Source organism: Tursiops truncatus, chromosome 1 (genome assembly GCF_011762595.2).
Source record: "Tursiops truncatus isolate mTurTru1 chromosome 1, mTurTru1.mat.Y, whole genome shotgun sequence".
Lineage (NCBI taxonomy): Eukaryota > Metazoa > Chordata > Mammalia > Artiodactyla > Delphinidae > Tursiops > Tursiops truncatus.
In genome coordinates this window covers 17,845,963-18,422,678 of record NC_047034.1, presented here as the reverse complement: position 1 = coordinate 18,422,678, position 576,716 = coordinate 17,845,963, and the positions used below count along the sequence as shown (strand labels likewise).

General features: G+C 39.6%; 5 protein-coding genes, 2 long non-coding RNA genes and 2 other non-coding genes across 16 annotated transcripts; 7 read left to right on the top strand and 2 right to left on the bottom strand.

The window, feature by feature from the left end:
• The first annotated feature begins 156,966 nt into the window (after positions 1-156,966).
• Positions 156,967-246,271, top strand: RAB3GAP2 (RAB3 GTPase activating non-catalytic protein subunit 2). Of its 4 annotated transcripts, XM_019920411.2 has the most exons (36): positions 156,967-157,168; positions 175,244-175,305; positions 188,192-188,315; positions 189,188-189,269; positions 191,122-191,169; positions 191,246-191,321; positions 191,634-191,735; positions 195,842-195,941; positions 198,229-198,327; positions 206,108-206,256; positions 207,445-207,524; positions 207,648-207,737; positions 209,547-209,686; positions 211,797-212,013; positions 212,586-212,729; positions 212,967-213,049; positions 213,404-213,468; positions 216,763-216,853; positions 218,855-218,982; positions 221,345-221,558; positions 221,944-222,041; positions 224,242-224,347; positions 224,977-225,137; positions 226,229-226,457; positions 228,706-228,879; positions 228,980-229,086; positions 231,479-231,545; positions 233,901-233,971; positions 236,444-236,479; positions 237,729-237,803; positions 238,124-238,342; positions 241,541-241,630; positions 241,832-242,053; positions 242,883-243,041; positions 243,247-243,300; positions 243,942-246,271. In XM_019920411.2, the coding sequence occupies exons 1-36, from the start codon at positions 157,054-157,056 to the stop codon at positions 243,990-243,992; spliced, it is 4,128 nt and encodes a 1,375-aa protein (XP_019775970.1). In that variant the 5' UTR covers positions 156,967-157,053; the 3' UTR covers positions 243,993-246,271. The 4 variants fall into 4 exon arrangements, with proteins under 4 accessions (XP_019775970.1, XP_019775971.1, XP_073656561.1 ...); XM_019920412.2 differs by having other exon boundaries at positions 241,832-241,978; positions 243,247-246,271; XM_019920410.2 differs by having other exon boundaries at positions 156,968-157,168; positions 243,247-246,271.
• On the top strand, positions 200,798-200,929 carry LOC117309907 (small nucleolar RNA SNORA36 family). The gene has a single exon (XR_004524197.1). It is a non-coding gene; the product is annotated as a small nucleolar RNA SNORA36 family (small nucleolar RNA).
• Positions 246,272-246,524: 253 nt separating the features above from the next.
• On the bottom strand, positions 246,525-315,246 carry IARS2 (isoleucyl-tRNA synthetase 2, mitochondrial). Of its 2 annotated transcripts, XM_019920414.3 has the most exons (23): positions 314,905-315,246; positions 313,387-313,509; positions 287,415-287,574; positions 285,652-285,800; positions 285,519-285,568; positions 285,329-285,438; positions 285,151-285,241; positions 284,435-284,550; positions 281,209-281,378; positions 280,389-280,479; positions 278,938-279,089; positions 276,723-276,883; positions 266,698-266,800; positions 265,976-266,069; positions 256,740-256,848; positions 255,702-255,804; positions 254,302-254,427; positions 253,567-253,698; positions 252,420-252,526; positions 251,039-251,184; positions 250,156-250,346; positions 248,246-248,390; positions 246,525-247,040 (listed from the first exon to the last, which is right to left on the bottom strand). In XM_019920414.3, the coding sequence occupies exons 1-23, from the start codon at positions 315,169-315,171 to the stop codon at positions 246,898-246,900; spliced, it is 3,039 nt and encodes a 1,012-aa protein (XP_019775973.1). In that variant the 5' UTR covers positions 315,172-315,246; the 3' UTR covers positions 246,525-246,897. The 2 variants fall into 2 exon arrangements, with proteins under 2 accessions (XP_019775973.1, XP_073656566.1); XM_073800465.1 differs by lacking the exons at positions 313,387-313,509; positions 314,905-315,246 and adding an exon at positions 295,865-296,019.
• Positions 315,247-315,388: 142 nt separating this feature from the next.
• Positions 315,389-338,830, top strand: BPNT1 (3'(2'), 5'-bisphosphate nucleotidase 1). 2 transcript variants are annotated; one of them, XM_073800452.1, is made up of 10 exons: positions 315,389-315,491; positions 318,539-318,682; positions 323,005-323,132; positions 326,288-326,392; positions 327,083-327,190; positions 328,589-328,637; positions 329,870-329,961; positions 333,989-334,186; positions 336,563-336,668; positions 337,945-338,830. In XM_073800452.1, the coding sequence occupies exons 3-10, from the start codon at positions 323,013-323,015 to the stop codon at positions 338,091-338,093; spliced, it is 927 nt and encodes a 308-aa protein (XP_073656553.1). In that variant the 5' UTR covers positions 315,389-315,491; positions 318,539-318,682; positions 323,005-323,012; the 3' UTR covers positions 338,094-338,830. The 2 variants fall into 2 exon arrangements, with proteins under 2 accessions (XP_073656553.1, XP_033706705.1); XM_033850814.2 differs by lacking the exons at positions 315,389-315,491; positions 318,539-318,682 and adding an exon at positions 318,689-318,825.
• An 11,576-nt stretch (positions 338,831-350,406) lies between these two features.
• LOC109547511 (uncharacterized) lies at positions 350,407-351,118 on the bottom strand. Its single transcript, XR_002173277.3, has 2 exons — positions 350,962-351,118; positions 350,407-350,720 (listed from the first exon to the last, which is right to left on the bottom strand). It is a non-coding gene; the product is annotated as an uncharacterized lncRNA (long non-coding RNA).
• A 54-nt stretch (positions 351,119-351,172) lies between these two features.
• Positions 351,173-419,664, top strand: EPRS1 (glutamyl-prolyl-tRNA synthetase 1). Of its 2 annotated transcripts, none has more exons than XM_019920464.3 (32): positions 351,173-351,330; positions 355,055-355,139; positions 358,071-358,170; positions 359,036-359,192; positions 360,479-360,618; positions 361,897-361,991; positions 365,538-365,664; positions 366,363-366,555; positions 368,373-368,544; positions 369,914-370,147; positions 371,238-371,322; positions 371,735-371,794; positions 376,214-376,324; positions 379,467-379,603; positions 381,008-381,215; positions 381,829-381,941; positions 385,561-385,678; positions 391,104-391,463; positions 398,409-398,642; positions 399,683-399,945; positions 401,853-401,904; positions 402,382-402,591; positions 402,978-403,050; positions 404,376-404,455; positions 404,706-404,807; positions 405,843-405,998; positions 406,455-406,652; positions 407,126-407,299; positions 411,761-411,921; positions 414,312-414,390; positions 419,136-419,200; positions 419,307-419,664. In XM_019920464.3, exons 1-32 carry the CDS (start codon positions 351,285-351,287, stop codon positions 419,455-419,457), a joined length of 4,539 nt encoding a protein of 1,512 aa, XP_019776023.2. In that variant the 5' UTR covers positions 351,173-351,284; the 3' UTR covers positions 419,458-419,664. The 2 variants fall into 2 exon arrangements, with proteins under 2 accessions (XP_019776023.2, XP_019776022.2); XM_019920463.2 differs by lacking the exon at positions 351,173-351,330 and adding an exon at positions 351,964-352,072.
• Positions 419,665-421,706: 2,042 nt separating this feature from the next.
• Positions 421,707-470,348, top strand: SLC30A10 (solute carrier family 30 member 10). Of its 2 annotated transcripts, none has more exons than XM_033850803.2 (4): positions 421,707-430,871; positions 451,189-451,266; positions 457,294-457,533; positions 465,235-470,348. In XM_033850803.2, exons 1-4 carry the CDS (start codon positions 430,421-430,423, stop codon positions 465,732-465,734), a joined length of 1,269 nt encoding a protein of 422 aa, XP_033706694.1. In that variant the 5' UTR covers positions 421,707-430,420; the 3' UTR covers positions 465,735-470,348. The 2 variants fall into 2 exon arrangements, with proteins under 2 accessions (XP_033706694.1, XP_019775894.1); XM_019920335.3 differs by lacking the exon at positions 421,707-430,871 and adding an exon at positions 449,871-450,510.
• LOC117309958 (small nucleolar RNA SNORA18) lies at positions 428,898-429,023 on the top strand. Its single transcript, XR_004524228.1, has one exon. It is a non-coding gene; the product is annotated as a small nucleolar RNA SNORA18 (small nucleolar RNA).
• Positions 470,349-535,493: 65,145 nt separating the features above from the next.
• On the top strand, positions 535,494-538,321 carry LOC141279002 (uncharacterized). The gene is made up of 3 exons (XR_012332632.1): positions 535,494-535,654; positions 536,528-536,648; positions 538,180-538,321. It is a non-coding gene; the product is annotated as an uncharacterized lncRNA (long non-coding RNA).
• Positions 538,322-576,716: the final 38,395 nt, after the last annotated feature.

Below are 576,716 nucleotides of genomic sequence, written 5' to 3'. Positions count from 1 at the left end.
CATCTCCACCCGGCTGTCTGACCTGTCTCCTGTCTGGGCTCCGTCTGGTCTTGACTTCCCCCACCAGCTCCCCATGCTGTTCTTGAGGTGCCAGCTTTGGTCAGTTCCACCTGAGGAATGACGGGATGGAAGAATCAAGTCACCCTCATTGTCCTGGTCATAATCGGGAACATTTCTATTCTACATGTTCTTAAAGCATCTTGCTTGAGATGTGTCACACACACAAAAAACAGGAGCCTCTTAAACACATGGCTGTACGGTTAATATAGCAGTGGAGCGTTCATGGCATGGAAGTGATTAGCTAAGAGAGTTTCCCACCAAACCCTCGCATCTAGAGCCATATTTTGCAAAAACTGAGTCATGGAAAGTGTTCTGCCAAGACTCCTCAGTTTTCTCCTTCTCTGCAGTCGTGCCACCAGTGCAAAGGGGGATGCTGGTGACGGCCAAAGCCAGCTTTCCTTGGAAACGTCACTCCCAAGCTTCCTGTTCTGTCTCTCTGCATTCCTCTCCCCCGCGCTACCCCATGCCGGTAAGAGTTTCACATGCAGCACATCGGTGCTTCTCTTTGGCTGGGGATGGGACTTCGCTCTGGAACCTGTAAGACTATCTTGCAAGCATATGAGGCAATCCTCCCTCTCCAGCCTCCTCTGTGTCCATCATGCCCTACAGCAAGGAGCAGGAAGGCAATGTAAGCCGGGCCACGAGGTGGACATGTTTACTCGGAGTCAGCTGCCCAGCCACCACCCTAACCCACCAAACACGCTGTCAGCAAAAGGTCAGGCTCAGTTTTCTCTGCGAAAGGAGACTTCGAAACTGCTGCTTCCCCAGCCCGAGGAATTCCCAAGGAAAGTTGCAATGGAAGTTGTTGAGATCGATGCAGTGGGCTATCAGTAACATTTTAAAGACATTGAGCGTGTTGTCACCTACTCTCCTCTCGTGTCTGGCAATCCCCAATGGTCCTACCCTCTCTCAGATGGGTAGAAGCCCAAGTCATGGGCTCATAACCCATGTTTCCTTCTTCACGGCTGAACGTTACTCCAAAGACACAAGGAGCTTTTAGAGTCTTTACATAACCACCTCCCTCAAACTCCCAAGGTACATTCTAAATTCCACATCACCCCTAGGCATCCCAGAGAGTGAGGAAAGCAAGCCGTAACTGTGTAGCCAAATAGCCCTTAGCTAATCATGCCTCTTTCTCCCTCATAGACAAATGAGATAAACTCCACTTGCCTATTACACATCAATAAGAAGTGCTTTGAGATCACAGATCGGTGGGAACTAACACTTCCTGAGCCCTCCCAGGGGCTGGGGCTTCAGCTGGCACTCGACCCGGGCCAGGCACTTTGCCTACATGACCCGCTAATCCTCACACCTGCATTGTGAATTAGATATCACCCCCAATTTTCAAATGAGGGAACTGCATTTCAAAAAGCCAGAGAATTTACTCTGGCTTCCTCAACGGGTAAACTGAGCTGCAACTCTAACCCAGAATCTTGTGACTTCAAAGGCTAATAGCTAAAATAGTTTAATTCCCTCTAAAATCTGGGTATGTCCACGTGTAGATTCATTTATTCAATACGTAATTCTTGAGCACCTACTATGTGTCAGATGTTTGTGATAAATTAATGACCAAATTAAACAAAATTTCTGAGCCTCATAGAGTTTACACTCCAGTGAGGGGGCTACAGAGAGACGATATTTCATAGTTCTTTTTGCCTGAAATTCCCAAATGGGTATTGCTATGGAAAACACAAATAGACACTATGAAAAATGCTGCATGAAGAATTCCATATCCCTAAATGGAGCTGAATCGATTACAATGATCAAAGCCAGGAAATAGTACTGTTAAGAAACCGTGTAAGTAATGAATTTTCATTTCTGAAGGCATTTGTTGAAATTCACATCACTCAGCTTTGGAAAGCTGTGCATACCTAAAAACTGATTAAAAGGATTAGGTGTCTGTCTGTTGATTTTTTTGTGTGCAATAACATTCAAAGTTGTACATTTCTATACCCATTTCACAGATACGGAAACTAACTCTCCAGGGGATGAATTGCTCAGAGCCATTCGAAGGTAATTCCTATAATGGCAAAATGCTGTCCTGAGTGGAAAATAAAACAACCAATTTAATAGCAAAAGTGTGAGAAATGTAATAAATGGGACAGGACATACTTTTAACCTTCTAGGCTTCAAGCAATAGGGGTCGGCATCAGTGGTGTCTATGTGAAGATCTTATAAAAGTCAGACTTGCCCTCTGAAAGCTGTGACTCCCCCAGTAGAAAGGACACTTCTTTTTTTTGTTAAATTGAAGTACAGTTGATTCACAATATCATATGAACGTCAGGTGTACAGCATAGTGATTCAATGTTTTTATAGATTATACTCTATTTAGGACACTTCTGATGATAGGATTCCTAGAAGATGGGTCACCTAGTGTTTCTCCACCGCTCAGCATAGAAGAGACAGATGACTCAGCATGCTGATTACGAAGTTGTGGTTACACGTGTGGGTGAGAGGAAGAACTGATCCCGTTACCTGGACCACGTAGCTTTACTTTAGCAGGGTTCCAAAAGTGTTAGGTGAATGTTTTGACGATCACTTTACTTTGAGATGTTGAGATGAGTGTTTATAGACAAGTGGTACCAAGAGAGATTCAAATCCTGACTCTGCCACTTACCAGCTGTGTGATTTTGGATAAATGACCTAATATCTGTGTGTCTCAGCTTCCCCATCTGTAAAGGAGGAATAACAATGGTACCTATTTCATAGGGTCATTTCAGGGTTGACTGAGTTAATACATGAAAAGCATTGAGTTGACTCATGTCTGGCTCTTGGGTCAACACTCCATCATGAGACATGTTATTATTATTTAGGATGGTGTGTCTACATAGAGTGATGGTCTAACATTCTGAAACAGCCCATTTGCTTTAGCAGCATTTGAGATTTCTTTTCTTCAACGATGGTTAAAGCCAGGTTGAAACAACTTCCTGCCATGTGTGAAAGATCATGACATGGCTGACAAAGCTTCTTGGTGTCTCAACAAAAAAATCTGAAGCAAACGACCACACAGTCCATCAGGCTGCCAAGCACACCGTCATCCACTTAAATGATTGAATATTGAATTTACCTTGGCCAGTTTGGTTGCCCTGTCTAGACTTGATCTAAGAGTGGCTGGAGACCAACATGGTGCAGACCCACAAGTGATGATGCTTCAAATGGAGCAAAAGAACTAAATATTAATGAGAGGAACTCAATACCAACATGAAAACAACTGGTAAAAAACCCTTTTCTATTAATATGTGCGGCTAAGCTTAACGTCAGAATTTGAGTTAAGAAAGAACATTACACCAGATGGTAATGATCCAGAGTTTCCGTTTGGGAGGAAAGCAATGATACAAAATATTTAATTCCTCAAGGGAGATGGTTATCTCTGGCAGCCTTCTGAGTGACTTGTCAAAATGGAACACAAACCAAAAGATGAATCCAGTGAGACTTCATAGTTGTTACAAATGGGGAAAGTTACAAATTGTGAGGCTGGCTGGTGCTTCTTACATATACTTGGGCAGGAGTGTGGGTTTCTCCAGGGTAAAGAAGGAAATTGATTGCTGTTGTTGAAGGAGTATCTATTTCTTTCATGTCATGGTCTGGGTTCCAATTACTGATCTTGATGTTCCCCTGCCACGAAGAGGAAAAAACAATCTCTTGAGCACCTTCACCCTGGGCATTTAGCTGTTGAACAAAATCTTTACTTGGCCCTGAGAAAGAGCTGCTCTTTCCAGCTAGAAATCCATGTGGACAGTCAGTTGACCAAGATGTTTTCTTGTAGCCTTAAAATAAAATACGTACATGTGGCTGTCCCGGTGCCTCCACGGGGGAAAGGAAAGCAAATTTTCCCTCCTCAGACCACCAATGAAGGAGTCTCTCCAAGAGGTTTTGCTACTCAGTATCTTATTGGAAGACTGCTGAAGTGGACTAAATGTCCAGGGGTAGAATGGAATAGACAATAAAAGGTTATGTACCTTCTACTGTGTAAATTAAAAAATTCAAAAATTAACCTCTTAATTTCAGCAGAACAAATACTTTTCTTATGCATCAGAATATTTCAAATCAAAATATTTTGGGGCCTGCATTGTCTGTAAAATATCCTCAGCTAGCATCTCTAATTTACTAAGAGAAAGCCTAGTTTTAAAATGTGTGTAGGGCTTCCCTGGTGGCGCAGTGGTTGAGAGTCCGCCTGCCGATGCAGGGGACACGGGTTCGTGCCCTGGTCCGGGAAGATCTCACATGCTACAGAGCGGCTGGGCCCGTGAGCCATGGCCGCTGAGCCTGAAAAAGAAAAATGTGTGTAAAACTTCCTAGATTTCTTTCTTTTCCCTTTTTTTTTGCTCTATGTTTACCCTCAGTTTACTTGAAGTCTAAAGAAGTTTAAATATTCCTTGTGGGCTTTGGATCCATTTAATCAACAGACATCTACAGATTTTATTACTTTCCTGATGATACTATTTGACTATAGTTTTTTTTTTTAAATAATGGGACCTGGGTATAAAAATTACTATGTTTACTACTATTACTAATACTACTAGTAGGAAAAGCTTCTTTATTTCAGCCAAATATATTTTCCAGGAGTAAAATTTTCACCCTAAACATCAACTGCATATTGTCTTGAGTGGTATGATCCTATCATAAGACATGAATGGAGTTTATTGCTATCAGCAGTAAATGGAACTGGGAGAAGAATGGCAGAACTAGGGCTGGGAAAACCACCTAAGATAGCAGGAGTATAAAAACGGATCGTGGAGCAAAAGGACACAAAGAGTGGGAGTAAAGGAAGTTGCAAGATGCACAGATGTTGGAGAGCTCCTAATACAAGGTCTGCCCCTGCCCCAAGTACTTCCTACAATGCAGAGATGGGGATATGTACCAGCATAGATACATATTCTGAACCTGACTCGGAAGACCCAGGGGCTGAGCATGGCTGAAGTAAGGCATAGAGTGATCAGCACGATCTCAAGCTGATTCACTGTTATAAAGCAGAAACGAACACACCATTGTAAACCAATTATACTCCAATAAAGATGTTAAAAAAAAAGAGATATCGAAAAAAAATTAATTAAAGAAAAATCCAATTAGTCGTTATTTTTGGCATTGAGTTTAAAAAGCATAACTACATGTTTCTCTTTTTAAACTTTTGTTCTTTTAAAGAAATTATTTTAAAGTATGCTAAAAAAAAAAAAGAAGTATCTGCTTGTCACCAGGACAGCGGGTCAAGTCCGTTGGTTTGGCCAAATAACCAGTTCATTTGGTATAAATATGTCAAATTTGTTGTTTGAAATTCATAAATCAATCCATTCATAACACACCATTGTAAAGCAATTATACTCCAATAAAGATGTTAAAAATAAATTAATTATTTAAAAAAATCAATCCATTCAAAGTGAAGGAAATGATAGTCTGTATAAGCTGTTATAAACAGGTTTTAAGTCCAGTAATCTCGATAAAAGAACTGTAAAATTTATTTGAAAAGCAATAAAGCATATACAAATGTCAGATATTATTACGATGCCACAATTTTCCTGTACTTCCATTATTGGACTAATTTATGTTAGTATCACATTTCCAGTTTGGGCATGAAAGCCTAAATTACTATATTCTAGAAAATGCACATTCTGGTACCCACACTGATATATTTTTTTTGGCATACAAATAAAAGTGTATTAATTGCCCTTGTTGATAGTCATGGATTTCTTAGGACCTTTTATCTGTAACTAAATTCATTGGCCTTGAATTCATTCTGACATTTTAATTATTCACTAGTTAATTTCTTAAAAGCAACTTCAACTTTAAAATGTCGCTAAGAGCATGCACTGAGTTATTCAATCCCATATAATAATTTCATACAATATTCATATCAACCTAAATTTTCTCTGAGATCTTATCAATGTGTCTAACATATTTTTATATTCAGAAAATAACGTTAAAATTCTGACAACTGTGAGTAACATCCTTTGCTTGATAAATATGTACATTTTCCAAACACCTTATTTTTTCATATAGTCTAAGACTACCTGAAACCAGTTTTTAAGAATCAACTGAGAAATCAGTAAAAAAGTCTAGCTCCTATTGTGTATAGTACTATACCGTGGGACGTATAAAGACGTGGTAAAACTACACTCTGGGGCTTCCCTGGTGGCGCAGTGGTTGAGAGTCCACCTGCCGATGCAGGGGACACGGGTTTGTGCCCCGGTCCCGGAAGATCCCACATGCCGCGGAGCGGCTGTACCCGTGAGCCATGGCCGCTGAGCCTGAGCGTCCGGAGCCTGTGCTCCGCAACAGGAGAGGCCACAGCAGTGAGAGGCCCGCATACCGCAAAAAAAAAAGAAAAAACAAAACTACACTCTGTTGGTGCTCTGTTCATATCCCCATGGAACACTTTACTGCAACCACTGAACATAGGGAAACAATTGAAAACAAACAAACAAGCAAAAAATACTAACTGGCACTAGACCATATAATAGAGTACGTACCTGTCTTGGTTTGGGCTTCCCAGATGAGGATACGTATGAAAGTGAAAGTGATTTGGGGAGTGGGGAGGTAGGACCTGAAGGGAAGTCCCATAGAGGGTAACGTTGGCTCAGTCTTACAGGGAGCTTTGAAGAGAGTGTACAGGTCAGGGGCAGGGGAGCTGGGGTGTTTATACCTCCCACTCATCAGTCTTAGATTATGGGGCACCCTTGCTGAGAGGTGATAGGAAGAGGGGACTTATAAGTTCCCAGTCCTTTCCTGCTATCTTTCTGGCAGGCAAAGCACGTTATAGCTGCTTGGGAGCAGCCTTCCAACAGAGCAGGTGTTGGCTTTTGGAAGTGGAAGCATATCAGAGTGCCATCACTGTGAAGAGTATGCTTGGCAATGGCCAAGTGTGCTAATGGGCTATGAGTGGAGCACTGACAGCATCTTACCCCCTCTACTGTGGTAACACTGAGCTGCATGGGATTAATTACCAAATTAATTGTGTAGGCAATGATTGCTGTAATAGATCAGAGAAAAAAGAGATCCTCTGGTCACAGAAGCATTGGTTTGGTTCCCTTTATATAAATTTTATAGGGACAGGCCTGCCCCAGTTCATTGTCACCTGTGACTGGGTAAGCTCTTCTACTGGGATTCTGTATTAGGAAGTCACTTGCCCAGAGATAGAAAGCATGCTCTACAATAATACATTATCAGTAAAAAGATGATATTTTGATCTCCATCTATGTTACTCCTTGTATATATCTTAATTAGTTCAGGACTCAGGTGGGGAAATGAGGTGTTATTTATTGGCCCTCCTCAAACCTCAAAAAATAATAATAATTAACATTTACCAGATACTAACTACGTGCCAGGAACAATTCTAAGCACTTTGCAGAAATGGTCTTATTGCATCTGTTCAACAGCCTAATGACATAGGCCCTGTTCACACTTTTCAGTTATGAAAGCTGAGGTACAGAGAGGTTCATTAGCTTGCTCAAGGACCCACAGCTGTAAGGAATGAGTCCAGGATTTGAACACAAAGACAATTTAGTTACATAGACTTTGTAAGTCTATGCCCTTAACCACTAGGTTAAAAACAACTGAACTGAGAGCTAGAGGAATTGCCAAGGGATATTTGTAGCAAGAGGATGGTAACCCTATCAAAGAAGCCACAGGATAGACTTAGCGAGCGGTGTTATGGAGAATCAAAAGGTACAGGCTCAGTGAGAGTTGAGGTGGGCTGAGACAGCGATTGAGAGCCACTGGGTCTTAACCCAACCAAGAGAGCAAACCAGAAGTTTGCCAGCCACAGCTCAGTAGACACTAGTATAAAGAGACCCACAGACCTTACCAGATCAGAAACCCTTCACTTGGGAAATCTGAGAGGTGAGTTACAAAGACAATCAAAAGAGGCCAGCTTCCCCTCTTCCAATGCCACAAGATCACATAAGGACTCACAATAAACTCAAATTTCACTTTGGTCATTTTACCATACATTTTAGGTGTAATCATTTAGCTTACGTTGGATTTGCAGGGCTTTTTAAATCTGTGGATTAACGTCTTCCATCAGTTTTGCAAAATTCTCAGCCATTGTCTCTTCAAATAATGATTTATTTATTGTTATTTTTTTTAACTCCCATCCTCTCTCTCTTCCTTTGGGACTCCAGTTAAGTGTTCTAAGCTTTCCTTCACATAAATATTACTGTTTCTTGGTAAGTTCATTACTAATTATTTTTGTTATTATAATAGTGGAAGGGGTTTTCTTCCATGATAACTTCTAGAGGGTTTTGCTGGTGTATCTGAAAGTTGTTGGTCATTATGTTAATTTTGTACCCTGCCAGCTTACTGAATTCTCTCATTGTTTGCCATAGTTTTTCATCTGATTCTCCTAGGTCTACATATAATCTGGAAATGGTAATAATTATACCTCTTCCTTTCCAATTTCATACTTCTGATTTCTCCCCCTTTTTCTAATTGAATTGGCCAGTACCTATTTACAGTATTAAATAATAATAATGATAATGGACATCCTTGTCTTGTTTCTGATTTTAATGGAAATAATCTCAGCTTTTGGACTGAGATATCTTTTTAAATTATTTTAAGGAAGTATCTGTCTTGTCCTAGTGAGTTTTTTTTTTTAATCAAGAATGGTTGTTGAATTTGTCAGAGGCTTTTTTTAGCACCTATGGAGAGGATCAATAATTTCTCTTCCTAACAACTATTAATTTGGTGAATTATATTAATAGATTTCCTAATCCTGAACCATTCTTGCCTTCCTGAACTAAACCTTACTTGGCCATGATATTAGTAATTTTTTTTTTTTTTGCGGTACGTGGGCCTCTCACTGTTGTGGCCTCTCCGGTTGCAGAGCACAGGCTCCAGATGCGCAGGCTCAGCGGCCATGGCTCACGGGCCTAGCCACTCCGCGGCATATGGGATCTTCCCAGACCGGGGCACAAACCCGTGTCCCCTGCATCGGCAGGTGGACTCTCAACCACTGTGCCATCAGGGAAGCCCTATATTAGTAATTTAATATCCTTCCAGATTCTATTCTCAAACATTTTATTTAAGAGTACTGCATTGAAATTTATAGATGGGATTTATCTTTAGTTATACTTGTTTCGTAGAGAGAATGTGGAGGTTTCATTTTTTTCCAAGGCTATAGATCTGTTAAAAGCCATTGGAATTATCTGCTCTTTAATGGTTTTTTCAAATTCACCTGTAACACTATCTGGTCCTGTTGCTTTCGTGGGGGTGTAGCTCTTTGACAATTTTCTCCATTTCTTCTACAAAAATCAAATTGTTTAGATTTTCTAACTCTTCTGGAATCATTTATGGTAAATTTGGAAAATTTCTAGAAAGTTATTCATTTTTATCTAGGTTTCCAAGTTCATTTGCATATATCTCAGACATCTTTAATGGTTCTTTTAATGTGGTTATTTCTCCTTTATCATTTTAAATTTTGTGTAACTGTGCTATCTCCACATGTTTCTTAAAAGTTCCTTGGAAGTTTTTTTTTGGTGGGGGCAGAATTAACTTTTCAATGTTGAATGTTATGTGCTAAATTTTCTTGGAACATGGAATTCTTAACCAATGCCCAAGTACAAAGTCAGGTATAAATAACAACTTAGCTTATAATAAAAGTGACATTTAAATCACTGGGAAAATTTTGTCAAATTATGTTGGGTAAAATAACCACTGATATATTTGAAAAAAGTCTTTATGTCTAACACCACGCACTGGAATAAACTCCAGATGAATTTAAAGTTATTCTTAAAATGTATGTCAGAAGAAAACATTGTAGAATATTTCTCCAACTTTGGGATGAGGAAATAATTTCTAAACAAGGCCAAAAAAGCCACAAAGGAAAACAGTGGTAGATTGGTCCAATTAAAAATTTTAATACAGCAAAAGATACCACATGTAAAATTGTTACATGACAGGGAGAAAACGTTGCTATACGTTTAAAGGACTAATAATATCTAGTGTATATTGACTCCTACAAATTAATAAGGAAGTGCCAAATAGTCTATTTAAAAAGAGGCAAAGATATTTTTAAAAGTTACAGAAGAGAAATTATAAATAATAAAATATATTGAAGTTTGCTGTCATCTGAAACATACAAATTAAAATAATAGTGTGCCAATTTTTGCCTATCAGATTATTAAAAATTATTGTAAAATAATTGAAAGTATCAAATGTTTGACCAGGAACTGATGCATAAGCAGTTAAAATAAACTGTAAAATAGTTATAGGTTATAATAAATAAACTATAAACTATAGTTTATAATAATAAACTATAAAATAAAGGGTGGAGTGAATCTGAAAGAACAATTTTAAAAAAATGCATATAACCTTCGATTCAGCAATTTCCCCATCCTAAAAATATACTTAGATATATTCACAAAGATGTTCACTGTTGGTTAGGGATGTTGTGATACAATATATATTGTATCTATAATGTGAAATACCAGCAGTCATTAGAAGGAGGTAGAGAGAACTACGTGTAGTGAAGTACAAAGCTCTACAAGACCTATTGTTAGGTGAAAAAGCAAGTTGAAGAATGGTCTGTCTATATATTATGATCACATGTGTGTAAAACAAACAACAAGCAAGACCATGTTTCTGTAGTGTGTAATATGTGTGTGTGTGTGTATATACATATATATATATATATATGTATATATATGCATTTTTTAAAAGACCAGAAGGATGTTCACCAAAATGTTGACATTTTCCCCTCTAGGTAAATGAATCAGATTGGGAAGAATGAAGATATTCACATTTCCATCCATTTATTTTTTATATTATTTGAATCATTTACCATAAGAATGTATTTAAATATTAGTAGTATCATTTTTAAAGACAGTAAATATTGTTTTCAAAATAGGTGGTATGGACCTGCCTATTTGTATATAGGGGGCAAATATAGAGGGCGGGTGTGATGAAGAACAATTACCTATGACCCATTTGCAGTCAGTCAGGAGACACTTCCACATTTCGGTGAAATACTTTGTAGTACAGAACAGATCATTCAGTAAGAAACAAATATTTAAATCCTTTCTCTCTGTCTCTTTTTCACACACATATACACGCAAATTCACATATTAATTTATTCCCTAGGTGTTTGTTGAGTACGGACCTACTTCTAATTCTGTTTTAAGTGTGATGACACTTTCTCATCACCCTGTACAGGTAAAAATATGCATTTTTCTCAAACTTTCTGGGTCACTATGCCAGCTTGTAGGACAGCGTTGGTCTGCTGCTGTCAGTAAAGATGGATGACTTCAGGCAATTTCAGGCAAGCAGTTATTCCCCACCCCACACCCACCTCAGGCTCCAATTGCTTAGATGGAGCTGAAGGAAGCAGGGTTAGGGCAAGGGAAAGGTTAGGGGACATCTATTCAGAGGCGCGTGTAATTGTAATATTGTGATGTATAATAAGAAATGTATCTTTGGTCTTTGTCTCCAATTTTGGCACAGAGCTCCTAAAACCCTTGGAATATCCTAAGTGATGGGAGTGCAAAGATGTCTTTTATTATTTTAATGAGGTGATCTCTGGGACTGTACCTAAGGATGGGAGCTGATTGACAGCAGAACCAACCACATGATTAGAGGGTTGGAACTTTCAGTCCCACCCCCTAACCTCCAGGGAGGTGGTGGGGCTGGAAGTTAAATCAGTCACCAATTACCAATGATTTAATCTATCATGCCTATGTAATGAAGGTTCCATAAAACCCCAAAAGGACAGGTTTGGAGAGCTTCTGGGTTAGTGAACATGTGGAAATTTGGGGACAGTGGCAAAGGGAGGGCATGGAAGCTCCACATCCTTTCCCCATGCCTTGCCCTATGCATCTCTTCCATCTAGCTGTACCTGAGTTATATCCTTTTATAATAAACTGGTGATCCAGTAAGTAAAATGTTTCTCTGAGTTCTGTGCCACTGTAGCAAATTAATGGAACCCAAGGAGGGGGGTCATAGAACCTCCAATCTATAGCCCATGGATCTGAACACAGGTGATACCCAGGACTTAATGACTAGCGTCTGAACTGGGAGTTGGGGGGAAGTCTTGTAGGACTGAACCCTTAAACTGTGGGATCTGACACTATCTCCAGAATTGAGTTGAACTGTAGGACAACCAGCTGGTGTCTGAGCATTGCTTGGTGGAAACCCCTTCACACACTGGAATAGGGGGTGCAGTATTATAGTAGTATAACCATACCATTTTAGCTGTAGAAAAGAACTAGATAGATAAATGTTTATGCATTTCTTTTTTTGTGGATGGTAGGTAGTAGATTATCACAAGAAGGAAATGGGACATGGGACCAACAGAATCATCCCAAAGTGTTGTCCACAGGTGTGTTTGTAGCTTCTATAGAGAGGGCAGTGGAGCTGACACTAAAAAATGAGGCAAAGATAGAGTGACTCAAGAAAAGCAGGATCTGGGAAAACACCAGAGAAGGTGGGTCGGTTGCCCCTACTCAAAGGAAAGAGAATAGTTTAAGGAAAATCTGGGCATGGGATCCAGAGAAAAGAATAAAGTAACTTAAGGTTCAGGGGTCAGAGTGAGGCAAAGTTTTCTCAAGTCTTACACACTGAAAAAGATGATAATGTGCTCTAGTACCTCTCTTACTTGTAACTGCAAATAAAAGCAGTAATAATGCATAAACTCTGTAAAATATAGGAATTATCCAAGTTTTAAAAAAATATTTTGTCTCATTTTTGCTGGTCCACCAAGCATGTTGGTAGGTAGCCTACTGGGTCATCTGTACGAATGAGCTTCAACTCTGAGGCTTGAACCGGGTACCAGCCTGAGAAAACTCCTGTCCTCAGGAACAAGAGGACTGAGAGTCGACCTAAGTGGCCTGAGCTCAAAACAAGAGAACTTATTCTCATAGGGCAACAAAACAACATGGGACACCTAAAGTGGGGCTGGGATGGGTATGGGGGTGAGATGGAAGAATGGTCATGACAAGGTGAGAAGAATGGTTAGTGAGTATTATCTCACAAGTGGAAATACGAGGTGGCAACGGTGCAAGGGAAACTGTCTGGTGTTGCGTGAAAGGTGCATTCAATTGCCTCCTTCTAATTGTGAAAGAGGTTGAATGTCATCTCTAGGGGTGTCACAGGTGTCTTCTGGTTCTAAAATCTGTGCTTCACATCTCCATCACTCACATTTAATTGCTTTTTCTGCAGGTCTTCAGGCTTGGAGAGCAATAATCATATAAGCAAAAGGAAACATAAGCTCAAGAAGCAACTTCCCTGTGTTAATAAGCCCAAGGTCATCCTTTTACCATGCAACTTTCCAACAATTGCTGCCTTACCCTCAGGGCCTCTGCCCAGCATGAATTGGGGTCACTGGACTGGCTGACCCTCACATAATGTAACACATACTGTGGCATTGACTGCCACTTTCTCATGCCTATACATCCCACTGATCAGATGTGGACTCTCAAAATTGTTTCCAATGTACTGGACTCTCAGTTTTCTGACCCCTGACTTGTCCCTCTTTTTTTTTTTTTTCAGAATTTCTTCTTTTTCTCTGTCCCTCTTTTTTGATTAACAGTCCATCTTTTCAGATGACAGCATCCTGGGAAGTAGTAGCCTTTTAGTGCTTATAGCTTGATTCTAGGCTTGAAAGCCATTGAAATCAAATTAAAACACACATTTATGATGGTAAATTCATTAATGTCAGTAATCAAACTCACTCTTCCCTTGTATTTGTAACTTCAAAAAATTATTCTCAGGGCTTTTCAATTCATTACTGGCACACGATGTTGTGTGTTTTGATTGGCTCAATCTGAGGGCTTTCAGCTCTGAAGCAAATTCTCTGCATTGAGACAGTCTCATTTGCTAACCACAAAAATATTATTCCATTCATAAGTCGGTTGTATTTCTGCACATGTGCCTTACTTTTGTACAATGGCCATATATTGCTTGAACTACAGGGAGGGAAACCATTCTACTCTTCATTCAGCTACATTGCATAAGAAAAAGAAGATTCTATTAATACTGTATCTTGAAGGTCAAAATTTCAAGGTAGTCCTTATCACGGATGTATTTGCAAAATAACCTGCCACTGGCACTCTGACTAGAGACAGAATAAATTAAACCAATTCTAAGGTAGGGTGGCAAAAACTGTAGTTGGATTAACAGAAGTATTTCCATTCACTGATTGTGTATTCTTTAGAAGAGGTTTGGTATTTTCCTGTGGTATTGCATGTGCAAATGTAACAAGCTGCTCTCTGCCTCCACCTTGATTTGATTTGTTTTTCCATATATGTGCCCGATAGTCTCAAAGAAGTTATAATACATCCATGTGAAATGAACCATATCATAATGGGCCCAAGTGATGGATGGTAAAGTGAGCCTGACCAGGGAAATCTGGATTAGAAACATAATAAGACATACTATATAGGATAACCTTGAAGTTCGAAAGCTATAGATGGGCCCTTCTGTGGACATACAAATAGTGAACATCCTAATTTATATTTTAGTTTATTTAGGGAATGCAGATGATTGAGTTATTTATACCCTTCAGTTCATAGCACATAATCATCAGTGATCTGTGCAAAGCCTTTTCCCTTTATGTTTTATTTCATTCATTCAATAAATATTTATGAAGTACACGCTGTGTGCCGGGTACTCTTCTAGGCAGTAGAGCTACAACAATGAACAAATCAAAGATCCTTGCTCTTGCGGTATTTACCCTCTAGCAGGGTTAGACAGACAATAAATAATAAAATAAATAAGTAAATTATACAGTATGATAGAAAGTGATGCATGCTATGGAAAGCTTGATAAAGTACTTCCCAAATAAGATGCAAACAAAAGCAAATTCTGAGATCAGAGTGCTGGAGAGCCAGGAAACCTACCTTTCAGCCAGAACCACAGAATTGGCTACATAAAAAAGTGCTTCATTCCTCAAACTTAGGGCAGAAGTACATAACAGAGAACAAGTGAAGACAAAGGTAGAAACTTGGAAAAACATGTTCTATTTCAGCAATTCTTAGAGTTCCAAAATATTTTAACAGTGTACCCAGCCCAACTCTTGGACAATCTTAGAAGTGTATTGCTTAATCACTGACTACAGTTACTCTTGGATAATCTTAGAAGGGCATTGCTTAATCACTATAATTATTGTCTTTTATACCATAATGCAATTTTTTTTCTGCTCAAATGAAAGCCAGACAGCTTTAACCAGATCTTAAGCTTAAATTCTAGACCACTCTTCCAAACATGAAAAAGGCCCATTTCAACTATTGTTAAATGCAAAGTTGACAGAAATGCAGAATGGAAAGCCTTTTTTTCATGGCCTCTACTCCATAATAAGGTGTGCCCCATGTTCCCAGTGTGCCTAGTAACCAACATTCATTCAATGGTCCTGTCTTATCTCTCTCCCCCACTAGCTGTGAAACCCTTGAAAGCAGGAACTGTGTTTTATTTATTTTTGATGAACTGGAATCTAGCTCAGTGCTGGCATATAATAATCAATTTTAAAATATTTAAAGAATGAATAAATGAATGTTCTGTAATGGTGTGGACTCATATTCATAGTGACGAGTTATGTAAGCGAAGGGGTTGCTTAAGAGTTGGACTTTCTTGTTAAAAATAGAAATATACAAATAATTTATCTGACCTCTGCATATCAGATCTTTAAATCTTTGGTTTTTAAAGGTGATTTTTTTCATAGTATGCTCTCTGGAGTCCATGCCTGTCTTGTCTTTCCCACTCAACTATAAACAGGAAAGAGCTTCATCCTCAATGTCTAACCCTACCTGGTTACTGACTCAATGCTGGCTAATACTGGCGTCTCATTTTCATCAGTGTGTGTTTGTGTGTTGAGGTGGGATGAAATGGAAGTGAGGTGAGGGCGTAAAGGGAAGATGTGAAATTAGTCTGGCTGTATCGGATGTGACTGGGGTGAACTAAGGCTATCTGTCCACCAAGATATCGTCTGCCCTGTTCATATGGCTGAAATTCTGCTCAGAGACTATAGGAGATGCCACGGTATGCCATCCACACCCTCCCTTCAGGAACTGCCCTCAACCAAAAGGAACTGCCTTGCCCAATATTACAACCCTTCTTCTGGGCTGTCCATATCCAAGGGCTGATTAATGTGGGAGCAAAAGACAGCCCCTTGCCTCATTTGGGACATCTTTGAATGGCCATTCAAGATTCAGAGCTCCCTGTGAGATTGGATGAGACCTTTATTACAATGGTATTACAACTTCATTTCTCCTTCTGATGAATCCTACTTCCCTCACATCCTTACAGGTGTTGTTCCCAAGATCATTCCCCAGAACACTTCCTGCATGCAAATATCCACCTCCATTTGTTTTCTTGAAAAGTTGTTCCATGAAAGAGCACTACCTACTCTCCAGAATCCCATCGGTGATGGGATTTGAGCTTGCCTCAAAATTTGGCTAGCTCAGCTGATGATCAGAATTCTTGTGAAGACCTTACTTCTCCCCTCCCACAAATACTTACTCACCATACCTTTAGCAGATGGACCAATAGACCATTTGAAAATATAAGATCACCCCCTGTAAGGTTCTGAAGATATCATTTGCCTATTAATTCCATCACTGAGCCCCATTTAGGAACAAAACTGGCCAATCAAGCCCTTTGGACACTGTGATTTGATCTGTTGTATACCAGTTAGGGTTGCTTAGCATTCTGGATTAACACAATGTTTTATTCCATCTGACTGCCAGTACTGTCTATTGCTGTTTCTATCAGTTTTTTTATTTTTATTTTTTTCAGATACAATTTCCCATCAGCCTGACAAGAGCAGTTAGTCCAATTTTATTTATCGATTTTTTTAAAGATTTTTTTTTGATGTGGACAATTTTTAAAGCCTTTATTGAATTTGTTACAATAATGCTTCTGTTTTGGTTTTTTGGCCGTGAGCCATGTGGGATCTTAGCTCCCTGACCAGGGATTGAACCTGCACCCCCTGCACTGGAAGGCAAAGTCTTAACCACTGGACCATCAGGGAAGTCCCAGTCCCATTTTAAATAGATTCACATAACCATTCAGAAGAAGGCCTGCTAAAGCCAGGCACTATTGGAAAGGTCAAAGGTGAAGTTTCTTGTCCTTGCTTGAGGCATATCCCCAGACAAGCAAACAGCAACAACCGTGCCATGCAGGGGACGATAAAGGTCAAAGGCACAGTGGAGAAAGAGATCACAGCCACTGCAGGGACTCCAAAAAGGCTTAAAGCAGGAAGTGACATTGGAACTGAGTCCCCAGGGATGGATAGGATTTCAATGAGCAGAGATGGAAAGAAGGACATTCCAGACTGCAGTTCCTGTGTACAGGAACAGCTAATGGTTCAATCCGGTTGGAAGGCAGAATATGTGTTGGAAATCAGTAAGAGAAATGGCAGGAAAGACAAATTAAGGTTGCAGATTACCTATCAACAGGTTATGAAGAGGACTCTCAACTGAAGTGATCTCAGGAAGGGAATACTGAAATAAAATCAGTTGACTGCTTCATACCATGTATACAAAAAATTGGGATAAGAGAAAGATGATTGGCAACCTAGAGTCAGAAATGAGCTCCCATCCAAGAACTGAGCAGAGGAAAGTGGTTCTTTACACAAGTGCAAGGATATCTTGACCTGAGATGTGTGCCTCTATCGTGGGGCAGAGCCCCAGCTACCAATCCCCTATGATCATAAAACTGTTGGTTTTATCTACATGCTCACTGAACAATCTTACCATGTCATTTTTACAATGTTTATTTACTTTTTAAACATCTTTATTGGAGTAAAATGGCTTTACGATGGTGTGTTAGTTTCTGCTTTATAACAAAGTGAATCAGCTATACATACACATATGTTCCCATATCTCTCCCCTCTTGCATCTCCCTCCCTCCCACCCTCCCTATCCCACCCCTCAGGTGGTCACAAAGCACCAAGCTGATCTCCCTGTGCTATGCAGCTGCTTCCCACTAGCAATCTATTTTACGTTTGGTAGTGTATATATGTCCATGCCACTCTCTTACTTCGTCCCAGCTTACCCTTCCCCCTCCCCATGTCCTCAAGTCCATTCTCTAGTAGGTCTGTGTCTTTATTCCCGTTCTGCCCCTGGTTCTTCAGAACCAATTTTTTTTGTTAAGATTCCATATATATGTGTTAGCATATGGTATTTGTTTTTCTCGTTCTGACTTACTTCACTCTGTATGACAGATTCTAGGTCCATCCAGCTCACTACAAATAACTCAATTTCATTATTTTTATGGCTGAGTAATATTCCATTGTATACATGTGTCATATCTTCTTTATCCATTCATCTGTCAACAGACACTTAGGCTGCTTCCATGCCCTGGCTATTGTAAATAGTGTTGCAATGAACATTGTGGTACATGGCTTTTTCTGAATTATGGTTTTCTCAGGGTATATGCCCAGTAGTGGGATTGCTGGGTCATATGGTGGTTCTATTTTTAGTTTTTTAAGGATCCTCCATACTGTTCTCCATAGTGGCTGTATCAATTTACATTCCCACCACCAGTGCAAGAGGGTTCCCTTTTCTCCACATCCTCTCCAGCATTTATTGTTTGCAGATTTTTTGATGATGGCAATTCTGACTGGTGTGAGATGATACCTCAGTGTAGTTTTGATTTGTATTTCTCTAATGATTAATGATGTTGAGCATCATTTCATGTGTTTGTTGTCAATCTGTATAACTTCTTTGGAAAAATGTCGATTTAGGTCGTCTGCCCATTTTTGGATGGGGTTGTTTTTTTTTGATATTGAGCTGCATGAGCTGCTTGTAAATTTTGGAGATTAATCCTTTGTCAGTTGCTTCATTTGCAAATATTTTCTCCCATTCTGAGGGTTGTCTTTTCATCTTGTTTATGGTTTCCTTTGCTGTGCAAAAGCTTTTAAATTTCATTAGGTCCCATTTGTTTATTTTTGTTTTTATTTCCATTTCTCTAGGAGGTGGGTCAAAAAGGATCTTGCTGTGGTTTATGTCATAGAGTGTTCTGCCTATGTCTTCCTCTACGAGTTTTATAGTGTCTGGCCTTACATTTAGGTCTTTAATCCATTTTGAGTGTATTTTGGTGTATGGTGTTAGGGAGTGTTCTAATTTCATTCTTTTACATGTAACTGTCCAGTGTTCACAGCAGCACTTATTGAAGAGGCTGTCTTTTCTCCATTGTGTATTCTTGCCTCCTTTATCAAAAATAAGGGCTTCCCTGGTGGTGCAGTTGTTGAGAGTCTGCCTGCTGATGCAGGGGACATGGGTTCATGCCCCGGTCCGGGAAGATTCCACATGCCGCGGAGTGGCTGGGCCCGTGAGCCATGGCCACTGAGTCTGCACATCCGGAGCCTGTGCTCCGCAACGGGAAAGGCCACAACATTGAGAGGCCCGCATATCGCATAAAATAATAAATAAATAAGGTGACCATCTGTGCATGGGGTTATCTCTGGGCTTTCTATCCCATTCCATTGATCTATATTTCTGTTTTCGTGCCAGTACCAGACTGTCTTGATTACTGTAGCTTTGTAGTATAGTCTGAAGTCCAGGAGCCTGATTCCTCCAGCTCCATTTTTTGGTCTCAAGATTGCTTTGGCTTTTGTGTTTCCATAAAAATTGTGAAATTTTTTGTTCTAGTTCTGTGAAAAATGCCAGTGGTAGTTTGATAGGGATTGCATTGAATCTGTAGATTGCTTTGGGTAGTAGAGTCATTTTCACAATGTTGATTCTTCCAATCCAAGAACATGGTATATCTCTCCATCTGTTGGTATCATCTTTAATTTCTTTTATCAGTGTCTTATAGTTTTCTGCATACAGGTCTTTTGTCTCCTTAGGTACATTTATTCCTAGGTATTTTATTCTTTTTGTTGCAATGGTAAATGGGAGTGTTTCCTTAATTTCTCTTTCAGATTTTTCATCATTAGTGTATAGGAATGCCAGAGATTTCTGTGCGTTAATTTTGTATCCATCTACTTTACCAAATTCATTGATTAGCTCTAGTCGTTTTCTGGTAGCATCTTTAGGATTCTCTATGTATAGTATCATGTCATCTGCAAACAGTGACAGCTTTACTTCTTCTTTTCCAATTTGGATTCCTTTTATTTCTTTTTCTTCTCTGATTGCTGTTGCTAAAACTTCCAAAACAATGTTGAATAATAGTAGTGAGAGTGGGCAACCTTGTTTTGTTCCTGATCTTAGTGGACATGGTTTCAGTTTTTCACCATTGACAATGATGTTGGCTGTGGGTTTGTCATATATGGCCTTTATTACGTTGAGATAAGTTCCCTCTATGCCTACTTTCTGAAGGGTATTTATCATAAACGGTGTTGAATTTTGTCGAAAACTTTTTCTGCATCTATTGAGATGATCATATGGTTTTTATTCTTCAGTTTGTTAATATGGTGTATCACATTGATTGGTTTGCATATATTGAAGAAACCTTGCATTTCTGGGATAAACCCCACTTGATCATGGTGTATGGTCCTTTAAGTGTGCTGTTGGATTCCGTTTGCTAGTATTTTGTTGAGGATTTTTGCATCTATGTTCATCAATGATATTGGTCTGTAGTTTTCTTTCTTTGTGACATCTTTGTCTGGTTTTGGTGTCAGGGTGATGGTGGCCTTGTAGAATGAGTTTGGGAGTGTTCCTCCCTTGCTATATTTTGGAAGAGTTTGAGAATGATAGGTGTTAGCTCATCTCTAAATGTTTGATAGAATTCACCTGTGAAGCCATCTGGTCCTGGGCTTTTGTTTGTTGGAAGATTTTTCATCACAGTTTCAATTTCAGTGCTTGTGATTGGTCTAGTTTTTTTTGTTTGTTTGTTTGTTTGTTTTTGGTATGCAGGCCTCTCACTGTTGTGGCCTCTCCCGTTGCGGAGCACAGGCTCTGGACGCGCAGGCTCAGCGGCCATGGCTCACGGGCCCAGCCGCTCCGCAGCATGCGGGATCTTCCAGGATCGGGGCACGAACCTGTGTCCCCTGCATCAGCAGGCGGACTCTCAACCACTGCGCCACCAGGGAAGCCCAGCCTAATTTTTTTTAATGCGATAGGAGGGTTATATGATATAAATCAAAGAAATCTCCCATAAAGTAATCAGAAAAGAGAAAAAGGTGAAAAATAACAGAGAAAAGAAACCTAACGAAGTCACAGGGAGAGAATAAAGTGGTAAAATCTCATGTTTTGTATATTTTACCACATTTTAAAAAATACAAAAAAAGAAAATGGAAAAACATCTTCAAATGTCTAAAAGCAAATGGCTGTCAAGATGATATTCTATCATTCAAGAATGAGTGTAGAATAAAGACATATTTTAGTCAGACAAAGGTTTAAAAATTTATGTCCCATGAATTCTGTTTTGTGAAGCTTCTGCAAAGTGTGCTCCAGAAAGACAGGGGGGTATTCTAAGGAACAGAGAGACTAGAAACCATAGAATGAGACTCCAACATATAAAAGTGGAAGGAGGGAAGTCAAAGATGACTTCGAAGGAAATTCTCTGAAGAATACTGCAAAATAAGGCAGATTGGAGCAGGTAAGTAGAGGGTTCCAGGACAGAGGTCTCCAGGAAAAATGTCATTTATAGGTTATCTAATATGTTTGAAAATTTGTAAAGCATTACTGATAGGCCAATAAGAAATAATAAAACATGATGACATTTTGAGCAAATTGGGTACATCATCTCCTTTAATTCTCACAGTAACTCCACCAATCTAAGAGATTTAACTTCAGAACCTGTCTGCTTCACCACTAACATATACTTTCCTCTAAAGATCTAGGTGGAAAAATCAGGCCAGATACCTGGAAAACTAAGGAAATGAATAGGAAGAGACATTTAAAATCAGGAAGCTAAAAGGTTGTGCAAGGAAAGAAACATAATTATAGTACACAATTTGACTATTGGTAAAATGTTACGTGGTCATAATAACATAAATATAATTGATTTGATAAGAAATGGTTATCAAATATAATTGATTTTGATAAGAAGAAAACCTTCTTCAGAGGATAAGGAGTGGGGAAGGTGAAAGTTTGAAGCAATCAGATAATAGATCTGTATCCTCATATGCCATAAAAGGAAGTTAATGTATAATGTCTAACACTGACCAATCAAGAAATAGTGATAAAAGTCCATTACTTAGAAATATGGAAGGAAATATCAGAAGAACCATGTGAGAGAATCAAAAGCCTCTGGGTGGGGGAAGGGGGTCAAGGAAGGGTGGGGAGGGAACTAAGCTTTCTCATTTTAAATGTTTTACACATACTGGACTTTTCATTGTGTACTTTGATTCAAATAGTGAAATTGTTTGCTCCTAGGCTTTATGTCCCTGAGCATGAAGAAGGGCTCAGGCGCAGTCATGACTCTATGCCCCAGGGTGGAGGCAGCTCACGGGGGAAGGCAGAGCAGGGCAGGGGAGAGGCTAACTTTTCCTCGGAGAGGCCTATGGACTAAAGGGTACACAATTCTTAGAAGGCCAGACTCTCTGGAAAGTAATAACTCTCTGAAAACCTCTTGTGGCTCCTGTCAAAACTAAAGTCATTTTCCTCTTATAATGCTCTCCTAGCATCTGTATCTGTTTTGTCATAACACTTGTCACCTTGTGTTATTGTTGTGAATGTGTCTGTCTCCCTTATCAGAATATAATCTCCTCAGTGTCAGGAACCATACCTATCTCATTCATTGTTGTGAACTCAGTGCTTACCACCATGCCTAACATATAGGAAATGCCCAATAATTGTTTGTTGAATAAATTAATGCTAATTAAAACTCTAAGAATTCCTCAGGATAGTCTATCCACCAAGAAACACAATTCCTCTATTAAGAGGAACCTAAATCTTTGAAATCATCATTTTGCTTTCCAGTTCATGACGGCAGACTAGCCACACATATTTATTTCCTAAGAACTCGCTGAAATAAAATCCTGGAAGTACAGAAAGGAATAAACTCATAACAGGGAAATGAAAGATGTGAAAAGATGGACAGATGACAAATTCATCTAGTTTCTAGAAGATGTAAAAGAGATGAGAGAGGTGAAGGAGGAGGAAAACAGAACTGAGAATATAATGTGTAAGGGTTTCAGAGAGGTTGGAGCCAATCTTGGTGGTAGACAGACCCCTGGGGAGCATCTGGACACAGGGCCAGCCTGTCTGTAAAAATCAGAGAGGGAGAAGTAAAATTGTATACAGAGGAATAAATGGACAGCCAATATTTATAACTAGACAAAACACCACACCACAAAGGAAAGTTCTGGAGTGGGAATTGGCATTTGGGACAGCTGTGGGGTCTATGGCTTAAAAGCTAATTTTTTTCCTGTTTATCCTAAAGTAAAGCCTTCCAGTATTTACACCCTGCTCCACTCTACCCAGAGCTCCAAATCAGAATCCCCACAATATCATAGAAACCATATACCCACTAATCGGCTCTGGCCTTTCTTTCTCAAATTGAAAGGAACAATGGAGATTTTATCTAGTCTTATCTCAGGTTATAGGCTATGAAGAAGCAGCGTGGATGCAGCAAACCAAAATAAGCACATATAAAAACAGACCCTGGAGAAAGTTCTTTCCTGTCCATGAATTATCTGTGCTAACAATAAAAATAACAGCAGCAACAATCTATATAATATATTCAGAAAGATTTGGAAAGATATTATACAAAATCTATAAAATAGTAAAATGATATGAAAAAGGAAAGAATATGAAAGTTTTGTCAATATAAGAACTGCAGGGCTTCCCTGGTGGCGCAGTGGTTGAGGGTCCGCCTGCCGATGCAGGGGACACGGGTTCGTGCCCCGGTCCGGGAAGATCCCACATGCCGCAGAGCGGCTGGGCCCGTGAGCCATGGCCGCTGAGCCTGCGCGTCCGGAGCCTATGCTCCGCAACGGGAGAGGCCACAGCAGTGAGAGGCCCCTGTACCACAAAAAAAAAAAAAAAAAAAAAGAACTGCAAATAAGATCAAGAAAATCTCTCAGAACAAATAGCAGGACAGTCTAAAAGATCTGATTCAATGTCAGACTAATATGAATCTTAGGAAAAAGTGGACAGAGAAAATGAAATCCTTAGAGAAGCAATACATTTAAATTTTCTAAAGTTAAAGGAAAAATGGTTTTTTAGAGGGAAAAGGGTTTTAGAAGAAAGAAGGGTTTTTTAGAGGAGGATTTTAGAGGGAAAAGGCCCACTGTCTACCAGGTCAGCTGATGGGAACAATAAAAATACTCATACCTCAACCCATTGATATGAAATTTCAGGACAGCAAAGATGAAAGAGAGATATTAAAGCTTTCAGAGAAAATAAAACAAGTCACCTAGAAAAGAATGAGAATTAGTCAACCATCAAATTTCTCCAGCAATTGGACGTTCAAATATGTGCCTTTAAAATAGTTTTTTTAACCTAAAGTCTACACACATCACATTATTAGGCAAGTGTGAGGGCAGAATAAAGTATTTTTGAAGATACAAAACTTCATCCTTTTGTAGGAAATTACTTGACAGTAGTCACAGCAAATAGGACGTAAACAAAGAAAGACATGATGTGGACTCCAGAGGATCCAACTCAGGAAGGCAGATTGGAGACTTCTGAGATGCCAGCTGAGAGTTAGCCTAAATTAGACAAAAAACTCCAGGAGGAGGTAGGTGTCTGGAAACAGATACTACAGAGCAGATAAAATGAGTTAAAGACTGGAAAACTTGAAGATATGATAAATTACAAGAAAAAGGAACAGAGATTAGGAACTCCAGGAAAAACAGAAAGCTCTCCAATTAAGACATAGATCAAATATTAAGCAAACAAAACCATCTAGGAGATTTTAAGCAACTGATGAAATGTAAAAAAGAATAACCACTTAACCATGAAGCTAAGAACATTTTATTTTAACTAGTCCATGGATCTTTCCTGGACTCCCAGAAAGGAATGTAATGCTAGCCCTCAACATAGTGCAAAACAGTCAAAATAATGTATCGATTTTGAACTTTTAGAGTCAACTCAGCAGAGAAGACTTGGTGCTTGTTGCAAGAGTGAAAGTAAATGTTAACAATTTTGACACAATGTAAAAGTAGAAAGATTTGGCTAGAATGTGGGATGAAATGGGGAGAGAGAAAAAAAATAACAGAAAAGATAGAGAAGAAAATATCTTCATGTTATGAATTGGAAAATCCAGCAATCCTGTGCAAAGTGGACATAACAAGGAATAGCAATTTTAGTATGTTAAAGAATCAAGTTTGAAGGTAAGCAGTAGAAGAACTAAAAATAATAAAGCAAACAAACATTGGTATGAAGGCAAGGGAAGAAAATAGAATAACGTTATTAAGGGTTTTGTTTTTTTGTTTTTTTTTTGTTTTTTATTTTTTTTTACTTATTTATATTATGGCTGCACCAGGTCTTAGTTGCAGCATGCGGGATCTTTTATTTGCGGCATGCAGACTTCTTAGTTGTGGCATGCCAACTTCTTAGTTACAGCATGAGGACTTCTTAGTTGTGGCATGTGGACTCTTAGTTGCAGCATGCATGTAGGATCTAGTTCCCTGACCAGGGATTGAACCTGGGTCGCCTGCATTGGGAGTGCAGAGTCTTACCCACTGGACCAACAGGAAGTCCCAATGCTACCAATGTAAATATTCAACTTTCATACTTAGGAGTCAACAGATGTAATATGTAGATAAATCAAGAAAAAGGAGTATAAATACATTATTTAGATGTTTCTATGTATCCAAAGAACCAAAAACAGAAACAATTAAAAGAGCTCGCTTCTGGAAAGTAGGATTGTGGGTAGAGAGGAGTAGAGGAGGAAACTATAGCTTTTCACCAGAATCTCCTTCATGTTGTTTTGCAGACGTAAAAGAGTAGTCCTGGTCCAAACATGATGGCTCCTCTGAGGGCCTTGCCCCCATTATCTAGGACATCTCTGGCTGCTGGTGCTTCCCAAGAATTCCCTGAGCCCTTTAGCACTCCAAATGAACTCACCTGTCAGATGCAGTTGAGAAAGGCTGCCCTTTGCAAATGGCCCACAAAAGGGAGGGAGGGGTACAGCAATCCAAAACAAAACACAGACCACCCAATCTCAAGAACCCAATTCTTTTTCTTTCAAACCAGCCCACAACCTGGTTCTTCTTTCCATTCAGGCTCTATCTAGCTCCGCTCCTCCTGGTTTGGTGTCTTTAAAAATGATTATTTTCCCAAGCATTTGGCCTTGATCCTGGAACTCGCCCACCCAAATTGCTTGGGTCTGTGACCTTGGCCTCCTTAGTAGTAAACAACCCTCTTCATCTTCAACAAACAGCATATTAGCACCTTCCTTGATACACAGTTTCTTTACTTCTGCAGAGGATAAAAGAAAATGCCCAATAATATTTGGGTTCCTTTTTTAGGGTAATCACATCCTCCGTGAATCCCTTCTCCCCCTTATCTTACTTGGCAGCCGGGTCACTTATCTATGAGGCTACCCTATAGCTTTTCTGGTGCCTGCCTTTCCCACACTGTACCATCTGGATGCCATGTGAATTCTCCTTCTCTTCGCTTTATCCCTCCTGCATCTTAAGATGTAGCCTGAGTCCAGCTCTGACTCCACTTTCCTACAGGCGGATCCTCTCTTTAATTATCCTTTTCCGGCTTCCCTCCTCTTTCTCCCACTGGTTGTTCCATTGCTGGCCTCTCTTCCCACCTGGTTCTTAAGCATAAAATCAACAGAAATATGTAAATAGCATTCAGGCAAAGAAAAGAGTTGTCAAAATGCAAGACATGATTAATTACCAGATGTATTGTGCAGATGATAATTGCCTTAGGAATTCAGAGGAGACAGGATGTGAGCGTGCTAATGAACCATTTCTTTTCCTCTCCAGCAATTCTCCCACTTGACTGTTGTTTCTTTAATCATTGCCCGTGGTTCTCAAAATGTGGTCCCTGGACCAAAAGCATCAGGCGCCTCCTCGTTAGAATTTGTTAGAAATGCAAATGCTTTGGTCCCTCCCCAGAACTGCTGAGTTAGAAGCTCTGGGAATACAGTCCAACAGCCTGTGTTTTATTGAACACACTCTCCAGGTGATTCCGATAAACACTCAAGTTTGAAAACCACAGGCCAAGCTCTTACGGCAAATAGTAGTTTGAGTTAAAAGAAGTGACAATGATTTTTGTGAGCTAAAATCAGCAATAAATTATACAATACCTCACAGCTTAGAGATCTGTATTTCTTTTTTTTTTTTTTTTTTTTTTTTTTTTGCGGTATGCAGGCCTCTCACTGTTGTTACCTCTCCCGTAGCGGAGCACAGGCTCCGGATGCGCAGGCTTAGCGGCCATGGCTCACGGGCCCAGCCGCTCCGCGGCATGTGGGATCTTCCCAGACCGGGGCACGAACCCGTGTCCCCTGCATGGGCAGGCGGACTCTCAACCACTGCGCCACCAGGGAAGCCCGAGATCTGTATTTCTTATCTACCACAAGCGAATCTTGCCATACAAATCCTCCCACTTCCCAGAGGCCTAAAGAGACCCATCCCTTGCTACTTTCTACATGGAATTCCTTTCCCCTAACTCTAAATGTTTGAAGAGAGAAATCAAACCACATGTCAGGTCTTTAAAGACAGCAAACATCAAAGGTAGAGCTGGGATTCCACCTCCTCTCAGAAACTTTCCATTATTTTATTGCTCACGTAGAAGAACAACGTGACAAGCAATTAGAGGTAGTTTGGCCCCTGTAAGCACTGTGCCGAGGGCTTTACATAGATGCTCACTGACTCCTTGTAACAACCGTGGATGGAAGGTGCTATCACCCTTCACCTTTCAGAAACAAGCTCACTCTTTCTTCCCTATGCTTAACTCTTTGATGCTCTCTGTGTGCTCATATTAAGGGTTCCCAAGGGAAAATGGAAACTTTTTTGGGGGAGGGGGGCATCTATCCTTCCAGTTAAGCATGTAACTTCTATGGGGAATGTAGAGGAAAACCTCTGGATACATAGTGGATTCAGTGACTGGGTTAGGAAACTGTAATAGTCAGGGTTTGCAGGAAAAAAAACCCCACAAGTTATTTATTTATCTATCTATATACCTATCTATCTATTTATTTTAAGGAATTGGCTCATGTGATTATGGAAGCTAGTGAGCACAAAACCTGCAGTGTTTGCTGGCAGGTTGGAGACCCACGAGAGCCAATGTTCTAGTTTGAGTCTGAAGCTAGTCTGCTTTTGAACCTGGAAGAACTGATATTGCAGATGAAGTCAGAAGGCAGTCTTCAGGAGAATTATTTCTTGCTTGGGGGAGGGTTGTTTTTTTTTTTCTCTTTGTATTATTCAGGCCTTCAACTGATTGGATGAGTCCCACCAACATTATGGAGGTCGATCTGATTTAAGTGTTAATGTCATCCAAAACACCATCACAGAAACACCCCAAAGAATGTTTTTTTAATACATAAATTTATTTATTTATTTTTGGCTGCCTTGGGTCTTCATTGCTGCACAGGCTTTCTCTAGTTGTAGCAAGCAGGGGCTACTCCTCATTGCGGTGTGTGGGCTTCTCATTGTGGTGGCTTCTCTTGTTACGGAGCATGGGCTCTAGGTGCACAGGCTTCGGTAGTTGTGGCTCATGGGCTCTAGAGCGCAGGCTCAGTAGTTGTGGTGCATGGGCTGAGTTGTTCTGCGGCATGTGGGATCTTCTTGGACCAGGGCTCGAACCCGTGTCCCCTACATTGGTGGCAGATTCTTAACCACTGTGCCACCAGGGAAGCCCCCCAAAAGAATGTTTGACCAAGTAACTCAGTAGCCCGTGGCCCAGATACACTGACACAGAAAATTAACCATCACAAGAACATCCAAGGTTAGGCTGGAATAAGAAAGTAAGTCTGATGAGTAGGAACCATAGCTGCCTTATCCTGAAGGGCTGTGTGTGTCTTGTTCACTAATTTTTCCTCATTGACTAGTAGGGTCCACAGCACATAACAATTGAGAATAAATATTAGTTGAATGAATGAAATAAATATTTATTCAAAATGAATGAAAGCTTCCTGACATCCAACAAAGAGAGAGGTGGGAAACATTTTTAATACTTCTCCTCTCCTTTAATTAGACCTTGCCTAAGGAACAATCATCCTCTGGACCTGAAATTTACTCACATCACCATAAGCTCTAGTGAGACACGGAGAAATGGATGGAAAAGTCCAACTGGTTAGTTTCAGATTGCTCTTTGAAGCATGAAGGCGAGAAACATTCCTACCCTCCTTTTACTTTGTGTGCAACCGGTCAGGTGCCATGATCCACAATTGGTAATTCAGAGAAGATACTTAGTCACATGATTACCACACACAGCGATGCAATGACCTAGTTCTCCTATTGGAGAGCTCTTTCAGCTTCAGAGAGGTATTAAGAGGTTGATAGGTTAACTAATTCCGCCTCCTGGGTCAAATTTCAATAATATTTGATAACCAACTATCCACCAAACAAAGAGAAGCTGATTCCTAGAGTCCCAGTGTTTAAAGCATTTCATCTCAAAAATGGTGCATAAAAATCATCTGGAAAGCCTTTTAAAACCATAGACCTTGGGGCCCTACAACCAGAAATTCAGTAAACCTAGGATGAATCTGCTTTTTTACCAAGCAGTCCCAGGAAATACTGGTATACGAGGTATATGGGACACTCACACACACACACAGACACACACATGCACCTGACATATATAAAGGATAAAGTTCACTTAATTCTTTCATTTAATGATCAACTTAATTCACAAAGAAAATGTTCATATATCCTGGGAAACTTGTTATTACTTATACTGTATTTTATATTTTTTTGTTAACATTATTAAAGCTAATATTATCTTTAATTTCAGTAAGTTTTACTGTTTATGAAGCACTGCTATTTATATATTATGTTTGTTGTTTGTTTTTTTTTTTGCGGTACGCAGGCCTCTCACTGTTGTGGCCTCTCCCGTTGCGGAGCACAGGCTCCTGACGCGCAGGCTCAGCGGCCATGGCTCACAGGCCCAACAGCTCCGTGGAATATGGGATCTTCCCGGACCTGGGCACGAACCCGTATCCTCTGCATTGGAAGGCGGACTCTCAACCACTGTGCCACCAGGGAAGCCCTATATTATGTTGTTTGATCCACCCAATCTCCCTTTATAAAGTAGGCAGAGAGAGGTATAATTATCCCCATTAGACTGATGAAAAACTGAGATTTAGAGAGATTAAGGAACTACCAGATCGCTCAGGTAGTAAGTAGGGGAAAGATGACAAATTTTTAAGAACATCAAAATTACTTTTGGTCCCAAGAGTGAATGTGAGTCAAGCTCTGGTACTTCCTTTTCACACTTCTGTGCATTGTAAGTGCTACCAGCTACTAGAGGCATCAAAAGGAGAACACAACATTCTTCCCGGGAAAATTAGTCAAGATTGCTCCTTTCCCACCCCAGTCTGAATCCTGCCTCTGCACTTTGTCTGTTTCTTCGCTAGAGGTTTCAATCACGATTGTTCTTGCCATTTTCTACTGCTTGTATTCACTCTTTAAGCCTTTGGTGGCTCTTGGGTCTGTGTGAGCAGTTGTGGATACTGTGGTCTCATTTCTCCAACTCCATAAGACGCTTTAGTTTTCTTCCTGTAAATATCTGGGGCTACCCTTCAGGACTTCCCTCCAGAATTCAGCTTTGCTCCAAGTTTGAAGTCCACCTTTGTCCTACCCAGATAGCAGACAGCCCTCTCTAGAAAAATTGAAAATTCACTTAATAGGAAAGAGCATTTTTATTAGCAGAGAACACAGCTGTCTCATCTTTTGCTTTCATATGTAAAGGCTCTTACACGCCAATTTCCCTGTAAAAATCAGGTTTTATGCCTGGTTTCCCACTGTAATTATTAGCTCCCCCTTTCACTCTAGAAGTGTCTCAGATTGCAAAGTAAATTAGATGGCCATCCTACCCAGTTGACATCTCTCCACAGGAATTCAACTTATATGTTTTAGAATAACTGTTAGCATTTGGTGTTTCTCAACGTTGGTTAGGCAACGTTTCCCAGGGAGTTTATTAAAAATAGACTAAAAGCTCCTCTACTCCCCCTGCACCCAAAAACTTCAGAAAGAGCGCTTCAGAGTAGAGATAAAGCATCTGTCATTTGAGAAAGTTCCCAAGTGATTCTGATCATGTTCTGCTACAAACCCAAGTTTGGGGCTTTCTCTTCAATTGTATTTCTGCTCGACCCCTTGGTCGCTGCATGACCTTGGGCAGATTCTTTAACTGCTCTACAACTAATTTCATCTGTAAGGGTGCTATCAAAAGTACCCTGAGAATCTCAGTGGATGAACACAGCATAGGTTTATTTCTCATTCGTGTCATGATCCAGCGCAGGTTGGAAGGGGGTTCCACCTCACACACATAGTCAGGTCCAGACTCCTTCCATCAGGCTCCACTGTCCCCTCAGAGTTCCCTGATGGATCCTCTAAGCCAAGCTGACAAATGAGAAAAAAGAGAGTGTATGGAGGCTTGTGCAGAAGGTTTTTAAGGGCCAGGCCTGGAATTGCATAGAGGACATCCATGTATGCATTTACTGGACAAAACACAAGGACATGGTTGCCCCTAACCATAAAAGAGGATAGAAATATTACATAATTGTACATCCAGGAGAAAAGTGAGTGACTGGATGAACAATTATTCAATCTCTGCCATAGACCCCCATTCTGGTCATCAAATATTTGTTGACACTTATTCCTTCACATAGGCAATCCACAGGAGACAACCCAAATCCTAAAACCCCTCCAGTCTCTGAGCCCAGCTTAAGTCTAGGATATGCAAGGGATGCACGGTCCTCTCCATCAGTTCCAGATGTAGCCCCTTCTAATCTAGACATCTTTTTTAGATGAAAAAGACAACTTATACTCCCTTTCCCCAATACACACCCAATATACAATGATGGGTTAAGGAAGGGGATTCTCAATAGGAAATCCCATTTTCAAAGGAGTAGAAGGGAGACAGTCAGCAAAATTTGCCCATGGCTAGACGGGCAGTAAGAGGCTCCCTTCCTTGAGGTTGGAGATGTATTTTCATTAGACCCTAATTTTGCTCTCTGGGAAGAACTCCTTTGTCCCTCCTTCTCTGTGATCCCTGACCCTGCCCTTTATGGTGTTTTTTTCCCAGTTGATAATCTCTCTGTCCGTGTCTGAAGAGAGCACTGGGGTATATGTCTTGGAGGTTTTATAGGAGTCCACTTCCTACTGAAGCAAGTTTGGAAGCCCAGTGGCTGTTTTACAACTTGGAAAATACTTCCCACCAGTCAGTTCCATGTGCCAGTAGCCATGCCCAAAGTTCTTTCCTAGATATAATCCTTCAGCCTGATTTATTTCTTTCCTTCTTTGCCTCCATTATTCCCCTGCCCCTCTCATTCATGGAGACCACCCTGACGTCATCTGAAACAATATGAAGGAAGGACTCACACCTAACCTGATTTTGGTCAAATGCCTAAGTCACTTTGTTCAGTTGAAGAATGTTACTAGGTCTTTGTCACTCACAACTTTTTAAGAATCTTCACTTTGGGGATCTAGAAGCAGTTAGTTTTCCCAAATCCGATGCCCCAAATTCCTGGACTCACTCTATCTTCTTCCACTGTAACTTGTAAATGGGCCAGCTGATTTGATTCCTATGTTGTTTTGTGTTGTTGTTGTTCATTTGTTTGTTTTGTCATACCTTGTCGAAGAGCCAATAATAGTCACACTTTCACTAACACTTTGATATTTTCCAACTATTTTTCCTGGAGCTACAGTTCAAGTACACATGTTAATTGCCTTCCAAATTAAAGGAGGTGACCGTTTTACCAAATATTTCATCACCACGTAACATGGTCACTACCTTTGCAGCCTTTGATGTTAGCTTCCTTGCTACCTATTATGCAACAGCTAAGCCAGTGTCATCTATTTTGGGGTTGTGCTTAGGCAGAACTCCCACTTCAAGGCACCAGTATAAGTATGTATACTGTCTAATATAACAAAACGAGAGTAAATGTTTATTTCTTGCTTATGTCACCAGGGTGAGCTCTGCTCCACAGACCCATTCAGGAACCCACGCTCCTTTTATCTAGTGGTTCCAATGTTTCCTTTGTGTCTTGATGTTCTCTGCAGGGTCCTTTGCATCCACTCAGCAGATAAGGGATGAGAGACAGGTTGGAGGATTAGGTCAGAGATTTTAATGGGTCAGTGGTTTATATCACTTATGCCCACATTCTCCTAGCTATACCTGACTGCAAGCGTGCCTGGGATATACAGTCAGGGAGAAAAGAGAAGTGATTTGATAACTAATAACTGGTCAGTCTTTGCATACCTTATCTGTGAAATGGAGTTAGTAACAGTATCTACCTCATGAGATTGTTGTGGGATTACATAAAATAATTCATGGAAAAAACTGTCCAGCATCAGACTCACAGTAAATGATCAACATATATTATTTTTTCCATTATTATTATGATGCATATTTTCAGTGTTGGCCAAAGTTAAACATTCTCTGTGAGATGTTTCTAGCTAACTTGAAATGATTAAGCTCTCAACTGGCCAACCTCTCCATTATAAGAGAAAATCCACCCAAGGTGAATTCCTGCCTCAGAAATCAGGCTTTTCTAAGGAATTCACAGATAACAGACATTAAACTCTTTCAATAAAGAGGGTCATGTTGGTGAGGACACCCCACAGAAAGTCATTGTGTGAAAGGAGCCAGGAAAGCAGGAAATGGACCTCACTGTGGTCAAGAGTAAGGGTATAGACGTCCAGAGAAAAGGTACACACCGCTGAAATTCTGAGCTAGCAATCACCACTTAGAGCAGAGGGCAGTCTACAAGTGCACGAGTCTTGAGTTCCTGCTCTTTGCCTGTATGTTGACTGTGGGGCAGGGGAGGAGGGCAGGCCCACAACTGCACTGCATCCCAAGAGCCTGGGATCCACATAATTCATCTGTGATAGTTTGGAATGCATTTTTCCAAAACGTTATCAATAATGTCTCGTTTCCCTAGGTTCACTCACAAAAGCCTATTTTGCCATCACAGTTAATTTAGGAAGTTCTAATAAACGTAGAGAGTCTACAGTCCTGGTTTTCAGTTATAGCTCTTTGGCCTGACAGCTGTGTGGCATTTTGAAAAATCACTCAACCTTCAAATTCTAAGTTTACACCTACTAAATGGAATAAAGCTATGGTGGATTTGTATTGTGTCAGCTTAGCTAAGCTGGAGCTGTGTTTCCCAAAATTGCCTTCTCTACACAGTTTTGGATTGGCATGGGCCCCAAGAAACATTCTACACATGATTTGGAAGGTAGAAGTGAAGCAGACACCATATTCTTAGGCTCAGAATTAGGGGCAAGACACCAGGTGCCACTGCAGCTCATGTACTTTGTCGCCGATCTGATGGCTCACCTGATGATCCAGAATCACAGACAGCTGCTGCAGCCCTGAGTACTCCTTTAGTTTCTCCAACTACTGAGTGAGGTGCAGGTTTAGCTTTGTGTTGAAAGGTTCCAGCTTTCCCTGCAGGTCATTTGCATCACCAAAGATGAAGGCTTAGAAAGGATATAAGACCAAGGCAGATCCTAGTCTGTCCTTGGAGTTCCAGTTTGCCTTTGGTCTTCTCTACTTTTATTCCTGTATCAATTATCTATTGCTGTGTAACAAATAACCCCAAATCAGCATATTAAGACAACAGAATTTATCATCTCACGTAGTTTCTGAGGGTCATGAATCTAGGAGCAGTTGACCTGGGTGATTTTGGCTCAAGTTCTCCCATGAGTTATCAGTCAAATTGTTGGGCAGGGCTGCAGACTCACCTGGGCCTGAAGAATCCAGTTCCATGCCCACCCATGTGTTGGTTGGCTGACCTCTCTTCCTCACTGGCTGTTGGCCAAAGGCTCCATTTCTTTGCCTTGTGGGCCTCCCATGGGGCTATTACAGTGAGGCTGGTGGCTTCTCCCAGAATGAGCAATCCAAGACAGAGAGAAACAACGAGTGATCAAAATAGAAGCCAAGATCTCTTTTATAAACTAACCTCAGAATTGACATTGCTTCTGCTATATTTTACTGGTCATACAGACTACTACCTGTACAATGTAAGGGGGGGACTATACAAAGGAGGGAATGCTAGGAGCCAGGAATCATTGCGGCCTTCTTAGAGGTGGGCTACCACATTTCCCTATGGATTCCTGAAGTCATCACCAGACACAAAGACAACAGTCACACATTAGTTGTTTAACCAGCTCCTACAACTGAATGAGGTCAAGTCATATAATAAATCTCTTATTGTAACAGAGAAGAACTTGATTCCATATTGGATCTGTTCCTTTAGCTCTAACCCTTGTGCTGTTGCCTGTGCTAGGTCAGGCTGGCTCTGCAGCTTTTGTAAAAGAATGTTGCCTATAGCCTGAAATATACAGGATAGCCTATTTTCAGGGCTCTGACCTCTAAAGGTATAACATTTTTCCATTCATATAGAGATAAAAATTGCAGAACAGAAAATAACAATTGTCCTGTTGGAGTTTTATAGGACCACTGTGACCAGATCTACATGGACAGCTGTAAGAACAAAGGATTCCTGCACCAAGAGGTTTGCAACAGCCAGCCACATCCCCTCTCCTTTGAGTATAAAAGAACCCTGATTTCTAACTTGCGTAAGGTGGTTCTTTGGGACGCTAGTCCGCATCTTCTTGGTCTGCTGTCTTTCCAAGTAAAGTCACTATCCCTTGCCCCAAAAGCTCATCTCTTGATTTACTGGCCTGTTGTGCAGTGAACAGTACGAGGTTGGACGCAGTAATATTATTATATGTGGCTCCAAGTAGTTCTGTCTCTCTGATTTAACCTTGACTGACACAAGTAACTACCTCACAAGGTTCTTATGAAAATGAGTTGATAATACCTACACTCTTACATTCTACAAATATAAGTTGTTACTGTTATTAAGCCCTAATCACCACGTATAACTATACCTGTGGAAAAAATGCACTAAAAGTTCCAACTTAGGATGCCAGGAACACATGTCCTCCCCTTTCTATTCTAAAGGAGCTCAGTTCCTGAAATGCTTGGCTGTGACCGTGGGGGAGATTTAGGGCCAGAACTTCATGTGTTATGAGTTATGGGGTCTGTGGCTTCTTCCAACAGAATCCATAGAAATACTTCCTTGCCCAGGCTGATTCCCAGGCACTTGCTTTATTTTCTTTTTACTATTTCCACGGATTGAAAAACAGAACATGAGAAGCTCAGAGCTGGGAGAGACCAGTGATAATCTAGTTCCACCCTGGTTTTGCCCATGAGCCTCCAACAGGCCAGATTGGGTACCACCTCTGATGATGGTACTCAAGAGAGAGGGATCCCGGAACTGGGTCAAACTGGGGATGCTGGTTAACTCAACAAATATTTCCTGGGTGATTATCCTAGCTTACCAGCCAAGAGGGAGAGAGACAAGAGCTACTATGAAGGCTGGGAAGATGGCTGGAAGTTTAATCATGGAGAGAGTCTGGAAGAAGTCGATGCGGAGAGAAAGAGAGCACTGGGTGACAGTGAAGAAAAGCAAGAAGTTGGGTCCTGGTGGCACCAGACAGAGTACTTGAGGCTCTAAGCCCAGAATGCTAGGACTGGGGCAGACAGTTCAATGACACAGAGAAAATGCAGCCACCAAAATGCCATGTAGTGTCAGCATCACATGGTTAATATCCTCTTCTCCACTCTGATCACCTGAAGCCTCCAATCTGATGTTTCATTCTCCCAATTTGAACAAAAATCACACTCACAACTTTTCACATCTCTGGGCTGTGAAGCCACGCATATTAGCCTTTTCAAGGGCTTGTATGTCTAGTAGCTTTAGAAAATAGTCATAAAAGCTCATCTTCTATGCTGGTCTCCCTTATTCAATCTTTTATTTTCCTCACTGAGATGTTGTCTCTTTGGTTTTACAAAGGACAGAAACAAGATTTATTTACAGTTCATAGAAAAACTAGATTAAGACTGAGCTTTTTATCACAGGAGTTAGGATTGGTGGGAGCTCTTTAGTGGAGAAAGAATGCTGTCTGTAGAAGGAAGATGCTGGTGAGACCAGGGACTTGCAGAAGCTAAAGCAGGAGGAAAGCAGGAAGGAGAAAGGGGGAGTGCCTTTGGGAAAATTTTCTTTCTACTTTCCTCTTCCCACACCAGACTCACCACCAAACATTCTGTCCTAAAATGGGTGAGTTGTGGCTGCCATACAAATGACTACAAACTAGTTGATTTAAAGCAAAAGGTGGTTTAAAGCAAAAGAAATGTGTTCTCTTACAGTTCTGGGGGCCAGAAGTCTGAAATCAAGGGGTGGCAGCGTGGACATGCTCTCTCTGACGGCTGGAGGGGAGAATCTCTTCTTTGCCTCTTCCAGGTTCTAGTGACTGTCAGCATTCCTCAGCTAGTGGTGGTATCATTCCAAGCTCTCTAGGGTCACATTGCTTTCTCCTCCTCTGTCTGTCAAATCTTTCTCTGCCTCATTCTTTTTTTTTTTTTTTTTTTTTTGTGCAGTACGCGGGCCTCTCACCGTTGTGGCCTCTCCAGTTGCAGAGCACAGGCTCCAGACGCACAGGCTCAACGGCCATGGCTCACGGGCCCAGCCACTCCGCAGCATGTGGGATCTTCCCGGACCGGGGCACAAACCCCTGTCCCCTGCATCGGCAGGTGGACTCTCAACCACTGCGCCATCAGGGAAGCCCCATTCTTTTTTTTTTTTTTTAATTGAAGTAGAGTTAATTTACAATGTTGTGTTAGTTTCAAGTATACAGCAAAGTGATTCAGTTATAAAAAGTTAATATATATATATAAAAAGTTATATATATCTATTCTTTTTCAGAGTCTTTTCCATTATAGGTTATTACAAGATATTGAATATAGTTCCTTGTGCTATACAGTATGTTTTTGTCATTTCCTATTTTATATATATAGTAGTGTGTTTATGTTAATCCCAAACTCCTAATTTATCTCTCCCCCTCCCCCCACCATCGCCTTTGGTAATTATAAGTTTGTTTTCTATGTCTTTGTGTTTATTTCTGTTTTGTAGATAAGGTCATTTGTATCATTTTTTTAGATTCTATATATAAGTGATATCATATGATATTTGTATTTCTCTTTCTGACTTACTTCACTTAATATGATAATCTCTAGGTCCATCCATGTTGCTGCAAGTGGCATTATGTTGTTCTTTTTTATGGCTGAATAATATTCCATTGTGTATATATATATATATATATATATATATATATATATGTCAGACCTTATCTATCCATTCATCTGTCAGTACACATTTAGGTTGCTTTCATGTCTTGGCTATTGTAAACAGTGCTGCTATGAACATTGGGGGTGCATGTATCTTTTTGAATTAGAGTTTTCTCTGAATATATGCCCTCTGCCTCATTCTTATAAGAACAATTGTCCTTGGATTTAGTGCCTACCCAGATAATCCAGGATGATCTGCTTACCTCCAGATCCTTAATTTATTTATACCTGCAAAGACCCTTTTCCCAAATAAGGTAGCAGTTACAGGTTCTGGGGAATTGGGTGTGGACATATCTTTGATGGGCACCATTCAACCCACTATAACGGGCTAATGCGAAACATGGGGTAAGGGCATTCTTAGGCAGATGTAGGCAGGGAGGGAATGGAAGGTGTCAGAGTAGAGAAAATATGAGCAGCTGCAGAAAGATATGAAAAAAAATCTATTAAGTAATAAAGGATATAAATAGGGGAATCTATCTTGTTCACCCCAAAATAATAAAAGTTGAGTACTTACTAAGTTCTAATCACTAGGCTGAATGCTTTATGTATATTATCTAAATTAATCCCTTCATAATAATCCAAATAAGTGGCTACTATCCTTGACCTTATTTTATAGCTGAGGAACCTGATACTTGCCCAAGATCACATAGCCAGTAAATGACAGGCCGGTTCAAACCTGGCTGTCTGTCTCTCTGGGAGCCATTCTCTACCACTGTTCATTACTGTCCCATATTGGAATGCCCAATATACATGAAACAGGAAGATCCCACTCAAGCCAGGAAGAGAACCTGTCTCCTATTGACCCATCCAAAATCTTCCCAGGGACCAGGGCCTCCCAATAACCACCTTCAACCTGTCCACTTTGGTTCACTCCTCTACCTTTCCCCTCTAACCGCTCAGGACCACACCTCAGGTACCTAGGACCCCACCGATGAACCCACATTAACACGCCATCAATTGTCAGGAAATACTTTGTCTAACACAAATTCTTCTAGCTCTAGTTGAAACTCATTTCCCCTTGTATTCTTTGCAGTAGAGATGGAAAAGAAGACAGGAAGTCAGCATCCCCTGTATTGAGCGCCTTATCTTTTTTCAGATCACTAAATGAGCCTCTCTCCCTCCCTCCACAACACACACACATCTTTTCCCAGACTTCTTTCATTGCAATTATTCATTTTCAATCCTTAGTACCTCTTGGTGTCCTCCAACATTTGATGAGAAGTTGTTGTTTTATTTTGTAACCTCCCCCCAAAATCTTATTTTAGACTTTGAACCTCACACTGCTTTCTTCCTTTTAAAAACATTCTTGGTTTATTTACTAAAAATAGTGTTTACAACGCATCTTCAAAGCATTTCCTTTTATTTAGCATTAATATTAAAGATAAAAGAAATGGTATCATGTGAAAAAGACATTGATACATATGTCTGGATCTGGATCTGCCAGGCACAGTCATTAATATATGGAAAATCTGACTTAAATTGATAATCTTCTCTCCATCCAGGGTCAATTAAAACCCTGTGACAACTTCAACTTCCTGGGTAACAAAATCATCCCATCCTAAACGGATGACCCTCTAGACCTCTGACTCTTATAGGTGACTCTTCCCTACAAGACTATTGATTGCCATTGTTATTCTGGAAATAACCCACCTCCACACAAGTGCTCACTTTCTTTGTGTGGTAATTCATTAGAAAGGATCCCATAGCTTTTGGTTAATGGGGCCAGAGTTTAAAGGGGGCCTTGGGTCTTCATAGGTTTGATTTAGCTAAGCTTTTCTCTTTCCCTTTAACTTCGAAGAGCAAGAATCCTTTGTTTTCAACGGGCGAATAGAATCTTTCCATTTGTGGTTTCCTCCTCATCAATACTTTTTTATTTGTTTTCAATGGGATTGATTCAATTAGATTTAAATTTATTTAACTCTTGTCACATTTTGAGTCTTTTTTTTTTCTTTTTCTGCAGATGAGGTGTATGCATAAGCTCTTCTAGGAAGAGGAGTTGTCTCTTGGAGAATGAGATGAACCTCTCTCATTCATGATCCCAGGAGGCAAAGGCTGGAATAGCTGTCAAAAGAGGGGCATGTGGGCTCTGGAGGGAGATATAAAAGTACTTTAGGAGGACTTCCCTGACGGCACAGTGGTTAAGAATCTGCCTGCCAATGCAAGGACATGGGTTCGAGCCCTGGTCCGAGAATATCCCACATGCTGTGGAGCAACTAAGCCCGTGTGCCACAACTACTGATGTCTGCGCGTCTAGAGCTTGTGCTCCACAACAACAGAAGCCACCGCAATGAGAAGCCCACGCGCCACAACTAGAGAAAGCCCCTGCAGCAACGAAGACCCAGCGCAGCAATAACTAAATAAACTCTTTAAAAAAAAAGTACTCTTGGAAGCGGGCTCACTCTGAAGCTATTCAAACGAGCTTCAGGACCCCCTCATTTGTATTGGCTGCTTCCAAGGTTCTGGAAGAGAGCCTAGCATTTTGTATTTGTCCATTTCTATCACTTTTCTTAAAAAAGAGCCACCCCACCCCCCAATGTTATAAGCTTTAGCCCCCAAAGTCTGTAACCATTCTTTGACTGTTGCATTGTACACTAAAGAGAAAAACAGATTCCCCTTGGAGGGAGATACTTCCCCTGCATAATCAGAACTGGACTCAGCATGGGCAATCAGAGCCTTGGATGAATGAGGTAGGAGGTAGAATAGGGAGTGTTATCCTAGGAAAACAGCAACCTGGTATGGGAGGGCAAACCACACCTGAGGAAATGACAGTCTCCCATATGGATTATGGCCACAACAGATGATGTCCTCATAACAGAATATCTTATTAAGGCCCTGCATGGAGGAGAGTCCTGAACTGATCAGAGGCAAAAAACAAACAAACAACAACAACAACAGGGAAAAAAAAAAAAACAGCAGGAGAGGGAGCAGGGCCTATAGCAGTCAATGGAGAGCCCTGTGGGCCCAGTGGAGAAAAGCCCTCACAAGCACTCGTTCTTTGGCTCCAAGTCATGATGTTTAGAGGACCCCCAAATTCCCAATAGGTGCATAAGATAGGGGAAGCTGCATAGCAGGAGATTTGCCCCTGCCCCACTTCCATCTGAAAAGCACAGTTTTTTATCTGTCCTATATATTGGGATTCTGCTATGGACAAAATGTTTGTGTCGTCCCAACCTCCCCACCAAATCCATATGTTGAAGCTCTAACACCCAATATAGTGGTATTTGGAGATGGGAACTTCGGGAGATAATCAGACCATAAGTGTGGAGTCCTCTTGAATGGGATTAATGCCCTTACAGAGGAGACATGAGAGAAATGATCTTTCTGTGCCATGTGAGGATACAGCAAGAAGGCAGCCATCTGCAAACCAGCAACTGGATTGTCACCAGACCCCAAATCTGTTGGCATCTTAATCTTGGAATTCCCAGTTTCTAGAACTGTGAGAAATAAATGTTTGTTGTTTAAGCCACACTGTTGATGGTATTTTGTTATAGCAGCCCAAGCTAAGAAAGGTTCTGAATAAAATTTGTTTATGGGAAAAAAAATTGCATTTCTTAAGAAAAGTCCAACTATCAGTGATGTCAGGGTAAGACTTCTCTGATAGAGTGTGAAGCACAGAGGCACATTGTAGAACTCAGGCCTATAGATGCAATTTTCTATTTATTAAATCTCTCTCTCTAACATCGTTAAGAGTCCTTATTATGGAGAAATGATTATTTGTGATTATCCTGTCGAGGGTATTTTTCCAGATTTCTGACTCTAGCTAGTGCAAAAGCCTACCTAACGTAACTAGAGGACTCTTCCACACATAGGTTATACATAATGAATAAAAACATCAGGCCAAAAGGAAGCAGACAATACTAAGAGCATCCAAAATCAGGATCGTGTGCACATTTTTCTCTCTCCATCCTCCCTTTCCTTCTCCCCCAACACTTGCAAAAGAATTTGTCTTATTTTATGTCTTCCTTCTTGCCTATAATCTTCATAGATCTGCAACATTGCCAATTCTACAGCAATCACCACAAAGTTACTGTACTGGAATAATACTTCTTTCAAACAACTGCCAAAAAGCTTATTATGTTAGTCTCTATCAAAGAGACTGGGATTTTTTTTTTTTCAGTCTACTTCTAACCATGCTTCATTTTGTTTGCCTTTCAGTCTCTGGAAACAATTCTTGAGAAATAAATAATCAAACAATGGAATACACTGAGAGAAGTAATGAGGAAAACATGTTAACAAAAATGCGAATGCAACTTAGAAGATGAGGCTGTGTTTAAATATAGCCTGCTGATTAAGGTTGAGGTTTTTTTGAGCAGTTTGGAAAGACATTTGCTGGTAACACAGATGTGCCAACAGGCTTCTCAAGTAAATATTGACTTCAGTTGACAAAGCCTGACATTTTCTCCAGTTTTTCTGACACTAGCAAGGCACTTGCTTCATAGTATGTGCTTGAAGGTAGAGGGTAAATAAGCAAGCAGATGGTTGCTGACTCTACAGGAAAAACAGGCAGTAGTCCACAGAGAACACAACTCCCAGTGCCATGGTTCCCAAACATGGAACTGAATGTAGAAAATACATACAGATTCCTGGCCATGTTCTAATTCAGAAAGTTTGGAGATTGCCCAGGAATCTGTATATTTTTTAAGTCCCCAGGTGATTTTGATATACAGGCAGGTTTGGGGAATTACAGCTCTAAAGGTTCTAGCACAATTATAACTACTGGTCCAGCACCCACATCAGCAGGGCTCATGGGGGCCAAGATGGAATGAGATGTGAAGGATGCATTAGCCTTATGTTCTACAGAGAAGGTCCCTCAAGGTTATGGTTGAAGCACATGGCTACTGTGTCTATTTCTTGCATAAAGAGTGGAATTTATCCCATGGGCTGCCAATTTGGCACCCATTTGGAGCATTAAATTCACTTAGCAAGTCAGAAAGGGAGGCTTTTTAAAAACACCATTTCAGTTAGGGTAAATTTCAACTGCGAATGCTCATACTTTCTTTATTGTAGACAGCTGTGATTGCTCAGGACCGAACAACAGCACATAACTACACCTTGTGAGTTAAATATCAAGGATCTAAATATTCTTTTGAAAATCAGTCAATTAACCATTCTTAGGAAATGCCAACCACGGTGAGTATAATGGATAAATCACTGGAGTTCATCAGACATGGGTGTGAACACAGGTCTACTTCTTACTGGCTACGACCATGGATATAATTGCTTCATACCAGTTTATCAGTGTCCTGCTCTATGCAATGGAGGTAACAATAGTTATCATGAAGTTATAATAGGGTTATCATGAAGTTATAATGACATGTAATACAGGTGAAGCCTCTATGTCATGATCTGGCACATAGCAAGCAATCAAAAGTGTCAGCTATTAGAGTTGTTGTTGTTATTGTTGTTATTATTATTATATCTGACACATAGGCAATACTCAATACATCATGATGATGACCATGATGGTGTCCACTGAGATTATTCCTCCAGCCCACCGTCTCCACCACCACCACCTCTGAGGACCTTAAGGAGAAGTAATTAGACATGCTGCTCTTCAGTATCAAGTTCATATAAGATGGGTTGTGAATTAACTCAGGGCAGAGAAGGAGCCATCAATTCTCCCTCTGCATAATAAAGGTGATGAAAATATTTCACAAGAAAGAGAGTCCAAGTTATGTCAGTGGGAAGAACAACAATTTCTCTTGCAGACCAAAAAGAGGGAGGTCAATCCACATACATTCAGGGCATGTAGCCACCATCTGGAGAAGAAACTCTAGAGCTTCTGCCTCCCCATATATGGGACTAGATCCTGAAGGACGGGCAAACACAGGGGTGGTTCCCTGCCCCTTCATCATTGACATTCAGTGATGAAGCCTGTGGAATTGACAAGACCTGAGCTTGGAACTTAATGATTTCCATTGGGAGGGAATTGTGACGGCACTAGAAGCGGAAAGGAGTGAAAGAGAAAGGAGTCTTAGGGAGGTGAGTAGAGAGTTTAGGACCAAGAGAAGTCTGCAAGGCACCCTCAAGTCACCTGGGAAACATCAAGGGAAGCCTCTCCCAGCAGGCCTAGGCAGTGAAACCTTGACCTTTGTGTGATCCAGAAGGGCCAAGGAAATAACCTGGGGAGAATACCAATACTTCTTCCTTCCTTAAAGGTTCCAACGTGTGTGTGTTGGGCTGGAGGATTACCCACATAACCAAACAATTATGGGATACCAGCTGGGTGTCCTACAATTCATCTCAATTCCAACACTGTCAGATCCCACAGGTTAAGGGCTCAGTCCCACATTTTCAGATGCTATTCGCAAGCCCAGGTTGTTACCTGGACTTCTGACAGACTGGCTATGGAGGTTCGCACAACCTCCTCCTCGGGTTCCATTAATTTGCTAGAGTGGCTCAACTCAAAGAAACGTTTTACTTTATGGAAGAGATGCCTAGGGCAAGGTGTGGGAAAAGGGCACGGAGCTTCCATGCCCTCCCCAGGCTCACACTCTCCTCCAATCTCCATATATTCACCAACACGGAATCTCTCCAAATCCCAACCTTTTGCTTTTTTATGGAGGCTTCATTACATGGGCATGACTGATTAAAATCATTGGCTATTGGCATTGATTCAACCTCCAGTCTCTCTCTCCTCCCCAGGGTCAGGGGTTGGGACTAAAAGTTCCAACTCTGTAATCACATGCTTCATTTTCCTGGCAACTGGCCCCAACCTTAGTTACGGTCCAAAACTCACCTCGTTAACATAACAAAAGGCATAAGACATCTTTATGGCTCTCACCACTTAGGAAATTCCCAGTGTTTTAGGAGCTCTGTATCAGAAATGAGGATGAAGACCTCATATATATTTCTTATTATAAATCGCAATACCACAGTTCTCTTCCCCACTCTACAGAACTGTAGAATCGTCAACTAAAGCCCTTCATTAAACATATCTCATGCCGCAAAGGGAACCCTCCTACACTGTTGGTGGGAATGTAAGTTGGTGCAGCCACTATGGAAAACAGTATGGAGGTTCATCAAAAACCTAAAAATAGGGCTTCCCTGGTGGCGCAGTGGTTGAGAGTCCACCTGTCGATGCAGGGGACGTGGGTTCGTGCCCCGGTCCAGGAGGATCCCACATGCCGCAGAGCGGCTGGGCCCGTGAGCCATGGCCGCTGAGCCTGCACGTCCGGAGCCTGTGCTCTGCAATGGGAGAGGCCACAACAGTGAGAGGCCCGTGTATCGCGAAAAAAAAAACAACCGAAAAATAGAGTTGCCATATGATCCAGCAATCCCTCTCCTAAGGCATATATCCAGACAAAACTCTAATTCAAAAAGATACATGAACCCATATGTTCATAGCAGCACTATTCACAACAGCCAAGACATGGAAACAACCTAATTGTCCATCAGCAGATGAATGGATAAAGAAGATGTGGTAATATATATATATATATATATATATATATACACATATATAAAATGGAATACTATTCAGTGATAAAAAAGAATGCCATTTACAGCAACATGGATAGAACTAGAGATTATTATACTAAGTAAAATAAGTCAGAAAGAGAAAGACACATACCATATGATATCACTTATATGTGGAATCTAAAATATGACACAAATAAACTTGTCTATGAAACAGAAACAGACTCATAGACATAGAGGACAGACTTGCGGTTGCTAAGGGTGGGGAGGAGGTAGAGGGATGGAGTGGGAGGTTGGGATTAGCAGATGCAAACTATTATATACAGAATGGATAAACAACAAGGTCCTATTGTATGGCACAGGGAAGTATATTCAATATCCTGTGATAAACCATAATGGAAAAAATAAATACTATAAAATATAAAAAAGAATATAATAAGAATGTATATGTATATATATATATATATATATGTATGTATAACTGAATCACTTTGCTGTACAGCAGAAATTAACAAAACATTGTAAATTGACTGTACTTCAATAAAAATTTTTTTTTAATGTTTCATGACTTTATTGAGGTCCAGTGTAGGGTTACCTCAGGGAAAGTCGGGAGAGACTGTATTTCCTGTCACTGTTCCATGGGTGACACCCCTACTATGGACCACAGGCAGCAAGAAGTAACCATTCACAGCCTATCATCTCAGACTTGCCCTGACCCTTCAGAAAGGATAGCTAGAGACACCACTGTGAACAGAAAAGGGAGAGGTCTATTTACATCAGGAGTTAATTGCTAGTTGTTTTGATAGATACCATAAGACCTAAAGGCAGCACAAACTATGTTATAAAGCCTTTCCAGGATCCAAGTAATTAAATCTTTGAACATCCTACCAAGAGTGTTTGTGAATTTTCCATTTCTGGAAAGCTTTATAATATGTAGACCATCATCTTGCACAGTTTAGATTTTAATGTTGCTTTTACATAAGAAGCTACACCAGTTGACCTCTCAGATCTTTTAGGTTAAGCTCTTTGTGCTTATATATTACCAGCAGAAAAATAAAAAGGCCGTATAAAAAGTGACAATGGCCAAAATAGGTTCATATTGATATCACATTTTATCTTCAAAACCTGTTATGAGCAAATGAAAACACTGGGGTTCACAAAATTTAATTTGACCCAGGTCACAGAGCTCCTATAGAATGTTTGAGTCATCCAAGGCTCCTGACCTCAGTCTCGTACTGTTCTCTGGGTCATTCTGAGCCCCCCTGCCAGGGAGGGGTCAGCAGTGGTCCAAAGTTGCTTCATTGCCTAGAGATACTTCGAGGAGAAAGGGGCACTGAACATAAACTTCCCTGTGTAGTTTTAACATGTTTGAATTAAAACATAAAAATTCAGCTTATCATACAAATGATTCTTTACATTTCTGTTTTGTTTTTCCACTCAGATAGTTATTGAACTCCTCTATTTACTCAAATATTCCCTGATCCCTTCTGTGTAGAGCACTGAGCTGAATGCTGTGATGCACAGTAGAGGTGGTGCTTTTGCACAGAAGGATGGATGTTTGGCTTTTGCACAAGGACACAGGGATCAGGGCAGTAGGTCAGAGTTTATTTCGACTGAGGTCCCCTTGCCCCTAGACATGGGCAACAGTGCATGTTGGACAGATGGGGTTAGTCTGTGTCACGATCAAAGGTAGAATTCAAACTTTGATACTCAAGACAGCTTGAAAGGCAGAAAGCACCACGCAGGTCCTAAGATGAAAACTGGACAGCAAAGCACACTTTACCCACTGAGGTAGACTGAACCCATGTTGCTCTGATTCTAACACAGGACTCAAGCCAGTGATCCCTGAGATCTACTTGGTCAAAATATTTTTTAAAGTAGGACCTGTGCACAACATTCATTCTGGTTCCTCAGCATCAGGTTGGGTCTTCCCTTACTATTAGCACCTGGTGGTACTAATGTCTACAGAAGTTTTTGTATGCATGTGTGTGTGTATTTGTGTAACAGGGAAAAACAAATGTGACTCCATATTGGATCCATTTCTTTAACCCTTGTATTCTATTGGTTTTGCTACAAGTTACTCACTAAAGGGATGTTGCCTATAGCTTGAAGTATACATAATACTAAAATACCTTTGCTAAATACCTTAAGCTAAAATACCTTTGTTTAGCTCACAGGAAACATCCTGACCCGGCCCACCTATAAACGGCTGCAGGAAAGAAGAAGTTAACACATACCCTCCAGAGTCTGGCCAGAACCAGGAAATATTTGTAACAACTTATTGCCTTTTATACTTTACATCCTTCTCTTTGCTCTATAAAATAAACTAGCAGGGCTTCCCTGGTGGCACAGTGGTTAAGAATCCACCTGCCAATGCAGGGGACATGGGTTCAAGCCCTGGTCCGGGAAGATCTCACATGCCACACAGCAACTAAACCTGTGCACCACAACTACTGAGCCTGTGCTCTAGAGCCCACGAGCCACAACCACTGAAGCCCACGTGCCTAGAGACTGTGCTCCACAACAAGAGAAGCCACTGCAATGAGAAGGCCGTGCACGGCAACGAAGACCCAACACAGCCAAAAATAAATAAGTTAATAAATAAATAAAAGAAACTAGCATCCAGCCCAGACAAAATGGTTCTTTGGGACACTTGTCCACCATCTTCTTGGTCTGCTGGCTTTCTGAGCAAAGTTTCTATTCCTTGCCCCAAAACTTGTCTCTTGATTTATTGGCCTGTCGTGCAGTGAGCAGTACAAGCTTGGACTCGGTAACATGTGTGAGGGAGAGAGAGACAAAGAGTGAAGGAAAGATGACCTCTCACTGAGAACCACACGTCCCCCCCCCCCGAATTTCTGCAACACTTCCAACCCCCTAGGCCTGAGACCCACAGAGAATCCTATATTTCAGTCCATGATTCCATAGCCTTCATAGATATCCTATGCACTTTGAAATGTTTAGTTATTTAGTTTGTAAGAAACAGAAGTAGAAGAATTGTGTAGGAGAGTAACGAGAAAGAAAATTTCAAAGATGAGGTTTGGGCCAAATTCTGAGAACCAGAATAATGGGCCAAGCGGAGGTTTGGGGAAACATTGGTTTTTTTCTTTTAGAAACACATTTTGGAAGCTATCTGGATGTTTAGCGTCTGTAAACCAAAGATATACGTAGCTGACTACTCTTCAGCCAAAGATTTTGATAGCTTTTAAACATTGTCTTTGTACATTTGCCACAAGTTATGCAAAGAATGCATTTCCCAAAGGTTATATTTAAGTTACATGTTGCAAATCAAATCATATTTTAAATGTACTCAGGGGCCTTGCTATTTAAAGAGCATTTTGTCTACTGAACACATGTACATATGAATGTATGTGTGTGTGTGTATGTGTGTGTGTGTGTGTGTGTGTGTGTCTGTGTATGTATACTAAATTCATCTTGGCTTAAAAATTGGGTGAAACTGTGGTTTACTCACTCACTAAATTCACCATTTTTAAAACTTGCTTTTCTGTAGTTTTCAAGCATTTAATGGCCTGAGACAGTAAAAACAAAAAACAAAATGAAACAAAAAAAGCTACTGCCCTAGGTATCTGCCTAACTTTCAGACAGCAAGACACCAGTTCATTGTCATTTACTTCATGCGCACAATAAGCTATCTGAAGTGTCAGAATGTCTGGTGATAGCGTGTTTTATTTTTAAGGGTATAAGAAGGAGGAGGGAAAGAACTGCCTGCAATCTCCCCAGTGTCTCTGTGGAATATTGTTTGTCTGTTTTGAAGGACACCGTGAGCTGGTGAAATGGGGAGGGGAGGGAGAGACTGTTCAAGGCAATGGCCTGCCGGTGGGAGGAGGAGGTTGCTAAATCCAGCTCAAAGGAACTCCACACATCAAAGAACTGGTTTGCTGAAGCTCTGCTCCCAGACCTTGCTGAATCACGCAGCTCAGCTAGACACAACGAGCCTGTTGCTTGAATTACCCAGCGCATTGCTCCAGTTTCCCCTTTTGCTTTGTCAGCAGGAACCTTTACTCGTGTGCATGTAAGCATCACTCACATTTGCATGCAAGAGCCATCTGTTTATTTTTGCACAGGCTGGCTGGAACCTCCTCTGAATATTTTCTGAATATTTTTCTGGTCATCTTGATCTTGAACAACCCTTTAACTACCCCCATTTCAAGGCTCTTTCTCACAAGACTTTCTGTTCTGGGATAAATGTGTCCCAGGGCAGAGATTAGGACAATGCCAGGGAGATAAAAATGTTGTCAGGGCAGAGGTGGGGTCATGGTACATCCCACCTGCCCTGACTCTACTTGTTTACAATCTCTCCACTTGGCCACACCACCTCCCTCTCCATGTGCATATTCATCATGCATCACAAATCATGACCAAATGTGGGGACATGGGTCATTTAGCCGATAATAATTGTACAACTGGAGCCTGTTTATCAACCCTGGAACAAATTAATACCAAATCTGAGGTTATGTTGATGTGATGTTTAAATATGCATTTAATTCAGCCCAATGACTAAAAAATTCCATTAATTATCTAAAATTCTGTCTATGAGTTTGACTGCTTTTTTACAAAATTGACTGTTTAGTTTCATGTTGATACCTCCTGTGAGTAGCTAATTCTCAAAAGCAGAATTTTTTCCTCCTTCTCAAACTCAACATGTCCTTGGAGAGTTCAGGGAAACCATGTAAAGACCCTCAAGACTTATGGAAAGAGCAAATGGGGAGGGGGGTGGCTTAAAAGGGTGATTTTTTTTTTATTTTTTGCAAATTTGCATTTGGAATCACAGAGTTTAAGAATAATGAAATATGATGATGAGTGGGACGCCATGCACAAAGCAGGCATAAAAGTAACTGAAATTTCTCACTGGAGTAATTATATTATCACATTCCCTTCCAATATTCATTCCATCATTGGCATTCAATCAAATAGATCCCTCGGTGAAAGCCACTTCTACCAATACTGTATAAGAAAAGAACCCTGACCTTTTAATAATTTCCATATGGTCTCTCATATAATTCATAGCAATTGAACACTTACTAAGTGCAGGTATTGTATTAGGGATTTTGCAAACATTATCTTAGTTCAATTAATCATTATTTCCTTCCATCTACTAACTTTGGGCTTTGTTTGCTTTTCTTTTTCTTGTTCCTGTAGATGTAAAGTTTGATTGTTTATTTGAGATTTTTGTTATTTCTAGTGGTAGGCCCCTATTGCTATGAACTTCCATCTCTGAACTGCCTTTGCTGCATCCCATAGATTTTGGAATGTTATATTTCCAGTTTCATTTTTCTCAGGGTAATTTTTATTCCCCCTTTGATTCGTTTGTTGACCCGTTGGTTTTAGTACCATGTTGTTTAATCTCCACAAGTTTGTATTTTTTCCAGTTTTCTTCTTTTTGTTGATTTCTATTTTCATACCATTGTGGCTGGAAAATATGGTTTCAATCTTTAACATTTATTGAGTCTCGTTTTGAGGGCTAACATGCAATCTATCCTGGAGAATGCTCCATGTGCACTTGAGAAGAATGCGTATGCTGCTGCTTTTGTATAGAATGTTCTGTATATATCTATTAAGTTTGTCTGGTTTAATGTGTTAAGGCCAATGTTTCCTTACTGATTTTCTGTCTGTATGATCTATCCATTGATGTAAATGAAGTATTAAAGTCATAGTACAATTACTGTATTACTGTCAATATCTCCCTTTATGTCTGTTAATGATTATATATTATTAACAAAATATATATATTAATAAAACATATAATATAAATATTATATTTTCCTATTCTCTACAGTTCTATCATTCTTCTGACCCTAATCCCTGCTGGTTTTCAAAACCTGATGTTTTGGGGGCTTATGTTTCCACGTTGGCTCCAAGGATCAGAGTTTCTGATGTGGGGCACAATCTGTTCATTCCTCAAGGGAGAGTTCCTTGTTTTAGGGAGACCCTCCTGGTTGTGGGTTGCCATGCCTGTGGTGGGGTCCTGGGCAAGGACTTGTCTCTGCCTCTTCTACCATCTCAATGTGTCTTATTTGTATTTTGTTGTGGAGATGCTGATCATCTAATTCTCAGGGTTTGTGGAGGGGTGGATTTTTTTCCATATGTAAATCCCAGCTCTGTCCAATCCCAGAACCACAGAGGTAGACAAGGGACCAAGAAGGCCAATTAGAATCTCTATCCCAAGAATTTGAAGTTTGGGTGGAGATACAGGATTCAAAATCAGTTAGAGCGGAGTTGTCAGAGCTGAGTATCCTAAAGTTACAACAGATTTCACATCACTGGAACTGGATCTCTGGGACTGCCTAGATCTTCTCCTTTGCAAAGGCTGAGTTTCAGCTCTTCCTTTGACTCTGGAAATGACCTCGTTTCCTTCCAACAAATTCCTTTTGGGAATGCTTGTGTTAGTCAGAAGTAGTTTCTATTCCTTGTAACCCAAGAACAGCAACTGATATACTTAAAAGAGTTTGGTAAGTTCTTAGATCTCACAGATACTCAGTGGCAAAGCTGGGCTTTTAACTGAGACTTGTATGACTACAAAATTCCACAAATAGCCATTAGTTATGCTGATTTATTTACCCTGTCTCATTCATCTCATGGCTTTTATAGTTCTTGTAGCAACAGGATTTGTGATTTTTGCTTTTCTGCTTAAGACTTTGGCCGGCTTCTCATTAGTAGAACACCTCAGCCAATTCAGGGTCGTTTTGCTTTATTTCTTAATTTCTGCCAGAGAGCACATTAGTAGTATTAGTTGGACAAGTTATTTCACTTATCTGGATGTCTGCCTCCTCATCCCTTTATGACATAAAGGGAAGGCGGAATCATATAATTACAGGCAGCCTTCAAAGGAGGAAGTTAATTTGAGGGTCCTCTCTTTGCCGAGCAGAGGTGGTGGAAGACAGTCAGGTGAGCTTGAGCTGCTGAGACACAGGCAAACTGTCCAAAGCCCTGAGGGAAGATGATGTAAGGCCTTGCAGATGAGCTTAATAGTTTTCAAACTTTTGTTCACACTTTCATGTCAAAATTTTTGGAGTGTGCACTGCCGAATACAGTACATTATTTTTGTAAATGATAAACATTTACTACTGAACCATTCTGTCATATGATAAAATAAATGCAAAAAATAAAAGTTTAAAGAATACATTAACAAGCATAAACATAAGTTATAATATTTTATTTCTGCATCTGCGTGATTATTTTCTGCACCTCCTAGGGTACCCACACCTACCTTGGACACCACTGAATTGGAAGTCAAAGAAAGGAATCCCTGTAATAAGTCTAGATAAATTCTTTCAGATCATGATTTTTGCTGCTGAGGGATTTTTTAAGGCCCTCCCCTCCCCTCAAGGTCAGCGTATAAAAATAGTGTTCATTCACAGTACCAATTTAGCAGTTATCATATTACATTAATCCATTTTTATAAGTATTTTCCCATCAGACTATGACATTCTTGGGACTTTCCTGGTGGTACAGTGGTTAAGACTCCACACTGCCAATGCAGGGGGTCTGGGTTCAATCCCTGGTCGGGGAACTAGATCCCACATACATGCCACAACTAAAAGTTCACATTCCACAACTAAGGAGCCCACCTGCCGCAGCTAAGACCTGGCACAAATAAATAAATAAATTATTTTTTAAAAAATCAAAAAAAAAGACTATGCCATTCTTAAGGGCAGAGGCTATGTCATATTTATCTTTGAATTCTCAGTATATGGCTCTAACACAGTTATAGCACCATAGATGCCTAACAAACAACTGTTTAATTGAATAGAAGCCCACTCCCTCTCCTTCATGTCTGTCGGGCCAGGGCCACCACTGGAATAGTTGTTGAGGCCCTCTGAGCAGTTGGCTAGGGTCCCAAGCCCAGCAGCTTTGGTCTTAGCCCAGCCTTGCTGTTGAACAGGAAACAATCAACACATTTTAAACACAAACAAATGCAAAGAACTGAATATCAAGAAATTAGCCTGCGAGCTCAGAGAAGGAAATCTATTAAATAAATAGCAATATCTTAAAAGCTCTCTTTGTCTTCAAATACTGATCTCTATCAGAGGAATGGGCAAGGTTTCCAATGTGGAAATCCTGGAAATTACTCTGCAGTAGGAAAAACTCTCATGTGTGTCTCCGGGTTCTCCCCAGTAGCTATTGTGAAAGAACTCCATGTGGCATTAGGATCCCTCCATGGTGAGTTACATTGCCTGTGTATGTAGTTCTTTGGTCTGGAGGCACTTAGGTTTTGCAATCATGGTCTTTAAATCAGGTCAGGAAATCATGCATATGTTTCTCGGTTTCTCTATTCCCTTGACTCTATATTATCAGAGCTTATGGATGTGGTGTAGGTTGCATCTTGCATTTTTGTGAAATTATGCAATTCAGTCTTCTTTGGCGTCCCAGAAGAAGCCTGGGAAAACTCACAATGTTAAGTTTTTCTCTTTCCCTGAGGAGGAAGTGGAATTCCATTCCTTTGTCCCTACTGCTTCCCCCCCCACCAACCCCCAGAGGACAGAGCTGTGTACCAGAACAATTGACCAAGTAAGGTCCTGCACTCACATCCTTGGGGAGGGAAAAAATTTATCAGATTCCCAGGGCTAGAGAGATTTCATCTGTCCAACTTCAAGGACTGTTCCCCCACACATTTTCAAGTGATGAAACAAAGGAATATCAGACCACATCCTCCATCTGGTGAATGAGGTAGAGCAATACACGGCAGAAAGGATGGGAAAAAGACAAAGCGAACAGAGAGAGGTTGAGGAACTAAAGATGTCGCTCCTGGAATCTGGCACCAAATGGATTATTTAACCTGAGATAGGGGATATTTCTCTTGAGATAAGATGTTTATATTGAATACAGAAGGCTCTCTCCTGGAGACTAGAGCTATATGAGGCTTGACTCAGAGTCCTCGGACAGGACACACAGCCCGAGAAGATTTATTCAAGTCCCTTCTCCTCCTGCACAAGTGCTGCCTCAGTTGTTTGTGGTGGGTACTTTCAGATGCAAATGTGACATTGGTCACTGGATGCTAATCTCAGTTGCTAGTCTCCTTGTTCCTCTGTCCAGGAGAGAATCGGCTGGAACACCAATGCTACTGCACAACATGCAGTGTCACGGCTCTGTGCCTACTGTACTTTAAAAAAAAAAAAAGGAAGAAAAAAGTCATGATAAAATTTCCCCCTCCAACAGTGCCAATTATTTATGGGCTTTCTCGAGGTTCAGTGCTATTCAGTGAAAACCAACCACATGGAAACCCCAACCCCTCCCCTCCCTGTACTTCTCTACGAAATTCACAATGGGCAAACCAAAGGTGTGTCTTTCCTTGGTCAGATTTTTCTCTCTGAATCTGTGGACAAAAATATTACTGTAGCATTTGTGCACCTGAACCATTCTCTCCCTTTTGCACAGAAGACATTGCATTTGTCCTCCTGATCCTGGAAGAGAAGAAACTGTTCACTTGAGTACGTTTTGAAATTCTCTCCTTGAACTGGGTTTGGTTCCCATCATGGCTAGATTTGCAACATGAGATTGAGTGGTCTAAAGGGCCGTCAGCAAAATAATATCACCCCTTTGTGGTGGAGTGACGGGCCATACAAAGAGTGCGGCTTGTTTTATCTACTCATGCTGGCCACCAACTTTGTAAAAAACAGTTTCAATATTTTCCCACAGAATGTATGCTAATTTAAAAAAATGTATATAACATAGACAAGCCAAATAATTCCACTACTTAAAGGTAACCACTATACACACTCGACGTGTATATCTTGCTTGTCTTTTTTCTATACATGAATTTTCTTTTGACCAGAAACAGAAAATTGACTATATATACTGTTTTATGTACCACTTTTTTACCAAACAAAATATACTGTATATTTTTCATATCAGACATTGTTCTAAAAATTCATTTATAAAGGGAATATATATATTAAAATTTTTTTTTTACCTTATGGTATACCATAATTTACTTAACTAATCTCTTATTTGGGGAGACATTTGAATTTGCTTTTTTAAAAATTTATTTAATTTATTTTATTTTGGCTGCATTCGGTCTTCATTGCTGCACGTGGGCTTTTCTCTAGTTGCAGTGAGCGGGGGCTACTCTTCATTGCAGTGCACAGGCTTCTCATTGTGGTGGCTTCTCTTGTTGCAGAGCACGGGCTCTAGGCACGTGGGCTTCAGTAGCTGTGGCGAGTGGGCTCAGTAGTTGTGGCAAATGGGCGTATTTGCTCTGCAGCATGTGGGATCTTCCCAGACCAGGGTTTGAACCCATGTCCCCTGTCCCCTTGAACCACTGCGCAACCAGGGAAGCCCTTGAATTTGTTTCTATTGAAAAAATTCTTTGGATAAAATCTTCACTTTGGACATACTTATGATCCTTTCCTAAAGAGCAATTACTAGCAGTATAATTACTATTCCAAGGGTAAAAAGAAATGATGTCTTTTGACTCATCACCAAATGGCTTTCCAAAAGACTATACCAAGATTATACCAATTTACAAGATTATACCAATTTAATATTTTTTGGCATTTTGATAGGCACCCACCAAAAGGTATCTTATTATTGTTTCATTTTACATTTATATTGCAATATTTCAATAAATATTACAGTAAACATTTAAAAAATTTACTGCTCATTTGTAGTGCCTCTTTTGTGATACACTATTAACAACTTTTATATGGTCTTCTATTGGGAACTGAGTATTTTTCATATTGATGTGTAAGAACTCTTTATATATTGCATTCTATATGATGCAGTTTTTTCCTTCAGTTTGATGTTTGACTTTCAATATTATTTATTGTATGGGACATGTAAGATAATTTCCCTTTTATATGTTTACTAAGAACTTTAAAAAATAGAGATGCAATAAGATAAATAAAATATAAATACCTGAATATCACTACCCAGAGATAATGAAGACAATGAAGAAATTTTTATTTTTAGTAAAATTCAAACCATTTAAATATTTTCTATTATGGTTTCTATCTTTCATGTTATTCTTAGAAATATCTCCCTTACTTTATAATCACCTGCATCTTTTTCTATTCCTTTTTTTTTTACTAGATCTTTATTGGAGTATAATTGCTTCACAATAGTGTGTTAGTCTCTGTTGTACACCATAGTGAATCAGCCAGATGCATACATATGTCCCCATATTCCCTCCCTCTTGAGCCTCCCTCCCACCCTCCCTATCCCACCCCTCTAGGTCATCACAAAGCACCGAACTGTCTCCCTGTGCTATTCTGCTGCTTCCCACCAGCCAACTATTTTACATTCTGTAGTGTATATATGTTGATGCTACTCCCACTTCACCCCAGCTTCCCCCTCCCACCCCATGTCCTCAAGTCCATTCTCCATGTCTACATCTTTATTCCTGTTCTGCTCCTAGGTTCATCAGTACCATTATTTTATTTTATTTTTTTTAGATTCCATATATATGCATTAGCATACAGTATTTGTTTTTCTCTTTCTGACTCACTTCACTCTATATGACAGACTCTAGGTCCATCCACCTCACTAAAAATAACTCAATTTCGTTTCTTTTTATGGCTGAGTAATATTCCATTGTATATATGTGCCACATCTTCTTTATCCATTCATCTGTTGATGGACACTTAGGTTGCTTCCTTGTCCTGGCTATTGTAAATAGTGCTGCAATGAACATTGTGGTACATGTTTCTTTTTGAATTATGGTTTTCTCAGGGTATATGCCCAGTAGTGGGATTGCTGGGTCATATGGTAGTTCTATTTTTAGCTTTTTAAGGAACCTCCATACTGTTTTCCATAGTGGTTGTATCAATTTACATTCCCACCAACAGTGCAGGAGGGATCCCTTTTCACAACACCCTTTCCAACATTCATTGTTTCTAGATTTTTTGATAATGGCCATTCTGACCGGCAGGTGATACCTCATTGAAGTTTTGATTTGCATTTCTCTAATAATTAGTGATGTTGAGTGTCTTTTCATGTGCCTCTTGGCTATCTGTATGTCTTCCTTGGCGAAATGTCTATTTAGGTCTTCTGTCCATTTTTTAATTGGACTGCTTGTTTTTTTGATTTTGAGTTCCATGAGCTGTTTGTATATTTTGAAGATTAATCCTTTGTCTGTTGTTTCATTTGCAAATATTTTCTCCCATTCTGAGGGTTGTCTTATTTATGGTTTCCTTTGTTGTGCAAAAGTTTTTAAGTTTAATTAAGTCCCATTATTCCTTTTAAATAAACATGTAAATCTTTCATTCATTGAGAGTAATTTTGGTATAAAGTAAGGCTGTAATTTTGTTATCTTTCCAAATTCTCTTCCTTCTGCCCAGTATATCTCTCTCTATAAAGTATAGATATTTGGCTTTCTTTCTGTAGAAGGATAGGACAGTGAATAGAGGAAACTGTGAGGAAGCCAAATAGTTCTGGGAAAAGCAAGGAACTATATCAACAGCAATAAAGACTGATGAACGCCAGTGGTCACATACAATAACTAGGTCAAAAGGGGGTCCCATAATGTGCAGTGAAATAATGGAAGAGCTATGGATGGCGAGAGGTGAGCTGAATGTTGACATTCAATTTCTAGCCCTCTGTCTTTTGCTCTGCCATCACCTACCACCCCTGCTGCCGCCTTCTGGGAAGAAAAAAAAAAAAAGCCTACTCATTAAGGTGAGATGGAGTTAAGGCATAAGGAAATGTATGAACCCAAGTGAGAAATCTAGTGACCAGGATTTGCGGGCCCTGGGGTTGGATAGTTGAGACACCAGGGAGGGTATCAGACTTTGCTCAGTGCCATCTCTGGATGACAGAGTGAACGCTATGGCTCTGTGTGTATTGTTAGTGGCTTTTCACATTTTAAACAACTGGCTTACCCTGACTCCTAATCACATGAGAATTACGTAGTTCTATGATTTAGCTTAGACTATCTGCCCCACCCTCCTGGATACTGGCCAGGCCTCTGTTAGAGCAGCTTGCTAACGTTAGCTGCCCTGACAATGTGGAGAACTCAGGCAAGCCAGCTTCTACTTCTCCCTGCCTCCTTGTTAAAGTACTGTCTGACCTGAGCTAAGATATATGTTCATAAAACCAATTTGCTGTTTCTACAGAACAGGTCCTCTGTGCTAGAGCTTGGAAACACTCTCAGTATCTTACCGTCTAGAACTCCTTTCTGTTGGGTGGACCACCTTGAACGCTAACCCCAGCCTGCTTAATTGGAAGTTATGTCTAGTCTAGTCTCCCTTGGATAAACAGAACTCTTCGACTCTGTTCTTGGCTTGCCTTCTGGACTTTGGTACTAACACACCACTCACTGCTCTTGCTTGACCTGTCAAGTGCTCACTCAGAACACATGCCTGATCCAAGCACTGGTCTCCCTTCCTCCTGGCCACTCTGGCCTCCCGGGATCCAAGACCGGATGCCAACCACCCATCTCTACTCTCAAATTGTTCGTTACTGACAGTGAGATTTCCAAGTCAGTTAAAATAAAACTTTGAGTTTATTTTCATCGCTACAGAAATTGACAACAAATTTTCAAAATGTTTGATGAAATCAAGTTTTTCTCTCTGAGTCTTTTGGCTGCCTACTTTTGGTTGGGGGGAAGGGGGTTTGAAATGTACTCCTAATTGCTCACTGAAGCATTTTTACAATGACTGCTTTAAAATCTTTGCCAGATACTTCTAACATCTCTGTCAGCTTGCTGTTGGCGTCTACTGATTTTCTTTTTTCCATCCATTTGAGATCTTTTTAGTTCTTGATGTGACAAGTGATTTTTGATTGAAAACTAGACATTTTGTATATTGCGTGCATTGTAAGAGATAGATCTTAATTAAGCCTTCTGTTTTAGCTGACTTCTTCTGACATTGCTCCAACAGTGAATGTAGCTATTGCTGAGCAAGGCTGGGAGTTCCCACTCCATACTAGGTACTAGGCTCCATTGATACCCCCTGGCTGGGAGGCATTGGAGCTGCCCCCTTAACTGCTCCCCATGTGACCTCTTCTGATGGAGGGTGGGGGGACCTCATTATTAGTGGGTTGTGAGGAAAGTCCACTCTACTAGACCTCCTCTGATACTAACCCAGGGGAGGGGGAAGGATGTCTCTGTCCACCAAGAAGGAGTGGAAGTTCTGGTCCCTCTGGGAGGTCTGAGACACCACCCATGTTGGAGGGAGTGGGGGGAATTGAAGTGCCTCATTACAGCCTCACGAAGATGGGAATATTGCCTCCCCAGCCTTTGCTGGCAGGGGTGGGGTGGGACCACGGTGTTTTCCTTGTTGTTGGCAGAAGCAGACCAATTATTGTCTAATAGTTTTCTGTCATTTTCCTGGTCCTTTGGTTGAGAGAGCAGGCTCTTGGTAGGGCCTTTTTTGTCTGCGCCCACTGGTATTTGGGGATGCCAGCTTCTTGAGACCTGTGTCTGAGAAACACGAAACAAAAAGAAAACTCACCACTAAGTTGCTCTTCTGTTCCCAAAGTCATTAGTCAGTCAGCCGTCTCTCTTCTTTTCAGAATCATCTTATGTTTGTGTCATATATAATGTCCAGGCTCTTCCATTGTACTTAGTGGGAGAAATACCCAAAAGTACATCTGCTCCATCTTTCTTAAATCTTAAGAGACAGAAATAAAAGCAGTAATATAGGAAAATACATACCTCTATGTATGAAACGTATAAATTTAAAACACATACACGTATGAATTCCTACCACGGGAACACCAAATCCCATGCTTCTTTTATCTGGTTTAATTTGCCTCAATACTTAGGTAAATATGAATAGTTTGTGTTCAGAAAGAATCTTGTCAGGAAGAATCTTGTCAGAAGAATCTTGTCAGCATCAGCTAAATGTGGATCTCTCTCTTTCAACATCTAATTAGACTTGTTACTGTCAGTTCTTTCTTGGTTCTTTCAGTAGTTCTTATAATTATATCTGTGTAAAGAAAGGCAGGGCAGTTCTTCTTGATGCCTGCAGTTCTGAGCAATGTGAAAGCAAGTCTAAGTTCTTATATGAAACTCAGATGGAACACCCGTGTGTGCGTGTGTGCGTGTGTGTGTGTGTGTGTGTGTGTACACATGCATACATGTCTATCTATCTCTCTATATACTTACTGTTAGCAAATGTTTAAAGTCATGGCAAATTTTTTTGAGTATCCTTTAAGAAAGAAACATAATTTATATCTTCATGGAAACAAAAGTGAGACATGAAATGTAGAGATGTCTCTGACCACAGCACTTTCCATCAACCTAGAGCTCTTCCAGAAAAGCAGGTCGAGTAGTGAAATAACCACCCCACTGGAGGCCAGGGGCCTGGATTTGCTATTAGAATCATAAGTTGTTGGACTGAGCTGCTTGGCTTCGTTCTGTATCCTCGACCTGGCTTTTATGTCTCCCAGGACTGGTGGGAGGAAATGCCAATATGCTGCAACACAGCTACAAAGTAAAAGAGATGAGAAAAGAAAAAGATCCTCTGAAACTGAACCTGGGTCTCCCTAAGAACGCATCACCAGATCTGCCTTGTAAGAGTCATCTGCCTCTGAGAGGCAGAGGAGAGGGAGTCAGGAAACAGAGAAGTCTTTCTGCAGAAGTCAGCGCAGGTCCATCTCCAACTGTAGCAGTGACAGCTTCGTCACCTGTGTAAAGAGTTTGGAGAGCTCTAAGGAGTCTTGACTTTCTGCCTTGACATGGCAGAGGAATCCTGTTTCAGGCTTTGACAAATCTCGATCTAACTTCTCTCAGCACGTGCAGCATGAATAAAGAGATTTAGCTTGTGGGAGGCCCTGTTTCATGTCTGCCTTGATGCAACCTCTTCAATTCAGACTCACTCAGGCACCCACCAGCCTATACAAACACATACTTACATTCACAACATTAGCTCAGGAAACCCTGTCCTAACCTTGCCTCCTACACCACCATCCTACCTAACGCCAAAATGCTATTGTTTGGGTTCCAAAGAAGCCAGTACTGCTTGGTTCTTGGAATTGAGTTTTGCACGTAACTACCACGGTTTAAAATGTAGCTCTCTCTCAAAACCTCTGACCAGGTTTGCCTTCCTGGCTTTCTACCTCCCTTCCTCATTCCCACCCCCACCAATGCTGCCTCAGATAGGACCTCACCCTAGCTTCCAGCCATAGAAGGGGACTCTCAGCCCCAGCCACCTGACCACACCCTGACAGTGTGCGGTCTTGAGCAAGCTGTTTACCCTCTCTGAACCTCAGTGTCTTCATTATAAATAGTACATTATGTTACCACAAAGACTCGTGTAACGCTCTGATGAGATATTGCATGCCCACTATTTAGCACAGTGCTTGGTGCATAGCAAATCCCCATCTCTCCTTCTCTCTCTCTCTCTCTCTCTCTCTCTCTCTCTCTCTCATCTCTATCTCTACCTCTATCATCTCTCCAGATCTGGGATAGTATCAGAGGAATTATATTTTGTTCAAGACACCCCTCACTTTCAGAAGGGCATTGATGAAGTAGAGTATCCAAAGGAAAATCAACCCCGAATAGATAAAATGATAGCAATAACTATTATCAAACACCTATGTGCCAAAACATTGTACAAGCAAACAGTCATTTTTGTCATTTATTCTTGACAAAAGCCGAAAAAAAAGGTAGCTATTACTATCCTTACTTTCCTACTGAAGAAACTGAGACAGAAAAAGTCAACTTGCCCAATTATCACAGAGTTCAGAGGGGCAGAAATGGAATTCAATCCTAAGTCATTTTGATTCCAAAATGAGAGAACAAAACAAGAGAACAAAAATGGACCATCAAATGGAAAGAGGAAAAACTGGAATCACCTCAGTATAACCAAAAGAAAGGAATCTACTACACAAGACAATGATGAATTCATGGTGTTGCTATCCAAAGGTGAGAAATCATCAGACGAATTCATGGAAATAATGCAAAATTTAAGTAATATACAGGCTTTGGAGGACAGTAGAGAGCTTGAAAATCCCATTGGTATCTCCCATGCATCATGTGTCTTAAAAAGAGAAATGCAGAAAACAAAAGACCTAATGACAAAAGTAACAAAACAGAAACTATTTGAAAAGAAGAATTCAGGACTTCCCAACAAAGGCATTTAGAAGAAATGCACTCACTATGAAAATGCCAACTTCTGTATCTGCCTGATCATATTTAAAGGAACAGAAGAAGTGTTTGTAATGAATCTACCCAGTATATACCAGATCATAGCACAGGCAGGTGCATGTCTAGATAAAATTTCTTGCAGCTAATTTAAACTTTCTACACACACCAGTAGATAATCTCAATGTAAATAATACATTTCTTCTTGACCCTTTAAAGTAAGCCAATGTGTAGAAGAGGATCTTGACTTATATTTTGTATCTCATATGCTTCTATATACTTTTAGCATTTGTGGATAGACTTAATATATATCCAGTAAGTATATATTCCATCGTCTTTTCACTACATGACCCTGATTCCTGCCATGTGATATAAGGGGAGAGTGAGGGAACTGGGAATATTTAACAGGCTCTCAGAGTAGGAGGAACAAGGGTGCAACATCAAGAAATCTCCAATAGCTCATTCTACTCCAAGGTCCTATGATGTAATGACCTGCAGGCAATGGAGCCAAACTAGGAAACTGGAACTTGTAGCCCTGCTCTGAGTGAAGTTCTAGCTCCAGGAACTTGACCTTCCGTGGTTTTCCTTTGCCAATACCTTTACTTCTCTCTGTGCCATAAAATAAAAGTTTCTTTTTCCCATAACACAAGCTTGGTATATTTATGAAGCGCTGATTTTCGGAGGAAATAGGCCCTGTCTTTAAGAATTGGTGGAAAGTCCCTGCAGGTAGCCCTGCTGTTCAGACAGACTGAGGGCTGAAGAAGTAGCACCTGAAGGCTAAATAATAACAGTAATAGCCAAGGCTTGGGGAGTGCTTACTGTTTGCACTGTTCTACATGCTTTCATGTAATGGCCCATATAGTTCTCATAACAACTCCATGGCAGCTTCCAAATAATATTCTGCTATTTCTTATGTCTTCTGGAATTTTCTTACCCTGGATGTATGATTTTAGGCTCAAATGATACCTCATTTAAAAAATTAAGACAAATACTTCTGAACTTATTTTTCAGTATGATCTTTAACAGTGTGGACTCTGGAGCCTGCATTGCCTGCCTGGGTTTGAATCTCAGCTCCACTACTTCTTACCATATGACTTGAGGATAATATAATATTGATGAATAAGATGACTAGGAGATGAGGAAACTTAAGTAAATTGTCCAAAGGGCCATACGAGTAATAGAGCTGAGACTTAAACCCTAGTGGAGTTGTCTTCATGTTTCTGTCCCATAAAGGGATTGTTGGTGTTAGGTTGGTCTTTGCAGTTGTGTTTCCATCCAGCTGGAATGTCCTCACAGAAAAACTTCCTTCCTCTCCACCTAAAACCAAAGAAAAATGGAACTTTCAGCACTTTGCCAGAGAAGTCCTTGGTACTTCTGTTTTATTGATTCAGCTAGACTCATGAATATTGCCTGGAAAAAATGCTATGTGCTGAGCACCATCTAGGGATTGGGGATACAGAGGTGAATAACACATAAAACACTTTTCTGAAAGTTGCTCGCAGTTTAGTAAGGGAGGCATACCTGGAAACCAATAAAGTTAAAAGTAGTGTGTGAAGGGTGCAGCAGTATAAGATTTCTGAAATTTTGACTGATTTCTTTTTTAAGCACCTTAGATTCTCTCTTTGCCTTATCCCCACTCAAGCACGAGGCCAACCCACACCTACTGCCATAAAGAGGGATGTGACCCAGGCATCATGGAGTCTTCCCAGCTTGAGTGTATAAAAGTCTAAAACCTCGGGGAAGAGAGAGTTAACTCAAATATTTAAGGATGGAAGAGAGAGAGATAAGGAATGTACCAAGCCATTGGAGACAGGTTCCTGTTCAGGAGAGCATTTGTTCGTTTATTCACTCATCTTTCACTCACTTATTCATTTGTTCAACTCATGTTTATTAAGTAAATCCTATGGACCAGGGATTGTTTTAAACACTGGGGACACAGTAGTGAACATCACAAAGTCCCCGTGCTTCAAGACGCTTATATTCTTGTGCACAAGAGACAGAAAGTCAGCAGATAACCAGTTAAACATATGGGACATCAGATGGTGATAAGGGCTGTAGAAAAAACATAAAACAGAGAGGGGAAGGAGAGGTTGGGCTGGAGGTGGAGTGGGGAGGAGGTTGCTGTGGTATCGGAGAACAGCCTCTCTAGTCAGTGACTGAAAGGGGTAAGGGAGCAAAACATGACTCTCCAAAGAAAGAGCATTTCATGCAGGGGGAACAGCAATTCAAAGGCCCTGAGACAGGAATGTACTTCATGCATCCATGGAGGCTAGTGGGGTTGGAATGACTGAAGGGGAGAGAGCAGGAGATGAGGTCAGAGAGCAATGGAAATCCAGATCATGCAGGACTTTAGAAGCCAATGAAAGGAGGTTGGCTTTTCCAGCAGGTGAGATGGGAAGTCATTAGTGTTTTGTGCAGGGAAGTGACTTGATTTGACTTTTAAAATCATTTTGGTGCCTATATTGGGAATTGGGAGGATGCAAAAAGAAAAACAAGGAAAAGAGTGTGGAGACTGTTATGATAATCCCAGGAGGGATGATGGTTTCTTGGACCAAGGTAGTAGCAGCGCCAGAAGTGAGAATTGATCAGATTCAGGTAGGGACCCCAGGATACACTGATGGGCCAGATGTGGAATATACAATAAAAAGAGCTATCAAGATGGAACAAAGATTTTCAGCCTTGATCAAGTGGGAGCCTAGAGGTTTAGGTTAGATGAGACCTTAGCATTCATTCACCCATTCCACTCCTCTCATTCATAGTTTTGGGAGAAAACTAGGACCCAGAGACACAGAGCATCTGCCCTGGTCACATAGGAAATTAGAGACCAGAGTGTGAATTCCTGAATTTCAGTCCCCTGGCCCTTTCTCCTTCCTCTTTGGCGTCATTGATTTGATTTTTTTATTGTCACAGGCAGCACTCACCAGTGTTCCGGCTGAAGAGAAATGGATATCTGCAAAATAGAATAAGAATTGCAAAATCAATAAATTTGTGTTTTTTTAAATGATGTCCTCCTCTGTTTTTTAAAAATAATTTTCAAAACTAGTTTTAGATTTACAGAAAAATAGAGTTCCAAATACCTAGTTTCCCCTGTTATCAGTATCTTACATTAGGATGATAGATTTGTCACAATTAATAAATGAGAAATGAGTTTTTATTAACTAGAGTTCATATTTTATTGTTTTCCTTAGTCTTTTCCTAATACCCTTTTCTTTTTCCAGGATCCCTTCCAGGATACCACAGTATATTTAGTCGTCATAGATCCTTAAACTCCTCTTGTCTGTGAGCCTTTTTTAGAGTATCCTTGTTCTTGACGGCCTTGACAGTTTTGAGGAGTACAGGTCAAGTATTTTGTAGAACTTCCCTTAACTGGAATTTGCCTGACATTTTTCTCATAATTAGACAGGAATTTTGTGTTTTTAGGAGGAAGATGGCATGACATTTCATCACTTCATATCAATATCATACTTCATATCAATATCACACTTCATATCAATATCACACTTCATATCAATATCATACATATTATGAATATGATTTATCATTGTGGATGTTAACCTTGATCACCAGGTGAGGTGGTATTTATCAGGTTTCTCCTCTGTGATGTTACCCTTTTATTCCCCTTTCCATACTGTCCTCTTTGGCAGGAAGTCACTATATGAGCAGCTCACACTTGGAGAGTGGGGTATCTTGAGAGAGGAATATCTACATAAATTATTTTGAATTCTTCTTCATTGATCTGTTTATTCTCCCCCACCTATTTATTTATTCAATGATTTATTATATCCATATGGACTGGGCAGGGCACCAAGAATCTGTGCTACATCTGACACAGAAAATGGATGGATGAGTTGTTGGACAGATGAAGGCTTTTTTACAATTGACAACAGAAATTGTAACAACAAGTACATGTCCACACAAGAACCTGTACGTGAATGTTCACAGCAGCATTTTTCATAATAGCCAAAAGGTAGAAAGAACCCAAATGTCCATCAACTGACAAATGGATAGACAAAATGTAATATAGCTATACAATGGAGTATTATTTGGCCAGAAAAAGGAATAAAGTGCTGATACATGCTACAACATAAATGAACCTTGAAAACATGCCAGTAGAAAGAAACCAGTCACAAAAGACTAGATATTATATGATTCTATTCACATGAAATGTCCAGAATAGGGAAATTTGTAGAGACAGAAAGTAGATTAGTAGTTGCCTCAGGCTAGGGGACAGGGGGGCTAGAAGACTAGGGAGGTGATGGCTAAAAGGTACAAGGTTTCCTTTTGAGATGAAGAAAATATTCCAAAATTGACTGTGCTTATGGTTGCACATATCTGTGAATATATTAAAACCCATTGAATTATAGACTGTAAATTGGTGAATTATAGACTGTAAATTGGTGAATTATATCTCAATAAAGCTGTCTTTAAAGGGAAATTGTAACAGCATGCAAATTGAGAAATATAATTTGGTCTCTTTTATACTAACATTAGGCTGGATTGTGCTTTAAAGTGTATTCCTGGTTATCTTTGGTGTGGAAATGAACAGAAACAGAGACCATTTCGAAATGTTGGACAACAGTGCAAAAATACTCATATTCGGTTCTAGAAAACATTACAGTGATTTTGAAATAACTGATTCTCCTTTCTAATTGTGTTTTGACTAGGTGACTATAAATTTACCTTCCTTAGATGTGGTACATATATATAATGAAATATTACTCAACCATTAAAAAGAAAAAAGAAATAATACCATTTGCAGCAACATGGATGGACCTAGAGATTATCATAGTAAGTGAAGTAAGTCAGAAAGAGAAAGACAAATACCATATGATATCATTTATATGTGGAATCTAAAATATGACACAAATGAACTTATCTACGAAACTGAAACAGACTCGCAGACATAGAGAACAGACTTGTGGTTGCCAAGGGGGAGAGAGGTGGGGGAGGGATGGATTGAGTTTAGGATTAGCAGATGCAAACTATTACATATATTACATATAGAATGGATAAACAACGAGGTCCTGCAGTATAGCACAGGGAACTCTATTCAATATCCTGTGATAAACCATAATGGAAAAAAATGTATACATATAATACATATATATATATAACTGAATCACTTTGTTGTACAGCAGAAATTAACACATTGTAAATCAACTACATTTCAATTAGAAAAATTCACCTTCCTTGCGTTCATAAACACAGACACACAGGGGAAGTATGGGCAAGACATTTTCTAAATGGAAAGTCAACCTAGAGACGAAATGTGCTTCGGGCAATCCACAAAGAAGAAGAACAATATGAGACTAGTGGACAGTTAAACACAGATATGCACGTACACACCACACCACATGATGTTTTACCCTTCAGCAGACTCTCTTTCCTTTCTCTGTTTTCCTTCATTACCTTGGTTACCACCTCAGCTATGAATAAATGACTCCACACTGTTTAGCCTAAGGCTTAATGAAATGGGCTCTTTAAACATTAAATGGAGCCAGATAGACATAAGGAGAGATACAGCTCTAAGCATATGAACTTGAACTTTTTGGCAGATTCTGACCAGCAAATACACAACACTCTTCCTGAGAAGAAATTAGCTCATCATTTGTCTGTGGAGCTGGCCCAGGGCAATCATTTCTTTCTGAGTTCCATCTGCAGGCCTGCCATCCCTGTAGAATGGGGTTGGCATGATCCCAGAAACATGTTTCAAAGAGGACTCAAGGAATGGCCTCCGATGTTTCTCACAGCTGGTAGGACTGCTCTTTCCTCAAGGTAGGACTCATCTAAAAACAAACGCTTTCTGCTAGGGGGGTTGAAGTGAGTGACAGAGGTGTTCAAAAGGAAATGTAAGCCACAGAGACAGGAGGGGAGAGGAGAAGCTGGTGCCAGTGTCAACAGGAGGGGCTGATATGTGTGAAAACACTTGAGGACAGAGGAGAAGGAAACCTTCCAGGACAAACACTTGAGGACAGAGAGAGCCTTGTTATTCCCTGAAAAGACTGGCAACTATTGGAGGTTGGAGTTCCATCCCATGCTGGACTTTCCATCCTGGGCTTTGACTTGGCGAAGAAGTGCAGAGGGGAGAGCTGTGAGGAGTTAGAGAATGAGTAGTTCCAGGTATTCGGGTATTCCTGACTAGTGTCTGCTGAGTTTGCTCTCCACTCTCCTCTCTTCCCAGTTCACTATTTCCAATCCTTTGCACCATTCAGATTTTCTAGGTCAGTCCTCATTTCCAACACTCTTTCCCATGGCCCCATAAACAATCAAAATTGCTGGAAATTCTAACCTTTTATCATTCAGACTACATCTCTTAGACTATTGCCTGCAACTAGAAATGGATCATAAGCCACTATCTGTATTTGCACCACATACCTCTGCTTGGAGAGTTCACTATCCTGGCAGCTCTTCCTTTTCCTTTGGTATCATGGGAATTTATCAGCTTGCTGAGCAGAGACCATTGTAATTGCCATATGCTGGGCCATTGGTGGGAGTGGTAGGGTGGGATAAAGAAAAGCAAATGTGAAACTCAAGAAAAGATAGCTTCAGAGTATTAGCATTGCCTATAATGGCATATTCAATTAAAAAATAAATTATGTGCAAATTCTAGAATGACCTTCTTCCTGTCACTTACCACACTTCCTGTATTTGAACACAACTCAAGAAAACTCCCAGGGGAAATTCTTACTTAAACTCCATCCCCCTCTCTTAAACTCAATACTTGGTACTATCCACTTCATTAAATGACACTTTCTAGGAGCTTGGCAGATATTTCTGTTCACACACCCTAGGAAATCCATCTCCCAGGTGCTGTGGCCTTACCAACATGACACTTTATTAGAGAACTTGCTGTTGACATGGAAAACATTAGTCTAAAAGACAAACAGAAGCCCCACAGGGCTACAGAATCCCCAGTTACCTTTCTGGTAATCTACTGGGTTAATTCACCACTTCCTTCTCCCTCCTCTTTGTAGAAAAGTTATCCAAAATCCCTAGCAGATATTCAAAGCCTGCCATGACTGTCCACTTCTTACATTTCCAGCCTTTCCTTCTACCTCTCTCCCTAATGGCAAAAGGTGTGACTAAGCTGGGTGGCTCAGCACTTCCTGAGCCTGCTGGCTTCTTGCTCATCACCTTGCCTTTGTGTATGCAGTTTACTCCCTCTGTCAGGAATGCCAGCTTCTCAAATTCCACCTGTTGAAATCCAATCTATCCCTCAAAATCCAATTTAAATACCAGTTTATCCGTAAAGTCTTCCCTGATCTACATCCCCCAACTCTTCCCTACTGTAATGAATTTCTCTTTCCCCCCATGTCCATATCAATATACAGGATTATCAAATTTTGCCTAACAGTCATCAACAGTTAATTACCAGAAAGTATTTCACTCATTCAAAAAATACATTTTAAGGGACTTTAACTTGACTATATCTATAATTATCATGGTTCCTAGAAAGTCACCTTGCCTAGAATACTTAGCAAATTTATGAGATAAACTGGTGGTTGGTAGGACCAGACCTCCAGATTTTATGAATATTTAATGAGAAGGGACAAAAAAATAATTTGTATAAAATAATTGCTTTTCTTTTAGACCAACTGATTCAGGTTTTGAAAAATAGTAGTGGTGCTGTATTTCTTTGTGATTGTCCTGTTGGGGATCACAGGATTAGTTAGACCATACCCTGGTAGGTGGAGTTGAAGAATCCTTCAACAAAGATAGATATCTGGATTGCTTAATATTGGGAAAAGAGAGCAATTTTGGGTCAGGGAATGAGGAATTAGAAGGTAGGTTTAGTCTGGCCTGAGAAAAACATTCTTTTCTTTTTTAGAGCCAGAAATGAGTAGGGCTTGGACTAGGAGCCATGGAAATGCTTATAGCAGTTTCAAAGGTGGGAGGTGAGCCCCCCATGACTACATAGATGTAAGCTGTATGTGAGCCAGACAGCTTATCTGAGATAGGACTCCCCAGATATTCTGGACCCGTGCAATGTGGTTATTTCCTTTCCATTATCTTCAAACTTTGAAAAATTCTATTACCTGTAGCAATCTGTTCTACCATGTAAAATTGGGGGGAAGCCAGTCTCACCCTTGAGATGAAGAGAACAGAGGGAAAGAAATACCCATGGTATTTCTACAGTCAGGGGGATTGTCACATTGGTGGTAACAGCATAGAAGTGATCCCATAGGGGACATGGGAGCTGTAGGAAGTAACGAAGAGCACATTGACAATTTGATACTAAAAAGAATGTGATATTAAATACTTTGCAATTAATCACTTCCTAATTAACAAGTGTTCTGAGCTTTTTATATCAGGTGTTGTCAAAATGGTTGATAGCTATAATTTATTCAAGCTATTGCAAACACGCATCAGAAGTTAACACATATCACAGAGGGGCCATTAAACATAACAGATTTAGCCAAGTTGGTTTTAGCACTTTTCTTTTGGGAATGTGCTATGTGAAAGAAAGATGTCTCAGAAGTCAATACCAAATTGGGTTAAGGATAATTAATTGCAGAATGAGTATAAAAGAACAACTCAAATTAATTTTTGAAATGTATACACAAAATATTGATTTTTTGGAAATGAAATGCAGATTGTTCCACTGTTTAAGCACTATTAGCATTGCCCTCAGCCTTGGGATATCTCTAAAACATATCTGCAACGTTCAACAATATTGAGCAAGAATTTATAGAGTATTTACTGTAGGCTCTGACCACACATTGAGAGACCCCTTAGAGTATTAAAACATAATCCCTTATTTTGAGTAGCTTAGTGAGAAACAATTTGGTGACTGTACTGATTGAGATATGCAAAGAATAGTATGGGAGTTCCAAAGGGAGGCTAGTCATTGAACACTTCCTAATGACAAATCTATAAAACTTCTTGCTTGCCTATGTTTTATCAAATTAATTTGTTTTTAAGTTATCTAAATAGATTTTTATTTGCTTGCAATTATTTTTCTATCATCTCAACCAGTAACATACTTAGTTTTGTGGCTAGAGTTTTTTTATAATTAATGTTAGTACCAAGTGCCAAACAGAGGTGCCGAGAGAGCTGGGCACTTCCAGAATGGTGGAAAAGAACCTTGGCAAATCTGCCCTGAAAAAGCACTGAGGAAACTGGCAAAACTATCAAAAGCAACAATTTCAGAACTCTAGAAATTGACCAAAGGCATACAACAAATTGAAAAGCATACAACAAATCAAAAATTCAGGAAAAACAACTGAACCTCAGTAAGAACAGTGGGGTCTGTAGCATTTTAATTTGGAGCTATTCCCACCCCACCCCACCCTTAGGTCCATGGAACAGTAACCATGAAGACCAGAAGCCTCAATGTGATGGAGGGGGCTGATCATATATGAAGCTCCCCAGAAAAATCCCATACCTTAGGGTATTGTCAAAAACAAAAGCAATTAGTGACAAACAATTGGGAAGGCCAATATTGCATTTGCCTAAGGCTACAGTACTGGTTGGGATAAGCAGAGACTAGCCAAAAATTTTTAAGGGATATCTGGAGAAACAAGATAGCCATGGGAGCTATGAAAAGATCCAACATATTCCTGGGAATCTGGAAGATAGTGTGCATGTAGAAGGCTGTATGCACACTCAGGAAAGACCAAAGTTGATCCCAGGCGCCCCTAAATGAGCATGAGGACCTGTTCCAGCAGAAAGTGAAAGCTAAGGTAGAATTATGAACCATCTGAACTTTGAATGTGTGCACCAACCCATATAGATCCCGTGGCAATGGATGGAAGCCTTGCTGGCTCAGATGTTTAAGGTAAACTTACAAGCATTGGGTAACCACCCAGCTATGCTGAACCAGACGTGACTGCTAGGAAGCCTGGCTTTAGCATAAAAACAATAATTAAAAACTTAAAAAATCTGATCAGAGACTTCAGTGTCCACACACTGAACAGACTGTGTTAGTCCAGGCAAACCACTAAACAAACAAACAAAATAGCAAAAACAATAACCCCTTGGGAGGATCAAAATCCAGACTTGCTTCAATATATTATCTAAAATGTTCAGATTTTTTATTACCAGAAATGCAAAGAAACAGGAAAATATAGTCTATACATTGGATAACAAGCAGCCAATTAAATGAAACTATTACAATGATATCTCACCAAATAGAGAACATCAATAAAGAAATACATTTTTTTAAAAAAGCCAAATAAAAATTCTGGAGTTGAAAACTACAATAACCAAAGTGAAAAATTCACTACATGGGTTCAAAAACAAATCTGAACTGGCAGAAGGAAGAACCAGCAAACTTCAAGATCAGTAAAAAGAGATTACCCAATTCCTTATTTAAAGCTTAGTAAAGAGGTCATAGTGGTACACAGTTCAGCGTTTCTGAAAGAGATAAGTCACAAGCTTCCAGTGATTATGGCAAGTTTGAGAGGCAGCAATAAATTGTAGTCTAAAATCATCTTTCTCTCCATTATCCTTTCTTACACATTATCTGTTAAAAGAAAATCCTGGAGAGTGCTAGTTCTTTTTGTTTGAGAATCTGAAGGTTTCCATTCTCTGCTCTTTCACTGTATCAGGACTATTGACCTCTTCAAGAGTCCTCCTAACCTCCAGCTTGAGAAACATTATTTTAGGTCACTTCCTAGAATCAATTAACAAAAGGAGGAAAATAGATCAACTAGGAGAGATGCCACAAAAGAAAATAATACCCATCATCCAAAGCAAGGTGAAATATGACCATTCAGTCTGGATTTCTGTATTAAATAATTATTGGTAGTTAAACTACAATTCTTTTACTTTTCTCCTTGTGAAAAGACAAGCTTTTATTGCATCTTTTAAGGTGCATTTATTTTATTAGGTGTTTTTCCAAGTTATTTCATAAGGTTAATTTTACGTAAGTTAAGTATGCCAAAGAACCTGGCATTTCCAGATGGAACATTCAAGATTTAAATTGCTCTAGTGATCCCAAAGAGTGATACAGATATTTGTGATCTTGATAGGCACACAGTGGTCCATGTGCCACCTGTGAGCTGCTTAGCTAATGAGTGAGCATAGCTAGCTACCCAGCAACCTGTATTCAGCCACTTTATAAATATACCCACATTTGGATTGCTGCTAGTGTAATCTGACTTCTCTCTGCTTTACAGTGTCCACCACCATCCTTCTCTTTATCATGATGGCCTACGTGTGATACGGTGGCCGTCATCAGCCCTTGTAAGCATCAGTCTGGATTGAACTGCAATTCTTTTAAAATGCATATATTGAAGATTAATTGCTCTTAGCTTATGTTTCCTTTACTCTTTTCATCTCTGGAGTTAGGAGGTAGCAGATTGGAGGTGTTACTCTGGTTGCTATAGAAACTGTTCATCAGAAGCTAGCGCCGAAGACCAGAGCAATAGGGTAGAAATGGATGAGGATTAGCGGTGGTGGCTGCAAACACTGGTTACCAATCCAGAAGAGCAGCTGGGAAAGAGGTCTCAAAGGAGTCTGTTCGAGATGCAGTATCTCTCCAGGGAATGCAGAGATAGTCCCTCAACCTCTCACTGACCTTCAGCGCTTACATGTCCCCTTTACCATGGGCTAAAAATGAAACAAGAAGTCACAGTCCCAGTGAAATAAGGAGCCAGGGGTCCAGCTGAGAGGAAGTGGTTCCAACTTCCCTTCTCGGTGTAAACTTCTTCAGAATTACTCTGCGACAGTGAGATTTTCAAGAACACACTGGACTTGTTCAGCTGCCCTCTGAAATGTGAGACATACATATGCAAGACATGTCAAGGTCAGGGCTGCGCTCTGTGCTCAGCGCCATCTGGAGGCATTAGCATGAGGGAATCCACTCGTCTTTTTTTGTCCTTTTGTGAATTCATTTTCCAAACTTATGTATCCTGTTTCAAGCTGTTTATACTCACCAAATTTGACTTTTAGGAAAATCTAAGATCATCCCAAACAGTAGTTCCCTCTCCACACTCATCCCTGCGAAAAAATAGTAAACTTTGATCTCGTGACAGAGACATTTTCTACACCCATGGTTTGACTTATTTTTAACCCACTAACTTTTTACAAAGATCTAACTAGTGGGTAAAAGTGTATGTATGTCCCTAAATGAGATTCATAAGGGCCTTTCTCCTGCATATAACAACCAGTATGCATGTTTCTTGTTGGTGAACACCATCACCAAGTGTGTGTCCCCCAGATAAGTATCTCTGCACAAGGTGAAACACAAACTTCATTCAGAGAAGAGAATTTTCCACGGCAAGTGGAAACACAGATTGCAGAATTTATGGTACCGTCACGGGTTCAAGCCCTGGTCTGGGAGGATCCCACACGCCGCGGAGCAACTAGGCCCGTGAGCCACAGCTACTGAGCCTGCGCGTCTAGAGCCTGTGCTCCGCAACAAAAGAGGCCGTTATAGTGAGAGGCCCGCACACCGCGATGAAGAGTGGCCCCCGCTTGCCACAACTAGAGAAAGCCCTCGCACAGAAACGAAGCCCCAACACAGCCCAAAAATAAATACATAAATAAATTAATTCCATAAAGACAGGAACCATATCTATACATCGTTCACAGTGGTATCTTTGTTAAAAAAAAAAAAGATAAAAAAGAAAAATATCGGCTATATTTCCTGTGTTGTACAATATATCCTTGCAGCTTATTTATTTTATGTACAGAAGCTTGTACCTCTCAATCACCAACCCCTATCTTGTCCCTTCCCCATTCCCTCTCCCCACTGATAACCACTAGTTTGTTCTCGATATCTGTAAGTCTATTTCTGTTTTGTTATACTCACTAGTTTGTTTCATTTTTTAGATTCCACATATAATGATAACATACAGTATTTGTCTTTCTCTGTCTGACTTATTTCACTTAGCATAATACCCTCTAGGTCTATTCATGTTGTTGCCAATGGCAAAATTTCATTCTTTTTTATTGGTGAGTAACATTCTGTTGTATATATATACCACACCTTTTTTATCTATTCATCTGTTGATGGACACTAAGGTTGCTCTCATATCTTGGCTATTGTAAATAATTCTGCTGTGAACACTGGGATGCATGTATCTTTTCAAATTAGTGTTTTCCTTTTCTTCAGACATATACCCAGCAGTGGAATTGCTGGATCATATGGTACTTCTATTTTTAGTTCGTTGAGGAATCTCCGAACTGGTTTCCATAGTGGTTGCACCAATTTACATTCTCACCAATTTATGTTCCCACAAAACATTTGTTTTGTGGTCTTTTTGGTGATAGCCATTCTGATAGGGTGAGGCGATATCTCATTATGGTTTTGATTTTCATTCCTCTGATGATTAATGGTGTTGAGAATCTTTTCATGTGTCTGTTAACCATCTGTATGTCTTCTTTTGAAAGATGTCTATTCACATCTTCTGCCCGTTTTTTGATTGGGTTTGTTTTTTGATATTGAGTTGTATGAGCTATTTATATATTTTGGATATTAACCCCTTATTGGTCATATCATTTGCAAATATTTTCTCCCATCCAGTAGGGTGTCTCTTCATTTTGTCAATGGTTTCCTTTGTTGTGAAAAAGCTTCTAAGTTTAATTAGGTTATATTAGCCCATGGCTAGTCTTGTACACAAAATTCTAAAAATCTCTTTGTGAAATCACTTCATCAAGATGAAAACAATAAAAAATTACTTAATTCTTTTTTTTTTTTTTTTTTTTTGCCGTAGGCGGGCCTCTCATTGTTGTGGCCTCTCCCGTTGCGGAGCACAGGCTCCGGACACGCAGGGTCAGCTGCCATGGCTCACGGGCCCAGCTGCTCCGTGGCATGTGGGATCTTCCCGGACCGGGGCACGAACCCGTGTCCCCTACATCGGCAGGCGGACTCTCAACCACTGCGCCACCAGGGAAGCCCTACTTAATTCTTTTGTGATGCTTAATTTTATATGTCAACGTCAATGTTTTTTTGGATGAGATTAACATTTAAATTGGCAAACTTTGGGTAAAGCAGATTGTCCTCCATAATGTGGGTAAGCCTCATCCAAATAGTTGGAGACCTGAGTAGAACAAGAATTCCCTCCTGCTCCCCTAGCAAGAGGGAATTCGGTAGACTGCCTTTGGACTTCATTTGTACCATCAGCTCTCCTGAGTCTTCAGGCACCGACCCACACTGCAGATTTGGACTTGCCAGAGTCCAGAATCACATGAGCCAATTCCTGGTGCTAAATGTATCTGTCTGTCTATCTGTCTATTTCCTATTGGTTGTGTTTCTCTTGAAAATCCTGACTAAATGCATCTTTGAACCAAGGAGCACAATAGAAGATGTGCAGATTTCTGACATTTAATCCCAAGAAGCCGTTGCATTCAACTCCAAAAGTAACCCAAGGTTGATGATGCTGAATGGTATTTTACTTTCAATATGACTGTGAATCATGAACTTAACAACTTTTTAGAAATTAAGTATATGATTGTCAGAGCCTGACGAGAATTTGTAGATTGTGTAGTCTGACCCCATTATTTTATAGCTGTGAAAATTGCCTTATTTCATTACCATTCATGAGCACTGCCTGATATTAGTCAGTAGGGAGCTCTGGGGTATAGCTCATCACCAGCTCTGACATGAGTGTTAGAGCATGGCCCTGCTCAGCTGGATATGTGGGAAGCAGGGACACCCAGATAGCATGTGTGTGGGGTGTGTTATCCATGGCTGATTAACTAGATCAGTTCAACACAATAGTAACGATGCCAGTGTCAGGGGTTTAAATCTCATGAGCTAATTAACATCAGTTGCATTATTTTTTCACAGGCAGCATTACTAGTCCCTATTTATTTTTTCCTCAAAAATATGTGCTAGAGGTCACAGTAGGCAAGAGAACATGGTTGATTTAGAAAAAGTTCATGCCACTGCTAAGAAAAATCACTAAAGTGAAAATCTGTTGATATTAATCTGCTCAACATTCCATCTCACCTTTTAGAAACAGCAGCCCTCTTTCTTCAGAAGAATTCCCCTTCTGTTGCATGAAGTTCCAGAAGGGTACCCACCACAGTCCTCCCCACCCACCATGTCTGCACAGGTAGACACACCCAATCTTGGCCAACCAGGCCCTCTTTCCTGTGAATCTGAATCTTGACTAGGGACACAGGGACCTAAAGGCTGTTATAGCTGGGTTATCCAGTGGTTGTGCCCTATGGATCCTGGCACCATAGAATCATAGGAGTGGTCTATGCATTCCTACAGTGAGACCCTGGCAATTGACCTAGTTTGGGTTATTCTTGAGGCCAGGTTGCTCAATCTTTCCTTTAGTTTCCTTCCAATAAATCCCTGTTTCTCACTTAAGGTGGGTTTTTGTTGCTTTCATCCAGAGTCTCTGACATAATAACTCAACATGCCTACTATTCAGTGAACCACAGCGTATTCAAATGAGCACCTGCCATACTTTGGTATAATTTTAGTTGCGTTGGGTTTTTTAATCGTAAAGTTAACACATGGCTATAAAATTCAAACGATAGAGCAGTACACCAAGCAGAATGCACATGTCTGTTTGGAATCCACCTCCCTTACAGAATAGTCACTGCATTATGCAGATTGATGAACATTCATCCAAAACTTTCTCAAAATTAGATCATACTAAAATACTGTTGTGAAACTCACTGTTTACTTTTAACACTGTAACAATGATATCATTCCATATCAGTGTCCATAGTTCTAATTCATTCTTTTTAAGTGGCTCCTTATTTTATTTTATAGATTGTTTAAATGTAACCACTTTTCTATAATGGGCATTTAGGTGTTTCTAATTATTTGTTAATATAAGCAATGCTATGATTTTAAAATATACATTATAATCTAGAACAGCTAACGAGATTTATGAGGACTCTTTATCAGAGGAAGAAGAAATGGAGATGTCTTCAGGAATATTTGCCTGAAACCCAGGAGCAGTAAAGGGATTAAATGATAAGGATCAAGGTGGGTGGCTGGATAGTAGAAGATTACCAGCCAAGGTTTTTGCCATGAATCTATATGGGATCATTGGGGTCCCCCACATTCAGGCATGATTAAGAGTTGATTAGAGCTTCTGCACAACAAACCGGATTAATGTTTCAAGTCAGACCCTGGATATGAAGGCTTCTTCCTACTTTCTAAACCTTTCCTCTCCCAACACACCCCAAATTAGGGTGAACCATCAGCTAACACAGTAGGGAGCTTTCCACAGGGGGCATTCAAAATCAAAGTCCTGGGATGAAGATTGAGAGGAGAAGAAGAAGGAGAAGGTCTAGAACAAATTTACTTCACAGTCAGGTGGTATTAGTGTCCTCACTGGTGAGGAAGCATCAAAAGAAAATTCCCAAAGTAGAACCTCTGATTCCAGGAGTACTGGCTAAAAAGTTCTCAGTAGCAGCCCACAGGTTGCACCAGCATGAGTGTACCTTTGACCAGAGCCATAAATGGTATAAACTGTAGTCAGGCCATGAGCTCCATGAGGACACTTCCCATTTTAGTCACTTCCCAAAACCCAGAGATGAATTACTGTTAAGTGATTGTTAAATTGAATACAAGTAGGAAGCGTGGCCCCATGCACAACGCCGTGCTCACTCGACCCAGGGGTTACAAAAGGAAATCGGTGAGAAAGTGTGGCCACTGATGGGCAGCTTGGTCAAGCAGAGGCCTTGGCTTAATTTGATTTTCTCAAAGCAGAGACAAGGGATAGAAGAGTAGTGGGATTTGTTACCCAGCACCTGAACTATTATACTCTTCTTGGAGATTTGCTACCAAAATGAGCTCTGCCCAAGAACTGTAAGAGGGCAAATGGGAAGGAGCAAGACCTGATCTCAGTCTCAGATGAGCAGAGTGAGACTGCAAGTGTCAGGAGTGCTCAGAAGCACTGAAAATGGAATTAATTACTCAACTGGGGGGACTCTTAGCTGGTTTTCAACCTAAAAGAGGGAGAAGATACAGCAGAGCTGCTTTATAATCCCCTGTAGAAATTTGGGGACACCTATTATTTCCAGTACATGTGTATCAGGAGCTAATCAACAACAGCTAAGACCACTAATGTACATGAAGAGAAAGTTCTAAGAATTTTTAAGTCATAGAAGTTAACGTTCAGATTCCTGTCTTCAATACTTGCTGTAAGTTTCCCCCGGAGTAGTTTCATTAATAGAGAGAGCTCAGAGAGTGGAATCATGACAAACACTTGGTCAACAATGCCTTTACATTATCTTTGGCCTTTCCAAACGGCAGTGTTTATTATTGTTCCCCTAACTTTTAACTTGACAGAGATCTTTATATGAAGATCTCAGAGCACCTTAATAACAGTGATGCTCAGTGTCAGCACAGAGGAGAGAGCTTAAAACTTTTCATAGACACTCATTAGTTCTCCCCACATTCTGTGATCAAATTCCCCAATTCCTAGAGTCTCCAGCCTATGTTCCCACCATTGGACCTCTCTGCCAACCTCTTACAAACATGAACAGAGCCTCAGGGCATCTGGGTAATTGACCCACTATTACATATTAGTTCTAGGCAAACAAAATGCTCCATGGCCAGGGGGACATCTAATCTAGTCTAGCCATAGTCACACTGACTGTATAAGACGCTCTCAGATATGCTAGAACCTCCATCCCTGTTCTTGCAAAAGCAGGGTTCACCCATGGGCCTCTGGCAATTGTTCAGTCAAGGACCCAGGGCCACCTATAGCCAGAAGGGAAGGTGAAAGAAGAGCACTTGGTTCTTGCCCCAGGCATAGGACTGGTGTTTGTGTCCTTGTTCCTCAGACCACTGCCTCCGTGGAAGCTGAATCTTTGAGCCACTGTGGCCTTAAAGACACAGCTCAGAGTTGCCACATTCTACCTACCCCATCTGCCTTATCTTTTCAGCTTTTCAAGTTCCAGGTTTTCAGCATACCTTCTCCATCACCTCCATTACCAGGCAGGTAACTACCTGCCTGACTTTATCAAATACACCTGAGTCCCCAGACTCTTTGTCCTCACTGCCTGTTAATCCTGGCCATGCAATCTGGAGAGTGGAGAGGGACGGAGCGACAGAAGTCTGTTGGCTAACATTGAGAAATGTCCCTTGGCCTCCCAGAGTCAGTTAGGCCAAACAGGACACAGCAGAATGAATTGGTACGGGTCAGAGGGCCATAGTTGTAGGTCCAGTCTGATTCCTAGTTCAGGCCTCCCTCCTACCCCCATAACAAGAGACCTTTGATTCCTACCTGGCATGACTTTCCTCCATCTCTGAAGCCCTATTTTGGCATGGGTAGGAAGTATTTAAACCTCATCAGCCCAAGCAAGTGTCAGAATTAATCACACCCACGCTCACCATCCTTCAGCCTTGAGACATAAAATTCTGCTGCATTGCCAAGAGCCAGTGCCCACTCTTGGCCCACTTTCTGATGCCTGGGATTCTATCTTCTCTTTATCTCAGCCCATGTCATGTTAGTCTGGGAAATGCCTGTCACTCCCTCTCCCAGGTCCTGGAGTGACTAGAATTCTAGTAAGTCAGCTTGTGTTCTCTTAATCTTGACCTTGTCTTAGAATTGGAGACAGGAAAGATAGCCTGAAGAAAGAATTGATAGGCTGGAATTCATTAAAATTAAAAATTTCTGCTCCACAAAAGACAATGTCAAGAGAATGAGAGGACAAGCCACAAACTAGGAGAAAATATTTGCAAAAGACACATCTGACAAAGGACTGTTATGCAAAATATACAAAGAGCTCTTAAACTCAATGATAAGAAAACAAACAACTTGATTTAAAAAATGGGTCATAGACCTTAACAGACACCTTGTCAAAGAAGATACACAGATGGCAGGGAAACATATGAAAAGTTTCTCCACACTGTATGTCATTGGGGAAATATAAATTGAAACAACAATGAGATACTACTACATATCTATAGAATGGCCCAAATCTGGAAAACTGACAACCTCAAATGCTGACAAGGACATGGAGCAATAGGAACTCTCATTTATTGCTGGTGGGAGTGCAAAATGGTGCAGCCACTTTGGAAGTCAGTTGGGCGGTTGCTTACAGCACTAAACATACTCTCTCCGTGTGATCCAGCAATCCTGCCCCTTGATATCTACCCAAAGGAGCTGAAAACTTATATCCATGCAGAAACCTGAGCACAGATATTTATGGCATCTTTATTCATAACTGCCAAAACTTAGAAGCAACCAAGATGACCTTCAGTAGGTAAATGAATAAATAAAGAGTGGAACATCCAGACCATGGAATATTATTCAGCACTAAGAAGAAATGAGCTATCAAGCCATGAAGAGACATGGAGGAGACTTAAATGCATATTATTAGGTAAAAGAAGCCAATCTGAAAAGGCTACATAGTGAATGAGTCCAACCATATGACATTCTGGAAAAGACAAAACCATAAAGACAGTAAAAAGATCAGTGGTTGCGGGGGTTATGGGGAGGGAGGGATGAATAAGCAGAGCACAGAGGAGTCTTAGGGCAGTGAAATTACCCTGTATGATACTATACTGGTGTATACATGTCAGTATAAATTTGTCCAAACCCATGGAATGTGCAATGCCCAAGAGTGAACACTAATATAAACTATGGACTCTGGGCGATTATGATGTGTCAGTGTGGTTCATCAGTTGTCGTAGATGTACCACTCTGGTTGGGGATATTGATAGTGGGAGAAAGGAAAGAAGGAAGGGAGGGAGGGATGGAGAAAAGGAGGAAGGAAGGAGAGAGGGAAGGAGGGGGAGGTAGGGAAGGAAGGAGGGAAAGAAGGAACGAAGGAAAGAAGCAAACGAGCGAGCAAGCAGGCCAGGAGCCCAGTGGGGCATGTGGGTGAGGCAGAGGTGGCATTATGAATCATTAGTAACATTTGCTCCCAGCTCTGTGGACCTGCTAATCTCTTTCACAACTGCTGACTAATGCTTTCTCCCAGCCTCATCTTAGAATGTGATCTCTTTCCTGAGCCCTCGGTGAGTGCACTGGATCTGACCCCTTGATTGGAAGTGCCAAGACCTCTGAAAACAACTTAGGGAAAGATGGATGCAGCCAGCCTTGGATAATGCAGTTTTCTAGCACTTGCCATTAGCTCAGTCTAAACCAGCTCCATGTGGAAGTTTTGGCTCCTGTGCTCTAGAGAAAGTGCCTCAAGTCTTGATCCTATTTGATATTCGGGCTCCAGAGTTGCTGGGCCTGGTCCTAACATTTGGTTTCTGTTACACATACATTGCACAGATCTGCCTGAGGAAAGTTCCCTCTCTCTTTTAGGGTGGCCTCACTGAGAAGGCAGAGGGAGTTAAGAGAGGAATTGATATTTGGACTCAAACATCACCAGTTGTTTGCTGACATGGCAGATAATACCTTAGGACCTGGTGACCAGACAGGGTTCATGGACCACAAAAGAGAAAGCTGGGAATAGTTGGCACAGAAAGCAGAAGTCAGACCCTCAGAGACAAAGTAGGTAAAACACTATGACCAGAAATTCTAAAGGGGAGCATGGTTAATAGAAGGTAAACGTTTCCAGAATAATTTAAATATAATTCTAATAATGTAATTCCAAACAATCCCACTGATGATTTCAGTTGGGTTGGTATAAGTAATTTGTGTGTGGTTTTGTTAGTTGTTATTTACTTTTTTTTTTTTTTTTAATTTTGGCTGCACTGAGTCTTTGTTGCTGCACGAGGGCTTCCTCAAGTTGCGGTGAGCGGGGCTACTCTTCATTGCGGTGCGCGGGCTTCTCATTGCGGTGGCTTCTCTTGTTGTGGAGCATGGGCTCTAGGTGCACGGGCTTCAGTAGTTGTGGCCCGCAGGCTCAGTAGTTGTGGCTCGTGGGCTCTAGAACACAGGCTCAGTAGTTGTGGCTCACAGGCTTCGTTGCTCCAAGGCATGTGGGATCTTCCCAGACCAGGGATCGAACCCGTGTCCCCTGCACTGGCAGGTGGATCCCCAACCACTGTGCCACCAGGGAAGCCCTATTCTTTTTTAAATTTTTAAAAAATTTTATTGAAGTGTAGTTGATTTATAATGTGTTAATTTCTGCTGTACAGCAGTGACTCAGTTATATACGTATGTATTCTTTTTCATATTCTTGTCCATCATGCTTTATCACAGGATATTGAATCTAGTTCCCTGTGCCTTGTCGTTTATCCATCCTCTATCTACTAGTTTGCATCTGCTAATCCCAAATTCCCAATCCTTCCCTCCCTAACCCTCCTTCCCTTTGGCAACCACCAGTCTGCTCTCTATAGTTGACATTTACTCTTAAGGTATGCCAGGAACTATGCAAAACTCTTTACAAACCTTTCCTCATTCAATCCGGAGACAACAGTATTTGTTAGGTACTGTTATTATGCCCATTTAACAGATGAGAAAGCCAAGGTTCACATGGTTAAGTAAACTGGCCAAAGTCAAACAACCAGGAGGTTTTCCAAATCTGAATTTGAATCTAAACAGTCTCACTCCAGAGCCTGTGCTCTTAACTATCACCTACACAAAAGAGGGGCATAGACCTGAAAAGAAAATATCAGAATCCCTAAAGCCCACATAAAGGCTAGAGGTTATGAAAATACTAACTTTTTAACAGGTTACAGTCAAAGCAGGACTAATAAGGTAAGAGTAAGAGGCAAATGACAGAGTATAGGATGGTAAATAGGTTTCCATCTGCAGGACAATTCCATTTGACTGGGCAAAGTGACCTGGGGTCCAGGGTCAGAGAGGTTCCTGAGACAATTCCAGGCTGTGCTGGAAAGAGTGCCGAGACTGATTAGCAATACCTGCCCCACGCGCAGGGGCTGGGGAGAGCAGCATGGGTGCTGCGTATTTGCCATTCTTGACGGAAGCCCACAGATGGCACAGGGAGAGCAGGATTCCTTCAAGGAGACAGGCAGAACTTGAGATAGAAGTGTGGCCAGCGTGGGAAGAGGGCTATCCATGACCTAACCCGTCTGCCCAGGAGGAGGCTGCGGGGGGCGTCAGGTGGGACTGCACGTAGTTGGAGGTCGCAGCTCATTTTCGGATTCAGTAGCCAGGTGTCCAAGGGTGTCAAGGTGGGATTCCTTTTCCAGAAGAACAGTATCTCGGAAGGAAATCCGGCAGTGACTCAGTGACTTGGTATGTGGTCTCAAAGAAGAAGGCAAGAGCCAGAAGCCTGGTCCCTAGAGGTCAAGTCAGAGTGAGGTCAGCAGCGTGTCTGGGCAACGCTGCTCTGCAGAGCGATGGATCTCGGCTCTGGAGCTGCCTCTCCATCGAAAGTCTGAAATTCTTCTAGAATACAAAGAGGCCCAGAGCCGGCAACTGGGAATTAAGTGGCCCTGGTTGTTTGTGAGGCTTGAGGGAGGACAGGACAAGAAAGCAGTGTGTCCTTACACCCGTCCTGTGAAGAGAGAATGGGGGAGAACTGGTTTGGCAACCAGTCAAGGGGAAAGGCCTGGAGGCTGCGACTTGACCACGACGTTAAAATGAAGCAACAGCGGACATGGCCTCTGTTAAAAGTTCATGCAATCCACACCAGCCCTGTTTTTAGATGTGTGGCATCCAGATCGAGGGGGAAATAATCTGTCGTTTTACATTTGTAAAACTATCTCTGGAAAACTGTGCCCAAGTCTGGCCACTCCATGTCAAGGAGGCAGGGGCAAACCAGAGAGGACGGTGAGAGGTTCTAGGAAGCACAGTTGAAACGAATAAAACTGTATTCACTTTTGTTTGTTTGTTTTGTATTGTTTTTGTTTTCTGGTCAAGAGAGGACCTTTGAGGAACATGGAAGTTTCTTGTACCCAAAGGGCTGACCTTTGGAGGAAGGCTTCGACTTATTCATGTAACTCGTGAGACAAGAATTAAAAATAGTAGGTTGACAGTTATAGGGAGACTGATTTCTATTCAATAAATGAAGTCATTTCTAACCATGAAGACAGCTTTCCCCCAGATTATTTCTCCACAGACTACTCTCCCGTTGGATGTTACTAGAATGTACCATGTGGTAAATTTAGGCATCTCTGGATTAGACAAAGTAAATGGGTTTCTTCCTGACTGGATTCCTCAAACCCTTTAATGTGTGAGTATGCTTAAAATTTCTCCAAGAGGAACATTCCCAAACTTAATTGACCCCGACAGAATCAAATTCTATTTTATTTATTAATTTAGTTTTCATGACTCATCTGTTAACAACTCCTGAAGCAAGGAGTTGTGTCCTTAAAACACACTTGGGAAAGTTGGACTAAAGCCAACATCAAAGAAATGGGCTGCTTTGTGGAGAAAGCTAGCAGCCTGTCAGTATTCAAGCAGATAGCCTTCAGATTCTATCTGGGAAAAGGGCTGTAGAGGAAATAAATTCATAGAGGCATTTGGACTGGATGGCTCTGGAGTCTGAGGTTCTATGATTCCGTTGCCTGCTTGAATGACCTTTGTCCCACAAACATGTGTTTTCAAGGAGGGCTGAATTAATTCCAATCTCAGTAGATCTCTCAGACTATATAGAGGTAGCCACGTGAGACCATTCAGCTAGTGATACCTTGGGATTACATAGGTCTAGCAAGAGTGTGCTATGGTACGTGCAGGTTTATAAGGCTGGTACTGCCCCACAAAATGCCTTACTGAACTCGTAGAACCTTCCAGATCAACTCTAGTTGATCTCTGGGGGCATTTTTCTGCCTCTAGTTCTTTAAGTCTCACAGAGTTGCTTTTGTCTAAGATAGATCCATGACTTCCCTTAAAAATGCTTCCACTCCTCAAACTTTCATAGCATCTAATTCCTTTTAGAGACAGAGGATGGGGTATAAATTTTAAGTACAGAAGCTTGAGAGCTGTGTCTCTTCCACAGCCATAATATACAGTGGCCTACGTGGTTAAAGGAAAAAAAAAAAGGTAGGCCCAGTGGGTTGAATAATAATAAAAAAAAAGACGCCTGGCCTTTTCCTTTTAAGCAAAGGACAGGGGCTTAGTTACACAAGGTCAGGTTCTAGAGACTTTCAGAAACATCCTGGGCAGCTCAAGCCTCATGGAGCTCAAGCCTCATCCTCTGCCTGGCGGGTCAATCGCCAAGCCCAGCAAGGAGTGAGCCCATGGCTTTCCCTGTCCACGGATGTGCTGCTCTTTGCATACACACCCTTGGCCTCAGCTCCCCCTGACAAGAGAGGAAAAGTGGGATCTATGTGGTTGGAATTTTAACTTGCGGCCCTCTCCCTCCTGCACGTGCTCAGCTGCTAAGGAAGGGAGCAAGGGTTCTTTACTGTGGCCTCGAGACCTCTTGTGATCTGGCCCCTCCCGACCTCTGGGACTTCAACTCCCCTGACCCCCCACCTTCTCCCACTACCCTCTCACCTCCCCGTACTTCCGGCTGTCTTCCACCCGCCAAGCTAGGTCCTGCCTCTGGGTATTTGCGTTTGCCTTTCCCTCTGCCTGGAAGTCTCTTCCCTAGCCCTTCGCTTGCTTCCATCTCTCTGTCCTTTCAGGCCTCTGCTTAAATGTCACCTCCTCAGGGAATTCTTCCCTGATTACTCCAAATAGCCACTAATCCTCCCTCATGATTGCCTTACCCTTCTGGATGTTTCAGTAACATTGGTTTCTACCTGACATTATATCGTCCATCCGTGTGTTGCCTTGTTTACTTCAGGCCCGTGGAAAGCCTCAGTCTGCTGCGGGGAGGATATGCCTGGGAAGTGGACCCTGAGACACTGCACTTAAACCCGCTCAGTCCTGCAGCGAGCTCTCCTGAGGTGTCCCTGTCACCCATTCCTGGTGGACAGACATGCCTCTGTCACAGCCTCCAGCACAGTTGGGGGATCCCGGAGGGTATAAAACCCTCACTAGAGTGGCAAAGGGACCTTCTGGCAGCCCTTTCCAGTCCAACCAGCTGAGTATCACCAGCTGCTGGAGGGCCTCCCAGAGCCTAAAGCCCAGGCCCAGTTCCCCCCTGCTTGAGTCCGTTGAGCTCCAGCCCTGCAGAGCTGTCTTCACGGGGTCAGTTGCATCCCTCACATGAAGGAGAAAACCCCAATTCTTTGCCTGTGGCTAATGGCAACTTTTGATCAGTCCTTCGGTAAGATAATAAAATATATATAATCTGCCCCCAGTTCCTAGCACAGGGCCCCTAAAACGCTTGTAATTTCCTAAGTGATAAGAACACGAGGTGTATATTTTGTTCGAATGAGGAGACTTTGGGTGGGTTCCTGACTGGGGGCTGGTCATCAGAAAGCCACGACTAGAAACTTGAAGTTTTTAGCCCAGCCTCTGAGGCTTCTCCAGAGAGAGGAGAGGACCTGGAAATGGAGTTAATAACTGACCATGCCTATAAGAGGAAGCCTCCGTATCAAAATCCCCGAAGTACTGAGCCCCAGGAGTATCCAGGGCGGTGAACAGATCCATGTAATGAGAGTGTGACGCACCCCAATTCTATGGGGACAGAAGCGCCTGTGGTCAGGACCCTCTCTGACCTCGCCCTATGCCTCTATTCATCTGTATCCCTTATCACATCCTTTAATAAACTGGTAAACTTAAGTGAAGGTTTCCCTGAGTTTTGTGAGCTGCTCTACCAAGTTAATCAAATCCAAAGGGGTCATGGGAACCTATGGTTTGTAGCCAAGTGGGACAGAGGTTGTAGGTAACCTGACTTCCCTGGCATCTAAAGTCGGGGGCGGGGGAGGGTGCAGTCTCATGGGACTGAGACTGTAACGTATGGGATCTGACGCTGTCTCTGGGAAGAGAGTGACAGAAGTGAGTTAAATTGAGGACACCCAGCTGGCATCGTGGAGAATTTCTTGCTGTTGGAGAAAAGAAACCCCACACATTCGGTGACCAGAAGTGTCAGACGTCAAGTGTTCTGGGTGAATAAAAAAGACACACAGGAGGGAAGGCTGGACTGAGTTTTTCCCATTCACTGTTCCCAAGTGCACAGAATAGAAGCTTCTCTCCTGTTCACCCCTGTGTTCTCAGTGCATAAACAGTTCACGCAGTGGACATTCAGTAAGTGCTTTTTCATGGCTAAATAAAAGAGCAGTAGGAGATCCTCTAAGAGTGAGAAGGGAGAAATTATAAGATCAATAGGGAGGAACTGGAAGTCGACCTTTCCCCCAGGGCTGCCCCACCTTTGTGACAATAGCTTATAACTGTGACCAATCCCCTTCTACCTAAACAGAGAGCCCAGCCTTGTGGGGTGAAAGGGTCCATTAGGGCATGGCCTCCAGGGCCTCAGCCAGGATTCCTCCCTGTTAATCAAATCCTCTGAAATTTACAAAATTAGAAGACGTGTCCTGGTTACTCAGGAGGACCTTAACCCTCTTCTTTTGGATTTGTTCCCTCTAATCCTGACCACCAGGACTCACTGTCAACCAGTAACATTGAACTTGCCCCACTGGCCTCTAAGCTCTGATTTCTATCCTCCAACAAAGCTCACGCTTGTTTCCTGGACAAGCTCTGCTCCTGTTACTCTTGTGGGCTATTTCTTGTCCCCCCACTCATAGAACCTGGAAATGTGCCTCCTCGGAGTGTACACACCACTTGAGGAAACAAGGCAGATAGATACAACTTCAAGGCACCAAATCAAATGCTCATCTCGCTGTTCTTTGTGGAAAATGAGGAAGGATCGCTGAGAAGCAGGTGGTGACACTGGCCCAGGCCGATCATGGGGAAATTATCAGGTTACAAATGAATATTGGAGAATCAAAGGGAGAGGTAAGGAAGCTGAGCTCCAAAGGCGTAAGTTACAACCCTTCCACTGATAGAGGAAACAGGAAAGACTTCTATTTGCTACAAGTTAGCTTGTTCTTAAGAGACACCCTTTAAAACCACACTCCATTAAAGAGGGTGTGTGTAGGTGGATTACTCTGAGAAGAACACTGCATCTCCCTATGCCTTCAAGGAAGGATAATGAAGCAGCTAGAATGGTCAACAGAAGGGAGTTTCCAAGTGAATTTAAAAATAGAGATTTGAAGAGATGCAAAATGTCACAGAACAAAGAACCGCACTTCACAAACTTTCCCATTGCCGTCGCAGCTGGGAGTCCCTTGGTACCTGACAGCGTCAGGTGTAGACCTGCCCTGTCCTATTCACGCCTGAGGTGTGTGTGCTCGGCCTAGAGGCACATCAGAGTCACTTGGTTCTGATCTGCCCCAAGGTGGCCCAAAGTCAATGGGCCTATTCCAGAGTGGGTTAGTGTCACCTCTCACCCCGTACGCACACACACATGCATGCACACACACACGCACACACACACACACACACACATACACGCACTGCAACAAGCCAGTGATTCTTTCAAGGAAGGAATTTGGATTAAAATCTCAAGACGGGAGACAGTATCATATTTTAAAAAGCAAGTTCAATGTGCTTCTGATTTACTAATAGAAATTACAGGAAGTAAAGCTCCGCAGAAATCTTCGTATCGTGTGCATTAGCAGACAGCAGAGTGGGTGAGAATGCTTTGCAGGGAACTACCGGGCTTTAAAGAAATCACTGAGAACCATTGCTTGTGTTTGCCCCTGTCTGTCCTTGGTAAGGGCGTCAGAGATGGGCAGTGCTTCAGCGCCCTCAGTCAGCAAATAGCGCGGAAGCCTCAGTGTTGGGGGGAAAGAATCTGACCTCCAAGCAGTTAAGTCCACAGGAAATCTGCCTGTATTAACCGGCTGGGTGCTGGAAAGGTTTGCCACTGCCTCATAAAAATTATTTCACTCACAGATGTCTGATCTCCACCTGAAAGGATTACAGAGCAAATAGCAGATTTGCCACAGTTTAGTGAGTCATCACTAATGTCAGGCCATGCACGAGCTGAAAACGTTTGAGGAAATGTAGTCGGAGGGGGACTGGCTGTGAAGTCTGGTCTGTAGCCTCTTGATGGGGAGACAGAGGACTGGAATCTGTGTGATTGGAATTTTAATACACTAAGATTTTCTACAAGGATTGTAGAATGTCAAGGCTTGTTAACTGCAAATCAGAGCCTTGATTCCAGAGCTGAAAATAGTTCTTCTCCCTAAAAAATAAAAGCAGCTTAATACCCTGACTGTCATTACTTGGCAGCAACAGAAAAAAAATGTTTTAAGGTTAGGCTGTCAAGATCGAAAGGGAGCCCAGAATTGCTTTATTCTAGGCAGTAAAGAGGTCAACTTCTACCGCCACCTAGGAAATTGAATTTGAGTAAAAGAGGCTGAAGTGCTATTTTGTTTAAAAATGTTTTCCCCAAAGTGCTATTCTGGGAAAAAGACCCATTGAACATATTCCAAACCCTCCTGAAAGGTGTAACTGTGACTGTGTGTAAATATGCCCATATATGCATGTGCTCACATACTTCACATATGCATCCACACATACTTCAACTCTTCTAAGCCTCCATCTAACCTCCAGCTTCAAGGAGCTTTTAAAAATCTTGACTCTGAGTCCACAATCCCGAAAAATTAAGTTAAATAGCTCTGGGGTGTGACATATGCATCAGTACCTTTTAAAACTTCCCCAAGTGATTCCACAGTTCAGGCAAGGCTAAGAACTTCTGCTCCAGAGAGGACAGATTCACTATTCTTTCAGTCATTCATTCGTTCATTCATTCAACAAGTATTTATTGACCATTTGGCATGTACCAGGCACTGTACTAGATGCTGGGAATAAAATAGGGATTAAACAGACAAACAAAAGAACTGTGATCTTGGATCTCATGGAATTTTCAATCTCATGAGGAGAGACTAACTAGTTAATAGTGAATGTGCCATTTAAAACTTACTAAGTGCCCTGGAGGATAGATCATCCTTCCGTGAGCAGATGTAACAAAGTATCTGACCTAGATGAGAGGTCAGGAAGGTCCTCCCTGAGGAAAAAGCATTTGCAATGTGTTTCTAAGATGAAGCGGATCTTGCTTGACATCACTAGCCATCCGGGAAATGCAAATCAAAACCACAATGAGATAAAGGCAAGAAATAAATGCAAATCAAAACCACAATGATAAAGGCAAGAAGTAACAAGTGTTGGGAGGATGTAGAGAAAAGGGAACCCTCGTGCACTGTTGGTGGGAATGTAAATTGGTGCAGCCACTACAGAAAAGAGTATGGAGGTGCCTCAAAAAACTAAAACTAGAACTATCATATGACCCAGCAATTTCACTTCTGGGTATTTATCTGAAGAAAACAAAAACACTAACTTGAAAAGATATAGGCACCCCCATGTTCATTGCAGCATTATCTGCAAAATAGCCAAGATATGGAAGCAACCTAAGTGTCCACCCACAGATAAATGGATAAAAAAACTTGATATATACATACAATGGAAAATTATTCAGCCATAACAAAGAATGAAATCTTGCCACTTGTGGTAACATGAATGGAATTTAAGGGCATTATGCTAAGTGAAATAAGTCAGACAGAGAAAGACAAATATTATATGATATCACTTACGTGTGGGATCAAAAAAATAATACAAATGAACCTATGTACAAAACAGAAACAGACTCACAAGCACAGAAAACAAACTTATGGTTACCAAAGGGGAAGGGGAGGGGGAAAGGATAAATTAGGAGTCTGGGACTAACAGATACAAACTACTGTTACCGAATGCAAGTTTGTATGTCCCATGCACAGTGAGGCCAAACAAACCGAAACGACAGATTTTGGAGAAGAAGGTTTATTGCAGGGCCACGCAAGGAGATGGGTGGCTCGTGCCCCCAAAACCCCAAAGGGTTTTAGCAAAGCGTTTTTAAAGGCAAGGTGAGTGAGGGACATGGTTGTTGCAGACTTCTTGGGGTAAGACTCCTTTGTTCTCGCAGCTGTCCCTGTATGTCAGGTCATGATGTTCCTGTAAACCTCCAACAAGACAAATGTTATTTTCTGTTCTGCAACTTTTTATTTCTGTATGAATGGAAAAGTGTTATACCCTTAAAGGTTAGAGCCTTGAGAATGGGCTATCCTGTATATTTCAGGCTATAGGCAGCATTCTTAATTCCAAGCAAAAGCAATAGAATACAAAGGTTAAAGTGAAAGAAACAGATCTAATATGAAGTCACATTTGTTCTTCCCTATTACACTACTATACAGAAAATAGATAAGTAACAAGGATTTACTGTATAACACAGGAAACAATATTCAATATCTCATAATAACCTTAATAGAAAATAATCTGAAAAATGTATATATATATATACACACTGAATCACTTTGCTGTACACCTGAAACTGACACAATATTGTAAATCAACTATATTTTAATTTAAAAAAAACCTGTTACACTATCCAATGAAATATAATATCATAACATTTTGATATCCACAATTATTCACTTTAAAAATATGAGATAGGTCATTTTTTTAATATTTGGAAATTTAACGTTTCTTTGTTCTATTTGAATGCATATTTCTGTTCTGCTTCTCCACACATATACAAAAAAATCTATCCTAATATATTTTATGGTTAAAAGTCTTTTGTGATTAAAACTCTTTGATCACCTCATCATGCCTGTAATTAAAATATGTATATTAATAGAAAATTTAACATTTGTTTTATTTTCTATGACCTAACGTGTTAAATGTTTAAAATTTAGGGGGAGTTGCATTATCATTATAATTGTTAAACACAGTTGATGAAAACACAATTGTTGAAAACAAAGTAAATATTTTTATAAGTATTGATTACAATAAAACATAAAATTATATTGAGATGACAACTTTTAGTCAGGTGAATCGTGATCACCACAAGGACATAATTTTATTTTTTGCTAATGAGTTAAAAATAACTTAAACATTTTATAAGATGAGACAAGGATTGATTGCAACTGGAATAAATATTTAATAATATGATATTTGATAATATAGGTTTTAATGACCGATTCTGAAAAGGAAATCACGTAAAAGTTTTATCTATGCAGTTTAGTTAATGTACCCTGAAAAAGCTTCCTGTTACCTTTACAGGAATTAATGTCACTCCCCTATATTGTTGTTGAGAGATGACTTGCTTTCCAGCTATAAAGGAGTAAGCAGTACTCCTTTGAAAATAGCTGGAAAACGTTTACATTTAAATGCCTTAAGAAATCTATTTTAAGTATTCAATATTTCTTATCAATGCTTTACTTTTACAAGACTTTACTTTTACAAGACTTTCTCTCAATAGTCAGAAAATGAAAGAGGCAAATTTATCAAGCAAAATTGTCACTTTCCCCCCCATTCCACTTTACCATATATCTGAATCTGAACTTCCCCACACACGAAGGCCACCCGCCACCTTTATCAGGAATAAGAGTAAAACCAAGAAAGACAGCATCTTAGAGGTTCATGGCACCTTCGTTACCCGTCAAAGGAAGCCCTCCTTTGGCTTGGCACTGGGAAGTTTTTACATTCCAGGGCAATGTGCCCATAGTAAGATTTAAAGTGTGTGAGGACTATAGAGAGCTATTGTGAACACAGGTCTGTTCTCTAGGAAAGAATATCTCAATGAGGAGGGTTGAAGATCTGGAAATTGATTTCCTTAAAACTATGCACTGTATACCTTAAAAAAATTTTTTTTGCACATCCCAGTGGTGCACATATTCCATTTTGAAGACCACTAAATAAAAGAATTTGGTTTTGCAATAAGTCAGATATTGATCCTTATCTCAGCTCTGACAGTACTACCTGTGTGACCTTTAGGGAGGTTGTTTAGTCTCCCTGAGTCTCAGTTTTCTTGTGGGTAAAAGGGTGCTAACGGACACATATCAAAGTTATGACACAAAAGATAATACATGTAAAGCAACTAATGTATTACCTAGCACACAATGGTGGACCCTGAATAGTTTTTATCATTATCGTCATTTTGATTTTGGTACAGAAGTTGCTATTATTATTCCCCTGCAGATGGCATCAGATTAGAAGAATACAATAGGCACTGGAAGAGGACCCATAACAAAACTGAGTATTTTGCTAAAGGCCACAATGACTTAAGATTTCACTGATTGATGGTGAAGAGGAATTAGCGACTGGAATTGGAATCTGTTGTATAAACATTTGTTATAATTTTTAGTACAGAGAGTGGTTTAGTCATTCTCCGTAAGCCTGTTGAAGTCTTTTTAAATCCCTTGTTTAAAAACCCCTTTAAGATTCAACTTCATTATTATAATCAAGGTTCTGGTGCTAATGGATCATGCAGTCGGGTGGATAGAAACCTTTACCAAAAAATGTCCTTAATAAGATACAGACCACAGCTCATTCTTTTAACCTATGAGTTTTGGAGGCAGTAGACTCAGGTTTAGGTTTAAGGACCTTCCTAAATTGCCATTTTTACCAACCAGAATGCTCGAGTCATTCAACTTTTTCCCAGTTTGTAAAAAGGGTATAATAACACTAACTTTTCAGAGTTAGTAAAGAAGAGGTATGTAAAACACCTAACAAAATACCTGATACGTGGTAGGTGCGCAAAAGTCAGTATTCTTAAAGAACACAAAAAGAGAGACCACAGCAAATTATTACATAAGGCAGAATGTTAAATACTACGAAAGGCAATCAAGGGGCTGTGATAGTTCAAAGAAAAGAGGATGACTTTTTTTAAAATTGAAATACAGTTGATGTACAATATTATATAAGTTACAGGTGTACCATATAGTGATTCACAATTTTTAAGGGTTATACTCCATTTACAGTTATTATAAAATATTGGCTACACTCCCCATGCTGTACAATATATCCTTGTAGCTTATTTTATACCTAATAGTTTGCACCTCTTATTCCCCTATCCGTATATTGCCCCTATCCCCTTCCCTCTCGCAACTGGTAACCACTAGTTTGTTCTCTATACCTGTGAGTCTGCTTCTTTTTTTGTTATATTCACTAGTTTGTTGTACTTTTTAGATTCCACGTATAAGTGATAGCATACAGTATCTGTCTTTGCCTGACTTATTTCATTTAGCATAATGCCCTCCAAGTCCATCCATGTTGTGCAAATGGTAAAATTTCATTCTTTTTTATGGCTGAGTAGTATTCCATTGTATATATATATACCACATAGAAGGAAAACTTTTAATTCTGGAAAGAGGTGATGGAGAAAGGCTGCCTGGAAGAGATAGCACTTGAGATTGCCCTCAAAGGACTGGTTGGATTTAGACAAGTGAGATGGGAAGAAGGGACATTCAGGGAAAAGGGGGTGGGATGAGAGAAAGGCAGAGGTGGGAGATTCTAGGAATAGGTTCAAGGAATGAATACTGAATGTGTATAGGGAGATACTATTGAGAGATGCAGTTACTGCCTTGTCTGTTTATATCCCCCCCCCCCCAATGGTAAAATTGAAAAAGAAGTTTGCAGATCCTCGAAGGCTGGACTGAGGAGCTGCAGATGGGAGAGTGGAACCAGAACGGACTCAGAGATCTCAGGGAGTACCTGGGTTGGACCATGTAAGGATACATTAGAGAATACTGTTGAGGGAATGTTCTTGGGCCAGCATTTCTCAAACCGTCTTTTGGATGCACTGAAAACTCTTAACGTTAACACAAACATATCACAAACTAGTGCCCCGTGATCACACAAATTTGGGAAACACTGTTAACGTGTCCCTCTTTGCAGGTTACCATGTGAATGAGCATATTAAAGATGCTGAGAAATTCTGAAGCCAAGGAACTGTTTCTCTTTATTTAATCCAGCATTTTCCATACCGTTTACAGTGTAGCATGATTATTAACAGCTTGTGGAACGCGGTTCTGCAGAACCTAATTTGGGAAATGTATCTTAAGCAAGAACTAGGTAGGCATCTGACTTAGGATTTTGGCTAAGAATTTGGGGAGAAGCAGGGAGGCGGGGGGTGGAGGCAGACAAGGTTGCCAGGAGAATTGGGTATAAAGCAGGCTGATTGACCCAAGAGTCACATACATGCGCTGCATTGCAGAAAATTAATGAGCAGATAAAGGAAGTTACTCATCTTGAAACTTGGCAACAGTGAATAACACTTTCTTCTTTAAACTCCAATCCTTTTAAATTTTTTACCATACTCTTCAAATTCTGTTTGCTAGCTCTTTTAAGAGCCAGAACTCCAGATTGCTTTCTGCTTCTTTTGAAAGACGTTTCTGCAGCCTGCCCAAAAAGGGGCGTGAAATGGTTAAACGGTAAAATCCAGGATATCTGCAGCCAGAGCTCTTTTTAATTATACTGCTCCTGGCATCTCTGCCTCCTTCTCAAAAGCTGAGCCCTTTTCAGTTCATATTGGAACCACACGCATTTCTTCCCACCAAAAATCCAGAGGCTATAAAACTTGTCTCCCAACTCCCATCACTCTGCCTTTTCCTCCCTCTGCTTGGCAGCCTGTGGGAAAAAAATTGCAGGCAGCAGTTAAAAAGCATTTCGAGGGCTTCCCTGGTGGTGCAGTGGTTGAGAGTCCTCCTGCCTATGCAGGGGACCCGGTTCGTGCCCCGGTCTGGGAAGATCCCACATGCTGCGGAGCGGCTGGGCCCGTGAGCCATGGCCACTGAGCCTGCGCGTCCGGAGCCTGTGCTCCACAACGGGAGAGGCCACAACAGTGAGAGGCCCGCGTACCGCCAAAAAAAAAAAAGACGAGAAAAAAAACCAAAGAGCATTAAGGCCTTAGCATTTTCCGCTCTATTGTCTGGGAGGGTATATTGTATCACATGACTGATTTTGACTGAAAAATGGCACTGCTGTGGGATACCCACTCTCTCTCCCTGAAAAGTGGGAGTATGGATACAGAATTATAATTTTTCCATTAGCTCCTTAGAGCTGATAACAACCTTAATAAACTTTCAGTTACAGCCAGAAATATGCTTTATGGACATGAAGGCCTAAGAGGATGTCCAAGTAGAGAACAGTACCACCAACCGCCACCCAAGGATCTCCTTACACTATCACACGATGCAAATTTCATCTTAGAGAAGAAAGGTGAGATATAATGAGATAATTGTCCCAAGGACCATGACAATTCAGCGGTGTAGGTGGCAAGAAGAAAGGTCTCCCTTACAGCAAGAGAACACAGGGAAAATACATTTTCATCACAATTGAGGGGGCATTGTGAGGAGTGATTGACCACTCCTTCTCTCAATGGCTCTCACTCATTGTGGACAGAGGGAAAAAAACAACTAGGACCAGGCACACATACTCTGAATGTCCTGTGCTGATGGGAAAGAGACTCCAGATAAGCTCTGAACTATAGCCCTTGGTTTCTTTCCTTTCTGGCTCCTGTTGGAGAAATGTGAGATGCTGGCCCGCTCCACTGAAAGACGCCTTTCCTTTAGCCCTTATATAGCCATGATTCCTAAAGAAGATATGGGTATTGGAAGGAAGGCTTGCTGCCCTGGAGATACAGCAGAAGCATCTGGCAACGGAGGGGAACTTTTCTTTTTGCGGTACCCGGGCCTCTCACCGTTGTGGCCTCTCCCGTTGCGGAGCACAGGCTCTGGACGCGCAGGCTCAGCGGCCATGACTCACGGGCCCAGCCGCTCCGTGGCATGTGGGATCTTCCCGGACCGGGGCACGAACCCGTGTCCCCTGCCTCGGCAGGCGGACTGTCAACCACTGCGCCACCAGGGAAGCCCCCGAGAGGTCTGACTTATTGATGTGGAGACTGTGTTTGTGTCCCAGCTCCTATCAGCATCTACCCGTGAACTCAAAGGCGTAAAACATCTAAGCTATTTATTTCCTTCCCATCCCCCAACCCTGCAAACCTCACTCCTTACCTGCTCTTCCGCTTTGCACAGATGTAAGTGATGGCAAACCGAAATGCTTGTTGAACAAGCACCCCCAGACAAGTGTGAGCTGCCACAGAAGTTTGACGGCCAGACCTTAACTGCTGTGATCTAAGGAGCGGCAGAACCCAAGGAGGCATGTTTTAGCTCATGTTCTGCAACGTCGTGCTGTGTGTCTCAGTTCCCATTTATATTTCACTCTACGAGGCAGATTGAACATAGAAGAGCTTCTGACCCAAAGCCTCTTGGATTTGGGCCATTGCTTCCGGGACTCCACTTATATCTTTAAACACATTGCCTCAAATGAGCTAAACCTCGATCTCCTCGGTCTCTCCAAAAGGAGAAAGTAAGATTCATTTTACTTTCAAATCATCAGGGGTCACAACTTTGGTCAGAGAAGGCAGGGGAAAACGTGTAAGGTTAGATCAAGTGGTGCTCGGGCAAGATTTCTGCCGTAACTCTCTGGCCTCTGTCTTGAACTGCAGCAATAAGCACCATTAGTGCCCTTAACTATAACATGTATAAATTAGTGAACCCTGCAAACATGAAGAGTTGAGGCTTCTCACTTCCCTTCCTGAACAAAATGTGAAATTCTTCATGAAATTATCAAGGTATCACTTCAGTTCAGTGTTAATTGTAATTAATGTACTATGAAGTAAATTGGTAGATAAAATTTTCCCTTATTACTGCGGCCTTTATTAAAATAAAATGCAGTAAATGCATTGTAACCTGTCAATGGAAAGATGTCATTTGTTTTATATTGGGATTATCAATTTCCAAATGACTGGAATAGAATAACTTGTGTACAAAAAGTCTGCAGGATATAATTTGGCCTTTTTGATTATGTAAAAGCTGCTTTAGATTATCATAAAAAGTCATTGAACTGGGGTGGGTTTAAAGTGCCGTTTGGAAACTGCTCTTGATTTCAGTTTGTTCTAATACTACAAATAAAGAATAAAGGTTAAATATCTAGAAATAAAATATATCAACCCGGTTTAAAATGGCACCTACATGACAGCTCCAACCCGTTCTCTCTCGAATACCTCTAAGATGCCTGATAAATACAAAAAAAAAGAGAAAATCTCACATCACCACCTAAAACTAGTACTTACTCAGTAACTACGCAATATCTTTGTAAGGTGCAATATCGTAACTAGACTCCTTGTGGTGATGAGGTTGAAATGTACAGAAATATTGAATCACTATGTTGTGTAACAGGAACTAACATAGTGTTGTAGGTCAATTTTACTTCAAAACAAACAAACTCATAGAAAAAAAGATCAGATTTGTAAGTACCAGAAGCTGGGGGGAGGGGGAGGGAGAATTGGATGAAGGTGGTCAAAATGTACAAACTTCCAATTATAAGATAAATAAGTACTAGGGATGTCATGTACAACATGACAAGCATAGTTAACCCTGCTGTGTGTTATAGACGAAAGTTAAGAGAGTAAATCCTGAGAGCTGTTATCACAAGGGAAAAAAATTTTTTCTAATTCTTTCATTTTGTACCTATATGAGATGATCAACATTGTGACAATCACTTCATAATGTATGTAAATCAAATCATTATGCTGTATACCTTAAACCTATACAGTGCTGGCTGTCAATTATATCTCAATAAAACTGGAAGAAAAAAATTCTTAATACAAATAAAACTAGGACTCAATCCTGCTATTGCAAAAAGTCTTGGAGATGTTTTTATTAATCATAAAGCTAATGAAAGGCAATTTACAAAAACGATCAGTGGTCCATGTTTACTTTGCTGCTAAAAACATCGCCAACCTCGATCTGAAAGTAGGAAGATGCTTTATGAGTTTTCTGGGGGCTGCCTCTAGTTCGAAATGGCAGATTTGGGGCTAATGAGAAAATTAGGCAGCAAAATCCAGGGGTCGAAAGTTGGGGTGTTGGGATATGGTTGGGAAAGTCATGGGGCAGATTATCAGGATAGTAGCTGATTGGATACAGTCTACACAGTAGCTCCATTATGCAATTTACACACACAGTCAAGATCTATTAGAATCTCCACGATTTTTAGATTGTGGGCACCTGAGGACAGGGATTTTATTCCTAGTTCACTGTAACACCCCCAGCATCTAGTGGAGTATCAGGCACACAGAATATACTCCAAAAAAGTTATTCAATGGAAGAAGAAATGAAGGAAGGAAGGAAGGAAGGGAGGGAGAGAGGAGGGAGGGAGAGAGGTGGCGAGGGAGGGGAAGGAAGGAAGGTTAGAAACTTGCTTACATTCAACAGTAAGATTCCAACACCTTTTGGGAAGATATTTGGTCTAAAATGTTTTCTCATGATTAGAAATAACTTTGAAGTAAAAACCTTGCTGTGGGGAAATTGTTTTGAGAAAAACTTCTGTTATATCTACACCGTGGCATATCTAACAAGGGGTGTGGTACTAGCCACACACCCACACTGCCTGTTCTAAACTTTCCTGTATTTGAAAAATATGCCTATGTAGTTTTTCGTTTTAGAATTTTACAATCTCCCTCCCTCCCTCTTCCCCTTCGGTAATCATAAGTTTGTTTTCTATGTCTGAGTTTCTGTTTTGTAAATAAGATCATTCGTATCATTTTTTTATGCCTATGTACTTCTTAAGACCCCTGTCCTATGCCATTTTACGCTACTGGGATTCTTGGATCCAATCAAAATATATTCAGTAGGGAAGGACATTCCAACCTGATTCCTCCATGCCTATCTCCTCTTTTCAGAGATGTTCTTACAGGAATAAGCTGAAACTCCCTGGCTTCTTCCCCTACCCCCCACTCCGTCTGCAACCCAATTTCAAGGGAAGAAATTCAAGAATCCAAAAGATACCCAATCAAGCACTGTGCCACTCATCCCAGAGAGACCAGATAAAGACCTTTGCAGTGAATGTGAGGGTCTCTGTACTGAAAACGAGGCATATGAACCTCTACTGCAATACAGCCAGGGCTACTATTTCATAGGAAATAGGATCAAAATCATGTTAAAAAGGTCAATGAAAAAGTAAAATTAGTTCTCTCCATGGTGGGGTATAACTGCTCTTGGGCAATTTAAGAGGAATTAGCCGTAGTTATTTCTGCTGGAGAGAAACTGGAGTGGTGCCAATTCACTAGTGAGCCAGCCTGGTGCCCCCCATCCCCCATCCACGTTCAGCTGAAGGCTGAGTTCAGCCACTCCCTCCCTTCAGAGCCAGCAGAAGCCCACAGGGAAGATTCCACTGACTCGGATGGAAGCTTGCGGTGGCAGAGTGTGTAAGACGCAAGAGGGATTGGGGCTGGGCCTCCCCGAACCTGTGGGGAGGTACAGCGTGCCCACAGGAAGACAGGGGCCTTAAAGAGAACATTCCTCATGTGGAAAGAACACGTGGATGATTGAGGAGGAAATGAAAGATAACTAACTCAGTGAGGTTCTGCACTGCCCTCAGCTCACCCTGCCTCGTGCAGCCCCGTACATGATATAAGAGAGGCAGTTAGCTATGCACACTCAGAGCTCCTGATCCAACACTCGGTAATGCCCTGAGACATTTGGTTCAACACTTCATTCACAATTCAGCGTGTGAGTTTGGGTCTGGGGAGAAGGAAAAGGATGACACTGAAGACTTCTACTTGGTATCCCCTGAAGACTGCATACCCCTACCTGACTGAGCATCTCTCAGGTGGAAAGTGAGTTGATCGGTGAGTCTCTCTGCCTAAAGGTCAGGCAAGGTTCATGGGCAACATTTCTCCAGGGAAGAAAGGAAGGAGTATTCCCCACAAGACGGAAAGGAAACATTCCCAGAAACTCTTTTCAACAAACTCTTTTCCTGTTCACTTTACTATAAATAAGGGAGGAATGAGAGAGGGTAACTAACCCTTCTTGCATCTTAGGACTTAGTTCTTTAACTTTAGTGTTCAGGGAAAGAAGTTTGGATGGCCACATGCGGGAGATTCAAAATAGCCACAGATGCTTTCAAATTCTCACGTCAAAACGTAGCATATTTTCCCACTCCCTAAATCTGGATTGGCCTTGAGACCAGTTTGACCTATAGAAAGTGGCAGAAATGATATTCTGCCAGTTTGAGCCAAGATCTCCAGAGACTTTACAGCTTCTACTCATCCCCTCCCCAAACGGGATACCATGTGGACAAGCCCAAGGAAGCCTCCTTGAAGGTGAGAATCCACGTGGAGAGAATGGTCTCAGGCGTGCTCACACCGTGTGGAGCAGAGATGAGCCTTGTGGTTTGAAAGCATATCTTGAAATCCTTTGATGTGAGCGCGAGAAATTTAATTGCCTTCCCCCTCGAGAACGGGTTGGTCTTACTGACTCACTATTAATGAATATGATGAAGTGAAACTGTCTCTGCATGACTTCTGAAGCTAGGTTAGAAAAAAGTATACAACGTCCACTGGGCTCTCTCTCTTGCGACTCACACCTCGGGAGCTCTGAGCTCAGATATTTGAGAAGTCTGGCTACCCAGAAGCCACCATGCTGAAGAAAACACATGGAGAGGCCACATGGAAACAGAGCAAGATGCTCCAGGAGCCGCAGATGTTTGAGTCCGGTCAGCATCAACTGGCAGACACGTGAGCCCCCAGACTTCGAGCCACTCCAGGCTGCTGCCGTGTGGAGCAGAGATGAGCTGGTCCTGCCATTCTCTGCCGAAATTGCAGATCTGTAAGCAGAATAAATGTTATTTTAAGCCACTAAGTTTGGGGCTGATTCGTTAGGTAACAATAGACAACGGATAGGATCGTTGCATCTTCTCATTCTGGTCTGTCCTAACTGAGTGAGTTCTGGTTAGCAGGTATGATTCAGCCTTAGCAGCATGGATCAGTGAGGAAGAAGCAACTGAAAGCAAGAAACAAGAATGAAGAGAGATGATGGCTGGAGATACCTACTTTAGCTGCAGAGGCAGCTGCAGGGTCCAACACAGGATGTTTAAAAGCCAGGGAAAAGTGGCTTTCAAAAGTGTTTAAAAGTGAAGGGGAGAGGAGAGAGCCCAATCCAGCAAGTGTGAGTACACATTTCCAGGTAGGCAGTCAGAGACCACATACATGGTAGCCATCCACTCCTGGGACATTAACAGGGCTAGGGACATGGGGAAAACTATTCTCCATCCCAGAGGAGGGACTTTCCTTTCTATCTTATGACCCAGTTGAAGAGACCAAGTGTGGACAAAAAAAACTGTTGCCTGCCATTGTTTACCAACAATGCTGTCTGACATTCCTGTAAACAAGGAATGTTGTCCATCATCAAGCCATTGGCCACCATAGCCACCCCTGACAGTGAACCCTGAGGGGAAGTCAGGATGGAGAAAAACAGGATAGTGGCCCTAGATAGTTAAGGTGCATATCAAAGGAATACTTTCAATAAGCCCAGACTCTTGCATCTTCCCATATATAGAAAAGCACAAAAATCATTAACTTGCGATGTCTGTTTTTTGTGATTAACGGTGATCTTTTGGTGTTTGACTACATGGTATTTTGTTCTGTTCTGTTTTTTTCCAACAAAAACTCCTGTATATCCTCCCTTACCTCTTTGGGACAGTTCCTCAGAGCTATCTGAGAGGCTGCCTTCCTGGCCTATAGTCCTCAGTAAGGTCCCCAAATAAAACATAACTAGCAAATTTTAGGTTGTGCAGGTTTTTTTTTAGTCAACAAAAGTAACATACATGAAACCTTTACAGGGATAATTAAGTGCTCAGTTACTTGGACTATGTGTTCAGAAAACAGAAAGTTTCAGTGTGTTAAAAATGAAAATTACCTTCACTTAACAATATTCATATTAATTCATCTTCACCTTAGGTGCAAAGAGCTGCATTGAAAATGGGTCATAGATGCATTCTCTGGCTAGACAATAGTACCAAACTATTTCCTAGAAATGAATGAAAAGGATTTGTGAAAATAAACCACCACTCTTGAGAAAGAGAAAGGCAATACTCTGTAGTAGTTTGAACGGGACAGTGAAATTCCTCAATCAGCCCCAAATCATCATCTCCCTCCCAGCAAGGATTTTTTGAAATCCATCGTATACTCATTTTCCCCCATGGAGTATTCACTTGAGCATCCACGTCCTATTTTTTGTGTAGGTTAAACTGAACCCCTAGCCAGGACCGAATCTCGTGTTTTGATTGAGGCAGGGGATAGATGGGCCCCAGGTTAGACATTTACAGCCAGCTTCCTGTTTATACTTCAAGATAGAAATAACAACAAGAACAGAGTAAATAGCTGGACTTTGTCTCCTGTGGACCCTTTAAGATAACAGTCATGGCAGGGGCAGAGAGGAGCTAATCCCTGCTTGGGAAAACGATCAGGAGGTCATATATTTCCCACCCTTGGGGCCAGGGAGACCTTAACTGCACATGCACAGAAAGGCTCCTTGGGGGTCAAAACGGAGGGGACACCAGACCATAATAAGCTGCACTAACTCCCCCAAAGGCCCTTGCCTTGAAATCCATCTTGGCTAAAGGATGCGTGAGCACATAAGAGAGGGCCCTGAGGCAAATCAGCCATGGGGTCAAAGCAAGATGAATGGCCAGAGGAGAACAAAAACCTGGAAGACTAGCCCCTTACAAATGATTTAAACTTCCCAAAGGCGCAAAGCTCTCGGAGCTAGCCCGTGCATACGCCCGCATGTACTCTGCTTTTCTAATAAATGCTTTACTTTCCTCTCTACCTTCTGACTCCTTGTCAGAATTCTTTTTTTTTTTCAAGGCAGACAAGGACTGGGGCCCAGACTCTAGCCACTGGCCTTCATGGTCTAGTCATTAGGACTTGGCACTTTCGCTGCTGCAACCAGGGTTCAATCCCTGGTCAGAGAACTAAAGTTTCGTTTCAAGCTGTTGTTCACTGCAAGCTACTGTTCTCTGCTGTATGTCCGAAATCATGATCAGCAGGAAAAAATTAATGGAATAGAAGCCATAGATGCTGAGCATTGGTTAGCGGTTGAAGGGTAGGTTATCTTGTCTCTGTGACTATCTGACATAATCTTAGATTGTCACTGTGAGATGTTGCAGATTTTCTACCCATCTGCCAAGAAGAGTACAGAGAAAGAGAGCAATGTCAGAGAGCTGTGTTCAAAATAACTATCTGTTGCTCTTGGTAACTGAGATCTGGAGTAAGTTGAATTAGAGGAGTCTATGCTCCTTTTTGATTTTCAGATAGCTGAAACTTTAAAAAAATGGACTTAGTTTATTTTGGATTTTATGGTTCAAATATTTCTCAGAAGGTCAGTAGGCCTTGGGAAGTTTTATATCCCATATTTAGATTTCTAAAGCTATGTTTTCAATAAGAATATTTGGGATTTATCTAAAAATTGAACTTAAAAATAAGAATCGTAAGAGAAGTAGGGTTTTAACGGCAAATGCAACCATTTGCACATCCCCATTCAGGGCCATCATTGGAGATCCTCTTACTTCATGGTCATATGTCATAGAACCTTCCAGTGTCCTCTTACAATTTGCTTGTTTTTTCCGAGGTCATTTAACTTAGTGAGAAAAAGACTGATTCAGTTTATGGATAAAAAATGTCACCTGCCGTATCAGTAAACCAAGGATGTTGCAGCCAAGAAGCTCTCAGCCACAGCAGCCTCCCCAGCTGTGCACCCTGAGGGGATTCAGGATGGAGAAAAGCAGGATACTGGTCCAAGATAGTTAAGGTGCATTTCAAAGGAATGATTTCAATGATCCCAGACTCTTGCACCTTCCCCCGTACACGGAAAAGCATGCTAGATTCATTAACTTGAGATGTCTGGTTTTCTTTAATTAACAGTAATCTTTTGATGTTCCGACTAGCTGTTTTTTGTTGCAATACCCCCTCTATATCCTGCTGCTCCCTTACCTCTTCAGAGAAGTCCCTCAGAGCTATCTGAGTGGCTGTCTTCTAGGCTTAAGCCCTTGGTTTTGTCTGCCAAACAAAACATAATTCTCAACTTTTAAGTTGTGCATTTTTTTCCAGTCAACAAATTATATGAAGAACTATCAGCTAAGTAGTGAAGTGAAAGAGAGAGACTTATTCTGTGATTTTTTTTTTTTTGAGATTATGAATAGAGCTAAAAGGAGAATTTCAGACAGAGCACATTTCATTCAACATACATTTATGAAGAGCCTGCTAAGTGCCCAGCTGGGTATATAACATTGATATGCTAGAAGTAAAATCCTTGTCCTCAAGGTGCGAATAGTCTAGTAAAAAACAGTCTTGTGAACAATATACACATTAACACACACATTAACAAATGCCCCCAAGCGTGCCAGGAACCCTGATTGGGGACCAGTGCACCCTTCCTTCAGCACCTCCAACATTCCCACCTGGAAAAAAGGTGAGCAGTCTTGGGCTTTGTAACATTCCAGGCACTGCTTGGCATCTTCCAATGGATGACTCCTACTTCCTTATTTATTTATTTATTTATTTTGCGGTACGGGGGCCTTTCACCATTGTGGCCTCTCCTGTTGCGGAGCACAGGCTCCAGACACGCAGGCTCAGCGGCCACGGCTCACGGGCCCAGCAGCTCCACGGCATGTGAGATTTTCCCGGACTGGGGCACGAACCCGCGTCCCCTGCATCGGCAAGCGGACTCTCAACCACTGCGCCACCAGGGAAGCCCCTACTTACTTGAGCTGTGACAACAGTTGTGATTATTTACATTTTTTAAAGTCAGGTATGGAAGTTTTATCTACTTTCTCCTCCTGCCACCAGCCTCTCAGTCATTTCTTTTTTCTTTTTAACTTTTATTGGCGTATTTTAAATGTTGCATTAGTTTCAGGTGTACAGAAAAGTGAATCCGTTATACATATATCCACGCTTTTTTAGGTTCTTTTCCCAAATAGGCCATTAGAGAGTATTGAGTCTCAGTCATTTCAATAAGCACCTTTACCACGGAATTCAGAGAAATAAATCATTAATACAGTTGGGTCCTAAATATAAACAGAAGTGAGCCTCTGTAAAAAAAACCAAAAAAAAAAAAAAAAAAAAACAATATGCAGTAAGATCTAGAACTCCCAAACAAGCTTCGTTCATTCAAATCCCCAACAAAAGAGTGTTCTAAACATTCCTTAAATTATGGTCATACTTGCAAGATTTCTAGGTGTGACTATTGAAATATACTGATTTAATCAGGGCTAAAGATTGAATAGAAGCTAAAGCTGGAAAAAGAATGGAAACAAATCCCAGAAACAGTGTCCTCTTTATATCCGCCCTGTGAACGTTGCTTTTATTAGTTTAATTAAGCTCCTGGATTAATTCAGGTAAGCCTCTCTTGATCCATCCTTTGCTCAAGCAGGAACCCCAGCACAGGCCTAAGCTGGGTTCACTCCAGGACTCAGGCAAGTCCAGGCATGTCACAGGGACTGGCAGGGCTGGGGGGATGTTCAACAGTGATCTACCTACATGAGGGGGGGAGGGACCTTCTGGGAAAGAACTCCTTTTCAGGAAAGAGACTTTTAAGACAAACAAGTTTGATACAGGACAGAGGTTCAGAATGGGAGGGGTAAACAGACAAAACAGGTGAGATGGGGGAGGCTGGGAGGCTGAAGGAGCCCCAAACTCCTTCTGTTTGAGACTCCCGAAATATTACAACATTAAGAAACACCAATACTAGGTTATAAAAACAGGCACGTTTTACACATTTAACATTTACATGTAACCTATTCATGTTAACACCAAAATAAAAACACATTGCAAATAATTGTGCTATTCACAAAGTAACGAGAGGATTTAGAAGCACTTGTAATTCATAGCTCAGTACAGGTGGGATGATGCAGGACAGACACACAAAGACTGTATGGCGAATGTTCTTTTTTCAGTTCCAGTGGCATCTCTCTGAGATGGTATGAATGAGCTCTGGATTCATCCCCATGACTGTCCTGTGGGTGGCTGTATCTGTCCCTCAGCGTGTCCTCCGGCTCAGTCCCCACTGACCCAGCCTGAATCTTAGGCCTAGGGAGCTGCAGGGAAAGAGCAAGTGGAAGCCACAAGAGTTCCTTATCTGTAAGCTCCGAGAGACGCTGAGCTTGCAAATTTGCTGGTGCCAACACTTCTTCAGCAACTTTGGCTTCTTTGGCAACCACAGGAGTCAGCTGAGACATTATCGCCTGGACCAGGCGTCAGCAGCTTTGGCACAGGTGTTGCTGGGCCGTGACAGCGTTGGAAGTGCCTTCGACTAACACCAGCAGGGGCCGCATCTTCCAGGCATATCGACAGACGAGCTGTCACTTCCAGCATCGGATATGAGAAAGATCATCAGTGGCAGGAAAATTGCAGTAGCCGTGGGATAACCAAGAGGATCATATTCCATCAATTAATCCTTCCCTGTCCTTTCCCCTGGGGGCCAGCCTTCCCTAAGAGAGCACGCATGCTGTTTCTCCGTGGCTGATTTTATAGTGACAGACCACGTGGGAAATCACTCCCTGTGACTGGGTGGGGTAAGTCTATTGAATTCTGAGGTTTAGTATTTAGAAGCCCGCTTGTCCACAGATAGAAGGCTCATTCTCCAATATAAATTCAATCAGGATTTTTTTAAAATTAATTCATTTATTTTTATTTTTGGCTGCGTTGGGTCTTCGTTGCTGCACACGGGTTTCAGTAGTTGTGGCTCACGGGCTCTAGAGCTCAGGCTCAGTAGTTGTGGCACACAGGCTCAGTAGTTGTGGCTCGCGGGCTCTGGAGCGCAGGCTCAGCAGTTGTGGTGCACGGGCTTAGTTGCTCCGCGGCCTGTGGGATCTTCCCGGACCAGGGCTCGAACCCGTGTCTCCAGCATTGGCAGGAGGATTCTTAACCACTGCGCCACCAGGGAAGCCCAGGAATTTTTAAAATGTTATAACTTTGACTCTAAATGCTGGCTGTTTTGTCTTATTTCTGGATTGGTTCAGAACTCTGGAAAAAAAGGTGCTATTTTTTGAGCTTCTCAAACACTCACAGGCACCATCATCATCACCATCATCACCATCGTCATCCTCATCACTGTATTCTCAGGTCTTGTATATTATTTGACCCTAACAGACACATAAAAATACATTTGAGGTAACTAATGCATGAGAAAATATGTGCAATACTCACCCCAGGAAAACAGCAGAAATATCTGGCTGGAATTTGAAGGGTGGGTGTGTAATGGTAAGAAGGTACATCCGTAGAAAAATTATTTGATGACTGTTCCAGAGGCTCAATTTTTTCCCTAAGGTTGGTATCCCCCAGGAAGCAGAGTTAACTCATTTTTGTTTGTTTTTTTTGTTTTGTTTTTGTTTGCTTTTTTTTTTTTTTTTTTTTTTGCAGTACACGGGCCTCTCACTCTTGTGCCTCTCCCGTTGCGTAGCACAGGCTCCGGATGCGCAGGCTCAGCGGCCATGGCTCACGGGCCCAGCCGCTCTGCGGCATGTGGGATCTTCCCAGACCGGGGCGCGAACCCGTGTCCCCTGCATCGGCAGGCGGACTCTCAACCGCTGCGCCACCAGGGAAGCCCAGAGCTAACTCATTTATTGTTTGTACTTTCAAGAAACATCTTTTGAGCATTTAATATGTGCCAGGCACACAGATAGAGAATCCCCACCTTTAGGCAGTCGTACTGTAGTTGGATAGGCAGACCTGGGTGCGAATAACTGGAATTCAATATGACAAATGATTTGCTAACAACAGAAACCAGTTACTATAGAGCATAAAGAGGTGATAATGAATTCTGACTGTCAAGAAATTTAGAGGACCAAAGGATATCAACTTAAGTTTGTGGATTCACAATATGGAAAAGAGGTACATTTGTAACATCGAACAAATCATCAGTGAACTGACAGTTCTTCTGGAAGCTAGCAAATGGAAAAGACCCTGTTCAAATGAACTGATGATTCATTCAAAGAGTATTGAATGAATACTGAGGGACAGCTATATACAAAGCCCCCAGCTATACAAATAGCTGAGGGACGGCTATATACAAAGAACTGCCCTGGGACCATGGCAGATGCAAGTATGACAGACACAGGACAAAGACCCCTGGAGTTACATGTGAAGGGGGATGATTATAGACCTTCTTTGGTTTCAGGACTGAGTTCTCATTCCCAGGCTCTGTACTTGGCAGAAGTTTCCTTCCTACAGGGATTCCTGCAATGGAGAGGGATGGGTGTCAAGCCATTTAAGCTTTGATTCAAGCTTGAACCCATGATCCTGGACATCTTAAAGAAGAGGATCAAATTCAGAAAAATCTCTTATCAAACTTTTGAGCAATTTTCTGTTATAGACAATAGGAAATAAAGTTACCTTGGAGAAGGATTCCTTTACTCTGGAAATCTCAACTCTCATGGAAATGGTCACTTGTGATTCTGATACCAATTCCAATGTGGAGATTTTCCCCCGCGCCACCAAGCAATTCTTGGACACTAGCCAGGTGTGCTACAATTCAACTCAATTCTGACACTATCTGCATGGAGATGACATCAGATGCCACAGGTTAAGGGCTCAGTCCTGCAAGACTGTCCCCACTCCCACCTCAGATGCGAGTCACAAGTCCATGTTATCACCTGCACTTCTAACTGAGCAGTTATAGACCAGAGAGGTTTTACAGCCCTCTCCTTGGGTTTGATTAATTTGCAAGAGCAGCTCACAGAACTCAGAGCAACATTTTCCTTACTAGATCGCTAGTTTATTATAAAAGGATATAACTCAGGGACAGCCAAATGGAAGAGACGCATGAGGCAAGGTATGGGAAAGGGGCGTGGAGCTTCCATGCTCTCTCCAAGGGCATCACTATCCCCAAATCTCCACACGTTCACTGGCTTGGAAACCCTCCAAACCCTGTCCTTTTGGAGTTTTATGGAGGCTTCATTACATAGGCAGGATTGATCAAATCATTGGCCATTGGTGATTGATTCAACCCTCAGCCCCATTCCCCACCCCAGAGTTCAATGGGGTGGGACTGAAATTTCCAACCTTTTAATCACAGGGTTGGTTCTCCTGGCAACCAGCCCCCATCCTAAAGTGAATCCAAAAGTCATCTCATTAACATAAGTAAAGACACCTTTGTCAATTTTCATCACTCAGAAAATACCAAAGGTTTTTGGAGCTCTGTGCCAGGAACAGAGGACAGAGACCAAAAATATATTTCTTATTATAAATCACAATATCACACCACTCCAACCCACAAGGTAGACAATGGCAAAGATGTGCATACCACAGGATCCTTTCTCCCTGGCTATAGTTAATAAGATCAAGGCTAGCCGTCTAAGATGGAACAGTCTCTTTCCCAAACTAGAACTGGGGCTAAGAGACACTTGCAAATGGGTACTTGACTTGAAATTATATAAACTTAGACACTGTGCGGAGTTGAATCATACAAACTGATTTGAAATGATATAATTATATGATGAACTTGGACACTCAGACACCGTCTTTCCATCTTGTGTAGGGAGAAGCCAAGGCCCATTTATGAAGAGACAGCTGATGTACAATGTCAAAGAGCATGAATGAGCCTAGTTGCCAATAGCTCAAATCTTTGTGAGATAGCTTTGCTCCTATTATCCTATTACCCTATAATAAACCTCCCACACCCTATATTTTTGTTTAAGTTAGCTTAGTGGAGTCTTCTTATTTGTCATCAAAAGAGCCTTAAGCTAAAAAATAAACATAAATAGAGCAGAAGAACTGTGGTTTGTAACTCTCTAGCTACAAAAAGTTTGATTGACTTTCTTGGTCCTTATAAAGTCTATTTTATTATGGGAAGACTTGCTGAATATAACCTGAGACACATCATTACAAGTTACTGCTTGCTCTTAGGAAAAGCAGTTGCTCAAGTAAAACCCTCAGTAAAGTTGTGTTGTTACAGTCTGGCCTTGGCTTAGCTATAAGCTAAGGGAAGGATTTTTGTGAAGTGGTTATGAGGGAATAGACTCTCCTTATCCTGAGTTCAGCTTCATCAGAGCAGCAGCATTGATTGAAGGGATGTAGAAGGTTCTAGAACTGCGGAAAGTGAACGGTGGTCCATGGTAGAATGGAGCTCACCAGTCTGGAATCCCGCAAAGCAGAGGCATAGGTGTGACTTGACTGACCAGGAACCAACATGAGGCAACCTTCCCCCCTGCCTCTTCCCGAGCATGCCAGAGGGGAAGGAACAATTATGGCCGAGACTGGCTAGGTGCTCACTGATACTATTGCCACTTCCTGAACACACAGACTACATCTCCCAGGCCCTTTGCAGTGGTCAAAGGAGCACAACTGGAAGCGAGATACAGCTCATACAGATGATATGCAGAGGCCTCCAAGAGGCATAGAGGGCAGCAAACCCCAAAGATAGAGGAGCCTGAATTCCTGAGTCATCTCTTGGAGGAGAGTTGCCAAACCTGCTTTGGGAGTTGTGATGTGAGCAAAGGATAAATATTTATTGTGTGAAACCATTGAGATTTTGAGGTTGTTTTGCTACTGCAACTAACGTTAATTACTCTAATGCAACATAAAGAGATGTCTGAAGTTCTATTTTTAAACAGTTGAGGGCCTTTGAACCATCAGAGGTCCGGGTTACAGGAACAAGAATCAGACATATATCTTTCTCCCAAAGAGATTGCAATTCACTAGGCTAAGAAAAAAAGTGACAATAGAAAGATAAACAGGAACCTAATAAATGACTGTGTTTTCCTATTGTAGACATTTGTGATGAGGCACAGAGCCAGGAGGAAATGTTTAAGCAACAACTCTATAGTATTGTTCTTTTAACAGAATTGCCAAGAGTTGAGCGCTTGTTTCACAAGTGGTGAAGTCATTGCGATCCTACCCATTTTTCTCTCTGAGCAGCTCGCGGATTTTTGTTTATAACCTTTATTTCTGCATTGCCATGGTTTTATCTTTTACTTCCCCATGGCTATTGGAAAAGAAAACAAATTAAAGAGACAGCATATTAAGTCAGTTCTTCCTGAGCCAAAATTTTGCTAACACAGTGTTCTTTAAGTATATATACCTACAAACCAAAATATGACTAAAACATCCAAAAAATAAGTTTATGGGGTACCCTGAAGGAACAACTATTCACCTGGGATATACAGACTTTCTTTGTTTCTTTCAGCTTCCTTTTCCCATTTCCTTGGGACTGGATAAGGCACCGAATCAGAGGTTTGCAGTGGCCATTCTTTCTCTCCTGGACGACAAGCAAAACTGAGTGAAAGGAGATATCCAGCCAGGCGAAGTGGATCTGTGACTTTTCCTCTCAATTTTTTTGTTTTATTCAAAAGTAACTTAAGGGCTTCCCTGGTGGCGCAGTGGTTGAGAGTCCGCCTGCCAATGCAGGGGACATGGGTTCGTGCCCCGGTTCGGGAAGATCCCGCATGCCGTGGAGCGGCTGGGCCCGTGAGCCATGGCCGCTGAGCCTGCGCGTCCGGAGCCTGTGCTCCGCAACGGGAGAGGCCACAGCAGTGAGAGGCCCGCGTACCGCAAAAAAGAAAAAAAAAAAAAAAGTAACTTAAAATACATGCTACAACATGGATAAACTTTGAGAACATTAAGCTACGTGAAAGAAGCGAGACACAGGAGACCACATATTGGGTAATTCCATTTATATGAAATGTCCAGAGTAGACAAATCCATAGAGACAGAAAGTAGATTAGTTGGTTGCCAGGGGCTGGGGGTGAGATGGCAGGGGGCAGGGGTGACTGCTTCTTAATGGGTACAGGGCTGCCTTTTGAGATGATGGAAAAGTTCTGGAACTAGATTATGGTGATGGTTGTACAACATTGTGAATGCACGAAATGCCACTGAATTGTACACTTTAAAACGGTTGAAATGATGTTAAGTGAATTTTACTCAATGAATTCTGATTTTCAAAGGTAACTTAATATTATCCGTTGCCTTCCTTGCCCCACATATTCTCGTTCTGTCCCTTACTCATCCTTCCTAAAGCTATAGCATTAATAACAGTAGAAGTTAAATGCAGCTCACTGCAACCAGACTGGCAAAAACACAAAACTCAGCTTTAGGGCAATTGACTGTCTGCTGAATCAATGGAAAATCTGATAGGGGAAATCACATGATCTTTAGTCAAGCCTCAGGGGAGACTATACTTCTACCTGGAGCAGGCACAGACCTATAAGTTCCTGGATGGGAGATTAAGAAACAAAGACCAAAGAAACATATCTGGATCTTTTCAACTCACCTCCCCCAAATGCATATTGGTGGCATATATAGATTTGATCATTTAAAAAAGTCTTCTTACCTCCCAGAACTGTGACAAACCAGACTTAGATAATGAAGGATAGAGTGACCAGCGGGCAGAAAATGAGCTGGGGTTGGACTGTGGTTGTCACGTTGATCCCTAAAGTGTCACCCAGTCCCTGTCACTGACTTTGTGCCAAGCAGGTAGATAGAAAGACATGAAGCTTGAAGAAAATGGACTGAAAGTCACTTGCTTTAAATTCCTGCGCTCCCTTCGTGCCTCAGCCGGGCTTTGTCTTCAGTGAGAGGGTTTGGCATCTCTGCCTGAGCTGGGAGATGAAGGGCATAGGTGTCACTTCATAAAGAAGTACATACCCTCAACCCAGGCTCCAGTCTGTTCTGTTAGATGGTTTCCAGGCATCTCAGAATGTAAAGTTAGTAAGATGTCAGCAAACTCTCCCTGGTCATGCAGGACAGAAAGCAAACACCATTTGGTTTTTTGATTATTGACGCCTACATCCTAGCCCTGCTTTGAAGAAGATTTGAAGAGAATCAAGCGAGGTAGCTGCCAGCCCCTAAGGCAGAGGTGCACTGGAGCTGGCTTGGTTTATAAGAGTTAGCTGCTAAACTTTCAAGAATTTTTCAAGCCAGTGATTAAATTAAACCTTTATTTTTTAAAATTATATTGCAGGGCTTCCCTGGTGGCGCAGTGGTTGAGAGTCCGCCTGCCGATGCAGGGGACATGGGTTCGTGCCCCGGTCCGGGATGATCCCACATGCCACGGAGCGGCTGGGCCGGTGAGCCATGGCCGCTGAGTCTGCGCGTCCGGAGCCTCTGCTCCGCAGTGGGAGAGGCCACAATGGTGAGAGGCCCGTGTACCGCAAAAAAAAAAAAAAAAAATTATATTGCAAATGTTACTAGAGCTGCAAGAGGTGTCAATTTACTGGTTATAATTAGTATAAAGCGGATAAACAGTAAATCAGCAGTAGACTGCATAACAGATATATGACAATAAATTTATTGGGCAAAAATTTAGTGGATTAGGCTACAACTTTATTTGTTATGTCATGGTTGAATTGCAATCGTAGGTTGGCTATGGATATATGAACTCTGCCAAAATCAACAAAAGCCTTTAGTGAGGGTCAATTGGCTATGTGGAATTTACAATAAAGTGTGCTGTATATTTTATTATTATTTGTAAATTGTACCCCACGTTCCTTTTATATCAGTAAAATTCATAGTAAACTCATAAGCTCACTTTTTGTGACAGCCCGTTGTTAAACATCACCTGCACACCACTGCTCATGGTCAATAACCCTAGGAAACCTGTAGTAAGTTATTTGTTCATTTTTCCCACCTGTAAAAGGAAAGAAGGAAGGAAGGAAGGAAGAGAAGGAGGGAGGGAGGGAAGCAAGGAGAGAGGGGTGGTTCTAGATAATCCTACCCCTCACATTTCAAATTTAAAGTACTGAAGAAAATTCTAGATATGAAAAACACAGGGCAATCAAAAAAAGAGGGGATATATGTATATGTATAGCTGATTCATTTTGCTGTACAGCAGAAACTAACACAACATTGTAAAGCAACTGTACTCCAATAAATATTAAAAAAAAAAAAAAACCAACCCACAGGGCTCTCTCCTTACACAGGTAGAGCAGGTGCGCTCCTAGATGGTACAATTTGAGAAGTACACCAGACCTTACCAGCCCAGAAATACCTGTTCCTTTGCCTTGCCAGAGCCTGATTCTTGAAATTCACAGTATTTGAGCTGCAGCTAGAGAAAGCCCGAAGACCCAACGCAGCCAAAAAATAAATAAATTAATTAATTTTTAAAAAAAGAAAAGGAAGCAATCTGGTGTAAACAGAGCACTTGGACCCCGAGTTAAATTTTTGATCCGTGTTAAAGCTGCCTATATTTTTATGGGATAGCAGGGCAGATTATGACTTGTGTGAACTGTTCGTAGGTAGTAAGTAGGAGCCCAAAACATGACAAAATTATGGTTACCAGTGCATCTTCTGCTGTTTGCAAATGGCCAGTTGTCTCTGGGAGCCTTCCTGGGAATAGCATGTCTATAGTTGCCAGATAGAGGAATTGCATAGAGGAGGTGACCAGCTCCTTGGCTCACTGGATCAGCGCCACTGGATCTGTAGAAAGGCAAGAGGATGAGACCAGGGAAGGGATGGTGCGCTCTGTGGGGTTGAACTTGACATTTGATGTGTTGAAGTCATTTCTCAGCACAAGTTCCCCTTTACTTGGCCGGTTGGAAAAGGTGATTTACGGCTGTCAGGCAGGATTCACAGGAGTCACAAGCATAAGACGCATCTCCTTATGGCTGAACTCACCTTCAGCAAGAGGGTTAGAGGGCTGTGCTTCACAGCAACCCTTGCTGAGTCATTGCTTCTGGGCTGTGGGGAGAGCTGGACAGCAGAAGCTAAACCACAAGAGAGGAAACACAGAGGCTGGAGGCAACTTCGTGGTCCCATTAGTGCCCACGTGATGCGTGCTCTTTCCTGAGTCCTGCCCTCCCCGCAAAGCCTCCAGTAGACTAAAAAATAAAAATAAAATTAAAGGTAGCAGCTGCTTGTTCTCTGTGGCTTTCATCGCTGTTCACTCAAAAAGGGCTGCAATAAGCCCGGCTCATGGGAGGACCGGGCCTTGGCCACTCCAGACCACCAGCCATCCCTCCCAGCTGGAGAAATCCACTGGTGAAGAAGGGCAAAAGGGAATGTCTGCTCAGTCCTTCTTTGCATGGCTGCTTGTCTTTGACCTTGTTTTCTGAACCAAAACTCAGGACATGTCTGAAAAAGGATTTTTGTGCTGCTCCCAGGGACATGAGTCAGTCGGGAGAAGCATGGTTTAGAAATACAGATGTTGGAATCTCTGGCACATTATAAGAATAGCAAGGGACAACAGTAGTTTGAGAGTCAAATGGAAATGATTAAAAATTATATCTCCACTGCTTAAAAACTGTACGGTCTTAGACAAATTATTTTACTGGGACACAGCTTTTTCCCCCAGAAAAGGGAGTCATAATACCTATCTCACAGAGTTGTTTTGAATATTGAGATAATATATATATAATAAAGTAAGGGAAAAGCTTCACTATAGATGTCACAATTGCTTTCTAAGAGACCAGGATTACTTCGTTCTTCTGGGCATCTTCACGGTTCGGTTGGTGGGCTTTCCTTAGTAAAGAAACAAGAATATGGATTTTCTGCAAATAGTCCAGGAGGTATTTCCTGGGGAATGGGATGAAAACAGGGAAAGAATATAGGATCCAGTGAGATGATGTGAGGCTAGGGGAGGAGGTTCTAAACTTAGGGGCTTGAAGGCTGGAAAGAACAAAGTTCAAATCCTACCCCTGTCACTTACTAACTTGGATCTTTGGGCCAGTTCTTTGCCTTCATTTAGTTCAGTTTCCTGGAAAATTGGGATCATCACACTTCCCTCTCAGAGCTCGTGAGAGCACAAAATGAGATAATGACTGTGAAGAACCTAGTACACAGTATCTACTGTTGCTACTGTGAATAACACTGAGAATATATGGTCTCGTCTCCACAATGGGGGGCCCCTTGGCAAAGGCATGTGCCCTGCCTGTTCAGCTAAGAGTGGACACATTCCTGGCCCAACCTCTCTGGTGTCAGATGGGACACTGTTGAGAAAGGTTAGGGAACATCCCTGGGTTCCAGCAGCTATCACAGTGTAAGCCCCAGCTGAATCCCAGGTACCACTTCATGCTCACCACTTAATGTACTATTTTGGACATCAAAATTATATTTTATTAAAACATAAAGTAATCATATGTGAATAGTTGAATGCTAAAGAACATTTTCAGATTTCTCAGTGGTTAATTTTTTTTAACATCTTTATTGGAGTATAATTGCTTTACAATGGTGTGTGAGTTTCTGCTGTATAACAAAGTAAATCAGCTATATGTATACGTATATCCCCATATCCCCTCCCTCTTGGGTCTTCTTCCCACCTTCCCTATCCCACCCCTCTAGGTGGTCACAAAGCACCGAGGTGATCTCCCTGTGCTATGCGGCTGCTTCCCACTGGCTATCTATTTTACATTTGGTAGTGTATATATGTCCATGCCACTTTCCCACTTCATCCCAGCTTACCCTTCCCCCTCCCTGTGTCCTCAGGTCCATTCTCTACATCTGCATCTTTATTCCTGTCTTGCCCCTAGGTTCTTCAGAACCTTTTTTTTCTTTTTTAGATTCCATATATACATGTTAGCATACAGTATTTGTTTTTCTCTTTCTGAATTACTTCATTCTGTATGACAGACTCTAGGTCCATCCACCTCACAACAAATAACTCAATTTCATTTCTTTTCATGGCTGAGTAATATTCCATAGTATATATGTGCCACATCTTCTTTATCCATTCATCTGTCAACGGACACCTAGGTTGCTTCCATGTCCTGGCTATTGTAAATAGAGCTGCAATGAACATTGTGGTACATAACTTTTTTTGAATTATGGTTTTCTCAGGGTACATGCCCAGTAGTGGGATTGCTGGGTCGTATGGTAGTTTTATTTTTAGTTTTTTAAGGAACCTCCATACTGTTCTCCACAGTAGCTGTATCAATCTACATTCCCACCAACAGTGCAAGAGGGTGCCCTTTTCTCCACACCCTCTCCAGCATTTATTGTTTGTAGATTTTTTGATGATGGCCATTCTGACTGGTGTGAGGTGATACCTCATTGTAGTTTTGGTTTGCTTTTCTCTAATGATTAGTGATGTTGAGCATCCTTTCATGTGTTTGTTGGCCATCTGTATGTCTTCTTTGGAGAAATGTCTATTTAGGTCTTCTGCCCATTTTTGGATTGGGTTGTGTGTTTTTTTGATATTGAGCTGCTTGTATATTTTGGAGATTAATCCTTTGTCAGTTGCTTCATTTGTAAATATTTTCTCCCATTCTGAAGGTTGTCTTTTTGTCTTGTTTATGTTTCCTTTGCTGTGAAAAAGTTTTAAGTTTCATTAGGTCCCATTTGTTTATTTTTGTTTTTATTTCCATTTCTCCAGGATGAGGGTCAAAAAGAATTCTGCTGTGATTTATGTCATAGAGTGTTCTTCCTATGTTTTCCTCTAAAAGTTTTATAGTGTCTGGCCTTACATTTAAATCTTTAATCCATTTTGAGTTTATTTCTGTGTATGGTGTTAGGGAGTGTTCTAATTTCATTCTTTTACATGTAGCTCCTCAGTTTTCCCAGCACCACTTATTGAATAAGCTGTCTTTTCTCCATTATATATTCTTGCCTCCTTTATCAAAGATAAGGTGACCATATGTGCGTGGGTTTATCTCTGGGCTTTCTATCCTGTTCCATTGATCTATATTTCTGTTTTTGTGCCAGTACTGTACTGTCTTGATTACTGTAGCTTTGTGGTACAGTCTGAAGTCTGGGAGCCTGATTCCTCTGGCTCCGTTTTTCTTTCTCAAGATTGCTTTGGCTATTCAGGGTCTTTTGTGTTTCCCTACAGACTGTGAAATTTTTGTTCTAGTTCTGTGGAAAATGCCAGTGGTAGTTTGATAGGGTTTGCATTGAATCTGTAGATTGCCTTGGGTAGTACAGTCATTTTCACAATGTTGATTCTTCCAATCCAAGAACATGGTATATCTCTCCATCTGTTGGTATCATCTTTAATTTCTTTCATCAGTGTCTTATAATTTTCTGCATACAGGTCTTTGATCTCCTTAGGTAGGTTTATTCCTAGATATTTGATTCTTTTTGTTGCAGTGGTAAATGGGAGTGTTTCCTTAATTTCTACTTCAGATTTTTCATCAATTGTGTATAGGAATGCAAGAGATTTCTGTGCATTAATTTTGTAACCTGCTACTTTACCAAATTCATTGATTAGCTCTAGTAGTTTTCTGGTAGCATCTTTAGGATTCTCTATGTATAGTATCATGTCATCTGCAAACAATGACAGCTTTACTTCTTCTTTTCCGATTTGGATTCCTTTTATTTCTTTTCTTCTCTGATTGCTGTGGCTAAAACTTCCAAAACTATGTTGAATAACAGTGGTGAAAGTGGGCATCCTTGTCTTGTTCCTGATTTTAGAGGAAATGGTTTCAGTTTTTCACCACTCAATGGTTAATTAAAAGACACTTAAAACTCATAAAAATATAACAGTTCAAAGGGCAAAAATCATAAAAGTAAACCAAATAATTGGTTTTCTACTTTTTAGGAATTATTTAGAAAAAGATACATAAATTCCCCTTAATATATTTTTGATCCAGAAAGGCAGCCTTTGCCTTCTGTGATTGAGATGACAAATGTGAAAGACCTATTATTTACCTATATTTATTTATATTATATTACCTATATTTATGTAATTAAAATAAATTCATGTACATGAAAGAGTTTTGTAAACAAACTCAGGTATGTCATGCAAAACTAAGGTATTAGGATTATTATTACCAGAAGAAAATGATACCTATATGGCTGGATATTCCTTTTTTATATCAAGTACAGCTTTTCTTCAGACATGTTATCTAGGCATTAAGGGATTTAAAAAAAAATCCTACCTGGAGTTCCACCTAGTTTCTCCAAGGTAACTGAAATTGCACGTGCTGTGGTTCTAGGGTTTATGCCCAGGTTAAGTGGACCTGTCTGCTGAGTCCTGGAGGAGCAGAAGAGGCTTTGCTTACCTCCTGCATCTCCTGTGACAGGTACCTCCCTCCCCATGGCAATGAGTACTTGGTGGACTCAGGGCTGGCACTGGGCATATAGAGTGGAGAAGACAGGCAGGTCTCTGCTGCAAAGGTGGCTACTATGGAAAACATTTTGAGTAAAGTACACAATATTCATTCATTTCCTTCTCTGTAACAAGTGATACAAAGTAAACCTACAGAGGTATTCAAATAGAGACTTGACCTAGTCTGAGAGTTTGGGCAAAGGCTTTTCCAAAGAACTGATACTTTAACTGCAGCACTTGATTAGAGTTTGCAGAGAGAGAGCAGCACCCATTCCCACCAGAAAGAGGAAACAGCACGTGTAAAGGCACTGAGGCAGAAAGGGGTGTGGTGTTTGAGGATCCAATAGAGGGTCAGCATGTCTCAAGTCTAGTAAACAGATGGAGAAAGTAGCCTGGGATGAAGGGGGCAACTAAGAATGAATCTTCCAGGTTTTTTACATTGGTGAATGGTGGAGATAAACCCTACCTCTCACAACTAAGGCAATAACCATCCATAATAGATAAGAGAGAGGGATAGCAGAAGGAGAATATATAAACACTTTCATTAAGGGTGCGGATGGTTTATTCAGTTACCTAGAACACTGTGCCACTGGCTCCAAAGTCAAGGACTTTGAACAGCCCGAGCTGGCTCATCTTCCTCTATGTCATGGCCAGCTTGCAGACGCATGGGCAAGAGATAGGCTCTTTGAGGGTGTGGATAGTTTTGTGCGACTCCATTTCCACTAATAGGAACAGACTCAGGGTGGACCCTGTTGATGATGCTATGATCGTCATGCATAAAGAGAGCACAGTAGAGTTGAGTCACCAACCAAACCTGTGTCATAAGTGTTCTGCGCATCAGCACACTGAAGCACAGAACCCAACCTGCTCCTCGGGTTCCTCGCCGGCTTCCGGAGGAGCTCCCACACGGAGATTCTCTAGAGTGAGCATATCTGCTTCTCAAGACCTGCTTATGTGTCCTGACCCCTCAGAGGCATGAGAACATGAAGGTGTTCAGAGCCTGCCACAGGTAGCCACGCAGCCTGCATCCACCCTTTGCACCAGTGGGTTGTACATGAGGGCTCCAGAGCGAGTGGTGTCCTCCTGCTGGACTCTCCTGGGGCCTGTGACCCATCCACCCTGGGATGGAACTTTCCGTCCCAGCACTACATAGACACATGAACAGTCCCTCCAAGATGCGACACCCCAACAAGCATGCCAAATGAAAATCATCTCATTCCAGTAAAGAGAAGCAAGAGAAGTTGTTACCAACCTGAGTCCTTGGACTCTTTAATCAATAGAAATTGCTAAGAGGCCAGACGAGAAATTCAGGCAAGGCTTTACTGGGACCCATGCCGCAGCCCAAGGGAGCAAAAACAAGCAACAGGTGCGCTTGCTCGCTCCCTGAAGTGGGTAGAGCTGATGCCTTAAATGGAGTGAGAGTGAGGGCAGATCAGTGAGTCGGACCCGAGGCGTGGCTTAGGTGGTCTGCCCACCCCCTTGGTGTTGCTGTGTGCAAGGATCACGCGCAGTCCCCTGATTTTGCTCCCGACACCTCAGAAGTGGCGGTTGGGTTTTGGACCTTTTGTATCTTTTTGTTCATAATTTGCCCCAACTGCCCATTCATGAAGTTACTTTTAGTCCCTTGTAGTTTCTTCGTATTCTGTTGCTGGAGGAGAGGTTTATCCAGGTGCAAGCACTGTAGCAAAGGGTCCCAGGTCCCAGCCTGTCTCAAAATCAGTTTCTCCTCTTCTAGGCTCACATGGGAAACGTTTGCTCTTAGCACCTGTCTGCTAAGCAACGTCAGGGACCTTCCAACTGTCCGTCCCGCCACGCCCAGCACCACTCCTTCTCCACCTCCTTCTTTTCCTCCTCCTCTTTCTTTTTCTTAACATTTCTCTATACATTCCAATATTTCTATAATGAACGCACCATGTTTTAATGAACGGGGAAAAATAGAAGAACTGAAAGGAAACTCAATCCTCAAATCACCAAGAAAGAGCCTGGAGCGGTGAGTACCCTGAGGTCTGGTCCTGGACCTTTCACTCATGATTTCTGTAACCTTCATCTCCCTGTGAGAGGGAAGGCTTTAAATCATTTCTAAACTCTATTCCAGCCATCAGCTAATGGAACATGTGAATAAGTTGATTTTTTTTAAGGCAAAACAAACCTCAGGGACAAAAGGCATTCTCCAGTAACTTCATCATAGGCAATAAAACAAAGAAAACAGCCTAGAGCAAGGTTATCGGATTCAACCACTGACCTACCCGTTAGCCATGCTAAAAGGACTCAGCCCTTAGACCTCAGGGCAATCCTGCCATGGGGACGGTGAACACACACACTGGAGGACTCCTTGAGCTGGAAGAATTTCTTTTATCAGTGATTTGCTAAAATGTTGTCAAAAGTAGAGTCTCAAAATACATTTCTTTTAACTTCAGCATTAGAAATGAGTAGGACGATAGTGTTACCAAGCAGTTCCCCTTGAGTGAGATGATTATTGATTAATACTTTCTCCATTTCTGAAAATTCATGCACGTTCTGCCACCCCAAAAAGTCTCTACTCCTACTCATATTTGGGGGAGGTCTAATGAGTGAATGGCATCAATCCCCCACTCCAAGACACTAGAGGACTTCCCCATGTTCTGAGAGACAAATAACATTTTGGGGTCTCCGCTGTCAGAAACGGCTTCCTGTTTATCAGAGAGCCAGACACGGGAGACCTGTTGGTAGAACCAAAATCAGAGTTCACCTGAGTTTCTATGGGGGCTTTATCATATGAGAAGAATAGTGAGGCTCCCTCTCCACCTCTCCCTGTCTCTGGATGGTCAGCAAGGGAGAAATTGCCCCCTCTACCCGGCTTGAGTTCTTACAGCTGAACCAATAATAAAATCAACATGACACAGATTGACGGGAGAAAAGGAAACACATTTTAATTTGTGTGCACAAAGGTCTCATAGAAAGGGCACCGAAGTGGCCAAAGCAGACAGTGTTTATGCTTTTTAGATAAAGAAACAACAAATTTGTGAACAATCGACAGGACAAAGAAACTTAGGTTTTGGGTGCTCAGTTAGTGAAGAATCTAAATGGAGTTTGGGCTTGGGGTAGTAAATTAAAGAACTAACAAGGTTTGTCTATATAGGCTTCCTGGCCCCAATTCCCCATCCCTGGCTGTAAGGGTGTCCTACCTCCAGATGTAGGGAGTTCACCTTTCACATGAGAGATTTATTTCCTGTTTTCAGGGAGACGGAGAGGAGGGTCAGAGCGTCCCTCTTGCACTGGTCATTTCTTAAGTAACTTTATTATTTTTTTAATTAATTAATTTATTTATTTGTGGCTGCTTTGGGTCTTAGTTGCTGCACACCGGCTTTCTCTAGCTGCGGTGAGTGGGGGCTACTCTTCCTTGTGGTGCATGGGCTTCTCATTGCAGCGGCTTCTCTTGCTGTGGAGCACAGGCTTTAGGCGCACGGCCTTCAGTAGTTGTGGCTCGCGGGCTCTAGAGCACAGGCTCAGTAGTTGTGGCGCACGGGCTTAGTTGCTCCGCAGCATGTGGGTTCCTCCCGGACCAGGGCTTGAACCCGTGTGCCCTGCATTGGCAGGTGGATTCTTAACCACTGTGTCACCAGGGAAGCCGCCTTAAGTAACTTTAATTGAAAATGATATGCCTTGGAGGCACATTTTTGGGTGGCCTGCCCTGGACTTCAACAGGATCACGGTTGACCTCGCCACCACCACCTGCACATTCCCACCACTCGTGGGGATTTGCTTGAACTTGAGAACATTTGTTTGTGGGTGCCTTGAGAGAGCTTGAACCCTGAATCACAAAAATCAATGTCTAAAACTGACAAGTTGCAAATCAACTGAGAAAGCTATTCGCATATTTGAAATGTATGGTTCAACTGTGTCATTTAACCTCCACAATAGTAGACTGCTGGTTATTGGTGCTCTCATTTTGTAGATCAGGAAACAGAGGCTCCTTGAGCTATATTAGGTCTGCATTGAATATTAATCTACCACTTTAATGTCAGACCTAAAATAACTGGGAATAAGAGATCAAATAAAAATCAAAAGGCTAAAAAGAGAAAACAAGTCTATCATGAGTCAGGAGAGTATCAGGAGATTTCACAATTCCCTGAAATCCCTAGAATATCACTGTCTAATCTGATCACTGTGACTCGCATGTGGCTATTTAAATTTTAATTAATTCCTCGGTCACATGAAGCACATTTCAGTGTTTAATGGCCACACATGGCTAGTGGCTACCTTATTGGATAGCACAGATTTATATAGCGTTTCCATAATCACAGAAAAGTCTATTAAACAACATGGCTCTAGAATGTATCCTCATGAATGATGGGGTCTATTCTTAGAAGATGATGGTTTTTTAAATGCTATTGTCTGAGCAATACTTACACTGAGCTCCTAGAGAACAGAAGGAATCTGCTTTCTCCCACTGAAGGGACAAGAGGCAGCAGACAGTCTTTCACGAGACTTCCCTGCTGGCACAGTGGTTAAGACTCCTCCTGCCAATGCAAGGGACACGGGTTCAAGCCCTGGTCCGGGAGGAACCCACATGCCGCGGAGCAACTAAACCCATGCGCCACAACTACGGAGCCTGTGCTCTAGAGCCCGTGAGCCACAACCACTGAAGCCCATGTGCCTAGAGCCCGTGCTCCGCAACAAGAGAAGCCACTGCAATGAGAAGTCCGCGCACCACAAGGAAGAGTAGCCCCCGTTCACCACAACTAGAGAAAGCCCGCGCGCAGTAACGAACACCTAACGCAGCCAAAAATAAATAAAATTAAATCTTAAAGAAGAAAAAAAAAAGAACCCGCTCACTTGCCTAGGAGGCAGAGTTGCTTCAGTGGCCAAAGGGTGAGGTCTTTTATGGTCCAGTAGGCACACAGTCTTCCTCTGAGCTCTCTCTTCCACTCCAGGTGGCCTGATGGACAAGTGGACTCAGGGCCTTCCCTCAGGAGGCCCCATCAAGTTGCTCACCTCAACATCCTTCTGTGACGCAACCAGCCAGAGGTAGGTAAGATCCTAAGACTTAGGTTTGACCCAGAGTGGGGAAGGGCCAGGAAATTCAGGGTCACAAATCTCATTTATGCCTCAAGCCTAAAGAGATCCATCGTATCCCCACCAGAGCTGCATTGAGAGTTATTGCCATTGGCTTGGTCCTTAATAAAAACTGCAATGTGATTTTTATTTGATATTCCTGTATATACTGTTCTTTGTGGAACCTGAGAGAAAGAGACTAACAGGCAGGGAAGGATGGAGGTGACCCTGGGATGCTAAACATTAACTATCATTAAAACCCCATCTCCCAATCACCAACACTTTGTCCATTTTCTTTCTTGGGGACACACTGCCCATTCCCTTCTTTCCGAAAGTCTCCTTCGTTTCAACGACAGGATTCTCTGAGTTTTCTTTCCACCTGTTTGACTTTTCATTTAAAAAATGCCTTTAATTTGTTCTTCTTTTTCAACTTCTTAAATGTTGATCTTTCCCAAGAGTCCACACAGAACTCTTTTCCCATTCTGAACAGTCCTACACAATCACACCTCTTTTTATGGTTTTGCCCACTTGCCATGTATTAATGCTCTGGAGGTTCTAATTACATCTCACACCTCTCTGTTGAGCTCCGCACACAGCTACTCAATGGCCTGCTAGATGTCACCATTTGGATGCCCCACGGGCAATCCAAAGTTATTTTATCTTAAACGGAGCTTGTTCTTTTCTTCTCCATTGCTAAACCTTTTTTCGCCCAGCTTCAGCCAAGGCTGGTCATTGCTAGTGTTACTCATCTTTGCTGGTCAGCTTAAACCAGGGTTATATTTCCGTTGACCCTAGGCTACCTCAAACAGCCTGAGACACAGAACTCCATGAAAACAACTGATAACATATCAAAGTTTTTTTTTTTTTTTTTGGCTGTGGCACTCGGCTTGCAGGATCTTTGTTCCCTGACCAGGGATTGAACACGGGCCCTGGCAGTAAAAGTACCGAGTCCTAACCATTGGACCACCAGGGAATTCCCTGCAAAGGTTTTTAAGATAATGTTCAGTGCTGGTGAGGATACAACGTGAGAGCCCCTATCACATGCTCTTATGATGGGAGTATAAATGTATACATTTCTGGGCAGCAATTTGGTGATATGTATTGTTAACAATATTAAAACACTCCTTTAGAACACTCTTGGGTCCCTGTAATAACATAGTGAGACAGAGACCAGTCTGGCGTGGAGAATCTTTGGAGTCTCTACTGCCTTCTTGATGCCAAGAGACACTCCTACAAGCATCACAGGTATAAGGAAGGTGATGCCTTAAGACCAGGTTATCAGAATAATTTTTCACAAAAGTTTAAGTGTACTGAACCCATCTTCAAATTACATCATCCGTAATTCCCTCCAGACCCATTTGTCTTTCATCATGATAACAATTCACAATTTATTATATCAGAATATCAGGTCTGATGATAGACATTCCCTCCCAGTTTGGAGACTTTTGTGCTCAAGAGTCTCATCCAGGGCTAGTTTCTTCCTCTGGCAGGTGCTCAGATGCTAGATACAAGACCTCAGCCAATCAGAGCTTGAGGGACACTTTCTAGACTCAAGGCACTCTGCTATCTCATTTGCAATGAGATTATATAGGTATATCCTAAGTAGAAAACGTGGAGACAGCAAAGAATTCCAATTCTATCAAACCACACTCCAGGCACAAAAGTCAACTATAAAACTTTATAAATAAAATGTAACGCAAAACAGCACTACCAGAAATGGGTAGAAAGCTCTATTCAGGGAAATCAAAGAAACAATGAATGTAAACCAAATTAGTGCGTGGATTGGAGACATGATGTGGTACTTTAGCCCCTAGAGCTGTGTGCCTGAAGTGATGCAAAGTCTTCCCAACATGTGTCGAGAGTTTCCAAAAATTTATTCTCAATTCCTCCCGAATGGATGTATACTAAATCAATAAGTAGAGACATAGGTAAAGATTTGTGGTCTAGGGTGTTCAGTGCAATATTATTTATAAAAATAAAAATATTGAAGACTATAAATGTCTAGTTATAGATGGGTAATAAATAAATTATAGTACAATGAATACTATACCTCCATTAAATTATATTTTGAAATAATTTTAATGTCATGGTAAAATGCTTATGATACAATACTGAATTTAAAAAAGAACATACACATATGTACAGGTATAGTTTAATTTTAAATGTCTAAATATATGTATATGTGCAGTTGAAAAACAAGAGTTAAAGAAAATATACTGAGTGATGGCACTAGAGATTTCCCTACAATGTGTAGCTGTTATCTTTTGAATGAGAAAAAAATTAGGAAAGCAATCAGGCTGTCTCCAGCGTATTAATCAATACCTGGTGACAAATAAATAGTTTTTTTAACATCTTTATTGGAGTATAATTGCTTTACAATGGTGTGTTAGTTTCTGCTTTATAACAAAGTGAATCAGCTATTCATATACCTATATCCCCAGTTTTTATAAGTTCTTTCCTCCATTTAGATTTGAGTACCTTGAGAGTAAAGACCCTGTCTGCTATGTATTTTGTTTTCTCCCTTATAGTACAGGGTTTTTTGCACAAGGAGGCAGTCAACCACTAAGTCTAAGGAGAAACAGCTAATGTGATCAGCTCAATGATCACTTCTAAAAAGGCTCCATGGTCAATCTGTCAAGAAAATGAATGGCCACTAACCAGGTGAAATTCTACAGGGGTGAAGATGCCAAAATTCCCAGTGTAGAGGAATACCAAAAAAATTCGAGTCAAGCATATCTGAGTTCTAACCCTAACTTCATCATTTAATAGCTAAGTAAGTTTGGCTCAGTTACCTGCTTCTGTGAGCCCCAGCTTGATCACCAATAATAATACCACTCCTAAAGGTAGTTATAAGAATTAAAGGAGGTACAGTGCCTGGCAACTTGTCGGTATTTTCGTTTCCCCCTTTTGAGACATGCATCTTTTCACCAAGAAACAAATGTTATGAATAATTAAAATTGTCATCAGCATCCTCTGTTCATTACTATCTTCTTTTGAAGAACTCAAAGGATTTAACGTTAAATTTTAAATGATACTTACGTGGAAGAATCCACCCACATCTAGAAAATTAGAGGGTGAATCTTTGTTCTTGCTGCCAGCAATTAAATTTTTCAGTATTTTCCTGAGAACCTTTTGTTGTTTCATCAAATCTGAGAGGGGTGGGACACTAGTTTCCCCAGGGCCTGGGGTTAAGCATTATACATAAAAGTCACACAGATATCAGGAGAGATGAATACTTTGTCTCAGGTCACTTATTTTCAAAAGGCTTTTGAGGCAGGAGAAGAGGTGGATGGGAGGAACTTTGAAAGAGTAACCAGCTTTATGAGGCGAAAGGAAGTCATTTTCATAATTTAATACTAGGAAGCAGAATTATCTTTGATGAAATAGTTACCTTGGAACTAGAACAGCTACTATTTCTTTTGTGTTTTTCCCTTACAATACAGGAACATTACAGTGAATGTAATAGGGCCATGTGAAAATCTATTTTTCACCCAATCCAATTTCTCCTTGTGCTGTGACTAGTTGGTTAAGCAGTAATTTTCAAAATATTTTTTTCTTAGTCATCTACTGAGAAAGATATTATTCTTTCAAGAGAATATTCAGAACATTTCTATATTCTTTCATTTGATCCATGAACAATTCAACCTTTACATTGCCCCTACTTTGAAGGTGGTGGCAATAATTAGCTTGTGCTATTTTTGCATTAAGCAAACTAGTCATTTCAACAGAGAAGAAAACTGGATAGTAATAATGATTTGATGTGCATGATTCAATGTTATTTAATCTAAGGCTGTGTACAGTTCCACTTAAACTGATTCCATTCCCCACCACCTTTGGGAAATATTGTTTTGTCATTATCATATCATTCACATTCCAGAATCCTTGATCCTTACATTACAATTCTTATGGTGTAGCTTTTGTTCTCAGGGACTCAAGCTTGTACCTCTACGTCCTCTAGATACTACATCATCATTCCAGGTAGGAGGAAGGGGTAAGGACAACAGAGTGGGTCTACCAGCTACTCTTTGATTTTCACCAGGAAACAATAGTTTTCCTAGAATTTCCACCCCAGTAGAATGCAGCTTGCATATCACTGGTCAGAATTATGTTACATATTCATTCCTAACTGCAAAGAAAGCCTGAGAAGTCATCCTCACAAAACATTTTTCCTCTGCAAATGTATCAGATATTCTATCAGATCCATTTTCACCCCCAGAGACATCTTCCTGGTGCCTATTGCCCTCCTCCAATCTGAGCTCAATGTGCTCTAATCACTCAGCCAGAAACCCAGGACACCTCAATTTTCATCATGCTAGGAATTTTTCTTCCTCTTGCTCCTGTGTTAGATCCTCTGTTTCTCGGATGCTTAGTTCTTGGCTTACTCCCTTATTTTGGTGGTGTACATCCTTCAGTAGCTTTTTGAAAAGGACAAGAAAATTTTTGAGACCTAACATCTGAAAATATGTTTTATCTTGTGTCACACTTGAATGATAGCTTGGTTGAGTAGAATCCTAGATCAACAATCATATTTTGGGGCTGATAGTTTATTTTTTTCTCTCAGTATTTTAGCGATGTCGGTCAACTGTCCTCTGGCTTTCATTAGTTCTGATGAGAAGTTCAACAATCATTTTTATCATGGTTCTCCTGGATATAATTCATCTTTTCTTCCCCTCTGGCTGCTTTCACAGTTATCTTTGATTTTATTAATTTTATTATGATGAGCCTAGGTGTGGTTTTCTTCATGTTTATACTGCTGAGGTTTAGTTGAGACTCATAGATCTCCAGGTTAATATTTTCCATCAAATGTGAACATTTTTTAGCCAATGTGTCTTCAGTTTTTTTCCTCCACTGCCTAGGATTCCAGTTACATATATGTTACACCACTTGATATTTTCCCACAGCTCACTGAGTTGGGTTCTTTCTTCTTCTCAATCGTTCTTCCACTCTGTGCTTCAGTATGGATGGTTCCTATTGATTTGTTTTAAAGTTTATTGACTTTTTTTTCCCTTCACCATTGGTCAAATTACTGTGAAGTTCAGTCAGTAAATTTTTCATTTCATATATTTTATTTTTCAGTTCTAGAATTTCCACTTGGTTTTTGTATTCATTTATTTTGACGTTGCATATGTTCTTTCCCAGCTTTATTGATGTATGATTGAGATACCAGAAGAACTGCATATATTTAGTGCATATAATTTGATAAGTTTGGACATGTGCATATACCCATGATACCATCACTACAATCAAGGCAATAACATAAACATATCCATTACCTCCAAGTGTTTCCTTTTAGTTTTCTGCTTATTTTATTTTGTTTGTTTTGTTTTTGTGGTAAGAACAGTTAACATGAGATCTACTCTTTCAACAAATTTTTAAGTGCACAGCACCATATGGTTAACTGTGGACACTTGGGTGTACAGCAGATAGCTAGGACCTATTCATCTTGTATAATTGTAACTTTATACCTTTGAACAACTCCCCAATTCCCTCTCCCTCATCCGCTGGCAACCACTATTCCACTTTCTGCTTCTGAAAGATTGAGCGTTTAAATACTTCATATAAATGGAGCTATGCAGAATTTGTCCTTCTGTGACTTACTTATTTTACTTAGCAAAATGTCTTCCAGGTCCAACCGTGTTGTGACAAATGATAACATTTCCTCCTTTCTTAAGGCTGAATAATATTCCATTGTCCATGTATACTGCATCTTCTTTATCCATTCATCCATCAATGGACATTTAGGTTGTTACTATATCTTGGCTACTGTGAACAATGCTGCAATGAACATGAGAGTGTAGATATTGCTTCAAGATCCTGATTTCAGTTCTTTCAGATATATACCCAGGAGTGGGATTGCTGGATCATATTGTAGTTCTATTTTTAATTTTTTTGAGGAAACTCCATACTGTTTTCCATAGTGGTTGCACCATTTCACTGTCCCACCAAGCATGCATAAGGATTCCCTTTTCTCTACATCCTTGCCAACATTTGTCATCTCTTGTCGTTTTGATAATAGCCATTCTAACAGGTGTGAGGTGATATCTCGTTGTGGTTCTGATTTGCATTTCCCTGAGGATTAGTGATGATGAGCACCTTTTCATATACCTGTTAGCCATTTGTATGTTTTCTTTGGAGGAATGTGTATTCAAGTCCTTTGCCCATTTTAAATTTGGCTATTTGTATTTTTTGCCATTGAGCTGTATGAGATCTTTATATATTTGGGAAATTAATCTCTTATCAGATACACGGTTTGCAAATATTTTTTCCAATTCTCTGGGTTGCCTTTTCACTCTGCTGATTGATTCCTTTGCTGTGCAGAAGCTTTTTGGTTTGACGTAGCCCCACTTGTTTATTTTTGCTTTTGTTGCCTGTGCTTTTTGTGTCATATCCATGAAATTACTACCAAGATGAATGTCATGAAGCTTCTCCCCTGCTTTCTCTAGGAGTTTAACAGTTTCAGCTCTTACATTTAATTTTTTAATCCATTTTGAGTTGATTTTTCTGTAGAGTGTAAGATATGGGTCTACTCTCATCTTTTCACATGTGATTATCCAGTTTTCCCAATACGATTCGTTGAGAGAGTATCCTTTCCTCATCATGTATTCTTGGCACCCCCCTTTTAGTTCTTTTAAAGAGTTTCATTTCTCTGGTGACATTTCCCATCTAATTATTGATTGTGGATATTTTCCTTTAAATACTTAAACATAATTATCATAGTTATTTTACAGTTTTGGGTGCTAATTCCAGAACTGTGTCATATCTGGGCTTGTTTGTATTAAATGTTATTTCTCCTGGTTATGATTCATGTTTTCCTGTTCTTCATATGTGAGTAATTTTTTTTTTTTTTTTTGCAGTACGCGGGCCTCTCATTGTTGTGGCCTCTCCCATTGCAGAGCACAGGCTCTGGACGCACAGGCTCAGCGGCCATGGCTCACGGGCCCAGCCGCTCCGCGGCATGTGGGATCTTCCCGGACCGGGGCACGAACCCATGTCCCCTGCATTGGCAGGCGGACTCCCAACCACTGCGCCACCAGGGAAGCCCAGTGAGTAATATTTTTTATTGTAAGATGAACACTGTAGATACTCCAATGGGTTTCGCTGTCTTCTAAGAGTGTTAAGTTGTGTTCTAGCAGACAGTTAACTGGTGGTTCAGCTTAATCCTGTTGAATCCTAGTTTTACTCTGTATGAGACAAGATGAAGAGCAGCCTTGACTCTCGGACTTCCCTAAGGTGTAGTCATATTATCTCACCTAAATAACCAGAATATGTAGTGAGGTCTCTCCACCCTGGCGAATTAGCATTCAGATGTCTCCCCAGCACTGTGAAATCCCCGGAATCTTCAGCCAGCTTCATGGAGTCTCTCCATCCATGTGTGCAGTTTAGTATTTGGCCAAAGATTCAGGAGGACTCCTTTGCTGATATCTGAGTCTCCTACTCTGTGCCCCTTCCCTCTCCCTAGTACCTGACCCACAGATTTCAGCTGTCTTATTGTCCGTGAGTCCCAATTTCTGTTTCTCCCCGCTCTGGCTTCATTTCCATGTGTCACCTTTATAGAGAGCCTTCAGGTAGAAAACAAAGGTGAAGGTGGTAGTTACTTTATATGTTTCCCTTCTCTTAAGAAGCTTAGCCCTGCAGTGTTCAATGTTTAATAACTGAAAAGTTACTTCATATACCTTGCCCAGTTTTACAGTTGTTTGCTGTAGGAGGGTGAGTCTATACCAGCTACTTCATTAAAGCTGGAACTAAAAGTCAGATTGACTGAATTAATTAATTAATTTTTTATTTTATTTTATTGGCCGCACTGTGCGGCTTGTGGGATTTTAGTCCCACGACCAGGGTTAACCACTGGACCATCAGGCAATTCCCTGAATTTTTTACTTTTAACTTTATATTTCCAGTGCCTATACAACAGTTTAACTCAACACTTTAAAAGGGACAATTTTTATGGTGTTACTGATTCTGCCCACCCTCACCCCCTGTATTTAGTGATCAGTGTAGGAAAAAGCGGGGAGTTTTAACTGAGAGTGTGTAATATACGTAAAAACTTAACAGCATAACTGCTGGTAAGATTGATTTCTCACTATAAAGTAAGGCATGAGTCAAAGAAGATGTTTTTGCTCTGGATTAATTCAGTGCAGATTTGGATTTCTATTTTGACAGGCTCCCCGGAGTCTTCAAATACTAGCTTTAGAAAAATGATTCCCAGCTTAAGAATGGAGAGAAGATTCTGCCAGAATGGATACATATAGAGGAACCTCAGTTCACCTGGTTGGTAACAAAAAGGTAGAAACTGAAAGTATTTGAATCCTGGTCATTGTCCAATTTGGCCAGGACCAGAGAAGTCATTTTACATACTCAGTACTTCCCTTTCTTCTCTGGTGAAAATCAAGAGGCAGACAGGGTGTTTATGGCAGTGATGGCTATCTTCTTTTTATACTGAGGGAGTAAAAGTATATAGTTTGAGTATGAGACAACAAAACACAAAAACAAAAAACTTCTTGATTCTAAAGAAGAGATTCTCATAGGATCAAGAAGGGGACGAAGCAGTAACATTTGGTTTGAAAATTTTGAACAATTTATCACCATTGTTCAAAATATTAGATGCATACGATAGATGATAGATAGACGATAGAAATATTGCTTTATTTTTCTCTTTAGGGTGTGTGTGTGTGCGTGAAAAGAGAGAGAAAAATAAAACAGATATGGAAAAATGTTAATTGGCAAATTTAAGTGAAGGATATATATGGGTATTTCTTTTAGTAATCTGTAATTTTTCTGTATATTTGAAATTTTTCAATTAAAAATATCATCATGATTAATAAAGGTGAAGCTCTGTATTTTTAAAATATTATATGTGTCTCTCCAGGGAGTTTGTAGAAGCTTCATTTAACAATCCCCTGCATTCCTCTCCCCAAGACTCTATCTTTCTACACACTTAGAATACCTAAGAATCTCTGCTGTGGGACATGCCCAAACCTTCCCCTCTTCCCACTCCTCCCAGACATCAAGCTAGTCCAACTAAGAGCCACCGCTCTAGGGGTTGGGACATTGGAGCCGAGTACCAAAGCAGGTTATGTACCATCATTCTCCTGGAGAGATTTACATGCTTTGAAGTTTTAGATGTAATCTTCCTCAGAGACAGATGGTTGAACTGGATAAGCCTCCCAAGGTCCTTTGGATTGCAAATGTGTCTGACTGCTGAGAGGTAAGGGTTTAGAGTCTCTGGAGGAAGTATCACAACTGTTTATTTTCCCCTGTGGTCTGACTACTCAGATTTTTGAAGCTAGCACACACTTTTGCTTTGCTCTGTTTGCTTTTCCATCTCCTGAAAGAGCTAAGATCCAGTGTCTGCCTGGCAAAGTTGCCAATGGCAGCATATTCCCGGAAGCTCCCACCTCCAGATGATGTCAGACCTCACGTGACCCAACCACCACTCGTTGGGATGCGTGACATCATTCCAGGATGTGATTCCTTCTAATGCAGAGCTTGCTGTCAATGTGCTACTGTTGCTGCTGCCACTGCTAGGAACAGCAAGCCATAACCTCAGGCAGAGTCAGCTTTGCACAGGTCAGCAGTCAAGGCTAAGTAGACAAGAGACTCACCTGAAGGTCACATCGCCCCCACCAAAAGGCAGGGACTTTGGGGGCAGGCCACGCAACACATTAAACACGCATAAAGCATTCTCCGACCGCAGATCAGAAATGAAAGAAAGGTGCTTTTTTCCTGCCAAGATGTGGTAGCATGTGGTTTATGCTTTGTTAAGTCAGGCGTTTTGGTCTGTCAGGATGGGGTTATGTGGGTAAATGTTGGGGTGAATCATCACTGTTCCTTGGTGGAAAGAGACTGAGTATAAAACTCACATATGAACAGAAACGGGACAAGAAACCTTTAGAGGGGCATTAAAAGAAGAAAAGGCATACTTTAAAGACACGTGTAATTCATAATCACCTCAAAATAATTATAGATGCAAAGCCTGGGGGTGGAGGGAGAAGATGAATAGTCAATACCCGTCTCTAGGATAGTTATAAATAAAGCACTAGAAATAATAACAACTGTTTATTGAGCTCTTACCACGTGCCAGGTGCTGTGCCACGCAAGCTTGTGGCCTTGTTAACAGCATGACCAGGTAAGTAGGAGACAGGCTGGGTGGGGCCAGGGACCTGGGACCTGGGACCCTTTGCTGCAGTGCTTCCACCTGGAAAAATATCTCCTGGAGCAACAGAATAGAGAAACGGTAAGGGACTAAAAACAACTGCATGCATGCGCAGTTGGGGCAAATTATAAACAAGAGACAAAAAGGCCAAAACCCAACTGCCGCTTCTGAGATGCCAGGAGCAAAAGCAGGGGACCGCACATGATCCCTGCACACAGCAACACCAAGGGGGTGGGCAGACCACCCAAGCCACGCCTCGGGTCCGACTCACTGATCTGCCCTCACTCTCACTCCACTTAAGGCACCAGCTCTCCCCACTTCAGGGAGCGAGCAAGCGCACCTGTTGCTTGTTTTTGCTCCCTTGGGCTGCGGCATGGGTCCCAGTAAAGCCTTGCCTGACTTCCTCGTCTGGCCTGTTATCAATTTCTATTGATTAAAGAGTCCAAGAGCCCAGGTCAATAACAAGCAGGCCACCCTTTGCCTTAGAATATAGTCTTAACCTTGTGTCCCAAGGGGTTCCCATCATGGTCCAATCGACCATTGCTCCCACCTAGTGACACTGAGCTCCAGTGCATCAGCCCCTTGCCATCTGGAGCAATTCAGACACATCTGCTTTTGGATCACCTTGAGTGATTCCCAGAGACAAGCTCAGGCCCAGGAAGGATGGCCTCAGTCATGTGCATCTAAGCAGTCCTGCAGGCATTCAGCCACCTTGTCAGGCCTGAGGAGAGCAGGGTCCCACTCCAATTCATCAGGAGCTTCAATTCATCAGGAGCTTCAATCAAGATGACTTCATCTCTATTTATCTCCTCTGAGCACTAAGCCTTTGGTTTCCTTGCTGTCTACACAGCCTCAGGTAACACCCACCTCATGTAGAGCCTTGTCTTGGATCGATCCCTGTCTCTTATCTATAAGCTCTTCCCCAAAACGTCCTCCTTTCCCTTCCCCAGCCTACTCCCATTTGTACTATAACTCTGTTCTTAGTTTGTTTGTTCGAATTTCAACGGCTTTTTGATAAATTGAAGTATAGTTGATTTACAATATTGTGTTAGTTTCGGGTGTACAGCAAAGTGGTTCAGTAATATTTTTTTCTGATTATATTCCATTATAAGTTATTACAAGATATTGAACATAGTTTGCTATGCTATACAGTGAATCCCTGTTGTTTATCTATTTTATGTATAGTAGTTTGTATCTGTTAATGCTATACTCCGAATTTGTCCCTCCCTCCCTCCATCTCCCCTTAGGTAACCATAAATTTGTTTCCTATGTCTGTGAGTTTGTTTATGTTTTGTATATAGATTCATTTGTCTTATTTTTCAGATTCCACATATAAGTGACACCATATAGTATTTGTCTTTCTCTGTCTGACTTACTTCACTAAGTATAATATTCTCTAGGTCCATCCATATTGCTACAAATGGCAATATTTCATTCTTTTTTATGGTTGAGTAGTGTATATATATATATATATATATATATATATATATATATATGAACACTGAGGTGCATGTATCATTTCAAATTAGAGTTTTCATTTTTTCTGGATATAGACACAGGAGTGGGATTGCTGGATCATGTGATAGCTACTTTTTGTTTTTTAAAGAACCTCCATACTGTTTTCCACAGTGGCTGCACCAATTTACATTCCCACCAACAGTGTAGGAAGGTTCCCTTTTCTCCGCACCCTCTCCAGTGCTTATTATTCGTAGACATTTTCATGATAGTCTTTCTGACTGGTGTGAGGTTGTAGCTAATTATGGTTTTGATTTGCATTTCTCTAAAAATTAATGATGTTGAGCATCTTTTTATGTGTCTGTTAGTCATCTGTATGTCTTTTTTGGAACAAGGCCTTCTGCCCATTTTTTTTATTGGGTTGTTCATCTGATGTTGAGCTGTATGAGTTGTTCATATATTTTGAATATTAAGCCCTTTTCGGTTGCATAGTTTGCAAATATTTTCTCCCAGTCTGTAGGTTGTCTTTCTTTTTTGTTGGTTTCCTTTGCTGTGAAAAAGCTTTTAAGTTTGATTAGGTCACATTTGTTTATTTTTGCTTTCACTTCTTTGACCTTGGGAGACTGATCTAAGAAAATATTGCTATAATTTATGTCAGAGAATGTTTTGCTATGTTCTAAGAGTTTTATGGTGTTGTGTCTTATATTTAGGTCTGTAAACCATCTTGAGCCTATTTTTGTATATGGTTTGAGGGAGTGTTCTAATTTCATTGCTTTACATGTAGCTGTCCAGCTTTCCCAACACCACTTGCTGAAGAAACTGTCTTTTCTCCATTGTATATTCTTGCCTCCTTTGTCATAGAATAATTGACTGTAGGTGTGTGAGTTTACTTCTGTGATCCCTACTCTGTTCCACTGAACTATATGTCTGCTTTTGTGCCAATACCATGCTGTTTTGGTTACTGTAGCTTTGTAGTATAGTCTGAAGTCTGGAGTCTTTGTCTCCTGCTTTGTTCTTTTTCCTCAGGATTGCTTTGGCAATTCTGAGCCTTTTGTGGTTCCATATAAACATTTAGATTATTTGTTCTAGTTCTGTGAAAAATGTCATGGATATTTTGATAGGAATTGCATTAAATCTGTAGATTGCTTTGGATAGTATGGTCATTTTAACAATATTAATTCTTCCAATCTGAGACCATGGGATATCTTCCCATTCCTTTGAATCATCTTCAATTTCCTTTATCAATGTTTTATTGTTTTCAGTGTACAGGTCTTTCACCTCCCTGGTTAAGCTTGTTCCTAGGTATTTTATTTTATTTTTTGACATGATTTTAAACAGGATTTTTTTATTTTACTTTCTCTTTCTGATATTTTATTATTAGTGTAAAGAAATGCAACAGATTTCTGAATATAAATCTTGTACCCTGCTACCTTGTTGAATTCATTTATTAGTTCTAATAGTTTTTGTGTGGAGACTTTAGTGTTCTCTTATATAGAGTACCATGTCAACTGTAAATAGTGATAGTTTTACCTCTTCCCTTTCAGTTAACTCTCTTTTTAAAAACTAGATCTGGAGTCCAGGAAGCATTTGCTTCCCCACTTACTCAACAGTTGTGTTCACCCTCCTTGCTCTCCCAGTGAGCTGAGACCCCCTTGATCACTGCCTGCTGCTTCAGCCCCAGTCTCCTAGCAACACTCAGCTCTTCACAGTTTGGGAAGTAGAGGTGTCAAAGGGAGCCTGGGTGGCAGAGATGAGAACACGGGGAAAGCTCTTTGCTCTCAGGTCCTGAAGTAAAGAATTGCTGCTTCACAATCATTAATATTACAGAAGAAGGGATTTGCTTTCCCTGGCATATTTAGGACTCAGCCTTAGGGTAGGAAATAATGTGCCAATGAGGGCAGGGCTGTACTTTGGTGCCAGAAGCAGAGAGTTCTGTTTGAAAGATGCTTAATGATTCCTTATCTAGCTTGCCCTAAGGACTGATGAAGAGACGGTTAAGTTAAATGTTTATCTTTTTGGTACAAGAACAGTTAGACTGACTTGCCATTCACAAAGCGTGTGCTTCAGTTGTTCTTTGAGAATAATGTCATTTTAGAGTCCGATGATATCTTAGGATCATGTCACTCAAGTATCCTATCTGGTAACCTGGTAAACTGAGGGCCCAGGAAGTTAAATGACTCTTGGAGTCTCCCAATAAGGGAAAGGTGAAGTTGGAACTAGAACACAACCACTTAAGGCTCAATCTTATCCTCCTTCTATTACGCCATGCTCCAGAGTCATTGTAGACATGCACTGACCCATGCTGGTATACATCATGGTCAAGGTCATGGGTTGCAAAACAACTGGCTGTTTTTAGGGGTAAGCCCTGTGTTGTAGATAGAGCAGAAGTAACTGAAACACATGAACTGTGCCCTTGGCTTCACTAGCAGCATGTTCTTCTTGGTTGAGCTAACCAGGACAGACAGTGAGGAAATAGCAAAAACAACAACTAATCACTACTCACCCATGAGTCTGGTATTTGAAAGATGGACTCTTGGCTTGACCCTTTGTTTATGGTCAGAAGAAAGGTGATATCACCCTATAGAACTGTCTCTGTACTCGTCAAAATTCTTTTTTGTGACAAAAATCTAACTCAGGGCTTCCCTGGTGGCTCAGTGGTTAAGATTCCACCTGCCAATGCAGGGGACATGGGCTCGAGCCCTGGTCCAGGAAGATCCCACATACAGCGGAGCAACTAAGCCCATGTGCCAAAACTACTAAGCCTGCGCTCTAGAGCCCTTGAGCCACAACTACTGAGCCCACATGCTACAACTACTGGAGCCCGCATACCTAGAGCCCATGCTCCGCAACAAGAGAAGCCACCGCAATGAGAAGCCTGTGCACTGCAACAAAGACCAGCCCCTGCTCACCGCAACTAGAGAAAGCCACACACAGCAACAAAAACCCAATGCAGCCAAAAATATATAAATAAAATAAATTAATTAAAAAAAATCTAACTCAAACTATCTTTAAACAACAAGGACGTCCCTAGTGGCGCAGTGGTTAAGAATCAGCCTGCTAATGCAGGGGACATGGGTTTGATCCCTGGTCCTGGAAGATCCCACATGCCGTGAAGCAACTAAGCCTGTGCATCACAACTACTGAGCCTGTGCTTTAGAGCCCATGAGCCACAACTACTGAGCCCACGTGCCACAACTGCTGAAGCCCACGTGCCTAGAGCCCGTGCTCCGCAACAAGAGAAGCCACCGCAATGAGAAGCATGCGCACCACAACGAAGAGTAACCCCTGCTCGCTGCAACTAGAGAATGCCCGCATGCAGCAACGAAGACCCAATGCAGCCAAAATTAATAAATAAATTTTAAAAATAATAATAATAAAAATTAAATTTTAAATATTTTAAAATTTTTTTAAAAAATTAAAAGAAAACAACAAAAAAGGAATTGATCTTAACTCACATAGCTAAGCATAACAACTAGGGAAACTCAAAGAACACAAGAACCTGAGGAGCCAGGGCTGAGGACAGGAACTGGGATTCAATCCTCCATCTGGCTTTATCTCTGGGTCTGTGATTAGCTCTCATGTATCCTCCAGTAGCAAGTCTTCTCCATTTAGTTCAAAAGAGGACCACAGTCATCTAACTTCATATCCTTTTGGTACCATAACCCCTGAGACAAGACAGTTGTTCCTCCAATTTCAAACTCAGAAATTCCAGGGAAGGACTTGGATAGGCCCAGCTGGATATCATATCTTCCCCTGAACCATCACTGTGTCGGGAGGAACAGGAAGTTATGATTAGCCAGAACTGTGCTACTGGCCCACACCTCTGAGAGGAGAGGAGGGGAGAGGGAGGATATTTACAAGAATAAGTGATAAAGGAAAGCTTGTTTGTATAACAGAAAAACCATAGCTACACCAGCTCCTTCCACTGCATCTTGTCTTCTATAAGTGTTGGCATTCAGCACAACTGCCATTACCTCATGCTACTCCTCGCTCCAGCCCACACGTAGAGATATGGACTATCAATCAATACACTTGGATGATGACATTGGTGGCCCAAGGATTTCTTAGCAAGTTAAGCAGCCTTGCCTACATCGATCCGTATCCGTGGACCCTGCAAGAATCCTCCAAGGACTGGAGGGCAGGAGAGGGTGTACAGAAATGAAGAGTGCTAGGAGAGAAAAGAAGAGGTGTGGGGTTTGTTACTAACCAGCCCTGTGACCTTAGGCAAATTCTTTCATCTCTCCATGTGTTTATGAAATGGGAGAAGTTGGCCCATGAGATCACTAAGCTCCGTCAAACCCTCATGTCCTACAGGTGCAATGCAGGTGCAGCAACAGAGCGTGTGTGTCACTGCCCCCTCTAGTGGTTAATTTAAAGTAGGAAAAGCGTGCAAGAGTATTTCAAATTTGAAATGAAGAGAGGAACAGCTTTCTCTACAGAGCCTGACAAGAGCGTTCCCACAGAACAAAGTTAAAAGGCAAAGTTCTGGGGGCAGAAGGACACCATTGCTTTGTCAATGGAAGCCCTGGAGAAGTGCCTAGAGACCTACTCCTGCACAGAAATGCAGCAGCCACCCTTGACGTCAGGATTCACAAAGTCACCATGTGTCTAACCTAGGTAGTGAAAATTAGAAACTGACCATAGAGTCAGAAACCTTGTAGAAGAGTGTAAACAGCTCTGCAGACAGTAGAGGGTGAGAGGGAGAGAGAGGTTAGTCTCACAAATGCTGTTGATCGAAACTCATTTATTCCAAAATGTTTATTGAGCATCTACTATGTCCTAGGCACTGATTATGATTTATAGCACTGAGGATAATGGAATTCACAGTTCCATCCCGCATCTTTTTTTTTTTTTTAGAACACATATCCACAATAATAGTATATTCAATTCAAGCCAACTGTAGTAACTTGAGTCTCCTGAGCTTTGACCTGATGAATAGGCTTTCCTAGACAGTGTCTTCTGGCCTCTGGAGCCTTTCAGCAAACACCTTGGTGCCCTGAAAACAGCTCTTAATTAAACAGAACCCATACGGGTTTAGAAGGGTTTCTCTTCCTCCTTCACCTTGTCCCTCTGTGCCTTCACCCACATGCAGTAAAACTCAGAACATCCTTTTCTTTCTTCCTAGTTAAACCACACTCATCCTACAGATGCAGGTCAAGTACCATCATCTTGATATAGGTCCTCTGACAACCCCATGGCACAGCAATCTCTCCAGACCTAACCATGTTTGCCTGAACCACTCTCTTTCAGTATATAATCACATGGGACCTCTTTTGATTTACCTATTTTGACAGCTATGTCTTATCTGTCCAATGGCCCTGCTGGCAGGCAGGATCTGTTTCATGTCATTTATCTCCACCCTCTGGTTACTGGAACCTTCCTTCTTTTCTTCTTTCCTCCCTTCCACAAATATTTATTAGCAAGCTCCTTGTTTTTCAGGTACTTGTTTGCTAGGCACTGGAGAAAGAAACAAATTTGAATAAACCATTGTCTCTGAGTCTATGAGTCAGAAACAAATTTGAATAAACCATGAGTCCTTTGAAGGTTGTGCCCCTCCTTCCCTCTCCAGCCTCACCTTAACACTTTTCTTTTAGCTCTAGACAGACTAAAAGATGTTCAATTCTCTAAATACACTGCTTCCTCTCACCTCTGGGGTTTTCAGCTGTTTCCTGTGTCTAAGAATGCTTTGCCCTTTCTACTCCTGTTCGGTCCTCCATCCAATTTTTATCTGACCAACCAACACCTACTCAATCCTTCTGGTCTCAGTCTAGATGATGATTTCTCCAGGAGCCTTCCCTTATCCCCAAAGTGGGGTGCCCTTTTTATGTGCTCTCTTGTACTGTTCCTGGCATTGCACTTCCAAAATGGAGTTATAATTGCCTGTTTATTTATCTGTGTGTGTCATTGAAATCTATTATCTATTAGTACAGATATGTGTTTCTGGTGTGCACTGGGTGAGTCATGGGCATGGTTAGCTCTTGGTACCTAGCAGGTATTTTTAAAAATGTAATGAATGAATGAATGAATAAATGTCACAAAGGTAAACAGGTCACAATCCCTGCCCTTGAGGACATCACCATCTAGTGGGGGAGACAGAAATGCAAACAGATAAGCATAATACAAGGTTCCATATTTTACAATAGATACATGGGGGTCCAAAGTGACTAATTTTGCCTGCGAAGACAAGTCCTTCACCAAGGAGGTGATATTTGAGCTGAGTTTTGAAGTCTTTCAAAGATGTACTGGGTAGAGAAGAGGCACATAGCAGATGCTCAGTGATTAACTCCTTTCGAATGTTCCAGCATAGCTCTGTACAAGTCTATATGGTCTTAAATGGTTCAAACCTTCCAGGTGCCTTTCAGTGTAAGAAAGAAAAGAATAGAGTATGGCCATAAATGAAGGATTCAACTAAGCAGGACAGTGGGAAGATTGTATTTGGAAAAAGGTTCAACAATGTCAAATATAAATCACACCAGTGGCTGCTGGGAAGACTATTATCACTGACTACATCTACTGGAAAGAAACTGTATCAAGAAGAGTGAAACACTAGATTGCCTATGCCGGTCAATGTAAGGAGAAGAAATTAAAAGGCCTGAGAGAGGGGAATTCTTCACTGAACACATAAGGGAAGTTCTACAGCTCTGGAAACTTTTAGTCTGTGAAAATTTCACCAAAGAGGAACAGAAAGCCAACATTCAACACAAATCTAGACTCTAGTGGAAATAGTCAAACATGTCACGTGGAGTTGGGCCAAACTAACATGTATGACTCTCACCTATACAACCTTGCCTCCGCAGCCCTTTAGACTGCAAGCAAGATGTGAAAAGTGGTAGTAATAAAGAAAATGAACAAAAGGTGACTTTTCTCACCTTTAAGCAAGCATAGAAATATTGGTTAGCCCTTAATTTCTGGAGGAATTAAAATTTAAGTTAAAATAATAAAAAATAAAATTTTGGGACTTCCCTGGTGGTGCAGTGGTTAAGAATCTGCCTGCCAATGCAGGGGACACAGGTTCGAGCCCTGGTGCTACTGAGCCCGCGTGCTGCAACTACTGAAGCCCGGGCACCTAGAGCCCATGCTCCGCAACAAGAGAGGCCACCACAATGAGAAGCCCACGCACTGCATTGAGGAGTAGCCCCCGCTCGCCACAACTAGAGAAAGCCCTCGTGCAGCAATGAAGACCCAATGCAGCCAAATAAATTTTTAATTTTCCTTTTTTTAAAAAAAAATAAAATAAAATTAGAGTAAGTTTAAAATCACTATGGCTACCTCTCTGGACTCACCCCTGACCATGACGTCACAATTCACATTCCAGAAACAGCCCCTTGTGTTTCTCTGCACACACAAATTGTTGCTCCAAAGCCTTTTGGAATGTTATTTCCTTTGCCTGAGTTACTTTCTCCCATCTCGCTTCTACCATCATTAACCAGCTAAAATCTATTCTACTTTCAAGACAAAGCTCAGATATTACCTCTAAAAAGTCTTTTCTGAATCCCAAGACTGTGGTATTCACCGCTGCTCTGTGCCCTTGTAATATTTTTCCCTGTTTGTGTCTTGGTAACCTATCAATTCTGCCAGTACAGGGTCTTATTTATATTTATGTTCATAGGGTCTCTAGCTATTCCTAGGACCTACCGGGCACCCAGAAAATAGTTCTTAAATGAATGAACAAATTGAAGAATATATTAAAGTGCTATTGGAGGATTTACTAAGTACTTTGGTTAGATCTATGCCTCAGGAAGACAAATCTGGCAGCAAAGTGCAGGGTGGTTAGAGTGGAAAGACATCAGAATCAGAAGCAAGAAGAACTGGGGGCTATTAAAAGAGTTCAGGCAAGTGGCCATGAGGGTCTGGATTAAGGAGACGGCAGTGAGGACCATAAGGAAAGGGTCAATCTGATATACATTTTGGAAGTTAAATCAATGGAGCTTGGTGGCTGGCTGGTGAACAAGGGGGACAAATAATATTTTTAGTCTTTCTGTTATTCAGTAACCAATCAGCAGAAGAATAATGCCATTAATGAAAAGAAAGGAGTCTGGAATAAGAGTGACTTTGAAGAAAGGACTGGAGAAGGGAAGAAAGACAGCAAGAAGCTAATAAAATATCCAGACATAAAGTGATCAAAGGGGAAGAAAGGGGCCAGGAGGATGCAGATTCATTGAAGCTAAGGTTTGGGACAGCTTTAAGGAAAGTGTGGTCCAGAGGGAGAAAGCTGCAGTGAAGTCAAGAAAGATGTCAGGGAATTCCCTGACTGTCTAGTGGTTAGGACTCCATGCTTCCACTTCAGGGGGCATGAGTTCAATCCCTGGTCTCAGAATTAAGATGCCGCAAGCTGTGCGGTGTGGGAAAAAAAAAAAAAAAAAAGTAAGCCTCAGTTATCTTAGCTCACAAATCCCAAGGCAACGGCTTTTGGGATTTAGGGTGCCAGGTTTAAATACAGCTCCTTCCAACAGTTTCCCCTCTTCCTAACCTGCCCTTGATTTTCCATTATGAAAATTCTTGGTTGAAACTTATCACTCAGTCAGTACACAACCTTGGGGATATTCCTTGATTTCATAGAACCTTTTAAGGAGCTATTTCAGTTGTGCCAAAAAATAGGAAAACAAGAAATATTTGGTCATTTGGAGCATATTTTTATGTCCAAATGAAACCAAATTATTTAAACAATTAAACATATCCAGGTAATTGGTTTAATCTCTTCTGAGCTATGCTGAGAAAAACGATCAGGGAAATAAAAAGGCTTTTATTTAAACAAGACATATGGAACAGACCAAGCTTCCTCTGCTAAAAGTTCCTCTTGTGTCGGGATTAGGTTTAGCTACAATAAAAGAAAACCTAAAATAACAGTAGCTAAAACATGTAAACATTTATTTTCTTATATAAAAGAAGTTCAGCTGTGGTAGTCCAATCTTAGATGGCAGCTACAGGAAGCAAAGGACACTCAAGCTCCTATCTCCATGCTCTGCCATAGGTGAAGTCACTTCCTGGTCTAAAATGGTTACAGGAGCTACAGCCATAATATCAAATTCCATGAAAAAAACAAAAAAGAGGAATGAAAGATTAGAACAGTTTTCCTTAGCTGTCTGTTCCTCTTTTAAGTAAACTTGCTGGAAATCCCTCCCAATAATTCCAACAATTTGTGCTCCATCTCAATGGCCAGCACATAATCATTTGGACCCACACAGTCAAGAGAAGTTGAGGAACTTCCTTAATACGGTAAAGGAAATAGTCAATCAAGTCCAGGAAGCACAGAGAGTTCCATACAGGAAAAATCCAAGGAGAAACACTCCAAGACACATGTTAATCAAACTATCAAAAATTAAATACAAAGAAAAACTATTAAAAGCAGCAAGGGAAAAACAACAAATAACTACAAGGGAATCCCCATAACGTTAACAGCTGATCTTTCAGCAGAAACTCTACAAGCCACAGGGGAGTGGCAGGACATATTTAAAGTGCTGAAAGGGAAGAACTTACAACCAAAATTACTCTACCCAGCAAGGATCTCATTCAGATTTGACAGAGAAATGAAAACCTTTACAGACAAGCAAAAGCTAAGAGAATTGAACACCACCAAACCAGCTCTACAACAAATGCTAAAGGAACTTCTCTGGGCAGGAAACACAAGAGAAGGAAAAGACCTACAATAACAAATGCATAACAATTTAAAAAATGGTAATAGGAACATACATATCAATAATTACCTTAAAAGTAAATGGATTAAATGCTCCAACCAAAAGACATAGACTGGCTGAATGTGTACAAAAACAGCACTCATATATATGCTGTCCACAAGAGACCCATTTCAGACCTAGGGACACATACAGACTGAAAGTGTGGGGGGTTGGAAAAAGATATTCCATGCAAATGGAAGTCAAAACAAAGCTGGAGTAACAATTCTCATATCAGACAAAATAGACTTTAAAATAAAGACTATTACAAGAGACAAAGAAGGACACGATATAATAATCAAGGGATCAATCCAAGAAGAAGATAATAACAATTGTTAATATTTATGCACCTAACAAAGGAGCACCTTGACATATAAGGCAAATGCTAACAGCCGTAAAAGGGGAAACCGACAGTAACACAACCATAGTAGGGGACTTTAACACCCCACTTTCACCAACAGACAGAACATCCAAAATGAAAATAAATAAGGAAACACAAGCTTTAAATGATACATTAAACAAGATGGACTTAATTGACATTTATAGGACATTCCCTCCAAAAACAACAGAATACACTTTCTTGTCAAGTGCTCATGAAACATTCTCCAGGATAGATCATATCTTGGGTCACAAATCAAGCTCAGTAAATTTAACAAAATTGAAATCGTATCAAGTATCATTTCCGACCACAACGCTATGAGACTAGATATCAATTACAGGAAAAAATCTGTAAAAAATAAAAACACATGGAGGCTAAACAATACACTACTTAATAACCAAGAGATCACTGAAAAAATCAAGGAGGAAATCAAAAAATAACTAGAAACAAATGACAATGAAAACACGATGACCCAAATCCTATGGGATGCAGCAAAAGCAGTTTGAAGAGGGAAGTTTGTAAGAATACAATCCTACCTCAAGAAACATCTCAAATAAACAACCTAACCTTACACCTAAAGCCATTAGAGAAAGAAGAACAGAAAAACCCCAATGTTAGCAGAAGGAAAGAAGTCATAAAGATCAAATCAGAAATAAATGGAAAAGAAATGAAAGAAACAATAGCAAAGATCAATAAAAGTAAAAGCTGGTTCTTTGAGAAGATAAACAAAATTGATAAACCATTAGCCAGACTCATCAAGAAAAAAAGAGAGAAGATTCAAATCGATAGAATTAGAAATGAAAAAGGAGAAGTAACAACTGACACTGCAGAAATACAAAGAATCATGAGAGATTACTACAAGCAACTCTATGCCAAGAAAATGGACAATCTGGAAGAAATGGACAAATTCTTAGAAAAGCATAACATTCCAAGCCTGAACCAGGAAAAATAGAAAATATAAACAGACTAATCACAAGCACTGAAATTGAAACTGTGATTAAAAATCTTCCAACAGGGATTCCCTGGTGGCGCAGTGGTTGGGGGTCTGCCTGCCGATGTAGGGGACACGGATTCATGCCCCGGTCTGGGAGGATCCCACATGCCGTGGAGGGGCTGGCCCTGTGAGCCATGGCCACTGGGCCTGCGCGTCCGGAGCGTGTGCTCCGCAGTGGGAGGGGCCCCTGCAGTGAGAGGCCCGCGTACCGCAAAAAAAAAAAAAGCTTCCAACAAACAGAACCCCAGGACCGGATGGCTTCACAGGCGAATTCTATCAAACATTTAGAGAAGAGCTAACACCTATCCTTCCCAAACTCTTCCAAAATATAGTAGAGGGAGGAACACTCCCAAACTCATTCCATGAGGCCACCATCACCCTGATACCAAAACCAGACAAATATGTCACAAAGAAAACTACAGGCTAATATCACTGATGAACATAGATGCAAAACTCCTCAACAAAATACTAGCAAAAAGAAGCCAACAGCACATTAAAAGGATCATACACCATGATCAAATGAGATTTATCCCAGGAATGCAAGGATTCTTCAATATATGCAAATCAATCAATGTGATACACCATATTAACAAATTGAAGGAGAAAAACCATACGATCATCTCAATAGATGCAGAAAAAGCTTTGACAAAGTTTAACACCCATTTATGATAAAAACCATCCAGAAAGTAGGCATAGAGGGAACTTACCTCAACATAATAAAGGCCATATATGACAAACCCACAACCAACATCATTCTCAATGGTGAAATAATGAAACCATTTCCACTAAGATCAGGAACAAGACAAGGTTGCCCACTCTCACTACTATTATTCAACATAGTTTTGGAAGTTTTAGCCACAGCAATCAGAGAAGAAAAGGAAATAAAAGGAATCCAAATTGGAAAAGAAGAAGTAAAGCTGTCACTGTTTTCAGATGACATGATACTATACATAGAGAATCCTAAAGATGCTACCAGAAATATACTAGAGCTAATCAATGAAGTTGGTAAAGTAGCAGGATACAAAATTAATGCACAGAACTCTCTTGCATTCCTCTACACTAATGATGAAAAATCTGAAAGAGAAATTAAGGAAACACTCCATTTACCATTGCAACAAAAAGAATAAAACACCTTGGAATAAACCTACTTAAGGAGACAAAAGCCCTGTATGCAGAAAACTATAAGACACTGATGAAAGAAATTAAAGATGATACAAAGAGATGGAGAAATATACCACGTTCTTGGACTGGAAGAATCAACATCATGAAAATGACTATACTACCCAAAGCAATCTACAGATTCAGTGCAATCCCTATCAAACTACCACTGGCATGCTTCACAGATCTAGAACAAAAAATTTCACAATTTGTATGGAAACACAAAAGATCCCGAATAATCAAAACAATATTGAGAAAGAAAAACAGAGCTGGAGGAATTAGGCTCCCTGACTTCAGAGTATAAAACAAAGCTACAGTAATCAAAACAGCATGGTACTGGCACAAAAACAGAAATATAGATCAATGGAACAGGATAGAAAGCCCAGAGATAAACCCACGCACATATGGTCACCTTATCTTTGATAAAGGAGGCAAGAGTATACAATAGAGAAAAGACAGCCTCTTCAACAAGTGGTGCTGGGAAAACTGGACAACTACATTTAAAAGAATGAAATTAGAACACTCCCTAACACCATACACAAAAATAAATTCAAAATTGATTAAAGACCTAAATGTAAGGCCAGAGACTATCAAACTCTTAGAGGAAAACATAGGCACAACACTCTATGACATAAATCACAGCAAGAGCCTTTTTGACCCACCTCCTAGAGAAATGGAAATAAAAACAAAAATAAACAAATGGGACCTAATGAAACTTAAAACTTTTGCACAGAAAAGGAACCATAAACAAGATGAAAAGACCACCTTCAGAATGGGAGAAAATTTTTGCAAATGAAGCAACTGACAAAGGATTAATCTCCAAAATTTACAAGCAGCTCATGCAGCTCAATATCAAAAAGACAAACAACCGAATCCAAAAATGGGCAGAAGACCTAAATAGACATTTCTCCAAAGAAGATATACAGATTGCCAACAAACAGATGAAAGAATGCTCAACATCACTAATGATTAGAGAAATGCAAATCAAAACTACAATGAGGTATCACCTCACACTGGTCAGAATGGCCATCATCAAAAAATCTACAAACAATAAATGCTGGAGAGGGTGTGGAGAAAAGGGCACCCTCTTGCACTGTTGGTGGGAATGTAAATTGATACAGCCACTATGGAGAACAGTGTGAAGGTTCCTTACAAAACTAAAAATAGAACTACCATATGACCCAGGAATCCCACTAATGGGCATATACCCTGAGGAAAGAAAACCCGTAATTCAAAAAGAGTCATGTACCACAATGTTCATTGCAGCTCCATTCCCAATAGCCAGAACATGGAATCAACCTAAGTGTCCATTGACAGATGAATGGATAAAGATGTGGCACATATATACAATGGAATATTACTCAGCCATAAAAAGAAATGAAATTGAGTTAATTGTAGTGAGCTGGATGGATATAGAGTCTGTCATACAGAGTGAGTCAGAAAGAGAAAAACAAATACTGTATGCTAACACATATATATGGAATCTAAAAAAAAAAAAAAAAAAGGTTATGAAGAACCTAATGGCTGGACAGGAATAAAGATGCAGACACAGAGAATGGATTTGGGGACACGGGTGGGGGAAGGGTAAGCTGGGACGAAGTGAGAGAGTGGCATGGACATATATATACTACCAAATGTAAAATAGATGTCTAGTGGGAAGCAGCCGCATAGCACAGGGAGATCAGCTCAGTGCTTTGTGATCACCTAGAGGGGTGGGATGGGAGGGTGGGAGGGAGAGGCAAGAGAGAGGAGATATGGGGATATATGTATATGTATAGCTGATTCACCTTGTTATAAAGCAGAAAGTAACACACCACTGTAAAGCAATTATACTCCAATAAAGATGTTAAAATATATATATATATATATATATATATATATATATATATATATAAAACGGCCAATTAAAGCTAAAAAAAATAGTGGTTGAGAAATGTAGTTTGCTTTTAAATCTGGACACATAGCTGCCCCAGTAATATAGGGGTTATTTTGTAAAAATGAGAAGGGGGGCTAATGGGCCACAAGTAATCTCTTCCACATGTCGTCTCATTGTTTTAAATATGGTGGCCTATTTACCTGAAGTCCTAAATGCATTAAGTTCAAGAATATGGAGACTTATATGTGGAATTAAAAAAAACAAAAAAAGAGCTGTTAGACAACATAGTGGTGGTTGCCAGAGGGAGGGGTGGAGGGGATGGGGAAAAAGGATGAAGGGAGTTAAAGGGTAAAACTTCCAGCCATAAAATGAATAAATCACAGGGGATGTAATGTACAGCATGGTGACTATAGTTAATAACAGTGTAATAACACTGTAACTTAATATTTGTAAGTTGCTAAGAGAGTAGATCTTAAAAGTTCTCATCACAAGAAAAAAAATGTAACTATGTATGGTGGTGGAGGTTAACTGGACTTATTGAGATGATCATTTCACAATATATACATATTGAATCATTATGTTGTACACTGGAAACTAATATAATGTTATATGTCAATTATGTCTCAAAAAAAGTAATCAATAGCACACACACACAAAAGAAGATGGAGACTTAAAAGCACTATAGCACTTAGATTTTTTAGCTGAGTATGTTAATATCTTCCTTTCTTATGCTATTGTAAAGTACATTTTGGCCCACTATAAATATTGGAAAATATTGAAAATATAAATATATTTTCTTGTATTCAAAAAAGCAATAAATGTTGCTTTTGTTAAGTGAAGTTAGTTTTTTCGTGATTGGTAAATGCCAGCAAAACAAACTCTTCTTTTTCTTTCTAAAATATTTCTCCTTAAGCCAGAGTTAAAGACAAAGATTGCCATAGCTAGCCTCTGTGGCTGTTAGAAAAAGAATCTACTACTGAAGTGAGGTTACAAATTTTCTGCCAAGGAAACAAAGTTTGGCTCATCTGTAAGTTGGAGAATCACTTGTGACTTCCCCCTTACTAAATGCAATCACCTCTTCTCAGCCTTCACTGACCTTAAATTCTTTATTGAATTCAACACAGTAGATTCACCTGTTCATGAAATTTTCTTTTCCTTCCCTTGGCCTCTGTGACATGGTGCTACTATGTACGGTTTATTTCTTTGACTGCTTCTTTTCAATCTCCTTTTCTAGAGCTTCTTCCTCCATGCACCCCTAAAAACGTAATCCTCCCATCTTGTTTCCAGGACCCAGTCCTTCTCTTACTCCATGTAGAGTTCAGTGACACTTTCATCCCCTCTTCAATATAACTCCTGTGGATGGCCTCTCTAATCCCACATTTCTAACTTCTGTTTATAAAAACCATGTTTGTTTCTTTGTTTGTTTTAACCTAGATCTTCCATAGACACTTCGAATTCAACAACTCCGATACTGAATTCAGCCTATTCCTATCTGCACCCTAATCCATTCCCCCTTTTGCCTTCTCCCTCTTGGTCGCTGACATGACACTGCCATCTCTCCAGTTCTTCAGACAGAACACCTCAACACCATCTTGAGTCTCGTCTTCCCTCCCCACCGTCCATATCTAATCATATACCAAAAATCCATTGATTCCGGCTCCAGAATCATTTTCATTGCCATTACTTTTCATCTAGAATAATGTTATGTTATCTTGAGGTGTCTCTCTGCTGTCGGTCATGCCACGTACTGCTACCCATCATGTCCTACCTCTTCTAAAAAAAATCTTCAATTGGCTACACCTTGCACAGAGAATAAAGTTCAGATTCTAGTATTTGGACTTTGAAGTTCTCGCTAATGTGGAACCAATCTGTTTATCGCCTTTCATACCTCTTTCCCCACTACTCCCTTTCCACAGGACAAGCCTAGGAATCAAAATGAATCTCCCCCTTATTTCTCCCACAGCACTTTATGAGCACCGAAAGTCACCCATGGTACTCATCACACTCTGCTTTTTAGAGCTATTTGGGCTTGTCTGTTTCCCTGGTTAGGCAGTGAGTCTCTGGAGGACTCATTCTTATCACCTCACTGTGCTCACAACAGTATCTTTAGTGTAGTAAGATAGATGTTATCCTCCGTGGATGTTTGCTGAAGAAAAACGAGTTGTGTACAGCCTTTCCTTCCGCTCACAGAATTCAGAGTTCAGTTCAAGGATGACCCTCAGCACAGCTATGACATAAGGCTTCAGTGCTTCAAGATATTCCCTTTTTCCACTCTCCTTTATTTCACTTACAGATGCTCAGTGCCTTCTTGTTCACTCCTGCCCACCCAGGCCCCTTAGTAGGGTGTCTACATAGACCCGTCCTTTTGAGCAACTCCAACGCCGAGAACTTTTCCTTCCCGTTTTCTTACCAAAACCTACACATCCCTGAGATGGGCTTCAGACTCCATTCTTCTCATTTCATAGCTCAAGGGACTAAGGCCCAGCAAGGTGATATGAATTGCTCAAGTTCATGTGACCTATGAGGAGGCCTAGCTGAGACAGAATCAGGTCTCTTGACTCCAAGTCCATTGCTCTTTTTCTCACACTTTGCTGCCCACCCTGTCTCTCAACACCTTCAGCCTCTGGCTGCTGTTAAAAGACTGGCAAGGCCAAGCCTCTCTAATGCTCAGTGAGTATCTCTCTTTTAAAGACAGTTATCCATGCTCTAACTCACAATAACAGATATTGGAGAGAGTTCACATTAGTCCCCTCTTGCGATCGTTTGGTCACAGTCTCTTCCTAGCTTCTGAAGTCAAACCTTAGAGAGACACTGTCTAGGCTGGGATATGGAAAGCCTGCCCATTTTCTGCAATGTGCTTTCTTACGGCTGTGTGGTTAGTGATACTCAGTGTGTAACACAATCCTCCCACGCCCCACAGAAACCATGGCAGCAGAACTCCAGAGGCATCCCCCTGCCGCTTTAGAACTTCCCCGGGGGGAAGAGTTCAGTTCATGAATATGAGGTAATTTCTGTGAAGGGTATTTAAAGTCCTTAAAAACATTCATGAATGAGTCTTTTCAGTACTACTTGGAAGGAAGTCAGGGATTTCACCATTGAAACCGAGCAGTAATGAAATTCAATGTCCCCTACGCAAGAGATATGAATGCCTCGGGGCAGAACAAAGACCAGCTGAATCAGCGAAGGGCAGTTACTTCCACAAAATGCATTTACCTGAATAGGAACTTGAAGGGTTTTCAAGGAATGACACTGTGTCGTTTCCAAAAGTATCATGTGTTCTTTAGTCATCATGTAAAACTAAGAATCTAAATTAAAATTTTATTCTAGTTTGGTCTTGGCGCCATATTTTACGGTTTAATCATCAGGGCTGGATGATGTGAGGAAGCACTGCATTTTTTCAGATGGAAAAAGGAAGCAGTGAAAGCTTGCCTTTTCTACAGGTTTTGATTTTAGAATTATAGCTCTCTGATGCTGAAGGAACTTTGTAGCACATCTAAACCAACCATATATTTTAGAGGTAAAGAACTGGTCCCTGTTCATCTGATAACATAGAAATTATCCTATTTTATGAAAATCATTCTACTTTAGAAACAAATTAATGAAGTAGGAATCTGGGCACTAAATCACAGTTGTTATATTACTAGGACTGAGTGGGCACACAGATCTGACAGAAATGAATTGCTCTGGACTTCATCTATTTGCCTTCAATTTATTTCCATCCCATTTTTCTGTTGTACAAAGTAGACGACCACTTTAGGTTTCCTTTGGAAAGTTCGTGTCTACATTTCTTTTTGCTAACATTAAAATAATTCCTTTGGGCAACAAAAATTAATCCATTGATCTAAGAAAGAAATGGAAATTTTTATTTGAGCCACATTTCAGGATTATAACCCGGGAAGAGCATCTCAGAAAGCTCTGAGAACTGTTCCGCCAGTTAGAAGTCCAGGCACAGTTATATAAGTGTTTTTTGAGACAGAAGACTGTACATCAAATGACGTATTATTGACAGTTTACATAATCCAGATCTAAGTTTCATGTGACCCCTTACAAGATCAAGAAGGAATGTTATCTTTTTTGGTTTTTACTTTTTAGAAAAATCATTTAAATGGACTTAAAGAGTCTTCTCAGAGACACACAGATAAATTTCTTCGTTAAAAAAATGAGATAAGACACACTTTTTCAGGATGGCATTGTGACTACCTAATTGGACAATGTGTGGAAAAATACTCTAAAAAATATATAGTGCTTTGTAAAAGAAGCGGGTTGTTCTATTTACTTTATGTACACATTCCATTTATTCCTCCAGCAAATATTTATTGAGCTATGTGCCACGTCTTGTGCTATACACAGGATATAAAGGGCACGAAATGACATCCCAGCCTTCAGGAGCTTATAATGAAGTCTGTTCCTGATCTTGGCAACCCTCCACCTCCACCGCAGCAAAACAAAGCAAAAAAAACACAACTAGGTGAGGTTCCCTGTTATGTTGTCACAGCACTTCGAACTTACTTCTTTCGTTCCTGGCATTATCACAATTTGAGTTAAATAGGTGAGTAAATAATCGCTTACTACCCGTGTCAGCCACTAGAATTTTGAGCTCCATGGAACAAGTATTTCATCTCTTTTGTTCTTTGCTTTATACTCAACGCCTTGCGTGGCTGACGTAGAAAAGAGGAGCAATGTATTTGTTGAATGGATGGGTGAACGAATGAATGAAAGGGAAAATGCATGTCGAAAACATGACTACAATACCGTATAACACGTTCTATATTAGGCGTGCACAGGATGACAAGAGGATTTACAGGAGGAGCATTTAAAGCTAGGCTTGAGGGGGCTGATTTCCAGAAGGGAAATTAATCTTTTCAGATTCAGATACTAGCGTGATACTGTCCCCCACTGGCCTGCCAGTAGCTTAACAGGGATTATTCTCTGAAATATCAAGATCATGCCAATAGTAGGACGTCAAGAAGCTCGGTTGAATGAATCAAAGGCCGGCGCGGACAACGTCCAATTAGATCATCTCTGGCTAACAGCCAGAATGAATAAAAGGGATCAATCCCGGGTGCAAGCGCAGAACTGTGACTAAAGCCGACTCCCAGCCTCCGCTTCAACGTTAGACACCCCGCTGGCCGCCGCTGGTCACGTGACCCGGGCCGCTGCAGCCTGGGCACCTGGGCCGTCCCGCGCATGCGCAGTGCCCGGGCGGCGGACCCGAGGGTGCTGACAGCTTCCGCTTTTGTTTCCCCGTCCCTGCGTGGCGAAAGCTCTTCAGGCTCCGGGGTGGCGGCTGTAGCGGCGGCGGGGGGGCTGGGGGCAGGGCGTGGTGAGGTAAGGTGAATGCCCGAACAGGGTTCCCCGGAGCCATGGCCTGCTCCATTGTCCAGTTCTGCACCTTCCAGGACCTCCAGGCCGCCCGGGACTTCCTCTTCCCTCGTCTGCGGGAGGAGAACCCCAGCTGCACCGTGAGGAGGGACCCCAGTAAGTGCCCCCGCCTCGCCGCTCCCTTCCCCGCCTCCGCCCGCAGGACCTGCTCGGCTGCGTCGGGCCTCCCACCCGCTCCGCCCCTTCTACCCCGCGGCTCCTAGTTGCCCCCGCGCCTCCCTTGTTCTCTCTGCGCGGATCCCTTGCCCTCCTCGTCCTGAAGCCGCCTCCGCCCGCCCTGGCTGCGTCGTTGCTGTCTTCCTCTCGCCTAAGCCACTCCGCCCTCTGGCCATACACTGCGTCTTGCTTCATCTGGTCTCTACCTATCCCACTTCCCCACGCCCAACTCCTACTTGTCTCTCCTCCATCTTCCCTCCCTCCAGCCCGGGGTCCCCTGTTAACACTGCCTGCTCCGCGATAGCATCCTCCTCCCCATTCCTTGCCAGCTGTCAGCGCTCTAGCCTCGTTTTTCCTCAACCCCTACGCTCTTCTATGCCTGGGACTGTGGCCTTCTGCTACCTCCCCTCCCGAAAGGGTTTATCATCGCCCACACTCTCCCTTCTTCCCTCCCCTTTCCTCCCATTCAGATTTAGAGAATAAGTGATTGACAAGTGAGAGACTCCTAAGGTGGCGAGTAGGCGGCTCTCAACAAAGGAAAATAACCTGTCGGGGAGCGAGAATCCGCATCAGGAACTAAAGTTACAGTAGCATGGCCGTGAAAAGTTAATTTGTTTTATTGAGATGAGAAACCGTCCGCCTGTTATTATCATCAAACAGTGTGACTTGTCCACGTAGTATAAGATCCCAAGTCTGGTTTATTGGCTACTGCATAGTTCCTCAGAATTTCCTACATTTCTCCTATTGAAACGGTGTGTTTTTTGTGTTTGGTTTCTTCGTATTTCCGCTCTACTACAAAGCCATATGTCCAAAGCACATTTGGCTTTGCAGTATAGTGCTTTTACTTTGTGCTCTACTGGAATGGTGATGAAAGGCCCACTAACTAAGCTCCTCCCCTTTTTTAAAATTTAGAAGATATCAAATCAAACCTACTTATGAATATTTACTCTGTGCCAGTGAGTAGTGCTGCACATCCAATACGGTTGGTGGTCTCTGCCATCTAAGAGCTTATAATTTGCTGGGACAAGTAAATTAACCCCTTGTTAATTTATATATATATATATCTCAGTATAGCGTGATTATATATATATATGGCACTAGGGGATACGTCCTTGAATTGGAGGTACTTAGGCCTACCTTTGAAGTAGTAGTTAGATGAATAAGGGAGAGGTAATAGCATATGCAGAGGAAGGGAGGCCTGAAATGGCATGCTATTTAGAGAGCTAAGAAAGACTGAATGGCTGAAGAGGAGAATATGAGGGAAACGGTTGCGGGGGTGAGCTGTAAAGGTAATAAGGAGCTTGATCCCAAGCCTTCTGAAAGGAGTGGGATGCATCTGAAAGACATTAAGCAGAGGAATGACGTGGTCAGATGGTACTTAACGTAATCAACAAAGTTTTGAATACCTGTTTTGTGCTTTGACAGCAGTGTGGAGGAGAGATAGGAAGCAGGGAAATTGGTTGGGAGGCTATTCCAATGATCCATGCAGAAGTGACGCGAGCTGGAACTAAAGTAGCTTCAGCAGGACTTGAGAGCAGGAGCTAGATTAGAAAGATATTAAGGAGATAGAGTCTACAGGACCTAATGAAGATCTGGTGCTAGGGGTTGTAGCTGGTGAGGGAGAGGGGGTGCAGGATGCCTTGGGCTTTTGGCTCGGGCAAGGGTTTCTCATGAAGGGGAATGAAGGAAATAGGTTTTGGACCTTTTTCATCTTAAATATTTGCAGTTTGTCCAGTTTTAAATATATGCAGTGAGTCCAGTAGAACAGGTCTAAAACTTAGTAAGTTTCCCTGGGCCAGAGGCATTAATTTGGGAGTTACCAGCAAAACGTGTCAGTCAGTCTCAAGGGTTATGAATATAGTGAAACGAATGCAGGACTGAAGATGTAACCGTAGAGGAGCACTGAAGTTTTAAGAGTCAAATAGAGATTAATGGGAAGAAGACTGAGAAAGAGTAACAGAAAGAGAAGAAACCCAGGTGAGAGTAATGCCCCAGAATTGAGAGAGGATTTGATGAAGGGAAGAGTGGTCAGCAGTTGCAAATGCAGCAGAGGTCAGCTAGGATAAGAATGGAAAAGGGCTCATTGGCTTTGGGAAGGTGGAGGTGACTGGGACCTTAGGACAGCTTCAGTGGAAGGGTTAGGGGCAGAAAGCATATTTACCAGATATTGAGGAGTTAAAAAGTGAAGTTGCCTATTTCAAGGAGCCAGGTTGTGAAGGATGGTGAACACAGGACTGTAGACAGGGGACGTAGAGCATGGACACATTTTCTCTATCCCATTCCCACTCCCCTGGTCCAGGCCACCATCTTCTCTCACCTGGGCAAGGGCACTGGTCTTCTTTTAACAGATCTTCCTGCTTCTACTCTTGGTTTCTTTTCTTTCTTTCTTTTCTATATATAATAGTTTGCATCTACTAATCCCTAACTCCCAGTCCTTTCCTTCCCCGCTGCCCCCCATGACAACCACAAGTCTATTCTCTATATCTGTAAGTCTGTTTTTGTTTTGTAGATATGTTCATTTGTGTCATATTTTAGATTCCACATATAAGTGATATCATGTGGTATTTGTCCTTCTCTTTCTGACTTACTTCACTTAGTATGATAATCTCTAGGTCCATCCATGTTGCTGCAAATGGCATTATTTCATTCTTTTTAATGGCTGAGTAATATTCCATTGTATATATAAATACATACCACATCTTCTTTATCCATTCATCTGTCAGTGGACAATTAGGTTGTTTCCATGTCTTGGCTATTGTAGGCAGTGCTGCTATGAACATAGGGGTGCATGTATCTTTTCAAATTATAGTTTGGTCTGGGTAAATGCCCAGGAGTGGGACTGCTGGATCATATTGCAACTCTATGTTTAGTTTTTTGAGGAACCTCCATACTGTTTTCCATAGTGGCTGCCCCAATTTACATCCCCACCAACAGTGTAGGAGGGTTTCTTTTTCTCCACACCCTCTCCAGCATTTATTATTTGTAGACTTTTTAATGGTTTCTTGTAATTTGTAGCCATTTTAATGGTTTCTTATGGTTAGTTCCCAAAAGCAGTCAGAGTGAACTTTTAAAGACAACATAATGATAACAGTCCTCCCTCTGTAACCCTTTTCTGACCATCCAATCTCAAACAGTCACCCCTACTCCCTTGTTCTCATTTGTTACTCGAAATCATTTCATCTTGTTTATTTTTCATCACCAAGCCTATACTGTCCAGTATGGTAGTCTCTAGCCAGAACTAGCTGTTGAAATGTGGCAAGCGCTACTGAGGAACTGAATTTTTAATTTTAGTTAGTTTTAATTAATTTAAATTTAAATAGTCAGATATGGCTAGTGGCTACCACATTGCATGGCACATTCATAAATGCTAAAATTTAGGTACCAACAGATTGAATACTTGTCCAAGGTCACACAATGAAGGGTAGCCTTAGGCTATGAACTTGATCCAGGCATTTGGGAATATAATCATACCCCAAACATCTAGATTAATTTATAATATGCCTATGGGTTTGCAAATATGATTTAATTTATTATCCTTTTAAATAAAATTCTTAGGCATATGTGTGTTGGTATTATTGTGGCTACCAGCAATTCAAGTAGAAAAAAAGTGGAGAAAGAACCTCTTTACCGGTGAGCCCCTTTGCCAAATCTGTATTTTACAGTTAGAATGGTGCTGTAATTCAGAAATGAAAATCAGAAAAATAGCTTGTCCTATTGTAGATGGTTTACTTGGAATTCTTGAAATGACTGGGACTACAGATTTCAGTACTCACTCCAGGCCATCTTTTACAAAACATCAGGCTTTGGAAAGCTCATCATTAAGAAAACCTGAACCTAAACTTTTGTGAGGGTGAAAATTTAGAGTAAAAATGAAGTTATGGTGGTGGTTTGCTTTGCTTTTCTTCACTTTTTTTATTAGTGTTGTAAATGATTACTTTATTGGGCAGTAGAAATCATGAGATCATTTTATTTAGCTTATATAGTTTTAATTTCGTATACTAGCTCATCTCTAGAGGATATATAAGGCAACTGATAATTTTGAAGACTTATCTATTAGTTTAATAATTTTTTAATTTTAATATGGATAGCTGCCATTGACATAGTGATACCTAGTACTTGGGCACCCAGATCTCAATACTACTCTTCTATATTTGAATTCTCAGAGAATAACAGTATGACTTTACGTTACTTTGTATCATCAATTATAAAATGAGACTGTCTTCTATTGCTTTAAAAGAGGTCTTGAACCCTACTATTTCTCAGTGTTTACATTAATGATAAATATTTATAATTGGTTCTACTCAATCTAGTGCTATCTATTTAGACATAAAATTTGGTCTCATACTTTGAAATTTTGGAGATGGGCAATAGTATGTGTCCCCACCTGGCCTACAGTGACATAATTTCCAGGGAGATTGGATTTCTATACCAGAGCCGTCTGATATTTATAATTGAGTTAGGTGAAAGAAAGGAGAGAAGGAAGGAAGGAAAGAAAGAAAGACATGTACAGAGAGGGAGAATCAAAATATTTGGAGGTAATTTAAGTATAATATTGTGGATCTATTAATTTACCTAATAGTAAAATAATTTTCTGTTGCCATACTAATGAGGTGGAGCAGGTTTCCCTCTTGCCTCTTTTATCAGAAAGATAGAAGAAGGTAAAGCATACAGAGGATTACCTTGGAGTCATCAATTAAAGTCACATTTTTGTCCAATCACTGAGAAAAGTATGCTTTTTAGGATAACCTAAAATCATGGAATCACTTTGGGATATTATAAATGATGTAAAGTACCCACTTTTTTATACTGAGTGAAAATGCTTTCTTTTGTTTGTGACCATAGTGGGGAGAGAAAAGTAATCTGAAAGTAGAATATTTATAGGAATTTCAGAAAATTTATAGAGGTATTGGATTTCATTAGCTATTTAAAATTGGAAGAGGATCTTAGAGATAAATTTTTGTCCATGACAAAAGTGACACATGAACAGTCTAATTCTTTTATTCAGCTAATATTTATTGAGCACATACTATGTACAAAGTAGTCTTAAAGGTAAATAAAATAGGTCCCTCTCCTCCAGGAGCGTTCAGCCAGTAAATGAGTGTTAGAGGTGTTATGCTATAATTTGACACATGATAGTTGGAGAATGAAGGAGTGTTGGTTCACGCTGTTTAGGGGACTTAGGAAAGTCTTCACAGAGGAACTGATATTTTCACCATGTCTTAATAGTTGTCCATCAGGTGGAGGGAAAATGGGTCAGGCAAGGGATGTGAAACAGCACGGGGTTCAGAAAGATGCAGATAGTAAATTCTGGTGGAAGAGTGGGATATGGTGGGATAAAGCTGGAGAGATTGGCAGAGAAGTTTAGGTTTTACGCAGTAGCAAGGAAGTAAGACTACCTTGGGGATTACAGGGAAATTTGCTAAAGTTTACTTGGAAACAGACAGTTTTAAGTAGGTCCAGCTTCCAGATGCACCTATGTAAGTGCCAACTTTCCCACCGTACCTTCCAGATGCATTCCAGTCTGCAGCTTCCAGATGCACCTATATAAGTGCCAACTTTCCCACCGTACCGTCTCCTGTTTACTAAACAAAGGCTCACCTCTCACACGTTTCAAATATTATTATAGTAAGTTGCTTCCAAGGCATTTTAAAAAACCTCCCCTTTAAGGCACCGTAAACTCCCCCATCCATCAACAAGAGACTTCCAAATAATTTTTGCTATTTATGTTTAATAATTATTTGTCAACATTTGTGATAATGTATGTTGTTTTTCTCAGTTATCTGCTTCTAATAATAATTGCAATAAGTCAAGTAAAAAAAAAACTTAATACTTAGAGCCTTTGATCCCAAGAAAACTGCTTTTTCTCTGTTCTTATCTGTTTTTGCAGAGAAATTTTTGGACTGATGATACATATCTGTATTATATTAGAATAGCATTCTGTGGAGGAAGTGAATGGAAATAAGAATTCAAGGAGAAAAAAGGACTTATAAAATTACTCTTAGAGAAGATAATCATATTTTTTAAATGGGTGTTTGTGGGTAGTATTTCCCAGTAGTATTTAGAATCCACTGAATAAATTTAAAAGGATGATATAAATCTATATTGAAACATCCATGTTTAATATATCAGAAATTACATTTTTTGTGCAAGAGATCCATATTATTGAAAAACTCTTTTGGGGTGTATATAATCAAAAAGTTTGAAGACATTCTTCTATAGGCCTGTCCTTCCCAATCTTTTTTCTTTTTTTTCATCATAGCATGCATAAAAAGTGAGACCTAGGCCCTGAATAGTGAAAACAATTTTGAAGAAGGAGGAAAAAGTTGGAGTACTTCTACTTCCTAATTTCAAAACATATTGCAAAGCTACAGTAATCAAAAGTGTGTGGTACTGGCATAAAGACAGACAACTAAGATAATGGAATAGAGAGCTCAGAAATAAGCCCTTGTGTATATGATCAGATGATTTTTGACAAAGTGTCAGGACCACTCAATGGGGAAAGGACAGTCTCTTGAACAAATCGTGTTGGGAAAACTGCATATCCAAATACAAAAGAATGAATTTGGACCATTATCTTATACCACATTCAAAAATTACCAAAAAATGGATTAAAGACCTAAATATAAGACCTAAAACTATAAAACTGTTAGAAGAAAACATAGGGGGAAAACTTCATGACATTGGACTTGGCAGTGAGTTTTTGGATATAACACCAAGAGCACAGGCAACAAAAGCAAAAACAGACAAATGAGACTATATCAAACTTTAAGACTTTTGTGAATCAAAGGCTGCAATCAACGAAGTGAAAAAGCCTACAGAATGGGAGAAAATATTTGCAAATCATATCTGATAAAGGATTAGTATCCACAGTATATCAATACAAAGAACTCCTACAGCCCAACAACAATAAATAACTCAAGTGAAAACTGAGCAAAAGACTGGAATAGACATTTTTCCAAAGATGTTATAGAAATGGCCAGTAAGCATATGAAAAGATACTCAATATCACTAATCATGAGAATCACCAGCTTGGCTACTATTAAACAAAAACAAAACAAACAAACAAAAACAACAGAAAATAACAAGTGTTGGCAAGGATATGGAGAAATTGGAACTCTGTACACTGTTGGTAGGATTGTTAAATGGTACAACTGCTATGGAAAACAGTATGGAGTTTCCTCCAAAAATAAAAAAAATAGAATCACTATATGAGCCATCTCATTTATGGGTATATATCCAAAAGAATTGAAAATAGTGTCTAGAAGAGATATTTGCATACCCATGATCATAGAGGGACGTTCATAAAAGACAAAGAGTAGAAGCAACCCAAATGCCCATCGATGGATGAATGGAATGGGGTATTTACGTACAATGGAAAAGTATTCAGCCATTAAAAAGAAGGAAATCATATCACATGCTACAGCACGAATGACCTTGAGGACGTTATGATATATGAAATATTCACCAGTCAAAAACCATAAATGCATGGTTCCATTTATATGAGTTATCTAAAGTAGTTAAATTCACGGAAACAGGAAGTAGAATGGTGGTTACTAGGAACTAGGGAGAGGGTGAAAAGGGGTCTTGTTTAATGGGTTTTACAGTCTCAGATTTGCAAGATGGAAAAGTTCTAGAGATCTGTTTTATAACAGTGTGAATATACTTAACATTACTGAACTGTACACTTAAAAATTGTTACAATGATAATTTTTATGTTATGTGTTTTTAACATAATAAAAATATATAAATTAGTGTGGTAGTAAAGAAATGGGTCATAAAATGTAAAACAAAGCTGTTCATGGTGGGAGGTGACCTGCTAGAGGTTCCAGTAGTCCCAGGCCCTACTTGGCTGTCCTGAGAGCTGAGAGGATCTATCTTGGCTCACCTGTAACCCATTTGCAGTTTACTGGGAATCTCTGCTATAGACAGAGGGTAACCATTGGTGGTTTTAAGCAAAAGTATAGCATTTCAAGATTTGAGCTGCAGAGAAATGGATTTGGGGGCTCTGAAAAAGGTTGGGTAGTTCAAAGCTAGAGGTAGGTGACCATTTGGGAGATGTTCATACAAGTCCAGATCAGGGCCTTCAGAAGTAAAGACAGGACTAAGGTAGTAGCAGTGGTGATAGAGTTTGAAACTTGCTAGCTATAGCAGTGGCAACCTATGCAAAGAATTTGAGCCGAGAAACAGGATAACCAGGTTAATATTTTAAACACATTCCTTTGTCGGCAAAGAAGAGAATGAATGGGAATGGTGGGTGAAAGTGGAAATAGAATGACCAGTTGGGTGGCCTTTGCAGTATCTCCCAAAAGGGGAGATAATCTTTTCCTTAGCTTGGTATTCTTCAGATGTTACTTAATGGTCTACACAGTGACAATCCTGGAACTATAAGATAGCAAGTATTTTTGAGTGACTACTATGCTAATATCATTTGGGACTTTTGAGACCCTAAATGAACTTTCCTCATGAGAGGGAATCCTTGCAACTCTACAGTGTCTGCCATGCCATATACCTCCTTTGAAAAGAAGACCAGAAACAGTCCCTTGAACACAGATCACTTTTCTTTGTATCATGTGAGCATAAGTCTCACATATAAATTCCTCAGAAGAGAGAATCTCAGGTCAGGAGAGAGATAATTACCCATGATCACATTGCCTCTTTTTATTTTTTTTAAGTATATAAAATCAGACGTATAAACAACCTTCTGGCTACTCACATCCCACATTCCAAATATTAAAACTTTAGTATTATGCTGTCCAGTATAGTAGCCACTAGCCACATGTGGCTATTTAAATTTAAGTGTAAATTAATAGAAATTAAATAAAAATTCAGTTCCTCAGTCATACTAGTTACATTTCAGTGGCCACATATACCTACCTAGTGGCTAACTAATTGGACAGCACAGATAAAGAACACCTCCAGCATTACAGGAGGTTCTATTATAAAGTGCTACCTTAGTGAGAATCTTCCAGACTTTCTGCTGAGACAATAAACACACACATACTGCTTGGGTATTTTATTTATCTATTTTAAATTTTATATCATGGACTCATTCTTGTAAAATGTATATGCTGGAACTTTTTTGGTTTACTTAATGTCAACATCTTTTCAAGCTGTATATATAACTCTATAGCATTTTTTCCTAATGTCTGTACAGTATTCCAATGAAGACTCTACCAGGTTTTAGTTAACCATTCCCCTATCAATGAACATTTAGATTATTTCCAATATTTTTGCTATAAGAAAATGCTCCAGTAAGCATCCTTATATATGCTTTTACCCATGATGCTAATATTTCTGTATGTAAATTTCTGGGATTGGAATTGCTGAATAATAGAAATTCACATTTTAATTGTTGATCATAGTTGCCCAGTTACTCTCAAAATTGGTCAGGTTCATTCCTATCCATGGTAAACAGAAGTGCCCATTTACACACTTACTTGTCATCTTTCTGTGTTATCAGTTTTTTTGATTTTTGCTCTTCTGATAAATGAAATGTGGTTCTTGTGTGATACTAAGATAATTATCAGACTTTATCTGTATTTTTTTTTTAAGCAGCAAGTAATAGCAAAATTAAGCTGGTGTTGCAAGAATTTAGCTTAAATATAAGGAAAGTTTTCTCACAGGGACAATAATTGAATATTAGACTGTTCTAATAGAGGAAGGAAGGAAGGAAGATACTGAATTGGTTTTAGAATATGCAGAAATTAGCTTTGGTGAGCAGTGTTTATGTACCTCCATCCTCATTTACATTCCCTCACATTATTTTCTGCTGCTTTGGATATAATAAATCAACACATAATTATGAAGTGGTAGGAAAGAATTATATAAGTTCTGTCTAATATACGTAATATATTATTGCCTTTAGTGACTTCCTTTGAAAAATAAAATGAAAAAATAGGGCATATTAAATTTCTCCAAGTCTACAGATTTGTTTTGTTTTGTTGTTGCTTTTGTCAAGATAGGTCTAGAGATTTCTTAGGTTTTTGAGCAAAGGAAGCATGTTTAGTTTTTAAACTTTAGAGGAGGAGGATACACTCTATTTCTGCTTAAAAATATTTTCAGTTCTGTCCTTTTGTGATTTGATTATCAGAACATTCTTCTTCTGTGATATAGGAGGCCACTTATTTGACAACAGGAGTCATTAGAATTCCAGAACTGGAAGGGACCTTAGAGACCTAGTCCGATTTAATCATGGTGTTTTGAAAGAAACTCCTTCTTATTGAAAATGGGATGGCCTCGTCATTTTAGATTGCTGCATATTTGTATGTGCTGAAAGGAATATGCTAATTTGAAATTTATATTCCCATTTCCATTTCCTTAGAAATAGAAAAAGATTAATAATTCTGAGGCATAGGAAATTAAGCAGCTTCTCTGTTCTTTAGTCCTTTTTTTGGCTTTGTATTGCTATGTGATGCTTCCTGTGCCTTGGCCAAGAAGAGCCAACTAAAATTGTTACATCCCCTGAATTATTTACAAGTCATAGGTTCTAGAGGTTCGTGCTCTTTATAGAAACAAGTACATTATCTCTGTTTTTTTCTTGTCTTAGAAGAATGGAAATGAATTTGCTTCAGCGCTAATAAGATCTTTTCTTAGACCAGGGAGATTAAGTTTTCCTTTTCCTAACGTCGAAGGATTTCAGTTTCTCATTTACTTTTTGATCTTGACATACTCATATTGGCAAAAGCAAATACTGTCAAATTAATTGCCCACTTCTAGAATTCAGTTTCCTTTCTAGCTTCAAGTTCTTGTTAAATGAAAAACGAATACTCAATTTATGAGGACAGACTGTTCAGAAGCAAATCAGAATAATGTATATTTTAAATTAAATAGACCTACGGAAAGCAGCAGTTGAATTTCTCATTTAAGCTTTTGTTGGTAGAATAATTCATTCGTTGGAAATGTCCCTAAAAAAGACATCTATAATTTTTTGATGATTGAATTACAGTGTTTTCTCTATAGTTTGAAGGTTTCAGTGACTATAATTTGTCAAGTGAGAAACTGAACAGTTTTTTAATACTAGTATAATCTACACTTCTCCTCAGGGAAAAAATTCTCTCCAGAGGGAGTTGTAGTTACATTTTACTAATATATTTTAAAGTCATTGGTTTTATTCATTCAGGCAAAACATTTAACTTGATAAGGGTAAGAACAAGAGTTTATGTTTATGTTACCAATTATTCTAGACAGTTCAAAATAGTCCTCTTCAGTGATAGGTATAAAAAAATGTTAAGGATTGAAAAGTCAAGTTACTAATCAATGAAGAGGTAGTTGCTTTTTGTTACTGTTACTTGTAACTTCATCTTGCTTGTTTTTATTTCTCTATATATCATGTCAGTTGGTTGGAGATCAGCTTAGGAATTTTATTTATATAGAGAGCAAGTATGATTCAAGGTGTGGTATGAAATAAAAGTGAAAGGTAATTTCAGCAGATGAGGTCGACTAACAAAATAATCTAAACTGGCAAACTTCCTGAAAGACTTAAATTGAATCCTCAGTGCAATCCTTGATTATCTGTGAATTTTAAGGAAAAATGATTAAGAATGTGAAAAGAATAGAGTTTAAAGGAAACTCACCCCTCAAGAATGGTTTGCTCCCCCCTCCCCCCCAAAAAAGTTACAGATTCAAAACTAAGCAGAAATGTCTCTTGGACTTGGAAATGCCATTTTTTTTCCAGTAAGTTGTACAGGAAATGAGGTGGGAAAGCCCAGTTAAAACATGGACCTTTGAAATATTTTGCTTATAGCTGATGCTGTCCTGATGTAATATAGTCGTTTGCTTTAGGAGCAAACATCTGGCACATGAGTCATAGCACTAAAGTAACAAGACTAGGGAAGCATTTTCATGATCTATTTTTAGATGTCTCCAATAGGCAATTTTAGCTGTTTTTAGTATAACCTGTTTTATTCACTATTGGCAAAAAGAATATTTGCATAATAGAATACAGACAGAATTCAAGAATGATGTGGGTGTTCTTTTCTCTCTCTCTTTTTTTCTTTGCCTTTAAAATGGTATGGTAATTTATTTGGGGACTCAGTGTTCTTTGTAATTATTTTTTTCTAGCCTACTAAAAAATTAGGTTGAGAGTCATACTTAATGAATGTGTTGGTTTTCCTTTATTGATGCAGGATCTTTTTTTTTAAAATTATTTTATTTTATTTAATTATTATTATTATTTTTTAAATTTATTTTGGCTGTGCTGGGTCTTCGTTTCTGTGCGAGGGCTTTCTCTAGTTGTGGCAAGTGGGGGCCACTCTTCATCACGGTGCACGGGCCTCTCACTATCACGGCCTCTCTTGCTGCGGAGCACAGGCTCCAGACGTGCAGGCTCAGTAGTTGTGGCTCACGGGCTTAGTTGCTCTGCGGCATGTGGGATCCTCCCAGACCAGGGCTTGAACCCGTGTCCCCTGCATTAGCAGGCAGATTCTCAACCACTGCGCCACCAGGGAAGCCCCGATGCAGGATCTTTTTTAAGTAATGATGCACTGTTGTTTTGAAATGTTGAAATATACATTGTGTATGTGTGTGTGTTTATGAAATATAAAGATCCATTAATCCATATCAGGCCAACTATTTTGAACTGTATTTCTAGAGGATCTTTTTTTACATAGTCAAATTCTGCCACTTAGACTATAATTAGAACAAAAATACTCTATTTTTCCTATTCTTAATCAAAACTAAAGCTAAGAATTGTTTTTTAATTTTTTTCTTACTAACTAAAATTGAATGGAACAGAGAATTATCAAAATAAATATATTTATAATTTTATATAGAAAGCTTATTTGAAAGATGGTTTTGATCTGGGATATAAAGTCTGAGTATATAAAATTTATAAAAAATAAAGTGTTTTTGTATTTCTTTGGAAATGTAAAAGGTTTAGAATCAGCGTCTGATTTGGTTACTATATTTAAATATATTAATTTAAATCTTGATGCTTTGATCCCTATAAAGGAATATATGGGGAAACATTTGGGTGAGAAGGTCATTTTATTTATATTCTAAATGGATATAAATATTTACTACATACTTATAGTGTCCTTGAAGATACTTATATATGTGTGTGTGTGTAAGAGTTTGCACGCACACACAATATACATATTCCCTGTCCTCCAAGGCTTAATGGTTAATTGTATCGACAAGATGTACATTTATGATAAACAAGTTAACAATGCAATAAATGACCCAACGCAGTTTATAATTAAGTTCTGAAAGAAAAATATAATCAAATGCTATGGTTTCACAAGATCATTGGTGGGTTCAAGAAAACGTCATGAGGAATTAATCCGAGTCCTGAAGGAGAAGTTGGATTTGGAGAGGTGGAGACAAATGGGAATGCATTTTAGTTGACAAATATGGGATAGGCAAAGGCAGAGAGTAAGAATGAGGAATGAGGGTGCTGTATTTGGAGAGTAATCATTTTAACAGCCATTAAGGGTGTATATGTGCCAAGCACAGTTATTAACTCCATTTTGCTAAAGAGGAAGCTGAGAGGGAAGAGATTAAATCGCCCAAGGACATATGACTCTTCAGGGGTAAAGCTGGGTATCAAACCATGCAACATGATATCAGAGACCTAAGAGTTGTTCTAGACTTGTGCTGTCTCAGACTGTAGCCGAGAGCCACATGTGCAGTGGAGCACTCGAACCACGTCTGGTCCAAACTGAGATGTGCTCTAAGTGTAAAATACATGTCAGATCTTGAAGTCTTAGGATCAAAGAAAACAATGTAAAATATCTCATGAATAACTTAATATTGATTACATATTGAAATAATGTTTTGGCTATATCATATTAAATAAAATGTATTATTAAAATTAATTTCACCTGTTTCTGCTTTTAAACTATGGCTACTAGTCAGTTTAAAATGGCATGTGTGGCTTGCATTTTATATTTATTGTACTGCTGCTAAGGACTGCCCACCAGTGAGAGAAGGGTCTAACTGAAGTGAAAGAACAGAAACAAGGGTGAGGGCAGGCAAAGGAAAAAGGAGATTAGATTGGCATTGAAATTTATCCTTGAAGCTAGAGTTCCTCAGAGCGTGATCCGTGGACGATCTGCCTCACGTTTTCAGAATGGGGTCAACCCTGAAACTTCAGTCATCCCTAATTCATTATTTTAGTCTCTTCCTTGCAGACATTTTAAGGCTACCTAGAGAGGGGAATCTGCAGAAGAGACTGTAACCCTGGTTTTACAAAGACAATGAACATGGATGCCATTTTCTTAATATTCTGATCAATGTTGCTGAATTGGACTTCAGCAAAATAAAGGATACAGGCAGTTGATGACAGTGTCATTTAAAGAATTGCTTTCTGGAAATTGGATGGTTGCTACTTATTTATTTAATATATGGAGGGGGAAAAAACGCTTAAAATTACCCCATAACTTATAGCCTAGCCTTTGACTGAAGTGATTGCCACTTGGCTCATTAGGTGAACTAGGTAAATGCCAATACCAATGTGATTTGGTGATTTGTGGGGTCTTTGGAATGTTTACATTGGACCCTGACCACCCTAAAGAAGTTGTATGTCCTGGTGTCCATACGCTATAGTACATTTTGTTAAGCTGACTTACCTCTTAAGTCATACCAGAGCTTGGCACTTTCAAATTACCCTGGCCGATAGGAGATTTTGATCTATTTATTCTAAGAGACAATCATAATTGGATAACAAAAAGTAAATTAGTTTTATTTCTTCATGAGTACATAGAAATTTATAGATCTTAAGGTTTTACAGTAGATGTTCCGTATTGACATTAAACAGTGCATAGTTCTCAAATGATAGACATGTTGCTGTGATCATCCACAACCTTGATCAGTGATCAGTTAAAATACACTGATGATGATGTGGATTGAAGAATACCATCCCTCATAGAACTGAATAAAATTCAGGACTGCCTGAATAAAATTCTGTACATGAACGGCAACTTTATCAGACATTCAGCGGCTATTTTTTCAGTATAAACTTTTTTTTTTTTTAAGAATGTGCTTGATCTGCTTGCATATTTTGAGGGCATAAGAAATAACCTTGGTAAAGTGCTGAGATTTTGACACTTTTTACCAGTCGACAATAATAGCTGTCAAATAGCAGCCTGCAAAACAGTATCAAATGATTTTCAACATAAGTCAGGAGGCTGCAAAATTTTTAGCACTGGCACTGAGTAGAAATAGCCACAAGGGTAGTACCAAATCTGCAGCTATTTCCGTTTTTGTTTTTTTTAATGTTTCCCATTTTTAGGTTGACTAGAATTTGGAATGCATTTTCTTACAGGATTATAAATAGAATTCTAGACCAGCCTTCAGAAACATCTTTAACCTATCTTAGTCAGTTCTGTTTCACCTTCCTTTGACCTCTGTTTGTACTGTGACCTCTTTGGGAAATGTATTCCTGTGATAGTGGGAGATGCCTGATCAAATTTTCTTTGTCTTGTTAATAGAAATTCCCCAGTCAGAGGGATTGAGGTATGGGTAAACTGTCATGAACACAAGTATTTTGTAAAAAGAAGGTATTTCTCAAGGTCTTTCTGGTCCTGATTGGATTGTTTTGAATTGCTCTGTAAGGAGATAACTGGGTCTCTGCAGGGGCAGGAAATCCAAATTCCTGCTGTCTTCTGTCGATCCTGTGAGTCATTTGTGAATTGAGTCAGGTACTTTTTATACCAATATGGAAGAGAAATAACACATTTTTCATAGTTTTCTTTTGTACAGCATTCAACAAGGTTATGTGCACAAACTAAGCTCTTTGAAGGCTTATTTGCTTTTGTATCTCCAGCACTTAATTAGCACAGGGCCCAACACAGAAGAGGTGCTGTGCTGTGTTTGTTGAATGAATGAATGAGTGAATGAATGAATAAATAAATGAGTAGCTGACCTTTATGAAGTACTTTAAATGCTGCATGGTCTCCCAAAGATTTGTGGTAATTTGATAAATATTTTTATAGCAATTTTAACATTGAATTGTGGACCTTAGAGTGATAAGCTTTACTAGGTCTTTGCTTCTCACGAGAGAGAGCATTTTCTAGACGCGTATAAATGGGATGGCCTAGTTGCCATCAGCCCACAATAAGACAGTTGTTTTCGGTGCAGTGGAAAAATTAGCAGAATAAAGAGATTGCCTAACGGAATTAGATTGCCGAAGAGCAAACTGTAACTTTCCAAGTTACAAAAAAAATTTACACGTCTGAATATCAAGGGAATTCTTCCCTTTTAAAATAATAAATATCTTGCTTTTGACCTTATTTGCAAGCACCACTGTTTCCTAATCTTATCCTTCTTTATAAGCCGTAGGAGTAAGTATAGCAGAATACTTGCTAGCTTGGGCTTTGGAATTCAGGCAGACCTGAGTTCAAACCCCATTCTGCCACTTAATCCTCTGTCATCTTGGTAGAGTTACGTAGACGAGGTAATCTGTATTTCTCATTGCAAAAAGGGGGTGATAAAAGATCCTTGTCATGCTTATGTGAATTAATGTCTATAAAGCATTGAAGCATATAGAAATGCTGAATAATGTTAGTTGCTATGTGATAACCCCTATCTGAAAATGGCATTTTTTTGCCTCTGCCTTTGAAAAGTTCCTAGCCACTTTTTAAAGATTTAGTTGAAGATGACTCCTCACTATATTTTTTCATCTCTGTCACTACCTCATCTGAGTTCCCATAGTATTCGATTACAGCACTCACCATGGCTGTTACATGTCTGTTTCTCTCCTACACTAGATCACAAATTCTTTCAAGAAAAGGAGTTCATATGTTTGTATTTTTCTGTGTTTCTCCTACAGGGTTTGGCACATGGTATTTAACAGAACATTTGTTAAATTGTTTTGTTTTGGTTTTTTTTTTGCGGTACGCGGGCCTTCCTTCCTACTGTCAGCATCCTAGATAACAGGTTCAGTCCCATCTTTTAAGTTGATTCTTCCCCCAGAATTTTGAAGCTGATTGGTTTAAATACAGTATTTTATTTATATTTTGTAGTATTTTGATAGCTAAATCCTGATGACTAGCATTGAGAACTTATTATGTGTCAGGCACTGAGGACTTTCGTGTGCTGTCTGGTTTAAACTCTCACAGCAACCCCACTAGGTACTGTTGTTTTCCATGATGTTATGGTAAGAGAACTAAAACTTATAGGTACAGGGTAACTTGCTCCAGGTCGCAGAGCTGGTAAGTGCTGGATCCAGGATGTGAACCTAGGTAATCTGATTCTGGGGCCTAAACTTATAATTAGGCAACTGCCTGCTCTTTTCACATTTTGGGGGAACTTTTTTTTTTTAATTTACTTTGAGGTAATACATATAAAGTATACTGTTTGTTTCAGAGTAGTTCCTTTAAAAATTATAGTTTTATTCCTTCTCTTCTGATACGATGTGAGCTAAATTCAAAGATAATTATATAAAAACGAGTAACACGAGCATTGTAAGGGATCATACTGTCCAAATCAATTTTGGGATTTTTAATTCCCTGTTGCAGTGTTGGTTGAACATCTTATTTTAATCCAAGAGAGTGTTCTCACATAAAAGAAATCACAGAGTATCAGGAAAAGGTGGTGAATAGTAGACCTATCTGGTTTCAAAATTCAGTTTTCTTTATCTTTGATACCTTGTCTTATTAAAACACTTTTAAAGATATCTGTGTGGAATTTTAGGTATGTTTTTGGTCATTGTGTATATTTAACTTGTCTGATGTCTTAAGTAACAAATATTTGTCATTTTAAGATTCTTTTAAAGTCACGTTTGCAGTTTGATCTAAATGTAAATAAACTCGATGTCCAGTATCTTAAGGTCCAAATAACCTGCACACTTTTACATACATTTGGAAATTCAGGTCAAATGTTTCCCGGTTGTTATTACATAGAGCAAAATCCTGATCTAGTATAGTTTACCATTGTTTTCTTCCTTAATATGAACATTATATTTATATAATACTTATTATATATCAGGGGTTGATTCTATTATGTTTACAGGAAATGCTTTTAAAATATTTTAAGCTCTATATTTCATGTAAGCACTTTTCATCTTTTTCAAAATAGGTAAATCAAACTGGGAAGATGATGGTTGGGGAGCATGGGAAGAAACAGAGCCCCAAGAACCTGTAAGTCTTTGTAAACATGTGCATGCTTTTTGATAGCGGCATTTTCCTTTTGTAATGATGGTGACATATTTCAGTGTTAGGTTAACATTTTAAAATCAGGCAGGCCTGGTGTAGAGCTTTGTGAATTTGAAGTTTAGTCTGCGTGTGATCAGAAACTGCACTATCTGATTTCTGGTTTTTAAAGCTCACCTTGGCTGCTTTATGGAATAGGTTGCCTCTCCTACTCATAAAGGTCATGTGTTGGTTTATTTTACAGTATTTCATTTTGATGTTGCACTGTTTCAGCTGCTTCTGGGTGACGTAGACAATGACAGCCTAGTTAGAATGTGTAAGTGTTATCAGGCCTCCTTTAAATCTGACCTGTAAAGTATGTTGTCTTCTCTTTATTGGCAAGGAGATCCTAAATCTGGGGATGACGCATCTTAACTGTTTCAGTTGAAAGCTGAAGTATGCTTCTGCTCATTCTGAAAACACATGAAATTACTTACATGTGGAATATTTTTTCATTCGGATAAAATTTGAATATTTACAAGTGGCCCTCAGGGATGAGGGAGGCTTGTTGTTCTCTTTGTCTTGACAGATTTGCCCACACTGTGGATTTGGCAAATGTGGCCAGTGAAACAGTATTGTTAGGCCTCGTTGACAACAATTCTGGGTGTAGCAATCATTCCTAACTGTTTGAACCCTTTACCCTGTCACAGTCTTTTGTACATGGTGAGGGTATTTGGAAGACAACAAAAGTGGGCCAGGACAGTGGGGTTCAGAGGTTATTCAGATGTTAAAGTCACCCTGCAGTGTTTAAGAGAGCTTCTTTAAATTTGGATCCTGTCCTCAAAACAAGACAACATCTTTGCCAAGGGAGCCTGTTTGGTGGGTGAGAACATAAATGGCACTGTGGCCAGGGAAAAGGGTATGACCTCTGCCTTACACTGCAGCATCATCCAGAACTTTCCATGTATAGGATCATTATGAAGTTTGGCTGAGAAACATGTTTTATACCAGGACTCTTAGAAAGTTTACTAAGCTGAGGCAAAAGATTACTGTTATTTCTGCTACCAGCTATGGTGATGAACCAGTCCAAAGGCACAGCTAGCTCCAGAGGCATGGCAAGAATCAGAGTTAACTTTTGGCAGATGTGTGAAACGCAGAAGAAGTACACGCCCTAGTCAAGGTTAATAGGTGTAGCCACCTAGTCGGCATGGAGAGGGAACTTCGACTCTCTCTTGTCATGGACAGACAGCAAACACAAAACCTGCCTTCCTTCAGAGTCCACCTGGCGGGCCTTGGCCACATTAAAGATGAGAGAGACCAGGACTGGAAAAAGCAGACTGTCATAAAGTCAGTTTATGGTTGTGTCAGGGTGCTGTAACTGTCAAAACAATGATAGGCTTCTCTATCAATTGCCATTGGGTGGTGGTTACTGTGACCAGCAGAAGAAAGTAGGCTTTCATTCTTCATTAGTCTGGCGTTAGAGACATGTTGTGTTCTGGTCCGTTTAGGCGGGCTGCAGTGGTGTGTCGGTGAACCACAGAGAAGGGTACCTAAGAGGAAAGTGCAGTAGCCACTGCCACCGAATGCCGACCCGAAGGCCAACTCGCTGCTTGCTACTGAGTCCAGCAGACAACTATAAAAACTTTAGGGTGCTTTTTATCTCCAGAAGTCTGTCAGCTCTTTGAGAGTAGTTTCTTATTTTTATGGCAGAAGAGAGTAAAGGGCTTTTGTAATCATAGAGATTTAGTACCAGGGGTCTGGATAAGGCTTTTCTAAGGAAGGAGAAAGCCTCTTTAATTTCGATTCTGGGGTGTCAGCTGTAATGAGGGCTTAGGGAAGAAAGCATATTCTAGTATCTGTTATCAGCAGTAGCCAGCCACGTCCAAGAAAGCAAGCGTCTGTGACACTGGTAGGCTTTGGAACTTTAAGGATGGCTTCTCTTATAGAAAAGGACAAATGTCCTTCTCCTATAGATATTTCGTCCCTGTGTTAGTCTGCTTGGCTGCCATAACAGAATACCACAGACTGGGTGGCTTGAACAACAGAAATTTATTTTCTCACCGTCCTGGAAGCTGGAAGCGCAAGATCAAGGTGCCATCAGGGTTGGTTTCTGGTGAGACTCCTCTTCCTGGCTTGCAGATGGCTGCATTCTTGCCGTGTCCTCACCTGGCCTTTCCCCTGTGCACGAAGACAGAGAGCCGTTTCTGGTGTCCCTTCTTCTTCTTAGAAGGATACCAGTCTATCAGAGGGCTGTGCCCTTATGACCTCTTTTAACCCTAATTAACCTCCTTAAAGGCCCCATCTTCAGATACAGTCACATTGGGGGGTTAGGGTTTCAACATGTGAAGTTTGGCTGCAGGATACAATTCAGTCCATAACAATGCCCCAAATAATGGATCCATGTCAGGCGTAACTTTTATGTGTACAAGTGCAATGAATAAGGTTAAGGAATTCCTCCTTGCCCGTGAGTAAATACACGAAAGGATTGAAAGGCAAACAGAATAGGCTTTCAAGATGGAAGAAAAGGCAAAACAAAGATCTTCCCCGTACTGTATTTTAAGCTGACATCATGACAAAGGGGACCTGGCTGGGGGAAATGGGAAAAGAAGGTATTTGTACTACAACATCTACCTATTAATGATCCTATAACAAATAGTAAATAGAATTTTTTACAGTGTTGTAAGGGCTTTTAGTTGGGGTTATAATTTTTTTGCTTTGGGAAAGAAGTGATGTGTTGCTCAGCCTCGTGCTATGATGAGAATCTAGCCGGTTCGGGAAGAAGCTTGGTAGGGTTTAATTTAATTTTAACTGGCAAGGCAGATTTAATGAGCTTTCCTTCGTTGGTGTATTAAGACCAAAGGGTTGGAAGTATAGAATCAAGGATTTGTTTGACGGCGATTTCTGGAACAGGAAGCACAGAAGGTCCTGGGTTAAGGTCCTCAGTTAAGGTACACAGCATGGAAATTTTCCACTTAAGAGACACCTTAGGAATGTGTCCCATCTGTTTTACAGAAGGTGACATAATGCAGTTTACGGAGGCACTAATGATTTAGCAGATTAACAGGGAATGCAAAAAGCATGCTGGTCAGATAGAGGCCCCAGAGAAATGTTTGTTTACAGGCTGAGCAATAGGAGACAGCATGACCTGATTAGAGCATTAGAGCATCAATAATCTGGGGTAATGCTGGAAAATATTTTGCCTTATTTTAGTGTCCTTAGACTGTGGTGCTCTCTACCACTCAAGAGACGTAAGCACTGGATTGGCCAGAGGCAGAAGGAGAGCACCCACATTACGCTAAGGATGCACCCGAGGCCCTCCTCCTATGAGGGGATGGTGGCCGCAGAGGGTCTCTTTCCTCAGGTGGGCTCTCATCAGGACTTTGGACCTTGGACTATTAGAAACACTCATTTTGCCAGTGACTTCCATGTTAACACAAGCTGGGTTTAGCCTAGTGCTTCTCAACTGGGGGTGATTTTGCCCCTTAGGGGGCATTTGGCAATGTCTGGAGACATTTTTGTTTGTCACAACTTGGGGGAAGGCACATCTAAGTGGGTAGAGGCCAGGGAGGGATGCTGTGAAGCGTTTTACAATGCACGGGACAGCCCTTCAAACAAAGGATTGTCCACCCAAAATGTTAGTCGTGCTGGAGTTCAGAAGTCTTGGGCTCGCCCATGGCTTTCAGTATAACTCTCCCAGCTTTTCTTGCTGCCTTTACCTTTTTGTTCTCTAAAATTTCTTGGCCTCTTTTGGGGGCCTCAAAACTTTTGATCTTGTAAATCAGCCCTACCTCAATTAGAAAAAAGTTCTTTAATACATGAAAAAAAATAGCAGAGGGGGTAAAAAAAACCCTTTGATCTTTATGGCCATGAGTTGGGTTTTCGTAGATACCGGTGGAGTGATTTGCTAGTGTGAAAAGTGCAGTTAAAGGGTTGTTTGCCAGCCAGCAAAGGTGAGTGTGAGCTGTTCCCCGGTCTTTGGCCACAGACCAACCAGTATCGGGGCTCAGTCTTGGTGGCACTATTTATGCCTAAATATTGAAAAGTGACCTATTTCTAGTCTCACTATGTGGTCAGCCACCACTTTTCCTCGCTCTTGTTGATAGTTGTTCATTTTAGTTCAAGTCTGGACTCCTCAGGCATTCCTGCAGGGTAGCTCTGTCAGTTGGTTTGGGCTTGGTAATGGGCCTCTGGTCTTCTGCCAGGGAGGGAGGGACAGTGGCTGACTGTGTGGGGTGGGGGAAGGGATCTGGGGACCGGCTTTCAACCAAGCCTCCTGACTTCAGCCACATCTCTGCCCTCACTCCCAGGGGGAGCTGGCACCAACTCCTAAGCCTATTGGCAATCTTGCAGTGCAGCTGGGGTTGCTTCTCATCTTTCCTCGCCACCACTTTAGTGGGAGTTAGTTTTCCAGGGACTGTAAAATCAGTTACCACCTGTCCGTCTGCTTTCTAGCTCTCAAATTTTAGTGGCTTTTCTCCTGTCCTTCTTTTTGTCTGTACTTGAAACAAACTCTTCTACTGTTGTTTTTAGTGGGGTTGAGAGTGCTGGGGAAAGTGAGAGTAAAATTGATCTGTTTAATTCTCTCTTTACCTGAAAGTCCATGTAGACTTCATTTTTACATATTGTTCTACCTCTTGCCTTTTACATTTAATGTAATATGGAGGTTTTTCTGTGTCTGCATATATAAATCATCTAGTTCTTATAAAGGAATACTAACTGTTTCATTGTATAGATATACTATGATTTATTTAGCCACACCCCTGTTGAGGGACATTTTGTTTTTGTTTGTTCTTTGTCTTTTCTGTTTTCTATCACAGGAGATGCTGTAATCATCTTTATATCTACTATGCATCTTTGGTTACACATGCGTGTAGTGTCATGAATGAAAGTCAGACTGCCTGAATTTCTATCCTAACCCTGCCACTCAGTGACTGTTAAACCTTGGGCAAGTTACCTAACTTCTCTCAGTCCAGTTACATCATTCCTAAAGTGGGACTAATAGGATTATTATAGGATTAAAATCACAGGATTATTAAGAGGATGAAATGAGTCATGCTTAGAATAGTACCTGGAACATACATAGTATGTGCTCAATAAATGTTAGCCATTCTTATTTTTCCTTTAGAATAAATACCTAAATGTGGAATTGCTAAGGTTAAAAAGTGTACATATTTCAAATTTTAATAAAAATTGTTGAAGGGTGCTGCCAAAAGCCTGCCCCAGTGTGCATTTCAAACACAGTACATGAGAGTGCCTCCTTCTACTCTCTGTGTCACAGAAATGAAAACATCTCCGAGGTAATTGCTTTTCACCATTGTGCTCTATTTATTTTGTAAAAAGTGAAATATTTCTCTGTAAACAGTTGTTTTAAAAATAAAGAAGTATGCTTTTTAGTTTTGGTGTTTTACTGTAATTATTTGTGAAATGAATTTTTTTGTGAGTAATGAATTTGTTTTGTAAAAATGACACGTTTATTACCGAAAATTCAGGTATTATAGAAAAATAAAAAGAGTAAGATAATCAACTTTCTAACACCTAAGGATAATCATCATTATTAACTTTAAGAGGTTATAAATGTAGGCATATTTGGTTGAGTGGTTGGATGAATGGGCCACACAGAAAATTCTCTAAAAATGGAGTCACATTATATATACAATTAAAAAATAAATAATAGCAGAATTAATCCTACTTGAATTGACAATTGAAATAAAACTGTAAGAGTTACTGAATTATCATTAACTTCCTCTAAGGTTAGGAAGAAAAATAATTTTAAAAATTGAGATTGAAGTCGGAGGGTTTTGTGACTAATTGTGTTTGTAATTTTTTTTTCTTTGGGTTATCTGTAATCAAATTTGTAACCAGATTTAGAGCTCTTGCCTTGCCTCATTTTAATTTTGACAAGACCTTAAGATCTTTCACTTGAGAATTTTAGTCCCTGATCTGGAAAATGGCCGGGACCAGTACTTTTCATGCCATGTTAGAGAAAGCTCTAGGGCTCTGCAAAGGTGCTAGGTAGCTTCCTCATTTCTGCTTTTATCTATATCATGTGTTAACATATTGTATAAAATTTTGTTCGGGAATAAAATGTCTTGCTACCTAAAAAAATGTTTGAGAAGCATTGGGTATTATATATGCTAATAGTAGACTAGAAAAAAGGAAAACTTACATGGCATTATTTACTTTTTTGTGTTTCAAAATTGCTGAAGCACTTATGTCTCTTTGTTTACAAAGTGTAGCTGACTAGTTTATTTCTTTGCTTTAGGTAGTAAACTACTGAGAATTACAGTGAATATGCTGACAGACCCTTATTTATACTGGATTTTGCTGGCGCCACTGTTACGTGCACATGCCTGTGAAAGTTAGCACGATGACAGTGACAGTGAAAATTGCAAACGACAGAGTTATTAACTAAAATTGAAAGCTTTGAAAAATTACTGTGGGCTACTTCAGTGGTTCTCTAGTCATCACAGTAGCTGATACACCAGAAAACATTTGCCACTATGTTTACAGAGTGATAATTTACCAGCCCCCATGGTGGCCAGCTATAATTGAAAGGCGGTTAAATTACTGCAGTTTTACCATCTGCTGCGTTGTGAAAGACTAATCGTTTGACAAATTTGTGGGCTTAAAATCGAAAGAAGTAAATTTTTAAAATATATATTTGTCACAGCCCTAGCGTTTAGAAAAGATTCCTTTTCATAACCCACACCAGTGGTTTCCGTTATATGTGCAGATTGAGAAAAAATTTTACTAGTCTCAAGGCAAAGAAAAATCCTTGAAGTTTAGGCCATACTAAAATGAAATTATACTTTCTCTCTTCCCACCCCGAAACAGGGGCTGTGTTTTATGTCTAATGGATGTATTTAATGTTACCTTTAGTAACTGGGTACATGCTGGCTTTTGTGAAAAGCCGTGGTAGCCTCTGGTGATGCTGTTTTTGTTTTTTTTAATATCATGCCTCGCTGGGGAAATTAACTGCCTTGTCAGAGGATGGCATTATTTTAGGATCATTATCTTCAAGGGAGTTTTGTTCATGGCTGTGGGCCCCATTATTGTGTGGGAGGTTTTCAGAAAAATCTGATTGGTAGGCAGATGCCCTTATGGTAGAAAACAGTGATGAGCTTACATCTTATTGGCCAACGAGTGTGTGCTGAGACTTCCTGGCACATCCTTACTAGGCCTTTACAGCCCTCTTTCCTCCGTTTACTTTTTTAATCATTGAGGCGCACCCGTCTTTTAGTCTAGAAGCGGGGTAGAGCTTCTCGTCACCCCCTTCATTCTGAATGCCCAGCAGCAGAGCAGAGTTAAAGGTGCTGTGGCAGTTTTCCTTATAGGGCCCAGCTTCCCAGGGCAGTGCAGTGTGGAAGCAGCACAGAGGTTGCCCAGGCAATTGAACCCCAGGGCCTGTGTCCAGATGCCTGTGTCCAAATCCCTGCTCGGTCTGTGTCATGTGGAGAAGTTACCTTGATCAGTCTCTGTTTCTCCATCTCAAAATGAGGGTAGTAATAGAACCTTCCTTATAGAGTGACAGTGAGAATTAAGTAAGACTTATGTGTAAAGCATTGAACACAGTGTCTGGCTTAGTAAGTGTTTGGCAGATGTTGCTGTGTACATCATCCAAATCACTGCCGTCCTTCCTGTCTCATTCCTGTCGAGTTAGGTGGCCAAACGCAAGCACACATCTGGGGCAAACACTTCTTGACGGACCCACTGTCCTCTGCTTAGGATGATACCAAAGGATTTCCTTATGGTGAGAGGAGATTTCAAGTGACTGTGGCCTGATTTCTACCAAATTGCTTGGTTACAGCGTAGCAGACATTATAGAACCATTTAGGACATGTACTTTCCCATCCTTTTATTCTTTGTTTGCCTTTGTATATAGCATGTTGATTGTTGATGTACATCACCCAGATATACCAAGGGATTTTTTTTTTCTTTTTTGAGGACTTATTGAAAGAAATTTGATTTATGTAAGACTTCTTCTCCCACCTCCACTGCCAGTTGTTGTCAATTTGTAAATTTGCTTTATGCTTTTCTGATAACATTTACACTGCTTGGGGGAAAATAGCTAAACCCACGGAGAAATAACAAAAATCTACCACTGTGTATAATTTTAAGGATATCACTTGTTTTTAGTTGTGTCGTTAGCAGCCTTTTATCTTATTGAACCTGATACACTGAATGTTGTGCCTTTGGAATTACATGTGACCGGGAGCTGGTGGTCGTCCCACGCCCACCCCACTGTGGCTGTGGATCAGAAGAGCTGTTGAGCTTGTCTTCAGAGCACGCAGCCTTGCATTTCGTGACAAAAGCTAGCATCCTTCCCAAGTGGCAAGACTAAAACTTTAGCTCTAGAATTTTATGACACGTCAAATCCTAATGATGATATGATATAATAATATAGCATAACATATATACTACAAGCATGCCCCGTTTCATTGCACTTTGCAGATACAGCTTTTTTTTTTTTTGCAAATTGAAGGTTCGTGGTAACCTTGCCTCAAACAAATTATCGGTGCCATTTTCCAACGTTTGCCCACTTCATGTCTCTTTGTCACATTTTGGCGATTCTTGGACGATTTCAAACCCGCCACCAGCAAAAAAGATTATGACTTGCTGAAGGCTGAGATGATGGTTGGCACTTTTTATCAATAAAGTACTTTAAAATTACAGTATGTACAGTTTTTAAGACGTAATGCTATTATTACACACTTATTAGACCACAGGATAGTGTAAACATAACTTTTATAGGCACTGGGGAATCAAAAAATTCACATGACTCACTTTGTTGTGATATTTGCTTCATTGTGGAGGTCTGGAGCCAAACCCGCAACATCTCTGAGGTCTGCCTGTATAACAGAATCACGTGAGCGTTTCCTAACCTTTTTTCACAATTGGTGTATGGAACTCCTGCTTGTACGCGTCCAGCTTTGCCACGACAGACTAGGGGGTCTGCTTTTAGTCCCACAGCTACAAGGAAAAATGGAGAGTTAGAGAGGACATAGAAAAGGAAATGCAGTGAAGAATGACAGAAGATATTGGTTTTCACCCCCTTTCCCCCCCATCATCAAGAGATGAAACCGGAATGCTGACCCATGTGAAGATTCTTTTTCTGGTTTCATGCTACTAAAAATGTACATTTATGAGATGGCTCAGCAGGGTTGGGGATGTAACTAGTCATTGTGGAGTAGTGTCTCTGAATTTGCTTCTGTGTAAGTGATATCGGTTTCTTGTGCTTTTATCTTGGTTAGTACTTATGTGGCAAAATTCATGTTTGCTCTGGGATCACTTGTAGTCCATTTGCTGGGTTGGTGGCAGACAGAGCATGATCATAATTTGCCATTGAGTTCTAGGCCCAGCTAAGGGAGTAGTACTCTGTCCCTTTTTATATATAACTTGTACCTGCCATGGATATGTCAGCCAGAATCTTGAAATGTTAAATCGTAATATTACTTAAGGAAAAACATAACTAAAGATACTATTACTTAAGGATACGTTACTTAGGATACTAACTTTGAATCAATTGCTCATTGTCGTACAGTTTCATGTGCAAGAATAAATATTAGGTTATTCAAATATCTTTGTGACTACAAGTAAGGAGAAATTGGAACGCTATTATTTCCTCATTTTTACCATTAGGGCTGTGCTGCATGTGGAGTTGAGTCATAGAAAGCATAGAAGGCTTCTAGTCTAGCATGGGAGAAATGCAATCCCAGCATAAACAGAGGATAGTAAGAGTTTTCATTGCAATAAGTTCGAAAGACGGTAGAAGTCAGAGGAGGATGGAATTGTGATAGGAACTGGAACTTGAGATGGACAGACAGAAAAGAGAGGGAAGAGTATTTCTAAAGGAATGCTTAAAGGAATGCCTCAAGAATATGCTGGCTCCCATGTTCAAGTATGATTCTTCATGGCTCAAAGTCGGTTCACAGAACCACAGAAGAATTAGCCTGGTATATAGTGATAAGTAATAGGGAAGTTCTTTTTGAGAAGGACTTTTCATTGACTGAGACTAGAGTCAAGTCCCAAGGGGAGCCAGGCTTCTCAAAGAGCTGTCGCAGGTACCCGCCAAGATGAGCAGGGCCCTCCTTTGGGCTCTGACACTGATTGTGTGGCCTGGAGCACATCTCTCAACTGCCCTAAGACTCTGCTATCTTTATTATGAAATGAGGTTTGGGCCAGTTAGTCTTTCAATGCCTTCCATCTTTGAATTTCTTAAACTCTTTGTCTTTTGAGCAAACATAAAAATACAGCTCTCATCCTTATTAGTGGCATTATTTTGAAAACAGGATAGAAACACAGAAATCGTGTTCTTTGTTGAAAAGTAACTTTTACAGACTTTTTAGAGTTTACTGTTTGTACATAATTTTGGAAGTGTGATAAAAGGAAGAACCCATTTGTGTAGATGTTCAATTATTTTTTTCAGTTATTTTTTGTGGAACTTGCCAAAATGAGAGCTGCATTATCCCTTTTCTGGAGCATTGTTTGGATTTCTTTTTTATTGCAATGAGATGGAAATTTTAGGATAAGAGACCAATCAAAGAGTTTTAGACGCTCCTAATTTCTTATCAAACACAATACCTAAATTATATCCCTGTATGACTTACCCTGCTTCTGGCCTTCTTACTGAAGGGGAGACTCCAATCATTTGAAAAATCCTGAACCTCAGAGTTGGTATAATTGGGTCTCAGTTCCTGGGGAGGGAACCATAGGGTTGTGATGCCCTCAGCTTACAGCCGAGGCACCGTGAGGAGTCCTGGGTGAGTGCTGGCTAAACAGAGACTGTATGCTCTGACAGAAATTGTGGGTCCAGGGAGAACTGAATTACAACTTACTTTTACCTTATAACTTTCATCTTTAGGGGATCGTTTTCGCCCTAGTTTATATGTAGAAAAATACACATTCAAAACAGCAAACTGAAAAAACAAATCAAAACAAAACAGCAAACTGGATAGCAAAATTCCTAAAAAATGGAGCTTTACTAAAACAAAACTGGGATTTTGCCAGTATTACTCTTCTCGTTATCTTTTGGGAGTGGGTGCAGCCTCTTCAGCATACCTTGCAGAAGAAAGAAGTTCCAAATCTATTCCTCAGTGTTCCATTGAGAAGGAAAAATAATCACATGCCTATCCCAGAGGCTTCAGACCTACTTGGAGATTTTCCTGAAGATGTCCTATAACCCATATTTTATTTATATTTTAAACATTTCTTTGATAGTATCACAGCAAGAAATAATTTATCTTTCCTAGAAATACTACTGTAATATTTCTGATTAGGATGATTTTCTGTTTTTAAAATATTTAAAATTTCATTATGCTAGTAATACATGCTTACTGAAAGTTTAAAAAACATAAATATGTATTATTATTTTTTTTTAATGAAAGCAGGCTGCATCTCTTCCCCCCTCTTACCCGCCCCCATCTTGATTAATTCAATCCAAAAGCTATCGGGTAGGGTTGCGTGAGGTAGGAGTCCGCATGACATAAAACCTAGAAGCCGTAAGAGAATAAGTAGGTTGATAATTTAGCTACATAAAAAAACTTCTGCATGAAGAAAAATAACCTACGACATGAACTGGAAAAACTATTTACAACTCTTAGGTTCAAAGGACCAATTTTCCTTGTATGTAAAGAGTATATACAAATCAACTAGAAAAAGAACAGCAATCCAGCAGGAGATCTGCAAAGGAAAGAACACGCTGTTCATAGAAAAGGCTCTTAAGCATATGAAAAAATGCCTCTTCTCACTCATAAGAGGAACGCAATAGACTGAGATATTACTTTTTACCTGTTAGTTGGACGAAGATCAGTCAGAGTTGAAGCATCATTTGAAGAGCCCCTGAGGAAGCAAGCACTTTCAAAACTTGCTGGGTCAGATTATAAATTAACACAACTTCTGTGGAGCACACTCTGGGGATATCTGGCAAATTTACTAATACACATTCCGTTTGACCCAACAGTTTCACTTCTAGAAACTTAGCTTGCTGACACACTCCCACATAAACTGACAAATGTATAAAGTTATTCATTGTAGCATAGTTTGTAGCAGCAAAAGAGTGTAAACAACACAAATGTCCATCAGTAGGGCGCTGGTTGACTAAATTATGGTGTGTCTATACAATGGAATGCTATGCAGCCATTTAAAAAATTAAGAAACTTCATGTAGAATGAAGTCTGAGGTATATGCTAAGAGAAGAAAGTAAAATAGAGAAGTATGCATATAGTATGCTACCATTTGTGTCAGAAAAAGGGGAAAAGGGGTAGTTAAATGTATTTGCCCATGTGAGTTGTGTCTCTGGAAATGATGTACGAGAACCGGTCACACCGCTGTCTCCGGAGTGAACAAAAGGAGGGCCGGAATACAGGAATATCAGAGAGACTTTGCAAAGAAGACCTTTTTAGATCTGTGAATTTTTAACCATGGGAATTTACCTACATAGTGAATGCATTTTCAATTAAAAAGAGAGAACATCTTTCAGGTTACATAAAAAGATGTGTCCAAATTATCATACTTTACAGGTCGTAATTGTCAGATAATGTTTTCTTTGCTGTCTAGCTGCAGATACCCTAGCTATCTGTCTCAAATAGGGTTATTTACTAAATTTCCTAGTACTGAATTATTCCTAGAATAATCCCTATGGGAGGTTCTTTTAATGTCTTGCTATCTGTTTTATTTTTTTTAATTTCAATTAATATTCAAAACTGAGATCTGCTTGTAGTGGATATTTTGTTTATTGGTCTTTGACATGTTTTGATAAGGAATATTACTGAGACTATAAAAGAATTGGGAAGGTTTCTTATCCCTTTTTTCTTCTCCCTTGCTTCTCAAGGTGGACATGCTGAGTTGAACTTTTCTCGATATTTTTCCATGGAAATAATTGTAGTTTTATTCACAGGAAGAAGAAGGAAATACGTGCAAAACACAAAAAACTTCCTGGCTTCAAGATTGTGTTTTATCCTTATCTCCAACCAATGATCTTATGGTTATAACTCGGGAGCAAAAAGCTGTATTTCTAGTGCGTAAGTACTCTGTTATTTTCATTTATTTTAATGCATAGAATAGAAAATGGATTAGGCAGAAAGAAAAAGTTTTACTTCTCTCGTATGCATTATATGGTGGCATTCCATAGTTTGATACGTTATATAACACTTTTTGTTCTCTTTCTTTTTATTTCTCTCTCTTTTCCCCTTTCTTTTTCCTTTCTTTTCTGTTTCTTTCCTCTCTTTTTCTTTCTTGGCTGCAGATACTGTAGCTGTCTCTCTATGGCATTTCAGAGGCAGTACTGGGCATTGCCCAGTTCTTGCAAGGGGCAGTCAGAGCTCAAAAGGGCACTGACTGCTTCTTAGTAATAATGTGAGTCAAGTGACTTTCAACTCTAATTTGAAAACTCACAGTGCTGTAGTTTCCTGTTTGGGGCATAAGTTTTCAGCTTATAATTTTTGTTGAAGATTAAATTTAAAGTTTGGGTATATATAGAATGTGGAAAACCTCACTGATCAAAATAAGATCTTATATTAAATGGATATGGAATGGTCTTATAAAGCAGATGTGCCCTCCAGTAGCATAAATCTAATAGAAAAATTTTCTCTGCCAACTAAAGATAAAAAGTAGTTTTATAAATAAGAAAGGTGGGGTGGTACATAAGAATTAATAACTTTATTATATGGATTGAATTGGAGGAAAGAGACTAAAGAGAGAGTTTTATATAAATCTTATAAAAATTTTTAAACATTATTTTATATTTACCTAGAAAAAGACCCAAATCAATTAATATAGAACTATTCAATTCTGTACTCATCATTGTAAAGGGAAAGAGTGAAATTTATAAATTCTGTTTTAGTATACTATAGTTAAAGAAGTTATTTTGTGTGATAACTTAATTTTTTCTCAGCAAAATGGAAACATAGTGATAAAGGGAAGGAAGAAATGCAGTTTGCTGTTGGTTGGAGTGGCTCTTTAAGTGTCGAAGAAGGGTAGGTACCAGTTCATTTTTTTTGTCTCTCTGTGTGTTAAATGTATATGTGAAATGGTTTGACTTGTATGTGAATCTATTAAGAAGTTTCATTGTTTGGAATGTTTAGTAAATGTATATTCTTTGCAGCTTTAGAAGTTGTGGAGCATGATTTGGCCAGTAAATTTTAATTTTATTAACCATGTGATTACTTAAAAAAAAAAAAAAAAAAAGACCTGTTTGGAGAGAATTTAAAGGAGAATTCAGAGAGAATCCCATAACATCCTGCCTACATTTTGTCTTTTCCTCAGCTCTTCATTAATTTTATTCAGCTAAAAAGTCAAGGGCAGCCCTTGTCTTCTCTGCTTTGCCAGCATTGGGCTTGTACTTAAAGGGGACAGTGCTACATTAATTCTTAAAACTCATAAATACTTCAGAAATGCAAGCTGGTAAATTCAAGTTTCCTACTGATCCAGTAAGAGGTTTTTTTTTTTTTTTTAATTTTATTTACTTTTATTTATTTATTTTTGGGTGCGTTGGGTCTTCATTGCTGCCTGTGGGCTTTCTCTAGTTGTGGTGAGCGGGGGCTACTCATTGCGATGGCTTCTCTTGTTGTGGAGCATGGGCTCTGGGTGTGCAGGCTTCAGTAGTTGTGGCACGTGGGCTCAGTAATTGTGGCTCGCGGGCTCTAGAACGTAGGCTGTTTAGTTGTGGCACACGGGCTTAGTTGCTCCGTGGCATGTGGGATCTTCCCAGACCAGGGCTCGAACCTGTGTCCCCTGCATTGGCAGGCAGATTCTTAACCACTGTGACACCAGGGAAGTCCCAGTAAGAGTTTTAAAACCAGATCTCTAGCATGGTTCCATGATGGAGCTGCTAGCCTGGAACCTGCAGCCAAAACCTGTTTTCAGTTAAATTTTTATGACTGAAAGGTACCTGGTCGGAATGAATAAGATTCTTCAGACTTTGAATTCAGATAAAGACAACCAAGTAGAAATCCGTAGTACATGCCTGACGCTCTGTAGATACTCAATGAATTGTTTTCTACTTTTATCAAAATAAATAGTATTTCTCCTTAAGTCATTTATTAGTCTAAGCATTTTGAAGACATTTAATTTCTGTCCGAAATGCAAAGCAAACATAATGGTTCAATTACTTTAGAGACGACAAACAAACAAAAAGGTTAATTTTGTTTGGTGATTATCTGGTTTGATGTATGTGGAAGAGGGTTTATATTTTGTTGAATAAGCTGGTGATGGTCCTGAGGTTTTACAGGTTAAATGAAAGTCAGTAGGAGTTATTTTAATTTTGAGGCTTGTCTCTGAGTGCGAGACAAATTTTTCAAGTCTATGTGTCAGAAAAAAAAAAACCTTTTAGGGACCATCCAGCCTAGCAGGTGCGTAGAAATAGGTTATCAGGAGCAATTTCTGCAAAAAGAAGCAGCCAGCCAATTGAAATACAGTAAGTCTCTAGATTAACGTACTCAGCAGAAATGCAGCTTGCCTGTAATGTGATTGCCAGTTCCTCCCACCCTCTGCCCAAGTTCTTAGCTGATGCAGAGGAGAGGGGAACAGTAGGAAATGACTGCTTGGTGATCATTTGATGTTTTCTCAGTTTTGTGCTTTTCACGACAATACAGAGTGAAAAACACTGTTTTTTATTAACTACAAGTGAATATGACATTACCTTTTATGTGAATGGATTTTATGACCCTACTCGTGGGGGGAGCTTTACTGTTTTTTTATGTAGGCATTGGATACAACTGATCCAAAGAGCTCATCTTCCGCTTATTACCCTTTAACATCCCATTATAGAGCTTTCAAAGTAATTGATCAGTTCATTAGATAAGCATATGCTTTTGTTTTTGTTTCTAGGGAATGTGTAACCAGTGCTCTGTGTATCCCACTAGCAAGCCAGAAGAGGTAAGGATGAATGAGTCATTTGTTTTCTTTGCTTTGATTTATGAGCGCTTCAGATCGTCACTTTTGTTCGTAACAGGAGTTCCACTGGACGACCAGACTGGACCTGCATTGTGGTGGGCTTTACTTCGGGTTACGTACGCTTCTACACAGAGGTGAGTTGAGTGCTGTGCGGTTCCGAGATGACAGCTGACTGGTAACCCATCCCCATCACACTCACTTGTGACTCATGACCACCTGCCCCTTGGGACTGTGTATTTGATACTTTATGGGGTGGAGGCTGGAACAGGGGGAGCAGTGGTGGTAGAAAGTTCTGATAGGAGCTATAGAGAAGAGAAGCCATATTCTGCAAACAGACTACCAGGCATCCACGGAAGGCCTGTTGGGGGAATGATGCTCTCTGGCCGTACCTGTTCCGGTATATTGGTAAGAAAACAAGCAGGGCTTATCTCTGTGCTTCCTCCTAGAGTGGCGTGCTCTTGCTCTCACAGCTCCTGAATGAGGACCCAGTGCTACAGCTCAAGTGCAGGACCTATGAAATCCCACGACATCCCGGCGTGACGGAGCAGGTAGCATAAGAGATTGTATCCAGAGTAGTAGTGGCTTTACTTTGAAGTCGTTTCTTCCCTCTTTCATTGGGTGGAAACTTTAAGTATCTGCTTGTGGCACAGTTAGCTGTGCTATCATATTCTAAATAGAAATATAAGCTACTCAAGTAAAGAATACCAGTCTTGCTTTTACTTACTTAATGAAATATTGTATGCTTTGCTCTATAATGAAGTAAAACACTTAAGTCAGAAGATAAAAAGTTTTCTCAGTTTTAGAATTTAATAGCGACTTAAGGTACAAAATGGTATTTTGTAACTTTATATCTTTTTTATTTGAACTTAGGTGTCAAAATTATATAGAGAGTAAAAGAAAAAAGTTCTAGCTGTATTATTCATAGTGCTACCACATTGCACTAACCTATTTCTCAGAAACGGGGTTATTAAATTTTTATTTATTGTGGAAAATATTTTATATTCATTGAAGATTTTGATAGAGAAAATAATACCGTTGAGTGTCTAAGGCTGTCCACAGTTTTCGCTTCTTCCTGGTGTTGTGTGAGATTTTCATTGTCTCACAGTCAAAAAGGAATTGTAGAGCCACATAAACGGATACACTCTTGGCACATCTTGTTTGGTACCCTGTCAAAACTATATAATATGCCTTCTTTCTTTGTGCTATCCTGCTTCCAGAAGATTTGAAGTAAACAAATCTTCAAATTTGACTATGTGGACTTAAATTGTGCGATAGATGGACTGGAGCTCTAGAAGAAACTTAACTAGTAAGAGAGACTAGACTAATACCTATTAATACCTATTAGTGAGTTAATCAGTAATATTAAACAATACCTTATTATTTGCTAGTTTTTATGAACAGAATAACTTCTGTGCACGTTTAGAGAAGAGGGAGCTCAACTAGGACTAGGACAAAACAGGAAAATTTCATTGAGGGGGTGAAGTTTGAATTAAGCCTTGAAAATGGGTATCAAACTTAATTAGTGAGAAAAGAAGGGAAAGCATTTTAGGTAGTCAGGAGAAAAATGAAGGAAGATTCAAACACAGGACTATGTATGAGACAACAAAGAAACCTATGTTAGAAACTAATGAGACATTGTTGAATAGGCTGAATGGCCAAATTTTTCATAAATTTGAAAGCCAAGTGAGAATCGCAGTCGATTCAGGAGATTTAGAAGCTACTGAAGGTTTATGAGAAGGAAGTATGTAATCAAAGGGATCTTGAAGGACTCTTTCTTCAGGATGAATTGGACTTGTGAGAGCCTGGAATCAGGGAGGCTATTTATCTGGTTTTTTAAGTGATCTGTAATAGATGTACAGTGCTGGGAGCCAGGACTGCAATGGCTGTGGAAAGAGAAAGGACTAGTACAAAAATCATTTTGGAGGAACATTTGACAGGACTGGTTATCGTATTGAGATGTTGAATTTTAAAAAGAAAAATGGGTTGGCTCCAAGGTCTCCATCCTGAGGTGTGCCGTTGACAAAGTTGGAAGAGGGGACTGCTTTGGCAGTAAACAAAGGTTATTAAATTGGGTTTTGGACGTGTTGAGTTTGAGGTGATGGTAGGAAATAAAATGAAAATACCATCATGCCTGTAGTGATACAGAACTACCATATGGACACAAAGACTAGATTGAAGACGATGGTTGAAGTCATAGGTAATGAATGAATTCTTCCGCATAAAGGTTATAGGAAAATAAAACTGAAGCCTGAAGACTTAAGTCTTATAATATTCATCGTAAGGAGAAAATGGAACTATTGAAGGAAACAAGGAAGAAGCTGTTGGAAATCCAAGAAGATAATTTTTTTTTTTTTTTTTTTTTACAAATTCTCTGGAAGATGAAGGTTCTTTAAACACTTTAAACTTGGTTATGTCTATAATAATCTTTTTTTAGAGCTGGCGGGAAAATATAACTCACATTTAAATATTTGTTTGCTCTTTGCTTTTGTGAGTCAAGAAAATCCTTTAGTTGAAAAATAACTCTTATTAAACATGCGGAGAGAAGCCTTTGTCATTACCCTGCATTCTACACAGTATCTCTGGATCTAATACATCAGTTTATATATCAAAAATATCTATTTACTGCTTCTTCAGTATACTCCTAGATCTATTAAAGATCACAGGAGCAGATTTCCTGTAATTCAGTTCTGGGGGCAGTGAGTGTAGTAGGTGTGATGGCTGATCATTGCAGGAGAAGATTCCTAATGTTTTTCTGGAATGTCAAAGAAACTTCTTCCGCGGTTTCTGCATAAAGATCTCTGTCATTTAGCATAATTTCTGCTGCTGTTGGACCACTGGTGTTTGTATGAGTGTCTTCTTCAGGAAGGCGGTCTTGTTTTGGAGATAACTGACGAGCTGGTGATTAGTTCCTCCGAGTCGGGGGCTCTCTCCCCGCTGCTACGCTCAGTGGACTGTGTAAGCGTAGCTTTGTGAACTTGTTATGTGAGCCCACACCCCAGCTCCCTCGTCCCCTGCTTCCCACCCCTTGTGGCCCACAAATGTCTTTTAAAAATGGAAACACCCCAACAGTCCAGTAGAAAAAGGGACAAGGCAATTCTCAAAAGAAGAAATATAATTGGTCTAAAGCATATGATAAAATTTTGAACCTTATTAATAATCTAGGGACTATAAGCAACTACATTTGGATAATTTTTCGCCTTTCAGATTGGCGAAGATTAACAAAAGTTGGTGACAATATGGAAAAACAGACACTGTCATGTATTGTTGATAGAAGTAAAAATTGATAGGTACTTTGTTGAGACAGTTTAGTAACACAAATGAAAATCGTGAACACCCAACAGACCCCCTTGAAGGAATTTACACCAAAGTGATGTGAAAAGATACATACAGAAGAATGTTTATTGCAGTGATGTTTATAATAATGAAAATATTTAATTCATTCACAAATATTTATTTACTGCCTATTATGTGCCGAGCCCAGTTCTAACCACTGAGAATCCATTGGTGAACCAGACATGCAAAGTTTCTGCTTCCGTGGGGCCTGCAGTTTGGGGATGGTGGAGGGAAACCAACGATGAATAACTAGGGATTCCAAGACGATTCCAGCCTCTGATAGGTGCCGTGAGGGAAGTAATCATGTGGATGAGAGAGTACTGAGATGAGGGAATGGAGATGATGTTCGAGACAGAGGCTCAGGGGTAGCCTCTCAGAGCAACTACATTTGAGCCGAGACCTGAACGAGCAGAAGAATTAGGCAGGCAAAGACCTGGGAGGTGAAGGTCCAGGCACGCGGAAAGTACTGAGGTGATAATGGCCTTCGTGTTCAAGGAGCCAGGGCAGAGAGGTGAGATGAGGTTAGAGACGGGCCGCATCTTGTAGCATGGTTAGAGTTCAGGTTTATTCTAAGTGCAGAAGGGAGCCATTGGAGAGATTTAATCAGGAGAGTGGTTCCATCGGCCGAGTCTCAGGAAGATCATGCTGTCTGTGGAGCATGGGCGGTGGAGCGCAAAGGCAGAAGCAGGAGGCCAAACTAAATGTCGATCAGTAAGAACTGGTTAACTGAATTGTGGTTCATACAATGAAATACAGCATCTCCACAACAAAAAATGATTTGCTCGCTTATTGAAATGGAAGAATATAGTGGACGTATTATTGAGTAATGAAAAACATATTATAGAATAGTTTTAGAATACCAAAAACATGTTATATGGTATAGTCTCATACAAAAGTGTGCGATTATATGTGACACTATATACTGATGTATGTCAGGGATTTCAGGTGAGTTTCCTTTTTCTCTTCTTTTTACTTTTATGTGTTGTTTTTAATCCATACAGTGACTATATTTCATTTTTATGAAACTTGTACATGTTTTTGGTTACTCCCACCATCTATCCTGAAAACGTTATTCACCATGTACAAAGGCTCATATTTGAGAAGAATGTTAAGTCCTTGGCCAAAAGGCATTCTGAAATTGTCTATTTTTACTGTTCCTCTGCCTGATATTGTTTTGTGTGTTGGGTGTTTGACAGTTGTTTAGTTATAGTATTTTTAAATTTGACATTAATAATGACATTCAGCCATAATAGAAAAATAGATATGCTTATTTGGCAATAATGAAAATTTATTATTTTCTTCTTTCTTATTCCTTTAATAGAATGAAGAGTTGAGTATCTTATATCCAGCTGCCATCGTGACTATTGACGGATTTAGCCTTTTTCAGTCTCTTCGTGCTTGTCGAAATCAGGTGGCCAAAGGTAATTTGGGCCAAGAAATAGCTAACCGCTAGTGATGTTTGTCTTATTTAACTTAATCTACTTAGATAATTAAATATGTCTTCTAAATTAAAAAGGCCTTCTGAACTAGATTTAAAGGAAAAAAAAAAAACCGGTTACTGTAGAATTGGGAGTGCATTGTTGGGTAGATTGCTTAGTAAGATAAAGGCCAGGACTAGAACATCAACTCTCTTTCCATGTTGTCAGTTGAACTGCAGGCTTATTTACTGATTCAGCAATATGTCTTGGCCAGTTAAGAGAGAGGTTCAACACTGAGGTGGAGAATTTAGTTGCATCTAGCTGAGAAACCAGATTTCTCACTAGATGGGCAGCTGTTTGGGCCAGCATACTAAAATCTTGTGATTCTACGTTGTTTCCATTCTCACTGAGGGTAAAGACAGCATAAAGTTTGCAGGGGGCATTTTCCTCACAGGAGGCAGGACCCAACAGGAAGTTCACATCAGCTGCTTTCCGCAACTTGAAACACTTCTGAACAGAGAAAAGTTAGAGACCTAAATATAATCTACATAGGCGGCTACATCATTTCCAGACTTTGGCATGAAAAGTGCACAAATAATCAACAATTCTTAATCTTTACTACCCCTAGTTTACACTCTGATGCTATTATGTCTTTAGAAGAGGATATTGGTTTTCATCAGATTCAAGATGCCATTGATTATAAGGTGCACTATTATTTTCTGTTTCACTAAGAAGTAAAAATGCTGCCAGTGAGAGTCACACCATTGATTTTAAGATTCCAGTTTTAGAGATGTTAAAGTCATGGGAACAAAAAGCCTTAAAAGCAATGAAAATACCAGTGTTGGTGCTGACTTTCCTCACTGGGTTTGGATAAAGGAGCCTAATGTTCCTAAAAAGAGGAAACAAAGTTTAACTCTTAAATGATTTAGACAGCTCCCTGAAAGAAGAGTTTAATTAAGATGTGTTATCTGATTCATAAAGATTGTTCATAAATCCAGAACTAAACTATAAGACACAAAATAAACAATTTCTTCTAAGGAAAGAATGCAGCATCTTACATTGCAATAGAAAAATTTTCACTGTCCTTTTAGCAGATTGTAACGTTCTTGGTTATATTGCTCTTTAATAGTACATGCTTTTCTGTAAAGTCAAAATTTGTTTGAATTTTTATACCTATTTTCATAATCTTTTAAATTATTTAAATTTAGCCCACCATAAGTTTCAATATCTTTGTTATCTTGGAGACATAATAGTTACCGTTAATGTATGTGCCCAAAGAGACTGGCCATTTTCTGTAGATAAAAATTCTGTCCATAAAATAAACTAGAAATAGACAATTGTGTTTTAATTGGTATCGTCAGCCGTTTCATTTTTACTATTTTTGAATTTCCGTTTATTTTGTTATGTATGAGTCCATAAAGCCATTTTATCTCCTAGGAGGTAAGTAAGTAAGCCACTTTGTGCCTTCTTATTTATTTTAAGTTGCTCTAAAAATAATTCTGATTACTTAGCTGCAGACTGTTGTGACTTTTATTTCACAATATAGGAAAACTCTCTTCTTGGCCTTACTCTCAAATCTGGAGTGCTAGGAGGATTACATTTTTCTTTTATCAGAGTACTTCTACTTCCAGAATAAACAACCAGAATCCAGCCATTTGCTAATATGTAGCATGAGAATGTACTGATGACTGGGGCCTTGGGCATGAACCTGTGACAAGAGCTGGAACTGTTGCTTTTCTTTCCATTATTCACTCCCTAGGTGGAAATGCTGAGGTCAGTGATCAGCATTGCATTCATTTTTCTGGCAGTGCTACCACTGTTAGCATATCTTTCTGTCAAGCCTGGCCTCAGTTACTTGCATTCAAGACCCTTCTATGATGTGTCCTTTGCTGGGCATACCATCAGGTTTCACTAAGGCACTGGTTGCTGTTTCCAGGATTTTATCCACTGTCTTACTCAAGGGGGAGAAATTAGTTACTTGGCTTCTACTGCAGTTTGAATTCACCTTGATTTTTCGTGGTAGTCTAGAATTTTTAATAGTCTTCTCTAATTCCTTGAGTGTTCCAGAATCTCTTATGACAGCCAACTTAGTCTTTTAATGTTTGCATTTTATGTGCCTTGTATTGGTGGGAATAAATCTCACTGTATGCCTAGTTTACATGACTTTGCCTCATTATTTTTAGTTGAAATTTTAGAATAATAAACCAAGTTATTCTTGATGATTTTTTGGTAAAACTTCATTTTCTCCATTATATTTAAGTTTGGATTGTCTAATTTTTATCTTTGACAGCTGCAGCATCAGGCAATGAGAACATACAGCCACCACCGTTAGCTTATAAGAAGTGGGGTCTACAAGATATTGACACAATTATCGATCATGCTAGTATTGGTAAGCCCGACTAGTTCCAGTTCTTTTGGAATTTACTTCTTATACTTTTTGAATGAACTATCTCATTTGTTGGAAATGTAGATTTATTCTCATGTGAAAAGAATATGCATTGTCTTTAGTGAGACATCTGGAAGGTAGTTCAGACGTAGAGATTATCAGAGGTTTAATGTCTTTAAGAAATGGTAGCAGTTTCAGCAGTTATGCCCTCAGCAGCAGTACTGTACAGTCTTAAGTCACCCACTATTTGACTTGTTTTCATGCAGATGTGTTTAATTCATATAATTACCAGATAGATCAGTCTTCTACACATGTAACTTGTAGACCAGCAAAATATAGAGAAAAGCAGATTTTTTCTTGCAGCTAGTATTTGAAGGCATACTGTCTTAGGTATCGGGAATGTGGAGGTGGAAAGACGTGGGTCTCTGCTGTCAGGAAGCATGAGGCTAGTTGGGAGAAACATGTGAAAACAAGACGGTGCCACACAGCATGATGGTTGTCACAGTAGACAAGTGGACCGGCTGTAGTGGGAGCAGAGGAGAAGCCCCCAGCACCAAGGGAATCAGGGAACAGGAGGTTGACTTCAATCTGAGATGGAAAGAATGAGTAGGACTTGACCAGGAGAACAAGCGTGGGTGAGGCACTCTAGCCAACAGGTACTAGGCCTGGGGTGGAAGTGCCCTGTGTGCAGGAAAAAACAATGAAGACTGGCCCAAGCGAGGCCAGTCTGTAACTAGGAGTCAGATTCTGAAGGACTAGTGTACTATGCGGAGGAACTTAATATCTTTCTCCTCACCACGTTGAGAGTCATTGAAGAATTCTGAACAAGAGAATGGTATTATCACTTAGCCTGTTGGAAAAATCACTTCGGTGGAAGTTTAGAGGTTGCAATGTAGGGGTCAAGACTAGAAACTAGGTGCAGTAAGGAAGCTATAATAATCTTGGTGAGAAGTAATGGGCATCTAAATTAAGAGTAGAAATGGGTGTGGAGAAGAAGGAAATGCTATTTTAAAATACATACCTATTTTTTTCTGTTTAATAGTATAGTATATGCTTGTTAAAATTTTCACATAGTACATAAAAATATAAAGAAAAAAGGAAAACAAAATCCCTCTAAATCCTACCGTCTAGAGATACTCACCATTGGCTTTGTGGTAAACATCCTTACAGACGTGTGTAAGTGCAAGTGTAATATGTGTATGGTTATGCAGAGATATGTCTTCATAAAAGGATTCTATCATGACAACTACATTGTAGCCCTTTTCCAATCAACATATTACAAAGAGGCTTTCACCACAGTTTTGCTAAATATACATTTTCTCAGAGTCCTAGTAGAAGACAGATGGCATCCTTGAAATAGGATAATTGAAAGAGGTTTTATTTGCAGAGAAACTACTTATACAGATGTTGTATAGGAGAACCACAAAGGATAGTGCAGCGTCTTGCGGGCTGATTAGCAGTGCAGCTGTTAACCACTCCTAGGCCTAAATTCTGCTCATTGGAGATAATGAGTAGAATCAGCGCCTTAAGAGCAGGATGGCTTTTGGCCAGTGGTCACAAGGAAATAGATATCCTGTCTTCGTTCTCCTTTCTGTCTTTGATGTCCTGGTGAGACTTCCCATTGTCTGAACCCAACTTGAAGTCTGGGCTAATAATATGCACATACTGGCTCCTGGGGCCAGCAGGGAGAGAAGGAAGGAGTGTGAATGCAGAGGGGGGGAACAGAAGATACCTGACACGCAGATTATCTTTGTGTATTGTTGCATTTCTGGTACAGAATACAGGTAGACCTTGTTTTATTTTGCTTTGCTTTATTGCGTGTCACAGGTACTGCTTTTTTACAAACCCTGTGTTGAGCAGGTCTGTTGGTGCCGTTTTTCCAAAAGGATTTGCTCACTTCGTGTCTCTGTGTCATATTTTGGTAATTCTTGAAATATTTCAACCCCTCTACCAGCAAAAAGATCATGAGTCGCTGAAGGCTCAGATGATGGTTAGCAATTTTTAGCAATAAAGTATTTTTAAATTAAGGTAAGTATGTTTTGTTTTTTTGTGGTATGCGGGCCTCTCACTGTTGTGGCCTCTCCCGTTGACGCGCAGGCTCAGCGGCCATGGCTTACAGGCCCAGCCGCTCCGCGGCATGTGGGATCCTCCCGGATCGGGGCACGAACCCGTGTCCCCTGCATCGGCAGGCGGACTCTCAACCACTGCACCACCAGGGAAGCCCAGTATGTTGTTTTTTTAGACATCATACTGTTGCACACTTAACAGACTACAATATAGTGTAACCATAATTTTTACTTGCACTGGGAAACCAGAATATTCATTGACTCACTTTGCTGTGATATTTCCTTTATTTCAGTGGTCTGGAATTGAACCCGCAGTATTTCCGAGGTCTGCCTATAATCTGTAATAAGCACCTTGTTGGTAGACATTCGTTTGTCTTTACTTTTTGCTAACATAAAAATGTGCGAAATTCCAAAGTGTTGAGTTCAGTTCAGGGTGACTTCCTTGTTCTGTTAATTAAACTTTGGAACATTGAGACAGGCTAGGAGAAATGATTGGATAGAAAATATTATTCTATTCATTTATCTCCCAGCCTACAAAATGAAGAAAGAAAAGGTGCCATGAGCTTTATTCTGTGTACATCTTTATGTAGAGGTCTGACTAATTCATTCAACAAAGAAATGAATGAATACCTGTTACATCCCCAGGCACTAATATTGGTGCTAGAAATACAAGGCAGACAGTACCCCTGCCCTGATGAAGCTTACGTCCTGGTGATGGGGAGACAAAAAATAAACAATTAAACCGAATGAATAAATAGGGTAATAACGAAATGTTAGTAAGCATCATGAAGAAAATAAGCAGAGGGTTATGACAGAAGTAAAGGAAGAGGGAACTCTGGGTAGACTGGTGAGCACAGGCCTCTCCTGAGACATGCAGGATGGGAAGAAGCCGAGATAGAGGCCCGGGGTGGGGAGACATGGAAGACTGGAGGCTTAAAGAAACAGAAGGGAGGTTGATGTGACTTGATTGTACAGTGAGGGGGAAATGGGACCAGGTGAGGTTGGAGATGTAGACTGGGGTCAGATCTCATAGGGGTGAGAAGTTCGGGTTTTATTCTAAATGCAGTGGACGTCATTGATGGAGTCTAAGTAGGAGATATTTAAAAATATCCCTCTGACTGCTCTTTAGAGAGAAGCTTACAGAATAAAGAGAAGACCAGCAAGGAGTTTGTTACAATAAGAGAGAATGAGGACTTTGTCTAGGGAGGAAGCAGTGGTGCTAGAGAGAAGTAGCCAGGTTGGAGATGTATTTGCACTTGCTAAGGGATGGGTGTTAGAAACGAGAGAAGGAAAAGGGTCACAGACTTCTTAGCTTTTGAGTTTGAGCAGCTGAGTGGATGGTCAGGCCATGGCTGAAATGTGCGTAGAAGGCAGAGGTTTGAGTGGACAAGTGGACAGTTGTGTTTTTTACAGGTTAACTTCTGGCACAATCAGACATTGAAGTGGCGATGCCAAGTAGACAGTTGGATATACGAGTCATAAGGTCAGGAGAGAGGTCCCGATTATCCATATAAATTTGGGAGGGAATGGTTAACTGTGGAATGCGTCGTAGAATTCAAGAAAGGAGAAGGTCCATTGGATTTGACAACATAGAGCTAGCTCTTCATTGACTCTGATCTGAGAAGTTTAAGTGGAATGGCGAGGATGAAAGCCACATGGAGGTACATTTAAGAATAAATATTTCCACCCCCTACTTTCAAAACTCAGCAACATAAGAACAGGAAATCAACTCACAGCATCTCCATTTTGACTCCAGTCCTGACCTCTTCACTAAACTTCTTACTCATTTTCCAACTACTGAACATTTCCCCCTGGGTATCCAAACTTAACAGATCCCAAACAGAATTCTTAATTTCTTCTCCTCACACTTGGTCCTCCTTTGCTCTTCTCTCTCGTCTTCGTCTGCCTTCGCCACCACCAAAAGCTTTTGAGTCGTCCTTGACTGTTCTCCTTTTGTCACACTCCTCATCCAGTCCACCTTTGTCTCTCCTACCCCCACAGTAGATCCTGAATCTGACCGAGTCTCATCTCCATCGTTGGCAGCACAGCAGTCCATGCCACCATTGTCTTGCCTGAACTATCGAGGAGAAAGAAATCCTAACTGGTCTTCCTGCTTCCTTTCTCTGATCTCTAAAATCCGTTTGCCAATTAGCAGCTAATTTTGAAATATAAGTCATATTTTTGTCACTTCTCTGCTCACAACCTTATAGTGGCTTCCCATCTTATTCCTGATAAAACCCAATGGCCTTACGGTGGCATCCAAGGCCCGACATTGTCTGGTTTATGGTACCTTTTGACTTCACCTCCTGTAGAACTCTCCCCTCCTCTCTGCCCTGTTCCACCACGCTGATCTCCTTACTGACGCTCAAATACAACAAGCATTCTCCCACTTTGCAGTCTTTGTAATTGTTGCCCTTTCTGCTTGGAAGGTTTTACCCAGCTAGTCACATGGCTCTCTCCCTCACTTCGTTCAGGTGTCTGTTCAAATATCATTTTGTCAAAGAGGCCTTCTTTAGCCAGTATAATAGACCTAGAAAATTATCCAGTGAGTTTGACTTTATGGAAATTTATATTAAGAAGAACTGTAAGGTGTTTGAAAGTGTGGAAAGGCCTCAGTTGTTCAGGGAAAACCCTAAATAACAAGGTAGTAATAAATCCAGAAAAGAAAAATTCACATCTAAGGCAGTGTAATTACAGTAGGCAGCTTGTCTCAGCAGTGAGTTCTTTATAATGAGAACAGAGAGTGTGAATTTAATTTAAAAATTGAGATATGGTTATATTGGAAGAATATGGGGGGAAAAAGAGGGGCTGTATATATGCTACGTCTTCATTTACCTTAAATCAATGAAAAATGGTGCTAAAATTGGTGAATCAAAAGACAACAGTCCGCTAGAGCCCACCAATTTGCCACAATGTAGAGAGCAGGACAGAATGTTAAATAATACCACAGGGTTGCAGTCAGCAAAATCTAGACTGTAGGAAATTAGTGTCCAACAGCCTGGTTTCTTCAATGAAGAGATTTCAAGAGACTTGGGCATGGGAGGGTAGAGGGGCAGAGAAAGACAGTAGGATTTTGGGCTGGTGTTGTATGCCCATTTGTTTGTGGTCCTTATGCTAAAACTCAGGTGTATTGTTTTTCTCTGACAATGATCAGCTCTTTCGGTGTAGACAGCAGAGAATGCAGAAAGTTTAGGTCAACCAAGGGTGAGATTGAGCCAGGTGAGTATGTGGAGGAAGAGGGGGACAGGGGAGTCGTGCAAGAGAGTGATTGTGATGGAACACAAATCAGAACCAGGTAAGAAGCGAAGTGATCACATGAGTTACTGGATAAATAGTGTGAAAATGGTAGGAGTAATGTACTGAAACTCTTAATGAAATGCAGAATTATTACAGGGGATTACTAGAGTAGTTAAGATGGAAAGCTAAGAGGTGGTGGTCAAAAGGTGGTACGCTTAAAATCAAAGTTTCAAAAAATATATAGTTGATAATGACAGGATGCAAGGGATGGCATTGAAAGTGGATGACCCTACTGGGTGAAGTAAGTCAGACAAAGACAAATATATGATATCGCTTATATGTAGAATCTCAAAAAATGGTACAAATGAACTTATTTACAAAAAAAAAGTCACAGTTGTGAAAAACAAACTTGTGGTTACCGGAGCGTGGTGGGGAGGAGGGGGAGGGATAAATGGAGAGATTGGGACTGACATATACACACAACCATATATAAAATTGATAACTAATCAGGACCTACTGTATAGCACAGGGAACTCTATTCCATACTCTGTAATGACCTGTATGGGAAAAGAATCTGAAAAAGAGTGGATATATGTATATGTATAACTGATTCACCTTGCTGTACAGCAGAAACTGACACAACATTATAAATCAACTGTAGTCTAATAAAAATTTTTAAAAATTGCATTTGACATTATTAATAAAGATTGTCAATTGTACTTATTATGTTTCAAAATGATATTGCGGTATACCTGGCTGATAACTTGAAAGTTCTGTAGTTATAAGAAATGACAAAGTGTTATTGAATTTCCTATATAATGAAAACAAAAAGTGGGTGACTTAAATTGTGGGAAGGAGGAGATCATTCGTGGCAAGGATGGAAAGAACTGGTCAACCATCTCTTTAGAATGGGTGAGAATAAATCCACTTAAAATTTTGGATCCATTTTGCTGGATAGCTTGTAGCCGTTTATACTCACACCTATAGTGTGTGGGAATATGAAGAGAGAGTATTGAAACTTAAATTTCAGTTTCTATGTGACACCATTCAGCCTTTGATGTTGTGCTGGTAGAATAAGGCGGAACTTATGCCAATTTTAATCATGTAGTGAAGACATTCTGTATGTTGAATCATGAATTCATTCATAAATATGAGACAGGCATTGTAATCTTTCAGAACAGTTCAGCTTTTGTAAGGATTATTTGATGACTTGAATCCCTAAATCCAGAAAGTTGTTTGCTTATGAACTCCCTAAAAGCATTTCCTTTACCAGGATTCTTCTTCAGGAGCAATGCATTTTTTGGATCATTTGCATTCAAAGCCGAGGCAGTACACACATATGAAAATTAGAATAACTCATGTTCCATTTTGCAGTGTGTTTGTGTTCGGAAGCTGTCAACCGGGTATCTTCATGTACCAAGAGTACCCGAGTTGGAAGACACTGCCCAAGGCCACATGTGTTGGAATCTAGCAGGATCTTTACTTTCTAGATCTCTAAGCTCACTGCCCCCCTACTTCTCTCCCTGCCACCTGGTGCGTTTAAATGGCGCTGGCTTCTCTGCTGCCCCACACAGCATGTGGGCATCAATATTCAGTCTGTCTACTTCTGTTCTTAGAGCCTTGGGGAAATGATCAGTACCTCTGCATTGTAAAAGCCTGGGGATTTCTGGACTGCAGGGTATCAGTAGATGTTTGAAAGGGTTTATTTTCACTGTGTTGGGAAGGATATGGGAGTACAGATGCTCTCCTACCTTTTTGGTCGGGGTGTACATCGGCAGCACTCTACAGCATGCAACGTCACAGTACTTAATAAAATTTTTTTTGAAAGGTAGATCCCCTTTGAGCCTGTACTTCTGTTTATGAGGATTTGCCATACAAATGAACTTATATATAGATATGCACAGATCTATCAAGGATATATGTTGCAGCATTATTTGTAGTGGCAAAAAGTGGGAAACAACATAAATGTCCATCAGAAGGTCAGATCAGTTATGGCATGGCCACACAGTGGAATACTCTGAGTGATTGCCAAGAATGAGGCATGTCTCCTTGATATTTTATTAAATTAAAAAAAACAAGGCACACATCGGTTTATTTGGTGTGCTGTCATTTATGTGCGTACAACATTTCTGGAAAGCAGCATAAGAAACTGTTTCAGTTGTTACCTTGAAGAAGTGAACTAATACCTAGAGATATTGGTGGACTCTATATATCTGTACCATTTGAATTTGTATGTTTAAAAAATTAATATTTAAATTTTGTAGTATTTTATAGCTTAGAGTAATTATAGGTGGCAACTTTAATATCTTTATGTTTTATGATATTGATCTTGTAGCTTTTGAAAATGACTTCTGTCTGTTAAATGAAACTCAGCAGTTAGCATCTTAGAATGGAGTTGAAATAAAAATCTGATAACCTAAAATGACAGTGTCATTTCAGTTCATTAAAATCATGTGTTGTTATTGCTGTTTTATCGTTAGGTATTATGACTCTGTCCCCTTTTGATCAAATGAAGACTGCCTCCAATATAGGTGGATATAATGCAGCAATTAAAAACAGCCCACCCGCTATGTCTCAGTATATCACTGTAGGGTCCAATCCATTTACGGGCTTCTTCTATGCTTTAGAGGTAAGTGTTTCATCACGGATCTTGATTTTTCAACATATCTACAAATTGGGATGGTAACATAGCCTTAGAAAGATTAAGCAGTACATTTCTAAGTTTCAGTGTAAGCTAAAATTAGTCTCAACTCACTTTCTTCTAAATTCTTTAGATTAACTGAGAAGGTACTAAAGTCAGTGTAATACAAGCAGCCTTCTTTGTTTCTGATGCCCCGAATTCTCAGTTGAGTTGTCTTTAAATATTGGTGCAGTAAGCAGAGGCTTAGTGTCGTTAGTGATGTCAGCCCACCAGGGATTTGAGTAAATGAGGAATTGTAAAGACAGAGCAAGCCGCCAACTGTAGTTGATAAAGTGGTGAAAATTGCTTCCTAAAATTGGGAAAAATTAGGTGTTAGATTTGGTATCTACTGTTGTTCGCTTAAACAGCACCCTTCTCAAAATGGTTCAAACCATCTTTTTGCTTTAATAAATACATTTTAAAAAAAAAGAGGGGGAGGGATAAATTAGGAGTTTGGGGTAAATATATACACACTCCTATATATAAAATAGATAAATAACAAGGTCCTACTGTATAGCACAGGGCACTATATTCAATATCTTATAATAATGTATAATGGAAAAGAATCTGCAAAAGAAAAACATATATATATATATATATAGCTGAATCACTTTGCTATACACCTGAAACTAACACAACATTGTAAATCAACTATACTTAAAAATTTTTTTGTATAATATGAAACATTTCTAAATAAAAACTGGTTAAAAAATGGGAAAAAAAAAATAAGAGGGAAAAGGGCCGGTTGTATATGGATAAGAAATCAATAGCCCTGGTAGAAAAATGCCATTTTACTGTTCTAGTTTAATTTTTTTTCATTAATTACAATTTAAAGAGGGAAATCCTAAAGATAACTAAACTACTAGTGATTTTACTTTTCTTTTTCTTGTTTTAATTGGCCATGCCACATGGCTTGCGATATCTTAGTTCCCCGAACAGGGATCAAACCCGAGCCCCCTGCAGTGGAAGCACGGAGTTCTAACCACTGGACCACCAGGGGATTCCCTTTTAAAGTGTAGAGTTAAAACTTTTGATTATATTGCTACCTCCTACCTTTTTAAGGTACATCTCGTTTAGAAAATATATTTTGTTTATCTGTCAGCTGTTGTTTTCTCTTTCAAATGTTCTGTTTTTCAGGGAAGCACGCAACCATTATTATCTCACGTTGCACTAGCAGTGGCAAGTAAACTCACTTCTGCTTTATTTAATGCTGCCAGGTAATTACATCACAATTTAAATGATCTAATTTGCATCTCACTAGGTTTTAACTTATATTTTGATAGTCTGCAGTTTAAAACTCTGGAAGCCCTGGTTTTAGTCTGAATTTGCTTTCTTTCCAGTGGTTGGCTTGGTTGGAAAAGCAAGCATGAAGAAGAAGCTGTGCAGAAGCAAAAACCCAAGGTTGAACCAGCTACCCCATTAGCTGTAAGGCAAGTCTGTCGTGCTCTTCTCACATTTTAGTATTCTTAGGAATGCGCTCTTGAATTAATGGTCTTTCTGTGTGCTTAGCTGATTTGTTGATTTCCTGAGTCTTTGGAGCTTCTAAAAGTCATTAATGTGGGACTAATTTTTATATATATATATATATATATATATATATATATTTATTTATTTATTTATTTATTTATTTATTTATTTATTTATTTTATTTATTTATTTTTGGCTGCATTGGGTCTTTGTTGCTGTGCGCAGGCCTTCTCTAGTTGCGGTGAGCCGGGGCTACTCTTTGTCCTGGTGCACGGGCTTCTCGTTGCAGTGGCTTCTCTTGTTGCGGAGCACGGGCTCTGGGTGCACAGGCTTCAGTAGTGGTGGCACGTGGGCTCAGTAGTTGTGGCTCACAGGCTCTAGAGCACAGGCTCAGTAGTTGTCGTGCACAGGCCTAGTTGCTCTGCGGCATGTGGGATCTTCCTGGACCGGGGCTCGAACCCGTGTCCCCTGCATTGGCAGGCAGATTCTTAACCACTGCGCCACCTGGGAAGCCCAATGTGGGGCTAGTTTTTTCCACCTGAATGTAAAGTCCACGAGGACTAAGCTATCTTGCCTGTTTTATCACAGCTGTCTCCCTGTCATGTAGTGGGGGCTCAGTATGTATGTGTTGAGTGTGCTCTTCTACAAACACCTGTACACTTAGCTTAAGTTGCAGGAGAATTGGTTTTTTGATAGCTGTTGGATTTCTTTCTGTAAAAAGTTTAGTTTGTCATTAAGCTGTAGAAACTCAAAAAGGACTTAGTGATTTCTTTAAAAAATAAATAAATAAAAATGGGGGGTCCCATGCATCCAAGCACTCTTCAACATGCCGGCTTTGCTTCCTTGCTTGCTTCAGCAGTGCTGTAGGATACTGAGTGGATTTGTCAGGTTTTGTGGGGAGTCAGTATGATTTTTGCCTGATTCTGTTTTTAAATCATTTTTTATTACCCAATAGAAAGGGAACTAGAAACCTCCCCTCCTTTTTTTAGATGTTCTTCAACTAAAGAGATATAACTAATTATCTGTTATTAAAATTGATTAAAGATCATCTTCCAGGGTTTTTTCCATCTTAAAGTATGTTATAACACATCACATTTTCTAAGGTCAACCAAGAATCAAGAAATAAGCCCAATGGCCCTTATGCATCCAAAGAGATGTAACAAAGTTTGAGTACTTTGTCGCAGGGACTTTTTTCAAAATGAGCTCTTCTGGTCCTTTCTCAGTACCTCTTTACTTTTATTTTACTCACAGTTCTAATAAGATTAATAATAGACCAAGAGCAGTTTACAGATAACTATTTAGAAGAAGGAACGTTCTTGTACCTGCATTGGTATCAGCAAGATATGATAGCTAGAAAAAAAAAGAGAGAATAGATCAGAAATCAGAACTACACAGATGCTCCTGCTGTGTAGGAGCAGAGTATTCTAAAATTTAGTTGGTTGTGAGGGTATTGTTTCCTATGATGTATCACTTAATCAAGGAAATCTAGTTGTACTTGAGACTCTCTGAAAATAGGTTGTGGATATCTATATAGAAAATCTCTGAAATAAAACCTAGGTGTTTTTATTTTGTAATAGAAGAAATTTCCTTATGCATTTTGTATTGCAAAATGTGGTGTAATCAGTTAATAAATTAGGTATTAATCCATAGAAAGTTCATATTTCTTTATATAAAAACAGATTCAGCCTATTTTGTTAATGCATTTCATTATTCTTTTATGTATTTCTAGATTGCACTTTGATTTGAGCTTTCTGTTTTCTTTCAAATGTCAGGTTTGGACTTCCAGATTCTAGACGCCATGGTGAAAGTATATGTCTGTCTCCATGTAACACGCTGGCAGCAGTAACAGATGATTTTGGCAGAATTATTTTGTTGGACGTAGCTAGAGGAATTGCAATACGCATGTGGAAAGGTACTTTCTTACAAAAATCCAGAAAAAAAAGTTAATTTGCTTTCTACCCCAGCAGTTGGACAGTGTTATCCTTCTTCAGCTTCTGGTTGATAACAGTGTTTAATTCTTTACGTTTATGCTTTTTGTTTGTTTAAACCATAAACTCAGATCAGCAACACTTGATCCAGTAGTCTAACTGATATATCCTTTAAGTTTGACCAACTCAGGCACTTTTAACCTCTTCCTTACATACCTCTTTTCAGTTTTCACTGTCATTGTCAATTCCTGAATTCAGTTTCTTGCCCCCTCGAATGCCACGGCAAGTGTTTCAGATTTAAGATGGCAAAACCTAGCAAAATTCATTTTTTTCTCATTTGACTTCCATATCTACGTGCTTGGGTCAGTTCACTTAAGTGTCTCAGGAACTTTGTCAGTTAGAAGTTGCATTTAGTGGCAAACAATAGAGCCAAGTACAGGGTTGATATGGTGTCACTGTGATGTCCTCAGGAACTCAGTCTCCTTCCATGTAGCTTCCCCATGCAAAGGTACCTCATGGTTCAAATGGCTGCTGAAGGTGTAGCCTTTTAATCTGCATCCCAGGAAGGAAGAAGGGGAAAGGAAGACTGCCAATTTAGTCCACTTTGAAGATACTTTCTGAAGTCTTGCCGAGCTTTTTCCACAATACATTAGCCAGGACTTAGTCACGTGGACAAACTTAACTATAAGGGAGACTTGAAAATATCTAGGCACATTGTCAACCTGAGTAAAATAAAATCTCCTTGACCAGGGAGGAGGGAAGAATGCATTGTTTGAAGTTACCTGGAATAGCAACATGTCAGCTCAGACTACTGGTTAGAAATCACAATTTTGGTGCAATCTGGTCTGTTTTTAGCATTGTGAGGAATAATGGATTTGAGGGCATTAAATTACTGTGGACCAGGAGGCCACTATTAACCTTCTTGCCAGAGAATTCCTGCAGTGTTTACCTGCCACATGGTTAAGCGTCTTTAGAAATAGGTTTTAATGCTGCAGATACATCATTTCTCCCTGAAATGGTGTTTGTCTTCTGAAACAACATCAAGGGTATGTTCTCAGCAAGACTTTTCCAGAATATGTACCAGCTGGTCCAAATCCCCTATGGCGATCTTATCGCTGCCATTGTTGCCTGTCCTTCTGCAGCTGGTGCAGTCTGTCATTTTCCTCCCTGTACTGGAAAGAGAGGGATCAGTTGCCTGTGAGAGGGGCCGCCCTCAAGTGGAAGACGTGTCAGCTGCATCTTTCTTCTCACAAGCCGGAGCTGTTTCCCATCTCTCTGCAGTCCGTGTTTTCCCTCTGTCTGCACATCACCCAGGGACTTGAATAGCAGGGAACCAACTTGATCTTTTTCTTATATTTTAATTGTATTTTTAAGTCTGAACCTGATAACCTCCCCAGAATTTTTTAAAAAGTGGGAGGGAGGGGAATGAGATGAGGGAAGGGTGCTCACGAAGCCTCCGGGATAACTGTTTTTTTCTTAAAGAAATAAAAGTGATCAGAAGCAAATATAGCAAAATCTGAAGTTTTAATACTTGGTGATTTAGTATTATCATAATTATTATCTTCTTTTCTGTTTAATGTATTTCATAATAAAAAGATAATGTACTTTTTTTTTAACATCTTTATTGGAGTATAATTGCTTCACAATAGTGTGTTAGTTTCTGCTTTACAACAAAGTGAATAAGTTATACATATACATATGTCCCCATATCTCTTCCCTCTTGTCTCCCTCCGTCCCACCCGATAATGTACTTTTTTTTTTTTTTTGCGATACGCGGGCCTCTCACTGTTGTGGCGTCTCCCGTTGCGGAGCACAGGCTCCGGACGCGCAGGCTCAGCGGCCATGGCTCACGGGCCCAGCCGCTCCGTAGCATGTGGGATCTTCCGGGACCGGGGCACAAACCCGTGTCCCCTGCATCGGCAGGCGGACTCTCAACCACTGCGCCACCAGGGAAGCCCCCGATAATGTACTTTTACAGCTTTTCTTAAGGCTCCCCGCCTCGCCGCCAGAAACATCCCAGAGTGCTTCAGGAGGCTACTGCTAAACCTAGATGACATAACTAACTAAGTAGCTTTCCTTTCCTCTGTCTCCAAGGGTATCGAGATGCACAGACTGGTTGGATCCAAATTGTAGAGGACCTCCACGAAAGAGTGCCAGAAAAGGTGGACTTTTCCCCCTTTGGAAGTCCTCAGGGTCCAAGTCGAGTAGCTCAGTTCCTTGTGATCTATGCACCGCGGAGGGGCATTTTAGAAGTGTGGAGCACACAGCAGGGCCCTAGAGTAGGCGCTTTCAACGTGGGAAAGCACTGCAGGTAAGCTGCAAACGCCGGGCCTTTTCCTGGTTACAGAAAGGAATGCTTTTGTTAGAGTAAAGCTTTTATTAAAGCTACTTATTAGATTACAAGTTGTTTGAGAATTGAAATGTCCTTTATTACGTTTTTTTCCTGCGAGTGCCTGGTATATAATTAAGGATTAAGTATTTAAGAGCAAAGGAATCTGATTGAAGAGGCCGTGATATGCTACTGAATTAAAGTCAGCTTTGGTGCTGTCATTTGTCCCCAGCCCTTACTTACACTGCGGAGGCTCGAAAGGAAAGATTCTTTCCGGTTCCCCTGGTGATGATGTTGAGTGAGGTGGATGCTTTGTTTACCACTGCAGCTTAGGCCTGATTGTGTTCATTTAATTTTCTAGCACATTTTAACAAGGTATAAGAACCCTGCTAGTTGGGTCCTGCTTTACTTATGTTTTTGGTCTCAGTATTTATTTGCCTTACGAATGCTTCTGAGTTGATAATAATGTAGGGGTCCCAAGCTGTAATAATAGCACCTTGTAACATTTTTCCTTTCTCTAAGATTTTTACCCTGTTGGTATGTGATTTCCTCAGGCTTCTGTATCCTGGCTATAAAATAATGGGCTTAAATAACGTTACCAGTCAGAATTGGCAGCCGCAGACTTACCAGATCTGTCTGGTTGATCCAGTGTCTGGAAGTGTGAAAACAGTAAATGTCCCTTTCCATTTAGCATTGAGGTAAGTTGTATCACGTGCCAGCTTACTCGTGTCCCTCTGCTAACTTTTCCTGGTCCTTTATTTGCTACTAGTTTTACTTTGTTTCATAGTTATCATTTTGTTCTCTTTTCGGATTAGACTGATAACCTTTAAAGTTAAATAGGAAGAATAGCAAGGAAAAAGAAATCTGGAGCGTGTCAAAATTAGAAGGAAAACAGTTTCACATTCTGTAAGAATTTGTTGTATTTATTGTTTTAGTGATAAGAAGAGTGAACGAGCCAAGGACATGCACTTAGTGAAGAAACTGGGAGCGTTACTGAAAGCAAAATCTCCCAATCTTGGTAGGTGTCCTTCAGTAAAAATGAAGCAAACTGTTATGTCATTTTTTTTAAATTAATAGAATATTCTAAATGGAACAATCAAAACACTTCGGTGCATTTATGAGCTATTTCAGCTCCTTTTTTGGAATGAGGTGAGGTACAAGTAATCATGTGTAGTTTTTACTGGAATTACTCTGGAGGATGAAATGTGCCATCGAGGGAGTATTAAAATTGGTAACAATAAAACAATGATTTCCGCGAGAACCCAGAAATCCTTTAGAATGACTGATATTGCAAATACATGATTTTTTCTTTCAGAATAAAGTTTAACTGTCATAAAAGTGAAAATCTTACTTTGGTTAATTTTCTTTCTAGATTTGATTGAAACAGAAATAAAGGAATTAATTCTCGATATTAAGTACCCTGCAACCAAAAAACAAGTAAGTGTATATAATAAATGAACTTTCTTGCTGAGTAGCTAGCACATATCCTTCTTAACAAAATCTTTTTCTTCCTATTTCCCTGCAAACATGACAGGCTAAAATCTTCCTTTGTGTTTTCATTCCTGTTCATCCTTTTTTATATTCCCATGTGGAAGCTTCTATTGTTTCTTTTTTTCCTCTCTTCTTTCTTTAATTAAGTAATATTACCATATGCGGAAGCACATGTGTTTTATACACATAAACAAACCCATACATAACGTATATTCAAATTAAATAATAATAAGACAACGACGTGTGTGACCACCCACCTTAGGAAACAGAATGTTACCAGGAAGTCTGAAGAGCCCTGCACGTCCCTCCTCCATCCCGTCCCCTTCTCCCATCCCTAAGGTAACCAGTCTTCAGAATTTTGTGTTCCTTTCTCTTTTGCTTTTCTTTACAGATACAGCATTTCTGTATGGCTCCTTTAAAACATATTGATGCATTTTCTGCTTTTTGGGAACTTTATATGAATGGGGTCACGCTCTGTCTTCCTCTGTGACTTACTTCATTCCTTCAGCATTGTGTTTCTGGGACTCATCCACGTTGCTGCCTGCAGCTGCAGTTGACTCATGTACTGTGCTATCTGAATTCCACTCTGTGACTGCCATTTATTTGTTCACTCTCCTGTCAGTGGACATTTAGCTTGTTTCTAGTTTTTTGCTATTAACAACAATGATAGTGTGCTTATACTTGTACATTTTTGCTGGTGCACATGTGTAAGAGTGGAATTGCTAGGTATGAGCTTTGGCTGTACTAGTTGATGATAAATTGCTTCTCAAAGTACTAATTGACATTCGCATTTATACTGTGGAAGAGGCCTTGTAGCTCCACAGCCTCCGCCTCTCATGATATAGTCAGACTGGTTACCTTTTCCAGGCTCCTGCTTATAATACGGTAACTCATTATATTACTCCTACTCTCCTCCTATCCAAGTCCCTCATAATGCTGCTCAGGTTCTAACTATAAATTCTTACCTGACACATCAATCCTCATGGATGCCTCTGAGCTCTACTTTTAATCAGAACCAGAGAGCTAATGACTATAATCGTCCCTCAGTATCCTTGGGGGCATTGATTTCAGGACCCCCTGTGATACCTAAATCTCAGGATGCTTAAGTCCCTTATATAAAATGGTGTAATATTTGCATATAACCTAGGCACATTCTCTTGTATACTTTAAATCCTCTCTAGATTACTTGTAATACCTAACACAATGTAAGTGCTATGTAAACAGTTGTAAATACAATGTAAGTGCAATGTAAATAGTTGCAAGTGTGTGGCAAATTCAAGTTTTGCTTTTTGGAGCTTTGTGGAATTTTTTCTTTCCAAATATTTTCAATCCATGGTTGGTTGAATCTGCAGATGCAGAACCCATGGATACAGAGGGCCGACTATGCTTGTTTTCTAATTATTTCGTGTATATTAGTCAAGCTCCCCAACTTTTTCCTCTTTACCTCTTTTAAGCTCCTTCAAACAGGGACCTTACCAAATATGTCATTTTCATAATGCACAGCATCTAAAGTAGTGGGATGTTAGTGAATACTAATTTCTTTCTATCCCTCTTATTCTACTGTGACAGTCTTTTTTTTTTAACATCTTTATTGGAGTATAATTGCTTTACAATGGTGTGTTAGTTTCTGCTTTATAACAAAGTGAATCAGCTATACATATACATATATCCCCATAGCTCCTTCCTCTTGCGTCTCCCTCCCACCCTCCCTATCCCACCCCTCTAGTTGGTCACAAAGCAACGAGCTGATCTCCCCGAGCTATGCGGCTGCTTCCCACTAGCTATCTATTTTACATTTGGTAGTGTATATATGTCCATGCCACTCTCTCACTTCGGCAGTCATTTTTTAAAAACGCTGTTTATCGTCTTATTGTACAACAGGCAAGTCTCTGACTTTTAATTGAGTTTTCCATTCCACTGACAGCACTCATGGGCTCTCATCTTCCTCAGGGCAGCCTCCGTTATTAAAGGGACTCTTGTGAGAAGGTGGGCATGTGGAGAGGCAGTTTAGGGCATCGGTCGTGGAAAGGAAGCTCATAACCCACACAGTTCTTCTCATTTTGATACCATCTTTCTTATCTTACATCGTGGAACAACGAAATTGGGAAACTTCAGCATAGTGCAAACTGTCTTCTTGATTTCTTTTGTTTTACTCTACTACTGAATTTTGTATGAAGCTATGAATTTTATTAAAAATACTAGACAACCTAATAGTGAAAGTTGTGTATTGTTTTACAACAGTTAAGGGGGAAAAGAAACCAGTTTAGACTTTGGAAGCCTGAATAATAGGACAGTGAGCCAGCTGCTAGCTTGTGTGATAGTAGACAGAACAGAGGCAGATTACATTTTCCAGGGTATTTGCCTCTTTGGTCACTTTCTTTATATCCTCCACCCAGTTGCCTCATCATAGGCCGGACCAACCTCTTGAGCCGCCCTCTACGCCCATTTCTCCTCCACAGACACACAGAGTTGTTGTGTTACAATCTGATACTTGTCTCATGCCACATTCTTAGCCTACCTTTTAGACTACTTAATCTCATCAGTCAAAATCCAATTTAATGTGCTGATATGAACAGATAAGTAGGAACTTCAGGTGCTGTGTCTGACCCATTTGTGATTCTGATTGTTGCTTCTTTAGGCATGAAGAGGGGTTTTGGAACTGATGATAACCACTCTTAAATATCTACTAGTGGGTAGGAAGGGGGTAGGTGGGGAGTGTGTGTGTGTGTGTGTGTGTGTGTGTGTGTGTGTGTATATATATATATATATACACATACACATACATATCTAGCATGGCCTGTGGATTCAGCCAGCCATGCTCAAGTGCAGTAATATAGCAGTAATTAAGTTATTGTCTGCTTTTATTATTGACATGACAATGACAGTGTCTGCTTTTCATTTATACCTATAGAGTATAGACTTATTCAGACTCTTATTGGTAAATACCTTTATCTCTGTTTCTGTTTTGTCTTGGCCATTCTGTTGAACATCAATAGCCTTCTAAGTTGTTTCGTTCTCAGTCTGGACTTTCTGTCATTGTACCATGTTTGGCATGACATGAAATTGATTACATAGTACTTATGATGCAACTTTAACTCTCAGGTAAGTATAATAAAACATCTTAAAAATGGAGCTTCCCTTTGAAACTTGGGGTAGTGAAAGTATAGGCATAAATGTAAAATTTAAAGAACAAAATCATTGCCTTCTAATTATGAGAATTGCTCCATATCTTTCTTCTAGGCATTGGAAAGCATTTTGGCAAGCATACGTTTACCATTTTCCTGCCTTAGAAACATCACTCAGACGTTAATGGACACTTTACAAAATCAAGGTAATAGGATTTGTACTGACTGGAGGTTATGGTCTCATCTCAAATTTTATAACTCTGACGATAGAAAGTATTAACTGCTTATGATGCCATCATGTTACTGTACTTTTTAATTAATTAATTTTTAAATTTTCAGCCAGGCCAAACGGCTTGTGGGATCTTAGTTCCCTGACCAGCCCTCAGCAGTGAAAACGCAGAGTCCTAACCACTGGACTGCCAGGGAATTCCCCATCATGTTACTTTAATGTGGAAATAATATATAAGAAAGAAGGAAACTTATTTCATACCTTTAGTATTGGGGACTTTTTAATTCCCTGTTGCTGTTTTAATTCCCTGTATGTTGTTGAGCTTTCTCTGAATATGTTGCCTCTGTTTCTTACTGTAAATAGTTTTCGTTTGACTCCATCTACTGGGAGGAAAGATATCAGTATAGAATGATGGGAAGTGATTATTGTGGTAATAGCTGTAGAGCGTTGTGAAAGCCATTGGCAGGAGGGGACGAGATGACTGGTGGTAAGCAAAAAACAGCCAGGTTCTCTTGCTGCCATTATGTCTTATTTAACTTTAAGTAATGTTGTTTTGACTATGATAATGATTAAAAAAAATTCTAGGCTTTGATTTATGTTTTGTTAGTGTATGGAATCTACAGTTTTTCATCCATGTCCCTCATGAACGGTGCTAGGGCTTCCAAAATCACAGACTATGATTACATGACCAGTTCTGAGTTTTCTGGTTGTTTTTTACTGTTCAGAATTTATTTGTCTGGAAAAGAATTACATCTGTAACTGTGGGTTTGTAACGCCACATTCTGTCCAGCCGAGCTAGAAAAATTTAATTTATTCTGAATTCTAACATCATTTAAAAATGTAGTGTGTGATGCAGTGACTTCATCTAGTCATGACTTTTTGCTTGTTGTGTAAATATGAAACCAGCTGTGTATTTAATTACATTTAAGCCAACTTAGAGTAACTTAATAGATAAGTCGTAATATGCTGTTTCAGGACTTCAAGCATCCTAATTTTGAGAATTTTTTTTTCCAACACATGTGTAAAGCTGACTCTTGGTAAATAGTAAACTCCTGTAATGCATACAGCTTGTTAGAAATACCTCTTTCAAAAAGTATAGTGCACTGATAAAGTCCCCCTATCCCATCCTAAGGCCTTAAAAAATATCAAAATTTATTAAGTTAAAAATTATCTTGCACTAGGCTGGGAGTAAACCAGACACCATTGTCAGAGTTCTGTAACATCACTAGTTCCAAGTTCTACCCATAAATGAGACTCCTAAAAATGTCAAGTATTTATTATGCTAAGTTTTATTATGGCTGTAAGAACTTGGACAGTCTTCCATGTTGCTATATCCCATATCAGAGTTCTTGGGAGTTTTCAGTGTCTGCCTTTTTAGAGAAGAAGTATTCATTTGTATTAGAAATAAATATTTAAATTATCATATGTATTATACAGAGAGTATTTTTCCATCACTAACCTTGAAAAAAAACCTGATTGATGGAGGATATTAAGTGGAATTCTACTTTTTGCCAGCCTTTCTTGAGGGTACCTCTGTCACAATCCACATTTTCTGGTCGAATTATAATATCTTTGACCATGATAATAAGAAGAGGCAGGCAACTTTCTATTTGTCCTTCCTCAGGGTGTGAGCATAATAGACAACATATGATTGACGGGGTGAGGGAGAACATTTTCAAACCTGTTTCCAAATCATTTATTTAAATTTGAGTACTAGACTAAAATATTTCTTCTGTCTTTCTTTTTTTCTTTTTAACGTCCCCTTCTGTTAGAGCACCTTATTTCCTTAAAAAATTTAGACATTTTGCCATGATGGGAAAAATTATTTTTGCCTTCTTAATCCATTATAGCTTAAGCATCCCAATATTTAATAAAATAGAACATCAAAGAATTATGTAATATTAAGAGATTTAATGAAAGAAAGGCTTTTTTTATCAGTCTGTTAAACATATCTTTATTTTTTCCTTCTACCTTATAGAGCTTGAGTGTGTTGATGAAGGATTGCTACAGTTTTGTGCCAATAAATTGAAATTACTCCATCTTTATGAGTCTGTCAGTCAATTAAATTCCATTGATTTTCATTCAGACACGCCATTCTCTGATAATGTGAGTAATCCCATTATTCATTATACAAAATAATCTCTTTGAATATTTTTTATTTTTTTAATTGGTAGTAAAGAAGTAGAATATTAAGGTGTTTTTTTTTTTAGGTGTAAAAAAACAGTTTTCTTTACAAGACCTTCTGCTGGCTTTCCGTGCCTTGCTGCTAAATTTATATTATTTAGGCTAGAATATTGAACTTATTGTTAATCCATTTTTAATACCTAGAAGCATTTGGTTTTCCTTATTTTTTAAGGTTACTTCTTACAATACAACTTCTTCTGGACAGGGTTTGCCAATTAAAATATATGCAGTTTACTGAAGTAGCAAAATTTTAATTTCTTTTAAAGAAAAAAAAAGATTCTGCCAAACAGAAGAGACCAGCTTTTCTGTGTTGTTAGCAAGCTCTGTTGTTTCCTATGTAATGAAATACATTAAAAAAAAATATTTTATCGTACATCAGAGTGTTTAAAGTAATTGTAGAAAATGTTCTGTGTTTTTATTCTAGAAAACGTAAAAAACTGATAGCACCTTGTAATCTCTATTACAGTGCAGTGTTGCTCATTTCTGAGGAGAGTATACAAAATTCTTACTTTCCATCTAGAGAAATCGCATTTCTCCTGATAGAGAATAGAGAGAAATATTGTCCTCTCTTCCCTCGACTACTGTGTGACCTTGGGCAGGTTGCCTGGCATCAGGGCCTCATGTCTTTTATTTGTCTAAAGGAAAATTATTAAGGTGATTTTAGTGATTTTTCAAGTCACTGGTAATGCTTTTATAAAACTCATCTGGTGTATCTGAAAGTTAATTGAGTTTTAAAGTGGATGCCTTTTATTGTAAATGCACATACACGAATACAAATTTTTAGACAGAAAAATGAGAGAAGGTTTTCCCTTTGTATTGGAAATAACCCACAAGTACTAACATCTTTTTTATCTTTGGGGTTCTAGATGGATTTTATAAAGCATTTTAACAGTCTTCACAATAATATTCTGTGAGTGCCATTATAAATGACAAAGCCATTTTTCAGGAGCTTTTGTTTTGCTATCTATTTCACCAATAGAGAAAAATCATTTCAAGCAACAGAAAAGTTCACGTTGATTAAGTTATGTCTATAGGATTGCCTGGACATTTCATAGATTCTTCAATGCCTAAATTTTTTTTAATAAAATCAAAACTATCTCTCTTGAACCCTGCAAAAGAAACTTAAATATATGGCACTAACAATCCCTTGTAGAATTCATTTCCACTGGATAGCCCCAATATAGTGTGCAAAAGAATTATAAACGTTTAAAAATCAGTTGACAGATTGTTCTTTTTTATTATTTTATTTTGCTGTAGACTTATTTGGATCCTTAAAAAAACATGCAGTCAACTTCTAGGCTGAATGGCTAATTTTGTACATACAAAACTAAAATTCAAATCTAAACTAATTCATTTTTGCTGTCTGTAGGACATAGTTCATATAAGTTTGGTATAGCATTGAACCACCTGTGTGTATTCCGTAGCATTTTGCAGTTTACTACTTGTTCTTAAAACAACATCCATAAGTAAATAAATAACAAAACTGCTCTTGTTTAAGAATGCAGCTTTAATCATGTAGCATGAGGGGAAGAAAGTTTTGCTTGCTATGGCGAATGTATGCGTGTGTGTGTGTATGTGTATGTGTACACTTGTCCCTAATTTAGAAGAATAATAGTAGATCAGGAGATGTTTCTGCACATAAGGTGTGTAAAAATAGTTTGAAAGGCCGGCAGGTTGTATCTCTGCAGCCCCAAGAGCCACATAGAGGATTTATATGTAGATACGGTGAAGACTGTTTTCCACTGCTTTTATTTTATAATGTTTATGCTGCTTAATAAACAAGCATTAAGTTTCAAATAGTTCTTTAGTTTCCTCGGAATCACAAGAGTTGGCAGTTGACACCCTTTTAATATTTTTTTTTTCAGCAGAGAAAGGTTCATTGCGGGGCCAAGCCAGGAGAACAGGGGGCTCATGCTCAAAACTCCCGAACTCTCTGATGGTTTGGGGGGAAAAGCTTAAATTTTTTTTCTGATTAAGCAATAATACATGTTTATTAAAATGTAGACATTTTAGAAGAGTGTAATCTCAAGAAACTTTCTAAAAGTGGTACTTTCAGTAATATGTAGTATTTCAAGATTAGTTTGTTTAAATAACCTCCTACTCATGAATTGAGAGTAAAGTTTTAAGCAGAGCACATCATAGCTATGACATTAATTCAGAAGTCATCATCTTTTGCTTAGTCTTGCATTTCATTTCAGATGATAGTGTTGACACTTACGGAAGAGTCATAGAAAGAGACATGGTCTATTCAGAACTGTTTTTTTTTTTTTCCCTTATATTTAAGGACTTGGCTGTGTTACTAAGGCTTGATGAAAAAGAACTGCTTAAGCTCCAGGCGTTATTAGAGAAGTATAAACAAGAGAACAGCAGGACTGCTGTCCGATTTTCTGATGATAAGGATGGTGTATTGCCTGTCAAAACATTTCTGGAATATTTAGAATATGAGAAAGATGTGATCAACATAAAGAAGATAAGTGAAGAGGACCGTGTGGCTTTAGGTAGGTAGAATGAGAAATTGCTCTTTGAATCCTCCCTATTCTAGATGAAAGCCTGGGAGGAGCTTATAGCATCTCAGAGATTGAGTTTGTTTTGAAATTAATTAACCGAAGAATTTAATGTGTGTTTCACAGTCAACAGAAGATCCTCTGGACAGGTAGGCACTATGTCATAAAAGTTGTACTGAATTAGTAAGTACGCTCAGGAGACAGTGTCAGACATGTAATGATTTGCCTTCTGCTTTAATCACGTAAGCCGGTTACACCACTGATTTCTCTTCTCTCCTGTTGTTTTGCTCCTCTGGGGATCTAGGTTGCAATTCAGGAAGATGGTGAGTCCAGATGGTAAGTGGTCATTGACTGACGTGTCTTGACTTTGTTTTACCAGGCAGTTTCTTTTTTTGGAAGTGCTTATGTGGAGAAAGTTCCACTGAGGATATGTGCCACGCTCTGGAGTCAGCTGGACTTAGCCCCCAGCTGTTGTTGGTAAGGTTTCTTCTTTCTGGATGCTCTTCCTTGCTACTGTCACCCAGACGTGTCAGTCTCTCTCTTTTTTTTTTTTACCATTGTCTAAAGCATATCATAGAACATACATGAAAACTTTCTAAAAATGATCAAGGCTATTTATAATCACCGTATTTAATGGAATCATATTACCTTACTTTTCTCGTTCTCTGTAAGTTATAACCAGCATATTCCGGGTGGGCCTAGAATAAATGTAGAATCTGTCACGTATGCATGCATTTACAGTGGACTGTGATCTTCAGTAAAAACGTTCATATTAGAACTAAAAAGATCTTCTCTGGAGAACAAAATGGAGTTCCCTTAAAGCATTATAGAATTATCAAACACTCCCAGACTCTGAATATATATGAGGAGTTAATGTCTGTGCTATAACAAATGCAAATAAAAGAATCGTCCAATGGAAAAACTACAACGCTAAATTTTCACCCTTTCTGAAAAGGGCAGGGGAGTGAGCCCACCATCACCGTCCTGCCCTCTACCACCGCTCACATGTACACATACACATACTCTGTCACAGCCCCACACACACGTCTTAAATTTTGGCCAGGATTTGGGCATTCCACCTCCATGAACTTGTTGACTGTGTTAACGTATTGTTTTAATTGAACATGTAAGCCCTTTAAAAAGGGATTCTGTTCTACCTCACTCTGCAGTGTATATGTCAGGAAGGAAAGCAGTTAAAGATACACATGGTTGCGCGTGGATGTCCATAAGCTGCTTTATTCATATTAGCCAAACACTGAAAACTACTCAGTGCCCTTCAGTAGGTGAATGGATATACCAACGGTGACACATCCTTACCGTGGAACACTCCTCAGCAACAAAAAGGAATAAACTCTTGCTACAAGCAATAGCTTGAATAAACAAGGAACATATGCAGATAGAAAAAAGCCAATCTTAAAAAGATACATACTACGTGATTTTATTTTCTTTATAAAATAACACAGTTGTAGAGAGAGAGGACAGATTAGTGGTTGCCAAGGGTTAGGGATGAGTGTAGGGGAGGAGACGGGTGTGGCTATAAAGGGTTAATAGGAGGGAGTCTGGTGCCGATGGTAGAGTCGAGTGTCTTGATTGTGGTGATGGTCACGTATGCAGTGCTACACGTGATAAAATTGCATGATGCAAAACGAGTGCCTGTATTACCAGTGAAACGTGTGTCAGCTTTATGGATTTTACAAATGGCAGTTCTTGGCTTTGTGTAGGATGTGAACATTAGGGGAGACTGTGGGAAGGGCGCACGGGACCTCCATGTGCATTCCTTTGTGCCACCAGTGAATCTATAATTATTTCAAAATAAAAAGTTAAAAAGAAAGGAGACAAATATTACCTATCACTCAAAATTGTGATGCTTAAATAGATGAACACAGAATACGACTTATTTTCCATTGTGTTTAATCAATTTCATTTAAATTTGTTGTCTACATTAAATCGGGGTTAGAGAAACACCTGGAAAAAACAAACCTCACACCTTTACCTCAAGCCATATATAAAATTTAAGTCCAAGTGGAACATAAATGTGAGGTAACACTAACAAAACTTATAGAAGAAAACACCAGAGAAAGCTTGGTTTAGGCAAAGGTTTCTTAGGGTACAAAAAGCATGAACTGTAAAAGAAAAATATTGATAAACTGTGCTTCATGAAAATTCAGAACTTCTGTTTTTTAAAAGACTGTTAAGAAACTGAAATGGCAAGATTTTTTCAAAACAGATCTGATAAATGAATTGTGTCCACATTGTACAAAGAATTTGTACAACTCAGTAATAAGACAACAGTACCGTTTAAAACTGAGCAAAGGATTTGAACAGACACATGACCAAAACATGTACATACAAATGGCAAATAATCAATCACCTGAAAGATGTTGAACACCATTAGCCATTAGGGAAATGCAAAAATAAAACCAGTATGGCCTCTGTCCCAGGAGGCCTAAAGAAGTGGTGGAAATGGGATGTAGATCCCGAACAAATGATAATCTCTTAAGTTAGACAAGCTGCCTGTTCCACCCCTCACGCTGCATCATGTAACAAGCAAGCACTTCCCTCTCAACCAGAGAGACCGGATCGCTCACGTGTACATGTGTGCTCTCTAGAAAAGTACAAGATTTTGCTTATGGTAAATATTTTTTTAGACTGAAAAAGATTTAAAATCTGATTTCAGTCTCTGCTCCTGAGTGTTTGGCTTTCTAAGGAAAAAGATATTTTGGACAAACCGCAGTCTGTCTGCTGTCTCCATACGACGCTGTGCCTCCTGAGCAAGATGAAAGGTGAGCGTCGTGGGCGCCGAGGTTCAGCTCTTCGGGAGTGTGGGCCCCACTCTCGGAAACCGCGTGCAGTGTTGAAATTCTGCAGAAACGGGAGGGAGGATACTTTCTCTTAACAGGAGGAGGCCAGAGGGTACCAAACATTTCACTAGAGAGACTCTTCTGTGTAGTCATAGAAAGCTCTTAATGCGTTCAAAGTGTGCTTTATGAAAATTATATTTTGCATCATCATCAAAAATGATGTGAACAGTGCGTTTTCTCAACTCAGTGAGGTGAATCGAATGGTCTTCTGTGGAGGTAATATTTCTCTTATTGTTTTGGCATGATGAGAACAATAGTCTGTTACATTAAACATTCAAGAGTAGTTTTCAGCAATGATGAAAATTTTCCAAACGGGGCTTTACAGTTGATTCAGAAGCAAGATGTCTAACAGCGTAAATAAATAGACTATAAGTGTTCTGAATAAAATAAATTGTAGATTTATTTTCCAATTCATTGAGGAATATATAGATGCATCAGTGGGGAATTTAGTTTTAACATTATGTTTAATGTCAAAGTTTGGACCAATTAAAAAAAAAAAAAGTCTCCCAGCTAAGCGTTTCTTTTTTTTAACTTTCCCCCTTTGCCTGCAGTGGCCATCGAAGAGACCTGGGACTCTCAGTCAGTGTCCCCTTGGTGGCAGCAGATGCGCACGGCCTGTATTCAGTCTGAGCACAACGGGGCTGCTCTGCTTTCCGCGCACGTCGGGCACGCTGTCGCCGCCCAGATATCCAACAGCTTGACCGAGAAGAACGTGAGTGGGCAGAGGGCTGCTCTGTAGGTGGGGGGCACCTCTCCAGCTGGCTCCCGGGCCGCTTTCCCCTTCTGGGCTGCATCGTCTTCAGTGTTGTGCGACATCTAGGATTTGACATGTGTGTCCAGCAGGATCTTTTCTGTCTCTCTGGGGGGTGAAGGGTGCTGTCCTTAGTTTGTTTATTCCGATGACATGCATACTTGAACTTAGTCTCCACGTGGCGTAAGGGGAAAAGCACTGGATTCGGAGGGCAGAGATCTGGTCTCCGCCGTCAGCTGGTGATCTGTGGTGAGTGCCTTTAAAAGACGGGTCCTGGTTCAGTTTCCTCGTCCAAAAGGATCAGGGTTAGACGGCATCACTTCTCAGATTTCTTGCGGCTCTGAAGTCCTACAATTGTATTTATACTCCCCTTTTATAAACAAAGGTGGTTTTGGCATAGAGTGTTGAATGACTCAAATGGAAGTTTCCTGTTGACCTTCTGCTTTGTGGCTTTTCCCCATCTCTTGAAAACTGAAATTTATTTAAGAAGAGAAAAAGACTTAATTAACATCCCTTGTATCTCATGGTAAATCAAATAATTTTTTCTAGGGGGATGTTGCATTAAATTAGATGAGATACTTCAATAGGTCCGTAGAGGTTCACTCAACATTGTCAGTCTCAGTAGTTTATGGGCTAACTTTAATATGACTGGCTTACGATGTTTATACTAATGGAGGGAGAGAAATTTAAGACACATTTTTTATGTTGGCAAGTACATTCTGAGGCACCGTCAGTATCCTGGTGCTGACAGAAAAAGCTGTGGCTGTCGTAGGGATGGCCCTGAAACCTTTGCAGTACGTGCTAGCTGAACTGGGGCCCTCACTGCTGTTCTCTTGGTAAATGCCCCGACTCTATCATCGTTGCCCCTAAATCTCCAGGCTACTCCTGACCCTCATGTTCCATCCAGCCAAGTAGTAATATTTGTGAAACAGCATCTGTGTATTGCTTTGTGATGTATCCTGACTACGCATCAGCTTTCAAGTTAAAAGCTCATTCAAGTTAATGTAGATCCAGAATCTTGGCCAGAGTATCACCTGTGCATTTTCTGTTAGTTTTCCCAAACAGTTTCGGGTACTGATTCAGAGGCCCTCACTGATTCCTGGGAGGCCCTCTCCCTTGACACTGAGTACTGGAAACTTCTGCTGAAACAGCTGGAGGACTGTCTCCTTCTTCAGACCCTGCTTCATAGCAAAGTGAATGCCTCAACCTCCAAAGCATCATCGCTGCAGGCTGAGCCGCTCCCGAAGCTTTCTGTTAAAAAGCTGTTAGAAGGAGGAAAAGGTAACCTGAAGCTTATTTGAGCATCTGTATCCATATACGTTTTTTTTTTATGGTTATGGGCTATTTGGGGGTTTGCTTTTTATAGAAATGACTGAAAGAATAAGGAAAGAGAAATACACCCAGATTTTAAAAATAAATAACCCACCACATACTTCTTCTCAGTTAATCTCCTCCAAGTCTGATCCTGTCAGTTCCTTGCTCAGGAACCACCAGCTACTTCCCCTCGCCTTAGAAAATAAGCCGCGGTTCTCAAAGAGTGGTCGCACTCCTCTTTTTTTCCAACTTCATATCTATGTGAGGCCAGATCTTCCTCATACACCTCAACCAAAACATCAGGTCACAGTGGATAGCATGTCGAAGCTGATTTGGGCAGTCCAGATCCAAGCTAGACATCAAAGAGGTTTGCAAAAGTGTAGTGCTCACTAAATATCTTGTTTTGCTTTGGCGGATACAATTATTTTCATAAAATACTGGCATGTAATGGGTTTATTATTTTTATTTTAAAATGAATTACTAAAATTTTTTAAACATTTTCTCAGTTTTAATTTCTGATACCGTAATTATCAATAAATATAACCCATAAGCTAAAGTCCTTTGGGCTTGTCAAAAATTTTTACTGGGGGGCTTCCCTGGTGGCGCAGTGGTTGAGAGTCCGCCTGCCGTTGCAGGGGACGCGGGTTCGTGCCCCAGTCCGGGAAGATCCCACATGCCGCGGAGCGGCTGGGCCCGTGGGCCATGGCCGCTGAGCCTGCGCGTCCGGAGCCTGTGCTCCGCAACGGGAGAGGCTACAACAGTGAGAGGCCCGCATACCGCAAAAAAAAAAAAAAAAAAATTTTACTGGTTTAAGGGACTAAGATTGGGACTAGGAAGTTCAGAAATTGCTGTGGGACAAAGTGTAAACTCTTAGGCCTGCTCCCCACGGACCTTCACTTGGAATGCAGCTCATTTCCACCTCCTGCTTGCTTGTTGCTAGATTCTAATTCACACGGAACATCTGTGATTCCCCATCTCTGGGTCTGAGAGGCTGAGCTGCTCCCGCTCGTGGGCCCTAAATCTTACTCAACTGCCAAGGCCTGCCTCGAATGCTGCCTCCCTCCACGAAACCTTGATCCACTGACGGCAGGTTCTCTCTTCTTCCTCCTAACTTCCCCAGAACTTCATACCACTTTTCCGATGCACCACTCTCTTCTGTCCCGGAGTCGCTGGCTTCCTTTGCTTCTATCTTGCAGGATCACGGGCGTCTTAAATTTTGAGTTTCTTGTGGCGTGTACCCTCTCCTTACCAGCCGCTCTGTCAGGCTTTTGATACCGGAGTGACTACATGTCTGGGTTTAGAAATACTGGTATTTATAGTTTTTATTTAGGTAACTCGTTTTTTCATTCATTAGAAGGCTTGTGAACATTTTTAATTGTAAACTCACTGCACTCCGTGCTGCCACCTGGTGAAAATGTAGGAACGCCATTTTAATATTAACCCGAGCAACAGGATCAGGGCCTTGATCCTGGAACGGGAATTATCAGATGATTTAGAAGCCAAGCATTCATTGATATTTCCACTGATAATTATGACTTCACATTCTTTTTGTCAAAAGGTTTATATTTGAATCAAAATAGAAAGAAAGTCTGAGAGGAAAAGTTTTGGTTTATGACAGAAGTTTCTATTTCTTTTAGGTAATGGGACTCTTCGTCTTGAATGTTTTTTATAATTTATAACTTCCTAAACTATATTGATGACGGAAATATGGTATCGCATCATGTTGTTAATTAACTATGGCTAAATTTTGCCCCCAGATATTCCATATAGGCAAGTTAGTTGACTATTAACAGTAGTGTTTTGCCCTAAGAATCCTAGACACAAGTATCATGCTAATCAGTCTGTTTTCACTTGCATTTAAATGAAAGCATTTGAAACATGTATTCGTGTCTCCATCTATGTCCGATAAAGTGCATTTTGAATTTGTGGACTTTGAAGGTATGTGGTATACAGACTTATATATGCATCTGCATTAGTATTTAGCTAATCTTTTACAAGAGTATAAAGATGCCCTTAGAGACCCAATATCCCACTTGCCCTCATACAGTGAGTGGTAGGCGGCAACACCTATAAATCTCATAGCTTTGGGGTCACTTTCAGGCTTAAAACAACGTGGCACTTAGATCTTCATGGAGACATTCAGATCCTGTGCTGTACGGGCTCCTTTTGGCAAATGCTGCCAATTTTCATTTCCTTTCATGTCTCCAAACTATAGGTGGCATTGCAGACAGTGTAGCCAAGTGGATATTTAAACAGGATGTCAGCCCTGAAGTATTAAAACTGGCTAATAAAGAAAGAGATGCAGAAAACTCAGATGAACCCAAAGAAGGTATTAACAGAGGTTTATCTGAGGTGTCAGAGGTGGAGACGGACTTGGGAGCCATCCCAGGTAAGACGTAAACACGGGGAAACATGAAATCTGGCATAGAGAAGGCGGGTGGAGCTTTCCTTCAGGCAGGAGCAATACATCGCTCTCCTCTGACTTTCAGACCTGCTGCATTTGGCCTACAAGCAGTTTCCGTGTAGCCTCGAGCTGGACGTGCTGCACGCCCATTGCTGCTGGGAGTACGTTGTTCAGTGGAATAAAGATCCGGAGGTACGACTCTTGTCACCACTTTAGTGTTGGTTCTGTTTTGTGCTCATGCTGTACGTACGTGGGACTGTTTCCATCAGTCACTTACAAACACTGGCTTCTTCCCCTTTGGAATGTCTCCATACCAGGAGCTGTGCCAGGCCCTTTTCATACACCCTCTCTCAAAATCCTCACCGTAAACCTGTGAAGTGTGGGTGTCATCATTATCCCCACTCTAGAGAAGAGAAAACTGGCTCGGAGGAGTCAGGTTCCTTGCCTGAGTCGGGCCAGGATTCATGCCTAAGCTTCTCTAACGCCAGCGTGTTTTGCCCTACTCCTGGTTAAACTGTGATGAGTGTATTTTTTATTTCCTTTGGACTGTCTGTGTGAGATAGCATCTACCTATAGACAGTTCTTCGTATTGTACTGTAGTCATCATGATAAAAACCAGAGTGAAGACTCTGATGCCAGCCTGACTCTCCGCTTGGGCATCGCTCTCTGCCCCTTCCAGCAGCCGCCCTCGCTCGCAGGCATTCTCAGTCTGGAAGCGGTGCAGGGAGAGGCCCGAGGCCTGGAGGCTGGAGGCCTGGACTTGATGACTCCAGACAGGTGTCTGGGTTTGGCCCAGTCACTGAACCTTGTTTTTTGCTCGCACCCTTTTTTAATGATGGTGCCAGTCCTTCAGGGTTGACACCAGGATAAGATAAGATGTAAAAACACATGACATGTATTTCTCTTTGCTGCACAGTCGTTCACATAGGCTTCCTTAGTCAGTACTCTGGTAAATTAACCTTCTCAAATCAAAATTCTTTCCTTTATTGTCCTTATATCAGGTTGTACTTTTGAAGAAGAATCTCATTGATGAACTAATTCACACTAATACATTAATGATAACAATAGTTTTCCTTCCTCTGAGAAAAATGTTGTCTTGAACATGTAATCTCTTTCATATTAAAGGAAGACATTTTAAAAGTAAGTGCTTGAAACAAAGTAATCGTCTTTGATCAGTTAAACTTTGACCAAAAGATGATTTTAGGGTAGGGGGCCTCTTGATACGCCTCCCGTCGCCGTCTTCGGTTGACTGCCCTGCGGCCTGAATGGTGGACGTATTCAGGCTCCTCCTATACAGGATACTTTTCCCGCATGAGAAAAGAACGTTAGGACCAGAACAGAGACACAGTAGTTTCTAAAATCTGAATGAATTAATTCCAGATTCAGGTCTAACGTTTAAAATAAGTGGTCAGTTTAAAATGTTTGTTTAGTGGTCATTTTTCTTGTTTGTTCTTTTCCTGTTAAGTATTTATCTCCTTGTCCCATTCAGCAGCCCCTATCCCGATTCCACCATTTTACACACACAGCTTTATTAGGCTCAAAACAGTCAAAATTACTTGTGGGGAACTTCTGACACGTATTAGCAAAGGTGATGTGTTTAATATTGTACAGGCCACACATTTTTTAAAAATTAATTTATTTATGGCTGTGTCAGGTCTTCGTTGCTGTGCACGGGTTTCTCATTGTTGTGGCTTCTCTTGTTGCGGAGCATGGGCTCCAGGTGCACGGGCTTCAGTAGTTGTGGCACGAGGGCTCAGCAGTTGTGGCTTGCGGGCTCTAGAGCGCAGGCTCAGTAGTTGTGGCACACGGGCCTAGTTGCTCCGCGGCATGTGGGATCTTCCCGGACCAGGGCCCAAACCCGTGACCCCTGCATTGGCAGGCGGACTCCCAACCACTGCGCCACCAGGGAAGTCCCCCAGGCCACAAATTTATTTAGCAAACATTCAGATAATTTCATCAGTTTTACATACCATATTTGCGTTTTCATACGTAAACTACCTTGATTAAAAGTAGTTGAATTTCCAACATCCCCTCTGCTATTTCCTATTTCCCTTTACTGCTTTAATGTTTTCTCTTTGGCACTTATTACTAACAACCTATGTAATTTACTTATCATATTTATTATCTAGCGCCCTCACTAGAGCATAACCTCAGGGAGGGCAAGGATTTGGTTCTGTTCTGTTCATGACAGTATCTCTGGTGCCTCCAGCAGACGGGTGCATAGTAGTTGCTCAATAAACATTTGTTGAAGAATGAATGATATTTGCAAAGAAAGTAAACCTATTGTTTTCATATCTGTGTGAAATTCAAGTATTTATTGGAGAGAATACTGCTATGGTGTACAAACCACAGTAAATTTTGAATCAGATGTCCTAGGAATCAATCATTATATAGATGATGTAAATTTAAGAGCGACCATTAACATTATCTTATGCAAAATTACTTCTTCCCTAATAATTCTGTGTTCTTAGTATAACATTCTTGGGTAACTTTATGTGGAAATTTACGTAAGAAGTCTCCGTTTGTATTTGAAACACCTATTAAATAATATCTTTTTTCTCTCTTTTTGCTCCCTCTATGTAAGGAAGCACTTTTTTTTGTTAGGTCAATAGAACACTTGGAGCACATTCTTAATGCACATGTTCAGAATGGTAAGTAAACAGGTGTTAAAAACGTAACTGTTTCATTCCAAAGAGCCAAGTCTCTTAAATTCACATCCTGTTAAAATTTTCCTTGACAGTCCTGCCACCTAACACATTACTGTGTATTGCTGTATGCAAAGTACTGGCTGTTTTAACTGCTTGAAAAAAGGCTGTCCCCAAAGGGGGAGGGGGCTGGCACTAATTATCACCTTCTCTCCCCACCAATCAGTTTCCCACACTGATGACTATTCCTAGGTGTAAGTAAGGAGAATATTATGAATGAATTATTGATTCCCTCTGTAGTTCACAGGTAGATAAGAAGAATGGTCTGCTCAGGACTGTAATTCCTGATGAAAAAGTTAGATAGCCAAAGCCTAATAATAATGTACCCTACAAACTACTTTGTGCTGCTTCTTCTCCATTTTTTTTTGTATTTATCAATAATCTAAGTTTATTTCATTTGTTTACAAAATGAATTGTCTGTGTCAGTATCTGCATCAATTAAAAAAAACGCTTTTATTGAAATATAGTTGATTTACAATGTTGTATTAGTTTCTGGTATACAGCAAAGTGATTCAGTTATACACATATATGTTCTTTTTCATATTCTTTTCCATTATGGTTTATTATAGGATATTGAATATAGTTCCCTGTGCTATACAGTAGGACCATGTTGTTTATCTATTTTATATATAGTATAGTTTGTATCTGCTAATCCCAAATTCCTAATTTATCCCTTCCACCTTGTGCTTCTTTTGATAAACATGAATATTCTCCATTGGCTGCTGTACCACGGGGACTGCTGATGTCTCCTTGAAAAAAATGTTACAAATTATTGTAGAAAAATTGTCACCAGATTGCTGGTTCCATTTAATAGATAGATTAGATTCCCTATGAATTAATCGAGGAGCTCAGTACTAGGCTAGTCAGATACTAAGATAGGAAGTTAATAAAATACTAAGTGGTGAGACTAGGTTTGGGTCCAGGTAAGGGGAGGTATCTATCACCTTTATGTCTCTGTGTTACATTCTAGAGAAGCTACTTATTTCCTCTCCTGTAACACCTTGTTGCAGGTGGTATGAGGTCAAATTGCAGAAATTCTAAAATGTCTCATTTTACATGATAAGAACTTAAAATTTATTTTATATGTTCATATCTTAGCTCTTACTTTCTTCCAAAGGCGAAAACAAACGATTTAAAGTGGCTCATTTGGAAAATATTGTCTCTAGAATATTCTATCCTTACTGAAAGAATGGTGTTTCTTCAAGTTAGAACTTTACCTAATTTGTTAGGGGAGGGATAAATTAGGAGTTGGGGATTAACATATACACACTACTATATAAAATAGATAACCAACAAGGACCTACTATATAGCACAGGGAACTATACTCAATATTTTGTAATAACCTATAAGGAAAAAGAATCTGAAAAGGAATATATACATCTGAATCACTTTGCTGTACACCTGAAACTAACACAACATTGTAAATCAACTATACTTCAATTAAAAAAAAAACTTTACCCAATTTGCACATTGAGTAAGCTTCCTGGCTTCCTCTGCAGGACCTCACTCCTAGATACAGAACCAGCTGTGTGGGTAATAATACAGCATGTGAAATGTCATGTTTACACTGCCTGTCGGCTGTTACAGAAATTTAATATCAGTGCCACAGTTTATTGTATATGGACATGTAAAGCCCAGATTTTTTGTTTGGTTGAGTTTTTTAAAAATAGTTTTTTTGTATTTTGTTTTGCTTTTTAATACTTTTTTTGTATATCAGTTTATTTAGTGGTCACATATTAGAAAACTCCATTGAGGTTGTTTCCAGTGTTTGGCTGTTATGCATAAGGCTGTCCTTGCCTCTCTTCTACACGTTTTTGTGACTGTTTCTGCAGTGGAATTGCTGGGTCACACGGTAGACATACTTAGCTTAGGTAGATACTGCCAAGTACTTTTCCAAGTGGTTTTACCAATTTATTATCCCCCCAGCAGTGTATGAGCATTCTCATTGTTTCCACATCCTCGTCAACACTTGGTGTTGTCATATAAAAAAATTTTAGCCTTTCTGTTGGTTGTGTAAAGCTATCTCTGTGTAGTTTTAATCTCTGTTTCTCTCATGACTAATGACATAGTCTTTTCTTATGCTTATTGGCCATTTGGATATCCTCTCACACGGCCCAGTTCTGATTTTTATTAAAGATAAAGGTTTTTATTAATTTTATTACATAAGATATAAGAAATAATATCTAAATAAATAGCCCAGATAGTTTTATAAGCTTAAGGAAGACAGCAATTTGTTATATATGATGAAAGAGAAAATATAGAAGCATTCTGGTCACTGCTTTACTTTACTTGTTGTCCAGGCATCGCACTGATGATGTGGAACACATTTTTAGTTAAAAGGTTTTCTGCTGCTACGTACTTGATGGATAAGGTAAGGTAATTGTAAATTTCCTGTACCGACTTCTTGTTTATTTGGCTCCCTTAATAATTGACTGATATAAGAAAGATTATTTACATTAAGCCTTGTTAGACTGTTTTTTATTTGACATTACATTTTATTTGTGCTCAGCTGTGCTGGCCTTTTGATGATGATGACTTGAAGAGCCCAAATCCTTGAAAGAGAGTAATGTCCTGTAAAAGCCTCTTAACCCAAGTGATTAAGACCAGAGGTCGATTCAAGCAAGGATTTGCACTTTATTTTAAATTAAAGCATACAAATGCACAATTCCTCGCCAATCTTTGGATGTAGGGCCAAGATATTTTCTCTGAATAGGGTCGATTGCAATTTTACTTAGGTTTTCCTACATTAACCTCACCCATAAAGCATTGCCTGTGATTTCTAGATCCTGTTTCTTTAAAGCTATGATGCAATCTGAGTGCAAAATCTTTAGATTTTTATAATTTATCCCCTAGTTTTGTAGTTGTTTCCTCTGTATCTAATCCAGTAGCCCTAGGAGTTAGCTACTCTCCTCCATAAATCTTTTTAAAGGGGTCAACACAGTATTCACATAAAGAACTCCCTTTTTTCCTCGTTCATATTTCATCAGTGACTTAATTACAGTATGTACAACCAGCATAAGTAGATTTGGCAACAAACCTAACAGGTAAGCCTATAACTCAACCGGTGGGAGAAGCTGCTGGTGTACTGGAGGGGAGCCTTTGGGCCTCAAGCAGTGTGGCCAGGGCCCTTGTCAGTGTGCTTTACGGGCCAGCTGAGAATGTCAGTTACTCTGGCAGCAGTTAAGTGGATGTCAGGAGAACTACCGCTATAATGACAACATGTTCTTTGAAATGTACAATGACAGACATTCCTAAATGGAAAACAGCACTCCAGCTCAGACCCCCTATAGGCCATGCTCCTCTAGAAAGTGCTTTGAAATCATTGGTAACCTTTTTGTGTAGTTAAATCTGTTTCCTGTGCGCTCATCTTTCTTGCCCACTTACCTGCTTCTTTCTTGAAACACACTCCTTTTGGCCTTTATGGTATTGTTCTATTTCACCTCTGACCACCGTCTTGAGAGACTAATAATACAAAGCCTTTTCTATGTTTGTGTTACCGTGTACAGATGTTCAGCATTCTATACCCACTGTCCCATCTGACCCTCAAAACTCGGGGTTTAAGCAGTCCTGAACAAGGAAGCAGAGAGTTTAGGATCATTCATTCAACAAATATTTATTATAAGTGTCTCTTATGTGCCAAGGACTGTGCTAGGTTCTGTGGTTGCAGAGATAAAAGTCACAGCCCCTGCCCTCAAAGAACCCACAATCAGAAAGATGGTAAACAGACAACAGGGTGCTCTTGGAACTCGGAAGAGGAAGTAAATGACAAGGGAAGGCTTCTGGGCTGAATTTTGGAAGATGAGTATATATGAATCAGTAAAAAGTGGGTGAGGAGCAAATGTTTCCAGCAAAAAGTCCTGGAGATGGGAGACAGCATGTTGGATTCAGAGAGCTGCAAGTAGCTTTGATTGGTTGAAGTACAGGCTATAGAAAGGAGCAGGAAGCCAACCGTGGAGAACTTCTGTGTGGGCTCTGGATCTGGGGTTTTCTAACATGTGTAAACTACTTAGCATCGCGCCTGGCACAGCTAGTGAGGGCGCAGTAAATGGTAGCTGTCATTTTTGTCTTGAAGACATTGGGGCAGTTTTAAGCAGCGGAATGATATGTTCAGATTTGCATCTTTAAAAAACGATTCTGGCAACAGAGTGAAGTATGTTGAAATTGGGGTTGAAGGCCACTGCAGTAATCGCAGTGAGAGGTAATGAGGCGAAGAGTCTGTTGTCCTTTTCATTTTCACTGTTTCCTGTGAATTGTCTTATCAGGTAATGTTCCTGAAGGGCAGAACCTTTATCTCCCACTTATTACCCTGTATAAAGTATACAGTTGAATCTCACTAATTACTTACTGAATAAGGACACCAGCTGATTTTCTGAGCCAGGAATATAACTTCTGTCTGCTTTAGACGTTTCTTCCTTCTTTCTGACCATTTAAAGGTTCGTATTGTGTGTCTTCATCAACTAGCAGAATTCTTAGCTGCTGCTTATTCGTAGCCTTGAGTTTGGTTCTAGGTTTTAAGGTAGTGCAGTAATCTGATTATGCAAAGTGGGAACCAGATTTTTGGAGTTTTTCTTATTTAATAGTTCAAAAATAAGTATTTTTGAAAAGGGTTATTTGTGAGCCCAGTGTATTTTTCGTAGTATATTTTTAAGTTCCACCACAAAATTAGTTGCGTTATGTTATAAATGAGTAGAACCAATGTTTAATTGATGAAATTAGTACTGCCTTTATTCATAGCTGCGTTTACATTTTTTAAATTTGGTTACTTTCTACTTCCTGTACCATGGTAATGCCTTTTGATTTAAATTATTAATTAAATGCAGCATCTTATGTCCTCTTGTCTCAGGTTGGAAAAGCACCAAAGGATAGGTTATGCCGAAGGGTAAGTGAATCTCCCTTAACTAGACGTGTAGTTGTTAATTTTGCACTTTATGTAGTACCTTATTAACTGTGGCGATGAACTCTGCCTTTAACCATTTTGATGACGCATCAGGAGATAAGAAAAATGCAAAGAGAATAGTATATCAATAAGGAAACTGGTCATGAACTATGGCCAATTTTAATTTACCTTTCCAGATTATCAGATAGTATGTTGAAACTAAGTTTGCCAAGATGTCTGCAACTTTGGACTGTGGACAGGAGGATAACATGCGGCCACTGCTGCGTATTTTTGCTGTCCTTCCAATTAGAAATTTATAATGGAAGTGGATTCATATGAGTAGTGAGTTTGATCTACCTTTATCTAATAGCTATTGTACAAATAGTCTTCAGTAACGTTCCAGTCCATGGATACTGGGGCTTATATTTGAGGTCAGTGATTCACAGTGCTAGCGTTTGCTCAAAACTTTGAAATATTCTTATTACAAATATCTTAATAAATACTTGGACACAAGAACCCAGCCATTATAGGCCCTTAGGTCCTGAAAAATCTCCATTATTGAAGAAATCATCTGTATGCTCTTGAGAGTGGCTGTATGACTACCGTTCGTATATGTGTGTACATACACACACACGTGCTGTATTCCTTAAGGACGAATTACTTAGGGATGTAAGGGATTTGTTGGCTCTTGGTTTAAAAAAAGACTGCATGTGAGCACAGTGGCCCCTTGGACAGGCCCCTTCAGGAAGGATTCGTTGCCCACAGCATCAGTCTGGTGTTTAGTTCACTGGCTTGGGGATCCTAGTTTTGTTCAGAGGGTTCAGTTCAGTCCCTCAAAGATGCTCTGGAACCACAGCAAGCTGTTTTCTTGGAACTTTTAAGATTCACACACGAGAGGAATCTTACCGCACACTGTGATGGTTTGGCTAGCAAATGCCTCAGCGAGCCAGATGGGAGCAGGATTGCCACCCCGCTATCTGTGGTTAACCGATGACACTGCGTCTTTCCAATACAGAGAGACATTTTTTAAAAGTTGAGGGTAAAACCATCTTTTTTAAAGCCTAATTTTAAAATTAGTTGAATCTAAAGAAAGGAATTAAAGTCAAGTGCCTTGACTTTCAATTCTTACCTGTCTATTCCGTGCAGAAAGTCAGTCGAATAGGTGCGTTTTTTGTGTGTGTTCTGTTTATTTTTCTGATTAAAAACTAGCAGTTTTGCTGCCGGAGCTAATTATGTCCCTTCTTAAAAACAGGACGTGGGGATGAGCGACACAGCAATGACATCTTTCCTTGGGTGTTGCTGGGATCTTCTTCAGACTTTAATGGAGGTAAAAGAGCTGTATTTTCATTCTGAACTGTCTCTAAAGTGTCAAATATTTTGAAAGTCATTGGACTTAAGAACTATTAAAAGAGATTATTTTTCATTGATTCACGTCTAAGTTTTGACTTAAGCCTAAAAAATAGTGATGTTTCTTATTAGAATTAGATTTTATGGGTTTTTTTTTTTTTTTTTTTTTTACTATTATAACTTGAGGGGTGGGGAGAAATACGGGTTTGTACTTTGCTGCTGGTAGTAAGCTCATTAAGATGTTTGCAAACTATTATTTCTCCAATTCTGAACACAGTTCTCCCTTCTCAAAACACCCAGGCAGACGTCAGCCGGGATGAAATGCAAGTGCCCGTCTTGGACACGGAGGATGCCTGGCTGGCCGTGGAAGGACCGGTCTCCATAGTGGAGCTGGCGCTGGAGCAGAGGCACATCCACTACCCGCTGGTGGAGCACCATTCCGTCCTGTGCTCCCTCCTGTACGCTGTCATGAGGTTCTCTCTGAAGGCCGTGAAGCCACTCTCTCTCTTTGATAGTAAGGTAATCCTCAGAGGACTTGAGAGCCTCTCGGAGCTGAGGGTCTAGTAGGACTGTCTTATCGAAGTCATTCAGCCCTTTGTGTGTGTCTTGTATAGGATTATTCGTCACGGGGGTCTCTGTCCCCTATTCCTTGCCAGGCTTCCTTGTTCTGGTCTACCTTAAATATTGGTGTCCCAGGGTTCTGCCCTCTCAGCCATCTGCCCTTCTCATTCTGCACATGCTTCTTGGATACACTCCTTTTCTCCCTCTTGTGTGTCTTGTGTGTCTCCAGGCCTGACCTGTCCCCAGAGTTTGGGGCATGTATTTCTACTGAACGCCTCTCTTGGCATGTGCTGTGGACTGCAGATACCTCCTTCCTACAATCTCTCTCTGCCCTCACCTGCACCTCCCCTTACCTACACTTGCTGTTCCCCCCGAGTTCGCTGGCTTGGTCAGTTGATGAGTGATGTCGCTGTCTGTGCCCTGGCGTAAACTAGCAACCTTGGAGACAGCTAGCTCAGTTCCCTTCTTCAAGTCCCACAGTCACTGTAAGTTCATTCTTATCAGTTCTTCCTTAAATCCTTTCCGTCCGTCGCTCTCCATCACTGTAGCCTGAGCTCAGGCCTCGTTGTCTCCCCTAGGGTGGTACAGCAGCCTCCAGTTTCCCTCCACCCAGTCCCATGCTGCCAGAGCTTTCTTCCCAAAACACAGATTCAGTTGTATTAGTTTCATGCCAGTACGTAAAACACAGCCTCAACTGGCTTCTCCACCCCAGCTTGTGTCAGTAAACGATGATCCCACTCTTGCGCAGCCACGGCACCCCCGGACACCTGCAGGCTTCCCGTCGGGCTCCTGGTGCCGGGAGCTCCCCCAGGAAGACTGCGTCCTGGAAGAAGGGGGAACAGGGCGCTGCTGAGAGCTCAGTTCCTTCTCCCAAAGGCACCGTCCATTTGGGCAGCAGCGAGTGAGAGCGGGAGACCTGGCATAGTATTAATATTTCCTGCCACGGGGAAACATGGAGCTTCCCCACCCCATAATTTACCTTTTCTGCCGTCCATTCCTCTCTTACCTTGTGCTCTAGCCACTGTTCACTACCCCCCACCCCTCAGAGAAGGCAGACATTCTTATCATCTCTTGTCGTGTTTGTATCGTTCCATTTTCACAGGCAACTATTCTGTATGGTCAGCTCCTATTCGTTATTCATTTATTACTTAAGTGTCACCTTCGCTTCAAAGTCTTTGTCTACATTTCCTGAACTGACCACCTCTTTGCCATATCCCCATGTCTATGTGCCATGCTGGCCACATAACAGGAGCCCAATAAATGTTTAATGCATTCATAAGTAAGGAGGTGATAAAGAGAAGGTACATGACAGAGGTCTGCAGAAGGGATGGGAGGGCGTGGTGAGTAGAGTCTGGGAAACCACTGGGAATCAGGAGTTGGTGAGGATGTGGACTGGGGAGAATAATACAGATCATGAAGGGATTTCCAGGAGTCAGTAACCTGAGGACACGCTAGGTTCAGCGCTGAAGCAGAGGGGATTAAAATTAAATCCAGTTTCAAGTTTGGGAGACTGGGCATGCCATTTACAAGGAAGCCCATTTACAGTGGTTTGGAAGTGTTGAATCTGAGAGTATATATAAGCAGAAATAGTATGTTTTAAGAAATTTATTTCCATAAGTACTTAAAAGTTTTTTTTGTTTTGTTTTGTTTTAAAGCAACCAAAATAAAGTACCTAGCTCAGTATTCCCCTCAAAAAGTTACTTTTAGAAACCAGAACATGTCCAGAATTGGACAAGCACAGTGGTGATGTTAGTCTCAACCCAGATCATGCTGGGATGGCCTGAGACAGCTGTGTGACTCTCATGTGCAAATACCAAAGCAGTGTGTTTTGGCAGGTGAAACGGAATCCCACCTCTGCCATTTACCGGCTAGAGTTATTTCAGTTCTCCTAGCCTGAGCGTGATTATTCTAGTGCCTACCTCATGGTTGTCATGAGGGTTAAATGACATACTCAACATGAAGTACTTTGTGTCTGGAACGTAGTAAATAATAAACGTGCACACATATTCCCAATCCAAAGGCTCTGGTGTAGAGTAGACCCTGATATCTAAGACCTCCGGGTAGAAACTATAGAGTAACAGACTGTGGGTGAGTGTGTGGGAAAACTTCCAAACGGTGATGTCCACATGTGGTGGGTTGCCGTTGGAAGTCTGGTGTCTCTCACCACTAAAGGATGAGTGGCTTCACCCTACTTGGCGGTCACACCAGCTGACCTGCAATCATAGATTAGGTCTAGAAAGTACCTTAGGTGATATCTGGCATGACCTGAAAAAACTGCAGCCCAGGATGGTGGGGTCATTTGTCCAAGGTGACCTGTTTGGAAGGGGTGGGCCTGGGACTAGAGCCTGGGTCTTCCAGCTCTTTGCTCTGTATTACATTTCCTTCCTGGGGACTTCTGAAATCCTATTTCCTGATATTCCTTTTTGGCTCTTCGGAAACAGATCTGTTCTCTGAAACAAATGTTTTTAAACAGTTCAACAAGTGTTTTTAAGAGGATGCAGAGTATATACTATGTGCTAGTTATCAATTATTGCACAACAAATGATCCCCAAACTTAGTGGCTGGAAACAGCAAATGAGTAGCATGTGTGAGTCTTGTTCAGGTGGCTCTGGCCCCAGGTCTCTCGCAGGTCTGCAGCTGGGGTGTCAGCCAGGGTTGCGGTCTCACCTCTGGGCTCCACCAGGGGCGGGATTGGGGATCCACTTCCAGGCTTACACGACTACCAGCGGGATTCAGCTCCTTGCCACACGCGTGACTCCGTAGGGCAGCTCACGGCACAGCAGCCCTCTGAGTAAGTGAGAGTGATTATGAGCTCCTAGGGCAGAAGGCACAGTGCTTTTGTTACCTGATCCTGCAAGTAACCTGCCTCATCTCTGCCTAATTCTGCTCACTAGCAGTGAGTCACCAGCACCCCCTTGGGGGAATGGGATTACACAAGGCACGGGTACCAGGAGGAGGGGACCACCGCGGCCCACCCTAAAGGCTGCCTACCGCACGCTAGATAATAGTTATAAAAATTAAATGAATAGAATTGTTATTGTTCAAAGACAAAAAAAATCAAAGTTATTCGATTAAATGACTTCGTTTTTAAATCTTTTTTTCACCTTAGTAACAGTTCATACTCATCAGTTTTCTTGGTCTCTTCTTTCTCTTTAGGGGAAAAACGCATTTTTCAAAGATCTAACTTCAATTCAGTTATTACCTAGTGGAGAAATGGATGCAAATTTTATTTCTGTACGACAGCAGGTAATTACAGTTATTGGGATGACCACCTCTAAGGTGTTCTTGAGAGTTAACTTCCCTTTAAATTATGTGTCTTTTTTTGATAACTATTTTAATGGAAAAGCCACAGTAATTGACAGGAAAGTCAACGATTACTTGGATTTGCATATTTTTTAATGAAACATACTAACAAGATGTTGCTCTCCTTCTTTGCCCATCTTCAAGTTCTTATTGAAAGTCGTCAGTGCAGCTGTCCAGGCCCGACATGCAGTCACGAAGGACAAAGGCTCCTCAGAAGAGGCAATGACCACTCTTTTGGGGAAAGACCAAGATTGGCCAGTGCTGGCCCTGGATCTGGCCCATCACCTTCAAGTTAGTGAAGATGTTGTTAGGAGGCATTATGTGGGGGAACTCTACAGCTATGGAGCTGACCACTTAGGAGAAGAGGTAATAATCACCCGGTGAATGTCATTTGGGCTCAAGTTTTAAAATTGATAGCTCGAGTAAAGAATCAGTAAAGTTGCCAATAAAGCTTTTTGCTTTTCCTTCTTTTGTTAGAACTTCTAGGCACAAAACGTGAAGAGAATTAAAATAAAAAACTAATCAGATTCCTGTTTCTGGTCAATGTTTAGTGTAACTCCTGCCGTATGCCGGGCCTGTTTCATGCAGAGGGACAGAGCCATAAACAAAACAGACAGGGTGCCTTCCTCAGAATCCACAGTCTACTCGTAGGAGCAGAGAAGCATGCTCAATTCTGTACTGAGTGGTAAATGCTGCGAAGAAAATTCACAAGACCATGTGAATAAACAGAAGTATAAAAGGGTGGTCAGAGGTGACATGAGAGCCGAGCCCCCAAGGATAAGAAGCAGCCCAGCCACTCAGAAAACCAGGGGGAGGTTTTCTGCCTCTTACTGCTAGAGGCAGAAAGAACACGAGGTCTGAGGTCAGGGACCAGGTCACAGGAGGTCTCATAGCCCACGGTTAGTCACGACATGATTTAATATAATCCCTTCTTTTGCCTAAAGCTTGAAAATGACTCCTGTAGTCATGCTGAACTGAAAAATTAGGAGATAAGAGGCGGCCAAAGTCAGGTGATGAGAAGAAATTTGGGGTTTAAATGCTGTTTGAATTGGGCTTTCTTTTGGTTGTATAAATGGCCATACCTCAGAAATGAAGTAGCCTCTCCTAGGCACCGAACTAGGCACGGGGGGTGCCTTTCCTAAAGGAAGCCCAGCTGTTAGCTTTTGCATCTGTTTGTTCACGTTCATCTCCACAGGCCATCCTCCAGGTTCAGGACAAAGAGGTCCTGGCCTCGCAGCTGCTGGTGCTGATAGGGCAGCGGCTGGCGCACGCGGTGCTGCGCACGCAGACGAGGGAGGGGCTGGAGCTACTTGCCAGGCTGCCCCCGACGCTGTGCACCTGGCTGAAGGCCATGGTAAGTGCCGGCAGTGAGAGGAGTCAGCAGGTCACTGGATGTTTTTTCATGTGCATTTTCAGTAGAGGAAAAATTTAAGTTTAATCTACTTAGTTCTGAAGAAAAGCATTTTTATTGGGAAATTACTCTCTGGCTAATGCTTAAGTTCAAGTAAGATGATTCAGTTGTATGTAACTGACGGGTTATTTTTGTGTCCCATTTGCAGAGCCCCCAGGATCTTCAAAACACAGAAGTGCCAATTGCAACAACAGCTAAACTAGTAAATAAAGTAATTGAGCTTTTACCAGAAAACCACGGGCAGTATAGTTTAGCCTTGCACCTCACTGAAGCTGTGGAAGCCATAGCTATTCCTCCTTTATGACACTTTATCTACTGTAAACAGTCTAAAATTGTGTGACTATAATATGAATTAGTGCATGGTTATTTTACACAGTAAGATCTGGAATTTTATGGAGGGAATATGGTTTTTTTCCTTTTGTAAAATAAATAAAAATACATTATTACTTTTAAAAAGTGCAGTCTTGGCTAAATTCCCCTCCTTTGGTTAATACTGATGATAAAATATGAACAAGTATCAACTATACTATTAACTCTTCTTGCAGATGTTTGACTGTTTATTTTTAATTCAAGCACTTAAGTAGCTTTATTGTTAAACTTTGCTATTTAAAACTGGTTATAATTTACAGATTATGTTCTTATTATAACATTCTATATTTCGTACTCAAAACGTTATTGTAATTAAATTTAAACGTGTTCATGTATAGTCCCCACCAGTTACATGAGAGAAGTACACCACTTCCTCTTTAGTAAATGTTGGGAAAACGCTTTTGTTACCATGCTTGGTCCCGTACTGGGGCACTGCCCCCTGGAGCTCTGGATGCTGACAGGTTTCTTTCCCAGAGGTTATGCTGTTGCCATCAGAGGAGGATGACCCTGCCTGTGGCGGAATAATGGGTTCAAGATCATATATTCATCAGAATGGACACTAAATGGAACCCTTAACCTGCTGTACTTGCCAAAACAGAATCTAAGATGCAAGCAACACAGCAAAATTAATTAAAATGCAAGTTAAGATTTGCTTTTTGCCAAGATTCAAAGCTGTATCCACATCAGGTAATTGTAAAAATGTATTATCTTGTAAAACTTACGTTTAAAAAAAAGGGGCAAAGATGCTAAAAATCTAAGGTCCAACGTTATTTTTCCTACGAGTGTTTTGAGGTGTCTGCTTCTGGGACTTGGTAATGTTACCTGTTCTTAAGAACAATACAGAAAATGCTTAGTGATGATACTACAGCTTTAGCGAACCTACCTCACAGCTGGCTTGAGAGGATAAATACAACTAATTTTGTACCCTACAGTGCCTAGAGCAGTCCAAGTGCTGAATAATCATTTGTTGATTAAAACCAAATTAACCAAAAAACTGTAAACCAAAACTCTGTAAAGAGCTGTACAAATAACACCAAGTATTTATTATGGTAAATCTTTGGAATGTAGCCATACAGTGTGAGTACTGACATGTCCTGGATCACAGCTGTTATTCGTAGCAACTCGTTGTGATACAGAAGTTTGTTCTTCACTTCCTTAGGAAGAAGCCAACTCTCGCAATTGTACAAATTTGAGGCGTTAATCAGGAACATAAAGGAAAAGTCTGATGTTTGAGGATATCCCAGTGTAAATTCTTTTTAACTAAGAGATCACATCCAAATAAGAACTGTCTAAAACTTAATAATTACTGTTTCATTTGTCGATAAAATCTTGAAAGATTAATTTTTCAGATGTCTTGAGGACGTGGGGTGAGGGCCTTGTATGTCTGATTGAGGCACACGCTGCAATAGAAACACTGAAAACGACCTCGGGCTGGTCTAGCCTCTCAGCCTCTGCTGGGATCTCTGCTGCCCCATCCAGACACATTTATATGATTTCTCGTAAACATGTCTAGCTCTATATAGTCACTTGCGTGCATTCTGAAAGATTAGTTCTTTCTGTGACTTTTCTAAATACTCTGAAAGTAGTTATGAACCTTGGAGGCTGGTCAAAGAAACTTGGAATTACAGGCGTTTTTAAAGATTAATAAATCAGTCACTTTGATTCCATTATCACTTTTGGGGGAGAGGGTATCTAATAAGCATTTTAGATAATAAAACTGGCTGAACTTATTCTAGTAGGACATGTAATCAAATTTGGGGATTGTTGAGAATATTAATCAGCTGAAATATGGCTCCTAGAACCATAACAAAGCATTGAGTCTCTAGTTAAGATTTATAATCCTAAACTTTGCCATTCAAAGAATTTTAAAATTGAATTCTCAGTTGTATGATTAAAACAAGCAGTTAAATATTTTACTACTTCATTAAGGGCTTTTAAAATAAATCTGATAGAGGAAAGGAAAATAAATACCTGTGTATGCATTGTGTAACCATGAAGAGCCACAAATAACGATACAGAATGGACAGTTTCTGAAACAGGTATGTTGCACATACTGCAGTTATTGGTGGGAAACCAATAACCAGCGAGTAGTGTTTTCTTAGATCTACTCCCACGGCCAACCCCCCCAATACACCTTTCCTCATGAACATTAAATAGGCATTTTATACCTTGTTAAATTCTGTTGTATAATGCAAAGGAAAACAAAAGCGTTCAAATAATCATAAATTCTACATTACAGGTTGTATTTAGATGTAGAACTAGAAGAGACAGGATAAATGCAAATGAAGAGGAATATAGCACACCAAGCTTCTAAATGGTTCATGCTTTTGCAAAAAGAAAAATGAGGTATGGAGAAAAGTGTTTCACCTTTGTTATAAAAATTAAACTAAGGTTGAAGTAAACACTGTCCAATTTAAATTGCTTTCTTTAAAAAAGAAATTGATTACAGTTTAAAATCACAGAAAACTCAGATTTAATAACACTAAGCATACATGGAATAATAAGTTCTCTTAGCAGTTGCTGTGGTTCATTTCACTTACAAGAGACAAATATTTTTAAAGTACTCAACAGCAACAGTGAAAGCCCTCTCTCACCCTGACAGGAATGGATTTGCTGTATTTCTGCTAAACAGAATTAACCATCCTTGGAAAGATTTTAATCCAGTACTGAATTGTTTATAAAATGCCCTATTATCTACTGTAATGTATTGTAAGTAGTCAAATTCTGTATATACTGCTATTTTCTGTGTCTGTTCATTGTAGTGAACTTTTATGTGTATTAGTGAAATAAATTTTCAGCTTTCATGTTGTTTCCTTAACATTTATAAATATAAGTATTAAGATACTTTCCGCTCTTACAGGAGAATAACAAACTTGGTGATGTCTTCGCTTCCGAGGCAACCCAAAAACTAGCTGTTCTGAAAAGGTCGGTGCGTGCTGTTAAGGCGGAATGAAATTACTCTTGTCATCTCTTAAGCGAGACACCCCTCTGCCATTCCCCTTCAAAACCACAGGTTTTTTACTGGATATTCACAACTTTTGCACCACCATCAGTCAGTAATTTCCCAGGTGCCTTTATTTTTAGACATTATAGAACTTAAATACTGAGTCAAGAAGACTGATAAAATATAAAACATTTTCTGCTGAGCCACGTTTGTAGGCAAGCATTTTCAGTGTCTGTGTTCTGAGGAAGTCCATTATGGATCCATCTGCATAGGTATATTTTTCCATGTGTATATATACACGTCATTTTTTATTTAGTTGCAGAAAAAGCTTGTAGCTCTAACTCTGACTCTCATCCTCTACCACTTACTCTTCCACTCATTACCTAAATCTTGGATTTCTTTGCAGTGCTGTGAACAATCCACCTAAACCCCCAGGCAGTCCTGTCAGGAAGTTCTTGCTCAGAAAGCCCTCAACACAGCGAGGTATTACTTCCCTCTCACAACTCCTGTGCATCGCGGACAGAGTGTGTCTGATGACTCAGCAGTGTACTTCCAACAGCGAGGGCATTTTTCCTTGGTAGTTGGCATGACAATTACTTTATATGAAGACTCTTCACGAATATCACCACCTATGAAAGAAAAACACGTGAAGAGTATTTCTGATAGGCCACTGAACTTGTACAACTCTTTACTTTTTAATTGGTTGGCAGGTGCTCCTTTTTCAAAGCTTCCTCCTTCCTGCCTTGGAAAATACCGCTTCATTTGCACATTTGTACATAAACAGCCAAGACAGTGGACTCACTCACTCATACAACCTGACTGACTGGGGAGAGATGAGGAATCTGAGACCCTGAGAGACTGACTGATTTTTCCACAGGTCACTGAGTTCTGTATCTACTCAGGCAGAGCAGGCCTTCTAGCTCTTCATCTGGGTACAGTTCTGATAAATTACACTGCCTCTCCAGCTACATACTGGTTTAAGAATTTTAAAAAGAGCCAAATTAGACTGACAATGGCAGTGTCCCCACATTAAACTTCTTGGTTTGGACAAAAGGAAACAAAAACTTCTCCACAATGAATAGACCTCAGACTGGTAATGTACAGTAAAGGAAGTAAATTATTTTCTAGTCATTGCACAGAGAATGTAGATTAACATTTTGAAAAGCAAATTAAGCCAGAATCTACTACATGGTCAATGCGGCCAGGCCTCAGATTTCAACCGATGCCTCCCACCTCCTGCTGGTACCTAAAAGCTATTATGAAAAGCACAGACAGCATCACTTTTCCCAAAATATCTGCATGTTTTTCTCTCTTAACATTACTCGGCCTCCTTTCCATCAACGAGAATGAATTAAGCTGACAAAATCCCCTATCAAACAAATAACTACAAAATGCTTATATCAATGTGGGAATGAGTTCAATAAAACTTCCTTGATTCTTCATTAACAGTGGCTACATGACACTTTAATTTGGGGTGAGCATAATAAGAAATTTTAGATTCAACAGTGGGGAAGGGTAGCAGGGCTGGGCAGGACTAAGTATCAAAGGACAGGGGGCACAAAAGCCAACCAAAGTAAGGTAGACTGACTTCACATGCAGTGACAATGACTTATTCCCTCTCCTCCCCCTACCCCTGTGTTCCTAAGATCGGCAGGTACGGCACTTTGAGAGCTAGTTTTGAAACCTGGCCATTGTTGACACTGCTTCCATAGAAAACCGTATTCCAAGTGTATATGTGCCTTTAGAATACAAGTAGTCCACTGCAAAGCTGGAGATGACCTATAATTATCATTCAGTTCCCCAGATACAGCTGTTACCCTCACCTCCTTCTTACCTTCTAGGTTGATTAGAAATGTCCCTTTAAGCTCAGTGACATCTGCAGTTACTGCTCGTGGTTCCTGAGAGAGCAAAGTTGTCTGGGACGCCATCATTAATTCATTCAGCTGAGAGGTGCTGGAAGTCTCCTCAGCCTGTAGCATCTGGGCACGAGCATTTGCAAGTTACTATCTATCTAAATTAAGCTGTTACCATAAACAGGTTATAAAAAGAGATGCTGCAAGTCTTGTGTTTGGTGAGGAACCCTTTGGCACCATTACCTCCTGAGCTAATACTATTAAATAAATCAATTCTTACTAGTATAAAAGGTAATAACTAAAAACTTCTAATTAATTATATTGATTGAGAATACACTGTAAGCCAGGCACTTCACTTTGCTAGATGGCTAAATGTCCAACCAGTATTTGTAATGATCACAAAACAGCTACAGTGTTTTTTATCCCCATTTTACAAGTGAGGAAGCTTGCTCAGAGAGGTTAACTTGCCAGGCGTTCCCGACCAGTAAATAGTACAGCTGCAGTTCCAGCCCAGGTCTGTCCACCTCAGAGCCCATACTTCTTCCCTGTATCATGCTTCCTACAGTAGGAGAGGGGTTAAGATACTATCTAAACAAGGGTCTGCTTTTAGCAGTGTAGACCAATGGTGACAATCTTGAGTAAGGCACAGAGCTCTTCTGAAGCACACAATCTGGATATCTGATAAGCACTCTTACATTTTTGTTGTAATTTCCATCTTCAAAACGAGTGTGTGAGCTAAGTAATACAAAATTCCTTAAGGAAAAAAAAATCAGCTCATGACAAAACAGGAGATTCAGAGATTAATTTGGTTTTAACAAATTCATAGTAACTGACAGATCCAGGACTCCATTAGCTAGTTAGTGTAATTCCTAAGAAAAATACATTCACATTTTTGAAAATCCCAAAGTATTTTTTTTCCAATATAAATGATCCAAACAAGCTGTATTGTTTTCAGCTTATTACTCAGACCTAATGAAGTCAAAGGAAACATGACATGTAGGGGAAAAGCCCAGTACTAGGCTGTGTGGCCCCAGCCAGGTCACAGCTTCAATGGGGCTCAGTTTCCTGGCTCATAAAATGGAGTCATCAGCTTCCCAACTTGTAAATTTTAAAATGTGAACATCTTACCAAAATTCTGTTATCTGATCAACAATCGTATACCTACTGGCTATTTCAAGCCTCAAATCTTAATCAATTTAATTATATTATTAAAAGTTTAAATTGAAGTTCCAACCAAATGAGACGGTCATTTTTTAGTAAACTATGATACCAGTAAAACTTTTTTAAAAAACATATTCACTACCAATTTTCTTCTCAAACGTTAAAACTAGAGAAAGATCTTAAGTCTATGTTAAGCTACAAGTCAGTCTGCCCAATCAACCCCTAAGAATCCCAAGAAGAAACTTCTGATGGCCCTTTTGAAAATTAAAAAATAGGATGAATGCTTTGAGATCCCATGATAATTTGCTGGAGCAAATGAATTTTCTTCAGATCTCATGAGAAAAAGATAAAAATATTTTTTGGGATTTGTTTTGAATCTGGTCCAGATGGACAAAATTCTCAAAAGCTCCCAATTTTTGTGTATTCTGATACGACTGCCGTATTGTCTAATTAGCCCTGAGGGCTTACATTTCCAACAGAACTTTATTACACCTTCCCATCCCAACCTAAAAAACAAGTAGCAACAGTACATGTTTCATAAGAGAAGAAAAAGGAAGCACAGAGAAGTCGGAAACAAAGAATCAGTGATTAGTATTAGGATTAGAAAACAGAAATCCTAATTTATAATTTTTTTAAAATATATTATTTACACTGAGATTTTTTAAAACTAAATTTCACATGAAGCTGTATGATATGAACACCATTTCAAAAGGAACAAATTGCTACTTACTTCTATTATCTCAAAAAGCAGTCCAGGCTCAATCACAATGATAACCTCATATTCAGCTGCATTTCTGCCAGGGATGCTTCCAAGAAATGAATCTCTCATCGCACATGCACTCTCTATTGCTTCTTCCAGTCCAGGCTTCTTCCAGATAGAACTGGTTCTAATCCATCCAGTACGAAAAACACTCTTGGGTTCTTATAAAAAAAAAAAGTTAACCAATTTACATATATTTTAAACTGTATATAAAGCTCAAACCATCAAATATTTACTATGCATGGAAAATAAGAATTGTTATTTATGACAATTAGCACGGAGCCATCCTAAATGCTTACCAAACATTTATATCAACATTTGGAAATGTAAACAAAGGATAAAGATATACAGTGAGATCTCAAAGGATGCCTAGAAGAAAATAAAATAGAAATATCCCAATATTACAGTAGTTGTCTCTGGGTTATAAGTAAGATCATGAGTGACTTTTGTCCTCTTTCTAGAATTCTACAGTTTCTAATTTTCTGTAAGCTTATTAATACAATCAGACAGAAAAAACTATTATAAAAATATTCACAGACACTATACGTTTGTTTTAGTAAAAGCCTAAAATATATTTCTGACATTTATAAAGGTATTTAAGAAAAAGTGATTTCTCAATATAATCAAGCTGCTAATACATTTCAGAAAGCACTTTAAGGTGGCATGAAGACCACGCTGAAATTCATCCTACTCCACACACAGGTGCAGAAACTACTAAATGATCAAGATGCAAAAGGCCACAAAACAGTCACTGTAGATGAATAAGTGCCTCTTTTGTGAAGTAGATAAAATGAGAAGCTGCACCCTCAGCCAGGGTCTTTCTCATTCAGAGAACAAATCAAGTATTTCTTACCTTTAATGTAAGGTACGTACTGGAATACCTCTTCAGCCAAGTGAGGAAGAATGGGAGCAAAAGAACGAACCATTACATCCAAAATTTCGGCTAATGCAGTCTGACAAGAGCGTCGTTTGGGATCATCTGCATTTTCACAATAAAGCCTGTTGAAGAACAACTTATTGAGCGGTTGACAACACTTTGTACACGATGACTGCCAAGATGGGATCTGCCTCAGGCTGAGTTCATTCTGACAGTGCCTAAGCCTATGGCTCCAACGTCTTCTAATTAAAGGATAAAATATTCCATCATACAACTTTTTTTTTTTAATTTATTTATTTTTGTGTGTGCTGGGTCTTTGTTTCTGTGCGAGGGGTTTCTCCAGTTGCGGCGAGCGGGGGCCACTCACTGTCACGGCCTCTCCCGTTGCGGAGCACAGGCTCCAGACGCGCAGGCTCAGTAGTTGTGGCTCACGGGCCCAGCCGCTCCGCGGCATGTGGGACCTTCCCGAACCGGGGCACGAACCCGTGTCCCCTGCACTGGCAGGCGGATTCTTAACCACTGCGACACCAGGGAAGCCCCATACAACCTTTTTGATAACATCCTCTATGCCTTCCAAGTGTGCCCACCTCCTCAAAAACTCTCATACCTACGCTATGTCCAATTCTGTTTTTCCGATCAGTAACAGCTAGAATCTAGACAACTGTGTTAAAGGAAAATTAATGTTAGTTGAAGGTATTTAAGAATGTGACTCCCCACCCCTGTGACCCTCTCAGTGTGTCAAGGGAAGGACTGGGAGTTACAGTCCCAGTGGAAGGTCCCTGAGGTGCTGATAAGACTGCGGCTGACACCTCACACTGGCTCAGTTACTGTCACACATAAGAGTCACACCGTGTCGCCTGCATTCTGGAGCAAAACATGAAGACAGCACCAAGCCTGCCTCTAAAAGGGTATCGCTGATGTTATACAATGTCATTATATTAATAACTGGCTGAATACTTCTCTCTGAGAAATATCCCCCTCAAAGTCAGCAAACTCCTGAGGACAAGCAGTACGTTCGCTACCTCATATTCACAGCTAGTACTTACTGAGCACTTACTCTGTCAAACACAGCATTCAGCACATGACTTACATTGTATCTTTTCATTTCCACATTCTGAGACAGGTATTATCGTCACCATTTTACAGATTAAAAAACTGAGATCATAGGATAAGTTGCCTCAGCTCATAAAGCTAGTGACAGGATGAAACTTCCTAATCAGACTTGACTCAAGAACCCAACTTCTTAATAACGGTACAGGGCAGCCCCTCTTGCTCGCCTCTGCTTTCCAACATCTGCCAGGCAGCGCAGACGTTCAAGCAGTGTTTGCTGAGTATTTCAATATTCAGTCATACATACCTATCTTTGATTATGCTGAAATAAAAGTTGGAGAGTTCTCTGGTATAAAATGCTCGTAATAGCCGAACAACTTTTCCAAAGTCATACTGCTTATATGCATCGGTAATCTAGGAAACAAAGCCAAAATAAATTCGGAAGCTGGGATAAGCAAATAAAAATGCAAGTCATCATGAGCAAAATATATTCCTTTTCAAAATATGTTTCAAAGGCAGACAAATACAAAACCAGCAAAACGCGAGAGCACTTAAGGATCTTTAAAACGTCATTTCTGGATATGAAAGTCACCATCCTCAGAAAACACTGAATAGTCTACCCTGAAAACTACAAAAGAACACACGCCAAATGAAAAGATCAGGTTTTAAATGATGAAGCCACACTATTTCAAAACCGCAAAGAGTTTAAGTTACCAATGTTCCTTCATTTATGCCTGAAAAGTCAAATTGGGCGAAAATCTGCATGTACGACTCTTAAGGGTATGTGGAAGCAATTTTAATTTTTGAGAAAACACAAAATATTTGTGTTTATATATGACAGGATATCTTATAAGACAACATAGGAATCATCATTTCAGTTATTTCTATACTTTTGAGATGTATATTTCTATACTTCTGCAGTTAAATAAAGTACAACTCTATTTTATTCCTTCCTATTAAAGAAATACATGGAACTGATTTCAAGACAAAAATGTGGTCTGAGGGGAGGCCTGGGCCTACTGCTGCCACCAGGTACTCCTGTAGTCTTTTGAGAGACCAGGAAAGAAATCATAAGACTTCATACCCTAATCAACCTAGGACCATGTGGAATTTATCAAATTTTTTTTTTTTTTTTAAATTTGCGGTACGCAGGCCCCTCACTGTTGTGGCCTCTCCCGTTGCAGAGCACAGGCTCCGGACGCGCAGGCTCAGTGGCCATGGCTCATGGGCCCAGCCGCTCCACGGCATGTGGGATCTTCCTGGACCGGGGCACGAACCCGTGTCCGCTGCATCGGCAGGCAGACTCTCAACCACTGCGCCACCAGGGAAGCCCAAGTATAACTTTTTTTAGTGTTTTTAGATACTATTTCTAATAAGGAATGCTCCACTCGTGTACAACCCAAATTTCAACATACAACTGTGCTATTTCCAAAAGCTTATTAATGCACACTTACCTTGTTTGCTAAATCCTGCAGTAAGTGTAGCATATACTGGTCTATGAAATACATATTGTTAACAGGGATAGAATCTGTTTCTGGGTTGAAACCAGCCACGTTTCCCAAAAGGAAGCGGAGTGTATTCCTAAGCTATAAATATTGAGGAAAAAAATATACAGTCAAACAATATATGAGTCCTTCAATTATTACTGAAAATTATTTTCTTTATAATTTTTATCCAACTCATGTTACTTTCTTAATGGGATACTTTGTTATATCATTCCTATAATAAGACTACAAATGCAGAAAAACTCTCATTTCAAAAGCTCAGTTGCAGAAACAACCACTGTACTTTATACATAAAAACTGAATTTTCATTATATTTCTTTAAAATCTAAGGGCAAATCGCCTTTCAGTGGCCCGTTTGTTCATCTGTGTCGCTAAGAATGTTGTGTAGGTAAAAATAAATGGAATAAATGTGCACAGTCATTGAGCACATAAAAAGTATACAAAATTAGTATAATTTCATATTATATTAAAATATAAAAAGACAGTGTATAAAATTATCAGCATTACTACTAATATTTTTAAACAAATAAATTAGCACAGGGTATTTTTAAAAGCTCATAACGTGGAGAACTCATTTTCATTCAGTTGTGAAGTGCCAACAAAAATGTGCCTCATTTTTTTTTAACGACTCAGTAAACTTTTCATTCGGGAATAGTACATAATAGAAAGAGTAGTGACTCTGACCTTGCTAATATCATCTCTGGCAGCATTCAGTACAGATGGACTAATTATCACTTCAGTGAAGACATTGGACTCAGCGACCCACCAGCGAAGGACATCAGCACCATAGGGAGGCTCTTTGCTTTGATCCTTTTCATTGGGGGAAAAAAACATATAAACATATAAATGGCTTTCGATTACAATTTGGTGAACAGAGGCTTTAGGTAAGACTCTTATTTAGAAATGTTTGAGCAAAATGTAAGCATAAAATATAACCGTACTGTAACAAAATAAGGGCTAATGATATCAGAGATCAGGCTGAATCTAAAACAACAACAAAACTGGAAAAAGGGAGAGTTCGGCCTGCAATCTTGTTCAGTGGCTTCCTGTCATGTCTGTAAACAGCCACTACAGCAGGTGGACAGAGTACTGCCCCAGATGCGTCTGTGATGGGGGAGCGGGCCGGGGGAGGGAAAGGATTGCTTTTCCCTCGCAATATTCCCAAGCTACTCCGACAAAGAGAGTTGATTACTGGACACTAGGAGGGCAGTAAAAAGCCAAGGGAGTAAAATAACAGAGAAGGGATTTCTTTTCTGAAAGCAACTCCAAAATAAACCAAAGTATCAGCAACCCCAGACTGATGTTCATTAATGACTTGCTTTAAAGTGTATCATTTCCAAGAATATAATAATAAAGTATTCATTCATTCATTCATTTATTCATGGCTGCATGGCTTGCGGGATCTCAGTTCCTTGACCAGGGATCGAACCTGGGCCCCCATAGGGAAAGCGCCAAGTCCTAACCACGGGGCCTCCAGGGAATTCCCTGAAACATGCATTTAGAAGATGTGATCTAATTTTTTTCCTATACTGTTTCTGTTTAACTGTAAAACTACAGTTTATAAAGTTTTAAAGTTCAGACAATTAAAAGAGGGATAGCATGGCTCAGGACCTAACTGGAGATTCAGACCTGAAATGAGTCAAAAGGGCCACAATCCCAACCCTGCCCTTTTTCAAAACAAAAGAAAAAAATCACATATCATTTGAGAGTCTAGATTTAAAACATGGTAAAGCATTTGCTATTAGTATAAAAGATAAGTTTTGTGAGGTTTTTTTTTTTTTTTTTTTTTTACATTTAAGTAACTATATTAAGGGTCCTGGCTGCCAACTTAGCCTTAAAAATAAAATGAATTTTTTTTTTTTTTGCGATACACGGGCCTCTCGCTGTTGTGGCCTCTCCCATTGCGGAGCACAGGCTCCGGACGCGCAGGCTCAGCCGCCATGGCTCACAGGCCCAGCCGCTCCGCAGCATGTGGGATCCTCCCGGACCAGGGCACGAACCCGTGTCCCCTGCATCGGCAGGCGGACTCTCAACCACTGCGCCACCAGGGAAGCCCTAAAATGAATTTTTAGGGAACCACCTACTTGTCCTCCATTAATGACAACATCAGGATCAATGACATTCCCGAGAGACTTGGACATCTTTTCTCCCTTTTCTCCAAGGGTAAATCCATGAACAACCACTGTCCTAAGAAGGCAAATTAGCTATTATAATAATGAACACAATGGTGATGGTCTTTTTGAAGATGACTCACAGCTTAAAAAGAGTAACTTAGTTTGACATAAAAATCTTTTTTCTTGACAAATTATGTATGAAAACTTTTCTTCAAAGTCTGATTCTCAGCTACTTGTTTATCCTGATAAATAGTAAGCTTATACACAAAATTTTTATGTTTACATTCACTAAACAATTATCTCCTGAGCATCTATTATGTACTGATTTTGATCATTAAAACTAACCAGGAAAATGTCTTAAAAAAAATTATCTTCAAAAGGACAATTTGAGAGAAATATATATCTGCTGTTCTATCGACTTTTAAAAGCATGTTATACAAGAGACATAAAACATGCAAATTGTGCGATGGGTTTTCACTTTAAGATAGCAAAAATCTTAAGCTATTAAAGAATCTTTCTGATTAGAACCTCCATTCACATATTTGAATAAGGAAAAGCTATTCTCTGTAACTAAATAAGAATCCCTAATTTAATAAAATTCACTAAAGAAATATTTCCATCCATTAGCCACTTGTGGAAATTACAAATGTAAGGATATCTGACTGAGGCTGTCCTCAGTCAAGCTAGAATATCCTTCTCCACATCCATCGTGTGGGTTTCTCCACTACTCCAGTCAATGCCGGTTTTACCTCTTCTAGGAATTATGACCTGTATTGAAGTGACAAGGCTTCTTTGTACTGCTGTCTCCATTTTTGTCTCCTTTTTTTTTTTTTTTTTTTTTTACTTCAAACCTATTTCTCTCCTGAGACTGCAGACTATAAGCTAATTAATTAAGGGCAGTGTTTTATCACATACATATTATTCAGTACAGTGCTTTACACACTGGCGAGTATTCAGTAGAAATACTCAACCGTGTGCTGACTTGTTTAGCTCAGGTGTAATACTTACTTAAAAGGTGATTTATTCCTTGCTGCCACACTTGTTAATAAGGAAGACTGAAACCAACCCCCAAGCTGGTCTTTTCCTTCCATGTACAAATCTGCTCTTTGGTCAGTACCTCAAAAACAAATATGAAAAAACAAATTTAAGTTAATTAAATAGGAAAATGGAAATGAATATTTATCAAGGTATTAAAATATTAAAAGTAATCATGTTACTTATTGCTTGTGTCATGCTATACCCAATGGCTAGGTTGCATTCACTTGGGCTGTTACCCTCACTGCCAATTTATTAATCAAGATGAAGAAAATAAACCTTGGAGTATGATCTCCTAAACCACAGATAACTAAAATATTATCTAAATTAGGGACTGATTCATATTAACTACCAATATCAATATTTCCAGTTAAATCTTTTATGAAAATAAACTATTTTTATTAATTCAACAATTATTTGCTAAGTATCCAATAACTTTATATGTTGTCATTTAATTCTCATAGTAACTCTAGAAAGTAGATATTATTATTATCCCCATTTTACTGATGAGGAAAGTGAGACACTAAGAGATTTTATAACTTGCCCAAGGTTATGCAGACAGTAAGCAGTAGACATGGAGTCTAAATGTAGACCATCTGGCCACGGAGCATATGCACTTAACCAAGATATTAAACAAATTAGGAAAAAATGTCTTATAAAGGGCAAGTTATTAACTTCTAATTTGACAACGACCCAGTCAAAAGATGGGCAAAGCATAAAAAAGCCCTATGAGCCAGGGGTTGAGGCACGAGCTTGGTGGCGGGGCAGGTGAGGAATGAGCAGGCAGAGTGCAGAGGATTTTTAGGGCAGTGAAAATACTCCAAATGATACTATCATGATGGATACATGTCATTATACATTTGTCCAAACAGTAAACCCTAATGTAGACTATCTACTTTGGATGATGATGATGTGTCAAGGTAGGTCCATCCGTTGTAACAAATGTACCACTCTGGTGGGGGACCTTGATAACAGGGAAGACTGCCTGTGTGAGGGCAGAGGGTACAGGGAAATCTCCGCACCTTCCTCTTCATTTTGCTGTGAACCTGAAACTGCTCTTAAAAAATTAAGTCTTGTGAACCTGAAACTGCTCTTAAAAAATTAAGTCTTTAAGAAAAAACATGGCAAAAGAAAAAATAATGCCGTACAAATAATTTAGCCTCAAATTCGTTAGAACATATATGTACCCAAGCTTGAGAGCTACTTCAGCATTCAACAAATAACAGTTGATTCAAGAGTTAAAAATCCGAAATACGGGACCATTTGGCAAACATCATAAGTAATGATCATTTCAGTCAAAAATCATCAAGGACGCTTAAATACTAGGTGAAAATCTGGTGAGAAAACAGGATATTTCCACAGTCTTAAAGTATCTCTCTACAATATACAGTTGACCCTTGAACAACACTGGTTTGAAATGTGAGTGCCCACTTACAGCCGGAATTTTTTAACTAAATACGTGCTATAGTGCTACATGACCTGCCGCTGGCTGAATCCATGGATGTGGAAACACGAATATGAAGGGCCAACTATGAAGTTAGACTTGGACTGCATGGAGGGTTGGTGCCCCTACCAACGTTGTTCAAGGGTCAACTGTACGTATAATAACAATTACGATGGGGAGATGGGGGTGGGGGAGGAGTAACCCTGCAAGAGAAAATGGGCAGGCACCACCTTAACCAAGTGATCAAAGTTAAACATCACCAGCAAAAGACATCATGTGACTTCTGACATGATGCACTGAAAAGGACACAGTATCACTTCTGTGATATTTCTGCCGAAAATGCACAATCTAAATCCAATCATGAGAACACGTCAAAGAAACCCAAACTGAGGTACTATCTTCTACAAAATAAACCACCTGTACCTTCATGAATGTCAACTTTATGAAAGACAAGGACAAAATGAGGTGACTAAAGAGATAACTAAATGTCACATGAGATCCTAGATTGGGTCTAGACCGCTTTTTATTTATTTTTTTCTTTTCCCATATAGGACATTACTGGGTGAAATTGGAGTAAGATCTATAGATAGGTAACAGTATGGAATCAGTGCTAATTTCCTGATTTTGATGTTCATATTGGTTATACAAGAGACTGTCCATGTTTTTAGGAAATACACACTGAAATATTTTGGGATAAAAGAGCATCAAGTCTGCAACTTACCTTTAAATTGTACAGAATAAAGCTTGTTTATATATCCATATAGAAAAAATATATATAAAGCAAATGTGGCCAGATGTTGACTATGGAAAATCTAGGTGAAGGTATGTACTTCTTTATACTATTCTGTGACTTTTCAGAATAAAAATGGTTTTCAAAAAAAAGGAGCATGAGGTCTTTGGGGAAGATTACTTCCATATTTTAAACCTAAACTCAGAACTCTAAGAAACCCCCACAAGCCCTTTTTATTTGTAAAATGATGGTGATTTGCTCTTATGTCCTAACATTGAAGATTCAGTGTTGTAATCCTTATGTGACAAAGAGTATCTGGGTGAAGGTGGGAGACAAAACTGAAATAATGTAATCAAACATTAAATTAGTTAAATTCAACTAACATTATCAAGCACCTAGCAGGCACTGTGCTATCTGCCCTCTTGGAGATGATAGCCAATAGGGTAGATTTTCTGTTAAACAAGAAATAACTATGTTGTTATCAGGATGAAAACACAGGTTAGCCTAGTCTATGTAGTTAGGAAAGCCTAGGATAATATAAAATGATAAATGCCTATGCAATGAGAACAAAAATTTTATCCTCAACATCTAGAATGTTACATCTATATCCTACTTTCCTTCTTCCTCTACCGATCTGTAACCATTTAAACTTTTACAATACCAGTACTTAAACCCCATCCCACACAAAATGTTAACTTCCTACTGGAGACCACATTTTGTATGTAGCAATAATTAATGAGAAGATTAATAACAGAATACTAGGGGAAATCCTTCTCTGAAATAAGTGGAAAATGAAATAGCAGGAAGTATTCCCAAGAAATTTTCATTTCTTCAGAAAATACCTACTTCTGGCCTAATGAAATGACAGTCCATAATCATGAAATCCAACTAACGTTCTGTCATCTTGGAGAAATCATTGCTTCCAAGCCTTGATTAACACACCTAAAAAAACAAAGGGTTTAAATAATCTCTAAAATCTTTGCCAGCTCTAAAATTTTTAGTTTTAAGAAAGCTGGCTGTTGCCTAAGGACTTACACTATGCCGAATAAAAGCAATTTGAAGACTGCACAGTGGCTAGATTCAGACTGCCTGGGTCCAAATCCTGGTTGTGGCGCTTACTACCCATGGGGCCTTAGCATAACCTTTCCATGCTTCCATTTCTTCCTCACTGAAATGAGGATAACACCAAAATCTACTTACAAGGTTGTTCTAGAGATTAAACACGTAATATAACATGCTTAGGACATAGTAAATACTCAGTAAATGTTAATTATTATTAAGATACATCATAAAGAGCACTTGATAGTTGCTGATGGTATATTTTTTCAAACAGTTTTATATGAAGGAATACTTGCAAAAATGTGATTAGGTATACTAAATTACTTTTAAAATACATGGTCTCTGATTCTGTCCTAGAAACACATGTTGTACCTAATAAAATCAGGCCATTAATAATAGCACAACAAAACAACTAATTCATATTAAGGGTAAAGTCTTGGTGTCTTTCTCATTTCTCATATATGCTGAATTACTGGAATTGGGTAAGGAGCAAAATATCATTCTGGAAAAGGAAGTGTAACTCTAGAAAATTTCTGCAAACAAGAGCCTGCCAAGATGGTGTATGAAACCAGAAGAAAAAGATGGAGGTGGGGAAGTTTTGGAGTAGCAAAGCACTGAGTAAGAAATGAAAAGATAAAGTTTATAGGAACTTTCAAAATGAAGATGAGAAGTTTAGTCTTGGATGGTAAGTAATACGAACCACAGTCAAACTCAAGTGCTGGTATACTGTAGAATCATTTAACAACCTCATATAATTAACTACTGGGACTATTTTCTGTTCTAGTAAGTTTATTTTTAGTAATGCTTAATTTTTTTTCTAACAACAAAAAGCACATTCTCACTTTAAGAAACTTGTAAAACAGTAAAGTTCAAGAAAATAAAATCACATATATTCCCGATACCCGGAGATAATCACTTTATTTCAGCATATTTCCTTCCACTATTTTGTCTATGCATACCAATATTTACATGAGTAAATATCCTACTTCGTTGTATTCTGCACTTTTAAAATTTAACACGCCCTTAAATAATACTTTCCCATGACCATTTAATGTTCAAAAAATGTTCAAAAACATGACTTAATGGAGGCATATCATTCTATCATATGAATGTATGCCATATCACTTTAGCCATTTTTCTACAGATGGACATTGGGTTGTTGGTCAATGTCATTTACTATTTGAAATAATACTGTAATGAATATCTTCACACGTAATTTTTCATCCAGATCTGATTACTTCTATACTACAGAACAGATTCCTAAGTGGAATCACTCAGTCAAAAGACAGAAAACTACTTCAAAGCTTTTGACGCATAATGTGAAAACCCCTTCTGGTCTGTGCCAATTTACACTTCCACTAGCAGTGTACCAGAGGGAGAAACGGTACCGTTTTTTTTCTGCCTATTTTTTATCCTTTTTCCTTCCTGCATAGATTTTTTTGTAATTTTATTATTATTATCATTATTTTTTAATATTTTCTTGGCAGCATGTGGATCTTAGTTCCCCAACCAGGGATCAAATCTGTGCCCCTTGCATTGGAAGTGTGGAGTCTTAACCACTGGACCGCCAGGGAAGCCCCTGCATAGATCTTTCAGTGAAAGAAAAATTTAGAACCTTCTTATGGAGGCGTAGTATGTTTGGTGTCTTAAAATTCCAGGAAAAGTAGCGATTAACCATGTGGTAAAAAGTTAGTATTTCTTTACGATAACTTTTGCTCTTATGAAAATTGTAGGAATTCCCTGGTGGCCTAGTAGTTAAGATTCTAGGCTTTCACTCCTGTGACCCGGGTTCAGTCCCTAGTCAGGAAACTGAGATCCCACAAGTTGCCTGCGCAGCCAAAAAAAAAGTAAAGATTCACGTTTAGAGGAAACAACTGTTCAATACCTCTAGGATTGTGATTTAGGTATGGTAAAAATTTAGAGAATAAACCAACTGCTGAAAAATTACTATCAAAGAGGAATTCGCAAAAAACTGAGTAATCTACAATTTCATTACTAAATTTGTATAATTTTGCTGAATTGATGAATTTTGAGCAAGATTATTATATTGAACTAAGAAGGCAGGTTGTAGAACCAGCACAAACATCTGGCAAAACTACTGTTTAATGTACATACATTTAAAAATAATTTAAACAAAAAATAATTGCTAAAAATAATCATTAATTTTTGAAATTAAGCTATTAGTACTGTATATGTCCTTAAAAGGGTAACTTTAAAAAAAACTTATTTGTAAATCTAAGTTTCTGTTTCAAAAAATGATCTCTTTTCTCTACTTCAAGTTATTTATCTGTTAAAAAGAATCAGAAATGATGTAGAATAAATATTTTAAAACACTACTTACTTCACCAGGTGAATGGATAAACTGTGGTATATCCAGACAATGAAGTATTGTTCAGCACTAAAAAGTAATGAGCTATCAAGCCAAGAAAAGACATGGAGGAACCTTGAATACATATTATTAAGTAAAAGAAGCCAAAGTGAAAAGGCTACATCCTGTATGACTCCAACTATACCACATTCTGGAAAGGGCGAAATTATGGAGACAGTAAAAAGATCAGTGGCTGCCAGGGGTTAGTAGGGAACAAGGGATGAAAAGGTGGAGCAGAAGATTTGGGGGGCCATAAAACTATTCTGTGTGATACATGCCATTATACATTTGTCAAAACCCACAGAATGTACATCACCAACAGTGAACTCTAATGTAAACTATGGACCCTGGATGATAATGATTTGTCAACGTGGGGTCATCGAACGTAACAAATAGACCACCCTGGCGTGGGATGCTGATAATGGGAAGGCTGTGGGGAAGGGGTTCAAGGGGTATGGATTCTCTCTACTTTTCTATTTTTTAAAAATTTTAAACATTAATTCGTTTTATTTTTTAGAATTTTTATTGGAGTATAGTTGCTTTACAATATTGTGTTAGTTTATACTGTACAGCAAAGTGAATCAGCTGTACATATATCCCCTCTTTGGATTTCCTTCTCATTTAGGTCACCACAGAGCAATGAGTAGAGTTCCCTGTGCTATACAGTAGGTTCTCATTAGTTACCTATTTTATACATAGTATCAACAGTGTATATATGTCAATCCCAATCTCCCAATTGATCCCACCACCCCCTTTCTTTCCCCTTTGGTATCCATAAGTTGTCGTCTGTGTCTCTATTTCTGCTTTGTAAATAAGATCGTCTATACAAATTTTTTCAAAAAAATAAAGCTATTTTTTAAAAAGTTTAAATATTAATTAGTTTTAAATCAATGCAATAATTAATATCTTTGGTTAACATTTAAGGAATGTTTTAGAAATATGGATATGACTTATTACTTATATTTAATTCACTTTAAATGCCATTCCCTTTCAGAAAGTGTTCAAGTTTCAATTTCTTAAGTTTTACTGACTTTGAACTCACTCACAGTGAAACTCACAAAGAACTCACCAGGTACTTGACCTGGTGTGAAAACAGAAGCGAAATCTCTTTCACTGCCATAAAATCTGTCACCAAAAAGTAAAACTAGATATGTATGCTATGTAATCACCAAATTCAACTCGTTAAACATTAGTAGATACTGATGAAGACTGGTATCTAAAATTAAGCTCAAAATCAAGCTGATTTTACTTTGCAATAATACACTCTCAAGGAAACATGCAGACATTGAATCATTTCATATTAGACTTGATACAAGCCATCTGAGAATGAAAAGTACAATAAGCCTTCCCAGGAAAGTAGATGACTACTCATTTTGTTTTGTTTTTTAAAGGAAAATCACCTTTGCTTTATGGTTTTTTGAACTATGAATTCACCTAGTATCTGGACTCCTTCCCACCTCATTCTTTCTGCCTATCTTTTGAAATTTTTTATCATGAAAGAAGAAAAGGGAGGAAAACAGAATGAAATATAAACCAATTAATCTGTTACTGATCAATCTCATAAGATTTTTATTTTACTTATTCTTTACTTTTTTTTGAGGAAGAGGAATATAAGATCTCAGTGAAAAAGTAGAAACTATAGTCTAAAATTGGGTTTGTGGGAATTCCCTGGTGGGCCAGTGGTTAGGACTCAGCACTTCCACTGCCGGGGGCCCGGGTTCAATCCCTCGTCGGGGAACTAAGAACCCACGAGCCGCACAGCACGGCCAAAATGAAATAAAATAAAATAAAATAGGGTTTGTGTATTATCTGTGAAGATAGTTTACTTATGTTCTGGCATCCTCCTATGCATGCAACACACATGTTTAAATGGCAAAATGATTTTCCTTCTTTGAATTAATTAGCTATATATGACATGGAAGGAAAAAATGATTTACTGATTAGGTGCATTTTTACCACTAATTTCATTTGATAAACTATTTCTGTCACTGTCAAATATTTGGTTAAGAACAAACTTGAAATAGTACAACTAAACTCTATCTGTACCACCAACAGCAGCACAGATAGGTTTTAATGACAATTTTCACACAGTTTAACAGTCAATGGCTCCAGGTATAATTTGCATGTGCTGCACTTGGTAACATAAAACCACTTTAGAAATTAAAAAGCAACAATGCCAGTAGCAGCAATTCTCACCAAGGCTGAAGCAGCTAATGAGCTTTGAAATATACTTTGTAAGCACTATTTCACATACGGCATATTTATTCTATTTTGAAATTCAGGATGCTGCCCCAAATGTGGTAGGAGGTAACTCTTTTTCCTGTTTATAACATAACACTATTTAACCCACCTACCTACTTTCTGTAGTGTTATCTGCCGACATTTTCAATATAATTTAGGAAAACAAAGTACCTAAACTGGCAATATTTTCTCTTGAGTATGGTGGGAGAAACGTATGAAATAATAATTCTGAAAATTACTGCATACAGTATTATAAAAATTATATTAGATTATGAATTTTTATGTACAATTTAGCTATAATACAGAGTAAGCATGAATTTCTGTGTATTTTGCTTTTCAAATTTCCTATGCTGAAAGAAAGGCCCAATTAGAGCATTCCTAGCATTTACCTGCTAGGAATCACATTGCTGTTCTCTCAGTAATGAGGCCTACTACCAGAAATATACCCCAGGTAAAACTTGACCACGATCCCTCTTCATCCCTTTAACAATGGTCAGCTGAACAGGCAAGCTGTTTTCCCACATTCCTTTGCTCCAGAAAGCAAACAGGATCTCCTGGGTAAAAGCCAGCACTCAGCAGCAATGTGAGGACCTGTCTGGTGCAGCGTTGCTTCCCTGGCACCTCATTCCGGTCTTTAACCTCACAGTGGGGACAAGCTCTATTTCATTTCACTTCTAGCTTCTCACTTAGTATCCTTGAAGGTATCTTCTCACATCTAAACACATCCTCTGTGTGCCTGCTACTACTCCCTTCTAATTCCTGCCCAATCTCGCCTCCCTTTTTATCCACGGAGTCAAAAGCTTCCCCTAACTGTGAGGAAGTAGAAATTAGTCAGCTGTCTGCATAGACAGGGGTAAAGCTGTGAGAAGGTAACAGAGTACAGACGAATGAGAACCGGAAAGCAGGGTACCCGACTTCTAGCCTGACACTAAGCTATGTAACCATCACCTAATTGGACCCTAATCCAATCTCATCTCCTCTTCTGAAAAATGATTGGGTCAGGCTATTTCAGTGATTTCCAAACTTTGTTTTACAGAACTGAGGGCCTTGGGGTCAAGGAGAATGAGCTGACCGAGAGGAGGAAGAAAATTCCCATTTTTATTAATCTTATATATTGTGGTTCTATATAAAAATTTCAAATGGAAAAAAAAAAAGTTTAGAAAGCATTGGATTAAATGATTTTTAATCATTTTTTTAAAATGATTAAAAGATCCAATAGCTCTTCCAGATCTAAAATTATATTATATTATAGCCGATGTACTTCCAAATAAAGCATAAAAAAAAAGAGTTCTTGATTATAGATTTCTTCTGATAGCATTTATTTTCAAAACTGCTTGATTGGTATTTAATCTACTATTTTAAATTACCTGGAAGAACATAAGACCATGAAGTTCCACTGTCAAACCAGATGTCCAAAATATCCTGACCTGGCACATACTCCAAAGCATCAGGACCACCAACCTAGTAAGATAATGTAAAAACATTTTAATTACACAGCCATCACAACATTTACAATTAATACCCAAAAAGGTCTTAAGAAAATGAAATACTTACAACCATTAAATTCACATTTTAAAATGAAATTTCAGACATTTTAAAGTATTTTGCAATTACGTACAACTGCTTCATTTGCATGTAAAAGTGATTGTGGCCACTTAACTATACATTTACTAATGGAAATATAAACTTTTTATTTCTTGATAATCTTCCAATTTGGATTCTTCAACATGTGATGCCATCAGTTAACTCGAATTCATGTCCTACGAAGTCCTGATATAGCAATGTTAGGCACTGTTCCCTCAAAGTCACAAGTGCCTCTCTCTGCTCAGCCAACAAAGCAGTTAAAATCAATCTTGGCCCTCAGTGAGACAGCAAATATCCCTCACACTCTACTGCTACACTATATACCCAGCTTCTCTAGCTAAATAAAAATGTCTGCTCTCAAACTGCACCGGCTCCTCATTTATGATGAATAAACTCATGAACTTGACATGATAACATAACTACTTTTTAACTCCCAGGGAATCTCGTGTTGTCATTAAATCATGCAATACATAACAAAGGCTGTTAAATACGAACAGAAATTTACCTGAGATAAGACTTCTTTTGGAAGAAGTTGCTCCGGGGGAAGAGTCCACCAGATATCACTGCCATGTTCCTCCACTAGTTTAATAATATGCTCAATAGTTTGGCTATTTTAGGGGGAACAAAGTAGAATTGTTCACTTAATTATTGTGATTAATACCTAATATTTTAAATTTAAGAAACAGTAGTATTTTTTCCCTATCTGCAGGATATTTATCCCAATATGCAGGGTATTTTTTCCTATCTTTTCCCCCCAATTTAGTGGTATTATCTTCAGTTACTTGCTTACTTAGTTCCTGCTGTCATCTTAAATTCAATAAAATAAAATAAAATTGATCATATGGAGCCCTTAAAAGAAAAAGAAAAACAAAAACGACTTCTCCTGATATCCCTATTTCAGTTACTGATTTCCCTGTTTCTATCAATCTATTTTCTATCCAAGTACCTATATTCAAAACCTGCTAATTATCTACCTCCTCCAATTTCTGCTCAAACTAAGCCACCACATTCTGTCAGTTTCTACCTTGAAATATTACTCAAATTTATTCTTTGAGTAAATAAAAGAATATTAGTCCAACCTCACTGCGTCAATACTAGATTGATGCAATGGTCTGACTTTTCCCCTATGCTCATTCCTCTACATGACACATGAAATTTAATTTATATGACACATCTTTGAAAGAGTTGCACTCCTAAAACTGCTTTTATCACACCAATCCCCTCTCAAAGATTTGCAGTGCCCCCTCACTGCTTATAGGACTGAGTCCAAATACATCTGCATAAGAGGCAATACTGTACCAGAGCACAGATTTTGAGATCTGATATTTGATAACAGATATCCAGGTTTATATCTTGACTCGGCTACTTTTTATATATATGACCACACACAAGTACTAAAACTTCTCTAAGTCTTGGTTGTCCCCTCTGTTAAGAAGAATAGTGCAATTTTTGTTCAAAAATAATTTGAGTATCTCCAATGTTTTGGACGCTGTTCTAGGCACTGGAGATACAGCAGTTAACAAGGCAGATAAGATTCCCACTGTAGTGGAACTTGCATTTTAATGATCCTAGATACTCTCGTCAGAATGACTGCAAACTAAATGAGATGATCCAGTAAAATTTAACACATGCCTAACACACAACAGAAAGCCAATAAATGCATATCAAATGAGTACTGAAATTGATCATTATCTTTGGGAAGATAAAATACACAGTTATAAATTGTCTGAAAATTAAACTCAGGGAAAATCTTATACTAAATTTTCTCACAGGAATAATATACTTTTAAGTTATTATCACAGCTTTATGGACATTACAACTTCCTCTAGTTGCTTTCCACTGAGTCACAGAATATATTGGTCAAGAACATGGACCCTGTGTGGAGAGAAGGGAACCCTCCTACATTGCTGATGGGAATGTAAACTGCTGTAGCTACTATGGAAAACAGTTTGAAGGTTCCTCAAAAAACTAAATGTAGAGTTGCTATATGATCCTGTAATCTACTAATGGGCATATATCCAGAGAAAACTATAATTCGAAAAGTGACAGATGAATGGATAAAGAAGATGTGGTACACATACACAATGGAATATTACTCAGCCATAAAAAAGAACAAAATAATGCCATTTGCAGCAACATGGATGGACCTAGAGATTATCATACTAAGTGAAGTAAGTCAGACAGAGAAAGGCTAACACCACGTGATACCACTTATATGTGGAACCTCAAATATGACACAAATGAATTTACCTATGAAACAGAAACACACTCACAGAGAACAGACTTGTGGTTGCCAAAGGGGAAAGAGGGGATGGATTAGGATTCTGGGACTAGCAGATGCAAACTATTACATACAGAATGGATAACCAACAAGGTCCTACTGTATAGCACAGGGAACTATATTCAATACCCTGTGATAAACCATAATGGAAAAGAATATGAAAAAGAATTCAGTGTGATACACTGAATCACTCTGCTGTTCAGTAGAAATTAACACAACATTGTAAATCAACTATACTTCAATAAAATAAATTAAAAAAAAAAAAAAAAAGAACATGGACTCCAGAGCCAGACAGCTTTCATTTAATTCCTGGCTCTGTAACTTACTAGCTATGTGACCCTAGGCAAAGCACTCAACGTTTCTGTACCTTGGTTTGCAAAATGCATATAATAACAGTATCATTAATAGAGCTATTATGGATATGAATTGAGCTTATATGTAAAATGCCTAGAACAGTGTCTGGCACATATTAATAGGTATTATATAAGCATTAGCTATTATTTAAACTGATTCTTTTGGGGTTTTTTTGGCCTTGCCACGCAGCATGTAGGATCTTAGTTCCCCGACCAGAGATCAAACCTGTGTGCCCTGCATTGGGAGCACAGAGTCTTAACCACTGGACTGCCAGCGAAGTCCCATAAACTGATTCTTTGAAGTCAGGAAACTTAAAGACAGTTAATTTTGTTAACCAGTTACTAAAACACATATCCATATTAATATTTAGAGATTAAAGTATATATACTAAAGCGAACTTTCCAATTATCCTCTTTTCTACCACACTCCATTAATGCAAGTAACTAAAAATGTAGGTCTATGAGAGTCGATGGAAATGGAAGGAGGAGTGGATAGGAAAAAGTTCTAAGTTCTTAATCTGGATCTGCTTCTTATTAATCATGACTATGTATGGCAAATCACTGAACCTCTCTGGGTCTGATAATTCAGATAAAATGAAGTGTTTATGAAAAATTGTTGTGGGAAGCAAAAATCAAATGGGCATTTAAATTAAATGTGCTCTACAAATTGATATCCAAAATACCTAAGTTGATTACACTATGAAGGACAGAATGAAAAAGTATAATGCTACCACATCTATTCTGAAGAAATTATGAATAATAAGAATGTTTAAATGGGCACAAGTCCATATTTCTAATACAGTCACACATTTCAGATGGACTTTAACAATAAAGATAAACTTTTGTGACAAGAGACCATAAAAACTTTGCGCAATAACAACCTAGTTATATGACAATATTTAGTTACATATTACTATTTTAATAGTTTGCACAGAACATTTTATCAGTTAAGAAAATATGAATATACTGTAATAGAAAATCTGAATAAACCTAATGCTATTACTCTTAGAACTAAAAAAAAGACAGATATTAGCAAAGTACATTTACACACATATATCATACCAATTATGAAATTTTCATTAAAAAAAGATTCTAAATATGAGTGTCATTTTTATTTTGCCCTTCTTTTTTTTTTTTTTTTGGCCGCTTCATGCAGCATGTGGGATCTTAGTTCCCTGACCAGGGACTAAACCCATGCCCCCTGCATTGGAAGCTCAGAGTCTTGCCCACTGGACTGCCAGGGAAGTCCCCTCATTCTGCCTTTCTACCTTTACAATGTTATCATTAGATTGTAATTTTCAGTAAATAGTAAAATAAAAACAGTGAAGCACCTTTAAATGTGTTGGAAATAAACAGATTAAAAAAATACAAACATAAAGGAAAATCATTCAAATTTCATATTAATTTAGAAAATAAGGTAGAGACGTTAAGAATAATATTATTATTAATCAAAATAAAAGCATTGGGCTTCCCTGGTGGCGCAGTGGTTGAGAGTCCGCCTGCCGATGCAGGGGACACGGGTTCGTGCCCCGGTCCGGGAAGATCCCACATGCCGCGGAGCGGCTGGGCCTGTGAGCCATGGCCACTGAGGCTGCGCGTTCGGAGCCTGTGCTCCACAACAGGAGAGGCCACAACAGTGAGATGCCCGCGTACCACAAAAAAATAATAAATAAGTAAATAAAAGCATTTATGTGTATACCACAAATTATATACACACATTTATGTGTATAATTTTAAAAGGACTTTACAAGCACTCTCTAATTGGATTCATAAAAAAACATATTTATAGCTAAACTGACAGATAAACTGTTCTGTGCCTTGGGATTCCTTAAATCATGAGCCTAATAAGCAAGTAACACAACTAAAAGCCAGGCCTCGAAACTGTCTCTCCTAAATCATGGCTCGATTCTGCTTTTACTTCTCGATTCAGCCTTTCTAACTCATTTATGAAGACAAACACTGTATCTGTGAACTCACACTCCCCTTCTCTGGGGTTTGCTAAGCAAAGGCAAAAAGACTCTTATTACCCATGTGTAATGAAAGCGTGAACCAGAGACCAAGTCAGGGCAGCAGGGAGCCTCGGGAGGTAAGTGTGCTGACAGAGCAGGCACCAAGTCCAAAGAGCAGAGGCTATCTGCAACTTTATTAGATACTGACAGGAATACATCATGGTTTTTTTCTGAGCTTCAGTTTCTATGAACATTCGGAAAAGCTGGGAGAAGAAAGGCTATGTGAACAATTTTATTCTTAAAAAAGTCCTAACATTGTAGTCAGTAACCTTAACAACTGTAGATGATACTTACATATCCGTTTCACAACGCCTGATTCAACTCTAATGAAACTAAGTTCTTTTTTATATTGCTAAATAGCAGATAAATTCAATGAAGTTTCAGAATTATATTTTAAGTATTACTTAACTATATTCAAGTATCTTAGAGAGTCTGTAACTAAAAATACCCAACAGCAAAGAAAGATTCCAATTTTGCAGCTGGCATGTTATTAAGGGAACTATAAAATCCTACCAAGTTTAGTCAACCAGCTCTAGTCTAACTAAAGTTGAAGTTTTAATTGCTACATTTTCTTATAAAGATATAGGTTGTTCACTTAGATATACAATATAATATTTCCTATGAGAAGAAATTTAATCTTGTATTATATAAACCTTATTTGCAAATATACTTTTTAACTCATAAAGGTCTCTTATCTCAGTGAGGAGGAAAGTTTGGTTTTGTTTTTTTTAGTTTACCTAAAATACTTCCTAAAAATGGCATAACCATACAATGTTAACTATACCAATGAAAATAATCCTGTAGTAGCTTTTAAAAATCTAGTTTCAAAAAGGCTGTCATAAATAAAACTACATACTACTAAAAATATGACTCATTATTTTTGTGTCCCTTCTGACATATACAGATGAATTTGGACCCCCAAAAAATGTTTTTTCCAGTGTATCGAAAAGAAATATGAAACATTTTAAAGAGGGGAGAGAAGCAGCTCTGCTTCATTAATAGACCAATTCCTACTAATATTTAGAGCAAGACTTGCTTCCTTTCTTTTTATTGTGAAATATAAAAATATGATGTACTAAATGTACTTTAATGGGCATTATCTTCTGTAACTTAATTCTATTTTGACATCTTAGACAACTATATTACTTAAGTTTTTAAAAACAGGAAAATAAAGACAACTCTGAGTTAGAGTATAAAAACTGAATAAAATTTATGACAAATAAGAATGCAGATTTCAAAGACAAAAACATTCTCACAATCCAAACAAATCAAAATTTAAGTGCACGGAATTGGTATCACTAAGTGAAAACTTTCTTCTGACTTGTACTCTGGTGGTCTGAATGCTCCTAAAAATATTGTGGCAGAGTTTTAAAAACAAAATTTGCAATAAAAAAACATATATAACCTCCAAACTTGAGGTAACTATAGTAGATTGCAAAATAAAGATAAATTTAACATTCAAACAAAATCTGAAAGGATAATTTTGATAAAAAATACAAGTAAATGCTGCACAAGTGCTCAAAAGATACTCATTATAGCACTAGCAAAAACTTAGAAACAGCCAAATGTCAGCATGGGCTACATTTATTTGATTTTCATACACAACCATTAAGAGCTAAGCTACCATTTTTAATGGCTACCTATTCATTCTTCCAGAATTGACTTCAATTATTTCTTCTTTTTCATATGATTACATTTCTTTATAAACAACTGTATTAGACATCCTTACAGATATATATATATATATCTTTGTACAAGAGATGTTAGTCCTTTTGTTTCCTTCAGATAAATACTTAGAAGTGTAATTTTTTATTACAAAACTGAGATGGTGATTTAAAAAGTTTTAAGACAATTTTATGGGCATTTCTAGTGATATTAACTATTCTTCCAAAAAACCCAAGTAGTCAAAGTTTGTCTTTTGAAATGTAAGAATTCCCCCCTTTGTTAATTATACCCTATACTTAACACAAACACACAGTTAACTTATAACCTAAAGATCGTATAAATTACTGTTGATAAAAGTGGGTGAAACCACTTATCACTACATAATCTCTATGCTTCCATCTTAATGCTGTATTTCATAAAGCAGTAAGTCCATCATAAAACTTTGTACTTTACGCAACGGCCTTATCTAAACACACGCATTATGTGTCCTTCTTAGGCTTCAATCCATGAAAATCCGCTAGGTAGTACCAGCCACTATAACACCAACCAATCATTCTAAACTTCGCTATCAACTGGGCTGAAGCTTATTTAACGTGTTACCAGAAATTAAACAGCATTAAGATTGCTAGGTAATGAACAAACTGTTGCTGTCATTTCATTTTCCTGTATTTCGTCTTTATAAAAGCAAAAATATTAAGGACTATAATATTCTTTTCTTCTGGAAGTTACTGGAATAAGAATGAGGTAAGAGGCTAAATGTTTCATATTTATTTACTAAGTTTAATTCTAGAACACAATGAAATTTGGGGGAGCTCTATTTTTAATTTAATTCTATACTTATGTTTTGAAGATGACAGGAAACAATTTTGGAGAAATTTTTATTTGATGAACATTATCAAACTTTTTCACCAAAAGGTCATTACTATTAACATGAGCAAAAATTTGAGGTAGCTAAAGCTAACACCCAAACTTGAAAATCCTTGCCTGCTTCTAGTGAATTTCTCACAATTTCCAGAATTTGGGGGCTAAGTTTCCTAAATGCATGTTAACTATTGCATTAATACTCTTAAATTGATTAAATGGTCTGAAATGGAAGAAATTTAACTAACAACCTCTTTTCCTTCCTAGGTGGCAAATGTTTCTATATTTTATCTTTTTTATGCTAAAAAGTATTTGTTTTATTAATTAGTAATAGATTTCCACCTAAATTATATAGGCATTATATTACAGATTAAGAAAAATGATCAATGATGTTAAAGTCAAAAATGGAATTATTTCTTGAGAAAATACAAAGTGCAAATGAGAACATTAATTCAAATAAAAATTAAACATCAGAGTTTCAAATCTATCCATCTCTCAGCTTATTCAGAACATGAATAAATCAAGATTTTCTTCTGTGAAACTAGTATCCTTAAGAGAGAATTTATAGACTTTCATCAAGAAAAGCAGAAAGGGGCTTCCCTGGTGGCGCAGTGGTTGAGAGTCCACCTGCCGATGCAGGGGACACAGGTTTGTGCCCCGGTCCGGGAAGATCCCACATGCCGTGGAGCGGCTGGGCCCGTGAGCCATGGCCGCTGAGCCTGCGCGTCCAGAGCCTGTGCTCCGCAACGGGAGAGGCCACAACAGTGAGAGGCCAGCGTACCGTGAAAAAAAAAAAAAAAAGGAACCTTCTGATCTGCTTAATGGGGTCATCAACTGTAACAGCAACTCCATGTGGACTGTGCACCAATTTCCAGTGGAGATGCTGTTACTTTTGATGGCTACCAACTCACTTCAATGTAGAGGCGTATTCAAGAAACACAAAAAAAATTATGGTCACTTGAGTCTCATTTGATTAAGGAGGAAAAAGAAGACAGCCTTTCATGCCGTCTTTAAAAATTGACAAATAATTAAGAATTAACATCCATTTTTAAAAATTAACTGTTATGTCACTTAAAGGACCAAAAATGGAAGAGGATTAGAGTCATTATTCAGAAATGGTGTACAGGAAAATGACCTATGAATTGACAGACAGTATGGTTGTTTGTCTGTCATTTCTGTAGGCCAATATTCTGTATATCTCTGTGACTTCAGAATCAACTACACCATGCAAGCAACACAACGGCAGATGCACAGAAAAGAATCTGTTACATACCATGTAAATGTATTGACTATAAATAAAACATAAATGATACCTAAAGAAAATCTGCTTCTGTTTCTCTGACAAAGCTCACATTTATTTCACCTAGGTCACTGACCAATCCATCTATGTACCATTTTATTGTAGTGATTAAATAATGGTCAAATAAACCAGCTTGCTCTACTTACTAATACGTACATTGGTCCACTTGAATCACTTCAAGGAAACACCCTAAAAATCCTGCTCTCTAAATATGGAAAAGAATGAGGAACAATGGCAGCGTCTTATAAAGGTTTCCTTAAAAGAAAACTCTCCAGTGTGGAATTTTAAGCAATTCTTGTGTAAACTTATCTCAACTTTAATTCTTAGTAAGGGAAATAAGATATTAGTTTTTATGTGATCAAGCTCTAAATTTTAAGAACAACATATGCAACAATATTTAGGCCAAACAATCTTAGCTCCAAGTTGTAATAATATTGCAATAGCCTTAAAATCACTTCCTGGTCTCTAACCTCTAGTTTCTTTTCCTAAAACATACCGTGACTCTTCATGCCTACTTAAAAGTTTAAATTCCTTAGCCTGGTATTTAAGACTCACTTCAATTTGCCCCAATCAATCTTTCTTAGGTGTTTATCTTTCTGTTCCCCTCACACAACCTGCAGCCCCATTATGGTTCCTGTAAACATGCTATGTTTTCCCCACTCTGGGTCCTCAGCTCCTAATCCCACCACCTTCCCCCATTTGCCACCTAATCCTCCAGGCCCTACTCAAATGCCATATCCTTTATAACTGAAGCAAATGAGCTGTTTTAGGGTTCAATATTTGTTCAAGGCAGAGCCTTTAGTTCTTCCCTCTGAACCATGTTGCCATAAGGTGTCAGATTACCCATGAAGCAGTGATACAAGGAACATTTCAAAGTGAAAAGGAACCTTCACACCAAGGATACTAAGAACTAACTAATACTGGCTAAAGGTAATTAAAAAAAAAAAACCAACAGTGTAGTCAACAATTTAAAAAAAACCTAAAACGCATATACTCACAAAAGTACCACCTAAAGAAATACTAATAATGTTGACAATGAAAAGCAGAACCTTTTTACAAAAATGATGATGAACCCCAAGGTAGGACATTCAACTCCGTCATCTCTCCATTACTTAAATTCTCCATTACTTGCTGGCATCCATGCCTTCAAAACTCTCACTAAATCCTCAACTGATGAAATGTGAAAATACCAAAACACAGTCAAACTCTTTGCTCATGTTCTAGAATAACTTAGTAAAATGTCCAAAACAAAATTACTCCAAAAAAAATGATAACCGAGGATGTATTCGCAAAAGAAATGATTAATATTCCCCTTTCCACATCTGTTAATAACAGCAACAATACTGAGAGCCACCTTAATTTACTAGAAGATAAACTAGCTAGATTATCAACCTCATCAAGAGCAGGGACCATGTCAGTCTTGTTTACTGCCTCAAAAAAGGGTCTAGTATATGATTAGGGAAAACAATCTTCTTTTTACTGTATAAGCTTTTCTACTCTGAATTGTTCACTAGGTTCATGTACTATCTTTCCAAATTAAAAAAAAATTAAGGAAAAAAGAAATAACTAGGAATGTAATCATCACTAGAGTTAATTATGTGCATTCAATTATATTATAGTTTCTTAAATTTTAAATTACCTATACAATTACCTAATGCCATTTCTACTGAGAGGGAGCGTAGACTCGGAGTGAAAGACTGACACTAATTCCTGAAGAAAAATCACATACTGGGCTCCACCACTCAACACTGCTTATCTCTGGGCTCCTGACACCTTATCCCAGCACAGGGCACAGTCAGGGATAATGAATTCTCATAGGAAAATATTCACGGTCTTTGCTTCTACGTATCAATACTGAAAAAATAATCCAGTGTTTGTTAAAATTTCATCCATCTGAAAGGATCTTTCTGAAATTTATATTTTACTCCCCTCAAAAAAGATAGCCATTTTAGAATATTTTATTTAACATATATCAAGAGTTTTCAATAGTCCACTATTTTTCCATTTTTGAAGAAAATACAACTCACTTTAAAATGTTGAAAATTTTAGAAAGAGTTCTACCTGTTGATCAAGAATTCATCTTTTGTCTTATGATGAAACACAGGAATTGGAACACCCCAAACTCTTTGCCTTGATATACACCAATATGGCCGCCTGTCCATCATTTCAACCATGGCATTCAGTGCTGATCCAGGAATAAATTTCACTTTTTTAAACAATTCCTGCAATTGATTCACAAATCAAGTCCAGTGAGAGAAAGCAGAACAAATTTTCTAGAACTGCCACTATTTATCCTAATACAGTTCTTTATTTTAGAGGTTTATAGTCATTTACATGCCCCCTTCCCCCACCAAAAAGAAACTAATCTAAAAACACCATAGATTTCAGAGCAAATGAGACAATGTTAAAATAGGACCACAAATGATCTAATAAATAACATCCAGAGCAGACTTCACCTTTGGAGGATGTGACAAGAAATTTTATACTAATTTCCAAGCACCCTAGATCAAAACTGGTAATAACAGGTTTAGTAGAAGTATTATACTTTATTAAACTACAGTTAAAATCAATTCAAACTTGATTTCAATAATTCTTCTTTAAATGCTTAAGAAATAAGCTACTATCTTAGGTGGACAAACAAGGACTGCAATGTAACCTAATTTTACATAGTATGGTTTACAACATAGAAAACACTTTCTCAAAATAAGTTACTTCCTATTTACTGGCTGTCTCTCAAGGACTCTCCTTCCCTCCACCTCCCGCCCCCAAAAGTTGTAAACTACTAGCATTTGCTTTCATTTGTTAATTACCAAGAAAAGAATTGTATAGCAAAAATGTTTAAAAATATCCGTAAGTGAAAATATAACTTCATTTTAAAAAGTCTCAAAGAAAGTCTCTCTACCCATCAATAAAAACATTTTTACATTTTTAGAGCATGTTTAAACAGTTTCCTCGCTTACCTGAACCACCAGAAATCCCCTCCCCCAAAGCCCTTTGTAGCACCACCTACTGGTAGAATGGCAACATTCGCAATTTATTTTGATTAAAAATTGAAACGTGATACTGACTTGATATTTGATTTTGTTAAGGAATAACTATTATTTTTTTTAAGTGGTAAAAATGGCATTAAAATTATGTTTTAATTCTAAATGTCAGATATACATGATGAAATATTTATGGAAAACATAATGCCTAAAAGTTGCTTTAAAATAATACAATGGGTAGGAAGTGTAGATAATGGGTAGGGATGCAGATAAAAATAAAATTGGCAAAAAGGTGATTATTGTTGAAGTTGGGTGATGGAAACATGGCAGTACATTATTCTCTCTATTTCTGCGAGGAACAACTGAAAATTTTCTATAAAGAAGTTAAAAAAAAATATGGCTTCAGCGTATTGCATCAGCATCAGACTCAGATGTTCTGCAACAAAAATCCGTGCAGAGCTGAAAGTTACAAATTATAACATTTACAGGTAAGAAAAACAGCCTTCACAGAAATGTAAAAAACAGAAGAAAACAAACGGTCCATAGCACAGTTATCCACTCTACATGAATGTAGAAAGCATAAATTGCTTGCATAGCTTTGGCACGGACCCCAGATTGCCATGTCAACAAATGAACCAACTAATATTAGCAATGTTACATGCAAGCTGTAAAGCAAAATATCTGTATACTCAGCCTGGTTACCAAATATATATTTGAGTTCTTTCATTTAATAGAATCAAGTTGTTCATGAGATATACACACACACAGATACATAAACGTATTGAATGAAAGAGCTCAAATATATATTAATATTTAAAATGCCAGTTATAAAATATTTGTTAACTCAAAAGAAATAGCTTTTCAAATGAACTGCAATTTCAATTTTAAGGAAGCAAAGAGTTTTAAAAGAGTTTTGCTGAATGCCCACTACGTGCCAGACACTGTTCTGGGAACTTTTATTCACTTATCTTGTGAGGTAGGCATTATTATCACTTTTATACAGATGAGGAAACTGAGGTTCTGAGAGGTTAAACAATTTGCTGAAGTCCTAATTCTATGCTATTTTCACTACACTGGGCAGGAAATTAGAGCAAGTTAAACTCTTTAAGCATGTATAATGAAGGGATGGAAACCCAAGGTCCTTCCAGATCTAAAATTCTACAAGTTTATGAAACCAAATAATAATAGCATTAATCCCTTCTACTCCCAAAACCCTACCCCAACCTCACATGTAAACCTTTCATACTGAGGGAATGATAAACCCAGCCCTTACAGTAGGATGCCTTTTATACCTTGGCTGTAGTCTTAATATCCGTGATATTTACAAACCACTGCTTGCTGGCACGAATAACTACTGGTTTCTTAGTCCTCCAGTCATAGGGATAGCTGTGTACCAATTTTTCCTCTTTCAACAAATTCTTTGCAGCCTGAAGCATCTTTATAACTTAAAAAACAATTAATAACAATTTACATTAGACACAATTAAAAAGCACTATGAAAATCCTAATAACTCTCTAAACTCCCAGGGAGTACTAAATCTGGGCCAACAGGTGACAGTAAGAGTAGCCATCTACCAGGTAGCAAAGGCATAATCTGGGAATCTCCGGGCAATAAAAGCAGAAACTGTAAAACCTTAATCAGACTCCAAATTATGCCATTCCCATGGCTCTTCTTTTCAAAGATGACAGAATACATCTAGAATTCTACATCTCAAATTCAGAGTCACAATCTTTCATACTATGAATCTTAAAATGGTCTGCAGGTAATCCAGAAGAAACCAGGTATACTGAGTTGAATTCTGTCCCCCCAAAAGATAGGTTCAAGTCCTGGCCCCTAGTACTTGTGAATGTGACCTTATTTGGAAATAGGGTCTTTGTAGATGTAATCTGCAATTAAGATGAGGTCACACTGGATTAGAGTGGGCCCTAATTCCAATGCCTGGTGTCCTTCTAAGAAGAAAGGACACACAGAGCAAAGAAGAACATGTTATAATAGAGGCAGACTGGAGTGATACAGCTATAAACCAAAGAATGCCAAGGATTACCAGGAGCCACCAGAAGCCAGGAAGAGGCAAACATGAATTTTTCCATAGAGCTTTCAGAGGGAGCAGAGCCTGGCCAACACCTTTGATTTCAGACTTCTTGCCTCCAGAACTGTGAGAGAATAAGTTTCTGTTGTTTTAAGCCACCAAATTTATGGTAACTTGTGACAGGAGCCCTAGAAAATTAATATACCAGATCTAATTAGCCTTAGTCTTAGTGTGGGCAAAGAAAGGTTTTCATAGTACCTGGTCCTTGGATCCATATTTATAGAAAGGCAGAAAGAAAACTCAAGACTGGAGGACCCCTAAAATTGTTGATACATCAACTATCCTATATGTATCAGTGATATAAGGGTTACAAACGGAGTGCGAGTGTCTGATTCACAGTCAGCATCTAGTCCCAAGGTTGATTTCATCCTTCCACAAAACTAACACTGCTGATGACTATCTTTATAGCCCTAAAATAACATCACTCTCTGTTGACTGCCTTGATTTCCTTAAACAAGTAGAGCAACTTCAAAGCAAAAGATGAAAAAGTGCCAAACTCCATTTTAAACCATGTGGCAAAATAAAATATAAATAAAATATAATTTTAGCTTTTTGTTTGTTGAAAGTACAAAATGAGAGAATTGTCAGCAAAGGTTACTTCTGGCTGCTTTTCAGAAAATACATATTTATGATACCAACATAAACAGTACTCACCCGCATCTGTTCCCTCTTCAAGAACAGCTTTGTTTTGCAGTTCAGGACCCGCAGCATCTGTGAAGACTCCATCTTCATTCACTAAACAATCCTAAAAAGAGTCATTTTGAACAATTAAAATAAAGTATCAAGACATTTCATCTTATGACAATATCTAGCAAAGCAGTATACTATATAAAACATCTCATTATAGTCTAGTCTTTCACTACACTGAAAATTTGGATACTTCTTATTCAGTCAATCAGAATTTGTGAATTTACACATTTAAATCACCAAAGGCAAAATGTATTATTAAAACATACACCTAAAGTTTAATTACAAAAAGTAACAAAATATACTAAAAACCTCAATTTACAGATCTATGACAGTGTACATACATTGTGACGACTTTGAGACTTGCCTTTAGCTAAATGGAAAAACTTGCTAAGTAACTGACGTGTGTAAAATAAATTTAGAGAAGACTGTTTAGTCTGAAAAAAATTTAAAAACCGGCTCTTTTCAACTATTTAGTAAAACCCACTTGCCATTTTTCAGGGATTGAAAGTAATTTGTCTATGTGACTTAATACTTGGAAAAAAAAATGCCTCCATTTCCTATGCATTCTTCAATTCTAACTCTGGGACAATTTTGTGCTAATTCTGAGAAATCGTTCTCAATTAGTATGAGTTAATGAGGCTTTGGAGGCTTATTGCACAGAAGCATTTCACAACTTAACTACGATGACAAAAATTATTATTATCAAAAGTAAAGACATTAGTTAGGGTTTATCGCTTTAATTCTTCAAAAGCAATAATTTAAAAGGAAAAAAGAGGAGCAGTACCATGGACAAGTTGTGTTGAGAAGCTACACTGTAATCTTCCATACCATGAGCTGGGGCTGTGTGAACCAACCCTGTTCCTTTTGTCATGGTCACATGACTGGCAGGTAAAAGAGGAGACACCCTCTCAGAAATGAAAGGATGAGCACAAGTACCATTTTCCAAGTCAACACCTGTGCGGAAAGAAAGCCACAATTAAGAATTATTTTAGGGCTTCCCTGGTGGCGCAGTGGTTGAGAGTCTGCCTGCCGATGCAGGGGACACGGGTTCGTGCCCTGGTCCGGGAAGATCCCACATGCCGCGGAGCAGCTGGGCCCGTGAGCCATGGCCACTAAGCCTGCGCGTCCGGAGCCTGTGCTCCACAGCGGGAGAGGCCACAACATGAGAGGCCCCCATACAGCAAAAAAAAAAAAAGAATTATTTTCTATAGCAATTCTTCTACCTCTTTAAGATTAGCAATAGACATCAGCTGAAAAGAGCAGAATCTGGGATAAGACTGGGCTCAAATTCTGGCTTTCCCTTTTATTTGTTCTGTGACCTTCAGGAATCTATAAAATGTGAACAATTACGGTTCCTACCTCAGAGGTCTGCTGTGAACATAAACTGGGTTAATGCACGTTAAGCATTTTGGGTACTTATCACAATACTTGCCACACTGTAAATGCTTTAAAATATTAGCAATTATTATAAAAAATAATCAAATGAATCCAAAAAAACTTCTCTAATTTATGTGCAGTTATGTACCTTTTAGAATAGAGGACAAAAAATTCTAGATCAACAGGTCAATGACTAGTACGTTCTAATACTATCTCTGCGGGAACTCGTAGCTTTTCATAATGTTACCCTAAAAAGGTAAGAGATGATAAATAATACCCGACAGTTACTGGGCACCCACATGTACTAGACTCAACATAAATTCTTACCTCATCTTCATAATACTACAAAGCAGCTAACCTTATCCCCAATTTACAAATCAGAAAACAAGAAAATATAGGCCACGAATGAGAAGTATATATATTCCTCTGAAACATGGTGGCTAAAAATGGCAATAATTAATTTTTCACAAAGTAATAATTTGAAACAATAATGCAGTCTAGAAAAATGACCTTTAAATTTAACCTTAATACTTTCAGAAACCCTTTGAGAAGCCACTCAACTTCTGTAACCACATCTAACATGTCAAGGAAGTCTATTAATACCTTTTGCACTTAAAAAAGAGGTGGGCTGTGGTTAATAATACTGTGCTGTATATTTGAAAGTTACTAAGGGATTAGATCTTAAAAGTGCTCATCACAACAAAAAAAATTTGCAACTATGTGTGATGATGGATGTTAACTAGACTTATGGTGATCATTTCACAATATATACAAATATTGAATCATTATTTTGAATGCCTGAAACTAATATAATGTTATATATCAATTACATATCAATTTTTTTAAAAAAGAAGTGAGAGAGGTGTATGGAGTAAAGAATATACTGGAGCCTCTAAGTTACCTAATGCACCAACAAGGTCCAAAGGGTATTAAATATTAAACATTCTGGAGCTTCTTTCATGCCTTTGGCATTAAAAACCTTTTGATTTTTGTTAAGTTTGTTTAAACCTCTAACTGGCTTATATCTAAAGCAGTGCATTTTGAGGCCTTCCTTACTTTGCTAGACAATCTTTCCATTTTTGAGTATCTATTCTTGTGATTTTTTTTTTCTTTTGTAAGAAACTCAAAGATATACCATCCCTAAGGATCAAAGGTAATTTTAAACTTCCCTAGATTTCCAGTTATATTTCTTTTTTTTTTAACATCTTTATTGGAGTATAATTGCTTTACAATGGTGTGTTAGTTTCTGCTTTGTAACAAAGTGAATCAGTTATACATATACATATGTTCCCATATCTCCTCCCTCTTGCGTCTCCCTCCCTCCCACCCTCCCTTCCCCACCCCTCTAGGTGATCACAAAGCACCGAGCTGATCTCCCTGTGCTATGCGGCTGCTTCCCACTAGCTATCTATTTTACGTTTGGTAGTGTATATATGTCCATGCCACTCTCTCACTTTGTCACAGCTTACCCTTCCCCCTCCCCATATCCTCAAGTCCATTCTCTAGTAGGTCTGTGTCTTTATTCCCGTCTTGCCCCTAGGTTCTTCAGGACCTTTTTTTTTCCCCTGAGACTCCATATATATGTGTTAGCATATGGTATTTGTTTTTCTCTGACTTGCTTCACTCTGTATGACAGACTCTAGGTCCATCCATCTCATTACAAATAGCTCAATTTCGTTTCTTTTTATGGCTGAGTAATATTCCATTGTATATAGGTGCCACATCTTCTTTATCCATTCATCTGCTGATGTACACTTAGGTTGCTTCCATGTCCTGGCTACTGTACATAGAGCTGCAATGAACATTTTGGTACATGACTCTTTTTGAATTATGGTTTTCTCAGGGTATATGCCCAGTAGTGAGATTGCTGGGTCGTATGGTAGTTCTATTTTGTAGATTTTTAAGGAACCTCCATACTGTTCTCCATAGTGGCTGTATCAATTTACATCCCCACCAACAGTGCAAGAGGGTTCCCTTTTCTCCACACCCTCTCCAACATTTATTGTTTGTAGATTTTTTTTGATGATGGCCATTCTGACTGGTATGAGATGATATCTCATTGTAGTTTTGATTTGCATTTCTCTAATGATTAATGATGTTGAGCATTCTTTCATCCATAGTTATATTTCAAAATCAGCCACTATTTCAGAAGTCCCAAATTATAGCTTACTAAGGATCCTTTTGATAGAAATGCTATCTTGGGAATAACTTTCAGAATTTATTCTATTTCCTTATTAAAATCATATACCCCAAAATAAATGTATTTATTTCCTTCCTTGCTCCTTTCATCAAATCAGATAAAAGTAATTTTCAATAATTTAATTTTGAATAAAATTTTAGAGGGAAATTTGTACATTATATGTTGTACAAAGGGCATCTGTCTAATTTTCCACTGGATATTTGCCAAAAATGTTTTTTTAATCTATTGTGCCTTTGTCAATGTTCACATTTTCTATACTCCTATCATGTTCAATGCATATTCTCCTTCAGTTTAATTAATGTAAAATATATTCTAGAAAAGTAGAGGCCATATCTATTTTGATTCACAATAAGAAATCTTCAGCAAGGTACTAAACTAAGATCAACCCAATATTTTGATGACTTTGATGGTCAGAATACCTGTAAATCCTTACCAGAAAATGTTGAAATAACCTCAAATGTTGTTTCCAAAGTAGAAGCAACAGATGTTACTTTATCTGCAGCTAAAACGTAGAAGTCTCCAGATTTGGAACACTTCACAACAGCATACCTAAAATAAAATTTTAGGAGTAAATTACTAATTATGAAAAAAGAAAAACCACAGATAACATTTTAAATGTTTTACATTATTTTAGAAAAACTAACTTTAAGATCAAAAAAGTACTATTTTCAAGGGACTTCATTCCTTACATTTCTGTTTTCTTTTCCAAAAAAGGTAGAAATAAGGTCTTAAGTAGAATCCTCTAAAGCTTAATAAAATCTATATGAACTGAAACTTATAATTTTTTTTTTTTTTTTTTGGTGGAACGTGGGCCTCTCATTGTTGTGGCCTCTCCCATTGCGGAGCACAGGCTCCGGACGCACAGGCTCAGCAGCCATGGCTCACGGGCCTAGCCGCTCCGCGGCATGTGGGATCTTCCTGGACCAGGGCACGAACCCGTGTCGCCTGCAACGGCAGGCGGACTCTCAATCACTGCACCACCAGGGAAGCCCTATAATCTTTAATCTATATGAACTAAAGCTTAATAAAATCTATATGAACTAAGTTATAATTCACTAATTTTAAAAGGATTAAATAAGATCAAAATAATGCTAAAAATGGAATTGATCCTATTTGTGAATAAAACAAAAATTGCAATAATATACCTACTTTGATTCTGGCATATAACAAACAGCCTGATTGGCTGGAATTGTCCAAGGCTGGGTGGTCCAGACTAAGAAACTAACAGGAGATGAACCATCTGTGAAAATAAAATTTCAAATATGCTAGCAAATCAAATGTTATAATTCCATAACTTTAATAAACTCAAGCAACAGATAAATCTTACCTATAAGAGATGCCAACTTAGGAGAAGGTTTCAAGAGAGGAAATTTTACATATACTGAGCAACTGACATGCTCTGGATTATATTCAAGTTCTGCTTCAGCCAATGCAGTCCTAAGGTTTAAAAATATTAAACATAAATATTTGGAACCCTCACAAAATTCTCCCCTTGAACACCAAAAAGACATAAATACCTTGATGAGGGAGACCAAAACACAGGTTTATAAGATCGATAAATCAAGCCCTATAAAAGACAAAGAAAAATGAAAGCTGGAATTCTGTAACACATATTTTAACATACTCAAAGAAAAAAAAAACTTTTATTACCTTATCATACATTTCATAGAAAATTCTCAACTGTCTGGCTTCATATCTTCCATCAAATGTATAGTAGCAATTATTCCAATCTGCCATTATTCCCCAACGAATAAATGCCGATTTCTGTTTCTCAATTGCTGCCTTAGCGAATGATCTAGCTAAAAACAATAAAGAAACAAAAAGCTTTTGAAAACAAATTAATTCAAATTCTTAAACGTGGTTTAGCATGTATCTCTCTAAATGCACGTACTGTACACAATTTAGACTATAAAAATTTTTAATAGGAAAATTATCTGAAAGTTAAAGTGTTCAGAAGATACCTATAACAAATTCTAAAATTAACTAAAATTTCAAAAGTTAAAATTTTGTTACCATCTCCTCTATTATTGAGAGATCATAAAATGGCCTTACTTTTAGAAAAAATAAACTGGAAAAGTTATTCTTCATATTTCTCAGTTTAAGAAAAGGTCAGAGAACAATTCTTATTTCATTATATATACACACAAACAAAATTAACCAGTACAACCAATAATACTCTTTCATAAGGAAGTATGAAATCTTCACAATCATATCCAATTATAAAATAGTTTAGGGACTTCCCTGGTGGCACAGTGGTTAAGAATCCCCCTGCCAATGCAGGGGACACAGGTTCGAGCCCTGTTCCAGGAAGATCCTACATGCCATGGAGCAACTAAGCCTGTGTGCCACAACTACTGAGCCTGTGCTCTAGCCCATAAGACACAACTACTGAGCCTGAGAGCCACAACTACTGAAGCCCATGTGCCTAGAGCCCGTGGCCTGCAACAAGAGAAGCTGCCACAATAAGAAACCCATGCACCACAACGAAGAGTAGCCCCCGCTCATCGCAACTAGAGAAAGCCCGCACACAGCAGTAAAGACCCAAAGCAGCCAAAAGTAAATAAATAAATAAACACTGAGGAGCCCTTAAAAAAAAAAAAAAAAAACAGTTTAACATATAAGAACAGAAGGGGGACTTCCCTCGTGGCATAGTGGTTAAGAATCCGTCTGCCAATGCAGGGGACACGGGTTCGATCCCTGGTCCAGGAAGACCCCACATGCCGCAGAGCAACTAAGCCCGTGCGCCACAACCACTGAGCCTGCGCTCTAGAGCCCATGAGCCACAACTACTGACCCCTGTGTCACAACTACTGAAGCCTGTGCACCTAGAGCCCGTGCTCCACAACAAGAGAAGCCACCGCAATGAGAAAACCGCGCACAACGAAGAGAAGGCCTGGCTCGTCGCAACTAGCGAAAGCCTGTGTGTAGCAACGAAGACCCAATGCAGCCAAAAAAATTAATTAATTAAAAAAAAAAGAAAAAGGATAGAAGAGTCCTCCCTGACACATTCTATGGAAGGAAAGGATCAAAAAAAGAGGTCTTTCAAAACAATTTTTAATTTAAAATTTACTTTTGGTTTAGCACCTAAAATAGGTCAAGTCCTAGCCAAGAAAGTAAATAAAAACATTGACCAAAACCATAATTTCAACAAAATGTGAAGACTAAAGAACTGAAAAATGTACTTGGATGTGTTCACAAATCTTTCCTTCATTTCTGAACATAAGTTCTCATAAAAGTCAATTACACAAAATCTTAATTTTCTTTGACACAAAGTGGTTTCCAACAGATGTCATTATAAGCGAAAAACAATAGCAAAAACCAAAACACAACAGGTGTCTTTGATAAAGCCCTGACTTTTCCAAGGAAGCAGTGTTTACAAATACCATTTTAAAACAGAAATAGAGATTATTTACCTTTCTCTCTAATTTCCATAGCTGAAAGATTCTGAGCTTTTCCACCAAGTTCTGATAATACTTTTATTTCAATGGGTAAGCCATGACAATCCCAGCCTGGCACAAAATGTATTTTGGAACCTCTCATCATATGGTATCGGTTGGCTATATCTTTCAAAATCTGCAAAGATAAAATGATAATCATCATTCACACATAAAGCATGTGGCCTACAATTTATATTCTCTTCTTAATATCATTTTAAAACACTAAGAAAACCTAATTTTAATAAGATTTATATAGAATTATCTATTAAACCTACCAACTCCCTCAAGTTCTACATAAACACAAGAGTAACAAATACCTGATTTTTAAAATGCCATTAACTCCCCCAGAAGGAAGTTGAATTATAAAAGATTCTAAAGTGAAAAACATTACATCCACATTTACTAATCTGTTTGTAAAGCTGGAGTATGCAAATATGCAAACCATACTACCTTTTTAAGAAATGATTTGAGGGCTTCCCTGGTGGCGCAGTGGTTAAGAATCCACCTGCCAATGCAGGGGACACGGGTTCAAGCCCTGGTCTGGGAAGATCCCACATGCCGCGGAGCAACTAAGCCTGTGTGCCACAACTACTGAAGCCCACGCGTCTAGAGCCCGTGCTCTACTACAAGAGAAGCCACTGCAATGAGAAGCCTGCACACTGCAACGCAGAGTAGACCCCACTCGCCACAACTAGAGAAAGCCCACGCACAGCAACGAAGACCCAACACAGCCATAAATTAATTACTTAATTATTTTAAAAAAGAAATAATTCGAACTTTCTAAATATCAGAGTACAAATTTGCTTTACTCTTTTGAAAAAAATTATTAATGTGAATAATCCAATATTATGTATATTTAGTTAATAAATATCACAGAATCAATGCAGAATTTATAATGCACTCAGAGTATGAAATATCACGGTTAACTTTTGTTTTTTTTTTTTTTGGCCACACCTCACGCAGCATGTGGAACTTCCCTGATCAGGGATCAAACCTGAACCCACTGCAGTGGAAGCATGCATGGAATCTTAACCACTGGACCACCAGGGAAGTCCATGGTTAACTCTGTTATTACTAAAACCCTAAATAAAACAATAGACCTCTTCACTTAGTATAGTTCTAGAACTGTTTCTCAGCTCATTTTAGATAGTAGGGGGCAGCAGAGTCTTTTAAAAAATATGTTACCACTAAGAAATGGGGGCGGGCTTCCCCGGTGGCGCAGTGGTTGAGAGTCCGCCTGCCGACGCAGGGGACATGGGTTCGTGCCCCGGTCCAGGAAGATCCCATGTGCCGCAGAGTGGCTGGGCCTGTGAGCCATGGCCGCTGAGCCTGCGCGTCTGGAGCCTGTGCTCCGCAACAGGAGAGGCCACAGCAGTGAGAGGCCCACATACCACAAAAATAAATAAATAAATAAATAAGCAAACAAACAAACAAATAAATAAATAAATAAAAATTAAAAATGGGGGCTCAGGGACTTCCCTGATGGTCCAGTGGTTAGGACTTCGCCATCAATTGCAGGGCGTGCAGGTTTGATCCCTGGTCTGGGAGCTAAGATCCCACATGCCTCTTGGCCAAAAAACCAAAACATAAAACAGAAGCAATATTGTAACAAATTCAATAAAGACTTTAAAATTGGTCCACATCAAAAAATAAAAATCTTAAAAAAATAAAAATAAAAAATGGGGGCTCAAAGACAAAGGACAGATTTGGCTCCAAGCTTAACTCCTTCTTCCCAAAACTGAACAGTGCAGTAGTCCAGAAAAATATTTCTTCCTTTCCATGTCTCTCAAAAGTAGAAAAGATAATACACATTCTTCCCACTCACCCCTTCTTCCACGAAAAAGTCTTTCAAACTTCTTACCAAAGGGCAGGGGGGCCTTGTGATCTGGGTGGTAGTCATACTGCATAAACATTCATCTACTGATATATACTTAAGATCTGTACACTTTATGTTATGTATATTACTTAAATCAATCAATATAAATAACATCCTTCCCACTTATCCCTATTCAAAGTTATTTTATTTATTTAATTATCTGTCCCTTTGTGAGAAAATATAAACTCCTGAAACCAGAGATTCCATCTGTCTTCTTCATCCACAAACTCCAAGCATTTAGAATGGTATGTGGAACTATTCTAAAGTGCTTACTGAATAAAGGAATGCATGCATATATGTTTTAGACTGTGATGTCTTATACAGTAGTCACTAGCCACCAGCAGCTAATGAGCATCAAAACTGACTAGTCTAAATTGAGATGTACTGTAAATATAAAACATATACCAGATTTCCAATACTTAATACCCCAAAAAAGAATGTGAAATATTTCCAACAAAATTTACAATGGCTATATGTTAAAATGATGGCTCAAATACGTTGAGCTAAACATAATATTAAGATTAATTTCATCTATTTCTTCTGAAATATTTTTATGTGGCTACTAAAAAATTTAACTTACCTATGTGGCTCACATTTGTAGCTTGCAACATTTCTACTTTACAGTGCTGCTATCCATCATGTTAACAGAAAGGCATCATTTAAGCTACTTTTAATTAACGAAAATTTTAATTTAATCATGAGCTAGTAATTAACAATGTCCTTAATAAGGAAAGACAGAAGCCTTTATTAGAAGCCTCTAGTAAAAGAAACAGCAGGGATGCAACAGGAATATGTTCCTAATTGCTCAGTATCAAACATTACCCTCCTCCTCTCCAAACAAGTTCCTCCATACTTTAAAAGCCAGTTGTCTCTTCTGGTCATGACAGTCCTCTCTGCCCTCATTTCTCCTTTTGTTTTTCATTTTCCTATCACAATACTCGTGTATTCCTTTGTTTAACAGACAAATATTTGAATGCCTGCAATGTGCCAAGCACTGTCCTAGGAACCTAGAGTATGGCAGTAAACTGGAGAAACAAGGTCCTTCTTCAGATGGAGGAAGACAGAAGATAAACATATTCACTCACTATGAAGTTAAAAGCATGGCAAAGGGTTTGAAAGAGGCATGTGGCTGGTGGTGGTGGCACTATTTTACAGGGACATCAGTAAGCCTGAAGAGATGACATCTGAACAGAGATATGAAGGAAATGAGGAAGGCAGCCATCTGAACATCCGGGATGTATCCCAAGCAGAGAAAAACAAGCAAAACTATACATGGCACTGTCTGAGGAAGAACAAGAACTGTTCCTCCTCTAGTTCCAAAGTGCCCATGGTCTTGGACAGAGCCTCCAACTAGGCACAGAAGAGACCGTTTTGTGGGGTGCCTCAGTTTTTCAGAGAATTACTCCTCGATCCTTAAGCCATGTGGAGCCTACTGCCCTCCATTCCAGCTCTAAGGGTGAACACATGATCCACTGCAGCCATCAACATATTTTATCCCCAAGTCCAAATTGATTACTTCGGGGATAGACTTGTGACCCCAAACAGGCCAAGTACTTGTGTAAGAACTGTTAGAAAAGAAAGGATGGACGAATGTAAGCCTGAAAATGTTGGGAAATGAGGGGTGGAGGTAAAGGTGAGGGTACAGACATCAAAAGGGGGAAAGGCTGCCTAAGAGTGAAAGTGAGAGAAAGCAACCCCTAATATTATCTGAGTCCCTGGGTGCAGCCATGCACGGAGCTAAAACTACCATTAAAACAGTCAATAAATTCCCTTTTTTGATTAATCCACATAGAGTTGGCTTTTCTATTCCTAGGAACCAAAAGAATCTGGAACAGTAGAGTTTTGTTTTGGACTTTTATTATAACGTACAGTCTCATTGAGTGTATTAAAAACAAGAGACTAGGCTATCTTTCTCAAATTAATTTAAAGTGTCTTCACTTAACATATGCAGCAGAGAGTTCCAGAAGAAGAATGGAAAAGTCAGCCTTAAATAATTTAAAATAGAAGAAATGACTTAAAAGCAACAACTTTAAAGCAAAGATAATACCTATTCAAGCTTCTGTGTGGTAAATAACAATATATTAGACTAAAGATTAGTCCAGACACCTGTTTTGTCTTATTGATCTGAACCACAACCAGATAATACTGCAGGATACTCCTAATGGATAGAGCAATTCAGTCCTCAGTCTTCCTCTAAATTTTCTTGACTATTTAAACTCATTAACTTTCCAGATTTACTTTTTATCCATTAAGAACATTTAAAAATTTTTTCTGTAAGTGACGGCCTTCCTTTGCCAGAGAGGTATCAGTGAAAACTAGCTAAAACAGAAAGTTCTAAATAAGATGCCAAATCTCACAATACAGAAAATGCCAAGGTTTCAACAAAAATTCACTCATACCCAAAACCAGGAAGATCTGAAACTGAATTAAAAAAGACAGTCACTAGATAACCAAGACTGAGACGAGAATAACCTGAAAATGACTTTAAAGTAACCATGATAAAAATGCTTAAATGACCAACTGTGAACATACTTGAAAAACATGAAAAAAGAGAAAGCCTCAACAAAGAGTCAGTAGATATCCAAGAAAAAGTAAATGGAAAACGTTTTTTCTTATATTTGATAGCTCAATTTTACTGAGCTATCAAATGCAAATTTTAAAAGAGAAAATAAGTGAAATAAAAAGTTCTGTAGGGCTTTCCTGGTGGCGCAGTGGTTGAGAGTCCGCCTGCCGATGCAGGGGACAAGGGTTCATGCCCCGGTCCGGGGGGATCCCACATGCCGCGAAGCGGCTGAGGCCGTGAGCAATGGCCGCTGAGCCTGCACGTCCGGAGCCTGTGCTCCGCAACAGGAGAGGCCACAACAGTGAGAGGCCCGCGTATCGCAGAAAGAAAGAAAAAAAAAGTTCTGTAGTTGGGCTCAACTACGGAATGGAGGGGAAAAAGGGAAGAACCACTAACCTTGAAGTCAGAACAATAAACGACCCAAGCTAAAAAGAAGAGAGAAAAAGGACAGAAAAAAAATATCATGCAGCTGTGGGACTATAACAAAGATTTAACTTTGGTGCCACTGCTGCCCTGAAAGGAGACTTTTTCAGAGCTGAAAAAGGTACACAAAAAAATAATGGCTGAAATCTCCCCAAACTGCCATGAGACATAAACCTATAAATTCAAGAAGCTTAACAAAATCCAGAGGAAAAATCCAAAGAAATCCATGTCAAGACACATAATCATTAAATTTTTGAAAATAAAAATGTCTTGAAAGCAGCTGGAGAAAAATGACATGTTGTTTATTAGGGGAAAAATAATTTAAAAGACAGCAAAGTTTTCATTAAAAAACATGGAGGCCAGAAAGAAGTGGAACAATATTTTTCAAGTGCTAAGAGAAAACTAACAATCCAGAATGCTATATACACTGAAAGTATACTTCAAGAATGGAAAGAAATCAAGACACTATCAGATGAAGGAAAACTAAAAGGATATGTGACCAGCAGACCTACCCTAAGGAATGGCTAAAAAAAACTGTCTAAACAGAAAAAAAAACAATAAAGCAGAGATGCTGAAACATCAAGAAGGAAGAAAAAGTATGGTAAACAAAAATATGGGTAAATATAATAAACGTTCCATTTCCTCAAGTCATCTAAATTATGTTTCACAGTTGAAAAGATAACTGTCAAACACTGTCTTATATGGACCAAAATACATGCAGAGGAAATATGTAAACCAAGCTAAAAGCAAGGGAAGGAAAAAAGATATAAAGGGACAACATGCTTCTAAATAATCCATGGATCAAAGAACTCTCAAAGGAAATTTTAAAAATATGATAAGATGGGGCTTCCCTGGTGGTGCAGTGGTTGAGGGTCTGCCTGCCGATGCAGAGGACATCGGTTCATGCCCCAGTCCGGGAAGATCCCACATGACGCGGAGCGGCTAGGCCCGTGAGCCATGGCTGCTGAGCCTGCGCGTCTGGAGCCTGTGCTCCGCAACAGGAGAGGTCACAACAGTGAGAGGCCTGCGTATCGCAAAAAAAAAAAACAAAAAACAAAAAAAACGATGAGATGAATAAAAATGGAAATTCAACATGACAAAATTTGTGGGACACAAGCTACAGGAGTGATGACACAGAAATTTATAGCAATAAAATACATACATTAGAAAAGAATAAAAGTCTGATCAATAGTATAAAGTCTTATCTCAAAAACTAGAAAAAGAAAAACAAATGAGCCCAATGCAGGCAGAAGCAAGGAAACAATTAAAAAAAACAGAAATTGATGAAATTAAGAACAGAAAAATAAAAGAAAATTCAATGCAACAGAATTTGACTTCAGGCATGACAGTGTAAAAAAGCTACATGGATGGGATTGCCAGGAAAACTGGTGAAAATAATTTAAAACCCTAATCATTTAAAGCTTCTGGAGGGACTTCCCTGGTGGCGCAGTGGTTAAGAATCCCCCTGCCAATGCAGGGGACACAGGTTCAAGCCCTGGTCCGGGAAGATTCCACATGTCACAGAGCAACTAAGTCCGTGCGCCACAACTACTGAGCCTGCACTGTACAGCCCGTGAGCCACAACTACTGAAGCCCAGTCACCTGCAGCCCGTGCTCTGCAACAAGAAAAGCCACAGCAACAAGAAGCCCGTGCACCCCAACAAAGAGTAGCCCCCACTCGCTGCAACCAAGACCCAACACCCAGCCATAAGTAAGTAAATAAATAAATTTATATTTAAAAATAAATAAAGCTTCTGGAAATGGTCCTAAGGGCATATAGCAAAGGAAGAAATATCTAAACAAGAAAAATGCCATGAAAGTTTGGCAAGAAAAATGAGAACCAAGACCACTCCCTCCCTCCAGCCTGCCAGCTCTGTGAGGCCGACTCCACTCCAGACCGTGCAGCCAAGGACACAGGGATCCTGGGGAGCAGGAGGTCGGCATTTATGATCCTGTCCACCTACCTGTTGCTGAGGCTACAAGGTCGAGATTCTCTACTTCTAAGACCCCACTCATGGAACAGAAACTTTACCGTGTGTGAGAGTCTGCTGGGAATACTGGAGCTCTAATCACCCTTGTTTGGGCTCATGAAATGGTGGTTCCACACCCGGAAAGGCAGTTCAAGAAGATCTCAGGCTACTGACCCTCCCCATGGGTGCTCAGCTCCAAAAGTCGGGGTGTCTCTCACACAGAAGTGTAGTTTCCCCCACTCCCAGTTCCAGAGCCCTGCCTGGCAGGTTCTGCCCGGGGGAAGGAGAAGCGGGCAGTAAAACAAATAGCTCTTACTCTCCTCCCAGCAACAGAGCAAGGAGAGGTTCAGGCCTAAGAGGGCTCTGAACAAGAGTAGAGGCTGTGGTGAAAGGTAATTGGGAAAAGGTTCATAGATTCAAGATGACAGAGCTAAACTCTAGGCCAGCTCATCTGCAGGAGAGAAGACGGCTGGGAGGAGTCCTCCTGAGATCAGAACAAGAATCAAAGACTGACCTCAGGAACCAATACTTCAAAGGACCCCAAATTTGATTGAATTAGTCTACAAAACAGTTTATGCCCAAGGGCACTGTTGAAAACAACAGAGCCAAGAGCTGGAAAATTTCAGAACAAAACAGATGGGTGTTGGCAGGGAAAGAGGATGGGAGCTCTGCCCAAACCACTATCCTCTGAGGGTGACTGAGCATACCCAAAGCTGCTCCTCCCTGGGAAACAACATCAGAGGCTTAACACTAGAGAAACACGGGACAGGGTGGGACCAGAACTCATGAAAATAACCCTGCCAGTCACCAAACATATAAACAAGCAAATTACAATGAAAAGCCAGGGCAGGAAGCAGGCGGTGGCAGAAAGACCAATATACAGACTTATTATATTACTAGAATGCCTAATTTCCAAGAACAAAAAAAATTACAAGACATACAAAGAAACACAAAAGTATGGCATATAAACTGAAAAAAAAAAGCAGGCAACATCAACTACCTATGAGGGCAACCAAATGTCAGGTTAACAGAAAAAGAATTCAAGACTGCCATTATAAACATGTATAAAGGGGAATTCCCTGGCAGTTCAGTGGTTAGGACTCGGCACTTTCACTGCTGTGGGCCTGGCTTCGATCCCTGGTTGGGGAACTAAGATCTCACAAGCCACTTGGCATGGCCAAAAAAAAAAAACAATGCATAAAGAACTTAAAAGGAAACTAGGATTAAAGAGATAAAGGGAGGAATGATAATGATATCATATCAATAGAAAATATCAATAAAGAGACAGAAATTGCTATTTTTGTCAAAAAGACCAAAAGGGGAATTCCGGAGTTGAAAATAATAGCTGAAACAAAGAATTCCCTAGAGGGGCTCAACAGTATATATGAACTGGCAAAAGAAATAACTAGTGAATGTGAATACAGAGCAACAGAGATTACATAAAACAAAGAAAAAACAGAAAAAAGAACAGAAAAAAATGATCAGAGCCTCACAGAAATGTGGAACATGCATATTCAGTATACGAACATAATGGAAGGAATGGGAGTTTCAGAAGAAAGGAAAGGAGCTTAAAAATATACAAAAAAAAGGGGACCTTCAAGATGGCGGAGGAGTAAGACGTGGAGATCACCTTCTTCCCCACAAATACATCACAAATACATCTACACGTGGAACAACTCCTACATAACAGCTACTGAACGATGGCAGAAGACCTCAGACTTCCCAAAAGGCAAGAAACTCCCCTCGTACCTGGGTAAGGAAAAAGAAAAAAGAATAAACAGAGACAAAAGAATAGGGACGGGACCTGCACCTCCGGGAGGGAGCTGAGACGGACGAAAGTTTCCACACACTAGGAAGCCCCTTCACTGGCGGAGACTGGGGTGGGAGGGGGGGGGGTGACAGGGGCGGGGAGGGGGGAAGCTTCGGAGCCGTGGAGGAGAGCGCAGCATCAGGGGCGAGGAGGACAAAGCGGAGAGATTCCCGCACAGAGGATCGGTGCCGACCAGCACTCACCAGCCCGAGAGGCTTGTCTGCTCACCCGCCGGGGCCGGCGGGGCTGGGAGCTGAGGCTCGGGCTTCTGTCGGAGCGTAGGGAGAGGACTGAGGTTGGCGGCGTGAACACAGCCTGCAGGGGGTTAGTGCACCACGGCTAGCCGGGAGGGAGTCCGAGAAAAGTCTGGAGCTGCCGAAGAGACTTTTTCTTGCCTCTTTGCTTCCTGGTGCGCTAGGAGAGGGGATTAAGAGCCCTGCTTAAAGGAGCTCCAGAGACGAAGGCAAGCCGCAGCTATCAGCGCGGACCCCAGAAGCGGGCATGAGACGCTAAGGCTGCTGCCGCCGCCACCAAGAAGACTGTCTGCAAGCACAGGTCACTATCCACACCGCCCCTTCCGGGAGCCTGTGCAGCCCGCCACTGCCAGGGTCCCGTGATCCTGGGACAACTTCCCCGGGAGAACGCACAGCGCGCCTCAGGCTGGTGCAACGTCACGTTGGCCTCTGCTGCGCAGGCTCGCCCGGAATTCCATACCCCTCCCTCCCCCCGACCTGAGTGAGCCAGAGCCCCCGAATCAGCGGCTCCTTTAACCCTGTCCTGTATGAGCGAAGAACAGACGCCCTCAGGAGACCTACACGAAGAGGCGGGGCCGGTCCAAAGCTGAACCTCAGGAGCTGTGCAAACAAAGAAGAGAAAGGGAAATCTCTCCCAGCAGCCTCAGGAGCAGCGGATTAAAGCTCCACAGTCAACTTCATATACCTACCCTGCATCTCTGGAATACCTGAATAGACAACGAATCATCCCAAAATTGAGGCGGTGGACTTTGGGAGCAACTGTAGACCTGGGGTTTGCTTTCTGCATTTAATTTGTTTCTGGTTTTATGTTTATCTTAGTTTAGTATTTAGAGATTATTAACATTGGTAGATTTGTTTACTAATTTGGCTGCTCTCTTCCTTTTTACACACACACACACACACACATATATACATACATATTTTTTTCCCCTTTTTCTGAGTGTGTATGTGTATGCTTCTTTGTGTGATTTGCTGTATAGCTCTGCTTTTACCATCTGTCCCAGGGTTCTACCTGTCCATCTTTTTTTGGTTTTTTTTTAGTATAGTTTTCAGCACTTCTTATCATTCGTGGACTGTTTTTTTTTTTGGTTTGGTTGCTCTCTTCTTTCTTACTTTCTGTTTTTTTATTATTATTACTTTCCTATATATTTTTATTTTATTTTATTTTATTTTATTTTGCAGTACGCGGGCCTCTCATTGCTGTGGCCTCTCCCGTTGCGGAGCACAGGCTCCGGACGCGCAGGCTCAGTGGCCATGGCTCACGCGCCCAGCCGTTCTGCGGCATGTGGGATCCTCCCAGACCGGGGTACGAACCCGCGTCCCCTGCATCAGCAGGCGGACTCTCAACCACTGCGCCACCAGGGAAGCCCTATTTTTATTTTTAATAATGTATTTTTTTTTATTTTAATAACTTTTTCTTTTCTTTCTTTCTCTCTCCCTCCTTCCCCTCTTCCCCCTCCCTCCCTCTGTCTGTCTCTCCCTCTCTCTTTCTTTCTTTACTCCCTTTTCTTCTGAGCTGTGTGGCTGACAAGGTCTTGGTGCTCCGGCCAGGTGTCAGGCCTGAGCATCTGAGGTGGGAGAGCTGAGTTCAGGACATTGGTCCACCAGAGATCTCCAAGCCCCACGTAATATCAAGCAGTGAAAGCTCTCCCAGAGACCTCCATCTCAACGCTAAGACCCAGCTCCACTCAACGACCAGCAAGCTACAGTGCTGGACACCCTATGCCAAGCAACTAGCAAGACAAAAATACAACCCCACCCATTAGCAGAGAGGCTGACTAAAATTATAATAAGGTGACAGACACCCGAAAACACACCACCGGAAGCGGTCCTGCCGACCAGAAAGACAAGATCCAGCCTCATCCACCAGAACACAGGCACTGGTCCCCTCCACCAGGAAGCCTACACAACCCACTGACCCAACCTTTCCCACTGGGGGCAGACACCAAAAATAACAGGAATTATGAACCTGCAGCCTGCAAAAAGGAGACCCCAAACACAGTAAGTTAAGTAAAATGAGAAGACAAATACACAGCGGATGAAGGAGCAAGATAAAAACCCACCAGACCAAACAAATGAAGGGGAAATAGGCAGCCTACCTGAAAAAGAATTCAGAGTAATGACAGTAAAGATGATCCAAAATCCCGGAAATAGAATGGAGAAAATACAAGAAACGTTTAACAAGGACCTAGACGAACTAAAGAGCAAACAAACATTGATGAAAAACAATAAATGAAATTATAAATTCTCTAGAACGAATCAATAGCAGAATAACTCAGGCAGAAGAAAGGATAAGTGACCTGGAAGATAAAATAGTGGAAATAACGACCACAGAGCAGAATAAAGAAAAAAGAATGAAAAGAGTTGAGGACAGTCTCAGAGACCTCTGGGACAACATTAAACGCAACAGCATTCAAATTATAGGGGTCCCAGAAGAAGAAGAGAAAAAGAAAGGGACTGAGAAAATATTTGAAGAGATTATAGTTGAAAACTTCCCTAACACAGGAAAGGAAATAGTCAATCAAGTCCAGGAAGTGCAGACAGTCCCATACAGGATAAATCCAAGGAGAAACATGCCAGGACACATATTACTCAAACTATCAAAAATTAAATACAAAGAAAAAATATTAAAAGCAGCAAGGGAAAAGCAACAAATAATATACAAGGGAATCCCAATAAGGTTAACAGCTGATATTTCAGCAGAAACTCTACAAGCCAGAAGGGAGTGGCGGGACATATTTAAAGTGATGAAAGGGGAAAACCTACAAGCAAGATTACTCTACCCAGCAAGGATCTCATTCAGATTCTATGGAGAAATTAAAAGCTTTACAGACAAGCAAAAGCTAAGAGAATTCAGCACCACCTAGCTTTACAACAAATGCTAAAGGAACTTCTCTAGGCAGGAAACACAAGAGAAGGAAAAGACCTACAATAACAAACCCAAAACAATTAAGAAAATGGTAATAGGAAAATACATATCGTTAACTACCTTAAAGGTAAGTGGATTAAATGCTCCAACCAAAGACATACTCTGGCTGAATGGATACAAAAACAAGAGCTATATAATTGCTGTCTACAAGAGAGCCACTTCAAACCTAGGGACACATACAGACTGAAAGTGAGGGGATGGAAAAAGATATTCTATGCAAATGGAAATCAAAAGAAAGCTGGAGTAGCAATTCTCAATTCAGACAAAACAAACTTTAAAATAAAGACTATTACAAGAGACAAAGAAGGACAATACGTAATGATCAAGGGATCAATCCAACAAGAAGATATAACAATTGTAAATATTTATTCACTTAACACAGGAACACCTCAGTACATAAGGCAAATGCTAACAGCCACAAAAGGGGAAATTGACAGTAACACAACAATAGTAGGGAACTTTAACACCCCACTTTCACCAATGGACAGACTAACCGAAATGAAAATAAATAAACACAAGCTTTAAATGATACACTAAACAAGATGGACTTAATTGGTATTTAAAAGACATTGCATCCAAAAACAACAGAATACCCTTTCTTCTCAAGTGCTCATGGAACATTCTCCAGGATAGATCATATTTTCGGTCACAAATCAAGTCTTGGTAAATTTAAGAAAACTGAAATCATATCAAGTATCCTTTCCAGCCACAACGCTATGAGACTAGATATCAATTACAGGAAAAAGTCTCTAAAAAACAACAAACACACGGAGGTTAAACAATACACTACTAAATAACCAGGAGAACACTGAAGAAATCAAAGAGAAAATCAAAAAATACCCAGAAACAAATGACAGTGAAAACATGATGACCCAAAACCTATGGGATGCAGCAAAAGCAGTTCTAAGAGGGAAGTTTATAGCAATACAATCCTACCTCAAGAAACAAGAAAAATCTCAAATAAACCACCTAAACTTACACCTAAAGCAAGCAGAGAAAGAAGAACAAAAAAACCCCCAAAGTTAGCAGAAGGAAAGAAACCATAAAGTTCAGATCAGAAATAAATTATAAAAGAAATGAAGGAAACAATAGCAAATATAAATAAAACTAAAAGCTGATTCTTTGAGAATATAAACATAATTGATAAACTATTAGCCAGACTCACCAAGAAAAAAAGAGAGAAGGCTCAAATCAACAGAATTATAAATGAAGAAAGAGCAGTAACAACTGACACTGCAGAAATCCAAAGGATCATGAGAGATTACTACTAGCAACTATATGCCAATAAAATGGACAACCTGGAAGAAATGGACAAATTCCTACAAAAGGACAACCTTCCAAGACTAAACCAGGAAAAATAGAAAATATAAACAGATCAATCACAAGCACTGAAATTAAAACTGTGATGAAAAATCTTCCAACAAACAAAATCCCAGGACCAGGTGGCTTCACAGGTAAATTCTATCAAACATTTAGAGAAGAGCTAATACCTATCCTTCTCAAACTCTTCCAAATTATAGCAGAGGGAGGAACACTCCCAAACTCATTCTACGAGGCCACCATCACCCTGATACCAAAACCAAAGATGTCACAAAAAAAGAAAACTACAGGCCAATATCACTGATGAACGTAGATGCAAAATTCCTCAACAAAATACTAGCAAACAGAATCCAAAAACACATTAAAAGGATCATACACCATGATCAAGTGGGGTTTCTCCCAGGAATGCAAGGATTCTTCAGTATACACAAATCAATCAATGTGATAAGCCATATTAACAAATTGAAGGGGAAAAACCATATGATCATCTCAATAGATGCAGAAAAAGCTTTCGACAAACTTCAACAACCATTTATTATAAAAAACCTCCGGAAAGTAGGCATAGAGGGAACTTACCTCAACATAATAAAGGCCATATATGACAAACCCACAGCCAACATCATCCTCAGTGGTGAAAAAACGAAACCATTTCCTCTAAGATCAGGAACAAGAAAAGGTTGCCCACTCTCACCACTAGTACTCAACATAGTTTTGGAAGTTTTAGCAGAAGCAGTTAGAGAAAAAAAAGAAATAAATGGAATTCAAATCGGAAAAGAAGTAAAGCTGTCACTGTTTCCAGATGACATGATACTATACATAGAGAATCCTGAAGATGCTACAAGAAAACTACTAGAGCTAATCAATGAATTTGGTAAAGTAGCAGGATACAAAATTAATGCACAGAAATCTCTTGCATTCCTATACACTAATGATAAAAAACCTGAAAGAGAAATTAGGGAACCACTCCCATTTACCACTGCAACAAAAAGAATCAAATACCTAGGAATAAACCTACCTAAGGAGACAAAGGCCCTGTATGCAGAAAACCATAAGACACTGATGAAAGAAATTAAAGATGATATAAACAGATGGGAGAGATATACCATGTTCTTGAATTGGAAGAATGAAGACTGTGAAAATGACTGTACTACTCAAAGCAATCTACACATTCAATGCAATCCCTATCAAACTACCAATGGCATTTTTCACAGAACTAGAACAAAAAATTTCATAATTTGTATGGAAACACAAGACTCCAAACAGCCATAGCAATGTTAAGAAAGGAAAACAGAGCTGGAGGAATCAGGCTCCCTGAGTTCAGACTGTACTGCAAAGCTACAGTAATCAAGACAGTATGGTACTGGCACAAAAATAGAAATATAAGGGCTTCCCTGGTGGCGCAGTGGTTGAGAGTCCGCCTGCCGATGCAGGGGACATGGGTTCGTGCCCCGGTCTGGGAAGATCCCACATGCCACAGAGCGGCTGGGCCCATGAGCCATGGCCGCTGAGGCTGCGCATCCGGAAGGGGCCACAACAGTGAGAGGCCCATGTAAAAAAAAAAAAAAAAAAAAAAAATCCATTCAGCCACTCTGTTTTTCCCAAAAAAAAAAAAAAAAAAGAAATATAGATCAATGGAACAGGAGAGAAAGCCCAGAGATAAACCCACGCACATATGGTCACCCTACCTTTGATAAAGGAGGCAAGAGTATACAATAGAGAAAAGACAGCCTCTTCAATAAGTGGTGCTGGGAGAAGTAGACAACTACAAGTAAAAGAATGAAATTAGAACACTCTCTGACACCATACAGAAAAAAAAACTCAAAATGTATTAGAGACCTAAATGTAAGGCCAGACACTATAAAACTCTTAGAGGAAAACATAGGCATAACACTCTGTGACATAAATCACAGCAAGATCCTTTTTGACCCACCTCCTAGAGAAATGGAAATAAGAACAAAAATAAACAAATGGGACCTAATGAAACTTAAAAGCTTTTGCACAGCAAAAGAAACCATAGAAAAGATGAAAAGACAACCCTCAGAATGGGAGAAAATATTTGCAAAAGAAGCAACTGACAGAGGATTAATCTCTAAAATATGCAAGCAGCTCATGCAGCTCAATATCAGCATCAAAAAAACAAATAACCCAATCCAGAAATGGGCAGAAGACCTAACCAGACATTTCTCCAAAGAAGATATACAGATTGCCAACACACACATGAAATGATGCTCAACATCACTATTAGAGAAATGCAAATCAAAACTACCATGAGGTATCACCTCACAGCAGTCAGAATAGCCATCATCAAAAAATCCACAAACAATAAATGCTGGAGAGGGTGTGGAGAAAAGGGAACCCTCTTGCACTGTTGGTGGGGATGTAAATTGATACAGCCACTATGGAGAACAGTATGGAGATTCCTTAGAAAACTAAAAATAGAACTGTCATACGACCCAGCAATCCCACTACTGGGCATATACCCTGAGCAAACCATAATTCAAAAAGAGTCATGTACCACAATGTTCATTGCAGCTCTATTTACAATAGCCAGGATATGGCCGCAACCTAAGTGTCCATCGACAGATGAATGGATAAAGAAGACGTGGCGCATATATACAATGGAATATTACTCAGCCATAAAAAGAAACGAAATTGAGTTATCTGTAGTGAGGTGGATAGACCTAGAGTCTGTCATACAGAGTCAAGTAAGTCAGAAAGAGAAAAATAAATACCAAATGCTAACACATATATATGGAATCTAAAGAAAAAAAAATGGTTCTAAGAACCTAGGGGCAGGACAGGAATAAAAATGCAGATGTAGATGTAGAGAATGGACCTGAGGACATGGGGAGGGGGAAGGGTAAGCTGGGACAAAGTGAGAGAGTGGCATGGACTTATATATACTACCAAATGTAAAACAGATAGCCTGTGGGAAGCAGCCACATAGCACAGGGAGATCAGCTCGGTGCTTTGTGACCACCTAGAGGGGTGTGATAGGGTGGGTAGGAGGGAGATGCAAGAGGGAAGGAGATATGGGGAGATATATATATATATAGCTGTTTCACTTTGTTATAAAGCAGAAACTACCACACCATCATAAAGCAATTATACTCCAATAAAGATGTTAAAAAAATTTTTTAAATATATACAAAAAAATAATAGTTGACAATTTCTGAAATTTACTGAAAAACACTAACCTACTCAACCAGAAAGCCAAATGAAGTCCAAGAAGAATAAACACAGACGAATCCAAGCAAAGATACATTAAAAATGCTGGAAGTGAGAAATGAGAAAACCTTGAAAGCAGCAAGAGAAAAAAAGACTATCTACAAGAGAACCCCGATAACACTAACAGCTGAGTTGTCAGCAGAAACAACGTAGGGCAGAGAGCAGTGGGATCACGTATTGAAAGTGCTCAAAGAAAACATTCTCAACCAAGAATCCTACATCCAGCAGAGCTAAATTGAAAAAATGGAAGCAAGATAAAGCCACTCTTTTATTTAAAAAAAAAAAAAAAGAAAGAAAAAAAGAGAAAGAGAGAGAGAGAGGGAATGAATTTGTTGCCGCAGACCCATCTCATAGGAAAGGACATGAGAGGATGTTTTTCAGGCTAAAAGCAAGTGCCCACAGATGGTAATTCAAATCCACAGGAAAAAAACATTCCATAAGATGTTACAGAAAAACCCTGAACGAAGTTTTTGGCCAACTGAATACTCTCTTCTCCTAACTGGTGTAAAAGGCAAATGTTCAAAAATATGTATGTAATGTGTTGTCCAGTGTAAAACATACAGAAATATAATATATTTGCTGATAACAGCACAAAGGAGGTATATATGAGAAAGGCTGCGTTGGGCTAAGAAAATGACTACAGATGGGAATGTAATTTGGTGCTGCCACTATGGAAAATAGCATGGAGTTTCCTCAAAAAGTTAAAATAGAACTATGATATGATCCATCAATTCCATTTCTGGGTATTTATCTGAAGGAAATGAAAACACTTGGAAATATATGTGCACCCCCATGTTCACTGCCCCATTATTTACAACAGTCAAGGCAGGGAAACAACCTAAGTACCCACTGATGGATGAATGAATATGGAAAATGTGGTCTATATATACAATGGAATATTATTCAGCCATAAAAAAGAAGAAAATCCTGCTATTTGCAACAACATAGATGGAACTTGAGAGTGTTATGCTAAATAAAGTAAGTCAGACAAAGAAAAGCAGATACCCTATGATCTAACTTATATGTGGAATATAAAAAAAAATCAAACTCCTAGAAAGATTCTAAGTTTGATGAAATCAAATTTATCTGTTTTTCCTCTTATATATCATGGATTTTTTAAAAAATCAAACAGAGAACAGATTGGTGGTTGCCATAGGTGGGGGCTGGGGGGGTTGGAGATATGGGTGACTGGTCAGAAGGTACAAACTCCAAATTATAATACTTACCAGCTCTGGGGATGTAAGGTACAGCATGCTGACTATAGTAACAACACTGTATTATATATTTTAAAGTTGCTAAGAGGGTAGATCTTAAAAGTTTTCACCATAAGAAAATAAAAATTTAGAACTATGTGACACAATGGATATTAACTAAACTTACTGTGGTAATCATTTCACTATATGTATATATATATATATAATATTATATTATATATAATATATATATAATAAATACATATAATAAATATATATATAAATAAAACTGGGGGTAATTTTTAAAAATTAGTTCTCACAAAAAATTTGCATACTGCTTGCTGTTTACTACCTACCCACACAATTGACCTGGTACCTGCTAATACTCCCAAAATTCAAAGTCAAAAAAATTATTCTAAATTTTAATGTAAAGGCAAAGAAACCAAAATAGCTAAAGCAATTTTGAAAAAAAAAATGGGAAAAATCAGACTACCAAATTTCAAAATTTACTCTACAGCCATAGTAGACAAACCTGTGGTATTTGTGGAAAGAGAGACATACAGAACAAAAAAACCAAACAGAATATCCAGAAATAGGCCCACACAAGTTTGCCCAACTGATTTTTGACATTGGTACAAAAACAATTCATTAGGGAAAAGATAATAATGGTGCTGGAGCAAGTAAACAACCATATGGGAAAAAATAAACCTCAATCTAAGCCTCACACCTTATATAAACCCAAGACAGATCATGGGATTTAAATGTAAAGTGTAAAACTTTTAGAAAAAAAAAAATCTTCAGGACCTCAGGTTAGGCAAAGAGTTCTTAGACATGACACTAAAGGCATGATTCATGAAAGGAAAAACTGATAAATTAGACTTCATCAAAATTTAAAACTTTTAATTTGCAACATACCCTGTTAAGAGGATGAAAACACAAGCTACAGGCTGGGAGAAATAGTTGCAAACCACGTATCCTGGCAAAGATTTAGTACCTAGAATATATTAAAAACTCTCAAAATAAAATAGTAAAAAATTAAACAATCTAATTAGAAAATGGCCAAAAGACATAAGGAGACATTTCACCAAAGAGGCTCAACAGATGGCAAATAAATAGATGGAGAAGTGTTTAACATCACTAGCCATTAAGGAAATGCAAATTTAAAACCAAAATGGGATACACAGCCATCAGAATGGCTAGAATAAAAAACAGTGACAACACCAAATGCTGCTGACATGCAGAGAAACAAGATCATTCGTACGTTACTGGTAGGAATGTAAAATGCTAAAAGCCACCACTTAAACCAGTTTGGTATTTTCTTAAAAAACTAAACATGCAACTACCATATGACCCAGCAAGTGCAGTCCTGGGCATTTATCCCACAGAAATGAAAACTTACATTCAGACAAAAACCTATACGTGAATGTTTATAGTAGCTTTATTCCTAATAATATAAAAAACTGGCAACAAGCCAGGTGTTAACAGGTGAATGGTGAAACAACCTGTGGTACATCACACCAAGGGATACCACTCAGCAATAAAACAGACTATTATTGATATGCTCAGTAACCTGGATGAGTCTCAGGGAAATTATGCTGCGTGAAAAAAGTCAATCCCCAAAACTGTATGATTACATTTACAAAGCATTCTTGAAATGACAAAAATGTAGAAGTAGAGAACAGATTAGTAGTTAGAACAGCTAAAGGAGGTGGTGGGAAAAGAGGGAAATGAATATAGCTATAAAAGGGCATCATGAGGGATTCTTGATGGAAATGTTTGGTATCTTGATTGTATCGATGTCAGCATCCTGGTTGTGATATGGTAGTTTTGCAGGATGTTACCATTGGGGGAAACTGGGTAAAATGTACAAGGAGTCCTCTCTATTTTTTCTTACAAATGCACTTGAATCTACAATTACTTCAAATATAAACTTTAATTAAGACAAAATTTGAATGATATTGCTTTCGAATAGCATGTACTTAAAAAACAATAAAAAAAAAAACCAAGCACTTCAGTTTTGTCCTTGAAAAGAAATAAATGCCCTTTTTACCATCTGATGTAATATGTCTAATAATTTGCAAGTGAGCTATCAAGCAGCATAATTTGGCCTCTGTGGAAGCAAACAAACTTAATACTGAGGAATGTGCAATATGTGTAACACATCTCAAATGTTTCAGAAGTTTTCAATACAATTAACTGTTCTAATACATTGTACAATACATATTATAATTCTGCTTTAATAGCAATACTGACTTGTTTAGTGACCAGATTTCTGGTTTTGAAAATACAGACAGATGTCAAAGGTCGTGCCCTCTCCAAATTTTCCATTAAAGTATACATAAAAATAAAGGACTGAAAAAAATAGTGAATAAATTTTGGTACATTCTCTCAGTGGAATGCTACTAACCAATTAAAGACAACTAAAAAGGAATCAATTATTGACATCTATAACAGCACCTACGAGTATCAAAAAATACTACATGAGTTAAAGAAGCCAGACACAAAAGAATATATGTTATGATTCAACCCACCTGAAATTTTACAATGGGAAAAAAAATTAAAGCAATAGAAACCAAAACAGTGATGAGGGCAGGAACTCCTCATTCTATGAGGCCAACATTACCCTGATACCAAAACCACACAAGGACACTACTAAAAAAAGAAAATTACAGGCCAATATTACTTATGAACACAGAAGCAAAAATCCTCAACAAAATGTTAGCAAAGTGAATTCAATAATTCATTAAAAGGATCATACACCATGATCAAGTAGGATTTATTCCAGGGATGAAAGGATGATTCAGTTTCTGCAAATCAATCAATGTGATACATCACATTAACAGAACAAAGAATAAAAATCATATGATCATTTCACAAGGTGCAGAAAAAGTGTTTGCCAAAATCCATTTATGATAAAACTCTCAACAAACTGGGTATAGAGAGAACATAACCTGAAATAATAAAGGCCATATTTGACAAACCCACAGCTAACATCATACTCAGTGGTGAAAAGCTAAAAGCTTTTCTTCTGAGATCAGGAACAAGACAAGGGTGTCCACTCTTACCACTTTTATTTCAACATAGTATTAGAAGTCCTAGTCACAGCAATCAGACAAGAAAAAGAAATAAAAGGAATCTAAATCGGAAAGGAAGAAGTAAAACTGTCACTGTTTGCAGATGACATAATACTATATATAGAAAATTCTAAAGATGTCACAAAAAACTATTAGAATTCATCAAGTTCAGTACAGTTGCAGGATACAAAAATAATATACAGAAATCTTTTGCATTTCTTTACACAAACAACAAACTATCAGAAATAGAAATTAAGAAAACAATCTCATTTACAACTGCATTAAAAAGAATAAAATACCTAGGAATAAATCTAAGGTAAAAGATCTGTGCTCCAAAAGCTATGGCACTGATGAAAGAAACTGAAGATGACACAAACAAATGGAAAGATATATTCTGCTCATTGATTGGAAGAATATTGTTAAAATGACCATACTACCCAAGACAATCTACAGATTCAATGCAATCCCTATCAAGATACCAACAACATTTTTCACAGAACTAGAACAAATAATTCTAAAATTTATATAGAAACACAAAAGACCCTGAACAGCCAAAACAATCTTGATAAGGAAGAACAAAGCTGGAGGTATCATGCACTCTGATTTCAAACTACACTACAAAGCCACAGTCATCAAAACAGTATGATACTGGAACAAAAAACAGACACATTAATCAATGTAACAGAATAGAGAGCCCAGAAATAAACCCCACATTTATATGGCCAATGAATCTATGACAAAGGAGGCAAAAATGTACAATGGGAAAAAGACAGTCTCTTCAATAAATGATGTTGGGAAAACTGCATAGCTACATGGAAAAGAATGACACTAGACCACTTTCATATACCATATACAGAGATAAACTCAAAATGGATTAAAGACTTGAATTTAAGACTCCTAGACAAAAACAAAGGCAGTAAGCTCTCGGACATGGGTCTTAGCAATGTTTTTTTGGATCCTTCTCCTCAGGCAAGGGCAACAAAAGCAAAAATAAATAGGACTACATCAAACTAAAAAGCTTTTTGCACAGTGAAGGGAACAATCTAGAAAACTAAAAGGCAATCTAGGGAATGGGAGAAGATTTTCAAATGAGATGTCCAATAAGGAGTTAATATACAAAATCTATAAAGAACTCACACAACTCAACAGCAAAAAAAGAAAGAAAAGAAAACACACACACACACACACACAAAACTCAACTAAAGAATAGGCAGAGGACCTGAACAGACGTTTTTCCAAAGAAGATATACAGATGGCCAACAGGCACATGAAAAGATACTCAATATCACTAATCATCAGGGAAATGCAAGTCAAAAGCACACTCAGATATCACCTCATACCTGTAAGAATGTCTATTACCAAAGAGACAACAAATAATAAGGACACAGAGAAAAGGGAACCCTTGTCCACTATTGGTAGGAATGTAAATTGATACAACAATTATGGAAGACAGTATGAAAATTCCTCAAAAATTAAAATCAGAACTATCAATACCATACTATTTAGCAATTCCACTTCCGGGTATTTATCTGAAGAAGACAAAGACACTAATTTGAAAAGATACACACATCCATGTTCACAGCAGCATTATTTACAATAGCAACCTAAGATATGGAAGCAACCTAAGTGTCTATCAATAGATGCATAGATAAAGGGTATGTGGCATATATATAAAATGGAATATTACTCAGCCATAAAAAAACAATAAAATCTTGCCACTTGGGACAACATGAATGGACCTAGAAATAAGTGAAATAAGTTAGACAGAGAAAGACAAATATCGTATGATTTCACTTATATGTGGAATCAAACAAAACAAAACAAACAAATATAAAAAAAAAACAGACTCATACAGAGAACAAACTGGTGGTCGCCAGAGGGAAAGGGGGTAGGGTGATGTTCAAAAAGGTGAAAGGAAAGGTGAAAGGGATTCAGAAGTCCAATTTACACTTATAAAATAAATAAGTCACAGGGCTGTTATGTACAGTATAGGGAATATAGTAATATTGTAATAAATTGTATCATGACAGCAACCAGACCTACTATGGTGATCATTTTGTACTGTATAAAAATATTGAATCACTATGTTGTACACCTAAAACTAATTAATATTGTAAATCAATTATACTTCAATAAATGTATGTATATATATATACACATATATACATATCTTCTATATCTTGCACTGGGAGATTAACAGATGTATACAGCTGTCATAACTCATCAAACTGAATAATTTAAGATTGGTGCATGTTACCACAGGTTATTCTGGAAAAAAAATTTTGAGAACAATGAAATTATACATTCGTCTAGTACTATGCAAAGGTGCCAGTCTATTTCAAGAGAAAGAGCTTTACATCATAATGTAAGTCAACTCACTGCTTCCTTCATCAAGAAAGTCTTGCTACAAAAATAGTCACTAAACTGTGTGCTTAGTAACCAAGTTGATTTACATTCTGGTTGAAGCTCTCTATTTCAACACAGGCAGGGCTGTAACATACAATTGGATATCAACAGCCACTCAGCTGGGCTAGCAGCCTGTGGGAGAAGGATGAAAGAAGAAATGGGGCTTAGAGCAAGCTTAAACTTGAAAATCCCTTCCATTCCTCTCAAATTCAAAGGAATTTTGTATTCCATTTCATATCATGTGTTACAGTCTGAATGTCTGTGTGTCCCCAAAACCCCTCCTTTCATATGTTAGAGCCATAACCCTCAATGTGTTGGGAAATGAAATTTTGGGGGTAATTAGGGTTAGATGATGTCATAAGAGTGGGGCTCTAATGATGGAAACAGTGCACTTATAAGAAAAGCGTTCTTCCCCTCTCCCCTTCTTCCCTCCACCACCCCCTACCCCCATGTGAGGACACAGTGAGAAGGTAGCTTTCTGTAAGCAAGGAAGAGAGCCAAGATCAGCTGGCACCTTAATCTTGGACTTCCCAGCCTCCAGAACTGTAAGAAATAAATGTATGTTTGTTAAGCCACTCAGTCTAAGGTATTTTGTTATAGCAGCCCAAGCAGATTAATATGTATCTTAACATAAAATGGTTTTGAATAACTGGTTAAATATCTTTTTCTCCCAAACTATAAATAAAATTGATATTATGGGAAGATATACCACACTTACCCTAGTTTTAAAAATACCACCCAAGACTGGGGTATCATAATACCTTAAATGGATCAATCACATACCTGCCTATTTTATTTTATCTTATTTTATTTTTTAATTTAATTTTTCTTTAATTTTCTTTATTTTATTCTATGCTATTCTATTTATTTATTTCTGGCCTTGTGATGCGGCTTGCAGGATCTTAGATCCCCTACCAGGGACTGAACTCAGGACCCCGGCAGTGAGAGCCCCGAGTCCTAACCACTGGACCACCAGGGAATTCCCATGCCTCTTATTTTAAATAGAAAAACAAGGTTTAATTTATAAAAGTGCTCAAACATATCCATTGTAAATAATGGATGATACCCATAATGCAAGAACAGAAGGAAAAAATTACACGCCATTTTGTCTACAAATGGGGGCATTTTGGGCTTCCCTGGTGGCGCAGTGGTTGAGAATCCACCTGCCGATGCAGGGGACACGGGTTCATGCCCCGGTCCGGGAAGATCCCACATGCCACGGATTGGCTGGGCCTGTGAGCCATGGCCGCTGAGCCTGTGCGTCTGGAGCCTGTGCTCCACAACGGGAGAGGCCACAACAGTGAGAGGCCCGTGTACCGCAAAAAAAAAAAAAAAAAAGGGGGGGGGGGCATTTCAAGGAGTCTTACAAGGCTCATCCAAGTACCTGAGTAAGTTGAATAAAAGGGAAAAAAAATTCTGACTGGATGCTAGAAATTAAGATTTAGATACTCTTCTAGACTCAAAAGGAACACTGATGTCAAGCAACAAAATCACTGCTTTGCAAAAGGCATGCATGTGTAATTACTGCTCTACTTGGCAAAAAAGTCTCTTGGGGTTCTGTAGGGGGTGGGAGGGAATGCCAAATGAATTTAAAAACTCAAGGAGAGTACTAATATAAAATGATTTAACCTAATGTAGGTGAGAAATAAGAATCAGTAAAGAAAGGTCAGCTGATAAATAGCCTGTAGTAAAAACAACTGTTTCCTGGAAAGCAGACCACCTAACTACTATTACCTCAGCATAACCATGAAGCAAGCTATAACCATTCTTACTCTTCATGGTAGAAAGCAGAGAAAGCCTACGTGACATTCAGGGAAGTCAAGTGAGTTCTCTTAGAGGAGAACCTAAATTTCTCACTCAATTCATTTACTATTTAAAATGCACCTAGCAGCCACCCCTCAAAAACAAAACAAAATGCAACCCTGAACTGTATAGGGTGATGACCTATCACTTTACATATCCAGTATGGACCTCTCGCCTCCAACTGCCTATTTAATATCTCCACCTGCACGTCTCATCTTGTCTCAAGGGAAACATGCCCAGGTCTGAACTCCTGACTTCTTCCCCCAAACTGATCTTCCCAGTCTTCTCCATCTCAGGTAGGAGCTCTTCTGACTTTCTAAGTGCTCGAGATGCTTCTTGGAGGCATCCTTGACTCTTCTCATTTTCTCACCCCACACATCTAATCCACCAGCAAATCCTGTCAGCTCTACCTCCAAACTATACCCAGAACCTGACTATTTCTCACACCACTTTCATGGCTTCAACCCTGGTCAAAATGGCCATCATCTCTCTCCTGAATCATGCACTAGTCCCCTTCTTAGTCTCCCTATTTCCAAAGTCCCTCTACCTCTACAGTCTATTGCTCACACAGCAGCCAAGAATGACCTAATCACCTCTCAAAGGCCCCACCTCCAAATACTACCACATTAGGGATTAGGTTTCAACGTATTATTTGCAGGGGGCGGGAGCCAGGACGACACACAGACAAATATTCAGTTTACAGCAGTTGCTATAGTATCTAACATATTAAATATTTTACTTATTTATCTTATTATGCCTTCCTGTTTAGAGCACAAGCTCCATAAAGCCAGGACTTATCCTTATTTTGTTCACTGCTATTCCCAGAGTCTAGACAATACCTGGCACATAATAGGCGCTCAATAATGATTTACTGAATAAAATGATACTTACTAACATAAAATAAGTTCAAAGCAAATACGAGTGATGTTATTTTTCACACAGTACTGAAACTGTTTATTGCTACTTTCTATTAAGACATTTTAGTTTAAGTATGCCAATGCAAATTTACATAACTGTCATAAAACTAGAATATACTCTTTTGCAAAGTGTATTTAAATAAAGGTGTTCCCTCAAGTCTTGTAACCTAAATTATAATTACCTTATTTAAAGCATGTCCAACATGAGGGTCACCATTTGCATAAGGAGGTCCATCGTGAAGACAAAACTCTGTCTTCACTTTTCTTTCTCTTTGCCATGAATAAAGTTCCAAAAATCCACATTTCTGTTTAAAAAGAACAATAATGTCTGAACATCATGTAAACACATACTCCTGAATCTTATCATAAATAACAACCAACACTTGCTTATTTCCTATCCCATTCTAATGTATTCAACTCTAAAACACAAATGGTGAGGTTTCTAAAATGCACATCTGAGTATTCATCTTTTAATACTTTTGAATAGCTTCTCCGTAGACTTCAGTTTAAAGTCTAAGTGCTTTATAAACGTATACAGGACCCTACAAAGGTTTAGTACCACTAAGTTCTTGGGCAGTCTCTCAGCACTCCCCACCCTCCACTCCATGGTGAAGGACCTGAAGATCCCCCATCTCTCTCTCTCTCTCCCTCTCTCTCTCTCTCTCTCTCTCTCTCTCTCTCTCTCTGTCTCTCACACACACACACACACACACACACACACACACACGTACTCACATCTTATTTCTGCTATCCTTTGGCCTCAACACTTGCTACTCTCTTAATTTGGAATAACACTGATTGTAATCCCACTCTCCTTCCCCCACTTGCTGTGTAACCTTGACCAAGTCATTTTGCCTTTGTAGGCCTATTCCCTCATCTGAAAAAAATGTTAATAATATCCAACTCACCGAGCTGGTGTGAAGATTATATGAGAAAATCTCTGCAACTGTCACAGTTCCAGAAATACAGAAGGTACTGGATAAAACACTTTAAAAAATTAGATGGCCAAAACAGGTTTGTGAGTCTAGAACTCTGAGAGCTGTCATAAGAATATTTAATCTAAGCATATTTACTTAGACAATACATCCAAAATATCAGGGATTTTAAAGACTCTATAATTACACAAACTAACAAGTGAATCTCTGCCCTTAGAAAATTCAGTCTAATACAGGAGACTGAGGCACAGTTTAGGAAGCGGACTCTGAGGAAGTAACCACAGCTACCTGACCTTTCAAACATGCCGTAATTCCAACTAGGGACCTACTGATACCACAAGAGTGAGCTTCAACTTCTCATAATCGAATTTTTATTTATATGTGTACATGTTAATTTACTTTTTAAAAGCCACTGGAAAAGCGTTCAAATTCGACTGGTTCTGTCTAAGCTAAAACTGGGACTTCTATTCCATCCGTGCTGAGCATCGCTGGTTCCCCCGTAGCATTCCGCTCTGGAACCGGCCACCTCTATGGTACTTGCCTAGAGGTTTGTGCACTTCTGTTTTCACCCAATACAACCTGTGGGAAGCGCATGATTTCCACTGACCTGGTCGCAATACCCCCGGCCCAAAAGGACCTGGAGCCTGCGGCCGGGTCCCACCCCACCCGGGGTGTGAGTGGCCCAGGCGTGGCTCCGGGAAGGGCCCGTGTCCCCCCTCCCGAGGCCCCCCTCCTGGCCCGCGCCGCGCACAGGCCGGCCCGTACCTGTTGGACCTCCAGCTCCGTGTCGGGCTGCTGGCGGCCCAGCAGCTTCATAGGGAAGCTGGTCTGCGGCAGCAACACCGTGTCCCGATAGCTGCCATTACTCGAATTCTGCAGCTGGTTACTGGCCCCGGTGACTGACCGCACCAAAAGCCTCCTCGTCTCCCCTCGCCAGCCAGGCCGACGAGGAAGGCGGGGAGGCACCCACAAATTCCGGGCCACGGCCAGTGCCGCTGCTCCCGGCCCGCGAGGGCGCAGCCCGCACCGCATGGCGAGCCAGGCCAACCCCAGGCTCCGGAGAGGCGCCGGGGCCTAGCTTCCCGCCCGGCTCTGGGGAAGAGGAAGGCCAGAGCACCTGCGCGAGCCTCAGCAGGACTGCGCAAGCGCGGGGCAGGGAAGGGGCGGGGAGACGCAGGGGGCGGGGCCACATCCGGGTCCCCGCGGCAACCATCCCGGATCGGGGCTGATACCCAGGGGCCGAAGGAGATGGGGCAGGCGCGACCGGCTCATATTTCAATCACAGCGGCCTGCCTTTTTAGAAAGTATATTTTCTTTAATCCAGTATAAACCAGATATTATCACTTCAACAGGTAATTAACAAAAATTACAAGTATGATATTTCACATTCTTTCTCTTCATGCTAAGTCTTCGAAATGTGCTATGTATTTTACACATACAGCACATCTCCATTTGGACCAGCAGCTTGCCAAGTGCTCAACAACTACATGGGGCTAATGGCTACCTTACTGGGAAGCACCGCTTTAGCAAGTACAGCCTACCTCCACATAACATGTTGTTGAATGCAACAGTGCTCTCTGTTTACTCCTAAAACCTGCACTGAGGGTACACTGAGCTATCAGAGCATAAGGCAACTCTCTAGGACACCCGCACACTTCTCTTCCCACCTGTTGGGCTCACAGTCGGTTGTGTTTATCTTTGAACTTATTCATGCCAGTTGTACTCGCTGTGTAATTATATAATTTAATTATAAAAACCAATGGATGGTAAATTTTGTTATACTTATTTGTAACATAATAAAATAAATGGTCTGACTTAACTCATTTATTATGAAAATCAAATGAGATTATGTAAGTAAAAGTCTTCTCAAACTAGAACTCCATGTAATGGCAGCCATTTGTTGATACTGCTCTCTGGTGAGTTGTTTTTTTTTTTAAATAGAAATTATTGTTTCTTTCTAATTACAAAACTTTGGGAGTTACAGAAGAGCACACAAGTGATAATTGTTCACTAACCACCCTCTCCCCGAAACCAATTTTTTTTTTTTAATTTTGGGCCCTGCCACATGCAGGATCTTAATTCCCTGACCAGGGACCAAACCCATGCCCCCTGCATTGGAAGCACAAAATCCTAACCACTGGGCCACCAGGGAATTCCCAAAGCAATTTTTTTTTTTTAATGAAAACTAAGCTGATGTTCTTAAGAATCTAGTAAAGGCATGTCTCTAAAAAACAAGAACAAACTGCTGTTGAATTAGATGAAGCTAAAACAATTGTAAAGTAGTGGGGAAAACATTGTAAAAATTTTGTAAGTATTCTGCTCTTAGAATTTTCCTAATTGTCTAACCTACAAAACCAGATGGTGCAGTATGGCTCTGCATTATCAGGAAAGATAAAGCAAAATTCCAATCTGGGGACAGAAGCTCTAAGAAGGTCTGGACACTCCTACACTGTTGATGGGAATGTAAATTGGTGCAGCCACTGTGGAAAACAATATGGAGGTTTCTCAAAAAATTAAAAACAAAACAACCATATGATCCAGCAATTCCACAGTTGGGTATGTATCCGAAAAAAACAAAAACACTAACTGAAAAAGGTACATGCACCCCAATGTTCATAGCTGCATTATTTACAAAATTGTCAAGGTATGTAAGCAACGTAACTGTCCATCAACAGATGAATAGATAAAATGTGTTATGTCTATAAACAATGGAATACTTCTCGGCCATAAAAAATAATGAAATTTTGCATTTGCAGCAACATGAATGGACTTGGAGGCCATTATGCTAAGTGAAATAAGTCAGAGAGAGAAAGACAAATACCGTCATGATATCACTTATACGTGGAATCTAAAATATACAATGAACTAGTGAATAAAACAGAAAAGAAGCAGACACAGATATAGACAGCAAACTAGTGCTTACCAGCAGAGAGAGCGGAAAGGGAAGGGGCAATATAGGAGTAGGGGGAAAAGGTTATTATGGGATTATACGAAATCATGTGCAAAATTTTTGAAAATTGTATAGCACTATAGAATTTAATGAATCTTTTACCCAATTAAAAAAAATGGGGCTTCCCTGGTGGCACAGTGGTTGAGAATTCGCCTGCCAATGCAGGGGACATGGGTTCGAGCCCTGGTCCGGGAAGATCCCACATGCCTCAAAGCAACTAAACCCGTACACCACAACTACTGAGCCTGCGTGCCACAACTACTGAGCCTGCGTGTCACAACTACTGAGCCCACAAGCCACAACTACTGAAGCTTGCATGCCTAGAGCCCATGCTCGGCAATGAGAGAAGCCACCACAATGAGAAGCCCACTCTCCGCAACTAGAGAAAGCCTGTGCACAGCAACGAAGACCCAATGCAGCCAAAAATAAAAATAAATAAATTTATTTTTTTTAAGTGAAAATAAAATAAAGCATATGAAACTAGGAAAATAAGAAAAAAAAAGGCTTGGACAGATTGTTGTGGGGTTTTTTGATTGTTTTTCTTTTTTAGCAACGAGAATGCAGTGATGGGTTATTTATTTAATTTAAAATGTTTAAAAATAAAGCAGTTTTATTAATATAAAGGATACCTTTAACCAAAAAAAAGACTGTTCCCTTTGATAATTTTTCTTACCCTGAATTCTACTCTGATGAAACAGTGGGTTTGGCTTTCTAATTAATCGAGAATTTCTGTCTTTAAATGGATGAGTTTAAACAATTTACATTTGTTGTTATAACTGATATGTTTGCGATTAACTCTGTCATCTTATTTTATGTTGTTATATTTTAATCACAGTGCCCTACTTTTCAATACTGAAAAAAAAGATCATTGCCTCTTCGCTCTGCTGTTCTCACCGCAGGTCGGCTCCCACATGGACACAGAAATACAGGCAGACACAAGAAGTGTGCTCCTTAAATGTATGGTGAAAGCCAAAATGAATAAACAGGCAATTTTTGGTTTTGCTTGTTTGTTTTTACTTTTGGCAGTGCACTAAAAGTCGTAATTAGGTTTTTTTTTTTTTTTCTGTGCTTCAGAAAAACAAAAATAATTAATATGGTACATCGACCAGGAAGAGAAAAAATCTCCCAGGACTAATCAGTAGCCGAATGAAAGGGTCACAGACCCTTTCAGGAATCTGATAAATGCTTAAAAAAATAAAATAAAAAATAAACGCTAGTAACACACTTCTGCATAAAGTTTTCTTAGGGGGAACAGAGGTAGGGGCGTCGCGGACCATCTGAAGCCAGTCCACGGACTCGTAGGGTTTCGAGGTTAAGTAGCCGCCTGCCGCCACGGGGCGGTATCACTAACCGGACAAATATCTTAAGAGTAAACTGTGCGCACAAAGTGGATTGGAAGACACCTGAAACCAGAATGATTACTTAATACACCTTTCGGTTTGACTTCAGGGGACTGGAGCCTATGGAAAGCTTGGAAAGCTTCTAGAAAACACGGACAAGTGGAACTTTGCGGCGGGTCTGAAATCAGACCGGGCGGTGGCAAAGTAGCTGTTCTGCGCTTGCGCCGAACTTCCCGCATGCTCAGTAGCTGAGGTAGGCTTAGTCTGCATCCACTGATGACCTATCCGCGGAGGGTAATCGCTGTACTGGACGCTGCGGGGGACCTCTTACTTGGTAACGCTTTTTTGGTTACCCCTGAAGTCTCTTTCGTCTGACTTGGTGCCAGTCTTGTCACTGTAAGTAATTTTCTCTCCTGCGGGGCAGCGCAAGGGCCTTAGGCAGATCTGAGTAGTTTATTGGTCCCCTAACTCCACCCCTCTGCACAGATATGAAGAGATTCAAAGGATTTATGCTAAAAAAAAATTACGCAAATCAGAGTACTTCTCCAGATATTCCGATATCGGACCTAGATTCTTCAGTGTCAGCATTTTGATTGTTTACCTGTACTACTATTTTCGTGCCCCGGGGTCTTTTTATGGCCATATGTTGTTGAAATAACAAGGCAGACTTAGACGGTGAGTTCTTTAGTGCATCCAAATTTAGAGGCTGTCTTACGCCTAAAATTAAATTTCGTTAAAATAGCAGACATTCTTCCTACTGCCTTTTCTGGTTGTAGACTTGCTTTATTTATTTAGATTCCCTGAAAATGTGATTGCTAGTTTAAAAGATGTGTACATTTTACTGTTAATAAGATTTTCAAAAAAGCGGTTTCACCACTTTACATCCTCGCTAATAATGCTCAGGAGGATCTTCCCTCACACTCCAGCCAACACTGGGCAAACTTTCTTATCTATGTCAGTCTTACATATGAACAATCATTTCTCATTGTTTTAGATTGCATTTCTTTCATAATTAGTGAAATTGAGCATTTCACGATTTAATGGCCTTTGCTTTTATTTTTCTAAGTATTGCCTATTGGCGTCACTTGCACATTCTTCTGTTGAATCATTCATCTTTTACATATTGATATATGTAAGCCCCTTATGTAACAAAATTAGCACATTTGTCTAGTATGTGATACAAATTTTTGTTATCATTTTGGCACTCATCTGTTTGCTTTGTTTATGGTATTTTGGCTATATAAACATTTTAATTTTTATGCCTTCAGATTTATGAATATATAATGGATTCTTGGTTTTAGTCATGTTTAAAAGTGCTTTTCCAAATTTATAAAACATTTCACTCATGTTTTATCCCCATACTTTTATAGTTTCATTCTTTACTTTTAAAATCATGCATTGATCTGGAATACACATTGATATAAAGAAGGCAAAAAGATTCCAACACTTTTTTAAAAGATTAGCAATTGTCCCCACCGTTTTTTGCACAATTAACTTTCCTTCATGATTTGAATTATCACCTTTAGTGTATTTGGATCTATCTCTGAAATTTATTTGATTGCATTGATTTGTCTCTCAAATTCTGCCCAGGACTAAACTTTTAATTACTATAGTTTTATATCATATTTTGATATATGCTCATTTCTCTTTTTTTCAGAATTTGCTCTGTTATAGTCAAGTTCCAAAAGATAAATTATCTTTGTATTTTGAGTGGGAACTCACCATTTATTTATTTATTTATTTTTCTTTTTTTTTTTTTATGGTTGTGGCAGCTTTATTGAGGTATAATTATCACACAATCAATGTAAATATTTAAAGTGTATAATTTGATATTATTTGTTTATCCACTCACCTGTTGAGGGACATTTGGGTTGTTTTCAGATTTGTCTGTCACAAATAAATCTGCTATAAACATTCATGAAGAAGTCTTGGGACTTCCCTGGCGGCCCAGTGGTCAAGAATCTGCACCTCCAATGCAGAGGGCATGGGCTCGATCCCTGGCTGGGGAACCAAGATCCCACGTGCCATGCTGTGTGGCCAAAAAATTAAAAACAAACAAACAAACAAACAAACAAAATTCATAAAAAGTCTTTGTGAGCACTTACACTTCTTTTTCTCTTGGCAAATAGCTAGGAGTGGAATGCTGGGTCAGCCAAACTGTTTCCCAAAGTAATTGCACCCTCTTACATTCCCACCCGCAATGTGTGTTACTCTAACCAGTGTGTTGTGAATGATGAGGTCTCCCACTGGCTAGTGGGTGCATGAACTCTCAAGCCGTGTGAGCTCTGAAGATCACACCTACTGTTCCTTCAGGTAGTTTCCTCACCTGCCTGCACTGATTAGCAGGTCTCCAGAGGTCTCTCTGGTACTCTGCCCTGCACACTCCTATCATGTTGGCCTCCGCAGACACCCAGCTCCATCTCCTCAACTTGGATACTACTGCACTCCCCCTGGGTTCCGATTTCATCATTTATTTTAAGAACCTAATCCTCATATGCTCACCACCTTTCTATTGAATTCAAGATACCTCTCCCAGGCTCTGAGAAGAAATGGATCATTGATTCCTATTGTTTTTGTCCTTCTGAACTAGCCATGTTGACAGCTGTAGAGATTCCTTAAATGATAGGATATTAGGTTGATTGCCTTAAATGTTGTACAACCTTTTTTCATACTCCAAGCCTCAAGCCCAGAACATTATGAAAAAGAACCTGTGCTGTGATTCTGGGTCATATTGGTAATATTATATCCTCAGAGTCAAAATAATGTTGTGGAAGCTATAGGATTTTTTTTTTTTTTTTTTTTTTTGCCATTAACGCTGCCCTAATGTCCCTGCAGGATAGCCAGCAATGAGAATAATCATTATAATAATGGTTAGCCAGCATTATTTAGTGCTTACCTTGTGCCAGAGACTGATTTAATAATTACCATGACTCTGTGTTATAATACTATTGCTAGCTCCATTTTACCAATCGAGGCACAAAGAATTTAAGTGGCTTTCCCAAGGTCACACAACTAATGTGTGCCAGAGCTAGGAATTGAACACAGGAAGTAGGCTTCAGTGCCTGTGCCTTTAATCCCTGTTTTTGATGAGCTTTCAGAGAGACATGCTTACAAAAGTTAGTGTTTTACAAGCCAGAAGGTGTAAAACTAGTAGAGAAGGAAGTACAGTGGATGTAATCTGAACTGCTGGATGTAATCTGGATTTAATCTGTAAACTGGATGTAATCTGAACTGCTATAAGGAAGTTAAGGACTTGCAGCTTCATTTTATTGACATATTTGATAAGTATCCTTTCTACATCCTCCTCTTCCACAGCACTTTTGAAAAGATGCATTCAACAAATTTTTTAAACTGTATTTAAGTTAATGGCTAAAGAGAAAAAGACAGTCAGGGCCAGAGTCCTGCAATCTGTCAACCAGTGACCCTTTTCCAGCTTGAAAGTGAATCATGAATAAAATTATGGGGTAACATTGTTCACCTAGTTATGAGTACACCTAACAGTGGCTCAGGATGGGGGATGAGGGCAGTTGGACCATGATTCAGTCCCAGCTAAGGCTCAGCCCACCCCACTGGGAATTTGGAAGCTAGGAAGGCCCAGCAGAATTGGGGTGGCAGCCCAGCTGGAGTGAGGAATGGCCTTTACACCCCGCTGTTGACCAGTTTCAGGTGAAATGACTCTTCTCAGCAGATAAATTCCTAAAGACGTGGCAGCCAAAGACCATCTGTTGGCAGCCCTCTCAACAGCTGGGGAAGTAAGTCCTTCAACCCCAGAGGGAATCTGGGTGATGTATCCCAGCATCAAAGCAGTCAATAAAATTGCAGGATTTGAATCTGTATTTTCAAAAAGGAAAGTACTTGATCCTAAAGACTGTTTTTTTCATAGCTTTTATTGGGCCAGGGGCTGCTTGACACTCATTACTTTTCCAAATGCTTGGTCTTCAGTCCAGTGGTTATCCTGCTTGTTCTCTTTATTTTGCTACTGATGAGGATGGTAGCCAATAACCAGCAGATTAAATTTTATTCAATCTCTAAAGGAATATTCATTGAGTTTCAGAAACTAAATGTAATCACATGCAGTCCCTCCCCTTTTTAATTACTTCCCACATACACACACATCCCTTATGCTCTTCATACCTCTGTCAGCACTTACCAGTTTTATGTTATAGACATTAGCTTACAGTATTTTACCCTCAGCCCACCAAAATATTAGCTCCTTAAGGGCAGGTATTATACCTTATTTTTTAGCCCCTGCAGCACGTCCACAGCTTTTGTACATTACATTTGTCATACATAAAACTTATTCACATGTTTATAGTCCTGGGCCAGTTCCCCCCATGCCTCAAAATGTCCCATCTGCAGAGAAAAAGAATACTATAGAATTTATTGGGAGAGCTAATGCTGAAATGGAGTCTTTTTCCAAGTCTCTCTTAGTAAATGTTTATTAGAGAATCTATACAGTTAATTGAAGCAGTCTCAAGTAAACACTCAATACCAATATGTTGAATTGAATTCAAGTAAATGAAACCAGCAGTTGGCTTTGAAAGTAACATAACATTTCTCTCGATTTTCCTTTAGGGCACGTCATGGCTTCCAGTCACACTGTGTTGATGCGGTTGGTGGCTTCAGCATATTCTATTGCTCAAAAGGCAGGAACGATAGTCAGGCGTGTTATTGCTGAAGGAGACCTGGGTATCGTGGAGAAGGTACTGAAAGTCTCGTCTCATTTCATACCAACTCTGTTTTTGTCCCTTGAGGTTTAGCTAAAAGGATATAATAATCTGGACAGACTTTAATAGTTGAAATACTCAATGGCTCCCTTATGGCGATTGCAAGACCCTTAGTTCAAATGGGCTCCATTTCTGCTCTGCAGAGGACTCTAGACTTCCTACCTCCAAAACCTTTACTTATATGACTGGGCCTTCTAACCGCTGTCTAGCTCCAGAGCACTGGAACCAAGCTTCATATCCTGAAGTAATTTACTTCATGCAAAGCCGTGCAGTCCTTGGTGAACTTGACATGTTTGGTAACATCTGGCATTTAAATAAGTATCCCCTATATTCAAAGCTTTAAAATGTTTTTTCTGCATGGAAAAGAAACCTAAAGCAAAGGTTTTCTTTCCAGTATGATAATTAAAAACTTAGGTAAATTAACAGGAAGATAGTTTATAGTGTTAGTTGATTCTTAAAAGAAATCCCACCGTGCATGTGTTCTAGTTTAAAATATAATTTCTTCCACAAGATTTTATGATTATTTCACATTACAAATTTTTTTGTTTTATTTTTGCGGTACGCGGGCCTCTCACTGTTGTGGCCTCTCCCATTGCGGAGCACAGGCTCCGGATGCGCAGGCTCAGTGGCCATGGCTCACGGGCCCAGCCTTTCAGCGGCTTGTGGGATCTTCCCGGACCGGGGCACGAACCCACGTCCCCTGCATCAGCAGGTGGACTCTCAACCACTGCGCCACCAGGGAAGCCCTGTCATAATCTTTAAGGAAAATTGTATTGTAATTTTTCCCAAGTGGGAAAATTTTAGGATATGATAAACATTTTAATGATTTGAAATAGAGATGTAGTTAAGATGCTCCTTTATGATTAGTCAAGCATCTATTTAAGGCTATTTGTATAAAAAAATAAGGACCTTATATATATAAGTAAAAAACAACTTAGAAATAAGTTCCTGTGAACTAATTATAGGATATTCAACATAACTACTTTTAAAATTAAGAATAAAAATCACAAGAACTAGTGAAATAAATCTCATTTCCTTTTTTGATAGATTTATGGGCTTAATAGTATAGGAAATAGATATAGGGTATCTTGATTTTGAAATCAAAATTGATTTGAATCAACTTTTTAAAAAATTTGTTATGGTCCCTCATTTTCCATTTTTAAAAAGCATTCAAGCTATTTATAATATATAGATGATATCTCTCATCCCCCATCCTGAGCCACTGTTAGGTGTACTCATAACTAGGTGAACAATGTTACCCCATAATTTTATTCATGATTCACTTTCAAGCTGGAAAATGGTCACTGGTTGACAGATCGTAGGACTCTGCTCCTGACTGTCTTTTTCTCTTTAGCCATTAACTTAAATACAGTTTAAAAAATTTGTTGAATGAATGCATCTTTTCAAAAGTGCTGTGGAAGAGGAGGATGTAGAAAGGATACTTATCAAATATGTCAATAAAATGAAGCTGGAAGGGCTAGTTGTTGTATTGGATTGCAGAATAAGTATTCAAAATAGTTGCAAACTCTGAGAAAGGTGGGCCAAATTCAACAAGATATTACAATAGGAATAAAGTCCTATATTAATGTTCAAGTAATAAGGGGGGAGTCTGATTCAAATTTGTGTGAAAAAGAGGTTTTAGTTGATCACATACATGCTCAATGACAAGCCAACAATGTAAAACAGCTACTTTCAGAAGGCTACTAATCTTACTGTCTTTCCTTTTTTATTGTTTTCTCTATTATGAAACATTGGAAGTGGAGAAAAACAGCAAAAAGTACAAAATCATCTATTAGGCCACCACCGCCAATATTTTGGATCATATCTTTGCATATTTTTCTCTTAGCATTATTTATTTTGTTTAAATTGATTTTCTCTTGTGATTATATTAGATGGACCACTTTGTAGCCGATAGCTAAAGAGTAATAGAAATATAGTGTTCAAGTTAGAAAGAAAGATAATGACCTCACTGTCCTCTCTACTGGTCAGACACTTCTAGTACTTTATATCCACTTGTTGACACCTCATTTTAAAAGAGACAGGGCAAAAACAGATTTGTCACACAAAGTATCTAGAATGGTGAGATCTGGCACTATGTCGGTAGAAAGAGCAGGGAATATCTTATCCTAGAGAAGAGTTGGGAGAGCTTTCCTCATAGAGTTGAATGGCTATCAATGTGTCTTTTTTTCTCTGGAGCAGTGGTCTCTAAACTTGATTGATAGGTAAGTAATCTTCAATTTCAACAATTATTTTAAGTAGTTTCATTCCACAGATATTTACAGAGCACCTACTGTGTGCCAGGTACAGTTCTTTAGAAAATAAAACAAAGGTCTCTGCCTTTGTGGCACTACATTCTAGCAAAATTGTTCTTTACATTGAGATAACCAGCAAACTTCCCTGTGGCAGAAAAGAGTTTGATTTTCATAGTCATTCCTTATCTCACTACGAAGTATTGCGAAAGATCTGCTATTTAAGATAAAATAATGTGTAAATCCACCTAAACAGGCATGTATAAATTGCAACATGTCTTAATTCTCTGAAAGCAAGCTAACCAAGGAAGTGGTCACTGTCTTTCACAAGTGTGACTATATGAGTTATGGATTGAGTTGAGTGCCATAGGTGAGTTATGTAGTAAATACTACTGCCATTCACTTTTATTTTTTTATAGTTTAGAAATAAAAATTTTGAAATAAGAAATAACGAATCATTCTGAGGACCTCTTGAATTATTAAAATTAGGATTGAGTGGAGTTTATAGAAAGATCCATATAAGAAATACCTTTTAAATAACTAAAGAGTTATTTATTATCATTAACTGCCTTGAAAATTGTGAATTTCTTGTCTGTCAACCTGCTTAAGCAAAAGATTAACTTAGAGATCTTATAAAAGGAATTTGTGAACTGGGGGAAAAAATATTCTAAGTAATTTAAAAGCTCCTTTCCAAACTTTAGCCACTATAAATCCCATGAGAAAAACCCAGCCAAGAAACTGACTCATATGATGTTAATTTAAGCTTGATCAATCTTAAAACAGACAGTGTAATTTAAATGGATATAGATAATCACGCATGAGGCATCAAAGAACAACTTATTTCATACTTAGTTCTGCTAAAATGTGCGTTCTTTGTTGCAGACCTGTGCAACAGACCTGCAGACCAAGGCGGACCGATTAGTTCAAATGAGCATATGCTCTTCTTTGGCACGGAAATTCCCCAAACTAACAATTATAGGGGAAGAGGTAAGACTATCATATATTTTTTTAAATCCCTGTTTACTGTATGGATTTGTAATTGCCCCTTTAGTGATTTATACACTACTTTTATGATTTCAAGCATTATATTTTTGTGTTTTAACACAAAAATAACTATCATTTTTCTTGGACTTTCAGAAAATATCTGCTTTTAATATTTTGGTTTATTTCTAGGCCACATATGTCAGTTCTTGACCATAGATGATATGGTTACTGTTGTGACATTCAACATACAAAGTATAAGATGGGTGGAGTTCTAGAACTTTGGAATAAAATGGGTTTTATGGTTCCTGTTTTTTTTTTAATTAAGGCTTATTTGCATACTTATTCAAAGACTAACACTGTGAAGGTGAAGGAATTGACATCTCATATATTTGAGAGTTAGACATAGCTGATAGCAGAGTCACTTGTGTAAATAGGTGTATACTACTTAAAAATTCTTTTCTTTTTAATCCTTGTTCAGGATAATGAAGTTGGGATCCTTTGTAATCAACTTTGATGAGCCATATGTGGTTGTTTTTGCAATTTTATTCAGTGTGCTTTAAAAGCTCTAAATAGAAATGGTAAACAGGAAGGACTAGTGAAACCTGTGATACTGCATTTCTTCTTGTTGCTGAGACAGACGGTATTCTGTAAACAGGAAACCGCTTCGGTCATCATCTGTGTTCTCTGCTTTAGGATCTGCCTCCTGAAGACGTGGATCAAGAGTTGATTGAAGATGGTCAGTGGGAGGAGATACTGAAGCAACCATGCCCATCACAGTACAGTGCTATCAAAGAGGAAGACGTATGATCCATGTTATTACATAACTTTCTATTTATCTTCAGTTTTTGTCGTAGTAAAGGAAATAAAATTTGCCATCATGATGAAAACTTGGTAGTTATAAAACAAGGGAAACCAGGAACTTGAAATCTTTCAGAGCCAACATATAAGTGCCTGGCAACCATATGGGATGTCTGACCTATTCACTTCGAGTTCATTTTCTCATTCTATTGATTTCCTCTTCACTCTAAAACTGTTATTAAAAGTACTTTTGGGGGAATTCCCTGGCAGTCCAGTGGTTAGGACTGGGTGCTTTCACTGCTGGGACCTAGGTTCAGTCCCTGGTCAGGGAACTAAGATCCCTGAAGCCGCGTGGCATGGCCAAAAAACAAAATACTTTTAGGGAGAAAATCTAATTTGTTATTTAGTAAATTTGGTAGTAAAACATTTCATTGGTAGTTGGAGCTGGAAGGAGATGAAATGGATTGCTACCTTATATTTTTGGAAGGCCATAAAAATTACCCCCCTTGCTTTTGATTGTTGCTTAAATTAAATCTATGACTTCAGATAACTATCACACTTCTTTAATTTTTGAGTTTTAATTTATGTAACACTCATTCGTTGAGCACTTACTATGAGTACGGCACTTTGTTCTGTGATATGCAGTATAGAAAAAAAGATGTGGTGTCTCCCGTCAGAAATATGCCCTCACAAATTTACATCAAGCATCTAGTGGTTAATGGCTGCGTATCCTGAATCATATTAAAAGTCCTAAGAAGAGGGGACTTCTTTTTTATGCTACTGCCAGTTTTATAAACCATTCATTTTTCTTGGCCGCATATACGTGTGTCCTTACGATAATCAGACTGTCATTATTTATCTGAAATCAACATTTATATATAAAAATGAGTAGCATCCACACAAAACATTTTTGGTGCCACTTTAAAGTTTTCCTTATATCACCATCTAGAGCCCAGGATGTTCATGGCCACATGTTTAGTGTTCAGGTAACAATAAACTTTTACCAGTTAACCATTTTATATCAAAATTTTTTTTATTGAAGTGTAGTTGATTTACAATGTTGTGTTAATATTTTACTTAATATTTTACTTTTTTACTATTATTTTTTAATTATTTTTAATTATTATTTAATTATTTTTAATTTATTTTTAATTATTTTTAATTATTTTTATTCTAATTATTATTTTTAATTTTTATTATTTTAATTATTATTTTAATTATTTTTTAATTATTACAAAATTATTACAAAAAATTATTACAAAAAATTATTACAATGATGACATTGGCTTAAGCCACCCATAATATAATTTCAAAAATTAAAAAAAAGATAGTTTTAGTTTATCCATTTAAATCAATTTTTTAAATTTTATACGCTAAATTTGGACATTTCCTCTTTTTTAGCTTGTGGTCTGGGTTGATCCTCTGGATGGTACCAAGGAATATACTGAAGGTTGGTATCTCTTTTATATTTGTATTTGACAGCAGTAGGACTAATATATGATGTTTAGTTGTAAACATTTAATCTCCTTCAAATACCACCCCCCCCCCATACTCCACCAGTCCCACAATCCTAATGTCCCCTAGATGAAAATAACTAACATTAAACCAATGTAACCGAAGGGACTATACTGAACTCCCAGCTTTATTGGGTAGAAAAATGATGAAAAGTGTCACTGTATCGCCTTGCTCTGCCACCATCCCATGCCCATCCCTCGCTCGCTTCCTCTGCGAACTGCTGTCTCACTTCACAGCCTCACCTCTAAAGATGGGTTTTGAAACACAGTGCAATATTTCTCCTTCCTGAAATTATCTAAGATGAGCAAAATTAGAAGGCAGCAAATTAAAATAAAGTTGGCAACGCTGAAGTGAGAAGTGCCAGGCTCAGAGCCAAAGTGGTAGGTTTTAGGAGCGTAGCATAAGCTTAGATTCTTATTTTTGAGAGGAAGATCAACGTAGCTTTTCTTATATTGGTTCTCAGCTGAAAAAAGAAAACTGTCTCGTAATTCCTAGAAAAAACTCTCTCTGCCCTTGGATGAGACATATCTACGAGGAGTGAATCCTGTAGTACGTGTGAAAATGTCTCTGTAATCCATTGAGAAATAGGGGCGCTCTAGGCAGCTTCAATGCGTGTAAGAACACCTAAACAGCTCATTCAGCTCTCAACCCCGACCTCCAGAGGTTTTGATTCACTAGCTCTGCAAAGGAGCCTGAGAATCTGTACTGAAAAAATTGAGCCAGTTAATTCTAATGCTGCTTGTTAGTCCATTGGCCCCACTGTGAGAAATCTTAATTTAGGGGCTTGAAATGCAAATCTAGAGAGTAATCCTGCAATCGAGAGTGATCTAGCAGGCAGAGGTGAGTCGGATGGTGGTAGAGGGGGGCACAGAGGAATCTGATGATGATGGCTGCAGAGTTATGGCTGATTTACTTGATTGGTTTACAGATGATTACTAATGGGACCATGAGACGATGTGTATCAATTCAATTAAGTGGCTGTAGTCCCTACTTCTGTCCCTGGCCATCTCTCATAATTTGTGTATTTTGCCAGAGTAGGTTTAATCATGGATGAATCATTGCAGATTCCTTATCTTTATTGCAAAAATAACTTGGAGCCATTGATGTGCTGATGATGAGTCATAACCTGAGAAGGTTATGTAATTGATACAAATTTCTTCTTTTTAGGTCTTCTTGACAATGTAACAGTTCTTATTGGAATTGCTTATGAAGGAAAAGCCATAGCAGGAGTTATTAACCAGCCATATTACAACTACCAGGTATTACTATAAATGATACCAAAATATTTTATTAGATAAATAATTATGGTATTATATGATTCTTAATGTTATCTGATCCAATGATTTCTAGCTTGGTTGCACATGCAATCATCTGGGGGAGCTTTCCAAAGTAAGGATTCCCAGGTTATACCCCAGATGTATGGAATCAGGTCCTCTGGGGGGTGTTGATACCAGGAATGTGTATGTATGTATGTGACTGTACACAGACACACTGTATGATTTGCACATATTTGTTATGTATGCCTTATGATTCAAATCATAAGCAAAAGTGTGGGAATTACTGATATGGCTCTTGGTTAGCTTGGTCATTGAGACACCTGATTTACAGGTGGTGCTTGAAGCACGTTGAAGAAATGAACCATTTCAACCAAGAAAAGAGGCTAGCCATGTGGTTTTGCAGGTAATACTACATAGTGCCTAAATTATAGTCAGCATTAACTAAACATGTTCTTGTACTCTTTTCTCTCATTTTGTCTCTCTAATCTGCTTTGACTTTCTACTATACTCCCAAGAAATTGTCTTCCTTAGAAGTAAGAGGCTAATGTAATTCCAAATCAGGAATATACTGTTAGATCACCTTAAATGTTAAAGGAAATTGTTGCAATAAAATACTTAAGGTATTTACGTTAGTGTGACCTTGATAGAACTTTGGAGAAACAAAGTAACCAGAGTGGGGACTATTACTTCTGAATCTCTAATTTGAGTTGAGAGCAGGATTAATCTCTAGTTCTAAGATAAGTTTGTTGTTTTTAATATCATTTATGTGATTATAACTTTTTATTTATAATCGTGTGCATCTTATGATTATTCAGCAAAACTATTTATGCATTCATTACCGGGAAAGTCTCACATTGAACTGCTTAAGAGTCCATTCATTCTTTTAATACGACTAATGTTTATACAGTATGATACGCAGACACAAGTTTGCCGTTATCGTGTAAACTTTAAAGCAAGTGAAATAGGGGCATTTAATTCATAGATAATATTGCAGTGCATGGCACCTTCTATCAAAAAAGGATCTAAGCGCTTAGGAATTGTTGACCATTTCCATCACTTCTTTCTGAGATTAGAAAAATTGTATTCATTTTCCACAGAACAATGAAAATCAAAAGTTAAGGGAAGCCAGGAGTGAAGCAAAGGTGAGAAAAATAGCTAGGCTTTTGGCTGCACTGGTAGGCAGAAAAGAGGTAGGCAACTTGTGGTACCCCGGTAGACACTGTCTGTCCCACGTACCAGCTCATTTTCTCCTGCTCTGCTTCTCTCCTTTGTTACCTGTCCCTTCACCACGTTCCCTTCTGTACACTTTCTTTCCCTCCTCTCTTCCTTCTCTCTTGCTTATGCCTTAAAATTTGTTGCAACAAGGAGAAAAGTTGCTTAGCTTTGTTGGTAGTTTTCAAGGCTGAATGTCCAATTTAAAGTCATTATCATCATAGCTAACATTTATCAAGAGCTTACTGTGTACTGACAGACTCGAGGGATTCACATGCATTATCTCATTTTGATACTCACCAAAGTCCTTTAAGGAAGCCTTTATCCCTGTTTTAAAGAAGAGGAAACTGAGACAAGTACCTTGCCCTAGTTGGTCAATGGCAGGTCTGGTACCTAAACTGCAGTCCAAGCTCTTAGCCACTGCTCTACATTGCTCTCTTGAGCCAGATAGAAGACTTTTTACAGTTCAGACTTTATTACTGCTTCTAACAGATCCTGAAGCTGGGAAGCACTCAAAGGAAAGAGCATGGAATAGTGCAAAGAAACCCAGTCTGTCTGTATATCGGAGGTAGCTCCTTAACCATTAGGAATCTTACTGAACTCATCAGTAAGGTGAAAATGTTAGCCTTTTTTACCCCCAGACAGTTGGTGTGGGAACTCTGAAGGAGAGAGTCAGCAAGAGAGGCTGAGAGATCAGGAGCACAGAGGAAGGCTAGTTGGCTGCCTCATGGGATTGCATTTACCTCATCAGGGCGCCAGATTCCACAGTCCCATCCTCTTTGCTGACATATTCATTCACAGAGGTCATATGAGTTTTTAGGGACCAGAGTGCTCATGTCCTCTATTTAGTATGCTTTCCTTTCTTTTTCAGAATAACTGGAGAGCTGAATTAATAAATAGGTTTCTTGGGCACATGAAATTAGTCTCAGCAATTGAGCTGAAGCATAACGAGCACACAGAGCCTCTCTGTACTTTTCCGATTCCAGCCTCTCCTATAGTGTAAACTCAAGAGGGAAGAGGGGAAGCACTTGAACATATACTGAGCCCCCAGTGCTTGTTTTTTGGTTCCTCTGTTGCCCATTTGCTGGGAGTGCCGTCCGCACAAAGCCTTCAGCTCTCAGCCTCTTTGGGGATCGCCTCACCTGTGAAGAACCGCCTTGCCAGTGACACGCCCATTCCCAAGGTAGTCCATTTCTAGTGACTGATGATTGGAGGGGTGTAAAGGCCTGGCATTTCATCCCAGTTTGGGATGTGTTCTCCCCAGTTTGGTACAACTCTGAAGAGCCATTCTGGCTCCAGAGCTTCCCATGGGGTTGGCTGAAGCTGTGGTCATGTCTGCATCACAGCTCGGTTTCTCCCTCTGCCCACTCCCCTCCCTTCCACAGGTGTTGATCTCCGCTTCCCAGGGAATCCAGCCCTGCAGCCCAAGCATATTTCACTATAACAGCACCCAGAGTACTGCTGTAGGGTAAATAAGATGATGTGTGTGAAAGCATTTTGAGAAGTAAACCGAGGTAGTCTACTAGTTTAGTGACGACAAACATTGGCTTTTTAAAAAATTTTTATTTATTTATTTTTGGCCATGTCCTGTGGCATATGGGATCTCAGTTCCCCAACCAGGGATCGAACTCACGCCCCCTGCAGTAAAAGTGCAGAGTCTCAACCACTGGACCACCAGGGAGGTCCCGAAAAATACTGGCTTTGAACACAGATGAGCCTGAGTTTGATTATGATCTTCTTAGAGTCCTTGGTCAGGTTACGGAATGATTCCAAAACTCATTTTTCTCATCTGTAAAATAAGGATGATAATACTATTTCATGGGATTGTTCTGGGGATTAAATGAGATAATATATGTAAAGCACTTAGTATGGTGCGTGGTACATGTTTAGTATTAAGTAAAAATATATGTCTGTATGTCTACTCTATTGATATAGTGGTATTTTGACGACTTTGTGTTAATCTTTTATGCATCAGGTTTACTTTCCATGAAATACCGGTTATGTTTTTCTATATGAAGTGTATAGTTATAACAATGTGGCTGAAAGTTCTTTGAGTGCTGCAAAGGAAAATACAAATTCTGGGATTGCACTGTCATTGTCATTTTACCACCCCAATTGCCAGTAAAATCTTTTAACCCTGACCCCATTATACATGGCCACTCTTCAGTATTGGCATATGCACTCGCTTTGTCTCTATAGCAGCATTATTATATTATCACCATTACCTATTCCCATAGTAATGTGATCCTTATTGTTCCTTGGACAATGAAAAGTAATCAATACACGCTGTTTCATTTCCTGGGGACTTTATGTACCTTTTGCAAACAGCTATTTTCAAATACAGTAATGAGATTGTTGGATAATTCTGAAAGGAACAGGAATCAGTATGTGATGTTGCCTTTCCTGAAGACTCCAGGGAATAACCAGAAGTTCCTTTCCGTACCTTTGGAACCCAATTATTATTATTTTTTTTGGCCGTGCTGTGTGGCTTGTGGGATCTCAGTTCCACGACCAGGGATAGAACCCAGGCCACGGCAGTGAAAGCCCAGAATCCTAACCACTAAGCCACCCGGGAACTCCCTGAAACCCAATTATTAACCAAAACAACAATGAGAACGATCAGTTGATGTTCTCAGGAAAATTTCTTTGTCGATGATACTGCTTTTGTACTTTATAACATTATCATGTTTTTATTTTTAGAAAATCATGTTGCTAATATAACTAAATGTTCTATTTATGGCGAACCTTTCTCTCCAAATGATGACAAGCTTTGCCATTGTTTCACCCATTTACATAGGCAGGACCAGATGCTGTGTTGGGGAGAACAATCTGGGGAGTTTTAGGTTTAGGTGCCTTCGGGTTTCAGCTGAAAGAAGTGCCTGCCGGGAAACACATTATCACAACTACCCGGTCCCATAACAGCCAGTTGGTTACGGACTGCGTTGCAGCTATGAACCCTGATGATGTGCTGCGGGTGGGAGGAGCAGGAAATAAGGTACCAAAATCCATCCATCATCTACCCTGAAATGCAATTGAATTATTAAAAGAAATACTGCACTGTTACAAAATGTGAAATAAGAGTTTGGGAGAAGAGATTAAAGATTGTAATTTGCCATTAAAGACACATTTCAGCAACATTTGAATTTTTTTTTTTTTGGCCATACCACGCGGCATGTGGGATCTTAGTTCCCCAACCAGGGATCAAACCTGTGCCCCCTGCAGTGGAAGCGCGGAGTCCTAACCACTGGACCACCAGGGAATTCCCTGAATTTTTTTTAAATGTTGTGGTTCAAGTCTTTTTTATCTAAGAGAATTCAGTGATAAGCCATTTGGATAAGACCCCGGGCCTCTTGCCAGTCCTCATTTTCTCAAGGATCCTCTTGGATTACTTCCCAGACCTTTCTTCTACAGACTCCAGGATGGGCCTGCCTGCCCCTTTCTGGATACTTACCCCATTCATTCACCTAGGCTCCCATCCTCCTGAGAACATTGTGAATTGGAACACAATTTGATCTCCATCCCTGATCTCTTCTCATCTGACTGCCCCTTGGTTGTCATGATGACATCCATCAGGTATCTCAAATTCGGCATCCCCAGTTGGAACGCATCCTCTTTCTACCTGCCCCCAGATGTGTTCCTCTCCCTACTTCCTATCTGCTTAATGGCACCGCCATTTTTCTAACTGCTCTAGCCAGACATCCGAAAGCCATCCTAGCCTCCTTCCTGCCTCACATCCTATCAATCTGATCCTACCTATAGATCTTCTTAATTCTTCCCTAATGTCTCATCCATCTCAACCGCCAGTGCCTTAGGTGAAACCTGTCATCATCCCTCAACCAGCCTTTACAGCAGCTTCCAAAGTGATCTCCCTCTAAAAGCATTTACTTATAAGAGGATGAAAAATGGAAGTTTAAAAATAGCAGTATTTTGAAAAAAATGTAAAACATTTCAAAGTAAAAATATATTCCTGATAGTCACTGAAATATGATTTCTCTTTGCCCCTACTTTTGTAACTACAAAATGCCATTACCTCTTTTATTCCCAAGGAGGTACCATTCCCCGTAGGAGCAAAGTCCCCACCCTACACAGCTCCCACCTTTTCTCCTTGCAAAGACCTTGTTGGGCAGTTCTTAACTTTTCTGCATCAAGGACCTCTTTGAGAATCGGACGAAAGCCACAGTCCCTCTTCCCTCAAAAAATATACTTGGCACAGTTCTTGGCACATAATAAGACTTGGCACAGATTTCTTAAAAGAAAGAGAAAGCTTTTACTCAGAAGTCTGCAGCAAGGGTTAATGGTTTGAACGTGTCATTGAATACAGTAATCCTAAAAAGAATAGCTGGTTACCTTGTGTTCACTGAGGCTCTCCTTATTCTCCCAGGCTGGCCTCTTCATCTCAATATTTGAAGTCTGAATTTTACAGCACTAATTACTTTATAGTATAACCAAAAAATAAGTCAAGCAACTAATGAAAGGCTGATAGCAAGTTACTGCTGAGAGTCATGCGGTTTCTATCGGTGACCTCAGATTTTTTTTTTTTTTTGGCTACACCACGCGGCATGCAGGATCTTAGTTCCCTGACCAGTGATCAAACCCGCATCCCCTGCGGTAGAAGCATGGAGTCTTAACCATTGGACCACCAGGGAAGTCCCTCAGTGATCTCAGTTTTGTATGAATATTACAGGGCATTAGTAAGATGACTGTTTGATTTGATTTTTATTTATTTATTTATTGGCACACTGTGCAGCTTGCAGGATCTCGGTTCCCCAACCAGGGATCAAACCCGCACCCCCTATAGGGGAAGCACGGAGTCTTAACCACTGGACCGCCAGGGAAGTCCAAGATGACTCTTTTAAAATTCATACTGTGGTAGCAGAAATAGCAACAGATATGATACCAAAACAAAGACTTATGAAACTGCTTTTAGACTAGTCAGCATCACATATCTGTTAGGATTTATTACAACCTATACACTATTGTACTGGTCAATATTTCTGTATCCTTTACATAATAATGGTCAAATTTTTACAAGATTAAAAAGCTTTATTTTTTCTACAACAAATATATATTGCTTTTACTGTAAGAAGAAAAGGCAGCATAAAAAAGAAAACCTTATTTTAACTAACTTAGAATATAGAGACCGTTCAGATATCCTCCTTGTAGCTTATTTGACTTCTTTTTTCCCATCAGATACTACATTATTATGCATGTATTCTATATGTTTCTTCATAATGCTCATTTACACCTGCTAAAGGCTTTAACCCAAGTCTGACAGAGGAATTGAAATATACTGATAGAAACAAGCAGTTTCTCTTTATTTGTACCTCACTTATTTCATGGTTGAGGGATAATTATTCTCTTAACGTTACAGATTATCCAGCTGATTGAAGGCAAAGCCTCTGCTTATGTATTTGCAAGTCCTGGATGTAAGAAGTGGGACACCTGTGCTCCAGAAGTCATTTTACATGCTGTGGGAGGTTAGTCCATTTTATTTGGGGAAATTACAGTTTTTATACAGTTTTCGTACTATGCTAGGACATGATATTTCAGTAATGTTACTTTACCTAGACTCTTAGGGTATAAAAGATAGAAGGAAAGTTAGAGGTTATCCAATCTAAGCCTTGCATTTCATAGGTGAGAAAGTAGATTTTCAGTGAATTCATTTTCCTTTAGTTACAGTTTCTCTTTTGGACCTTGATCTACACACAGTTCATTTAATTAAACCCTTATTAATTTATGGCTTTAATGCTTTTAGGGGTTTTTCTTCTTGAAAAGTAAAATATTCATCATCATCCTCATTAGTTTCTTTTGAACCAATATTGTATTGGTAAATGTCTCAGTGCTAGCGCTTAAAGATCATAGAGTTGGAATTTTTTTAATCTACCTGCAAAAATACTACAGATATATACACAGCAAGATGATTTTTCTAATTCAAGTAGACATCAGATCACATCTACTCTTTTTTTTTTTTTTTTTTTTTTTTTTTCGGTATGCGGGCCTCTCACTGTTGTGGCCTCTCCCGTTGCGGAGCACAGGCTCCGGACATGCAGGCTCAACGGCCCTGGCTCACGGGCCCAGCCACTCCGCGGCATGTGGGATCTTCCTGGACCGGGGCACGAACCCGTGTCCCCTGCATCGGCAGGCGGACTGTCAACCACTGCGCCACCAGGGAAGCCCTCACATTTACTCTTAAACACTTGACTATTATTTTATCATTTCTCCTGGTACATTATTGTGTCGATATCTCAGCATATTACATGACAAGGAAGTTAAATTCATCACGATCCATTCTCATTAGAATGTTAAATAAGACTGTAATATAACACAGTTATGTTTTATGAACATACTTCACTTAAACTCTTACCAAATAAAATGTTACTAATAAATGGTAGAATGAAGAAAACACTTTTGAAACCGGGAATCGTGGGTGATGGAGTATAACCAATAGGAAACATAATCACTCCAGGAAAAGAGAAATTAATTGATACTGAGAAGTATAAATTGAAAATACTAAGTGAAATTATTTTAATCAGGCAGAAAAAATAATGATTTAGCCTTTAGTTAGTCAAGTTCCTCTGTAGTCTTAAATTGTAAGTGAATTAATACTTAACCTTTGTGGTCATGCATTATCTTCCTTATTTTATCCAGAAGTCAATGGATATTATTATATAGGGAAGCAAGAAGCTGTTAGAAATAACTAGAAACATAATGATCCGATCAGCCATTGACATTGTATTGATGTTTTTTCCATAGGCAAGTTAACCGATATCCATGGAAATGCCCTTCAGTATAACAAGGAAGTGAAGCACATGAACTCAGCTGGCGTCCTGGCCACACTGAGGAATTATGACTACTATGCAAGTCGAGTTCCCGAATCTGTTAAAAATGTACTTGTTCCTTGAAGGGAAATCTCGTCGACTCAGCCAGGAGAAGGACTTGCTCCTCAAAAACTAATTGGAGGGAATTTGAGCTCTACCTTTACTTCATTCATTGTTGATCACCGATTTACATTTGGTTACTTAGGAGTAGAAAATTGAATTTTTAAACGTCTTGATTAATGAATCAACCAGACCAATTTTGACATCTGGAAAACTTGTAAAGTCAGTATATTTCACATTTCATTTTTCCTCCTTTTATTTGGAGCAGTGAAAGTAAAGCTTAGTTCCAACTGGCCATCCTGGTGCACTGTTGAATCAGCATTCCTGTTTTGTAAACCAGATTTCTTTAGGGCACAGAACCACAAGTTATTACCTAAATCTCATTCTTGTCTTTCACAGTAATGTAAAACGTTTTCCTACCCCCATTCTGAATACATTAAAATATCATTCTATATGTTGATGAAACAGATTTTGAAGAAACATTTCTTTATAATAAATTATTTAATTCTAGCTCTCTCTGTTATTCACCAGCTTTTTTTGTTTTTAAGTAGTTGGAAACTATGTATTCTCTGCTGTGGGTATTACTTTATCCTTATGACATCGTTATGCAGTTTAACTGTGGAAAGTTAGGTAATTGCTCCTATTCCTTCCAAAGGAAGATTATAATGTATGCTATCAAAATTATTCTGACATTCTGCCTAGGTTTTTATTGTTTAGGACTCTGTCCTCTGCTTTTAAATAAATTTCTCTCATTGTATTAAGCAAGTGGTTTAAATTAATCATTCCCAAACCCACTGCATGTCAGAATCACCTGGGAAGCTTTTCAGAAAATACGAATTCACAGGCTCCAGCCAAGCGGTTTTGTCTTAAAATTCCGTGTATTTTAAGACAGCTACTCCAGGGATTCGGTAGTCATTTAAGTGTAACACTCACTAGAGACGGTGTTGGAGTACTGTTTTCACAAGGCACCTACAGGAAGAGGTCTTTGTGGCTTTGACACCATTGGCCCCTCTCCCTCTTGCAACTCTCTTCTCACTGTCCTGTTTTTCTTCTTCCCCCTAATAGCTACTCCTACTCAGTCTCCTTTCTTGGTTTCTCTTTGTCTCCCTTTCCTTGAATGTCAGTGTTCACCATGATTCTGTCCTAAGTTCTCTCTAGATGATCTAATCCACAAATATGGCTTCACTTAAGGGCCTTTTACCCAGAATTCCAAAATCTGTATCTAGCTTAGAACTCTCAAACTCTAGATTTCTATACCCAAAAGCCTACTTTGATGTCTCACAGGTATCTCTGAATTATGTCTAAAAAACTCTTCATTCTTGCCTACCCCTCCCTAAATTATTTTACAAATCCCCAAGGTGATCCTGATAATTGGCCATGTTTGGAAAGTACTTTCTTCTAAGAAAAGAGTTCTCTGTCTATATGAAAACAGTGGACTAGACCTAATTTTTTAAAAAATCTAAGTACAATGTGAGAATAACTTTGAAGTTATTTTCTATAGGCTCTTATATAAAAACTTTATCCAAGTGACATATTTGGAAGTCTGCATTCTCTCTCCACTCCCATTTCTTCTACATTAATTTACACACTCACACCCCTTTATTTCTTCCTTGAATCACTGCAGTGTCTTCCTGTCTAATCTTCCTTCCTGCACTGTTACTCCTCTCCAATCCATCTCTCATTGGCTCCAGGTTTTTTAAAAAGCCAAATCTAGTAATGCCACTCACTTCCTCAAAAATCTTTTATGGCTTCCTATTGCCTTTAGGATAAAATGCAAGTTCATTACAATGACATGTGAACCTCTTGATGTTATAGCTTCTTCCTTCTCCAGGATCACCTCTGTTCACTAACCTGTACTCCAGCCATGCTCAACCATTTAAAGTTCCCCCAAAATACCATGTTTTCTCTCACCTTGGCCTCCATTTATTCCATCATTCATTTACTCAACAAATATTTATTGAGCACCTGCTGTATATTAGGCATGGCTCTAGGTACTGAACATTCAACAGTGGACATAAGTCTGTTCCATTGTTGAGCTCATGTTCTTGTGAAGCAATACAGATAATAAGTAAATGAAATTATTTTAGATTGTGGAAAACGCTGTAGAAGAAATCAAGCAGGAAGATGAGCTGGGAAGCGGTGGAGGCAGGGAGGGGTGGGGGGGAAGAAGATATCCGGTAGATAAAGTGGGGATGTCTTCTCTGAAGAGGTGATGTCTGAGCTGAAAACTGGCTGGAAAGAGGTCAGCCATATCGAGAGCTGGGATTATTAGTAGGAATAATAAGCACGTTGTCTCTGAGAAGAGAAAGGAAAATAACAAACACAGAGGAAGCCAGAGTAGGCGGAAGTAAGGTGAACAAAGAGAGGAGTGTTATAAAGTGAGGTCGGGGAGGCAGGCAGGTGCCACATCATCAAAACCATTTTTTTTTTTTTTAATTTTAAGGGTTGAGGGAAAATGAGAGTGCCTATTGAAAGGTACAGAGCTTTTTTTGGGGAGGTGATGAAATGTTCTAAAATTGATTGTGGTAAGGATTGGATGATTCTGAATATACTAAAAGGCATTGAATTGTACTCTGTAAATGGGTGAATTGTATGGTATGTGAATTTTATATATATATATATATTTTTTTTTTTTTTTCATGGTACGCGGGCCTCTCACTGTTGTGGCCTCTCCCATTGCGGAGCACAGGCTCCAGGCGCGCAGGCTCAGCAGCCATGGCTCACGGGCCCAGCCGCTCCGTGGCATGTGGGATCTTCCCAGACCGGGGCACGAACCTGTGTCCCCTCCATCGGCAGGCAGACTCTCAACCACTGCGCCACCAGGGAAGCCCGCAAACACTATTCTTGATAGTGAAATAGTGACATTCTCACTAAAGTCAGCAACCAGACCAATATGCTTTTGTTCAATATTACCACTGCTCCTATTCAGTGTTGTTCTGGAAGTCCTAAACAATGAAAGAGATAAGCCTTCAGAGATACAAATGTTGCATAGAAAGAAAAAAAATATCTATCTAGAAAACTCAGCATAACTAAAAAAAAACTCTTGGAACAAATAAAAGCATTTAACAGATAGTGACATTAAGATCTAAGACACTTACTGCTGTGTCTCGCTTTCCTGAATACAGGTTTCTTTTTGTGTACCACAGCTCTACACTGTTTTTATTGTTTTTATTGATGATATCCCTTTCTTGATGATTCCATGCTTCTCAAAATCAGTGATCTGGGATGTAATGCTCAGCATGGTGACTATAATCTGGGAATGGGAAGAATAATAAAACTGGAAAACTCTAAACAACTGGAATAGGTATCATTACTCCCTAGCACTAACCTCACCAGTAAACAGTCCCACTCTCTTCTGAACTCTTTCCTTTTTTTTTTTTTTTAAGATGTTGGGGGTCGGAGTTTATTAATTAATTAATTTATTTTTGCTGTGTTGGGTCTTCGTTTCTGTGCGAGGGCTTTCTCTAGTTGTGGCAAGCGAGGGCCACTCTTCATCGCGGTGCGCGGGCCTCTCATTATCGCGGCCTCTCTTTTTGCGGAGCACAGGCTCCAGACGTGCAGGCTCAGTAGTTGTGGCTCACGGGCCCAGTTGCTTCGCGGCATGTGGGATCCTCCCAGACCAGGGTTCGAACCCGTGTCCCCTGCATTAGCAGGCAGATTCTCAACCACTGCACCACCAGGGAAGCCCTCTTCTGAACTCTTAAAGCATCTCTGGACTCAACCAGTCATTGGGCCCCTGGAATGTTCTGCTTTGTATTGCAGTCTTTTTAGAACCTTCTGTTCCGTTTGACAGTAGTAGATGTACTGAATGACAGAGATGGGACTAAAATGATCTCAAAAGTTAAAATTTAGCAATATTTTAAAAGAGAATATTGGCTCCGTCGAATCCCCTGTGCGTCAATATAAGGGTAAACTGATACATGCAAGGTCTTATATTAGATAACTGGAGGATGGAGAACTCTGGGGATTTTCATTGTTTATAATCTTACTATGAGTCAACAATTTAATGTGGCTGTAAAAAGCTAGTATGGTGTATGTTAATACCACTGTAATGGGCAAACTAAGAGAGGCAATGCTTCTGCCTTTGCTCTGCCCTGATCACACCACACCCAGAATGTTTTGTTCAGTTCTGACTATCCCATTTTATTTTATCTTTGTTTTAATAAATTTATTTATTTTATTTATTTATTTTTGGCTGCATTGTGTCTTCGTTGCTGCACGTGGGCTTTCTCTAGTTGCGGCGAGCAGGGGCCACTCTTCATTGCGGTGCACGGGCTTCTCATTGCTGTGGCTTCTCTTGTTGTGGTTGTGGAGCACGGGCTCTAGAGCGCAGGCTCAGTAGCTGTGGTGCACGGGCTTAGTTGCTCGGCGGCATGTGGAATCTTCCCAGACCAGAGCTCGAACCTGTGTCCCCTGCATTGGCAGGCGGATTCTTAACCACTGCGGCACCAGGGAAGCCCTGAGTATCCCACTTTAAAAGGCATACTGAGTAGCAGGAGTATGTTTGGAGGAGGACAGCCGGGATAGTTTAAAACTATCACTTGAAGGAGACATCTATCCTGGAGAGCAAAGGAATGGGAGACATAATGACAGCCTTCAATATATGAGAGATTGTCATGTGGAGGATTCTAAGCCTGTAAGCCTCAGAGGAGAGTGGATAGAGGTACAAAAAAGCAGGTTTAGGTGCATCTAATAGTAGTAGGTGTTTAGAAACAGAGGGAGCTGTCTTGGGCAGTATTAAGTTCCTCATCACTGAAGGTGTTCAAAACCAGATTATTTGGTTATTCATTTGTTGAATAAATGATACCAGGATCCTCTTTATCCCTAGTGCATTATATGGTAGAAGACCATATAATGGTCAGCATGACCAATCAGTATGAAAAGAAACTTGAAAAGAGATCCAACGAGTTCTCAGCAAATAAACAGAAGTATCTAGCAAAAGATGATTTAAGACTACCCTGATTTCAAGTAGAACATTTTGTCTAATTTACTGACTGAGATATAACATCAATAGAGAATATGGGGCTGAACAGGTTATGGGACCAACTTTACAAGGCTTTTTGGGTTTGTATATATGTTTAAAAGACAATCTGTAAAGATGATGTTTGAAAGATGATAGATAAGAAAATCCAAGATTAGCAAAAAAAAAAAAAAAAAAAGCTAAAGACATCAGAAGAAGGTGAAGGTATATTCAGATCTCAGATTTGAATAAGAAGTTGGTCATGAAAACCTGGGTGAAAATTATTTCAGGCAAAGGGAATGTGCGAACAGATAAAAGGTGTGAAATGAGGGTACAGTCTGCAGGAAGCTTATAATACAGAAGACAAAATAGGCAATTACACTGTAAAATGATGTCTGAAACAGTGATAAATATAAGATGTTAACAATGCAATGATAATAAAAGGTATAAGTTGTGCTAGTATTTTCTCTTTTTTGTTTTGATTTGAGTCAGTCATTGTTTCACTGATAATTTACTTTATAAAATAAAAAATAGGCATTTAAGGGCCCCAGATATAACCTAAATGAAAAGAAATGTAGGTGTCCAAGTTAACAAGTTTGGAGAGCAGGTGTAATTTGGTTTGGTTCATTTAAAACAGGTCACATACAGAACAATATTTCAAATTTACACGATAACAGTATTGAAATATCCCCTTACCTTATCTTAATGTTGAACAATTTGTCCAAAGGGAATTTTTTTTTTTTTTTTTTGCGGTACATGGGCCTCTCACTGTTGTGGCCTCTCCCGCCGCGGAGCACAGGCTCCAGACGCGCAGGCTCAGCGGCCATGGCTCACGGGCCCAGCCACTCCGCGGCATGTGGGATCTTCCTGGACCGGGGCACGAACCCGTGTGCCCTGCATCGGCAGGCGGACTCTCAACCACTGCACCACCAGGGAAGCCCCAAAGGGAATTTTAATGGGACAAAAAGAGGGTTTCTCTTGTGTGGAGAGAGATTGCCTGACATTCTATTTCAACTATTAAATTCTTAGTGATGACTATGATATTGGAAAGGAAAATGAATCAAAGAGAACCTATTATTTCTAGCAATCAATTTACTGGAACAACTCTGTGATCTTTTCCCAAAAGCAGTGACAGGCTAATAGCCTCTGAGGGAAAGCAGCTCTGCCAAAGAAGATGATGCCGTTGGTTTTACTGTGCTTGATAAAGAGAAAGGGTAATCACAATAGAAATGTTCATAAATTGGTAATGATGCTAGAACAGTTTCCACACCAGTGGCAGCTGCAGCCTCCATGCTCTGCTCAGTCACCTCCACATAGAACTTCTGCAGGATTTTAGACACCATGGTGCCTGAGAAGCCGGTGTCCTACTGACTGAAGGTGACCACCATCTCCATGGCTCCCAGCATGGCCTTGAGGTCCTAGCTCTCTTCCATTTTGAACTGAGGAAAGTACAAATCCACATCACTCTTGCTCATGTTCTGTGAGCTTGCTCAGGCTCTTCATTTCTCAGTGGTGAGTTTACCCTCAAGCTCCTGCAGACCATTTACTTTATTTGACATCAGCAGAGTCATGCTTGGATCAGCAAAATCATGCTTGCTTTGTATGGTATTTCCGGGATCTTGGCTTGCACATCCTTCAGGAAGGTGAAGTGAAGGGTCTTGCTTTGTTTCATCATCTGCATGGATTTGCTCACATCCTTGTTCAGCCAAGAGCCTCCTTCTTCAGTATTTTCTTTATCAAGGTCCTGGTCCCACTGCCCTTTGTAATAGACTGTGTCCACCAGAGCCAGGATGGCAGAGCTGCTGAGAGAGCCCTTGGGAAATGGATCCTTGATTTTTTTTCATTCGTTTGGCTTTCCACCCAGGAATTAATCTTTTTACTTTCTTCTACAGCATTTACAAAACCAGCATATTCCACACTGACTAGGTAAAATTTCCTAACATTATTCAAGTACTCCTAGAGAAATCTATACATCATTTCTCCTTAGAGTCTGGTGGTGATGTTCAGTTCAATATATATCAGTGGTTTCTTTAATTCAGAAGCTTTCGAAATTGGGGATGCACATTTCCCGACTTTTCAGCATGATCTATTGTAGCTCTTAATTTTGTGTTCATTAAAGTAAAGGACCTTAATTTTGAATGCAGTGTTTTCTCAGGCTTCTACACAGAGCAGGCCTAAGGCCGATAAGATACTGATGGGAAAAGAAAATATTGTCCTCTCTTGACTTTATGAACTTATGAAACAGATGAAATGCAAATTGGGTGTTTGCTTCACTGAGTCATGTGCTAGTATTTTCAAACTAAAGACCTATTATGCTTTTAATTTTTTGATCTATATTTTCTTCACCTCAAGCTTTTCTTTTCCACGAATTACTGAACTGCAGAATTTTTGCCTATAAATATTGTAAAATAAAATATACCTTTTAAACTTAAAAACAATACATATTCACTAAGTGAATATTCACTGTCTTCACAGTACACATAAACTTTTTCATAGCGCTTTCCTCAGCAGTTATGAAGAAAAATAAGTTATCCACAAACACCATTTTCTTTTTTAGTGTCTGCTAAATATGGCACATATCATGACAACATTTATAATTACAGTTCACTGCACTACATTCTATAAGAAAGAGGCACAGCCAAGAGTAGAGAACTGTTATCAATGACACTATGATAAACATGATTTACTGTATACAGTAAGACGCTGAAGAATGTTTAAACTTTGTAGTAGCCAGTCTCCAAAGATTGCCCATCTATTAGTTTTCCAGAGCGGCTGTCACAAATGACCACAAACTTGGTGGCTTAAAGCAACAGAAATTTATTCACTCACAGTTCTGGAGGTCAGAAGTCAGAAATCAAGGTGTTGGCAGGGTTGGTTCCTTTAAAGGCTCAGAGGGAGACCATTCCATACCTCTCTCCTCCTTTCTGGTAGTTTGCAGTCATCCTTGGCATTCCTTAGCTTGTGGCTGCATCACTCCAATGTCCGCCTCTGTCTTCACATCTCTTTTCCCCACTGTGTGTCAAATCTCTTTCCCCTGTCTAGGATGATGTCATTGCAAGATTCTTAACTTTATTTCTTATGCAAAGACTCTATTTTCAAATAGTTAACATTTAGGGGTACTGGGGGCTAGGACTTGGACATATCTTTTCCAGGGGACACAATTCACCCCACTACAGTCCCCAGTGAAACACACCTCCTGGTATTCATGCCTTTGTATAGTACCCTATTTTGTATCCAGGTGGGTCCTGTGACTCATTGGTCACCAATCTAGTGCCGCAGAAGTGATGCTGTGTGACTCCCAAAGATAGATCAGGAGAAGTCTTGCAGTCTTCATCTTGGTCTTTTGGAACCTCCACTCTTGGGGCAGCCAGCCACAACTTATAATGTCTTACTACCCTGCTTGTTGTATCACAGGGAAAGTACCTGAGAAAATGTGGAGGGTAAGCACGGTCCATCTGAGCCTCAGCTTCCAGACTTCCTATCCTAAGCACCAGGTGAGTAAAGTTTTTTGCAATTTCAACCACCCTAACCTCCAGTTAAATAGCACCAAAAGACCCCACTCGATGTTACTTGGGGCTTCTATTGGTTACTTAGCCAAGGACGGTCCAAATTACTAACCCACAAAAATATGAGATCTAATAAAATGGTGGTGTTGCTTTAAGCCACTAAATTTTGTGGTGATTTGTTAATAGCAAGAGATAAACAGAAAAAGTTACTTTGAATTTCTATTTTTCTATTGAAAATAAATCACATATTAAAATAAGGGGACCAATAATAGTTACATAAATTTAATTGTAAGGAACCCATTTATAATTAAAGCATCAAGAATCCTGTTAGATAAGGAACTAAATTATTCCTCTTCCAGTTCTTACAAATCCATATGTGCACTTGACATTTAACTCATGTCTAGTTTTTAAGTCTTCACGTGTGTTATTAAGTCTTCACGTGTGTTATTAGGTGGGTTATTGAGTAAGCATAGTATACTATAGATTGCTTTACATGCATTTATCCACTCATTCATTCAACTCAACACTTATTGAGACCCTTCTATAAGTCAAGCACAATGAATAATGTTGGAGACCCAAAGATGAATAATACATAGCTCTTGGCATTGGAGGGCTCAGGTTCAGTGACAATAGTGGGTTGGTTTATATCAGAGATTTGCATCTGAAAGATTCTCCAAAGCAGGATCTACAAATCTTTCTTTAAGAAATAAGTCAACTTTCCCTCCAGTGATGAAACATCAGATCTTTGAATACTTGTATCCTTCTTATTGGACTGGGCTCAGTGTACATGCCTTCTCAAAGAGGCCTTCTTTGACAACTGTATCTGAAGTTCCCCTTCTCTGATTTCATCCCTTTTAATCCTATCATATCCTTTTGTTGCTTTATTAAACTTATTATTTTATGAAATTAGCTGGTTTATTTTTTGCCTCATCCCACTATAATGTAAGCTCCACGAATTTAGAGACCTTATTTTTGTTCACTACATATTCCTAGCACAAAGAACACTGCCTGGCACATAGTTAAAATGTTAACTTAAAAAATGTTGTTGAAAGAACAATGTATCAAAATTACTGTAGTATGTGTTGAAACCTTTTATGGTGCCCTCTCTATAAGAAACCTTGAGAATGTCTCTGTATTTAATTTAATTCTGGTCTCTGTATTAGCACAGTTGTGCTTTCCTCAACATATAGTAAATATTTTTCCTCTTGGCTTTTATTCCAATTTTTTAGCTCATCCCAAGAAGGTGAATAGAGTTTCATGCCATCTATTTAGTGTTCTAGCTTCTCTCTTGATGTCACCTTCCTTTTACATTCTTATTGTCTGCTTTCCACAATTAAAATGATTTGTTTTATCACGTTTCTAAGTGAGGAATTGAAGGATTTACTCCTCAGAACAAGATAAGGCAATATAAGTAAATAAGTATGATTTAAACTTGGTAAGATCCCAGGTGACTGCTTTCCATTTTGCAAGTCTCTCATAGACCTGTTTTCCTGATATCCCTCAAACTAGCTGGTCAAAGAGCAGGCCCAGGGCTTCCCTGGTGGCGCAGTGGTTGAGAGTCTGCCTGCCGATGCAGGGGACACGGGTTCGTGTCCCGGTCCGGGAAGATCCCACATGCCACGGAGCAGCTGGGCCCATGAGCCATGGCCACTGAGACTGCGCGTCTAGAGCCTGCACGTCCGGAGCCTGTGCTCCGCAACGGGAGAGGCCACAGCAGTGAGAGGCTCGCGTACCGCAAAAAAAAAAAAAAAAAGAGGAGGCCCACATTTCTGCATTTGCCCTAAAATGGGATGAATCATAAACGATTCTAGTTTGGTAATGAGTCACTAATAGGCAAAAATGTAAAGTTTTGTTCTTAAGCCCTTTCTAGGCACTTGTGGTCAGTGCTTTCCAAAAGGACAGCTCTTAGGTTCCTGGCCCAAAACTCTTGCCTCATTCCCTTTGCTCAGCAAAACTCAAACAATAAAAAGAAACATTCAATATCTAATTTATTCTTTGTTCTAAGATAAGAATTAACACATAGTTGCAAGAATACCTAAATTTTGTAAGATAAAAGATGCAAATTTATTTATTTTAAAAAATTTATTTATTTTTATTTTTGGCTGTGTTGGGTCTTCATTGCTGAGCACGGGCTTTCTTTAGCTACAGTGAGCAGGGTCTACTCTTCATTGTGGTGCATGGGTTTCTCATTGTGGTTGCTTGTCTTGTTACAGAGCTTGGGCTCTAGGCGCGCGGGCTTCAGTAGTTGTGGCACACGGGCTCAGTAGTTGTGGCTCACACGCTCTAGAGTGCAGGCTCAGTAGTTTTGGTGCACAGGCTTAGTTGCTCCACGGCATGTGGGATCTTCCCGGACCAGGGCTTGAACCCGTGTCCCCTGCATTGGCAGGCGGGTTCTTAACTACTGCGCCGCCAGCGAAGTCCTGCAAATTTATTTTCATTGTTTCATAATTCTTAATTATATTTTTCAAAGTCAATGTTTAAAAAATTAATTAATTAATTAATTAATTTTTGGCTGTGTTAGGTCTTCGTTGCTCCACCCAGGCTTTCTCTAGTTGCAGTGAGCGGGGGCTACTCTTTGTTGCGGTGTGCAGGCTTCTCATTGTCGTGGCTTCTCTTGTTGCAGAGCATGGGCTCTAGGCGTGCAGGCTTTAGTAGTTGTGGCACGTGGGCTGAGTAGTTGTGGCTTGCAGTCTCTAGAACTCAGGCTCAGTAGTTGTGGCGCATGGGCTTAGTTGCTCTGCAGCACGTGGGATATTCCTGGGCCAGAGCTCTAACCCGTGTCCCTTGCATTGGCAGGAGGATTCTTAACCACTGTGCCACCAGGGAAGTCCTCAAAGTCAATTTTGTATCACTCCCCACTGCCCCAGCAATCAATGGCTTTCTGTCCTTTTCCCTGTACCAATTATGATAGAGTAGGAAGGACCCATAGTATGTGCCAGGCATTGTGGGGAATCCAAGGATATCTGTAAGATAAGGTTTCAGCAAACAAGAATGTGGAGAGCTAGCAGAGTGTGCAGAAGGGAAATCAATTTCAACAAAGAGGTGGAAAGGTGCCGTATACGTAGGATCACCTGGGGGACTTGATAAAATGAGATTATGGATCCCAGACCTACAGATTCTAATAGGAAGGTAGGGGTAAGGGGACTGGTCCTGTTCTGATGCAGGTACCTTACCTACTCTGGAGGATGGCCATACATAAGACGGAGCCACCTCTGATAGTGGGTTAGGACAGGCACGGATAATGCCTCTATAGCTGTATTAAGCACTCAAGGTTCATATTTAATTTAAGCAACACTCACTTCCTAGCGATAATAGAGATGTCTTTGGGAAATTGAGGTATTTCTGTAATCAGTCCTTGGTCCCTTAAGCTCTAATACCGGCCCCTGGAGTATGCTTGCAGAACACTCGCCAGCACACACGTCACAAGGTTTAAGAGGAGGACAGACAACCCTCTAAAAGGCACGCTTGCACAGCCCAGGCAAACAAAGCCAAGACAAACTGGGGCAATGGCTTTTAGCACTGCCTTTTATAAATAAACCCTTTATTATTCAAGTAGGAAAATCACTTTTGAAAATACATTCTTCTTTTGAAAGAACTGAGGAAACATGAGAAAAACCTCCCCCATCCCCAGTGTAAACATGGCTGTTGGTCTACATGCTTCCAGGACTTTTTTTGTGTTTACATACAGTGTCCCCCAACAGTATGATCTCTGGTGGCCTCGGCCTGCAGTGGCTTGAAGCAGGGTTTCGGTTTCCAGCCAGAGATTGAGGTTGGGTCACAGAGCGCCAAATCCTAGCAATTAGACCGGTGGTCAGTGACAAAACCCTGGCCGTTCGGCTTTGCGGAAAAGAATTTCCACAAAGACAGAAAGTAGTGAAACAAGTAAAGTATTTATTAGGAGGAAAAGAGTACAGTACATATGGATAGACACACGGGAGGACTCTGAGAGAGTCGGGTCCTTGGCGTAGTTTAAATCACTAATGAGGAGCATTTCTTCCGGGTTCCCTTTGGCCAATCATTTTGATTCTCCTGGTTCTGAGTCCATGTTTGGTTTATCTCACGTTCCTCCCATATGCACACGCATCTCTCAGCCAAGATGGATTCCAGCGAAGAGGCCTATGGGCAGCTTGGCATCACTCCCCTTTTGACCTCCAAGGAGCTCTCTAGTCGGGAAGGTCTCCTCGACTTCGAGAAAGAGAAATAGGTGGTCTCTTATCTTTTACCTGCGCAGGGCCCAGCCTCCTCTCTTGACTGCCCTGCTATTGGTATTTCGGGGTTTCTGTCCACAGTGAACGAACTCCAATTAATCACCCTGGGGGCGGGGCGCCCATCTATCTCCTGCCTCAAGTATACCACCCGTTTGTGCGTTTTGTTTTGGGCTTCCGGTGAACGCCCATCACACTGCAGAAACCGTCTTACCACTTACTTTTCTCGCTTTACGAACTGTCGAAAAATGTCGTGAGTTTCAGCGTCTCTCCCCCTTCAGCGGCTTGAAACTGCACGTTGGCCCTCGTGACCCTAGATGCCCGGGGCACGGTCGAAGGTCCCCGGAGCAGCTGCCAGACGGCTGCGGCGGGCGGTGATGACGCACTGTGCTGTGCGCCAAGACGCTAGCTGCGGCGCGGGGGAGGGGCGAAGGCTTCCGCAGCGTCAGGCGTGCGCACACGTTGCACCTTCTCGCCTTGGGCGAGTCGGGGGTGTTTTCGGGTGGCAGGGCAGGCGCAGTGATAGACCGGCGGAGCAGAGCAGATGGCGACGCTCTGTCTGACTGTGAATTCGGGAGACCCTCCGCTGGGTAAGGGCCCGGGGCCGCCAACCTGTGTGGGTTGCATCAGCCCGGGAGGGTGCGGGGAGGGGAAAGTCGCCGCGCCCAGTCTTGGCGCAGTGACGGTCACGGTCTGGGAGGTTAGGCCTGCCTCTCACCCCCGAAGTGTACACGGGGTAGGCTCCGCGCCCCTCGCCCTATGTCCCTGGCAGGTGGATTTGCTCCTGAAGACGTTTTTCTGGGGCGTGGAGGTAGGCGCTGTGTGAGCCGGGGCAGGGCCACCCGAGGCTCAGCTTCGGACCTTCTCTCCCGGAGGGATGACTCCCAGCTTACTCTCCTCTCCCTTTTAGAAATGATGTCTACTGGAGACCGAGCACCGGACGTAGAAATAACATTTTTAAAACTTGAAATCCCATTACTTCGCTCCCCCTCTTTTAGCGTTTTCCCCTAAATCCACTTATCTTTACCTCCCTTCCTTCGTCCTCAGAAAAGATCTTCAATCCCCTTGACTTAACTTTTCTTTACGTTTCATTGGGTTCAAAGGGAACGAGGAAGATGGTCGTAGAAGCATTTAAAATTTTAACCGAGGTTGCATTTATATTAATTAAAGGTTGAAGGGTGATTGCTGGAACACCCAAGTACACTGCGGACTGATGGGGTTGGTTTACTACACATCCGATGGAGGTAGTAAACGTCAGAGAAAAGGTCGGACTTGTCATCTTCCTGATACATCTTAAATTCGATTTGGAATTGCATTTTCAACGTGGCCAAGGTTACTATGGATAGATAGCTTAGACTTTCTGCTGTTTTTTTCCATTGCTTTCAGAAATTACACAAAATAATCAGTTTATTGAGCTCATATTTGCTAATGCATTTCTTAACATATGCATGCAAGTACGTTTCTAATGTTTGAGAGGCCTAGACTTTTAGATGCAGTTGCCCACATAGGGCTGATGATTACTCAGTACATTCTCATGACAGGGTGTTTAGTGTCTGTTGGAACAAAAAACACAATTTAATAGCCATTTAAAATACTTTAAAAAATGATCTTTTAGCATATTGGTTCAAGTAATTATGGGCTAACCTCACACAAATCACTGAACTCTGAAAGAACTGGGTTTGATTCTGCAGTTGGAAAGCACTAAACAGTGTGACCTCATGGTTAAGGGCAACGACACTTGCTTCTTGGAGACCAGGTCCATCCTGACTGCCACTCACTAGTTGTGGAAGCTTGGCAATTCCTTTTTTGGCATCTCCCACTGTTTCCTTGTTGGAGAAACATGGAATAATATCTCCCACATACAGTTGCTTGCCAGAATCAAATGAGACTGCAGGTCAAGTTCCTGACACACTGTAGATACTCAATAAATAGCTGTCGTTTTTACTGATGTAATTTAGAAAATCACCCTGAATATGATAGATCTGTTTCCTTAGTGAATACTGAGAATCACATCTGCCAGTATACTGGAAGTGGGTCTTAAAGACATTTGTTGTCATTATGAACTATAGTCCAATTATAGAATATATGTTTCTATTTGCTTCTCTCCCTCCTTTTTTTTGTTTTTGATTTAATTGTTCCCAATTGTTTAATTCAAATACATTCTGTTTTTAAATAATCAATATAATTAGATGAAACATTCAGAAAAACAGATTGCATTGTGAGAATTTCCCTTATTTTACATGCATGCACCATTTTTTTTAATGTTAAAATAAGTTCACACTTAAAAAGGTATAAGAATAGAACAAAGAACATTTTTTCTCCAGTGCCTTTGGAGAGCATACTGCAGGTAATGATGCTTCAACACCCCAGAATACTCCAGTATACATCTCTCTTAAGTAAGAAAACTATATGACTTCACAGGACCATTAAAATCAGGAAATACACATTGATACAATTCATCCATCTTCGTAGTGCAAGGATCAAAATCTAGGATCATACCTTGCACCTACTCATCACGTCTCCCCAGTTTCTTTCAATCTGGGATGGTTTTTTTAGTCTTTCATAGGTTTAACCTCTCTGGAGATTACAGGCCGCTTACTTAAAGAATGTCCCCTGATCAGGTGTTTCATGGTCCCTCATGACTAGTTTCAGGCTACAGATCTTTGGCAGAAATAGCATAGAAACAATTCGTTGTTCTTCATTGCAGCCCAATAATTGGTACCTGAATTTTTCCCATTACTGATGATCTAATCTTGAGTACTTAAGATGGTGTCTGACAGCTTTCCCCACTGCAGAGTTTTCTGTTTTGCAGTTAACAGGCATTTTGTGTGGAGATGCTCTGGTACCATGTAAACATTTCACTCCCCCATCAAACCTTTACCCACTGGATTCAGCATCCGTTGGTGCTTCCTGCCCAACTTGATTATGATTAAGATGATGCCGGATGGTGACCTTCCATTCTGCCGTTCTTTCCACATGTATTAGTTGGCATTTTTTTGTGAGAAGATCTTTTTCTCGTTTTAAAAAAATTCATAGCAAAATATACTTAATAGGTTATACTCCGAATTATTTTTCATTTTCTGTTTTTAAAGTTAAAAATTTTTATTTTTAAAATTAGTTTTATTGAGTTACAAGTTGCATATAATAAAGTTTGCCAGTTTTAAGTTGTAAATTGATTGACAGATGTGTACAGTGTGTAACCACCAAAATAATGAAATAAAATACTTCCCTCACTTCAGAAAGTTCCCTCACGCCCCTTTGCAGTCAGTCCCCTTCCCCCATCCCTGGCCCTTGATAGTCACTGATCTGCTTTCTGTCACTATTTTTTTCTGCTTTTCCTAGAACTTCTATACATTGAGTCATATGAAACTATTCTTTTGTACATAGGATAGTTCTTTGAGATTCATCTATCTTGTTGCCTGTAATAGGAATTCAGTTTCAAAATTTGCTGTATAGGATTCTTTGGTGTCGGTATTCTAAAACTTAGATTATTTACTTTAGTGGTTAAATTGGCTCTATTTGCCAGTGGGAGCCCCTCCAGGCTGACCTCTGTGTCCTTTTGGCGTATCTCTTATCATTCTTTGAGTACTTCTTGCTTTCTAGCACAGTGAAATTTTCCAGGTTTATCTTGTACCTTCCCTACCACAGCCCTGTCTCCAGTGGAGCGTGGTATTTAGAAACCAGTATCTGGTTACCAGTCGTCCATCTTAGATAAATTAAGGACAACGGATTAATGAATATTTAGTAAACTTTATGATGTGTTGAGAGGCACGTATCACTGTTTTAGAATATGAGTTCTGGACTGCCATAGACCTGCGTTCAAATCCTGACTGCCACATATTAATCAAGGACTTTGGGCTAGTTATTTAACCCCTTCAAGCCTCAGTTTTCTCTTCTATAAAACAGGTGCCTACCTCTTAAGGTTACTACAGAGATTAAAAATGATAATGAATGTAAGGCATTTAGCACAGTCCCCACCACATAGTAATCACTCTAATACTATCAACAATAGCTTTTATACAAGGAACTATTCTAATTTCTTCTTTTCTCCTGAGAGAGGGAAAGATTAATTTCAGTGTCCCTAACTGGACACTGAGTATATTCAAAAGCAGTTGGATTATGCCAGGGAATGGTTTCTGGTTTGTTACTTCTCCAAGACCAGAAGGCCATACTTTGCGTCTACAGACTCTAGGGAAAAATGTTTACCCCTTGCAGGTCTTAATACTGGTTTGTTGACTCATTCTCATTGCTTTATGATTCAGGTTTTAAATACCACATTGTTTATAAAGAGAAATCTTTTCATCTCATTTTTAGGAGCTTTGTTGGCAGTAGAACATGTGAAAGACAACGTCAGCATTTCTGTTGAAGAAGGGAAAGAGAATATTCTTCATGTATCTGAGTAAGTGCTTTTATATCTGGTTTTCAGTACTGAACAGCATTTTTAAAATATTTAGGATTAAATGTTATGCTTGTTTCACTTGCTAACTGGTAAACGGTCCCTAAAAAGAAATACACTTTCTTCCTCATTCTAAAAGAACTATATCCAGAGACATACCTGTCAGCACATTATCTGATCATATATCTAATCTGTCAGAAAGAAACTAGAGATGTACAGAAGGATTTATATATATGGGTTTTTAATTCTGTTGTAATGTATTCTGGTGGAAAATTGGAAGTTTTTAAAATCAGTAATAATAGGAAATAAATTTGGTAAGTCCACAGCATAGAATATTAGGCATCTGTGAAAAAAAGGCTTATGAAGAATTTTTAATGGTGGATATGTTCATAATCTAATGTTAGTAAAAAAGCAAGACATAAATGTAAAATTACATATCTACAAAGAAAAAAATGAGAAGTATACAGCACTTTTAATATTATTTCTTTCTGAGTTTTGGAATTGTGGGGTTGTTTTTTTCTTTTTGCTTCTCTGTGTTTTCAAAATTTTCTGTAATGAGCATATACTGTATGTTCTTGATTAAGAAGGATTATTTGCATCCCAGGATATAGGGAAGATTGCGTGCCCTTGGACTTATCTCTTTCTTTTGGAACCCACTGAAAAGAATTTAAAAGAACTGGGAAGGGAAACATTCTCTTGTTTAACGAAACTAAGGAATAAACACAACATGGTTTCAGGTCCTTTTAAGAATATTTTGCCAGATGGTGGGATTTGGACCACATTGAAAGAGGGTTTCAAGGGTATTCTCAAGCAGGATGCAGAATTCTGAAATGGTTTAAATGGTCTATAATAAACTGACAGAAGGACTTGTATTGGGGAAGGGCAATGTATGCAACGTATACAACGTATGTATGATTGCTCTTCATGTACAATTTTTACTTTTCCGTGGAATTATTGTTGTTTGCTTTGTTCTCTTCTGAAGCCTTTCTGATTCCTATCTTTTCTGCGTGACTTCAGGAAGTTTGCGGACTTCTTCCCTTAGGATTCAGTATTTAGAAATTTCACAATAATATGCTTTAGTCTGGATCTATTTTTCATCTGTTCTTCTGGGTGCTTGATTGCTCCCTTTAATGTGGAAACTTAGAAATCCTCTTTTGGGGAATTAGAAAATATTTTCTGTGATAACTTTCCATTTTCTGTTCTTTATGTGGGTGCTGGGATTTGTCCTCTTATTTTCTTAAAGTGTCACCTTCACTTTCCTTTTTTTTTTCATTTTTCCTCACTTTCTGGAGAGTTCTTCAACTTTTTTTATTCTGTTTTTCTATTGAGTTTTTGTTTTTGCTGTTACATTTTTTGTATCTGAGCTTTCTGTTATTTATTATCTAGATATAGTATCCTGTTCTTATTTTACGATTGCACTGTGTTTTGTTTTGTTTTTTCTTTTTTGCGGTACGTGGGCCTCTCACTGTTGTGGCCTCTCCCGTTGCGGAGCACAGGCTCCGGACGTGCAGGCTCAGCGGCCATGGCTCACGGGCCCAGCCGCTCTGCGGCATGTGGGATCTTCCCGGACAGGGGCACGAACCCGTGTCCCCTGCATCGGCAGGCGGACTCTCAACCACTCCGCCACTAGGGAAGCCCTGCACTGTATTTTTTCATTGCTCAGAGGAAATTTATTCACTTACTTTTAAAGTTTTCTATTCCTTGATTTGTTCAGTTTACATCTGTGTGTTTGTTTTGGTTGCTACCTTTTAAGTTAAAGGCTTTCTTCAGATATTTGGTAACTTCTTATGGTTTTCTTAGATGTTGACTGGGAGAGTAAAGCTATTTACAAGTTCTGAACTCCAAGGTGAGCCTGTCAGTTCTGAGCTTTACTCTGGGGCGATCTGACTGAGCTGCTCATTTGAAGGAACTTCTGGTGTTAGCATCCTTGGTTCTTTTCTTCCTGGGTGGATCAGATTATCTATCCAGAGATGACTTTCAGTCTCCTGTTCGGAAGGTGAAGGAGAGCTGGTGCCAGAATATTTTGGGAGCTGAGGGTGGGAAGAAAGCTGAGGATCTCAGCATCCAGTATACGTGTATTCTTTTATTCTCTTTGTTACCTCTATAGCCCAACTTGCACCTGTGCCAGATTTCCCCCATTTGAGAGACCCTCTGTTTTAGTCTTTAGAGAATAAGGCTCCGGTTTTTGCCAGGATTGGGTAAGGGGAGTAGCCAAGCTCTGCAGCATAGGGTTTGGAGCTATCTGTGTTTCTGACTGATTTTTAAGTAGACTTTCAACCAAGCCTCCTTATTTTAGTCCCAATTCACTCTCACTTCCAAGGATACCTGGTTTCATTGATTCGTAAGTCTTTAGAGGATTCTAAAATTTAAATTGGGTTGGTTTTCAGCTTTGTCCACTGTCCAGTTAAGATTCAGTTTTTTCAGGCCTATTAACTCCATCTGCTTTCTAGCTTCTGAAATTTTACTGCTATTGTCTCTTCTCCTTAGTCTCTTTCCTTATAGGATCAGTTTTGATGAGGTTTGATCTACCATGTTTACCTGCAAGTTGATAAAACCACCTTCTTTATGATGGTATATCCTTGGCTTCATTGCCTTGATTTATTTTAAATCACTTTATTCTCGATATCCCAATTTTCCTATTTTCACCACTGAATAGACATGTAGAAACCAATAGTTTTAGAAAGATGAAACATCATGTAGATAGTCTACTCTGAAGTGAATTATTGGATTTAGCTGAACATCTCAAAACAAATTAGAATTTGATAGAACAGAGTAAAGAACAAATTAGATCTATTTTTTTTACTATACTAGAAAATACATGGCATATATTTGTATCTTTTATAAGATTTCTATTTTTACATTTTTCATAAGTCTCATGACCTACTGATTTGCTAGAGCCACAGTAATATTTTATCTCATACTTATATATTCTAGAAATGTGGTATTCACGGATATAAATTCCATACTTCGCTACTTGGCTAGAATTGCAACTACAGCTGGGCTGTATGGCTCTAACCTGTTGGAACATACTGAGGTAAGGAATGAACGTTTCCTTGGGTGTGTTTTATTTTGTTTCGATTTAGGCTTTGGCTCTTTTGCGAACTTCATTTTATTGTTGGCTTATGGACTATTACTCTATTTAAGGATATTAACAGAGTGTTAATCAGAGACCAAGTTAAGGAATTCTCATCTGTTTTTATTTTCAGAAAAAAAGTCTTAGCTCCTAAGTTTGCACTTTCAAACCCATACCAGCTGTTGGGTCATTTAGTGCTGTCTTCCTCTTCCTGGATTCCTAGAATTTCATAGCTGGATGTGACTGCAAAGGTCATCTTATGCTCTTATGCAGCTTTCTTACCTGGCAGATGAGGCAGCAGTTCTTGAAAAGTTACAAGGGCCCAGGGTCACACACATTTTCCTTTTTAAGTATATACCTTATTAGCTATAGCAGTAGTAGATTAACTTTCAATACGGCACTGTAGATGCCTTTTTTTCCCCTGTTTGTATTCAGCTCTAACGTTCCTAAATCTTACAAAATTCAGAATACAAAGAATAGTTTCCAAGTATTTACTTTTAAATTCCGCAAGTGGATGAATCTGTTTGGCTGGGTGCTGTCTGTTGCATTCGGTCAGGCTCGTTACTCCTTCCTGCTTCCAGTTCTCATATTTTCCTTTTTCTTCCCTGAAGTGCCTCTTCACACCCCTGCAAAAAAAAAAAAAAAAAAGAAAACAGAGAAAAATAACCATATGTGTTTAAGTGCCAGTTTAGATCCCAGGCAATTACAGTTAAATCCATGTAATGGTAAATTCTGTAATTGAGATGAGACAGGCATGGTTCTAACTGAGGTTGTTTGTTTGCTTGTTTGTTTAACTCTAAACCCTGGGATGCATTTCTTTTCACAGATTGATCACTGGTTGGAGTTTAGTGCTACAAAATTGTCTTCATGTGATTTGTTTACTTCTGCAATCAACGAACTCAGTCACTGCCTATCTCTGAGAACATACTTAGTTGGAAACTCCTTGAGCTTAGCAGATTTATGTGTTTGGGCCACCCTAAAAGGTATCAGTAATTCTTCTTGAAGAATTTCTATTTTAATTATTTAATATTTTGCTGGATAAGAGGTACATATATTTCTACGTATATGAGCATCTATCTACCTCATGGCAGTCACTTAGGACTTTCTCACAAAGGAACGACCTCCCTGGCTATTTTATTCCTCTCCGGTTACAGGAATTCCCCATCCTCTGCTGTCCCTGGAGGTTGGCCCCATCTTGCCACTGCAGCTCCTCTCTTGCCTTTGGAGCTGGCCTTGTTCCTCATCCCATTTATGTTAGCACCTTTCCTGTCTCAGCCATTACTTAACTCCAGTTACTGTTGTTTCTGGTTGTTCAGTATGTGTGTGGGGGCCGGGGTGAGCTGGAGTTGTTTCTCTGGGAGGTCACTTTTTCCATCTTCTATGAGTAGTCAGAATATGGGATTGATGAGAGACACAAAGGGGGCTTGAATTTTGTTAGTTTATTTAAAAAACAAAACCCTGCAGCAAATATGCCAAAATGTTTTATCATTCTTTAAATCTGGGTTATGTGAGCGTTTTTAAAATTTCTTTAATATACTCTGTACCTTTTTTTTGGGCCACGCCCCGCGGTTTGCAGGATCTTAGTTCCCTGACCAGGGATACTGAACCTGCGCCCTCGGCCGTGAAAACATGGAGTCCTAACCACTGGGCCACCAGAGAACTCCCTCTCTGTACTTTTTTTTGTGGCTTAACCTTTTCTCCAAATTAAATTAAATTGTTATAATAATAACCAATGTAAAATGAAGGACTTTCCTAGCTAGAACTTTTCATCTGTAGGTTTATGACATTTTGGTCTTTTGATTTTTGAGTTAATGTTCATAAAAGGAAGATAATATCTTATGGAGGTAGCTTTGTGATGCTAAAGAATTACGTAAACTTTCCTTCAGTACCATTTTTGATATTACAACTGAAGAAAAGAGCTACTTCTTGATCTTGATTTTTATTTTGTTCTCTAGTGGATCCACTTAAAGCTTTTCCTCAATTATGAAATGTAGCATTGGCCTTGTAGTGGGTGTGTGGCAGCAGTGAGGGCAGGATTTAGGATTCACTCTAGTGAACTGAAATGAAAAAATACTTTAAATTAATTTTTGTGAATTCTTAAAATATGTTGAAGTATTAGAAATCACTTCCATGTGTACCCAGATTTTTAAAATTGCATTATAGAAGCACAGCTTTAAGCCATCTCATTTACTTAAATTAACCACGACTGGAACTTTGCTTTTGAATTTGCAGATATGTTGAATGGTTTTAAAATTATGTTTGCTAATAGGAAATGCTGCATGGCAGGAACAGTTGGAACAGAACAAAGCTCCAGTTCATGTAAAACGCTGGTTTGGTTTTCTTGAAGCCCAGCAGGCCTTCCAGTCAGTAGGTACCAAGTGGAATGTTTCAACAAGCAAAGCTAAAGTGGTAAGCCTTTAACATTTTTTTTAATGCTCACATCTTGTCTGCCTGAGATCTTAGATCTGAAAAGAAAATATGTTCATAGTTTGGTTGTTTTTTTTTTTTTTCCCTAATCAATTAAAAAGGATCTTCTTGGAAGAATTTGTCATTGTTGAGTCTTGGCTTGCCTTTAACTGCTTGCCTACGTTAAGCCTTAATCTTCATAATTATATTTCTAGATGATTATGATCATCTAGTGTGCGTCCCTTAGGAAATCCAAAGTCCAAGTAACTAAAATTATTTTATAACTATACCATCTTTTCTTCCTCCCAGATTTTCTATTCTCTGGGTTTTGAACCATTGTGACCTTTGAGTCCTGGGGTTCTGTAGAGCCTTTTTGTTGATTCTGTAGGAAGATGTGACACTGAATACCGTAGAAAAAGGCCTTCCCCCCAGTTAGCGTCGCTCTACTTTGATCTGTTTACATATTACAGAGAATATGTTTACATATTTACATATTACAAATTTTACTCCGATGCAGTACAATTTGAAAACTGTTGTCTGCTTGGGTAAAGACACCACAGTCACCTCAGTTGTTCTGAGAAAATATTCACCACTTTCACCTCTAACTGGTCAACAAGTTCCATTATTATTTCTTGTATCTATAGATTTGTTTTCTCTCTCCACTGCTGTTGATTTTTATTGAGACCTCATTACCCCCAGTTTGTTTTAAGACCATAATCTCATCACTGAACTTCCTTTTTTTTTTTGGTCTCTTCTTTTTTCTCGTTGAGACTTTGCACTGTACTGGGTATAGTTTTAGAAAATACAGATAAGTAATTCCATACCCCTGAGGATTCCCCATTGCCAGAAACATAAAAGTCAACCTTATAAAGGCCTTCATGTTTTGGACTTAATCGACTGTCAGCGTCTTGCCTACCCACTCAACATGCATTCCTAACATTGCACTGCTTTTCCCTGACTTTGAGTCTTACCTGTGCTGTTATTCCTTTTCTTAGAATGACTGCCCTGGTATACTCTCCATCTGATACATTTGCATTTATTTTTCAAGGTGCAGCTTGGTTCTTGCCTCCTTTTAAGCATTTTCCTGATGATCCTAAATGCTGTTGGTTAACTTCAGCTGATTTTGAATCTTCAAGTGCAGGGACAGTATTCTAGCCAGTTTTTTCTCATAACCATGCTTGGTGCATAGTGGGTACTGAGTAAGTATTTGTTGAATGAATTTATTTTTTAAGCATTTAACCATGTAACTATTTTTGTTGTTGTTGTTGTTCTGCTTTTCAGGTACCTGAGAAAAAGCAAGATGTTGGGAAATTTGTTGAGCTTCCAGGTGCTGAGATGGGAAAGGTTACTGTCAGATTTCCTCCAGAGGCTAGTGGGTAAGAAAATATAACTTATAATTGGATACATTTAGTGGAAAAGCTTTAAGACAGTTATCAAATACTTTAAAAATCAATCGGTTGATATACAGAAGGAAATAAGTAAGATTTTAATTGTGGGAGTTAAAATTCTAAACATCTTAATAGTTTTAAAATTATTGATAGTTAATTTATAAAAAGTTTGTAGTTTTTGCTTATTAAAGCAATAGGAAAAATAACATTTTAATTTTATTCCAGGCAGAATTTTAATTGTAAATAGAAAAACATCCATTAATAGAAAGGCTTAAGTTTTATTTACATTTTGAGATTTTGGGGGTATCTTTTAATAAGGGTTTGTATTTGTACCCTGAGCAATCCTTTCAGTTAGCAGAAGAAGTTATGGTAGACGTATTTTAAGTTATTTTTTTTCCCAGATAAAGTAAGTGGAGTCCTGAAAAGCCCATTCCTATTCATTTGTTTCCACTATTAGTAGGTTTCAAAACGCTTTTCACTCTTGGCAGCCATAGAAAATAATAATATATGACTAGCTTGTTAGGGAAAAGGACTGCTCTGGCTGGAGCCACCGGCATGGGTCTGCCTGGGTCCTTGCCCAGCATTCCCCAAGGCTGAGGGCAGTCTCTGCCTTTGCACATGTCAGTCTCTGTGACTCATGCTGGACGAACTTTGTAAAAGAACCCTTCCAGTGATGCTAATATAATAAAATGCCTTTTGTTAAAGCAGTTAGCCTCAGGAACTTAGCCATTGGGAAAGTATTGTGTCATATTTTACACATGAGATGGTTTTTTTCCCCCAAATTTTGTTTAATTTCAGATTTTGTATTCTATAGCCAAATTCTTACCCATCTGTGATAAATGGAGTATGTAGACAGTAGGAAGTGGCAGATAAGGAAACAATTTTATTTTAGCCGTTCTTAATATAGTTCTTCACAAGCTATTTTATAAGTGCCATTAACAGCAAGCCAGTTTTAGAATTCCACATTTTCTCTCTGCTTTTCTAAGTTTGCCGATTTAGGTGGTGAAATAAAGGACAGGTAGAAGGAGATGAAGGGGAAATAACGGTTCTGGGAAATACACAGACTGAATCATTAAATGATTGATTGATAGCTAAGTGGAGTCAGTCATAAATAATACTTATTTTACATAGTTTAATTCCCTCAGATATCCTGGGTCCCTACAACCCAATATTCTGCTCTTGTGTTCTTGGTGTGAGAGGTCATGGTTGTTCTGTTGGGTAGTGACTTTAATGGTTTGATAAAAGCTAGTTTTTTAGCCATGGCTGTTTATAGCTATGCCATTTGAACATTTGTCCCTTTTGAATCTTTTTATATTTTCTGTCACTCTCACTTCTTGGATTAGTGAGCTCCTCATATTTATTATTTACTGTATAAAATATGTTTATTTGTTGTGAGTTATGTCATTTCAGTCCAACAGTTGAATACAGCTTTGGAATTTGGAATATAAGTCAGTGTTCAGGTTTAAAAACATACATAATTTTGATCATATCTCCTTATACTGCAAAACAAGTCTTCTATAATTGGTTTTTTAATCATTTTTTTTTCCTGTGTCTTTCATGAAGGCCAGAAGGCTTGAATTTTGCCTTTTATTCGTATTCATAGCTAACACATAGATAGCACCTGTTATGTGCAGGTACTTACCAAGCACTTTACGTGTAGTAACTTGTTTAATCCTGTCAGCCCTGTGAAGAAGGCACTGTTATTATCTCGTTTTCCAAATGGTTTCAGAAACTGATTCATACAACGTTTTAGCAACTTGCCAAATCCAAACCTACGCTGTCTGGCTCTAGAATCCATATGACTGAAAATTATGTGCCTATGTCTGTTTTGTGTGGGAAAAGCCCAATATAGCATCAGTACTAACTAATGCAGCATGGAACATATTTTTCTTTAGCTCTCCTGATGTAGTTGTCTCTTGAGCCAGTTATTTTACTTATCTTGTGAATATTTTATAGTCCTGTTAGCTTTTCTGAGGTTTAGAATTGTTAGAATTGCACACATTATTTTAGATTCAAAGATAGTATCTTTAAGTGTACTAGTTTGATTTCATCACACCTCTTAAGGGTAATTCCTGTATGTAAAGCACATTAACTGTCAATTAGTAGGTAGTCAGTGATTATTAGTCTTCTTTTTTCTCTTCTTAACATGTTATTGGGTGTAACACTTTCAGTGAAAAGTGCACAAAGTATTTCTGTTTCGTTTTCAGAACTCACAGTCCTTTGTTTTACTTTTAATAAACCTTAAATTTTAGAGTAGTTTTAGATTTATAGGAATATTGCAGGAAAAAAAAGAAACCCCAAAAGTTACCTTGTACCTGTACCCAGTTTTCCCTAATGTTAACTAACATCTTACATTACTATGGTACCTTTGTCACAATTAATGAACCAATATTGATATACCTAAACTCCATACTTTTTTGGATTTCATTAGTTCTTCCCTAATGTCCTTTTTCTCTTCCAGGATCTCATCTGGGATGCTACTTATGGTGCTTTATTTTATGCAGAAAGTTTTGAATAACCCTAAATGCATTGCATTGTACTTGTCTGCATTAACCTATGCATATAAACTCTTTAAAATTGAATCATTGACCTAGAATGCTGTGTGACTATCTAAAGAAATAGACTGATTTTAGAAATGATATAAAGGCATATCATTGTACTTTTCCCTCCCGGAGCTCTTGATATCAACTGAGATCAGAGGTGTGCATGAAACCAGGTGACTGTAGAGCAGTGCAACTGTGGCTGCTGTTATTGATGAAAAGTGTATTTTCAACAATAGTGGTTTAGGATATTGCTTTTTACCCACTTCATTGATAGAGGAGGATGTTGATATGTAATAATATTAACAGTGCCTCTGATTTATTTTATTCTATGTAATGGTCAGCTGCCCATAGAACAGAATAGTGTTTTCATAGGTTGTGATCTGTGGAATATTGGTACTGGATGAGACCTTCAAGATCATTTAGTTAAAATCTTTTCATTTTGGCTTCTGAGAAAACTAAAGCCTAGAGAAGTAAAGTGCTTTCTTGTGGTTTTCTAATTCTCATGTGCTCTTTTATTTGTCACAGTCACAGTGGCATCCTCAGAGGTGCTTCTGTCTTGTTTGCAATGGATGGGCTGCCAGTTCTCAGTAGCATCTGGTCTTAGTAAAGATCCACTACTGTGTAGCATTGCAAACAGTTTTGGAAGCAGTTTTCCTCTAACTAAATTACCTTTCATTCCTCAGTTAAAAAAAAAAAAAAAAAAGGAAAATAGAGATTAGCCTTAAGGTTGTAATGTTTGTAAATAACTTATTCCTTTGTGAGAGTTTACATATGAAATTGTTTCTTATGATTATTTTATAAATGTTGTAGTCTTTTTTTCTTCCTCAGGGGCAGATTTTTTATTACAGTACTTCTTGTTAGCAAATAAAATAAGACTTGGAATACCAACTAGAAGGATTTCTGTTTAGTTCTCATCTCCTCGAAAAGGTTAAGTTTAAGTATTTAGTTAAAACATGTTAATGAGTTTCTTTGTAAAATGTTTTTGTTTTAGTTACTTACACATTGGGCATGCGAAAGCTGCTCTTCTGAACCAGCACTACCAGGTTAACTTTAAAGGGAAACTGATCATGAGATTTGATGACACAAATCCTGAAAAAGAAAAGGAAGATTTTGAGAAGGTAATTGGTGTAGTGATGACCCTTTGTCAGTAAAGTTGATTAAAATTAGAGGGTGACCTGGTACCTTCATGGTATGAAAATTTAAGTTTGTTCTCATAGCTGCTTCTTTTGCTCATCTCTATATTCTTTGCCTGAGACCTAAGCCAAGAATTGTTGAGCTCCCATACCAAAAAACGTCAGTTTATTTTTTTCCTCCTCAAGCTGTTGTAGAATTTACTTAAGTGTTACATTTTCCTGCAAGTATCACTTTCTTAAATGAACTGGTCACTAGAGGCAGGTTTCCTTTTTGTCATATAATTTTATGAATGAAACGAACACTAAGTAGGTATTGGAAAATGTGAAGGTTTCCTAGCCTCTTATATCATCTGTTTAGAAGCACTGTAATATATTCAAAGAGAGGGCAAATAATTGTCAGCATGACCAATAATAATCAGCTTTTCCAGAATAAATGGAAAGCACCATGAGATCAGCTTTCTCAGCTGAAAATTTGGAGGCTAGTATAATGAGTATCTCTCTCTTTTGTTTGTTTGTTTTTTTTTTCTTTTCTGATCTAATATCATACAGCTTCCACAGCCATTTCCAGGCTCTGTAAGACTGATGGTGTATTATTACATTTGCCCAAATGCAGTGTCAAGGATTGAAAATACACAAGAAAATGCGAAAGATAAACTGATGGTTATTTCGGATTCTTACTGCAGGTTATCTTGGAAGATGTTGCAATGTTGCATATCAAACCAGATCAATTTACTTACACCTCGGATCATTTTGAAACTATAATGAAATATGCAGAGAAGCTAATTCAGGAAGGGAAGGCTTATGTGGATGATACTCCTGCTGAGCAGATGAAAGCAGAACGTGAGCAGAGGATAGAATCCAAACAGAGAAAAAACTGTAAGGCACATTTAGTGTTTTATATTTTAATCGATATTCTTCTTGTATTCTGCTTCAGTAGAAAATGATTTCTGTGAAAGATGATGGTTTGAAACATGTTTGGAAATATGCTTCATATGTTAATTCATCTCTTAGAAACCTTTTCTCTTTCTCTATCATCTCTGCGTTGTTATTACTTTGTTAGCATGTGTGTGCCCTCAGCATCTCACTTGTTACCTGTAGTCTTTTGCACTGCATTCACTCCATGTAATTCCTTCTGCAGCTTTTTGTAGTTCTCTCAATTTAAATACTTAGCCTTTCTAATTAGAATGTTTGATGATAATGTTAGCCATACCCACATCTTCCTGTCAGCGTGTGAGTAAATGTGAATATAATATGTAAGCTTGATGCTACCCTATGTCTGAAATATCACTTAACAAAAAAGCATATCTTTGTTATTACTTGTTCTGAGCTTCTGAATCTGGCAATTTTTATTCTGTAATTATGTTCCGGAACTTCCACACTACTATACTTAAATGTTTTTTTTTTTAAGTTTTTTTAATCTTATTATCCAGTCTTTTTTTAGTATACATATATGTTTTTTAAATTAATTATTTTTGGCTGTGTTGGGTCTTCATTGCTGCACACGGGATTTCTCTAGTTGTGGCGAGTGGGGGCTACTCTTCGTTGTGGTTCACGTGCTTCTCATTGTGGTGGTTTCTCTTGTTGCGGAGCAGGGGCTCTAGGCACGCAGCTTCAGTAGTTGTGGCTCGTGAGCTCTAGAGTGCAGGCTCAGTAGCTGTGTCACATAGGCTGAGTTGCTCCGTGGCATGTGGGATCTTCCTGGACCAGGGATCAAACCCGTGTCTCCTGCATTGGCAGGCAGATTCTTAACCACTTCTCCACCAGGGAAGCCCTATACTTAAATCTTGAGTGTCACATTTGGGAAGTGTAGTAAATTCAAAGTGTTATGGAAGTCTGTCTTTTTTTTTTGTTTTTTTTTACCCCCTTTTAAATGTTTCTCTACATTTTCAGAGATAGTTAACAACTGGACTTTTAGACCTAACCTGATTCTTTGAGAACAGGTAAAGTGTCCATCGTATCTTCAGTAGATTCCACAGAGAATCATTGTTTAACAGTTCTTTCTTACTCCTATGGAGCAGGTACCTACCTGAGATAGGTAGGACCGTAGTCAGTGGGGATATAGAGTTTTTTCCCTGGGATAAACTTGTATCACTGTTTCTATCATCTCTCATTTTTGGGGATCCAAGAGTATCCTGCTTTCTGCTGGAATGACTGAAGGTGCTTTTGGGGAGCCAAGGGGCTCAGGCTCTCAGCCAGAGATGTGTTCTTTAGATGGGCATGTGCTGCAGTATCAATGCCTGGGCCGGGTCAAACCGGTCTGTCCCATGGGTGTGAGGTGGCAAAGGAACAGAACGCTTCTGCTTCCAACACCCAGTGTTAAATTGGAGGGGGCGACTGACCGGCCAGCTGTGCCATGATGGGAACGTGGAGAACACTGGCTGAGAGAAGCCTTCAGGCCTTAGACATCATCTTTTACCCTTCATCAGTGCTACATCAGTGGAATGTATTGACTTCTAAAACAGAGAGAGAGTACGTTTCCTAAGTGTTTTGTGGAATTTCTTCATTAAAAAAAACAATGCATTTACTCTTGGTATCAGATATTGGAACTATTACGTTACTTTTAAACTAGTGGAATGTGCTTGTAAAATCAGAATGTGAAAATTTCTGTCAAATTATAAGGCTGTTAAAATAATTTGAATTCAGCCAGATTAGTAATACATTAGATAAAATATAGTATAACTATCATTTTATAGCTGTTGAGAAGAATCTACAAATGTGGGAAGAAATGAAAAAAGGAAGCCAGTTTGGTCAGTCCTGCTGTTTGCGAGCAAAAATTGACATGAGTAGTAACAATGGGTGCATGAGGGACCCAACGCTTTATCGCTGCAAAATTCAGCCACACCCAAGAACTGGAAATAAATACAAGTAGGTGTATTTCATTCATTATGCTCGGTAGCTTACTATGCTTTTGCTTGATGCTTCTGTGAACATGGAGTAGGGAGTAGCTGCAGAATAGTCAAGAGATCTGGATCTTTGTTCATTCGTGGCCTTCGGTAAAGCATGTAGCCTCTTGTTACTTACCTATCAATTAATGTTATACTAGGTTATGTCTAAGATCATTTCCATCTATAAAAGTCCTTGAGTCTGCCTAAAGTTGCATTTTATGTATTGATCAGGTATGCTGTGGTGTGTTTCTTTAGATGAAGATACTTCTTCTCCTATTATAAACTTTGATTCTGCCAGACATAAGTTTATTCGTAAACATGATAGAAGATTTAAAGAAATATGAACAAGAAAGTATCGTGTTTTTTCTAATTTTGGTTAGTTTTCTGTGTGGTTTTCAGGTTAATAGATGTTTTTTTTTTAAATCTCCCCTACCTGGCCATTAATTTATAAAGTAACCACAGAATATATTTTCTTATACTTTGAAGAAGCCTACTACATACAAATGCTGAATTGTAACTTCTGAAGAGATTGGTGAATGTAAATGATTTCCTGAGTAGCTAATATAACTTTCTTTACACTTGTGGGTACAGGTATGTGTATCTGTATCTGGACAAACACTTCATGTGTGTATATATATGTCCTTCATTTTTAACAGGGCAGTTGCTCCTTGTTTACTGAATACTTTGAATACATTTGGAAAAGTAAATTTGGATACACATTTTCAGTATCATATAATTGCAAAGCATAGTGCAGTAGCATCTTAATGAAGTTGTATCTTAAAAATTAGAAGGCATAATGCAGTAATATATGTGTTGTGTACATTATTTTAGACAGAAATTGTTTTTAAGACTATTCCATCTTAAATGGAATTTTAATCAACCTAATTTTCTTTTTTAGTTGACAGAGAAGGAAACATTCTATTCTTGAATGCATTTACTTATGAAAGTATTAAACCTAGAGATTTACTTGAGTGTGGGATTATTTAAGATATTGAAAAGCTAAATTCCCTTGAAATTATTATTGCTTCTTACCATGGTATACATTGGCCATTACAGGAATATGATTATAGAATTCACTGCACCAGTATCCAATTGTCTGTTAAGTTGCATATTTGCTTTTGTGTTTGAGTATTCAGTGGGTAACTGATGCATTGTCCTCAAAGTCTGATTAAAAAAAATGTTTTGATGTACTTTGAGTATTATGAGTCATAACACCTGTTGGTTTTTAAGGAATTCTTACCTTGTAAAGAATTATGTTTTAAATTAGTACTGCTGCTTATAATGCCTAATCTGAGGTGAAAAGGGTAAAATCCTTCATTGATTTTCAAAATATTCACTTTTTTTCCTAGTGTTTATCCGACATATGATTTTGCCTGCCCCATAGTTGACAGCATTGAAGGTGTTACACATGCCCTGAGAACAACAGAATACCATGACAGAGATGAACAGTTTTACTGGATTATTGAAGCTTTAGGCCTAAGAAAACCATACATTTGGGAATATAGTCGGCTAAATCTCAACAACACAGTGCTATCCAAAAGAAAGCTCACGTGGTTTGTCAATGAAGGACTAGTAGACGGATGGTATGTTTGCTCTTATCTAGAATTTTGAGAGGAAGTCAGGACATGGTATATCACTAATTTTTAAACTGCTTTGAGGGGTGGGGAGGATGAAAGGGAGGGGTTGAAATGGATAGGCTATAGGGTTTCTGGTCCTTGTCTTTATTTTATCCAGGTTCTCAGGTACTGCTCTCTTGTGCTTTAATGCAGCCAACATGGAGTGCCCATGTTTGGGCACAAAGATGGAGTCTATGTTTGGGACTAGAAAAAGTTTGAAAATCTCTGTAGCACATTGATAACCTATAGTTTGAAAATCTCTGTAGCACGTTAATAACCTATATGGGATTTCCATGAGAACGATGAGTATAAAAATTAAAGTCATCTTAGAGGCATGTATCCATGTAAATGAAACCTGTTCAGTTGGGTTACCATACTTACAAGCCTAAGAATGTTTTTTTTTACATGAATTAACAAGAATGTATTAGTTTTTATTAGTATCATGTAATAGTGACACACATTAAGTATATATTGAATAATATGTGATTTTAGACTGTTTTACTGTGGAGCTGAATTTGATAAAGGGGAAGTTTACCTTGGGCCGCATACAAAGGGTGTTATTGCAAACTTACTGAAGTTTGCAGATCTCTGCAGAATATTAATAACCAACATGTATATTTTTTACAACCCAAAAGGCTTTATAAAGTGTATTTGTACATAAATGAGAGGCTAACCATCTCTTATCTGTGTCTCATGGTCATATGTAGAATAGGGATCTTGTATGTTTGTTAAATAAAAAGCAAAAAGCAAATAAAAATGTTGTAATGCATATGTTTTCTGTATTTGAAAATGTCACCTTTGTGTCTTTTTTCAAATGTACTTTTACTGTTTCCAGTAGTGCATTTATTTTACCGAGTAATTTTTGACTAGTAAGCAGCTTTCTTCTTCCATGAACTTGGGCTCAGTGGTATTATGATCTGCCTAATTATTATAACCAGCTCTTAGTTCAAATATTTAACAAACGGAATATAATGTTATGCAATAAGGTATATTGTACTCTCTGCACCTACACGTTAAAAATGTCTCCTTGGTTCTTAAAACTTGCTGTATTTCCCAGGGATGACCCACGATTTCCTACGGTTCGCGGTGTGCTGAGAAGAGGGATGACAGTTGAAGGACTGAAACAGTTTATTGCTGCTCAGGTGAGTTATAGTTTCTTTTCCAGCTCCTCTGTTTGGATTTTTAAGTATCTAATAATATCCTTTTAGTCTTTATTACTCCTGTTGTTCTTTCTGTTCTTTGCTTGTTGCTTATAATGCAAGGGCAGAATGTTTTTGAAAAAACCACTGTTATGATAGTGGAAAATTGAGAATGTCCTAAACTATGCTAGGGTTGGACAAAGGCAGCTGTGGTGTTTTCAGCCAGTGAAATCTATGACTGTTGACTCTAGCTGTTCAGTATAACGAGATTAGTGTGTACAGACTAAGTTTTATATTCCAGTGGAAGTAAACTTGTAAGTATTGACTGGGTTTATTTTCTGGCATGCTTGACTTAAAGAAAATATTCTGGTTAATACTTCTTGCCCTTTAAGCTGTTCTATTATTGTTTTTCTAGGGTTCTTCACGTTCCGTTGTGAACATGGAGTGGGACAAAATTTGGGCATTTAACAAAAAGGTACATGTTTTGACTCCTGGTCCTCTTTTTTTCATGCCTAACTCCTAAGTAATAGATTACATGTAGAATTCATTAGTGTGCTCATGGCAGGGAAAATTTTGTGAAGAATATTACAGTTTTGCAGAGTTTTCAGGAAAATGGAATGTTTTACTTTTTTAAACATATAAAGTGCATTAAGCCTATAAACTATACCAAACAAGAACAATGATTAAAACAAACTTGGAGTTATGGGGAATGGTAACAGTTTTTTCCTTAAATCTTTTTTGAACACTTTGCATTTCATTTTTCTGCTTTCAAGCTGCGAGCTCTCTGTAAGAAGGTATTACTTAATGCTTTTATTTGCCTTACTTAGCACATAGCTTTTAGCATCTTACATGTTATAACCTGAGATGTTATACAGCTTTGAAGCACAATCACATTTATATGAGACTTGCTTATACAGACCCACTGAAATGCATTATTCCTAGTTTAAAAAAACATGTCCTCTAGTTTTCTTAGTGGCAAAGGGAAGATTTGGCTAACTCCATTCTACTGTTCCCTTGTTTACTGAGAGGACATAGAGTTTTAAAGTTACAGATTTCATTGAATTGTATTGAAGGTTCGTTAATTATAATCCCTGTGTCTTATTGAATCTAGCTTAAAAAAAAAAAAGCTGTGTCTTAAATAAAAGTCAAATGAGGAATACTGCATATTGACATTGTTAATTGGAAGCAGATGCTTAGACACTATAATAAGGCAAATCATTGAAGTGCCATGTTTTAAACTATGGTTTCTGTGATTGTGTTCTGTAAATTCTTTTTCTTTGTATTGCTGCTTGATTGTGCTGATGCCTTGCCTCAAAAAATAGTTGCTTGTCTCGCATGTGTCTTGAATTTATTTTGTCTTTTGTGTTTAGTCAGTTTTTGGATACATAATGGAATTATTAATTGGTTCGCTCTGTTGCTGCAGTTACTAATAAATACATTCAAAACTTACAGGCAGAGTTAACATTGGAATACTTTTCATTAATAATCGTGTACATTTAGCTCAAATATAAGAAATACATTTCACTACAGGCCGATAATTCTATAGGGTCTGTTAAATGAACAGCATATTCCCCTGTCTTCTTTCCTTCCATTTTCTCTCGCTAGATAAATCACTTTCAGCTCTTCTAGATAATTTTTTTGGTATTTATTGCCCGTATCTGTAAATGAGATGTGTGTTTTGCTTCTTCTTGATTTTTTTGTTTGTTTGTTTGCTTTAGGCATCATCAGTTTACTTTTCACAATGGAAGATGAGGATTTAGGTCTCCTATTTTTTCTCATAACTCGTTGGCTTTCTTGTGGCTAATTGTTTCGTTTTGTTTCCCTCGTTTGTTTAATTTTCTAATTCCATCTCAGACTCTGCGCAAGTTATCTAAATTTCCTGCCAAAATGTTCACATGCCTCAGGTATTTCAGTTTCACGTTAGAGACGTCTCTGCCGGGGCCTTCGTGCTGCTCACATCTGATCTAGATGAGAGGCCTGTTAACTTCTGAAGCCCAGCTGTGCTCCCAGGTCAATCTTCCTCATCATCCTGGGAATTCCCTTTGCTTTTCTTCTGTGATGGATCATCTGGTTCTTGGATCTTCCTTCTCTTTTTATTGCCTTTTGCTTTGCTGTACTATATCCTCTGGTAGCTCCCTGAGAAGGGGAGCATGGGATGAAGATTTTTGAGACTTTTATATGAACAGCTTCTTCACTTTGAAATTTCACAGTGATGTGCCTTGGGGTGGGTCTGTTTTCATTCATATCCATTGGAAGAACATGTGGCTTCCAGACTGGAAACTCATTCCGTCAGTTCTGGGAAATGTTCCTAAGTTCCTTCTGTTTTTTTTGTTTTTTTCTCAACTATGTTTTCTTTCTCCTCTGTGGAACGTTTCTTGAGCACATGTTGGATTTCCTGGACTGTTGCTCTAATTTTGTTTTCTCTCTTATTTTCCATCTCATCTTTTGGCTCTACTTTCTGGTAGATGTACTCAGCCCTATCTTCTCAACTTCTGTTGAGTTTTTCATTCATGCTGTCGTATTTTCAAGATTTCTCGTTTGTGCTTTGAATTTTCAGAATAACTTCCTGTTCCTATTTCATGGTTGTAATATAATCAATGGTATTTTTTCTTATGTCTTTCCTCCAGGTTGTTTATTTTGTTTTTTCTTTGATATTAAAGGCATTTCTCAGACATCTGGCGAGCCTTGGTTATCTGCTCATCTTTAACACAGGGGACTGAGAGAGGGATTGGAAGCCCTGAGAAAAAGATTGGGCTTGTCAGCTGTGCCTCACTGTAAGACGGTCTGGCTGGCCGGTTAATTGAAAAGCCTCGGCGTCAGTAACCTTACATCTCATCTCTTGGACTAGGCAGTTTTTCCAGAGGAGATTCTTTCAGTCAAGTTGCCAGAAGTGTGAAGGTCTGACTGCCAGGGTTTTGGAACTGACTGGGGAAAACTCTGGGGACTTGACATTTAATATCATACATTTTCTTGATGCCCTTGTCTCAGAGCAGAACCCTCAGCTTCAGAAGAAGAGTCTCTGGACCTTTTGGAGTAATTTAAAACCACTGATCCAGACATTTTGAGAATTGTACAATTTTAGAACTGAAAAAGACTTAAATCTTTTAATCCAAGATTTCCCAAACTTGTCTGATCCTAACCATCCTATGGAATGCTTGTTTAAAAATAGATTTCCAGGGCTTCCCTGGTGGCGCAGTGGTTGGGAGTCCGCTGCTGATGCAGGGGACACAGGTTCATGCCCCAGTCCGGGAAAATCCCACATGCCGCGGAGCGGCTGGGCCCGTGAGCCATGGCCGCTGAGCCTGCGCGTCCGGAGCCTGTGCTCCACAACGGGAGAGACCACAGCAGTGAGAGGCCCGCGTACCGCAAAAAAAAAAAAAAAAAAAAAAGATTTCCAGACTTCACTTCAGACGATTAGAATCGTTGTCGTTCAGGGTTAAGTGGCATGAAACTCTGTGCCAGCCAGTGCCCTAAGGGATCATTGTAATTAGTCAAGTGTGAGAAACAGTCTTCTGCTCTCTTTGTCAGTTGAGGAAACTGAGCTGCAGTGAACTGAAGTAAGTTTCTCAGGTTGGATCGTCTAGTTTTAGCTTCTTTAAAAGAAGAAATTGTATCTTACTGGCTTAAATACTAAACTGAGTAGTCACAAATTAAATCTGTGATCATTCTAACCCAGTAGAAGCTGAAAGAAGGAACCCTTAACCAGTAAGAATGACTTTTAAACCTCAGGGAAGGAAAGAATGAAACAGTAAGTTTAGAGGGGGGCTGGCGCTGATTTAGTACTGGCATGAAATATAAGCAGGTAAGGAGTAGCAATCAAGGGGAAGTTAGATGGCTTTTCAGACTTTTCTGACTCACCCTCTGAGCATGGTTTCTTCTCTAAGTTCATTCAGAATTTCTGAGAAATACTCTCAAAGCAAACAACAACAACAAAATACCAGCCAAACAATAGCAACAAAAACCCAATATAAACCAAAAGGCACAGCCAAGTTTAATTAGCCATACCACTATTTCCTGCATCCTTCTAATGGGAAGAAAATGACTTTCATTACTTTACTTAGCTATTTGACTCCGCACTTGCTTCTGTCTACATTTTTCTTCCAAATGCTTTATTTAGTATCTAAATACTGCTGTTGTGATTGGTCATCATGGATAATTTTAAATTGAATAGTGAAATGAGAAAGATACATCGGATCCAGAAGGGGGTGCTGCTTCTGTTTTGGAGGTAGAGTAGGTTAGAATGTAATGAGTACTACCATTCATTCAGTTAACCTGTAAATATGTGTTGACTACCTGCATGTGCCAGGCCCTTGGGAACACAGTGGTCCCTATATACGTGTGTATATATATATAGCATGCAGACCAGTAGAAATACTTGTTTACTTTTACTCTATAGAATTGCCTTATTATAGTGACCTAATGCTGTTCTGCTTTTGATGGTGGTGTGTTGCCTAACACTGCTTATAGAAAATGATACTAAAACATATATTTCTATATTCCTTCAAAACAGTCTTCTCCAACAATACAAAATGGAGTATCACATTTACCTGTAGGATTGTTACATAACCCCACAGGATAATTTTCTTTTCTAATATCATAGTTAAAAATTACTTTCAGAATATTTCTAATATGCTTTAACTATTGGTTTCTTTTCGCTTGTCAGTAGTTACTCTTGGAAGGGAACTCTAAATCCTTCATGCAGTCTTTGTTTATGATTGTTTTTCTTTTTTCTACTTGACAACTAAATGTTAGAGAAGAGTTAGCTGGTAAACCAAAAAATTAGTAAATGCAGTAACAAAGAATGCCAGTTGTTATTCCTGTGCTATTACTTATTTTATTGATGAAGTTCTAAAAAATCTCTGAATGTTCTAACACAAGGACGCCTTTGTTGCAGGTTATTGACCCGGTGGCTCCACGATACGTCGCGTTACTGAAAAAAGAGGTGATCCCGGTGGACATCCCTGAGGCCCAGGAGGAGATGAAAGAAGTAGCCAGACACCCGAAGGTCACTCTCCGGTTTCACCAATGTTGTTCTCTCTGTTAAAGGAGCAGGATAATCAAAGGGAAAAATGTACTTTGGTGGCAATAGCATGATTGGGGACCATTTTTTTTTTTTTTTTTTTTTTTGCGGTACGCAGGCCTCTCACTGTTGTGGCCTCTCCCATTGCGGAGCGCAGGCTCAGCGGCCATGGCTCACGGGGCCCAGCCGCTCCACGGCATGTGAGATCTTCCCGGACCGGGGCACAAACCCATGTCCCCTGCATCGGCAGGTGGACTCTGAACCACTGCACCACCAGGGAAGCCCTGGGGACCATTTTTGATCCAGCATTATTTGTCAGGATTTCATACTAATTAAAAAAAATTTTTTATACAGTTTTTAAAGGTTACTTTCTGTTTACAGTTATTACAAAATATTGGCTATATTCTCCGTGTTATACATCCTTGAGCTTATCTTATACCCATTTGTTGTACTTACCACCCCTCACCCCTATATTGTCCTGTCCCCCACCTCTCCCCAGCTGGTAACCACTAGTTTGTTCTCTGTATCTGTGAGTCTGCTTCCTTTTGTTATATTCACTAGTTTGTTGTATTTTTTAGATTCCACATGTAAGTCATATCATATAGTATTTGTCTTTCTCTGTCTGACTTATTTCACTTAGCATAATGCCTCCCAAGTCCATCCATGTTGCTGCAAATGGCAAAATCTCATTCTTTTTTATGGCTGAGTATTCCAGTGTGTGTGTGTGTGTGTGTGTGTTTGTGTGTATGTGTGTGTGTACACACCACGTCTTTGTCCCTTTATCTGTTGATGGACACTTCGGTTGCTTCCATATCTTGGCAATTGTAAGCAATGCTGCTATGCACATTGGGGCACATGTATCTTTTCGAATTAGTGTTTTTGTTTTTCTCGGATATATACCCAGGAGTGGATTTGCTGAGCCTTATGGTACTTTTATGTTTAGTTTTTGGAGAAACCTCCATGCCGTTTTCCACAGTGGCTGCACCAATTTACATTCCCACCAACAGTGCACAAGGGTTCTCTTCTCTCCACATCCTCGCCAGCATTTGTTATTTGTGTTCTTTTTGATGATAGCCGTTCTGACAGGTGCAAGGTTACAGTATCTCATTGTGGTTTTGGTTTGCATTTCCCTGATGATTATCGATGTTAAGCATCTTTTCATATGCCTGTTGGCCATCTGCATTTCCTCTGGCAAAACGTCTGTTCACTTCTGTCCATTTTTAAATTGGCTTGTTTGTTTTTTTGATGTTGAATTGTATGAGCTGTTTAAGAATTTGATACTAATGGAAGTAAATGTTTTTGTGGATTTCTTACTGAAGAAATTTATTCTAGCGGTATTACTATCCACAGCACATTCCACAGAACTGTTACACTCGGTGCCTATTTTTTATTTTGTGGAGATAGCATATTAGTGTATAATAAGAATTTATTTCTTCCTGGAGGTGTTATATACTCCATGCTCTTATCTCTGTGTGAAAGCTGAGGTGCATTCTCTATTAGCTGGGTTATTCGCTGTTGCCTTTAAGCCAAAACATTTGACCTGATAGTATTGAATCACAGCTTGAGTCCAGAGTCTATCATGCTGCCACTGGCTCTGTTTTAGAAAATATCAGTGAAGTGACAATGATATCTGTCTATCTGAATTCGGAATATAAATCTTAAACACAGGTAGCAGGGAGTTCTTCTTAGGTAAGCCATGTTTGTTGTCTCACATGGTTATAACTGCTAGGTTGATAGTCTTGAAGAAAAAATATATCCTTTTGTTCCAGCTTTGTGAGTTGTCTGTAAATATCTTTATTATCCAATGAAGCTTATGTCCATAGACTAACTCACTCATATACTAATAGACTAATATATTCATAACCTTACTCATAACTATGTTATGTTCATAGACTTACTCAGGTGTAAGGTGATACGTTTCATGAACAGCTATAAATGTTTTAAGTGGTAGCCTATGATTGCCTTTCTCTGTATGACATTAGCTTCTTTTTAATTTGGAAGACTTATTTTAAGGGTACCCCTAATAAGACTTGGGGAGAGAGAGAGAGTGTGTGTGTGTGTGTGTGTGTGTGTGTGTGTGTGAGAGAGAGAGTGTGTGTGTGCGAGTGTGAGATTGATTTGGCTTTACTGTTGCCTTTATCTTGCATCTGATGGGTTCAACCAGGTGAATGGTGGTTTCTGATGTATCGTATCGCCCACTACAGTCAGCTTAAATGTGAAGCTTAATGTTTTAAAATTTGAACGGTGAGAATAAAACTTTTAAGAGTGCTTATTTGTAATAATAAAGAATAAGTAATAGTTAAATAACTAATTGATTAGGAAACACTTTAAATGATGACTGGATTGCTCAGTTTGCTCTGTGGAATTTTCATTATCCTTTCCCTCACAAAGTGTTCTATATTTAGCCTGTCAGTATTCTGTTCTGAGCCCAGCATAGTATAAGTTGTTGCAACATACTGACTTTTTTCAAGTGCATTGGTGCATTCAATGAACAATTATTGAATGCATGTTATTTAACATTTATTCAAAGGATCTTCTTACACTTTTTTTTCTTTTGATTTCGGTCAAACAAAAATCTGAAAATTAACAAATATAGCATTCTTTTTATTTTCCGGATCTCTTTTTCTTCTTCTTCATATAATATATACTGAAAAGGCAGAAAATTCATCTTTCTGTACGTGTATGCTACTGTCTTTAAAATTTGTCTCCTAAAATGTGAAAGATCTACCATTTCCTGCTAAGATAACGTCTGTTCCTATAGTGACGTTCCACAGCCACTGATGAGGAATGACTTTATTTTCTCCTTTGCTGCAAAAGCAGTGGATTTTTGAGGCTAGCAAAGCAGATTCTGGTTGGAGGGACACTGTGAGACAAATACTGTCTTAGCTCTAAAAACAAAGAATGATTGTTTTAGGCTGGAAGTAATCTCAGGGGCAGACCACCCTCATCTGACTCCAGTACATTATTGGTCAGGTGTCTGACCCAGGGTCACAGAGCTGGGAATCAGACTAATACAGATGACTTCTGTTTTTGTTAAGGAATAAAATGAATGAATGTATAAATTTCATACTGGGTTCAATAGTTGTTGTTTCAACCAACATTCTCTCTTTTTTTTTTTTTTAATCAGAATCCTGATGTTGGCTTGAAACCCGTCTGGTATAGTCCTAAAGTTTTCATTGAAGGTGCTGACGCAGAGACGTTGTCAGAGGGTGAGACGGTTACATTTATAAATTGGGGCAACATCAACATTACTAAAATACACAGGTAAGAACTTTTTGTTTGTTTTCAAATAAATATGGAAGGAAAGTCTTTTATGTTTATTCATTTATTAAAAATTACCTAATTCAGACCCATTGATGGTGCTGGCTGGTACATCTACCCAGGCATAGATGCTGCAAATTCTGGACACATTAAGGTTTTTTTCCATATATGTTTCATTACATTAATAGGGTATTAGGATATTGCTTGTGATGTTGAAAACGACAGCATGTAGATATAAAAAATAATTCTAATGCTTTAGGCCCCCCTTTTATCATCTAATTCTCAGAATGCGATTGCATGGTGGAGAGATCCTTTGGACAGAAATTGTATGTATAACATTCTGTATATCCTAAAGTCTACTTTATTTTTTATTTTTAAATTTTTTTTATTAATTAATTTTTATTGGAGTACAGTTGCTTTACAATGTTGTGTTAGCTTCTGCTGCACAGCAAAATGAATCAGCTGTACATATACATATATCCCCTCCCTTTTGGCTTTCCCTCCCATTTAGGACACCACAGGGCATTAAGTAGAGTTCCCTATGCTATACAGTATGTTCCCATCAGTTGTCTATTTTATACCTAGTATCAGTAGTGTATGTGTGTCAGTCCCAGTCTCCTAATTCCTCCCGCCCCACCCCTTTCCCCCTTGGTATCCATACTTTTGTTCTCTACGTCTGTGTCTCTGTTTCTGCTTTGCGAATATGGTCCTCTACACCATTTTTCTAGATTCCACATGTATGGGTTAATATACGATATTTGTTTTTCTCTTTCTGACTTACTTCACTCTATATGACAGTCTCTAGGTCCATCCACGTCTCTACAAATGACCCACTTTTGTTCCTTTTTATGGCTAATATTCCATTGTATATATGTACCACATCTTTTTTATCCATTACTCTGTTGATGGACACTAAAATCTACTTTAAATTTAATCATTTTGTGCTGAGTATGAACTTTCCAGTTATTATAGTGTGCTACACTTACCAGTTCTTAAGATTACACAAATGGGACATAGTATGCTAAGATTAATTTAGTAAACTCTGAAATATCAGTTGTCGTGTCATTACATATGATGTCAACTAATTGATAAATGTTTTGAAAATACAGTATTTTAGATTTTTTAATGTTTACTCCAGGTGACTTTAAAATTCATAAACATGTTCATGTTCTTCATCAGATGTATGGGGGATCTGTCCACATATTAGTATCTTGACAGCAGGGACTCTACTTCATTCATCTCTTAACCAGTTAATGTCTGGCACCTACTAGAAACTCAAATAAATGTTTTATTTGATATTTTTCCAAAGAAAATTTCCTATCCATTTATTACAGGTACAGAACAAAATAGTGCATTTGTGGCAGTTAAAGTTTGTTTTCTGAAAACACTTTCCTATCTTATTTTTAGAAATGCAGAAGGAAAAATTGTATCTCTTGATGCAAAATTGAATTTGGAGAACAAAGACTATAAGAAAACCACTAAGATCACATGGCTTGCCGAGACCGAACGTGCTCTTCCTGTCCCAGCAATCTGTGTCACTTACGAGCACTTGATCACAAAGCCCGTACTGGGAAAAGACGAGGACTTTAAGCAGTATGTCAACAAGAACAGTAAGGTAACCTCCTGAAAGAAACCCTATTTCATCTTGCTCTGTTGTATCAGTATAACCTTTTCTTCAGAATTTTTAAAATTAGTTTTAAGTATTTGTTTCCTCAGATAAAATGGAAAAGATTTCTAGAATTTTGTTAAAAATGATATAAAAGAATAATGTTCCCATTTTATAAATTCTAGAAACCGAGGCACAGTGAGGTTCAGTAAGTTGCTTGAGGACAGGCAATAAGGCGTAGAGCTGGGGTTCAAACCCAGGCCTCCTGGCTCTAGAACCCTTGTGCTTTAGTGCTGCGCCAGCGTGCATTTCAGCTAGGTCTGTGTGCTTCTTGTATTGTACTTCATATTTACAGTGGGAAATTTCTTTATATCTGCAGGGACACCAATCAAGTTAGTTAAAAGGTTCATGAAGCCCATCAGTATATAAACGTTAACTTTTAGAAATATAATGAATAATTGTTATTTATTTTAATATTTCACTGTTTTACTGCATGTGCTTAAGTAGTAAAGTTTTTAACATATCCTGTTGCAGCTACTGGAAAAGCTGCTTGCATTTTAGGGTTGTTTTTAGTGCTCTGATGTTTAAGAAAGTGTATTTTGGTCTTATACCATCTTTACAGCATGAAGAATTAATGCTGGGGGATCCCTGCCTTAAGGATTTGAAAAAAGGAGACATTATACAACTCCAGAGAAGAGGCTTCTTCATATGTGATCAACCTTATGAACCCATTAGGTAAATCAGTATAACTGAACATTTAAATGAAAATGCTTAAAATTCTTATAGTGAATAATATTTTAAAGATTGAACTTCCACTAAAATACTGTACCTGACAATTTGCTGTTCGGTTTCATTTGTTCTTCTGTATTTACTATTTCAGACATCATTGTAACAAATTTTAACTTTGAAACAGCATAATAACAAATTTTATTTCTAGAACTAAACCATTCATCTTCACATGGTCCAAGTAAAAAGAAAAAAATTTCAGTGTTATCTTTGGATAAACATTATAGCTATTACCTTTTCTTTTTTTTTCTAAATTTATTTTTTATTGAAGTATAGTTGATTTACAGTGTTGTATTAATAACCGCTGTACAGCAGAGTGACTCAGTTGCACATATACATATACATTTTCATATTCTTTTCCATTATGGTTTATCACAGGCAGCTTTTCTTTATAGTGTACTTTAATTAGATATATTGTAGAATACAAATAATACAGCAGGTACAGTTAGAGGATTATAACAAATGTTTGTGTTTTTTTTAAACCATGAAGTAATAGAATTACTAGGAGAACTTTCAGTCTCTGAATTTTTGTTCACGTTTCTTTTTTTTGTCTTTGCTGTTTTTTATTGCATCTCTTTAACTTTGTGATCAGACCTCACTCCTGAGCTCCAGACTTGTGAATCTAATTAATGCCTTTTAGACATCTCTGAATAGATAACTTTCAAGTACCTCAAACTTCAAAATTCAAGATCCTAGTTACCATCTCTCCTCAGTTCTTCTCCTTCATCCCCCATTCTAATCAGTAAACCTTGTTGTTTGTACTGCTTGCCTAGTTCATCTCTGTGCTTCTACTGCTCTGCCTTTGTTTCAGGCCCTTAGCATTTCTTCCTTGATTGCCAAAACAGTTTCTAAAGTAGTCTCTTCCTTCCAGTTTTGCACTTTTCTGATCCACTTTTCATATGGCCCCCAGTCTAAAACTTTCAGAGTAACAATTTTATCACATTATTCCCCCCTGCTTAATAATTCTTGTTAGCTTCAGAGGAAAATCTAAACTTCTTAGTTTGGCCTGCAAGAGTTTGCATGTAATGGCCTCTTGACCCACCTGAGCCATCTGTGTTGTAGCTGACCTCTTCCTCCCTTCTGCTCAAGATACTGCACTGCCTGGGGCTTTCCAAAGTCATCAGCTACCTTTGAACTTCTTGCTTTTTCCTGGAATGGCCGTGCTTCTTTTTCTTCATCTGGATAACCTTTCAAATGTTACTTCTTCCAGAGCTTTCTTGTATTCCTCTAATCTGGATAGGCACCCAACCTATGTGTCCCCATTGCAGCGAGCACTTTCCTCTTTAGAATATTTATCACATGCTGTTGTATCTATCTTTCTGTCTGTCTATCTATCTATCTTGTTTCCACCACTGGAAATTCATTAAGGGCAGATACTTTTTTCATGTTCATCTTAGTATCACGTTGCCGTTAGTCAAATAAGACCATGTGTGTAAACAGCATGCACAGTGCCCAGTACTTACTAAAGCCCTTGTTAAATATTTAGTGATGGTGGTGGTGGTGGTGGTGGTGGTGGTGGTGGTGGTAGTAGTGATGGTACCAACTAGAGTCATGCCCAGAAGAGAGTAGGCTTTCAATTTATTCTGAAAGATTGTTGAACGTTTCGACAAATGGTGCTGTATCAGCAACCACGTGCAAGAGTGAACGAACCCCTACCTCATACCATGTATAAAAATTAACTCAAATATGGATCAAAGACTTAAATGTAAGAGCTAAACTATAAAACTCCTAAAGGAAAACATAAGTTTAAGTCTTTGTAATCTTAGCAGTGCTTTCTTAAATATAACACCTAAAGCATAAGCAACCAACGAAAATATACATAAATTGGACTATATCAAAAATTTTTGTGCTTCAGAGGACACCATCAGGAAAGTGAAAAGACAGTCCACAGAATGAGAGAAAAATATTTGCACATGTATCTGATAAAGGACTATTATGCAGAATAAATAAAGAATCCTTACAACTTGATAATAAAAAGACAGTTAAAAACGGACAAAGACATTCTCCAAAGCAGATATGCAAGTGGTCAATAAGCACATGAATAGATGCTCAATATTATTAGTTATTAGGAAAATGCAAATCAAGACCACAGTGAGATATCATTCCATATCCCCTTGGATGGCTATAATCAAGAAGGCAGGCAGTAACAAGTGTTGAGGATGTGGAGAAATTGGAACCCTCATACATTGCTAATAGGATTGTAAAATGATGTAGTTACTTTGGAAAACAAAGTGGCAGTTCCTCAAAAAGTTAAATATGGTGTTATCATTTGACCTAGCATTTCCACTTTTATATATATACCCAAGGAAAGTAATAACATATGTTCACACAAAAATTTGTACATGGGGCTCCCCTGGTGGCACAGTGGTTGAGAGTCCGCCTGCCGATGCAGGGGACGCGGGTTCGTGCCCCGGTCTGGGAAGATCCCACGTGCCGCGGAGCGGCTGGGCCCGTGAGCCGTGGCCGCTGAGCCTGCGCGTCTGGAGCCTGTGCTCTGCGGCGGGAGAGGCCACAACAGTGAGAGGCCCGCGTACCGCAAAAAAAAAAAAAAAATTTGTACATGAATGCTCATAGCAGCATCATTCGTAATAGACAAAAGGTACAAACAACCCAAATGTCCAACAGCTGATGAATGGATAAACAAAATGTGGTGTATCCATACAAGGGAATATCATTCAGCCATAAAAAAAGTGAAGCGCTGATTCATGCTATAACATGCATGAACCTTGTAAGCGTTATGCTAAGTGAAGTAAGCTAGTCACAACAGACCACGTATTGTACGATTTTATTTATATGAAATGTCCAGAATAGACAAATTCATACAAACAAAGTTAGATTAGTGGTTGCTAGGGACCAGAGGCATGGGAGACTGGCAAGTGATAGATAAAGGGTACAAAGATTCTTTTTAGGGTGATGAGAATGTTTTAAACTTAGATAGTGGTGATGGTTGCACAATTTTATGTAACCAGGGAATAGTGTACTTTCAAAGGGTGGATATTTTGGTATGTGAATTATATTTCAATAAGGCCATATTCAGAAATACTGAAGAGATGTATAGGATTCTGTTGTTACTAAAGTCTCTAACTTATTTTCACTCTGTGGCCTTTGCCACAAAATTCAAAAAAATATTTTGCTTATGAGTAGTCTCAAGGGCAGTGGATTTTGCTAATGACTGTACCCTTTAGAATTGAGAAATTCTTACAAAATAAATGTTTTACAGAAATTCTTCTGCTCATAAGCAGATTAGGTATGGTATGTAGATGCATTTCTTTTAAGTCAAGAGTGAGACCATGAACATCCACTAATGCCATTTCTGGTGGCCAGAGTAGATGTAACTTTGTCCTGGACTTAGCATTTTCATATCCATGAAAGTTTATGGTTAGCACTGTCAATTTTTATATATTGTTTTTAAACTACTCTGAAGAGACTGATTTGAATAAGAGAATGGACTATTTACTTATACCTTGAAAAGTATTAACAGTGCCATTGAATTAATCTAGGAATTCAATTTTAATTGCTGTTCAGATAATTTTGTTCAAACTTTTTTGTCCCTTCATTTTCTTTTTAGTCCATATAGTTGCATAGAAGCTCCATGCATTCTGATATACATTCCTGATGGGCATACGAAGGAAATGCCAACATCTGGGTCAAAGGAAAAGACCAAAGTAGAAACGACAAAGAATGAGGTAAATAATTTACTTTTATGGATATGTCTCTAATCAATGATCTTTCTGTCCTAGGGTTTAGAATCTGTTTGTTTACAAAGATTGTCTTCCTCACTGTTGAGATCGAAGAAGACAATAACTCTAACTTTTGCGATTTTTGTTGTTGTTGTTCTTTCTTGTAAGATTTTAAAATACCCTGCAAAACAAGATTTTCAAAAGTTAATTTTTTTTATGTGAAAGAGTAAGAAAGACTAGATTAAAAGAATCTTTTAGAAAAGCCTTTTTTTAATTCTAATAGAGCTGTAGTAGATCCTTGCCCAAGAAAACAAGTCGTTAGGATAGTGTTAGGACAGTGACCTGGTTTTCTGGATCCCTGTCTGCACTTTATCAAACTCCAGTGCATCTTGGAGAAGAGCTCCAAGCAGTCATTGAGGGTTAGAAAAGAGAAAAAGGGCAAATAAGAAACTTTGCCTCTGTTTTTTTTTTCATCTCGGTGGTAATGCTTAATCTCTGTCTTTAAGAATGAGTTAGGGGGCTTCCCTGGTGGTGCAGTGGTTGAGAGTCCGCCTGCCGATGCAGGGGACGTGGGTTCATGCCCCAGTCTGGGAGGATCCCACATGCTGCAGAGCGGCTGGGCCCGTGAGCCATGGCCACTGAGCCTGCGCGTCCAGAGCCTGTGCTCCACAATGGGAGAGGCCACAGAGGTGAGGGCCTGCGTACCGCAAAAAAAAAAAAAAGAGTGAGTTAGGAATCTTCCTGGCAGTCCAGGTCTGGAGGACCTTCCAGATAGAGACCCAGCTTCTGTCCTCATTTTACAGGATGTGGATTTGAGAGGCCGTGACATGTCTAGAGAATTAGGGGGGTTATTGTGCAGGCCAGAGGTCCTGAAACTTCCTTATTTCATAGCACCCTTAGTTTCCCAGTAATTTTTTTCATGACACCTCTAGGCTGAATGAAATTCCTAACTGTTCTCTTTATTAAGTAGTTAAGTTCAAGCAACTAGATAAATATTTATATCCCAGTAACTTAGTAGCCATTTGAAAAAAATAATATACATAAATTGAAGGAAAAGGAACTTAAATTTCATTTGTAAAAGATTTTGTTCTTAAATGTTAAATATTTAAATTACATTCTTATTTTTATTTCATTCTTAAAATGACGTATTAATTGAAAGAAAAAAATAATACTTTTGTTTCTCTCTTGAACCTTGGACTCAGATTGGACACTACCATGCTTATTTTCTGTTTCTACAATGATTATCCTGTGGTATTTGATTTTTAACACAACAGCTGTGAAAAATCCAGCTTTGCAAAGATATGGCATCATTGAAAGGAATGTAGCACACACTAATGTTGAAACCGAGCCACCTTGAACTTGTATTATGCAGTGTTTGACAGATGTTGGATATGTTACTGTTTACCTTAGATATTTAAAACATCCCGTGGTGTCCCTAGGAATTTCCAGTGGCTCCCTGGAACACCTTGCTGCATAGTTTGGGGTCCATAGGTGTTGGCAGTTGGGTAGTCATTGAAGATTTGGTAGCAGTGAAGAAGATAGTTTGGAGAGTGGATTGGATGTAGGATTAGAAGGTGTGATAAGTGGTCAGGAAGCCAGAGCATGAGGGCATGGAGGAAATAAAGTAGGACATGAATTCAGGAAGTAAAATAGGAAGACAGTAACTTCTAGTTTTGTTTTGGTTGACTAGGTAAGTGAGTGGTAAATAACCTGAGCTAGGGAAGACAGAAGCACAGTTTATTAGGAGATACAAGTTTGGAACTATTAAGAGCGGGAATGTCATGACTTGAGCTTTTAATTTACACAAACTAAAAGCTGTGTAGTCTTAGCCAAAAGAAAATTAAAGGAAGAGAAGTAAGAATTTAAGTAGGGCAGTATCCTTGTGCTATTTATATACCAGCAGTTCTCAAACTTTTTGGTTTCACACTTAGAAATGATTGAGGACCTTCGTTTATGTGGATTATATTTATCAGTGTTTGCCATAAAAATTAAAATTGGGAAGTTTTAAAAGAATTTATTAATTCATTTAAAAAATAGCAATAATAAACCCAACCGTATGTTTATATAAATAACATTTTTTTATGAAAAATAACTGTTTTCTAAAAGAAAACTTTCAGTTAGGAGAGTGGTATGGTTTTGCATTTTTGCAAATCTTTTTAATTTGCCTTAGCCTCCATAAAACTGCACTGTGTACTCATGAGAGAGTGAGAGCAAAAACTACAAATTACATCTTATTATTATCCTGAAAATAGCTGTGACCTTGCAGACCTCCTTTGAAAAGGTCTCAGAAACCCTCTGGCGTTTGTAGGCCACACCTTGAGAACTGCTAGTATATATACTAGAATAGCACGAGATGGGAAATTTGGCTACTGTTCCCTCATTGGTCCCAATTTACACCTCTGCCTCTCATCTTTTACATTTTCTGTAAAGTTATTAGTATTATGCTATGAGTTAATGTATGTGTTCTTTATTTTCGGTCTTCATTGCTGCACATGGGCTTTCGCTAGTTGTGGCGAGCAGGGGCTACTCTTCGTTGTGGTGTGCGGGCTTCTCATTGTGGTGGCTTCTCTTGTTGCGGAGCACGGGCTCTAGGCACGCGAGCTTCAGTAGTTGTGGCATGCGGGCTCAGTAGTTGTGGCTCGCAGCCCCTAGAGCGCAGGCTCAGTAGTTGTGGCCCACAGGCTTTAGTTGCGCTGCATGTGGGATCTTCCTGCACCAGGGCTCGAACCCGTGTCCTCTGCATTGGCAGGCAGATTCTTAACCACTGTGCCACCAGGGAAGCCCCAGTGCGTGTGTTATGAAAAACTTTATGTTCTACAAGGTGACATACTAATCAGGAAAAATAGGATTGGGGCAAACCACTGAAAACTACATCTTTTATGGTTTCATTCATATTGTGGCTGGGTAGCAGTCATTGAAGGCTCAACAAGGCCGGACATCCCAAATGGCTCACCCACATGGGTGGCAGTTGATGCTGGCTGTTGGCTAGGAGCTCAGTGGAGGTGTTGACAGAGAGCTGCAGCATGAGTGTCAGGGTAGTGAGACTTTGTATATGACAGATCAGGGCTCCAAAAGTGAGTGTCCAGTAGACAGGTTTGAAGCATCACTGTATGGTTTATGATTTAACCTTGGAAACCTCACATAGAGTCCCTTCTGCTATGTTGTATTGGTTGAACAGTCATAACCTTGCCCAGATTCAAGGGAGAGGATGTAGAGGCTTCATGGTGGGAGGAGTATCAAAAAGGTTTTGGAAAAGCTTTGAAACCTGCGCAGATCCTAATAGAAGTTAAAATACAGTTGACGGGCATTTGTACCCAACATTGCAGTCAGCCATCGTTGCAGCCTTAAACCTTAGGAGTATTGCTCTCTCTTTTGATATATAGATCTTTGAGGGTATTTGCCTCCAGTAGATACCGGTGTTATCAAAATTAAAGTCTGGGGCTTCCCTGGTGGCGCAGTGGTTAACAATCCACCTGTCAATGCAAGGGACATGGGTTCGAGCCCTGGCCCGGGAAGATCTCACATGCCGTGGAGCAACTAATCCCGTGCACCACAAGTACTGAGCCTGAGCTCTAGAGCCTGCAAGCCATAACTACTGAGCGCATGTGCCACAACTGCTGCAGCCTGCGTGCCTAGAGTCCGTGCTCCGCAACTAGAGAAGCCACGACAGTGAGAAGCCCGTGCACCTCAACAAAGAGTAGCCCCCGCTCACTACAACCAGAGAAAGCCCGCGCACAGTAACAAAGACCCAACACAGCCAAAAATAAATAAGTAAATAAATTAATTAATTAAAAAAAAATTAAAGTCTGATCCAGGGAGTACCCTGCTTCAACACTTTTTTTTTTTTTTGAGCAGAAGAGGATATATATTTTTGAAGCTTCTTCATCCATGCTTACACCTTCATTAGATGGTTTAATGTTATGGAAAACAGTTTTTTTAAAGTACCACCTGCCCTAAAGGAATGCACTTATACAGACTTTCTCATTCTTCTGTAAGATTGTCATGTATTTCTAAAGCTTTCTCTTTAATTGTGAGTAAGCTTTTTCCTTTATGCTCCTTTGACATAAAACATTAACACACTGGGAGAAATCAAGTACAAGGTGATGTGATTTTTCAGTATTATATTGATATTGTTCCCCTGTTTACCAACCATGAATGAGTCAGTTCATCTTACCAAAAATAAGTGTAGCAGAACAGACTGTATATAGTTTTGATACAATGGCTTCCTTTATTGTAGTCTTCCCTTATTATATAATATTATGCACTTACATATGAATGTTTATGATTGTACATATATATACCTCACCAAGAAAATACTATAAATTATGAGTGATTTAAGGAATTTGGGGGGACTAATTTTTTAGTGTATGTGGTTTTTGACTTACATGGTGATTTTAGAACCTAATCTCCATGTAAAATGCAACTTTGATAACAGCTTGAGGTGCCTCTTAGCTATCCAGGTAGAGATGTCTAGAGGACCATTCAGAGTACTGGGTCTGGTATCAGGACAGAGTTCTGGAGTAGAGGCAAACATTTTGGAGTTTAATACGTATGGCTCAATGAATATGTATGAGATTATTCTGAAAAATTAAGTAGAAGACCATTAAAGAAAAAAGTCACAGGGAAGGTATGGTGTAGCAGGGTTTTAAAGTTGGAAGGGTTTCAGTAGGAGGAAAACATTCTAAGTGAAAGAAGAGCATGTCATTGAGAATAAATATAGTATAGTTATTCACTATCCAGAAATCAGTTTAGGCAACATATCTCCGGATTTGTTGCACATGCTTATATACAACCATATGCCTATAAATATATAATCTTACACAAATGGAATTGTTTCACAGCATTACTATAAAATTGTTCCACAGTATTTCATGGAGCTCTTGCCTTGTCAACAATCTAGATATATCTCATCTTTTAAAAAACTAGTAATAATACCTAACTCATTGATATTTACATTTTCTCAGCCTTTGTAACTAAGAGCTTTACATAGATTTATTACCTTTTATTTCCCATCAACCTGATGGGTTCAATACAATTATTATCCCTCTCTTATGGTTAAAAAGCAGAACTGGCTTAAGTAACTAATTCAGGGTTGCACAGCTAGTGTGTGGTAGAGCAGTGATTTGTTCTCAGATCTGGTGGGTGTGTCATAATTTCTTTAAATAGTCCTCTAATGGTAATGATTTAGGTTCAGTTTTTTGCTGTAATAAAAATGCTCCAGTGAATATCTGTGTACCTCTACCTTTGTTTACTTCCGTTATTTCTCATTAGGATAAATTTTTAGGAATGAGATTATTCATTTAAACTTTTTAAGGAGTAAAATTTTAAAATTTTGTTTTTAACTTAAAAACATTAGAAAACAGTTTGATATAATTTTGTGGAAAGATTTTTAACATGAATTAATTTTACTTCTGGTTTTCTGCCTCTGTAGGCAGCTACTCCTCTTAAGACAATGTCAGCTCCTTCTTTGAATAATACTTGTGCTACGTCTGAGGATTCCTTGGTCCTTTACAACAGAGTGGCTGTTCAAGGGGATGTGGTTCGTGAATTAAAAGCCAAGAAAGCAGCAAAGGAAGATATAGATGCAGCCGTAAAACAGCTTTTGGCTTTGAAGGCTGAATATAAGGAGAAAACTGGCCAGGAATATAAACTTGGAAATCCTCCTGCTGCGACAGTACAGAATGTTTCTTCTACATCATCATCAGATATTCTGGAAAGTAAATCTCTGTATGATGAAGTTGCTGCCCAAGGGGAGGCGGTTCGTAAACTGAAAGCTGAAAAAGCCCCTAAGGTCAGTATCCTGGAATGAGTTTAGACACATTGTAAGTAAGCTTATGAGGTCAGACGACCTAGACTAGTCTCATCTTATGAGACGTGTTGTCTATAGACTGTCCGATTGAGTATTTTGACATAACAGTCAACATTTATTGATACGTGCTATCTGCCAAGCTCTGGAAATATTAGTGTGAGGCAGCTTACCATCTAGTGGGGGCGTGGGGCTGAGTAAGAGCCATGCACAGACTGTAATCCTGTGGGATATGTATAAATGGCTCTCAGAAGTGTCTGTGTCTGTAAGTGGCAGGCCAGGGGGAACAGTTATAAAGGATATTTAAAGTAGTCCTGAAGTAGAAGAAGCCCTTTAAGGTGAATGACTTTCAGAGGAGGTACTCTTAAGTGTAGATCTGTGGTTCTCAAGCTTTATTGTGCATCAGAATTACCGGAGAGCTGGCTAAAACACAGGCTGCTGGGCCCTACCTCTTGAGTGTCTGCTTCAGTAAGTCCAGAGCATGCAGAGAGTGTGCATTTGTAAAGAGTTGTTCAGGCGGTGCTGATGCCACCAGCCTGGGACTGGGTGTAGAAGATGCACCAGCAAAAGGTCAAGGGATATTCAGGGAATAATGAGTTGTCAAGAGGTTTCTGACCAGTGACTATTTCAGATTTTTTGTAGGGGAGCCCTCAAGTGATACCACATTTTGACTGAAGTATAAATTTCATTCTCGTTTTAACGATATCTTTAGGCAAAACATTTGGCCAAGTGGATGGTAGCACTGAGTGTGGAACAGGATTGCTTGTTCTAAATAAGAGGCAAAAGGAATGGCATCTGGGATAGAGAAGAATCAAGTTTAATAATCAAGACATGTGGTTCTACTCAAATAGTAGCATAGTTCTAAAACATGATCAAACTAGTAGTGCTGTAACTGGATAAGCTACCAAAAACTGTAGAATCTGGACTGTGGCATGAACACAGAGAGGTGTGATGAACCACTGGGCTTGACCTATGTGACTGGAGGAGATCTGTTCTAAAATGTTCCTGGGGATCTGTGGTCTGGTCAACATCCTGGGCTTTGGTTGGAGAGTGATTAAGTAACTTGAGGTTGTAAATTCCTCACCTCATTAACAAGTTTTTCTGCATCTGACCCTGTCCCCTAAGATACTTTCATTCATGGACATTTGACCTCTGCTGAGGAGAGCAAATGCTTTGGGGAGATCTTGGGTTTTGCTCCAGAAGTTATTATTTTTCTGTCTCTTCATTGTGAAGTGTGAGAAATCTCTTCTCTTTTCTCTTTAACGAGCCTGTTGAAGTCCTGCATAGCTGTGATGCTCTAAAACAGCTTTGCTTCAAGGAATAAAGGCTGGCAGGTGTATGGGTTCGGCATATAAACCCTTGCTATTTCCTATCCTGTGGTGAGGTTAGGAGCATTTTGTACTCTCTGTATATGTCATACACTAACTATGGACCCTTTTCTAGATATAATTTGAGGGGAAGGGCTTTGCTCTTTAAATTCCTTCATTCTGAGTAGAGTATGTGATATTCTGTGCTGATTCTTGGTCAGCTACTTATGTGTGGGGTAGTAACAACAGCAACCATTATACTCAGAGCAACAGCCAACTCTTATTTCCCATCCTGTTGGGTTAATGGATTACATTCATAAAATAGCACTGCTGAAGTTATGAAAATCAGCCTGTGGGTAAAAAACTCTAAATTTCTATGTAAATTGGGCAGGTACTTTCACTAGGTGCTTTTTGATAATGATAAATGTGGTACTGAAATGAATCTGACTCAGTGTAGTTTAACCTACATTTATTGAAAGCCTACCATGTACCATATTTGTGTTTCAAAATATTACTTATATATATATATTTTTTTTTCTTTCTCTAAATGCCAACAGTAGTAAATTGCTCTTTTTTCCTAGAGAACCAACACAGTTACTCTGAATGGAAGTGTTACGTAGACTATATCTGGCACTGTTCACTATACATTACTATTTTTGCATTTAATCCTCACAACACCACATACAATAATATTCAAATATATTCAAATAATACTCCTTTTTTTATTTGGTTTTAGTAGCCAATGAGAAACTACTATCTGAAGTGAATATGAATGTAAAAGTAACTTCCTGAAGTTTGCAAAGCGTGGATTCCAATTTTGACTCAGTGCCAAGTTATTTCCAGTTAGAGACATTCTAAGCACCAGAGAGTCATGGTTTTACTAGTTTGTTATTTATTAAGCAAGTCTGTGCTTGTTTTAACATTAATAATTTCTCTAAGCCGCTTTATCATTCCATTTCCTACGTCATGTTACTACCACTAAAGTAAGGAAAGTGGTCGGCTGAGGTTTTATAGTTACAGGTTTCAACGAGACTTTTCTTCCTCTATTCGTTCCCCCCCCACCCCCTTTTCTTTTTCAGGATCAGATCGGTGATTCCGTGCACGAACTTTTAAGCATGAAGGCAGAATATAAGCATAATGTGGGCAAAGAATAAAAACCTTCACGTTCACCCTCAGTGCCCCTTCAAGTCCACCTTCTGCTCCCCTTTCCTTTTCCTCCTGCCCAGTAGATTGTTGCATTAAAGTGGGGATCAAGCAAAGTGTGAGGTGGAAATCCAAGAACACACCAACTATTTAATAACTCTTACCGCTGAGTTACTTTAATAGTTAAGGCCACTTTTCACATTTTAAGTATTAACTTGGAAAGTTTTAAAGTTACAGTTCTAAAAAATAAAGTTTTGATTTTGAACAGATTCCTCTGATTTGAAATTTGAGTGTTGTTTTTTTTTTTTTTTGAGTGAAGTGTTTTGAACATGAATTTATAGTATTTCTTGAAATGGGAGTCAGAAAATGGTAAATCAAAGGTTTTATGGAATACTATGACACTTCAGACTCCAGGACAGGGCTTGGCAAACTGTGGCCTGCACCTGTGTTCCGTAAGTAAAATGTTACTGGAACACAACCACACTTACTAGTTTACATATTGTCCATGGCCGTTTTAGCCCTGTAATTCCAGAGCTGAGTAGTTGCAACAGACTTGCAAAGCCTAATATATTTACTGTCTGGCCTGGGCCCTTTATTATTGAAAAGTCTTTCCCTTAGTGGAAAGACTTTTCAGAACCTTTATAGTTAAAGATTTTAAAAATTGAAGTAATGAATGGCAGCAAAATCAGATGATGACTACGTTGAATCAAAATAATAATCCACAATTGTTTCGTCTTGTCAAACCTCGTCTGTGTCGAGGGGGTGCTGGTCACCTTTTACTTCTGCGCCTGCAGCATTTTAATTCACAGCACCTTGCATTTCATGCCCCCAGGAATTCATCTTAAATGTTTCACCAACCTTTGCTCTTTGTATTTTACACCAATGTTTTTGGTTTTAAAACCCAAATCACAGGTTATCAAGAAAGGAAACACATTGTTATATCCCTTTGTCCATTAAACAGGCTGTTCTGGAAAACCACTACTCCTCACACCCTCCCTAAATAGCCTTAAGAATTCTCAGGCCAAAAAATAAATGTCGTAGGCGGAGAAAATGAGAAGAAACAAACCCGTCTTTCCCTTGATGGTTTTGAGCTTCTTGTTTGGAATTTGTGTTAGTGGGTTTCTGCTATATTTGTATGTGGTACTTAATGCAAACTTAAATTTGCTCTAAGCAAGTATAAATCCAACCATCTTGTGAAACAAGACATTTCACAAGACTTACTTCAGCTGAAGGATCTTCTAGGAAAATCAGAGGAGTTTGTATTGATTTATTTGTGTCAGAAAAGTAGCAGATACATTGTGATGTAGGTAAGTGAACCAGGTGAGAAATGGCAAAACAGGTGTTCTAATCCAGGTTGACTGAGGAGTCTGGGCCCTTTCCTGTGCTGTATTGGTTCCTGGGATCCAGGTTCACTAAACCGGCTGTTTCTTACAGGCTTAAGCTAAACATAGATTTCTGATCCATTGATTTAGAGAAAAAATGCGTTTCTTTGAAAACCTTCAAACTTTAAGTTTGCTAAATCTCCAAGCAGACTTTTTTTTTTTTTTTGGCGGTACACAGGCCTCTAACTGTTGTGGCCTCTCCCGCTGCGGAGCACAGGCTCCGGACGCGCAGGCTCAGCAGCCATGGCTCACGGGCCCAGCCGCTCTGCGGCACGTGGGATCTTCCCGGACCGGGGCACGAACTCGCATCCCCTGCATCGGCAGGCGGACTCTCAACCACTGCGGCACCAGGGAAGCCCCCAGGCAGACTTTTTAATATGATACAAGCTTCACACTCCCTCTCCCACATTTGAAAGACTCCCTCTTCTGATTACCATTCACCACCAACCTCCGCCCCCGCCCCCCCCCCCCCCCCCCCAGCGAAGTGAGAATCTTTGCTCTGGGGAGTCGTCGTTAATGTGTGGAGGTGTAATTCCCTCAGCTGTGTTAGTGAGGAGCAAAGGTGGGTGACTGTGAATAGAGTTGGGAAAAAAATACAGTTTGAAAGAAGTATTTTTTAAAGCTTTTTTCACTGATCGTTGAGGTGCTGAGGCCATTTTGAAAGGTTCTGTTCTTACTATTTTGAATTGGTTAAGTTCTAGGTTTTTCTTTGTATCAAAGTTGCCACCTTTCCCCATGGGGAAGTGTTTCCATCTAGTGGCTGCTGCAAAAACAGTTTGTGTACTTTTCATGCTTTCCAACCAGGTGTGTTCTCATCCATTTTCTACATTTTCAGTCATGTTTTAAATCATTCTTTCAACGTCATTTTTACTTCCTCAAATTCCCATCTTAAACCTTTACTGAAGTCTTTTTGTAGGCTGTTTCCATTCTCATTCATCCACATCAACAATTACTTATTGAAAACTTTTTTCTTGTCTGTGTTGGCACATGTTAGGTGAGTTTAAAACAGCCTTTGTCCATTAAAGACTTAAGATCTATTAACAAGTGTTTTTTAACATTCTGCTGTTGTGTAATCTTGTACTACTGAGTAGTACTATCCAATTTCTCTTTGTAAATGTCTTTTGATCCAGAAAACTAGAATATTAAAAGAAATTATTTTTTTCTCATTCTATGAGACGTATTCAAGTGAGAATCAAAGACCTCTTTTGAAAAAGCAGTGTTCATGGCATGTTAGTTAGTAGGATTAAAATGAACGTTGAAATTTAGATCATTGTCTCATACCTTCTGTAATGCGGTGCATACTATTGTGTTCAAGATGAAAGACTCTAGAATAAACCGTAGATTAAAATTCTCACTCTACCACTTACTGTATAACTTTGGATAAGGTACTTAATCTTTCTAAGCTTTTCTTCTTTCTTCTATAAAATGGATCAGGGTTGTTTTGAGAATTGAATAAGATGGTCTATGTAAAGCACTTAGCATAGTATCTGGCACAGAGTAAATAGGCCATAAAGTGATAGTAATTATGTTTTATATTGATAATTCTTTCAAGAATCTTTAGGTACCTTCTAAATCATCAGATAAGACTGCATAGCAAGTAGTATGATTTCACTGTTTCGAAAAATAGCCTGAAAAATTTAATAATAATTTAGTTGGAGAGGATATAGACATATATAATTTTACTCCACTTTTAGAATATTTCATTCAGTAATGAAGTGGTTTGTCCATATTTTCTCCTTTATAATATTTCAGTTTGTAATCTTGCCACACAAGGGTTTTTCCTTTGTGAAATGTGTGCCATCTGACTTCAAACTCTAGTCAATACCTGCTTATAGTATAAAATGGAACTTCTTTCAAATAGGCCTCTTTTTGTAGAAATGGTTACAGGAAAGTCCCTTAACTATTGGATGCCATTTTCCTTCTTTTAGCTGATGGAAGTTTCTTGATTCTTGTGTGTCTGATTGACTATGTTCTTTTTCTTAGGATTTTGTTCTGGAAACATTCAGTTCTAAAGACAGAATATAAACAAGAGACAGGTCAGGAGTACAAATCAGACAACCTACTCATTTCTCTTTGCAATTTCTCCTCTTACCTTTACTTCCTCTGTGATGCCTAGTGTGGTAGACGCTAACAGGCAGCAAAGCTGTATCGTAAAGCATTAGACAAGGCAATGTCATTTGCTATTTTGTACATGCAAATTCTTTGAAGGTATACCGGTTGTTCCTGTGTTCCTTTGACCCCCATTTTAGTATTCTTTCTGCTTGTGTTGGGTTCCTCTTAGCTATTTGGAGCACTGTTAGAATGTAGCCATAAAACTTGGATAAGGTAATTGGGAGGCACTTTTTCTCTGTTTTGATTGATGCCTTGACTTTCCAGTGGTATAGTATATAGTATATAGTGTAGTTTGTGGTTAGATGGTATCACCATTCAGGTAAGGTGTCCAGCGTGGGCCCTTTGCCTGTCCTCCTCTGCTGAAGTCACAAGTGTCTCAGTTGGGCTGAGTATTTCATTCTTTTTCATCATAATTCTGTTGAAGTATCAGAGGCTGATATATATAGCTGAATGTCTAATTAAAACCTCAACATACCTTCTCATTTCACTGTAAATTTTTAAGAGTGATGTAGCTATTCTTTAGTTGAGTCCATACTGTGGGTTTTTTTTTTCCAGTGCTGTATTTAGTGTCTGTTTAATAGGCTGAAGAAAATAAGGATTCATACAGGCAAATTCTGATTTTGTAAATTCTGGCTCCACTGTTTACCGTCCCAGGGCTTGGAAACGGACAGTTTGCTGGGGTGTTCTATAATTTGTCTGTTTACATATGTAAAGTGTAAAGTCATTTACACTTTATGTATGTGTATGGGCATTTATGTTTACTTTTATGATTTGTATATAGATTTATGATCTTTATATTTTGAACTTTTCTTTAGCTTTCATTTGCTCTTTTAGGATGATGATTTAGCTCCTTTGTGCTTGGGTTTCTCCATGATGATTATTTACAGGAATATTTTGGTGGTAGTTAATGATTTTTAATAATCATTGAAATTTTCAGAAATTTCAGAAAGCGTTAAATACTTTTTTATTTTTCTCTTTTATCTCAGGCTAAAGTAAATGAAGCTGTAGAATGTTTACTGTCCCTGAAAGCTCAGTATAAAGAAAAAACTGGGAAGGAGTACGTTCCTGGTCAGCCCCCATCATCACAAAGTTCAGATTCAAGTCCATCCAGAAGCTCTGAGCCTCGTGGTCCAGAAACACCAGAAGCCAAATCACTTTTTGACAAAGTAGCTACTCAAGGAGAAGTAGTTCGAAAACTTAAAGCTGAAAAAGCTTCTAAGGTTAGTGTGGTATTAACGTTTGTGTGTTTTTGTTTCTTACACTACAGGCCGTTTTCTTTGCCTGGAACCCTTAGTGTCCCGTCAGATCTGGCTAACTTCTACTCATGATGTCGGTTCTCAACTCTTTCATCTTGCCTTTTAGAGAAGCGTTTGTTGATCCTAACCCACATCCCCCATCCCCCATCCCAGCTAGAGTGGCCTGGTCATTCTCATGTGACACTGCCTTTCTCTGACATAACACTTAAATCGTTTAACAGCTAGTTTAATTGTTAAGTTGTCTGTTTCTCTCTCGTCTGTAAGATCCTTGAGAATAGGGACCTAGACCATATCAGTGCCTGGCATATTGTAGGCCCTCCTCTTTGTTTGACTCATTCTCCTAAAGCTCCGTCAGTCTCAAATGGCAAGTTTTATCTTGAGCTCTAGTATAGTGTGCGCTAGTTGTGTTATCTTTATAGGAGGAGGATATGTTGGTACCGATTCAGGTGAGTGGAAAACAGTAAGTCGTTATAGGTTTTGAAGTTTAACCAATAATATAGAAACTTGATTACTGTCATTTTTTATAACTCTGCAATGTTCAACTTATATAATTTAATGACTCAACTTAAATTACAGTAGAATACATATTATATCCTAGTGCTTTCTAATAGGACTTTCTGAGATGATGGAAATGTTCTCTAACAGTTCTGTCCAGTACAGTAGTTACTAGCCGCAAGGACTGTTGAGCCCTTGAAATGCGGCTCTGTGACTGAGGAACTGAATTTTAAGTTTTATTTGCTTTAATTTAAATTTAGTCAGCCACATGTGGCCAGTGGCTATTCTTTGAACAGTGCAGTTATAGTACAGTTTTTTAATCAGTATTTTCCAGTTCTGTTTCTCATGCTCTTTTATTCATTTTCAGGAGTGTGTATTTAACATTCTCCACCCCTACCCCATACCCTCTGCCTTTGTGTTTTCAAATCTGCTTATAAAGCGTTGGACATTGATGCTTAGCCAGTGATTTGAATTAAATGCTCTCTTCTCTGTTTCCTCTTTTATTAAAGGATCAAGTAGATACAGCTGTACAAGAACTCCTTCAGCTGAAGGCACAGTACAAGTCTCTGACGGGAGTAGATTATAAGCCTGTCTCTGCCAATGGGGCTGAGGAAAAAGATAAGAAAAAGAAAGAAAAAGAAAATAAATCTGAAAAGCAGAATAAAACTCAGAAACAAAACGATGGCCAAAAGAAAGACTCTTCTAAAAACCAAGGAAGTGGGCTGTCATCAAGTGGACCAGGGGAAGGACAAGGGCCTAAGAAGCAGACCAGGTAATAAAACGTGGAAACTTCATTGGAAGTGAAGCAAAGTTTTGGATGAAGTGAACTTTTAATTATTTTTTTAAAAAAACAAATTTTGGGTCGTTTGACTATCACATTAAATTGGAGAATGCTAAAGGTATAATGTCAGCAGATAGTTTTTGTTCATTTTCTGTTTATTTAAATAGGTAACACATTCGTTTGCTTGGTTCAAGAATCTTAGAATATAAAGAGTTCAGTGCAGTCTCACTCCTATGCTTCTTTCCCATCTTCCCAGTTCCTCCTACCACCATAATGAATTGGTAACCACTGTTACTAGTTTCTTCCCTATGCACTGAGAGATTTTCATTTGCTTACACAAGTAAAAACAAATATATATGTGTGTGTATATATATATTTTTTTTTTTCCTCTTCTTTCTCCCTTGTAACACAATTGTTAGCTTAGCTGTACACGTTGTTTTGCACTTTAGCAGATTTTTCAAATGAAAATCTTTTGTGGGGACTAAACGAGAACTTTGTTCTCAATAGGCTTTTAAAATTGGTTAAATATAAAACAAAGCTGGTTTAAAGACAGCACTGTGGAATAGATGGTGTTTCAATATCTTCTAATCCATATGAACAATATGATTCCCCCATTATCCACATCCCAAAATTAGAGTGAACTTTATGTGAGGTTCACTCTAAGCTGAACCTAAGTTAGGCTGTTGTTAGCAGCTACTATTTAGAGATACTTTGGTGTTAGATTTGTTTAGCTGAATTTCAAATTCTGCCTCTCATCACTCACAGTATACACACAGTGTCTCCTCAAACAAGAGAATACAACAGTTATTTTCTTGCCCATTGACTGGGTGATCAGCATTATAGCATAGTAGAAGTGAGAATAGAACTTCTCATTTTTTACCTTCTGACTGCTTGTGAAACGGCCAGATTTCATGTAGGCATTTTGTTGGGATGTATCAAAGTGAAACAACAGAGAATTCAAACATAAATACATTAAGATTTTAAGCCAATAAAGCCTTGTTTGTAAACTCTAAAAAGATGTACCTTTTATAAAACATAACTAATGGGTAGATTTTTCTATGTGGATCATAAGACCACAGTTTCCTGAATAATGGTTGGTGTTTCATTAAAAAGATTATTGTCTAGAATAGTTTTTTTTTTTATTTCTTAGAGTTTATTGCACAATCACCATCATTAATGACTTCAAACTTTTTTTTTAACATCTTTATTGGAGTATAATTGCTTTACAATGGTGTGTTAGTTTCTGCTTTATAACAAAGTGAATCAGTTATACATATACATATGTTCCCATATCTCTAGAATAGTTTTTTATTGCAGATCTAATTTATTTTGGAAGCGTCTGTCTCTGCAACTTTTATTTACTGTGGTTAAAGGAAAAACTTATAGAAAAAAACTTACATGTAAGGATATATATATATATATATATATATACACACTTATGTATTGACACATGTATACATATAGCCATTGTCTTTACTACTTTTTACATATTACTTTTAATGAGACACTGATCTTACTATATTTTTATCTGGATTGAAACTGGCAAAAGATTCTTTTTATTTCTTAGTGAGAACACTATGTGAATAGGCTCTGTCTTTGCTACAAATACATTTCCTTATAAAGAACTTTGTAAAAGGAATGTCTGCATTAAAGTCATAGCTTTTGTTACGCTTATTAGTTTTCCTAGCTTTTGATGGATAGCATCACACGATCTTTTAAGAGATGATTGAACTGTTTTCTAGGTTAAAAACATCATGGGAATGAATATAGAAGAGATATAAATATAGAAATAACTCAGACTGAAGGAAAACCAAGCTCTTTTGAGGTTTAGAGGTTTATTTCCATTCAGCCACAAAGCAATTGCTGGATGAAGAGATTTGTATTTTTTATATCTGCAGGTTGGGTCTTGAGGCAAAAAAAGAAGAAAATCTTGCAGATTGGTATTCTCAAGTGAGTATGGGTTCTGTTGATTTTTATGTTTTAAATTTCTCAAAGGCTACTTTATATTTAGATTCTAAAATCCAGACACAAAGTAATAATGCATATTGCCTTTAAAATACATAGCATAGTCATGTAACATGTCAGTTTTCAAAGCAATGTCACAGAAAGTATTGAATTGAGAAGTAGCCCTGTGAGATAGTCATTATTTGATTTTTTATTTTGTTTTGTTTTTTTGGTGAGGTAAAGGGATTAGTCCTAAGTCACAAAATAGTAAAACAGCAGAAGCAAGGTTAGAATTCAAGTCGTCTTAAGAATTCAGAGCCCTGGTGTTTCTCAGTCTAGAATGATCCATTTTACACGCACATTAAGAGGATGTACCAACAGGGGAAGCCTCCAGACTTGAAGCTTGGCTATCATACTCTTGGCACTTATACTATAATTTTGGTTCAATTTAGGCTTCATAGACTATATTTTTCTTTTAAAAAGGTCATCACAAAGTCAGAAATGATTGAATACTATGATGTAAGTGGCTGCTATATCCTTCGTCCCTGGGCATATTCCATTTGGGAATCCATCAAGGACTTTTTTGATGCTGAGATCAAGAAACTTGGTGTTGAAAACTGCTATTTCCCCATGTTTGTGTCTCAAGGTGCATTAGAGAAAGAGAAGACTCATGTTGCTGACTTTGCCCCTGAGGTAAGTTAGCCTGCTTTATTTATTTTTTGCAGTTTTCTGTCATGAACTCAGAAGTATATTTTCAGTTCATACTTGAACAGTAATTTAAAAGGCAAGTTACTGCAGCCAACTTAGAGAAATGTAAAGCCATTTAAAAAAAATTAGATTTCTTTCATCAGGGCAAGTCATGATTCTTTTTGTTACATTCACTAATTAACTGGCTTTTACTTTTCAGTAAACATTATAAAGACAGTAAGTATCTACCTTTTCTCACAGTGAACAGAAGCAGTTACTTTAACTTGCCTTAATTGATAGAGCAAAACTTGAAATAGAGTTTTGACTATAACTGTGCTCTTCCTCTAAAGTGCTGTTTAAAAAATGTATGAAAAATGATTTCATCTTACTAGGTTGCTTGGGTGACAAGATCTGGCAAAACAGAGTTGGCAGAACCAATTGCTGTTCGTCCTACCAGTGAAACAGGTGAGGATGGGCCTTGGAACACAGGAGAAAAGCTCATTGAACAATAGAGACAGCTTCTAGAGTTGAGTCTCACCTTTTATTTTGTGATATTTATAATGCTTATTGATGATATCAAGTTTAATGAATGTTGATGAAGATAAATGCAGACTTAAGTGGCATAGAATTTTATTCTCTGTACCATATTCATTGTGGAGCTGTTTATCATTAGGAAAAAGATTTTTTTTAAAGCACTTCTAAATCATTTTTAATTTCATGCTCTAATTTTTCAGAGCTTTCCAAGAAGTTTTATTCTTAGAATAGTTTTTATTCTTGGAATTGATTATAAAATTGCAAACACTAATGTTTACTGCCTTATTTTCTTCAAATTAGTCATTTTAATATTACATTTGCATTTATATAGGGTTTTTATAGGTTACTAAGTGATTTCATTTACACCTTGTATTGTTCTAACAGTAGTGTAGTTAGGAAAGTAGGGACAGCTATTGTTATTTCCATTTTGCAGGTTAAAAAAAAGATCTCTGAAGGGTTAAATGATTTTCCTAAAATTGCACATAATAAATGGGAGTACCACTTGGAAATTTTGAGTCTTTGGGCTTGTCACTGTCTCCAAAGGGATTATCTATCTTTAGAGTTAAGGATTGTTTGCTTTTTATTTGATACTTTTAGCGATACTCTTGTATAATAGTATATAATGATGTATTATTGAAATTATGATACCAGCTTTTTTTCACATACCAAATTGGCAAAGTTATATTTTGTTTCACTAATTATAGATAATCCTGAATGGGCTATGATAAGAAAGGCACCTTCACTTAAATTAGCAGTTGATGGCAAGAGGTTTCAGACCCTGGGTAGATGCATCAGATAGATTTAACCTAAATTCTATTTCTAATGGGTAACTGTGCTGGATTCAGCAAGTGATTTAACTTCTCTAAGCTCAGCTTCCACGTTGTCAATATTGAGATTATGATATCCATTTCATGGGTTGAATGTGAGGATTGAACAGGATAATGAAAGGAAAGAACTTAACATAGAACACAGTATATACTATAAGATGTTCACTTAGTGTTTTTAGAAGTAAAACAGCCGAAAAGCTATAAAATTAAATGTAAATCTCATTGTGAAGAAAATAAAATACGGTCAGTTTTAGGTGGACTTATTCCCTTGACTAATTTGTTTGATGGAATACAATACCGTTCACTTACCTGCACAAGCACAGCATTTTAATTCCTATTAATTATGTTTCCTGTTTAACACTAACCAGCCTTCAAAGGGGAATAAAACCTTTAGTGACTAACTGCCTGTATTTTCCTGTGTCTTTTCAGTAATGTATCCTGCATACGCGAAATGGGTGCAGTCCCACAGAGACCTGCCCATCAGGCTCAATCAGTGGTGCAATGTGGTGGTAGGTGCACACCCCTTCTTACATTCTTTCATTATTCTTCTTATTCATTTAAACACACACACATACACACACACACACAAACACACACATTTCTTTTTCTTGTTTTTATATTCAAAGGATTGGGAGTATGGAAGCATTTTTGAAGTATTTTGGATTACAATTATGATTTCTGATTACTTACTGTATAAAGTTGTTACCAAAAATTGAAAAGCTCTCTCTAAAGATTAAATTGTGTTCTTGCCTCTTCCAGCGTTGGGAGTTCAAGCATCCTCAGCCTTTCCTACGTACTCGTGAATTCCTTTGGCAGGAGGGGCACAGTGCATTTGCTACATTTGAAGAGGCAGCAGAAGAGGTATAACAGTTGTCTTCCATATTAATTATGTTCTAATTCTTTGTCCAGGCTGTGCTTTCTTCCCCCCTGCAGCTGTAAGTAATGCAGTGCTATCTATTTACATAGTAATCATTCAGTAAATAACTGTAAGTTGAAATTTGGTCTGATCCCAAAATGACATTAAAAGATAGATAATTTCCTGGTATAAATTATTTTGTTCCTTAAAATTTATGTATCTGTTAAAAGAAAAAACAAGTTAATTCAAATGTACGTGGACTTAAGAAACTGCTTACTGAAATTTTATTAGAAAATGTGCCGTTTTAAATTTTCAGATGAAAATAGTTTTGGACTTCAATGTGTAGAAGAAATTACAATCCCATGGGTGAAATTAATGATTCTTCAGGAGATTTTTACCCTGGTTACTGTGTATCTTTCATAAACATATATTTTCTCTTATATTCTAAAGTTATTTATATTTTAAAAAATTATTCCACTTATTTTGCATACTTCTTTGTTGAATATTTTAATAAATTCACACTGGCTGCTTTGACCTTTCCATAAAAAAAGATTTTTATTGTTTGAAGTGCTTTTCCCACCACAATTAGTTTTCTTTTATTTTCTTTTTTAATACATTTATTTTATTTTTGTCTGCGTTGGGTCTTTGTTGTTGCTGCGTGGGCTTTCTCTAGTTGCGGCGAGCGGGGGCTACTCTTCACTGCAGTGCGCAGGCTTCTCATTGCAGTGGCTTCTCTTATTGCAGAGCATGAGCTCTAGGCGTGTGCTTCAGTAGTTGCGACATGTGGGCTCAGTAGTTGTGGCTTGCAGGCTCTAGAGCGCAGGCTCAGTAGTTGTGGCGCATGGGCTTAGTTGCTCTCTCGCACGTGGGATCTTCCCGGACCAGGGCTCGAACCAGTGTCCCCTGCACTGGCAGGTGGAGTCTCAACCACTGTGCCACCAGGGAAGCCCCACAATTAGTTTTAAATAGTACAGTTTTTATAGATCTATCATCAATAAATATACCATAAATTTGAACACTTTTCATTTAAAACGTTACAGGTTTTGCAGATACTTGACTTATACGCTAAGGTATATGAAGAACTCCTGGCAATTCCTGTTGTAAAGGGAAGAAAGACTGAAAAGGAGAAATTTGCGGGAGGAGACTACACAACTACGGTAGAAGCATTTATATCTGCCAGTGGAAGAGCTATCCAGGTATCAAACTGCTGCATAGGATTCCTAGGTGACTGTAAGCATAGCCCGTGGGCAGATCTGACAAGTTTCTTCTGTCATCTTAAAAATCAGTATATCACGTGTTTTCTAAGGCCATATTATAATTTCAGGCCAATCTGTCTCATTCCCTGTCAATCTCCAAGGTCAGTTAAATCAAGGTTTATAACTTGAATTACCAAAACATGGATTTTTAAAAAACCTTTGTAATTAAAGTAACTCCTATAAGAGGGGCTGCTCATAGCTGTATGCTACTATATATTTTTTGACTAATCTTAGTCTCTTTGTTGTATCAGTTATGCTTTAAAAACTTACTTAATATAAAAAATCAGGGAAGGTAAAGTAGGTCTAGTGCCATTTTAAGGTGTGTGATCTTACAGTAATTATTTTCAAAGGCATTAATAGGTTATCAAAATTAAAAGATGTGTACCTCTATTTTAGGGAGCAACATCACATCATTTAGGGCAGAACTTCTCTAAAATGTTTGAAATCATTTTTGAAGATCCGAAGACACCAGGAGAGAAGCAATTTGCCTATCAAAACTCCTGGGGCCTGACAACTCGAACTATTGGTGTTATGACCATGGTTCATGGGGACAACATGGGCTTAGTATTACCACCCCGTGTAGCCTGTGTTCAGGTAAGGAAAATATTTCTGTTTATCATTTCTTTTATAAAATACAAGCCATATTTAGCAAAGAAAATTTTAAAGTGTGATTTTTTTTTTCTGAGTGTCATTCAGGTAGATTTAGCTGATACAGAAACAACGTAGAATACAGTCTAGACCTTGGTATTGTGTAACTATGTATATTACTTGTGTTACTGTCTATTAATTTTTTTACCTATTTTATAAAAGTTTTAGGAATTATTTTTTGAATAATGGTTTATAATAGGTTAAATGAAAAACAAATGTATTTCGCATGGACAAACAATATGCAGCTATTAAATAGTTGCTAGATATTCTGCGTAGATTAGAAACCATCCAAGTTGATTTGTGTGAAGGCTTATAGTCACTAGGAGGTTTTGACTCCTGGATACTGTGTGGTGATGTGACTTCATTAGTTCCATATACTGCTCCTTTGTATAAATTTGTGATACTGTGCTGGATTCTAGGTGGTGGTTATTCCTTGTGGCATTACAAATGCACTTTCTGAAGAAGACAGAGATGCTCTGATTGCAAAATGCAATGATTATCGAAGGCGGTTACTCAGTGTTAATATTCGAGTTAGAGCTGATTTGCGAGATAACTATTCACCAGGTTGGAAGTTCAATCACTGGGAGCTCAAGGTAAATTCTTCAGTTACATATTTTACTCCTATGCTCCCAATTTGGATTTTTGTTACGTTAGAATTAAAGTGATCGTGAAGACCTTGTTTATGGTTAATAAACCTCATATGGTTGTTACTAAAATGTTTATATCAAGAATTCATAAAATAAATACGTTATTTAAATAGACTATCAGAATAGTGGTGCATGGGCATCAACTAGCTGTCATTGTTACAGCTAATCAGAGATTAATTTCATACTTGGTTTTTCACACCACATTGTTTCACAGCGGTTTGTAAATTTTTATTTTGTATATTCAAGACTAGTCTAAATTCTGGTTTAATGTTTTTGATATAACTTATTTGCTGCACATTGTCATTAATAGATGATCTGTATTCTTTATTCCATTTTTCAAACTTCTGGGATTTAACTTTTTTTCTTATGATGAGACAGGGGATCTTGTTAGAACTAGCAATTAGGAGTCAAGAATTTATAAACTCATATTACAGGCAGTGGATAAGAAGGTGTAGTGACATTGCAGCTTCAATCTTTCAAATATGGAAGCTCAGTAATACTGGGATTATTCAGTGTACATGTCGGGTTCCCAAAGTTGCTAATCTTTATCCCCTTATTTGTTTTAAATGGCCCCTAAGATAAATCTCTGTGCTGAAGAATAGTAGTTATATTGATATTGCTTTCCTTTTTGTAATATATTTTTTCCTTTAACAAAGGAAAAAAATATATTACTCTCCTACCTTTAATGAAGACTTTAAAGGTGAATATTTTCTCTGTAATTTCCCTTTAATTGCAGTCTTTTTTACTTACTTTGAAATAGTGGTTGTGTGATTGCAGTAATACCTTGTCTAAACCCATTTGTACTTGCCTGAGGTACCAAAAACAAACCTGTTCCTTGCTACTAGCTGGACTGAAAGGGAAGAACAAAAGTCATCCACACTTACTTCTGTGTCTCTCCTCTTTCCCTTCCTCTTTCATCTCCTTCTCCTCGGACTGACTTGACTTTGTCTCTGTCCCTCTTCTTTGCAGTACCCTGGTGAACCTGTACTATGTGGGGGAGGCACCTTAGTGTGACTTGGCTCCACTGCAGCTTCCTTGTCTACAGTAGTTAGGAAAGAAACCAGAGTCCCTAAGTCCTAAGCTTGATGCCGAAAATTAAAGAACACTGAGAAAGAGAGTTCATTAGCTAGTGAAAAGCACTGCTAGTGCATTTAAGGCCAGGAATTTCCAAGGAAAGAAAACAGTTTGGGAGATCTAGATTCATATTTATTCGATAGTGATTCACTTTGTAAAGTGTGTGCACGTGTGTGTGTGTGTGTGTGTGTGAGATGTATGTATTGTGAGGCTCACCCAGATTAATAAATGAGGTGTATGGTTTGGTTGCCAGACCTAGGACCCAGCGACTGACTCCCATAACTCTTCATTAGAAAATAGGGGAAAATGGGAAATAGAAAGGGGAAAATAATATGAGTGAATTAACTACTTTTTTTTTTTACTGTATTGGATGATTAAGATAATTTTGTATTGCTGTTGAAAAACAAACAAAAAACAGGAGTCCCTTATAAGTAAATTCATAACTAGTTACTTAGATAAACTACCAATAAAATACATGCCTCTTGTATGACTTGACCTCAGATGATCTTTCCACTTTTGTTATCAGTTATCCCCTTTCATAGATCTTTTCTCTCTTCTCAGTCTGTTTTTCCACCTCTGTGTCTTTGCTTGTGCTGTTTCTTCCACTTGGGTTATAAAATTTGTTATCATGAAACAAACACAAATTTACAATAAAGGAAGTACAGTGCAAAAATTTTTTTCCTGCCTGAACCGTTTGAAAACAAGATGCTACCTTGATGCCCCATCACTCTACAAACATGTTCTCCTTTATAATCACAATAAAGCCTATAAAATCAGGATGTTAACATTGAGACTTATTGCCATCTAATTCTAGGACCCATTCAGGTTTTGTGAGTTGTCCAACTAGTGTCCTTCATAGCAGAAGGATCTAGTTCAGAATTATGTGTTGTATATAGTTATCATGTCCCTTTAGTCTCTTTTAGTCTGGAATAGTTCCTCAGTTTTTCTTTAGTTATCATGGTCTTGACATTCCTCACTAGCTTTTTGCTTAATTAAAATTTTTTATGGACCCATGGTTTCTGAGATTATTCAGTGGGTTATAATCTGTTACTATGATTATTTATTTTGATGCTCAAATTTGTCTTCGATGGGACCAGTAGGATCCCTTAAAGCTAACTTTTGTGTTCTTTAGCACGTCCTTGCTTTTTGGCAGAAGATCTTGTAGGGTTTATCTTGTTCTCTATCTCTCCCCCAACTCTGCAATTAGCCATGTATCTAAGAAGCCCTGGTTCTTTTTAGGAAAGAATGGTATTTAGTGTGGGTGTGCCCATCACTTTTGAGCTCTCACTGCTTCCAAGCCTTCTCAGTAGATGGAGGTATGGAATGCGTGTGCGTGTGTACACACACACACACACACACACACACACACATATGTACGTACACACTCACATGTATTTACATCTATTTTTCTGTATCCATCTATGTAATTTGATAACCGTGAGTTCACACTGATACCTTCAATTCCAGTCAAAACCCACATGACCCAATCTAGTTTTCTCCCATTCCATATTTTAACTCTCTTCTCTGACAGTGGAAAAACCTAGCTCCAGTTGTCCTTAGTATGTTTATTTGATTGGTCCCCCTGTGTTCATCCACTCTCTCATTGCTGTTGCCACCCACTCCCCTGCATGAATGCCCTCCTCATCCTTCATGGGCTCTGACACCCCGTGCCAGGCTCTTCTCCTGTGAAGATGCCTTTTCACCCAGCTGCAGCTTTGAAACCTTGCTCTGAGCTGTCCCAGCTCTCCCCTTTTCCAGTACAGGATGTAGTTCTACTGCATTTTATTGTCATGTCTTTTTAGTTTCCTTTAATCAGAAGTAGTTCCTCAGCCTTTCTTTGTCATTCATGGCATTGACATTTTTGTAAATATAGGTCAGTTATTTTATAGAATGTTCTTCAGTTCTGATGAATTTACTCATTAATTTTTGCCTTCTCCGGTAACTTTTCTTCTCTCTTCCAACTGAGGATAGTTTCTCACTTTTGATTTTCTGTACTGATTTTTATTATTTGTATGCATGCCTTATTTACCGTGCAAAACATGAAGCTTCTTGAGGACAGGATCTCTTTCTTATTCATCTTTTAAATCTCATTGCACTTAACACTGTTTCTTACACATGCATGCATTGCATGAATAAAGAAAACAATAAAATAATGTAATAGTATACAGTATTTTGTTCCCGATAGTTTATAAAATCAGTCTTCTCTAGGGGTGATTTTTTCTAGAGTAGCATTTAAATTTTTTCCTTTGACGTTGATTTGGGGGACCACCGATCAGCTAAACCGTATATAGAGTTTTCTAATTTAAATTCAGAAACCCCAAATTAGTTTTAGAGGGTGGCGCAGTGGTTGAGAGTCCGCCTGTCGATGCGGGGGACACGGGTTTGTGCCCCGGTCCAGGAAGATCCCACATGCCGCGGAGCGGCTAGGCCCGTGAGCCATGGCCGCTGAGCCTGCACATCCGGAGCCTGTGCTCCGCAACGGGAGAGGCCACAATGGTGAGAGGCCCGCGTAGCGCAAAAAAAAAAAAAAAAAATCGTTAAAAACCTACTGTTTGTCAGGTAAGGTTCCATCCAGGCCCCTAAAAGTGAGGTCTCGCTAAGCCTTAATCCACTCACAGAACAGACTCCTTATGTGCATTAACAAGGATTGAACATTCCCGAGGCTTAAACTTGCGTACGGTCCTTAAGCTCCTCTGTAAAAACCGTAGACTACTGGGGAATGGTTCTCAAAGTGCAGTCCCAGGACCAGCAGTCTCAGCATCACCTGAGGACTTGTTAGAAATATAAATTCTCAGGCCCCTTCGCTGGACCTACTGTGATCAGAAACTCGGGCGGTGGAGCCCAGCAGTCTGTGCTTGGACAAGCCCTTCAGTGATTCTGATACTCAGGTTAGAGCATCCAGAGCTAGGGCTTCCCAACCAAAGCACACCACGTGCCATGAATGAGCCAAGGATGTACCAAGGTGGCTTGGGGTGGCTTCAGCCTCAAGCCTTCTGTATTTACCCCCATGTGCCATACAAGTGTAATTTTCTATGTGTGCGTTATGGGAGAGAAGTTAGGAACACTGAGCTAGACAGCTGCAACCACCCTCATGGTTCCCCGTTAAACTCTTAGCTCAGAACCACTCGGGCAGTACCTTCTTTCCTTAGGTTTATGCCTTCTCATTGGAGGAGGTTTCTGTGATATCTCAGGAATGTTACCTACTTTTTAAAGTGGTTTGTTTCTGTCTTTGTTTTTTGGATTTTTATGACTTCTAGTAGGTAAAGCCATGGAATAAGTCTATATATTCAATTGGAGACATGCATGTATTATGTTTAACTGCCTTTTTCCTAGGGAGTTCCGGTTAGGCTTGAAGTCGGGCCACGTGATATGAAGAGCTGTCAGTTTGTTGCTGTCAGACGAGACACTGGAGAAAAGCTGACAGTTGCTGAAAATGAGGCTGAGACGAAACTTCACGCTATTTTGGAAGACATCCATGTTAACCTGTTCACCCGGTCAGTTCCTTAGAGTTGCTTGTGTCTCTCATCTTCACATTGTGCTCAGCCTTTGAGATGTATACCAAGGAATCCTTGGTTGCCCCTAGGGAAAGTACTCTTTCCCTCTGAACTCTCATGGTTCTTAATTGGCCTTTCTCTTTGTGTTTTTTAACTTGTATTATGAGTGTTTTTCTATATGCTTTCTGCTCCCTACTAAGTTTGCAGCGATGGACTGTCTGCCCCATGGAGTAATTTGGGTTAATTTTAGATCCAGGCTTTCATGATATATAAAATTTGAGGGACAAAGGCATTGATTCTCACCTGTTGGATACACATTAGCAGCACCTGGGAAGCTTTTCAAAATACTTGTGCCTGGGACTCTCCCCAGGGGATGTTAATGTAACTGGTCTAGAGTGGGCCTGGCACCTAGAGTATTAAACGCTTCCTACGTGATTATGATGTGTCACCAAGGCTAAGAACCTCCTGATTGGGATTGGGGGTGAAAGGTGAGGGGAGGCCTCGGGGCTGCCCTGGCCTCTGGAGAGGGGACTTATAGAATCACAGATCTCAAGGCAGAGGCGCTACAAGATTGGTGGCATATGTGTGGCACCCTGTTTTCCTTCCTACCCACCTGAAGCAGAGAGGAAGGCCCATGGCCACTGGGGATAGAGGCTCAGTTTCTAGGGGAGAGTAGTGCCTGTATTTTACTGTTTATCTTCTAATACCTTGTGCCTGATTCATATTCATGTTCAGTAAATCTTGCATTTAAGGAGTGAACCAGTTTTAGCCTTGGCTTTGGTGCTTATTTATGTGATTTGAGGCAAGTGATTTTGCTTCTCTTGGCTTGCTTGTCCGAAAATGCGAATGATAATACATCTTTTGAAGGGTTACTTCACGGATTTATTTGGCCTACAAATTCATAATTCACGTGAAGTTCATCTGAATGCAGAGCAGGTGATACTGTCAGAGACGAAAGATTAGAAAGCTGCCTGTCCTTGTTGCTGCCATTCGAACGGTGCTCTCAGTACAGAGGTTCTTTTCCAGAGATTCTCCTCAGGATCACCTGGGAGCTTTGGGAATAGAAACTTACCTGAGCCTCGTACCTGGAGATTCTGACTCATTAGTTTTAAGATACCTTCAGGTCGGGCTTCCCTGGTGGTGCAGTGGTTAAGAATCCACCTGCCAATGCAGGGGGCACAGGTTCGAGCCCTGGTCCGGGAAGATCCCACATGCCGTGGAGAAACTAAGCCCATGCGCCACAACTACTGAGCCTGCGCTCTAGAGCCCGCGAGCCACAACCACTGAAGCCCACGCACCTAGAGCCTGTGCTCCACAACAAGAGAAGCCACTGCAATGAGAAGTCCGTGTACTAGAATGAAGAGTAGCCCCAGCTTGCTGCAACTAGGGAAAGCCCATGCACAACAATGAAGACCCAATGCAGCCAAAAATAAATTTATTTTCAAATAAAGATACCTTCAGGTTATCTGTAATGTTGAAATGCTCTCTCTGTGATACACATGTACACCCTTGGTTGGAAAACCACTGCTTTAGTGACTAAAAAGCAGGGTTTTTTGTTGACATTTTTATTCAGTAAATTTATTAATGTAAGTTGCTAAAAGGTGCATTTTTTTCTCTCCTTGAGGCTTCAGCCTGGGAAGTGGCGAGTTCCTTCCTCTGCATCTCACTGGCTATAACTTAGTCACTTGGGCCCACCTCACTGCAAAAAAGTTGGAAGAAAAGGAAACAGATTTGGTGGACAGCTAGCAAGTTGCTACCAGGGTCCATACAAGTCTAGCCCTGAGGTTCAGAAAAGAAAAATACACCTTCTCTTCCTTGATCACCACCTCATGTAATGTGTGACTCTGAGTGTGGAAGAGAATAATATTTATTCCCATTTCTGAAACCTGAGATTCTTACAGAAGACTTACATAGTATGTGAAAATAGCTCGAATAATGTATATTTACGTGTTTTTCCTTTCTTAAACATTTTCATGCCTTTGTATTTGATTCTAACAACAATTTGATATGGTAGTTATATTTGAATATTTTTCCAATTTTGTAGAAGGGAAAACTAAGACCAGAGAGGTTTAAATAATAACCCAGACTCTTGTAGGTAATACGTGGTAATGCCAGGAATTAGAATGTTGATCAGTAGAGATTTAATGGCGATTACAAAAGTAATTGTTACCTGTGCATGCTTGGCAAATTCTCCATTCATTTAGTGTTCACGATTATGCCGTGATGAGCTAACTGAGATTTACTGAATGTCACTGCTAGAGACAGAGTTGAGGTTCATACTGAATTCTTCTCTCTTCCAGGTTGTTATTCTTTCATTAAATTATGCTATTAAAAAAAAACTTTGTCATATTAGTAAGAAAAAAATTTATTCTTTTCTAATTGTTTGATAGGGCTTCTGAAGACCTTAAGACTCATATGGTTGTGGCTAACACAATGGAGGACTTTCAGAAGGAACTTGATTCTGGGAAGGTAAGAGACTTCTGCAAAGTTTTGAATATAAACATATTTCAGTAAATGGTGTTTTAAGACTCACTGAATTTATGCATGATGTTAATCCCTTTTTCAAAGCCTGTCACACAAAAGGATTATATATTACTCAGCATTACATACTCTTGTTTTCCACTGTCTTTCCTGCAGCATCACAACATATCTTTTTCGGATAACACTGTAAACTGATTATGTAAAAGTTTCTTTCTCATGCTCCTTATGCTGGCTGAACAAAATTCATTCTGTATGACCCCTAATATTTTTATTATTGAAAAATTTTGTTTTCTCAGTTTGATATAAGTTCCTAAAGTAAGCATTGTTGTAGTTTTAGAAGTGTAATGTGCAGATTCCTAAAATAAGGAAGGCCCGTTTTATTCTCTGAGCATATATACTTACCCAGATCTTAACTGATTGAACTTTCTGAATAATAAGTGAAACATATTACTTATTTCCAAGCCTGTTTTTGAGAATGAGTGTGTACTTCTGGATTCCTTAAAACCACACAGGTTTCCCTAATGGCTCTTTAAGATTTTATCAGCTTTGTGTGTTGTGTATATGCAGATGTTGCCAGCCGAAACTTAATTTTCATAAAGAAGAGGTCTTGATTTGCAAAGTTATTAATTCCTGGAATGAATCACTTATGAACTTTGGTGCACGTGTTTGATTATACAGCCAGTCCTGTGTCCGCAGGTTATAAATGAGAAAACCATGGACCAGAGTCTAAATAAATTACCCCAAGCCGTACAGAAGCAGACCTGGTATTAGAATTTAGATTTCTCTTCTGATTCAGCTTAACACATTACCGACTGGGGGATTTTTGCAGAAACTAATGCCTGTGGCTGTAATATGTCTCTGGTCAAAAATGTGTTAATGTACGTTCCTCTGTATCTTTTTTTTTTATTTTTTAAATTCATGCTGAGGGTGTAAGACAAAATTTTGCTTGGCTATGTTCATTCCCTCCTAATATGTCTCTTATTGCATGAGCTGAGAAAATGTTAATCTCTCTGGCTCTCAGTTTACTAATCTGTGAAATGAGTACAAAATCCCCTTCAGATCATAACTCTTCAGTATTTAGCCTTCTGTTATTCTTGGTTTGTAATCTTCCACCTTTCTGGTGTCTGTAATTTGCTATGTGACTTCAAACTATATACTTCTAATCTCTGTTTCTTCTAGCCCTCTGCCTGGAGAATGGATAGCCATCTGATTCCGTGTATATTTTTTCTTTCACTCTAATTTATTTTTTATAATTTTTTGTTCCATTAATTATTGACTTTTAAAATTTCCTTTATTATAGAAACACGGTAGTCACTTTTGCAGTACAGTCTTAAAGACATTGTATAAGAGTTAATAAATCGATAGAGTGTCAGTTAATCCATTGCTGTCAAAGAAATGAATCTCAGCAAATATTAGTGGAATCATATCTTTTATTCTAATATTAGATAAGCTACAGGAGAGATTTCAACATCTCTCCTGAACCAGAATATAGTATTTTAGTTGTGTGTCCAAAGATCGTGTAGAGACCAAGCAGATTTTGTTTCTTGTATTCAGTAGTCAGTTTCATCCCTCATCTCACCTCACGGTTGGTCAGCTTAGGTATGTTGACTGACCATCAAGCAAGCTTTGAGGCTGTTGTTTATAAAGGTGGATTTACTGGGAGGGGAGAAGGAGGAAGGGGTCTTCAGAACTTGAATGTAGGTGAGAGTTTGATTTTCTACTCTTCCCTGTTGGTATAAATGAAAAAAAACATTTTTTTTTATGTCTGATTTATAGGACTTGATTTTAGCAAATTTTTCCAAGGGGATATGATCTTAATTGAATGAAAAATAAATGTCATTTATATGTAACATACTTATTACTGTTGACATTCATTATTAATCTATTGATCAATGATTTTTGAATATTTCTCGTCATTACCCTTTTCTGTTGCAGAGTTCAAGATATTATATATTATAAAAGATTGTGTCTTTTTAAAACATAGATGTAGAAATAATAAAAGATAAAAAGGTAAAAACCTTTCCATGGCTGAATAAATAGCCTAAAAATGCATGTTCTCCTTTCATATTAATGAATTATGTGCGTAGTAAAGAGAAATTTCAGGTCATATCATCTAAACTTCACTTTGAAGCTAATAACAGTTTTCGTTGAATTTGTTCACATGCTGCACCATTTTAATTTTAAAAATTATTACTTTAGAAATACTTTCTCAAAGCTTAGTGATTTTTTTTTTGCTTGGAGAAAAGAAAATAAGACTACTTACTGTAAACTTTGTGGAAGTTATAAAAAGATACCTTTAAGTGTTGTGAGTTAACAAAAGTAAAATTTCTGAGAAGCCAAATTTATTATTCAAAAACATTCTTTGTAATTGTCTTAAATATTTTTATCATTACATAATTAGAGACTGATTAAAGTTTTCCCCCTATTCTGTCTTTTGGAATGAATTGTAATTCTTTTATGAATGTACAGTTTTTTCATGCTTTTTGTTTGCATAAGTGCTAATGATTTACCAAGTTTCAATACAGATAAATAACTTTGTGTTATTTCAGCTCTTATGTCTCTAGGTTTGTTTTTGCTTCAGTTTTCATTGAACAATTTCTATATTTAAATTTTGTATTATTTATATATCCAATAATTATTAATTTTATATTATTTGTATATTTAATTAAAGTATATATTTAAAATAATTATATAATTGTTAATCTATAATTTAAGTATATATTTTAAAACCTATACTAAAATTTTTCAAAATACTTGTTATTACCATCCTTTCCACTTTCCCTTCACCCATTCGTCCCACCCACCATACCTAGAAATTGACCACCTCTTTATTGTCTTAATGCACATCATCAAAATAACAGTTTATCAACTTTGGGAATTAGGCTAACATATTTTGCTTAATCAACACAAGAGATGTAGAAAACTAACCCTTCCTTGCTCTGCAATAACGTTCTCCTGTTGAACTACTCTTTTTTTTGTAATGTCCTCATCTCTATTTACTTTTACTTTACTTCTTAGAGAAACCTTTTGAAAAATGTTTAACTAAATCCCAAGTGCAAGGAAGGGTTTCCAGAAGGGACTCAATTTGAGCATGGAAGGTGTGGCTGGGACTAGTTGATGGGAAGTTGGCAAAGAAGCTGGATGACCTTCTAGTTGCTTTTAAACTAGCATTTCTAACGTTTGGGAATTATCCATGTCTTTGATCTCTCTGCTACTAACAGGAACTTTTTATAGGACTAATGCATAATTATTATTGCAGACAAGCCTCATTTTGAAGTAGACATGTGATGAAAAATTTAAGATTCACAGCTGTGAGGAATCTTAATTCTTGTTTAGTCCAGTATCCACATTTTACAAAAGAAAGCTCAGGGCTAGAGATTTTCATATAGGCAGTGAATTTCAAAATTAGGATAAAATCCCAGGTCTCTTGATTCTGCCTATTCTTTTTTTTTTTTAACATTTATTTATTTATTTGGTTGTGCTGGGTCTTCATTGTGGCAGCTGGGCTCGTTAGTTGCAGTTCTCCAGAGCCTCAGTTGCAGCACAGAGGTTCCTTAGTTGTGGCATGTGAACTCTTAGTTGAGGCATGCACGTGGGATCTAGTTCCCTGACCAGGGATCGAACCCGGCCGGGCCCCCTGAATTGGGAGCGCAGAGTCTTAACCGCTGCGCCACCAGGGAAGTCCCACTGCCTATTATTCTAAATGGTCTATGAAAGAAAATTTGAGAGGTTTTTGTTTCTGATACAAAATGATTTTTGACTTTTTTTTTTTTTTTTTGACTTTTGTTTTTTTTTGCGGTACGCGGGCCTCTCACTGTTGTGGCCTCTCCCGTTGCGGAGCACAGGCTCCGGACACGCAGGCTCAGCAGCCATAGCTCACGGGCTCAGCTGCTCTGCGGCATGTGGGATCTTCCCGGACCAGGGCATGAACCCGTGTCCCCTGCATCGTCAGGTGGACTCTCAACCATTGCGCCACCAGGGAAGCCCTTTTTTTGACTTTTAAAATACCCTTGGACTTGAAAAATGATTCACTTACCTGTAACATGTTAAAAGCAGCACGGTTATTTTAATAAGGACGTGTAAAGTGAGGTTTACTTGATTGTTAATTGTTATTTTTTACGATACGCGGGCCTCTCACTGTTGTGGCCTCTCCCGTTGCGGAGCACAGGCTCCGGATGCGCAGACTCAGCGGCCATGGCTCACGGGCCCAGCCGCTCCGCGGCATGTGGGATCTTCCCAGACCGGGGCACGAACCCGTGTCCCCTGCATCAGCAGGCGGACTCTCAACCACTGCGCCACCAGGGAAGCCCCTGTTAATTGTTATTTTAACAACAACTTAAAAATCAGTTTACTATTTGTCCTTTCCCCTCTATCCTCCTCGTAACGACGTGGCCAGGTAGAGCAGGCAGCAGTGCAAATTTGAAATGAAAAAGATTCAGAATTCACCCTTTGTTCCTTCTCTTCAGCATTATGTTGCAGCCAGTTTATTTGGACATTTAAGTATATTGCAACGATTCTTTGTTACATCCGGATGTTATATGATGTGTGGGTTTGGGATAGTGAAAGACATTCTTTGTTATCTCGAGTACCTCTGAGCAAAGTTGCTAGCAGGTTTGCAAAAGTACCATGGCCTGAAAAAGACTGGGAGACCTATCCTTTTTGCTTATAGGTTTAATAGAGAACTCAGATGTTCCTTTTACAGAATGTAAATACTGAACGTTTTTCCTTATTAGATTGCTCAGATTCCATTCTGTGGGGAAATTGACTGTGAAGATTGGATCAAAAAGACCACTGCCAGGTAAGATAATTACATGTAACAGATAAAACCCGTGAGGTATTGCAGTGAAAAAGAATAGAAATGTATGGCATGAAAGAACGGAATTCTTATTTGTTTTTAATTTCAGGGATCAAGATCTTGAACCTGGTGCCCCGTCGATGGGAGCTAAAAGCCTTTGCATCCCCTTCAGACCACTCTGTGAGCTGCAGCCTGGAGCCCAGTGCGTCTGCGGCAAGAACCCTGCCAAGTACTACACCTTGTTTGGTCGTAGTTACTAAGGGATAAGACAGAACCCCATCTCCAACCCTCCTCACTTTTTAAAAAATTGATACTATTATCTCCCCAGATATAGACAGTTTTATGATTTTTTTTTTAAATAAAGGATCTAAAAGGAGGTCACATGAGAAAAATATCTATTCTTATGCCTAAATAGTGGAAAAGAGACTTTTCTGTAAACAACCCCAGTAATAAATATCATGAACCAATACTGTTCCATGTATTCATTTGTTTCCGAAATACCTGAATTCTATGCTACAGGGAAATTCCTGTGAAGAGGTGAAGATAACTGCTCTGATCTCAGTATCCCTCATGTTTCAGACCTTGAACCACCAGTTTCCTGTTTCTTCTCTGTTGGAGTACTTCTTTTCCGTAACTCGTACTGAATTTAAAGTTGCCCTAAATCTTTCGGATTAAAAAGCAAAACACAACCACGAATGTAACAAAAGCGATTTCTATTGAGCTCCTCTCTCCCTCTTGTGTCTCGTAGTTACTCTGGGGTCTTCAGAAACCCAGTCACGCTTTCTGAGAGAGTGGTCAGCCCTCCTCACCTCTCTGCTTCCTGTGTTGCGTCCTTCCTCACGCTGCTTCTGCCTCCACCGCACCACTGTTCTCACGGAGTTCATGCTGCCACTGCTGCCCAAAGCTAACTTCTTAGTTCCTTGTCTTGCCATAGCTCTGTGCTTCAGTTCTGCTGCTATAACACGTTTCCCCTGTTTACTAAAATTACTCTCGAGACTTGCCCTCCTGCCTGTCTGCCTCTTTTTCTCAGTCAGGTGTCTTCCACTGGCTTCCCTTCCTTGGCCTGCTTCTTAGAGCTCAGTGTCCATACTTGGTCCTCTTCTTCTGCTCCCTAATCAGCCTCATCTCACCCCATGGTTTCAAACTGCATTGATAGGATGATGACTCCAACATTTTTATCTCCCAGTCTGACCTCTAGACCTCTATTCCAACTGCATACTGGATTTCCTTGAGTGTTCGTCAGCATTTCAGGGCAGCCTGTCTCAAAACCTCATTTCACTCTCGACTAGCAGACCTGTTCATCCTGCAGTGCTTCCTGCCTGAAAGATCAGTGTTACCAAAATGGACCCAGTAACCTAAACCAGAACCGCAGTCCTCCTCCTAGGCAGCCCCTCCAGCAGCCCTACTCAGTTGGCTGTAAAACATAACGGCTATTACCTCTGATGTCTCTTGGGTCCACCCTTTCACAGATCTGGATTGCCTTCTTGCCTGTTTCCTCTTATGCTGATTACTATCCTGGCCTCCAGTGTCATCTCCAGGCCAGATTCCACATTTCCACAGGCTTTTTTTTTTTTTCTGGTGTACAGTTTATTAAGATGTTTTTTTTCCCCTTAAAATCCCTTCGTGACTCACCATCAATCACTAACAGGATAAAATGTAAACCCTTTAGCCTATTCTGGTTCAGCCTGCCTTTCCAGTCTCCTTTTCAACCAATCCAGCAGAGTCCTTTGCAACCTAACCATTTGGGGTTTCCTAAAAACAACGTGCTATTTCTCACCTCTGGCCCTTTGCCTGAAATGCCTTTTATCCCTCATTTCTAGTCTACTTGGTATATAGCTCCTTATTTCAGTGCCCTGCTCCAATATGCTTTCCCACTTGGTAGTGATAAATATACCAATAAAGGGCAAGGCTTCAAAAAGAGGACTTGAAATTCGAGCTGTGTTTTGAAGGGTGAGTAGAATTTTAATAAATAGAAGAGGAAGAACATTCCAGGCAGAAGGAACAACATATGCAAAGCCTTTCAAAGTATCTGCTGTGTATGAGAACACAGCAGAACTGTCCTTCAGTTGATGAGAAATTGTCAAATGAAAGATTAAGTACAGCATGATTTCAAGATCAGTGTTTTGAGCATGTATATTCATATGCCTAGCTTAAATATCTGGGCCACACTTTTGTCCTCAGAATCAGTATTTCCTATTGATCTATGGCAGTTCAGGATGCTTTATCTTGTTTTTCTGCCCTTAGTAGCTGTGTAACCTCCCTATTCAGTTGTAAAATGAAGATGAAGTCAAGTATCTATTTCATAGTTACTCTACCTTATAAAGTACTCAGAACAATACCTAGCACGTTATAATAGCTAATGTTGGTTATGGCAGTGATGCAGGGTCACCTGGAAGTTGCTCCTTGTTTATAGCTCTAGTTAACCGTTACTACCTTAGTGCCTGGGGCGGGGGGTGGGGGTTGGTTTTTGTTTTTCTGCAAACTAACAAATGCTTTAAAGGATAAGGGTTTTTTTAGCCAGTCCCTGACAAAAGCCTGAAAAGTAGATCAAGACTCATAACCACATTTTGTTCTGTAGCCCCTGGCCATTATGGAGGTGGCCATCTCTGACGCAAAGATAAATCCCCAGGCTATTTTTTGAAGCTTCAGATAAGTAGAGCTGATCACAGAAAAGCTTGACCTTTGCTCCTTTAAGGGAATCCACTATTTAAAGGAACTCTACAGTAAGTGGTTATGCTAAGGAAGGAGTCCTTCACCCCAAATCTACATGTGATAAATTGTCTATTTTCTTAACTTGAGGTTCAGCTAAAATATCAGAACTCTTTGAGACACCTTAAGGGTGGTGGTGCTTTTCAAGAGGGTGTATAAACCTGACTCCAAACAATATCCTTTAAGAAATAATCACCATTTTTACTTGCAGACCACAACCACTAACTAGATACCAGACTGACAGCCACAAAATTAATTGTGTGCCTAGCGTGTGTGGTTTGCAAAAAGAAAACAGACAAGTCAAGGTGTATTTACTACTGGCTCTGCTCACGGGGATTTCTGGTATAGATCACATGTTAGCAATCTCTAGTTTATCCATGACAGTGTGTTTAAAATAGTTCCCTGGTGGTGCAGTGGTTAAGAATCCGCCTGCCAATGCAGGGGACACGGGTTTGATCCCTGGTCCGGGAAGATTCCACATGCTGTGGAGCTACGGAGCCCACACGCTGCAACTACTGAAGCCCTCTAGCTCTAGGGCCCATGTGCCGCAACTACTGAGCCCACGAGCCACAACTACTGAGCCCACGTGCTGCAATTACTGAAGCCCGCGTGCCTAGAGCCCGTGCCCCACAACAGGAGAAGCCACCGCAATGAGTAGCCCATGCACCACAACGAAGAGTAGCTCCCGCTCCCCACGACTAGAGAAAGCCCGCGCGCAGCAACGAAGACCCAACACAGACCAAAAAAAAAAAGTTCCTAATTATGCCAGTAAGTCACATGAAGCCTTTATGAGAATTGGACACTAACAGCAACTCATTTGGCTGCTACTGGAGAGGCTTTGAGTCTTCAGATCAACAGCAGTGGAACCCTCCGTAAGACAAGCAGAAACAAGACATTTGACTAGAAAGTGGATATATCACCCTACTTCTATTTGATTTTAGTTATAAATATTGATATTAGTCATTTATCATATAACTATGGTGTTCAGCGGCTGTCTGGATCATCAGAAGTTTGAGGAGGCAGCTACCCCTACCCTGTTATTTGCAAACATATCTTTGGCCCTTTGTCATTTTTACTACGTCTAGAAAATGCTAGCCATTTATTTCTTTAATAAATTGAGTGCTCGCTCTGTACAACGTGCCAGAGCAGACAGTAGTGAGTTAAACCAAACATGCTTTTTCCCTTTCTTGGCTTTATCTCCTCAAAGTTGTTCTATTTTAGATGGAAAATCAGGCAATCAAGTGGACAGGGAGATGGAGCAATGGTAGGAGGCCATTGCCTAGTGACACTGACACGTCATGAGATCCTTGCCAATAGTAGCACACTGAGAACTACCCTACACTTGAGATATTAACAGCTGGAAAATTAAACTACCCTATTCTGCCACACCATCAGACTTATAACAAATACAAACACATTTCTATGGCTCAGTAGGTGATGTTAAACCAGTAGCTTTGTTCAACTTTACTGGAAGATTTAAGAGCTTGGAACATCAATAGTACTGAAATGATATAAACAGATCCTATTAAATAAGTCTCATGTAATAGGGGTATTTCAAATATATTTTAAGTATGTCACCAAAACCACATTTTGTGATTGAGAAATACCTGCTGAATGAGTGAGGAGCTTGGGGTTTAACAGGCTGGTGACAATGTTCACGTCGGGGTTACTTTATATGTGCTAAATAGGTAATCGGATAATATTTCCCTCATTCATTCATTTTCTCCACTCTCCTGGACAATTATTTCATAACTTCTTTCTCCTGGGATTTTCCATATTTGCCCCTTCTGACTTTTGGTTGATCATCTTGATTTCTATTTCACTAAGAGAAAATATCAACAGAACCCCCAGAACCCTCCACCACATCTACCCCACTCATATGTCCATATATCCTCCTTCTCTGCTGTTTCAGACGAACTCTCTTCTTTTTTTAAGATTTATTTTATTGAAGTATATGATTTACAATGTTGTGTTAATTTCTGCTGTACAGCAAAGTGACTCAGTTATACTCTTATTCTTTTCCATAATGGTTTATCCCAGGATATTGAATATAGTTCACTGTGCTGTACAGTAGGACCTTGTTGTTTATCCATCCTATATATAATAGTTTGCTAATCCCAAACTCCCAATACTTCCCTTCCCCCTCCCCCTTGGCAACCACAAGTCTGTTCTCTATGTCTGTGAGTCTGTTTCATAGATATGTTCATTTGTGTCTTATTTTAGATTCCACATATAAGTGATATCATATGGTATTTATCTTTCTCTTTCTGACTTAGTATGGTAATCTCTAGGTCCATCCATGTTGCTGCAAATGGCATTATTTCATTCTTTTTTAAGGTTGAGTAATATTCCATTGTATATATGTACCACATCTTCTTTATACATTCATCTGTCGATGGACATGTAGGTTGTTTCCATGTCTTGGCTATTGTGAATAGTGCTACTGTGAACATAGAGGTACATGAATCTTTTTGAATTATGTTTTTGTCCCTCTGTAAGCCCAGGAGTGAGATTGCTGGATCATATGGTAGTTCTATTTTTAGTTTTTTAAGGACCCTCCACACTGTTCCCCATAGGGCTGCACCAACTTACAATCCCACCAACAGTGTAGGAGGGTTCCCTTTTCTCCACACCCACTCAAGCATTCGTTATTTGTAGATTTTTTAATGATGGCCATTCTGACCGGTGTGAGGTGATATCACGTTGTAGGGTTTTGTTTGTTTGTTTCTTGTGGTACTCGGGCCTCTCACTGTTGTGGCCTCTCCCGTTGCGGAGCACAGGCTCCGGACGCGCAGGCTCAGCGGCCATGGCTCACGGGCCCAGCCGCTCCGCGGCATGCGGGATCTTCCCAGACCGGGGCACAAACCCGTGTCCCCTGCATCGGCAGGCGGACTCTCAACCACTGCGCCACCAGGGAAGCCCCTCACCTTGTAGTTTTGATTTGCATTTCTCCACTAATTAACGATGCTGAGCATTTTTCATGTGCTTGCTGGTCATCTGTATGTCTTCTTTGGAGAAATGTCTATTTAGGCAGATGAACTCCTCATAGCAAAGGGCAAGCCCTCCTCTTGTGCACTTGTCCTCTCATCCCCTCTGGCCTCCTCAATGGTGCCACTTCAGCAACCCTCCCCATGTGTCATCACATCTTCTTTCACTACTGGATCTTTCCATCAGCTTACAAATGTGCTGCTATCTTCCCGAACCTAAAAATACCCTTTGTTGGCTCCATATTCCTTTTGCTTTACTGTAAAACTCCTTGAAAGAATTGTCTGTACTTGCCATCTCTGATTTCTCCTCTCTGTTCTCTTGAACCCACTTCATGTTTGCCCTCTTGCTAAGGTCGCCAATGGCCTCCATGGGGTTAAATCCATTCGTCATTCCCAGTCCTCATGTTTCTTGCCCTCTCAACATTTGACTCAGCTGATTCTCTCCTCCTCTTTTTTTGTTTTTTTTTTAACATCTTTATTGGAGTATAATTGCTTTACAATGGTGTGTTAGTTTCTGCTTTATAACAAAGTGAATCAGCTATACATACACATATATCCCCATATCTCCTCCCTCTTGCATCTCCCTCCCTCCCACCCTCCCTATCCCACCCCTCTAGGTGGTCACAAACCACCGAGCTGATCTCCCTGTGCTATGCGGCTGCTTCCCACTAGCTATCTATTTTACGTTTGGTAGTGTATATATGTCCATGCCACTCTCTCACTTTGTCACAGCTTACCCTTCCCCCTCCCCGTGTCCTCAAGTCCATTCTCTAGTAGGTCTGTGTCTTTATTCCCATCTTGCCCCTAGGTTCTTCATGACCATTTTTTTTTCTTAGATTCCATATATATGTGTTAGCATATGGTATTTGTTTTCCTGTTTCTGACTTACTTCACTCTGTATGACAGAGTCCATCCACGTCACTACAAAAAACTCAATTTCATTTCTTTTTATGGCTGAGTAATATTCCATTGTATATATGTGCCACATCTTTATCTATTCATCTGTTGATGGACACTTAGGTTGCTTCCATGTCCTGGCTATTGTACATAGAGCAGCAATGAACATTTTGGTACATGACTCTTTTTGAATTATGGTTTTCTCAGGGTATATGCCCAGTAGTGGGATTGCTGGATCATATGGTAGTTCTATTTGTAGCTTTTTAAGGAACCTCCATACTGTTCTCCACAGTGGCTGTATCAATTTACATTCCCACCAACAGTGCAAGAGGGTTCCCTTTTCTCCACACCCTCTCCAGCATTTACTGTTTGTAGATTTTTTGATGATGGCCATTCTGACCGGTGTGAAATGATATCTCATTGTAGTTTTGATTTGCATTTCTCTAATGATTAATGATGTTGAGCATTCTTTCATGTGTTTGTTGGCAATGTGTATATCTTCTTTGGAGAAATGTCTGTTTAGGTCTTCTGCCCATTTTTGGATTGGGTTGTTTGTTTTTTTGATATTGAGCTGCATGAGCTGCTTGTAAATTTTGGAGATTAATCCTTTCTCCTCCTCTTTGAAACACATTCTTTCTTGGCCTTCAGAATACTGTACTCTCCTATTTTCCCTTTCATCCCTCTGGTCCTTCCCTCTTATCTATTTGTATCTTCTTTTTCTATTTTCTCTCATTTCTTTGGTTATCTCAGGCAGTCTTATGGCTTTTAAATCTGTATATTGTCAACTCTCAAGATCATGTATTCCCAGCCTATCCATCTCCTCTGAACTCCAGACTCCCTTGTTTAACTCCCTACTTAGCGCTTCAACTTGGATGTCTAATAGATACACCAAACGACGTCATTTTTCACCTCTTGCTCCAACTCTGTTCCTACAACTGTCACCTTTGTTTTACCTTCATCTCAGTCGCAATGGCATTCTTCTAGGCCAAAACCCTTAGTGTCACCTTGACTGTTCTCTTTCTCTCATACCTCACATCCAATTGCTCAGCCAATGCTGTTGACTCTAACTTCAAATACATCCTGCGTATATTCAGGGCCCTGGGATTGCTTTAATGCTCTGCTGTTGCTGTGTTGAAACTTTGAATAAGGAAAAAAATTTAATTGTGATAAAATAACATGAAGTTTATCATCTTAATCATTTTTAAGTGTACACTTCAGTGTTGAGTATGTTTACACTGTTGGGCAACCCATCACCAGATCTTTTTCATCTTGTAAAACAAACTCAAAACCCTTTAAGCAACAACTCCCTCACGCCCTCCTCCACTCAACCCCTGGCTACCATCTTTCTACTTTCTGTTTCTATGAATCTGACTATGTTAAATAGCCCATATAATTGGTATCACACAACATGTCTTTTTGTGACTGCCTTATTTCACAGGGCATAATAATGTCCTCAGGGTTCTTCTACGTTGTAACGTGTGTCCAAGTTTCCTTCCTTTTTAAGATGGAATAATATTCCATTGTATGTATAGATCACATTTTGTTTATCCTTTCTTCTGTCAATGGATACTTGGGTTTCTTCCGTCTCTTGGCTATTGAGAATAGTGCTGCTGTGAACATGGGTGTACAAATATCCCTTTGAGACTCTGCTTTCAATTCTTTGGAATATATGCCCAGAAGTGGGATTACTGGATCATATGACACTTCCATTTTCAATTTTTTGAGGAACTGCCGTACCATCCATAGTGGCTGCACCATTTAAAAACTCAGTCATTTTTGAACAAGGGATCCTGCACTGCCATTGTACTAGAACCATGAGTTATGTAGCTGGTTCTGCCCGGGTGTTCCCACTTCCTACCCGGTCTAAGTCACCCATATTTCCTTTAGATTATTGCCAACAGCCCCCTAACTGGTATCTCTGCCCCATGTAATCTCAACATGGGATCCAATTATTCTTTTAAAACATAAATTAGATCTTGTCATTCTTCTCCATAATCTCCCATCTCAGGACCCCACATGATCTGCCCCCTCCGTCCATCACTTCCCTGACTTCATATTCTATTTCTCTCCCTCAGTCGCTCCTCCTCAACCGTGCTGAACTCTTTGGGTGGTCCTTTAATTTCCTATGCCCATTGCTTCCTCTGCCTAGAAAGATCTCCTTCAGATGTCTTCATGGCCCAGTTTCTTACCTCCTTTACTCAAAGAACATCTCAGTAAATTCTTCCCTCACCACTTTATTTAGAATTACAACCTCACCCCTTTGCCAACACTCTATCCCTCTTCTGTGCTTCATTTGTCACCATCATTTTTTATTACCAGCTGACATTCAGTATGTTTTATGATCTATTTTGTTCATTATCTGTGTCTTCCCCCATTAGAATGTAAGCTTCATGACGTCAGGGATTTTTCTCTGTTTTGGTCACTGCTGTCTCCCCAGAGACTAGAACTGTGTCTGACATGTAGGAACTCAGTATTTGTTGCATGAATGGATGAACGAGATAGTCTTAGTGCAATAATTCTTACAACCTGGTTGTATTAGAAGTCTCACTGTTAGAATATCAACTGAATTGGAGATTATTTATGAAATGCTAAAGAAATTATTAAGGCTGCATCTAAAGTATCAGGTTTTAGTCAAAGTCAGTGTGTTAGTCTAAGTTCTCCAGATAAATAGAACCAATTGGATGTGTATATAAATATAGACTTATTAAAAGGAATTGGCTCACATGATTATGAAGGCTGAGAAGGTCCCAAGCTCTACATGGTGAGCAGGAGACTCAGGAGAACCAATGGTGTAGTTCTAGCCCACAGGCTTGAGACATAGGAAGAGCTGATCTTTTGGTTTGAGCCTGAAGGTAAGAAAAAGCCAATGTCCCAGCTTGAAGGCAGTCAGTAGGAGGACTCCTCCCTTACTTGCAGGAGGGTCAGCTAGTTTGTTTTGTTCAAGCCTTCAACTGATTGGAGGAGGCCCACTGACATTAAGGATGACAATCTGTTTTACTCAGTCTACTGACTCAGATGTTAATCTCATCCAAAAACACCCTCACAGACACACTCACAATAATGTTTGACCAGGTGTCTGGGCACCTGGAAGCTCAGTGAATTTGACATATAAAATTAACCAGGGATTTTTCTGTAAACCTACATTGTTGGAAATGCCTCATAGATTAACTGTGTGGTTTCCTTTACTCGTAGAACTACCTGTTAGATCTGTGGGAAAGAACTACAAGACAGTGCTGCCAAGTAAACTATGAAAAACCTAACAGTCAAACATTTTATCTTAGGTATTGGCATATCCCAATGATCTGTACTGTTCTAGAGTGTGATGGCTTAGGAGTGAATATGATTTGAACCTAATACATTTTTAGAGGGTGTCAAATTCAGAACCAGGCAGATCCATCTTCTGACCCTAAACATGGTCCTAAAGTAAATCGCTTGAGGAAATTGGATCCCAAAGATTACAGGTGGGGAATTTCAAAGTGTGTCCATATTTCACTGGAGATCAAAGAAGCCTAACTAAAAGAATTGTGGGCTGACTTACATGATAACTTCTTTTTGAAAGGACTATTTTATCTTGAAGATTATGAGTTTGGAGGAACTAAGGTGATTGGCAGTGGAAAGAATCAGAACATGTGAAATTCCTTAAAAATTTGTTGACTTAAATAATTTTGTCTGCATTACACATAATTAAAAAAACCTTTAAAAAAATTAACCATCATAATGAGACTTCAAATTCAGAAAATATTGGGTATAGTAATTTCACTGTATTTCTTTAAAGGATTGACTGTAGGCAGTCTACTCAAAACAATAGAGGCTGCTACTGTTTTAGATATTCGGGGACTGGTAAACCTTTAAGGGTTATAAGTGACAGATGATAAGATTAAAAACAAAAAAATTTCCTTGCATCAGTTAAATCAAGTAATTAGAATTTGGCCTTCTTCCTGAAACTAACTGTGGTTATATCTTTAGCTCCTCCAGTTTAAAGGTATTATAACTTTCCTGAACATGAGGAATGTTTTTCTTGTCTTATTTATAGAGAACGTTTGGAAGTAGGGTGCTTGTTTATTCCAGGTCAGTGGGCAAGGCAGTAGAAAAAAAATCACCCTAGCTTCTCCTTTGTCTTTCACTTACTGTAGCTCTAATGTCTGGATTAGTGACCCTAGAATATTCCCTGTTCCATGCAGTAAACAGAATTCGAAACCATTTACACACCAGGTCAACAAGGTATGATTGTTTATCTCAGATACCGGAGCACTTATTGCAAACATGGAGCGTGGGATCTGAGAAGGCCACAGCTACGTGTGAGTTTCTGCGTGATTCAGACACAGAGGGTCTTAACTTCTGTAACGATACACAAAAACAAATAAACAAAAGAAAGCCCTCAAGTTCATATCTGGACGTCAGTGTCATCGTTTCAGTAAGTCCCCGCTCACGTGACATCTCTTGCTTAATTGCCCTTTAAACTGTTTTATGGCTTTATAGCAGCTCGTAAAAGATGATTTTCAAATATGACAGGCGCTGAAAGGCTGAAGGGGAGAGTTATCCAGGAACTGTAATCACTACATCTGTAGCTGCTCCCCTAAGAGCTAAGCCTTCCCAGGAAAGGGAGCGGGACAGTCCAGAGCGGAGCGCCATGGGGCGATACTCAGGGAGAAGCTTCCGTTTAATCCTCATGTGCGTTGTGAGCACCCTCCTTTTCGTGATGGAGCTGGTGACCTCCCACATAGGCAACTCCCTCTCGTTGGCCTCCGATGCTTTTGCCGTCCTTTCCCACTTGGTCTCCATGATCATTGGTCTTTTGGGCATAAGGGCCAGCAGTATAAAACAGCACCGGAAGAGCACGTTTGGCTTTCTTCGGGCAGATGTCGTGGGAGCATTTGGCAACTCCATTTTTGCCGTGGCCCTGATGTTCAGCATCCTGGTTGAAGCTGTCAAAAGGTATATTGATCCCCAGAAGACAGAGGCTCCACTGCTGGTTCTCAGTGCTGGAGTCATAGGGCTGCTGTTCAATGTTCTTAACTATGTCATCTTCTCGGACTGCTGTTACTGCGTGGCACCAGGGCCCCAGGGAGACGCTGAAACAGGTAAACGGCTCCTCAGATGTTGCAGTTTGGTCAGAGTCCTGGCAGGTGCTATCTTAGGGGGCCCCTGGGGGTGCTATGGAGAGAGGCCCCATTCATTTGATCGCCCTCTCGTCCCCCGGACTTTACTAAAGGTCTTTCTCCAAAGAGTCGCTTTCAGTCCAAAGTTCCTTATGAGCTGGGTGGCAGCTGGCCACATGGGGGTCTCTTTTAGTCACAGGGAGTGAGAAAATAGGCAGACAGGCAGACAGGGGGAAAGGCACTAAACTGCGGCCATAGAGGGAGCACTTTGAAAGCGGAGGTGCCGTTGAAAGCAGTTTGCTTTAATTAGTGACTCTTTTGTTTACCCAGACATGACACGACTATGTTTGAATTTAAAAATAATATTTCAATGTCCCCTAAAAATATGTTCAAAAAATACTGGGGTACATAACCAGCTCACATGGAGCAAAGGAGCAAACAATTGGTTAGGCAGATCAACTCTTGGGAATATATTCAAGGAATGTGATGTAAAAGGGAGAGAAAAAAATAAAGAAGATGATCTAGTAAACTTAGCTCTTTTTTCTGAATGGAAATATTTGTATTTCTTTATTGTAGACATCTGTCCTGTTTGAGAAAAAGGAAAACTTATTTACATGTGAATCGTTAGGAGGGACTTAAGAGTGGGTACAAAACGGATTGGGTCATCCATTCAAAAGATTGAGTTAAATCTTGGAAGAGAACAATAAATCGAAAAAATATAAATCCAAAAGATAAATTATCAGATGGAACCATGTTTCTTCAGTGCCACAAAAGGAATTTTAAAAATATATGTTAAAAGCTTCTTGCAGAGGGCTTCCCTGGTGGCACAGTGGTTGAGAGTCCGCCTGCCGACGCAGGGGACACGGGTTCGTACCCCGGTCCGGGAGCATCCCACATGCCGCAGAGCGGCTGGGCCCGTGAGCCATGGCCGCTGAGCCTGCGCGTCCGGAGCCTGTGCCCCGCAGCGGGAGAGGCCACAACAGTGAGAGGCCCGCGTACCGCAAAAAAAAAAAAAAAAAAAAAAAGCTTCTTGCAGAAGAGCAATTCCCAGTGCTTTTTAAGGAGTCGTATAGCATGAACAGACCAGGTCCAAATCATGGTTCTCCTACAGGGCAGCTGTCAAATTACTTCACCTGGCTGTTTACCCACCTGTAATGTGGACTCAGTAAGGACTCAATGGGAATCTAAGTGTTTAGCACTTAATAGGCACTTGGTATAGACTAGTTATTGTTTTTTTAGAGAAACCACAATGCAAGGCTTTGAATTATGTGATCACCCAGTATCACTGAATTCTAATTGCTCATCTGGATTTTAAGAAATTTAAAGATTTTTCTTATTTGATGCTGAAAAGTTTTCTCTTACTAGTCAGGGCATCATATAACTCAGCCCAGGGACCTCAGAGTAAGAGTTTGCATCTTTTATTGTATTCCTGCTGTCTTTCCTGCCGTTGTAAACTTTCTCAGCTGGGAGCAGTCCTTTATTCTATCTTGGTCTAAGTTTTCCTATTGGTAGAATGTATGTTATGAGAATCCCTACAGTATGTGTTAAGTATAAAAGGGGACAGACAAGAAACTAGAGTCTGTATCTTTATTTGATTTAATGAATCAGTTAGGACCTCACCTTTTGTAAAAGGCAATAATTAGTTAACTTGAGATTTTATGCCTTGTTTACATTAGTCATCATGCAAAAATTTCTCCTTGAGGTTCCAGATCATAAAATTCACATATTTGATACAAGAAAAAAATATTTACTGCTAAGTATAAGTTTAAGGCCAGGAAGCTGATCAAACCCATGGTTAGTATTGACAATGGTAGTGTCGCCATTTCTAAACTTGTGTTTTTAGTTCTAATTTTGTCTTTACCCTAGACATATGATATTTACCTGCATATAGCAAAAGCAATTTAGGCAAAGAGTTTGACTCTTTGACCAATGCAAAAATTGGTAGACAGCCATAGTTCTTTTTTATATAAATTGAATTATTATCAGGTAGATCTTAGTTCAGCCCTTGTTTGGGAAGCAGTGCTTTCCAATGTTTCTGTCCATGCTCAGATAACAAGAGTCTTAAAGACAAATATTTCACTCTGACCACGTGGGTTTCTACTGTCTTAATTCCAGATTATCTATCTTCTCTTGAAGCGTTTGATGCTGTATAGTGTTCTACTTTAAATAATTGTAATGATAGGTACTATATACACATATAGATAATGCTTTAAGATTTATGTTCTATGTTTAAATTATTATTTTAGGTACTATACACACATATCGCTAATGCTTTAAGGTCCATGTTCTTATGTTAAAATTATTATTTTGGTAGCTTTTGTATTGCTGAATTCTTCTATTAGAAATTTTAGAGTATTTAAACCCTCCAAGTGATTTTAGGATAGCTGCTTAGCTTCCTAGCATTTATGTGTCGAGTTATGTATTTATCGTTTTCACTAAAATATACATTTTGATATCCTTCCCATCACCTAAATAAGCTTAAAGAGTAAATATTTGGCTTGGATACATCTTACTTATTGACATTAACCCAACTATCTCCTAGTGTAAGAAAAAATGTGATTAATCCATACATATTGCTTTAAACCAGGAGGTGTAAAATATGAAGAAAAAATGATTCTTGATTTCAAAAGATTCAACCCAAATTTAGGATAAAGATTTTCTATATATCTAAATTTTAGCTCAAAGCATTTTGAAGTACCTAAAAACTAAAGAACTGTGGTACCTCCTGACTTAGTGATCAGAATCAAGTAATCCATCACTTTTTTTGGTGGGATCTGTGGCCAGAGAGAATGTTTTACTTAGCAAGCCTTTAGTCTCTCCCGGTTCTATGGGTCTTTTACATGTTTTGCTTTGTCTGGTGTAGGAATTGACACGAGTTATATTTTATGTCTGAGATCACAGAAGAGTAGGAAATAAGACCACTAATTTATTTTAAATATTAGCAAAACAGACTGTATGTACTGTAAAGACTTTACACCTCTGTAGGACTCATGGAGTGAGATACTTTGAAGAATCAGACAGAGGGAGGCAGAAATTTAAAAAATCACCTGGGAGAAAAGAATGTATGGAAGATTTAGTTGAGACAGGGAGTCTGGAAGCCTTAGATCAGTAGCTAGCCAGTGGCTGTCCATCTCCGACAGGAAAAGGCGATGGTGGAGCAGATTTGGCTAAAGTAAAATGAAAAAAGTAAAAATTGCAAGCACAAAAGAAAAAAGCAAACAAAATAGGTTTAAAGTCCAAAATTTGGATGGCTATATGTGTGAGTGTATTCGGGGGAAGAGGAAGAGAGGTGAAAACAACATGTCGATTCAGATCCTAGGAAATACGGGGCACCCACTACCTTCTTTCTCTAGATTTAGGGACGAAACTTGCTTTGTTTGCATTTTTTCCTACTCCTTGTTTACTTTATTAAATTTACCTTGACTTTCACGTTATCTTTTCTGTTTGCATTTTCTTTTTGATTATTTTTCAGGCTTGAGTTCTCTTTAAAATTTAATGGAAAGAACTCTCTTTGCCCTTGACTTGCATTTGAACAAATACTGTGCTGTACATTGGCTTTTATTTTAAACCAAAGGTAATTTCGTGCAGCTCTGTCCTGGGTAGGCTTGCCATGTACAACAATTTAGATCTAAAATATCTGTTTGTGTTTAAAAACTTTTTTTAACAAAATACCTTTCCTGTGTATTTATTTATGTTAATTTTGTTTGGTTTCCAAACTGTTTTCTTTCCCTCTCCCTCCCTGTCTTTCTCTTTCTCTCTCTCTCACCACCTTTGTGGCATTACATTTCCCCAGCCAACCTGCTAGAGGCAGTGCCAGCCCAGTAATCAGCAAAGTTTGTTGCTGGGGTGGCTTTTAACAGGCTTCTGATTAGCTGCTCTCACAAGCTTCTCGTTGACTCAGTGCTATAGCCTAATGGGAATATTTTACACGGACAGTCCTGTAGACACTGAAAGTAACTCGTTTTTCTTTTAGAGCAGATTTTATCTAGAGACAAGCAAAGTAGGAAGGGATCCGAGGGTTTAGGAGAGGCAAGGTTGGGGGTGGTGGTGGGGGAATTGGCTGCCTCTCTCCCGGCAGCAAGTCGCGGAGTAAGTCAGAGATCAGAAACTTCACAAGTGAAGGCGGCTTTTCAAACCAGAAAGGGGAAGAAGGCTTTCTAGATATTGGTTCCCTGAGTACTCTTTCTACTTCAGAGGCAGGATTGCAATGATTGGGCGTTTGCAATAATTATTAAACAGTTTTATGAAGCATGATGCTTAATTCCCAGAAGCTGTTACTTTCTCGTTCGTCCATATCTGACACTCACTGTTGTTTTCCAAGCGTTTTGAACAGTTCAGTTCCACAGGGGCACTCAGTGGTAAGTATACACACACACACCACAGATCACAGCATCTATTCCAGAGCAGGTGCTCTTATGTCTCTTTCTGTACGTTCATGCCAGCTTGCGTACCGCCTCACGTCTCTTGCTGCCCAGGGACCGGGTTCTGGGTCAGTTATAGGGAACGAGTAAGAAAGATTCAAGGAAGACTGAAAAATATGTGCCGTTTCATGGTTTTTTAAAAAAATAATAAGTAATTTTTTTTTTTTTTCTGGCTGCTTTGGGTCTTCATTGCTGCGTGCAGGATTTCTCTAGTTGCAGTGAGTGGGGGTTACTCTTTGTTGCGGTGCGCGGGCTTCTCACTGCGGTGGCTTTTCTTGTTGCAGAGCACGGGCTCTAGGCGCGTGGGCTTCAGTAGCTGTGGCTTGCGGGCTCTAGGCGCAGGGGCTTCAGTAGTTGTGGCACGCGGGCCCTAGAGCGCAGGCTCAGTAGTTGTGGCTCGTGGGCTCTAGGCACACGGGCTTCAGTAGTTGTGGCAGGCGGGCTCTAGAGCACAGGCTCAGTAGTTGTGGCTCACGGGCTTAGTTGCTCCACGGCATGTGGGATTTTCCTGCACCAGGGATCGAACCTGTGTCCCCTGCATTGGCAGGCGGATTCTTAACCACTGCACCACCAGGGAAGTCCCTGTTTCATGTTTGTGAAATAAATTCAACCGAAATTTAAAAAGGAAGATAAAGAAACCAGTCCCCTGTTCTCAGACATATTTTTCTAATATGCAGAGGCCACTCTGTCTGACACCTGAGTTAAATCTTAATGAAAACCAAGTCTTTCTTGACATCTGTGAGTTGTCAAGTGCTGTGAAAGTCTAGGGAGAATAATCACAGCAGCATATCACATACGTTTGGAGCATTATATGTTTTCTGAAATGATTAGCGAGAAAGAATACTTGCTATTTCTACATTTTCAGATAAGAAAACAGAAACAGAGTCAGGACCACAATCATGCAGCGAGTTAATAGTAGAGGACAAAGACTTAGAAGGTTTAATTATAAAACCTACTCTGCTTGACCAAAGAAAGAAAAAAAAAATCATGGACAGTGAAAACTTATTTGGAAATAATCACAAAATTGCATGTCAAAAAGTGCAAATTAATACATCACAAATTGATCCTAATTCCACTAGCTAAATGACCTCCAGAAAGTTACTTCAACTTATTAAACCTCAGTTTCTTGATCTGTAAAGTGGGGAATTATCTATCTCCTAAGGATGTTGTGAGGATGAAAGGATATAGCGTGTATAAACTGCTCAACATGACACTTGGTGGTGGTGGTTGGTAGTGAGTGTCCAAGGGCTGAAGGGACAAGGAAAAAGGAAATGTTAGTAAGATCCCTCTGTGGACAGGTCCTTGCCTACTTCATATCCACGGACTGGCAGCTGACCTCATCCCGGGCCAACACACACAACGGTTTGCTGTTAGTCTTACGTATGGTCCATACAGATCCATCGCCATTCCTGGAACACCTCACAAAACACATGTCTTCCTGATGACAGGTTAGTAGGATCTTTAGTGGGGTGAACCAGCTGGAGCAGGGACTGTAACTGGAAAATACAGGTTCTGGAACTTCTTCCCTCTTTCCCTGGGTCTGACCCTGCAGAAGACACTTAATCATTATGAGCCTCATCTCAGGTATCATTACACCTATTTTAAAGAATCTCCATGCTTTTCTTTTGATAAATAATAATACCTTCATGATGCATTATTTTTCTAAGGGCTCTCGTAAATGTTACATTCCTCATCTTCAGTGTTCAAGATAGCACTTTGTAGAAGGGCGTTACTTGTATTTTTCAACTGTTAAAGATTAGATATTTTAAACGGTTGTAATGGTATTAACATGTCAACATATCACTCATTAAAATAATGCAGATGTAGCTCGTATTTCCAAGTCACATATTTACCAGTTACGAATGAAGAAACCGAGACATGAAGTGTTTTATAGTTAACCCAAAACTGATGTTAGAACCGAGACTTTGCATTTCCACGCCTCTTTTCTGCCATAAGATGGTTTGCCTTTTAAACGTTCTCCTGCAGTTCTGCCTAGTTAGATATTCCTATTTTCCTTACTGAGAGGCTTAATTTTCCAGGAAAGTGGGGTAAAAGTAAGCTTATTATTTTTTTTTCTTTTGGTCAGATGCTTACAAGATATAAAGAATATATTTGTTATTTTTTGCCTCCTCCTTGCTCTTTTGTGGAGACAGTAGTCATTGAGATTTATATAAAACATTTTGTATAACTCCCTCTGATGATTATGACATAGACTAGTTTTGTCATCATTTTTTATAAGAGGCAATGATATCTAGAGACTCCTTTTTCTTAGAAGAATGTCTTCCAACATCTGTGTTCTGCTATTTGTTGTCTACATCTGAGAAGGTGTCTTGAGAGAATTTTGAAGGAAGTGATTTTCGATGAACTGTATCTGTGGTCTTGTTCTTTATCTGCCTTGACAACACTAGAAATGTATCAGCCCAATAGACATTGGAGAAAAAAAAAAAGATCCTTGACTCAGGCCAATGAGAACTAGAGGTTGGATCCTTATAGGAGAGCAGCCAGGAAGTCAGGTTGAAGGAGGAACTGCCTGGACAGACCACCTATTTTCTGTCGAATTATTAACCTGAAGAAACCACCATGAGATTTTGCAGGAGAGAAAATAGGGGAGCTGGTAACCAGCTCTACAGCTCCTGACCAGAGTTGATTGATGACATTGTTGGGACTTTATGAGGCCAATAAGTAATGTCTACTCATGAGTCTAGAGCTAACTGAGAACTAAGGGATCAAAGATAGTCAGATGGCGATAAAAATTGTAGCTCTGTTTTTGAAAAAACTGAATTGGAGGATAGACCTTGGAAGTCCCACAATGCTTCCTAATATTATACTTATCTCAGCAGTAAACATACCCATCCGCTTTGGGGCCAAGCTCAACAACGGGGGGCACAGAGTTGGACCCAGGAGCAGAGAGAATGGACACTCCGAGGACAGGTAGTTCAAAGTGTAAAGCACGGGAGGGCTGAACCAAACTTCTATTCCTTTCACTAAGCCCACCAATGAGAGAAGACCTTCCCACCCCAGGAGTGACTTCTCACATGGAGGTTGGAGAGGGAATGCTAAGCCCACCAATGAGAGAAGACCTTCCCACCCCAGGAGTGACTTCTCACAAGGAGGTTGGAGAAGGAATGAGGGGGTCAGTAAGAGCCTACGTGGTGGTCCCCTCATGGAAACACAAGACCAGAGGAATGATCTCCTCCCAATACTCTCCAGCTTTATGTGTTCTTCCTTGTGACCAGTGTTAAGCAATTTTGATACCCATCCCCTCAACGGCTAAAATGGGTTAGAACAGAAAATATGTAAGTTAAATGAACTCTGAAGCCCCCAAAATGTTCATTATTGCTCATTAGAGATTACACAGTGACATGAAATGATAGCATCAAGATAGTCTAATAATTCAATGTCAGTAACATAAAAATGCCCCAAATTTAAATAACATGAATCCCCTGTTAATATCAAATTATAAGGGAAAAATTAAAATTCAAAATTAAATATATTTGACCTTATGGCTTTCTATCTGAAGAAATCAAAGCCCCTGATTATTAACTTAAAGTCCAGATCAAAGATAAATCAAAACAAAATCACAAAACACCAAATCTTCCTCAGTTTGGGAACTTCCTCTGAGTTCATTCTCAGGCCTGGGAGAGTCATGATCCCTTCAGTAGTGTTAATCTGGATTGTTTTCCACTGGAATAGATGTCATTCCTTCAGGACATCCAAGGTTGGATAAGTTCACCGCCTTTTAAAGATCTTCTCTTTGCCTTTGGTGTTCTTCAGTTTTGCTACAATATTTCCAAAAGTGAATTTCTTTTTATTTATCCCCCCTGAGAATTGTCACGTTTCGCAAATCTAAGCATTTATAGCTTTTATAAATTCTGGAAGATTTTCAGATATGATCTTTTCTAGTTTTGCCTCTGCCCCATTTCTCCTTCTGCAACAGTAGTTAGATAATTTTAGATCTTCTTACTCTGTCCTCCATGTCTTGTAAACTGTATTTCATATTTTCTACTTTTTGTTGTTCTGTGTTGCATTCTAGGTAGTCTAGGTAGTTCTTTAGATGTACCTGCACTTATTCAGAAATTGACATTGGTGCAATGTGTGTATATAGTTCTATGACATTTTACCACATGTGTAGATTTGTGTAACCACTCCCAAAATCAAGATGCAGAATGATTACATCACCACAAAGTTATCCCCCATGCTACCCTTTTATAATCATACCCATAATTCCATATCCTCACTCCCCATCTCTATGCCCTTGAAACCACTCTTTCCATCTTTATAATCTTCTAATATCAGGAATGCTATATAAATGGAATCATACATATGTGACCTTTGAAATTGACTTTTTCCTTTCAGTGTAATGCCCTTAAGATCCATCCCAGTTGTTCTGTGTATCAGTAGTTGGTTTCTTTTTACTGGTGACTATTCCATGGTATGAAGGTAGTTGGGTGTATTTTTTTAGTCTCTCTGCCAATCTTATGCCTTTTAATTGGTATATTTAGACCATTTACATTTAAGTGGTGTGGAGCTCCCATGCCCTCTCTGAGTACACCACCATCCCGGCATCCTGATGTGTTCAACGGCCTGGAAGCTCCTATTCATTTTCCCACCTATTTTCTCTCTGTTGCTCAGATAGGGAACTTTCTGTTATTCTATCTTCAAGTTCACTGATTTTTTTTCTCTATCTTCTCCATTCTGCTGTTGAGCCAATTCATGGAGGTTTCTTCGGTCATGCTGCGCAGCATGTGGGATTTTAGCTTCCTGACCAGGGATTGAACCCAGACCCTCGACAGTGAGAGCATGGAGTCCTAACCACTGGACTGCCAGGGACTTCCTCACTGAAATTTAAAATTTTGGTTATTGTATTTTTCAGTCTTAAAATTTCCATTTGATTCTTCTTTACATCTTCTATTTCTTTGCTGAGACTTTCTACTTTTTGATTTCTTTCAATTGTGTTTGCAATTGCTTGTGGAAGTATTTTTATAATGGCTACTTTAAAGTCCTCATCAGATAATTCTAACATCTGTGTCATCTCAGCACTGGTGACCTTGCTCACTTAAGTTGAGATTTCCCTGGTTTTTGGTACGATGAAAGATTTTCAAACGAATCCTGGACGTTTGGGGTATTACGAGACTGTGGATCTTATTTAAATTTTCTGTTTGAGCAGGCCTTCTCTGACATGGTGCTGGTGGGAGGAGGGGGGTACTGCTTTGTTATTGTAAGATGGAAGTGGAAATTCAGGTTTCCCACTTGGAGTTTGTTGACCCCCTGAGGAAGAGGGGTACTTCATCACTGCTGGGCACGACTGGGAGTTCAGGCTCCCCACCAGGCCTTCACTGATAACACCCTGGCTAGGAGGAGTAGGCATGCCTTGTATTGAGTTTTCAGTTTCAACTAATATATTTTTCATTTATAGTGCCTTGATCTTTATTTATATTTTCTTTACCTTCCTTTATTCCTGTATATTAAATATACTCAGCTTATATTCTGTAGCTGATATTCTCAACATCTGCAACTTTTGAATGTCTGATTCTGCTGTTTATTATTTTCCCTGCCTCTCTCAAAGTGGTTTGCTTCTTCATGTTTTATGTGTTTCATAATTTTTTATTGTAAACTCATGATCAGTGGAACTTTCTTTGAGGGGATTCTTTGAGGAATAGATTGTAAGTATATTTTTCCACGGAAGATTTGCATTTCTTTTCATCGGGTCCCTGAAGCCATTACCAACTTGTGAGCACTTTAAAAATTCTTTGCTTGAGGACTATTATTATTATTATTATTGTGAGAATTTAGACTTCATTCCCACATGAAGGCCACAGTACCGTTCCAACTTCCCATAGGGGATGTTTTTCTCTCCACCCAAAACCAAGGCTGAAACATGCAAGTTTTCATGCTGTCTTCTTTGAGGTAGTGAGTTTTTGTTTATTTTATCATTTGCTTTGCTTTGATTCAAACTTTCACCAAAGGATTTACCTTTATGAGGGGAATCTCTGATCTCATCTTGCATGGATCTAACTTTTGTCTCTTATGCCATACCTGGTCACGTGGCTATTAAAATCCAAGGCTGGAGCTTTTGTCTTTATTGGACAGATATCCTTAAGTTGGATTCCGGCTTCAACTCACCTTTCTGGATTTGGGCTTTCACTTCATTTCTGACCTCTGAGTATTTTCTTAATTTCCTGCCACACTTTTTGAAGCGTCCAAAAAGTTTGACAGAACCACATAATATTATCCCAGAGCTAAAGCAGTTAATAGAGGTAAATTTATGTTCCCAGAACTCAGCACTTAGTGTGAGCCAGGCCCTCACTACTACTTATAGGGATCATAGCAGAGGCTCAGGGATGTCAGAGGAAAGGGTGAATGACAGATGGAGTCTTCTTGGTTTCTGCCTCTCTAAGATGTGGGTTGGTATGTGTCAGCAGACTTGGCTCTGCCGGCACAGACCTCACAACAGGAGGTTAATAATGATACCAAGATTTTTGTATCTGGTAAACCCACTGCATCCTTTTTCAGGGAGCGACATTTAAAATATTCCCTGTCTACTTGCAGAGTTTAGAAATTTGCAGCAATGACATCGTGGGCTCCAGATTTTACTTGTAGCACTTTTCCTTCCTAGTCAGTGTGTGTGTGTGTATGAGAGAGAGATAGAAGGAAGGAAGGAAGGAAGGAAGGGAGGGAAGGAGGAAGGGAGGGAAGGAGGGAGGGAGGAAGGGAGAGAGGGAGGGAGGGAGGAAGGGAGGGGGGAAGGAGGGAGAGAGGGAGGGAGGAGGTGGGGGAGGGAGGGGGATCGAGGGAGGGAAGGGAGGGAGGAAGGAAGGGAGGAAGGAAGGAAGGAAGGGAGGGAAGGAGGAAGGGAGGAAGGGAGGAATGCAAGTAAGCCAACTCCTGAATTCCATTTCCATCTTGAGTGCCTACTTCCGCTCCGTCTGCACTCACTCTCCTGTGAGTGGGCTCTCATTAATCCTGGGCCTCAGAGATTTGCTGCTGCCGTCTCCAGCTGCAGAGCTGCTCAGGCCTGTGACTCCTGCCTCCTGAGGAAGCCTCTCGCTCACTCGCATGTTTGTTTCAGCCTGAGGGTCAGTCTCCATGGATTTCTGAGCTGAAGCTGTTTTGAAATATTGGAAGCTCATCCTGTTGTTCGTGCTGCTGCTTTCCGACCTTCCAGAGATTGTCGGCCCACAGCCTTTGATTGCCTCAGGCTTTGCAGAGTGGATGTTCCTGCTGAATCTTCTGAAGCGTAGGAGGGGCTTCTCGTGCTTTTGTTCCTCTTGTGCTCTTCTCTCAGGAAGGCTAAGTTGAGTTGTTCATGGTTTCGTGGCTTAATAAGTTCTTAAAGTTGTTCTCTTTCCTTCTCTACCCCACATGAGGCTAGTGTTTTTGTTGGACATTTTTCCTTTTACTTGGTCCTTGTTTTCTGGGCCAGACATTTATTTTTCCAACATAGATTTTTTTCTTATCACAGTGAGGGAAATGAATTCAGTGTTTATGGATTTGTCAAAAGCAACTGTTAACTGTTGTCCAAACAGATCTCGTCAACTCTCACCTCTCTGAGTTGGATCATCTCACTTGAAAAGCATTTTCCAGATAAACCGAAAGTCTAAGCCAGGCCTGGACTCACACTTCTATGTTCTTGCCTGATCCCCTGCAGTACGTCTCATCCTCCTTCTCCCTGACCTTGGTGTCCTAGCTCTGTCTGTTTTTGACCTGTCCAACAGAACACAGGCAAACCGCCACATCCACGATAACTGTTTTGCTTTGAAGGACATCTAATGACACCTTAAATATTCTATGCTAATCTTCCTGGCTTCTCCTCTCAGATAGCTCCAAATTGTGTAGCAGCTTTGGTATAGCTCTGTCGGTCTTTACATGGTGGTTCCCTGTTCTGGTTACTGTATAACAAACCACCACAAATAGTGGCATAAAAGAGTAAAACAACAATCGTCTGATGATACTCACGATTTTCTGGGCCAGAATTGGGAAGGGACATAGTGGGAACAGCTTGTCTGCTTCACGATGTCTGAGGCTTCGGCTGGGGAGATTCAAAGGCTGGGGGTAGCGAGGTGATGGTGAGAGGCTGCGTCATCATATGTCTGGCTCCTGGGCTGGGAGGTCTCAACGTCTAGGACTGCTGACTGGACCCCTACACATGCCCTTGCTGTGGGGCTTGGTTTCCTCACACAGCGTGGCCTCAGGACATCATCCACGGTGGGTCAGGTTTCAAACATGAGTGTTCCATCAAACAAGGTAAACACCTCAATGCCTTTTCTGGCCCGACCTCAGATTGTATGGGTTACAGGCAAGTGACAAGACGGAAGGAGAATCAAGCCCTCAGACACGCTTCTGGATAGAAGCATCAAGGTCTCCCTGTGGAATAGGAGATATGGTTGTGGGCATCTTTGGAAAAAACAATCTGCACAGTCTGCCCTCCAGCTATAGTTCACGTCATTTCCACATACAAAATCATTCGCTGCTCCCCAAACCCCTACCGTCTCATCTCATAGGGCATCAGCTTCACGTTCAGGATCTTGTCATCTTATTCAGGGCCCAGGGCAAATGAGGCTTCTCGGGTGCAGCTCCTTAAGGCTTCTCCCCTCCATCCCCACCCTGAAGATCTATGAAATAAAGAAACAGAGAAAGGGCCTTTTTGTTTTTTTTTTCCGATTTGTATTGTGTGTTTTATTCCCACAAGGCAGCAGGGGGTGGGGTTGCCAAGCCGTGAGCCGGGCTGAGGAAACTTCCTCTGGCAGGGGTGCACGCCGGGTTCTCGGGTCTGCCCCACTAGGGGCTGGTTTTCAGGCAGACCATCATGGACACCGGGTGGAAGGCTCTGAGGGGCACAGGTGGCAGGCTCGGGTCGGGGGAGCACACTTGTGGAGCTGGAGGTAGCACGGCAGGTCCTTCTCTATCACCAGGGTCTCTTCCATGGGGCCGTATTGCTTCACCACACAGCCGTTCTTGTCAATGAGGAACTTGGTGAAGTTCCATTTGATGGCATTTCCCAGCATGCCCCTCCCCTTGGGCTGGACTTTCATCCACTTCCACAGTGGGTGGGCATCATCCCCATTCACACAGATCCCCAGCATATGACAATGGGGCAGATGTGGGACAATTGCTGTATTCCCCAGTTGCTTTTATTTCAGATGGTATCATAGCTTTAAGAGGATGCCTTTTTTGTTAAGACTATTGACTCTTTCTTTAAATTTTTTTAATATTTATTTTATTGAAGTATAGTTGATTTACAGTATTGTGTTAGTTGCTACTGCAGCAGAGTGATTCAGTTATACATATATTTACATTCTTTTTCGTATTCTTTTCCATTATGGTTTATCGCAGGATATTGAATATAGTTCCCTGTGATATCCAGTGGGACCTTGTTTATCCATCCTATATATAATAGTTTGCATCTGCTAATCCCCAACTCCCAGTCCATCCCTCCCCTCCACCCCTTGGCAACCCTAAGTCTGTTCTAAGAGGATAACTTTTAATAGGTCCCTGCATCTGGTTCCCTCTGGGAGTGGTGAGGTGCATTCCTAGATGCCAATCAGCCGTCTGAAATCTTGCTTCCTGTCTCTGAAAGATATCTTTGGTTCCAAGTTCCCAGTCTGATCTAATCTAATCCCCTCTTTAAGTATATTTAGATAGACGTGCATCTCCTTTTCTTTTCTGCATTTGTCTAGCCTGAAGAAAACTCCCTCTTCCTGTGGTGCAATGTCCTTGTTTTTGAGAGCAAACTACTCTCTCTCTCACTTTCTTTGCACAGTAAGACTGAAGCACACAGTAAGAAAACAGTCTTCAAAACTCATGCTCTCAAAGGCCTATTAAAACATCTATAACAACAACCATTCTTCTGTAGGCAGGAAGCTGCTTTCATTTGCCAAGGTCAAAATCCTGCCTGGCTCACACTTACTGGAGACCTGAAACTTAACAGCGCCTGCCCTGGCCTCACCAGAAGCCTCAATCTCCATGTGTTAGTTTGGCCTCTAGATTCTCACCTTTATCCTTCTCAAGGCTCCTGCCGACTCACCAGTATGTTAGGGCTTTAGGTACTAATTAAGAATACCCCTTTCTTACTCTCCTAGGTTTGGAAGCAATTGATAGCTAAGAGACAGATGATAGCTGAACATAAGACCAACTTTATTATAGATATGACATATTACAGGATATGGCTTAGATGTGTAGCAGCAAAGAGGTTTTTTTGTTTGTTTTTTTTGGTTTCTTTTGCGGTACGCGCGCCTCTCACTGTTGTGGCCTCTGCTGTTGCGGAGCACAGGCTCCGGACGCGCAGGCTCAGCGGCCATGGCTCACGGGCCCAGCCGCTCCGTGGCATGTGGGATCTTCCTGGACCGGGGCACGAACCCGCGTCCCCTGCATCGGCAGGCGGACTCTCAACCACTGCGCCACCAGGGAAGCCCAAGTTACTTCAAATCTTTGGGCTTTAGGTTCCTCACCTATAAAGTAGTACAGGCATGCCTCATTTTTTTTGTGTGTGTGTGCTTTGGTTAATTGTGCTTGGTAGACAGATATTGTGTGTTTTACAAATCGATGGTTTGTGGCAACCCTGCATCGAGTAAGTCTATTGGGGCCATTTTTCCAATAGCATTTTCTCACTTCGTGTCTCTGTGTCACATTTTGAAAGTTCTCACAATATTTCCAATTTTTTCATTATTATTATATTTGTTTTGGTGATCTGTGATCACTGATCTTTATGTTACTGCTATGACTCACTGAAGGCTCAGGTGATGGTTAGCATTTTTAGCAAGAAAGTATTTTTAATCAAGTTATGTACATTGCATTTTTAGACATAATGCTATTATTGTACACTTAATAGACCACAGTATAGTGTAAACATAGCTTTTAAATACACTGGGAAACCATAAATTCTGTGTGACTCACTTTCTTGTGATATTCGCTTCATTGGCCGTCATTGGGGTCATCTGGAACCAAACCCACAGTATCTCTGAAGTCTTCCTGTACTTATTTTATGGGGCTGTTGTGAGGATGAAATGAGATAATGACTATAAAGTACTCAGCACAAGGGCTAGGCAGAGAGTCAGAGCTCAATAACCAAAAGCTCCCACTCCTAAGCAGATATCTGGAGAAAACCATAATTCAAAAAGATACATGCACCCCAATGTTCATTACCGCACTATTTACAATAGCCAAGACATGGAAGCAACCTAAATGTCCATCAACAGAGGAATGGATAAAGAAGATGTGGTACATATATACCATGGAATATTACTCAGCCATAAAGAAGAACAAAATAATGCCATTTGCAGCAACATGGATGGACCTAGAGATTGGCATACTGAGTGAAGTAAGTCAGACAGAGAAAGACAAATATCATATGATATTGCTTCTATGTGGAATTTTAAAAAATGGTACAAATGAACTTTACAAAACAGAAATAGAGTTACAGATGTAGAAAACAAACTTATAGTTATCAGGGGGTTGGGGGGGAGGGATAAACTGGGAGATTGGAATTGACATATACACACTACTATATATAAAATAGATAACTAATAAGGACCTACTGTATAGCAGAGGGAACTCTATTTAATACTCTTTAATGGCCTATATGGGAAAAGAATCTAAAGAAAAAGAGTGGATATATGTATATGTATAACTGATTCACTGGCTATATGCCTGAAACTAACACAACATTGTAAATCAACTATACTCCAATAAAAATTAAAAAAAAAAAGCTACCGAAACCTCATAATTCATAGTAACTATAAGACGAAGTCTAAATTTTTGGCAATTAATTTAGATTATATATGTATAACCTATATATATATAGATGTGTATGTATACATACACACACACAAACTATATATATTTACACACAACTATATATATATGTACACACAGCAACATGTATGTATATACATATACACACAACTATATATATCAGAACATTTTCCTTAAGTGCTTTTGGTTGACACCCTTAGTCTTCAGACTTCCTTGAAGTCAGGAACTAGGCCCTGGGCAGGGCACTACGCTTCCTCAGTCGCTGGCTTTCTAGTTCCACTGACTGCCCTCCCGGGGCAATGACATAATTCTTCTTATATGCCTTTAGTTAGGAGAATGACTGGGCAACAGACACAAGTGATATATTTCTGCCGTTCTCAGGTTTTTCTTGCAGTTGTGAATGACAGAGAAATGCAATCAGCGGGCACTGTGTTAACGCTGTCAAGTGATCTCCGAAAGGCCTTTCTCTCTTATTTTGACTGCTTGGCTTTCTGTCATAGGTTACACGTCTCAGGGGTTTCATAGTCTGCAGTACTTGGGCATAGCTTCTTCTTGTATTAGAGTGTGTCATCTGTGGCTCAATAGCAATTTTGTTACACATGCTGTATTACTAATATTAATACTAATATTAATACTATCATGTGGCCCTTTGGACCACTTCGTTCTTCCCTTCTCTTGCCCACTCTCTTCTTCATCCCACACCTTCTTTTTCTTCCTGTCTGCTGCTTCTTTTTTTTTTTAAATAAGCAGTTAACATTTATTGAGTGCTTACTGTTATAATCTGTTACAATAGCACTGTTCTAATCACTTTACACCTATTAACCCCTTCAATCCTCACAACCTTATGAGAGGGCACTATGATTACCCTCATTTTACAGTAGTGACAACAGGCCCAGACAATTAAGGAACCTTGTGCAAGACCATTCAGCCTCAAAACTTTCATCAGCCTATATATCTTTACTGCTTTTTAGTTTTTGATCATTTTAATACTAATTTTTGAAGAAGACTTTAGTTATTGATTTATTTTTGAAATAACGGTGGTGTTTTTTTTTTTTATTTTTTAACTTTATTTTTGGCTGCGCCATGGGGCATGCGGAATCTTAGATCCCTGACCAGTGATCGAACCCGTGTCCCCTGCATTGGTAGCACGGAGTCTTAACCACTGGACCTCCAGGGAAGTCCCTAGAGAAGACTTTAAATGATCAATTTCCTCAAGTTCTCAGTGTAGGGGTATTTTCCTGGAGGTGGGAAGGGAATGCCTCACAGGGTCCCAGAATTTCGAGGCTCATCTTGTATAAGGTGGAACCCTCCGATCCAAGAAGTTTTTGCATCTTGTTAAGGACCCTTGGGGACCATTAAAAGACAAGATCATGCTTTACAAGGCTAAGGCAATGAATGGGACTAGAATTAGAATGTTCCCTGAATGGATTCTGTGGCTGTTTTGGAGTGAGACATTTTTATTCATCTCCAAGCCAAAAGCAGATGTGTTTTTTTAGGAATGGTTAAAGTTCAGGGGTTGGGAATGGGGGAGGGAGAAGAGAGATCATCAGACTTCACCCTCAGATCTTTTTCGGAATGAGACAAGAGTATAAAACCAAAACAAACCAATAAAGAAACCTGCAAGGTTCCTCCACCCCGCTCCCTGAACTGACCAAGAGCAAACACCCATCTTCAAGGACCACGATCCTTGGTTTTTCCCCGAGTCCTGGAGACAGTCCTTTTCTGGGTGACGTTTACTTGGAACACAGCCTGTTGTCAACAGAAAGGCTCTATTTGGAATAAGCCTTCACGTAGGTCAGTCACTGAACTCTATCAGGTCATGCTGGGAGGGACCCATGGGGGTGAGGAGAATATTCTCTCCAATGGAGAACGGAGACAAGTACACAGAGGAGGCCAGCCTTGTTTTTTTTGGTGGCCAAGGGACCTGCACCTATGACAGAGAAACTGCATTTCTGAGAGCTGGGAGGGAGTGCCAGGCTCACAGAAGTGTGATCTGAGCTCTCCCCCAGGGCTGCCTGCAGTTCACCTCTGGAAGGTGACCTTGTGAGCCAAGTTCCTAAAGGCGGACAGGGGTGATGCTGGGCCATGAGGGGGTGACAGAAGCGATAGTGTGCCCTTTATGAAGGCTGTGAGCAAGAAGAGAGGATAAAATAGCTACACCATGTGTGGTGTTGGAGTGGGAGTGCCAAGTGAGCAATCAGCTCCAACTTCGCAAAATGCAAGGCAGGAAGTACCCAGAAGGGCAGGGTGGGACGGGTCGGTGCTCCCAGCTTATTAGGGAATCTGTAATGAATCGGTGTCTGGGCACGTACGCGAAGGTGTTCACGTCCACCACTGCGAACACACCCCGCAGCAGTCAAGGTCCTTATCACTAAAAGCCAACAGTCACGGCACAGATGATTGGAGGGACTGGAGAAAAGGGGTCGTCGGGTGAATACCACTTGTGTTTAGGGGGTGTCTGTGACGGGTGCCATCCAGGCACGCCCCCTCTTTTCGGCAGCTTTCCTCTCTGCCCACTTCCGTCCTTAGAAGGACAGACACTGGCCCGTGGCCACGTATCAAGGGAGGCCGAGCCGCGAGGGAGGGGCAGGGGTCGGGGAGGCGGCGAAAGGTCCCTTAGATACGGCCGCCCGGCCCTTCCTTTAGACTCTGGTCGTGCGGGGACCGGGGCCGATCTGCCTCCGCCTCCGCCTTATAAGAAGCCCGGGTGCCGGCGGGCAGGGCGGCCCGGGAGGCGGGGACCAGGCCACGGCGGAGTCCAGGGCGCCGCGCCCCCACCTGTGGCGGCGGGACGATCGGCCGGGCGGGGATGGGCCGCTACTCGGGCAAAACGTGCAGGCTGCTCTTCATGCTCGTGCTCACCATCGCCTTCTTCGTGGCCGAGCTGGTGTCGGGCTACCTGGGCAACTCCATCGCGCTGCTGTCCGACTCCTTCAACATGCTGTCGGACCTGATCTCTCTGTGCGTGGGGCTGAGCGCCGGCTACATCGCCCGGCGCCCCCGCGGGAGCCTGAGCGCCACCTACGGCTACGCCCGCGCCGAGGTGGTGGGCGCGCTCGGCAACGCCGTCTTCCTTACCGCGCTCTGCTTCACCATCTTCGTGGAGGCCGTGCTGCGCCTGGCCCGGCCCGAGCGCATCGATGACCCCGAGCTGGTGCTCATCGTGGGCGCCCTGGGGCTGGCCGTCAACGTGGTAGGGCTGCTCATCTTCCGGGACTGCGCCGCCTGGTTCGCCTGCTGCGGCCGCCGCCGCCGCCAACAGAAGCGGCAACAGCAACCGGCGGCCGGGGGCGGCCCTCGCGGCGTCTTCCCGGGTCCCCAAGGCGCTGAGGGCCGCTGGCACGCCGCCGCCCTGCCAGCCCCCGGCCGCGACTCGGCCGTGACCCTCCGTGTGGCCTCAGTGGACAGGAAGGACGAGAAGGGGGCGACCGTGTTCTCCAACGTAGCAGGTGCCTTTCGGTTGCATCTTCTGGACAGCGTTGCCCTTCCCTCCCCCGCGCGCCCGGTCCCTTCTTCCTCGCCCCACGCCCTCTTTTTACCTGTCTGCTTTAAAAACAAAAAAACACAAAAACACAAAAACCACAACTATTTCCTCTGCCGGCCGGCTTTAAGTCTGTGCCGCTAACTGAACGTATTCCCCCGATTTCTTTTCTTTTTCCTCCTGGGTCCTCGGGCCCCCTTTGCTTCTTTTTCCCCTTCCCCTATTTTCTTTGTATAGGAGTATTGATTCTCTCGGAAATCAGTTATTATTATTGGGCAGCAGATAGCACTCCCCGCCTCTCCCTCCTCCATTGGATACTATCTGCACTTTGTTTTTCTCCTTCCCCCTTTGCCCATCCGTCCATCCCCCTGGGAGTTATGGGTTTGGGGTTGGGGGTGGATTCCCACTGCCTCTTTTTTTGTTTGTTTGTTTGTTTGAACTTGAATGAAAGTGTGAAGGAAGTCCAAAGGTGAATCACAAGGCTGATTTAAAGGCCAAAATGTGCCACTCTGGGCTGTGTGTTTGGAGAGGTGGGGGGGCTGATGAGGTAGTGGGCTTTGAAAATAATGAAACGTTTTTCTGAGTCCATTGGTTCTTTTTGTTTGTAGAACTTATACACAACACAAGGTTTCTTCTTTGAATGCAGGTGATTCCCTGACTACGCAGAATGAACCAGAAGAGACTATGAAAAAGGAGAAGAAGTCCGAAGCCCTGAATATCAGAGGTAGGATTGACCTGGGGTCAAGCTGAAATCCTTTTCAGTGTTACGCATGGACTGGGCTGGACTCTTCCTTTCTGTTTGCCTTTTCATAGGTGTGTTAGAAAGTAGGCAGGTTACATGCAGAGACTATTACCTAGATCTCTTGCCTAATCACGGCATCGATTCTGGGGGAGTCAGAGTTGCTAATGATTTATCCTTGCTCCACTTAGGCCCATGCTCACGCTGCCTGCTCCAGAGTCTCACAGATCCCTGGCATGCTACTGCTTGATTTTGCCCGCCCGTGGATATTGCTAACATAAAATGCAGCCTGTTTGAATTGGATATCATTTTGATAAAGGTTGGAAGAGAGTAGGTGGGACCTATCCAAGGTTACGCCCCAAGTGACCTTGCTGACTGACCCTCATTGCCTCACTTATTTTGGTCAGAAAACTGCTCCTGAGATGGTCTGTTGGTTCAGTTGAGTTTCCACCTCAAGGTCTAAAGAAGGGGTTCTGGGGAGACAGAGGAAGGCACATCACTTGCATCCCTCCTACCATGCGCTCAAGGTCACAAACCCAGGGCAAAGTTGAGCCCTGGGAGTTCAAAAGTGGGTTTCTTACCAGACACCAACATGGTACAGTACATCTCCCCTTTCCAACTTCTTGGGCACAGATTTTGCTTCAGAGCGATTCAAGAAAGCCCAATTCCCAATCTGATGGAGAATCTCAACAAAAGTTATGCAGCCCTTTACCTTTAGATGGTTTGAGGAAGCCTGAAGTGGGGCTTAGAGGTAAATAATACAAAGAAAAAAAATAATGCAGGATATGCCTTCATTTCTGAGAGTCTCACATCTGTTTTACAAAGTGATACCCAGAATGAATCTGGAGGGAAAATCAGAAAAGAACGACAGCAGCACATGAGCTCCTAAAAATTTCTAAATGAATTAGTTAAAAAAATTTAACTGCAACAGGGGAATTCCTAAAAAACATGGTGGTGAATCTTTTTGGAAAGAGGATCTGTGATGAAAACTCATAATCCTTTAGTTTATCCTTTTTTTTAGGTTCAGTTTAAATATAAATATATAGAATATATATGTTATTAATATATATTACATATATAATATATATTAATAACATATATATTCTATATATATATTTAATGGGTTTTTAAGATGGAGTTCACCATCATAGCACTTCACCTTTTCAAAGCACATTCTGTTTTTTTATTCTTTCTTTAATTGAGATGGTATTGGCATATAACACTAATTTCAGGTGTACAACATAATGATTCGATCTTTGTATGTATTGTGAAATGATCACCACAGTATAACTATAAATACATGAATAACAGTGTCTGGTTAACACCCATCATTATGCACAGTAACAATTTTTTTTTCTCATAATGAGAACTTTTAAGATCTACTCTCTTGGCAACTTTCAAATATATGGTACAGGATTATTTTTTTTCTTATTTTATTTATTATTATTTTTAATACACATTTATTGGAGTATAATTGCTTCACAACACTGTGTTAGTTTCTGCTTTATAACAAAGTGAATCAGCTATACATACACATATATCCCCATATCTCCTCCCTTTTGCGTCTCCCTCCCACCCTCCCTATCCCACCCCTCTAGGTGGTCACAAAGCACCGAGCTGATCTCCCTGTGCTATGCGGCTGCTTCCCACCAGCTATCTGTTTTCCATTTGGTAGTGTATATATGTCCATGCCACTCTCTCACTTCGTCCCAGCTTCCCCCTCCACACCCGGTGTCCTCAAGTCAATGCTCTATGTCTATGTCTTTATTCCTGCCCTGCCACTAGGTTCATCATTATAGTCACCCTGATGTCCATGGCATCTCCATGACTTATTTATCTTATAACTGGAAGTTTGTACCTTTTGACTCCATTCACCCATTTTGCCCACCCCTCCACCACCTCTGTCAACCACCAATCTGTTCTCTGTATCTGTGAGCCTTTTTTTTTAAAGATGCCTCATACAAATGAGTTTGTTGATTTTGCTGCTCAAGGAGACGTTTGTCCAGGTGCAAGTACTGCAGCAAAGGGTCCCAGGTCCCAGCCTGTCTCACCACCATTTAAGACATACATATAGTGGGGTGAGGAGGGCTTAGGCAGGCAGATCTGGTTTGAGTTCTGTCTCTGCCTTCCACTAGCTATGTGACCTTGGGCAAGTAACGTTCCCTCTTGGACCTTCAGTTTCCTTATCTACATAAGGGAGATAATAGCAGTGCTGACATCTCTGTGTTGTTGTGAGACATCATGGCTGATGGGAACAGCACAGAGGATTCACTTAATGAATTGCCTTCCCATCAGTTCTGTGCACTTACTTCTCAGTGGGTTTTCAGACGTTGTTTCACGTCCTCTATTTTTTTAAAATTTCTACATTTTATTTTTATTATAAATTATATATGCATAGTAAGTGACTCAAATTTCAGCTAGACATAGAAATAACAAATAAAACATCTTTTGACTAGCATGATAATAAGACATTATCCCTGAAAGTCTTTGAGATGGCAACATGCAACACAAATGTATTCAAGATAGTTGAGTCACTAACAAGTTTCAGAGCTCCAGATTAGGTCATATTAATTTCCAGGCGTTCTACTGACTCTGTTATTCTATGATCCTGCCAGTTAATAGCAAAAAGCAAATCACGGCAGTATTTCCACAGTTTATCCTGCCACACACACACACACACACACACACACACACACACACACACACACCGGCTATGTTTTCGTTAGATGTTTATACACATTTTTTTCTAGTATCACGTCCTCTTCAGAACTGGCCTCTTCGAGAAGTGAGGCAGATGCTATTCTTATTCCCATTTCACCAGTGAGAATCTTGCTGCTCAGAGAGGTTGACTTTCACAAGACTCACAGAGACTGTCAGGTCTGTGACTCTAAATGTAGCGCACCCGTCTCCCATGTTGCCTGACAAGCACATCCTTTTCTGCAGCCTCCTTTGAGTTCTCTGCTTGGAACACCTTTTCTCTGAGTTTCTCTGCCTGGGACTATTGCCTTTTGAAGCCTGTCTCCTCTTCAGAGTCTTGCCCATGTTTCGAGAAGCCTTTCTTGAGATTTCTCGTCACAGGGAATAATCCTCCCTCTGGAAGTTACTGATGCACTTATCCAGAGCCCTGCCAGTGGACTGAGGTCCCCAGAAGATCATGACCATCTTTGCACGGAAGGCCAGAAAACACACCGCAATATCTCAGGAATTTAGCGAAATGAAGCTGTAAGCAGTTTTTCAGACTGAAGGTCACGATAGTTTGGGTTGTAAAATCAATTTAGTAAAGCATGATCAGCATTTTGAAAACTAACTAGAATTGAATGAAATAGAATAGAAAATAGTAATAAGTCCCATGTAAGGATAGGTTTTGTTTTTTCGAGAAACATTTGTTTCAGTGTGTGTTTGTGCCTGGGCTAGGATGCAAAATAAGATTCTTACTGTGGATTATGTGAAAAATAAGTTTGAACACTCTTTTATATAATTCTTAGGGTCCGGTAGTGAGATTTCTCAGAAGGAGAACTTGAAACTGGAATGTAGGACTTCGATGGGGCAGGATGCCCAGTGGTTCTCTAGTCATACTATGCAGATTTATATCCCCACACGAACACTTTGTAGCTGTGTGCTCTTAGATAAGTTACTAAGCTACTCTGTGCCTCAGTTTGCTCATTTGTAGAGTGGAGAGAGTAACCACTTTAGAGAGTCCTTAAGAGGACTTAATGTGTAAATACATGCAACATACAACAATGTCTGGTGCATAGATGTTAGCTAGCATTACAGTTATTATAATTAAGTAAAAGGCAGAAGGCACTCTATGTCGTGGGAGTTACGACTGACCAACCAGAAAACTGTTTTTTATCGAGTGCCTAGATTGTATGCCTCCAGTGCTAAAATACAAACAAAGGAAATGCAGGGTACGACCCTCACCTTCATGTTACTTATAGTCTAATGGAGGAAACGAGGCTGACATCATGCAAAAGAGAATAACAGATGGTCTCAGGCCGTGAAAATGATGTCGAGTGCATATAGGAAATGTTTGGTCTTCATATTTTTATGGTAGTATTTTGTACTGTCCTGGAGAAGGTTAGAGCTTTGATCTTCAGTTCCTCCTGGAGAAACAAGCTGTAGAGACCAACTCTTGGGAACATGTTGAGTTTCTCTTTTTGGCTGAGGACAGGGACTGGGGAGTAAGAAGCCCCCATAGGGGTGGGGTGGGAAGAAAGGGGGCACAGAATTTAAAAATGGGACTACTTAATGTATTTATTGAATCGGGACCCTATTACCATAAGTAAACACTCAGCCAGAAGGAGATGTGGGGATTCTTTTTATTCTTGTATTTTTTTGGTGCCGGGGGGAGGTTGCCACAAACTACATTTAGTGTGTTTACAAAATGCCATTCGACCTATGATGCTACTCAGAATCTTAGAAGTGCTGCCAGGAGGAAGTAGCCTCTCCTAAGTGAAACTATTCAGTTGCAGCCATGAGTGAGTTGTTAGTATTTTGGATGATTATTAATTCTACTGAGTGAATCTGGGATACATGGAGGGTTAATCCGTATACTTTCTTCTATAGCAGCGCCTTGAAAACTTTTATGTGCATTTCAGTCACCTGGGGGTCTTATTAAAATGCAGAATCGGGGCTTCCCTGGTGGTGCAGTGGTCGAGAGTCCGCCTGCCGATGCAGGGGACGCGGGTTCGTGCCCCAGTCCGGGAAGATCCCACATGCCGCGGAGCGGCTGGGCCCGTGAGCCATGGCCGCTGAGCCTGCGCGTCTGGAGCCTGTGCTCCACAAGGGGAGAGGCCACAACAGTGAGAGGCCCGCGTACGGCAAAAAAAAAAAAAAAAAAAAAAAGCAGAATCGATTCAATAGATCGGAGGTGGAGCCTGAGATTCTGCCTTTCTCAGAAGCTTCTAGGTGATGTTGGTGCTTCTGGTCTGCAAACCATACTTTGGAAAGAAAGATTCTGATGTTGCTTTCTGTAAAGAAAAAACCTTTGTGTTTATACTTTATAATCCTAACAAATCTCCACTCCATTCACTAACTCCCAGTTCAGTCTGTGTCCAACAAACACCTGGACACTTAGATCTTCTTTAGAATTACATGCTTTCTGTATCATGACCGAAAACTTCCGAAGTGGTTCCCTTAAGTAAAGGCATCCACAATTTTTGTTATTATCTGTAGAATTTAAATGTTATTTTATTGTTACAAAGAGCTCTTTATTTAGTGGGAATGTTGCTGGACACTGTGGAGGACCTCTTAAACCAAAGGCAGTTTAAGTGACCACAGGCTAAGTGAGACGTAGGTAAATGCATTTAGGGAAGGGGAAAATGGATCAAGGTAGAGGGAAGACAAAGAATAAATAAATATAAATATTATATTTATCTGTAACAAACCATAATGGAAAAGAATATGACAAAGAATATGTATACCTGAATCACTTTGCTGTACACCAGAAACTAACACAACGCTGTAAATCAACTATACTTCAATTAGGAAAAAAAAGTTTGGGAATTCCCTGGCGGTCCAGTGGATAAGACTCTGTGGTTTTACTGCTGTGGGCCTGGGTTCGATCCCTGGTTGGGGAACTAAGATCCCACAAACCACGTGGCATGGCACCCACCCCCCCCCCCGCAAAAAAAAAGAAATGTTTGAAACAATTTAAATCACAGACACCTGTCTGAAAGAAAAAGAAACCATTTGCATAGCGTCTGTTTCTGGCTTGGTGCCCTCTGATGGGTGGTAGGTGGCAGCAATGTGGCACCTTGAACTGGCACAGTCCCTCTTCCCGCAGGTGTCTGCAGCTCAGAATCTTCCTAGGCTGTTCCAAGTTCTCTGGGTCCTGGGATGGTGGCCTGAGGTTTTGTTTTCTGTGCAGCAGTGGCCGTTGTTTTTTGCTTTCAAATTCAGCCTGCTATTCTAACTGAACAGAGAACAAATAGCAACAGGTACTCATAGACTTGGGAAGCCAAGTCAGCGAGTGTGACGTGGGCTTTATTGATCTTTCTTTCTTCCCCACAGGGGTACTTTTACATGTGATGGGAGATGCCCTGGGGTCGGTGGTTGTGGTGATTACGGCCATCATATTCTACGTGCTTCCCCTGAAGCATGAGGACCCATGTAACTGGCAGTGCTACATTGACCCCAGCCTGACTGTCATCATGGTCATCATTATTTTGTCATCTGCCTTCCCACTCATCAAGGAGACTGCTGCCATTCTGCTGCAGATGGTCCCCAAAGGCGTCAACATGGAAGAGCTGAGTAAGTCATGCAATTCTTATCTTGAACCACTGCCCAGTGACTGTTCTTCAGGCCAAAGGGCCAGCATTATTTCAGAGCAGGGTTTGATTTCTGTATCCTGAAATACTTTAAATCACAACGCAATAGAGACATCCTCACATGTTTTGTAGATGACTGCTGCTACTAAGATGACTCACAGCTCCGAGAACCAAAGGTCCTTTTTAGCCCATCATTCTCTGACTCTACTGCAGATTTTTAAGAATGTGTTGCTTGGGCAATACCTATTCCTGGGCTATTTATTTACCTTCATGTCAGAGATTTATTCTAACTCAGATAAGGCCACTCTGTCCAGGACTTGATTTTTATTCCCCCTATTCTGAAAACATGAGTCATTCCTTCCTATTCTAGATCCTGCTTTTTAGTTAACTGATTCTTGTGGGCACACAAGTCACCGTGAGTCCTATAACACAGTAAAATGGACCATATTTAAATTCACTCATTCAGTAGTGGAATCTGTTTTTTTGCTTTGCTCAAATAGAAGGTCAAACCCTCACTTGAGTTTATGTGCATCTGAGGATAGAACATTTTTATAGACTTTATAGGATGTCTGAATGGGAACTCTCCAGATGTTGGTGAGAAACTGAATGTGCAACTTTAGTTCTAGTGTTTCTAAATGGAGATGAAGTTTTTATAGGAAAAAAATTTTTTCATGAATATTTGCTATTATTCTATCTATGATTACTTCATCAGTGAGCCAGTAAACATGAACTATAGCCCAGGCCCACTATGCAGCTGAAAGTTGGAAGACCTTATTTCATGACAAATAGCTGAAATTAGATTTGATAGGTCTTAATATATTAAAAAGCCGTGGATAGCCTTTCCCCCTACAGGCATGATTTACAGTGTGACTGTCCTGCATGCCTACTCTTTGCCCAGTGCTGCAGGCAGAGGACGACGGAGGTAAAAGAGGCTCCGAGGAGCAGATATACTGCATCATTTTCCTTCCAGGGGCTTGTTTGCCAATGGAAAAAACAAAAGAAGCATATACAAAGCAACTTGTGATATATATTGGCTTATATTGCCTTTTAACAAAATAATATAGATATATTGAAAAGCAGATATTAAAAAAATTAGAGTGTAATAACGATAGGAACACTCTTATGATACTTATTACATGCTAGGTAATATTGTCCAAATGCTTTACTTATATTAACTCATTTTAATCCTTAAAATAAACTTATGAGGTACTGTCATTATCATTCCTAATTTACAGATAGGGAAACCGAGGCACAGAGGGACTGGGTAAATTTTACAAGGTCATGCAGGTAGTAAATGATTAGCTGGGATTCAAACTCTAGCTGGCTACAGGTTGTTCATCATCACTGTTCAATACCATCTTTCTAAATACATACTAATTTTAGAAAGTATGGAAAATATAGAAGAGCCTAAATAAGAAAATAGAAATCTCTCATAATCCTACCACCCAGAAATTACCACTCTTAATATTTTATGTCAGTCATTCAATAAAATAAGACTTAATCTATCTAAAAAAATCATTTTTGTGTGTGTATATATACAATGATGTTTCATTTTTTATAAAAAAGAAAGATAAGCAAAATAAGACAGAGAAACACGTAACAGATGAAGGAGCAAAGTAAAAACCCACCAGGCCAAACAAATGAAGAGGAAATAGGCAGTCTACCTGAAAAAGAATTCAGAGTAAAGATAGTAAAGATATCCAAAATCTTGGAAATAGAATGAAAAAAATACAAGAAACATTTAACAAGAACCTAGAAGAACTAAAGAGCAAATAAACAATGGTGAGCAACACAATAAATAAAATTAAAAATTCTCTAAAAGGAATCAATAGCAGAATAACTGAGGCAGAAGAACGTATAAGTGACCTGGAAGATAAAATAGTGGAAATAACTTCTGTAGAGCAGAATAAAGAAAAAAGAATGAAAAGAATGAGGACAGTCTCAGAGACCTCTGGGACAACATTAAATGCACCAACATTTGAATTATAGGGGCCCCAGAAGAAGAAGAGAAAAAGAAAGGGACTGAGAAAATATTTGAAGAGATTATAGTTGAAAAATTCCCTAATATGGGAAAGGAAATATTCAGTCAAGTCCAGGAAGCACAGAGAGTTCCATAAAGGAAAAATCCAAGGAGAAACACACCAAGACACATATCAAACTATCAAAAATTAAATACAAAGAAAAAATATTAAAAGCAGCAAGGGAGAAGCAACAAATAACACACAAGGGAATCCCCATAAGGTTAACAGCTGATCTTTCAGCAGAAACTCTGCAAGCCAGAAGGGAGTGGCAGAACATATTTAAAGTGATGAAAGGGAAAAACCTACAACTAAGATTACTCTACCCAGCAAGGATCTCATTCAAATTCAACAGAGAAATTAAAACCTTTACAGACAAGCAAAAGCTAAGAGAATTCAACACTACCAAACCAGCTTTACAACAAATTCTAAAGGAACTTCTCTAGACAGGAAACACAGGAGAAGGAAAACACCTACAATAACAAACCCAAAACAATTAAGAAAATGGTAATAAGGGGCTTCCCTGGTGGTGCAGTGGTTGATAGTCCGCCTGCCGATGCAGGGGACACGGGTTTGTGCCCTGGCCCGGGAAGATACCACATGCCGCAGAGTGGCTGGGCCCATGAGCCATGGCCGCTGGGCCTGCGCGTCTGGAGCCTGTGCTCCACAACGGGAGAGGCCGCAGCAGTGAGAAGCCTGCGTACCGCAAAAAAAAAAAAAAAAGAAAGAAAGAAAATGGTAATAGGGACACACATATCGATAACTACCTTAAATGTAAACGGGTTAAGTGCTCCAACCAAAAGACATACACTGGCTGAATGGATACAAAAACAAGACTCATATATATACTGTCTACAAGAGACTCACTTCAGACCAAGGGACACACACAGACCGAAAGTGTGTGGGTGGAAAAAGATATTCCATGAAATGGAAATCAAAAGAAAGCTGGAGTAGCAGTTCTCATATCAGACAAAATAGACTTTAAAATAAATACTATTACAAGAGAAAAGAAGGACACTACATAATGATCAAGGGATCAATCCAAGAAGAAGATATAACAATTGTGAATATTTATGCACCCAACATAGGAGTACTTCAATACATAAGGCAAATGCTAACAGCCATAAAAGGGGAAATTGACAGTAACACAATCATACTAGGGGACTTTAACACCCCATTTTCACCAATGGACAGATCATCCAAAATGAAAATAAATAAGGAAACACAAGCTTTAAATGACACATTAAACAAGATGGACTTAATTGATATTTATAAGACACTCCATCCAAAAACAACAGAATACACTTTCTTCTCAAGTGCTCATGGAACATTCTCCAGGATAGATCATATCTTGGGTTACAAATGAAACCTTGGTAAACTTAAAAAAATGGAAATCGATCAAGTATCTTTTCCAACCACAACGCTATGAGACTAGATATCAATAACAGGAAAAAAACTGTAAAAAAAATACAAACACACGGAGGCTAAACAATACACTACTAAATAACAAAGAGATCACTGAAGAAATCAAAGAGGAAATCAACAAATGCCTAGAAACAAATGAGAATGAAAACACGACGACCCAAAACCTATGGGATGCAGCAAAAGCAGTTATAAGAGGGAAGTTTATAGCAATACAATCCTACCTCAAGAAAAAAGAAAAATCTCAAACAAACAATCTAACCTTACACCTAAAGCAATTAGAGAAAGAAGAACAAAAAAACTCCAAAGTTAGCAGAAGGAAAGAAATCAGAAATATCAGATCAGAAATAAAGGAAAAACAAATGAAGGAAACAATAGCAAAGATCAATGAAACAAAATAAAAACTAAATAATAAAACCTTTTCCAGGTTCTTTGAGAAGATAAAGAAAACTGATAAACCATTACCCAGACTCAATAAGAAAAAAAGGGAGAAGACTCAAATCAACAGAATTAGAAATGAAAAAGGAGAAGTGGCAACTGATGCTGCAGAAATACAAAGGATCATGAGAGATTACTAAAAGAAACTCTGTGCCAATAGAATGGACAACCTGGAAGAAATGGACAAATTCTTAGAAAAGCACAAACTTCCAAGACTGAACCAGGAAGAAATAGAAAATATAAACAGACCAATCACAAGCACTGAACTTGAAACTGTTCTCAGTGGTGAAAAAATGAAACTATTTCCACTAAGATCAGGAACAAGGCAAGGCTGCCCACCCTCACCACTATTATTCAACATAGTTTTGGAAGTTTTAGCCACAGCAATCAGAGAAGAAAAAGAAATAAAAGGAATCCAAATCAGAAGAGAAGAAGTAAAACTGTCACTGTTTGCAGGTGACATGATGCTATATATAGAGAATCCTAAAGATGCTACCAAAAAACTACTAGAGCTAATCAATGAATTTGGTAAAGTAGCAGGATACAAAATTAATGCACAGAAATAGTGTAGCATTCCTATACACTAATGATGAAAAATCTGAAAGAGAAATTAAGGACACACTCCCATTTACCATTGCAACAAAAAGAATAAAATACCTAGGAATAAACCTACCTAGGGAGACAAAAGACCCGTATGTAGAAAACTATAAGACACTGATGAAAGAAATTAAAGATGATACAAACAGATGGAGAGATATACCATGTTCTTGGATTGAAAGAATCAACATTGTGAAAATGGCTCTACTACCCAAAGCAATCTACAGATTCAATGCAATCCCTATCAAACTACCAATGGCATTTTTCACAGAACTAGAGCAAAAAATTGCACAATTTCTATGGAAACACAAAAGACCCCGAACAGTCAAAGCAATCTTGAGAAAGACAAACAGAGCTGGAGGAATCAGGCTCCCTGACTTCAGACTATGCTACAAAGCTACAGTAAACAAGACAGTATGGTACTTGCACAAAAACAGAAATATAGATCAATGGAACAGGGTAGAAAGCCCAGAGATAAGCCCATGTGCATATGGTCTCCTTATCTTTGGTAAAGGAGGCAAGAATATACAATGGAGAAAAGACAGCCTCTTCAATAAGTGGTGTTGGAAAAACTGGACAGCTACATGTTAAAGAATGAAATTAGAACACTCCCTAACACCATACACAAAAATAAATTCAAAATGGATTAAAGACCTTAATGTAAGACCAGACTCTATAACACTCTTGGAGGAAAACATAGGCAGAACACTCTGTGACATAAATCACAGCAAGATCCTTTTTGACCCACCTCCTAGAGAAGTGGAAATAGAAACAAAAATAAACAAATGGGACCTAATGAAACTTAAAAGCTTTTGCACATCAAAGGAAACCATAAACGAGAGGAAAAGACAACCCTCAGATGGGAGAAAATCTTTGCAAATGGAGCAACTGACAAAGGATTAATCTCGAAAATATATAAGCAGCTCATGCAGCTCAATATCAAAAGAACAAACAAACCAATCCAACAATAGGCCGAAGACCTAAATAGACAATTCTCCAAAGAAGATATTCACGTTGCCAACAAACACATGAAAACATGCTCAACATCATTAATCATTAGAGAAATGCCTGGTGGCGCAGTGGTTGAGAGTCTGCCTGCCAATGCAGGGGACATGGGTTCGTGCTCCGGTCCAGGAAGATCCCACATGCCACGGAATGGCTGGGCCCGTGACCCATGGCTGCTGAGCCTGCGCATCTGGAGCCTGTGCTCCACAACGGGAGAGGCCACAACAGTGAGAGGCCCGCGTACCGCAAAAAAAAAAAAAAAAAAACTACAATGAGGTATCACCTCACACCAGTCAGAATGGCCATCATCAAAAAATCTGCAAACAATAAACGCTGGAGAGGGTGTGGAGAAAAGGGAACCCTCTTGCACTGTTGGTGGGAATGTAAATAGATACAGCCACTATGGAGAACAGTTTGGAGGTTCCTTAAAAAACTAAAAACCATACGACCCACCAATCCCACTAGTGGGCATATACCCTGAGAAAACCATAATTCAAAAAGAGTCATGTTGGCTTCCCTGGTGGCGCAGTGGTTGAGAGTCCACCTGCCAATGCAGGGGACACAGGTTTGTGCCCTGGTCTGGGAAGATCCCACATGCCACGGAGCAGCTAGGCCCATGAGCCATGGCCACTGAGCCTGGGCATCTGGAGCCTGTGCTCCGCAACGGGAGAGGCCACCACAGTGAGAGGCCCGCGTACCACAAAAAAAAAAAAAAAAAGAGTCAGGTACCACAGTGTTCATCGCAGCACTATTTACAATAGCCAGGACATGGAAGCAACCTAAGTGTCCATCGACAGATGAATGGATAAAGAAGATGTGGCACATATGTACAATGGAATATTACTCAGCGATAAAAAGAAACTAAATTGAGTTATTTGTAGTGAGGTGGATGGACCTAGACTCTGTCATACAGAGTGAACTAAGTCAGAAAGAATAAAACAAATACTATATGCTAACACGTATATATGGAACCTAAAAAAAAAAAAAATTTCTCAAGAACCTAGGGGCAGGACAGGAGTAAAGATGTAGATGTAGAGAATGGACTTGAGGACACGGGGAGGGGGAAGGGTAAGCTGGGACGAAGTGAGAGAGTGGCATGGACATATATACGCTACCAAATGTAAAATAGATAGCTAGTGGGAAGCAGCCGCATGGCACAGGGAGATCAGCTCTATGCTTTGTGACTACCTAGAGGGGTGGGATAGGGAGGGTGGGAGGGAGGCTCAAGAGGGAGGGGATATGGGGATATATATACGTATAGCTGATTCCCTTTGTTATACAGCAGAAACTAACACAACACTGTAAAGCAAAGATGTTAAAAAAATAAAGTAAAGATGTTAAAAAAATAAAGAGGAAAGAATATCATACTACATATACATTCTAGCTATTTGCTTTTTCACTTAAAAATACATTATATACACTTTCTCATATCCTTAAATATGCAACTTAGTTTTTCACAGCTGTATCATATTCTATCACATAATTGATTTAACGATTTCCATTTTTTTTCATTAACACAAAAAGCATTGTCCAAACCAGTCTTGTACATAAATATTTGGTTATTTGTTACAGTTAAATTCCTAGTGTTAGAATTGCTGGTTAAGGTTTTTGATCCACATTGCCAAATCCCCTTTAAAAAAGGCATCCTTCTTTATATTCCCATGCCAGTCCATCAGAGCATCGAATGCCTTGTAAACTCAACCACCCTGGGCATTTTGTGGGGAGGATTGTTATGAAATTTATTTTCTTGAATAGCTTTTTTTTTTTTTTTTTTGCGTTACGCGGGCCTCTCACTGTTGTGGCCTCTTCTGTTGCGGAGCACAGGCTCTGGACGCGCAGGCTCAGCGGCCATGGCTCACGGGCCAAGCCGCTCCGTGGCATGTGGGATCTTCCCGGACCAGGGCACGAACCCGCGTCCCCTGCATCGGCAGGCGGACTCTCAACCACTGCACCAGGGAAGCCCCTTGAATTGCCTTTTGTGGGCTAACAGTGTATGGTAGAGGAATTCAGAGAGGAAGAAGAAGATTACGGGAAAATGTATGGGAAGATGTAGCCATATACGGTACAGCTATTTTGCTTCCTGTTATTCTTAGTAACGACATCATTCTGGTGAGAATGCTTAAGGGGACCCTATCCTCCCGTGGTGGTTCCATGTTTCAAGTGGAACCTTCACCTTGGCTATTGTTTTCTCTCCCCTATTCTAGTGAGTAAACTCTCTGCTGTGCCCGGAATTAGCAGTGTCCATGAAGTTCACATCTGGGAACTTATAAGTGGGAAGATCATTGCCACTCTGCACATCAAGTATCAGCAGGATGGGGAAGATCAGGATGCCAGTACAAAAATTCGAGAAATCTTCCACAACACGGGAATCCACAATGTGACCATCCAGTTTGAGAAGGTGGACCTGAAGGGGCCCCTGGGGCAGAAGGACTTGCAGCTGCTCTGCAGCTCACCCTGCATCTCCAAGGGCTGCACCAAGCAGCTGTGCTGTCCCCCCGGGGCACTGCCTCTGGCCCATGTCAATGGCTGTGCCGAGCACAATGGCTGTCCCCCACTGGACTTGTCCCGGAGTGATGGCCTTGGGAGACGACAAACAGCAGAAGTGGCTCTTGAAGTATCTTTGGAAGGTTGTCTGAGTGACCATGGACAAGCTCTTAGCAAATCTCAGGAGGACTCACGTTATGTCAACAGCACACATTTTTAGTTTGGTGCCCTCATCAGTAAGCTGTATAGGCGAGGCACTTTGGAACCACTAGCTGGGCTTGTGGGAAGAGATTTGTGGGTCATAGACTCTGATCACACTCACAGTGTGCACACACTCTGTGTTCAATGAGGGTTTTGGCTGTTTGGGATGTTAGTTGAACTTGTCTGTTAATTTTTATGTGACCGAGAACCCTTTTACATTATCCTGGGTGTTTCATGCTGCTCTTCAACAGTTTTGTGTGAACATTTATTTTCCGAAGCAAATGCACTAGTATACATATCAGGGACATTGAAGGCTGGAACTCAATAATTGTGGACACAGGATTCAAAGTAGTTTTTGTTTGGAATTGCTTAGAACAGCCAGCTGACTCTCAGGTGAGCTCATAGCCAAGCACATCAAACAAAAACTTAAGAACCATAATAGCTCTATTCTTTTCTATTCCACTGGGAGATCATAAAAGAGGAAAGTTAAGTAGTCCTATAACTGCAGAAATTTTTTTCTTTGACTAATTTTTGAATAAACGTAAAACGAATACCTAGTAAGGTAGAAAATATTCTCAGAACATTAGAGGATGTCAGGTTTATTGGGGGTGGGGAAAGGCAGGAAGAAAATGCATTTTGATGATTTCTTCATTTTGAGAGGTAGAGAGAAAAAGACTTTCTGCTGTGAACTGAACTACAGCTATAGGATGCTTCAAATGTTCAAATACATAAGATGCTTTTTTTTTTCACTTGGAAGTGTGGGAATATTTCTACTCCTTTAAGTATGACACAGTACCTATATACTGTCTTTTAGAGTCAGTCTAGTTAGGACTGTTTTCATTTATTGCTTATTAATGATTTACTCATTTGCCCAAATTTCCCTTCAGTCTTCTTTTATATGATCACATTGATCTACGTAGCATTTACCAAGAGAAAATGAGTATTCTCGGGATAGGAGAATATATGGCATTGAGTATGCATTCTTGCCCAAAAAATAAGCTAGATTGACTTTCCTTTAATTAGACATATTTTAAGGTACTTACTATAGTTGCCAACTAGTAATTTAATGGAAAAGTGTATGTCCAAGGGAGAAATGAGAATTAATTAAATTGCTGCCTTTAATGTGTTTCAAGGAGCTTACCTTTTTCTTTTATGTCTCTTGACCCATATTATCAAGTTCATACATCTATTAGAATCTGATTTTCATCCCATGTACTAGAGAAACATCTGACATGAATTTAACAAACTGTTTAGGCAGCAATATTTTCACCAGAACAGTCTCAAAATAAGTATAAGAAAACGGGAGGTACCTTGCTAAAGAACTAGAATTTTTTTTTTTTTTTTTTTTTTTTTCGGTACCCGGGCCTCTCACTGTTGTGGCCTCTCTCATTGCGGAGCGCAGTTTCAGTGGCCATGGCTCACGGGCCCAGCCGCTCCGCAGCATGTGGGATCTTCCTGGACTGGGGCACGAACCCGTGTCCCCTGCATCGGCAGGCGGACTCTCAACCACTGCTGCCACCAGGGAAACCCTAGAATCTTTTTTGATGGGTTGCAAAAGTGACTGAAAAAGATCATCCCTCAGACTGTAAGCATTGAGTCTGTGCAGTTTAGAATCTTCACAGTTCTCATCAGAAATGCTGGATTGGGAACAGAAAAAGCACCCACATTTTTCAACACAAACACCATTTAAAAAACTGTGTCTTAGTTTTAAATTCTAAGGCTGAAATAAAGAAGCAACTGTGATCAGTAGAATAGGAAAATTTTTATTCCTTGAAAATTTATTATCCGAGTTTAAATTGGCCATGAATTAGGTAAATAGAAAAATGCCTAAATATGTTTTTATCCCTAGGAGTTTATTAAGCATATATACTTAATAGTATTATATAGTATGTACTATAGCTATTATATACTATGTACTTAATAGCTAAATAGTATTATATAGTATGTACTTAATAGCTAAAATGGGGGTAGATATAAGGCAACAGTTTTACTTTTAATATTAAAAGCATGGCATGTACTCACACAAAACAGAGGATTCTCTGTGAAGCTCACCACAGTAAAATGTGGACCAAATTCTCTTGTATAAATGTTGGTTGAGATGCACTGATTGGAGCCAAAGAAGAAATGTCTCTCACTTCCAGATTTGAAGGTCTAATTTGATTTCATATCATTCTGCTTTTATTAAAAGGGAAAAATTATAATTTTATAGTTTTTGTGCAGCTGGGTAAAGGAATGCATATTAGTTTACATCCAAATAATGTTCTTTAATTAATCTCTAAAGTATTTTTCTGGAAAGGAAAAGGCTCTTAATTCCAACATAATTAAATCTAACCTCAGAAAATTATCTCGATGGACATTTACGAACATACCAAATTATGGAGTGCAGTCAATGTGAAATAGTACCTTTTGAAGACAGTTGGGCTCGGTGTGTTTAAGAATGTCCAAACAAGCTAATTAAGTGCAATATTTTTCTATCGGGTTAGGTGCTTGCATTGGCCACTCAGGCACCGTGATGCCTGCTGTATGGTGTTTTTACTTGGGTTTTACTCTCCCTTTAGTTGTCCTGCATTTTAATTCTCCCAAGGAAACATAAAAATTTTCTTTTTTCCTTTGAATGGGCCCTGCAAAGTGGCAGTGGTGCCTAAACAACACTGTTTTTTTTCCTGAGATTACAAAAATACTGCTACTCAGTTTCGCGTTCCTGTGTGCATAGGTTAGTTCCAGAAAATTCTCTCTCTTTTTTTTAGGAACTGAAAATAAGTTTTTAAGAGTCTAGGGAATCCTCTGGGTGTCAGATCAGGACCAGCCATCAGGTGTTCTAACCTGGGGATGAGGGATAGCCTCCTATTTCTATGGAAAGAGTCCTTTCCGCATTATTTCAGCACCAGCTATAGGAAAAACTAAGTCTACTTTTATTTTCCAACTTTCAACTCTGTTTGTGAAAATAGAGGTTAGGTTTTTTATCATGGTATTTGTCCATTATGAATACCCGTGGGGCTACCAGGTTCCATTGTTGACAGAAAAAAATATTATCCTTTTAATTTTTTGATCAATAAAATAGAATACTCTATTTTATTTTAGAATACTCTATTTTATTTTAGAATACTCTCCATGTTTAGTTACTTTTTTTCCTTCTTTCTTTCTTTTTTTTTTTTTTGCCACCAGCTGGCCAAACTCTAGTGGAGGTAAATCAGGAACTTCAAAGTTCAGTAGGAATGGGTGCTTTGAATGTCAAAGAAATCACTGGGGTAGATTTTGGATTGTAATAAACTGCCTTTTGAGGTAGCAAGAGCTTTTGCTATGCTTCTTCAATCTCCTTGTCCTTGACATTTGAACTGGGTAACTCCTTGTTGTGTGGGGCTGTCTTGGCCTTGTAGGATTTTTAGCAGCTTCTCTTGGCTTCTACCCCCTAGATGCCAGTAGCATCCCCTCAAGTTGTGACAACCAACAATGTCCGCAGACATTGCCACAGGTCCCCTGGGGAGCAGAATAGCCCCTAGTTCTGAGCCACTGACTTAACCTACGGGTCCTTGAGGGATATTGTTGATGAAAGCCCTTCCAGGGCCCAATAATCCTTTTAATATAATCACTCTGCAGAATTTGATCTTTAAAAAAATATTTTTAAAGGCTAGATAAAACTATTTATAAAAATACAGTCGTCTTTAGAAGGGGTTACATCAGCACAGTTGATTCTTGGAGTTAAGGGGTTTAATTTCCTACCAATTTTAAACTTGATGATATTTTTTTGTTACTGGTTTCTGACAAACAGCGCATCTTAGTGCTATGACAAATTCGGATGTTAAAAACATTTTTTTATTGTCCATGACTCACTTAATCCTTTGCCAAATCATATCCATTTTTTTCCAAGAGTACAAAATACATTTCCTGTTTTTAAATTACCCCGTGTGTAATGTATCTTCACACTCTTGCAATTAAAGATCGCAAAAAAGACTGGTTTAAAAAAAACGACGAAACGCAACCTAATTTGGGTTTCTAATGTAGGCTGAGTAAGCATGCCTATTGTATAGCCCTTGTCGTTCACTTGATAAATTGTCATCTATTTGTGCTTCTGAGTGTATTCACATGTGATTAGCCACAGGAATAAAACAGGAATGAAGCTGTTGAATCGGGGAAGTAGCTGCTCAAATGGAACTTGCATCAGACCCTCATCCTCACTGTGATCTCAATGTCCTTATGAATTTGGAGTTTAGCTAATGAAAATGTGCATCTTTTTCTGGAACTTTTCAGGTGTTTCATTCGGGACTTTTTTGTTTATGTGGAACTTTCTTGCTTATTGCTGGATGGATCAGTGGGCTCCTCTTGGTACAAAGCCAGGCCAGAGACACTGAACCTCCTCTGGATTCTGATGGGAATAATCTGGAAAGGATGATGATTTTCAAGGGAGAATAACCCCTTCCTGGAGGTCTGAAATTATGTTACAGTATTGTGGAGTTTTGTTGCTTAAAGTCTTCCTTCTGTCCTCACAGGTGATTTTGCCAAAGTATAATTGTCACATTTGGGGGAATTATTAAAACCCTAAGACACAAAGTTTCAATAACTCATTGCTAATTGCATGTGAAGTCCCCCAGTGATGTATGCACAGACGCATACCTTTAAAAGTGAAGATGTTCAATGGTGCTATCAATAAAAAGTTTTTAAAATAAATATATGACTGAGAGATGTTTGTGAAAATTAAACCGATAACGCAAAGTAGCTGAACGCATTTTGTCTTTGTCACTTACTCTATAGTCAGTTTCCACTCAGTAACTCCGTGGATTGATTTTAATAATTCTGTCTCCATTTCACACCCCTCTGCCACTCTCCACTCTTGGCAGAAATGTCACCAATTGACCCAGCTACCTTACTTACTGTAACCTGGACTGATCTGGTTTTCTAGTGGGGGCTACCCAATGGGTTTGTGTATGAGGGGAGCTCCTGGGATTTAGGGAATGGTGAGAGGTTAGGTTTTTTTGGGGAGAGACCGTATAGATCTGAAAATCTCTCCAATGAATTGACTGGCATCTTTATGACTATTGAATAAGGGGAACAGTCTTCCATTTCTTTCAATTGCTTTTATGCTACCCATCAGTCAACTGATTAATAGACTTATACTTATTGTAAACCATGTACAAGTGCTTCTTGCCTCTAAGGAGTTTATAATCTATATGTGCAAAAGGCAGTCCACCTTTGTGGGAGTTTAAAGAGAGCTACCTGTAGCCTGGATGGCCGGGGAGTGGGGGGATCTTGTGCTGGACGGGTTCTGGTGCTCAAATGTGCACATTCTAAGCCCTGGGCAGCATCTGCAAAAGGAGAGGGTTACATAATATTTCATGACCATTAGCTTCCTTCAGCAGTAAGAGTCTGGAGTATGGAGCAGAGGTGAAAGTACTCAGTACTCTAGGGCTTAGGCTTCAGAATCTCTGACTACTCCATTTAAGAGAGAACCCAGCCTCTCCCTGTGTCTCTTACCTTCCTTAATGTTTCTTCGTAGCACTGTCGCTTGCTAACATTATATTACGCATTTGTTTATTTCCTGTCTCTCCAAGTAGAATAAGGCTTTGTATAATCCACCACTGTGTTCTTCAGCCTCTATCCCAGTGCTTGGAACAGTGCCACAGTACCTGGCACATGAACGAATGAATGAATGAATAGGTTCAGCACTTGGTGTTCCTGGTTGGAGGCTTTGGACAAATCATTTAACTTCACTGTGCTTCAGTTTTCTTATCTATAAATGAGGTTAATGATGAAAGCCTGTGTTATCTTCCTTACAGGGTTATTGTAGGAATCCTAGGAGATCAAATAGGTGAGAGCAGAGTTAAGTGTCAATGGATTTTATTATCTTATGCTTTCCATCTGACGTTCGCATCCTTCCTGCTCTTATCCCACCTCCTCTCATCTCTGTAATCCCATTTTGTCAGTTAAATACCCCTTAAAGCTAAATGGCACTAAACAGTGGTGCTGTCAACACGGGTAAAAGTGAAGAGGAGAGAATGAAGAGTCAAGCACAGCGCAAAAGATTTCCATTTGAAACTAGCCTTGGGGTAGTTCAGTGGGTGAAGAAACAGGGAGAGGACAACCCATCTGGAGAGCTGAGACTTCATTCTCTAAGGCAGCAGGCGCTAAGCTTTTGTAGGAGGGATGTTGGAGGGTGCAGATTGGGGAAATACCAGGAACAAAGTTTTTTGGTGAAACGATTTTATGCAGACATCTTCCCCACCACGATCTATGCTGCTCTGTGTTCAGCAGACCTACCACCTCATCTCCTGCCTCACGCAGGATCTTGAGCCCCAGGAGCTGTTGCTAAGGACTCCCTGGGGATGTCCCACGGGAGTCTACAGACATCCCACATTCGCTGGGAGTTTACCCCAATTCTTTTTTTCTCTAATGAAGTATGGTTGATTTACAATGTTGTGTTAATTTCTGCTGTACAGCAAGGTGATTCAGTTATTCATGTATATATACATTCTTTTTTAAAATATTCTTTTCCATTATGGTTTATCATAGGATACTGAACGCAGTTCCTTGTGCTGTACAGTAGGACCTTGTTGTTTATGCATTGTATATATAATCGCTTACATCTGCTAATCCCAACCTCCCACTCCATCCCTCCCCCAACCCCCTCCCTCCTGGCAACCACAAGTCTGTTCTCTATGTCTGTGAGTCTGTTTCTGTTTTGTACATAGGTTTATTTGTGCCATATTTTAGATTCCAAATACAAGTGATATCATATGGTATTTGTCTTTCTCTTTCTGACTTATTTCACTTAGAATGATCATCTCTAGTTGCATCCATGTTGCTGCAAATGGCATTATTTCGTTCTTTTGTTATGGCTGAGTGGTATCCATTGTATATATGCACCACATCTTCTGTATCCATGAGTTTAGCCCAATTCTAAAATCACCGTTCCGTGATGCTCTTCTGTTGGTTTTAGTGGGAGCATTCTGCCCACAATCCCTCCTCCATGCTCCTCTCCCCAGACCAGCTGGAACCTTGCTGCCACATTTAATACCACCTTCCCTCTCATCCTGTGTCTAACTAATCTTTACGCTCAATTAATGTTCCCTTCAAAGGACTCTTGACATCAGCCCCTCCTTTTCTATTCCTGTCCCATTTCTTGGGCGCAGCGTTAACACCTCACACCTGTGCTGGTGCAGAAAGCTGACCAGCCTTGAACTTCCTGTCGACCCTCTTGTTTCCCTCTGCTCCAGGAAGAGGACAAACTCCTCAGCCTGTCACCAAAGCCCCCTTTGCCCCGCTGGGCCCCAGCAAGCTTTATCTTCTTCAGCAGACAATAAGAGCACCAAGATAACCTAAGGAAGTTAGAACGTGAGGGGGTGTAATGGTGGTTCCTTGTGGACTGGTAAATGGAGTTTTGTATGAGTTGGGGAGTGACTATCACACAGTAGCCTGTTCTGTTTACCCTAAAAAGGCATTTTCACTTTTTTGAGTTTTGAATGAGACTAGCCAAGTGATTTCCTTTCTGCTTTCTCTCTCTCTCTCTCTTTTTTTTTCTGATTCCTTCCTTTTCTATGTTAGCATGTCACTTTGCCCCAAAGGGTGATTTTCTGTGGATGACAAACTGCCGCTCTTCCAGCCCTAGTGTCCTGATTCAGGAGCACGCTCTGAAATGAATACATTCCATGCAGGGAAATAGAGCCACGATCTCACTCATTTTTGTAAGGCAGAAGGATGGTGGACTTCCTTTTGTCTCATACTTGAACCGTATGTTCACAGAGGTGGCTGTACCATTATAATAAGCTCCCATATAGAGTCACAATATTTGGTACATCACACTGGTTCTTTTAGGCTTGGAGATGCAGATGTAATTTTCATGGAATTTTTAACCACAGGGCTGGGTGGGTTTTTTGCCTGCATTTTCTCAGGGGAGGGAGGGGAAGGAGGAGGTATAAATTCTTAGAGTGGCTGGTGTCGATATGTGCTTGCAGCGGTGATGATAAAAACCAGGTCTTCTATCTGCCTCAGAAACCTGGGACCTGTGCTGGGCTGTGAGTGTGTGGCTGTAATCTGGTGTTCAAAAGTATTTAGAAAAAACGAATATGACACTTTTAGAAGGAGTGATGCCTGAAGCTTTGCTTTATAGCTTTTGCTTTCTATTCTCAAAACTTGCACAGCAGAGGGCTTCCTAAATGGGGAGACGGGATCTGGCCCATGGCCTGACCAAATCTAGGTTATAGAAAAGGGCTTTCCATGAGGGTGAGAGGAATTGGGAGATTGGGATGGACACATATACACTATTGATACTATGTATAAAATAGATAACTAATGAGAACCTACTGTATAGCTCAGGGAACTCTACTCAGTGCTCTGTGGTTACCTAAATGGGAAGGAAATCTAAAAAAAGAGGGGATATATGTATACATATAGCTGATTCATTTTGCTGTACACTAGAAACTAACACACCATTGTAAAGCAACTATACTCCAATAAAAATTAATTAATGAAAAAAGAAAAGGGGTTTCCAGAGAGATTTTGTTATAAGAATTAACATACGCTATGAAGTATAGCTTGGAGTTTGAGCGTTCTGGCTCTGGGGTCTGCCTGCTGTCAACTCCCAGCTCCACCAGCTGCTTGACCTCAGGAAGTCCACTATCTGTGAATAAAAAAAGTTTCCTGAGCCTCATTTTTACCATCTGTAAAAGTGGAGAAAGTCTTAATTCCTGCCTCATGAGATTTTGGGGAGGATTAACAGTGATGGTCCCCGTGGAGTACCCAGCACAGAGCCCGGATCTATAAATGCTCTTAGGAATGCTAGGCCTTCTTTAAACTACCAACTTTAATAAGTAAGATTTCAAGAGTTAGTCTTCTTTTTGACTCACCACTCACAGTGGAAATGCCAAAATGTATAGCATAGACCAGCCTTGAGTGTCGGCACCCAATTAGATTTTAAACGTCTTGAGGGCAGAGGCCATATTCCACTATTTCACCAAAGAACAATATAGACTTGATCACATGACCGAAAAATCCCAAGGCACCTTGTTCCTAGGAAAGCGAAATTGACCCAATGCTGAAGGGCTTCAGTGGATTACCAGGGCCCTATTCTGCAGGACCTCACCTCCCAACCAAGTTGGTGTCTCCAACAAGAGCTTTATGGAGGGGTCCTGGGTCCAGGTTCCAGTCGGAAGCAGTGAGGGCTTCAGCTCCACGGCTGTCACTGCCTTTCAGCCACAGACCACCGGGACACACCTGTGGATAAATAATAAAACAAATGGGTTTTAATGTTCAATGTAGGGAGGGGACTGTCCACCATGGGGAACCATGAAGCATCTTAGCAAGAGCGTGTTCACAGGATTTGTTACAGCATCTGGGCTGTGCTGGCTGATCTGGGGGAGGATTCAAGGAAGGGGGGCTTTGCCCTGGATTAGATGCTGCCGGCAAGTGGGATAATTCTATGACTGGGTGTCTTAATAAATTCTGTCTATAAGGTGAGGGGAATGAAGCGAGGCTTCAGTTTTAATTGGTAAAGAACAGCAGTCATTCATATTATCCTGGGTAGGGGGATGTCCATTATTTCTCTGGCTGGCAGAGCGCTCTTTTATCTGAGCTTAAGATCAGAGGGCAGAGTGGCTTCTTGTCTGGTGCTCATGTCCTGAGACATTGTGTTCAACAGAACACTGACTTAGCCGTGAGCGCCAGGCCAATCCTAGCAACATCAAGGCCGAGCTGTGTCAATTCCAGATGTCAGGGGACCTGCTTGTCTCTTTTTCATATTTTCAGTACGTCACATATTTGTTGATGCATTTTAATGAAGCAGGCTATGAGCGTTTAAATCCTGTTTTGAAGGTCACTTAGAAGCTGTGTGACCCTGGGCAAGTTACTTCACCTCTTGGAGTGTCAGTATCCTCCAAACTTTTCGATGTGAGGTATGATACCTACTCCCAGGAGTGCTGTGAAAATAAAATGAGATCATGCATGTTCCTGGCAAAGACTCAGTGACTTTAAAATGTTAGCTGTTTTTATTGAGCCCCTCTATGTATATATCTGCCTCCATGACTGTCTCATTTTTAGGACATGAATCAAATGCACTTTCTCCTTTTGCCTCATTTTATTTCCTTGCATCATGGGACTATTAAAAAATCCTTTAAGAAAAGGGAACCCTCCTACACTATTGGTGGGAATGTAAATTAGTGCAGCCACTATGGAGAACAGTAGGGAGGTTCCTTAAAAAACTAAAACTAGAGCTACCATATGATCCAGCAATCCCACTACTGGGCATATATCTGGAGGAAAACATGGGTTTCAGAGGATACATGTACCCCAATGTTCATTGCAGTGCTGTTTACAATAGCCAAGACATGGGAGTCACCTAAATGTCCATCGACAGATGAATGAATAAAGAAGATGTGGTGCATATATGCAATGGAATATTACTCAGCCATTAAAAAGAATGAAATAATGCCCTTTGCAGCAACATGGATGGACCTAGAGATTGTCATACTAAGTGAAGTAAACCAGAAAAAGACAAATATCACATGATATCACTTATATGAGGAATCTAAAAAAATGATACAAATGAACTTGTCTACAAAACAGAAACAGACTCACAGAGTTAGAGAATGAACTTATGGTTACCAGGGGGGAAGGGTGGCGGGGAGGGATAAATTGGGAGTTTGGGATTGACATGTACACACTGCTATATTTAAAATAGATAACCAAAAAGGACCTAATGTAAAACACTGTTGTCTTTTTAATGAATATGTGCAAATCAACATCCAATTTCTCTTATTACAGGTAGATTTCTTGTAGCTGTTTATGTTATTATGAAGAGGGAAAATATATTGGCCTAGTTTTCTGATTTTCCTCTTAAAGCAGAAAGCCACTTTTTTTGCTTTAGTTATAAAGAAGAGGGGGAATACATGATAAAGTAACTGGCTTGATTTCTCTTTCATTTTACACAGCTTCTGAACATCTAATTGTTTTTAGTTGTCTAAATAAAATGCCTCTAAAACAAACAAAAACCAAACAAAATCCTTTAAATATCATGCTTAGAAGACTTGCTAGATGCCTAAGGTGATTTCTTCTTTTGTGGTCACTCCTAGGAAATACTCTTCATGTCACTGCCGCCATCACTACTGCTGTAACCAATAAGATGGTGTCAAATAATCAGGGCTAGAGAAAGTCTGGCTAACGTGTGTGTCCTAGCATGGGCTGTCACACAGCTTCTCAGTGGCCAGACTGTTACCCAAATACTCAGGTAACTATCTGTCAAACATCAATACATGAATGAATGAAGGGAGGTAAATGGTGAAGTGTGGTTCACCTCTCACCCCACAGTCTGTCAAGTAGGTATTTTCTTTCTCTTTTGACACCAACGTTCAAATGAAGCTCTGATATACAGTTTATAAGTCACTTCAGTGCTCAACACTTCACCGCAAAGAATGCCCTGGGTGAGATATCTGTGGTTTCCAACAATGTTGGCCTCTTATCTCCTCTTTACAGTGTCCTGGACTTGGACTTCCACGCCCACATATGTTTCAGGCCATCACATTTGAAACAGATGTTTTGAGCCCCATTGCTCATATGCTAAGATAGTGTCTTTTGTTATTTGGGAGTTCTCTTTTTAAAAATTTTTATTGGAGTATAGTTGATTTACAATGTTGTGTTAGTTTCTGCTGTACAGCAAAGTGAATCAGTTATACACATACATATATCCACTCTTTTAGATTCTTTTCCCATATAGGCCATTACAGAGTATTGAGTAGTTCCCTGTGCTCTACAGTAGGTCCTTATTAGTTATCTATTTTATATATAGTAGTGTGTATATGTCTATCCCAATCTCCCAATTTATCCCCCCCCCCCAACTTTCCCCCTGGTAACCATAAGATTGTTTTCCACATCTGTGACTCTATTTCTGTTTTGTAAATAAGTTCATTTGTACCATTTTTTTTGGATTCCACATATAAGCAATATCATATGATATCTGTCTTTCTCTGTGTGACCTCCTTCACTCAGTATGATAATTTCTAGGTCCATCCATGTTACTGCAAATGGCATTACTTCATTCTTTTTTATGGCTGAGTAATATTCCATTGTATATATGTACCACATCTTCTTCATTCATTCCTCTGTTGATGGCATTTAGGTTGCTTCCATGTTATCTGGGGGTTCTTGATTTCTTTTTGCCTTTCTTAGAACTATTTTTTAAATTACTAAACTGTCATAAAACAAAATTGTGCAGACATGTATAAAGTGCTTGAGATAATTCCAAACCTCAGAGGAAAGCATGCTTAATAAAATAACCATTTCCAACTATATATTTTGTTCTTCAACTTGCTTTTTATTCATATTTAAAAACGGAAGTATATTGATTTAAAACAGTGTGTTAGTTTCAGGTGTACGGCAAACTGATTCAGTTATACACACACACATATGTATATATCTATACTCTATTTTGATTCTTTTACATTATCATATATTACAAGATATTGAATACAGTTCCCTGTGTTTATCCTTGTTGTTTATCTATTTTATATGTGTTAGTGTGCATCTGTTAATCCCATACTCCCAATTTATCTTCAACTTGCTTTTTATTTTAATTTTAAAAAGTTTTTGGCCATGCGTGTGGCTTTCAGGATCTTAGTTCCCTGACCAGAGATTGAACCCCGGCCCTTGGCAGTGAGTGTGGAGTCCTAACCACTGGACCACCAGGGAATTCCCTTGAACTTGCTTGTTAAAGTTAGCAATATATTCTGGCTACTTTCCAAGTCAGGACATAAAGATTCACTCTATTTCTATTAATAGCTACATAGTATTCCATTGCATGTCTATATCAATAAATATCTAATCTCCTACTGATGAATTTTACTTCTAGAAAACCATATGGACTTAAATCTACATACAATTTTATGGGTATTATGTGTGAGTATGTTTGGACTCCATGCCATTAAAAGTGTTTCTTCTTTATACTTTTTGCCCCACCCCATTTTCTATAATGAGTATAAGATACTTACATAATATTAGAAAAAAAATATTTAAAAATAGTATTCATTTCACAAATGTTCAATTCAATTCAACAATGTCTCATATCTTCAAATAAAGCTGTTCCTTGACAACATAGACTGCATCTTCATATGATGGTAACATTGACTCAGCACTCCTATGTGCCAGGTACTTGACATGTATATATGATCTCATTTAATCATCACACGTGTCTGCAAAGTCAGTTTGCTCTTTTACTTACGAGGAAAATGAAGCCCAGAGAGTGTTTTTCGCTTTTTAAATTTTTAAATATATTAATTTTTTTGGCTGTGTTGGGTTTTCATTGCTATGCACGGGCTTTCTCTAGTTGTGGCAAGCTGGGGCTAGTCTTTGTTGCAGTGCATGGGCTTCTCATTGTGGTGGCTTCTCTTGTTGCGGAGCATGGGCTGTAAGTGCATGGGCTTCAGTAGTTGTGGCATGCAGACTCAGTAGTTGTGGTGCACGGGCTCAGTAGTTGTGGTGTATGGGATTAGTTGTTCCACGGCACGTGGGATCTTCCTGGACCAGGGATTGAACCTGTGTCCCCTGCATTGGCAGGAGGTTTCTTTTATTTTTTTTTTTACTTCTTTATTGGAGTATAATTGCTTTACAATGTTGTATTAGTTTCTGCTGTATAACAAAGTAAATCATCTATATGTATACATATATCCCCATATCTCCTCCCTCTTGCATCTCCCTCTCACCCACCCTATCCCACCCCTCTAGGTGGTCACAAAGCACTGAGCTGATCTCCCTGTGCTATGCAGCTGCTTCCCACTAGCTATCTATTTTACATTTGGTAGTGTATATATGTCAATGCTACTCTCTCACTTTGTCCCAGCGTACCCTTCGCCTTCCCCGTGCCCTTAAGTTACACTCTCTACATCTGCGTCTTTATTCCTGTCCTGCCGCTAGGTTCTTCAGAACCTTTTTTTTTTTTTTTTAGATTCCATATATATGCGTTAGCATATAGTATTTGTTTTATTCCTTCTGACTTACTTCACTCTGTATGACAGACTCTAGGTCTATCCACCTCATTACAAATAACTCAATTTTGTTTCTTTATATGGCTGAGTAATATTCCATCGTGTATATGTGCCACATCTTCTTTATCCATTCATTTGTTGATGGACACTTAGGTTGCTTCCATGTCCTGGCTATTGTAAATAGAGCTGCAATGAACATTGTGGTACATGACTCCTTTTGAATTATGGTTTTCTCAGGGTATATGCCCAGTAGTGGGATTGCTGGGTCATATGGTAGTTCTATTTTTAGTTTTTTAAGGAACCTCCATACTCTTCTCCGTAGTGGCTGTATCAATTTACATTCCCACCACCAGTGCAAGAGGGTTCCCTTTTCTCCACACCCTTTCCAGCATTTATTGCTTCTAGATATTTTGATAATGGCCATTCTGACTGGTGTGAAGTGATACCTCATTGTAGTTTTGATTTGCATTTCTCTAATAATTAGCAATGTTGAGCATCTTTTCATATGCCTCTTGCCATCTGTATGTCTTCCTTGGTGAAATTTCTATTTAGGTATTCTGCCCATTTTTTAATTGGATTATTTTATTTTGATATTGAGCTCCATGAGCTGTTTGTATATTTTGGAGATTAATCCTTTGTAGTTTCATTTGCAAATAGTTTCTCCCATTCTGAGGGTTGTCTTTTCATCTTGTTTAGGGTTTCCTTTGCTGTACAAAAGCATTTGTTTCATTAGGTCCCATTTGTTTATTTTTATTTTCATTACTCTAGGAGGTGGGTCAAAAAACATCTTGTTGTTTATGTCAGAGTGTTTTTCCTATGCTTTCCTCTAAGAGTTTTATAGTGTCTGGTCTTACATTTAGGTCTTTAATCCATTTTGAGTTCATTTTTGTGTATGGTGTTAGGAAGTGTTCTAATTTCATTCTTTTACATGTAGTTGTCTAGTTTTCCCAGCACCACTTATTTAAGAGGCAGTCCTTTCTCCACTGTACATTCCTGCCTCCTTTATCAAAGATAAGGTGACCATATGTGCATGGGTTTATCTCTAGGCTTTCTATCCTGTTCCATTGATCTATCTTTCTGTTTTTGTGCCAGTACCATACTGTCTTGATTACTGTAGCTTTGTAGTATAGTCTGAAGTCAGGGAATCTGATTCCTCCAGCTGTTCCTCGTTTTCAAGACTGCTGTGGCTATTCAGGGTCTTTTGTGTTTCCATACAAATTTTGAAAAATTTTTTTTTTGGCGGTATGCGGGCCTCTCACTGCTGTGGCCTCTCCCATTGCGGAGCACAGGCTCCAGATGCGCAGGCTCAGTGGCCATGGCTCACAGGCCCAGCCGCTCTGTGGCCTGTGGGATCTTCCTGGACCGGGGCACAAACCCGTGTCCCCCACATTGGCAGGCAGACTCACAACCACCGCACCACCAGGGAAGCCCCAAATTTTGAAATTTTTTGTTCTAGTTCTGTGAAAAATGCCATTCGTAGTTTGATAGGGATTGCATTGAATCTGTAGATTGCTTTGGGTAGTAGAGTCATTTTCACAATGTGGATTCTTCCAATCCAAGAACATGGTATATCTCTCTATCTATTTGTATCATCTTTAATTTCTTTCATCAGTGTCTTATAATTTTCTGCATACAGGTCTTTTGTCTCCTTAGATAGGTTTATTCCTAGATATTTTATTCTTTTTGTTGCAATGGTAAATGGGAGTGTTTTCTTGATTTCACTTTCAGAGTTTTCATCATTAGTGTATAGGAATGCCAGAGATTTCTGTGCATTAATTTTGTATCCTGCTACTTTACCAAATTCATTGATTAGCTCTAGTAGTTTTCTGGTAGCATCTTTAGGATTCTCTATGTATAGGATCATGTCATCTGCAAACAGTGACAGCTTTACTTCTTCTTTTCCGATTTGGATTCCTTTTATTTCCTTTTCTTCTCTGATTGCTGTGGCTAAAACTTCCAAAACTATGTTGAATAAGAGTGGTGAAAGTGGGCAACTTGTCTGGTTCCTGATCTTAGTGGAAATGCTTTAAGTTTTTCACCATTGAGGATGATGTTGGCTGTGGGTTTGTCATATATGGTCTTTATTATGTTGAGGAAAGTTCCCTCTATGCCTACTTTCTACAGGGTTTTTACCATAAATGGGTGTTGAATTTTGTCGAAAGCTTTCTCTGCATCAATTGAGATGATCATATGGTTTTTCTCCTTCACTTTGTTAATATGGTTGATCACATTGACTGTTCTGCATATACTGAAGAATCCTTGCATTCCTGGAATAAACCCCACTTGATCATGGTGTATGATCCTTCTAATGTGCTGTTCGATTCTGTTTGCTAGTATTTTGTTGAGGATTTTTGCATCTATGTTCATCAGTGATATTGGCCTGTAGTTTTCTTTCTTTGTGACATCCTTGTCTGGTTTTGGTATCAAGGTGATGGTGGCCTCATAAAATGAGTTTGGGAGTGTTCCTCCCTCTGCTATATTTTGGAAGAGTTTGAGAAGGATAGGTATTAGCTCTTCTCTAAATGTTCGACAGAATTCGCCTGTGAAGCCATCTGGTCCTGGGCTTTTGTTTGTTGGAAGATTTTTAATCACAGTTTCAATTTCACTGCTTGTGATTGGTCTGTTCATATTTTCTATTTCTTTCTGATTCAGTCTTGGCAGGTTGTGCATTTCTAAGAATTTGTCCATTTCTTCCAGGTTGTCCATTTTATTGGCATAGAGTTGCTTGTAGTAATCTCTCATGATCTTTTGTATTTCTGCAGTGTCAGTTGTTACTTCTCCTTTTTCATTTCTAATTCTATTGATTTGAGTCTTCTCCCTTTTTTTCTTGATGAGTCTGGCTAATGGTTTATCTATTTTGTTTATCTTCTCAAAGAACCAGCTTTTAGTTTTATTGATCTTTGCTATTGTTTCCTTCATTTCTTTTTCATTTATTTCTGATCTGATTTTTATGATTTCTTTCCATCTGCTAACTTTGGGGGGTTTTGTTCTTCTTTCTATAATTGATTTAGGTGCAAGGTTAGGTTGTTTATTCGAGATGTTTCCTGTTTCTTAAGGTAGGATTGTATTGCTATAAACTTCCCTCATAGAACTGCTTTTGCTGCATCCCATAGATTTTGGGTCGTCGTGTCTCCATTGTCATTTGTTTCTAGGTATTTGTTTATTTCCTCTTTGATTTCTTCAGTGATCACTTCATTATTAAGTAGTGTATTGTTTAGCCTCCATGTGTTTGTATTTTTTACAGATCTTTTCCTGTAATTGATATCTAGTCTCATAGCGTTGTGGTCAGAAAAGATACATGAAACAATTTCAATTTTCTTAACTTTACCAAGGCTTGACTTGTGACCCAAGATATGATCTATCCTGGAGAATGTTCCATGAGCACTTGAGAAAAATGTATATTCTGTTGTTTTTGGATGGAATATCCTATAAATATCAAGTCCATCTTGTTTAATGTACCATTGAAAGTTTGTGTTTCCTATTTATTTTCATTTTGGATGATCTGTCCATTGGTGAAAGTGGGGTGTTAAAGTCCCCTACTATGATTGTGTTAGTCGATTTCCCATTTTATGGCTGTTAGTATTTGCCTTATGTATTGAGGTGCTCCTATGTTGGGTGCATAAATATTTACAATTGTTATGTCTTCTTCTTGGATCAATCCCTTGATCATTATGTAGTGTCCTTATTTGTCTCTTGTAATAGTATTTATTTTAAAGTCAATTTTGTCTGATACGAGAATTGCTACTCCAGCTTACTTTTGGTTTCCATTTGCATGGAATATCCTTTTCCAAGCCCTTACTTTCAGTCTGTATGTGTCTCTAGGTCTGAAGTGGGTCTCTTGTAGACAGCATATATATGGGTCTTGTTTTTCTATCCATTCAGCCAATCTGTGTCTTTTGGTGGGAGCATTTATTCCATTTACATTTAAGGTAATTATTGATATGTATGTTCCTATTCCCATTTTCTTAATTGTTTTGGGTTCGTTATTGTAGGTCTTTTCCTTCTCTTGTGTTTCTTGCCTAGAGAAGTTCCTTTAGCATTTGTTGTAAAGCTGGTTTGGTGGTGCTGAACTCTCTCAGGTTTTGCTTGTCTGTAAAGGTTTTAATTTCTCCATCAAATCTGAATGAGATCCTTGCTGGGTAGAGTAATCTTGGTTGCAGTTTTTTCTCCTTCATCACTTTAAATATGTCCTGTCACTGCCTTCTGGCTTGCAGAGTTTCTGCTGAAAGATCAGCTGTTAACCTTATGGGGATTCCCCTGTGTGTTATTTGTTGTTTTTCCCTTGCTGCTTTTAATGTTTTCTTTGTATTTAATTTTTGACAGTTTGATTAATATATGTCTGGCGTATTTCTCCTTGGATTTATCCTGTATGGGACTCTCTGTGCTTCCTGGACTTGATTAATTATTTCCTTTCCAATATTAGGGAAGTTTTCAACTATATAATCTCTTCAAATATTTTCTCAGTCCCTTTCTTTTTCTCTTCTTCTTCTGGAACCCCTATCATTTGAATGTTGGTGCGTTTAATGTTGTCCGAGAGGTCTCTGAGACTGTCCTCAGTTCTTTTCATTCTTTTTTCTTTATCTGCTCTGCAGTAGTTATTTCCACTATTTTATCTTTCAGGTCACTTATCCATTCTTCTGCCTCAGTTATTCTGCTATTGATCCCATCTAAAGTATTTTTAATTTCATTTATTGTGTTGTTCATCATTGTTTGTTTCATCTTTAGTTCTTCTAGGTCCTTGTTAAATGTTTCTTGCATTTTGTCCATTCTATTTCCAAGATTTTGGATATCTTTACTATCATTATTCTGAATTCTTTTTCAGCTAGACTGCCTATTTCCTCTTCATTTGTTAGGTCTGGTGGGTTTTTATCTTGCTACTTCAACTGCTGTGTGTTTTTCTGTCTTCTCATTTTGCTTATCTTACTGTGTTTGGGGTCTCCTTTTTGCAGGCTGCAGGTTCGTAGTTCCCGTTGTTTTTGGTGTCTGTCCCCAGTGGCTAAGGTTGGTTCAGTGGGTTGTGTAGGCTTCCTGGTGGAGGGGACTAGTGCCTGTGTTCTGCTGGATGAGGCTGGATCTTGTCTTTCTGATGGGCAGGTCCACGTCTGGTGGTGTGTTTTGAGGTGTCTGTGGACTTATTATGATTTTAGGCAGCCTCTCTGCTAATGGGTGGGGTTGCGTTCCTGTCTTGCTAGTATTTTGGCATAGGATGTTCAGCACTGTAGCTTGCTGGTCGTTGAGTGAAGCTGGGTGCTGGTTTTGAGATGGAGATCTCTGGGAGATTTTCGCCGTTTGATATTATGTGGAGCTGGGAGGTCTCTTGTGGACCAGTGTCCTGAAGTTGGCTCTCCCACCTCAGAGGCACAGCACTGACTCCTGACTGCAGCACCAAGAGCCTTTCATCCACACAGCTCAGAATAAAAGGGAGAAAAAGTAGAAAGAATTAGTAGAAGAAGAAAGAAAGAAAGAAAGGAAGAAAGGAAGAAAGAAAGAAGGGAGGGAGGGAGGGAGGAAGGAAGGAAGGAGGGAAGGAAGGAAAGAAAGAAAGAAGATAAAATAAAGTAAGATAAAATATAATAGTTATTAAAATAAAAAATTAATTATTAAGAAAAAAAAAACGGATGGATAGAACCCTAGGACAAATGGTGGAAGCAAAGCTATACAGACAAAATCTCACACAGAAGCATACATATACACACTCACAAAAAGAGGAAAAGGGGAAAAAATCATAAATCTTGCTTTCAAAGTTCACCTCCTCAGTTTGGGATGATTCGTTGTCTATTCAGGTATTCCACAGATGCAGGGTACATCAAGTTGATTGTGGAGTTTTAATCCGCTGCTTCTGAGGCTGCTGGGAGAGATTTCCCTTTCTCCGCTTTGTTCTCACAGCTCCCAGGGGCTCAGATTTGGATTTGGCCCCGCCTCTGAGTGTAGGTCGCCCGGAGGGCATCTGTTCTTCGCTCAGACAGGACGGGGTTAAAGGAGCCGCTGATTCGCGGGCTCTGGCTGACTCAGGGCGGGGGGGGGGGGGGGGGGGGGGGGGTGCGGGGGGGGGGTGCGGGGGGGGGGGTGGTGGCACGTAGTGCGGGGCGGGCCTGCGGCGGCAGGGGCCGGCATGACGTTGCACCAGCCTCCTGGCAGTGGCGGGCTGCACAGGTTCCCGGAAGGGAGGTGTGGAGAGTGACCTGTGCTCGCACACAGGCTTCTTGGTGGCGGCAGCAGCAGCCTTAGCGTCTTTTGCCCGTCTCTGGGGTCCGCGCTGTTAGCCGCGGCTCGCGCCCGTCTCTGGAGCTCCTTTAAGCAGCGCTCTTAATCCCCACTCCTCGCGCACCAGGAAACAAAGAGGAAAGAAAAAGTCTCTTGCCTCTTCGGCAGCTCCAGAGTTTTCCCCGGACTCTCTCCCAGCTAGCCGTGGCGCACTAACCCCTGCAGGCTGTGTTCACGCCGCCAACCCCAGTCCTCTCCGTGAGCTCCAACCGAAGCCCGAGCCTCAGCTCTCAGCCCCGCCCGCTCCGGCCGGTGAGCAGACAAGCCTCTCGGGCTGGTGAGTGCCTGTATGCCCTGATCCTCTGTGCGGGAATCTCCCCGCTTTGCCCTCCACACCCCTGTTGCTGTGCTCTCCTCCGCGGCTTTGAAGCTCCCACCGCCGCCTCCCGCCGTCTCCGCCCGCGAAGGGGCTTCCTAGTGTGTGGAAACTTTTCCTCCTTCACAGCTCTCTCCCACTGGTGCAGGTGCCGTCCCTATTCTTTTGTCTCTGTTTATTCTTTTTTCTTTTGCCCTACCCAGGTACGTGGGGGGTTTCTTGCCTTTTGGGAGGTCTGAGGTCTTCTGCCAGCGTTCAGTAGGTGTTCTGTAGGAGTTGTTCCACGTGTAGATGTATTTCTGGTGTATCTGTGGGGAGGAAGGTGATCTCCGCGTCTTACTCTTGCGCCATCTTCCCGGAAGCCCCCTCTTTCACTCTATATCTTAATTTGTTAATATGGTGTATCACATTGATTGATTTGCATATATTGAAGAATCCTTGCATCCCTGGGATAAATTCCACTTGACCATGGTGTATGATCCTTTTAATATGCTGTTGGATTCTGCTTGCTAGTATTTTGTTGAGAATTTTTGCGTATATGTTCATTAGTGATATTGGTGTATAATTTTCTTTTTTTGTGATATCTTTTTCTGGTTTTGTAATCAGGGTGACGGTGGCTTTGTAGAATGAATTTGGGAGTGTTCTTCCCTCTGCAATTTTCTGGAAGAATTTGAGAAGGATAGATGTTAGCTCTTCACTAAATGTTTGATAGAATTTGCCTGTGAAGCCATCTGGTCCTGGACTTTTGTTTGTTGGAAAATTTTAAATTACAGTTTCAATTTCATTACTTGTGACTGGTCTGTTTATATTTTCTATTTCTTCCTGGTTCAGTCTTGGAAAATTGTACCTTTCCAAGAATCTGTCCATTTCTTTGTGGTTGTCCATTTTATTGGCATATACTTGTTTGTAGTAGTCTCTTATAATCCTTTGTATTTCTGCAGTGTCAGTTGTTATTTCTCCTTTTCATTTCTAATTTTATTGATTTGCGTCCTCTGCCTTTTTTTCTTGATGGGTCTGGCTAAAGGTTTATCAATTTTGTTTATCTTTTCAAAGAACCAGCTTTTGGTTTTATTGATCTTTGTTTTTGTTTTCTTCATTTATATTTCATTTATTTCTGATCTGATCTTTATGATTTCTTTCCTTCTGCTAACTTTTTTTTTTTTCCTGTTGTTCTTTCTCTAGCTGCTTTAGGTGTAGGGTTAGATTGCTTATTTGAGATTTTTCTTCTTTCTTGAGCTGAGATTGCATTGCTATAAACTTCCCTCTTAGAACTGCTTTTGCTGCATCCCATAGGTTTTGGGTCGTCATGTTTCATTGTCATTTTTTTCTAGGTATTTTTTGATTTCCTCTTTGATTTCTTCAGTGATCTCTTGGCTATTTAGTAGTGTATTGTTTAGCCTGGATGGGTTTGTATTATTTACAGTTTTTTTCCTGTAATTGCGTTGTTGTAGGAAAAGATACTTGAAACAATTTCAATTTTCTTAAATCTACCAAGGCTCATTTTGTGACCCAACATATGATCTATCCTGGAGAATGTTCCTTGAGCACTTGAGAAGAAAGTGTATTCTGTTGTTTTTGGTGGAATGTCCTATAAATATCAATTAAGTCCATCTTGTTTAATGTATCATTTAAAGCTTGTGTTTCCTTATTTATTTTCATTTTGGATGATCTGTCCATTGGTTGAAGTGGGGTGTTAAAGTCCCCTTGTATTACAGTGTTACTGTCGATTTCCCCTTTTATGGTTGTTAGCATTTGCCTTATGTATTGAGGCGCTCCTATGTTTGGTGCATAAATATTTACAATTGTTATATCTTCTTCTTGGATTGAGCCCTTGGTCATTATGTTGTGTCCTTCCTTATCTCTTGTAACAATCTTTATTTTAAAGTCTATTTTATCTGATATGAGTATTGCTACTCCAGCTTTCTTTTGATTTCCTTTTGCATGGAGTATCTTTTTCCATCCCTTCACTTTCAGTTTGTATGTGTCCCTTGGTCTGAAGTGGGTCTCTATAGACAGCATATATATGGGTCTTCTTTTTGTATCCACTCAGTCTGTGTCTTTTGGTTGGAGCATTTAATCCATTTACATTCAAGGTTATTATCGATATATATGTTCCCATTACCATTTTCTTAATTGTTTTGGGTTTGTTTTTGTGGGTCTTTTTCTTCTCTTGTGTTTCCCACCTAGAGAAATTTCTTTAGCATTTGTTGTAAAGTCAGTTTGGTGGTGCTGAATTCTCTTAGCTTTTGCTTGTCTGTAAAGGTTTTAATTTCTCCATCAAATCTGAATGAGATCCTTGCTGGGTAGAGTAATCTTGGTTGCAGGTTTTTCTGTTTCATCACTTTAAGTATATCCTGCCACTCCCTTCTGGCCTTCAGAGTTTCTGCCAAAAAATCAGCTGATGATCTTATGGGGATTACTTTGTATGCACTTTTGTTGTTTTTCCCTGCTGCTTTTAATATTTTTTCTTTGAATTTAATTTTTGATAGCTTGATTAATATGTGTCTTGGTGTGTTTCTCTTTGGATTTATCCTGTATGGAACTCTCTGCACTTCCTGGACTTGATTGACTATTTCCTTTCCCATGTTAGGGGAGTTTTCCACTATAATCTCTTCAAATATTTTCTCAGACCGTTTCTTTTTCTATTCTTTTCCTGGGACCCCTATAATTAGAATGTTGGTGCATATAGTGTTGTCCCAGGGGTTTCTGAGATGTGTTCAATTATTTTCATTCTTTCTTCTTTATTCTGCTCCTCAGCAGTTATTTCCACCATTTTGTTTTCCACCTCACTTATTCGTTCTTCTGTCTCAGTTATTCTGTTATTGCTTCCTTCTAGTGTATTTTCATTTCAATTATTGTGTTGTTTATTTCTGTTTGTTTGTTCTTTATTCTTCTAGATCTTTGGTAAACATTTCTTGTATTTTCTCAATCCATGCTTCCATTCTGTTTCTGAGATTCTGGATCATCTATACTATCATTACTCTGAATTCTTTTTCAGGTAGCTTGCCTATTTCCTCTTCCATTTATGTGGTCTTGTAGGTTTTTACCTTGCTCCTTCATCTGTAACATATTTTTTTGCCATCTTGTTATTATTATTTTTTTTTGATAAGTGGCATTGTGTTCCTATCTTACTGGTTGTTTGGCTGAGGTTTCCCACACTGGAGTGTGTAGGCTATTGGGTAGAGCTGGGTTTTGGTGCTGAGATGAAGACCTCTGGGCGACCTCACTCCAATGAATATTCCCTGGGGTCTGAGGGTCTCTGTTAGTCCAGTGGTTCTGACTCAGAGCTCCCACTGCAGGAGCTTCAGCCCGAACCCCCGGCTTGTGAAACAAGATCCTGCAAGCTGTGTGGGGTGGCAAAAAAAAACAAGAAAAAAGGAGAACAATAACAAAGTAAAAAATAAAATTAGACTAGGAAACTAACAGATATGTTAGAAAGAATATAAAAATACAGATGAAACAACAACTGGAAGGTAAAAGAGAACCACAGTAGTAAAAAAGAGGAGGAGAAAAGAAAAAAAAAGGTGGAAAAGGCCTTGGCTGTGGAGGGAGGGCCTTAAGCAGGGGTGGGGTTTGGGCGGTGGTGGGGGGCCTATGCTCAGGACCCACAGGGATGGAAAAGGCCCTGCTGGTGTGGGAGGTGGGGCTTAGGCTCAACGGAACAGAAGGGGCCAAGGGTGCCTGTGCCTCTGGTCTCAGAGGGCAGGGGATCCCACCTGGGAGCCCGGCAGGCTTCCTGGGCTCAAGTGGGTGGGGCAAATGCCCTTCTCTCCTGCTTCTCCAGGTCCGAGGGCCCCTCCCACCTGCCTCTCCTGTTCTCCCGGCCTCCCTCCTACGCCCCCAGGACCAACGTGGCCCAGAGGGGTCCTCTGAGGCCATAGGACCTGGCCAGAGAGCCAGGCAGACTTCCCAGGCCGACTGGGCAGAGGAAACGCTGGGCGTGCTCCCCCCTGATCTGAGCCCCCGTGGGTCCCTCCAGGGCTGAGAACCCCTCCACCTTCTCAGCCACCCCTCAGGGGTGCTGGTCCTGTCTGGCCTCCACCTTTCCTCCCCCCCCAGTCCCCCCACGTCCTACTGGTTCACTTGGGGGTTCCAAGGTTCCCCCACTAGTGGCCGGCAGGCGCCCTAGTTGTGGGGGGACACAAACTCCGCGTCTTCCCACACTGCCATCTTGACTCCGCCCCCTTAATTCTACCTTTTATCCTTTATATAGCCTGTTCTCAATTGAGAACAGGCTCAATTGTAGATTGAGCTTATTGTAAATAAGGCTTATTGTAAATTCCATGTTGGAGATTCAAAAAGTTAAAAAGAACATTAAATGATTGTCTCTTTAAGAGTCATGTCTTATATTTTTCTTCCCCATTTAAGTGAATTCTCTTTTATCCTCTAATTAAAGAATGGGTGTCTATTTTGCTGTCACATTTTGGATGTTGGATATGAACTTGGATTTGAACTGGGCTGTGCTTCAGTATCTTGGATAAGTCTTTTCCCCCTGGACCTTCTTTTCTCCCTCTGTGACATGAAGTCATTGGGTGAATGATCTCCAGGTTCCCTTCAGTGCATCTATCCTAGGGTCTCATGGTTCATGTTTGAGTTTCTTGTTTTATTCTTGAGCATCTTGAGTAATTCTTGCTACTTTGATTTGGTGTCCTTCTCTGCTTGTACATCTGTGGCACATGACAAGTGTTTCAGTTCTGTTCTTGGCTAACTTTATTTCCCTTCAGCTCTGTTGCCTAAAGGCTTTTTATCTTACATCCTTTTCCCTTATGTTCTTGCAATGAATTCTTCTGGGCTCCTGTCCCCCTTGTAGCTCCCTCACACAAGACCTCTTTGTAACTCAAGCGTCAGAAGATTGGCCTAAGGTCTGTTCTGAAGGCCACTTGTGTTCTTTCAGGATGTCTTCCCCACAGGAGACAGCTGGATCCATGGAAATCGAAGTCTTGCAAAAACTGTGTTTTCTTTCCTTTGCTAGAGGGTTTTGGCATCTGGTCTGTTACATTCCACTTCTATCTTTTTATTTTATTTTTTATCTTATTTCCCCTACATCTAGGAAGCTTAAAACTTTCTCTAAGATTACCTTTAAGCTTTAAAAACTCAACTTCCTCTATTCTCTTTATGGATAGCAGACAGCCTGATATGGAACTGTATTCCCAAAGCAGGATATGGGAAATATTTTAGGTGATACATGAACAAACACATTTTTAAAAAAATATTGTGTATTGATTTGAGTGTTTGTTGAAATATAACTATCACATAAAACTTATAGGTTCACAGCTGTGTTATAAAAGCTCTCCTTTTTAATGTATTTCCTTAACTAGCAAAAGCCTGATTTAAAGAAAATTCTGAAATAATGCAAGTTAACTTTGACCACTTAGTATAGTGTTTTAACATGTTAATTCATTTAATCCTCAAAACAAGTCAATGAAGTAGGTGCTATTATTCACCCCCATTTTATTTATTTATTTATTATTATTTTTATAAGGGGAAATTTTAATTTGATATTTGTGTTTTGTTTTGGTTACACCATTTTAAAAGATATTGCTTGTTTTTTCAAGGATTCACAAGAGAAATTTTTCATTAAATTAACAGCTACAAATTTTTTTTCCTCAACATAAGGATATAGGTATGCACCAATTTTGCATTAAACATTGATTAAATACATATTTTAATTAGAAAAAGGAAATTTAACTATTCAGTACTTTTTCTTTATTCCTAGATACAAGGAATTCACCCCCATTTTAAACACGAGGAAAGAGGCATAAGCCAAGTCAGCTGCCCAAAGTCACAAAGCTAGTAGGAGGCAGCACCAGGATCGGAACTTAGGTAGGTTGATTTCAGGACTGTGTTCTAACCACTAAACAATACTGGCTCTAAGAAAAGTAATAGAGTACATGGCCTAAGATTTTAGCAAAAGTCATGAAGGTGGTTTTGAATGACTGAAGCTTGGAAAGCTTCCAGGTAATGGAAAACACATGGGCTTTGGCCTTGGACATACCTCAAATGCTGGATTGGTTATTGATCAATTGTTTGTTTCTAGACACATCACTTAACCTCTATTAAAATGCTGGAGAAAGTATAAGGGGCTCATTGTGTCATAAGTTTTAACACATATTAATTCCCTTTCCTCCCTGTGACTCTCATTTTTTTTATCCATAAGATACCAAGATCAGTGAATATTGAGAGGATTAGATCAGTAGCAGTTATCAATGCATGGTGAGTGTTTGTGAAGACACATTGATGTCTTTCACTTTGTTGATCTCTCATAGTGGGCACCTTGACATTTATGATCCCCAAGTGCTTTAAGGAAAGGACCCTCTTACCTTCTCCCTACCAGCAACCAACACAGGCTCAGCCTGGTGAATTTCACTGATGCCAGTCTCTCCACTGGAAAGGGCAGAGAGTGTAGGGTAACCGCAGCCAGGAAGAGAATACATTCTTGATTGGAGCTGGGCTGATGGGAGAGGGGTTGTGTCTCCATCAGAAGAGAAGGGAGTGGGAGATGGAGGTGACCTCTCTGGGGTCCATTCCAGGTCTGTGAGGCCATGTGTGGGTAGCTTCAGAATTGGTTTGTTCACTAAATGTATCATTATAAAATGAAGTTCTTGACCTGCAAGGTATAACTGTGGGCAGGGACATCTGAGGTTCAAAATGGGAAATGCCTATAGCAGCATTCTTGTGGTAAAATATTTCCAGATTTTACAACTTTGAACCCATTACCCTGGAAGGAATAATACAAATGTCTCCAGACTCTTTACCCAAGTGATTACAATGGCATTTGGTAAAGCTAGGGCCATTTTATTTTTCACAAATGATTAAACCTCTATGACTAATACAAGGGCAGCTGCATTTTAAAGGAGAAGATCAATTTGCTAAGCATTTTGAAAAATAGCCGTATGCCCTGGATATCATAACTGAAAATGAAATTTCATGCATTTTGGTTGAAAGGGCTTTTTATAAGCCCTCCACCTCCCCTCATCAATGTGTGTGCCTTTAAAAAAAAAATAATACTTCATTCTCCTTGACTTCTTCTGTAATGCAGGGAAAAGCAGAATTTGGGTCCAAAGCTCTAATTCAGGTCTCTGCATTTATATTTAAGACGACTGCATGACCTTGGGTAATTCATGAAACCATTCTGCACCTGAGTTCCTTATCAATAAAGTAGGGGTAATGCTACCTGCCCTGCCTGCCTTTTAGATTTAAGGCGAGGGTTATCACATAAGATAATACATGTGAAAGTGTTTTGAAAACAGTGAAGTGCCGTAAAATGCAAGTTCTTATTATTTTCCACGTCTTCTACTCAGACACCAGGTCATTTTCATCTTCCAAATTTCAAGTGCCTTTCCTATCTCCTCCCTAAAGCTTAACTCCATAATGGTTCAGGAGTTGGAGAACGTGAGATTCTGCTGTCCAATTTAATCCTTGGTGACTACCGAAGAATTGTACTTTTGTTTGGATTTTTTTTTTTTTTTTTTTTGCGGTACGCAGGCCTCTCACTGTTGTGGCCTCTCCCGTTGCAGAGCACAGGCTCCGGACGCGCAGGCTCAGCTGCCGTGGCTCACGGGCCAGCCTCTCCGCGGCATGTGGGATCTTCCCGGACCGGGGCACGAACCCGCGTCCGCTGCATCGGCAGGCGGACTCTCAACCACTGCGCCACCGGGGAATCCCTTTTTTTTTTTTTTTTTTGTAAACACAAAATGAAATCTCATTAACTTGGGGGAAAGTGATTGAAAATTATAGGAAGAAAGGAGCAATTCAAAATACTAACACGATTTTATTATGTTTTTCCATAATAGTAAGAGTTTTACGTGCCTACCATGTGTGCTCACCAATATTAGAGGAGATGCAAAAGAAACTTCTGATGGAGCTTTAGTTCAGTGTGTGTGTGTGGTTTAGCCTTAGATCTTCCACGAACACAATGTGGATTTGGTTTCCTACTTCCTTCAGTTGTTGAAAATACTTTATCTCATCTTTGCCTTGTCCAATTGGCAAATGATCTGAATCTACTGAGTCTGCAGGTTCTACAGTGGAATGTCTTGTCAAACGCGTGATACAAATGGTATTATTTTAGACGCAGAGGGGATAGCTTGGAGCTATGAAAACTTTGTGGAGGGATGACTTCAGCCAATTGTTGAATATAGGTCAACAGGGACACAAAACTACAGTAAGTAGGGTAATTTCATTTTCTAGAGTTGGTTATTATTATTATTTTTAACTATGTGTCAAGTGGACCCTCCAACGCTAATGCAAATGTGGTCAGTAGCTCAGCTCAAGTCAAATGATTACACATTTTTAATTGGTATTGATTCATCAATGACAGTTTTTTCCTTCCTCTTAAGATATTAGCATAATGAAATTAGTCCCATTTAGAGAATTATACATGCAAGAGGCTGAACCATCATAGAATTATCTTAAGACAACTTTGTGGGACTACCATAAGTGATAATAGTAAATCTGAGTAGAACTTTATAGTTTGCAAAGTACTCTTGGATAAAGTTTAAAATATTGGCATATGGTATCATGCGTGCAACAAGGCAAAGCATGATCTACATTACAGTGTCAGAAGTTATTATTTACCTTTTGTGTATGGGAAAAAAGTTACAGAGAAATTCAGTGGGCTGCCTCCAGTTTACTGATGAGCTAAACTCTTTCCTCGGCTTCCATGATGCTGCTCCAATCTTTCTGGTGACTTGTCCTCTGTCTCCTTCACTGGCATCTCTTTTTCTACTGCTTCCCTATCCTCTGCCTTCTTTCCTTCTTTTAATTCATGTTTTCAGTTGATTGTGTCATGGTTTCCACCCCATGAATGGCTCCAAATCTTATCTCCACACTTCATTATTTTCCTTAGCACTAGAGCTCTGTACTTAATTGTCTGTTGAACATTTCCTAGCTAGAGGTCTTATCAGCCTCAAACTCAACGTGTTAAAAACAAACTTCATTATCCATATGCCAAATCATCTCTTCTTCTTGACCTCCTTAACTTTGTCAGTAACATCACCAACCTCCAAGCCACCAAGGCACTCCTATAATACAAGCTATCACGTAATGAGAACTTGTGTGCTGTATTTATGTTGTTTCCATAATCTTAGCAGAACCAGCAGAGTAGGGTCTTTATTTCATTGCTCCTTGTTTCCCATATCCCTGGCTGAGGATTGGTACCAGAAAGACCTAACTCCCTCTAAGAGCTTCTCAACAGATTGGTTGTGGTGACCTTGAGTATGTGACTTCAGCTCAGTTTTCCTAGAATGTAAAATGGGAATAAGAGTATCCATTTGTTTAGGAGGAAAAACATCTTGAGGTAGAAAAGAGAAGAAGATAAAAAGCCAGGTGAATTGGTAGCTGAGGGACAGTAAGTTGAGGGACTCCCTCTATGGTGGTCTCTATTTCATTCAGAAGTCAGGGTTCTTCTATTGAGAAAATATAGCCATGAGGCCAGGCTGAAGGAGAGTTGTGAAAATTTGCACAGCTGCTCTGAAGTAGAGAAGAACTAGGGAGGACCAGAAGGGATGGCTTAATTTACATTAAAAAGCAAGATCAGGGTGAATAGGGAACAAGAAATAAATATCTAAGAGTGGGCAGTTGAAGTTTCAGATTGCAGAGGTGGAATGGTTCCTGGTGAAAAGGGTGGATTGTAAGAGTGAGTGGCTGCTATAAAATGCAGGTGAAGGTTATTTGGAATCAAGGAATTGGAGCATGGGCTACAGGATGGGTAATCCACTTGCATGGTGGAATTTGCTAGGATGATGGCAAGATTAGAAGATGGTGAACAGGTGTCAAATTAAAAAAAAAATAATGGCAAGGGGAGAGACCAAGGGTTGGGTATTCAGTAGGCAAGGAGACAATTAAAAGGTGGCATGAGGACACTCTACTCTCTGTCATACCTCTGTTCTCACAGATGTTCATGTCTTCTTTTTGTTCATCCTGCCCAAAGTTTCCAGAATTATCTTTACAAAGAACAGAGTTGATCATGCCATTTCCGGCCTCAGAATCCTTCAAATTGTTCCCGTCCTAAAAAGAATCTGGAAAAGAATGAAGATATATATGTATATGTATAACTGAATTATTTTGCTGTACACTTGAAACTAACACAACATTGTAAATCAGCTATCCTCCAATGTAAAATAAAAATTAAAAAAAGAAAAAAGTTGTTCTCATCGTCTACAGGAAAAGCCTCAACTTCTAATTTAAAGTTCAGGTGAACTCTCTTCATCTCTTCTTTTCAGCCCTTTTTTTTTTTTTTTTTTATCACAGCCCTTTTATCACCTCTTTTGTCAGTCAAACTGAATTATCTGCTTTTCCCTCATCCTCAACTTCTCTTTCTTACCTCTGTGCACTTATCTGCTCACGTTGTCTCTGTGACTAGAATGACTGGGCTTCCTTTCACCCAGAAGCTGCACAAAGCTGATACCGATTCCCCCTGGCTTGAAGTGCTGTTTCTCTCTGAACTCCTGTAGTGCTTTACCTGAATCTCATTTCTGGCGTTTATGACATGGGCCTTATTTTACAATTTCAATGTTGCACAGTTCTTGAGAGGAAGGATGTTGTGTTGGCATCTAGCACATAAACTATAAGTGTGTTTATACACATATGTACTTATATACAGATATATAAGTGCATGTGCTTATATATTACATATAAGCATATTTTAAAAATAATATTTTTAATAAAGTGGTAATATATGTAATACAAAAAGATTGAAACCACAGAAAGGCACCCCCCCATACATACGCATAAAAAGAAAATAAAAATCCTAGGAATTCTAGCAGTTAGAAATAAGATTGCTAACATATTAGTATATAACCTTCCAACTGAAGGCCTAAATTATAATACATGGTCATAGCCCCACAATCCTTGGCTACACAATCCTCCAATCCTTGGAGTTACTTGGGGAGATTTTGTGCCTGGGCCTCACCCTTAAAGATGCTGATTTAATTGGTCTTAGATATGGCCTGGGTATCAGTCTTTGAATTTGTGTAATAATAATATCTAACATTAATCATTACTGTTTCAAGCACTTTATAAGACTAGTTCTGAGTCACTGAATTCTCCAAATAATCACTTGAAATTAATATTCTTGTTACCTATTCCTTTATTTCCTACTTTTAGTTGAGAAAACTAAAAAACAGAGAGGTAAGTAATTTGCCCCAACCAAGTGTTAAGTTGCAGAGCCAGGAAGTGAACCCAGGCATTCAGACACCCTAGCCTACCAATGAGTATACAACCTGATTGACTGTTACATAACATATATTCACAAATTATATGTATTTAAAGATCAAAAGGATGTCATTCTTAAAATTGATGCAATTTCTATTTGCTTTCCAAGTATTTAGTTTGCCTTAATTTCTCTTTCCTTGTCATTTTAAATATTGCAAGTTGATATTTAGCATGGCATAAGTAAGCAAAATGATGTGTTTTTAAAATATATTTTATTAGATGTTTGAACTTGTCTTGAACTTTGGTTTTATAATCTCATGAAAGGAAGCTTTGTATTTGTTTCTGAGAAAAATTTCCATGAATTTTATGTTTGGGGTTAAGGGTTTTGCTTTGACTACCCAGAGACAGTATTCCTGAGAACTCCTAACATTATCTCTCATATATTTGGTTTTATTATAGTACCAGAAGGCTCTCAGGACATCCAATATGCAGGTCCATTTCCATGCTCTTGAGATAAACACCCAAAGATGAAACACACCAGTTCAAGAAATCTAATCTGACTGCTGAAGCAGATTATAATCTAAGCATCAATTTTCTTCTTTTAAGAGCATGTCCCAAACTAGAAATCAGTATCTGTCAGACTCAGTATGTTTGCAACAACTGGTTTATAATCTGCATCAATGATACAACAATTATCAGTTGTGAAAAATATGTTTTCCCAAGATTGTTTATAATGCCCTTGCATCTGATAAAGGAACATAGAGAAAAATGGGAATGTGAAAAAGAACTTAAACTTTTCAGAGCCTTAGGAAATTCATGTCAATTACCCAGACTTTATCACTGTTAAATTCACTGGAAGGAATCTTTCTAATCAAGAACATAGCAGAGTATCCATTCTCCTTCTTCTCCTCATTAATAGGACCCTGAATATTAGCTGGGCACGTAGATACTCAGAATAAAGACTACATTCTCAGTGTCCCTTGAAGATCAATGTGGCCTTGTGATAAGTTTTGAAAAATGGAATATATGGAGAAGTTGTGTGTGCAAATTTGTCCCCCTTCTTTCTGGCTGGCTAGAATGCGAATGTAATGGCTGGGACACAAGGAGGGGGTAACAGATGTGACCATTTTAGAGTCAACAACTATGGTCATTCTAATTGTGTGTGTTAAAAGTATCTTTTCCCACTTGGTGCTTACCTTTTCACTTTCTTAATAGTTCATGTCCTTTGATAAACAGGAATTCTTAATTTTAATGCCATTCAATTTATCAGGTTTTTACCCTTTTACACAATCGGTGTTTACTGTGTGCTGTTCAAGTAGCTTTTCTACCTTAAGAGCACAAAGACTCTCCTATGGTATTTTCAAAAAACTTTGTTTGACAATTCACATTTAGATATACAGTTCTCCTGGAATTTATATACACATAGAGTGTGAGGCTGGGGCTAAGTTTTATCTTTTTCTATATGCCTAATTAATTGACCCTGTACCATCTATTGAAAAGATACTTTACTGCTCTGCAGTGTCACCTTTGTCACAAATCCAGCGTCCATATATGCATAGATCTGTTTCATGACTCTGTTCTATTACATTGGTCATTTGTGTATCCTTGGATAGATACCACACTATTTTAATTGCTATAGCCTCATAATAAGTCTTTATAGCAGGTGTAAAATTCTTGGTCAGCAGTCATGTTCTTTTAGAAGGTAAATATAGTATCCTTTTGTCTTCTGGCTTTTGTTATTTTTATAGAAATATCAGCTGGTTGTCCAACCTTTATGAAGACAATCTTTTCTTTTTTGTCTTTCCCTTCCTTTTCCTTCCATTCTCAAAACTTCCTCAGTGACCTATTCTCATTGCCTTTGGTTTTCATCAGCTTTATTATAATGTACTTAGTGTGGCTTTCTTTTTATTTTTTTCTGCTTGGAGTTCATTTCATTTGCAGTTTTTCATCAGCCATTGTCTCATCAAATATTGCTTCTGTTCCTTCTTCCTCTCCTTTTCTTCTCCGAGTAATCATATGTTAAACTTTCTCACTGCATCCGATATACCTCTTATCCAATTATGTATTTTCCATCTTTTTATCTTTCTGTGCTTTATTCTGAATGTTTTCTTCTGACTTATGTGCTAGTCTACTGCTTCTTTTTTTCAGATATATTTAAACAGCAGTTATACCCATCCATTTCAATTATTTTACTTTCTAGCTCTTGAATATACATTTTTTAATTTATGTGCATACACATTTTTCTTAGTTTTCTGCTGAATTTTTCATGCCTTTTATTTCTTTAAATGTCTTTAACATATTCATTTTAAAGTCTGTGTCTGGAAACCTAATAATTGGAGTCCCTGTTGATCTATTTATATTGTCTGATTTTTTTCCTGCTGTTTTTTTGTTCATGTCATATTGTCTTCTTTTTTGTCTGCTTATTTTTGATTGTGTGCTGCATATTGCATAGTAAAATTCTTTGTATAAATAATTTGAGGCTAGGCTAATCTTATCTTCCTACAGAGAAGATATCATTTTGCCTCTTCTAAGCATCTAGGGGGCACTAGCAATGCTGGATCATTTCAATCCAATTTATGGACTGAGAGGATTTGAAGTTGAATTTCTATCCTGTAAGAATCTATTTACTTCTGGTTAATCATCATTGGTGTCCTAGAAGGAGAAGAGAGGGAGAAAGGGGTAGAAAGCTTATTTAGAGAAAAAATGTCTGAGAATGTCCTAAATCTGGGGAGAGATTTGGACATCCAAATTCATGAAGCTAATAGGTCACTCCAAAATTTCAATCCAAAATCATCTTCTCCAAGACACATAATTATAAAACTGTCTTGAATCAAAAACAGAGAGAATTTTAAAAGCAGCAAGAGAAAAAAAAATTTTCTCATACAAAGGAATCCTCATAAGGTTATCAGTGGATTTCTCAATAGAGACCTTGCAAGCCAGGAGAGAATGGGATGATAAATTCAACGTACTGAAAAAAAAAAAAAAAGACACAATGCCTACCAAGAATACTTTACCCAGCAAAGTTGTCCTTTAAAAGTGAAGGTGAGATAAAGACTTTGCTAATAAACAAAAGCTGAGGGGATTCTTCAACATTAAACCTGCCTTACCAAAAAATGCTGGAAGAAAATTCTTCAAGCTGAAATGAAAAGATAGTAAAAGTAACATGAAAACATAAAAACATATATGTACAACACACTAGTAAAGGTCAGCATAATGTCAGATTCAGAATACCCTTTTACTGTAAAATGGTGATGTGTTAACTACTTAACTCTAGCATAAAGATTAAAGGACAAAAGTATTAAAAATTGCCATAGCTACAATAATTTGTTAGTGGATACACAGTATAAAAAGATGTAAATGGTGACATTAAAAACATAAAAGTGGGGAGAGTGAAAGGGTAGATTTTTTGTAACTGATCAAAGTTAAATGGTTATCACCATAAAATAGACTGTTACATTCCTAAGATGTTTTATGTAAGCCTCATGGTAACCAAAGCAATCCTGAAAAAGAAGGACAAAACTGGAGGCAGCACACGTCCTAATTTCAAAATATTCTACTAAGCTACAGTAATCAAAACAGTTGGTTCTGGAAAAAAAATAGACACCTAAACCAATGGAACAGAATCAAGAGTCCAGAAACAAAGCCTCACATATATGGTTGACTGATATTTACAAGGGAGCTAAGAATATTCAATGGAGAAATGATAGGCTCTTCAATAAATGGTGTTGGAAGAACGGGATAATCACATGCAGAAAAATGAAATTGGACTCCTATCTTACACCACTTATAAAAATTAACTTGAAATGGATTAAAGACTTAAACATAAGTTTCAAAGCCATAAAACTCCTGGAAGAGAATGTAAAGAAAAAGTTCCTTGATGTTGGTCTTGGCAATGATTTTTTGGATATGATCTCCAAAACACAAGCAACAAAAGCAAAAATAAATAGGTGGGAATGTGTGAATCTTAAAAACTTTCACACAGCAAAAGAAACAATCAACAAAATGAAATCGTAACTTATGAAATGAGAGAAAATATTTTCAAATCATCTATCTGATAAGGGGTTGATATCCAAAATATATAAAGAACTCATACAACTTGATAACAAAAAATCCTAAACAATCCAATGAAAAAGAAATGGGCAGAGGATCTGAACAGATATTTTTCCAGAGAAGATACACAAATGGCCAACGGGTACGTGAAAAAGTGCTCAGCATCACTAATCATCAGGAGAATGAAAATCAAAACCACAATGAGATATCATCTCACACCTGTTAAAATGGTTGTCACCAAAATGACAGGAGATGATAAGTCTTGGAGATGATGTGGAGAAAAGGGAACTCTTGTGGGCTGTTGGTGCGAATGTAAATTGTTGCAGCGACTATGGAAAAAAGTATGGAAGTTCCTCAAAAGATTAAAAATAGAACTACCATATGATCCAGCAATTCCACTTCTTGGTATATATCCAAAGGAAACAAAACCACTATCTTGAAGAGATTTCTGCACAGCCATGTTCATTGCAGTATTATTTATAATAGCCAAGGCATAGAAATGACCTAAGCGTCCATTGATACAGGAATAAAGAAAATGTGGTATCACACACACATACAATGAAATATTATTCAGCCATAAAAAGAAGGAAATTCTGCCATTTGTGACAACATGGATGGACCTTGAAGGCATTGTGCTAAGTGAAATAAGTCAGATGGAGAAAGACAAACACTGTATGAAAGCACTTGTATGTGGACTCTAAAAACACCAAACTCAAAGAAACAGAACAGATTGGTGACTGCCTGAGGTTGGGGGGTGGCAGGGAAGGGGCAAGGGGAAATGGGGAGATGTTTGTCAAAGGATACAAACTTCCAGTTATAAGATATACAAGTTCTGGTGATCTATTTTACAACGTGGTAATTATAGCTACTATATACTTGAAAGTTGCTAAGAGAGTAGATCTTAAATTTCTCACCACAAAAAGCAATGATAACTATGTGATGTGTGGGAGGTGTTAGCTATGTTTTAATCATTTTGCAATATATAAGTGGATCAAATCATAACATTGTACACCCTAAACTTACACAATGTTACATGTCAATTGTATCTTAATAAAGATGGAAAAACATATATATATATATATATATATATATATATATATATATAATATTAAGTGATACTTATATGTGGATGGTAAAAATTTGGTAGAAAGGAGAAAATGATGATGCAGGTGACCTCAGCTGAGAAGCAGTTTTACTCCTAGGGTTTGCATGTTGGGGAAATTACAGTCCCAGTCCCAGGAGCCAATGAGCAGGACCTGGTGGTAGGTGTGTCTTTGTCCGTTTTCCAAGAGAGCAGCTTGTTTCCAGTGGTAACTGTAACCTTCAGTTTTCTGTGTACAAAGCTGGCCCCAACTTTATGCAAAAAGCCTCGTTTGAATTCAGTTCCTGTTTTCCTGAGGAAGTAGAAATTCCGTTCCTCATAGTCTGGTGTGTCTGTTGGACTGAGGCTTGAGTTCTTGCAGGCTTACTATGTGGAGCTTGAGTTAATGAAAGATAATAATATGAATTGAGTGTTTACTATACACGAGGCACTTTGCATTTATCAACTCTAGTAAGCCTCACCACAGCCCTATGAAACTGAAACACCGAGATGTTTAGCAACTTGCCAGTGGTCCCGCATTCAGAACTCAGGAAGTGGCAGCCCTGGGATTTGAACCTAGGGAGCCTGACTGCAGAACTCTAGGGTTTGATAACAGTTTATCTAGAGGGTAGATGGGCGTGTGGATTCATTACACAGCACATAGTAATTTGGGGATGCTGATCTTAAAAAATATTCTCCACCATAACATCAGAACTATATTCACATAGGCAGTGGATTTATTTGTAGCAAAACATGATTTATCACATTAAATGAATGCCAGAGATTTGGGTTTTTGTTGGCACTAAAATTTTACATGTGTTTGTTTCTAAAGCTGTATATAAGCTAAAATATATAACCTAATTTTGTATTTATGCTTATTTAAATAATACTGTAATAAATATTATTTTAACCAGCAATGGAAATCCTCAAAATTTTTTGTCCCAAGAGTTTGACAATTACTCAGGTATAAAATACATTGGTGAAGTTTTTTTAAATCTCTTTTTTTTCTGGAATAAAGAGGGTCTTTGTTTCTCTTCTCAGTCTCTAGAACATTAACCAGACCTCTGCTTGTATAGAGGAATTAATAGTATGACTCAAAAGAACTGGTTTCATGCTGGCTAAGAAGACTGCTTTTGAGGGACTCATCAGACTTGGCTGCAAAAGCTTCAGTTGCCTGGGTAACTGAGCAATGTAGAAGCAGAATCCTGGTATTCAATTTCTTCCCAAGGCAGGCTTTATTTAGGAAGACAGGGAATGCCCTGTGATTCTTAAAGAAACTTGGTGGAATTTTGCATTGCAATTACAGATTTGTAAGACATCCCTTTTCCCTGTGTATTTCCTTGCGGGGCAGGGGGGAAGGAGTAGACTGCAATGATCTATTCTGTTTCACTGAAATAGCAGAAGACATTAAAAACATGAGCAGTTATATGGTAAATATATACAATGGACTATTACTCAGCCATAAAAAAGAATAATTTCTGTCATTTGCAACAACATGGATGGACCTAGAGGGTATTATACTTAGTGAAATAAGTCAGACAGAGAAAGACAAATACTCTATGTTATCACATTATGTGGAATCTAAAAAATAACATAAACGAATATACATAATGAAACAGAAACAGAACCACAGCTATAGAGAACAAACTAGTGGTTACTAGTGGGGAGAGAAAAGGGGGGAGGGGCAAATTAGTGGTATGGGATTAAGAGATATAAACTATTAATACTATGTATAAAATAAATGACAAGGATATATTGTAGAGCACAGGGAAATATAGCCATTATTTTGTGGTAACTTAAAGTGGAGTATAATTTATAAAAATAATGAATCACTATGCTGTACACTTGAAATTAATATAATGATATAAATCAACTATACTTCAATTACCTACAGTCTGTCATACAGAGTGAAGTAAGTCAGAAAGAGAAAAACAAATACCATATGCTAACACACATATATGAAATCTAAAAAAAAAAAAAGTTATGAAGAACCTAGGGGCAGGACAGGAATAAAGATGCAGATGTAGAGAATGGACTTGAGGACAAGGGGAGGGGGAAGGGTAAGCTGGGACGAAGTGAGAGAGTGGAATGGACTTATATACACTACCAAACGTAAAACAGATAGCTAGTGGGAAGCAGCTGCATAGCACAGGGAGATCAGCTCAGTGCTTTGTGACCACCTAGAGGGGTGGGATAGGGAGGGTGGGAGGGAGACGCAAGAGGGAGGAGAAATGGGGATATATGTACATGTATAGCTGATTCACTTTGTTATAAAGCAGAAACTAACACACCATTGTAAAGCGATTATACTCCAATAAAGATGTTAAAAAACAAAACAAAAGACAACATGAGCAGCTAGATGATTCAGACTGTGAAGTTGACCAGGGACCTCTTACTGAACCCTATGTATCCATTCCTATTCTTGACTTCCGTAGCAAGATTGTAAGGCTGATGGTTTTTTTTGGCTGCGTTGGGTCTTTGTTGCTGTGCGCAGGCTTTCTCCAGTTGCGGCGAGCCGGGGCTACTCTTCATTGCGGTGCACAGGCTTCTCATTGTGGTGGCTTTCCTTGTGGAGCACAGGCTCTAGGTGCATGGGCTTCAGTAGTTGCAGCACACGGGCTCATTAGTTGTGGCTCGTGGGCTCTAGAGTGCAAGCCCAGTAGTTGTGGCACATGGGCTTAGTTGCTCCGCGGCATATGAGATCTTCCCGGAACAGGGCTTGAACCTCTGTCCCCTGTATTGGCAGGCATGATTCTTAACCACTGCACCACCAGGGAAGTCCGAGACTGACTTTTTGGTGCAGGGAGCCATAGCTGTTTTTATAGCCCTGTGACAACTTTATAAGGGTTGAAAACAAATAGAACATTATTTTCATAGACTTGAAGATTGACTCCTTGGTGAGAAAGAAAAGGTTTAATTTGGATTCACGAAATTGTTCCTAAATACTGTAATAAATTTTCACCACTCCTATAGAAACTGCTTTGAATTCTAGTTTATTCTAGCAAATAATAGATAACCAATAATATTTCTTGAGTGAATTAATGAATTAACCTTTTATTCCCGTGTGATACTTTTCAAATAAATATTATTTTGGCATATTATTTGACAAGGGACTATACTTTTCCATTTTGACCATTTACTGGCAGATATCTCATGCCTTGAAAAACTCTAATCCTAAACTGGAATTTTTCATAAAATGTGAATAAGATAACATAAAAATTTACATTCCTTAACAATAACCACATTTGTTAATGAGATGTTAGGATCAGGCATCTTTATTTTTTATCACAAATTGATAGTCATCTTATCTCCAATCCAGCTGATAGACATGTAAAGGCAAAAACAGAAGTGAATGTTTTCTCCCATTCTGAGGGTTGTCTTTTGGATGGTTTCCTTTGCTGTGCAAAAGCTTTTAAGTTTCATTAGGTCCCATTTGTTTATTTTTGTTTTTATTTCCATTTCTCTAGGAGGTGGGTCAAAAAGGATCTTGCTGTGATTTATGTCATAGAGTGTTCTGCCTATGTTTTCCTCTAAGAGTTTTATAGAGTCTGGCCTTACATTTAGGTCTTTAATCCATTTTGAGTTTATTTTTGTGTATGGTGTTAGGAAGTGTTCTAATTTCACTCTTTTACATGTCGCTGTGCAGTTTTCCCAGCACCACTTATTGAATAGGCTGTCTTTTCTCCATCGTATACTCTTGCCTCCTTTATCAAAGGTAAGGTGACCATATGTGCATGGGTTTATTCTGGGATTTCTATCCTGTTCCATTGATCTATCTTTCTGTTTTTGTGCCAGTACCATATTGTCTTGATTACTGTAGCTTTGTGGTAGAGTCTGAAGTCCGGGAGCCTGATTCTTCCAGCTCCATTTTTCTTTCTCAAGATAGCTTTGGCTATTCAGGGTCTTTTGTGTTTCCATACAAATTGTGCAATTTTTTATTCTAGCTCTGTGAAAAATGCCATTGGTAGTTTGATAGGGATTGCATTGAATCTGTAGATTGCTTTGGGTAGTATAATCATTTTCACAATGTTGATTCTTCCAATCCAAGGACATGGTATATCTCTCCCCATCTGTTTGTATCATCTTTAATTTCTTTCAGCAGTGTCTTATAGTTTTCTGCATACAGGTATTTTGTCTCCTCAAGCAGCTCATTCAGCTCAATATCAAAGAAACAAACAACCCAATCCAAACATGGGCAGAAGACCTAAATAGACATTTCTCCAAAGAAGATATACAGATTGCCAACAAACACGTGAAAGAATGCTCAACATCACTAATCATTAGAGAAATGCAAATCAAAACCACAATGAAGTATCAACTCACACCAGTCAGAATGGCCATCATCAAAAAATCTACAAACAATAAATGCTGGAGAGGGTGTGGAGAAAAGGAAACCCTCTTGCTCTCGTGGTGGGAATGTAAATTGATGCAGCCACTATGGAGAACAGTATGGAGGCTCCTTAAAAAACTAAAAATAGAGCTACCATATGACCCAACAATTGCATATACCCTGAGAAAACCATAATTCAAAACGAGTCATGTACCACAATGTTCATTGCAGCACTATTTACAATAGCCAGGACATGGAAGCAACCTAAGTGTCCATCAACAAATGCATGGAGAAAGAAGATGTGGCACATATATATGATGGAATATTACTCAGCCATAAAAAGAAACGAAATTGAGTTATTTGTAGTGAGGTGGATGGACCTAGAGTCTGTCATACAAAGTGAAGAAGGTCAGAAAGAGAAAAACAAATACTGTATCCTAACACATATATATGGAATCTAAAAAAAAAAAAAGATTCTGATTAAACTAGGGGTAGGACAGGAATAAAGACAGAAATGTAGAGAATGGACTTGAGGACATGGGGAGGGGGAAGGGTAAGCTGGGACGAAGTGAGAGAGTGGCATGGATATATATACACTACCAAATGTAAAATAGATAGCTAGTGGGAAACAGCTGCATGGCACAGGGAGATCAGCTCCGTGCTTTGTGACCACCTACAGGGGTGGGATAAGGAGGGTGGGAGGGAGACGCAAGAAGGAGGGAATATGGGGATATACGTATGCATATAGCTGATTCACTTTGTTATACAGCAGAAACTAACACAACATTGTAAAGGAATTATACTCCAATAAAGATGTTTAAAAAGAAAGCACAAGTGAATTACTACTTACTAATGTTTTTCACAGTAAGACTTATTAAACAGATGAATTCGTTGCAAAGGAAAAAGATCTGAAATAAAAGTCGGAGTTCCCAGTTACTGTCGTCGGCCACGATAAGGTATTAAAGATAAACGATAACAAAGGTAGAGCTTGATAGCTGGTCTTTGCAAAATTGGGAAAATAAAACTACCACTCTGATGTGAATACACACAAGTTCCCGAAAAGCATGTAATCATTTAAAATGCAAGTCACTGCCTGTCTTAAGCTGTTCACAGCTTAAACTCATTTGTTCCCTCAATGATTCAACAAAGCAGATATAATTATTATCATTCATTCCCCTGTCATTCATTCCTCACATAAGGACAACTGAGCTATAGAAAAATGAAGTGATTTCTCTAAATTCATCCAGCTAGTAAGTGCTAAAGCCAGGGTGTAGACCCAGGGAGTCTGGCTCCAGAGCCCTTACTCTTGACGTTCCCTCTCAAAAGTCGGCAGCGAATATAAATCAAATATTGTTTATCTTCAAATATCAAGTGAAGACCCAGCTCTCACAAGTTATGCTTTCGAAAAAAAAAGGAACACTAGTATCATTGCTGAAAGAGTCTTCTTTATCATCTATACTCCCAAGGGGGTAGACAGGATTCAGGAGATAATGCTAGTAAAATACTTTCAGCTTTCTACAACTTAAAGGCAGAGAGAATTATTATCTATTCATGTGAGCAGTTTTATATACTATAAATACACACAGAAAGGTGCATATAATAAGTCAGATAAAAAACCGGTGTTAGATACAGAGAAAACCAATCCCCTCTCTCCCCAAGAAACATACAAAGGGCACAAATTTCATAAGCATATACTTTTGCTGCATTATTGATTAGGCTGTACTTTTTGATTAATGGTTTTTTATTTTTATTTTTCTAATTCTGTCAAACATTAGCGAGAGCAGTGGCTGTAAATAATTTTCAGATGCGAAGGGACTAATTTTATTAGTTTTATTCCAAAAAGACTACAGAAATTCTTCAAGTGATAGACTGAAATCCTGGGTACTAAGATCTCGTAATGCTTTAGAATATAAACAGTTTCCATTCAGCATCAACTAGTTCCTGGACAAATTTAATGTTGTTTGTGTTGCATAATTTAATTCACTCAATTAACAGGGTAAAGATACAGATGTTATTTAAAAAATTACCCCCAGCTGACAAATATTATAAATAAGACAGGCATTTTATTATATTAGAGAAAATGAATTCACAGTATACGGTTATTGGTTACAAAATAAGAGAACTGATATAAATGTAATGCTATTTAGATATTTACTTTTGATTTGCAAGGTGAACCATTAATCAAACATTTTGATTCAGTGGCTAAGGGAAAATTAATCATTGATACTATTAACGGCTTGTAGGAGTGTTATATTAGGCAAGTGAGTTTGTTACTTCCGAATTTCCTGCTGACAATAGTCTCATTATATTTCTTAAAACCTGTAGCTTATCCAAGGTAGGCAGGAATTAAATATTATAAGAAGGCAATTTTCAATATGTAGTTATAAATATGACACGCATAAGTTTCACATTTGAAATATTTTCAAAATGAAACATTTACTCGATTGCTAAACTTTCAATGTACTTATTCAGTGATTTAATTTTCTTTTGTAGAATCAATAACACACTTGGTTGTAATAACAATGTTACAGAGTAAGTATCATATAACTTGTGCACATGTATTCATTTTCTTAATATCAATTTTTATATCCTGCACCACGTTAACTTTACATCAGACCAGCATGAAGATGACATGAAATTTATGAATTCAACAGTTTTTCCCATACATATGTAATGGATTAGAAACAAATTAAAGAATCTGAAATTCTATATTTTCTTCCTAAATATCTTGCTTATTTTCTTAAGAATCTAGTATTTCCTATTAGAAATCTGATGTCATCTGAATAGTTTAGCATGATATTACAAGCTAAAAATATTTAATCCATAAAATCAGTTCTCCATTAATTCAGAAATGGTCAGTTATAATAGGCTTGGTGAGATAAAGGTATCAATATCTTTCCATTTCCTTTTTGGTGTAATTGTCTATGTAGCTTCTATTTATTCCTGAAATACATTTATATTTAACTTTTATTTATATACTCTACAAAACTGATGGAGCTATTTAAAAATTTTGAACACATTCTGCATTTTCTCATTTAATGTTTTTGAGTTGAGTAACAGGACTGTATTTAGTTTTGTTTTGAAAATGTCCTAGTTGAAGGAAAATGACTTTACAATTAATTATGATTGAACAGGTCAACATTTCGAACTGTGAACAACTCGTCAGCTTACCTCACTGGTTATAGTGCAATTTGCATTTATATTTCCTCAATATTTCTCCCCTTTGATTTCTTTGAAAAAAGAATCTGAAAAGTTACTTGACAATTTTATAAATAAATAAAATAATCTTCTGGTATGATTATAGTTTTGTTTGTAACAATTATGAGGACATATTTATAACCTGATACATTAGTGTATAAATTTACCCACTCACAAGGAGTTAATATTTTTCAAACTGTAAAGAAAAAAGAAGACTAATGCTAATTTTTCAAACTCCAGCATTCAGTAAATAGAATTTTTGTTTGTTTGTTTTATAATGGTACTAGAACCTTGTATGTTCTCAAGATGTAGAGAAAAATTTCTGGCAAAGATTGATATAGAAGATAATTTTAAAGAACCTACTCTTTAATTAAATTGCCCACATAGGGACTGCAGAAATCTAAAACTCAGTCTGGGATTAAGTCCTGTGTAAGCTGAGGTCCAACTTTCTATTTTACAGGTTTGTTAAGGGATTTATCCAAGCAAAATCAGGATTTCCAAGGTTGACTCTCAAAGGAATAGGCTGTGTTTTATGCATCTAAATAGAGCTTGAATTTGTCCAAAAATTCATTCATGTTTATCAATACATAGTGTAAAAGCAAAGAAAAAAACCTTTTGATAAGTAACTGATTGGCGATTAGTTTAGTAATTTTGTGATTTGGATAAGTTTAGTAGGTAGCAATATGAAACCAGCTAAGTTTCTACAATAAGAAAGCAGAAGAGGAGATTTAATAATCAACATTAAAAATTGTCCAAGGCTTTCTCAAATTTTAAACTTAATGGTGTTTCTCCTGCCCCCATTTAACTGTTTTCTAAGAAATTATTTTTCTGGAGGTTTGATCACCTATACTTTAAAAGTTTACTTCTTAGTGTATTACATTTATTAACATTTTCTTAAATACCTTATTTTCATTTTCATCAACTTGAAATGTCCTCTGCATTTCACACAATGTACTTCACAAGAAAATTGTATATTATGCACACATTTTGCCTCTAGTTCCTTAAGCCAACTAAAGATAAAGCATAGATGTGTAAGTTAATTTCTCTCACTACAGAAGAAACTGATCATTCCTTCCTTTTTCCCTCTGAGCTTGTGCCCATATTTTGCTCTATATTATTCTGCAACTTTCTAATATGAAGCCTTATGCCCTGCAAAAATTATGCTGTGTCTAAAAGTTTAGTTTTGTAAGATTATAAGTTACAGGCTAAGTTCCCTACTATCTTGATTTACTGCCACTGATTGCATTCCTATTGGGATGACCTGATTTCATCCATTTCACTTACTTTGGGGACAGTCTATGAATTTTCCAGGGTTGATTTAACCACTTTGATCTCTTCTAGGAAAATGGCTTTTTTCCTTCCATTTCAGCATCAAAGCTTAAAATTAACCTTTAGTTTTAGAATATTTATATTTTATATATTCTTTGTACATTTGTATTGTTTTTGTAAGATCAGGAAAAATGAAAACAGAAAAGTTTGAGAAATGAACATGTTCTTTCATCTGTAGACACTTTGAAAAGAAGAAAAGTCCCCACAAATGCAATGAAGAGATTATCTGATATTTTAACATATAAACTTGGTTTACTGGATTTAGTCAGAAACAAATAAAATAAACTATCACTTTTGTTTGGAGGAGAGAGAATATATATCTAGAGATAGAGGGGGAATCCCACTGAAGCTGTTTTGACTAAATTCTTATTCGTTGCATGTTTTTTGACATTGGTGGCCCAGGATACTGTCTACCATTGCTTAAGAAAGTATACTGAATGTGTAACTAAAAATAAGTATCTTTAAAATTTTAAGGGTGTTCAGATTTATATAAAATATGGTAACTAATCTTAAAAATTATCTTGATTGCAAAAGATGGCTATGATGGAGAAAACTGATAGGTTTATTATTATTGTAATTATTAAATATTTTTATTCTAGCTTTGCATATTATTCACCCTGTGGCCCAAAGAAAGTTTCTGCAGGTCCTCTTGAATTGGATGAGGTTTTTTTACAAATCCTCTGTAGTTAGATAAATTCACAGCAGCTTCAAAATCTATAAATGCCGAATGTGACTGCTGAGAAAAGTTCTTTTCTTTTCTCTTCAGGGCTATAGCAGATCCTAGTGAGTTTTGGAAGTTAAAAGCAGAAATTAACTCTGAGCCTTCATCTATGGCCTGGCAGCGCCCCCTTATGTCCAGGATCTAGAATATACAACAAATGATGTCTAAATCTTGAAGTGAAAAACCAAAACTGTTGGCTTTGGTCTTGGACTGTCAGAAACAAAATTGGCTTTAACTCGCCATTTACTGTCTGTTGAAGACCCAGCACCAGTAATTTCTTGTTTTCTTTCCAGGCCCCCAGTCTGGTTTTTGGGAGGTGTTCAGTAGACTAATGAACATTAGGATATATTTGCTGGGATTTAATATGCTGCTCCCTCAGGGAGATCTGCATGTTAATTGCAGACAATGCTTTAAAAAGAGGGGCTCCTGAAGTGTGGAATTTCTGGGGTCACTGAGTCAGTACAGAAAAGCCAGGACTAGGATGAGGTGAGTGAAGCTGAACCATGCAAGTGCAAGGTGCAATTCTGTATTTAAATTTTTGACAGTTTGCTCATCCTGGATTTTCTGCATTAATTTTTTTATTTTTCAAATTTATTTTGTTGAAGTATAGTTGATTTGCAATTTCTACTGCACAGCAAAGTAATTCAGTTATACATATAAATAAATCTACTCTTTTTCATATTCTTTTCCATTATGGTTTATCATGGGATATTGAATATAGTTCCCTGTGCTATACAATCGGACCTTGCTGTTTATCCATTCTGCATATAATGGTTTGCATCTACTAATTCCAAACTCCAAATCCATCCCAGCAAAAAATTTTGTTTTTAAAAAGATTGCATCAAAATATTATTTATCAGGACTTCCCTGGTGGTCCAGTGGTTAAGAATCCACCTTCCAATTGCAGGGTATGTGGGTTCGAGCCCTGGTCGGGGAACTAAGATTCCACATGCTGCGGGGAAGTAAGCCTGTGCGCGGCAACTACTGAGCCTGCACGCCAAAACTAGAGAGAAGCCCGCGTGCCGCAACGAAAGATCCCGCCTGCCACAGCTAAGACCCAATGCAGCCAAAAAAAAAAAAAAAAAAAAAAATTACTCATCCTAATTTGTTTTTTTTCTTTCTTTCTTTGTTTTTTTTTTTTTTTTTTTCGATACGCGGGCCTCTCACTGTTGTGGCCTCTCCCGTTGCGGAGCACAGGCTCCGGACGCGCAGGCTCAGCGGCCATGGCTCACGGGCCCAGCCGCTCCACGGCATGTGGGATCTTCCCGGACCGGGGCACGAACCCGTGTCCCCTGAATCGGCAGGTGGACTCTCAACCACTGTGCCACCAGGGAAGCCCACTCATCCTAATTTCTATGTTTTTTGATTCCCCTTTAAGTTCTGCACCTCACCTGCCCCCACCCCCAATACCAGACGAGTGCCTTTCTTTCCTCACGCTATTCCTGACCCGGTCAATAGGGAGTGGTTTTTTTGATGTCTGCCATTCCTAGAACTCTAGATATTACACTACTAAGTTGCCACCCAGTTCACCTTGCCAATGAACTCAGTGACCACCAGTGAATAAGCAGTTTCACTTCGTCTATCAGAAATACACAGGGGAAAAATACTGAAAGAAAACTTGCCACCAATCCAGTGATGTTGGAAGGGTTTAATGGGTTTAATGGGTTCATGTAGCAAGGGAGGACGAGGTCTTTGGGTTCAAAGGATTATAAAATAATAAAGTTGTATAACATTGGCACTACTCTAATAAAAAAAATACAGAACCTGCCGTATTGCAAAGTTATTTAAGGGCTTGGATGATCTTTCAGTTTGTGTGTGGCTGTGTTTTCAATAGTCATTATTCACATTTCAAACTGTTGCCTTTTTCTGGTAGGATGAAATAGATGTAACCAGATTAGAGAATGCGTCTCCTAAGAGCATAGGGTTTAATATTAACTTCCTAGAGAGCAGAAACTAAAGCTTCCAGTGGGCGCTGAGGACTCAGCACTGCCATGCCTGGAATGGGACCAGATTTCAGCCTTCAGATATCAGCATCTGGGCCTTCTGAGATGTGGTACTGTGAACCCTTTTGAGGTTTAGGGCAGGGAAGAATAATTCCATGTTCGGCAGCCCTTCAGATTCGTACCGGTGCTTTTTTGAGTTGAGCCTGTAATGTGTTTTGGTGGCTTTTGTTTTTCTTTCATGATCAAAGTTTCCTGGTTTTAACAAAAATCAGAAAGCTTTTAACTTCAGCTGGGCAAGAAGATAGGGCTAGAGAGAGGACGATCTTGAAAAAAACCAAGAGCTTAAATTCACTTACGTCTTTGCTTTAACTCATGAAAATAGGTCTCCACCTAACTTAGGATTTTTATTTCACTTTAGTATGACTGGGACATTTTCTTCACTGTGTTTATCAGGAATTAAAATCTCTGGGGGTGGGGAGGGATAAATTAGGAGTATGGGATTAACAGGTATATACCACTATATATAAATAGATAAACAACAAGGATTTACTGTATAGCGTAGGGAACTATATTCAATATTTTGTAATAACTATAATGGAAAAGAATTGGAAAAATATATGTATAACTGAATTACTTTGCTGTATACCTGAAACTAACACAATATTGTAAATCAATTATAGTTCAATTAAAAACCATCTCGAGGGTCAGGGTCTAGCACGTTCATCAAAGAACTGCCTATAACTCATTGTGGAAGAAATCTGGCTATAAGTAATAAACCAGTTTAACCAGTTTCATATTTGACACATGCTTGATTAGTAATAGTGATGGCAGCCTTCCATGTTCCTTATTTTCAATTTCCACAGAAGTCAGAGAAAAAAAAATTTAACAGTATATTAGGAAATAACTTCCTGTCATCTTTATAAAAAGCATAATTATATACTAGATACAGTAGATGCTTTTTTTGATATCCTTTTCATGGGAAGTTTTGTTTCTATGTTTTAAAGGGTTTTCCTCTGATACACATGGTTTAAATATGGTTTCATTAATTTTGACTTTCTGAGCTTGAATAATTTATATATACTGTAATTGGATATGAATTCAGCTAAAAATCCTTGTCCTTAATTTAACAAGACTTTAAAATTAGTGTTTCAAAATTAAGAGAAAAATTTGGTTTAAAGAATATTAGCTGCCATACAACCAATGTCATAAATAAGAATAACTTCCATGATCAATGTACCATTTAATTGTATCAATTAAGCCTCTCTATTAGGTAACACCTCTAAGAAAAGCAAAGTCAAAACTCCTAGGGTTAACATGCATAATACAGACTTTTCGTGAACTTTGGAATCTCTTGCATGTGTCCAAAATGTCACAAAAGTATTTTCACAAGAGCCCCCATTTGTCTTCTTATTCTTCTATCATTAGAAATTTCAACAGCTAATCAACAAGGACCTACTGTATAGCACAGGGAACTCTACTCAATATTCTGTAATAACCTAAATGGGAAAAGAATCTGAAAAAAATATATATGTATAACTAATCACTTTACTGTACACCTGAAACTAACACAACATTGTAAATCAACTATACGCCAATATAAAATAAAAAGTAAAAAAAAAATAAAGGCACAGAATCCACAGTACATATGAAGATTATGTGGATCACAAAAAAGCAGTGTTCAGCTTACAACTGATGTTAAATATTTTTAAAAAGTTGCTTGTAATTTAAAAGAAAAGAAATTTCGTTATTCAACACTTACACTTAAGATGAATAGACAATATTTACAAACTGAATTTGTTTCCCTCAATATATTTAAGTGCTAGCATCATTATAACAGTGCTTTATTCTTTTTATTGCATATATACTTTTTAAAAATTTTGGTTTATGTTCAGTTAAGCAGATTCTTGTGATCTAGCTTAGGAAACTGACCACAGTTTTAAATACCACTACTATGCGAAAATGAAGCAAACTTTTGGAACATAGTATTTGCACTAGGGAATACCTCTGTTTGTTATAGAGAATCATGAATCCCATCATAGCTGGCTTTTCTTACTGAGGCATCAAAATGAGCTCAGTTTAGGACCATTTAACACAGGAGATGGTCCCATGGCTGAACTTAGATGACATCGTTTGAGATTCTGTGTTATTAACTATCAAGATGGAGCAGAGCAACTGATACAGAAAACAATCTTTAAATTGCTCTGAGAAAAGGAGGAGTAGGGCAGTAATCAGAATTTTAAAACATTACCAGTAAGATTAACTTCAATCACATGAGGCTGGATGACCAATTAATTTACAAAATACAGTGGCTCACTTAAGGTATTAACTTAATATGTCAAATGGATGAAGTTGGTCTGAGGACTTGTGGGTCATAAAGGAAACTTTGTTTTGAATATGTTTAGTTTCATAAAAGTCACTTATCTTCACGTGTAATTAGAAGCAACAATAGGAGTCTCACCCCTCCTCTCCTTGTGTATGACAAATTTCTGATCTGGTTTTATCAACTAGAAAATGATATTGGATGACTTTGGAAGGATAATAAATAATATAGAATTCTTGCCTTGGAGAAACATTTGAGTTCTTCAACAAAATAATTTATCTGTCTCTGCATACACTTAATGCAAATACTTTATTTTGTTTCAAGTAATTGAAAAGGTTAACCAGGAATATCTATGTTAATTAACCATTATTAATGCTGCTTATCTCATACGTATATTGGGCATTTGATATACTTGAGTCATGATGAATTATAGTGTAAACCCAAAAATGAGAGTAGAGAAACCATATTTTTATTTCTTAATGACACAGATAATTTGGTTTTGGTCTTCATGATGTGTCAGTGACATACATGTAATAGAAAGCAGTAAATTGAGAGGCTATAGTTTGGAATTTTCTTGAAGGAACACAGATACTACTACCCCCAGGAGTATTTCCTTCAAGATAATTTCTTGGACTGTAAAAAGCCCAGGCTTGACTTTGGTTCTCAATCAGTGTAGCTGGGAATTCAGAAACTTGCTATGTTTCTATCTTTTGTTATGGAATCAAAACAGGTACTTAACAAATGGTTAGAAATTTTTTTTTTTAAAAAAATTTTACTTATTTAGCTAAACAAGTCATTCATATTTGTAAGAAAAAAGAACACACAGATAAAAAATAAAAGATAAAGTTATTTTTACATCTGCTACTTGATCCCAGTGGTATAATATTATTTATAGACTGTGGTAAGTTAAAAATGCACATTACAACTCTAAAGCAACTCCTAACAACATAACACAGAGGTACAACTAATAAGCCAATAATGGAGGTAAAATGAAATACTTAAAAAAATAAATCAGTTAATCTGAAAGAAGGCAGAATAAGAGGGGAGAAAAAGAACAACATATGGGACAAATAAATATCTAGTGGTAAGAAAGTAGAGTTGAAGGTAATCATATTGATAACCACATTAAGTATAAATGGTCTAAATACTCCAATTAAAGGCAAAAATTAGAGATTGTCAGACTAGAAAAGAGAGCAAGACCCAATTATATGCTATCTATAAGAAATAGACTTTAAATATAAAGACACGGGTAGGGTAAAAATAAAAGATGGAAGAAGTATACCCTGTAAACATTAATAAGAAAACTAGAGTGGCTATATTAGTATCAGACAGACTTTAAAATAAAGAATATGACCAGGAATAAAAGGAGACATTTTATAATAATAAAAGGAGCAATTCATCAAGAAGACATTGTGATTCTGAATGTGTATGCACCCAATAATAGAACTTCAAAATACATGAAGAAATAACTGACAGAACTGAAAGGGGAAAAAAGCAAATCCACAGTTATAGTTGGAGACTTCAACAATTCTCTCTCAGTAACCGATAGAACAAGTTGGCAGAAAATCAGTAAGTTTATAGAAGAGCTGAATGACACTGTCAACCAACTTGACCTAATTGACATTTATAAAACATTCCACATAAAAGCAGAATTTGCATTATTTTCAAGCTCACATAAATTTCATCAAGATAAGTCATACACTGGGCAAGAGACCAAGTCTTTTTAAAAAGTTCTTTGATATCATACAGAGTATTTTTCTGACCACGATAAAATTAAATGAGGCATCAGTCATAGAAGGTTATCTGAAAATCTCCATGTATTTGGGAATTAAGCAACATATTTCTAAACAACTAATGTATCAAAAAAGAAATCACAAGGGAAAAAAAACCACTTTGTTTTGTAACCCACTGTATTTACTTAACAGTATGTTCTAGTATGTTAATATCATCATATTTAATGACTCTGTTGCATGGAGGTAGCATAATTTATTTAGTCAGTTTACTGATGTTGGCCATTTAGATTGTTTCTAAGTTTTCACTTTTGTAAACAATGCCTCTGCAAACACTGTTGTATGAATACATTCCCTCTTTGCTTATTTCCTTAGGAGTCAGTTTCTCATGTAAATGTCTTTGATACACATTGCCAAATTTTCCAGTGGAAATTGTACAGTTTACTCTCTACCCAGCAGTTTATGAGAATTCTTATTCTCCTATATCCTGGATAACACTAAACATTTTGTTTTTAGATGTAAGATGTGAGGTAGTAATCTAACTAGTTAGCCAGCTGACTTTTAAGAAGAAAACACCTTGTATTTGAAAGGATGATTAGCAGACAAACTTCAGTTACTCAGACTTGGGTATTTGTCAGACATTTCCTTGAAAATGAAAAAAATAAGTCTGTCAGTTCAAGGAAAGTAACTGACAGTATTTGTTGATAATGATAAAATTTAGTCTTTCAATTAAAAATTAGAAGTTTGGGGCTTCCCTGGTGGCGCAGTGGTTGAGAGTCCGCCTGCCGATGCAGGGGACACAGGTTTGTGCCCTGGTCCGGGAAGATCCCACATGCCGCGGAGTGGCTGGGCCCGTGGGCCATGGCCGCTGAGCCTGCGCGTCCGGAGCCTGTGCTCCGCAACGGGAGAGGCCACAGCAGTGAGAGGCCCGCGTACTGCAAAAAAGAAAAAAAAAAAAAAATTAGAAGTTTGGAAAACTTGTTTCTCCCATCTTGATCTCGAAAGCCTCCCAGTTCAACATTTTTCTGATAAGAGTGGTAGTGATATTAATAATTTTAGTTTTTTGGTATTGTATAATGAAATGTGTCAATATTCAAAATATCTGCGTAATTCAAAGAGTCAATATTTTTCAAATGATCAATGATATTACAAATTCATGCACTAGTGAAAGATTCATTTGACGTGCAAGATTTTTAATGTTACAGAGTAAAAATATCTCATTGATACGGTTTCAGATTTTGCACTGCAACTAACTTTAAAGAAATTACTATCTGCTGTGTTTTTGTATAGTATAAAAGAAGAATATCCACAATTATTTGACAAATCTATCAAAATACCCCTCTCTTTTCCAACTACGTATATGTGTAAGGTCAAATTTTCTTCATGAACTTTAGACTTTAACCAAAACAACATATTGAATGTAGAGACAGATAGGAGAATCCAGCTGTTTTCTCTCAAGACAGATATTCTCAAAGCTATAAAACAATGCCAATGCCACTCTTTTCACTAATTGATTTTTGGTTTGGAAAATATGGTTGTTGTTAATAAAAATACATCTTTTATGTTATCATGTATTGGTTTTATTATCTGTCAAGGAATTCATAAATGTTTTAAAGATATCTTAAATTTTAATTCCTAATATGGTAGCCATTGGAAGATATAACCCACATAAACTCTTTGGCATCTTCAATCATTTTTCTTCCTTTTTTTTTTTTTTTTTTTTTTTGCGGCACGCGGGACTCTCACTGTTGTGGCCTCTCCCGTTGCGGAGCACAGGCTCCGGACGCGCAGGCTCAGCGGCCATGGCTCACGGGCCCAGCCACTCCGCAGCATGTGGGATCTTCCTGGACCGGGGCACGAACCCATGTCCTCTGCATCGGCAGGCGGCCTCTCAACCACTGTGCCACCAGGGAAGCCCCTTCAATCATTTTTAAGAATGTAAAGAGGACCCTGAGCTCAAAAAAAGTTTGAGAACCTCTGTACTAAAGCGCCTAGCATAGTTGCTGCTTCCTGCAGATCCAATTAGCATAATTTTATTTATGTACTGGAGCAGGGTGAAGTTCTGTGAAATATCAGCATGATCAGGATCGCTGTGGATCATATTATGACGAAGAGTAGAATTAACGTCGCCCTGAGGCTAGACAGTACTGTTGGTCTTTCTGTGTAACAGTAAATGTCTTTTGACCCTTGCTACAGATGACGGTTGTTAAGAAAGCTTTCACCAAATTCCTAGGCACTGGTAATGCTAAGTGACAGAGTATGTGTTGTATCGTTCCTGTAAAGATACAACATTAACATAGCAGCTGTGATTTGGGATGTTCTCTAGTTAAGTGTATGGTAGTCCACCATTATCTGCCACCATCCATCTCATTTTTATAGAGGTCGGACAGGTGAATTGGATCTTGATAGGATGAGGCTCAGTGTTCTCGCATCTTCAGGTTTTTGATGGCAGTGATAAACTCTGATGCCCTGAAGAATTCAATATTGTTACTGATGCATTATCTTTCAGTTTCAGAGGCTTTCACTTTGTTCTTCCTACCGTAATAGCCCCTACTCTATAGGTGGGGGAACCAGTGTGAAGGTTGTGCCAGTTGCAAAGTCAATAGTCCCACTGCCCCCAGAGATAGACTTGGGCCATTTAATGTCTACATTATAACCATTTAGTGGTTTGTAAGATGCATCTCCTTTCGCTCTGAAGATCTTTGAATGAAAAGACACGTTATCTACTCCCATCACCCTGCACCCTCCCCCTTCAAATACAGTGGCAAAATAGGGACAGGATAATTATAATAAATACTCCTGTTCAAAAAGGGAAGGCACATGGCAGCCACTGGTTGATGACAGTTCTGAAATACTCCTGGGAAAATGCTTACAGATCCTTTTGGAATGAGGATTGTTCCTTGATTAGGCCCTGCTTCTACTCTTTGGAGTTACTCCACAGGGAACACTGTTCCTTGGCTTTGTCCTCTGAGACATACTTCCTTTTCTATCACTTTTGGTCACTTCTAAAGAGGGCAGTGGAAAATATGCTCTTTAAGCATTTTTTTCAACCTGCCTTAAGAACACTGGGCCCCCGAGATCTTTTTCTCTTTGAGGAACCTCAGTCACTTTTAGTTCAAGTTAGTGGCACTTGATCCACTGCAACTCCCTTAAAAACATTTTAGGCTTCTTATGATTTTGATTTAAGGTCACTTCATTACATAAAAACTCCATTCGTGATTATTTTTGAGATGTGCCCCTGAATACTTATTTGTTGCTTCTTAGGGATTAAGCATCTATGGGACAATGTCTTTAAGGTTCTTGTCAGAGGGTCTACTAGGTACTGTCTTAATTCTTTCAGTGGTTTTAACAAAAGGTCTTAGAGCCACATCCTTGATTTTATCTTTGTTCTCAGGCCTTATTTTACTTTGAGAATCTTTATCACCTGGGGAGGCTACAGATGAGAAGCTGTTTTATTTTTCAACTCAGCAAATTCTAGCATCTTCATACTCCCTTTAAATTATACTTGCAATCCTATCAGTTTTTCTTTAGCTCATCTCTTTCTTGCAATACTTTATCATATGCACCTAGAAGCAGTCAGCTGACACTGAGCATTTTGCCCTGGAAATCATCTTGCTCAAGTCCAGAGGTTTTTCCAGACTTCCAAACTGCCATGAGTGAGAGTTTTACCAGTTGTTTTGCCACTACACGGCATGGATTTCATTTTCCCAGTCTGTTATAGCAGTTTCCTTGCTGATTTTTCTAGTTTCTTCCTGTTCTCCAGTCTCCAAAGTCAATGTCACATATTTTAGGTTTTTGTTATGGCCGCGCTGAACTTCGGGTACCAATTTCTGAATCATTTATCTATTGTCACAAGAGTGCTGCATGAAGAACCATAAAACCCCAGTGATATACATCAGTGAATATTTGCTTTTGTTTCCAGCTCTGTGGGTCTGCTCGTTCTGTTGCTCAGAGCTGAGCTCAGCAGGGCTCATGCATCTCAGGTCAACTCTGAGTCAGCCAGGTGACTTTGCTGATTTTGGCTGGGCCCTCTCCTACATCTGGGGCTTCAGCTGAGACAACTACTTGACTTGGCTATGCTCCACATGTTTTCTCCAGAAGGCCAGCCTGGGCTTGTTCCCATGGTGAAGCAGAGGGGCAAGAGGGAGAACAGAAATACTTAAGGCTTTTTGAGACACAGCCTTGTAAATGGCACACATCACTCCCATTGTATTCTTTTTTTTTTTTTTTTTTTTAAGTATGCGGGCCTCTCACTGTTGTGGCGTCTCCCGTTGCAGAGCACAGGCTCCGGATGCACAGGCTCAGCGGCCATGGCTCATGGGCCCAGCCGCTCCGCGGCATGTGGGATCTTCCCGGACCGGGGCATGAACCCGTGTCCCCTGCATCGGCAGGCAGACTCTCAACCACTGCGCCACCAGGGAAGCCCACTCCCATTGTATTCTATTGAGCAAAGTAAGTCATTGGACCAGCTGAGATTTAAGACCTGTAGAAAGAGACCCACTCTTTATGACTCTTTTTTTCTGAAACATCCAACTCTTTATGGGTGCTTTAGAAAAGCCCACCAGAAGCAGAAAGGAAGAGCAACGTAATGCTGTTTTTCCCCTGTCTCCTCCCCCATTGATCAGAGTGCAGTCATTCTGTGCTGTATCATCTGGCCCCTTTGGTACACTGCTGGGAAAACCATATCCCGAGTCCTGTGATGTGGCATTTCGAGTAAGTCCAGAAGTGCTGAGAGGAGCCCAAGCCTCTGTAGTTTTGGAGGGCTTTACCAGGGGTTCTGGGGCTTCTACTGAGGCCGGTGCAATGGAGATCCTGCCAGAGTCTGGCACTTAGGTTTGGGGAGGCCAGTTTAGCCAATGGAGTGAGCTGTTTGAAGATGTGGTAGTGGCAGCAGCCAGGACTCATCATGAGTGAACAGCTGAGGGACCCAAACCGAGATGAGACTAAGCAGATCCAAGGGGGGTATAAATGGCGTCCAACAAAGTCACATGCCTGGCAGTGCCAGGATTCAAACCCAGGCCGTCTTGCTCCTGAAAACTATACATTACTGTCTCATATTTAATGCATGTGGTTAGTAATTTATCATTTACTCAAAGTCTCCACTCGTTTGCATAGTCATTTTGTAACCAAATAGATGCCTGGTTTTTGAGGTGATCTTTAGATTTTCTAGAGAGACAATCATGTTGTAGGAAACACCATGGATTACACACGCAACAGCTATTCATGCATCTTCTTTATTATTTTTTAAATACAATCCCAGTTTTTCCTTAGGGATTCCCCACACTCCATCTGCTTCAGGGGAGGCAAACCCCATCCACATCACAGGAGGGTCAGTTATGATTGGTCTGGGTCAGAGTAAGTCAGGATGGTCCTATTCGCCTTTCCGATGGGTGGTTTAGAATCACGGGCATCTGATACAATTCTGACCAAGGAGGATTGAGAGAAGCTGTGCTAAGGGCTTCTGGGAAATGTTTTCTTCGTTAAGAAATAGGGACTCGGAGGAGATATTTTCTTCTCCTGGTGGGTGTTGTCATCAAAGTTTCACAGCCTTTTTGCAACCACAAAGGGCTGCGTATAGCTCAAAAGACTACACCTGTGTGCTGAAGGAGACAGACCAGACAGATGGAAAGAACATGGTACTCAGTGGCACCACTGGACCTTTCCTAGCTTGGAATTTTTTTGAGTTAGTAAATATTCCTCATGTCTTAAACCATATTAGCTGTTTCCTTTAATGAAAGCATTCTACCTAGTACACGTAGCTCCTGTAAATAATGATAATTTTGCTTCCTCTTTTAAAATAGTTACTTATCTAAGCATATTTGCTAACACTTTAAGAACACTATTAAATGATAGTTGTGACAATGGACATTCTTTACTCATTCCTGATTTTAATGGGAGTGACTCTAATTTTTCAACATTATGTTGAAAACTAGCCTTTGGTTTGAGGTAGATTTTTTAAAAACCTGTCAAGAAAGTTTTCTTTTCTTCTTAGTTTATTAGTAATTAAAAAAAATCAGAAGTGGATGTTAAATGATTTTAAATAAATTACCACACCTTAGGGGATGTCAGCTCACTGGAAGGTGGATAGAGTGGAGGGAAAACATTGGGCTTTTTCTTCTATCCATTTAATAGATGTATAGAGAAACTGAGGGATTTGTCCTGTCTTGTATTTAGACTTCTCTAATTCCTCTGCTAGAAGTAATCTCTCTCTGAGAACACTTCATTTGTACTTCTCTGTAACGTCATCCATCACCTTGTCACCCTCATCATCCATCACCCTCATCATCATCGTCACCATGTTTCTCCTCTTCCTTCTCTTCATCACTATCACCATCACAGCAAAAATGGAACAACTGCCATTTGTAGACTGACTGCTCTGTGCCACACACTGTGATGGTTGCTAATTGAGTATTCAAAATCATTTTATGAGATACTTATCATTTCTCCATTTTACAGATGATGAAACAGATCCAGGGAGATAAATTAACTTACTCAAAACCATGTAGGAATTTGAAGCCCATCGAGTTAGATGACATAATTCATGACTTTCCATTCTACTCTGTTGCCATCCAGTGTAGTTTACCTTGTATCCTGCTATACATCTTTCACCTCTTCTACTATATTGAAAGATTTTTGAGGGCAAGTGTGATATTTTGAATCATAATAAGAGATAGATATTTGATCTTTGTCTCCATCTCTGGCACAGAGCTCCTAAAACCCTTGGAATTTCTTAAGTGATGGAATACAGGTGGTTTTTTGTTATGTTAATGAGGTGACTTTTGGACCTCCCTTAAGGATGGAGACTGGTTGCCAGGGGAACCGACCACGTGATTAGAGGGTGGGAACTTGCAGTCCCATCCCCCTGACCTCCAGCGGAGGTGGGGAGGGACTGGAGATTGAGTTCAATCACCAATGCGCCATGTTTTATTCAATCATGCCAATGTAATAAAGCCTCCTTAAAACCCCAAAGGACCAGTTTTGGAGAGCTTATGGGCTGGTGAACACATAGAGGGTGACGCGCTTCGAGACGGCATGGAAGCTCCGTACCGTTTCCCCATACCTTGCCCTGTGTATCTCTCCCTTCTGGCTGTTCCTGAATTATATTCTTTGATAGTAAATGGTAATCTAAGAAGTAAAACGTTTCTCTGAGTTCTGTGAGTCACTCTAGCAAATTAATCCAACCCAAGGAGGGGGTTGTTGGAATCTCCAGTCTGCAGTTCGTCTGTCAGAAGCACAGGTGACAACCTGGACTTGTAACTGGAGTGTGAGGTATGCGGGGGCAGTCTTGTAGGATTGAACCCTTAACCTATGGGACCTGATGCGATCTTTAGGTACATAGTGTCAGAGTTGAGTTAAATTGTAGGAAACAAGGCAATGGTGAAAAATTGTTTGGTGGTGGTGGAAACCCTGCACCCCACTCCATCCCAAACACACATTGCACTTGGTGACCAGAATCTTATCAAGAAACATCCCTTATTCGTCTCTATATATACCCCATCCTCTAACACTGTATCTATACACAAAATGGGAGTGTATCTTGGAATATATTTATGTACTTTTCTCCTTTGCTGTTCAAAATTCTTGACCTCTCTGATTGGCCAGAGGTTTCTTTCTGTCTGGGGGAGAAGGGATATTCAACTTTTGACATCATAATGAGATTTCTAATTTGTTCATATCCTTCTTTAACTTCTTAAGGGCTAGGCTCCTAGAGTTACTGTGTAGTAGGAAGAAGAGACACTATCCACCCTTGGTCACTGGTCTTGCTTATGCTGATTGGAGGACATTAAAGGTCTGGGGATTATGGAGAGAGGGGAGGGGAGAGGGAAAGGAGAGTGGTTAGACCTGTGGGTTTTAATTTGTCTTTTCTGGGTTTTGCCCTGGAAAGGAGAGGTGTGTTAGATAAGTTGAAGAGAATACTTGTGAGCCTGAGGATTCTTTTCTCACTCTCTGAAAGAAGAGATCTCATAGGCAGCTCCTGCATCCAACTTTGAAGGAACACACAGCTTAGTAGTACTGTATAGAGAGGCAGAGGAGCATCCTCAGTCTTGGCTTTACCGAGGTCCCCATGGTTTCTATATGGCGTGAACAGGACCCAGATGGAGCTGAGAGATGTTGGGGACTTGGCTGGAGAGAGTTGGTGCAGCCTGTGCAAGGTGGCTCAATAGCGTTCACCACAGGGCAGATGGTCCAGGCTGGAGCTGAGTGGAAGTCAGCAGCTAGATCTCAATGGGGTCTGTAGTGATAGAGAGCATGGTGGTGAGATATAATCATGGAGGTGGGATATAATCACAAAGGGTTGGTGGTCCTGGCTTCCTGGAAGCAAGGCTCGACTTTCTAAACCAAGAGAATGACCATAAGTTCATCAGTTGCAAACTTCAGCATTGTGCCCAGCAGGGCTTCCAGTACCTGGGCAGAAGACAAATCTCTTTGGAGACCAGAGGACACCATGCATTAGAGTCCTTCCTCTTGGTCACAAGGCTCTGTGAGCCACACCCCTTCATGGCTGCCTTGGAGAAGAAAAGTGGCAATGATGTGGAAGACTAAGAAATCTGAGTGTCTGGCCAGTTTTTCCTGGAGAGATCAGCATTTACTTTAAGGAGATGCTTTTAAACCATTATTCCCATTAACCAGTGGAAGGGGAATTAGAAGGAAAGCAGTGTTGATACAAATATAACAAAGATGCTAATATTTATTGAACACTTACTGTGCATGAGGCATGTGCTAAATGTAATAATCACAATAATGCTAGGAAGTAGTTGCTCTTGATGTCCCTATTTTACTTATTAGGAGATTAACGCACAGAGAAGTTAAGAAATTTCCCCAAGGTTACACAGTTCTGGTAGAACCAGAATTCAAAACTAGAAAGTTTGAAACCAGAACGTATTTCAAAATATTTCCTTTGCACATTCAAACTGGAGAATGAGATAACTCTGCAATTCCAGTTCATATATGATAAGTATTTTGGGGATAAATAAATGTTATGGTAAATCAGATTAATAGAGATTGCACTTGTCTAATTGACATGTGGGCTTGATTTGAATCCCATTGCTTTGAGAATTGCTAAAGAAGCAGCTCTTGTTAGACTGTAAAGTTTAAATAGGGGGACTGCTAGCCAGAAAGATAAGCAACATACTCATCTCTGTTTCCTGAACGATGTTGAATTGAGAGAACATTTTGATGGACTCTGGTGAAGACTCAGAAGTGTTACATTAGTGATTTTGAGATCACTTCAACCCATGACAGGCGACAGACCAAGTCTCTGGGAATAAAGAGACAATAAAGAAAAGTATGAAGAGAATTTGGTTACACAACCAGGGATGCCATAGGATGAAGGGAAGGGGAGTAGTTGAAAGCAAGAGGTCTAGTAGTGGGTAGAGGAAGGTTCTGGAATGGCAAAGTCTACAGGGCTTCAGGCATGCCCAGAACAGTAAGCATGGCCACAGCAGATGGAGAACTCTAGAAGGCTGACTTACTGATAAGCCAGGATGCAAAGAACACAGTGAGTTTAACGCTTGGAGAAATGTATGTGTCGTGATCTCAGCAGATTTGTCTCCTAGGTGCTGGCTGTACTGCTGGCAGGAAGGTAAAGGAGCATATTGCAAGATGATCAATATTGGAGGTTAGAGAGGTGTCTTCAAATTCCAAGGCTGGATTGAAGAGAATAGTAAAAAACTAACATTTTTTTTGTCAAGATTAAATGTATTCCTGTTAAACACATTTTTAAAGCAAATATGCCTTTATATTTTGCCCTCTCACTATATCCCTCCCACGACCTTTCCACCGTTAATCTTTCCAAAGACTCACTACTCAGGCAATGTGTCAGATGCTTTCCCGTATGTGCTCATTTAATCCCACAACATCTCTGTAAATTAGGCATTATTACTCCCCATTTTACAATGTGGAAACTGAGACTCAGCAAGATTAACCTCCCCAAACCACCTGCTGGTACAGCTGGAGTTGGAATTGAACCCTAGGTTGGTTTGATGCAAAGTCAATGCGCCATCTGCCCTCCGTCTACCTTGAGTTCCTCCCCGTTCACCTCACTCAGCGGTACTTTCTGAGGCTTCATCCTCGTAGTCACAGACTTGCTGATGCTACCATGACTCAACCACACCTCCCTGTCTACAACCACGGATACAGATGTTAAAAACTCTTAGCGCAGCGTTGCACGTAATATGCATCAGCCCACCCTAGAACAAGATTTACCCTGGAGTTTTATCTGTTTGTTAAACAAATATTGATGAAAATATAAAATGAGTCCTTTATTTTCATTATAAACAGAGGCTCATTTATTCAATCTTTCATTGCATAACGATTGGGTACCTGCTACCTGAAAACGCTGTGCTGCGTCCTGGAGATGGTGGTGGGATGTGTGGGCGATACATCCCAGCCCGAGGTCCAGCCTCCTAGGATATGACAGTAGTTACGATCTTTAACTGTGAAGAGTGAATTCAGCTTTGCTTGATTAAATAAATAACTTACAGTTTGATTATATGTAGCTAAATGGACCTCACAACCAAGGTTTGCCAAAGCAAATACTGGGGGTAATAACGGACAGACTCGGTGACCTTAGGTATGAGATTCCAGCGTGATAACAGCCCCATAAAAAGCTGCTGAATTGGAATTACCCAGGAGATAGAGTCTGGCGGTCAGTTCACTCAGCTTAAGGTGTTCCCTGAAAGCAATTTTCAGGGAAGGAGGAGTAAGCCTGGGATACTCAGATGGAAGGGACAGATAAATGAGACATAATTCTAGTGTTTTTCGTTTTGTTTGATGTCTCTCAAATATTTTCAAAGAGCCATCTGTAAACATGCAGTGTCCTAAAGAAATCTGTGTTGACAGTTGAGTCTATTTGAAGAGGGTCATTTTCAGGGCCCAAGCTTCCTCTTAGATTTGTTGATAATTGGAGGAATGCAGTCTGTAAACCCAGCCTTTGTGCTTGAGACCGCTCATTTCTGTGGCTCATCCTTTGAGGCCCAGCCACTGGAGGGGAGCCGGTGATTGCCTGGATGCCTCCTTCTGGCCTGGGTAGACCAGCAGAACGGAATGCATGGATATAGGATGCAGGACCAGCAGAAACGATGGAAGGTAGAAGGCATCCTGAGCTTATGGAGGGCGGCTTCCGAGATTGCTTGGACACAAGGGGAAGGAGAGTCTGATTAATTTTTGCTGAATGCTAGGATAAAAATATGGACTGCTTTGGTAGCTTTAATTATAGTAGCATGTCCAGGTTCATTTCTTGGTTGAATTGTGAAAATTCCAAACAAATGAACAAACAAATACATCCCTCTTTTTCTGACAAAAGAGAAAGAAATGTGAAAAATTTTTTTCTACTTTAAAATTTTATTTTATTGAACTACAGTTGGTCTACAATGTGATAATTTCTGGTATACAAAAAATGATTCAGTTATACATATATATATTCTTTTCATTATGGTTGATTATAGGATATTGAATATAGTTCCCTGTGCTATACAGTAGGACCTTGTTGCTTATCCATTCTATATATAATAGTTTGCATCAGCTAATCCCAAACTCCCAATCCATCCCTCCCCCTTGGCAACTGCAAGTCTGTTCTTTGTATCTGGGAACCTGTGTCTGTTTCATAGATAAGTTCAAAGAAATGGGTTTATATTTTACTTTTTAGAGACACTTACATGAGTGTCGAGTGTCACATTGTTGATTTATGGGGGAAAATTGTAGCCAGATGTCAGAGAGCACAGCACTTATGTTTGGTGACGTTAAAGGTGGAAGTTTGGGCCACTTCTCCAGATCACATACTTTGAGCTATTTATCTTGATTTCTCCACCTTCCTCACTATCCTGGAAAGAAGATGGAATTTTCTGACTGCTCCACACTCTCAGTCCTCACATTCCACCCATCTTGGGATGTCTGTTACTGCACTTACAGAAAGAGCACCCACCTGTCCTACATTTTGGACAGTTTTGCATAGATTAAAACTCATCTCTAGCATTTAAAAATAGATGAAAAATAGAAAATGTAGGTTCTCTTTTCTACAAAAATTGCCTGCACAGGAAAAAATCTATGCTGCTTAAGATTCCTCCTAAATCCAACTTGTTTAAAGGACTAAATTCTGCATTGATTAAAAAGTTATATTACGTATCTTTACAAAGGATCTCAAACATCTGAGTCAAATTGTATTCCCTGAGTACCTAGTAAATCATAATTTTTTTTTATCCTTGTTACATGGAAAACCTAATATAGGTGGTATTTTTTCTTTAGTATTGCACTTCTTTTTAAGAAATTTACCAGCCATTTCTATGTTTACCGTCATTATTTTAGCAAGGTTTTTATTTCTAATGATTCAGAATTTAAAAACCAAGATTTGTATATATGTGTTTACCTTTGATTTTCACAAAAACCCAAACTACCTAACTTTCAAACACTTGGAGTCCCAGGAGACCGGAATGTCATGCAGTGATTGGCGCATCTTCTCAAAATTATTAAAGAGTGTGATTTTTGTCTCAAACCCAATTTACACATATTTAACTTTCTTCTCATCATTTCTTTCTTCTACAGTCTCCTCACCACTCAGTATTATTTCTTCCAATTCCATCAAAATCCTAAAGGAATGTAATAAAAAAATTAACTATGCTTTACTTATTAGTCTGTTTCTGAAAGTATAGAGAAAAAATACACATTGCCTCTAAATAAAAATTAAAAACTGAAGTTGATGAAAGGTCTGAGCATGAATTTTGCATGATCTAAATTTTTAAGCCTTGGTTTTAATTTGAGGCATTAGGTTTACTTTGCTTTATTAAGTTTGGGATAACCTGGACGTTTGAAATGCTTTATAAATAATGGTGTCACATAGAAGATCTGGCTAGGACTTCAGTTTTAAACTCTATTCCTATTCACCATAGAGACTTGAGGGCAGGAAGAAAACAAAGGAAAGAAAGTAAAACAACTTGAGACTGGAGTCAGAAAATCTGTGGTTGATATACAGAACAAATTAGTGATTACCAGTGGGGAAAGGGAAGGGGGGAGGTACAATATAGGGGAAGGGGATGAAGAGGTACAAATTCTTACGTATAAAATAAGCTACAAGGATATATTGTACAGCACAGGGAATATAGTCGATATTTTACAATAACTATAAAAGGAGTATAACCTTTAAAACTTGTGAATCACAGTATAGTACACCTGTAACATATAATATTGTACAGCAACTATACTTCAATTAAAAAAAAAAAGAAAACCTGTGATTGAAACCCAGCATTGTCAAATCACATTGACAGGAGCAGCAAACAATTGATTGAACATTTACTATATGTCACGTGATTTTTTTCTAGTTCTTTCACAGACTTACTAGCTGTTTGACTCCGAGAAATTCTCATAACCTTTGTGAAATTTAGTTGTAAATAAAAATACTACTGTGTACCCATCTTACCTCATATGGTTGCTATGTGACTCAAATGAGATAATATGTAACATAAACATAAGAGCTAAAATTTACTGAGTACTTAGTGTCAGGCATGGTTTTAACTGCTTTGCATGCATTAATTCACTTATTTTTGTCAACTCTCCTACAAGGTGGGACAATACTCTTTTATTGACAAGGAAACTGAGGCAAAGAGGTTTAAGTATCTTGGCCAAGTTTATATAGCTAGCAAGGATTTGAATGAAATGATAGCTAAGATGACTTGTGTATATGTATTTATTATTTTGGAACAGGAAGATCTCAAGTTAAATATATTGGGAAGTCTAGTGATCCCTTGGATCTTCAGTTAGGAGATTTCCATGAATTTGCACGTAGTTTGATGGTGCTGAAGGAACAGCTCTTGGGAGCTGGGACTGAGTTCCATAAGCCTCCAGCTTATATCTTGTTATTTGGACAGTTCAGTGACCAGTTCAATTTATGAGTGGGTCCTCTCTCCTTTCGCTTACTGTCAGGTTCCTGTAATTCAGTCCACTTCAGTTCACTCCATACTTTACCAATTTATGGTCAACTAGGGATTCTGTCTTTCAGGAAAAAGTGACTTGAACACTTTGCGATGAAATGCAAATGCAAACTGACAAAGTGTATTTTTACATAAAGAGTAAACAGTGAACTGGACCTTTTCTCAGTCTACCTCCAACTTGTCCTTGTTTCTGGGACATGTCAGGGTGTGACCTTGTTAAAATAGGGTGGGTGGGAGAGCAGAGATGGGGCAACACTTTGTTCTCCTACATGGAGGAAGCAGCAGTGGGGAAACTTACCTTGTCTTCCATTCTGACAATCAGGGAAGAACTTACTTATGAGGAAGAGATAGGATCTTTGGAGAAAGTGACTCTACCTCCCATTATATTATAACCATCCAGAAAGTTGTAAAAGGGAATCCTGTGTTGAGTGAGGGTGGACCAATGCTATAAGCCCTGTCCTTACCTTGAATTCAGTGTGGGTGAAACCAGACTCATGACCTTATTCTTGTTTCCAATCATCTCCCTCATGATTGCCCTCTTTGTGCCATGGGATTATTATTTACCACTGATGTTGGAAAACATAAAGGCATTCAGTATAGGTGATCCAAGCACACTCTGGATCCAGACCACTCACGTTTGACTCTGTCTCAGCTCCATCACTTATACCAGCTGGGTGATTCTGGGCAAGTTACTCAACCTCAGTTTACTCCTATGTAAAACTGGGATAATAATAATTCCTGCAGCATATCCTTGTTGGAAGGACTAAATAGTTAACATTATGTAAAGTGCTTAAAAGAGTACCTGGCACAGAGTGGGTGCTCTATAATAATAGTAATAATTAATAAATAATATTATATTATACATTAATGATATATTATATTAGTAATTATAATATCTATTATAGTCTATTATTGTTATTAATAATTATAAGTAGTAATTTTATTTCTTGTCTGTAGACTCTTGAGCTCAAGGTCCTTCTGTTTTTTCCCTCTTGAACAGGTCACTGTCCTCTACAACTCATTTTTTGGTTTTCTATCAAATTAACATTTCCAATAAATGCCTCTCATCATTTCTTTCTCCAGCTCACAGCACGGATTGACCTCACATTGAATAGATGATAAGCTCAAACTTCTTTTTTAAAACAATTTTAATAGACTTTATTTTTCAGAGCAGGTGCAGGTTCACAGCAAAACTGAGCAGAAAGTACAGTTTCCATATATGCCTGCCCCTCCCCCCAAAACACACACCATCAACATCGCCCACTAGAGTGGTACATCTGTCACAACTGATGAAGTTACATAAACTCAAGCTTCTTTGATTACCAGTCAAGGCTCTCCACAGCTGGGCTTCCACCATAGCCTCCAAACTTTCATTTTGTAGGAAAGATGCAGACACTTTGGATGGTTTCTCGGTTCAGTTTCAGAGACAGCGGCGCCATCTACCGGACAATTTTTATTCTAACTAAAACTGAGCATCAGTATTCTAGCCTCCTAAGGCAGTGGCTCCCAAGCCCAAATATTGATCAGAATCACACCGAGAGTTATAATACAGATTCCTGATCCCCACCCCAGGTCCACCTAGGAACCAAATCAATGATTACTGGTAGAATCTATGAAAAAGCAAGGCCCCTTGATTTCCAGTCTTGGGTTCTTCCTAAAGCTGCTTTGGAGCAGTTCTTCAGGCTATTCCTGGATGTTCAAAGCCTCCATCTGGAGCCTCCTGCCCCTCCCCATGTTGTACATTGTGGTAGTTTCCCCCCCTTCCCTTCCTCCTGTTTAGCAAAATGCCGTTCTCTTTATCTCATTCCCTCTCAGAAATCTATACAATTGGAAAGTAATATGTTAAAATAAGCATGCAAAATTTAGTTTTGGCTGCACTGGGTCTTCATTGCTGCGCGCGGGCTTTCTCTGGTTGCGGCGAGCGGGGGCTACTCTTCATTGCGGTGCGCAGGCTTCTCACTGCGGTGGCTTCTCTTGTTGCAGAGCACGGGCTCCAGGCGCGCAGGCTTCAGTAGTTGTGGTGCGTGGGCTCAGTAGTTGTGGCTCGCGGACTCTAGAGCACAGGCTCAGTAGTTGTGGCGCACGGGCTTTGTTGCTCCGCGGCATGTGGGATCTTCCCGGACCAGGGCTCCAACCCGTGTCCCCTGCATTGGCAAGTGGATTCTTAACCACTGTGCCACCAGGGAAGCCCCTGCAAATTTTTAAAAAGTCCATTTAAAAAGTTTCCAATTAAATTTATTAAATTATAAAATTGGAAATACATGATCATGTTAAAAGAATCAACCAATACAGAAGTGTATTATTCTTTCTTTTTTGCCTCCCTTATGCTGGACCAAAATTTTCCATTCCCACAGCTACTGTTAACAGTAGGAATGAATCCTTTTAAGATGTTTTGTCTATGTTGAACACCATATATTCCCTTTCAAGAACACCTTTATAGAGATTTAATTGGCATAAAATCAATGGCACATATTTAAAACATACGATTTGATAGGTTTTGACAAATCCCACACCTGTGAAACCATCACTACACCATAGAACGTTATCTATCACCCCCTGAAGTTTAAAAGCAGGGACACAGACTTGGGACCTTGAGTTCTACAAGTATGAAAAACATTTGACATGTTTCAGTGCTTTTAAGGACAGCACATTCAGAATATGCCCACATCCAAATCCTATTTCTAACAGTCTCTGAGTTGAGTGCGTATTTTCTATGTGCGTTCTTCCTTTCATAAGGTGTAATGTGAGAAAAATCGCTTTTAAACACCCTGCCCTCTGGTGGACAGTTTGGGGCTTACATGTTTTCGCGACACCCCAAGCATATGAGACGTGGGCATTTTTTCATCACGGCAGAGGTGCCTGTCGGGGCTGGCTTTTGGTTCATTTATTGCGAGACCCCATTTCAGGGAAGAATAGGTAAAAGTCAGTGTAAGAGTCATGGAAGTATCATGAATAGTAACTATAGTAATTATTGTTTCATTTTGAAAGTCTCTGAAATCATGATTTTAGAATGCAAAAAGAACTTCTACCATTAGAAGATAATGGTAGAGCAGAGGCAATGGGAGTAAAGCCGTTATGTCTATGCATCACTTAAAACGTTTTTAAAGAACTCTCACTTTATCTTATTTGACGCTCAAAATAGCCCTGTAGTACAGGTGATACCAACTCTCTTTTAAAGGAAACGAGATTGAGGCACAGGGAGGTTCAATTATGTGCTTAACGTTTTAAAATCAGGACTTGTGAGTCCTAGTCCCATGAACTTTCCCTTACATTATATTTATCTTCTCCAAACTCTCATCTACTGATGAGAAAACTGAATCCCAGTGAGGCTCAGCAATGTCTGTGCAACGCGTGGGAAGCGGCTAGGACGAGCATTCGGCCAGGACTCTTCTCCTGACTCACAATCCAGCATTCACGTCACAGCTACATCCTCACTTTGCTCAAACCCCAGCAGTGACAACATCAGTGCATAATAGGTAGCTGATGAGACTGTCGTTGGAATTACTGCTCTGAATTGTGAAGGCAGGTGTGTGAAGCGTGAAAAATCTTCTTGGATGACTCCGATACAGACCACCAGCAAGATCCGTCCAGGGCGGGGCCTGACCCTGAGGGGGAGGAAGGAGGTAGAGCGGGGGTGAGGGAGTGCGGGAGGGCGGTGAGGGACCACCGCAAACCTCAGGCGAACTCCGCAGATATTCCCAGGATGGGCTCTGACCCACATTCTCGGCCCCTCAGGGAGCCACCCCAGCAAGGCTGTTTCACACCTGCCATCTGACCTGGGGACCCACCCTCTCTCCTCACTGCAGGAAATGGGGGGCCGCTGAGGGAGCTGTGGCTTTTATAACCACCCCTGGCCAGGACTGAGACGTGTTTCCTGAGCAGCTCTTAGAGTTTGAGCTCTGGTGCTAAACACACTGGTGGGGCGAGAACGTCTTAGTTCCTGGTCTCAATTCCTACTTTGGGGAGTTTTAATGAAGATTTGATCATTCTCCATGGGCTGAATCTTGACACAAGAGTTTCCTGGAAATATAAAAATGTCACCTGGGCTTGCTTGCACTTAGGTAACCCCTGCTGGAGCAACTTAGTTTGAAAGAAACCCGGAGACCCTTCTAGTCCAACTATTTCAAACCATTTAATTATCAAACTTGCACAGACTATAATGATTCTTTTGCAGTTGATTCAGTTTTCTAGGGCCACAATTCCTGGAGCATGTATTGCTTTATAAAAACTTCTTAAAAGTAAATGCTCACTCTAGATGCAAAATTTAGCACTACATGTATTTTCCTTGAATTCTGCCATTGACAGGAAATACTGGAACTTTAAATTGTTGGGTCATCAATTGGAGTTTTCAAATTACATTGTGTAATTTTCTCTGCATTTTTTATCTAAGAGGAAATATTTTTTTTTTTTGCTGTATAAATATTGGTTCCAAATATCAGAATCTGAATTGTAGATGACTGAGTTAGGTTTACATCCCATTCTACTCTACCTTCAAGATGGAAGCTTGAAGGATGGCAAGGACACAGTGGAGGAAAGTACGGCTATAAGGTGAAGATTAATCCAAGATGTAAAGCAGGCTGAGAGAGGCTTGGGCAAGCAAGACAAAATTGTTAGAAGGTAAAATTTTTTCCTCCCATGTGTAGTATCTGCTCTTAGGGCACCAAAGGGCCTTAGGTGGAAGGAGCTGGGAGATTATAAACCTAGCAAAATTGCCGGTGTTAATTGACTTAGGAAAAAATGGGCTTTTCAGATGGACGCTCTTGACCTCTTTGGAGGCCATAGTCCAGGGGGGCCAGCCAGATGTCAGAAAGATTAACAGAGACAAGGTTGAAATCCAAGGAATACTGAAAAGTGGTTAAATCTTCACGAAAATTTCTATAAAAGGTACGAAGGAATGATTACGTTATTTGACAGCAAAACACCCTAAATTTCTCATCAGTGGTTTATCTGCCACAAACCTTAATCTCAAGGCAGTTTCTAGGGTGATCAGAGAATTTATTGTCCACACTGGGACATTTTTGAGAGGGAAAGGGGTGCTATTAATAATTACACTTGAGCAACAGGCTTATACTTAGCCCATCCTCAGCAAACCAGGACATACGGTCTTTCAATGCCTATCCCCCTGCTCTGTCCTCTATTTCTTTCAAATTCTGGCATCCTCTGGTTCATCTACATTCACTTTCTCTCCCAACTAACTGGTCTGTAGGATTTATTTTGTTTTCCAAGAGGAGCCAGAATGGAAATCACTGCTTTGCCCATGGCTGGGATCAGTACAACAAAAACCTGACAACTGCTCACATCTCGTCTCTTACCACCATCAATCTTTCTCATTTATGTGTTAAAAGGAAGCCTCTTGGTCTAGAAGCAGTAACACTCCAGGAATGTGAGCACATCAAGCACCCAGATCTATTTTTCTAAAAACCATTCTCCAGTAAAAGGAATCAGGCTCCTTGGAGAAATGGTTAATTCTAGGTATAGAGCAGGGAAAATAAAGGATTAGCTGGGAGGGTCTTGTAGTGGCAGGAAATAAGGAAGTGCTCAAAGAGAAAAGCATGGAGGCATGTCAGAGGGACACAGGCACCAGCCTAAAAGAGCTCCAGATGGCTAAAGCTGGAACAATTTGAACAGTTAAAAAAATATACGTTATATATTGAATTGTAACCTAAAGTATAAAACAAATATACATAAGCTCATACTGATGTAAATAAATAATTGGATAACAAAATAAATAAACGGAGAAGAGACAGATCTTCCTTACAGAAGAATTCCAAATAACATGTGTAGATATTCCACCCTCTAGTAGGTGGAGCTTAATCTTCCTGTACTCTCCCCTCCGAACCCCCAACCATCTATGGGCTTAGTGACTCATTTCCAATGAATAGAGTCTAGAAAGGGAAGAGTGATACTTTACAGTGGAGAAAACTGGCAATCACTACATTAACTAAAATGACCAAGGTTAACACCCGTGGTGATATCATGTTCCCGTCATATGCCCCCTGTGATGACGTGATGACAAAGGGACTCCATCTCTCTGGTATTCTTCCCCAAACTCCATAACTCATGTCTAACCATGATTAAAACTTTCTGTAATTCCATATTGAAGTCTAGTCTAAAAATTGTCTGACCTGTACTCCTCAAAATTGTTGAGGTCACGAAAAACAAGCAAAGACTGAGAAATGGACTCAGAATGGACTCAGATGACAGGACAACGAAATGCAATATGGGAGCCTGAATCGGATCCTGGAACAGAGAGAAAGGACATTAGTGGAAAAACTGGTAAACTCTAATAAAGTCTGGAGTTCATTTAATAGTAGTGGATAACTATTGGTTTCCTAGTTTTTTTTTTTTTTTTGCGGTACGCAAGCCTCTCACTGTTGTGGCCTCTCCCGTTGCGGAGCACAGGCTCCGGACGCGCAGGCTCAGCGGCCATGGCTCACGGGCCCAGCCGCTCCGCGGCATGTGGGATCTTCCTGGACCGGGGCATGAACCCGCATCCCCTGAATCGGCAGGCGGACTCTCAACCACTGCGCCACCAGGGAAACCCTGGTTTCCTAGTTCTGACAAATGTACCAAGGTAATGTAAAATGATCACCATGGGGGGGAAATAGGTTGAGGAATATATGTGAGCTCTCTGGACTATCTTTGCAACTTTTCTGTACATATAACATTGTTCCAAAATTTGAAGTTTTTTTTTTTTTTTTAAAGAACACAGAAGATAGCTTGAAAAGTCTCCCCCTACCCAAGTCTGGGCAAATTTGAGCCTGTAAATTTGATTATAAACAACAAATTCAATTAAGATTTATGAGTTTGTACTCATCTGAATCAATAAATCAATCGGAGAGATGGCAAAGCTCTTCCTTACTTTATATTGCCAACTAATAAATATAGGAGCAATGATGAAGTTAGAGAATCAGCAATGGATCCTAACACTAGCGATTGAAAGTTTGACGAGGAACGGTGTGTCTACCCAGTCTCAAAATATTTGCCTAAAAAGGAAGTACAAAGGGAAAAGCAGTACTTTTATGGTAAAGAAATCTGGCAGACATTCAGAAAGGATCAATGTTAATAGCACCCAAACTAGACAAACCAATATCATGTGCTTCTGGAAGTGATGCTCTGAGGGCACCTCATCGCTTTCTGTGGTTTTCCTGCCACCAAAGTACAATCAAGTCTTGGAGAAATGTCAGACAAATCCTAATTAGGAGGCCTTCTCCAAACAAACTGGCTTGTATTTTTCATAAATAGCATGGTCATGAAACATAAAAAAGGCTAAGGAACTGTTTCAGATTAAAAGGACAAAAGAGGCCTGACCACTAAATGCAACATGTGATAAAAGATTGGTTCCTGCACTGGGAAGAAACAAATAGCTCTTAAAGGACATTAGCGGGGCAGTCGATGCACCGTGAATACAGACTGTGGACTGGATAGTAGTAGTGTGTCAACTTAATTGTGTTGATTTTGATAATTGCATTGCAGTTATGCAATTAACGTAGGGCCATGACGTTCTTACAAAACGCGCACCGAAGAATTTAGTTAAAAACAAGATACCCCTTGCTGCTTTGTAGGGAGTAGACTGTAGGGGGCAGCAGATGGCAGCAGGAAGCCATTTGAAGGCTATCTGAGTAATCCCAGCAAGAGACAAAGCTCTGATTGAGGAATGGTTGTGGAAATAGTGAGAGATGACTGCATTTATATTGAAAGTAGAACCGAAGGGATTTGCTCATGGATGGGTTGTTGACAAGAAAGAAAGCGAGCCAAGCCTGAGTGACTGGGAGAATGAGGAGGGTGGTGTCGTTTACCCAGCTGGGGACACTGGGAAAGGAAGAGGCCTGGGGTCGGGGGAGACCAGGAATTAATTATTACACATGGCGTCTTGATTAGCCTTCCTGAAGTGTAGCTCTGATAATTCCATTTCTCTGATTGATAATTCCATCTCTTTAGCGGAAATTTTTCCGCGGAATGACCCAAGCTCTTTAACTTGGCATTCAAAGCCTTTCTCGGCTTGAGCTCATTCAAACTTTACAAAGGTGGTATTTACTTTCTCTTCAATATTCCTTTTGTTTCAGTGTAATTGAACTACTTGTTCTTGATAAGGCCAAACCTCAATATTTTTTTCTCCTCTTGGTGTTTCCTGAAGTAGGATCTGTATACCTTTGCTGGTATGAATGATTGTTGTGGATGGCACATGTAGAAATATTTTTATTTTGATAGTTGTATGTTGATTTTAATGTTTGTTACAAAATGATAGCACTAGCACATGAAACCTGTGATTTCATGCATATTAGTGTTAGCTCAGGTCTTGGTAAAACAGTTGATCAGTTTAAAGTTAATACAGAGAAGAATATTATCTATGATGTGATATAATAATACCGCTAAGAAATGGCCCAAACTATGAAGGTGGTACATGGAACCTGAAATTTGGGAAATACTCTACTCTTAGAGTGTAATTAAAAAATACTTCTTATTATGGTAAAATTTCAAATATACCAAAAGTAGACAGAAGGTATCTATCTTTTAGCATATAAAGCAGATTGCTTAGACCTGCCCTCTGGCTCACCGCAATCTTCTCCAGCTTAGTAAATCAGAGGAACCCATAGGGGTTCAGTATCAAAAGTCCCTGTTTCAAAATGAAGGGCTTTGGTAACCACCAAGGAATTTGAACTTTGTCATTTGATAATGGGATGTCAGTGAAATTATTTGAATAGGGAAATCGTGCTATGAAAGGGGTACATTTTAGTTTAGGAAGGAATTATTTAGGAAGTAATAAGGTACGTAATATCATAAGGTAGAATGGCTGAGATGGTTTTCATAAATCTGGGGTTTATGTAATTTAATAGCACTCACTATTAAGGACCGTATCTTGTAATGCAACCATGGTTCCAATCAGAGCTCAGCAGGAGAAATGTTCACTTCCTCTAATATGGCAGACACATTGGGGAGAACATGGGGTGTAGAGCCAGGCGGCCTCAAGATTGTAAGATCCAGACCCATAATTTGCTGTTGTCCAGTTATGTGGCAAGTGGGTAGGGCTTTTTAATTCTCTGAGCTTTTCTTTCATTTTCTAAGCATGGTGTTTTCTACACAGGTCTAATGAAACGATAAGAGCTGTAATTATGACACCAGAGTAGAAGTGTTCTGCTCTTTTTAGATACACTGCTTTGGTTATTTGGGGGTCTTCTACCATGGCTTACCCTCCACCTCCCCACTGCCCACCCCTCTGCTCCAAGTCAATTTTTTTTTTTTAGTTGTGTGGGTGAGGACCTAGGGATAATTGTGGAGATGTCTTATAATACGTGAAGAAGGAATAAATGACAGCAATTTAAAACTTTGGCCTGCAAGCCCAATCAGCAGGTTATTCTCTGTAGCTGCCTGTGATGCATTTGGAAATAAATAAATCTTGATCAATGGAGGCGCTGATGTTCGTGAAGTTCCTTCCTTCAGCTGGTAGAAATCAGAAAGTATTGAAATGTATAGCAGTGATTTCCCTGGCCTCCTTCTCATAGAGAAGCAGTGGGATCTTGGGAATAGTTACGCCTTTGGAAAGAGAATTTCCTCAATCAGAGGACATAAAAGAGTAACGAGAATAAGCATTTGGTAAATTCAGGAAATCAACTTCAGCTTGAGAATCCCAAAAGGGAGTTTGCTTTGGGGGGTAGGGACCAATTTTCCAGGGCTGACCTTTGTTAAAAGGGAACTTCTGATTTTAAGTTTTAAAGCTCCAAAGGGCTAATTCAAAGAGGAGAAGGGAAAATAATTTCCATGGAGATTCCGGCTAAGACATTTGCATACTGTAAACCAATTGCCTGTTGGCTGATGGGGTTTGAATTTTCCGGCCTGTACACTTTTTAAAATTTCCACCACTGAGTAAAATTATTCCCTAAATCAACTCCTATGAAAGGTGATGAAATAAATGTAAGCCAGGGTGGACTTCCTAGACTAAATCTTTATTATATTTTAAAGGGGGAGATACTATAGTTAGCAAGTAATTTAAAAAAATTTTTTCCACCACATTAAAAATAGCAAAGGAAGGATTTGCCAAGACTGATACTCAGTAAAGCATTCTCCTTCCTGGTTATGTATTGGTGCCTTCCAGAAATTCACCTACAACACTTGGTAGAAATAATCTCAACATACACAAAATTGCTGGGGCAACCAATTAAGAGATGGTCTTAATTTAGTTCTGACCAATCTGTTTTGCAGATTCTAGAATTCATAGAGCTAAATGGAATACAGCTATGCTCACCATTATACCCCCAATGCTCATAGAGCTAAATGAATTGGGACCAAAAAATGGGAATTTGACTTAATATGTTTGGAAAAGCTTATCTTACCAGCACTTTACACTTAAACACGTATGTTCCAATCTGCACTCTCTTCAAGTCCCTTACTCGATTTCCACCCCTCCTCTCTGAGGAGATGCAAATCTCCCTGTAGCACTTGTTGGCCTTTCGCTGACTCCCCTTTAATTTTTTTTTTCTTAATTTAATTATTTATTTATTTTTGGCTGTGTTGGGTCTTCGTTGCTGTGCTCGGGCTTTCTCTAGTCAGAGCTGCTGTTTACATAAATTGAAGCTCTTTAATGTGGCCAAACTTTCCCTCCTACCCAGAATGCTTCTTTAGCCTGTTGCCTTTGCCTTGAACTTGACTCTCCAGGAGATCAAATGACTGGTAGTTCTGGACATAGAACATGATAATAGACTCAGGTCCTGCCTCCTGCCTGAAGCATCCCTCTGTCACCCCTTCCTTTTCACCTGTTACATGTTAACTCCCATTCATCTTTCAAGACAAAACTGTCACTTTCTGCCTGAAGACTTTCCCCGCCTGTATTGCTATTCTCTTTACTCTCATATGACCTTGGAGGTACTACCATGATTACTTTTACTGTGGCATATTAAAAGTATCCATTTATTTCCACTCCCCTCATTCTCCACCTGATAAAATTAGATTGCAAGCTCTTTGAGAGCAGGAACCACACCTTATTCATATATTTTTTATTCTAGTGTTTTAAATATGGAAGGTGCTTACTAATTTTGGATGGATTTTTGAAGTCAAGTCAGATCTTGTCCTCAGGTGACTCAGGGTCTAGGGAGGAGACCGGGAGTAAGGTAACAGTGACAACACAGGGTCACATGTGTACACAGGAGCCTGTTTGAACACAGAGATTGGGCCGCCTACTCAGTGGCACTGACATTTACATGGATACATTGATGTATAGCCTGCTTTTAGGTGTGATTTTTATTATTGCTGCCACTGGCTTACTTGGCTTTTTGGGGGTATATTGATTTATTTTTGTCATTTTTTGTGCTTTCTTCTCTTTAATTTTTTTTTCTTAATTTAATTATTTATTTATTTTTGGCTGCGTTGGGTCTTCGTTGCTGTGCTCGGGCTTTCTCTAGTTGTGGCGAGCAGGGGCTACTCTTCGTTATGGTGTGTGGCCTTCTCACTGCAGTGGCTTCTCTTGTTGTGGAGCACGGGCTCTAGGCACGTGGGCTTCAGTAGTTGTGGCTCATGGACTCAGTAGTTGCGGCGCACGGGCTTAGTTGCTCTGTGGCATGTGGGATCTTCCCGGACCAGGGCTTGAACCCGTGTTCCCTGCATTGGCAGGCGGATTCTTCACCACTGTGTCACCAGGGAAGTCCCTCTTCTCTTTAATTTTCTATGAGGCTGTGGGACAAAAAGCTTCACTTATTGGGCCTGTCTCTTCATTTGTAAAATGAGAGTGAGTTTGTGCTTGATGAATGAAGCTCCTTCAAGACATCATGTTGACAATCTTGTGATTCTCCAAAGGCTGCAAAATGTAGAGGTCCATGGACCCAGGAGTCCTCTGGGAGAGTATATTAAAATGGGACTCTGTGTACATTTAGGCTGATGCCCAGAGTTGATAACTATATCATCGGTGGCAGACCACCTACGTGGAATATGCTAAGGGCCGTGAACATAACTTTGTTACCTTTCGCTTATCTCTTACCTCAAGGCTATCAAAGATGTTGAAGATTGTTCAGAGAGAGATTGGGGGGTAAGAATTCCTCTGGCAACGGTTGTAGCATGTCCTATTCTTCCTCATGGGAGTGGGTAGAGTGTGAGTCCCTGTACCTTAAGCCAAGTGTAGGGGGCACAGAAGGTTGAGTACGTGTTTCCAAGAGCTTGGGAAACATAGAGTCTGGTGTTTGATGCCTTCCTGTATTTTTCAAGAATAATAATGTGTTACCTCTTGCAGTGCATGTGGGTCAGGTGTTCTGGAGCAGCACGCCTGTGCCGTTCTGGCTTGGGTATCTCATGAGGTTGCAGTCAGATGTCAGCCAGGATTGCATTCACCTGATGGTTTGACTGGGGCTGTAGGATCTGATTCTAGTTTGGCTCATTCATGTGACTGACAAGTTGATGCTGGCTCTTAGTGGAAGACCTTGTTCCTCTCCATGTGAAACTTTCTACAGGGCAACTTGAGTGTCCTCTTGCCATGGTGGCTAGATTGCTCAGAGTGAGCAATCCACAATGCCTTTTATGACCTAATCTTGGTGGCCATACATCATCACTTCCACTGTATTCTACTTGTCACACAGGCCATCCCTGATTCACTGTGGAAGGAGAGTACGAAAGGGTGTAAGAACTAGAAAGCAAGTATTGTTGGTTGCCGTCTTGGAGGCTGGCCACCAGAAACTGTTATCAAGTGACCACAGACTATCTACTAAGGACAGCTTTATCAATCATCAGGGGTTGGGTACATTTTTATGATGTGTCTGCTAGGTATGTCCTGTCTCATGCATAACTATGAAGCCAGTGACATCTCTTCAAGGTCTCTGTATGCCTGTGATTTTCTGGGTCCTTTACTATAATAATAACCCTCTAGTTATCTTGATGCCTTCCTGTTTTAAAATACAGTGTATTAATAAAAAATGTGAGTTATAGTTAAGGCCAGCAAATCAGGAGACTCATCATTGAAAAAACAGTTTGTTTCTCATAGTTTCCCAAGAGGAGAGGCATGCTACACCATGCCCTGGGGCACACGAGGAAGCACCAGCGTCAGTCAAGAGGAAGAGGGAGAGCCTGTGGGTAAAAGCGTCCTCCCCTCTCCCCTCAGTGGGTCTGGGCTGGGGGGCAGAGGCGAGGGGGACAAGTTTCTGACTGTCGGAGTTTGGATGTAGTATCAGTCTGGATTGGTGTTGGGCGGTCATTAGACTCTATTACATTTTACATTATTTAAGTGTGCTTGGCAAAGCTCTGGGATCTGCCCACGGTTTCATCTGGGGGCAGAGAAGGAACATGGTAACAGGTGGGTTTGTAGAGGCAGATGGGGAAAGAATAAAACTGTATTTTGGTTACAGCCAGTTGTTTTCCATTCAAACCTGTTATATGAGCAGAAAGAATTATAAAGGTCAGTTTGAGATGGTTTACTTAAAGCCTCCTTTGCACAGCACAACATCCTGAGAACTGGGGGAATGAAAATTAAGTAGACAGACTATCTGTCCTTAAAGGGTTAACAGTTTGGTGAAAAGAAAGAACAGGTTAGTCTATTGCAACAGCCTGCCTCTTCCAGGCCTCTGTGACACTAGTCACTCCCCACTTCGGGCCCTCTGGTCCTGCCAGGAGAGTTACAAGCTCAAAGGTGGTGACCTCCTGACTGGAGATCCTGGGCTCCATCTGCATTCTGAAGCTTTCTCACTGGGTTCTGGGTACCAGTTGCAGCAGCTTGACCAGGGCAAGGGACTTAGACAGACCTAGGTGTGAAGCATTTTGATCTTGGGTCAATTACTGAACTACTCAAGCCCCATCTTCCCAATCACTAAATAGATATAATAAAATCTAGCCCTTGGGCTTGTTGTGAGAATTAAATTAGTGTTTGTTAAGGGTTTACCAGAGTGCCTTCACATTGAAGTGCTTTATAAATGAGAACTATTGTTATTATCATCTGTGCCAACGGGCCCCTCTCCATCCCTCTGGCCTTCTCCCTCATGTATTTGAAACCTACTGGATGAGTTTCAAATGACTCTAGTCTGTGGACGATCTTTATGGTTAGATGCTTCTAGGGGGAAAGAAATGTAAAAAAAATTTTTTTTCAAGTAAACTAAGGAGTAGTGCATGACATCATTCTTAATAAAACAGAGTTAAGGAGTCCAGCTGGAAAGGTTGATGACTTTGTAGTAACTGTTTTTGTGTATGAGTATACCAGTGAGATTGGGCATGTCAGACACATGTATATTTTGTAGAAGGGAATAATTTAACTTTCCTTGGTCTGTGATGTCCATGAAGCTAATTGTACCTGGGATTTGTAATGGCTGATCCATTTAGTGAAATGGAAAGACATCTGAAAAAATTATAAAGTGAAAATGTGGTTGTTTGTCGTTCTTTTGTTAGATAATCTTTAATTGCCCCCGCCAGTCTGATATATGACAATTGGCTTTCCCAGAGGTAATTCTGAGTCCCCTGAGGCCCCGTCTTTGTTGTCTAGTGTGATTAATGAAAATCTTACCTTTCCAACACATAGTCTGGGTCTTTAGGATAAGGATTATCTCCTTCACTTAAAAAAAAAAAAAATATATATATATATATATATATTTTTAAGTATTCTACAGCAATCAGATCACAATTATTACTCATTTACTCTGCCTTGTGAGTGACTCTTGAATCATCAAAAGTAGTTTAAAATAGGTTGATGGTACTTTTAGTGTTAATCCTTTTCCACATCCTCTTTGAACATAGCTATTTGAAAATTGGCATGGCAATCTGTGTATTTATTAACCAGAACAGTCCATTCTCAAGCCCTGCCAGGTAACAGGGAGTTCCCTGTGTTCTTTTTATTGTTATGGCCCATATGAGACTTGATGAGTGAATGGGATTCATCTTCACACACGTCTTAGCATTTGGATTCACACAGATCCTGAAATTCAGAATTAATATTTGATTTTAAATTCTGATGTGGACATATGTGCCCACTGAGAATTCTGCTGAGTTGGTTTGTAGAAAATACATATTAATTTTGTTAAACTGAATTCATTTGCATTTATTTTCCCAAATAACCACCAGCTTGCTTAACGAAAGGCAGATAGAGGCAAATGTTCCTTGGTTAGTGACTTTTCTATTTTTCTCAGGGATGCTTTCAACAGAAGCGTGTGTGTATGGATATATATATAAATAATTTTTTGGGGGGGCAGTATCAGTTTACATTGTCCGTTGAAATGAGAACGCTCTTATTTAAACATCTTTTTGACTGATTTTTCTTACATTGTCTGAGTAGGTGATGGCCTTGATGGGACAGTTTGTCAAACACACACAAGACACCGTGTAAGGCCAAGGCCTGACTGATTAGGTAAAGATAGAAAGAGCCACTTTTCGATTCAGACCGTTTATTAATTATACATACAGCAAAGGGGAAAATAGCCGATTGCACCCAGCTCCCAGCAACACAGGTTATGGGAGTCCCCATTGCCGAGGAGCCTGTCGTATACTGCAGCTAAGTGGATTTATCCTCTGCATTTCTGCTTTGAGTGAGGCCAGAAAGCCCCAGACCTCAGCAGAACCTCGGAGGCCATGAGAACTGTCTCCTGACAGCCTTGCAGGGCAGACGGGGAGGTGAATGGGCAGGGCCTCTTGGCCGCCCCTCTCAGGCCTCCCATGCTATGTGTTCTCAGGGGATCCTGAGATATTCTTTGAAGACTCAGAGGAGCTGTGCTTCAAGCCTTTCCTGCGTGGCCTACTTGGATACATGGGAAGTTGCCAGGCCGCCCTGGTGGAGCTGTTGCCCTTGGCCATCCTTTGGAAGCAGCCGCCCCCGGGATGGTTGAGGGACACAGCCTGCAGCAGGGATGCCCGCGCTCCATGTTGAAGCTCTGGCTCATTCTGTCTGCCCAGTTTTCTCATAGCTGCTTGGTATCCATTGTGAAGCTTTCCTCTGGGCAGATCTCAGGGACTGCGTAGGAGAGCTTAGGTCTGTTACACTTGACCTCAAGAGGATGCCCACTTTATTAAGAAAGGGGAGCACTTTCCGAGTGTTTTGCTGCACTGAGTTTTAGGTGGTAAGCACAGCCTGGTGGCTAACGGCTTAGACTCTGCCCTTGGATACTTCTGCCGTTGACTAGCAGGGTGAATTTGAGCAAGTTCTCTCCCCTCCGTAGCTCTCCATTCTTCATCCACAGACTGGGGACAATAGCATGAGACACTTGTGTGAAGCAGCACACAGGCAGCATGCCTGGTGGTGTCTGATGCATTGTAAGCACACCATGAATGCAGCCTTTGTTATGGTTGAGAACATTCAGTGGTACTGAGTTTTCTAGTGAGCTCCTGGGATAGGGGAGAAAGACAAGGGGAAAATACCCCAAGCTTTCTTAATTTACCATATAGCTGAATTAACTGAACATGGACAAAGAGTCATAAAGTAATCAGTGAACATTGACAATGGTTATACGGTGGTCTTTGTAAAGGAGAGATCAATGCTCATAGGATTTATTTTCCGGTTGAACTGCCTTTAATTTTACCTCTGAATTGGCCCAGCGACTTGTGGCTACAGGTGGCGGGTCACTTGACAGAGGCCACCACCAAAGAGTGCTGTCCACAGAATCCCTCTGTAGAATGGTCTTGGCCAGGGGCCGTGCACACACCTTCATTTTCCTTTTGTAGTCCAGCCTGAGGAATACCCGCATAATCTGTTTGATCACTTTGACTGGAACAACCTGTCATTTTACATCCTATGGGATGTTTGCTGAGGACATGAAACACAGGTGTGTGCAGATGGAGGGTTGAAGGCACGACCATTTTCCAATTAGGATCCCCTTGGTTCCCTGAAACCCAATCACAAGGAGTGAACCAGACACCCCTGTCTGGAGCTCTGTATTCAACACAGGATCCAACTCTCAGTGGAAAATTAAAACCAAAGTCATTATTATATATTAGATTTATTAGAAATGCAACTATTACCAAGAGCCTCTGGGCATGTGTGGAAAATACCATAATTAAATTAAATTAAATTAAATCCAGCAGCTAGAAGTAACATTTTCCACTAAGGAGGAGGAGAAGAAAGAAAGAAAAAAAAATAAGCCCATAGGAGAATTCCAAACCAGAAAAGTGCAAGAAGTGGCCAGGATTCTTCTAGGAGAAGGAAGATGTTATAACTGTTATTATTATTATTATTGCTGCCCTGAAATAATGGAAAAGTAATATGTAAATTTGGAACAAGATGGGAACTTTCCAGGCATTGGGAAATGATGTTTATTTGGAAGACAGTGAATAACATTAAAGCCAGAAAAGGAATAGCTACTATTATAGACAGAAGGTTTATTTGTAGTGATTATCTTGAGTAACTATTCAAATAGGGACTATCAGATCAGTGGGAAAGCAGTGCTCTTTCAACGTTGCCAGGGTCAGAGGAGGGTAAAATTATCTGCTGGCGGATTCAATTCTCATGCTTTATTTCTGGAAGATTAGGGGCGTGTTAAGATATTAGGTGATGGGTAAGACCGGACCTTTAGTTTTGTCTTGAAGAAAGTGTCTGTTATGAGGATGGTAGGGAAATGAAGGTGGAGAATTAGTGGGATGAACCCTTATATGCATTGTTTTTGTTTTTCCGTTTTTGAGATATGCTGCTACAAAGAGGTTGGATGTTCTCACAAAGGCTCCTAGGCATATTCCCATGTCCCTTAGGACTAGAGGTTCAGAAAGACTTTCCAGGGGCAGAAGCCTCTTCTGGTTAGTTGCATTGCTGGCCCAGAATCTGTGTTGCCTGGTTTGCTGGCTTCTTCTGCAACATCAACATTGGCTACAACTGCACTGCTATTTCAGAAATTAGGACAATCCTGGGGTATTTTTAAAACATGAGGTGGTCCAGGAAGCTCGAGGGTGAGGTCAGAGTACAGTCAGTACTTCGAGGGTGGTAGCTCCCTAAAATGCATGGCCCAAGGAATCCCCTGGCAGCAATAATTGACACAATTGCTATTCTTGAGGTTGGTGGTTATGGGAACTTTTGTATCAGAAACGATCGTTTTTCTTCTTTATCTGAGACATTTGTTATCCATCTGAATTCCACCAAGAAGGTATCTTTGCTCTCAGATGGCTTGTGTTGATCTGGTTGAACTCATCAATCAATTGGCACATTGGACTTTGTTGATTTATCCTTGGCCAAATTATCTAGCTTGCGTCAGTCAAAATGATTGAACCGGTTGCTTGAAGGTAACTCCGGATCATTCCCAGGGGATTGTGATTGAAAGCTCTGAGACCCAGAAAGAACCCTGTCCTCTCCCACCTGGCATTGTTGGGACATTCTGCACAAGGACTGGGTTCACTTTGCTCGAGGGAGAAGCCATGAGGATTTTTAATGATTTTAGGAATTTTTTATGGCGAGTTCATTCTTTGCAGTTCTGGGACTCTGGAGGGACAGGGGAGGTCATGAATTCTGGCATCCAGGCTGGCAACACTGTAGTCAGTTGGGCTATTTGGATCTGCAGTGGGTCTACATTTGTCTCTGGCTATAAATAAAGACTTCCTCAGTTTACATAAAAGGGGCTCACTCATACCCCGCAACCCTCCATAGGAAGGATTAGAGAAATCAGGGGCTTATTTAATGTAACATAATTTAAAGGAATACACAATACCCCTTTCAGATGCACAGAATTTGAGTGCCAAATGCTGTACCTCGAGTAGTCTGGTTTTATTCCCATGCAGGTTCTCACAGGGTGTTATTGGAGGGGTGATCAAGCCCTGGTTGCAACAGTAAGTTTGTAGTTATTTCTTTTATCCTTGCAAAGTGGCAGGATTCACGTGGAGTGTGAAGGGAATCAGATACTTACAATCATTTTTATCTAGCTGTGTCAGGTCTGCAAAACTATACAGAAGGCCAGCAAGCCGTTCAACCTGCCACATGGAGCAGGGGAAAGAACTGGTTTTACTGCTATAGAAAACCCTATCATTTGCCGGTTGAGACTATGGATAATTTCAAGTGATTCTCAGAGGTTTCTTTGTAATATGTTCGCCAGTTCTCTCCACAAAAAAAGTAAGAAAGATAAGGTAATATCAGGAAAAATAAATCATATTCCTTTAAAATATTTTTTCTACATGTGTTTCTAATGCCTGTAATAGAAATTATGAGGAAGAAATGTAAATGATGGCTTTATGTGTTTGATGGGCTCTCTGATGTCCTCATGAAGTCAGGTTGCCAGAGGCAGACTGGGGAGACAGACAAGGAAGTGCAGGACAGAGAGAGGAGTATCAGAGAACTCCACACTATTTCTAAGGAGGCACACGATTTATGAAAAATACTGTTAAGGTTTTTAGAGTGTGGCATCTCCATTTCCACTGCTGTATGTGTGGATGTGTTTAGATGGAGACTGGGAGAGCACAGCTGGAACATGGCAGGGTGTTTGACAGCTAAAAGGACCGTGTAGCTCACCACTCCAGCTACCGAGCTGCCTTCCCAGGTGGGTCGGAGGAGAGAGTTTTGCGGGGTGCCGTGTAGTTTGAGAAAATCAATGGACAGATCAGTTGAGAGTGATAGAGAATCCCAAATAACCTTTGACACAGGCCTTACCTCCGTGTCAAGTGCTGAACACAACAAGGGGTCAAGTATTGCCCCGTTGAATAAATATTGCTAATTTTATTGACTTTGCTGTCATTCTGGCACAGCCAATTTCCATAAATATCACGAACCAGTCTTCATCCTAAACGTGATTCATGTAAAATGGTTCCCGTAGGGTGGAAAGCAGAGCTGATGTATGCAAGAAGGAGCTTAGTCTAGGAAAAATATGTATATTTCCTCTGTATTAGGCTACTCATTGAAAGGTGTGAACATAGCTTCGGATGTGGCCCCTTGTTTTTTTCTTAATCCTGTGAGAGAGAGGCAGCATATGGTTAGAGCATGGACTTGAATCAACAGATCTAGATTTGAATCCCGAATGATTATTGATTAGCTGTTTGATCCTAATCATGGCGGTCAACTTTTTTCAGCCTTAGTGTAGTTGCAAGGATTAAATGAGATGATGGATCAAAAGTGCTTTCAGTTTTTTCAACTGTAATCTGCAGGAGGAAATACATTTTTTGCATTATTAGATGGTGTACCCAAATGTACACAGAGAGAGAGACACATAACTTTAACAAAATTTTATGAAGCAATAGTTACCCTTACTATGTGTAATACACTCTGATATTTTCTGTTCCATTCTATTGCATATTTTAAGGAATTCTGGTCATGATCCATTACATTAATTTTATAATCCATCAATGAATTGGGACCCATAGCATGAGAAACACAGATCTAGTACTTAGCACAGTGACTGGCACACAGTCATTGCTCTGTAAGGAATAAATATTGCACTTGGGAGGGAATGATGTCATGTAATAGGTTTATTGAGGCATAATCCTTTGGCCAGAGGAAGTTGTAATAAAAACGCTAAACGTTTCTTAATGAGAGTAGCATGAAGCTTGCCAATATGATAAAAGCACTTTCTTCTCCTCCTCTTCTTTCTGATTAAGGCACAACATTGAAGACCAGAGACAAAGACAATGGGAAAACTTTAAACAAAACATCATTCCTTTTTCCTTAACATAATTTAATTAAAATTTCCTAGCCTAAAGATTGATTTCAGAATGGTTAATATTGACAAGTTTGAAAAATAAATACTCAAAGGGGGAAAACAGCAAGGATGCTGTTTATATGTAGTTAAAGCACATTTAACTAAAAGCAGAAAAGGTGAGGCCTGATTAGTTTCTATCCGATAGATGATGGTAGAACATAATTTTCTCCTCTCTTTTCTCCTTCAGAAACAAGGAGAAAATTAATTCAGGGCCAAGATTACATAAGTATACTTGGTGTACTAGTCTTCTGTTGCTACTATAGCAAATTGCCACAAATGGAGATGCTTACAATAACTCACATTTATTAGCTCACTGTTTCCGTGGGTCAGAAGTCTGGGTGCATCATGGCTCGGTTGGTTCCTCTGCTCTGAGTATCACGAGGCTGAAATTAATGAGTCGGCAGGGCTGCATGACTTTTTTGGAGACTTTGGGGTTAGACCTCTTCCAAGCTCTTTTGGGTTATTGGCCCAATTCAGTTCCTTGTGGTTGTAGGACTGAGGTATGTTTCCTTGCTGGGTGTCAGTGGGGGGCCAGACTTTGCTCCTAGAGGCTGCCTACCTTCCTCCTCAAGCTTTCTGTGTGGCTCGACGGGGGGTTGAGGCTCTCTCACCCTATGAAACTCTCTGACTTCCCTTTCTGCCACATCTCTCTTATCCCAGCAGAAGAAATTCCTCTGCTTTTAAGGGCTCATGAAATTAAATTGGGCCCACTCAGATAATTCAGGATAACCTCTCTATCTTAAGGTCTGTAACCCTCATTATATCTGCAAAGTCTCTTTTGCCATGTAATGTACCATATTCGTAGGATCAGAGATTAGGGTGTGGCCATCTTTGTCGGGGGGTTGGGAGGGAAGTATTATTTGCCTACCATAATTGGTTTGGAAATTATTTTCTCTTTAGAGAAGATCTTTTATTGTTAGATTTTTCATGGCTCTTACAGGTACTGAATAAACCTTAAAGTTATAGACTTTTAGAGGGGTATGACGTGTTAAGACTCATGAGGTTCAACTTCCTCATTTTTCAGATGAGGAAATGAAATGGAATTACTTGTTTAGTCTTACAGGAAGTTGGTGAAAGGGTCAGGGGTGCAGCCCATGATTCTTGATTTTTGGTCCTTCTTCATGTCTCAGATACTCAGAAATGCTGACGGATTATGCTCTTGGGTTGGTGCATCTTTAGGAAGAAATAAATGAAGAGTCCTAGCAATGGGCAAGCCAGGCTTTTTGTTTCTCCCCTCTCCAGATCTGACTTCTAGGAAGCATTTGCAAAGTGGAATTCTGATAGTTATTAAGGGTTAGTTTACATCATCCTAGAATGGTGGAACATTTGAAAAGGCTTGATTCTTAAAAATACCAGGGATATTTAAAAAATTTCTCATCCAGTTATTTTAGATGGAAAAAAGAGAGTAATTTTGTTTTCCTTCTTCTTAATATAGTAAAAATACCATTGTTTCTGAGGTTAATAAGGCCTGAGAGAATGAGGAAGAAAAGGAATGAAAGAGGATGAAAAGAGAGCCTAAAACCATCAATTCCAGGGGCCTCCAAAATGAAAGTCTCACTGCTGTGCCTTGGTTGTCTCAGGCTGAGAAGAACACACAAGACCAGCAGTGGTTTATTCTTTGTTAATATCAGTGGAAGCTGGAAAGAAGTTCTCTCTCTCTCTCTCTCTCTCTCTCTCTCTCTCTCTCTTTTATCTCTCTCTCTCTCTCTCTCTCTCTCTCTCTATCATCTGTCTATCCATCTGTTAATTATTCGTTCATTCCCACTTCACTCAATCTATGTTTACTGAGGTCCTATTACATGGCTGGTGCTATGCTAGGGGCTGTGATACATTGAGGAATAAGACAAGGCATCTGTCGTTAAGGAGCTAACAGTTTAGTCAGGAAAACAGATATAGGAACAGATGTAATAGCATGTTGTACCAGAATTGTGACTAAAACCCCCATGTGAAAGTAAGAGGCTCAAAGAACCCTACTTCTTAAGAAGAGGCAGAGGGGAGTCAGACAGCTCCCTCCAGGGCTTCCTAGGAGGCAGTAGAACTTCCCACCATGACCTGCCACCGCACCAAGGATGAAAGAGTAAGGAGGGGGGTGGTGACAGTTTACATAAGAAGTCTTAAATTTTTAGAGTTGCTAGCCTTGTGGGGAGTGCAGTGCTCATGGTAAGAGGGGATTGCTACCCTCCCATGGGGAGCACGGGGGTTTCTTTTCCTTCCTTAACATCAAATGAAGGGACCCCCTCAGGCAATCATTTATAAAGCCTGGGTGTGTCTGCTGCAAGGCAGGGGGAGACTGACATCTCATACCCCAGGCATCAGACTTGCTGATCTGCCCTTGAGTACCCGAGACAGAGAAAAGAACTGGAGGGAGACCTCAGGGTTCAGAAAAGGGGTGGCAACAGTGCCACGACCTGCACAGACACCAACTGGGAAGGGGCCATGAATCTCTAATGGATTGAATGTACCCTCCAGAAGGTGGCTGGCCTTGAGCCCTTTTGCTGATATTCCATATAAGAGGGCTGCCCACAGGATGAAGGTACCCCCTTTTCAAAGGGCTGTTGGATGGACCACTCGTGACAGGAGTTGGGAGGATAGAAGAGATGGAGTTAAGATGTCCCACAAGCAGTGAACCATGGAGGGAAGAGGCTCCTGTGATATCCCCAAAGGATCTGGAATCTGTGGATGGAGAAGGGACAGCCATGAAAGAATGTCTTCCTTCCTGCTCCAAGTCTCTCAAGCCAAACACCTGACTTGAAAGGAGAGAGAGGGAAAGTTTTGAATCAGATATGAGCCCAGCCTTATTAACAGGATGGGGCTGAGTTTTAACAGCTGAAAATAGCTAGAAAGTTATGGGACCTGCCTGAGGTATTAAAAGATTTACTATTGAGCAGGGAAGGAAGATCTGACAGAGTGTGAATGAAAACAGTGATTAAAATTTTTTTGTTGTTTCTTTCCCACTGATTGGAAATTTTAATTCCCTCAATACACTGGTTACAAAATAAATGCAAACCAGACTTGACTTGTCCTATAACGGTGGCAAATACAAGTGTTTTTCCTTTCTTGCACAATGTTTTGTTTTTTCCGAGAACTAATAAAATTGTTTTATTTTTGGTTTGCTTATTACATTTGGTTTTCTATTTATGTATCCCAAATTCAACCCCAACCCATTTCCCCCAACTGTCTAAACCTCTTGGTATATTGAAATACATAAGGTATTCTATCAAATTCACCTTGTTGAAAAAGTTGTTTTTAGAGTCTTTCCTGATCTACTTCAATTTGAACTGATGGATTGCTCTCTGGGTCTGCCACAGATTAGTCATCATGTGACCTCCCAGGAATATTGTTTTCTTGGAATTCCTTTTGTGATAGAGCCCCCATTTTCTGGATTCCAGGTCTTCTTTTTCTTAATTTACTTCTTTATTTTGGTGGAGTACTTTCTCCAACAACTGAAAAATATTGCATGGAACATCAATTTGGGGGACCTTGCATATAAAAAATATTTTTAGTCTATCTGTGGTAATTTGTTTGCCAGATAGCTGCAATAATTCCCCACCCTGAATTTGTGCCATTGGGTAACATTTGACCATACTGAGTCTGGGCTTTGGTCAATGGGACAACATCAAACATGAAGTGAGCAGAAATGGGAATGCTTGTGCATTGGGTGTGTCTTCTCTTGCTTCCCTGAAACCACTATGGGAAGAAGATGGGCTAGTCTGCTGGAGGATGAGAGATTGTGTGGAACAGAGACAATCTCTTTCAGCTGAGGGCCCCTCTTCTTTCTGTTCTAGACCTACCAGCCTGCAACGCGTGTATGAGGCCATCCTAGATTATCTAGTCCCTGGTGAACTGACACCTGACTGCAAAGGTGCACCAAACCAGCAGAAGAACCACTCCGCTGACCCACAGAATTATGATAAATAATAAATGTTCTGTTTCATTTAAGCCAATAAATTTCGGGCTGATTTGTTTTATAGCAAAAGCTAACTGGTATTCCTATCATGACACTTCATTGATAGTTCATCTGGGTAGAGAATTCCGTGCTGAAAATTTTTTCCCTTTAGAAGTTTAAAGGCATCGCTCCATTATCTTCCAGTGTTGCTGTTGTGAAGTCTTAGCCATATAATTCCTGTTTTTCTGTGTGCATTTTTTGTTTCCTCTTTGAAAACCTTAAGGTTCCCTTTTTACCTCTAGTGTTTTGAAATTTTGCAGTGTGCTTGGTCTGGGTCTCTTTTCATCTACTGTGGTGGGCCTTTGATGAAAATGGGAACTTTTAAACTGAAATTTGGGTCTGCCAGGTCTGGGATTCTTTTATTTTTTTGGCTGAAATATTCAGTCGATGATTTCTACCCATGTATTCTCTGTGTTCTCTCTGAATTTTCCTCTGTTTAGATACTGAACTCCTTGGGTTGCATCTCAGGTTTTCTTATGTGTTCGTTTCACCTTTGCACTGCTTTGTCTTTTTGCTCTATTGGAAAATTTCCTCAAATTTCTTTTCTCACATTTTTTTTTGAGTTTATAATATCTGTTATCATATTTTTAACTTAGCGCTATTTCTTTTTTTTCCCTGATGGTTCTGTTTTTAAAGAACACTGTTTTTGTTAAATGGAGGAAATGTCTTTTATTTCGCCAAGAATATTAGTCATTGTTTTTAGAGTTTTTCCTTCCTTGCATAGTTTCTATCTCCTTGCAATTCTTCTGTGCTTGCTTGTCTTGGTTTTTAACTACAATGAAACTGTAGAATTTCTAGGTAATTTGAAACTAGGAGACACTTTGAATGCACTGGGTCACAGAAGAAGATTCCAAGTAATCTTGAGCAGTTGAAGCAGGATGTATCTGAGAATAAAATGTAACACTTGAATATAAGGTTGGGTTAGCCGTATCAAATGTAATATGGGAGAAGTGTAGTTTAGAAGAAGAATATATAAAAAATGATTTAGCGGTTTTACTTGATTGTTGATTTAATTGATAGGAAGTTCATAGTACTTCCTTTAATGTACCAGCGGACCCTAAAAAAGCTAATGAATCCTTAAGGTTTCATTAATAAAGGTATAATGTTTAGAATGAGGGAGGTGATTGACTTACTCTACTTGGTGAAGCCATATTTTGGTGATAATAATGATAGCTACAATTTGTTGGGCAATTTCATTGTGCTTCACACTATCTTAAGTGCTTCACACATACTAACTTATCTAATCCACATTTTATGATGAGAAAAGAAGACACAGAAAAGTATACGTTTCTGTCCAAGGTTACACAAATAATAACTTGTCCAGGGTCATGCAGATTCTAACTAGAAGAGTTAGATTTTGAACCCAAGGAGTATGGCTTCAGAACCTATGCTCTTGACCTCCATGCTGAATTGCCTCTCTAACTATTGTATTCAGACACTTGAAAGAGATCTGGACTGGAGAGAACACACATGATGGTAAAAGGACTTAAAACCAAGCTAGACAGGGATGAGCTGAAAAGACCATGGGTGCTAGAAGACAAGTCTCACAAGAAACAGATAAATACCTTTAAATATTTGAATAACTATTAAGAGGAAGAGGAATTAGATTCATTCTCTCTGACTCCAAAGATAAAACTAGGACCAGTGATTATTACTTATTTCGAGGCAGATTTTAGCTAAGTATGCAGATGACCTCTCTAATGACCAGGTTTTAAGGGACTGCTCGAACTGCCTTGAAAATAACCAGTTCTGTGGCATTGGAAGTGTTTAAGAAGGAGCAGGGGGCTTCCCTGGTGGTGCAGTGGTTGAGAGTCCGCCTGCCGATGCAGGGGATGCGGGTTCGTGCCCCGGTGCGGGAAGATCCCACATGCCGCGGAGCAGCTGGGCCCACTGAGCCTGCGCGTCCGGAGCCTGTGCTCCGCAACAGGAGAGGCCACAGCAGTGAGAGGCCCGCGTATAGCAAAAAAAAAAAAAAAAAAGAAGGAGCAGGAATGCTAGTGGTAGGATTCAAGCATCAGTCAAGGGAGGGGGTTAGATGATCATTAAGGTTTAAAATCTTGAGATGCTAGGATTTTCTCCATTAGGCAGACAGGCTATTTTGAGAAGGATCCCTAAATTCCCCAGAATTTGGAAGAGAAGGTCATCTGGAAGGTCATTTTCATCATTCCCCTGGTTGCAAGTACATCTGTATCCAAACCAATGGAAACAGTTAAAAATATTCCTCTCCCACCATCCCCACCACTCCCTGCCTCTCTCTTTGACAGCCTGCAAAGGAAGCATCATAGAATCTTAGGTTTATAAATATTTAGGGTTGAATGGACAGTTATTGTTTAGTGTGACACTCTCTTTGCAGATGAGGGGACCAAGAACTGTGACACGACCCTCCCGAGGTCACACTGCTGGTTTGTGGCAGAGCAGGAACTAAAATCCAGCCCTCAAGACTTTAAGGTCAGTTTTCTTTTGCAACATACAACATTATCATTCACACTCCCTTTGGAAACTTCTTCCTTGCGTCTAATTTAAATTCTTCACTGTGTGCTTTAATCCCAGTTTCCTCCTGTCTCCAATAAGAGCGGTGAATGTTGGCCATTTTTCCTGGCAATAAAAAGTCTTTCCTCTTGAAAAATGAACTGCTCTGTTAGCTGTATGTTATAGTCTCCTCCCCTGGGATGGGGCGATGTCCATTTCACACTTGAACTCATCTGAAGTTAGCAAGGATTATGAAGAATAAAAGGCAAAACGAGTAGTTAACTGCTGTTTGCAGTCATTTCTCAAACACTTGTTTGAGACCAAGGATGAGGTCTCTTTCTCACATGCCTGTAGGGTTCATGCAGATATCCTCTCTCCAGGGACAGGCAGTTGTGTATTTCATAACTGACTGAAGGCATTGTTCCTACCCAGCAAAAGGAGCCAGGTGGATGAGCCAATGGGTCCAGAACTTAAAATAGCTTTGTCTAGGGGAATCCTTTTCCCACCACTCTGTCCCTTAATTTCCATGATCTATCAATACGTTGGCATTCAATTCCTCTTGAGCTGGGCTTTCTAAACATGCAGGCACTACCTCTTTGCATTTTAAAACAATTTGATAACACTTAGATCAGTGTTCTCTGCGCTGTAGGAAGAAAGCCCAGGTGGCTATAACCCTGTATAACCACAGGAGGGCAGGAGAGGCTAAAGAATGAAAAGAAGACTGGCCCTGAAAACCAACTCTTTGTTCACACATAGAGGCCAAATTATCAAATGACCTGCAAAATCTGGCAACTTTAAAGAACAATAGCGAAGTGTTATGCATTTAGTGGCCAGCTTGCTAGCTTGACCGTCCATAGCAAAGCAGAGGACTTCTGGGCTCAAGATTTACAAGCTGTGATCTTTGGCAAGTCTGTTAACCCATCTTGAGTCTCCGTTTTCTTCTCTGTAAAAATGGAACTGGTATTGTGCATCATCCCGTCTTATGGTGGGACCTAAAGAGTATGGGGAAGCACCTGCCCCGGTTTCCTTGCAGCCCTTCTTAGTAGTTGATTCTTTACGCTCAATGCCACTCTTTCTTCAATGTCAAATATCACTCCTCTGAGAAGCCCTACAGCACCCCTGATCCAACTAAGCCTGGATGGGATGGTGTCCCCAGGCAGAAAGAGGGGGAAGAGGGAGAGATTGAGGAGGGAGACCCCAACACTGGCAAAGTTAACTTCTTCATATTTACTTGGGAGTCTTAGGTTTAAATTTAACTGAGTGATAATGATATGTTTGCACCAAGTGAAGGCTAAATAACATCCCAGAAATTTGTATAAAAGAAGGCTTTGTAATTATTTGAAAATAGAAAAGGGCCAGAAGTATTGAATCATCATGTGGTACCCAGTGGTACTGTCTCGGGATCTCGAAGGAACCTGTCCTGAACGTTCATTCATGATTTCATTTCCGCCAAATGACATTGTCAGGCATGTTAAATTCATGTAACTGACTTGATTGTCAGTGTTTTTTCAGTTTTCTTCATATTTAAAATTTAAACTTATTTTATAGTTATATATCAATAGTTGTACATATTTGATCAACATTTGTACATATTTAGGTCACAGTTAAAATAATTTTTGTCCACACTAGGAAATTGCAAAATTTTTTTGAGTTCAAACATTATTCGTGTTTCAGAAGTCCTGGATTAAAGGAAATTTAAGGGAGTTTTTACCACACCAGGATTCAGTCAGGGAAGGAGAACCATTATGAGAGATACAGAATAAGGGGTTTTTTGGAGGGATTTGACCTCACAGAACTGTGGGAGTTGGTGGAGATGTCTGTGGAAGGCTGTTCCCTAACCTGCACCATACAGAGGATGGAATTCTGGGAAACTTACTTTTGGACTAGCTAAGTTGGCAGAGTACAAAGCCCTCAGAATGATTCATTTTCACATATTCCTGAGACGAACATTTAAGCAGACACTACCCCATGGTGTGTCTTCAATGAATTATTATTGAATGAATAAATGATTTAAAGAGGAATATTGAACTTTAGTCTCTAGTATCTTGTTGATCCCAGTTTGGCAGTTTAGTACAGGGTTTGGAATGTAGCTGGTGCTCAGTGAATATCTGTTGAATAAATAACTGAATGATGTGGCAGTAAAAGCAAAGGACTGCCAGTCAGGTGGCTTGGAGTGGTTGCAGTTCTGCTACCGCTTAGCTGTGGGACTTAGGGCAAAGCACACAGCTCTGTGGCCTCCGTTTGGTGGAAGGGGTCAGATGAAATCATCTCTAGGTAACTTTTTTGCTTAGAAATTCTGTAGTCCTATGAGTTTGTCAGATGGCTTTCCAAACTGGGTGCTTCATATGTGGAATACATTAGAGAATGTGAGTGATGGTTGAGAAAAGCCGTCGTGGGTGGGACTCCAGAGCTGAGTCCTGGAATCTAGCAGTTTGCACAGGGGCCTACCTAGAGGATGCTAAATAGGAAGAAGAAAGACAGGTGCAGAAAAGGGAGCTGTGAGGGAGCTCAGAGCCAGCATGGTCTGCTTGAAAATGATGCCTCAGGCTGGCTCTAACTCAATCAGAATCTGGCTTCTCATCCACGTCGGTTTTTGTGCAGAGCTCATTTTTCTCTGCAGCAAAGTTCTCTGTCCCAGAGCAAGAGGCAGTGTCATCTTAGATTCCCAGGCTCTCTGGGACACAGACCCTTGCCTTTAAAAGCCTTCTCTCTCTGCTTGGGCACCGATTTCTGAAAACCACCCCAAGTTGGCCAGACCTTCTCAGGCATATGCTGTTTGTACTGAACTTGGCTGAAGGCTCACAATCTTTTAGGACTTGATGAATATGGGATGGGAAGTCTTTTATTGCAATTTCTTGTGTCCTTTCTTAAAGCAGCCGTTGTTTGCTTTCTTAGTATGTAAGATGTCATTTGTAGTCTTGGAGCATGAGATAAGAAAAATCTCTAGCTTAGACCACGGGAAATGATAAAAAAACCATGGTAAACTCACTCCTTCTTTAGATGGGACAACCATTTTCCTGTGCATACTATCCTGCCTCCCTGGCCACATCCCATCCCAGGACCTTAGAGGTATGAGACCCAACTCAGGTTAAATTCTACAGTTAATCTAGAATTTAGAGTCAGTCATCAACTGTTTACTGATTATCTACTATGTTGTTTGGCTAAGTAGATGCTGGGGGAATCCTGAAGTATAATTAAGCATAGTGCTTTTGAAGAATGAATCGTCTTCTTGGAAATAGAACAAACAAATATATGAACAGTTAGGAAATTAAGGTACACTACAGTTGGGTTATAGTCATGGTGGGGCTCTAGGAAAGAGCTTTACAAAACGATGTGATTTTCAGAAAAGTCTTCTTGTAGGTGTTGGGTATGAAATTTTAACAGTTGTAAGAAAAGAAGAAAAACATTCTAAGTTGGAGATGGGAGTGACCAGGAGGTGATAAAAAGCATGAAGGGAAAGTGAACAAAAAGTAGAAGGAATGTTTGGTGGAGATGTAGTAGGACTTCTGTATGTTTTTAAACTCATCTTTCCTTGATATTTCTAGACCCTTCTAAGGCAAGATGCCATTCTGGGGGTTTGGGAGCTCCTTGGCATCATCTAAATCTAGGGATGGGAGCCTCTGTTCTTGGAGAATATTTTTAAAGAATTATTATTCAAGATATCCAGTTTAGAATCCTGGGCTTACAGCCACATTCCTGGACCCTTTCTTATTTTTATAGTGTGACTCTCACTTTTTGCCTCTTTCCCTTCTTGCATTTCAGCTTCTATCAGTTGCGGCTCTCGAAGAACTTTACAGGTGGCAAGGCTAAAAAAAAAATTATGCCTCCCCCCCTCCAAATACCTCTTTAATTTATGCCTTTCCAGCATCTTGTATAGCTTTCCAAAAAATGAAACACGTACATAAAGACAAACTGTACTCAGTATGATGAGTGGGTCAGGAAGATACGGGCATCTTGGTCATTACCCAAGGCTCCGTGGAGGAATTTAAGTTGTTTGATTTGTAGCTCCAGACCTGGTGAAATAAGTAGTATTTCAATTGAATCCTTAGTGGGATTAAGGCTGCCAATATCTAGGCTTTGAAGTGGTTTCACCTCCTATGATGTAACTGGACTCCCTGTGTTGGGCTTGAAGAGGCTGTTTCTCAGACTCACTCCTGTTCTCCCACACGAGTCAGTGGTGTTTTGCCAGCCTGTGAACCCGATGAGACTGGCACTCTGGTTTCTAGCATTTCTCCCCAAAGGTCCGTATTTCCTAGATAATTTGAGAGCTGAAGATTACTGCACATTCTGCTTGTAAGTGTGCTCATTGGAGGGAGCAGGTGCTGGGTGGGTGCAAGTGCTGTGAATTTCAACTCTCTGAATTTGATTCTGATTAAGAGTGACTCTACTTACCCCAATTTTTTTTTGGTCCATCCACACTGAAACGGGGCTTGTTTGACTCTTTCGTTCCCATTAGAGGACATTAGTTTTACCCTTTATCTGGTTGACTGGTGAACAAAATGAATATTTTGATAACTCAGAATCATAGAATATCTGCATTCCAAGGTTTCCCAGAAGTTACGAACCTGACCTCTCTTCCTTCCAAACTTTTTCCACGGCCCGACGTGAGATATAGTTTTGAGGATTTTCTGAAAGGTAGAAGCAGGCTTTCCACACCTCGCTTTACCTTTGAATAAAATCACTCTGCTGGGGGGCTTCCCTGATGGTGCAGTGGTTGAGAGTCCGCCTGCCGATGCAGGGGACACGAATTCGTGCCCCGGTCTGGGAAGATCCCACATGCTGCGGAGCAGCTGGGCCCGTGAGCCATGGCCGCTGAGCCTGCGCGTCCGGAGCCTGTGCTCCGCAATGGGAGAGGCAACAATAGTGAGAGGCCCGCGTACCGCAAAAAAAAAAAAAATCACTCGGCCAGAAAGCTGTGTGCTTGGGATGTGTTTTGGCTTCTTGAATAAATGGTTTCACTGAATTTCACCATGATGCTATGTATTTCGCCTACCCTGAGAAATGAGATAGAGATGACTGTGTGAAACATACTATATTTATTGTCAGGAAGTTTTGGAAAACATTATTCTATGTGTCTTCCGACCAGGAGAACAACAACAACAAAATAAGTCAATAGAGTCTCCCATGTTTCAATATCAGGAAAAATGTGTTTCTTCCAAACTGTGGTTTCTTAGGAAAAACAATTTCATAGTGGATATAAATAAAATCTCATTGGATCGGTCCCTGCTGATTTGAAATTTCTTGTAGTTTGTACACATGATTTTGGTCTTAAAGTAAGTGTGGCCGACGTTGGAATTTGTGCCCACGGTACCTTCTTTGCAATCCAGCGTCATAAAGTCTTCACCTGGTTTGTAATCATGGCCTCAGGTTACCGCATTTGACCTATGAATGCTCATTTGATTTGTAGCTGATAAAATAGTCTGGGGAGAGTAAATGATATTTATTCGAACATGTTTTGCAGTTCGGAGGTGGTATTGTGTTTCTTCTTCTATCGACACAAATCTTTTCATCTAGATCTCTTCACACTAGGTGGCAGGAGTGCCTCAAAGAGGAGTTTACTTCCCTAACCCAGGACTTTAATAGCTTCTGGGGGACAGGGCATCAGGGGCGGTAAGACAGATATTTATGATGGACCCTGGGATGTCCTGCTCTGCTGAAGTGAGTGAATGTGTGGCTTGGGTCTATGATTCTGGGCCTGTGGTCCCACACATGTTCTTTTTGCCTCTATCCTTGTGCCTAAGAGACAGAGAGATAGACGGGGCTGGGACAGGTAGGGGAAAGAGTAAGATTACCTCCTTTTTTCCTTTTATTAAAGTGACCACAATTGAATTTAATAAACAAGAGAGATGAGAAGTGTCGAGCTGTTGTGCACCCTCATCGTGGGCCCCTGGTGAGCTGCAGAAGCCGGGGGTCCGTCATTGCCTGTGTAGTTCTGCTGTGTTGATAGGTACTGGTTTAGCAGAGTTCCTGCTTGGAATTCTGCTCATGTATTGTTTTCAGATCTTTCAGCTGTTTAGTTGGTGTCGTGAGGAGTGCAAGAATTGGACTGTGTGTGTGTGTGTGAAACATGGCCTCCTTCTTAGATCTGGCTTTGTCTTGGGCAAATCACTATCTCCCTAATACGAAGTATGCTCATTTGTGAAATGGGAGTAATAATAGCCCTTATTTCAGAGTGTGGTTTTGAGCATTAAAGGAGATAATACACATAAAGTATTTGGCACACGGTATGTATAAAGTATATGTTACCTGCCATTTTTCGATCTTGGACAAATCAAACTCTGTGAACTTCAGTTTCATAACTGATAAAATGATAGGTTTGAATAATATGATGTCCACAGTTTTCTGTAGCCTCCAGAGCTTGAAAATGTGTGCGCTGTGTGTAGTGTTGTTTTGTATCACTCATAGGGCCTCGTACATGGCTGGGCGCACCGTAGTTACTCTTGTGTTTATTAGATGCATGTTGAATTCCAGATGAATAGAAAACATAAGGACCTATGCTTCTAGCTTGATTTATTTTACATATAAGAAGATGGTTAGGGCATAAGTAATATATTCCATTCTTTCTCCTCTTGTTCATTCATTACTTCTTTTTTTTTTAATCAAAAAAGTTTTTGTTTATTTATTTATTTATGGCTGCGTTGCGTCTTCGTTGCTGCGCACGGGCTTTCTCTAGTTGCGGCGAGGGGGGGCTATTCTTGGTTGCGGTGCTTGGGCTTCTCGTTGGGGTGGCTTCTCTTGTTGTGGAGCACTGGCTCTAGGTGTGTGGGCTTCAGTAGTTGTGGCACGTGGGCTTCAGTAGTTGTGGCACGTGGGCTTCAGTAGTTGTGGCACGCAGGCTCAGTAGTTGTGGCGCACGGGCTTCGTTGCTCCGTGGCATGTGGGATCTTCCCGAACCAGGGCTCGAACCCATGTCCCCTGCATTGGCAGGTGGATTCTTAACCACTGCCTCACCAGGGAAGCCCCATTCATTACTTTTAAATTAGGGAACATTTATGGACCAACTCCTTCCTACCTCCCAGGAACCGAGCTAGCAGCCATTAGGGTTAGAAAGCTAAGGTAAATGTGACTCCTGTCCTCAAAGCCCTGACTTCCAGACTGTCCAGAAGACACACTGTTAGGTGGTGCCACAGAATCTAAGTCTGCACGGGATCTCATTGGGACACAGGGTGAATGAACTTATTATATTAGGGAATTGCAAGCTATTTGGTATAGCTGGTGCATACACTACTTATGGTGCATAGCGCTGGCAGGTGACGTTACTTAAAAACATTTTCTAGCATCTGCAGTGGGCATAGGCTGTCAGAGTGTCACACTTTAAGTTTAGATGTGCATAAAATTCTGCATTTTTAATAGATGGAAACCTATGCTGCTTTATTTTAACAATTTGTTCTAAAAAATTCTATAATAGAAATGGTAACAGGAACAATTGTATTTACTCTGCAGTTTATAAAAGGTTGACACTATCTCATTTGGTTAATCATAATAATAGTCTCTTCCATTTAATGAGTCCCTATTATTGACCATGTTCTGTGTTTGACATCTGACATATGTCATCTCATTTATTCCTAATTAGAACCTTTGTGTCAAGAGCCCAAGTTTACCAGTAAGGGGTGCTGAGGTGAGGAGGGCCAGATTAAGCTCTATGAGAGCAGAGACCACGTTTATCCATCCATCTTCTATTATGTCTCCACCATCTGGTATGGCCTGGCACATAGTAGGCATTTCGTTGATGTTTGCTGACTGACAAAATGAAATGACTTGTCCAGGGTGGCATAACTAGGAAGGAGTAGAGTCAAACTGAAAGGTAGCTGACTTTGACAATTTAGATTTGACGTCATCATGGCTAGAGAAAGTCTGTTTTCTGTGATGCAGAAGAGAATCAAGCTCAGAATATGTCCTTTTGGCTACAGAGCCTTGCTAGAAAGGAACACAATCTTGGTAGTCAATTGATTTCATTTATCAAGGATATTGCCTCTTTGGTGAGCCAGTCTTTAGCTGTATGTGGGATGGCAGAGTAGGGACTCTTTACCCCTTTCCCAATTAGGTGGATGTGATGAGAAAAGCAAATAGAATCAATGGAACACTTCATTCCTGCTTGCCTTTTCTTCTCTTATAGCCAAGTATAGATGGGCTTTCACCTTTTGTTAGTTTTGAATAAGGCTCAAAGGGATTTGGGAAGATTCTTTCATTTCTTCTATATCATTGAGACATGGGCGGGCTCCAAAGGTAGAAATAAATGTATTATATTTCTGAGAAATCTTTCTTCTCACTCTTAGTATGATCAAATAACATCTAGTCAAAGGCATTCTATTATTGTTTCAGCTTCTGGTCTTGAAGGTCATTTTGACTGAGGAAAGGTCATCAAAATTTTTGGAAAAAGTTTATCTCTAAAGAAAATTTTTTTTGAGATTTTTGAGTGTAGCCTCTTTAAAAAGAATAATTTTCTCTTTAATGAACTTCTTGAATAATTCAGCAAATTACTGATTGCATGTCCTATGATGGGTGCTGGGGATACAAAGATGACAAGACACAACCCTGTTTTCAAGGATGAGAGGTGCAGATGGACTCGTAGGCAGATCATTGTTGTACTTGCTGTGTGTGAGACCCTCAGTGAGGGAACATGCGAAGGCATGTGGATGCCCCAAAGAGGCAGACACGGAAGCCACAGGCAGCTTCCCAGCACTGGCAACTTGAGGCTAGGAGAGCGCTATAGACTGAATGTTTGTGTCCCCCAAATTCGTATATTAAAATCCTCACTCCCAGTGTAATGGTATTAGGAGGTAGAGACTTTCTTAGGTGATGCCTTATGGGATGAGTGCCTTATAAAAGAGACCCCGGAGAGCAACCTCACCCCTTCCATCGTGTGAGAATACAATGGGAAGTCAGCAGTCTACAACCTGGAAGAGGGATCTCACCAGAACCCGACCCATGGCATCCTGATCTTGGACTTCCCAGCCTCCAGAACTATGAGAAATAAATTTCTGTTGATTGTAAGCCACCTAGTCTGCGGTACTTTGTTATAGCCAGTCTGAACTAAGACGGGGAAAGTGAAGAGGAAGCGATGGACTTCTAGGAGGGGCAAAATCACCTACTGGATAGGAATGGGTGAAAATTCCACTGGCCGCAATCTGATATCTCTACTGCATCACTTTGATGTCCAGCAGCCCCCCAGGTTTTAGAACCAGATTTAGCACTGCATGTATTATTATGGTCTGTTTCATATTCCCCAACTGAAAGAAGCTGAGCCGTAAATGACCTAAATGGTTCTCAGGTGGAGAAGCTGGAGGGCTCTTCCTCCACTGATGGCCACTGATGCATGTACTTCTCATGGTCATCCTTGGGTGGGTGCTGAGTTGCTGGCTTGCCCTTGGCCATTTATCTTGAGTCTTGTGCTATTATTTATTCTTTCTGCAGTCTCTTCTTCCCCCTTTTCCTCACCTTGTTTCTATTCTGTTGTTCAACCCATAACAGGGATTATCTGTACTTATTCTAAGAAATGTGGTAAAACAGTTCATGCAGACCTGAGTGCAAAGACTGTTGGGCAGAACTGATTAACTCCATCTACTATTAGAGACTGAGGGATCCCTGGAGGACCAGGGGCTCCATAACACATTCAGTAATCTGACCAACTCTCTGCTCTTGACTCCCAGCTGACCAGACGGAATCCATGATGTTCGTCAACATGAGAGGCCAATGTTAAAGTCTGAAAATGCCAGCATTAACAGTTTGTCTCCTGTTTAGAAGCTAAGGGCAGGTAGCAGCCATTCAGAAACTCTGAAATGGCAAAGTTAGGGAATTGGGTTTTGAAAATGAGTCACCCAAACATTTTCTTTCCAAACATCTGCAGGTTGTTAGCCTGATTTATTTTGAATTAAAAAAATCTTTTTGAGCTGGCTGACAGCTTATTTTAATTCCCAGCTGTTAAAATGTTTCAGCAATTGGAATTAGGGGCTGTACCATTGCTTTTGATGTGGTGGGAACCAGTTCAGCACTCAGGTACACCTGGGGAAACCGCCCCTTCTCATCGTGGCCCTTCCTAGTTTTATTTCCTTCTGTTTAAAAGCGTGGTGCTTGGAGCTCTTTGTTTATGATCTATTTGCTTGGGTCTTATAGGACTGGTGGCCAAAGGAGTTTAGCTCATATCCAGGATGTGGTGGCTTTTATCCAGCACATAGCGCTTTGTGGCTGCCTTAGATTCTTTCTGAAACAAGTTGGGGGAATAAACAAATACACAAATAAGTTTATATTTAATTAATATTGCCTCCTTCTTTCCAAAAATATGCTGAAATGAATTTTCTACTCAAAGCTGTGGTTCTTATAAATGTTTTCAAGATTTCTGTGCAGATGCTTGGCTTAGTGAAGGCCTTTGACTTGTTCCTCATATTTCCCTGGTTGTGGGTGAGCACCTCTCTTTGTTTGCTGTGATTTTGGCTAAGGGACTCGGAGGCTCCATCTCTCCTCTCTCCCGATCCAGCCCACCACAAACAGTAACGCAACCACCACCATCTTCTACTACCAACACCAGCAAGAGGCTGTTTCTTCTTACTTCTAACTCCCCTACCATACCATCCTATCACCTTTGGGGCTAATTTGCCCCCCAAATTATGTACACTGGCTACTTTCAGCTCTTTAGCTCCCCTTTAGGACTCAGTTTTTTCATACCCATTGTGGTTCACTCCCACCACTCTGTTGAGACCGGGCTCTCCAAGGTCATGCATGGCTTTTCAGTTGGTCCTCTTGTGACTTGACTTCTTTACTTGTTCCTTGACCTCTGTGTATCTGCATTAAGGGACATTTTGAAGCCAAAAACTAGGATGATGGATTGGGACATTAAATATTAGAGTAGGGATTTAGGACTTCATTCAGTAGGCACTGGGGACTCAATCATGTTTGTAATTTACGTTTAACCAAGCAGTACGTGGATTCATCCAAAGAGGAAAAATGAGTGGAAGACTGTCACTATAGTCTAGGTGGAGGAAAGCACTGAAGGTATAAATGAGAAAAATGATAAAGAGAATTTAATATAAAGCAAAGATGGAAGCTATATTGAAGGAGTCTAATAGGCAAGACATGGGGACTGATAATATACGTGGAGAAAAAGTAGCAAGAGAGCCATGCCCTTCTTTAATTTTAACCTTTTTTAAAAAATTTATTTTATTTTATCCATTTATTTAATTTTGGGCTGCATTGGGTCTTTGCTGCTGCACGCGGGTTTTCCTCTAGTTGCTAAGAGTGGGGGCTACTCTTTGTTGTGGTGCACAGGCTTCTCATTGCGGTGGCTTCTCTTGTTGTGGAGCACGGGCTTCGTTGCTCCGCGACATGTGAGATCTTCCCGGACCAGGGCTCGAACCCATGTCTCCTGCATTGGAAGGCGGATTCTTAACCACTGCACCACCAGGGAAGCCCTAACCTCCATTTTTGACCTTCATGTTTTTGCTCATATTCTTGCTTTTTATAATGTCGTTTCTGGGTCATCCCTGTTTGTTGAACTCCACACTTCTTATCAGGACAGTTTAAAATTTTCATGAAATATTCCTTGATCACCCCAGGTAGATGTTGTCTTTAATTTCTAAGAATTCTGTAATACTTAGTATATCTTAACTTTTATCTCATTATTTTACACAATCTCCTCAGTATGGTGTTAGGTGAATGGCATGTGATTATCTATCTATCTATCTATCTATCTAGATATAAATAGAGGAATAAAAAGATACAGGAATAAGGAAAGTGAGAGGAGAATGCTGGTAAGTATAAGGTTACAGGGTCTCATGACCAAGGTGAAATTATAAACTCTATCTCATGGGTGGTGTGAGTTTGAATTTTTCTTTATCACGTTTTTACTCCTTTTATTTCAAAATATTTTAATGTGTGATAAAGTTTTAAAGTTAGATTCTCAGGACCTTTAGTTAGAATAGAATGAATAGGAGGAATTCAGCCTTTGGTAAATATTAGTCACATTTTCCATGTCTCTCAATGAACTGGAAGAGGGTTCAGGTTCTTATCCTTGGAAATTTAAGAAATTTTTCTGTTTATGATTTTAAGTTAAACAGTTCTCCACTATTATCTCCTGAGAATCTTTCTGAAGAGTTTATCCTCATGTGGCTGAATGCAAATTAACCTGTTTTCTAGAGTTGTGTTGGTCATACCCAACAAAACAATGTTTTTTTCCCCCACTGGGTTTTCTTTCTCTAAAGAACTTATGTTTCAAGTCTTAAGAAAAATGTGGTATTGAGTGTTTGAGTAACACATTAAGGCAAATGAAGGTTCTCTGCTTCTATCCTTCTATTTTAAATGTGAGTAAACTTTGAGAATCATTTTAGAAGCCTTGGGTAATGTTTCTAGTGAGATAATCCCAGATGCAGTTGAGTTGAGAACGAGTTTCATGGATGCTTTCTAAATGATACATTCTTACACATTAGCACATTAAGAAGATGCCTGGCTTTCTGTTTTCCTCTTTCTCTGTGTTAATATATAATCTACTTTGCCTCATTTCAATGATGAGTTAACTGATTTGCCTTTTCACTTTCTTTCACATATTACAAATATGGTTTCACACCCAGAATTTATGAGAAATGCAAATTTTTGTGAAAAATGCTAATTTCAGAACCATCTTCAAAGATTCTCTTCAGGAGTTCTGGGATGGAGCCCCATTTTCATCACCCCACCTTTCCCTGAGGATTTAGATATCCTTGGGATGTGCACCAGACTTTGAGAAATACTGGTCTAGAGAAACTAGCAAGTGAACTTCGCCTGTCATTACATCATCTGTTCCCAATTGCCTTGGCCTCCTAGGGAGTGACCAGTAGATTTAGATTTGTACGTTTCTTCTAACCCATCTCTTTGGAAGAGTTATACAGGGCATAGACCCTGTTACAGCTCAGTACATGTGAACTGAGAGGATTCTCTTAAGATAACCTCCCTTTATCATTTCTAACCTCTTAATCTTGGGTTATGACAATTTTGCATATCTCAGGGAATCCTCAAATAACCTTTCCAAAAAAGTGCACTGAAAAGTAAATTAAAAGGAAAAGACATTGTAAATGGTATTCAGGTAACAGATAAGGATTTGGACTTAATGACCCTGAAGTTCTCTAATTCAATAAAATGTGCTTCTGTAATGTTATACTGGATGTTAAAATGACATATTGAGATACAGTAAAACTCCTTTCTCTGCGAGAATGTGCAGCTGAAGTTGTGAATTTACGTCTCATCTGTTTTCAGCCTTTTCTTTTCCCCTTTTGTGCAAAATACTTGCTTTTATCATTTGATGTATTATTGTTTTGGTGTTTGGTGCATAAATATTACAACTTACAATATTACTATGAGTAACTAGACCGGCTATTGACACTGTTTGCCAATTGCTATAAATAAGGAAACCAAGACCTGTCAAAATGTCAGAACCAGGGCTTCCCTGGTGGCTCAGTGGTTGAGAGTCCGCCTGCCGATGCAGGGGACACGGGTTCGTGACCCGGTCCGGGAAGATCCCACATGCAGCGGAGCGGCTGGGCCCGTGAGCCATGGCCGCTGAGCCTGCGCGTCCGGAGCCTGTGCTCCGCAACGGGAGAGGCCACAACAGTGACAGGCCCGCGTACCGCAAAAAAAAAAAAAAAAAAGTCAGAACCAGTTAATGATAGGGTCTCAATAGCTGTAGTTACCACAAGAATGGAGAGAGGTAGATGCCATTTTTTGTGATACTGTCCCAACTGTGTTAAACACCTGTCATCATTTCATTCTTCTTAAAAAATTTTATTCTTACTTGAGTCATATGAGATAACTATAATCATTTCAGTTTTACAGAGGAGAAAACAGAGGCTCAGAGAGGAACGCACCTTGATCACACTGACCTAAGTGGTAGAGGCAAAATATGGACTGTGCCTTGCCTGCCTCTGAAGTCTGTGCTTTTTCCACTATACTGTGCTGTTATGATTCCTAATTCAGTTTAGCAGATGCCAACTGAATAAAATAGGTTTTATTCTGATTCTGATGGGGAACTGACCCTTTTCTAAAGTCCGCAGCTGTTGATTGGTGAGTGGCTGGGCATTGCTTCTAGGATACATGTATGTAAAACTGGAGAGGTGGGCGATATCAAGACAGAGCAGAAATAGCTACTTGAAGGGTTTCAAACCCTTGACCAACATTTGCTTCCTGGGATGGTTCTGATTTTGCTGCTCTTCCCTCAACTCTCTCTTTTCAAGACTTAGCTTACCTTAACCTGAACCCTTCCTAGTGGTGGGCACCCCATTCACAAGGGGGAAGATACCAGATGGGAGAAACTGAAAAAGCAGTTGTTCGGTGATTGTTCTTATGAGTTATATACTCATGGTTGGACGGTTCTGATCTGAAAGCTTGGCTTCAGATCCACTGAGAAAATTGCATGATTTAAGCGGTGAATTGGAGATGGGAGTGGGAGTGGCCGACAGTGAGGACTAATTTGTTCTTTAAATTTACCTAATGGGTTGCAAGGGTGGAAATATCTGCTGAGGAAATGTGATGGATTCTCCTAGGAAACTGACTTCACCAGATAATTCTTTAGAAACTGTTTTCAGAAAGGAGACAAGTGGCATGAATCTATTGACAAAGAGAATCAGCTCTGTGTCTGGGACTGGGTCAACGACCTGAGAGGCATTCCAGTCGCGATACAGCTTAGACATTTGTTCAGGGGGCGAGTGCTCACGCTGAGTGATTTTCAAAACTGTTCCAGGGCATTTATCAGGCTTTTAAACTCTGGGTCATCTTTCCCACGGTGTGAAGGCCAAGAGAAGGGATCCTGGTCCCTAGGATGGGAATTCATGGGGAGAAGTCACCTATTCTTGTCCCACAAAAGAAAACGTATTCATCAGTTGTCAAGCAGAGGAGCTCCAGATCCTGCAAACAGGGGAATTACTGAGACCTTATCAGCAGTACCCACACCCAGCCCAAGCTGGGGCTGCAGGGAGAATGATGCTGCGGCCATGGGTCTTGTCCTACTTCAGGTGAAAAGGGGGGTTCGTTCTGGACTTCTTTTGACATCTTTCCTTTCAAGTCCAGTAAAAACACGCACTCCAAAACCATCACCTCTCTTACTTTGTACTGGGGGGATTCCAGGAGAGAGTGTGAGAGAGAGGAAGAAGAGGGGGAAACAGCCTTTTCTCACTCAAGAATATTTCACATCACAGGATTTTCCTTCTTCTCTTCTGTACTGTTAATACACCCAAGATCATCATATCCTTTCAATCACAGATTAAAGACGCAGGGTGGGGGGAAAAGAGGAAGAAACTGTATTTAACAATTTTGTTCCATTTATATTACTAGCAATTAAAACTCTTTGTGGTCCCCGCCCTGATTATAACAGCAGGGGCCAGGAGGCCACCACCCTGCCGTGAATTCATTTCCAGTCCAGCCAGCTACGACAATGCTCATATGAATTAATGGGTCCTGCTAGACCTCAGCTTCCCCATCTTCACCTTACTGAGCACAGCCCCGGGCTTCAGCGGCTGCAGGTGTGAGCACACCCACTCCCATCCTTGACCCAAAACACATAATGAAATTGGTGCATGTGTGAAACATGCCATACCTCCAGCCTGGGGTGTCAGAACAAATCTAGCCGTGTGGCAGGGGACCTGGGTTGCTCCTCTGCCCCAGTGAAGGGGTCTTCCTTCCCTCCCCACATCTGCCCACCCTTCTCAATTTTGCAGTATGCTTGGATACAGCCTCTCGGGGAAGTGAAATACAGTGTCGCTTTGGGACAGCTGTGGTTTGCTCATGAAAGCAGAGGTGCTAGAGTCACAAGTCGATGGTGTGGATGTTGCCAGCATTTCTTAGGAGTGAGCCTTGCAGACACATCCAAGGAGAGGAAGTTAGGTTAGGGCAAGACAAGTGAGTGAAATTGTTTAAAGCCTGCAAAAAGATTAAAAAAAATAATTGCTCTTCGTTTGGGGTTATGATGTCCCTTTTCCTGGGTAAATCCACAGGCAATGTGGAGTTAGAGCGCTCCAGCCTAGACCTGGTAGATTCATGTCAGAGGAAATTAGAATTGGGGGAATTTGTGTAGGAGCTGAACTGTGAGCCAGCGTTGCCACTTTAAATTGAGTTTCCCAAGGAAGGCCTTCCTCACCTCCCATAATTGTGAATTATTCTGCCGTCTGAGAAGAGGCTGCCTCGATTCAGGGTCTCCTGTACAACAGAGGGACAGCGGGCTGGGGTTCACATCTGGGGGTGGAGCAGAGACAGAAAAGCGCCTTGTACCTGGCAGTCACTCAATAATTAATCGAGTAAATATATAATAAATAAATACATTAATTAATTATTGAGTGACTGAATGAAGGATTTTTTAAATAGATCTTTATTGGAGTATAACTGTTTCACAATACTGTGTTAGTTTCTGTTGTACACCAAAGTGAATCAGCCATATGCATACATATGTCCCCATATCCCCTACCTCTTGAGCCTTCCTCCCAGACTCCCTATCCCACCCCTCTAGGTAATTGCAAAGCACTGAGCTGATCTCCCTGTGCTATGCTACTGCTTCCCATTAGCTATTTTACATTCGGTAGTGTATATATGTTGATGCTACTCTTGCTTCGCCACAGCTTCCCCCTCCCACCCCATGTCCTCAAGTCCATTCTCTATGTCTGCATCTTTATTCCTGCCTTGCAACTAGGTTCATCAGTACCATTTTTTTTTTTTTTAGATTCCATATATATGTGTTAGCATACTGTATTCGTTTTTCTCTTTCTGACTTACTTCATTTTGTATGACAGACTCTAGGTCTATCCACCTTACTACAAATATCTCAATTTCGTTTCTTTTTATGGCTGAGTAATATTCCATTGTATATATGTGCCACATCTTCTTTATCCATTCATCTGTTGATGGACACTTAGGTTGCTTCCTTGTCCTGGCTATTGTAAATAGTGCTGCAATGAACATTGTGGTACATGTTTCTTTTTGAATTATGGTTTTCTCAGGGTATATGCCCAGTAGTGGGATTGCTGGGTCATATGGTAGTTCTATTTTTCATTTTTTAAGGAATCTCCATACTGTTTTCCATAGTGGTTGTATGAATTTACATTCCCACCAACAGTGCAGGAGGGTTCCCTTTTCACCACACCCTTTCCAGCATTTATTGTTTCTAGATTTTTTGATAATGGCCATTCTGACCAGTGTGAGGTGATACCTCATTGCAGTTTTGACTTGCATTTCTCTACCTAAGACCATGCACAAAAATGAACTCCAAATGGCTTAAAGACCTAAGTAAGACCAGACACTATAAAACTCTTAGAGGAAAACATAGGAAAAACACTCTTTGACATAAACCACAGCAAGATCTTTTTTGACCCACCTCCTAGAGTAACAGAAATAAAAACAAAAATAAACAAATGGGACTTCATTAAACTTAAAATCTTTTGCACAGCAAAGGAAACTATAAACAAGATGAAAAGACAACCTTCAGAATGAGAGAAAATATTTGCAAATGAAACTACGGACAAAGGATTAATCTCCAAAATATACACACAGCTCATGGAGCTCAATATCAAAAAAACAAACAATCCAATTAAACAATGGGTGGAAGACCTAAATAAACATTTCACCAAGCAAGACATACAGATGGCCAAGAAGCACATGAAAAGATGCTCAACATCACCATTTATTAGAGGATATTTTTCAATAAATTTTGTTTGACAGGTTATTGCCCCAGAACCATGGAAGATGTGCTCAGTTTTGAGGTTTGCAGCTGTT

Coding starts and splice junctions, on each gene's coding strand:
- RAB3GAP2 (XM_019920410.2), top strand. CDS start 157,054: ATGGCCTGCTCCATTGTCCAGTTCTGCACCTTCCAGGACCTCCAGGCC. Junction 175,306..188,191: donor AAACAGAGCCCCAAGAACCT/GTAAGTCTTTGT, acceptor TTTTATTCACAG/GAAGAAGAAGGAAATACGTG. Junction 228,880..228,979: donor GGACTTGGGAGCCATCCCAG/GTAAGACGTAAA, acceptor TCTGACTTTCAG/ACCTGCTGCATTTGGCCTAC.
- IARS2 (XM_019920414.3), bottom strand. CDS start 315,171: ATGCGGTGCGGGCTGCGCCCTCGCGGGCCGGGAGCAGCGGCACTGGCC. Junction 285,439..285,518: donor TTTTGGTCTCCCTCATCAAG/GTATTTATGTCT, acceptor TTTAAACCTTAG/GACTGCATTGGCTGAAGCAG. Junction 281,379..284,434: donor GGTTATTTCAACATTTTCTG/GTAAGGATTTAC, acceptor CTTTCCGCACAG/GTGTTGACTTGGAAAATGGT.
- BPNT1 (XM_073800452.1), top strand. CDS start 323,013: ATGGCTTCCAGTCACACTGTGTTGATGCGGTTGGTGGCTTCAGCATAT. Junction 327,191..328,588: donor GTGCTATCAAAGAGGAAGAC/GTATGATCCATG, acceptor CCTCTTTTTTAG/CTTGTGGTCTGGGTTGATCC. Junction 336,669..337,944: donor CATTTTACATGCTGTGGGAG/GTTAGTCCATTT, acceptor TTTTTTCCATAG/GCAAGTTAACCGATATCCAT.
- EPRS1 (XM_019920463.2), top strand. CDS start 351,979: ATGGAGGTAGTAAACGTCAGAGAAAAGGTCGGACTTGTCATCTTCCTG. Junction 365,665..366,362: donor AAAAGGAAGATTTTGAGAAG/GTAATTGGTGTA, acceptor TTCTTACTGCAG/GTTATCTTGGAAGATGTTGC. Junction 398,643..399,682: donor AAGCTGAAAAAGCTTCTAAG/GTTAGTGTGGTA, acceptor CTTTTATTAAAG/GATCAAGTAGATACAGCTGT.
- SLC30A10 (XM_019920335.3), top strand. CDS start 449,871: ATGGGCCGCTACTCGGGCAAAACGTGCAGGCTGCTCTTCATGCTCGTG. Junction 450,511..451,188: donor CGTGTTCTCCAACGTAGCAG/GTGCCTTTCGGT, acceptor CTTTGAATGCAG/GTGATTCCCTGACTACGCAG. Junction 451,267..457,293: donor CGAAGCCCTGAATATCAGAG/GTAGGATTGACC, acceptor TCTTCCCCACAG/GGGTACTTTTACATGTGATG.